The sequence below is a fragment of the Halichoeres trimaculatus genome, unplaced genomic scaffold (assembly GCF_033239565.1).
Source record: "Halichoeres trimaculatus isolate MK-OKI-2021-1 unplaced genomic scaffold, fHalTri1.1 fHalTri1_scaffold_12, whole genome shotgun sequence".
Lineage (NCBI taxonomy): Eukaryota > Metazoa > Chordata > Actinopteri > Labriformes > Labridae > Halichoeres > Halichoeres trimaculatus.
In genome coordinates this window covers 21,572,530-22,108,442 of record NW_027437190.1, presented here as the reverse complement: position 1 = coordinate 22,108,442, position 535,913 = coordinate 21,572,530, and the positions used below count along the sequence as shown (strand labels likewise).

At 41.2% G+C, this 535,913-nt stretch overlaps 12 protein-coding genes across 19 annotated transcripts in view; 8 read left to right on the top strand and 4 right to left on the bottom strand.

The window, feature by feature from the left end:
• Nucleotides 1-23,989: 23,989 nt before the first annotated feature.
• On the top strand, nucleotides 23,990-72,579 carry pou2f2b (POU class 2 homeobox 2b). 2 transcript variants are annotated; one of them, XM_074683174.1, is made up of 16 exons: nucleotides 23,990-25,360; nucleotides 54,158-54,223; nucleotides 54,412-54,446; nucleotides 55,858-55,914; nucleotides 56,810-56,929; nucleotides 57,101-57,451; nucleotides 57,775-57,880; nucleotides 58,003-58,094; nucleotides 58,193-58,342; nucleotides 58,439-58,580; nucleotides 58,864-59,012; nucleotides 59,154-59,351; nucleotides 59,495-59,697; nucleotides 61,473-61,541; nucleotides 61,951-62,024; nucleotides 64,532-72,579. In XM_074683174.1, the coding sequence occupies exons 1-16, from the start codon at nucleotides 25,261-25,263 to the stop codon at nucleotides 64,858-64,860; spliced, it is 2,241 nt and encodes a 746-aa protein (XP_074539275.1). In that variant the 5' UTR covers nucleotides 23,990-25,260; the 3' UTR covers nucleotides 64,861-72,579. The 2 variants fall into 2 exon arrangements, with proteins under 2 accessions (XP_074539275.1, XP_074539274.1); XM_074683173.1 differs by having other exon boundaries at nucleotides 57,775-57,883.
• Nucleotides 72,580-95,121: 22,542 nt separating this feature from the next.
• Nucleotides 95,122-154,369, top strand: erfl3 (Ets2 repressor factor like 3). The gene is made up of 5 exons (XM_074683641.1): nucleotides 95,122-95,776; nucleotides 137,950-138,184; nucleotides 148,556-148,671; nucleotides 148,848-149,989; nucleotides 150,230-154,369. The coding sequence occupies exons 1-5, from the start codon at nucleotides 95,755-95,757 to the stop codon at nucleotides 150,908-150,910; spliced, it is 2,196 nt and encodes a 731-aa protein (XP_074539742.1). The 5' UTR covers nucleotides 95,122-95,754; the 3' UTR covers nucleotides 150,911-154,369.
• Nucleotides 154,370-162,272: 7,903 nt separating this feature from the next.
• cicb (capicua transcriptional repressor b) lies at nucleotides 162,273-197,210 on the top strand. Of its 3 annotated transcripts, XM_074683348.1 has the most exons (22): nucleotides 162,273-162,492; nucleotides 168,014-171,977; nucleotides 184,872-185,021; nucleotides 185,157-185,331; nucleotides 185,881-185,992; nucleotides 186,085-186,267; nucleotides 186,397-186,529; nucleotides 186,642-186,820; nucleotides 187,185-187,323; nucleotides 187,706-187,803; nucleotides 187,914-188,439; nucleotides 188,821-188,928; nucleotides 189,021-189,160; nucleotides 189,353-189,507; nucleotides 192,358-192,548; nucleotides 193,010-193,480; nucleotides 193,564-193,940; nucleotides 194,039-194,198; nucleotides 194,296-194,454; nucleotides 194,621-194,755; nucleotides 194,928-195,059; nucleotides 195,156-197,210. In XM_074683348.1, exons 2-22 carry the CDS (start codon nucleotides 168,143-168,145, stop codon nucleotides 195,440-195,442), a joined length of 7,845 nt encoding a protein of 2,614 aa, XP_074539449.1. In that variant the 5' UTR covers nucleotides 162,273-162,492; nucleotides 168,014-168,142; the 3' UTR covers nucleotides 195,443-197,210. The 3 variants fall into 3 exon arrangements, with proteins under 3 accessions (XP_074539449.1, XP_074539448.1, XP_074539447.1); XM_074683347.1 differs by having other exon boundaries at nucleotides 187,914-188,928; nucleotides 194,039-194,196; nucleotides 194,303-194,454; XM_074683346.1 differs by having other exon boundaries at nucleotides 187,914-188,928.
• Nucleotides 197,211-197,299: 89 nt separating this feature from the next.
• Nucleotides 197,300-202,531, bottom strand: znf526 (zinc finger protein 526). Its single transcript, XM_074683350.1, has 8 exons — nucleotides 202,111-202,531; nucleotides 201,395-201,805; nucleotides 201,150-201,319; nucleotides 200,914-201,009; nucleotides 200,053-200,828; nucleotides 199,837-199,972; nucleotides 197,924-199,549; nucleotides 197,300-197,802 (listed from the first exon to the last, which is right to left on the bottom strand). Exons 2-8 carry the CDS (start codon nucleotides 201,690-201,692, stop codon nucleotides 197,635-197,637), a joined length of 3,270 nt encoding a protein of 1,089 aa, XP_074539451.1. The 5' UTR covers nucleotides 201,693-201,805; nucleotides 202,111-202,531; the 3' UTR covers nucleotides 197,300-197,634.
• A 707-nt stretch (nucleotides 202,532-203,238) lies between these two features.
• gsk3ab (glycogen synthase kinase 3 alpha b) lies at nucleotides 203,239-224,550 on the top strand. Its single transcript, XM_074683640.1, has 11 exons — nucleotides 203,239-203,352; nucleotides 203,456-203,641; nucleotides 211,000-211,187; nucleotides 211,346-211,429; nucleotides 213,382-213,492; nucleotides 219,037-219,167; nucleotides 219,391-219,595; nucleotides 219,948-220,043; nucleotides 220,827-221,013; nucleotides 221,593-221,670; nucleotides 222,196-224,550. Exons 2-11 carry the CDS (start codon nucleotides 203,467-203,469, stop codon nucleotides 222,261-222,263), a joined length of 1,323 nt encoding a protein of 440 aa, XP_074539741.1. The 5' UTR covers nucleotides 203,239-203,352; nucleotides 203,456-203,466; the 3' UTR covers nucleotides 222,264-224,550.
• An 8,013-nt stretch (nucleotides 224,551-232,563) lies between these two features.
• On the top strand, nucleotides 232,564-250,472 carry znf574 (zinc finger protein 574). Its single transcript, XM_074684310.1, has 10 exons — nucleotides 232,564-232,654; nucleotides 234,810-234,967; nucleotides 238,815-240,003; nucleotides 240,091-240,305; nucleotides 240,913-241,092; nucleotides 241,243-241,337; nucleotides 243,939-244,033; nucleotides 246,089-246,237; nucleotides 246,590-246,877; nucleotides 249,457-250,472. Exons 1-10 carry the CDS (start codon nucleotides 232,642-232,644, stop codon nucleotides 250,054-250,056), a joined length of 2,982 nt encoding a protein of 993 aa, XP_074540411.1. The 5' UTR covers nucleotides 232,564-232,641; the 3' UTR covers nucleotides 250,057-250,472.
• A 12,328-nt stretch (nucleotides 250,473-262,800) lies between these two features.
• grik5 (glutamate receptor, ionotropic, kainate 5) lies at nucleotides 262,801-356,061 on the top strand. 3 transcript variants are annotated; one of them, XM_074682650.1, is made up of 22 exons: nucleotides 262,801-263,154; nucleotides 263,389-263,567; nucleotides 266,885-268,956; nucleotides 315,025-315,186; nucleotides 316,383-316,547; nucleotides 319,977-320,074; nucleotides 320,576-320,741; nucleotides 330,208-330,386; nucleotides 331,064-331,117; nucleotides 331,866-332,024; nucleotides 332,387-332,539; nucleotides 335,111-335,215; nucleotides 338,436-338,543; nucleotides 340,863-341,066; nucleotides 342,069-342,182; nucleotides 342,729-342,838; nucleotides 343,088-343,261; nucleotides 344,575-344,740; nucleotides 346,131-346,356; nucleotides 351,294-351,422; nucleotides 353,217-353,338; nucleotides 354,584-356,061. In XM_074682650.1, the coding sequence occupies exons 4-22, from the start codon at nucleotides 315,075-315,077 to the stop codon at nucleotides 355,217-355,219; spliced, it is 3,180 nt and encodes a 1,059-aa protein (XP_074538751.1). In that variant the 5' UTR covers nucleotides 262,801-263,154; nucleotides 263,389-263,567; nucleotides 266,885-268,956; nucleotides 315,025-315,074; the 3' UTR covers nucleotides 355,220-356,061. The 3 variants fall into 3 exon arrangements, with proteins under 3 accessions (XP_074538751.1, XP_074538749.1, XP_074538750.1); XM_074682648.1 differs by having other exon boundaries at nucleotides 262,802-263,154; nucleotides 353,217-353,383; XM_074682649.1 differs by lacking the exons at nucleotides 262,801-263,154; nucleotides 263,389-263,567; nucleotides 266,885-268,956 and adding an exon at nucleotides 281,948-281,966 and having other exon boundaries at nucleotides 353,217-353,383.
• A 7,534-nt stretch (nucleotides 356,062-363,595) lies between these two features.
• LOC141801307 (cell adhesion molecule CEACAM1-like) lies at nucleotides 363,596-366,770 on the bottom strand. The gene is made up of 6 exons (XM_074684302.1): nucleotides 366,451-366,770; nucleotides 365,790-366,116; nucleotides 365,540-365,651; nucleotides 364,772-364,806; nucleotides 364,594-364,649; nucleotides 363,596-364,138 (listed from the first exon to the last, which is right to left on the bottom strand). Exons 1-6 carry the CDS (start codon nucleotides 366,506-366,508, stop codon nucleotides 364,007-364,009), a joined length of 720 nt encoding a protein of 239 aa, XP_074540403.1. The 5' UTR covers nucleotides 366,509-366,770; the 3' UTR covers nucleotides 363,596-364,006.
• Nucleotides 366,771-383,507: 16,737 nt separating this feature from the next.
• Nucleotides 383,508-512,794, top strand: col14a1a (collagen, type XIV, alpha 1a). Of its 2 annotated transcripts, XM_074682656.1 has the most exons (49): nucleotides 383,508-383,939; nucleotides 385,246-385,401; nucleotides 385,547-385,668; nucleotides 400,726-400,842; nucleotides 407,923-408,066; nucleotides 409,101-409,196; nucleotides 427,133-427,288; nucleotides 427,488-427,607; nucleotides 427,885-428,049; nucleotides 428,156-428,320; nucleotides 428,914-429,065; nucleotides 430,253-430,382; nucleotides 430,649-430,794; nucleotides 430,939-431,068; nucleotides 431,262-431,401; nucleotides 431,912-432,038; nucleotides 433,649-433,788; nucleotides 435,866-435,998; nucleotides 436,627-436,662; nucleotides 437,914-438,056; nucleotides 439,943-440,075; nucleotides 441,905-442,027; nucleotides 446,568-446,717; nucleotides 450,821-450,937; nucleotides 454,185-454,331; nucleotides 456,051-456,125; nucleotides 459,480-459,619; nucleotides 462,968-463,091; nucleotides 469,412-469,555; nucleotides 469,827-469,991; nucleotides 470,218-470,256; nucleotides 470,417-470,555; nucleotides 472,379-472,521; nucleotides 473,608-473,717; nucleotides 478,634-478,792; nucleotides 481,324-481,401; nucleotides 481,764-481,850; nucleotides 486,089-486,142; nucleotides 489,622-489,717; nucleotides 490,236-490,289; nucleotides 494,366-494,419; nucleotides 499,022-499,075; nucleotides 499,177-499,248; nucleotides 503,028-503,063; nucleotides 504,012-504,078; nucleotides 504,187-504,378; nucleotides 508,367-508,444; nucleotides 509,446-509,601; nucleotides 512,656-512,794. In XM_074682656.1, the coding sequence occupies exons 2-49, from the start codon at nucleotides 385,391-385,393 to the stop codon at nucleotides 512,682-512,684; spliced, it is 5,388 nt and encodes a 1,795-aa protein (XP_074538757.1). In that variant the 5' UTR covers nucleotides 383,508-383,939; nucleotides 385,246-385,390; the 3' UTR covers nucleotides 512,685-512,794. The 2 variants fall into 2 exon arrangements, with proteins under 2 accessions (XP_074538757.1, XP_074538759.1); XM_074682658.1 differs by lacking the exon at nucleotides 385,246-385,401.
• Nucleotides 512,795-515,880: 3,086 nt separating this feature from the next.
• mrpl13 (mitochondrial ribosomal protein L13) lies at nucleotides 515,881-526,936 on the bottom strand. The gene is made up of 7 exons (XM_074682655.1): nucleotides 526,801-526,936; nucleotides 524,696-524,819; nucleotides 524,228-524,321; nucleotides 523,934-523,994; nucleotides 522,088-522,174; nucleotides 521,198-521,319; nucleotides 515,881-516,212 (listed from the first exon to the last, which is right to left on the bottom strand). Exons 1-7 carry the CDS (start codon nucleotides 526,825-526,827, stop codon nucleotides 516,188-516,190), a joined length of 540 nt encoding a protein of 179 aa, XP_074538756.1. The 5' UTR covers nucleotides 526,828-526,936; the 3' UTR covers nucleotides 515,881-516,187.
• A 188-nt stretch (nucleotides 526,937-527,124) lies between these two features.
• On the top strand, nucleotides 527,125-530,098 carry dscc1 (DNA replication and sister chromatid cohesion 1). The gene is made up of 9 exons (XM_074682654.1): nucleotides 527,125-527,463; nucleotides 527,699-527,867; nucleotides 527,947-528,081; nucleotides 528,334-528,424; nucleotides 528,547-528,685; nucleotides 528,877-528,929; nucleotides 529,053-529,207; nucleotides 529,580-529,728; nucleotides 529,842-530,098. Exons 1-9 carry the CDS (start codon nucleotides 527,294-527,296, stop codon nucleotides 529,951-529,953), a joined length of 1,173 nt encoding a protein of 390 aa, XP_074538755.1. The 5' UTR covers nucleotides 527,125-527,293; the 3' UTR covers nucleotides 529,954-530,098.
• A 5,006-nt stretch (nucleotides 530,099-535,104) lies between these two features.
• The window catches only part of LOC141801454 (carboxypeptidase Q-like), an 11,258-nt gene continuing 10,449 nt past the window's right edge, over nucleotides 535,105-535,913 (bottom strand). For both annotated transcript variants that reach the window (XM_074684511.1, XM_074684510.1), the window contains exon 11: nucleotides 535,105-535,913. This exon is cut by the window's right edge and continues 177 nt beyond it. The gene's annotated coding sequence lies outside the window, so the exon portion shown is untranslated.

The following is a 535,913-nucleotide window of genomic DNA, read 5'->3' as shown; positions in this document are numbered from 1 at the left end:
GGGTGCTAAATCAACATTTACGCTTTTCCTTTATCACTAGGCTTCTTGGACATAATTAACTACAGGGCCAACTTGGTACCCAAGCACATTAATAAATAATGTAAATGTCGGCTAAAGGGCGCTGTGGTGAGTCACTTCTTTTCCTTCTTAAATATAAGCAAGTACTCCTACAGATTCTTTTTTTTTTTTTTTTACTTAAGCCAAGACTATACAGGAGAGTTGAAATTTGGAAACTTGGAAATCAGTAATTCCTTAGCAAAATTTAAGATATATCACATACCAACCACTTTTAAGGCAGAGGTCTAACTACCCAGACTGTATTTAATATCCACTGACTCAGACACTAGCTTCTTGTGACTCCTGTGGCCGTGCTTTTCAGACTGATTTTTCTAATAAGGTCACAGTGCTGTTATAGACCAGTCAAGGATCCTAAAAAAGATGTGGCATTTCAACTTAAACATCAGGATCCACACACATTATTTATTAACTCTAATACCTCTGGGCAGTTTAGAATATGTTTTACAGCTCTTATTTTACTTTAGAATATTGTGCCATTAGATAATTTAATATTAACTTAAAGAGTTAAGGAGAAGTTAAGGTGGACTTCAGGACAAACTGCAGTCATTAGTACTTTTCAGCAAAACTTAACAGAGTTTTTCTTTGGTATTTAGGGCTCATTAATGTTGATTCAGTTTTGCTTAGATCATTCTCACAAATCTTTGATTTTTAAAGCTTTACCTCTTGAAACCATAGTGCACCAAGTGCACAAATGAAGTTTTATTATTGACCTGCCATCATGGAGAGCAGTAAGCAGCACCAACCCTCAGGGGGAAACCTGATAGGGCCGTTTCTACCCTGTTCAGAGTATGCCCTGTTTGATGGTCAGCTAAACTGCCGAAGGCCTGCCTTGGGGAAAAGTGAGGTTTTTGAAAGCCCAGTTCTCACCACACCCAGCCTTTAAGCACGACCAGCGATGTGATGCCCACAGGGAGACCCAGGCGCTCTGTATAAGAAGTCTGCAAAACTACAGAGATCCAACTCTGAGGATTCTGCTGTGCTCCTCTAAATAATGACCCCCTCCTGAATCACTGTGCAACTAGGAGAGATTTGTTTGTCAAAGAAATCGGGACGCTCATCTAAAGCACTCTGGAGCTTTATGCTCACAAATAACCAAGTACGAGGAAGACACAGACAAAGGCAGAGTGACTTGAACCACCTTTCTTTCCCATCAGGCTGGCAGCCTCAGATCTATTGTTCTCTCTGAGGTGACGCTGAGAGGCAGCAAAATGGCGTGAACAACTCAACTTCCATACCCTGGACACAGCTCTTAAACTACATTACTCCAAGCCCCTTGATTCATCCTGGCTTTCACAGGTGTTCACCTCCTTCCAGAAATGTGTCTCCAACAACACAGTGGTGCTGAAAGCTTTCCACAGAGCCTATGACTTTTTGGTAGTGTACTTATTTGCTTTCATTTGCCAAGATTAGGAGACTGATACGATGATCATAACCACAGCATCAAAAGCCAAAAGTCAAGGTCGGACCAAAAACACCAGCTGCTCTTAACAGCCCTCATGTGCTGACAGCGCAGCTTTTAAATCTATTTAACACAGGATTGTAAAATGGAAGTTCTATTTAAATTTCATCAGCCCACCTTTTCTTGCTGCCTCCCCTGAAAACAGCTCTTCAACCACCTCCTCCTGTGTTTGACACAAGTATTGTCACTGATACTTGCTCTGTTCTGCATCCTCCTTTCCTTGGCTTTTCTTGAAGGGGAGGTGTGTTCTCCCCACCTCTCTCTGAGCTTTAGCCTTTCATACACGCCTGTGGAGGGGCAGGGATCTTCCAGCACAGATCCATAACCCTAAATACATCCTTTGTATGCAGATAAAAATACTTTTGATGGGAGTGGTCCGACTGATCTCATGTTCTAAGAAAACTTTCACTGTTCATTTCTATGGGACCAAGGTAGAACCAGGCTTGGCTTATAGTAGTGTTTCAGTCTGAAAATACTGGCTTACAGAGGACCCAAGAATTCTGCCTCCTTCCCGGTCTACTACTGACCCTCAGAGCCCACACCCCATCACCACTGCCTCTGCAGGCATCGGCACAGCAGAAGCGTTCAGCCAATCATCTTCCATGATGCCTTACTGATCTACATCCAGGTCAAGGATTCTACAGATGGGGTCAAAGATCCCGTTGCTATGGAGATAGAGCTGGGGCAGGGTGGTGGCAGCCTTGTGATGCAGTTGGCTGTAGAAGCTGTGGTAAGAGTCACACAATGATTGAAGCACAGTTGTAAATGATAAAACCATATTGTGTTCCTAATGAATCGATCAGTTCTAACATGTGTTTTCACTTTCTATTACCTGCAGGAGAGAATAACTTGTAGTCAAGTATAAAAAACAGCCCTATTTTTTTTTTTACAGACTATACCCTACAGAACACTCGGTGAGGTGACTGTCGGGTTTATTGCTTAAAACACTCTATAGAGACATCAGACGTGGGTTTGTGTTCTACACTGCAAATTGTATCAGTGTGCAGAAGCTAATGTAATGTTGGGCTGTGGGCCTGGACACTGGTCATCATCCTCCTGTAGACTTTATTCCACTGTCCGCAGGTGTTCCCCGCTCCCCCTTGATTGGATGGAGACTCGAATCATCTCGTGGTAGCTCAGGCCTAAATCAGTCTCCTATCGAAACGTGTCATCTAAAGCTGATAGACACCATAGCCTTCTGCTGGACCACTGGGGCTGCATTTATTATATGTATACCCTGCAGCATATGGTACATCTCTCTGATGGGGGAAATTCCACAGCTTTTATTGAGGAGAGAAAATTAGATTAGGTGATCTTTTTCGAAAGCCTTCTTCCTTGGTTTACCTCTGCACTGTGTGTGGGTGTACAGCTAGAGGCCAGAAACACGATACAGTTTTTCTTATGGGATTTAGAAATACTCTGAATGCGCACATTCCCCTAAAATACATGGATATGAAATTAAATCAAGACATTTAATTCTTTTTTACTTATTTGACCAAAAACAGAGCTCTTAATATAATGGTTAATCTTTTATTTATTCATCTTTGCATTTATTCTTCTTATGTGAAATCTGTTGTACTCTCATTTAAAGTCTGAACTGCTTCATTTATGAACCCAGTTCAATATTCAATCGAGGTTAAGGACTGTGTGAGAGTGACAGCTTTCTCCCTTATGGTGATCAGGTAGGTTTGTGGTTTTTTGGCCTGCAGGTGGCAGCATAGAGGTGAAGCACCAGGTTAAGAAGGCCTCATATTCAAAACAGCTCATTTCCTTATTAGCATTCACTGCATCATGTAAAAGAGTTACATGGCTTCAAGGTAAGCTTTCTACTGAAAGACAGATCTCTTTATTTTACTTAAAGAACTTTGAGGCTTGTTTATGCATAGTTAATGGAGTTATTATGTATGCTAGCAGCTGCATCAAACCGGGCCCTGCTCAGCATCATACACGTGGAAAGTTAGCATCAGCGGACACAGCACGCGGGAAACAGACATATTTTAAAGACCGTCACGTGAGTTCAAAGCAATGATATCTAATTAATGTAATGTCTCTAAGATGCTTATTACCTCGGATATGTGTTCATCATCAATTCCTTCCACTTCAAACGAGCATCTCCCCGCGCTTCCTTCTTTCCTCTCATGCATGCGGCTCTTTCTCCTCAGCAGCAGCAGCACCACAGCCACCGGGTCGCCATGGAAACCGCTGAGAGACACACGTCGAGGGTGAGAGATTGAGAGAGAAAGGGGGACAACGAGGGACAAGGAGAGAGAGAAAGGGAGGCTTGAAAGGTTAGGGTGTAGCCACATGCCCCCCTGAAAAAAAAAAACTCCCTGCACCCCTTTATCCACCCCACCCAAACCTCACCTCTAACCCCTCCACCCTTCACTTTAATGCTGAACCCCCCAGCCCAGAGCAACCGCCCCACACACTGGCCCCTCTTACATGCACCTCTGCCCGCCCCCCCGAACACTCTCCCCCATCTTTTTGCTTTCCATCCCTCTCTTGTCCAGACAGGCTGCTCGCATGGCGGGGATGGAGACGTTCACCGATGGAAGCACTGGTAAATTTCACATCCACAAAAACACACGCAAAAAGAAGGATATTTCAGGGGCTGTGTATGGGTGACTGAGACTTTACTTCTTTCCTCCATGTGTCTTTTCACCTTTCCTCTCTTCAGCTGTACCATACACTCCCCCTTTTCCCTTTTTGAATCCCAACCTTCCATTCTGTGTTAAATCAAAACGTGTCAAATTTCTGTACCGGCATTCCTCGTGGCTGTGTCCTGGGAAAAAGCTGAGGGGCTGGAGAAATATCGGTCCTAATGATTTTTTTGTGCGGGGATGGTCTTTTTCTGTTTTATTGATTAGGTAGAAATTAATTCACGGGGGCAACCCTCGTGTTCTGACTCTCTCTCTCCTACTCTCTCTCTATCCCCCTCCTGTCCTCCCTTGCTCCTTTGCTCCGTGGACGAATAGCGTTGTGTCTTCTTGCTAGCTCTGCATGTTGTATTATCGCGGGAATATTTGATTCGGTATATGCTCTGTGTTTTATGCATATGCGAAAGTCACACTGCAGCCTCACACCTGCACTGCATCGTCTCATCGACTGGAAATACAATTCGCATTAAATGCTTCATAGTGATGATGTGGATGGATGAATGTATAGCTGTTGACATATTGAACGTGCTGTGCGTATTTACGCATAATGCCGCCCATATTTGAATGCATGCACACAGAACAGCAGGAAGTTAAGTTACGAATGTGGAAACAATAGCAACCAAAGCGATTTCACTAGTTAATCTCTGTTGTTCAGATGCCTACTCCTCTTTCGTCTTTCTCTTTGTTGTGCAATTCCTAACTGTAAAATGCAGCAGTTGATTCAAGAGCTCATTACGCACAGGTGGGCGTGTACGCAGGCCGTTTTGTTAACGGGCAGCTCGTGTCTTAACCCGTGTATATATCAACTGTATCTCAGCAGTTTACGGTTAAATTTACCCGATCCGATGGTTTTCATCAGCGTGTTCGACGTTTGCCTCATTGATGTCCCGATGCCCGCAGATAGCAACAATAACACCTCAGCACGTTGAGGGCTGATCCGCCGCCGAAGGGAAATCGATGGACAGACTGAGTTAATTATGAGAAAATCAATTAAAAGGAGGGGATCTGTTGGCTTTATAAGGCCGAGCAGAGAGCTTGCACCGGCAGAGGACAGCAGGAGCGGAGAGCGGACAGAGGAACACCTCCCAGCTGGGGCTTTCCTCCTCTGACTGGCCGCAGAGCGCGCGCTGTCCGCTGTCCTCTGTCTGCCTGCTGGGTACCGGATCCCCGTTAAAACCAGCATCCAGATATTGTTTCAACCATACAACACAAACCTCCTATCGTGGTATGAATGTCGCTCAGAAATCTTACAGATATCCCATGTACAGTGTGATGATTTTGATGCGCACACAATCTTAGACTGGAAACACATACACACACACACACACACACACACACACACACACACACACACACACACACACACACACACACACACACACACACACACACAGGATGAAGGGGGATTGTCTTGGATTATCATTACTGTGGTTTGGGTCAGATATGGCTTTGGAACACATTTCTATACAGTCTTTTTAATTTACGCCTCAATGAAATTCCACATACCAAAAGTCGTAACAGTCCGACATAAAGCCTGTCTTTGTCGCTTCTGGCTGAACCCTTCTTGGTTCCAAAACACAATGCCCTGATGATGTGTTTCTTCTAATAACTCTGTCACGAGACCAGTGTCCCGGGGTTGAATCTTTGATTTGGTAGGGTTCATAAAATCCAGATCTGAAATTACAGAAAAATAACTTTTGAATATTTGATGTGTTCACAGCACCATATGAGTTTTTCTCTAAGTTCTCGAGGAAATCGAAACTAAAGGCTACCTTTGTTATCATGGGTGTGCATTTCGTCTCGTGCACGTTTATTGAGGTTTATTACAACAAAGCTGTAATTTGCAATACACTTGATGTAGAAATGAGCACTCCAGAATCCCCTAATTAAATATCAGTCAATCGTGTTAGCCCAGTGTGAACCCCTGCACAGAAAAACACCCACGAGACCGTGGAACGTTTAGTCTTGTTAATAAAGCAGCCCAACTGAATGATTTTGTTTTTTATTTGATAACTGTGCTTTGGAATAAAATGCATAAACTATATTTTAAAGAGACTCTTGTTCAGTGAAGAACGTCTTGTTAACAAGTTGTCCTTTTTAGTGTAAACATTATATACATTAGGTGCACAAAGCAGTAAAGGTTTCTTTTTATTTATGAAAGGACACAGGATTTGCTTCTACAAGCGGCATAATATTTAAAAACAGCGCAGGGTTTTCACGTGGGCTCGATGGATTGGGACGATGTCTAAATTGCAGCTCTTTCCTCCTTCCTTTTAAGACTGGTGTCTTGAAAGTTGACAATTTAATACAGATGAAGCTCATCAGTGCACCCTCCTCTTTTTAACGCGCTGTCCCATATTTAGACAAGAACATTGTGCGTAATTTAAATATCAGCGAGGCAAAAGTGTGTGTGTGTGTGTGTGTGTGTGTGTGTGTGTGTGTGTGTGTGTGTGTGTGTGTGTGTGTGTGTGTGTGTGTGTGTGTGTGTTGTAATAGTCTTAAAACAATTGCCAACTCAAAGGGTAAATACACTTATTATTTACGTTTGCCAGTGATTCAATGTGTTGGTGAGATTTAGTCAAAACACGGAGTAAATAGCGAGCTGGATCTGAATTGTGCTTCTGTTGTGAGAGAAACTTTGTTCTGTGTTGCTTTTGCATATTGAATGTCAATCTGCAGATTTCTCCGTTATTGCCCATTTAAAGAAAAAAAATATGCAGGTATTAAAGTTCCTAAAAATATCATTTTTTAATAACTTTTTTAACAGGCTTATGTGAATGTGTCGAAATTATGTAAATGTAAATAATGATGTATTCCCCATGCATATGCTTTTATGCACAGGCCTCTCCAAGTTCCGATCGTTTCCAACGCTGCAGCATTTCCTTGAGAACTTTGTTAGTACAAACACATTTTTATAGATTTATGCATAATATTCAAAAATAAAAATTCAATTGCATATTATTATTTTTGAAGCACTTAACTAGATGTTTAGGATAAAATGCTAATCATAGGCTGCAGTTCAGTTCCGTCCTTATTTTCTATTTAAAGGGATTTAAAATGTTTTGTAGCGAGTTTAGGAATACTATAGTGGTCGGATTCTCATTTAACAGCACGCTTTTTATTCAACGCATAACTATATCTGTACAGTTCGTCATTATGGTCCAAGACATTTTTCGTGTCTCCAGTTATCCTGTTTTTGTTGAATCGGGTCGAAGTTGCCTTCGTGAAAATGTTTAACAACTAGAAAACAGACTTAATGTGAGTCACAGGTGAAGAGACAGCATCGAGTCCTATTGACGCTTTCAAACAAGTTATTCATTTGACACTCGACCACAATGAACTTCAAAAAAAACCTGGGTCGTTTCAGAAAATAACTAGCTTCACCAAGAATATTTAATTTAATATGTGATACGTGTCTTACGAGGCAGTGTTTTCCATGCGAATGAGAAAAAGTTACGCCTGATGTTTTTTTTATTCAAAGTGCATACAGAAAATCGATGCACATAATGGCCTCGATAGTCCAATCAGATTGTGAGGACGTTCATCAAGTAATGACGTGCATTTTTTTACGCATTAAACAAAAAGATAAGATATGATGAGATAGTCATAAAACGCAATTAGGTTAATCGACTTGAATTCCTATGGTCCGTAATGGAGTGGAAAAATAGTGAAAGGCGTCGAATAAGCTGGACTTCTTTTTTTCAGCACACTGACAGTCTGTCCTGCACCTTATCGACCTGAAACAGACCACAACCGATACACCCAATTTTATGGTTTATGTTAAAGTCTATGCAGCCTGTCCATGGGCTCATATCATAAACCGTTTATTGGCTCATCTCTGTTATAAAGCCTGATCGCTCCTGTAGCCTTTGATGTAGCTTTTCTATACATTTCTGTCACCGGCCACTTCCAGCCGGTATCAAGCACCACAGGCCATCCAAAATTAATCCATTTTCTGCGCACGACTCCCCTCCCAAATGGTGTGGCTGCTCTCCGCGGCCCGGTGCACAATGCGGTAATGACCTGCGGGTCAAAGGTCGCGTGGCCAGTTCCTCAATTAAAGCGGAAAGATTGCGGTTGCACGATGCATCCCTTTTGGTGTCAAGATGGGGCCAGCAGTGACCAGCGTACACAGAATATATTGATACAGGATTTGTCTGAAGAAAATAACCACCCCCAAATGATCCCAGAGCTGACTGCCTATGGTTTCAATAATTAATTTTTATTTTATGAACAGTATTTAAAGAAATTTAAGTGCTGGATAATGTATATTTTTTGAATATATTTAAAAATCTAAGATGCAAGTTTTGGTTTGAACTTAGTTTCATTTTTATTTTCTATATTTCACATTAATAAACATGTCACTTCATCAAAAACACAGAGGATAATTTGTGTTCTCTGTAGTGCTTGTTGTCAGTAAAACATTTTGAAGAGGTCAGCTTGTTAAGGAAAATGAGCAAGTCCCTCTCTCAGGTTGCTGCCTTCTCCTTTCCGTGTGTGTATCCCGTCAGCCTGACCAGTGGTAGAACACTTTTTTTCCCACATCATGTATCAATTGTGGTTATTGAATATAATCAATAGGCAGTTCACGATCATTGCTGCATCGATTAGTTGATAAACGGCTCTTGGATTAATCATCCGAAAAAGATCCTGTGGTCGATGGCGTTATCTCTCTTAACCTGACTGCTCAACCAGCACAGCACGGCACAGGCCGAGGCTCCGACAGCACAGACAGGACTTCAATAAGTGACAAAAGAGAGGTGATAAATTGATCAAAAATGACCACAATGAAACGGGCCTCTTGTGAGGCTGCACATGTCCATTATGTGAGTGTGTCTGCGGGATTGTGGTCGGAATACATCAAGGGCCTCAGGGTCAAAGTTCGGCTTCATCCCAGACTGATGACCCTGCAGACTGACTGACCTTTTGGGGTCTAACAGCTGGGGGAGGAGACGGCAGCATACTGGACCAGCCAGGGAGAGGAGAGAGGATGAGGCAAGGGGGAATTAGAGAAGGGGAATTTTAGGACAGAATAAAGGAAAGTAGAATTGAAGGAGAATCTAAAGAGGAAAACAACAGGGGGAGAAACAGAGGTGGCTACCGCGGTGGACCTTGAATGTATCCTTGTGGTTTTAGTCGATGTGTTCTCCTGTGGTCTCCCCTGGTTTTGGCGCTCGGCTCTGGTTTGAAGCAGTGAATTAACACCTGACCCCGGCTTCTGACCCTACCCCCTTCCTCCAGCAGCCCCCTCCAGATTAGCAAATATGTGCTATCAAGCCTGGACACACACTCACACACACACACACACACACATACAGCACAGAAACAATCTCACATGTACACACACAGCTACTTAATGTATAGAGTAAAAAAAAAGAACAATGCATCGTTCGTACAATGTCCACACAACCTTTGCACATCCCATTGCCTGTCCACCATCTAATTCCCTCGAGTGAAGCGTCACTGTGTCACTGCTTGTCACCATAACGGTCAGTCTGTAATGACTACCTCCCCCTTTCACACAATGACCAGGGAGGCAGACTCCCCCCCAGCACTGACCCTCATCCATTTTACCTGCAGGACATAGCCATCGGCTGCACTGCAACATCTCTGCACCCAGGACATCCTAACACCCTGGCACCACTTCTACATCTGCATTTATTTTTTGTTACCTTGCGCTTTCTTTGACCTTAAAATGAAAAAGAAAGCAAAACAAAGTGTGAATATGCAGAGTGGTTATTATGCGTACTTAGTTATTTCTCCCTAAGTGAATTCGGTTTGAGGCCTCACAGGAGGGCTGACAACTGGAAAATATTCTGAACAGTAGAGAGAAAACACTAAATATGAAACAAAATAGAAGCATCATTAAACCACAGTGAAGTGGAGGCAGTGGGATTTAATTGCACTACAAACAGTGATTGGGGAATCTCTTTTCTACAGTGCAAGCTGACAAGTGGTCTATGTTGGATTTTTTTAAAGATCTTAACTGCAAAAATAAAAACATACTAACATTAATCAATTGCTTCAGAAAAAAATGTAAAATTATTTGTGTAGAAAATGCAGCTTATACACAGCAATAACTGGTCGCTTGCTTTCCTTTTGAAAATGGACGACAATGTGTCGCAGAAAATGATTGAACAGGGTCACTGCTACTGCAACATGAGCTTTAATTATAAATGTGTTTTGAAGAACCAACCCGACAAAGAAATTGCCCTGTGCTTTCGCAACTACTGCTTTATTTAGTTTTTTAGAATTATGTATTCTCCATTGTTAATTAAAGACTTTAAAATATCAAAAATAATAGACAAATATTCAGAATTTGCCAGAGTTCAAGTTGATGTTACAGTTTGTTTTGGTCACTCATTTCTAACAACTAAAACCAGAAAATCAGAGACACTTTTTCTAACAATGAAACAGAACCAAGGTCTTTTTAAAATTTACTTTGTAGCTTTAACCACCAAGCATTTAAAACTATTCTCACTGAGTTCACCACAAAACTTCATGAATATTCACATCCAGAAACTCCTTTTTTTAAGTGCTTGATTAATCAGCCTGTTTAGTGAACCAATAATTGATTAAAGTCAGAAGACTGATTATTCATGATACAAGCTTTTTTCAGCAAAGTCACCTGATGCCAGGCTATTTCTTACATTAAAAGTGACGCATGTCTGACACAGTGCACACACGTATTTTTCTAACATGCCCAGCAGGAATCAAACCTCTTATATTTGACACTGTTAGTGGCGAGTGCTACTATTGAGCATCACAGGAGCACATTCCCTTCCCTCTCATCCCATCTCCCCCAGCCTCCTCCAGGCTATTGTGCCGGATTGATGGCCGCTCCAGCCGATAGGTGAAGGGGGTCTTGCTCAGGCTGGTCAGCGGAATCTGTAGTTCCCCCCCTCCGCCTGTGAGTGTCAGCAGAGAGCAGCCGGTGTGTCTGGCTCGATTAGGTTTCCTACCTATCTTCCCACTGTGTCAGACAGAGGAGGAAGGCAGCAGAGAGGGGGAGAGCAGCGGGAAGTTGCCCAGAGGAGAGGGAGGACAACAGAGGAAGCAGGAAAAATACATCTTTTTATCCCTGCTCTCGCCGTCAAAAGCCTTGTACAGTTTCTCTTTCTGTGTCTCTTGCTCTCCTGTTTTCTGCGCCTCTATCCCGCCTGCTCACTTTGTCCTTCTCTCACCCAAACCCCTAATCCTCCTCCTTTTACCCCACACTCGTTCCTTAATCCTAAATCTCTTCTTCCCTCTCTACCAGCCTTTTTTCAATTGTTCTCGCCGTACCTCTGTTACCCACCTCCTCCCTCTTCTCCTTCCTGTCTATCGCATCTGAACATGCCACCTCTCAGCATAACCCTTTTACACACTCCAGATGACTGCAGCACACCTTATTTCCTCTCCTTCATCTCATGGATCTTTTTTCCTTTTTTTTGGCTGTTTCCCCCCCTGTTGTTTCTTTTGTTATCATCAACACATCCTCTTTTTGCCACAGTATCTCAGCCCATTCCACCTTTCCCTGTATTGTATGCTGTCCACTCTCATCCCTGACATAAATGTCACCATCTTGATCAACTTCAAAATTTTATTAATGAAAGCTTTTTCCAAAATCATCTTCCTAGATAGAACGCTAACCATGCAGGACTCACAATGCACTTGCTAGAGATTTTTTTCACGTCCTGAACAAGCTCAAGCTCGCAACAATTTTAGTCACTGCGGCCATTTTGTTGGATGTGATCAATTTTCTGTGATTTGGCCTCAGTGATTTCCAGCCCGACAGCTCGTCTGTTGTGTGAGGGGTTCGGCGACGTTGCCATGTATAGCTCACTGTTTTCAGGAACATGAAGGTGCGGTTGTGGAGCATAATCATGGACTGAATTTTCTATTACCAATTATATAACAAAATGACTGACTGTAATGAGGTTTTTTCTTGCAAGATGATGAATGAAAAGAAAAAAATTGCTTAAAATTGATGTTGCAGCCACAGAGAGAAACTACTTTTGCTTCCACTTTTTTGTTGTGTGAGTTGGCTGTAATTTCAGCGCTGAGTTTAACCACACAATGTTTCACAAATAGTGTTTCCGTGCCACCTCAGCAGCGCTCATTTTATTCAGATAACAAGAAAGCTTCTGTCATGTCCTACAAAATAGGATATGTTTTCTTAATCTGTCAATAGCTCCGGTCTTGAAAGACTTCATTTTGGCTGAGCAATGAAAGGCTCAAAAAACATCAATGTGGCTGAGCAGGATAAGAAGAAAGAGCCATATTCCAAGTCAGTATCGCATTTCCTCCATATCCTCCTATTTGTATGGTGCAGATATTGGGTCTCAAGCGAGAAATCAGGATTGCGTTCGCCCAGAATGCCAGCATCCGTTTGTCGAAGTGGAATAGGAATGTTATATGGAACCAATGCATCCAGACTTGCCTGGACGACTCAACAATACCACTTCACACTTTCTCTCTTCCCCTCGCCTTTACCTCAATGTCTCTCCCCCTTTCAATAAGTCCCTCGCTCTCCATCTCCATCATAACCAACAACAGTGTAGAGGAAGAGGTGTGGATTAGGCCCAAATGTAGAGTCATGTCGGCCAAGCCATGACCGCCCGGGTCCACCATGGAAATAAAGTCCGTGAAGAGAAGAGAAAAACAAAATCCACTCTGTCTCACACGCCTCTCACTCCCATTCTCTTTGTGCGTTTAACGTGAAAAGGATTGCTGAAAGGATGTCAAGAGGCAAGAAAAGGAGACAGGAAAAGACAGACAGTTAGCCTTGCTTTGCCGCGCCTGTCACACTACAATGTGCATGGTTGATAACTAATTCCAAAAACATGCATGGGACGGGCTTTAGCTTTTCAAATAGCTTGTAGCTCTGAATGGATTTAAAGGCTGTTTTTCTATGCAGCTCTCTGTGGCTGATCAATGCTGTTCCTCTTGTCATGCTGTGAGAATATCACATTGGTATACAGAACCTCAGCACTGGGTACAGGCGGCCTTTTGCATTGCATTTTACAGTGTGATGTATATGGATGGAGTTTGGGGCTGTGTTGTAGTCCGTAACTGTTAGTGCAGAGAGGAGAGAGCAGCCTCGGCACAGCAGACAGTGATTTCAACGATGTACAGTCGCTGCTTTTGCCTCCTGCCCCCCTCCCCTTACTCATCCTATTTTCAGCCTTTCATTTTTTACACAAGGGGAAAATGAGGAAGAACAAAAACCAACATATGAAAACTAAAACATGACAGAGAGGGGTGGGAAGAGGGGAGGGAGGGAGGGGAGGAGGAACAGAGGAAGGAGAGGCAATCTCAGAAAACAAGAGGGCTTTCAAAAGTAAGGGATGAAAGCTAGTCAGGCTGTTATTTTTGAAAAATGATCCTTGTGTAGTGCTCCTCTTAAGAGCCAGGTACATATTATTTTATCTTCCTGAGGAGACATGGTGAGGTGTTTTGGCACAAAAAAACTCAGCAATGGTTTCTTTTAAGTTGCACAATTCTTTGTCCTTAATGTGATTTTTGACAGGCATATTTCAAATCACTTATCTGCTTTACTGCCGAGTGTTTCTCAAATCACCACATTACAAAGTACCTCATGAAATCCTGACATTTCAGCATACTTCCACTGTTTATAACCACGCTATCTTGACAACCGGTTTTTCAAACATAATCTCTTTTATTTGTCATATTTTTACATCAATCTGTATGAGCTGTGTCACAATAGTACAAGCACAGCGCACCCTTTCCCTGGCTAACACATACTCACTCTTTCAGTGGCGGTTGCTGATGCTAGCTGGCCGGCGGCTGCAGCCTGAATTAGAGTGAAGCTGGCGTCCGCACAGAGTCATTTTGAGTCCCCCCCCTTTGACCCTTTAAGCCAGGGATCCCACAGAAAAGATGAGCCACGTGATTTGATGTGATGTGATGTCGGACAGGAGAGCAGAGAGAGACTGGAAAAAAATCTAAGTGGCTTCTGGCAGTGGCTGAATCAGAGGACATTGTCGAAGGCGTCGGTCAGTCTAATTGTCTTCATTGCTGCTCTGGGTGGTGCACTTTTAATTCACACCTTAAAGCAAGATTCAGCAGATGCACATATTATACAAATGCATACTGTTTTGAGGAAATTTACAATTCAACTTTTAATATTTTATTAGATTTACCATGAAAATCCTGACATCCATCCTTCAAATATTTTCACAGTGTGTGTGTGTGCACTCCCACATCTGAAGGAACCCATCACCACCGCGAATGACTGTATAGGAATGCGCCTCTGTACATGTGTGTGTGCGTGTTCAACACGTGTCTTCCCGTATCAATAGGTTAATAGCTGAGATGTCAGTTTCAGTGACTGGCTGATTAGTTGTGTGTTCACTAATCCACACTGGGGCGGGGAACTATTGGCTTTCCCATTGATTTTAGCGTGGTGAGCAGGCAGAAGATAGAGAGAGGGGAGATCTATTGATTGACCCCAAATTAGCCCCCCCACCATCACCCACCACCCACAACACGTTCTGCTGCTCCCGTGCTCAGCTGCGGCTTCCTCATTGGGAGCCGCGGCTGACAAACATTTGGTAGGATCGGACTCTTGAAGGTGGAGAAAAATGTTTTTGGTGAGGATGATTTGGAAGCGTCATTTGATTATGATGACGCTGTCAGTTGATTGGCTGTCTGCTGCAGATGTTTTCTACACCTTAGTGTCACACCAAGAGGAGCAGCTGCTATGGGATGTTTTTGATAAGCCAAACAGTCTCGTATCCAGAGGGAGAGTACGACTTTTGTGTTTCTGATCACAAACAGTCACCTTATTTCTAGCCCTCAGCCCTGATGCATGCTTCTTTTTCTTTCCAGACTAAAGAATAATCTTACAAGAAGTGTTTTTAAAAACATCCCTCAACTTTTCCTCCTCTCCTCTGTTGTCCTTCACGACTGTCACCCTGCTGCATCATATTCCCCTTTTCTACTGTTCTTTATCTCCATTCCTGTCCCCCGTTCTCGGCCTTTTTCCATCCCTCCCTCCAATCCGCCTTCCTAGGATCTAAGCTTTGAGCTTTCTCTCCTGAGCCTTTCCTTCCCATATATCACTCCATCTCATCCCTCTCTGTCTGCCTCTGATATTTCTCTTTAGGCCCCCTTTCCTCCATCTCCCCCTCCTCTCTCCCCTGTGTCTATGTAAGCAAGAGAGAGGAGGTTGTTAAACATTTTTCTTCCCTCTTAATTGTTTTGACTGGGCCGATTGGCATCCCGATTAGGCCCATTGATTTCCTGGCGCTAAGTGCATTGATTTTTAAATTTCTTATTGATCCCCGCTCTAAATCTCCGGCACACTCACTCACGCAGTCTCACCGTTTTCGCTGGGGCAGAGCTGGAGAAAAAGGATGGAGAGGAAAGGAAGAGGGAAAAGGGAAAGAGATTGGTGTTAGGTAAATACACTGACCGGTGACAGTGCAGTGAATTAACAGAGCGAGAGGGGAGGAAGAAGAGCAGGAGGTGAAGAGGGAAAACAGAGTTATGAGCTGTGAAAAGCTTCAGCGCAGGTAGATACACGGTCAAGAGAAACAATAGAGCAAACACAGATAGAAAAACTATTTTCAAATCATTATCAACAATACAGTTTCATTATCAAAGCCTTGTTATCTGTAAAACCCTGGCTGTACTCCCGCTGAAAAAAAAGCTGTAGAATGTAAGGAAAATCAATAATTTTGTAATTATAACAAGCATCAGGAGGCATTTTCTGGCTGCGAGTTGCCAGCCTGGTAGCCGCCCGGATGGAACATGTTCATCTGTGAAGAATGAGTCACTTTATGGGTGAACAGAGGTTTATGAGGGATAGACAGATATTGGAAATGTCAGAGATGGAATGGAGTGTTTTGTCTTCGCCTTGCTATTTCACATGGTCTGCAGAGCCTACTGGAGACGTGTGTGTGTTATTTCTGGCTTATGACTGTGTTAGGCTTTAGAGGCCCGCTGGACTCCGAATCTTACATGCCCACTGGTGCTTCTCTGAAGGTGGTGGACCTAATTGGCTGTATCCAAGTCTTTGTGTGTGACTGTGCACGCGTGCACACTTGAATGCCCGAGTATGTGCATGTGAACTAAACTATATGTGAGCTCAACTATGTTTCCCTTTTGTTTGCGCAGAAGAACATGTATGTGTTTTTGCATCCGCCTGTGTGTTTGACCTTTTCCTGGCTGAAGTGTCGAAGCTCAAATTCAGTAAGTCAGTTGATAGTAGTGTCTTTTTATAGGACCCATACTTGACCAAATTGTGCTAACCTTTTCTAAAGTCATTTGCTGCTTTTCTGCCCTAGAATACAGCTGAGTGCCTTGCACAACTCACAATATATGGACCATATGTAACATTACTGTGTTGCAATTACAATTTGCTCTCAGTAGATCCACTTAAGATAAGTGCTTTCAAGTAGCAAGCAAGGAAAAGCAACTATTGTCAGCAGCATAGAGAGGAAAAACTTCAATAGCAGTGCCGTGGTCGGAGATAATGTGATGCTGTGCTGCAGTGACATTAAATGGAAGATGGTTTAAAGTCCACACTTTAATGGCGGCATTATTATAGTGATGGTAGAGCTGTGAATAACAGTGATAAAGACAATGATGATGTAACTGACTGAGGCTGTTTTCTATAATCTTTACATTTTTCATGCTTGAAGTTTGCATTTGCAGAAAATTTAAAATAACATATTATTTCACAGCACAGCTGTGATGCTGGGACAATGAGTGGTTAAGTGTTTGAAATGCATGCACTGGGCCAAGCTGCTGTTTGCTTTGTAGTGATGGGGTGTGTGTTTGCTCTGGTGATAGGGAAGGCCTTAATACACATGCGCTTGTATACACACACACAGGCTAGTTTGAGAATGCATGGGTTAAAGAAAACAAAAACAAAAACAAAAACGTAAACATAGTTTTGCTCATATGAGATTGCACATGATCCACACACACACACACACACACACACACACACACACACACACACACACACACACACACACACACACACACACACACACACACACACACACACTTGTTCCAGTTGACAATAAGACTGTAACCGCCTGACGGTCAGTTACTGAGCGCCTTTTTTAGATGAGAAGTGGGAACCTGCAGACTCAGCACACACACACATCTGACACACACAGACATGTCCCTCTCAGCTCATGCACATATACACATGTGATCAAGAGTCACACACACACACATACACACAGCATCCCATCAGAGATGCACCTGTATACCTTTACACTGCCCTTGGGCTAACAGACACTTCTCAAACACTCACAGTGACGGACACACACTTTGTCCAGTGCACACTGAAAACATAACCTTGACCTCTCGTGCTCCCAGCCTGCAGTCTCATACATACTTCATCCGTTCACTCAGGGCTGTCACACACACACACACACACACACTGAAACACTCTTTGAGAACATATTGATCTCATGGATGTTTTTTTACACTTTATGTTCACATTGATAGTTTTATCCGTGAGACTTGAATGACCATATTTATCAAACCTCCAAAATAAATGATGTATGATCAAGGAACAGTAGTTACTTGAATTAAATGTTCCTGGAAAAGGATTGTTTGAATTCTGGATTGTTTTAAGAACATCCGAAGATATTTAAGGCATGAAAAATGTTTGATGAAATTCACAAATGGGCTGCTTGATCTGAAAAATGACCCCAAAAAGTTTCTGGAAAAGGTTCAGTTGCCTTGATGTTAGAAAGATACTCTCAGTTACCTTGTTCTGTCAGTCTAAAACATTAAGTTTTAAATAAATGTAATGAAAAAAACTTTCAAATGTGTGAGTAAAAGAAACAAAGAGTTAGCCTGCATTAAAAAAGTAGATAATTGCTGAAGATGATAAGAAATTATTCCTTATTTATTTGCTGTCATTTAACATTATTCTTTGATCAAGCTGTACATCTCTGATGATAGGTCTTAAGTTTTTCTTGTAAAATGGCACCACGGCTCCTCAAATTCATCCTCATGTGTCCATGGAATTAGAGCAGATACAGGCCTACTCTGTGATGAATTTCACTGTCAAAGACAAATTCGAAATAAATCTCTCGCCATGGACTTCCAGCGTGTGTCGCACTCTGATAATTTCCACAATATCCTCTGCACCCCCAGGGGCAGATCTTTTTTTTCCTGCTATTTCTCTCTCCATCTTCTCCTGTTTGTTTCTATCCCTGTAAAATGCTGGTTGCTTTGCTGAAATACTGCAGTGCTTTATCTGCCCTCTTTGAGCCCCCCTCCCCTCCTACACCTCTTCCTCCCCTCTCTGTCTCCCTCTTTCCCTAGGATGGGTTGGGTGTATGCCCCCCATACCACCCTCCTCTTTTAGTTGTTGTTGTTGAAGATGGTGTATGTGTGTGTGAGGGTGGGGGGGGTTAGGGTGGGTGGACGGGTGAGGTAGAGAAGGGTGGGGGGGTAGCAGAAGCAGCCGGGACCCAATGACGTGGGTGCGACATGTAACCGTGGCGCAGGAGAGGAAATCGATACATGAAAGGATGAGGAGCACTGGGGTGGATTACCGTCTGGGGCCCTGGCTAGTGGAGGGATGGAGGGAGATGGAGGGGGTGTAGATGAGGCCTGGGGGGGTTGGAGAGTGTATATGTGTGTGTGTGTGTGTGTGTGTGTGTGTGTGTGTGTGTGTGTGTGTGTGTGTGTGTGTGTGTGTGTGTGTGTGTGTGTGTGTGTGTGTGAGGAGGAGGGCGAGAGGCCAGATTGTCCAGTCCCCTCTCTCCTGCATCCCCTCCCCTGACCAAGCGCTGTTTGAATCTTGACCCCTCCCATCAACCCTCCGTTGGCTTCTAAACACTGCTCAGCGCCGGTAGGCTGCCATAGGTGAACCTTGGGCTCAACACGCACACACTGAGACACACACATATGCAGGTGCTGCGGACTCCATAACGTTGAGTGAATACATGGATGGTTATGGCCACTGTGTGCTAACACTGCTGATAACCCTACACTATCTGTATGGGGAATAATCGCCTGATATTACCAGTGTAAATTAAAGAGTCCCAGAGAGATTGTGTGTGTATGTGTGTCCCTGTGTGAGTGTATACATTTATGTGTCTGTGGGTAGAGATGGCCGGCATGTAAGTCTTCAGCAGGGTGCGTCCACAGTGCTGCCACAAACCCAGATAATAAATATCTATAATAAATATCATTATTATTGGGCCAATCTCCCCCAATAACAGAGCCTCTGTGAAAGATGGCACGAGGGACTGAGCTGGATATTGGCAATATATCAGCATTGATTATTGAGAGTGCTGACAGAGAGAGGGAGGCAAAGTTAATAAAAACTAATAAAAAAGACAAGGAATACAGCAGGAACAAGGGCTTTAGCTGGATCAGCTGCTTGTTCACTAAAGGGAACCGAGAGAGAGGGGAAGTTGGAAGAAGGCAAGAAAGGAGATAGCAGCAGAGTGTTGGTTTGTGTGTGCATTTTTTGTGTGTAAGTGTGTGTACGTAGCTCTTTTGTTGTATATCCGAGTATGGTAGTGTGTACCTGAATTTAAGTTTTATCACTTTTGGTGTACGAGTTTGACTTTTTTGTGTGGGTGTGAATAGGTATTGACATCTACATAGACACTCTTGCGCATTCACACACACACAAACACACTCACACACACACACACACACTGGCTGCTCACTTTTTCCTACCTGCATGTGTGTCGTCTTGGATTGATTGAATCTTGGTTGGATCTGAACTCTGTGGTTGGGATCCAAAGCCTGCACAACCTTGCCATTGGCACTAACCAAAATGCACACAGGTCTTACCCACACATACACACAGAAACAGACACACTCTTTCCCTCTCTATCACACATACACATGCACAAACAGTGTGTAGACACACACAAACAGTGGCAAAGACACCAACAAACAAACCTCATAAAAACCCATGCATCATATCCATAATATCTTGACAAATCTATACATCATGTCAGAACATGGCTCTATGTGAATATTGCATTTTGCTGTGTGTTGCTGGTGTGTGTGTGTGCAGAGAGGATATGAGAAGAGTGCGTTGCTGGGTTGAGATTGGGACAGGGCGACAGTGAGAGAGCGTTGTCCATTCTAATAGGTCCTTGTTAGGCCGCTGACAGAGGCAGTAACGCCACTGTTGGCTGCTATTGATTCCCGTCCGACGCCGTTATTGATGAGTGAGAATTTAATTCAACCAGCTCGTTTGTCAACATGACATCACCATTTAACTACAACCATGACATGGGTGCGAACAACCTGAGGATGAGCTGGGTCACACACACACACACACACACACACACACACACACACACACACACACACACACACACACACACACACACACACACACACACACAAATATGGAACGGCGCAATAAAAACAATTGCACGCACAAACACAAAGATTTCCGTGCACACACACACACACATAATCTGCGATGCAGCATTTCATGAAGGCTAAAGATTTATTTTTGTGACACCCTGCTGTTGCCTTTTCTGCTTCTGCATCATTTACAATAAAAATAATATTCAATATTCAAACACTGTGTTTTCAACCAGTCAAATCAATCATTCAAACTGAATAACAGGCAATTACCAAGAGTGCAATAAAGTATATGACTAATGCATGGCCCATGATATGACTAATGTATAGCCTAAGGATACTTCTGGCTCTTTCTGATTGGATAAATATTTCATGCCACACTCTAACCTACAGCACATGACATGGAAAACACATTATATGAAGAACTGAACAAATTGTTTTCAATGAATAAATTTGTTTATAACTATTGTAGAAGAAAAAAAGTTTAAGAGCCAGCTTGTGCAGAAAAGATAAAACCTTTAAACAGAATCTTTTCATTTTAGTGAATCTTTCCCTTTTCTTAGAAAATATTGATTAGTTTCATCCAATCAGTATAAAATTTAAGTCAATACAAAATATTTAAAAGATATGAAGATAACATTTAAAAGCCATCAAAAATGGTTCATTCCCTATGAAAAGAAAAGCAGAGACAGCCTGAATCAATTTGAATTCAACTTTTTATTCACAAGTAATTTTTTACAAAGGGTGGAAAATGATGAAAAATACAAGGTTATATTGGTCAGTGGAAAGAAAATAAATATAAATAGTGAATTCATACAAAGTTAAGTTTCTACTTTATGTTTTGCACATTTTGTAATAAATATTAAAATGTTGCAAAATGTTTAAAACTGCATGATTTTGTGTGGAACTAGTTGCAAATCACAAACTCTAAGGTATGTGCATGATTTAAAAACTGCTTTATGTTTTATTTTTTAATGAAGCAGTTTTTTAATCCACATAAAAATTACTGATGCCTCTCTTGTTTGGAAAAAAAAAGAATATTCAGACAGTGCACCCCTGTAAAAACACGTAACACGTAAATTTCTGTGATGATAAAAATATTCAATATTCACTGAGTTAACAAAAACTGTTCCTGAATCACTGGTCTTCACTACTAGCATTCAGTTTCAAAGATGACATCCACTATTTCATTACTTTATTTCTCTATCTGAAAAAAGAGTTGCTAGAAGAGAAAGAGGGAGAATTTGCGAAGAAGTGTGTTTCACTACAGCAGAGGGGAGATACCGCCTGGAAAACAATGGAACCTGTGCTCTGTTTCTCTGTGTGGATTGGGAGGTTTGATAGGGAGGGAGGTGGACAATCAGGACCACGCAGGCCCCCGATGAGAACAGTCCAGCAGGGGTTATTGGCTTGAGCGGGCCCCCCAGGGGAGCTCTCTCAATCCCCAGGGACCAAAGAGGGACCCATAGACCCAAAGAGAGAAACTGTAGAGACCACCTCGCTGCAGGGGCCCTATAGGCACCAAGCAAAGAACACACTGAGGGGGGCCATTAACTGAATTTAGGTGGTCGGTGCTGGACAACAGACAGACAGATGGACAGAATCGAAGATAAGTGAGATGGGTGTTAGCTCTGGGTTTCATAGTGTTTGTATTCCATGAGGTTTTTTTACAGTTAGGGAAGAAAAGTAAGGGTTTTTTTCTACCTGAGAAGTTGTTAGGTCTAAAACAACTCATCTGAAATTCATGTGCAGGTGTATGAGAGTCTCTTTACATGTGTGAATGCCCAGCTGATGGTCCTCTTGTCTTTGAGCTCGTGTCAGATGGAGGGAAAAGAAGAGTTTGGTCAGAAGAGTGCGTGGAGGACGAAGAGGGGTGGATGCTGTATAGGTGTTAGCATCCCTCCTCCTCCTCACCTCCCCATCCTCCTACCCTCTACCCCTCCAACACCATCTTATTTTCCCCTCCTTCAATCTCGCACACCCTCCCTCCATTCCTCTCTTCCACAGACGCGCACAACCACACTACATTCTACAAGAAATAATTGCTTTTGTCTGGAAGGAGTGTAGGGAGGAGGGAAAGGGGGCGCGCATGGCTCCCTCTGTGGAGAAAAGGGGGTCTTTGAAGGACAACGAGTCACTTCTCCCTTTTCCTCCTTCTCTCTCCTCTCCTTCTCTTCTTGCCTCACCTCCTTCCCCATCCTCTTTCTCATTTGCCTCACTCCTTCCTCTTCTACTCTCCTCACTCTTCATCACTCTCTTCCTTCTCCTCTTCCTCTCCTCTTAGTCCTCCTCTTGCTCCCTTCCCCTCCTCTCCCTCATTGGACCTGCGGATGTCATCTGTCATACGTGAAGCGGAGGGAGAAGGACAATAAAACCTAGATGTCCACTACAGAGGATGACACATTTTTCATAATTAAGAATATGCCAGTTTAGGGTCCAGCACACATTTATTGAGAAAATGGCTGTGGTTTGTTGATGACTGTGAAAATCACGAGTCTCATGATGAAAGCAAAATCATTTTTTTATGAGCAATTTTCATTCAAACAGGCCTAATGAGCTGCAGCATTAAGTGAGCAGATATTAACAGTCCTGCGGGATGGTGCTTTCAGGGCCCTGCAGGAGCAAAGAGCTCACTCATTCCTATTGATTTGCTCGTATTGACTGCGATGTTTAAGGTATAGATTTTTCTATTTAAAAATCTATATCGACAATAATCTGGTGTGTAAGCGGGCAGAGTTGACTGATGCTGGCCTGTAATTGACAGCGTGTAACATGTCGGAGGCAAGAAGGGAGAGGGCAGGAGTGCGAGGAGAGGGGAGGACAGGAGAGATGCATGCCTGGGGAGGCCTGGGTGGAGGAAAGAAGATCCAGGAGCAGGAGACGAGAGAGCTGGTGATCACCTTTTGCATAAAGGATGTAATCCTTTTGCCCCTAGGGACTCTTGTGTCCTTTCTTTCAACATTTTGGACATTTTTTCTTAAACACTTAAGTGCACCTTGGTTTTAAAAAGCACCAAAATGTATTTTGAGGCTAAAACCAGCTTTACAATTCTCCAAGCAGTGGTTGCTCCTCTCCTCTCTTAATAACCTAATGATGCTCCCCAGTCCAGCTCATGAGGGCTTATTAAAAGCAGCAGTGATAAGATAACTTGATTATGTGCATGCTGGCTCTCCTGCCAGGTATTAGCGTTAAGCACCTATAGGTATCCATGGATCCTCTGGTCTGGTGTTCATCCCTTCCTAAGCATGCCGGTAGTAATGCACTGATCACCATTGGCATCATTATAGTCGGCATTATTAAGAGAGGGGTTGAAAAAATCCAGAAATCAATACAGGATACCTTTTGCAGCGGTAGTGAAAACGAGGGAGATGGGGAGGAGGGGGGTGGGTGGTTGGGAGGAGGGGTGGTGGGAGGGAGTGGATGGAGGGGAGGGAGGTGCGGGGGTGGGGTGGTGATGTGTGAGTAGTAGCGGGTCCTCTCTCGCCTCAATGTTGCGGCCAGCCTAGTGGCAGATCGCTACAATCCTGGAGGGAGCCGGGTCGAATGAGCTATTGGGGTTCCCAAATAAAACCGGGACACACAGACAGACAAAAAAGACACACAGACGGATGGACGGAGATAGGCAAGTGTTCCGATAACACGGAGACCACAACCGGATTCTATACGCTTTGTTTATTTCCGTTGGTTTGTGTTTTTTTTAATTATTTATTTAATCGCTGTATTTATTTATTTATTTATTTATCGATTGATTGCGTTTTAATTACTGCCTTGTGACAGAGAGCGAGGGAGGAGGAGCGTCAGGGCCAAGCGCGCGCCTTGTGTTTCTGTGTGTTCTCGTGCAGCCCTTCTAACCCTGACTTGTTTATTTATCTGTTGATGATCGCCTTTAATGAAGCTGTTTTAAATGTGCTCGTGACGCGACCCGCTGCTTGTGCGCGAGCGTATGAATGTCTTACATGTAGCCTTCATGCAAAGGAGGAGAGGAGAAGGAGCGCGTGCAGCTAGAGACCAAATACAATAGATCAAACCAAATACTATAACAGAAATCCAAATAAGACTTTATAACTCCGCTGGCCTTTTTTACTCTTGTATGTTTAAATGTTTTATTATTTTCTTGTGTTTTACTTTAAATTGCAAAGCGAATACCAAAGCTCAGCCCGGCTGGTGAAGCTAGAGGAGTAGGCTAGCGACTGTTCTCATGCTTTTTCACACCTATAGGAAACATTACCGGTGAGGAGCGAGAGGATTCAATAAGCTCTCGGGCCCCTATGTTTACTCAAGGAGAACGCTTTAGCCGAGCAAAGGTAACAGAGACGCAGATGCATCAACGACAGCAGGTGACACACAGACTTAACTCTGAAAGTGCTACAATAGGCCTGTAATTGTATCACAACTTTTCCTGCAGCCTGTAAAAGTGATCTCCTGTCTATCCGTCTGTGTGTTTGTCTGGACTGAAAGCTAACTGCTGCACTCAAGGGACCATATCCTTACATATATGTTCTATGCACATCTACCCCAAAAGTAATGTCTGCCAACAGTCCACAAATGTAAATAGAAGTGCGCAGCTGGGCTACATGTGCACACACCTTACGGCGAATGTTGTGAGCTGTCCATACCAAATATTCCCCCAAAGCTGTCTACCAGAGAAACGGACGGAGAAACAGAAGCTCCAGAAGAGGACAGAGCTTATTACAGTTCTACTTCTGTCAGATTATTTGCATCAAAACAAGAAGCCGGAGGAAGATCATGTTTGTTCCCTTGCCGGTGCCGTTCGTGTTTCAGAGAACTGCCCCTGACCTCAACGCCTGGCGTCTCAAGTCCCCTCTGGCTCTCCGCTCCAACTCCGGTAAGACATTTTTCTCTCGTCTTCTCCTCTGCTACACATCCTCCATGTCGGTTAGCCATGCAGACCCGCCCCGCCTTGCTCGGTGCCGATGCACTTGCAGCGGAGGAGAGCTGTTGGCGTACACACCCACTTACACGCGCACACACACTCCTCCGGCTCCGTTTGAAGGCTTTAACGGAGTCCTCTACACACGCTGGCTGTTTGTTGGAGTCAAGGAAGCGTTCCTGAGCGCACTGGAGCGTCCACACTGATAGAAAATTCATGCGTAAAACGTCCTTTTATTGGTGTCCATTCCGTGGCACGATGCGCCAGTCTCCCACCCGTGTCCTGCTTAATTTCCACGGCGTTTGTGCCCCTAACTCCGAATATTTTTCTCGCTTCTCTCTGTTCCCATCCTTCCCCTCTCCTCCACTGCCTGCGCCTGAGCCTCAGCCTCCGTCTCTCCCCAACTAGACTCTCGGCAGGCAGGGAATATTCATGCCAACTTATCGATCCTGCGGAGATCGATTCCTGGGCCGGTGGAAGCAGAGAGAGGGGGAGATAGAAGGAGAGAGTAGGTGCACGGTGGAGTGCGAACATACTGAAAGAAAGGGAGAAAACACCGCTATTCTGCCGTTTTATTACGTACTGTTTTGTGTTTGTGCTTTATCTTTGCACATTATTTGTTAATGACTCGGCTTTGAGCTCAGCAGTAACCTCTGACTCGCTCTGAATGTGGCTTTAGCTGAGACTTGCATGCTTGCTGGGGGACAAGGATCGCATCATAGAAAACACAACTGTAAAGAAAAACAGGACTTCCACTGACTACATCTCTCTGTCCCAGTGCTGCTCCGCTTCTGCACGCTTGGAAGCAGAGGAGCAGAGGGAGTGTGGAGTCAGGGAGGAGGGGGCAGGGTGCTAGCTGGGGCGCCGTCTGCGTTTCATCTGCGCTGAAGCGGAATAAAAGGACGCATGGTGGGAGCAGCCAGGCTGGCTTCAGTGTGTCACTGACTATCGTTGCGAGAGAGCTCCAGCTCAGTCCAGCTTCAACTGTTCGTCAGACATGCAACAGCTGCTCAACCCTTTCCCCCCACTACGTCTTTGGAGAGGGAAGGGTGCGTCTGCTTGAATGTCTTTTCTGTCCTCTGTGTGCTTACTGAAGGACTGCGGAGAGTAGGGAAGTCAGGGGAAACACAATAAGGGGTCAATGGGCTTTTATTTCCGCCATATTTCACTGTCAAACTTATTCACTAATGCATATACATACAGCAACTTAGGTACCAGGGCGAAATGGTGCGTAAATGTGGATGATGTGCACCTTAGCTGTGTATGGGCTCTTAAAGGGCCAGGTACCCCCCTCAGTGCACAGTTCCCCTCTCATTTCCAGATCAAGTTCAAGCCCTGTTTGATTCCTGAGATGCCAGACTTCACCCTTATACTCCACATACTCCGTCATCAGAGCACAGCATGTGACAGTGAGGGGACAGGTGATAGAGGGGCAAGAAAAAGGAGAATATGGGGATGAGAGGGACCTGTTACCAACCGTATCTCTGGAGATATGCACACAGAAGAGAGAGGGCTTGGAGGCAGGACGAGGGGGGAGGCGGAGTTTTTGTTGAAAAATGGCGAATGTCAGAATGAGATAAAAAAAAATGTGGAAGGAGAGAGCATGAGAGAGAAAGAGAGAGAGAGAAGTGGGTGAAAGTAAGAGTAGATGACAGCGTGAAAAACGAGGAGGGAAAGAAAAACCCAGTTTGAGCTTGAGAGGTGAGAGTAAACCGAGGATGAGCCATTATGTTGCAGCGTCCCGGGCCAGGGCCAGCATCTGAATAAGCATGCAAACTGATGGGATGTGTGCTGCTCCAGTCCTTAGATTCTGGGATAACAGTGATTCACAATGCTATGCTGATTTTATTCCACGCTGATAACACGGTACAAGGTGCTGTCCTTTTCATGCTTAGAGGGTTTGTCATTAAATGGGTGCAGGGTCGGCTCAGCATCTCAGGACTGAAACAGAAAGTCCGTACTCTGAAAAACACAAACCTCAGAGGTGTCTTCAGCTACTTTTTGTATCATTTAGGCCCGTGAGCTCAATGCACTCTCCAGACCTTCAGCAGTATTCCACACACACACACACAGGCTCAGGTTTTCCTGGGAGTTGTAGGACTCTTGACTCAAGCTCTCTGTTAACTTTTCTCTTTGACTGGTGGCAGATCCTGACTCCCTTGAGTTTGAGCTCAGTGTCGGGTCGGAGGTCACATCAGAAGTGTTTGACTCAGCCCCACCTGACCCTTCTCTGCCCCTTGTGTTTTCATTCTCTTTCATGTTACAACAGGCCTCAAGCACTCATGCACAACCCCTGTGGGGGCTCCCGTTCCCCCTCTCCCTCTCTGTCTCACACACACACACACACACGTACGCCTCATCATGAAACACACAGACCATCATATGGCATAAAACAAGCATGTTAGACCGTTTTCCACCTGGATGGCAAGCCGCTCTAACTGATCCAGGTTTGTTCTATTTTTAATGGCATTCTGTCTGTGAAGGTACAGGTCAGGGCCTCTGCTATGTGAACTTGGTGTGTGTGTGTGTGTTTGTGTGCAGTAAAGTGGTTTGTGAAGCCATCAGCATTAACTGTTATATGAAAGTTTAATGGGACATAGAGGAGAAACCACAGGTTTCCCACACAGCGCAGGGTTTGATATGATATGATATGATGGGACATCAAGGAGACTGGAGACTGCTTTGCTTTCCTCTGTCTCTCTCACACACACACACTCACACACACTTACACAAACACACAGATTCAGTTCATCTCAGCTATGCACCTTCTGTCACACACCATTAGCCACCATCTCCTACACAACACTGTCTAACTCTCTCGTACACACACATTTCAGATTTTCAACCCTTGTGTTTCTGTCCCTGATTCTTAGACCGAGTAACATTAACCAACGCTTATTGACGTTTTTCTCTCAAAACTTTTTCTGATAATTTCACAAACTGTGTGTTTTCATGAAGTCTTCAGCCTTGATCAGCATATCATGATAACCACAGATGTGTGCCTTTGCTTACTCGCTACTACCTAGACATTCCCTCATGTGTACCTGACGCTGGCACATGTCTACATAACGTGAGACAAGGCATGTGTTTAACCATTTGAGGAAAGACAGTCTGAATGTGTGTGTGTGCGTGCGTGCAAAAGCATGACTACATGTGCAAACGAGTGTGTGTGGGTATAGATCGGTTTGTGGAGGGGAGCGTGCAAGTCGCAGTGTTAACATGATTGCAAATGACAAAATGTCAACCTGGGTTTGTTAGCAACATAATGGGGAATCAATAGACACGAGAAAGATGTCAATACTACATGCTTTATTGCATTAAGCTACCTCTCTCCTTCTCTGTAGCCCTCTCTCTCTTCTTCTTTTCCCTTTTCCCTCCCCACTCCCTCCTGCTCTCTGTCACAATACAATCCTCTCTCCTCTCCTCTCCTCTCCTCTCCTCTCCTCTCCTCTCCTGTCCTCTCCTCTCCTCTCCTCTCCTCTCCTCTCCTCTCCTCTCCTCTCCTCTCCTCTCCTCTCCTCTCCTCTCCTCTCCTCTCCTCTCCTCTCCTCTCCTCTCCCTGTGGTTGTAGAATTAGATTGCAGTATATGAGGCAGCCGCGGGGTTCTGAATGCAGCAGGCAAACATCAGAATGCTTCGGAAGCTAATGGGTTCTGCTATTTACGTAAATTAGGCATCATAGATGCCCCCCGACTGAGTGGAGTAAACTGCAGCATGGACGTCTTATGTTTTACTAAAGCTTTTTAGAAACAAGACGTCAGACCTGAATTTGAAAACCTCCTCTAGAAGAGCTGTCATAGAAACTGTAGGATTTTATTATATGGATCTAACTATGGATTTATGGTTTCAAATTGGCTCAAAGTATGAGGGATTAAACCTGTTTGATAGTTTTGGATTAAACCAAACAAATCAGCCTTAATGTGTGTTTAAAATTCTCCTAATCCTATTAAGGCTTTACCTTTTTAGTGGATTTTCAGAGATTTGTGTACAAGCTGGTATTTTGTATCCACATATAGAGATGGTGTATTCATGTTTGTTTGTGTGCATTAATGTGTGTTGACTGAGACTAATGTAGTATTAATGCTGATGAGCTCCCACAGCTCATTAGCAACAGTGAGTGGTATTGAGTTTCTCCTGGGGAACAGGACGCACAAACACGTATACACCACATCATTATCAGCCATTAGCGTATTAATAACTCCAGCCACACACCCACTGAGCACACAAACACACACACACACATACAAGACAAATGACCTTTGCACATCTTTTTTTAAATATGCATACTGTAACAAAGAGGTTCTGAGGACATCATGCAAATGTATTCATCAGAAGAGCTGATGAGTGTTTTTTTACAGGTCGTCTATTATTCTTGAACATGTTTGCTTCACACTTTGTCATTGGACTGTCATGCACAAAAACAAGGACTCACACTCAGGAATAATGTTGTGCACTTTGTTGCTGTGTCCAGTGATATACAGCCCAGCATTAGTCCTAATCAGAGGCCGGGTGAGCAGGCCACTTAATCAGACCTATCACCTGGAGAACACACACAGAGACGGATCACTGGCGTGTGTTTGTGCATGTGTGGGTGTGTGCGTACAGGCAGTTAATCAACACATCAGCAGGAATAAACACATACAAACCACCTGACTCCATTCTGGGTATTGATTTATACCTCTGTCCGTGTTTTTTCCCTCTCTCTTGCTCTTTTTTCCCAGTAACATACAGAAGATGTACATACTGAGAATTCAAGCGCACTTGACCTCTACATGGGAGACATCCTGTTGTGTGAATGTATGTGTGTGTGGAGGCTCGGTCAGTGGTGGTCCGGCTGTGATCAGGGCTGGAGTGAGCTTCTCAACATGCCGCCAATCACCCCCGTCAGGCCAGGCAGTCAAATCAAGCTTTTGAACTCCTGCAGAGAATATTGAACACTTGATTAGCTGATTTTTGCCTTGTTTGTCTTCACTGATTGCCTTATTTCTTAAAGAAAGAAAAAAAAGCTTCAACTCCTGACATTCCTTTATGCATTATTTGTAAGCAGCATCCAGCATCTGTTCAGTCTATTTGCCACGATGGCTGCTGTCTCATAAACACACCAACAATGTGTTTTCTCCAGCTGCTGTCTTTTTGTGTTGTTCATTGCTGCAGGCTGTCACCTCTGGCACCCCGCTCATGTGCCAGTACATTTAGATAATAAAAAAGACCAATAAAATCCAGGGGTTTGATTGGGTGTCTCCCCTTAGCGCCAGAAGAGCGGAGGACTAAATCAGGGGTCCTTCTCTCCATTTCATTTAGCTGATAAGATTTATGGTAATGAAGGGGTCCTATTAACCTCTAGGGTGCCACTGCTGTCCTTCACACCTAGGCTGGATGAGAGTGCTCACTGATCGGGGTGTGTGGAGGCGGAGGCAGCGAACATGTCGGCTATAAGCAATGTCACATCATCGCAAATGCGCCCACTGGAGTGCTCACACACACACACACACACACACACACATACACACACATACACACACATAACAGAGCCTCTCCAAAAGCAGCTCAGCCCTTTGAGAGAGTTGAACGCATGTTTAATCTCCCCCCTGTCTTTCTCTTCCTCTGCATTTCCCCTGCTCTTTATCCCCTCGATCCTTTCTGCTCTCCATACTTTTCTCGGCAGGAGCGCTCTTTTCTGAAATTAATCTGTTGTACTTCACCACTTCTTCTCCTCCTCTTATTCCCTCCTGCAATCTATCAGACTCTGTCCTTTTTTTTGCTCAATGCGAAGTCCCACTATTCAGGATATTGATACAAATTCAGAGTTAGTGTGACATTGTAGATGATTATCACCAAATTTAAAAAACATATTGAGAAAATTTTGATGCTTGGATCAAAATATTAAAATTTGGATCCCTTTCCTCTGGTTTTGTTGTCACCCTGCATCTTTTTATGCTGTTTGTATGTTAATATTAGGGGTGAAGAGAGGATTGGGGGGATGTAACAGAGGGAGGCGTAACCCCTCCTTCTGTACAAGAGCTGCACCCCTCTGTCCCTTTGTCTGCTTGTAAAGGGGACAAGGAAGGAGGCAGGGGTGGGGGGTGCTAAAGGAGTGACTAAGTGACCTCTCTCTCCCCTTTCTTTTGACGCTCCCATGTTCTGTCCATTTTGTCATGCACGTCCCTCTCCCTCCCTCCTCTTTCATCCTCTTTCGTTCCCCCTTTTTTCAGCCTGGTTAAGTCGCCATGGCTGTTTGCCTCATATGTCTGTCCTCTCTTTCTCCCTCCCTCCCGCTCCCTCTCACCCCACATCTTTGGCAGCGGCAGCCTGGTTGCCAAAGTGTCTGTAGGACACATTAAGGCCCATAAAAGCATAGTCTGCGGCCGCACTCTTAACCACCAGTCAGAGGTAGTGTACAAAAGTGACTTTAAATGAGTCTGTGATTACCCTGGAACATGGAGAGACACTGAAGTGGCCAAGAGAGTGTGAGACAAGGCCGCAGCATCAGAAGGAGGTGAAGGGAAAGAGCGGCTCTTGGATGCTTCATGAGTCTCTTAAGGAAAATTGAACTGAAACGAATATTTGTTTCTCCCTCAACTAAAAGCTGTAAAGGCTACCTGAGTGGAACAAGCGATGAAAAGTTGTAACCCAAATTTCCTGCCGCCCACACCTCTCTTCTCCACAACCTGCTCGCCCCTCCTCTCCTCCTGCCTCCCCTCTTCCTAATTGGCCACATGCTGCCTTGAGTGACAAGTGTAATCATCAGTCAAATTATGATGGGGGAGAGAAGGTGGAGGCCAGGGGGAGGTGGAGGAGGAAGAGAGGAACAGCAGAAGGTGGTGAGGGGGTTGGAAGGAAGTGCTTTGATCAGAGATAGAGAGGGGGTGAGCGGGCTAACAGACAGAGCTACATGGAAACCTGCTGTCCACACACCTGCTGCTTCAGAGATGGCGAACATTAGCACCCTCAGACCTCAGGGTGGTGGAGGAAATCACACACATGTTCAAACCAAACCATGTGTCAGCACTCCATGGAGACTAAGTTCTTAAATCTGAAAATGGATCATGAGCTTGAACTTGAATAGTTGTTTTTTGTTTCAACCTCAACAGCTGAAAACCTCTTCTGCTTTCTTAACAGTTTCAACACAGACGAGAACAATGAAACTAGTGGGTGTGGTAGCAGCACGCTCTTTGATTCTCACTTGTGCACACCAGGCCAAGTCCATGTTATATTTGGATGTACTTTGTTATCGAGAGCAGATGTTAGCTCTCCAGCCAGCTAACGAGGTTTACAGTAATTAGGAGTGCTGATGAAGCGCTTTGATTCTCCGGCTGTGGCGGCCCTCTCATTAGCGGCTATGGCTAGCTAGCGCTGCAGCAGGCGCTCCAGTCACATCCTATTAGGCGGCTCAATGTACACTCTGAATTAGGAGCGGGAGATTAAGTGGAGATGAAAACTGTCTGCGTACACACACAGATAAATGCACACACACACAGACACACACACATTAATTCTGGCTGTTTTAGAAAGCAAAGTCCACACACATACACACACATGCACACACTCACTGCTATAATGAGGTTAGAGGAAGAAAATTCCCCCTCTGGATTCAACCTAACATTTTATAAGATGCTAATTGGAGGCAGTTATGCAGCCAACACGATTCTTCCTTGAACTTCTACATGTGCCGAAAGCCAAGTTTGAATAAAACGACCCTGTGTGAAAGAGCATATTAGAAATAAGACAAGTTTTTCATGTGTTTATGCGTGATTCTTCCCGTGTTTAACCCGAGGAGTTAAATATATCCTCATGTTTTTACAAATTAAAGCAAGAGAAAACACAGCCTTGAAAACACTCCAGCACCCTTTCTGTCAGGGTTTTTTTCCCTTTCCTCACTATTCGTCAATACTCTCTCCATGCCCCTCTCCTCCCCTCCTTCGCTCTGTCTCTCGTCGTCTTTTGTGTGATGGAGTGATTATTGAGGACGTGGCTCCTGTGTTTAACGCTGGTTGATGAAGTCTGCCTTTGTCTGTCTGCGCTAACCTGTCGCAAACGGGACACCGCTTATAGCAAAATCAATACACAGAGTAGAAGAGAAGAGGGACAGGGGGAGAGAAAGAGAGGCCTGGCAAGGGAGGTAGAGAAAAGAAAGACAAAGGAGGGGGTAGAGGAGTGTTAAAAGAAAGAGTGAGCAAGGATGGAGCAGGAAGTCAGTGGAGACAAAAAAGGGGAGAAAGATGGAAAATAATTTAAATACTTGACTCAGCGCTGATTAAATGTGGCTCCTGTCCCATGTGTGTGTGTGTTTATGTGTGTGTAGATCAGGACATTTATATGTATATGTTTGTCTTGCCTGTGCGTGGCCTTGACCAAGGGTCTGGCTGTTGTATCACTCGTGATGTGTGTGCATGTGATTGTTTAAGTGTGTATACACAGCAGAATGGGACAGCCTCTATCTGTGTGTGACAATCTGTGTGTGTGTGTGTGTGTGTGTGTGTGTGTGTGTGTGAGAGAGAGAGAGAGAGAGAGATGGCTCAGTTCGCCTTCTCTCCCCTGAGTCGAAGCCAGTGTGAAGAGTAGAGACGAGCGACAGAGGGACAGGGAGAAGGACGGAGGAAGAGAGGATGGGGAGAGGTGTAAGGGGGGTAAGAAGTAGGAGGAGGGGGAGGAGGCGGGGGGCAGTTGTGTGAGAGAGGCACAGCTGGGAAATGAGAAATGCAGCCCCCCCCCCGTATACCACCACCACCTTACACTCGCACATAGAACGCACACACACACACACGATCCCCATCTCTTTATCCTCCCCTCAGGAAAGAAGGGGTGGAGGTGGAGGTAGAGGAGGGTGAAGGGAGAGGGAAGGGAGGGGTAAAGGGGGATAGGAAGAGATGGAGAAGGGGACAGATAGGGGCATTAAAATTCATGGCCTTTTTTTTATTTTCCCTGCTGAAAATCAATAGTGTTTACTATGAATGAGTGGAACAGTGGACAACAGTGGTGCCGGGGGGACAGAGAGACAGACAGAGAGGAGGAAGAAGAAGAAGAGAGAAAAAGAGAAAGAGGGTAGGGAGGGAGAGGCAAAGAGGAGGAGGGAGGACTTTATTGCGATAGGCAGAAGCACCAGAGGCCAAGGTTAAAGACGAGCAGGGGCAGAGAGGCAGTGAGAGATAGCAGCACTAAGTAAATTCAGTTGTCTTCTAAAACAGACATACTGCCCTGTAAATGCATATTTACTATTGGCTATCATAAGAATGTAATGCAATATAAATCATAATCTGGCTCGCTGTAATATCGACTCTTTGACCGTCTTTGCTTTCCCAACTTTCCAGTCCTCATTCCTCGCCTCAGCCGACTCCACCTCTCAGAAACTGTGTGTGTTAATTGGCAGCCGACAAACCCCACTGACATGATCCCTCACAAACAAACAGCACAGACACACACACACATAAACAAACACAAAATCCAGACCAGTTCACATCACACTGAGTTGTTCAGCGACCCTGACCCTGTTTCCTGCTGCTGAAAGCCTAGAAGTTCAGGATGGCTTACCAGTGCTTTGATTAAGCACTGCCTGTGTGTCTCACACTATTTGATCAAAGAAGAAAAACAGTGTGGTTTTTTTCTGCTTTTTTCAACTTTTACTGGATGTGGACCCTACATCTTTCATAGCAATCAAAGCGTTTAAAACAGTTTTGCTGTTTTTTAGCCGGAAAAATTGTGTCGGTAACTAGAAAATAGATCATTTGAGGATGCCAGACACGACTTCTACATCACAGAAAACTTTTGTTTTTCTCTCGGTTTCCACCAAATCCACTCTTTTTGTTGTTGCTGCTGTATATTTTCTTTTCTACATGTATGTTATCAAACTCTCACCATGGCATCTGTGTCCTCCGGCTTTTTTTTTCTTTTTTAGTGTGAATGTGTCAGCGTGTTGCTGCTGTGCATGGCTATCTCTTGCATATTAGCCCCGGTCACTGTGCACACACTGGTGTGTTCCTGCATGCCGTGCATGTGGATGCGTGTGTGTGTAGGAGTGAGCTGTGCAGGGCGTGATATATATTCAGGCAGCTCATGCATTATGGAGAGTGTAGGTGAGAGCGTCTAAACGTGAACTGCTGGTATGTGGAGGGTTCAGGGCCAATCTCACCGAAGCCTTTTGTATTCGCATGGCATCTCCATTTCAAATCGGCCTGTCAAAAGCCAGCAGCATGTTTTATTCAGCAACAGATATTGATCACATATTATGCATACGTACCAAATCTATACTGCATGCCAAATCCAAACCTTTGATATGTAGATGGTCCTGCTTTTGGAGTTTGCTGCATGCAAAATTGAGGTGTTTGTTATGTGCATAAACTTTGCAAAGCTTTGGTGATGCAAAATCTATTTTTGTTTTTCTGCAGCTGCCAGTTTTTGATGTGGTGATTGTATGCAGTCATGTTGATCAGGCATTAAAGTTTGGAGGTGGGAATGACTTGTTTACCAGATCAAAGGGAAAGGACAGAGGCAAGCAGAGTGCATCCACTCGGCCAATGTGTGTGGACACTGCATCGTCTGCAGGGATGGGGAAGAGTTTGCTGAGGTCAGAATACCATGGCGGTTCTTTCCTTTGGGCTCAGGCGTGTGTGTTCATTACTCCGACGCCTCGGAAGACCAAAGTGCGAGTTGTGTGCTAACTTCAATCTCTCAATCCACTTACAGAGCTTCTAGCTTCTTGCTCCAAATGACCTCCAAGCAGCCATATACATTAACAGCCAACATTTCACTACAGCAGCTTCTCTTTGTCCATCAACATGTTTTTCCATCAATAGTTCTTCATGTGTTAAAACCCGAGACCCGAGGCCATCTCTGCCTTTCTATCATGTGCCCGTTTTTACCATCACGCTGCACCGGGGCCGCACTAAATCTCCCTTCTCTAAATGACTGGAGTGGATGAGAGGTCACAGTATATATGGGGGAGGAGGACAATGCAGGCTTTAGCTGTGATGGAGCTTGCTTTTTCACCCTTTATGAGCAGAGGTGAGTGAGCAGGATAGACGAAGGTAAACGCTCATCTGTCCAGGAATTTCTCCACCTCGACTTTGTTCTCACTGTGGGTGAATTCGATGTCTCATTAGCTATCACTCTTGTGCCTCTTGAATTTTTCCGACCATCTTGACCACCCTTCTCTCTACCTTGGTACTCTGTTCCCTTAGCGACCGTTTCCAAGGTGCCCATTCCCAAGAGCTGGAGGAGGGGTCCAGTGATGTCATGCATGCATAACTCTACACCTGTAATTCACGTCCTGTTCTGGCCTCCTCTCCATCTTTGTCAAATTTCTTTCTGTACTGCATCTCCCTTAACTCCCTCTCTTTCATTTGTTACCCCACATGTCAAATCCTTTCTTACTCTCGCCTTCCTCTGTGGCTTTATTACGCCTTCAAAAACTGCTTCTCCAGCATCTCACCACCACCAGAGTGCAATCCACTTATACCTCGAAGTCAATTTTATTTTTTTTGATTATTTTATTTAAACTTTTTTGAATGTAAGTGTTTGATTTGAACACTTCAGATACAGTGATGCTTCCCTTTTCATCGGCTGTTAAGAGACAGACAGTTGAGCCGCCCTCTGTCCACAGTGTAGATGGCTCTCTACATCTGCTCCATGTTTAAAAGGTCATTTGTCAAGCCTGACATTTTCTGCCCTTACCAAAGGTTTCCTCAATATCCAGCCTGGCCCTTCCATTCAGAGTTTATGCTTTTCATTTATTTATTTGCCTGGTATAAACCTTTTCTGACAATACGTTCCTCTTCAGTGTCAAAAGATATCAGGAGTGTGGGCGGCTGAATTCTATCATCTTGTAATGTTCAACAGACTAAAGCGAGACAGATGTGGTCCCTGTGCTGGTGTGTGTGTGTGTTTGTGTGTGTGTGTGTGTGTTTGTGTGTTTGTGTGTGTGTGTGCACTTGGGTAATGATGCCAAGGATTCCATTAAATGTAAGTTGCAACAGGAAGTATAGTAGGTGGGCACTTGCACATACACCCAAAGGAGTCTGATTAGGGATTAATGCGCGTGCATGCTTGCTTATGTGTGCCCGTGCTTGTGTGTGTGTGTGTGTGTGTGTGTGTGTGTGTGTGTGTGTGTGTGAAAGCCAGCAGGATGTTTTTACTCAGCACAGGTTGTCGCTCTGCTGTTTCCCCCCACGTCCCTTTTGTAACAGCCCTATTCCACCATTTTGGTTTTTGTCCCAGACAAAAAGAGGCCCCAGAGCAAGGCCCCCTACCTGAACACCGCCTCCCTCCTGATATTTTTCAAAGCTCCCCCTCCAACACACACTCTCCCCCTTTCTGGTCTCAGCTCCTTTTTCTTTCAGCTCTCTTTCTCTCAAATTCAAAATAGCCAACTGTCATGCACATTATAGAGTCATGCCTGTTAGCATTTTGCAGGTTAATAGTAATAGATCACAGTGTAAGAAAGGTACTGACAAACGAACACAACACTTCTCGATAAAAGAATTATCAAAGAACTAAAAAATCATAAAAAAAACATGAAAAAGATGAAGATTAACTAAAGAAATAAAACAAAAATCAATAATTTATGTATTATTTGTCCCTTTTTGCTTCAGTCCTTGAAACATTAGCATTTTTTAGGTATGTTTTAGGTACAGCTAAAATTTTACTCTGGGAACAACCTATTGTGGCTGTTTTGACCAAACTCTTTGGAGCATCTCAGGACTGTTTTAAAATAGTTGCCATAATCTGTACACAAACAAGGCCCCAAAAGACTTTAAATCCAGACTTTAATCCTTTTCTCATGGTGTCACACTCGGAGTGGAAAGCCACCTTCTTCAAGGTAATAAGTCGTTTAAAGATTGAAATTATGATAAATTTTTATTACTTCATAGCTTTTGATTAATGGGCAACAATGGCAAGTGAAAAAGGGACATCAGGCCCCATTTTTTGATTTTTAATAAATAAAATACATTTCACTAACAATTACCTACTAGCAGGAAACAGTTAACATGAGTCTCACTAGCATTACATTTGAAAATCACAAATTACTATTTTAAAGCTTCAGGGAGCTCTAGTTGTTAGCTGGTGATGAAACAGGCTGAAATTATTATGGATACTGCTCATAACTAAGAAAAACCGGCAACCTTTGAAATGTTTCACATTAAAGGTTCCTGGTGGGTTCAATATTAGACATTTAAAATCTATAAAGATGAGATTTTTTTCTTGAGAAGAAAAAAAATTAATCTTCTTGATCTGGACACAAGGGGCGCCAAAATTGACACACCCTGAAAGTTCCTCATAGTAGCTTTAAAGCCAGTCCCAAACATACTTGAGATAAAAAGCGTAGTATTTATCCAAGCTAACGATTTAACATTCCCGCAGCTGCATCATAATGCAGATCTGTCATAATTAAGCTCCATACTTCACACACTGCACTTACACCACACAGTTGTGTTAACTTCCCATTAGTGAGTCAGTGTTAACAGGCAAACACCCAGTGGTCTAAACATCTTGGACATAAACTTCAGTCCAGTTGTTGTGTCCTCTTTTGATTGTGGCGACTCATCTGCCCATTTGTTGATTTGTCTGAAGGATAGAGTTGGTTCACAATTTTTCTTGTTGATCTTTTTTGTTTTTATTTTGTCTGGATAGCTTAAGAGATACAGGAAGTGTGAGGAGAGGAAGGGAAGCTTGACATGCAGCCTCGGTACATGGGGTGCCTGCTCTACCAACTTAGCCAAAAAGCACCAAAACATGGTCACCCTAATATGGTCTATTGCTGCGTTCCATTTGTGCTCGGAACCAGGAAGTCGAGAGTGGGAATGACGTCATCTCCGAGTTCAGCGTTCCAGTTACCAAGTCAGAGAAACTTGCCATAACAGCAGTATTTCTGTGTATAAACCTTGAATAATAATATATATGACTGATTTATTGCAAAAAACACTAGTCAGAAATTCCAAAATAAAAAGAATATAACATGAACTTAATGATTGTTTACCCCTGAACTTGGAATTTCCTACTGGGAACTTGGGGTGGTGTGGGAGCTCCAACTTACAAGTCGGAAGTTTTGACCTTGGGGGGGGGGGTGTTCCAGCTGGGTGTTCCCACTCAAAATTTGGAAATTCGGACTTGTGAGTACAAATGGATATGTATATATTACATCAATTCTGAATACATGTATACGTGGTCAATACTCACATTACATTGATGGGTGTGTAAGGAAGAAGTGAGCCCAACTTTTTAAATATACCCTGTGAGGATTGTATATTTGAAGAGAGAACAAATGGAGCACCAGCAGTTTTCCATACCCTGTCAGTTTTTCTCCAGGTTGCCAGGTTTGTCTCTATCCCCCAGTCCCAGCAGTCAGGATGTGGTCACTCAGTGTGTATTAACTTAATGTCTCTGCTTTGCTGTGTGGTGTGGTGCTGGGAGGGCTCTGGTGGGCTTGTTGAATGAACTCTGTGGTTGTGCTGACAAATCAATGATAAAGAGTAATGGCATCAACAATGTAATGTATCTCCCCGTGCTTTCATTGACTCGCCATGCCCCCCCGGAACTCCCCCTCTCAACATTTACGCCACCTCGGGTGTTTGAACTTCACTTTAAACCATCAAGTCTCTTTCTCTCTCTTTATGTTTGTCATTATATGTATCTTTTATCCCTGTCGTTTGTTTCTCTCTATTGGTCTGTCTATTCTCTAACTCCCTTTCTCTCCCCCTCTCTTTCCCTCCCTCCCCTCTCTCTCTATTGATCCAGTCATAGTTTTCTCAGTCTTCACAGTACTGGGCCGCTCTAATCAATACAGATAATTGTCTGCTCTCTCTCGATGCCAAACATAGTCTCCCCTTCTCCCCTCACCCTCCCTCCCCCTCTTCCTTTTTATCAATGAACCCCGGTCTTCCCTCACCCCTCCTCGACCGCCTCACCCCTCCCTCCCCTCTAGACGGGGATTCCCCCTCCCCTAATGACGGGAGATAACCTGCTTTCTTTACCGATTTTCTCCCTCCCGCCCTCCCCCACGCACATCCCTGCCTCGCCCGCTGCCTCCCTTTCCTCCCCTCGTTCATCGATTACCGTGAGAGTCAGGGCCCGGCCCGCCCGCCCTACAGATGTAAACACACACAGCGCTCTTGTTGTGGTTTAGTTGTCGTTCGACCGCTGCTCATGTGTGGGCCTTTCGGTTAATCAGCAAGATTCAGTGGTTTAAACCTAACTTTAAACGCTTTCTCTGAAAACTACAGTCTGTGTTTGTTTGTAGTGCAGCGCTGTATATTCACCATCTCCCAAATACACAATCACTCTTGTTTGTGGCAATAAGGTGTACTATTCTGATCAGTACAAGACGCCAATCCAGAGTCTGCTTGATCCATTTTGATTCTGAATCACAAAAGTTTGCTCATTGACAAGTTAAATAGGATATTATCCAGAATAAGAGTGTTTTTAGGAGTAGTTCCTTCATTCTAAAGCAGACTAGTTAATAAGAGGTGTGTTACTTATAAGCCATGCCAACCAGTTTAGCCCTTTTGCTGGGAAACTGGGCAGAGAAGCGTAACAAATGCAAAACTGTGTGCCACCTCAGACTGGGCCTTTTCCACATAGTTTGGCCAATTTTCCAAATCCAACCCCAAACATTAACAACACCTTTTTTTTACACAATACATCTTTTACCATGAACACAAGAGGACACCATGTTATCCCAACAAAAGCAATCCCATTACAGGAAAAACAAAGTGTAACCCATGAACAGGAACAGGCGAGGATTGTGTCTTTCAGATGAAAGGACGTTTAGTAAGTGTTTTGTAGACAGAGAAAGTAGTAAAACTATAAGACTATCAATAAGGAGGAATAGAATACAAATATAAAATAAACAAGGGGCCTAACAAATCAAGTAAATATTAAGAGTAATAAAAGAAAGGCTAAAATGTAAAAGAGTGAAGTCTGGAGCGAGTAAACCAATGTCCACAGCTGGACCCAGAGCAGCATTCATATTCTGTTTCTACATATGAAATCCTGAGTGTTTAATAATGCATCCAGCCAACAAGGCAGGTTATAGGCCTGCAGGTTATTGTGCTATGTGTGAGTGTGTGCAGGGTGTGTTTGTACTCTTCTATGAATCAGACATGTATCCAGCATCCAGCAGAAGTCTCAGATGTATACTCTATCGCTGAACTCAATCTGGAGCGGCGCGTAAACCACACAGGCAATATCAATGACAATATATATACAGTATATGTATCCTATGTTTACACAAATATCTCATATCCACTCACATCTGCTGCTGCTGATAGCCGAGGCAACGCTGCGATTCTGTTTGGTCTTTACCACAAGAGGAGTAAGTGAGATGGAGTTGGAGAGGGGAGGAAGCCCTTTCGATCATGATGCCTGTGGAAGAATAAAATGATTTCCTGCATTATGGGAAAAGCAAAGATAGCAGGAGCAAATCATTTGTATTTGAATTGTAAGGGGGTGCTGGAGTCGTATGAATATGTTTGTGCATTGGTGAGTTATCTGTGTGATTGCATGTATGTGTGTTTATTTTCCGTTTGTGAGCCGGCGTGCGTGTGCATGTGCACATCTGAGACAAACAGAGAGAGTCTGGAGGCTAGGCTCAGGTTTACACGTGTGTGATCAGACTAAGCAGGGCTTAAAAAGGCCAGCAGCAGGATGGAGAGGAGAAAAGAAGGGTTGAGGGAGGTGAGCAGTGGAGACAGAGGAGGGGTGTGTTGTCCTCAGGGGGTGGGTTTGGGTTTGGACAGGAGACAGCAGGGATCCTCCTGTCCCCATGGGAGTTGAACCTACAACCCCCTAACCTTCCTCTAGCCCTCTGGTCATGGACTTGAACCCTGTAACCCCCTGATGGACAATCTGTTCTTCTCCCCAGCCTGGCTGCAGTGCTGTGCATGCCATTAACGGATAGGCTGTCCGTGTATGTGCGTGTGCGCGCGCCTGCGTGTGTGTGCACGCACATGGACATGTATGAGTCAAGTGCTCGGTCAGTTGGCTCTGGCTATGACGTTGGGTCTTGCCCCTTTTTTATTTAAGTCTTGTCAAACTGAAGGCGTGAAGAAGAAGCTGCAGGCTGTGATTTATTTAAACACCTAAGATCTCATCTCTTCTTTGTTTCAACTTCTGCACCGTTTAAAGCCAGCGTTAAAGATATTTTGTATATTTTAGCACTGTTATTTCTGCACTTGCTGATGAGTTGAAAACAGAGCATTTAGTGTGGATCTGGTGAGTTCTTTCTGTCTCCACCAGCTCTTCTAGTGTCCATCTAATGAGGACTGAAGCAAGGGGCTTTATACATTCTCGGACCTGGCTCATTCTTCAACTGTCAACAAAGTCACTCTCACCTCGAGAAAAATGGAGCCACAGCAGGGAGAAGGACAGGAGAGGGGACACTTAGTAAGCAAAAGGAGAGAAGCTGGAAAGATGAGGGGGAAAAGGAAAGGAAAGAGTCTGAGATGCTCCCTGGCTATTATTTTGCTCTCCTCCATGTCTCCATTTTTCTCATGTTTGTGTTTGTGGGCATTGCTTATCAGATCCCAGCTCCATTCAGAGCCTCAGTCAGGAGGGGAAGAATCGAGACGCCTCCATCCCTCTTTCATTCAGCCGCTCTTTCTCTCCTCCTCTCTTGCTTTCCTTGTTCTCTCCCTCTCCTAACCTTTGAGAATAAGAGCCTTGAATTTGAATTTCAGAGCAAGCTAGCGAGCAAGAGTCGGGTTTGGAAAGAGGAGGAGGAGGAAGATGAGGAGGAGGAGGGAGGGAGGGATGGGGGGTTTGCTTTGAGAGGTGAGGGGGGTGGGATGTTTGAGCTGTGGTCGTTGCAGAAGGGCCTGCTCAGCGCGTCCCCCGGCCTCCCCCCTCAGAGGGGCCCCGATCGATACAAACTCGGAGCAATAAAGCTTTCCCCCTGTCATCTCTGCAGAATACAAAGCAGAATAGAGAGAGGGAGAGAGAAAGAGAGGGGGAGAGAGAAAAAGAGAGGGAGAGGGAGAGGTGAAAAGCTGTTCCGCTAGCCAGACCAATTTCCTACCCCCCTCCTCCCTGCTTGCTTCACCACCACCTCCCCAACACACCAACACCATCACCACCACCTCTATCACCCCTTTTCCTTACCTTCTTCTTTTTTATCTATGGCTCTTTCACCTCTCTCCCTAAATGCACACAGCATCCCCCCTGACTGTATAACAGAGCAGCTATCTCTCCATAATAAATACAGCATGAATAAAGTATACAATACACTCCCTGTTTCCACAACTATCCCAGAAAAAGCAAGAGATGAGGGAGGAAAAGTGGCAAAAATGGTGGTGCGAGTGCGCAAGAGGTGAAACGACCAGGGAGTGGAGACTGGTTGGAAAAAAAAGAGGAAGGAAGGATAGTTATATGTGGGGATAAAGTGTGAGTGTGTAGAGGTGAGGGGGCGATAAGGGATAAGAAAAGGAAAAGAAAGGAGTCACAGGGGGGGAGAAGGATTGCACCCAAAGAAAGATGGATGTAGCGATACAGGTAGAGAGGAGGCGGAGGAATATTGATGAGGAGGAGGAGGAGGTAGAGGAAGAGGCAAAATGTGTGGGGATGGGGATGGAGGGGAGAAAGGGAGAGAAAGAGGGGTGATGGGGTCAAACAGCAATCCCTTGAATTGAGAGCCAATTACTGTAATTGTAATCTGGATTCAAAGCATAGAGACACAGCAGTGACAGGCTCAAGCAGGCAACACACACACTCAGGCTCCAAACAGACAAAGAGTGTGTGTGTGTGTATATGTGTGTGTCCACATGCTGTGAAGCTACAGATGTGCATGCATTTTGTGTTTGTGTGAGTGTGTGTGAGTCCTTTTTTCCATTCTTCTCCTCTGAATGGCGGTGCAGGAGTCAGCCTGCCAATCAACTATTGTACTCTTGTCAATTTAATAATATTTCTGAGCGCTGACCTCCACACTTACAGCCATCGCTCTATATGTGTGTGTGTGTGTGTGTGTGTGTGTGTGTGTGTTCTTATATATTTCTCTGTCTCTCTTTCACCTCAGTCTAACCCCCACCCCTCATGCCCCCCTCCATCTCCCTCCCCCGGTCCCTGTCTCTCATTCTCTCCTTTATTAGAAGAAGATAGTGCGAATCCTTCATCTCTCCTCCACTAATTCTCTCCGTTATTGTCCCTCCATTCAGCCCTCCGACTCCTCATACTCCTTCACGTGTCCTCTTTTCCGTCCTCACTGAGTATTGCTTGTCTTATTTTTTCTTCCTTCCTGTCTTTTTCTGTAAAGCGGTCTCTCACTCTTTCTTTTGCTTCCTCACCTCATGTCCCCATCTTTCCTGCTCTTTCTCTCTCTCACACACACACACACACACACACACACACACACTCTCACACACACACACACACAGCATCCTTACTTCCCCTCTCTCATCCTCTTTTTCCTGATTCCGGGCCAACTCTTCCAGCCTCATTTTCAGCACTCTTCCTTTTTGCTTTTTCATCATCATCGGCTCATTTTGTCAACTCCATGTCCACCTCTCATTCCTCACCCTCCCTGCATCCTTCCTTCCTTCCTTCCTTTCTTCCTTCCTTCCTCGTCCCTCTCTCCCTCCCTGCCTCCTTCCACCCCGTTCGTTCCCTGGGGAGGTCAGTAATAATGGTAGTGATGGAGTGAGAGAGGGAGGTGCGATTATTGTCTTGTCGGGAGTCAGAGGAATCGATCGGCCCAGAAATATGAGGCGCGAGAAAGAGCCGCTGTGTCAGATACAATAACCACCCGCTCCCGGGGGCTTACACACACACACATTTAGAAACACACACACACACACAACATACAGACAGATACCCGTATTCGACACCGGCACACACATTTATTTGGTTCGACGCAAGTGCAGACACTGACACGTGCTCACATTTGTAGCATCTTTCTTTTTCATTAAGGCAATGCACACTCATCCCTCTTCCTCTTCTTCTTCTTCTTCTGTGGTGGAGGACTGAGGCAGGGCAGCCCAATCATCTACATGCTTTGATCTGAGATGGAGCGCAGAAGTAGATCTGTTCTGATCATTCTTCATGCACAGATAAAGGGCAAGGCGAGGAGAATCGCTCACACACCTTTCACTCACGTAGCTATAAACAGACATAAACACACACATACACACGCACGCCGCACACACACGCTCACACCGAGACCTTTCACTGCTGTTGCCTGGCAACGTGGCCGAGTGTCCAATCCGAGCGGAGAACAGTGGCCAGTGATGTCACAGCTGCTGCTGACCAGCAGGTTTGAGGGAGAAACAGAGGCAGAGAACGAGGGGAAGAGAAAGTTTAAACTGGAGAAAAGGAAAGAGGAAGGCGGTAAGAGAAAAAGGGATGATAAGGAGGTGTAGATGGTTGAAGGGAAAAGAGGTGAAGGAGGTGAAGTGCACAGGCCGAGGTGAAAGAGGGAAGCTGAAAAAGTGGATAAGGATAAAGCTTAAGTCTTATTTTTACATTTTAGTTTAGAAAATATGAAATCTGAGTCCACACGACACAGCAGTTGTTGTAAGTGGACATCTCACTCTGAAAGTCGTTGAACATTGAAGGCCTCCAGCTCCTCCCAGCAGACCCTCTGCTCTTGTGTCAGGTGAAGAGGAAGAAGAAGGAGAAGAAGAGGGAGTGATGGGAGCGAAAGAAAAAAAAATTTGAGCTTCAACCTTGGTAGCACCGTGGGAGAGAGCCGTGTCTGTCTAGACAAGCCCGGCTCCCTATGGGCTGAGAGATGATATAGAGAGGAGGGAACGGTGTAAGGGAGCGAGAGAAAGAGATGGAGGGGTGGAGGGGCCAGAGGAAAAGGAGCGATTGAGAGGTATTAGGACGGGAGAGGAATAGGTGTTGTAAAGGTGTGGGCGGTTGTGTATGTGTGTGTGTGAGATGGCTCCGGTCCCATGGCAGCCAACAGTGTGAGTGTGTTTTAGCCCCCGCTGCTTCTCATACAAAACCTCAACCTCTGTAGTCTGCACACTGCTAGACCTACTGTTTATAATCCTGCAACTCCTCATGGGGCTGCACCTGCACACACAAACACACACACACACACACACACACACACGCTCACATTCACCTATACACCAGACTGGATCTGAAATCTCTCACCTTGCAGAATAGAGTCTTGCAGTCGGACTGTGCAGGACTTTGGTGGGTCCATCACTGAGCTGTTCCCTGTCCCCTCTATAAGCAGAGGAATATGATGGATTATATGAATTAGAGCCAGTGTGTGCTCCAGCCCGAGGCTGCGCTACATATAGGAGGACCTGAGCCGTAGAGGGATGCTGAACTGGTTTGGAGACCCCGCGATTGTCCCGGCAACGACCCATTATACACGCAGCCTCCTCCCATGGTCCTGCAGCCAACAACCTTTCGCTCGTCTTTTCATCCTCCTCACCTATCATTCCTTTCTTTCTTTTCTTCTTTGTCTTTCTTTTTCTTTACTATTCCAGTTTTCCTTCTCTCAGTAACCCCCATCCCCTCTTTCTCTTCCTCCCTGACAGTGGAGTGATTGATGGCACTCAAGAGGCCCCAGCCTTCCCCCATCCTCCTCCCTGGGGTCCCACTATCAGATTGTATACGTGTGTATGTATGTGTGTTGATGTGTTTCTTTATTACCACACAACATAACTTCTAGTGTGGGTCAAAACACACTCGTAAACATATCAAACATATAGAAAAAAAAGAGAAAAGAAACCACACAATGCTCTTTCATTATTTTTCTTTTCTTTCCCTAAATCAAGGATTTTTTCTTTTTTTGTGGATATTTTCACTGTAATTGAGACACTTTGGTCAAAGTCCAATGGCAGGAGTGTGGCTTGGTTCAGTCTCTATGGTTACTAAGGCTCAGACCCTCTTTGGGCAGGAAGGCCCCCCAAGGCCATGAACCATACAACACTCGATGACACATACACACTTAGCACCCGCCATTTATTAGAGCTGACCCAACAAATATGCACAAGCACTGAAACACACACACCCACACACACACACACACACACACACACACGTTGGTAGTGGTGCGGGTAGATTGGCGTTTGAACAAAGGTCACGGCCAAAGCCAGGCTGCCCAGACGACCCCTGACCCAGGAGGAACGCCTCCTCTCAAACCGCACAGTCTGTCTCTGTCCTTCCACCCGGCTTGGATGGTGAACTGAAGTAAAAATTTGTCATGAGGCTTTTTTAGCTGTTGGACGTCCAGAAGTCTTGAGTGTATACAGATAAATATTTGGTGATCATTTTTAGATTAACTGGCACATTGTTTATTAATACAAATCCTTAAGTTAACGTCAGCGTTTTCCAGTGTCCAACAGTTTCATAAAATCATTTTTTTCAAGTTCTTCAATAGTAAAATTATTATTTTTTATTTATTTATGAGGGGAAAAAAAGCAAATCTTTTTTGTTGTGTTGTTATTTTTAAAGTGACAATATGGTGCTGACTTTGATGACTTATTCAGCTGCAGTTGTATCTTCTGTCCATCCATTTCTGATTATTGACTCATCATGTACCAAAAACCCTCTCTTCCCGTCTCTCTACACTTACTTTTCCTCAGCGTTAACTCTTTAAAAGTGTTTTTTTGTTCATATTAAAGAACCCATATAAAAGCTGTCCCTCTTTAAGTTGAGGCCCTCTCAGTGCAGAGCCATATGCACTTCTCAGTAAGCGTCTCTGCAGCAGTACATTGGCCTGTTGTAAATCACCACATAAAGTATTTATAAGGTTAAACTTGGGAACTCTGCTGCCGTTAGCTTTTGAATTAGTGAACTCGGACCGAGGGAGAAGGACTGTAAAGGAGGGAGGGCTGGTCAGCGATCCACCTTGTCCCCTCTCTCTCAGATGGAGCCTGTGTCCTCGTCTGGATTAGAGAATCAAGAGTGCCACCTTGTGGTGGACTCATCACGCTGTGAGGGCAGCACATCGGCAGTTTTACACTGAGGAGAATGTAGGCAGTACTTCCTCCTAGATGTGCTATTTTGGTTTTCAGTGCCTTTAATTTGAACTTTCAAGAATCGGTTTAATCTGTTAATCTCAGTAGGCGATGCTGATATCAGGTCCCATGCAGCTAATCTGAAATGTTCCACTTTGGTGCCACTTCTACGCCCTCCATGTAGCCTTTCTGTGGAGTATCAGAGTGTGCAGCCCACACTGTGGGTTGGTCAGTGGTGAGTGAGGGTTGTGACTGTGTTTTTCTTTCCTCTCGGTGTCAGAGAGGAGCTGTGGCTGGTACACTGGATGATGTCTCACTTATTCTCTTATAGGTGCCGACCTTCCTCACAGACCACCTTACACCCACTGATGTCTCACTGACAACCCCACAGTCACGAGTCGACACAGATATCACCGAGACGCGCTCATGACTCATGGCAGACAAAAACAGGCAAAGAGAGGTTTTTAAAATAGCTGAGAGTCGAGGAAAAACTCTAAAAAGTTGAGTTTTGAAAGGTTTGAAAGCTACACCGGGTCATAAGCGGTGCAAACGTTTCACACACTCTTCAGCCAGGATGTCAAGCTTGCTGTTTTTTGCCTGTGTGTGTGTGTGAGCGAGTGTGTGAGTGTCTGTTTCCAGCCGCGCCATCACTTTCCATCGCCACCCGTCATCCCCCTCTTTTCACCTCGTCTATCTCTATGATCTCCTCACTCACTCACTCTCCCACTCTTTAACCTCTTTCGTGTCCCCCTTTCTTCCTCTCATTCTCTCTTTCAGTCTCTCTTTCTCTTTTTTTGGTTGCTGTTTTATTTCTCTTTCCTCTGTGTGCTGGGTCCCTTTTCTTTTGAGGCTTACTTCCTCCTGTGCAGGATGTGGGGTGGGAGGCGGGGCTTGGGGGCGTGAGCTGTCATGTGCATTTGTAGGAGGGAGAGAAGAGACGGGGAGAGAGTGATTCTTTCAACCATATGATTTAAAACACTCCTCCTTTTGGTTAGAGAGACATAGAGAGGGAGAGTGAGAGTTTTTCTTTATGTAGCCCGCACACACACACACATGCACACACACTCTCACACACAGATATGACCAAGACAGCAGCGATAGCAGCAAAGGACTTCTCCACTATGTGGTTGCCAGGTGAGTGACTGTCTGTGCAGCCCTCTCTGTACCGGCCTTCATTTACTGAGACCAATTAAGCTGGGCGTGTGTGTGTGTGTGTGTTAAAGGTAAAGCTGTGTCTATACTGTTGATTAATGCCACTGGGTCTAAGAAGCTCGGCTAATTAGGGAACATCAAAGAGCGAGGGATGGGACAGAGAGAAAGCTGTGGAGGGAGGGATGGATGGACGGCTGTCACAGGGAGAGGGAAAGGTCAGACACCTCGCCAGCCCATAGGCTATTTGACTCTGTGTGTGAGTGTGAGAGTGTGTGGGTGTGTGTGTTTGTGTGTGTCACAGTGCTAATACTTCATGCTAAAGAAAGCGTTGAGAAGTTGTGTAAAATGTCTTTTAAATCCTGCTTGAGTTGAATAATATGAACTCCTGTTCCTGCAGCTTTTGTTTTTCATTTGCTTTTTTATTTTTAAGATTATTTTTTATCATATCTTGTGTAAACACCTTTTCACTTTATTGCCTTGCACTGCGGCAGTGTGAAATGTGTACTTGGTTCATAGATGTTATGGTTTCTTCACTTCACAACTTTAAGTCTAGTGTTAACCTTGTGTGTGTATGTGTGTGTGTGTGTGTGTGTGTGAGAGCAGTGCTGCTTGCCGGCATTCATTAATGCTTTCTCCTCTTTAAATTTAGAATTCTTTAGATTAACTCTAATTGTTTTTGAAGCATTTGACTTTTCAGATTCTTATTTTAGAAAAGCTCTGATATTCTAAGGAGTAAAGTCCTGCAATAACTGCCGCTCTCTGTATGTGACACTGATATCTAACCAAGGCAGAGCAAACTGTGCCTCCTCTGGTCTCACGGCCTTGTTGTGGTGGTCAGCTCAGCGTTGAGAGCAGCATCAGATCAAATCTCAATTGACCAATGGAGACTTTTGGTAAAGACTCATCGAGCTCTTCACTGACTCATCAATTACCAGAAACTGGGTCTTAAATGTCAATCTGCTCATATTTCATCATTATGCGTCCTGATATGAGCTACAAAAAGTGTCACTGATCGACACTCATCTTTGATGGTGTGCTGATTGTTTATCAAGAAGATGATTCATTAGTTTGCAAATCACTGAGTTAAATCTGGAGCCGATGTGGTCACTGGTGCGACCTCCACTGACTTACGTGGACCAGACGAACACATCCTCAGCACAAATCTGCGTCTAAAATTATCACAGCCATGCAAACACAAAACAAAAGTCTACATTAAAGGTACAGCAGAAAAGGGAAGAGCAAAAAAAGAAATGATATACTTTGCGCTGTTATAAAATCGAGCACATTTTTAAATATTTATTTTTTTCAGATTAATTTAATTGTCAAGCATTGTGACAAATTAAACCTTCAGAACAAAGGAAGAACATGAAGGTCTGCGTTCACTGAAAGGAAATATATTCAAATTTTTTCATGAACAGTTAGATAAATAGTGTGTTCTGCCTGTGAAGCTGTATTTATCTGCTTAATGTGCATTAATGCAAGACAAAAAAAAACATTTTTGTTCACAAAAAAGGGAAATTTACCCTTATTTTAGGCAGCCATTTCATTTATTACAAATTCAAAAAAAAATTGTTTGGAGATAAAATGAAACACACTGACAGTGTCAGCAGTTTTAACTGAGAAAACGTCACAGCCTTCATGATCAAAAAGTTTGTTCTGATTTATTTTTTGTCACATTTTTTTAACACAATTTTGGTGTTAAATCATTTATTCACTCTTTTTCTAATTCATCATCGTTTGATGTTTGAAAATTTGTTAATTTTTTTATGCGTATATATTCAATTGGAGATATAATTTGCTATCAAACTCAACACCCTTTGCTTTTGATTTTCTGTACCTAACAGCTATGATGACTCCAGTTCCCAGACACCCTTTCTGGTACTGGGGTTTGTGTCCTGGTCTCCTGTGGTGGTGGGGGCTAGGGGGCACACAGGATTAGTTTCAGCAGAGTTTCATCTCCGGCAAAATACCCAGAGGAGAATAACAGAAAGAGTCCAGGCTGAGCTCACTCTCTGTTGTTCCTTGTTCCTTTGTGTTGCATCATTTATTCATGACACAGGATTATACAGCATTACATTCGCCCTGTTTAAGATACAGTGAGAGTTTTGCGGCTCTTCGGCCCCATAGGGTCGAGCATAAACCCAGAGCTTTGTTCCAAGATTAGCGCATGGTGTAAAAGATTAACAAAGAACGAAATACACATAGTAATCTAACTTTGCTGGTGTAAATGTTTTTATTTCCATCACAAAACAAAAAAAAAGGGGGACACTTCTGAGAAGTTTTTGCCTCCTGGTGCCATTTTTTGTTTCTACAGGAATATTAAAAACAAGTCACTCTGCTCTTTGTCAAGTTGAACTAGTTGTGTGTTGAGTGTGTGCAGCAGTGTGTCTAAAAGCAGGCGAGGTTTCTATAAGACAGAGTGAAAGAGAGGGAGAGAGCAGGCTAATATTAATAGCCGCGCTGACAGTAAGTGTTGGGTTTAGCACTCTGCGTTCAACCCGGTACAAGGGGAAGTCGGGAGGGGAAGTGAGAAAAAGACACAGCATCTTGATATACTGTCCCACTACTGTATCACTGACCACATTATCCACCATGCTACTGTCTGTAGGCCATTTTGAGCCATGAATCAATACACACCTTCCCCTGCGAGCGGGCAGTGTACTGTACAAGAGGCAGCGCTTTGGGAACTTCACCTTGCAGCTGTTTTATGAGATGGACAATCATTTTATATGGTGGATTTGGCTTTGCTGCTGAACACTGCACAAATAACGCAGGACAGATCGGTTTAATGACAGCAAACTGGGTGTTCATTGCTTTACTGCGTTTCATATGTTAGATGTGGTCATTCTGAGAGGGATACTTTACAGTTCACTCATTTTCACTTGGAATTATGCTACATAGGGGAGGCCTGGCGCCATCTACATTGGAAAACCCACAAACTGACCCTCATAATACATTAACCAAATGTTTTGCATGGACATGGTCTGTGACCAATATAGCGTTTTGCAGAAGTCAGTTCACATGAAGGAAATCCTGCAATCATTTTCAAGTGTGTGTGTATGTGTGTGTGTGTTTGTGTGTGTGTGTGTGTGTGGGTGTGTGTGTTCCCTGACCATTACTTATAACCAGTGTGGTAACAGAGTTGAGCTCTTCCAGCCAACCTCACTTCCCTCTTCCCCTGAAGATGCTGCATGCAAAGAAGTCCACTTTCTATAAAAAAAAATCTATTTTAATCAGGAGATGATGATTTGTCTCAAAGATATCAGCCAGCAACAGTTTCTTGTCATCCAGGTCTTGGAAATCAAAGTTGAATCCAGCAGGACTGTAAATGTTCTGTTCATCCCTGGAGTGAACTAAAAAAGTTTACAGATGAAAAGTTGAAACACGTACAAGAGCTTCATCCCAGGCCCAGTTTCCCCGTGGATTAAACTTTAATTTATCTCCTTTTATCTTTTATAAATGTTGCCCTACGCTGACGGTTTGCTGATGAAAAATGTGCATCAGGTCAGCAGTGGTCAGTGATTGAGGTCTGTGATCTTCATGTAGCACTGCTGCCCCCCAATGGTGAAAACAATCCTTGACCACCTGCCTGTCAGCATTCCAAAATGAGGTCTTTGTTTCCTTTTGTTTTAAGAATTAAATATTTATCATTAAGATTAAGAAAAGCTGGTGAGATGATCATTAGGATAATGAAATGTCGCTGTTTTCGTGTCTGAAACAGAGAAAAACAGGATGAAGGGGTAAGAGGAGAAGAAGGCGAAAGAAGAGAGAAAAAAAGAGGAGGAGGGAGACTGAGAGTTTATTATGCAGGTGGCAGATATAATTAGTTGGTCGTTGGGCAGATTTGCATGTTTTCACAAAAGGGAAGTAGCTGCGTGTGTGTGTGTGTGTGTGTGTGTGTGTGTGTGTGTGTGTGTGTGTGTGTGTGTGTGTGTGTGTGTGTGTGTGTGTGTGTGTGTGTGTGTGTGTGTGTGTGTGTGATTTCTCAGGAAGGGAGAAAATGAGAAAAAAAAAGTTTCAGGTGGACACAATAAGAAGTCTTCTTACAGTTTCAAGTTTCAGACAAATTTAAACGCTCTCGTCAATGAGCTGACTCCGTTTTAGGGATTGACAAAATAAAGATTGCACATACATGTTCACACAATCACAACAGTTATAAAACATTTTTACCAAACTCAATTTTTTTCCATCCTTGAAGAAGTCCTCCTCTCCTTTTGTTTAATCCAGTTTTAAATTGTATTTCTCCTATCAGTGCTGTCGCTGAAGGTGCTGTCCCAAAACTCTCCCAACCAGGAAGTGATGTGGTTTTGAAATGAATGACACACAACATGAAACATTGTCAGCGTATGGTGTCTCCCACGTAAACACCTCAGGTTAAATTTAGAACAAGCAAACACCTTCCCTCGACCCACTCTTATGTTAAACCACTGATTTGGAAAGTATGAATGAATGTGGGCTGGATTCAACATGCACATGATTCATGTTGTTTGTTGTACAGTGTGTAGGCTCAAGTCGTGACCTGAAAACATTCTGCTCTGATCATCTAAAAAACCAAACGCTGCTCTTTCCCCTTTTGTCATCAAGATTATGATCACCTGCCGAGTAAACATTTGCTAATCTGCCTCCGACTGCACTTTCCTTTGATACAGATTAGAGAGTTTAACCCGCTGACTTTTTGTCTGTGTGTGTTGTGTTACAGATATCAGGATGTCAAAGCCAGGAGAGGTGGATAAAGTAGGGGCTGACTCACCGTTGGAGGGCACAGGTAACAGATTGATTTTTTAATTTCATTCCAAATGTGATGAACAGAATAACAAAGAGCTTGATACTGTTTTTATTTTTCATTTAACAAATAATTTCTCTCGTCTTGTCCTGTGTGTTAACTTTTTTATTACTTTAATTGTGCTCTAGCACTTAATCATTTTCTCACTCTTTCCTTTCCCTCCCACGCAGATTCAGAGCGGAATGGACCTGAATCAAATCATCAGGTACATCTGACTCCCGTGATCATTATGAAAACCTTCCAACCACTTTCACCTACACGAGTGATTTGCCAAAAACAAACCACAGAGAGTTTTTGGGGCTAAGTGGAGGTGTCAACTCTTTAGATTTCTCAACTCTGTTTTATTTAGTGCTTTTATCAATACAGTTTTAGAAAAGAGTGAAAAATGTGAATCAAAATATCGCTCAGGGTAATTTAGTAATTGTTTGTTGATTTTATTGTGTTAACTGCAGCAAACCAAAGATAAGACAAGATTTACTTTGTTGATTCCTAAATAGGAGAAATTAACTTTTTACAACAGTCGGACAAGATAAGATAATCTTTTATTCGTCCCACAATGGGGAAGTTTACAGGGATATAGCAGCAAAGTGTAAACACTGGCAAAGATAATTAAGTCATTAATGAATTTATTTATAAAGCACTTTTCAAAATAAGATTGCTAAGTGTTTTTGTTTTTTGTTTTTTTTTTTAGATAAAAGATAAAAATAAAATATGACTAAGTTCAAGAATAACAGAAATGAGGAAGTTAATGATGAACTACAAAAAATAACAGAAAAAATCCAACAGTATAAAAAGGCTAAAAACAGATACAAATAAAAGGAAGTAAAAGAAGACGAAAATTCATGCATTTAAATTATAATATAATATTGAAGATAATGCTAGTGAAAGTGTCAGAGGGAAAATATGAACAAAATCAGCGATTAGAGGATTAAACACACTTAGATAACATCTCATGTAAAAGCACGTCTATAAAAACGCGTTTTGAAAGAGGATGAAAAGTTTGGTGAGTGTGTTGACAGAAAAGGCCCATCATCTGTTGCAATCATGAAAAAATAATAAAGTACTTAAATTTGGTGACACCACACCACACCTTTCATTTATGCACATTTTGGTTCTTAACACACAAATCTACACTTTTTTAGCTGAACACACAGTGTGGATCACTTTACTATTATAAAATGTATGCTGCAAGTTAGAGTTTAAAAAACAAATGTGTAGAGGAAGTGCAAGGAGACAAAGACTTAGTGTAATTTAATATTTATAATTAAAAAAAAATTAAAAGTGTAAATATATACTATACTTAAAATATGCTAGAGTAGATTTGAAAAGCTATTTTTTTATTGTAAAAAGGTACATTTTAATAAAACTAGATGCATGACTGAGGAAGATAGAGCACAGTAGCAGCCAGTTTGTGAGTGAAAAACGAAGAAACAGAACAAAGATAAGCAGCATTTTTTCACAAGAGGTGTTCAATCTAACAGGATGAATAAGAAAAAGTGTTCATAGAGAAGATAGTTATTGAAATATTTTCCTGTTTATATAAAAAAAATTGAAAAGTCAAATTGTTAGTGTGAATCCCTGTCATAAAGTTTGATTTTCTCCTCCTCCTCCTCCAGGCTCAGTCTATGAAAGTCAATCCCTTTCCTCTTTCACCGAACCTAAGCAGCAGCAAGGTGAGTGTGTGTGTGTGTGACAGTTTGTGTGGCTGTGTGTGAATGTTACTTAACTGCCTCTGCATGTCTCTGTGTATGTCTGGGCCTGTGTGTGTTTGTGTATCTTTTGTGTTGTCATGTCGCACAATAGGTTTATTGACAGTAGAGCTGCCTCAGCGGTGTATTCATCGCTGTGCGTTCAAGTGCTCTTTTGTGGAGCGGGACGTTGAGGTTTATAATGTGTCGACTCCCCACCCAGCATCCAATGTAAACATTTTCTGTTCTGAGAGCTGGAATACGATGGCACTCTGTCTTCCCAGAGCTTATTTAAAACTTAGAAAAAAAAGCAAGAAAACTACGATGCTACACTCACAAAAAAAGTGAAATTCTATGCAAATCATATGCAAATGAGTTAGCTGGAAAAGCCCCCCCTCCCACCAGTTCAAACATGCTGGATCCACTGAGAAACGATCATCCCTTTGTGTGAGAAACTGACACAGGTGGGATTTCATTCCCTGAGACGAACTAGAGATACATATTTGATCAGCTTACATGTGAATCATTAAGGGCTTAATCTGAAATTACAGATTTTAACAACCAGGTAAGACCATGGAGGAATCCACCTCTGATCAGATTTCTGGAGGCTCTTTGAAAATATTTTATCGTCTTGTTTACAACATACATGTACTCCTTTTTTTCTTCTCTGTTTTCTTCATATAGAAAGATTTTTACAGCTACTGGCCCTGACATTTGTGTCTAAGGGAACCTCCTTAATCCTCCTTTCAGTGGTGGAATGATTGGAATATTTTCAGGAAATGAAACAAAAATTACTTTTGATATGTCAGATAGAAGGATTATATTTGAGTGAGTCCTACTTTAAATGTGAATCTGTATCTGTTTTCTGTTTTCCTCACAGAATAAGATGGAGGAATGTGGTGAGATGTCCCCGGCCCTTCCTCTCTCTCACGGCCCGAGCCCCTCACAGACGACCCTGCAACACACACAGCTCATGCTGACCGGCTCCCAACTCGCAGGGGTGAGATACATTTACAGCAAATACACACTCACACACGCACACTTGCTTTGCTCTTTTGCTACTTGCTTTTTGTGCTTTATCTCCCCCTGTTCATTTCCTTCTTTTCTGCTTTATCTCAATTTTCTCCTCTCTGCTCCTCCTATCCTTCTCTCTCGTCTTTCTCCTCGCCAGTTGACAGCTCTATTGCCAGCACAGCAGCAGTTGTTACTGCAGCAGGCTCAAGCGCAGCTCCTGGCTGCAGCTGTGCAGCAGTCCAGTGCAGCCCATGCTGCTCACGCTGCCCACGCGGCCGCCCAGGCCAATCAGCAAGCTCAGGCAGCCGCAGCCGCAAATCAGCAAGCCCAGCAGCAGCAACAGCAGCAGCAGCATCAGCAGCAGGTGGGACAAACTGGGCAGCAGGCCCAGCAGCAGTCCCAGGGACAGGGACAGAGCACACAGGACCAGACAGCCCAGAGTGTCCCTGTCCCACCTCCTCCTCCACCCCAGCTCGCCCTCTCCCAGCCAATCCAGCTCACCGCCCAGGTACTGCCTGCCAATCACAGCCACATCCTGATGAGCGGCTTGATTGAGGAACCAGAGTCAAACCATGGAACCATTCTCATCGCGTGTCTTTTGTTTTCATGATTCACAGTTTCCACGTTGTATGACTGTACACATCTTTCCCTCTCTCTTGCCATATGTCATACAATAACAAGTAGTTCCGCCTACGTCTGTCCTGTTTGAAAGTATCTCCTTAGCTGAGGAAACTTCACACCACTGGAAAATGTAGTGCCGCTGATCCCTCTATCTTTCTTTGTGAGTTCACTCTCCTTTCTCTCTCTGATCTGTGAATTTCCTCCATTCAGGACATCCAACAGTTGTTGCAGATTCAGCAGTTGGTGCTCGTGCCCGGCCACCCGCTCCCGTCTCCTGCCCAGTTCCTCCTCCCACAGGCACAGCAAGGCCAGCAAGGTGGTGAGAGCTCTTATTGGAATGGTTTTTGTGATTTTAGAAGAGATAAGTTCAGGGATTTGAAGTTTAAATCCACCCTTTTTATGATGAGTCAAACTGATAATGCTTTCCCCTCTTCTCAGGACTCCTATCGACACCAAATCTTATTTCGCTACCTCAGCAAAACCAAGGGAGCCTGCTGTCTGCTCCGACCAGAATGGGACTCCAGGCACAGGTAGGAGGAAACTTTCTCGGTTCTGTCAGTGGAAAAAGAAAACTCAGACTCTAAAGGGTGTTCTCACTTTCGATCCTTTGACGTTGTCTTCGCTGCAGCGAGATAAAAGTGTGGAGGTGAGCGGTGGCGGAGGCATGACCACGGTGTCCTCGGTGACTTCTCACCCCGAGGAGCCCAGTGACCTGGAGGAACTGGAACAGTTCGCCCGCACTTTCAAACAGAGACGCATCAAACTGGGCTTCACTCAGGTAGAAAGAAAGAGCTGCTGAGTGATAGATGAGCACTTCATGTGTGCAGCTCTAACACCTGTTAATCTGCACTTCCTCCTCTTTTCTCTTTGTCAGGGAGATGTCGGTCTGGCCATGGGGAAGCTGTACGGCAATGACTTCAGTCAGACCACAATCTCCCGCTTTGAAGCCCTCAACCTGAGCTTTAAGAACATGTGCAAGCTGAAGCCGCTGCTGGAGAAGTGGCTTAACGATGCAGGTGAGCTCTTGTGAAATAACAGAATTCTACTTTTCTGTTTATTAATTTCACACAAAGATACAGTAACACCAAACTTGTTACAAAAAAAAAGAAAATGTGTGCTGGAAACTTGGTGGTGTGTGGGTTGTATTAAACCACATCCAAAAAACAAAGTGAAACAAACTCACCAAAACAAGCTGTTTCAGACGACTGCTGAATTCATTTCAAATCATATTGTTTTTAAGATTGTAGGATTAGTCTAACATTTGTTGTTGTTTGTGTTTTTTTTCTTTTCCTTCATTAGAGACCATGTCCATAGACAGCACCCTGCCCAGCCCCAGTTCCCTGTCCTCTCCCTCTCTGGGCTTCGACGGGATGCCTGGTCGCCGCAGAAAGAAGAGAACCAGCATTGAGACGAATGTACGTGTGGCCCTGGAACGCGCATTCATGACGGTAAGATTAAAAAAATGATCATTTATTAAGAATTGTAACACAAGTGATTTATTTCCTATTGTTTGTGTTAAATTGTTAAAGTGAAGCAGTGCTGAAACGATCTGAATCCATGTGTTTTTCTATTGTTTTGTTGCTTTGCAGAACCAGAAGCCTACCTCAGAGGAGATCCTGCTGATTGCAGAGCAGCTCAACATGGAGAAGGAGGTGATCCGGGTCTGGTTCTGCAACCGCCGGCAGAAAGAGAAACGCATCAATCCCTCCAGTGCCACCCCTCCTCTGCCCAGCCAGGCCCCCACTGCCCCACCGACGCACAAACCGCCCTGCTACAGCCCCCACATGGTGAATTTTCTACTTAAAACCTCTGTTTAACTTTTTGATTCAATGGACATGAGTGCTTTCATGTGTGCTTCAGTGTGTGGGTATTTACTTTTGAGCTTGCTTTAGTTTTAACAAATCTAAACATGTCTCTGTGTCTCTGCCAGATGTCCAGCCAGCTGTCGCAGGCCGTGACCAGTCTCAGCACAACAGTGACCACCATGTCCCCCGTCTGCCCCCTGACCTCCAGCCTCACCTCCACCCACCCCTCCCTCAGCTCTGCTCCTTCCCCAGTGACTCCTCCCCCACCTCCCCGCAGCACGGCCAGCCCAGCCACTCCAAGCCACAGCACACTCAACCTGAACACAGGGTAAGAGACCATAACACTCAATACTCAGTTCACAACCAGAGATTCTCAAAATCTTTCACTTCACAGTGTACGTGGTGAAGTCTGCAAATGTTATCCTCCTCTTGGCTTTTTCAGACAACCAGTACAGCTCAGCCCAGAATATTGACTATTAGCCTCAAATCTTGGTAGCTTGATATACTTTTGGGTTGATTTATCAAAGAAACCTGGACCTGAAGTTCCTGCTGAACCTCTTTATTGTAGAGATGAAGTGATAGTGCTAATAAAGCTCTTCATGCATAGCCAACTTACTAACACCACCAAAACAGAAATTAAGCACGCCTTTATGTCTCATTGTGGGTAAGATTGTCTTATTAGACTTAACATGGGCCACATTTACCTAACAAGTCCAGAGAAATGTTTTATTTTAAGATATTAAAAGACAAAAACGACGCCTGAATTGCTTTAAAGAGAATAGAAAATCTGCCAATAGGATGACTAAAGTGTACTGGTTAGTTTCTAGTATTAAGACATTTTTCTGATTCCAAGAAACACGACAAGCACTTTTTTCCCCAATTGGAAGATTTTTTTATTCTTTCTAGCAATATTTTTTGTCTTTTCCTATCTAGAAAAAAAATTATCTGGACTTGTTGAGTAAATTGAGCTCATATTAAGTCCAACAAGACAAATATTATCCAAAATAAGACAAAAGCTTGCTCAGATTACAGTTTTTGCTGTGTACTCCGACAATTGCAGGAGCATGAAGAGAGAATAATCAATGAACCGCTACATTCTAAAAGACTTTACTGGGAATTTATTGGGATTGAACAACGTGCTTTGGTTGTAGCTCCCTCAGGTTGTCCTAGCAAAATAAAAAGACAGTAAAGTCATTTCAGTGAGCAGCTGTTAATGAATTGAATTTGGCTGGAGGTTCCTACTGAAGAATTTAAAATTCTTCTTAATTCAGAGAAAAATAAATCCTGTAAGTCTGAGAAAATCACTAAGCGCACTGCTTTTTGTGTATACTTATTTAAAAGAAATAGTCCCTGTTTAGACTGTTTGAACTCAAGTTTTTATCTGGTTAGGAAACCACCTGAAATCAATTGTGACAACAACACCATGAGAGGTAAAATTGACATTTTCTGTATAGTTGTTCCTAAATGCCTTAAAGCTCTGCTGTGGAATTGGTGTAAAAAAAAAAAAAACACCAGCAAAAGCTGCAGAAACAGAAAGGAAAGAGAGATGAAACTTAGGCACATACCAACAAAATTAGCAGATGATAAAGCTCAAAGTTCCTTTCTCGTGCTGTGAATATGTTGTTTTAAAATTATTGAGAGGCTATTGTAAAAATAGAAGACTTGAATAATTCGTTCAGAGAAAGAAAAAAAAAATTATAAAACTTTTGAAATCCATGCTGGTCACTACAACTGAACACGTTGATGGGAAACAGTCAAACCCATGTAAACATGACGAAGCCACACGTTTCCATGAGCTGCCCGGCATGAATCCTGTCCTGCACCATACTCGGTTCACCTGCTGTTTGTAGTAATACGGTCGATGCTACACACACACTCATACACACACACACACACACACACACACACACACACACACACACACACACACACACACACACACACACACACACACACACACACACTCACACACACAGCGTTTGTTTTTCACTCACACATACACTGTTATCTGAACTAGCCATTAGGTGACACTGCTCTCCCTGTGCAGCAGTGCTTTTTAACCCTGTGTTTGTGTTTGTGTGTGTGTGGTTTTTGTGTTCACAGCTTATGGCGTATGGGTAAAAAGAACGGTGACGTGTCTAACTACATCACCGATTTTGCTGCAAACTTGAGGTGAATACGACAAAAGACACACATATTGCACTTTTTTTTCAGTGCAGAATGATGTTTTCTTGTATCACATGTTTGCTGCTTTTTAACAAATTACTGATATTGTTGTTGTTTTTCTCCACATTTCTAACCTCTTGAAATCTGTGCAGCAAACTGTCAGTTATCTACTTCTCTGTGCACAGCGGAATTTACCCTCTGCTTGTCCTTGCTGCTAAACCTGCTTTTCTCTCTCTCACCCTGTCCCCTCTGCTTGTCTGTGTTTGTGTATATGCTTGCACATGTATGGTGCTCTGTTTGTGTGTGTGTGTGTGTGTGTGTGTGTGTGTGTGTGTGTGTGTGTGTGTGTGTGTGTGTGTGTGTGTGTGTGTGTGTGTGTGTGTGTGTGTGTGTGTGTGTGTGTGTGACACAACAGGAACACTGTGATGGGAGTTAACACAGGGATGAACCAAGCCCTCCTCGGTAACAATCCCCTGGCAACTATCCAAGGTGTGTGTGTGTGTGTGCAAGAGGAAAGAGACACACTGATATTGGTGTTTTTCTGCAGAGGGAAAAGGGCACAAAATTTAGCATCAGCATCACAGATCAGCGGAGAATGATTCTGGAGGTCAAAGCAGAGGTGGAGGGTGGTATTGTGATTTAATTTCTGGTGGAAGCTCGCGGTCAAAGAATGCATAAAAACAGAAAAAAGCTTTGGTGTTCAAGACACTGGGCTCCCTTCAAACAAACCTTTGTCTATCATATCACCATCTTCAAAACGCTTAAATCCCCAGCCATACGCTTTAAACACTCTCATACACATTCTGACGCTTTACACTTCACAAAAATAACTCAGAGAAGGTAAAAAGCATTCAACCCTTCAGAAATGACCACCAAACAGCGTCAGCAAAGCTAATTCTTCATCATGCTCTGAAATGCGAGAATGAGGAGGAGCAGAGAGACGTATTAAAAAGAGAAGTGTGATGATGAGTAATACAGTCATGCATGGTAGCTGAATCAAATTGCACAGGGAGACTGCAGGCTGGAGATACGGGTGATCAGGCAGTGGAGTGGTATTGCTCATCCACAGTGTGAAGCAGCTGAAAGACCAGGGGACTGAGTTAGTGTTCATATGTTGCCACTGAAATCCATTCATCCATCCCATTGTGCATGTGTGTGAATGTGTGTGTGTTTGTTTGTCATGGTTACGTTAATGTGTGGGCTATGTTTTTGCATGTGCGCCTGTGCTGTCTCGCTCATCTTTAGCCTTTCATCTCTTCATTTCATCATCGATTGATAACCAAAAGGAGATTTTTCACCACAGCTCATAACATTATGGGTTTTTATTATCTTTTAAACCACTTTATGAAACTTTTGTTTATTTTATGTGAATGTGAGCTTCGCTAAAGTTCATCATGACACAAAAACAGTGAAAACATCTCACGTTTTTTGAGTCAGCGCTACATTTGTCACTTGCCAGTTGGGTATTCATCACTCACACACTCAGATCAAACTCTATGGGGGCAAAATTGCAACTTCTTTAACCAAAGTAGCCTCAACAGACAATGATGCTTTTCACCCACAAAAGAGACCAATAACAAAACTTTATCTATTTTTTTCATTTTAGTGGTTTCCTTGCAATCAAAACTAATATAATGCTCAATCAATTAACTGAACTATTAAATGTTCATGGTTACTTGTCAGTTCAAGAAATCCTTTATTATTTTATTAGCATTGTTTTCCTGAAAATGGCTGTCAATCTGTCATCTTGTAAACAAACACAGATGACAGATTGCATGTGGCACTGTAGCGAGGTCTGTTGCGAATGTGTGTATGGATTTGTCTTTTTCTTATGTTGTTTTTAGCCTCTGTGAGGCACTTTGTGTTGCTTTTAAAGTATGAAAAGTGCCCTATAAATAAATAAAGTTTGAAGTTTAGTTTAAAATTGAGCTATCTGGGCTGTCTTTAGCCACACTTGGCAACCAATTTGACACTTTCTGCCTTCAAAATTTGTAATCCTATGTTAATTCATGTTATAAGTGTATCTTTATTTATTTAATGAAAACAAAAGTCTACGATTTGTGTTGGTATTCACTGTAGAAGATACAAAAAGACACAAGTTTACATGTTTACCGTGGTCTGTTTCACACAATGAAAAGTGCACAAACAATGAAAAGACCAAAGAAAAGAAGAAAAAAAGAAAAAGACCAAAGCCCAGGATGCATTTCTGCATACCTTTAACAATCATATTACCCAGACATTCTTAAAGGAAAAAACAAAAGCAGACTCCTGCTAAATTATATCCCTGAATTATTTTTATGTCACTCTGTGTTGTTATTATTGATAAGCTAATGTTTTAAGACATTTTTTAAGTAAGTGTTAAGAGGAGAAGATGTGCTTAGTTTGGATTGTTCCTGAGCCCCTTCTTACCTTCACAGTGATCAACTATTTAAGTTTTAACTTAAGTGACAATTTAAATTAATTTGCAGATATCTGACATTTTTAAATGACAAAAAACTACATCATCAAAATATTGTTTTTTGAAACCAAAGTACCTTTCAACTCTCTCTCAAACACAGACAGGTGCATGCAGCTTCTTCCTTTTTTTTTTATATAGTAGCCCAACTTTAAACACCCTGCAGCCACTCCCTGCGCTCTGTATTTAAAAGAAGTGCTGACGGTTATTCCCCTCCCACATCTGCTGAATTCAACATGTTCAGGCACTTTCTCTGGCTTGGCAGTGTTTGTAGGAAATGATTAACTCGAGTAGCGGTAGATCAGGAAGTCTGACGAAGAGTTCATGGGCAGAAACCACAAATTAAAACACAAGGATGACAACATCTCTGTGGACTAGAGAGTGATCAGGTCTTTTTCCCTTATCCAACATTTGATGATGAGGATGAGTTTTTATTGAGAAAAACTTCAAAGGCTAAAAAACTGCATATTCATTTGAGAACATGTCAGAATGAAATACTGTAATAAAGAAACACTCGTTGACTTTTCTCCTTTCTTCTCAGCCCTAGCAGCCAGTGGTGGCCAGCTGCCTCTTTCCAGTCTTGAGGGAGGAAGCAAAGTATTGCTGGGGGCCTCGGGGGGCCAAACAGGAGGCCTCCCATCTTCCCTCTTCCTAAACCACCCAGCCCTGCTCCACTTGGGCCAGAACCCCGGTGCTGGACTACTCAGCGCCGCCGTAGCCAAAGCCTCCCAGCCCTCCCCTTTCCCGTCCGCCAGCAGCATCAGCCCTACTCCTTGCTCCCCTTCCCCATGCTCAAGCCCCGCCTCTTCCTGTTCCTCCAGCGAAATGGCACACAGCCCGCCTTCTCTGGGCGGAGCCAAGATTGAGTGACCGAGCCAAGGGCCAATCAGAGAGGGGGAGGAAGAAGGAAACGAGAACCCCGCCTTTCACACCAAAGCTATCTCTTTCTCTCTCTTCTTCCATTATTTTTTCGCAATGGCTCTCTTGCTCTTTCTCTCCCGGTCTTTCGATGCCAAAAAATACACAGAATGAAAGAGGAGAGAAGGAGGGAGGGAATTGAAAGAGGGGAGAAGGGGGGAAAAGGGGAAGATTGAAACCAAAAATCTTTATCTATCCAAACAAAAGGAGAGGAGGCAGCGTGGGACCTTTTAGTCAATAACAGGTGATATCGACATGGCGCCTCTCCGCTCTTTCTCTCTGAAGGAAACAAACCAATGACTCTTAAACAAAGAGGCAGAAGAGACGCATGTCGAAGTGCAGAAACCAAAAATGACGAAAGATAACTTTACTATGTGACAAAGGAATGGCGGCAAGGACAAAAACTGGAGGACTGTGCTTAAGTTTCCTTTTTTATCATTTTGAAAAGCTGCGGGTCTGAAGGAAGAGGAGAAGGGAGGATAAGTTTAAACCAAAAATTTACCTGAGGAGGAGGCGGAGGAGGAATACACAAAGAAAAAAAACGACAACCATACCAAAATCCCAAATACCAAAAACCAAAAATACGGAGAGAAAAGCTTTATTCAAAGGACGTGTAAATACTGAAGCTATCCAGGACCAGGACTCTACTGCTACTGCTCTTTACGTAGACACACACACACACACACACACACGTCAAGAGCCAATCCATCCATCTGCCATTGACTCATCTTGTCTGCGTCCGCTCATGTGTCTCTTCTAGGTTTTCATTTTAGATATTTTTTGTGAAAGATTGTTACTGATCGAGTGAAACGCTCGTAAAATGAATGATGCCAGTCTCTTCATGTGTTAGTCTCTTTACCTACCTCTGGTTCTAAGAGCATAGATTAGCTTTAATCTGTCTTTTTTAATTTCAGATTACCTTAACAGAGGCTTGTATACCAGTATCTGTTTTTTACACTCTGAGAAGTACAGTTTTGATCTGTTTTTTTTTTTTTACTATTTATTAGGGTTATTTTACGATACAGCTTCTATTTATTGTTGCAGCATTTTAGTGTTTTGATCATCATCAACATCATCATCATCATTCATGTTGTCATGCATCCTTCTGTTCTCGATGTGACTTTTCTGCAGGAACAGAATGACGAAAGTGCAAAGATGCTCGTCTCACCAAGTGCCGTAGATCCAAAATAGAGCTGGCACACCGTGAGTCAATTTCAAGGTGTGAATGAATTTATTAAGGCGTAAACATGTGACACTTTGTGCTCTTAATCAGACCAATCTGTCCTCACTTTTAAAGATAACCCATTACTGCTGACTCCGTGGCTAAATAAACACGCCCTGGGAAACTTCGCTCACTGTAAACGACGTTTGTTAAGAGTGGGCAACCATATTGAAAGTATGAAATAGGGCTGTGATTGGAGATCTAGAGTAATAACTGATGAGACTGGAGTTTAAATAAGTCAATAAAGCCAAGTTTAGTCACAGCCGGCTCTCACGCCTGCCGACACCTGTCTGTCTAGACCTGTTTACTGATATTTGTCTGTTTCCATCATCACTCCATCAATCACATTTCACTGCCATTTTCCACCTCAGACTGCCATTAATTCTCAAATGGAAACCAAAGCATTCTCAAGGCTGGCCTGAGCTCTTCTTACAGAGCCTCAGCCAAGACGTATGAACACAATAAAGACACAGGAGGGGGGGTGAGAACAGGACTTTACCACTGGGAGCCCCCTCCCTCTCATGTGAGCCCCTCCGCCTGGCCCGTCCAAGTACCCACAGGGGGAAGCTTTATTTAGGGAACTGTTCCTTTACTCCGAACCCCCAGAATGAGGGTACTTTTGGAGGGAGACACTGTAGTGAGGGGAGCAGGCGTCACACTTTTTTATCGTAAGAGGATACCAAAAATATACGCAAACCAAAAACCCAAGGAACGACCGAAGCAAACCAAAAAGAACCCTTAACCAAATGTGGCTGGAGAGAGGAGGGGAGGAGGACAACGCGTGCCCCTCTCTGTCTGTCTGTCTGTCCGTCTGTCTCTCTGTCTGTAAGCATTCGCCCCGCTCTGAAACTGTGTAGCATGGATGGATAGACAGACAGATAGATGGGTAAGCAGAAAAAAGGACAGACAGCTCCTCCCCTCCTCTGCCTCTTTCTCTCTCCAGCTCAGCTCTCTCTCTGGTCCTGGATGGAGCTAAACGCAAATGACCTCACTGAACTGAAATCTTCTTTAAGAGAAAATCTGTTTTTATTTTTCTGTTGGTTGGTTCCGATTGTTTTGATCTCTGCTGTGTCTCTTGATGCTGTTTTATGTACTGTACTTTAGTGCTTATTAACTCATTTGGAATAACGTACTCGCTTACTTACTTACAAGAGCTCCTTATTTTTTCGTAGTCGTGCTAGAGATTTTTATCAGGTGGTTGGAAAAAAAATACTGTGAAAATTTAGCTTCCAGATTTTTATTAGATAAAGAAACAGACTGTCTTGGCAGAGTAAAAATAGACACACAAAAAGCCAAAACTAAAGAGTTAAAATAGCAAACCTTAAAGATGCCAAACCAAATGCTGAACCAAACCAAACACAGTGCCCTCTCTGTGAGGGCGCAGAAGTGGGTTAGAGTTGATTTGCCTGAGCCTGAACCCTACGTTCATCTGTGTGTGTGCTGAAGTGGCACCAAATGGTTAAAAAAGAAGTTTGACAAGACAGAAGAAATGTCTTTCATTTTGACTTCATCGGTGCAACAAACACTTCTGCCGCGGGTTGAAAACGTCAGCTGAGGCCTCAGGCAGAGTCGACAGCTCGAGAGTTGGACGTAAACATATCCAAAGAATATTTGGTTTGATCTACTCTAGAAAAAAACAGTCGACACACGCAAGCAAGAATCGATTTACGAACCAAACTTTAGATGTGGGGAGAGGTTGTAACCATGAAGGTGAGACCGTCTCTCCACATTGACTCTTAGACGGAATGTATCTGTTAGTGCTTCTATAGATTTTGTAGAAAAAAAGATCTATGTTCTACTGCTTACTTATCGCTAATGTATTAAAAAGAAAAAACGTACAAAAAAGACTGAGAAAAAAAAGATCCTTAAAAACATTGATGATAATAACTTGATTTTAGACCAAAAATTTAAACTATCTCTCTTTGGACTTTTTTTTTATTTGTCTGATTTAGACTTTTGATTGTAATATTTATTCAGGGTAGGTTTGATTTATTTGCTTGTCTCACTTATTTATTTGATAATTTATTTCTAGAGGTGCTTTTTCATATTCTGGGATGTACTTTTTATGATTTTCTTTTCTATTTCACCCCCTGCTGACATTCTTTTTTTTTACTCCTTTAAACCAAATAATAACAGAAATGCAACCAGGGTTCCTTTAGGGACTTAATACGAAAACATGGCTGACTGGACTGTCGGCCATTAAGAGCTTTTCTTCCTCTCTGAGATGATGTTTCTCAAAGCAGCAAGAGGCAGCACTGCGTGCACAAACACCAAACTTACATGAGAGTACGGATACTCTCTTCAGGCCTTCTGGATTGAAACATGCTTTCATGTCTTGTAACATTAAGAGAAAAAGTTGAAGTTCTCATTCAGTGTGATGAGGTGTTCATTGCGACACAGTGCTGCTTCAGTACGCTACATTTTCTCTACAGGGAGAATTGACTAAAAGCTTTACAGCTACGCAACCAAAAACACAAAGAAGAAGATCAACCGGGGCAAAGACTAAAGTTTTTTTACATGACAGAGAAGAAACTGGGAGAAGAAGAAGAGTGGGGTTTTGACTCCCAGCTGTAAAACGCTCTCTGAACTTCTCACTTTGTCTGTCTCTTTTGTTTCCTTGGTTTCCACTTTACTCTGAGTTCCTTTAAATGTTTTCCTTGATCCAGTGTAGGATGTAAAAGAGAGATAGTTCATCATATACCTCATATTCTTTGATGATAAACCAAATAGATGAATGCTTTAAAATGCGGGGTCACAGTAGGGATCAGGGTGGTGTAACAATATGTGTGGACGGTGTGTTTGTGTGGCCCAGAGCAGACACAGTGAAGCAAGGTCAAAGGTCAAAGGTCAGTGTCCTAATGGAGATTAACAGGAGTTTAGGATTGATCTGCAAGAAACAGATCATGGTGTAGATTGCAGAGGGAGACATTTAGGGTCAAAGGCCTGCTCTGGTTCATGCTCTGGTCTGCACACACACACACAAACACACACCCTGTCTCCCTGGAAAACACCCCCCGCTGTCTGTGTTGAGCTTTGAACACAGCCCTCTCCTCAGATCTGACCCTCACTGCTCCCTTCCTGTCAAACTCTCTGGACTGTGGGGTTAAAGCTGCTCTTTGGCACTGATCTAGGATCAGATCTGGATCTATTCAAAGCTTAAAAAAGGCTGTGTGTCTAAGAGCAACTTTATCCCCAAGGTCGCCATGCCCTCCCTCGCCTTGAGGTCTCCTTTGCCTGATGTGGGGGCAAATCGACCACTTGATGTCCGAGTCTATCAGGGAGCGCTGAAGGGCAGGTATCCAGGGAACGGCTGGGACCAAGGTAGCTAGGTGACGCATACAAACACTTCTCACGACTATGTGTGAGCTGAGACTCTAGGAAGTTGGAGGAAGCAGTGTGCATGTGAGTTCATCTCCTTTGTTTTGTTCCTAATGGGGCACTTCTTTATGAGCATCAGGGTTTTAGGGACCAACTGTAAAGTGCCAATCTCTGTGGTGGGGATACCCCCCAAGTGAATGATACCAAAGTTAATGCCCTGCCACGAGATCCAGCACGTTATACGCACCCCCTATTAATCCTGATGCCCATCTGAGTGTTCAGAAACTCTCCCTCAACAGAATCCCCTTTTCCTGCTGAGTTGTTACTTTACAACAAAATCTTTAACTGAAGCTTTTAAGAAACTACATAACTTTTGGATAAACATTTATTCATTTTCTTTCTGAGCGTTAAATGAGATGATTGATACTCTGTTCATGTTTTTCAAGGAAGACATGAAGCTACAGCCTGAAATGAATGGAAAAAAGTGTCTTGGGAAAAAAAAATTTGAAGCCTACCAACGCTGCTTTATACAATCAATGTGAAGAAAATGATTTTTAGGCTTTTTCACCCCCCAAGTTTTACAGATTTGAATGAATCTCTGACCTTCTGCCCAAGCTAAGCTTTCTATCCAAAATAAGCAGGTGCTCCTTTGATTCTCAGTATGTCATAAGAAAGCACTGTAAGTGCGACTGACGAACATGTTATCTGAGTCCTAAAAGAACTGATCTTGGATTATTTATCCGCTGCCACTTGGCTGTGTAACTTCTTTAAGACCAAAAAATGGGAAAGAATAAGAGATATAAAGGTTATATATGATTAGTGAAGGCTAAGAAAATGAAACTGTGTGGACTTTTGGGTTTGCATGACCTGTCAGTGTGTGCAAAAAAACACTTTTAGTGTGGGGACACAGCTGTTTGCCAGGAGGCTTCAGGCCTGCCTAAACCCACCACACCTCAAAAAACATTTGGTATCTAAAGTCGCATGTCACTGAAATTTAGCAAGATGATAAAAATGATAAAAATGTGTTAACTTTGTTGCTAAGAAGTGTCTTCTGAGTTTTTTGGCGACAAGACCAAAGAGACAGATCATGCAGGAAACATTAGCTTCAAGCTAACCCTGCTACAATGGAATACCATTAATGCATAATACCGCAAATAGTCCCATTTAAATAAGATGGAAAAATAAGGCAATTGAATATTCAGGGTTTGTTTTGTACTGCACTGTAGTAGCAACCTAGAATGGAAACATATGTAAACTCACTGGAAACACATTTTGTCGTACGTGCTGCAGCACCTGTGATGCACTCACTTGGTTTGGAAAAGCTGAAAAAGCTGCTTTGATTACATGTGACTGAAAATAATTTGAATACGTAGGGTGATTCATTATTTCTACTTAATGTGGATAAAGCCAGGCTAGCCATGTCCTGTTGTTTGCTGTCTCAATGCTAAACTAAGTTAAGCTAAGCTAAGCTAAGCTAAGCTAAGCTAAGCTAAGCATCACTTTGATGCAGGCAGCAGTGCAGTTAGAAGGAAATGACAGAGCAGAGGTATCAATGTTTGTTCATCTCATTTAACTCTCAGCTCTAAATTGAACAAATGCATATTTAAGTGTTAAGCTCAGTCTTTAAAAATCACACATTATGTCTTGAACGTGACGAACACGTCAGGATGACAACAAAGACAACTGCAAAGCAAAAATATCCCTGAGCACGACTGTGTGAGGGATGTGATTGTTGTTGAGGGAGAGACAGCGAGCAGAGCAAAGAGAACAACAGCAAACAAGCTGCTACTTCTTCCTCCACCCACTCTCATCCATACGATCACGCTCTTCCTCTCTTTTCTCTCTCTGTCTCATCTCTCTTCCTCTCTCTGTCTTTCTTCTACAATACAGCTTTAGTCCAAAGGTTTCTCCAGCAACACAGCAAAGCGAGTCAGATGTTAAAGAATAAAACCAAAGAGCTCTAACTTGACCTTCTTTTCAACACATGGCCTCCACTGCATCCTTCACCTCTCTCTTCCTCCCTCTGTCCATCCTTTCTTACAGCTCTCCCTCTCTTCTTCGTCACTTAGCGAGCTGGTCTGTGAAGCGCTAACCTCAGCTATCCAAAGTGGAATAATAATAATAATAATAATGATAATTAAGATGATGATGAAATGTATATTTTTAAGTATTTGTCATTGGAAAAATAATCTTAAGCTTCTCATGATTATGATGATGACGATGATGATGACGATGATGATGATGATGATGATAATGAAGTTTCTCTTGGTATCTTTGTAGCTGTTCTGATCCTTCTTAAGTTCTCGTCCTTTCTGCTCGTGCTGCCAGAGAGTACCGCTTTAATCCCATCATCCCCTCCCACCCTTCCTCCCCCTTTTCATTTGGCTAACCTGATGTTTGGTCCTAACGTCTACCTGTCTGACCTTTGACCCTGGGTGTTTGTTTTTTTCCCCAGAGTGTGTGAGAAAGTGTGTGAGAAAGTGTGAGCTTTTAAACCCTAAACCAGGGGCAGGTTTTTTCTAAAGGGGGGAGGGAGGGGCTTTGCTTTCTTATAGTTCCACCAGTGAGCAAGTGTGTGTGAGTGTGTTTGTGTGTGAGCGTGACAGCAGGGTGGGGTGGGTGTGGCTGTGGGTGTGACTCACTGCAGAAAAAACCCACAAAAAACATAAAAGTTCTTTGTTCTTAGGACAACAACAAGCCCCCAAACATGACTGTCAACTGTAACGTACTGTTTGCCAACTTCCTGCTACATGTAGCTTTAATTCCCCCTCCTGCCACCACACAAAGCCTGTTTCCTTATTGTGTGTGTGTGTGTGTGTGTGTGTGTGTGTGTGTGTGTGTGTGTGTGTGTGTGTGTGTGTGTGTGTGTGTGTGTGTGTGTGTGTGTGTGTGTGTGTGTGTGTGTGTCTGCACAGGTACGTTTGCGTTGCCATCATCCCCTCCCTTTGTGTCTTCCATTATGTGAGCACCCCCTCTCCTTTCTCCTCCCTTGTGGTAGCATTTAGCCTTTTAGTGTATTTATCTTGAAAACCAAAAAAAGGAAGAAAAATAACTCTACTTGTTCATTGTACAGTGTTGTTCATTTTAAGTCATTTTTTGTAACTGAAAGTGTTTCATTCATCCAAATAAAACAGGAGACAAAAACTGTACAGACAAACCCTCTCCCCCTGCCTTGTGCCTTGTGTTTTGATTTTCAGACTCTCTTGAACTAATCTGTGATACTCCTGACTGTTTGACCCCAAGGATTCATTTGCTTTTTCAAACTTGAACCCTGTGAGAAAAACTGGTGTACCTCAACATGTCATGTCATATTGTCACCAGAAGAGGGCGCTGTTAGACTGAATATCTCTCCTGACAAGAGGTCCTCAGTCTGTTCTCATATATCTGTTGAAGCAAAAGTGTTTGATACAGTATATGATGTGTATTTAACCATAAAAAGTGTAGATATAAAAGTCTCCAAGTAGGTTTAAGTATTAATCAATGAATAAATACTTTTCCAACCAAATCAAAATAATTAATAAAGCACATGAATTGTACAGACCGACGTGCCGCTCAACCAAGAGAGATAACGAAGCTGAAGGGCACCCACAAATGAAAACACAAATACTGTAAAGGACTATAATACTCAGTCAAAAAGTTTATAATTTATATTTTAGTATAAAAAGGTTATATCTAATTGCTCACAGTTTTATAGACTACTGTCGCTCTAAGCAGTTCTGATAAAGGAAGCTTTCAAAAAAAATAATGATAGAAAAAAAACATTTAAAGTGATCAGGCCTTGAAAAGGGCAAACTACTTTTATGTGAATTTTCCAACTTTTATCATTTTTAATCAGGCATGATTTTATTTTTTCCTCTTGTTCGACATGTTTTAGTAGAAATACCACACAAGCAGTACAAGTACTAGGTTAAATCCTCTGACGCATGCACATAAATTCACATTACTACTGGCCTTTTCATTGCTCACTGACGTTCTTCATTCATTTTTACATTCTCCATTTAGATATCAATTACTGAATTGTTAAATAATTTCCTTAACATTTTTTCTTCCGTGCCAAGTCAAAGCTTTTCTACCAGTGTTTGGGATATGAGTCAAAACCGACCAAGTACGCATCGAGACAGAAATGTATGAGATCACTCAACACAGACGCCACAGTCAATAGATTGATCCTCTCCCTGTATTTAGATCCTTTTTTTTTTTTTTTTGCTTCACTATGAATTGTCAAGGATTGGAATTGATATAAAAGGCAGCTGAGTATATCAAACTACAGAAAAAGTAACAGGTGTTCATTGTTTATCTCACTACAAAGCTGAAGAACATCTGATTGTTCCAGCTTCTTGAGGAGAGCATTAGTTTTTTTAGTGCAGTGTACTTGTCAGCAGTAAGTGAGTTGCCCACAGGGTCAGCTTGGCCTCTTTGTTGAGAAACCGGTCTGAGAACTGGAGCTGGTCAGAAAGAGACTTTATTTTTGTACAACACGACACACGTGTTCCTCAGCTAATCTGGTCTGTAATGCATGAGGCACTCATATGTTTTGATTTTTACCCCTTTAAATTTAGACAATTGTGCCAACAGAAACTGTCTCTTCCATTTGGTAAATAACACTGAGTGTGTGCTTTTTAAACTTTTTTAATTAACCAGAAAATCAGAAGATTAAGCATTTAAAATAAATTATTGTTTTTTAATAACTGGTGTAAATTTGGAATACCTGTTTTTGAGTCATTGTACTGCTTTCAGATAAAACTGTCGAACTCTGACATAAATATTTTGGCACTCAAACTAATAATTCAACATTTGTCAACAAAAGTCTTGCAGCTCGTTGTGGAGGTCTCATGTGGACTTAAACCCCAATTCTACCCCCCCCCCCCCCCCCCCCCCCCCCCCCCCCCCAAAAATCTCATAGTTTCAGTTGTGGGATCACTGTGCTCTTCGTCACTCAGTGCTGATATAAAATCAACATCAACACTGCATCAAAACAACTCCAGAGTCATCTCACAGGTGCATCAGTTTTACATCTTTGGACCTGAACTGATCAGTGTTAGCCTGTGACAGTAGAGACACTCTGAGTGAGAGGACATCGTGCTGCTGCACAGTGTCACCCTGTGTCCTCACACCCTGGAGATAAGTTCTCACCCTGCAGACCTGTTACTGAAGGGGGAGAAGAGGAGTCACATCATCTTCATCTTCATCTCCAGTCCTCCATTCATCCTCAGTGAGCTGAGTCAGGGGACATCTGCTAATAAAGAAACATCACTGCGTATGTTTGGCCTCCTCCTCTTATCCACAGGTCTTTTTCTCTGTCTGATTGTTTCTTCCACATTCTCCTCCTCATCCTCCTCCCCCTTTTCCTCCTCCTCATCCTCCAGCTCATCGGCCTTCCTCTCATGTTAACTGCCTCTCCTTCAGTCTGTCTCCTCTGCCTCTCTGCTGCTCCCCTGCTGTGTGGCTCAGTAGGTGGATGATTAGGTAGGATGCTGGAGTGTGTAAGTGTGACAGCTTTCAGACACCCACCTCCAAGTTGAGTCACGGCCGGCGCTGCTGAGCATGTGATCCTATCACCACGGTGACTCGGGTAGATCTGTGCTGCTGTGTCGCTGCATTCACATATTTGATTTGTTCTCTATTTTGCAGCCATTTTTAAAACTACTTCTTAGTTTATGTTTGTTTATTTTTTTATTCAATTAAAAAATATTCATGTCAAAAGTACATTAGCTAAAGTCCTTCAAGCCACATTTTCATTTCCATTTCATGTTTCTGAGGTTAGTAGTCAGATGGAAGTTTCTTCTCAGCCTACTGTGAGACTAAATCAGTTCGATAACCTGTTAACAGAATTTAGAGTTTTCCACGTCATTTGTACTTTTAATTTGATATTTCAATCACAGGCATCCAGGACTTCTGCCTAGTTATAAAATTCATGATTTTGACTACAGAACTTAAGTTTTTGAGCTGTTTTTATTTGAGAAGATAACCTGAGCAGGAAAATTGCCAAGATTCCAAATGCCCCATCCACATGAGTGCATGTTTTTGAAAATGCATTTTGGCCTTACCATAACCACATTAAAACTGAGTTTTAGGCAGAATTTAAAAAAGCCTTTAAATGTGGAGATCTTTTCAAGTTTTCTTTCCTCTGTAGTTTTTTTTGGGGGGCAGACAGCAAAAAACCAAAGGTTTTGGAAAATGCTGATGTGTTTGTGCATGGTAAATATGTTAACATCTCTGGCTCATTTGTCAAGATGGCAGATGTTTACTTACATGTGCTAGCTACTTTAGGTTACATTTAAAGACTGTAATGCATAAATGTGGTAAAATGTTGTTTTGAATTTGTTGACTGGGAGCCATATTAAGATACCAACTCGGCCCTCTGTTTGTTGACGTAAGCCGGAGTCAAAGTGGTGGAGTTGAGCTGGCCCTTAAGTGTCTTTGCTAACAGCTACAGCGTACCTGCCTGTCAGTCACATCAACTGAGCCTCTACTTAAGCAAAAGTCATGATCTTAAAAACATCTGAACTACAATGTGCTGTTATTCGCTTATCAGGCTACAATCATTTTTTGAACCTTGCTGTAAAGATGTTTATTTTTGCTGTATAGGTTGGTGTTCTGAATGTGGGTATACAAAGTTTCCAGTAATTCCCAAGCCTGCTTCAAATGGACACTCAAGGAACTGCAGTTTATAGCACTTAAAAGGAAGAAACCTTGTTCTTCTTCATCACTGGACTGAGGGCATAAGGGCAAAAAAGGTATAAAATTTTTGATTGTTTAAATTGTCTTTTGGAATACAGGTTCAAGAATATGGTTTTTAATAACTGCTTGCTCAAAGAGACACTCAATACACATGCACTGTTCCATCTATCATGTTTGACATGACGGACTCACTATGTATTCTCACCATCTACTGGGCAGGCATGCTTCAGCTTTTCAACTGTTTCTGTGTTGATGTGTGAAACACATTTTTTCCTATAGAATTTTGGGAGTATCTATATGACTGTGTTTGCAGTCTAATATCCTAATTTCACAAGTCCAGTCCAAACCACCTGAGCACAAGGAATAACATGAAAAGATTAATTGTGTTTTAAAATGAAAAATCGAGTAACATTCCTGTAAAAATAGACCAGATTGAAAATCCACTATCTGCCAGTTATTTGACCACTCAGACTCAATTTGAAGTATGAATCTGAGTTTTGTTCCCTTTGCCAACACCAGTGGTGATAAGAGGTAACTGGGGGCATGGTTTTTGGACTCTGACCTGCATGCAAAGCAGGTCAGAGTCCAAGAATGTAACAAAGTAGACAACATAACCGCTCACCAAAAGTGAAGCCAAAACACTTTAAGCTCCCTCGGTTGACTGCCTATAGGTCACAAAACCTGCCTCCTCCATGTCAGCACATTGGACATGGTTCAAACTAGAAAAGCAAAATTACATGTCAAAGAAATCTCATAGAAACACGGGTTCAAGTCATGCTATGAACCAGTCTTATACTGATTTTTTTGAGAATGTTGGTTTTAATTACTTGTTGGATGCTAAAAAATGGGGCATAATCGACAGCCAATGAGGTGTCTGTGTGCTTTACATTGGCAGAGGACGCAAAAGAAACACTACAGACAGTGTGTCAGCTGGGAAATCCCCATAAGAAGCCTGCAGAGTAGAATGTACTTACCTGAGGGATCTTTGCCATTTTACCAGTAAGTTAAATGTCTGTTTTGGTTGGTAGAAGACACTGTTTATTTTCGACTCCACATTTGGACAGTCAGAAGCCCTTTTCTTGGATAAAATGCTGTTGCTATGTGACAGCGCTGAGTGGAAATGTCATGCTATCTCCAGACAGTTATTAAGGGAGGGAGCAAATTACTCGCTGTGGCACTGCTGGGCATCATAACTTTGTGCGTGCCATTGTTGTTTGACATCATTTCAGAAATGATGCCCATGGAGTCACTGTCTATGACACACTTTGGCATGAGTTGGGTAACAGGAGAGCCGCATATCTGGTTCTGTGAGGAGTCAGTTAACGCAGGAGGAACACTGACGAGCTGGAAGAAACCCAGTTAAGGTGGAATTGGCTTCGATGAGGAGTCACTGTGTCAGAGGTACGAGAAGACAGGATGCCAGCTGTCAGTTTGAGCAGGATCACTGCCAGTGTGTGTGTGTGTGTGTGTGTGTGTGTGTGTGTGTGTGTGTGTGTGTGTGTGTGTGTGTGTGTGTGTGTGTGTGTGTGTGTGTGTGTGTGTGTGTGTGGTGCCAGTGAGAGGCTGTGCCAGCGGTGAAGTGCCACAACACAGATCTAGTTTCCCTCACTGAGCTGCATAAACACATGTGTCTGTGTGTGCGGATGTGTAGGCCACAGTGTCGTGAGTTTTGTGTGTCACCATAAGTTCAGTCGACCTCCTGCCCTTAAAAAAAAATTTTAAAAAAAAGGAGTTTATGAGTCCAGTGTCAAAGCGCAGGCTAACTCAGTTTTAAAATGATTATTTGCTGGAGCTTAAAGGGGCTGTGAGGAGTTTGAAAGTGATCTTGAAAAAGTCTTCCTTCTAGATATATGCCTGACCGTGATCCATACTTTGAAATTAGATTTTCAGTGCCAAAATTGCTGGCTACGGGTTATTTTTGAATTGCTACTTCTTAGCCTTATTATCAGGTCAACAACACCACGCCGGCTGACAAAGTTTAGTAGTGAGAAGAGACAAAACACAGAGATCTGTGTTTTTCTCTGCTAAAAACGATTTCTATGACTAATTTTGTAGTGATGGTGGACACTGGAGCATAACTGTCAGACAGAAAAAGGACAGAGGAGCAGAAGATAGCAATACAGGAGGGTGACAGTCTGAGCTAAAGGCTAATTAGCCTTTAGCTCTGGCTGTATCACTCCATAACACAGGGGCTAGGCTGTTTGTGATAATGTTCATTCCAACCCATGCAGCAGTTATTCTGCAGTGGTCTGTTGAAACTTGAGAGTCTATCAATAAAATGAAGAGTGAGGTTATGTTAGCTCTGCTTGTTCGATGACTGACAGGGCATAGCTGACCAGTATTTATCAACGTTATACACAACAGACATGTTTTAGAGTGCCGGGCTGCCAGCTGGGCTAAATATAAACGGCTGCTAAACTACTTAGAAACCGACAATGTTAACATGTTATCACTTTAACCTACAGATACATCAGAGCACTGGGCTGCTGACAGCGCTACATATAGGTGTTACGTCTGCTTGAGTCACGTTTCAAACCGTAGCACTCGCTAAAATGAATTTACAACAGTGTAACTCCACAATATCTTCACTGTACAATACTGAGTGCATGTCATGACATGTTTAAAATTTTAGATGTGGTCTTCTCTTTATGGATATGCATCTTCTGCATATGCAGTTTAACTGCATGCATTGCAGCACAAATAATACTCATGGCTGTTGTCCTAAGGACCAATAGGACATACTGTTGGTTTTAGTTTGCCTTTGTAAGAAATGTGCCTGACCACTGTGTGTTTCTCTCTATCATAGCAACTGGAAACTAAAACTTCAGCTCTTGAGTCTTCATCTGGGATCGCTTTAAAACACACAATGATTCAGGTTTCTTTCATTTACTGAACAGGTTTTTCTGTATAGATTTAAAAGAGATCTGACCTTGTGTTTGTAGACACATTGTCATTCACTTGCTACAGATTGCAAAAATAGGAGCTTTAAGCTCTGCGCTTTCAAAGCTTTAGTCCTACCAATATGCTGTTTAAGACTCCCCGTAATCTATTTCATTTCAATGAAGTGTTTACACTTTAATGCTTGTGAGTAACTCAAGAACAATGGTGCTATTTGCCTCGCTGAAATACCAAGAGCTGCAAAGAAACGTGGATGTATGTTTCACCGCTGTGTTTCCTTCCTTTTTCTGATGATTTCTCTGCTGTCACTTTGTCAATAAAACGCCAAAAACCTGAATGAAGGCTGGCTGATGGCACTCCATGGAAAATTAACATCAGAGCGCTCCAAAAGAGATAAGGACACGGCTGTCATTTAGTACAAGTGCCTCCTCCATTTCTTCATCACAACAGTTTTATGGGATCTGAACGTCAGTCGGAAACACACACACACATGCACACACACAAATAAATACACCCACGGTTTGCACAGCAGGGATCCCACCCTCCCCTGGATGAGACATCACCCTGCGAAACACCTCCACTCATCCCCACTGTCTTACAGATGAGGACTTTTATTTATTTAATTGTTTGAAAGCTTCTTGGCGATAACCTCGATGATCCAGCTGCCAAGGGTGGGAAAAGAAAAAGATTCAAGAAACAAAAAAGTAATAACAAGTACCATGAGTTAAGGTCAGAGGTCAAAAGTAAACTCTCTTGAAAAAAAAAAAAAAAAAAAACCTCATTACGTGAACATTGTAGGGGAGACCTTGTCGCCTCAAGTTTTTAAAGAAGGTCTTCACTCATTCTTCTCTGGAAGGCCAAGATCAACATCAGCTACTGCACAGTTAAGAGTTAACAGTGACAGTTTTGTTTCTACACGCTTGTGGTAGTTTATAGGTTGTGTAAAGACAACAAAAGACTGTAGTCATGATGTAAAATCTCAAAGGAAAGTAGTTTACAACCACACTAGTGGCTTTGTACACATTCACAGAGGTGCTTTGGGCCAAATGCATCTGTCAACATGGTTATATGTTCACATAGACAATGCTAACATAGTCATGTTAAGCCAGTCTAATATTTACCATGTCCACAATCTTCACAAAGTGTTTCAGCATACTTACGTATGCTCAAAGAGAAGGGGATTTGGATAGTGGAAACCTTCGTTAAGGCAAATTATTCAGACTTTTTCGAGGTGAAAATCTGCAGGCTCAACTATAAGAACGGCACGGTGACGCGAGCAGATAAAAGTTTTTTGTTTTTTTTTCTTACTTGGTTTAGAATCAAATAGAAAACTAGAGCTGTTTTGGTATCTAACACTCCAGGTGAGAAAAACTGAAGCTGTTGTGATTACACAGGCTGACAGTCAAGTGTAAGGCTGCAAACATTTTTGACCCTTGAATTTTTTTTGCAGTATCTTGTGTGGTAAAACCATACAATCTGTAATTTTTACATTTGATGGTTATTTTAAAAAAAGTAACAAGCCTGTGAAAAAAGATGGATCAATGGTCATATTTTCAGCCCAGAGCTGAGAGAGCAGCCATGGTCAAGTCAAATGGCATTAATTGATGAGAGCAAGCAACTCTAATGAAAAGATAAATGGAATATAAGAGGGTGAGAGACGTGATCATTGGTGTAACTGATGAATTTTAATTGGTGTAACCAATGTTTCTCATAAAGGATCTGATACTGTGCAAAAAAATTACTATGAATATGATTTTACTAATCTACTACACTGAAAATGATTTATTTTAAACCGACTGACCCAAAAATAGAGAAAACATGGAGGTCTATGTCACACTCACTGCACAGTACTACAAAACTCATCAAGTTACACTCCCTCTCGCCCACTACGCTCTGCTTGTGAAAGACGCCTAGTGCTCCCAGCCCAGCGCGGCTCCAAATCACTAGCCAGACTCTTCTCCTCTGTTGTGCTGAAATGGTGGTATGAATTACCTAACTCTAAACGATCCGCAGGGTCCCTTTCTACTTTTAAGAGATGTCTGAAAACTAATCTGTTTAGGGAACACTTAAGTTGACCCTTCTCCTCTTTGCCCTCAGGGGTAGAATGAGTCTGGTAAATTGTTGCAACAATTAATTATGGTTTGTTGGCTTGTTGGTTATTGAACCCCCCTCCCCCCCAAAAAAACAAAACAACAACAACAACAAAATAAAAACTTATACATAAGGACAGCACCTGCAGCCGAATAACTTGTAGAGGTAGAGTCTGCAGAATATTCCAAGAAAATAAAAAGTCAACTTATACAGGAATAACCTGCTCAACCATCACTTCTGGGCCTCTATACGTGCGTATCAGTGTCACCATCTGCCTCAAAGACATCAGCGTGCAAAATGGTCACTGTTGCATTAATGGATTAATTGGGGCTCACCCAATAAAGCAGATGCCTAGTAATTGGGCAGCTAAATGCTGTTTGATATGAAGTGTCTTGATGAATATTTTTTGTTGATGGTTGGTTACAAATAGAAGACAGAAATCAAGGGAAGGTTATGTCTTAATCCAACAAAGCTGACAAAAAATGATGTTTGCATCAGCGTTATGTGTATCTGAGTTAAGGATTTGTTGTTTGTAATAAAAGGCAAGTACATGAATGTGAGCCTCACCAATGTGGCACCAACTGAACAGTTACAACAAGTCAAATATTGCTTTCAGGCCCACATTTTAGAGACATGAAACTGCAAACCATGCTCTTTGACAAATACAGTCAAACAGGTCCTCTTCATCCTCTGAGAAAGACCCAATGAAGTTGAAAAACCTGGACAGGACCTGTTGATCCCTAATGTAAAAGAAAAATGTTCTGTCGCTTCTTCTTTTTTTAAACTGGCTGATTTGTTCAGTCCATAAATTCTAATGAACTATATACATATACTGCACAAACAATGCTGTTAATCCCATAGAAAGGCTCAGATAATTAGCTGCAGACTCAAACTACCACATCGCTCTCTGAGGCACACACAGGTCAGGACATAATGAATCAGTGCCACTGTATAAGAGCAGCTCCCACACTGTGAATGAGCCCACTGCGCAGCACCTCCACAAAGGGACCTACAGTATAGCAACGTAAAAACAAAAACACACACACACACACACATACGCAAACAGGCACGCACAGACGGGGAGAAATCCGACAAAGCAAAGGATGATGGTGATTATGACACATAGCTATGCCACCCACAGTGGTGCCTGTGCGAGGGCAGAGCACATCAAACTGAGCAAGTGTAACACATGCTCTGTGTCAGTCCTCCTCCCCTGCACTGGCATGTAATGTATGACACATAGCTGCACCACCTACAGGCCTGCTGTCTCCATGCCCAACTGATGATGATGAGGATGATGATGATGGGGGTGAGGGTGCAGGCCAAGGAAACAGATTCTGCCAGGCTTTGTCTGAAGGATCGTCTTTCCGAAGAGAGAGGGGGCAGAGAGTGTGTTGTTGAGAGAAGTTGTTTTGATGAAGATTAGAGCTGTTTGAAAACCTTCTTTTTCCTTCTGATTCCTCCTGAACTCAAAAAATTTCTTCAGATGTGAAAAAGGTGCAAGAATGTTTAAGCACGTTACCTTCTTTCTGTCAAAACCTATGACTGTATGTAATTGTGGACAATGCGCCACCGTATCCTTCCACTGTAAAAAAGTAGAGCCAGAAAGGATTTTTAACAAAATAATCTGAAGAATAATAATTACTGAAGTAAAACTGTGCCCATTTCAGAAAATTAAGAATCTCAATGTAAATGCTCATATACATGCTTTTTATGATTTCCTATATCATCTGTTTGGATTAGGATAGACTGCTCCTCAGAAAATAAGTGTGAATAAGAGGGTGTGAGATTTTTTTTTTTTTGAGCTAAGAGTGTTACAAATACCTTAAAACATTTTGTACATCTCATGTGTTGCGGTGGTTACATTCAAACATGAGTTAAACATGTGAACTCATGTTTGAAACAAATACCATGGTGTTATTAGGCAGAAGGGGCATCGGTGTACAGCTCAGGGCTATTTTCTGTAAGTGATGAGTGGCGGTACAGAATTGGTGGGGGTATTTCTGTGGCGAGCTGCCAAGCACCTTTAGGTGATCCGGTCTGAAGAGAGACTGAGTGACCCAGACTTAGCCCGGTGTGAGGATGACTAATTGTGGATGAAAGAGCGAGGGGAGGGGTGAGGCTGTTACTGGATCTGACCTCTTCAAGACATACAGTACATGCCTCAAACACACACACACACACACACACACACACACACACACACACACACACACACACACACACACACACACACACACACACACACACCAGGGAAAGATCTAGAAAGCTCTTCTATTTCTGGACTTGCTGTAGTACATGAATGACAGCAGGAAACATTAAAGTTTAACTTTGTCCTCTTATTTATATTCCATGCCTTAGACCTGTTTGTTTTTGCTTTGAATTCTTACAGTTTTTCAATTAATTTTCCCCAACAAGTAGCCAAGGTTGTGATTATCTCTTTCTATGTGATACTGACAAACAGAGCTCACCTTGAAGCTGACGAAAAAAAAATGTTATGACATTTGCGGCAAAGATTTAAGAAAGAAATCATTAATTTATGACTATCTGACCTTTACCCAGCAGTGGATTAGTCTTCAAATTCTGAAACGGTTCCAAAAATAAGAGACCACCTGATTTTGGTGAATCTATCACCTTCACTCAAACCCAATCATGGACACATTTTCTGTGAATAGAGCTTAAAAATTTAAGGAGTGAAAAGGTTTGCCCTTTCAGAGGAGGAAACTGGGACCTTCAGGCCTCATCGTCAGGTAAAAGTTTATCTTCTTCGTGTTTACTTATTGGTCTTTGGACTTTATTGATCTGGTGGCTAAAAGAGACAGAGGAAACTGGGAGGAGAGATATAAGCACCAAAAAGCAGGGGGCAGGAATTGAACCCTCAGCCAGTGCATCACAGGCTTTTTCTCTGTACATGGCAGCCATGCCAGGGCCTGATTTATATTGACTAGAACAGCACCCTGTTAAGCCAAACTTTTGCTTTAAAATGATTAACAAGTTTTTAGAAGCTAGGTTCACACAGTATTTCCATCATGACACCTGACAACTTTCAGTTTCGTCATGTCTCCAGACACCATCAGTGAAGTTACATCCAAGTGAAGTCAGTGAACTTGACCCATGAGTTTTATTTGTATATTTGCGTCCTTTTGCTTTGGTCTCCACCTACTCTGGAGTGGTGTTTTAGGCTCTGTAAGTTTTGAATGCAGGGCTGCGAAGTGGCGCGACAGTTAGCGCTCACATTGGTCACTTGAAATTGTCCGTAGGTGTGAGTGAATGGTTGTCTGTTTCTATGTGTCAGCCCTGCGATTCAGCCCGGGTGTACCCCGCTTCTCGCCCAATGACAGCTGGGATAGGCTCCAGCCACCTGCAAACCTGGACAGTGAATGCACCCTTGTTGTTTAAAACAGCATCTCCCTAACTTTGTTTGCTGTCTAACAGGTGAAGTTTGGTCAGTTTCAAGGCCATCTGTGCTGGAAACAAATATTGGTGACAGTGAACCCAAGAGGTCAAGTGAGCTGAAAGTTGGTGTAAAGTTTACGAGTTAAGTTGAACTAAAGGGTCAGGTCAAGTTTTTTATAATAGGGTATCTTTGTCTTTATTGAACAGCTGAAGGGAGACAGGGAACACACGGACAGGGAGTAGAGAGTGGGCGATGATATGCAGCAAAGGGTCACGGCCGAGAGTTGAACCAATGACTCCTGTTTTAAGGACTATAGCCTGTGAACACAGAGCGCGTGCCTAAACCACTAGGCCAGCAGTGCTCCACTTCATTGTAAATATGAAATTATTAATCCCAGCTGTGAAAGACATTGAAAAACAGCTGCCTGTTTTCACGTTATCTCCCAATGAACTGATGAGTAATTTCAGTTATTCATCTTTGATTTACAGCCACTCTTCCATGCACGCAGTGCTACTTTCTTGGCTTTAAAAGCAACAGTAATGTGAGAACAGGCCTTGACAACGTCCTGTCTTCTACTGAATACCTAGTAATTATAATTTAAAGATTGGCTGCCCCACATTAACACGAATAAAGCATAACTGAATTACTGCCATACAGAAAGAGGAAGAAAAGAGGAATGTAAAGTGCATTCATGGCATTGCAAGGACAGAGACAGATGAGTCGAGATTGACATTCAAATCAAAGGTAAGTGGGAAAAACAAGGGGCACGGCCGGGAGGAAGAGAGCGTGCTCTCAGGTCATCGAGGGGTACTGAGGAGTAAAGAGGGGAAGAAGAAGAAGCTCTGTTCTGTGCCAATAGGAAGAGTTTGTTCCTCAGTGAGATACAGGAGACAGTGTCAACACACACGCTGTGCTCAATATAGCTACTGTCACACGGCCAGGCATACCTCCTCTCCTTCCTCTATAGCCTGACACTTGCACCATCCTGAACAGCCCCCTCCTGCCTCACTCACGTTCTTCTATCTCCCCCTGACTCATCTGAGCAGGTTACATTCTTCCCTCTCTGTCCATCAATGTCATGTCCCTGGAGCTAAATTAACTGATCTCCCTTCCTTTGCTCTTCCTCCCCCTTGGCTCCCTGTATATATTACAAGCTTGACACCCAGCCAGACATTGGTTTAATATAACACACATTCTCTGTGCCTTCCACCCGCTCTCACATTACCCTCTCTTTCCAACTCCCACCAACCCGCTTTCATATGGGCACTGGCCTCTTGCTTTTTTCCATACTTTACCCACCGCAAAAGGAGCTTTTTGTTCTTGAATAGCTCCCTCATTGCCATGGTAATCCAACAGAAAGAGAGTGTGGTTTTTCTGTCTAGGGGCCTTGTGGATGAAAATAGTAAGTCATGATGGCTTTCTTGAAATTGCCCGGAATCAGAGAAATTAGTGGTTGCAAATTTTTGAGTTTACAAATGTGTGTATAAATGTCAAAGCTCATCAGCTTCAAGAAAAATCCCACAGTTGTCTTCCAGGTGGACTTTTATTTTCCATCTCCCACTTCCCATCGATCCCCCTCTTCTTCTGTCTTACTTGTCCTCCAACGTCAGCCTCTGCTCTCCCCTTTCCATCCCTTCGTCGCCACCTTGCCACTCGCTGTGGTAATCCCATTACTCATGTGCGAATACCAGCTGGGGAAGAGAGGGAGGGAGGGGAAGGAGAGGAGGGGAGGGGAGGGGTGGGAGGATCTGGACAGAGGATAACTGTGTAGAGGCTCTGGGTCTGAACTAGACGGTTGGTCACTCAAGACTTTTGTTTTAAATTCTGGCCTAAAGTAGAACAGAAAACATTTGTGATCTTTGCAAATTGTTAAATTTATGATTGTATAATTACGACCATTTTTAGACCCCATTATGGCCCCAGAGGTGCAAGGAGAGATTAAAGGAGGTCTCAACTCATCTGTTGGTCACTCTAGACATTCTTTTTTCAACCTCAAATCTGGAAAGGAGGAGATGTATAGTTACAAATCACCAAATCATTACAAGTAACACTTTGTTATGACCCTGTTCGACAAAAGGTGGGGGAGATATAGAGATAACTTAGGTCACAGCTTGGACACTTGAGATATTTTATTTTCAGAGATGACAGCAAGTTTTAGATTGGAATGTTAAATCATTTTGCTGTGAACTGAGAAAAATCAGATTTGGACCCCGTCAACCCGAACTGGTCAAAGGAGGGAGAGGAATGTGAGTGGAACTGTGGCTATGACTTCGTGATCAACTAGATTATTTGACATTTTTTAACCCCTTGTCTGTGGTAGAGAAGGAAATATTGATTGGCATGCAAATTATGTCACTGTGAACAAAACAAGTAAAATTTTAGACCCTGTTTTGACCCTGCTTTTAAAAAGGAGGGTGAGAAAAGAATGAGAGAGGGAGATCTGGCTGTGTCCCCTGACGGTTGGACTGGCAAGCTTGAAAATAAACAAGTTCTTTGATGACAAAGAACCCATTGACTCTTGTCTTCCTTCTCTCTCTCCTTCTTTCCTCCTCTTTTTCTCTCCTTTCTATCCCACTCCTTATTCTCTACAGCTTAGCCCTCTTTTCCTCTTTCCCTCACTCTGTCCTTTTTTGCTCTTGCCGTTTCAAAAGGGTGAGGCAGGAGGGTGAGTGTACTGTGCTTATGTGTGTGTGTGTATATTTGTGTGTGTGGGTGAGGGGGATGCAGGGGGAAGGCATTAACCGCCACCCTGCTGCACTTGTTGTCCCCTCAGCTGCCGGCTTTTTCTTTCATCCGGGGCTGCTCTCACCCTGCGAGCTTTTTAAGTCTAGCGACCCATCTTCCTTTCTCCTTTCACCGTCACACAAGAAGTTAAACCTTTTTCTCCTCAGTCAAGGTTCTCCACATGAAGAATCAAAGCTGAACAAGGGTTTAACTTTGTGGGCACTTCATGCAAAACTGTCTGAAGTTGATTATGTAAAATCACTTGCTGGAAATCAAGTCAAAGATAATTGCAGCACTTACAAAGACGAAGCAAAGAAAGAAAAGAAGGAGAGGGTTAAGAAAAAAAGAGTGTGTGAGTGTGCATATGCATATTTGTGTGTTTGTGTGTGTACATGAGTGTGTTCCTTCACGTCACTAAGGGTATGAATCATCACATGCCCTATGTACATATTACACCTCTGTTGGTTGTTTAACGCCCCGTCCAGGAATTATAATCCTGCCTGGCTTCCACTGGTTGCCCAAATCAGGTTCTGCATGAACATGCATTCTTTCTGTCTTTATGTGTGTGTGCGTGTCTATGTGTGTATATACACTGCCTGTGGTGGCACTGGTAAGTGGGCTACCACACCCATTGTCCACGGTAATTACACTGACCCGAGCCATCTGTGTTTAGAGGCACAGAGCAGAAGAAACTGGTGTGTGTGTGTGTATCAGTGCTGATTGGGTTGTAAGCTATGCAGCTGCAACCACTGAAATCCATTGAAAACTTTGTTGATCCACTGCAAACTAACCTGCATAAAAGTTGTAATTTGCAGTCACAATCATCAGTCGCGTTGCCTGTTTTTTATTTGAGTTGCCACTTGTATGAAAAGAGGAAAAGATGGGGGGTGGGTCAGGATCTCAATCTCCAGGGAAGATATCTGGGGATGCTCACACCCTCACCCACCCGACAGCGTGCATTCACATACACACAAACACTCCAGTGACAAAATCTCCGCTCTCCCTTTCATTCTCCCTGTCTTTCTCTGCGAGCGTCTGTCTGTCACTCTGATTAGAGACGGACAGAGTCACATAAAGCTCGGAGGGGATGAAAAAAGGCGGGATGGGAGATAGAGGGAGTTACGGATGATGTGGAACCAATAGGACAAGGCTCCTCTGTGATACACTTTGTTTGTCAAACACATCATCAAGTTCACTAGCCAAAGTTCCAGCCTGGTCTGATTTAATGCTTGAAAACATGTGATAATTTGAAGTCGTAAAAGTGGAGAAATGCACAGACGGGTAGCTCAGCTTTCTCAACACTCACATACTAATCCATGCTAAATACTTTACTTATTATAACTGAATGTCTCACGACACATTTGCCTGTCGTGATGAGAACTTCTGGACTGACAAGTCCTCCTTCATCCTTTTCAGAGTCATCAAATGTGAGTGAGCTGAAAAAGTTGCGAAAAACACACCATCAACAACAGGGATTCAATTGTTGATAAAACATTGTGTGGCTTTTTTTTTTATGTCAGAGTAAGATCTCAAATATAAATGTATAACGTAACTGTATCAACATGTAAAAATTATGTAAAACTGTTCATTAACTTAACTCCATAACATAACATACCATAACATAAAGGTACAGACTAAATAACAAGACCTATAATAAATGGTTAATGTTCTGGCAGGGAGTGCAGATGGTCTGCCCAAATACCTGATGTACAGCAGGGTCCAATATCTACTGCATTCCCTCCTCACTCATGGTAGCAATAACTGTTAGGTTACAATTCGCAAAGGCACTCTGGGTATGCATTGAAAGCTGTAGCTTTACTATAACAGCTGGAAGAGGCTAAGGTGTGCAGAAAATTAGGGAGTAATGTGCAGCAGCAGACCCCTGGTGGTGATCATCAGCTGTAAAAAGTATAACATTGTAATTGGGAGTATTTGACCATTGGAACCATAGGCAAGTGTTGATAAGAAACATTTATTTTAAAGGTAGGGTCTGCAGGAATTTTTGTTAGTTGTCAGTAAACACAACTTTCAAACTAGGTTCCTCTTTGGGTCAGTGTCAGCAGAAGCGCACACTAACTGCCTCTTACCAAAGCTATGTGAACACATTCACTAGCCCAACAACCACCTGCAGCATTGCATTTCTATGTGGAAGACACTCAAGAGTCATGCACCTAACTTACCATGTTAGCACAAGCTATTCACTGGGTAATTTGACACATACCTGGTCAGCAGAAGGCCAACTTGCGTCACTCTTCGTTCAGTGCTGCTCTCCAAGTGCCCCAAAGCAAGTGACAGTCAAGCGAGGTTTCATCCTCATTTAGTAAAAAGCATTTTGTTGCACTTTGGTTGTGTTTTTCTTCCTCCGTGCTATGCCCACTATCATGGCTGCTCAGGATAGTGTCTCCACTCGCAGCTATCATCAACATGCAAAGTGTCTTGCGCACTGGGCATCAACATACAGGCAGAGGAGGGGGTTAAGGGCAGACACAGACACTGACACACATATAGAGGCGCATAGGAAACAGTACAGTAGTAAGCTTTACTATAAAACCTCACATTTTATTTTTTAGGAAAATCCTGCATATCTTAAGAATATAAAAAAAGAGATAACAGTTGTACAATGCTAGAAACCACAGCTTTTAAAAGCAAAATTGAATGTTTTTTAAGTCACTTATTATGAGTCACAAAAATTTAATTCACTCAAATGAAATTCATAGTATATGAAATACATTCACTTTCAACTGAAAAAAACAACTCCCTAAATCATTTCCACAATGCACCTCTGTAACAGTCAAAAAACGCGATGATGTAGGCGTTTTCAATCTCACCCCTTACTCTCACCTTTATTGTCAAGTCGACGTGTATTTCTGGTTTGTTTGGACAAAGTTTTTCAAGTTGAAATATATTTTGTATTTGAGACAACACTAACTTATAGTTAGGTGTTATCACAACAACTTAAGTGATCTTTTGTCATTTTGACAGCATAATATGGTAGAAGAATAAATATGTAAAATTGCGTTTTACAGTGCATTGCTTGTACTGTCCTCTGGTGTCCTCCTCACTAACACTCCACCGGGGTTCAAGTTGAAATGGCTAAGAACAGGATTTGTGTTTCACACATGAAAAGCCATACAGGGTGAAGAATGAAGGGAGCTATTTATAGACTGCACTGTGGTGAAAACAACGAAAGCAGGCTCTGAGCGCAGTTATTTTTCGAGTTTTCAAAATGTGGAAATGTAGTGTAATACTTTATACATGAATGGTAACAGTGCTAATCCATTAAGTCTAAAACATTTTATCACACAGGATGGCACCGTTTTGGGAAACCAAAAGATTATCACAGGAGCTGTAATCAATATCCTGGTTCCCAGCCTACAGTGTAAATCCAAAACATTAGATTTAAAAAACAAAACAAACATGCTCCTGATTTTTCTAATACTTTTATCCAAAAATGTGTATCAATTTTCTCTTTTACAATGTGCCATGCATCTTTTCCTTTTATATATTTCAGATATGTAACAGCTTGACCAGACATCAAACGTGAAACATGGCTTCATTCTCATATATTTTTATCATAATCATAATAAACATCATGTAAAAAGATTCTCAAAAAGTACAAATTCTGTTGATTTTTTGATTAGGGGAGAGAACCTTGGACATAAAAGCAACTGTACCAAAAAGTTCAGGTGTTTAAGTTATGTGTCCATCATCCTGGAACTAATGAAGACCTGAAGAGACAAAGTGTGTGATGAGCATGAGGGCAGGCAGAAGATGGAGGTGTGGAGAGGTGGCAGAGGATGGAGTGGGAGGAAGAACAAAAGAGGTGTGAGTGTGAGGGAGAAAATGAGGGTGGACGGACGTATGGATGAATGAGTGGTGAGAGATGATGGCATTGCAGGAGAAGCAAAAAGTATGAAGTCGGGGTGGGGGTGGGGGTGGTGGGGTTCAGAAGAAAGCAGCCTGAGTGAGGTAGGAGAAGGAAGAGGAGAAAGGCATGGGCGGGAGAGATGGAAGGTATCAAGTGCAGCACTGTGTTTATCAGTGTGCAGAATGTACTGTGCCGTAGATCTGTCTGTAAATGTCATCTCCTGTGCTTAACTCACAAAAGAGTGTATTCACCAAAGTCACACACACACACACACACACCTGCAAACGTAGAGTTAGTACACGCATAAATATCAAAAGAGGAGAAGCCATTTGTCCACCCCACACTTGATCGCTAAATCATGCCTCTTGTCCTCTCTTCGGTTTCTTCTCTCTCATCACTCTCTGTGGGTGAAGAGGCAGGGGAGCTGGAGAGCCCTTCACCTCTACCAGAAATACAGACTTTGGAAAATAGAAAAATGGTAGAAATGTGGTGTATGCATGCCAGGAAGAATGGTAACATATGAGAGACATAGAAAAAAAAACAGAGAGATATAGAAAAAAATGGAGACAGAGAAAAAAAGGGCACCCACTTTGTGAACAGCTGACTGACCTTACTGACACTATCATACCAGGGCCGTTTACCTCACATCTCTCTCAGGTTATTATAAAGCTGTTAAGTTGGGCTACAGTAGTAAAGATTGTAGATCAGACGAATGTAAGGAACTGGACCATGGTTTATATTTAACAACTTCTGCATTGATCAGGAACAGAGAGACAGCAGGTATTAGGCTGTAGTTAATGAGGGGGGGAAACACATCAAATGACTCTGGATCTGGTAATCAGAGAAAAGCTAATGTTAGTACTCAGGAAGTTGACATAAAGCAGACATGATCAAAAATGTGAGAACAACAATTAGTCGAATTTAAAGTGATCCAAAGTCTTTGGTTTCAAATGTCTGGTTGATGCTCAGGTGATTGTCAGAGTCAATGTTCCATCTGTGGTCTTGAACTGAAACTTGATTGAATTTCCACAGAATAACCAGAGCAACAGGTGTTTTGGTTTAAAAAATGACCCTGTTAGCTTGACCTTTGCAGTTGCATGTGTCAGTGGTTATTGTGGTTTTTAAAAGCTGTTAAATATGAAAAAAGGCCCTTCCAGTGCACCCTATTTTCTTTTTTTTTTCTTTTTTGTTTATTGCAGAGTCAAAATGTGCTCAACATATACACTGATCTATTTAACAGCATTTTTAAAGCCTCAGTTAATCCTGTTTTATTGCAAGTGAATCAATCACAGCCTAAATTCGAAACCCATTTTGTTTTGTGAATATCTCATGATATAGTTGGATTAAGTCCAGGTTGTGATTCAATTACAAAAGCAAGACAACTGGGACTTAATACGGACAATAAAGTCAAAAGTGAAAGCTAAAGGGTAAGGTTAAGGCCATCAGAAATCATGCTCACATTATTAGCATAACAAATTAATAACTATGCTTTCCATCAAACCAAAAACACGAAATAATTTTCACCCTGATAGGTATGCACAGTTCACTGTAAATACCCCGGAGCTTGGCATGCCATTTTTCTCCAATAAACAAGTTGTGCCGAGGCATCATTTCCTAGCTTATTGTAATTTCAGGTACAGAAAAATTAAAAACAATCATTGGACTTGCTGTTGTCTGATTTAACCAACCAAATATATTCTTTGACCTTTGTAAAGGGCTCTGTGTACTTTCAGATTTTTACTACTTTTAATTTTTTTGTAAAGTTGTCTAAAATTATACAACTTTCACATGCACGTACTATTATTATTGCAATTCCCACCATGAGCAGGACATCGGGAGAAAGTGACCTCCAGGAGAGTCAGTTAGGTTGTGTGTGGGAAAAACCAGAGCAGATCTTGTCCAAGTATTTCCTTGCTTTAAAGAAGAAGACGACAGGATAACTGTTTCCTGAATGTGAAGGTTCAACACACAGTCTGGATGCTCCTTTTGGTCCATTTTCTTATCAGGCAGAGCAGAGTGGGTTTCCTGATTCTCTAAGAGAATAGCCAGCCAAGAGGGGAGAAATCCTGTTTGTAAATCACACTACAGGGACATTGCTGCTGTCAGGGGATTTGTTTACTTTGTTTTACTACCCTTGTCTTATCCTGTTGACAAGGCAGGGCAGTGGTGTGTGTCACTGATGTAACAACACGGTCAAGAAACACACAAAAACACACATAAAAGCCTGCATCCTTCGTGCAGGTGCCAGTGTAAATGAAAGCAAGGGAGGAGATGCACATCATCTCCCATGTATGACGCCTCACCCACTCTTACGCACTTATCGATAACACATGAAGGCTTCATTCAAGTGGCACGTGAGGAAACAGAAGGTCAGCGTGTTCATGATGACAGGAAACAAGTCTAGGCATGACCGTACTCCTTACAGTGAAACAGGCCAGGCTGAAAATCTGTTCAAGAGATCTGAGTGTTGTGGATGAAATGACCGGATGTATCTTTGCTTGCATTGTATTCATACATCATTTGCTAATGCACTCTCTGAGTCTGTGTATGTGTGTGTTTGTCAACTGGGTGAAGGTCAGATACAGTTGGCTGCATCTTTAAAAACAGGGAATGGGTGTTAGTTCTACATGACAACAGAACAGGATGCAGGTTCATGTACAGATTAACCACAAGACTTTTGTTTTTTTGAGAAAAAAGTTATTGTTTCTTGGCCTTTCACACAAGAACATGATAGGTAATGCCTTTTAATTTCAGCTAACAAATTTGTTATGCTAGTATGCTAACATCATGCTGTTCAGCCTGTGGATGACCACTATTAAAAAATAAAAGCAAAATTTGTTTAAGGGGATTTTGAATACATTACACAGTAAGAATTTTTTATCTTGTTTGTTCACCATATTGGCTGGGATATATTTAAATAAAGTGTTAAAAAAATTCTCTCCAGGCTACTTCCATTGGTGAACTTTGGAAATTTAATATCAGCATTGTCACTCCTGGAATGGACATTTAGTTAAATGTATCTTGAGACAACTGAACAGCCTAACTGTCCTGCATGGCTCTAAACTCTTGCTTTTGTATATCAAACACAGACAAATATTATATTTCTAAAATATATTTGCTGATAGGCACATCAAAAATGTGTTATCTTCATTCATACTTTATATTTATTTATCTATTTTTCAGAACAATTCTTACAAATGGCCAACTGTAGGAAAAAAAATCTTAAGTGTGTAAAATCCTTTATCCATCACTTATAACTAAGAATATTTGCACAAGTTTGTTTAAACAGTCAAAATGCAAAAATCAGATTGCAACTGCAACTTAAATGCACATTTAGGTCTTAATTTGGTCATTACATGCTTAGGTTTTCAATTTTATCATCAGACTTGTTTTCTAAGTAATATCAGACATATTTATGTGGTGTACAAAAATTAGGGTGAGCACAGGGAAACTGTCCAGCACACACTTAAAAGAACCATTTAAAGGGTTAAACCAAATTCAAACATACTCTCCACTGGTAAGTCCTAGTGCTGATGACATTGATGTTTAACTTTTTTTTTTTTTGATAGAAACACCACAGTTCGTTAAGCAGCACGTTCAGCAGAGAAATGTCAAACAGTCTGCTGTGTCAGGAAGGTGGCTGAATTTCTAACAGTACGCACTAACAATGAGAGTGAGTTTCCTGTTTTCACTGTTAATCACATACTGACGCTTACAGATTTAATTCGCCAAATTGAAAAGTGTAATTATCCTGATATGAAAGGGCCTAATTACAACCAATAACCTCTGATTGACGTAAATGGTCACGGTGCACCGAGACGATCTCGCGCCTCTCTCGAATCGTGGGACTCGGATGTGACGTCACTACGGCAGCGCGCTTTGACGGTCTCCACGGCAACGCCGCGTGCTGCAGTGACGCCAGCCCAGTCGCTGGCTCGTGGTGAGTGGGCGTGACTCGCCACGTTAGCCCCCCCTTCTCCTCCGTCAGTGTGGGCGGGCCCCGCTCAGAAGAGAGCGAGCGAAACACGACACCCCGAGGACGAAGAGAGGCACGGGGGGAGGAGAGACTCGCACTGAATGGTGTGAGAGTGAGTGGAAGACTTGAAAAAGTCTGGAAAGAAAGAGAGCTTCCTCTCTAACGTTTATTTCTGTCCAAGAAGTAACAAAGCTTTGCGGTGGAGAGATGTCTAACAGCGACGAAGATGCGGTTGAGATGGAGTAAACAGCCACTGAACAGATAGCGAAAGAAGTTGTTAAAAGAGAAAGAAAGGCTGTTGGGCTGTCTCGAGACGGGAGGCTTGACCGTTTTCCGCTGCAACTTTTAACTAATTTTAACGCTGCTTACCACGGGGACGAACGCGAGAACCGACAAGAAGTCTTGGCTGCTCACTTCGCTGGGAAGTGGACCATTCGGTCGGTTGCTCGGTTGGCAGAGAGCCGGGGAAGCGGAGCGCGGCGGCGGCAGCGGCGCGAGTGAAGAGCCGCTGAAGTTGCTGCTTGAAAAGTTTGCCGTGTATCCTCACCTAGTTTTCCAGTTTAGGGGAAGAAGGGGCCGAGAGACCGACTTTCCTTTTCCAGAAGCAACTTTGTGGGATTCGTCCTGCTCAGTGAACTTCAGCTGCTAGCCCGGTAGCCGAAGCAGAAACAATGAAAACACCTGGAGATTCTGGTAAGTTTGCCTGGCGCCTGCTCTGATTTTTCATTCTATTTGTTTACTTTCCGTTGTCTGTAGCTTACTTTGTGAGTGCACTTCTGAGTGATGAACCGGCCATATAGCTACCAGTCTGCGCCCCACCAGAAAACCTGTTGATTTACTCACATCAGGGTTAGTGCATGATTCATTGTATTGTCGCTAGAAAGTCCTCTCGAAATCTGGTGCAGGATTAGTACTGTACTCCGGTTCAAGAGGAAGTGGTTTAACTACTGTACGGTTGTTACAGCGACATCCTTTTTGTCACCCTGACAACCTAATTTCACCACCCCGCACCTTTGAAAGGTATCACTAAAAGTCCTGCAAACACTAGGAAGAGTGTGAGAAAGAGATGTAGACGTGTTGATAAGTTGCCTCAGGACTCTCTCCTTTCTTCTGCTGGTGTTGTGGTGATTGGATCTGGCTACACGTACACAGGGCACGCTGATATTAACCCAGTAACTGAGCATACAATTGTCAGGTACTTGGCTTGTCAGCATAATGAAGTGAGAGCAGAGGTGGAGGGGTGAGGGGGATTTCCAGTAGTCAGCTGAGGTCTCTGCGTGTGTCATTTTGTCTAATTCCTAAAATGCTTGCATAAGTTTGTTCTTGCTCCCTTCACTGGAAGCCAATTTTTTTTCTTCAAAGGAGGAAGTGGAAGTGTGGTCATAAGTGCTAGCTACTCACTTTATTTGTGGGCAATGATATGCCTTGCTTTTAAGTGACAGAACAAGATCAGTTTAGTGTAATCTGATGAAATAATCAAGCAGAACTCGAGCAGCCAGGAGATAACATCTGACAGAATGCAACACTCATTTGCTGCCTATTTCCTTTTGTGCGAAACAAAGTATACATATTTAATAAGTTGTTTTACCTGCGGGAACATTGTGATGACTTCCTAAGTAGTTACCGGTAAGCATTTGGCACACGGCTGTGAATGTGTGTGTAACTGACAAACTTTGCAAGATCCTTTTCCACATGGGACATTCCCCTCCCCTCCCCCAGCCTGTCCCCTCCTGACTCCTGCTGCACCCAGCCTCAGCCCCTCAGCCCTCCACATTCCTGCACACACACCCCCTCTCCCTGCAGCAGCCCTGAGGAGGCTACCATGACATCACACCACATCCCACCACAAATAGCCCTTTTATTACAAGGAACTCAGTGTTTGTGTGGCAGCAGATAGCTTAAGTCCTTCTGGGAAGGTACTAAAAATTGATCGTACTCAGGTTATTGGATCGGTGTATGCAGTAAGTGTGTGTGTGAGTGTGTGTTTAGGCTGACTGTGTTCTTCAAGGCAAAGAACATTGTGTGGTACGTGTGAAGTCGTGTGCTGCCGTTCCTGTGGGACTGGAGTGGCTTCTTACTATTATTTCAATCCTGAATTTTTGAATCATGATTAAGTCTTTAAAAAGTTGCGCTCAAAGTCAGGTCATTGCAGCTTGATCTCAGCTGGTTTCCGTTAAAGAAGGGGAAAAGTTAGAGACCACTAAAACATCCAGTGCACTGTCATGCAAGGGATTAAAAACCTGCAACTTTTTTGGCACAAGAAGTCAACGCCAGCTTCTGTCGCATAGGTCCTGCACGCATATCGAACACAAAAATTAAGATTTGATGATTGCTAAAAGTTAAAATAATCTGACTGCTTTTATTATGATCAACGGCAAGTGCTGGCAAACAATCACCTGTTTTTTTTGAATGCCCATAATTTACTTATTCATGGACCCCCTAAAATAATATTTTAATTCATAGATAATAACACTCTTGTTACAAAAGCAAGTTTTTTTTCACTTATCTGATAAATTAAAAGCTATTTCGTTCAATAGATTGTGATAATTTTTTCATGGTTTTGGTAAGCAGGAGTTTGATATTTTTAGGAACAAAGGCGCTGTTGTTTTTGTTGTTTTATCCGACTGTGTTTACGTTCACTTTTTAAAAAAAATTTTGAGTCAAAGGATTGCTTTATAAGTTGTGCTAAATATTGCTGTAGTATCATAAGCCTCTGGTAATTCCAGCTATCATTTTCTCATCATTTCAGCTCTAATTATTTCAAATGCTGAAAGCTAACTGCCTTGTGATTACGTAAAGCCGTGAATCATCAAGTAGCATGTCATTTGAAAATTTGATCACCACTCAGTTGATCAACTAATTGATTAATCCTCTCAGCTGTATTTGGTAAACATAGTAACTCTGTCTCAGAGGCATTATCTAACATAACATCTGATCTCATAACAGCACTTTTTAAATAGTTGAATTATTAAACTGGTTAATCCTCACCGCGGTCCTGATCTCTCGATCTCCTGCTGTTGCTGCACTCGCAATCAGGACTTGAGTTTTAACCCTTAACCTGTGGGTTTCCCATCATTTAGAGCAAACACATTTCTTCAACGAGGAGGATATAACAGTGACAGGATAAGTGTAGGATAAAAAAATGCAATCATCCCTTCCCAGGATGTTTGCTGATGTAGGATTATGTCCCATACGGTAAGCTGCTGCCTCTGTGGAGCTTACCTTCTCTCGCTCAGTCAGCGGACGCTTCCCTCTTGCGCTCCTGTTTTCTTCTGTCACTTCATTAGCCTGAACAGATAGATGATGGGATTTCTGCTGAGACAGAGAATTGATGTGATGAGGCAGGAAACGGCCGGGCTATACCTGTGTCTGCTGTAGCTGGAACATGAGTGTTTGCTTTGTGGAGTTTAAGTTTAATCATGAATATCTTATCAGTGGTGTTTAACACGTCTTTGTTTGGGGAAACAGGCGTTGTGCTCTACAGGTTGCATCAGTCAGCGGCACACAGGGAGTTCTTGTCTACGCTCACACAGTCACATATCTACCTTTTTGTTTGCCTTGAAGGCTGCGCTAATGATCGATCAGGCTCTTGTGATAAGTACGTACACACACCATAATTACTGGCCCGCTGTGTCTTTCTACAATCCCACACACACTCTGTACTCTGTGATTCCTCCGTCTTCTTCATCCTTCCTCGATTTTTCTTCGGCCACCCCTGTCACTCTTTTCTCTCTCTGACGGGATGAGGACTGGTGTGCGTCTTTGTGTGGTGGAATTGCATAGTGGGACCCCTGGCTTTGGAGTGGCCTTTGTATGTATGTGTGTGTGTGGAGTGTGGGACAATGGTGGGAGTGGGGCAGGCCCAGGGGCTGATTGTGTGTGGACTTGTGGGGCCAGGGACCTCTCATTGTGCTCATAATGGTGCAGAGTAGCTCATAGTTTGGTGGTGCCTTTGACAAGTGAAGAGACCGTACTTCTGCCAGCGTGTGAAACGCGGGTGTGTATGTGTATGTGTGTGTGTGTGTGTGTGTGAGCGTGTGAGGGAGGGTAAAAGAATGAGGCAAATGTGGCTTCCCAGTCTATTTGTCATCAGTCATTCAACTACGTAGTTTAATGATGATTGTTTCGTGCCGCTTTCCAAGAGTGATTGACGTGCTTCAGAGCCACTTTACCATTAAATCTAGACACACACTGAGTCTTGCATTATTCTGTGACAAGAGACTTGCTGTTGAGCAAAGAGGACACATTCTCCCTTTACCTTACGTGGGTTTATGCCTGCCTTCTCCATGCATATGCTTTTCAATCTCAGCGCTCAACCTCTGTGATGATAAGCACTGTGATTAGTCTTATCTGTGAAAACCCCCTCACATTGCTGACCACAGCAAAACCACCAATTCAGTTTTACAGCCCACTCTGTGGGACAGTACCCTGCTGGGATCAGGCTCAAGCTACTTGCTTTGAGTAGATGCTGTTCTGTAACACTCGCCTTTTGAGTGCAAAGTCTGTTGAGGGCTTTTAGTTTGTAATTCCATTAGCTATCAGGAGTATAGATATTAAATGCAGAAGTGTGATATTGTCACACTTTTAAAGAAATCAATTTGTGTTCAGAGTCATGTTTTCTGGCATCTTCACCCTTGTTTCTTAAGGACGAAACAATAGAGAGAAAATGTTGGAAGTGGGGACGACATGCAGCCAGGGGTTAAGGCCTGAGGTCTGATTGGGTTTTACATGCACCGAGTCTGTTGGATAAATGTTTTAACTGGTTTCCTGAATTGTTAACTTAACCTCCCCAATTTCTCAAAGATTTTCCTCAGAGGATATTAACTTTTACTGCTGTATGGCAATTTTGTATTTTTTCAGTCCCTCAGAGTCCCTGTGAAGACTTTCTGAGTGATCTTGACAACGGCTCGCTTCATATGCCTCTGATCATAATCCATGAGTTGAAATGAGATTGTCAGTGCCAAAATAGGTTATTTCTAAATGCTATTTCTCAGCTCCCTGACAAGGTCATCCAGGCCAGATTGATTTACAGCACGTAGAAATCCTCATAACAACACAATGCTGGCTTAAAAAGATTAGCAGTGAGGAGCAGAGTAATGGTGGACCCTGCGGTGGGACTGGCAAAATTAAAAAAGGACAGAAGAGCAGAAAAAGAGCTAAACGGGAGAGTGATAGAGCACGGGCTAAGAGCTAAATCACGAGCTAAGCTGTTTGTGATAATAGTAATGCTAACCCACATTCAGCACTTAAACAGCAGTGGTCTGTTCAAACTTGAGAGTCTGTCAATAAAATGAAGAGTGAGGTTACGTTAACTCTGCTTGGTGAAGTGAAAGTTGATAGATGAACACTGGTAGGACATAACCTACAAGTTATGGACTACAAATTGCAGTGCAATCTGAGCATATTGTCACATTTCAAACAAGCGCTGGATAAATATTAATAAATAAATTACTTCACCGCTTTAAATATGGTAAAAAGTTGTCTCAAACAAAGAAAAGTTGTAAAAAGTAAAAAGATTTGCTTTCCTTTCATTGACTTTCAACAAACTTGCATCTTGGTCAGTCACATCCTCACGGCAGTGGATGCAAATGCTCATGGGAAATGTAGTCTTTACCCCCAGATAAAACACTAGTTTTTCCGAAGAGTCCACACAGAGCCTTTAAAATTTATACGCTTGTGTTTTTGTGCATTTAATTTATTTCCTCCCATGCTGAATCTGTGAGTTGCAGGAAGACGTGGTTGGAACAAGTGTTGAGGTTTTAGCGCTGGACTACATACCGTGTTTGTTTACAGGTGGTAACACAAACATTTGAGCCCATTATTAAAAACACTCATTTTATTCCAGACTGCAAAAAAGGCAAAGTCCCCTCTCCACAGTTTTTCTACAGATTTCGATCTGGTCGCCTGTGACACCAAGTCGACAAGTGACTTGTGGAAGAGGAGGCCTTCGGTTGTGGAAATGTCTGTATTTATCCAGGAATGTGACCAAAGGGAACAATGTGCTCAGCCAGTCGACACTAATGGACCTCCCGACCATTAGTCCTGAGTTGCCCTTGACCGGGGAGACCACAGAGAGCAGCACTACTCTTGCTGGCCCTGGTGCCTTTGACTGCTCCCCCGGCCCTGCACCCCCCCACTTTAACTTCAGATCCATCCATCGACTCCTATAGATCATCAGCCTCTCCGACCTGTTTGATCAGCAGTGTGATTGTGAGGCTCCAGCCTAAAGGGCTCCATTTAAAATGCGCTTTTTACGCTGATAACAAAACAGCACGACTAAATGCGTCCTGGGGCTGTGTGTGTACGTCTGTGATGTGAGTTGAGCCTACTTTTGCTGTGACACCATTGGCTGCAGCCTGACAGCGTGACCCCACATCGACCGTTTTCGTTATTGGTCAGGGATGGTAATGAGTCTGGACGGGATGGACTGTTGACAGATAACTGTAACACTTTGAAAACAAATGTGTGAGTACAAACACATACACACACACATGCACACTTAGACACACTGCTGCTTTTTATTGGAATTCTTGGACCTCCCACATTCCTGCTTAGAAGGTTAATAGTTGCCGGCTGTGTTGCATTACACATGAGGGGAAAACACAACAGTTACTATCTGTGTGAGCCTTTTCTGCACACACTCACTCAGTGAATTGCTAAGGCATGCATCCATTTATACACAGACATACTTCTGATAATTGTATAAGACAGTATGAATAATACACAGATTAGAATAATGCCTTTTATATCAGAAGTATGCAGCAGCATTTGTAATTAAAACCATCAACCTCTCTCTCACACACACACACAGAGGCACTGAGGGTCTCTTTACACATAGGTATCAAACTTCATGTCGAGAATGCAGAAGGGTGTGTTGGTGTGCATGGATCGAGCCGCGCTGTTCAGCAGCTGTTTGTGTTTGCGCATGCATGTGCATTGTAATGTAATATGGGGAATTTACAGAGCTGCATTTTTGTGGAGGTGACTCAGAGTGGAGGTGCAGAAAGGCATGCTATTGTTAAAGAACATCAAGTGTGTGAGTGTGTGTATGAAGGAGAATGGGGATTCTGGGTGGGCAGCTGTGTGAAAGGTATTACTTGTGAACTTGCGGGTGTGTGTAACAGCTTTCGGTGACGCCGGCGCCACTGAAACTGATCTGAGTCTGTTGACACGCACGCCCACAAACACACGGGCACAAAGATCAAGTAACTCTATTCCCCTGATCCTTCCAGATGAGAGGTTTTATTTTGGATCCTCACACAATGACCTGTCCTTCAGGTGAGAGCCTGGAGTGTCACCTCGCTGCTGCTTGGAGTACAAGCAAGGTGTAAGCTGTCCGGACCATGTCAGCACTTAGGCAGTCAGTCATTCAGTCAGTCATAAAGTTCTTCGACCCAATCCTGGCCTGTTGCAAAAAGCACACACCAATAGACGCAGGCAGAATAGTAATCCTCCGCCGGTGGCTCTGCACCCAGCTGTGGCTGTGTTTCTCAATGGTAGCCAGGGCTCTGTCCAAGCGGTGTTGTAATGTATACTCTTAATCTTCTTAGATTAACCCCAATAATACTGGTCATGCTGAGGGCATCTTTATAGGAGGGATCAGTGCACAGTGTGGCTGCTAATATACATTCCAGGCGGGATCAGAGCAAAACTGGATCTTCTTTGTAGTGGAAACTCAAATTAACCGACAATTGCTCCAACTTTAGATGTCCAATGTGCAAATTTAAAGGATAAGTTCAGTTCATACAGCTTTTACATTGTTTATAGAATGAAGTAGAAAAAATTATCACCCAGAAGGTTTTCCTGATCCAAGCAGTGCTTCGGGAGATATTTAGATCCAGAATTGTGCAGCGGACGTCCGTATAATGGGATCCATCGGGGCATAGACAGCGCCGCTCCTAAAACTGCATTAATCGTCCAAACACTCATGTTTTTCACCAATATTCTATCATGGTCCGCTCTGGGTTAGTCCTCTGCTGCAGTCTGTGTCACTCCAGACAGCGCTGTGTAGCTGTTATGATCTCTGAACTGACGAAGACTTTGTTTACGATTGCCCCTCCTCGCGTCGTCATGTAGCCTGCCATCTTCCCCTGAAACAATGAGCCGCGCTGCGCATGCACAGAGGGGCAATCGTAAACAAAGTCTTCGTCAGTTCAGAGGTCAGTACAGCCACACAGCACTGTCTGAAGTGACACAGACTGCAGCAGAAGACTAACCCGGAGCGGACCATGATGGAATATTAATGAAAAACACGAGTTTTTGGAAGATTAATGCAGTTTTAGGAGCGGCGCTGTCTATGCCCCGATTGATCCCATTATACGGACGTCCGCTGCACGATTTTGGATCTAAATATCTCCCGAAGCACTGCTTGGATCAGGAAAACCTTCTGGGTGAGTATTTTGTTCTACTTAATTCTATAAACAATGTAAAAGCTGTATTAACCGAACTTATCCTTTAAGTCTTATGTATGGTTTAATGTTTTCATTCTTTTTTCACGCTATCAATCCAAATTGTACCTTACACACACTTATTTGCGTTGCATTAATACCGTTCTGTGCCTGTGAGTGTGTTCCAGCTCAGGCTGTGTGATACCAGGAGGTGCTGAGAGGAGATCCTAACCCCTCTCTAACCCCTTAAGTCCAGTGCAGTCAGCAGACACTCCCTGCAGAAAGGCAGCAGTGTTTGAATAGTTCCTCTGGCTATTTTTATCTGGGAATCTGCCTCTGTGCTGGACCCAGGGAGCGGGGGTGGAGGGCAAATAACTAATCTAATTTTGGACGATGGGAAGTCACCAAAAGGACTTCTGTGCCACTTGCATAGTGTCGATATTTTGTGCAAGTGTCTGTGCTGGGTATTGAAAGGCTGTCTGGCGCCAAGTTAAACTTTCTCGCTTGTCACCCTCCTCCCTCCCCTTCTTTCTCACTCTCTCTTGCTCCTTCCCTGCACCCCATGTAAGGAATGCACAATCATGTTTCTGAGTTCTCTTTTCAACCAGTCTTTCCTCTTCCTTTCCTCTGGCTGTCTCTGTCTGTCGCTCTTTATCTTGTTTCCCTCCCTCCCTCTGTCTGTCCCTCCGTGTTCAGACCTGTTCTCCCTTTTGTACGTCAGTGCTCAGTTTTGAACTTTGAGCCAACTCATTACAGCCTGATGTAAGAGAGTGAGAATTATGTGCTTTGGAAAGACCGGCGGTTGTTTACCAGAAGGTTGGTTTTATGTACCTTCAGGCGTAAATAACATATACCTCTCATCACAGACATACGGTGCAGAAGAACAGCTGGATTAGTTTCAGGTGTTGATAAACGCCAGCAACAATCTGTGTGTGTAAAATAAGGAAAACAATAAATGGAAAGTGAGCGCCTCTTGCCTTTTATCTGCTGTTTTTGCATCTCTAGTTTTTCAACACAGAAGAAGAAGAAAGCAGTGTCTTTTATATCTGCGATTTAGAAACAATGAACTCACTGTCTCCTCCAAAATTAGTCAAAGTTTTTGCTTCTCTTGCCAGAATCACAGGCCAGTTTCCGAATACCGCTCTTTAGCAAGACCTCTGACTTTTCGGCCACTCTGAAAAGTGTGTGCGTGTAAATGTGTGCCTGTGGGAGGGAGAGAGAGCTTGTGTTTTCGTTTTGAGCTCACTGTTGTGTGTTTGGGCACACACTCACACAGGCACATGTCCCTGCAGGGGAGTGAAACCTTTTTAAGCATTGATTGACCCTCCCATCCCACTGTCCTCTCCTCCCTCTCACTATAATTTCTGTGTCACCAATCCATGTGCTAATACCCCAGTGGCAGCTCCTCTTCCATTAGCCTCCTCCTCCTCCTCCTCATCTTTCCTCCTCTCTCCACCTTTCCCTCCTGCTTCATGTCACCCTACACTGTCTTTCTTACTTCCTCTGGACACCCTGATTTACCCAGGATGAGCGCATCCAGCATGTTTGTCTTCAGTCTTTGTCTGGAAGTATCAACAGTTAGCTTGTTTTCTGACCTGGAACCTCCAGATATGAGCCATCAGTCAGACTAGATCATTAGCTGCTTTCAAGTGCAAGTTGGCTTTGGTGCATGAAGAGGTTTAAACTCATGTCTAGTCCCTTACACACACAAACATGCACACACTCAGCCAAAGGCTCCTTCCAAAGATGTGCAGCCCAGCTCCCCTCAGGAAAAGTGCAGAGGATTGGACAAACATCTCCCTCTATTTTTGCCCACTGGCCATCGTCCTCGTAAATGTTCTTAAGACTTCCTTCCTCCAGGCACGGGCTTTCTTTTGGCCCCCCAGGTATGTGTGTGTTTGTGTATGTGTATGTGAGTGTGTGTGGTTCAGCCTGAGAGAAACTGAATAATGCATTGGATCATTGAAAAGGTATTTATAGGAAAGCAGAGCGATTAAACTTTAATGACAAAGCTGGCCATCAGCGCCGAACATCATATAGCATATTCTCCCTCATTCACCCACACACACACACACACACACACTTCTGGAAACACGTTTGTGTCATTACATCTTTCTTCGGGAGTTAGTCCATATGTGAGAGTGCACACTAGTCCTATGTGCCCGACCACTCTCGCCTCTTTAAGTGCCCTGACCCAAACATATCCCCATATCCAGTTTGATTTATTTATTCACAACAACATCCCGGTCATGGACCTGTACATCGGTTGTTTTGACTCCAACCAGTCATAAGTGGGATCAGTTTTAAAGTAGGTTTTACATATTTAAAGAGTTGTTTTGTAGCTTATTTGCTGTTCGTTGCACTTGGTCTACAAACAGAGGATTCTGGGTAAGCAGCAGTCTTCCATGCTTCAATAAAACAGTGGGTTGCTTTTCCAACAATTTTTGGTAAATTGTTCTACTTTTTTTTGCACCCATACCCCCCTCTGACCACTCACATTTTCCTAAATCTATTGCCCATGTCTAGATTATTTTACGTTTCACTAAAGCAGAGCCGCAAAATGCTGGTATTATGGAAACATATGCTCTGGAAATGTAATCTATACAACCTAAACACATAGCATTTGTGTCAATGATGGTTGGGTTCCTCCCATTTCTCTGTAGAAAGTTCACAAATACAGTGATGGGTGGTTATTTATTAATGCCTGCTGACCTGAATCATCTGAAACTGGACGGTAAAGGAATCAATCCAGTGACATACTGTATAGAGATGGCAGCCTTTCTTCTGTTGGTGAACTACATTGCATGTTGTTTTTTCAGATCTTTTGATGGAGCTGATTGCCTCCTGAAAAGATTTTTGAGCACAAATGTATTCATGTGTAGCTTTTAGATTGTTTTCACATCTGACATTAAAGCCATGGAGTAATACCAAGGCAACAGACTATCCTATGTTCGTTTTAACCTTTTTAAATCATATGTCCCTGAAGGGTCACTGTAAGGTGCAGTAAAGCAGATGTTATAGCAGTAAATGTGTCTGGTTGTGCACTTGTTCTGTAATGAAGCTAATATCGTACTTTTTTAAAATCATTTTTTCATCAACTTTACGAAGTTGAATGAACTTGGAACCCTCAATTATACTTACATGTTAGTGTTTGGCTGCAGTTTGTACTCAATGACAGCTAACGTGAGTCACTAGCCATGGTTACATGAGGAGTTTTTGTCTTTCCCAATGGAATCTTTCCGAATGACTTTTCCAAAAACAATAGTGAACATGGAAAGGAATATTCCAATCTCTGGTCTACGTGTGCCGCTGTAATGAAACAGAAAAGTCAATGGGGCATGCGCAGAAAAACGTAAACATCACGAGATTTATCAAGCTGGAGGACGGCAGTTTGTTTATCACGGTGTTGCAATACTCTGTATTGCGAGTTTGTCGTCAGTGCAGTCTTGAAACTATGTTATTATATTATCATGACGGCTCGCCGCCATTTTTAAAGTTGAGGAACGTCTCTATTTGCGTCTTACGTCATATCTGAGCATGCGCTGCAAGAACGCACCCTGACAACTTTCCATTTGAGGGGATACATTACGCCTCAATCGGTTTGGGGAGAGGAATATTCCACCCCTGTGAAACTGATTAAATGTCCATTCGGATTGGCACTTTTCTTTCAGAATGAGGTGTATACAAAGGTTAAATTCTTTCCGTGTGAGCAAATAAACCGAATGCAAGCGGAATATTTGGGTCCATGTAAACATGGCTACTGATCAGTGAGAAAATGCTCAAATCAGCCCAGATCTTGTACCTGAGATCAGGATCAGGACATCCTTAAATCAAACATCAGCTTAACATTCATTCTGACATTCTCAACGTTCAGAGCTGACGTTTGATTGGTCAATATTAGCCTTTAATCCCTGCACTTTATTTTCACATGACAAAAAACTAACTAGCCTTAAATCAGAGGAGATGAAGAGATCACAGACATTTCTTTGTAAAATTTACAGCCTTTGCTTCTGATGGTTATCTGTGATCAAATAATAAGACTTCCAGTCCTTTACAGAAAATAACACAACATCTGCATCTCATAGTTCATGACATTGAGGTTAAGCAGCTTGCCCTGCCCCTTCTGTCTGTGTGTATGTTAGCTGTGTGTGTGTGTGTGTGTGTGTGTGTGTGTGCGCGCACTGGTGCATCCGTACAGTAGCCCTGCCCTCAGTCACATTAGTTTTATCCATGTCCATTTTTAGCATCAGATGTGGCCCAGTGAAATTACGTAACAACCAAGCAGTTGCTCATGGGTGGGTGTACACACACATATAGGCCTACTGTACATTTAGACACTCATACAGACACAGGGGAGAATATAACACATGACCTGTCACAGGTTGAGGTTATTAGATCAATACGAGGTGGACGGGGGTAATGAGAAGTTTGATAGAAGGGGAGAAAATGAAGAAAGGTGTTTGGGAACATTGGTTGGTTTGGGATTATTTAGAGAAAGAGGAAGAACTGTTATTGTAGTCACAGATTTTATTGGCATATTTTCTGTAACATGGCAAGTCTGTTTTTTTAACTACCAGCATGTGCATCTGTGGTAACTAATTATACTTTGTGTACATGTTACCATAGAAACAGAGCCTCTTTCGCCTGCCACAGATGTCAATCAAACACTGCAGGCTGCAGAAAGAGCGAATACCACAGATTATAAAGTGATGTTACTGTAATTTTAGAGGATTATTTTTGTCCATTAATATACACTAGGGTCTTTGTTGTCTCACACACATTCATCCAGCATCACACACACACAGCTTTCCTTCCAGCTGGCCCCCAGCTAGCATCCTCGCTGTTTATGTGTGGGTGTTGTGTTTGGAGGGTTATTATGTTCGTCTGGCCCAAGTATTAGCCGGGTTCTGTGCAGAGGTACGCTCTCTCCCTTAGGTTAGCGGTGAGAGGAAGCAGAGTGCAGAGGTGTGTGTGGGAACGTGGGATCTGTGCGTGTTTTTGTGTGTGACTCATTGATGTCAGTGATGTGGATGTGTAAACTGGTTTTTCTGTGGAATATTGGGTTGGGCAATAAGGTTCACAGTTTTTGCAACATTCAATCAAATGCAGTGTATCTCTCTTTGGTTAGTATTAGATCTTCAAAGCAGCAAGAATACACACTTCTAATGTGGAAGTTTATTAACCACTTTTCCAAAGCATCTCATGATGAAAGGTGTCATAATACAGGTGTTTTTTTATCATTGATTCAAGATGACGATAACTGAACTTAAGATAAAAAATGAAAATATTCACATCAGTTCTGTGCAAGGTTATGATCGTTAACTAAAACGAAACTAAAAAGGAAAACTAAAATTTAAAATACATTGCAGTTAACTCAAACTAATAAAAACTAGAAAAGAAAACAAAAACGATAAGTAAACTAAAACTGTATCTTGTGTTCACAAAACTAACTGAAACTAACTAAAATTAAAGAGCAAATGTCCTTAGTTGTAGGTTTTGACAATATTAATAGCCTTTAGGATTTAAATTAATCCGACACATTTTCCCAACCAATTTTACAACAGTTTTCGGCAGTTGTCAGCGCCGTACGGCACCATCATAGCAACGTACTGGGACATGCTTGTTTACTGCACTGACTGGCTGTGCACTGTGCTGCGACAAAACGTAGAGAAGCAATGAATCAGATCATCTGTAATAGTTTAATTTCATGTGAGTCTGACTTTATTGTTACAGAGTCCAAGTTTCTAATTATTAAAGCTCTTATTATATTGTTTTATATAATTTATGTTTTTATTATTTTTATTTAATTCATGTTAACATTATTTTATATAATTTATGTTTATATTTTTATATTAAGTTTGTATTATTTTCATGTGTTTAAGGCAGCAGCCAACAGTTCAGTATTAGCATTGACTGAGCAGTGAGCACTGTGTTGGACTGGAAAATAAACTGTATTACAAAATATTTACTCTGACCTTTTTGAATCCTGCACCTGGTTACTAAGGTATGAAAAAACTAAAACTTAACTAAAACTAAACTAAAACTAAAACTAAGCCTTGTTGCAAAAATTAAAACTAAATAAAAACTAGAATGCCCACTCCAAGCTAATTAAAACTAAACTGTAATGGAAAAAAATGTCAAAACTAACTAAACCTAAACTATAATGACAAAACTATTTTAACCTTGGTTCTGTGTCATCTTAGAGCCAGAATAAAAAATAATACATATATGAATATATATTATGTATTCATTTATATAAATACAGGTAAAGGGGCATCTTTCTGAGAACCTGTTTGCTCAACCGTTAAGCTCCGCTGAATTACATTTCACATCCTCTCGTCATCCTTTTGTGTTGACACAGAGTTCAACTCCAAACAGACAACAGTTAAAGGCTAACTTACACAGGTTAAAAATTCAAATGTCTCATACTCCAGCGTGTATGTCCTAATTTGACTAAGACAACACAATTATGATTCTACAAAGTGACTCTGATGTGTTGTTTGTGAAGGCGTGTCATCAAACTGGTATTGTGGAGGTGTAACTGTAAGCCAGTGCACCTGTCACTTCTCGGGGATCCCCGGCGCTACCTTACACCTCAGCTGGATGATCAGAGCTCTTTGAATCAGTGGACAATAGATTGTATGTGTGCTGTCTTTGTGACTGAAGTGTAACTGAGATGTAACACTATTGTATGTCCAAACATAAAAAGCCTCATCCGAGCCTCCACATACATGCAGACGTACACACAGTGAAGCAGTGCTTCATGTTATGAGTTTCTCCAAGCAGAGGTAATCGGTGTGTGTACACTCAGCTCTTACATAACACCATCCAAGCTGTAAACTGACAGAGGGGAGAAAGTTCAGTCCTCTCTCTGTGTCTATGCCAGTCAGCCTTTATCTCTGGGAACTGACTTCCTTTCCTATCGCTCATTCATTTCCCACTTTCCTTAATTCCTTCCCACCGTCTTACCTACACAACACCTGTCATTTGATGTCGTTGTCGCCCTGTATGCACGATAAAAATGTGACATCTAAAAAGCAAAGGGGGAAGATTTCTGAAAATGTGTTGAAAATGACACTTGAATAAAATACCATAGGAAAAGAAACAAGGCTTAGCTCCTGACTGCTTTTTAAAGTGCAACAAATCAAAACGTGCCTCCATGAACCTCATTATAGGGCTAATAGAGGTCTTTTGTTTTATTTTCCTAGTTTTATTATTGGCTTCATTTCCTTTATTCATAAAGGAAATGACAGTGAGAAGCGTGAGTATTGTGGTTTAGGTTGCAAGCCCCATGAAACTAGTCCTTGATCCAGTTTCAGGCTGTCGTTCCTCTCACTCACCCAATATCCCGCTTAATCCACTGTCCTGTCCACTTTAAAAGAGGGTTAACAGGCCCCCCAAAAAACGAAAGAAAAGGACAGTTGATAGAGCAAAAAAAAAAAGGAGAGAGATCAGAGAGTGACATTTTGGAAAGTGGCTGCAGGTTGGAACCAAACCCAGGCCGTCCACTCACAGGCTGAAGCCTCTGCACATGGGGCACACGACCCAACCATGAGGCCAAACAGGCCCCAAAAATTCAGTTTTTCACTGACATCAAGAAAGATACATTTTATTTAGTAGAGCTACCAACCATGAGGCCAAACAGGCCCCAAAAATTCAGTTTTTCACTGACATCAAGAAAGATACATTTTATTTAGTAGAGCTACCAGTGTTTTCTCGTCACAATGGGCTTATCATTTTATGACAGTTACAGCTGGAATACACCAGATGCTCCCTCACTGCGCCATTGGCATTGGATCTGATAGGTTTCTATTCAGGTCAATGTGTTTACTCACACAGGCTCAGCTCGGTTGCCATTTGGCTGCGTTTCAGCCCCGGCATGTGGGAGCCCTCTGGATCACGTACGTAAACATCTATTTCTGCTGGAGCAATGACGCATCAAGTTTTACAAGGCAGGTAGAGCAGGGCAGGAAGTTGTGCACTGAACACACATTAAAACATGCAGTAACTTTCTAAGTTAAAAAAAACAACTGCCGACACTAGATTGAAAAAACTAACATTATGGGTGGAGCCAGATCTGGAGTCAGCAGGTTTGAGGATTTACAGCCCAACATGAATGAGAAGAAACTCATCATTGGAACTCTGTGGTCCCACAACTTCAGATCTCTGGCGGCCCTGAACACAGGTGGTGTGAGCTGACAGGTAAGAGAGCATGCAGTCAACATGCAAAATGGAGAAGAGATGACACTGCCACAGATTTGGTATATTCCCAACCTTACCCCTTCTGTTGCAGCAAAATGTAGTTATCCCCCCTGAGTTTGGTTTACCAGTCCAGCTCTGAAATCATTGTCTCTGATCTTGAAAAAGTCTCCCTTCTATATATATGCCTGATCGTAATCCACTCTTTAGAATGAGAATTTCAGCGCCAATATTGCTGGTTTACAGGGCATTTTAAATTGCTACTTGTTAGCTTCCAGGATAGGTCGTCCAGGACTGGATTGATTTACGACAAGCCTAGGTCTCTATGACAACACCACGCCAGCTGGCGAAGTTTAGCAGAGAGACACAGATAAAACACAGAGATGTGTCTTTCTCTGCTAAAAACAATTTCTGTGGCTAATTTTGTAGTGATGGTGGACACTGGAGCCTAATTGTCAGACAGAAGAAGGACAGAAGAGCAGAAGAAAGCTAATTAGCTCGGGCTGTATCACTCTGTTTGTGATGATGTTTATTACAACACACAGTCAGCAGTTATTCTGCAGTGGTCTGTTCAAACTTGAGAGTCTATCAATAAAATGATGCATGAGGCTAGGTTAGCTCTGCTTGGTAGATGACTGGCAGGACATAGCTAACCAGGATTTACTGACATTACACATTACGGACATGTCCTAGGGAATCGGGCTGCTGACTGCACTAAAAATAACCAGCTAATAAACTACTTACAAACTGACAGAGTTTACTTTTTTAACTGACCTCCATTTATTTCCAAAACAAGCACACACCTCACTGAAAGTAATTTACCACAGTGCGTGGAGACTTGGGGGCACAAGATGGCAATTAAAGCAGGTCTTCCTCATCGCATCTTTGAGAAACAGTGAGAGCTTGTTATTGTACACCTTAATGATAAATCATCCTACAAGAGAAGGGTTGTCAGGGAGATCTTTTTTAATGTTTACTCAATAACATTGACTTTTATGATCCGAATTTTGTATCCAAAACCACAGACTGAAGTGTGTGAAGTATAGCATCAGTACCAAACAGACAAAATTATGCTACTTTCCCCCGAAACCATAATGAGGCTTTGTCCTTTTAAAATCAGACACTGATATGATTGTAGTTTACAAGCCTCATGTCATTTTCTGTATAGTTGTTTAAATTCCAGATGTGTTGTGTTACCATTTTCTCCTGCCTGCTGTTTGCAGCCATCTCTTCCTACTCACCGGGGCTTGACCTCAAATCCTTTAGTTTGTTTCTGCATGTGGATGTGGCAGAGTGAAGGGACTGGTCTGTGCCAGTGCAGGGCAGCTGTGTGTTTACTATGTGTGAGCTCGCTGCCCGGTGAAGCAGATTGTCGAGCATTGTTCAGGTGGACTCGCAGCACACAGAGCATCCAGGTACGTGCAGTCAAAGAGGAATGGAGCTTGTTTACTGTGTAAGGTCAACTGCTTCAAGACCTCCTGTCACACACCTCTCGTGGTCTCTTTCTGGCTCGCCTTTCATTTCTGCATTTTGTGCTTCTCTCAAGTTACATCATCAACAGCCTTTCTCTCTATGTCTCTCTGTCTCTCTCTTTCTCCCTCTCCTGGGCTCTTGCATAACATCCAGCTTTATTTGCTCCAGCTGAGGATTCTAATCTTTCCCATGAGGCAGAGTGCAGGAGCAAACCAGGAGAGGAGAGAAGAGAAGCTGTGGCTGACCTCTCTAACCCAAGTGTGTGCGCCGCCTCGTTAACTCAATCACTCCACCAATTAATGAGATCTGGAGCAGGGCTTTGTTTACGGGCACCACCAACACACTGTTACAGAGGACGAGTGGTGCATCGTGGTTGTAAAGATGCGTTTCATCTTTTATAAGCCTCCAGTCTGTCATGTCAAGTGTGTGTGAGGGCGTGTGTCTCACCCCCTGCTGCAGCGATGTAGGTGCGTGGTCCCTCTTGGCGTTCAGCTCAGGGATAAGCAGTGATTATCAACACGCCTGCAGTATGAACACACACATAAACAGACTGTAACACACACCTGGCTGCACCCTGATGATGTGCACATTCCTCCATCATAGCCAAGTGCGCTCATGTCAACGAGACCATGTGCTGATTTGGCGCCGATCCAGGAAGTTACTGTAACACACGCACATGGGCTTATGTGTGTGCACGCGTTTGTGCAACTGCAGATACGCCATGCAGAGCAGTGTTCATTGAAGCACATTTTTCCTCTGATTTCTCTCTCTCTCTCTAACAAACACACACAAGCACTCACACACACACACACAGACACACACAGGCACAAAGACAATATGCTGGCTGGCTGGCAGCGACGTCTGCGCGAGGTGAATGTTACGTAAGGCCGATCAACACTACTTAATCAGCTTTAGGAGACATGCTTAACAAGCTGACCAAGTGGGGTGAGGGAGGGGGAGAAAGAGAGAAAGAGGAGCGGGAGGAGAGAGAGGAGGCAGGGAGGAGCAGGACGAAGGCGAAGGGCACAGGAGCAAGACTGGATGGCAAAGAGGGGAAGCTGAGTGAGGGGTGAGAACTGAAGAGAAAGTGGTGACAGGCGGTGACACGGCATGTGTCTCTTGTCCCTGTTTACGACGGGATAAACACACACACACACACTCACACACACATAAACACACTGCGCTCTGCCCTCTGTGTCCCCCTCACAGCCCACTGTGACGCACAGTGCGGACTGCCAGGAACCCTGTGTGTGTGTGTGTGTGTGTGCGCATGTGTGTTTGTGTGGCTGTGTCTGAGTGAGTGTTTATGGTGTATGGATAGAGCGGTTCACAAAAACCAAGGTTCAGTTCTTATCACAGTTTTGTGGATACAGTTTTCAGTTCGGTTTGGTGTACATTGTTGTTATTTTTAAACCCCCCCTGTCACAATAACAAATTTTGCTAGATGATAATTTTCCAAAATATTATTGCCGATAAACAATATTATTGTCAATATTATTTTGATTTTTTTTCCATTTTTTCATTGATGTAATTATGACAAATGGGATAATAAAGTGAGTACACCATATCAAAAGCAAGAAACTTTAATTTCTTAAGAGTATATAACTGTAATTAAAAGGTCAGGATCTTTTAAATGAAATAAACTTAACAAAAAATATAATAAATTTAACAAACAAGAAAGAGAAAAAAAATACTATGAAAATGAAATGGACTCTCTTTTAGAAAAAAAATCATGTCAATGAAAATAATTAATACTAATCAAAAACAATAAAACGTAGACCCTGTCTCTAAAGAAAAAACGAAACTCCAAAAAAAAAACAAAAAAACAAAACAATAAAAAATATAAAAGGGAGTTTATACAGTTCCTAAATTGTTGGTAACATGTACTTTTACCCAGTTAATCCGTACTGTCTGTTAAACATTTTTAACATTTCTGGCTTTCAACCGTATTGAAGGGCTGCATTTCTTTGTCAATGTAGCTGTCTTTGAGCACCCACCATTTGGCGCTTTTATTTCTATTTACCTTGCAGACCAAAAGCCTCAGTAAGAGCGGATTGTCAAAGAACAAGGCTCCGCTGCACCTCCCTCTTCTTCTTCGTCGCCACTATTTTCAAACAAATGCGTCATATCAGCTCGTTGGTGTTCATGAGCTCACACTTTGTTCATTCTGATAAAAAACAAAATATTCCCACACTGGGACTGTGGCAGGCGGCTTAAGAACCGTATCTTTCGTGCCATCACTCATATTAGCGTGTGTTTCAGGAGAGAGAAAATAACATGGGAGTGACAGAAAGCAGGTCAAATTCAACATGATAAATATGTTTAGAACTACAAATTCACTTTCTTCTGTCCATTCTTGTTTCTTTTATGTCTAAATATCAACCCTCCTCCTTTATCTGGGCTGGGGACTGGGAGAAGTGACCATAATGAGACACACACTTGTAAGATTTCATCTGCTGTGATTGAGGAGACCTCTGTGTTTTGGAAAGGGTAGGGGCTCACAGTAGCACAGGCTGCTCATTGAGGAGATACACACGCTTTAACCTCAGATTCTCCAAACTCCAGAAAAGCCTTTAAAAAACACTTGCAAGGTCTGAATACTCAGTCTTCTCTGCTCGTCATGTAAACAACACACACGCTTCCCCACAACTGTTCCACTGTACTCTTCGCCTAGCATTGCGCCTGCGTATGACCAGAGACACATACTTGTTTCAAACTGAGAAGTAAACTGAAGAAAAAAGAAAAACACAAACTGAACGAAGCACACGTGCCCCGAACTTAGTGAGGAAAACCGAACAGTTCAGGTTTTTTTGATGAACCGTTCCATCCCTATTATGGTGTATTAACAAAATCACATCATGAGTCACCTTCACTGTTTTTTGCAGCCCACTTAAATTGAAGTGAATCTGGTGAAAAACTGATTTAAATCTGATGTTTGGACCTTTACGCTGCACCAGATGCTCGGCGCACAGCCTCACTCTGATCCTCGACTTCTCCTGTGGTCAGAAAGTCCGAACCACTGCTTGAACGATCTCCCTCTGTCTTTTGTTTTGGACTACAAATTGCTCCCATTTGGGTGATTTCTGTTCATTAAAGAGAGCGCTGTTTCCAAGCTCCCTGCCTCAACATTTGGCTGTGTTTTTCAAGGCACATTTAGCTAAATTATAATGTTTATTTTATTTTGCATTTCTCTTTACTTGTGATGGCAGTTGGTTGCTCTTGTGGTTCACCACTGTCAAGTAAATGCAGAGAAAACACTGGGGATCAAAATCATTGTGTTTTAGTCATGATGAACATTCGTCTGCACTCTCTCGGTCTTTACCCTGCTTATTCTTTACCTTTCTTATTTACTTATCAGCACTCATTTAACTGATTCTCCTAATTTTTTTCAACTTTTTTCTCTCTTTTTGACCTTCTCCCTGTTTCCTTTCTCACTCTTCTCAATCCTGAATGCACACACGCACACACACACACATACACACACACACACACACACACACACACACACACACACACACACACACACACACACACACACAAAGCTCTTAAAGAATGACTAGCAGATGTGGACAGAGCTTTTCCTTCATCTAAAATTAGCTGATAGAAGAATGGCAGGAAAGTGCACAGGGTTAGACTCAGATGGGAGGGGTAAAGGGGGGCTGGGAAAGAGGACTGATGGAGGAATAGACTAGAAATGGAGGAAGGAATACGTTGATGGGACAAGGCGAAGTAGGGTGTATTTTTGGTGCTTTTACACGTTTCTGACGCACAGGAAGCTCAGAGTCTGACGCCTGAGGCTCTCAGTGTTTGGTTTGTAAAACACTGTTAATTGTTGTGGATAAGTTTGAAATTCAATCACTGCACTGAGGCACATTAGAGGTGTTTAAAATTAGGGATCACTTTTTTTTATTTATTTCTTTATTCATTCTACCTTTTTCTAAGTTTGATTGTGATAGATTACTGTGTCACAGGACAAATTCCAAGTTGCTCTGTCATTGTTGCAATGCAATACTCCCAGATGCAATTTCTATTATTGTTATATTAATAGTTCCAGGTCCAGCCAACAAGCACAGGAAGTCATTGCAACATTTTATTTTGGTGGTGAAGCCAACAAGTGTGAGTGAGCAGCACTTGGTACTGCAAAGACAAATAGAGAGGAGATGTCCGAGAAGATTTTAAGTACAGCTGCTGAAAAAGTGAAGGCAGAGGTTGGGGAGCAACTGCAGAAATACCAAAACTGTTGTAAATGGATGAAATTATAATCCTACCCAGTAGAGCCCGACCGATTAATCAGTCGGGCCGATTAATCGGGCCGATTATGCCTGTCACCGATTAATCGACATCGGCCAAAATGTTGCAGATTATAAAACTTTTTGCTCCACAGAGATTCTGTCGCTCCTGTTCCTGTGTGTCTGTGTGTTGGGCTGTACACTGCCCGAGTGCCCTCCCCCTCCGTCCACCATTATGTAATGTAAGACTATAATACAGCGTTTTAAGACCGTGTTAGTTGCTTTTTTGCGAGCTAAACAGAGATAAATGCTACTGTTAATTCACACGTCCGCCATTATCTAATGTAAGACTATAATACGGCGTTTTAAGGTCATGTTAGTTGTGTATGTGTGGAATGAGCAGCAGAGCAGAGTGTGCCCCCCAAAAGTTTGCAAAATATTCTCTTCCAATGCCAAACAGCTTATTAAGCTGTTGATGAAAGCAGCGAATTATGTCGGCTTTTAATATTTGTCGACACAGGAAATGAAGCACTGGCGCATTGTATTATTGATTTTTGTTATTTAAAAAATCTGTAACTGGCTGGTACAAACTCATCTGTACTTGCAATTCACTACAGGAGGTGTCGCTTCCACTGTTTTTAAAGCTATATGCAGAAACAGAGAAGAATTTCATACGAATTATGGAGAGTGCTCCCACCCAGGGCTCCTAAAGTTTGGAGCATTTTATCAAAAACAAATTTGCTGAGAATGTCATGTGCAAACTGTGTTAAGTCAAACTCTTCTTCCATGGCAGCGCTACGGTAATGCACAAACACCTGAAACATGCACGTGCATACTAAAGCAGGCAAGGTAAAACAGGGATCTAGAATAGCATGCCAAATAATCGTGGTTAATGGACAAATTGATCAATAACACAAAAGATAACCATTAGTTGTTGTTGCCTCACTTGTTTTGAACTTCAGACCTCTGTCTTCATTCTGATGGTCTTATCTGCTTTGAGGCTTCTGTATTAACTTCAGTCCCTTTCAAACCAGCCTAACTCTTCTCAGGAGCCTTAAAGCAGCTCTAAAAGCCTTCAGCTCAGTCTGATAAATCCCTGTTTTCAGTGGTAAACAGCACTGGAGTCATCTGCTCCTCTCACTATCAACCTGATGCAACGCTGATGTGAAGCTTAATTTTTCTCATTAGTCATCTATTAGCACTTCCAAAGCTGCTCTCCCTGCAGCAGCTGAGAGGTGTTGTGGACAACAGTGCTGGTTGGCAAGCTGCCGACATCCCCTGTTCGCTCATCACCCAAGGGCCACCAGCCCTCAGCTTCGTTCGTACGTTGGGTTTATGACTCCCTTGATGATCACTGGGTCTTAAAGTGAGAGTGTGTGTGTGTGTGTGCCAGTGCTGTATTTGAGCATGTTGGTTTGGTCAACAAGTGACACTTTGATGTTGCTTTACTGCATACACTTACTGTCACTGTAGGTTTGTGTTCTACAGTTTTGTTGAACACTTTTTTTTTCATTAAACACTTCATGTGATTGTGCAGGAACACATTTTTACTTGGCATGAAGACATTATGAAATCAAGCCATCGTCAGCACTGTTGGCAGCATCTGAGAAAGACATGATTCCCCAGGGCTAGTAAGCTACTCCACTCTCACCTGGAACAACATAAAACTCACAACATGAGACTCACACAGGTTCAGGCTTCCCAGGTCAGTTGAGTTGAGTGGATGACATGTTTTTTTCTGAATTTTAAAAGTAGCTCCAGCTAAATGAAATGGACTGTGTGCTTGTTCTATCAAAGCCCCAGGGAGTGTGTACACCTGCTAGCATATTCAGAGCTTTAAGTAGGAACTTGGTGTTCATAAGTGAATGAACTCTACTTGGTGTAAAGCATAGATTTCATTAAGTCTTCACATCATGTAACCCCGATTTTTATTTTCGAAGCCTCTTCGAAGGACTCTCATGCTCAACTAACTACAAGATGGGCTTTGAAATCCAAAGTGGCTACTCCCTGATGATGTTTTGGCCCTAAACAGCTAGAGCTAATTTTATATCTATTATGGCGTCACACTGTTCCACTGTGATTCAGAGGATGAATAGCCAGCAGAGTTTAAGTGCACAGAACGGACACTACCTGTTGCTAATTAGTTGTATTCTTCAGCTTACTCCAAGACTCTTTGTTGAAGATTTATGAAGCACGGCCTTCATTTGTGACCAACAACAACCAGGGCATGCTAACTAACAAAGCTTAAGCCATTTATGCCTTTTCTTTTCCCTCTCCTTTTTGTCACAGTCATTCCCAGAAAGCATCTTAAGAAATCGGCCATCATCGAGGTAGACGTGTCGTGTGAAACTGGCTGAGGGATGATAAAATGAGCGTTTAGGCCAGGGAAGAGTCAGAGGCTTTTTGTTAGAGTATTTTTGGGTCACATCAGGTGTCTGTTCATAAAGTCCATTAGAAGATGAGCAGGAGTGGATGCATTTCAGTTTGATAGGGAACAAAGAGGCAGCAGGTGGGTACTTTACATTTTCTGACTTTACATTTCTGTGATTTTATTTTATTTTACCTGTAAAGCCCTTTGAATTGCCTTGTGTATGACTTGTGCTCTACAAATAGACTTGCCTTGCCAACAATATCTATGAATTCAGAATGCTGCACCTTATGTTGAAATGTATGTATATATAATTTTTTATGTATTGCTTGTATGAAATACAAAACCAGTAAAAACAACAGTAACTGACCAACTTTAGCGACACAATGTTTGAGGAGATCGAGTGTTGCATCTTCACAGAGGAGGCCTTGGAAGGTGTTTCTTGTGGTACTTTTTTCCAGCTCTCCGTCCGCTATACAAAATCAACTTGTCTATGTGTGTAAATGCACACACATGTTTGTCTGTGAACACGTTGGGGCGCTAAAGATCACTTGCTTTTTCGCTTACGGTGAAGTTTTGCTAGGAGAATGTGAACCCAGGGATTAACAAACGACATCCCATTATGAAAATTAGATAAGTAACACAAGGCTTTTTAGACTGTTAGATTAAAAACCAAGGTATGGACTTGATTTCTGAGAGAGGTAACTCTAAATCACTTTTGCTGTGATCTGGCGCTGTATGGAAGACTTCTCTACTTGAGGCACTTACCGTGCCAAATATTCAGAACTGACAAGGACAATGAAGACAGTCACTTAGCTTACACACATGACACTTCCCTCAGACTGCCTTGCACAATGGCAGGTCATCTCATTACTAGATGAATACAGTTTGCACCAGCAGACTGATTCATACAATCAAACACTTTGAAAGCACAATTATAAAGCCTTGGTTAGGTCAGCAAACGTGCACAGTCTGGAGTCAAACGACTAAATGAAAACAGGATGAATCACAGTAGAAATTAGACACATTAAGCATATCTTCCTCGCTGAATATTGAATATTTTGAAGTTTTACCCCCTACTTGACATCGCTTGTTACCTCTAAAGGTGGCAAATTCAAGGTGCTGCAGCCACTCTTTTGTCTAGCAGAGTTTGCATTTGACTCAAAGTGGGTGCTTTTTTATTGACTGAGATTTCTGAAGTGGCTGGTAACAAAATTTAAAACCACGGGGAACCTTTTAGAAGGAATGCTTTTCTTAAGGCACTCCTCAACATTTCCTCAAGCATATAGCGTCCTTCAGAGCTCACTTAAAAAGAGCTCCACTTTCTCAAGCAGTTGTTTCGTGAAATATTTTTCAAGTCCTTAACATGATACGAGAAAGGAAATCTACTTCATCAGGATAATGCACACAGGGTGAAATATTTCAAGCATTTATTTCCTTTAACTGTGATGGTTATGACGCAAAGTAAAGCATATATGTAGTATTTTTTTCCAGTAATTCAAAAATACTTGTTTTTAAGTTTTTGTTCCAAAAAGCCCAATGCTGTAGAAATCAAAGCCCACTGTCAGTTTTCCTCGCAGGGTCAAAACACTCGCTGAGAAACAACCTCTGAGGGTTATTTTGCTTGATATTTATGCATAAACTGCTCAGTCTTAATCTGACTTTGAAAGATCAACTCCTGCTGAACTGTAAATCGTCTGGTGTAAAGATCAGGTGTCTAGCTGCTTCGTCTCTCACTTACCATCACGCATCCAGAATTTTAATCCACTGAGGAATGCGTCCGCTTCAGACGCTAGACAGCCGGCCTCTGTGTACGCTCATGACTCAGTTGTCTTTTACTCTGTTTCGTAACATTGTTTATTTCATAACATTGTAGGATGAGGGGAGAAAAAGTAGAAAAAAAAATCAAAAATAAAAGCTCTGGCTGTCAAAGAGAGGGAGGCCTTGCTGGGTCTTTTGACGTGTTGTTCTCTTCAGACTTGGTTTAACTCGGGACTTGTTGCCAGCTTGTTGCAGGACCGCCGGCCTGGTTTACACTGGAGCCTTGTTTTTCCGGAGCGGCCCTGGCTTTTGGAGAGGGTGGAAAAGTTCTGTCTTGTTCCAAGCCAAGGCTGGTGGGCACTCACATGCACTTTCACTCACATACACACACACACACACACACACACACACACACACACACACACACACACACACACACACACACACACACACACACACACACACACACACACACACACACAGAGTCATACACACTGTCATGAAGCGCAGATCTCTGTCTCCTGACAACTACCTGTTGCTGGCACATTCAGCCCTCCCACTCTTTTCTCTCTGCATCTCTCCATCTCTCGCCTGCTTGCTCCTGCCCTGCTCTTTTCCGTTCTAATACCTGCTCTATTTGAGTCCGTGTTCCCGGCTTGAAAGGATTAATTGCCATTTATGCTTTATTTTTTTGTTCTGTTCGTTTCTGGGGGTTATTTTTAGGCCTTAAGTGTCTGGTTGCTAGGAGACACTGGGACAGGGAGAGCAGGAGAGAGAGAGAGAATGGAGGAGAGTTTGCGTTGTGAAGGCTGAATTACAAACACGTTCATGCACTGAGTCAGCACTGACACACACTCACAGGCATAAATATACACACATGCAGGGTGTTTTAGTCTGAAGCTGCTGTTGTAGACTTGTTTTTCTGGTTCTGTGTATATTTTCAGCAGGTTGAAGTTCTGTTTGTCATTTGTGTTTTCTCCTGCAGAACCTGCTGTCACATGCACACCTAAGTGAGTCTGTAAATACATTTTGTGACATGATTGTGCACACAGTGTCTGGGTTTCATTTCTTGCCCATTTGAAAGACAGTTTAGTGCAACAAGTGAGCGTTTTTTTCTTTCTATTTTTTGATCGTTCTACATGTTTGCAGAGAAAGCTGTTGCTCTACTCTGGTTTTGATCCTAAAAAGACTTTATCAGAAGCAATGACTTGCACGGACACACACGCAGGAAACAGACCTGTTGTTGTGGTGCGCAACAGTTGCTAACATCCTGTCCCGCTATAGTGGCACATTCCAGGAAACCTCCTCCTGAAAGTGCCACCTATCTCTGAGAAACACACACGCAGACACACCAAACACAAACAGCTGACAGATATACGGTCCATCACATCACGTCTTATTTACTACTGTGTGGCAAAATCACCTTTTGACCTTTTGAACCTACACTGACAGAGACAGGAATCACAGTCACACTCTCAAAGAACATTGCATTTTGGGGAAATGTCATTTCATCGCAGCCCTGAAGTTTGGATCCTTACATGACGTAAAATCAATTTCTATTTCACCTTTTAAGTTTTCAGATGATAATTTAGTCATTTGTTTACATTATAGTTGAAAATAAACAAACATAACTGCTTGTATTCCACACATATTGAAAATCATGGCACATACACTATTTTTTCAATACTCCATATATGTGTATATATATATATATATATATATATATATATATATATATATATATATATATATATATATATATATATATATATATATATATATAAATTTATTTATTTATTTATTTATAAAATAAGCAGAAGTGCATGCAGATATGTTTTATGCAATACTTTTTAGATTCCAAAAATTAAAAAAAAAAACCTGAAAACTTCCACAACATATGAGACAAAATTTCACAGGAGTTTTTAGAGAAAAAAATAAAAGTTTATTGAATGAATAACAAAAATTTTATTTTTTTGAGCTGTGGAAACTTAAAGGATAGTTTTTCTGAAATTTACTATTAATTTTCCACCCCATGGCAAACCTATATCTAACACATGTTTACTCATTTTTTGTGCCAAGTTATATTGCATACCCATTAGCTTTTCATTACTTTGCTCATTAATCTCTACCTCCTCCTTATGTCTGCAGGGGGCATATGAACTATTCAATTTATCTGTGAATATTTAGCTGTTACTTACAAACTTTATTTTTGCTTGAAATGCTCATGTATAACATCTGATCTCCAAAATCAAGAACCTTCTAATATGTAACATTTTTTGGCAAAATAGTGCAATGGTTGCTTTAAAAGATGAATATTTAAACACATTGATGAAATGAAGTGTCATTTTATATCAATCCAAGGAAGACATTTGCTTAAAATTTAAAAAAAAAATAGAATACTCATCATATTCATATTAATATGATGCCAATGTCTCTCTTCCTACACACACAGAGGTGTCCACACAGTCTCACACACACATACACACACACACTCTTGCAGGCATTAGTGTGTGTAGGCAGTATGTTGTTGAACCAGAGGTGAAGTGTCATCTGGCAGCACTCTGCCAAGCTGTTGGCTGCAGGAGTACATTAACAGCAGCCTGTGAGGTGGAGCGACAGAGTGAAAGAGAAGAGGGGCGCCTGTGGCCTCTAACACGCTCCTGTTAGCCTTGACAGCTTTCCCCGAAAAAGTCACTTTGAAGGAAATTATCAGGGCATCATGGGAAAAGTTACACATGACTGACACTTACCAAATCTGCCAGATATCATTTGATTATGTTTTCACTTTTTTTTCTATTTAGATACAGATTCTGATACCAAGGCTTCAACTGAATACACCTTGATCCCGGTGCTGGAAAATATCTAAATATCACCCTGAGAATAACATTAGTTTCTTTCTTGAACACAAAACAAACTCTCTTAATTCCAGTTATCAGACTATCAAATTCTGAGTTTGTTTCTGCATGCTAATCTGTGTGACAGCAGCATGTGGAAACTGTACATGTGATTTTGTGTGTGTCCAAAGAAAAGATTTAATGTCCTGGGAGTGGGGCGTCACTTTGGTGAGAGTAAATATACCAAACAGCATCCAGAGAGCAACAGGACTCTTCTCCCACTGACACAATATTTTTCTGCTCCTCTTAACACACTCTGGGGAACACATTCACACACAAACACACACTCTCCCACCAGGCTTGTTTATAATTGTGATTACTCCGAGGAAAGTCCAGTTGTCCAGCCCACCTGAGAGCGCATCAGGTGCAGCGCCTTCAGGCTTAACGTGTGGACAGTGTTGCTGTTTTTCTTCCCATGGTTCATCTGACCTGCATTTGTTTGTGGCTGCCCCTCTTTGCTCTTTTAGCCCACCTGTTCCCGTGTGAAAAAGCTGGTGAGGAGTGTGTGTGTGTTTGTGCCTTTTCTTGGTGCTCCCAGGTGTAGAAGTGTCCGTTGTGTGTACATGTTGCTAGTTACACAGCCTGTGTGGAGTGTTACGTCGCCCCAGGAGGAGAGGCTAAACACTCACAGCCTTGGATTAGGTTTTATCAACAGGTGACACATCTTTGAAAAGCAGGGACCTCTCTACATTCTTTGTGTGAGTTCAACCTTGTGATCAATGTGTAAACTTGTTTCATTTTAAAATTAAGACATTTGCAAAAATTCAAAGAGCAAACAAAGATTCAGTTTCCTCTTGAATGGTTTTCAAGTTAACAAGAGGACAGGAGCTCATTTACAGTCCTAGTACTCAAGTTAGAATTTAATTCTTTTCTATCTATGAAGTTTTGTTTTGTCAAGACTGGGGAATACAAATCTACACGAGAGGTTTTTTAAATCCTTCCATACTGTGTGAATCAGCTTCACTCACACTTCTCAGCTGTTGCAGTCTCTAAAATAACTGTTTCTGTGGTTTGCATTAAAGAAAGATTTTTCCAGGGGGGTTTGTAAAGTTATTTGTGATTTACTGGTTGAAAACACTAAATCATTGGTCCAGCTCTGAAAGGCTAACATTAGAGATAACTCTCTGTTCCCCACACTTCAAAGCCTCCTTCACTCCATGGCTGTTTGAGCCACGCTGTGACCTAACAGGCCGTGTACAGTCTCCCAGTCGAGCATGTGAATTAGATGAAGCTGGAGAGCGGCTTGTTCTGGAAGAGAGAGGATCCCTATGGATATGTTTTTTCTTCTCCCCTATTCTTGCTCCTCCCCTACAATTTCCTGGAAAAGACGTCCGTCTGTTCGCTGTTAGACGAGCAAAGAGAGGCACATAGACTAAATCGTTCATCTTACGTCATGTCCCTCATTCTCTGTCCCACTTGTTCTCTCCTCGCCGCCTCCTCTTCCTCCTTGAGCACTTCTGTACTTTCCCTCCACTCTCCATCCATGTTGTGTGTTCAACTCTCTCTGTCTCCCCCGCTCCCTCCTGCTCTCCCACCCTGGAACAATAACCCCACTGTATGTAAGTGTGTGTGGCGCTATTTTTGGCCCCTTCAAGGCCACAGAGCACTCTCCTCTTTCGTGCTCTGTCTCTCCTTCTCTCCTCTGCTGCTATATGGCCGCAATGAGCCTATAGAAAATGTAAACTGTCATGACCTCGAGGAATAGTTGAGCAGTCCTCTCGGCCATCGTGTTTTGTGCCATTGGACCTCAGATTAGACCGAAGGGCCATGTTTGCTGTTAACCCCCCGACAAAGCGGATATTCTGTAAGTTAATTCATCACAGTCAGCAGTAAGGATCAGCTGCTGTAACCTTCATGTTGACGTTCCCAGTTACCACCAAAGCACACAATTCACTCACTGATTTCTCAGCTACAGTTTTGTTGATAAATGAGTGTTTGGACATTAGGGCTGGGACAATGTGCTATTCGCGGGATTTGATTCGATCACGATTTTTGGGGTGTCAATTTGGTTTAAATTACAATTCTTTGATATTTTTGAGATTTTGAGTTTGCTAAACCATGTGAAAAAGTGAAATGATGATGATAATGTCTACAGACTATATCAGCAGCCATATTTTCCCATAAAATGCTCATCACATGACTCAGGGAGAAACATTTCACCCTCTGCTGGAAAAAAGTGGCAACTTTTTTCCAATCCATTTCAGAAACAGGCTTAAATGACAAAAATGGATTTGAAAAAGAAAATAGAAAAGTTCTCATAGTAACAGAAGTCATGTTTGACTTAAGTTTCTTTGATAAGCATACGGAGGAGGCTGCCCATATGACCTATACGGCAGCCAGTCAATAGGGGGAGCTCCAACTGTTGTGTCTTCACTCTGGAGAGCTTTCATGTCCTTTATCTTTCTATAAAGTCTTTATGATAACACTTTAACATGAATACGTAGGAGGTGCTGTGGGTGTGTTTGTTCTACTGGAGAGCAATTTAAAAGAAACTCTGCTGAACATAAACAGTTGTTCGCCTGATCCGCACGCCTACTGGACTTTTTTAGTGACGCTGGTTTTAAACACCTATAAAAAACATCAAAACCTGCAGCTCTTTACAGAACAGAAATATTTCTCACTGAGGTTTTTTCTCATTTAACCCTTTGTGACGTACTATACATTAGTCTGCCAGAGCATATCTTTACATTTTTACATGCCATAGTGTCATATTTTTTACTAAAACTTTTGCTACATATCAATATAACCCTTAAGTCCCAAACTTTAAGAACATTTTTAGACTTGTGTCCTGACTAACTAAATAAAAAGCTAAAAAGTACAGTAAACCATAAAAAAGATGGAAATTTTACACATATTTTTTTACATACCAAAAACATTATGACTGTATCTTTCGGAAAAGTAAATATTAAAAAATGTGATGACTTGTATTTAACTAAGGAAGCGAGTCAAAGAACAGCTTTTTTGCAAAAAAAACTGATCGATCCATCTCATCTGGTTCAGAATCCACAAGCAGACAAAAATGAAGATGCACATCCCAGTGCTGGCACTATGCTGAGTCAAAGACTTCAAACGCTGTCATTAAATATTCTTGGGTCAGACACAACAAACAACTCTGCAACATCATGATGTCAAGTTCTTGAGAAATTGTGACCAGGAAATAAAAGAGTCAGTAAAACTTGTGTGAGTTGTGTGTTTTGCAACTTAAACATTATCACATGATTATTGACTTTTCCCATTCCACTCGTATCCACTACTTTCTCCCCTCTCTGTCCCACTCTCCAGCCTTCTTCGAGTATTGGCCTAATGAATTTTTAATGGACTTGGTGGGAATAGTCCAGACACTTTGGGATTCAGGCGCATGGGCTCTGATTACCCCCCTCCTCCTCCCCCTGCAGATCCCTGCCTCCCCTTTCTCTGCCTCCATTCACTCTCACTTTCTCTGTCTCACTCTCCAAAGTCTTTTATTATCCCTCTATCCCATCCCTCCGCCTCCCAGTCTTGTGTTTCTGTCATCTCTGTTCCCTGAGTTCAGCGCTTCAGGCACTTTCACTTGTCCAGGCGGCTGCGACAAAGACAATGCCATAGGCAAACACTGACTGTCTCACATCATTTTTAGTGCTTTTTACAGACTCTCTGAGCCGGCGGTGACCTCACCCCCCTTCTCACCCACACATGCACACTTGAACCAGTCGTTTCCCACATCCAGGGTAGAGCTGAGTTGGTTTTAAGGAGCGACGTATTAGCCAACTGCCACTAATGGCTGTTCAGAGGCCCCAGCCCTGCGTAAAGGCCTGAGTCTGCAGCTCCTCTGTTGGTTTGGCACTGGCCTGTCAGTTGATTTGCTGCTGAGTAGGACTCGCAGCTCTGGGAATCTCTCCTCCTCATCTCTTTTCTCACTCTACTACTTTGTCTGACTGCCCGTCTGGCTCTGCCTGCTTCCCATCAGCTCTCACCCTGCTTGGCACTGAGGTCTCAGGTCAGGACTAGGAGGCTGTGAAGTTGTCAAATCTTTGAGAGTCAAAACTATTTCATCACTGATTCATTCTCTGTTTTTTTGTGAAATAATTATTCCAGTAGCTCAAGATGGCATCTTTAAATTTCTTGTTTAACCAAGCAATTGGATCTGTCGTCTTTGTCCTTTTTTATCCTTCTGTTGTGGGATGAGAAATTATAACTTTGATGATAATCTCTTACAACTCATTCCTGCATGTGTTTATCAAATAAGTGGCAGAAAATCCCTGGATAACCCAAATCATCACTCGCAGAAACACGAGGTTAAAGAAGCTAAAACAAGAAACATTTTGGGTTTGAAAACAATTTATTTCACTTGTGTTTCGGAAAGATGACATCTACCCTGTCTAAGCATATAGCATGAAGAATTATGTATTTCTGGTAGACATCATCTCTGAGTGATTTTAAAATAGTCTTATTTTAACTTTTTTTTCCTGTTTGTAATCAACAATTAGAAATTAGGTATCAGCGCCAAATTTGGTTGATTGGATACCACACCAGCTGGCAAAAACAATATCTTGGATTTATGTGATAGTAACGGTTGAAAGTGGAGCTGGACTGGAACAAAGAAAAAGGATGTCAGAGCAGAAGAAAGCAAAACAGGAGAATGACAGAGCACAGGCTTAAAAATGGGCCAAGCCGTTTGTGATTAATGTTCATTCCAACCCACATGGAGCAGCTATTCTGCAGTGGTCTGTTCAAACATGAGAGTCTATCAATAAGATGTAGAGTGAGGTTTCGTTTGCTCTGCTTGGTGAGGTTTGAGTTGGTAGATGAGCACTGGTAGGATATAACCAGAATTTACTAATGTTGGATGTTACTTATGTCATAAGAGATGGTCCTTTCAGTCTTAGGGTTGTAAGTAGCTCTAGTCTGGTTCCCTAAACTAGTTTACTAAGTATGTCAGTTGTAAACAATTATAGCTCTACGTATCTACAAATAAAAACATTCCCCAGTGTTGCTCAGCACCCTGCAGCTTGAACAATGAAAAGTAAAGTCAAAAAGAAGATCTGATCTCAACTTTTTTCTTTAAAAACAAATGCACACACTGAGTAAAGTGCTCACTGGAGACAGAGTCTTTATCCCAGAAAAGTAAGACAAATTCCAGATAATCCTTATAGTACCTTTAGGCGGACAAAACAAAGGGTGAACAATGAGGTCAAAGCCAAAACCCTAAAAGTTTTAAGCTCTATGTCAAGCAAACTTGTTCATCAGCAGAAAAAAAAGAGAAAAAAAAATCCCTCGTCAGTGTTGGTTTATTTTAAGTCATCATGTCATCAGCAAATTGAGTGATGTCATTGCACATGGCATAATTTCCTCTTCCTCCTAACGTGAAGGCTCAGTGTTTGTGATATTCCCCAGTGTTGTCAGAAGGGCTTTGGAGAGAACACAAGGCAGAGCCGCTCAGCAATTCAGATAAATTATGAACTCCAAGAAGTAGGACAGGAACTCATGTGTAACTTGCTAAATGGAGCAGGCATAAAAAGGCAGTCCTAGGACGATGTTATCAACTGAAGTTGACCAGAAGTTACCCTTCACCAAGACGTAACAGTTCAGCATAGGGCTACTCTTCTTCTTCTTTTCAGGTCCTTCTTTTATTTACTTTCCTTCTTTTCTCAATCAGCTGCTTTCGTCTCCTCACACCCTCTCTTCTCTTCTCTTCTCTTCTCTCATCGTGTGTGTGTAGAGAGAGAAGAGGTCATTATTGAACATAGCTAGAATTAGGGGTTGGCGATATAAGAAAATCAAGTTTTAAACAACACTCCTGTCAAATATAAACGTCACCTCTTTGTTATGAGCTTCAGCTTCATGTGAAATCAACTTCACTTAAGCCAATTTTCATTTAATGTTTTGCAAAAGATTTAACTTTCACAAGGTAAAAAAAAACATACTGAAAAGCATAAAATGAAAATATAAACCTAAGTTACTACTTTAAGCACTTAAAGTGCGATGTAATCCAGGAGAAGCACAAAAATGTGTGTAAAATATGTTTGGTTCCTGTGAAAAAGAAAATAAAGCAGTTGTTTTTGTTTCAACTCAGATTTTTAGCCATATGGGGACCATAACCTTTGCAAGGTAAAAATGTTACTGCGTCAGTCACATCTTTACAGCGCTCACTTTTTATGTCATACGGAGTGCCCTTATCAAATGCCTGTATCACTTTGGTTTGCAGCCATGCTTTCTCTCACATAAGTGGGAATCAAAAGGGGAGGAGTTAAATAAACCAAGACACTGCCTACAGCTTGTTCTGATTGGTTCATTGGTGTGTCTGCAATGACAACATGAAGCAGATTAGCACATGGTTTGGATGTGGCTGTGCATGGGCCCGCAGACATATGGCGCAGACAGCATTGTGAGCGATAGAGTGTGCTCTACAGCTGGTTTACAATGGCCGTGCTTTGGCAGATCCTCATCACGTTCCAACCCTTTACGATCTAAGGCCCTGTTTACAGAACGACGTTTCATCCAAAAACATTAAAAGGCAGTGAAACCGCAGTGAAAAAATCTGTGTTTACACGAAAATGCTGGGGGACTGAAAAGGCTGTAGTAAGCATGCCTGGTCTGAAGTTGGAGCTGTAACTGTCTTGTGTATGTATGTGTGAGGGGGAGCTTTTAGGAGATCTCTACCAAAGTAGAGTTGAGCTGATCATCTGGTGTATTGGTGTATTGGTGAATACTAAGTGCAGGAGTGGTGCAAAAGATGCACATTTTGTTGAAAGACAGTCAGCAGAATGAGCAGCACAAGCACAGCGCGATCTTGACAACGGTACTGTTGGACTGTTGCATGGGCTAGCGCGAAACTAGCTCATGCGTGTAAATACAGGGCTGAAAAGTTTTGTGTTTCACCCTGAACCGTTGTGGTGTAAACAGCCCATAGGATGGTCATATGGCACGCCCCTGGCTGGAATAGCAGCGGTGTTAGAAGTCCGCTGAGGGCCTGCCACCAGGATCACTCAGAGGAAAAGAGGCATCGGCACTTCTGGAGAGGAGGAGGAGGAGGGAGAGGGATGGAGGGAAGAAGGAGGAGGAGGAGAGGGGGGATAAGCAATCTGATCTGGATGACAACAGACTACCAGACGAGCTATGATCTCATCCCTCCCTTAACCCCCCCTCCCTCCTGCCTTCCACCCCCTTCCTCTCCTGTCCCGCTCTTGCCATTGTCTCTCTTTCTCTCCCCTTTCCCACTTTTGTCTCCCGCTCTCCCTCCCCCCATCTCTTTCTCTCGCTGCTTGTCCTTGCCCTCTCTCACCCATCTCATCTTGCCTTCTTCTCTTTCGCTCCGAGCCCCCCTTTTCTCTTCCTCCCATCATCCTCCTCCTCTTCATCCCTTTTGCATCACTTTCTACCACCTGCCCCTCACTTGTCCCAACTCCCAACACACACACACACGCACACACTCACACACACACTTGTGCGCACACACACACTCACCTCTTGACGCACTTGCACTCTCTAGTGTCCCAGGGCAGAGATTAGGCGCAGCCCTACCGTCAACCCTCCACACCAGTCTCTACATTATTGATGCTGAAGTCTGTCTGTGTGTGGGTGAGAGTGTGTGAGGCTTGCGCTTGCATGCTGTAATGGCTATCTGGTGTCTCCCCCGGGAGGGAGTGATGGAGGGTGAGGATGGGAAAGAAGCCAAAGAGAGGGAGAGTAGAGGTCAGGGGGGTTAAGTGTGGTGGTGGGGGGGTGCGTCGTGCTCTGCAGGCTCTTCTTCACTCTTCTTTATCCTGACAGACAACTTCACATGCATCGTACCCCCTCACACACACACACACACGCAGATTCCAAAAATTCCCCACCAGAATTCTCCTATTGGGTGTGCGAGGCCGATGAAACAGATCAGTGCAAGCTTGTGTGTGTGTGTGTGTGTGTGTGTGTGTGTGTGTGTGTGTGTGTGTGTGTGTGTGTGTGTGTGTGTGTGTGTGTGTGTGTGTGTGTGTGTGTGTGTGTGTGTGTGTGTGATAGCTGATCCAGTGTGAGTCAGGACATCTCAGCCTGGGTTGGGCTTTGAGAGAAGGACAAAGACACCTGTTCTTGCTCTCAGCATTCCTGCAAACATAATCCTTACCATCTCTCACACACACACACACACACACACACACACACACACACACACACACACACTGCAGAAGCACGGAGCACATGTCACGTGGGCTCTCAGATGTGAAGGTTTTGACAGGTAGACTCATTATACAAAGTATCAGACACCCTGCAGTGTAAATGTACAGGACTCAAACACACACACACTCACACTCTCACATGGTATCTGCATGCTTTGAAGTATGACAGTGATGACGACAGTTCATCATTTGCAGGTAGAGAATGTCCCCCCGCCTGTATTCACACACAGCCCGTCGTCAAAGCTTTTACATAGGATCCAGTTCACCCTCCATGAAATATGATGAGTGTGTGTTCTTCTTGTGTGACCTCTGTGGTCTACCAAAGTCAAAAATATCATTACCGATGCCTCCTTATACACACACACACATGCACACACTTAGTCATTTCAAACATCTATCCCTGATCGTTAGGCCTGTCACGATAATCAATAAATTGATTAACCGAACGATAAATAAAAACGTCCTTGGTAAGTTTGCCAGCCTCGATAAACTGACACGTGCATGCATATTTGTTTTCCTCCTCTCTTTCGACCAAAGAGGCTGAATAAGAAGATGGCTCACTACGTCTATCTTTCCTAACGTCGGGGTGCATAGGTTCTATAGCGGATTTAGCGGATTTATAGTGGAGTGAGCATCTGTCAAAAATGCGATCTTTGGCATCTTTTGCGACAGCTGAAGAACTGAAGCGAGCGTCCTGAAACACACGCTAATATGAGTGATGGCACGAAAGATACGGTTCTTAAGCCGCCTACCACAGTCCCAGTGTGGGAATATTTTGTTTTTTATCAGAATGAACAAAGTGTGAGCTCATGAACACCAACGAGCTGATATGTCGCATTTGTTTGAAAATAGTGGCGACGAAGAAGAAGAGGGAGGTGCAGCGGAGCCTTGTTCTTTGACAATCCGCTCTTACTGAGGCTTTTGGTCTGCAAAGTAAATAGAAATAAAAGCGCCAATGGTGGGCGCTCAAAGACAGCTACATTGCCAAAGAAATGCAGCCCTTCAATACGGTTGAAAGCCAGAAATGTTAAAAATGTTTGACAGAAACTGTATAAACTCCCTTTTATTTAGGCTATGGTTTTTATTGTTTTTTTTTTTTTTTGGAGTTTCGTTTTTTCTTAAGAGACAGGGTCTATGTTCTATTGTTTTTGATTAGTATTAATTATTTTCATTGACATGTATTTTTTTCTAAAAGAGAGTCCATTTCATTTTCATTGTATTTTTTTCTCTTTCTTGTTTTTTAAATTTATTATATTTTTTGTTTAATTTATTTTATTTAAAAGATCCTGACCTTTTAATTACATTTAAATACTCTTAAGAAATTAAAGTTTCTTGCTTTTGATATGGTGTACTCACTTTATTATCCCATTTGTCGTAATTACATCAATGAAAAAATGGAAAAAAAATCAAAATAGTATTGACAATAATATTGTTTATCGGCAATAATATTTTGGAAATTTATTGTCAAGCAAAATGCGTTATAGTGACAGGCCTACTGATTGTGTAGCTTAAAAAAGTTATGATGTGATTTTTTCACTGCTTTTTAATGCAGCCTCACATGCAGAGAGTTGCACACTAAACTCTCCGACAAACCGCCTTCAAACGTTGCCCCTGAGCAGATTCAGTGTTGCAGCTGTCAGCTGGAGAGGTCAGCGGTTCAGAAATGCTCACCTTTATTTACTCAACCCCTCTCTGCGCACGTCCTTACTCCTTTCACAAAGCCACTTTCTCTGTCTTATATCTGTAAATGATCCGTTGTTTTCTTCTGCAGAAGGAGCATGTGTGTGGTTATGTGTTATTGTTGGGCCTGGCCCACTAATGTTGCCCCCCTCCCTCCTCCCAAATGTGTTCCTTTATCGTGCACTCAGGGTGTTTAAGAAGTGAAAAAGGAAGAGAGTGTGTGTTTTTTATTTGCATGCTAGCTGTGCAAGTCTCGAAAGTCTGAGCAACTACATCACAGACGGTGCGGTTTTTGCTGTTTTTACACCCGTGGTCACTTCACACATCATGATGTTTGTTTTAAAGAACAATAATCCATAGTTTGAATAAAGAGGCTAATCTGTCTGCACAGCCTGTTAGTTCATTCCCTTAAAAGCCAGCAGCTCTCTGAATAACACTCAACGCTGATAAAATCCTGTCTGGAATGTGGAGATGGAAAATGTGTAGGCATCTTGTACATTTTTGACTGGTATTCAAAAGTCTTTATTTTTTCATCGCAAAATGACTCGTGAGTAGGTGGGGCAGCCGAGTGATTCATTGACCATGCCTCCCATATACTTCTTTGTGATTGGAGGAAAACAACCAAGAAATGCTTGCCTACGCTTGATGAGTAAGATAGGAAGATAACTTTCCTTTCAGCCTATTTTTAACAAAGCTGGAAACAGCAGTGTGTGCCTGCTCTTAGTGTTCTTTAGCATAGCATAAAATAAAAGAAATAAAAGCGCACAAAGTGTGTCCTGTTAATGAGCAGCAACACTCATACAGTCATAACTGTCTGGCAGATGTGTGACCAGCATTATTTAGTGTTATGCAACAGTGACTAAATGGTTAGAAAATGCTAGTGCGGCACAGATTATCAGGGCTATCCATCTACACCCCAGGCTCCCAGCCAGAAAATCCATCGACAGGCCGGAGCATCCATAATCTGATGATTTGGGCCCGTTTGTTTCCCAATCTCAAACCAAGCCTGATTTTTCTGCTGCTGTTTGCATGCTGCAGTGAGACACATCACTAAACACTGGCTTCATGCTAGCCTTATATAAGCTAAGATAAGCCTTTACACTGCAAAAAACTGAAATCTTATCAAGTGTTTTTGTCTTTTTTTAAGTAAAAATTGTCTTATGATACTTGATATGAGCCACTTTCAACTTATCAATCCAGAAAAGTGTCTTGTTTCAAGTTATCAGTGTACAAAAATGAGGTTTGAATCGCTTGTAACCAGTAAAAAAATCTGCCAATGGAACAAGAAAAAATTGCTTGAAAATTTCCTTGAGACTAGAACAATGTCGTAATACAAGTAACTTTTCTCTTGTTCCATTGGCAGATTTTTTTTTACTGGTTACGAGCAATTCAGACCTCATTTTTGTCCTTAAATAACTTTAAACAAGACATTTTTCTGGATTGGTCATGTGAATTTGGCTCATATTGAGTCTAAAAAGGAATTTTCTACTGAAAACAAGACAAAAACACTTGATAAGATTTCAGTTTTTGCAGTGTATTGAGAGGAACCTTGGGTTTTGCTGCTGCAAAAAGCACAGAAATATTAGTGGTTATGGAGGAAATATTTAATATTAGATCAGAAAAAGATCATTGTGAGAAAAATTTATAAAAAGCGTAGTGAAGATGAAATGTGTCTTTAACAGCAAAACATGAACCCAAACGTGTGTTGTCAGGGTGTTTTGAGCCAACTTCATCTACATTTGTGAAGAAAAATGCTGAAACATGGAGAAATAACACTCACACATTGGTTTAAATAAAGTCCAATAATACAGGGTTTGTATCGTCAACATTGAGACACTTGGAGAAAGTGTCCCTCTTATTGAAGGACTCATGTCTTGCATTGTGTTACATCAGACAGGTAACTCAATTTCTCGGCTTATTGGATGTAATGTGATTCTTAACGTTGCACCAAACATTATAAAATATCATCAGTGGGACTGATAGGCTCACTTAAGCAGCCTGGATGCTATTTCTTTTTCTAAATCCGCCTCCTCACTTGTGTGTTTATCAGCGCTGTGAGGAGGACTGTTGATAAAATAAAATCCAGTCCAGGCTAAATCTGGCTGAACATTACACTGTGATAGTCTTATTTTGCTCGGTCGTGTCAGATTTTCTTGACCGCCCAGGCAACAGAATGTTAGTGGGAGACTTGCACAAACATTTTCAAACACGCACACTGGCACATAAACTCTTTTCAAACTTGTACATTTGGACACACACATGCTCATACAAACAGTCAAACACCCACACCCACGGTCTCGTTCTGTCTCCATCTCTGCGTTTCCTTTATGCGGCGGGTGCAGGGCTGATGAGCTTGAGGGATAGACAGGAGAGATGACTGGTCATGATGTTTTCCTCCTGTCGTAGGAAAGAGTGACTGCATGGGAGGAAAGAGGTGTAGGAGAGGTGGAACAGTTTTTGATACATGGGCCCAACAGTTCCATGAAGCCCTCTAACGATACGACTTTCATTAATGTAGTTTCGGTTCGTGTGCGCGTGTGTTTCCTGAGAAGAGCTGATGTGGTGATGGTGACCTGATGACATTAAACAATGTGGTTTATTCAGAAGTCTGATTCTACAACCAGCTGTCTGCAGAGAAAACATGGTTTTACTGGCAATAACTTTTTTATGATTGAATCAGTGTAAAAATAAGTGATTGACATAATAAAACTCAGCTCTGTTGATGATTATACGTCTACAGGAAACTTGGCTTTGCTGCCACACAGCCTCCCTCTGTGACCAGTCAACACTGTCAGCTGCTCACTCTGCCGCGTGTCACCCTGTTTAACATTTCAGTCTGCTGAAGAAATGGTTTTTTTTTAAGGCTTAATTGTTTAATGAAACATATTTATCTGCAACTCTTGCCAGTCAGCATAACCTGGGTCTCGCATGAGCTGAACAGAGGAGGTACAAAATACCATATACCATCCAGTCAATTTCAGAGTAAAAGACCACACACACACGAAAACATCAGATCACTTAGATTTAAAATTTTACTGATAAAAGATATGTTAAAAGCAAATATCCAATATAGAGTAAACACCTAAAACAGAGAAGAGTTATGTATTTTAACACCCTTGCAAACTTGCTGTGGATATATTCTTAAACAATCAGAATAAGATCCAGGATCAAAACTCTGCAGAGGCTGCAGCGCTCCTCATACTCTCTCCTCACTCCCTTCTCCACTCTTTACCTCTCCCTGACCTCCCTCTTGCTTCTGACTGTGTCAAACTGTCCCATAAATACAAGAAACTGCTCGAAAATAACCCGCAGACATTATTCAAAGATTGACTGAAAAGTAGAGAAATAAACGCCGGGGAAGAATTGGGAGGAGAGGAGACAGCCATGTGCAGTGGGAAATATGAATGAGGACACTCTGTGCCTGACTAAGCTGCTCTGTTGTGTGTGATCTATACTTGGCTAGACACCTATAATCCTCTTTTCCCTCAAAGAATAGACTCCACTCACCTGAACCATCCACAACTGCTGACTCCTAATAGTCTGTTGACTTATTTTAAAGCAGCTCTGGATCTCTCTACAGAGGCAGACCAGGTTTTCAAGGTTGATTAGATAAAAGACAATTAGTTGTTGAAGATCCGATGCAGTCTCGTGTGTTTTATTTCAAACATGTGCTCTTTACATCTTCATCACACTCCAGAGCTCCTCACTTAACCCTCCTCACCTTCATTTTCTCTCTGCAGGGTTCGCCTTCCCGGATTGGGCCTACAAGCCTGAGTCAAGTCCCGGGTCCAGGCAGATCCAGCTGTGGCACTTCATCCTGGAGCTGCTCAGGAAAGAAGAGTACCACGATGTCATCGCCTGGCAAGGGGACTATGGCGAGTTTGTCATCAAAGACCCAGATGAAGTGGCCCGGCTGTGGGGGGCCCGGAAGTGTAAACCCCAGATGAACTACGATAAGCTGAGCAGGGCACTGAGGTGAGATGACGGGGAGTGCTGCTTCATTTTGTATCTGTGTGATGGGATGTGGAGGTATATCCACATAGAGATTCAGCTGATGCTTGATTACAAAGAGCCCACATACTCTAGCTGAAGGACTCATTGATTAAGACCTTGCAGTAGGAATGCACAAAAAAACACATACGAGGCTCTCATCTTTTCAACTAGTTTGAGCTCCTATATGAATCTACACTGCACTCTTTTTGAAGAATGGTAGGCGGGGGAAATAAACATTTTAATTTAAGAAAGAAATATGCTCCGTTAATTAATTAAAACCTCTGACTCAGACTGATAAAGACCTTTATGAATCATCGTGTTTAGGACACCCACATGGGTTAGGAGACAGGTCAGACCCCCCCTGAAACCAGACCCTGCAGTAGAAACCCTTGACACACACAGCCACAGTCTGTGGAGTTGCAGTGGGTTATGACTTGGCAAAAGCAGAGGCTGTGACGGATTATCTGCCAGGGGAGTTTACTTGTAGTTGGGATGTGGTGCGTCATCGTTTAGGAGGCAAATGAGTCTCAAATTAGGCAGTTAGGACTGAACACATCACCTCTTCAACTCATAGATTTGGGCCCAGGCTGCTGTTGCCAGTCACCATCTGAGATGGTTCTAGATGTTTTTGATTGAATGGTAAATAAAGGAGTGGTGAGAGCAAGTCTCTGAGCTTCTAACGGACTCCCAGTTTCACTTTTTGTGGAGACGTTAACCAACGCTGGTTAACTTGTTGCAACGGTAAAAAAAATGTGCTGTGGTTGGAGTGCATTGACTCAGGTGGTAAAGATGATATCTGAGAACAATGCACAGAGTTTTCTGGCCAAAGGAACATTTGAAATGTGGGAAATTATTTTAGTAAGGGATAGGGCTGAAACAATTTATCAATTCATACTTAAACTAGAAAAGCTTTCAGAGAGCCCAGACCTCCACCAAGCACATTGTAATTGTCATGCAACACTTCAGTCCTACTTTAATGTTATACTCCCTTTCAGCAGACTGTCTGCTACAATTTGGTGTTAGCTGCAGGTTTGTACGATAATTTGTTACCTGACAGTGTTGACAATTATGATGGCCCTGTACATATTTCATATTCCAGATCTCAGTATCCAGAATATTGCCAGGATGTGGATCGTACTTTTACATCTGTCAGAAATTATGGCAAAAACGATCTCACAATGATAAAGAATCCTTTAAAAAAATTCTCGATCCAGACGGTGATCTGGATCATCTCCAAAATTTAATCACTTCTTTCTCATCCCATTTTGGACATTTCCTGAAATTTTCGTCAATATATGTTTGTTAGTTTTTGAGTTATGTTGTACACAAACAAACGAACAAACAGACAAACTCTTCCAAAAACACAACCTTCTTGGCGGAGGAAATTAATCAGTCACTCACATACACACAGATTATTAGTATTTACCCTCTTTGACTCCACTCTCAATTCTATTGTATAATTTAGTTTTTAAAAATGTTTGTAAATGTCATATTTAAACATGCATCTGTCAGTCTAATAAACTTGGAATGCATTTGTGGATAGATTACTTGATTGATTATGGTTTTTATTGGAAGTAGGAGTGCAGACATGAAAGTAAAGCACCTAAAATTTCCTATTCGACCCTGAGCTCCTGAAGTTTCTCTTTTCATCCTTCTTTATCATGAAGTTAAGTATAACACATCTCCTACCAGTGTGTTTTCAGGTGCTCTTTATGCCGACCTGGGCACCATGAGGGCTTACCCCAGGTCTGTAACCCTGCAGCAGGACTCGACCTGGCTTCATGCCTTCACACTGGGCTGACCTGGACAAGTATAGTTACAACACTGACCTGTTTGGTCCGCCACACCTCAGAGGTTTTTATACCCAGGGTTGCAAGCTAAGCAAAGCCCATTAGTGTGTTACGCCGGCTCTTTGGCACAGAAGCTGTTTTGAACCTAGCTTCAAGTTCAGGTATAAATATCCCATGAAAATATGAGTCATGTGTTGTGATGGTGCCGCTTTCTGCTCATCACTGGTGCTGAATAGGGGGATCGGCGCGTGCTTTTGCTTATGTTTGGACTTGAAGTATTCACTATGAAGCAGGAGCTTACCACAGCAGACAGTACATGTGATAAATTTCAATACGAATGCCTGCATGAGTTTCCTTTTACCTGTCCAATACCATAAGTATCTGACAAAACCATATATGAAGATAAAGTTGGGGGGGGGGGGGGGGGGGGGGGGGGGGGTAATACAATTACAGGATCAGATTGGTGCGTTGACAGTTAATATGCTCACGGCAGAAGCATATTTGGCACTCGTATCTGTTCCCATACCTTTTACAACATCACATCTTCCATAATGTGCTAAAATAGGAAGAACTACCTCTCATTCACTGCACCGTGTCCCCTCCAGCTTGTTAATGCCGACTCAGATTAGACTAAGCACGTTAAAGAAAGCCACATAGGCCACATTTAGGCTTGGAGGGCTTATGGAAGCTAATTTAAACTCGTGAGATCAAGATAACTTCTATTACGGATCATATCTGATGGAGCAGTCAAAGTTACATGCACGAGCCATGTGTGCAAACATGCAGTTCCCTCTCTCTCATTCATTCAGTTCTGCATGCACAGATTTAGAGTCTCTGAATAAGGGAGAATAGAATATGGATGACCAGGCTGTGTATTTATAGCTTGTCTATCCTGTAGAGCTGTAACAGATTTGGAGCTTAGCGCTTATATATGGCCAGTCTTAGTTCCCTCTGATGGCCTGGCCTCAGAGGCTGATTACCAGCAAGTTTTCTACACAGGAGTTTCCCCTCAGGTTCTCTTTGTGTCCTCATTCACCCTCCTCCAGCCAGGTTGTCTCCCTCTGTGTCTATAAATTGAGCAAAGTCACTTCAGGCTTACACTGAGAAGGGCAGGTCAGCATAACAACACACACCTATGTCCATCCAGTCACCTGAATTGACACCAGAGCTGTCGTCTGTCCTGCGCAGCAAGAGGCCCTGGAAATGAAGCCTCGCAAGACGCGCATCAATAGTAATGTGGCAAGCGGATTCATGGCACTAAAGATTAATGAAGTTATACAGGAGGCGCACAAACACACATGTGCATGCTAACCGTCCCCATATGCTGCAAACTGTTGGAGAACAGGCCACCTCATGGCCTTCATATGGAGAAAACCTGGAGTCTGCTGATAAAAGAGAACACAGTCAGCGTGTGGCAATTAGCAAACACACACACACACACACACACATGCGTACATAGTTGAAAAGAAATGTCGGGTTTGAAGTGTTCTTTTTATCACTTCGCCTTTGTAATTATTATTTCTACCTCTGTGATCTTTCCTGTCTGTGCCGCACATGGTGGAAATTCCCTTAATCAGGAATCAGGACTGCTGGATTGTGTGTGCGGAAGAGTGAGTGTGGAAGTGTGTGTCTGTGTGCGTGCGTGTGTGGAAGTGTGTGTGTGTGTGTGTGTGTGTGTTTCTTTTCATTAAGGGGACACAGTCTCAGTCCATGCGTCATCTTTGGTTTCCCGCTCCCACGGCCGCTGTGAAATTCCCACTCCTGTTGAGAGGATTGCACTCACACTGATTCTGCCTGTGTGTGTGTGTGTATGGTCATACTTGATGTTTGGAGAAGAAGCTTAGCCCTGTTTTTTAGTATTCTTTGATATTTTTAAAGAATGAATTTGTTGTGGCATCTTTTTACAATAATTTAACTGCATAAAAAAAGTCAGAGCCATTGTTCTACTTTGGTGCACCTTGTGAATAAAAAGGACACTTGTGCCGCATTCATCATACAGATGAGGAAGTCAAGAATAAAGAGACAGAGCCCTCACACACTCTGACACCGTCTGTCTCCCATCAATAAGACCTGCACTGATCCACACAGCAGAGTCAGGAAAATGAGGCCTGGTGCCAATCAGTCATGTCAGAGTGCTGCCTAGTTTAATGATCTTAATCATGCTAAGAGGTCCCAGCTCCCACAGACCTCCAGGCCCCCTTGTCCTGCAGTCAGCAGCCAGCATTTGCTCCAGCGTGGTGGTCAGAGGTCAGGGGGACTGCCATGCACAGCTGGCAAAGATTAACAACACAGCACATGTGCACATTCAAGTATACAAATGCACCATTGTACACATGTATGCATGTGTGCACACATGTTTGCGGCTTCATTTCCAGCATGAATTTAACGATGAAGAGGCTGCCACAGCTGGAGCGCTGCCTGCAGAGGAGCGCAGAAATAGAATGGAAGTTCCATGGAATTCCTGGATATGGTGAGGCTTTCAAGAAAAAAAGAAAAAAAAAGAAAAAAAGTAAAACTGCAATCTGTAAAACTGCAATCTGAGGAGCTCAACTGCAGGTTTTGATATGTGTCAGGTCTGATCTGGTGTCACAACACAATGGTTAAAAGGATCAGTGTTCTTAATTTGTGGCCTTGAAGTGATACTCCGGGATGGAACAGGTTGGGTCCTATCACAAGGTTTAGGGCAGAAATTACCCCTACAGCAGTGTTTTTGTGCAGCAGAGGCCCAGAGCGCTCGCACCAAAGACCCCCTCCCTGCTCCTCTGCCGGTTTCCTCTGCACTCAGACGGGGCCAATTTTCACTTTACCAAAAACACAAATAAACGGACTCCCACTGAAAAAGTCTGATATCAGTCTGCATTCACGCTTTATTTAGGGAATTTTCGGCGTGTTACTTTCACTCAAAAACACCGCTAAATAAGGCTCTAGTTCTCATTGTGTCTCTTCGTCCTGGCAGACTACCTGCGTTTCTGTGCGTGCGGACTGATACACTAACCGGCGCCTCGTACCCAGCTGTGGCTCTGCAGCGGAGGTAGCGCCGTTTTACAACATGATGAGAACTAGAGCCTTATTTAGCAGTGTTTTTGTGTGAAAGTAACGCACTGAAAATTCTCTGAATAAAATGTGAATGCAGACCGATATCAGACTTTTTCGGTTGGAGTCTGTTTATTTGTGTTTTTGGTCAAGTAAAACTTGGCCCCGTCTGAGTGCAGAGGAAACCGGCAGAGGAGCAGGGAGGGGGTCTTTGGTGCGAGCGCTCTGGGCTTCTGCTGCACAAAAACACTGCTGTAGGGGTAATTTCTGCCCTAAACCTTGTGATAGGACCCAACTTGTTCCATCCTGGTGTATCACTTCAAAGTGGGACACGAAGAAATGAAGAGTGTGAAGATGGACGGTCAAAATTAATTAAATCAAAAGCCTTTTTACAAATCTGGTCTAACCTTCCTGAACACATCCCCAGATCCCTGTACAGGAAATACTGCCGCGTACACTCAGAGTTACTCATCCCCCTGGCTGAGCCTGTTTGTAGGTCAAAAGGCCTCTCACCACAGCAGCAGAGCTTTGTGTGGAAACACCCAGGGCCAGGGAGAAAGTGCAGAGGGAGCACCCAGGGACAGCACCACTGTTTGACTTGGTGTTCAGTATACATCCATCAGCGTGCATTGTCTTTCCATTGTCTCTATCAGCAGCATGTATGTGTTCAGTGTAAATGTTGTGTGTGCATCATTGTCCCCATCTGAATGAGGCCTTTATTTTGGACGAGGGCGGCATGCACACACACCAGAGTGTGCTCGAGTACATATTCACACCCACGGAGCATGTGACCGGCCTAATCATACCCTGACCAGATCCTCCTCTTCTCACACAAACACACATACAGTGCATACCCTTCACGCTCATTCACACACACACACATACACATGCACAAACCATGTCACACCTTTAATCATACCCCCACTCTGCCCACACCCCTGCACAAACACATTTTACACCCCTTTTTAAAACAGTTTACACTCACCAAATCTGGCCTGCCTATAACTAACTCTCATATGTGCATCTTTAACACACACACACACCTGAGCGTGAGCAGCTGGTGTGTGTGTGTGTATGTGCACAGAAGGATCTGGCTGTAATGTGTGTGCAATAGCCAATGCTGACGAAAGAGGCAGAAAATAAACATGGGGCTCATGGGGAGTATTGTAATCCCAACTTCCTGTCACAGTCAGCGCCTATTTACAGCTCAACAATGGAAAGGCACAGCCCGTCTACACTCACACACACACACACACACACACACACACACACACACACACACACACACACACACACACACACACACACACACACACACACACACACAGGGGTTAGTTTACTTTGTTATCTGTGTTGACATTTGCATGCTTGTGTGTGTGTATAAAGTGATACTGAAATAGATTGTTGATCAAATACACATATCATGTTATAGATATTCAGACAGATATTAGTTATAGAATTCAGACCTCATTTTTGTCCTTAAGTAACTTTAAACAAGACATTTTTCAGGATTGGTCATGTGAATTTGGCTCATATTGAGTCTAAAAAGAAATTTTCTACTGAAAATAAGACAAAAACACTTGATAAGATTTCAGTTTTTGCAGTGTAGATGTTATCGTCATTTAACTTTTTCACATGGTCTGGTGTTAGAAAAGCAAACTAAAAATCGCAAGAATCGTGACTATTGAAGAAATGCAATTTAAATAGAATTGGTATCCCAAAATCATAATAGAATCGAATCCCGAGAATAGCAAATCGTCCCAGCCCTAGTTAATATATATATAGATATAGATATGTGTTTATATATTGCGGGTGGTTAAACAATTGAAATCCCTACAGGGTGGAGATCTGTTGAAGTATAATCAACCCTTACTAATAAGATAACTCTGAATAAATACTCAGTTACCATGTATGCAACAGTATGACTGGTAACACTGTTATCTCTGTAAAAGACTTCAAACCTGACTTAAAATACATTTTTAACTGACTGTGCTCCTGAGTTCCTGCAGTCCAACGTGTGTGTCTGTGTCTGTTTCAGCTTTGATCACTGTGTTTTGGACCACAGCAGGCCTGTGTAATCGCAGCCTTAATCCCTGGCCTAGAATCACACACAGAAACAACGGAGTTGATAGAGAGCCTCAGCTCTGTTTCCCTGAAGGCTTTGCCTAAATCCATACTCGCATTGATTGTTCAATCTACTCTTTTGGTTAAACAGGGAGCGGGATAAAGCCACAGCTCTTGGATGATATGCTCTGGGGGTGTGTGGGGGCACATGCACCCGTGTGTTTGATTACGTCTGAATGAGATGACAGTAACAGAGTCAGTTTCCAGGGCAGAGGTGTGTGTGCGTGCGTGTGTGTGTGCGTGCGTGTGTGTGTGTGTGTGGAGGGCAGCTAAACACAGGCACTCAAAGAATCTCTTTCTTCTCTTTTGAAGTGAGTTCAAATGCTCTTCAAAGACCGTCTGCCTGTATGACGGAGCAGGAGGAGGGGGCGTGGAGAGCAAGTGGGTGACCATGTGCTCTCAATGCAGCTTCAGTTGCTGCGGCTAAGATTACGTTAAGTTGTCGCCCGCTTCCAAAAATGCTTCAGCATGTTTTGAATGTGAGCTACTCGAGAGAGCAGCCAGGCGCACACAGAGCTTTTGTTGGCTGTGCTTCCTACAAACCGCCTGCCATGAACCCGAGTCACACAGATGTGTCATGACAGTGATATTATTAGCCTTTGTAATGTGGTCATAATTATACAAACCAGTTGGCAAAAGTTAAGAAGCAACTTTTAGATACTGTCAAGTACGATGTAAAAGCAGTTTTCCTTCACTTAAGAGGTGTTTGTTCACCTTCTTCTGGATGATGGAAGACGTAACACTGACATTACTGCTTCTTCACTGCCCATTACTCAGTTTGCTGCTCTTAATGTTTCAGGATGACTAAAATAACTTGAGAAGAAAGCTCAGAATCTTGAGCAATTTGCAGAAAACTTCCCACAGAGTGGTAGTGGTGCTCAGTGAGGCTGACCTTTCAATCTTTACTTGCTGCGGTTAACACATCTGGAGAGGATACAATGATTGCTGTAGCTTTGAATTTCCTTTTTCTCAGGTGTCTGCTGCTTTGTGCTGTGTCAAGAAAAAGGAAAACTGTTAAAGGTTGCTTATTCATGGCGCTCGGTTACTATCATGCTGCTCAGTTTAAAATAAATCTGAAGATCTATTTTCTCCGACTGCAGACTTTTTATTCATGTAAACCTCATCAGAATCAGAATCGCCTTTCTTCGCCAAGTATCTTTAAGAATACAGAGAATTTGACTCAAGTTTAAACCACACTCTCTCAGTACAATTTTCATGAATTAAAAAAAACACAAAATATTACACAAGTTGAAAAAAAGAGCTTAAGTAGTAGGAAAATAATAATATTGAATAAAGAACTTTGTACAGTGTAGAAGTATTTACACATCTTAGTTAAAAATGTAAACATTTAAGTTCAAAATATACACATTTGAGCCAAAGCCTCAAAATAAAGTAATATTGTATTCAAGCCAATGAAATATTCCTAATTTTGGCTCCATTCACAGCTTTTAATTTGACTTTGTGATAAATATTTAGAATTCTGTCTTCGCTCTACCCCTGCAGTCTGTTTTTATGATTTTGCTCAACCAAAGCACAGCCTGTCGACTTTTTTTAACCATCAGCTAATTCAATAACAGCCCTGTTGTGATTTTAATTCTGCTTGACTTCCTGCCTGTCTCTGTCCGTCCCCTCGCTCCTCACCGCCTTTCTGCCCTCCTTCCCGGCCCTTGTGAGTGTCTCCCCTAGAGCAGAAATTACATGCTGCTTTGTGCCTGGCGTAAACAATGTTTTCAACAGTGCAGGCCTGTCCTGTCTCTCTCTGTCTCTCCCTCTCTCATCGCCTCGGGGGATGAGTGGAGAGCACAGGGAGAGGGAGAGTTGGCATAAAGAGGAGGAGGAGGATTGATGAGAGAAAGAAGAGGGAGAAGAGGTATCATGAGAATAAAGGGGGAAGAAGAGAACAAGAGTAAAAGAGCAACAGCCTGTTCCTGGAGCAAAAAGAAATGGCCCAACCAGTCTGCGTAATAAGCATAATAAGAGGGGGTGAAGGGCGACACCTCCCATCACCAAACAGACACACACGCATGCACACACACACACACACACACACACACACACACACACACACACACACACACACCGTCGTCTGGATAACTACCATTCAGTGTAATGATAGTCAATGGGCTCTGATTATCTCAGCATTACCTACATACCCTGAAGCCCCTGTCTTTGTCAGCACACTTCACTTAACTTGTGCCAGCAGACGCACGCTGGAGGAAAGGAAATCAGAGTCTCGTGCTATAAAAGCAGGTAGGCATGCAGACATGATGAGCAAATTTGCAGTCTGGTCGAATCTTGCGTTCAAAAGCCGGGGGTAGTGTTCAACATTTAGGTGGTAGTTTTAGAGAGCACGACACACACGCTTGTTATCTCTCCAACAGACAAAACACAACATCTTTCCTCCTCTCTTTATCTCCTCTTCTCCTTCTTCTTTCTTTCTTTCGCTCTGTCTGTGTGAGGCCTGGCAGCCAGGGATCTAGAGGTTACATAAAGTGGATGTGGATCTGGGGAAGAAAGCGGAGAGATGTTACATAAAGAGCTGTAGCTGGACAAAGGTTAATAAAAATGGAGCCTTGTACTGTAGGCAGGAGGCATGGGAGAGAGAGAGCTTGAAAAAAAGAAAAAAAAAACATAGAGAATGGCCATTACATAAACAGATAAAGATGGGGTGAATTATTGGTGGCTCTGCTCTAGAGTTACATAAAGAGATGGGTCCATCTAGCAAAATGAATTACAGCATGTGTGTGTGACGCTTGTCAGACAAAACCTGAACTTAAAAAACCCCAAAAGACATATTTTCTCTGATTCCTGGCTGTGTTTTACACACACGGATTAGTGAAGGTACCACGCAATCAAAGTCCACACACACACACACACACACACACGAGTCTCACACACCCACTGTTGAACATGCACGCAGCAGCTCACGCACCCTTGTGCCCTCACAATCCGTTAGCACTCCACATTTGGCTGCAGTGTTCATGCTGCAAACATGGACTTCTGATCTTTTAATTGTTTATCACAACTCAGTCCATCCACAGCTTTCCATTGTCTTTCCTTTTACTCCTCTCCCCCCTCTTCCCCTGGTCCCCCTCTCTAGGTCTGCTTTGTGCAAATGTCATACAACACTCTGTAATATCTGTCATTAGAGGGGGGAGGCGACATGAAAGACTCATGCTTATTAAAGTGTGTGCTTGAGTGTGCAGGCACATCTGTCAGATTCAATAAAAAGCAGAAATAACGTTTTAAAGTGAGGTGTACATTTGAGACGGATAAAGAAATTATATATCTGGTGGTATCAAGCGCTTGCATAAGACATTATGCAGGCAGTTATTTAACCATGAGATGTGTCCTTAAATGTACCTTTTACATGTGTGAGCAGTGTCTGTTTCTTTCTTTTAAACAGATACTACTACAACAAAAGGATCCTCCATAAGACCAAAGGCAAGAGGTTCACCTACAAGTTCAACTTCAACAAGCTGGTTTTGGTCAACTATCCCTTCATCGACATGGGCTCCACAGGTAAGCCTGGACGGACTGCATCTGCTGCTGCCGTGTGTGTGTGTGTGTGTTTGTGTTTGCATGTTCAAATATCCCCTAATCCCACAACAGGATAGCATGATTACATTGGATTAAACAGGCAAACATTATACATCATTTCTCAGTGTTCCCTCCCTCCGTTTCCCTCCTCTCTTCAGGAAGCAGTGTTCCTCAGAGCGCCCCTCCCGTACCCACCGGTGCAGGGACTCACTTCCGCTTTCCTCCTTCGACGCCCTCTGAAGTCCTCTCCCCAAATGAAGACCTGCGCAGCCCTGGAGGCATGTTCAGCACTGTAGCCCGGCGCATGGCACGCGGCTCCGTCAGCGACTGCAGTGATGGCACCTCTGTCAATTCTGAGATTGAAGAGGGCAACACCGGGGCAGGTGAGGAGAGGGGAGACAGAGTGGTGAGTGGAGGAGGAGGACCTGGTGGAGGAGGAGGCTACAGAAGCATAATTCATCCTCGTCTTTCTCATGAAGCTCTATTCCGTATGTACGGAGGACCAGGCAACCCTGCAGGGCACCCAGGCTCCCGTGGCCACGCAGGACACCGGATCCACCAAGAGCCTCTGTCGCCCTTCCCTGTCTCCCCTCTGCCAGGGCCAGGAGGAGCCGGCCTCCTAGCACCTCCTTTGTCACCAGCACTGTCCATGACACCTACATCTCACCTCCCTTACACCCCCTCGCCCACACTGTCACCCATGTTAGGCTCCCACTTCTCCTTCAACCCTGAAGACATGAAGCGTTACCTGCAGGCCCACACCCAGTCGGTGTACAACTACGGCCTGAGTCCCAGAGCCTTCCTCCAGTACCCCAACATCGTCATCCCCCAGCCCCACCGGCCGTCTGCAGACAAAACCCACACAGGAGAGAGGGGGGAGAGGGCAGAGCGAGTGGTTGCAGGGGGAGGAGAGAGGGGAGGAGAGCGGCACCACCATCCAACTCTGGCCCATTCAGCCCACCACCACCCGCATCCACCTCACACTGCCCATCCTCATCCACATTCTCATCCCATGCACCACCCGCTTCACCTGGGCGAGGAGCCTCCACACATGTCTCCCTTCAAGTTCAAGCTGCAGCCGCCGCCACTGGGCAGGAAGCAGAGGGAGAGTCAGAGCCAGAGTAAACTCAGGCAGAGCTCCATGTCCTCAGGCTCAGGATCAGGGTCTATGTCGTCTACCTCTGGACTCGGCTCCTCGCTGTCATTCGGCAGCGACTTGAGCTCGGCGAGTGGCTCAGGCCTCATCTCGGCCTCCTCTTCAACGCAGTCACTTAACAGTGCAGGACTTCCTAAGATCAAGGTGAGATACATCGATGTTAACTCTCAACAATGATTTCAAAACAACAGAGAAAACACAACATTACTGACCACAAATGAAACCGTTTGTCTACACTGTTTAAAACATGCCACTGTCAGACGTCTTTAAGTCTCTTCTTAAAATAAGAGCATCATTTGAATCATTAAAAGTTAACTGAGCACTATCTCAGAGTTTCCTCTTTTGTTCATGTTTATATCTCTTCCTTATTTAACCCTCCTCAAGGTGGAGCCCATCTCAGACATTGAGTCAGAGGAAGAGGTGGAGGTGACTGACATCAGTGATGAGGACCTGGATGAGAGGGATGAGGATTTTGAGCTCTTTTCCCCGCGCCACTCAAGAGGCCCTGACCATCATCACCACCACCACCACCACCATCACCACCACACTAATGGCACTGTAGCCCCCCAACATCACCCCCATCCTGATGAGGACCTTGATGAGGATGTCTTCAAAGCTCCTGCCCCGCCTCCACCGGGCCTGATGCCCTTCTTCACCTCACACCACACACACTCCAGTGCACATCGTGTGCTGCCCACCCTCAAGAGTGAGCCAACTGACCCAGGGGAAGGTCACACACCTCCACCTCAGACAGGCTCACAGACAAAGTGCATCCCTTTAAAGCTGCGCTTCAAGAGGCGCTGGAGTGAAGACCAGCGCATGGAGGCCTCGCAGGAGGAGTCAGACGACAAAAAAGTACGACCACAGGAAGAGAGAGAAAGAGAGAGGAGAAGTAACGGACGGATGGAGATGGATGACGACGGGACGGGCAGCGGAGACGGAGACAGTCCTCCTCCATTGACGTACGAGGGTTCTTTAACCACACCGTTGTCCTCACAGCGAAGAGTGAGTGCTGAGCTACATCGTGCCACTGCACAGCTGTCTCTGGAAAACAAAGACTGCTGATGAGAGACACAAACACTACTGCTCCAGTCACACTGGAGGTAGTGCAGGAGTGTGTAAATGGTTCCTCTGTAATCCCTTTCCCAAACCTCTGACAAACTAGATTCCTGAAAGCTCCAGTGACAGCACAGTCCGACATACACACATATTAAACCGACACCTCAGAGACAGCCTGACTCTCGCTTTGAAAGATCTTTTACCAGCTTTCTGTCTGGATCAGAGTTTCTCTGGGACACAGGAGGTGGGACTAAGCCATCCCAGAACAGTGTGAAATCAAACGATGGAAGGAAAAGGAAAAGTTGACTTAAAGTTCACCTCCTACCTGGCCAGTGAAACTCCACACACTCTGCACCAGTAGCACAGCTCCCTTCTTCAGACTCCATCAGTATAATCAGCAGTACTTTTTCCTCAGGGGACACACACTCCCTTACAGCAATGAAAAAAAAAAACCTGATCCCGTTGTACACACTCCCCTGTGTTATTTTCCTGTTAGCTGGTGGGACTTTGATAAGTGCCTGTATCTAAAACCCACAGCCCTGGAGTGACATAGAAGAGAGCAAGGAAAGGAGAGGACTGCTTTGATAAATCGTTCTCTGACTTGTGTAACGTTGGTAAAATTAGGAAGAAACCGACAAAAGGAAAGTGTATCTCAAAGACTTAAGAGTGGGGCTGATGGGTGTTTTCTGACTGACTCTTAAACCTGGCCCACTCCACTCAGGGAAGCATATTGCTGTATGTTTATTGGAATCATGCACTCAAACACACACAGGCAGAAAAACACAGCCAACAGTGAGGGGGACTCGCGATAGAAAACACACAAATCCACACTTACAAATGCACAGACTGGGACTTTTGCACACTGTTCTCTTTGAGCTTTTGACTTTCGTATAACCTTTTCCTGTCTCTCTCCTGTCCTGCTACTCTTTTTCTCGCTGACCACTTTCTGACTCCACCTAAAAAATGATTCTAACCCCAGGGAGATATGTGTTAACGTCTAAAGAAGAATTCATTGTAGAAGGGACAGCTCATGGGACCAAGAGCGGGAGAAGGCAGGTGTTTTTAGGGGTTCCAGTAACTGTTAACCAGCCACCTCACCTCACCTAACATGGCTTGTATACTGACAAAAACAATCTCTGCAGGCCGAGCAGCACAGAATACACGTTCACCAGCTAAAGCTATTTAACAATCATTGATGGTGTTAAAACTAAACCAGCAAAGACACACAAGCACACACACACACACACACACACACACACACACACACACACACACACACACACAACACTGCCTTTAGCTCGCAAGCACACTCCCTCTCTCTGTCTGGACCTCCAGCTCTTCTTGTAGTGGCATCATCCTCAGGCCGTGAGCAAGTCTGAGTCTGCCAGGCCTGTTTACTACAAGAGATCTAGAGAGAGTAGGGAACATCTTAAACCACACACACACACACACACACACACACACACACACACACACACACACACACACACACACACACACACACACACACACACACACTGCCTCTCTATGCCTTGTTTTTATAGCATGTATAAAAGTGCAAACTGAGCTCTAATAAACACATAAACAAACTATATCTTTATATAAATATATATAAACGGAATTATGAAAAAAGATTTTAAAGGGTACCATAGCATTTTAAAGACATGATTGATTCAGGATTTTTTGTAAGTGGATTTTTTTGAGTGATTAAACACTCAGCCTGTGATATACAGTTATACATGGAGGGCGGGTGGGAAAGATAAAGTTGAGTAGGGATCCAGGTCTTTCTTGTAAATTTGTTTCATAGACAAACAAGCAAACAAGCCACAAGACCAGCACAGGGTTTGCTCTGCTGTTCACTCTCCAGCAGGCAGCGCTCTGCTCCTTCCACCCTGTACAGCCCAGCTCAGTGGGGTACTCCCTGTCCTGAGCTTTCCTAGCCCCCCTGTGTGTGTGCGTATGTGTGCGTGCCTGTGTGTGCTCAGTGATAGCTCATGGGCTAGTAGTAAAAGGAGTAATCCACTCTTTTTGCCTGGTTAACATGACACTCCAAAGTTCACAGCAGCTCTGAAACGCAGCAAAGGAGAGAGGGAGAGAAGAGAGAGGAGTAGGAGGGTTAATCATTGTTGTGGGTGACCCTGTCATGGAAAGCCCCTCTCCTCTAACTATGCACATTCACACATACACTAATGAGGTGGGATTATGTTTTAATATCCTGGCGGTCAGGTTGTCCATGAGGGATCTAACCAGTTAACAGAGCCGTGTTCGCCATGATCTGTCCCTACCTGGCCAGCATCAGGTGGATCTATAGCAATGAGCGATGAGATTGAAGGCCTACAGGCGGCCTGTGCAGTTGAGCTGATTTAATTTCTTCATCAGAACCCTGTGGGCTGGACTTGAGTATGTCAGAACACACACACACACACACACACACACACACACACACACACACACACACACACTCACAAATACACATATACACACTTTCTCTCTCTTTCTCTCCCACACTAAGTCCTGTGTCTGTACCTATTCTGACAGCTGCCTTATTACTATTTGTCATATCTGAGCAACAGATGGGGCATCAGTCTTACCTGCTCGGCACTCTCTCCTTCCTTTCAGTTTCACTTTTCCTAACTCTTTTTCAGGCGTTGTCTGGCGTTCAGCTAACTGAGATATGCTCTGCCTCAGTCATGAATTTGTGGGGTAAAAAGATTAATTGGACTCTTAAAGAAACACAGATTCTTTCTCATCCTGTGCTGGGCTTCTAACAGTAGGTGAACAGCATAACATTTCTCTTTCAAAACAAAAATGGTTTCTCTGTTTATTTTTCTGATGTCAATATTGCTATGGATAATTGTTGGTGTTATTATTGTTCTCATTGGGTTTTTAACCTCTCCATCTGGCATTATCATTATTCCATGGCTCTGTTAGCTGATGCTGTTTATGTTGTGTACACCCATACTCCTTTCCCTGTTTCAAACCTACAAGCCCCTTAAACCAGAGACATTTTACTTGTCATTAGTTTTTACAAATGTAAAATAAGAAAAATGTGTAATATTAATTTTGATGCTGACAGAAGTAACACAAGGGGCTAAGAAGGTGGGAATGGTTTTATTTAGAGGTAAAGGGGGTGATTTTATCTTTCTGTCATGTATTGTAATTTTGTTTTATAATGTTACTATTTTTTCTCTCTTGCTCTTGTATATTTTTTCTTCTTATTTTGGGGGGTGGGGGTGGGGTTGTATCATTTTAAAAGAAAAAAAAGATGTGTATTGTTTGACTGTGTAAAGGTCTATCTTTACCCTCTTTCAGTCTGTTTTTTTTGCCTCGTCTCCCCCGAGCAGTTACATAACACTCTGATGGAGAGATGAGAGTTAATACCATGATGTAACATTGAATTTCTCCACTTGTTTCATGTTTTTTTCCAAACTTGTAATTAAGCTGTAATCAGGGTTAATTAAAACTGGTTAAAACCCAATATGAATATCACTGTGTTTATATTTGTCTGCTCTTTTTCAGGCATTTATTCCTAGGACATAATAAGAGGCGTTTCATTACGAGGCTTATTTGTAAACAGAAAGATTAGCTTCTGATCTTTTTTCTGTCAACATCTAGATAACAGGCATGGTTTGGTATTTCTGTATGTATTTCTGAGACTACTTCAAGTTCGAAACTTCTAGTGCAAAAGTTTACTTTAAGTCTCCTTATAGGTGGTTTGTCTAAACTGTAACTCTTTTGACCTGGTGAATAGAAGGAATTTTGTTAGTTTGTTATGAAGACAGATGTAGTCCATTTTAAGGGTTAGAATTACTTAAAACATTGTTAGCCTCACACTTTGGTCAGCATGAACTTTATAAATAAAATACTTGAAACAGGGAAAATCAGCTGTTCTAACACTGGAAAATTAAAAATGTATTTAAAATTAAATATTGAGTCACCTCCAACCCATAAAAAGTGACAGTTAAAGCAACAAATGTCTCAAAAAGCAATTTTGCTGTCGTCTTATTCCAGGCCTGCACATTCAGATACCCTTTGGGAGTACATTCGTTTCGAACAGACAAAAGTAAGCTAACGCTCTCCTGTCTCAAAGAAATGTGTGGTTTTTACACTTTTTTATAATAAAGTTCTTTTTTTATTTTTTTTTTTTTTAATGTGGGTTCAATGAGGATACATTATAGCGCGTTACTTTTTGACTTTCAGGGCTAACAACGGGATTATGTTGTGAACGATAACATGAACGTTTAGCCTGTTTTAACAAGGCCAGACTGAGGCTGCTAGCTTAAGCTTCATTTATATAATGACGGACGCACAATGAACCATAAACAGGTAAGAAAGGTGTCTCTTATTCATTATGAGGGGGATTTTATCGATGTGTATTTACATTAATTGTTGTTTTATATGTTCTGCCTTCAGACTTTTTTCAATTTAAACGTAGCTTCAAGGTAAACAGTGCGACAGCCCATACAATCCCATGAATATATATAATATATGGACATGTGTGTACTATCATCCCAAACACTTGGTTAATGTTTTATTTGAAAGCTAGAATTCACTCAATTTTGATTTTAGTGTTTATGAGTCGTAAAAAACAACTCAACATCTCACTGTCAATAATGAATGCTAAACTTCTGTCCCAGCTGGCTCTGAAATGTGACCCTCATGGTATAATAGTGAGAATAAAGGTTAACGGGATGTTACTGGAAGTGAGTTTATAGTTATTTTAGCTTCCAAAAGTCTTACAACTCAGTTTTAAAACTCATTACTATAACTTCTACAAGAGTTAACACTGCATTTGATTCCACCCTTAAACTTTTTTTTACATTATAACGAGCATAAATGTAGAGTGACAGTTATCTTGGATGCCATTACCCTTTTGTTTATTTTTTACCGACTGACCACCACACTGATAGAGATAAAATCCACCCAGTAATAACAAAGGCCTTCAAGTAAATGTCAAAGCAATACTGAGGTGTCATTAGTCTGAGTTATACAAACCAAATTTAGTCTTTTTTATTACTGTACGCTCTTTGTGCTTCCAATGTCAGTCTGACCAGCCAGCAACAATAGGGTAGAAACTGTTTTTAAAAAGGTTCCCCTTGTTAAGACATATGAGGCACCATGGTTGTTTTTACAGAATATTAGAAAAACAATTTTGCTCTGAGTATTGACAGCGTATTTCATCTTCCAGCTCTTAAGATTCAGGCCATCAGGAGCTCCATCAACAGTAATTCAAGCATGTAAAAATATTTTGACAAACTTAACCGCTTCCTTAACTACTTATTAAAATATATTGCTATTAGTTTGGTGTTGCATTATAGATCTGTTGGATTTTGAGAAAATTAATGAACCATGTGAGATGTTTTATTCTCTGTTGTTATACAAACTCAAATTTACAGCTTTTCTCTAACCATTGTTTATTTCAAAGGGATACCTCCTCTCAGTCAGGCAAACTGACTCATGTATCCTGGTTTTATCATCACTGACCTTGGTGAGGGTCACTGTATCTGTGTGTGTGGAGATCACTGGCCCCCACTGTTGACACACAAGTCATCCAGGTGCTACATTCACAGCAGAGAGAAAGAGAGAGAGGGAGAGACCACAGGAACCACTGTACTCTCTCACCTGTGCCACAGCTCGCTCCTCTTGCTTCCTCTTGAACACTTGCTTTCGCAGAAACCAGCGCAGAGCAGACTCAGTGCTCCACATATAACCACAACCTATGCATTATGCACACGCTGCACAGCTAGAAGCTTTAGTGAATGCACACAGACAGACAGGCAAACACACACACACACACACACACACACACACACACACACACACACACACACACACACACACACACACACACACACACACACTGATACACACAGATAGAGTTGGTGTTGCATCCTCTGTGAGAGTTACGGTAAGATAACATACAGAGGCATGCTAGTAAGTTCACCACATCCTCCACCATACAGAGAAAAACTGCACCACACAGGAGAGAGGCAACGACGCTTCTCTGTTACTCTGAACTCAGACAAGTGTTTGCACCCATTGATGTGGTTTGTTTGAAATTCTGGTACTTGTGTTTCCTTTTTCTCTTTCCTTCCTGTAAGTCTTTCTGTTCAGCCTGTTTGACTTGAATAGAAATGAATTCATTTTTTCTCTAATGTACGGGGCTGAAAGTCAGTGACTGATTTGATGTATGAGGAGTAAATAAGATTTGCTGAACTAGATCCATTTTACACATGATCTCTGATTAGAGTTAAGATAAAAAAAAAAAATTAAGGTTGATCCACCTGCCTCTTTATTATATATCAAATGTCTCCCCCTGTTGGCTAAATGATGCACTACATTTTCTAACACTATATCAATGTGAAGTTCTGAATGTTGACAGCTTTGTTGTGCAATTGCCTGTTGGGTGATAACAGGAGATAGGAGCTTTGATAGCAGAATTTATTTTTTGCTGCATTTAGTCACTTATCACAAAAAGCCAGGGATCAGAAATAAGTCAACATTTTGCAGCTATTAAATTAACTCAATAAATCCTTCTGTAAGCAAGTTTCCACCATTGAACTAATACTTTAATTGACTTAACTAATAGTTTCTAAAGATGGAAAGACAAATGTATCCTTTTTCATTTTTTGTTTTCCATTTGAAAGAAGACACAATCAAATTGACAAAATATAAAGCAATTGAGAGTGTGCTAATGCTACAGGCAATATTTATAAACAATGCTCCATATTTAAAAATAGAGGTATGCAGTGTTCATCTAATAGTGGAACTGTATCATAGCGTCATTATTTTTCCTTAGCAAAATTGATCACATAATGTTAAACATTAATTATGTAAGCATCTGAATTTGATTCGTTTTTTTTACTCATCCTTCATCGTTTCTCTAATACAGGCTGGAAGCTATGTGTTCAAGGACGCCTGTGTCCATGAGATCCCTGTCTTCAGCACCAGGACATGGCATGGACCCTGAGGAACAGCTGAATGGTGTAAAGTTACTGTGAACAAGAATGCATGGAGCACAAGGACCTACTGTTCTCCACACTGCAGTTAGTAAAAATACCAGCCCTCTGTGCTGTCTCCGCTAGGAATTATTAATGCTACAATTTACTTTGCTTTCCTTGTAGAGGTGTCACAGAACCAGTACCATAAATACAGAGCTCTTAGAGTAGGTGTGCTTTAGAGTTTCGTGAGTTCTGATTTTTCATGACATCGCCTTGACTCAAACTGGTTCAATTTCTGGTACCAGTGTATTTGTTGTGATATTGACCTCTCACCTTGCAGTCTGTCTGCAGCATTAACAGACATGATTATGTGACTCCTAGCTTACAAACTTGTCCTTTGCAGACACTTGGTACACAATGAGCCCTTCTTGCCCTTTGTTAACACCAACCAATTTTAAAATACCAAGGTAAAGAGTGCATGAGTTTAGAGGAAGTATTAAAAGTACAACTCTATCAAAATACTCTGGACAACTTATGTAAAAAGGATTAGTAGAATTTTCTGTGCTACCCTGTGGATCTTTGACGGCTGAAAACCAAAACTGAAATTCAAAAGTGAAAGCAGACATCATAATTTGACAAATTATGGTTAATGTAATCCATCAGGAATTATTAAACTTAAATATGTTGTAAATAAAGTTCCCTTTTGAATCTAGAGCCATATAAATCCTGTGACACTGAGCTTTAGTGCTTTCAATTAAATCATAGCAAGGTAAACAACAACGACAGCGTAAGCATGCTCTTGTTTGTCTAATGTCCACCTTGAAGATTTCCGTATTATCCTGCTAAAATCTACAAATTAGCAGCAAATACAAGATGACCTTGTGTATGAAATTAAATAAAATTATTCAAAAAGGTGAAGTGCAACATAAACACTGCTCTACAGAGTCAGGAAGTAAAGATAGGGTGAGTCAAAATCAAAGGAAATGTGTTCAAAAAGCCATTTTAATTTCAAATAAAAATGTATATGTATAAAAATTAGATGGCACAAGTCAGAAAAACTAGAGTACACTGCTATACTAATATTTTCTACCACCACTATTTTGGTAATTTTACCTTAAACAAAGTTAAAATTGTGACGGGGGTTCTTATGGGATAAATTTGTGATCTCCAAGCCATTACACTTTATCCTGTGGAGAACACGATAACTACCGCTCATGACTATTTCAAATCCAAGACCTTCTCTGTGGGCTCCATTACTAAGTTGAAAAGGAACCTGCTGCGGTGACAGTTAAAGATTAGTTTCAAATTAATCAGCGTGCATGTAGTTAACTTAAACTACAGTCACACACAAATTCCTGAGAAACCAGGTTTTTTATTGTCTTTGATCAGTTTTCTTAACAAACCACGTCCTTGTCTGCAAAAGTGCTGGTTTTGACAAACTTCTCAGTTTTGTATTTCTATCAACTCTTTGGGATTTGATGGGGCATGACTGGTCAGACTGGACTAGGTGAGAGGTCAAGGTAAGCTGTCAGCGGTCAAAGGTTAAGTTTCTGGAGGTGGGTGACATTCCTTGTGAGTGTTTCTGGTTTTGTATAGAGAGGGGTAGGTAAGGAAAAGTATTCAACCAGCCCAAAACTGTGATCACAGTCTGAGTTAAATTGTATGGCAATCCGCTTCCTGTCACCCTATCTTTTCCTCTGTGTGAACTATATTTCTTTACTTATATGCTCTCTGAATCTATGCTGTGGTGTGTCACTGAGGCCAAACTGACAGCCAAACCCGCAGCGGCAGGGAGGGAAGGTCTCTGGTGTTTGACTGACAGACGAGTGATGAGCACACATAGAAGGGGTGAAGGGTGAAGGTCAGAGGTTGGGCCCCATTGAGGGAGCAGTGGAGTCAAGAGGGGGAAATAGACGGAAAGGGGGGACTTGCTAACAAGGTGGGGTTGTCATTGGGGTTGCATCAAAAAAAAAATAGATTAGAAAAACGCAATGAAAAAAATATGATTGGAATTAAGTAATCTGTAGGCACAGAAAAGAAGGGAGATTGGACAATACAGATCAACACTGTGTTCAGAATATCCATAAAATGTGGTTGAATATATCAAAAAAGTTGACTGTTATTTTACATTATAGCTATAGTGAAGTAAGAAAACTTTTAGAGACAACCACCGACATTTAGATGGTTCATATTAGCCATTTTTATACCTTATATCAACATTATTGGTTATTTTTAATATAGAAAATTAGCAAAAGGAAATGCTTAACTGCTAATTTGTTTGAGGCATTCTAGGAACTCTATCTTAACTAAACACTTTGTCCACCAGGGGGTGCTAAAAAGTTTGTTGTTCACACGTTCAGATTTTTACAAGTGTCCTACCAACTATTGAATTTTCTGGTCACACTAATTTTAACAACCAATGTAAAAAGATGTTTTTTACTGAAAATACTTGAATTTGTTACAGAAATGAATTGTCAAACTAACCATAAAACTTGAATTTGTTATATTTTTAATCAAATATCAGAAGCAGTTTTACTTTGAAATGTCCTGTGTGCTTTTATTTAAAAATTTCAAGTTGCATTCCTCCAATCCTGGGCTCAACAACATGGTGCACCTGGGTGCCTGCAAGAACCACTTTGGGCACCTGCAACACGTGTTCCAAAAAACAGGACTGGTCACAAATTTGTACCAGACAAGTAGCCTTTTGTATCACTCATTTTCTTTGAGGTAGCCCTTGGTCTCAAAGAAGTTGGTGGCCCCTGCTTTAATCAAACTTATATTTGTGTACTACTTTTTCTGCTCAGTTTATTGAAAGGTTAAAACTTGCTAAACTTAACAGAAATTAACCTAACATAACACTCATACATTTTCCAACTTCAGCTAATGGACCCACAAGTTATGCATGCACTGTGGAGTTGTGGAAACTTTCTATTGACAAGTTTTTCACCTTTAAAACTTGTTACTTGCAGTGTTGAATATTTACAACTAGATGTCACTCTACATCTACATTTCATCAACATCTACACTGTTTTCTAATTTCACCCCCATTTTTTCTCACTTAACATACGCACACGTGGACAAAGGTAGGCACACATAAAAATAGTCTTATAAAATATGTCGCTTCTTTCAGCCAATCAGAACAGACTCCTATCTTGAAGTATGCACAACCCTTCTCTCACATCACTGAGCTGGAGTGACGGATCAGCATGCATGCGTCAAATTGAACCGACAGGGGGCGCTGGTTGTGTGGGATCCCGCGTGTCTGTCTCAGCATGAGTCTGGTGTTGTACTACACAGAGCAGAGGATTATGTAATGTTTACTATTATGGTCCTTTATCCTTTACAAGTTAAAGTTATTTTCGTTTTAAGGGCATCTTCAATTTCACAGTTATATGTCAGAACGGATAGAGATCACACGTCTGGGAAGACCAACCGCCTAACATTGTGTCTTCCTGGACATATATATCTTTCAGTCAGTACACACCGTTTCGTCTCCACCGTTGCCTGCAAGATACAAATTCGGGGTTAGTCGAGTTTACGCCAGACCACGCCCCCTCAGTCCAGCTGGTGGCAACACTCTTGATGACATCACCACAGCGCCCATCCATTGGCCCCGAGACGTCCTACACCTGCCCAATCGCCTGCCAGTGAAGTGACGTCAGTTGAGCCAGTCCCGTTCACTTTCAGTAGTGTGGGTGGGGCAGAGAGATGGCCGACGTCAGAGCCAGCGGGATGCTGTGCAGTGATTGGTTTACAGTGGTGAAAGTGAGCGTCTGTTGCTGAGAGAAAAGAGAGAGGGAGAGCAGTTTGTAAGGGGCACTGGCGAGTCTGATGCGCCACATAGCAGTTGTCCAGCTCCAAAACAATCTTTTCTCAACAACACTTTTGGTAGTTTTTGACCTCTGTCAATGATTTCAGTCTTTTATGCTATTGGCAGCCTATTAATAACTGTGATTTACTTTCAAACAGTTTCAGTAATGAAGTTTGAAAAAGAAAACCTGCATAGTGGTGATTTAATCCTGCTGCACCAACTTCTATCTGGACAACATTGGGGTTGATGCATTATCTCCGTCTGCTCAGGGAGGGCCCTTGTGCTGTCAATTATGGTAAACATACTCCTCTACAGAAGGGGAGGGGACATTTGTGTCTTTTTATTGGATCTCAGTTTTTTACTCCCGCCTCTTGGCCCGCCCTCATGCTGTTCCTATGGTTCCCAAAGCTCTTATTGGATACTGTAAAGTTTGGGACAGGACACCGCTCTGGCTCAGCATCCTTATCGCTATTTGCTGGGTTCCCTTGTCCGTCAAGTGGATTTTGACAGCCCGCTACGCCCACTGTTCTGTGGCATCCACACTGATTGGCTACTGTAACTGTCAGCGACCTCTGATTGGTCGGCTTGCCCAGCTGTTAGTGGTTCATTCACCATTTTGTGACTGTAGTGGAAAAGAAGACCGATAGTTTTTTATACCCCCGATTGAGTTTCTGTGGCGGAAAGACATGTTTTGCGAAGGAAAAGTGAGGTTTTGTCTCAAACGTACGGTCTTCGAAGCCGACAGCCAAGGGATGTTACCGGGAGTTGCGCGAGCTTTCCCTTCAACAAAATAGGACCATAAATCTTTCTCTGACAAGGGAAAAAGCTTTGTTTGGGTGAGTTGAAACTAAGTTAACAAAATGTACCGAACCTCAACTGGCATGAATTTTCCATTTTCAGGAGCTGCTTGTGAGCACGAGACGGGAACTGCCAACGGTCGGTCGTTTGTTCCGATACCGTCCGGAGAAATGGAGTGACACCGCTTGCGAGCCGAGGGAAGAGCCGAGAGAAAGGGGAGGGGTGGGAGTGTAACAGCCTAAAAACTTTCTCAAATGTTTTACTGCAGTCCCACAGACGACCGACGAACATTTAAACTTCCCACTGGTGATATTACAATATTCTGGTTTATGTTATGCACTTTTTTCTTCACCCCAAGACTCGTAGGAGGCTTGAAGCGCCGCTAGCGTAGTAAAAACAATCGACGTATTTGCAGCATTGCAGCCCAAATGTTTATTAAAGCAACACAGGCGAGTTTAGTGTCCGCAATTCATAACCCTGATAAAACAGAAAACAACAAGAAAAGGTTGAGCATATCCCGTTTCCTTGTGGTGAGGCTGACGCTGTCATTATGTGGGTACTAGTGAAGTCTGCGACCGTTGCGTACTACGATTACTACAACCACCACTACTACTGACATTGCTGAGCTGCTTACTAGAGCGAAACACCAACATAGAAAGATTCCGTCTTTTCACAAGTTTTTGAAAATCATATAAGTGCAGTGTCACCTTACAGGCTTTATTGAGGAAGCTTCAGTGTGTGTGTATAATAGGCGTAGTAGTGAATATCTGCATGCTTGTCGTTGTATGAGGAAGAAATGGGGCCCAACCACTTGGGATAATAAAACATAACTCGAACCGGTTGTTAGTGTTTGTTACCGAGCACAACAGCAGCGCAGACCGACTGACTGCCTCCAGTCATAATACTCCTTTGACATTGTGTAGCGCCTCTCGTAGTACTCGCAGAGACCAGCGCAAAGGAGCAGGGGATGCATTCGGTGTTATCTCCGCTTTTCCCTCGCTGCACACTCCACTTTTCTGCGCCGCAATCACTGTCGATGCATCACTGACATCTCTGACAGTGCAGATTTTAAACTCTTTTATCATAATTCCTTCTGATTGTTTTTTTCAGTCAAACAGTTAATGCTTGTAACATCCCATCTTAAAGTTGTCCTGCAGTGCACACTATGGCATGCAGTCCTAAAATTCTTATGACTGTTCATGTTTACAGAGACAAGTCCCTGGTGGTGTAAGCACCTTTGCATGGCTTGTAGACCATTGATGGGGAATTGGCATTTATGCCATTTGGTCCTAAACAGAAACAGTCACCGTCACCTGATCAATATGTGTCAGAATGCACAAAGTTCAGGCCTCAGTGTTTCTTTTTTATTGATAACAACAAATAAAATCTACTGTCAGATACATCTGCCACTAAACAGCTGCCAGTATTCATACTACGTCACAATGGATGTTCTCCGTAACAAGCGCAGTCACTAACTTGCATGCTCGCACACACACTTTTTACAGCTCGCCCTCTTGCCTCATCTGAAATACCCAAATGAAATCTTTTCTTTCATATGTTGCCTGTACAATAACATCCCACCCACTCATGTAAACAAAGTGTGTGTGAGTGAAATAGCAAGAATGTTCCTTATTTATTTTTTATTTTTTTGCTGTTTCATGTGTGAGTGTGTTCCCCGGTGACCCAGTTAAGGGCAAAGCCGCCCTGCCATGCTGGAGTGTACGAAGGCCATGGTGAGATTCTCTCTCCTGGATTCATTGCTGTGTTCTCTGTTTTGTCCATTGCATGTTCTTCAATCTCCAACCCTGTCCCCCGTCACTGCAGCCCTGCGCCCATACAGACACCCATAAAATGCTTTTAGGAGAGGGATGAGCTGCAGTGTGCCTGGTAACTACGTATACACACACTGCTATGTAGTGCAAATGCAATCTTAAATAAAGTCGACACAACCTGAAGACAGCTAGATACAGTCTTATACCTTATATCCTATAAGCAGCATTAATGCCCACACGCTTAAACAGGAACACCACACACCTTGTGCCATGTTCCAGGCACCGGGCACTGGCTGAATTTCCTAAAAAAGGCAAACAAACCAGCCTCAAGGTTGATGTTTGATTGGCTTGTATAGTTTTGTAGTAAATATTGTCAAACATCTTCATCTGTTGTGTTGACATTGAGATGTTGCCTTATGAAATATTGTTCTTTGTGTGTGTGTGTGTGTGTGTGTGTGTGTGTGTGTGTGTGTGTGTGTGTGTGTGTGTGTGTGTGTGTGTGTGTGCGCATCAGGCGCATAAATGCACCAACGTCCAATCTGCTGTGAAATCATCACCAAGGTGCTCTTTGAATCCCATTTTTATCAAACAGTAAGGTGTAACAGAAGACATCTTTTATTTTAATGTTTGGTTTTAAGCTCAAACTAAACTCACCCTGGTCAGAGTGTGTGTGCTCCAATGTGTGTTGGTATTGGAGTGTTTATTCAGGACTATGAACGCTTGAGAGTGAGGCGTTATAGAGGTCTAAGCGGGAATTTAACAATGTATGCATGACTGCACTGTAAATTCAGGGGAGAGCATTTAATGTGTGTGTCAAGTTTGATGTTACTGTGTGTGTGTGTGTGTGTGTGTGTGTGTGTGTGTGTGTGTGTGTGTGTGTGTGTGTGTGCTGGGAAGATACACTGTCTGAAATGGCTTCTTTTAGTTTTTTTAAGCACAAGTGCAGTCCAACGTCATGGAGATCTTTTAGCATTCAGTGACTTTTAACCAGAGAATGTCTCACTCTGGACCTGCTCTGATACTGAAAGTGTGGACGTCTTGTGTAACCTAAAAGTGACGGAGTTCACCTCTGCTTCATCCAACAGAGAATAAGGATTTTCAGCAGTTCTCTGCTTCGTCTCTGGTCCAAATAATGCAATGGAACAACAACTTAAAGAAGAGGTTGTCACTCAAACTAACTGGCGGCATCTAAAATTGAAAAATCAAGAGTCAACAGCGACATTTGAGTGTCAAGCGTTCACACCGATGAACGCTTTTGACCCCTTGGGAAAGAATCGGGAGTGTGTTGGAATGTTAAACTAAATGTAATTCCTCAAAGACTTTAAGGAATATAAATCACTCATAGATTCAAACATCTTTTTCTGTAGTTTAGAATAACATGATACTGGACTGTTTTTGGGGTCATCGTCTTATCTTAATACAGTTCTGTTGATGTTTGTTTTTAAAGGACTTAATGTTTAGTGTTGCCTAAAAATAATAACTCCTCTGTTTGACTTTTTTGCGAACTTAGATTATATACTCAGAGATACAAAAATAAGTTTGATGTAGAAGGATGACGCTCTTCTGTTATCGACTCGTCGTGCACACACTCTGTAGCGCAGTCAAGCCCCTTTAAAGTAAATATGCATACCCTCACATCTCCCGCGCTCTCTCTCTCTCTCTCTCTCTCACACACACACACACACACACACACACACACACACACACACACACACACACACACACACCTACCACTGACTTTATCTGCTTTTCAGTGTAGAGCATGTTAGGAGGCCATGAGCATGACCAAACACATTTTTCTTTGCTAAAGTCAGATCCTCCTGAGTCATTCAGTTCACCAGACAGCCAAGTGGTCTTGACTCCTTCCTGTGTTTTTGAGTTTTCTGGTGTGTGACAATGACTGTACAGGACCAGCCCTCCTGCTCTGGGCCTAAAGGGTTGGTAGAAGGTGCATTCCTGTAAGTTTAAGCTTCACTGAACTTTGAATTTGGATAAATTGGATGCTAAATATGTAGAAATGAAAAATGCAGTGATCATATGACCCATTTGAACCACTCTTTAAAGATCACAGAAGTCTGAAACTTCACACTCTTTCAGATGATGTAGCATGTGCTTATCTTCTTCATTTGCTCATATTTATGAACATTTTTGCACAAAACAGTAAACAAGAAGAAACTCTCTTTCTGCAGGATATTTTACTGGAACAGCAGATAACTTGATACGTTAGGGACACATCTGTGTTATTTTCCATCACAATTACAGGCAGATATTACCCTTTGAATATGACTGAGTTTTAAAAACTCATTATGAATATCACAGAGTAAGCGTAATAAACCTGAAGAGCAACCCCAAAGTCAAAGCTGAGGTTTTCTATCAGTGTGTGAGTTGAGGAGTGTGAGTGCTGAGACATTTACCAGATGTTTGTCTATAATGCAAAAAGTCGTTTGTGACCAAAAACAAATAGTTAGTAACACTGTCACCCAGTGTGTGTGTGTGTGGGTGTGTGTGTGTGTGTGAGAGAGAGAGAGAGAGACACACACACACTGTATTTAGCCTGTAATCTTGCATCAGTGAGTGTGGCTGATCCTGAGCCAGCCTTTTAATTTCTCCCATTTTTGGCGTATCTTACCGTGTCAGATTATTCCAATTATATTGTCTTTTGTAGAGGTGCGTCTGTGTACATACGTGTGTGTGTGTGTGTGTGTGTGTGTGTGTGTGTGTGTGTGTGTGTGTGTGTGTGTGTGTGTGTGTGTGTGTTGGTGTGTGTGTGTGTGTGTGTGTGTGTGTGTGTGTGTGTGTGTGTGTGTGTGTGTGTGTGTGTGTGTGTGTGTTCGGGGGGGCAGACTGGGAAAGACTGAGACACTGAGCAAGAGTGAGACAGGGCCAGCGAGCGCTAGAATGGCTTTGGAAATTCCCAGTGACTACACAAGAACAGTGTACTGGAACAGTCAAACAGACACACACTCCTCTCTTGCATTTTCTCTCTGTCTTTCTTGTCCATGTTGTAGACTGGAGGTCACTGCTAACCCCTGTCGCTTGAAAGCAGTTTTAAGGACTGTACATTTCTATACTCCTGTTGGATCATCATGGTATACATCCTGCATCTTGTCCGTAACACATAGCGTGAGAAAAGGGAAGTAGGATGTGGAGATTAGGCCACCTGTGTGTGACGAATCGTGTGTGTAGATATTTTATCTCTGCATTTGAATAAAATATATGTAGGCCTCATTGAGCAGAAATTTGCAAAATTAAATACTGTATGCAAGTGACCTTGGATGTTTACCTTTCATCATCTTTTCTTTTTTTGCCCTAAAACAAATGAGTAAACTAAGGCTCAATTCAAATCATCATTCAAGGTTTCCCAGAGTTACTTTCAGTCACTAACATGCTTGCCCATAATGACCTAAAATGGATCAATGAATACATTAACAATACATATGTAAACCTTTTTTTCACATTTTTATAATTTCATACAAATTTACCAACAGGCTTTGAGAATATAACCAATTTAATATGTTTTTTTTCAAGTTGCTGTCTTATTTTAAAATGGCAATAAATGAAATGTTGATTTACTCTTCCACATGAGCAGACACAGGTGCTTGCTCGTACACGAATACCTCAGGCAGGCTTTGGAGATGAGTGAAAAGCATACGTCAGATTTTGAGCTCATGTAGTAGTGAGTGCAGAGTCACACACTTTTTGTATGGCATCATTTTTATTCTTTTCTAGTGTTGATTATGAAGATAATAAATGACCAGGCCCTCTGCTTTTCCCTTTTCATTTCCAGAGTGCAACACAGAGGACAGAAGCACAGAGGAGAAGAAAAAAGAAGAGAAAGTCAAAAACGAGTGCCTTATAAGTGGACAAAAAGGAACATTTGCAAAACCTGCAGCACTTTGTAAACATTGAAGACAAGATGAGACCACTGAAGAAAAACAGAGGCCGGTCCCCTCTGATAACTCGAGGAAGAGGCGGGAGAAGGAGAGGGGGCTCACATCCCCTTCAAGAAAAAGACCCCAAAAGAGTCAAGAGGGAGACACTCGTCAAAACCACACAACTTACACCCATCACTCCCTCCACACGCAAGCAGACCCCACCCACAGCCTCAAACTTCAATGAAAAACCAATTACAAACAGCAATACCTTATCAAGGGAGGAGCCAACAGAGCTAAGGAAACCTGTGGAGCCAGATGCAAAGGATGGAAAAAAGGTAGAAGAAAAGACAGAAAAGGAGAAGATAGAGAGGACGAATGGAAATAGTGCTGTGTCTTCTGATACTGTCACTACTCCTGCGTCTGCACCAGTGCCAGTCTCTACAAACACGCCCCCTCTGGCCACAAATCACAGCCCAAGCTCAGTCTCCGTCTCTAGTAGGAAAACAGCCACATTTAAGGCCCGTGTGCCCAAGAAAAAATACACATATGAGCACTTTGCTAACAACACAAGTTCCCTCACTACCATTCCTACCTCCAGCCCTGCATTCATACACAACAGTTACTGCAATATTAACACAGACAGAGTCAATATGCCCAGTACTTATATAAAGAGTAGTAACAGTATTAACAATAGCATTAATAAAAGCACCAATGTGGGCATCAGTAGTAGTAATAATAGAACACTTGGTATTAACAATCTGAGTAACAGTAGTAACAGTAATGCTGGGAGCCATAGTACTTTTATCAATAGCAGTAATAGTAGAAGTAATAATAGCTCAGGTAATCAGCCATCAGTGCTAAGTGTGGAAAGTGAAGCTACAGAATCAAACCATTTTGTTTCCAGAGTGGATAGGGCCCTCAGGACAGCACACTCCCAGGAAAAAGGTTCCCCAGCCAGGGAAAATGATTCAGAGGGGGGCCCTCACTCTGTGCGCTGCTCGTCCACGGATACAGCTAGTGAGCACTCAGCTGACCTGGACGTAATGGAAGCAACAGGACCAAGCCTTCATCAGAAGAATTCCCACATTCCAGCTCCCCTCCTTAACTCGCACACTAAAGAGGCCTGTCTTTCAGAGGGGCTCGCTGAAGCTCTGGCAAAAGGAATGAAAAACCAGAGGGTTCTGGCACGCCAGATAAAAAAGACTGTGGCCTCTGGAAACAGGGGGGCTAAAGAGGTTGACTTATGCACTTTATCACCTGTGTTCAGACCTGGAGTGGTGCGCAGGGTGAGTGGAGGGGCTGTTGAAGTCCAACTCCAAGGAGAGGAGACCTTTGTTAAATATCCGTTCCATGGTGTAAGCGCAGTGACATCATCAGCACATGATGAGAGCACAGTAGAGTTTATTTTAGACGCCCCCCCACCTGGTATGGCACCTGTGGCTGTTGGGACCCACGTGTGTGTGCCCTTTGGCGGAGAGGACAGGGGTCCTCTGCTGTACAGAGAAGGGGTTGTCACTCAGGTGGACCCCCACCCTGGTGTCTCATTTCCTTACCAGGTGCTACTGAGTGAAGGCAGAGAGACGCAGGACAACGGAAGAGTGGGGGCCGAGAAAGAAAAGAGGAAAGCTAATGCTCAGGCTGTGTGGGTGTCCCGACAAAGTCTGAGGCTCCTCACTCGTCCTTGGGAGGTTCATCACATAGATGGTGGGAGGGCCAAAGAGAGAGAGCGGGAGAGGGAAAGGGAAGAAAGGGAGCGGAGGGAGGAGTTGGAGGTAGAGAGGGAAGTATGCCAGTTGAGTATTGGGATGGGGGTGTTGGGGGGAGGAGCAAGGTCAGGCCACGGTTTGTCACATGAAGGAGTTGCAGAGGGGCATGTATACGGAAACACAAACCCACCCCGTCACTCAGGTGTAGCTGGTGGCACAGTGCGAGGCTGTGGAGATAAATACTCTGACAAAGAGAGACAGAAACAGCCAAACACCCCAGAAGAAGACGTGGAGGTGTCTCGTCTGAACATGGGCCTCACTGTTGGAACAAAGCCCAATGCTGCCCTCTCCCTGCACAGAAACATTGTCTCTAAGTCCAGTAGTTACTCCCCCTCCTCCCCCCACCTTTCTGTGATGCAGGGTCTTGGTCCTCTTCACATCTCTACCCTGGCTAGTCCTCAGCCCCCCCCTTCCCCTGCTTCACTAAGCTCTGAATTGACCAACAACACTCCAAACCTACCTCCATCCAAGACCACTCCAACACAGACCCCTACTCTTACTTCTGGAGGGGGGTCCTCATCTACCTCCCCTCGCTCTAGGACTCCTCTTTCATTGGCCCAGCAGAAATATAAGAAAGGGGATGTGGTGTGCACCCCTAACGGTATCCGTAAGAAGTTCAATGGCAAGCAGTGGAGGAGACTGTGCTCCCGGGAGGGCTGTATGAAGGAGTCCCAGCGTAGAGGATACTGCTCCAGACACCTGTCGATGAGGACCAAGGAGATGGAGGCAGCAGGGGGAGAGAGGGGAGGAGTGGGCAGCAGCTCAGGGACCGTCACCCCCTCTGACCTGCGGGGAAGAGCAAGCAGTGAGTTTGAGTGGGATGATACATCAAGAGAGAGCAGTGAGACCAGTAGCAGAGGAGACTCCAGACCCCGCTTGGTCCTCCCCACCCTCCTCCCCCATGACCTGTCGTCACGTTTTGACTTTGATGAGTGCGAGGCTGCCACCATGCTCGTGTCATTAGGGAGCTCCCGCTCTGGCACCCCCTCTTTTTCTCCCATCTCCAACCAGTCGCCCTTCTCCCCTGCCCCCTCTCCCTCACCCTCCCCACTGTTTGGTTTCAGGCCGGCCAACTTCTCCCCAATTACCGCCTCCCCGGTTCTGCAGCACAGGAGGCACAGGCAGCCCAGTGGGACGGGGGGAGGTGGAGCAGGGGGCAGTAAGGCTACAACCCATGCTGGAGTGGGAGAAAGAGAGAGGCAAACTTCAGGAACCTCTTTCCACAACAACCTGACGTTTACAGTCCCAATGAGCCCGAGCAAACGAAAGTCTGATGCACCTCCTCCACCTCCCCTTCCCTCACACCACCACGATTACACGCCCAAGACTGAGCTGGAGCAGGGAGAGCTCAATAACTCTTTCAGGGTGCTGTCCCCCCAGATACCAGCTACACATTCCCACGCACACACACCCACCTTTCCCCGACCTAGAGGAACGACGACCCCCTCCTCCAGTAGGCCGCCGTCCTCCCCTGCTGTTTCCCCTCCTCCCCTACTGATGTCTCCAACTCCCCCTTCTCCTCTCACCCCTGATGGAGGACCTCGTCGTATGGTCCCTGTATCCCAGCAGGCCTTGCGGGACTCTCCTGTCATTGTGAGAAATCCTGAAGTCCCACTGGCAAAATTTTCTGAATGCCCTTTGGGGGGTGGAGGGGATGGAGGTGAAAGTGAAGGAGGCACAGAAAACACAACGTTAAAAGAAACTGGCTTAACACCCCTCAACTCTCAGCCCATTCCCGGCCTCCAGGTTCCTGTCCCCATCAACGCCGCAGCAGCCGCCGTCCCAAACGGCACCGTCCTGTTACGGAGTCCAACCCAAACTCTGGTCCTCGTGTCTCCGTCACCTTCCTCCCTGCCCACTCCTGACACCCCTGCGGCCCCCCTGCAGGCCCTGTCAGTAACAGTCAGCACGACAGTCACGGCTCCAGCTCCTAGCAGTACAGACAGTTCCGGAGAACAAGAGGAGAAAAAGGGGACTGCGTTTGGGGGTGAAGTCCAGCAGCCAGTTCCATGTCACCCCTCACCTACAGCTCTGCTGCCGCTTATCCTCCCCACTGAAAACCTTCACCCCGTCCCGAGAAAAGACATCATTATGGGACGTCCTGGCACAGGTGAGAATTTCTGCTTATGTGTGGGTGCAGTGTACGTGTGAGTGGTTTCAAAAGGATAAAGAGAAACTACTGAGACATGGAAGAAATTATTTAAAATTGATCAAAATGAACAAGGTTTCCGATCACACATATTATTGCTTGTATTATGTTCCCCCGTGTTTCTCTTTTTTATACAGAAGTAAAAAAATTTATCTCATGGATGAGAAAATAATTTTGACTTCGTTCCTCCATTACACATGAAATTGCTGCTCTGCACATAGAAATAAAAAGAGGAAATACTCTTCCTCGTGAATTTTTAATGAATCCCAATTTCTGGAACAACGCAAAGGACCACAAGGGAAAAAATTTCTGCAACATCCCGGAGAGTGTGGCTAAAAGTGTGAGGGGCTTTCTGCGTTTTCCCCCCTGCGTAATTTACATATTTGGCTTACTTTTTCCATTTCTAACACAGGTATTTAATGAGTGTATTTACTTGTTACTAGAATTTTCTCCTACCTCTTAGACTGATGTTTTCTGTTGGTCTTTGCTGTCAGTCCTGAGGCATGGGTGTCTACTCAAATGGAGTGAGAAATCTCTTTTTACCTGCCTCAAACTTGTAAGTTAAGAACGGAGAGGGAAGGAGTTGATTTTGTTCTACAAAAAAGAAAAGAAGTGAAGTGATAGGGCATCTCCATGTTGTGAAAAGCACCAGAGGAGGGACAGTAAACAAGTTACTAATTTTTTCTCATTCCAGATTAAGCGCCTGTAGTTGGTATTTGTATTTAAACAACAAGAAGACAAAAGAAATTGTGAGAAGAGTTTGTCTTTTAATTTCATAAGCACTCACTCACACACACACACACACACACACACACACACACACACACACACACACACACACACACACACACACACACACACACATTCAAAAATACCTACAGAGCGCAAGAAAATTTGTTTCTAAGCCTTAATGCTGGTAACAAAAATAATATTAAAGCTCTTATTTAGTCATAAATTTCTTAATATCTGTATTTTCCTTTTGTTACACAATGGCCGGCCTCTTCTGTTAGAGTAGTTCTCCACTTTTATTCATTCATCCACTTTTTTTTTTTTAACTCAGCTTAATAATAATAATAATTACAATAATAATAATTCATTCAACAACCACACATTTTGAACAACATTCAGAGCTGTAGGATTTTTCTTTTCAAAGTGGTTCTTTTATTCACTAAGTTCTCTGAAAGCAGGTAACTCTTAGCCTGATGCAGAGTCAGGTTTGTATCACGTGTCCGTGTCCTGGCCTGCGTGTGTGTTGATGCCCAGCAGAAAAAGCTTCTGTTAGCCAGCATGCTGTTGTCCCATATGGCTTCAGTCATCTGTCCTCCGTCCCCATGTCTGCCGATAACACTGAAGTAGATGCTTAGGCTGGTCACATGGCTTTTGTAAGCCCTGGAAAAGGCACCTGGGATTCACCGGGTCAGGATGTGGCCAGTTGGAGTTAGTGTTTGAGACAAAAACAATACATTATGTTTACAATATTCACCTGATTTACTAGAAGTCACACTTGAGAGAGGAGCTTCACTGGGAGAAAAAAAAAGACTCAATGTTTCATGTTAAACATTTTAACCAGGAAGACAAAGTTCTAATAGTAACTAAAACATTGCTGCAATATGACTTTAAATGCAACTAGAAAAGGAACACACTCGCAAGACATACACTTCATTTTGCCTGTTTGTGTCAGTGAGTGTTGGGGTGTGTTTATGAGAGAGAAAGAAAGTGAAGAAAGAGGAAATGTATGTATGTGCATGAATTCATTGCTGTTATGTTTTCTGTAGGGATTAGACCGTATGTTATACAGGATTAACTTTGTTGATATGCAAGAGTCCCTCTTATATTTTCAGTCATTATAGAAGAAAGTGGCTGAGTGTTAGCAGCGTTACCTACATGATATTGAAAAGGCACAGTGAGACAGTTCAGGTGCATAAGTGGAAGGAATTTGAGTTTTGAGGAATAAAAAAATTAGGAATCTGATATTATCAAAAAAAAGATTAATGGGGGAGTAAAAAAAGTGTTGCTGTTCCCGACACTGAATCAGCGCTGCACATGAAATTAACATTTAAGCCGAGGCAAAACACGCATGGACCGTGTGGGCTTCATGTATGTAGGCCAGTTGTGGACTGCTTTTACCAACTTGTTTTTGATTTTCGAGTGTTTGAGAGAGTGAAAAACTGGGATGAGGAAGAAGAGAATAAGGAATGCCTTGACGAGATCAGCAGCAAAGACAAAGAGGAAGGAGGAGGAAAAAAGGATGGAACTGCAAGATTTGCACAAATCTTTCGAGAGAAAAGTTGGAAAAGTCTGACCAATGTGCTTCTTATAAGTCTGTGTGTGTGTGTGTGTGTGTGTGTGTGTGTGTGTGTGTGTGTGTGTGTGTGTGTGTGTGTGTGTGTGTGAATGACTTCCTGACCTTAGTCACTTTTATCTCCTTACTCACTACAAACTATTTCCACTGACTGTTAATGTGTGTGTGTTCATGTTTGTTAGTGAGTGACTCATAAAGATATAGTGAAACATGGTGTGGGCAGTACACTCGGATTGCAATACAGGGGTGGGTTTATTTTTTTTATGTGTGTGTGTGTGAGTGTGTGAGATGTGAAGAATATATGCTGTAAGTTTCCTAGTATTGTGGGGTTGTCCAAAGAATTTGCTTCTCGGGCCTTGTGTGGGAATTTGCAGCACTACAAAGTGTGTGTCTGTGTGTGTATGAGTGAGTGAGAGAAAACGAGTGAAAGCGTTATTTATCAGCAACTTAAGTAGAATCTACTTCTTGAATCTGTCATCTAGAGCTTTATAGTGTCTGTTAGTGTAGAGTTGAGGCTTGTTGCCCTCGGCGTGTGTGAACTAAAGCTGTGTAGACGTTTGCGGCTGTGACAGAGAAGTGGACAGGAAAGGCAGCGCTGTCATTTTGAGTGTACGGTCCTTCCTCAGATCCCTTTTTTTTTTGCAGCTGAAAGGACTCAGAATGAATGAATAGCATCTCTTTGTGTGACTGCATGCGCGCTTGCCAATGTGTGTGAATGCTTGTGTGTGTGTCTGCGTGTGTCTATGCATTAAAGATGCTCAAAAAAGGAGCAAATGTGTGTGTTGTCTGTGGAGTTGGAAAGTGTGTGTGAGCTTTTACATATGGTCGTAGGAGAGTGTAAAATCTGAGAGAAAGTAGGAAACGCTGTGCGTATGTGTGCAGTCACACGCGTGGTGTGTTTGTGATTTGTACGTCTGTGTGGGTGTTTGTCTTCTTATCAGCTTGTAAAATGTGATAGAACAGTGGGTAATATTTTTTTCTTAGGTTTAAAGGTTAACAGAGTTTTTTTAATCACCTCAAATACCTTTATAGTCCAAGCATGTTATATCATTTTATAATCTGGAGAAATTCTTTTACTCTATAGTCCTCTGCAGCTGTTAAGCAGTGAACCCCATGGGGGGATTAATACAGGCTTTTCTTAGTTTTAAAAATAAATGCTTGTTTGAGTGCGTATCTTTTGGTCATTTGAATAAATATTGTCTGGAGTGCACCGTCAAGGACCAACATTAACATAAGTTTCATGACATTAATGTAAACACATAAAGTTACGGGTCAGAATCGGCTCGCTACAGTGGAATCATCTTCTGTTTACAAAGCTTCCACGTGTGTCGATAATTCATGTTAAGAAACATAAACACATGTTTTAAAAAAACAAACAAAAAAACAGAACCCCCTCCCAAAAAAAGTCAGGAAATAAACCACAATTTTACAATATGAATATAAATACAGATAAACTGAGTTTTTTTCTTTTCAGGTAGAAATTTCAGTTTTATAAAACTTGAGTTATATCACTGTGAAACATCTGCTCAATAAGAAAAACACTTCGGTTAATCTTTCAGACAACCAGCATGGTCCAGATCATAGAGTAAAGCGCAGACTAAAAGTGTGAAATGACCAAGAGATCTTGATCTATAAGACGAAGAGGGCAGGTCAAAGTTGTTTTCACAGTATGCAGAAATTAAAAAGCAGTCTGAGCTCCTCTTTTCTTATCTAGGTTACATTTTCCTGCTTTCAGTATTCTGTGTTTTTATCCATTCAGTCAGAAGTAAGGCATCAATCCCCCGGCTCTGTTAAGCTCCTCAACTGTCACACACTTTCAAGAAGAAGCTGCACACTTTCTGTGTGTGTGTGTGTGTGTGTGTGTGTGTGTGTGTGTGTGTGTGTGTGTGTGTGTGTGTGTGTGTGTGTGTGTGTGTGTGTGTGTGTGTGTGTGTGTTTGTGCTTTCACACCTAAAAACACGCTAATGAGTGAGTGTATGAAACATCTCATTGAAGTGTCCTTATAACTTCCCGTAAGATAAAACCATTAAATGAAACGCGCTCAAAAACTGTTAGCGAAGAGGTGAAGGATGAGATCGCCCTTTTTTTTTAAAATGGTGTCACGTGTGTATTGCATGCAGTGTGTATGTGTGTGTGTTTGTGGAGGGGGGGGGGGGTATGAGACAGAGTATCCAAGCGTCAATCATTGGGTACCGGATATGATGTGTGAGCACCAAACGTCTGTTGCCATGGCAACAAAGCAAACATCACAGTGATGTAGCCAGTACATAACACAAAATATTCACAAATAGAAATAGCAACCCCTGTTTGTGTGCATGCGTGTTTGTGCTCTTATGTGTGTGAGAGTGTGTGAGAGTGTGTGACATGTGTGCGTGTCACTTTCCACTGAGAGGAGGAACTTCTCTCTCAGTGTGCTCACATGTGCTGAAACACCAACATATTAGTGGTCGCTCCGTCTTATAGCGTCTCTCAGTCTGCCTGCGAACAGAAACGGATAATCAGAGGGTTTCCTGTAAATTATTTAAACTGTTCCAGGTCATTTATCTTTATGCACTCTTGTTATATTTGCAAAGCAACCATTTTCCCCCATTGCTGTTTCTGTCAATGTCAATACTACAACAAAATATTTTGGGCTTTTTTTTTTCTTTTTTTGCATTTACTGAGATCAACATGAATGAGAAAGCCCTGAATTCACCAACCAAAATGTGAAAGCTAGGCTCTCTGTAGCGATGAACTCAATGACCTTGCTGCTCTAAAGGACTTCAATAAGTTGTTCTGCTCTTGTATCCAAATCTTGGTTTCAACAGAAACTCCAGCTTACTATGTATGGCCACAAAGCGAAACTGCTCGCTCTCTGCTGCATCATCATGACCGTGAACGGGACTGCTGTTCACACCAAAGAGCCTCTGAACAGAAAGTTAAACCTATTCTACAGACATGTCACAGGAGACATGCTTCTGTTCAAATTTTGATCTCGGAGTTTGATGTATCGAATCAAAATTTACTATTTTGCAGTTTTTCAAATGAATTGTGCATAGTTTTCTGTATTTGACTCAGTGTTGCTCACATTCATAAACACGCAGTTTGTGCAACACTGGGTAAGCATGTCACGCTCCTTGTGGTACATGTGAAAACACTCTTAGACTGTTGTTTTGCTCTTGGATACGTCGTTTCCCCTTCTCGACCGCTTTCCTCTGTCTCATTTTTTATTTTTATTTCTAAAAAAATTATGACACATTTGTTTTAACCCTTCGCTCCATCGCATTGCAGTGGCTTCGCCTCCCCTCCTCTTCACTTCGTTCTCTTCATCCTGGTCTACCCGGATACGGATACCCGGGAATAACATCCCCACTCCCTCCCGCCCCCTGCTTTACGTAACGCTTAAAACCCTGCATATCCTCCCTGGCCATGGCAACAACCACATCTGGATCACACAGCCATCTAGACTGGCACTGAAGCGCATGTGAAGCCCTCAAGACTTACCACAAAAGTCATGTGCACCGATAATCCTGTTTCCTATTTGGCGGAGCATACTTTGGGGAGATTCTCTAAATGCACTGGTGCAGAGGGACTCCTTAGTCTGAGGTGCCTCCAAGACTTTGAATGTGTGCACGTAAAGTTAGACCAATATGCAGATTTGTTATTTCCTCTTCATTATCTTGATTTAGTCCTGCGTTTATTCATTTTAGGAGATGTCAGTCTTATTGTGCTCCTCATATCCCAAAGTTTGGAATGAGGAGAGTTTTAAATAGCATAGGAATTCCTTTCTCTCTCCTTCATCCCATTCTCTTCCTCTGCTTTCCTTGCATCTCCTGCTCCTCAGTTAGTGCTCTGCTTTTCTGCTTCTGTCGTCTGCTGGCCATTTTTCTGCAGGCTAGTAGTGCCCCCAGATGGCCAAATACATACATTACAAGTTCATTCCCGCAGTAAACGACAGGTTCGGGGTCTCCAAACGCTGGTCTGGAGTTTGTGTTCTATGATTTTTTCCCCAGTGCTGATTAGCCTTAATTGAGAGGAAAGGTTCAGTTGATCTGCAATGTTTTATATGGACTATAACCTGTGTTTTGTGGGCTATGTTGTCTACTCATTTCCCATGAGTAGATCTCCTTGATACGACCAAACGAACGCTTTTTGCAGTATTTTTGATAGATTTTTCTCTTAACTAAATTACAAAAAAAAACTTAAAGGACTCCACGTTTTCTAGAACATGACCTGTCTGAATCTTAGACCCATGCATCATAGTGTCCATAAGGCAATAAGTGTAGTATTTTTGAACTTTATTTGGGTGCATTAGATAGTGACGGTCAGTTGCAGACTTGTGACCACGGGTGACTCAGGGACCTGTGCCCAACATAGCTGTTGCCATGGTAACTGCAAAGGACTGGTGGATCGAGTTATAATTGGACAGAGCAAATGGTGGGTTGTGGGAGGGAGAGACACTGAGCACAGGGGTGGGAGATGAATTAAGGGATGAGAGGGATGGGATGGGAAAGAGCGAGGTGGTGCTCCTCCTGCACAGTGCCAGCGTAGGTAAAGAGGAGGAGGGAAAGTTTCTTTCTTGCACGCAGTCACGTGGCATTTGACAGATGTAATTGGGAGGTAGAGACATGCATACATGCACACATTAAAAGGCATGATGACCGTAACAGGAGACAGCCAATGAAAGCTGCTGAACACCTACACACAGATACTGCACCGCCAGCACGGCAGCAGGCACAGATAGTTATGCTAAGCTAAGGGGAATTTCTCTTCTACTGTTTTTTCACACCTCTCTTACGCCTGCCTTTTTTCACCGCTTATCTCAGTTCTATATGACTAAGCTCTAAAATGCTGTGGTTTCAAACCAGGGTTTTGTGCTTACCTCACCTCCTCCCTCCACAGGCAGTTTAAAACTTTAGAAAACATCTTTATGTGCTCATAGAGTTGCATAACTGTCTAATTTGAAGCTGAGGTGATGAAACGACTTTTGATGTACTTTTCGTTGCATTTATTAATCGGACTGGAGATGAAAAAATATTTAATTATTGAATAACCAAATAATTATTCTTGTTAAACAGTGTGATAATGTTTGTTTTAATGTCTGAAATATGAGAAATATGCTTTGCAGTTTCTAAATGGTAGTTCCAAATAACTTCTTTCCTAAACCCTGACTTTATTCGCTGTCATAAATGATGGGGGTAAAAAAGAAAATCAGAACACTTAATAGCTTCAAGGTTTGTCTGTGGTCTTGTAACTAAAACTTTAGTTGCCTGCGGATTTGGTATCTGACTCTGACCCCTATTATTTGTCTGTGGGCCTAGAACCTAAACCTAACCCTGAGTATTTGTTCTCTGACTTTGTACTGCCTTTCAGTGTGTTTCGTACTTAACCTTTGGGCCTAATTACAATCCATCGCCTTGCCCTTAACCTAAACACTAAACTTAACTACTTGGTTTTTGTACTAACCCTTGGATACCCATCTACATCCCTAACCTAACCTTAACTGGATTATTTCAGAAGACATCCTGGAATTTGCCATTCCTTTTAACATACTCAAGCACAGTTGAAATCCATATTAAGCAAAGCATTCTGACAGCAACAGACTTGATTGGTGTGCACTGGTGTGTGCTTTCCTTTGATATTCCTATTCCAAACCCCACAGTCGACAGATAGGCAGAGGCTGTCACTGTTAACCTTTCACTAATTAAACTCTGATAAGGGGGAAATACAGTGGAGTGATTGTCGAAATAGTGAAAACCATTCAATTTGATTGACTTATTGATTATTGGTCTTAAAAGTGTAGCTCTACCTGCTAATCTACCCAGAGTTTAGCTTAAATCAAACCCAACCCAAGAATGTACTGAAAAGTCACCACTCTGCTCTGAATCAATGGTCAGATGTACTTCATTACCAACAACTTGTAATGTTTACCCAGGGTTGAAACCACTAAGCAGCCCTAGTAATCCCTCTTCTCCACCCTGTCCTCTCTCAACCTCTTTCCTTTCTCTCACACAGCCAAGCTGTCAGCCTCCCAGCTTACCACGCTGTTTGCTAGATTGACTTGTTGAGAGCTCAGTGCACTTGATAAGCCTGTAATCTCTTACTTTCTGGCTTGTCTTCTAATGCCTCATAGTTGAACCCTTTTCTGGAAACATCCTGTGTAAGACAGTAGATGCAGTCCCACCAAATTTTGTATTCATTTTCGTTTTTACAAGATACTTTGTCAATGCCAATAGACCAAGAAGACAAAGGCATGTTGTAGTTTGATGAAGATGAAATGTAGGCCGAATGAAAATTTCCCCTTTGGTTAAGATTTTTCCTTATTCAAGTACTGACAGTTGAAAAAAATAATTTGGTGTTTTTGATTGGAAAATGTTTCCCAGGATGGAGAGGGTTAACTCTTTTTTTTTTACCACCAAGCACAGCAGCTGCCAGTGGCTCTCACAACCTCATTGGTTCACTCCCTAGCTCATGATGAGTAATTAAGTCCCTCCCAGTATTGTATCTGTCTTATGGAAAGATGAGCTAAGCAAAGCATGACTTCTGGGCTCATGACAAAAAAAAAAACAAATCACGAATACAAACCATCTACCTTTCTGTCCAAGGGTTGTCAAACCTGAACTATATCTTCAAATGCTTTGTCTCTCTCTGCCTCCCCCATCTGTGCCCCCCATGGCCCTCCTCCTTTTTAAAGAAGTTCTGTTTTCACAAGTTGTTTTCTCTCCACCCACCTACCCACCTCCTCCATCCCTCCCTCCCTGCCTCTCCTGCTGAAAATGACTCTCTGTCTATTTTTACCCTCTACTCCTCTCTACTCTTTGCCCATTCCACCCATTTTCCCTCTCTTTCAAACCACCCCTACTCTCTGTTTTTAATTCTGTTCTCTCTCATTCCCTTTCCTTTCCCTGAAATTGTTGCATCAGAACACTTAAAATGCTGTCTGGAGGAGGCACATTTGAATGATGGAGAGATGGAAAAATGTTTGGGGATTTGAGGCTTTTCTTATGATGGAAAATTACATCACTTGCCTCTTTACAGTTAGTCGTGTTCCTGGCAGAAAAAAAAGGTAGCATGGCCAATACATGTAGCCCTCTTGTGAAATAACATAGGTGATTTGTGTGATTATTGAATTAAAAGACAAGAAAATTAAACTGCATGCAAGACGATCCTGAATGCTTAATATAATTAAGGGTTTTGAATATGCTTTGTCATTTTAACCTAAAAGCCCTTGTCAATATACATCTCCTGTGCAAATCGCATAGAAAGACCAAACGCACCACGGAGTAAACAGCATATTGCTCACTAGTGCCTCCCTGCATTTGAAGGTCTTTGTAGGTATTTGTAAGGGGGAGGGACCTCGTCTAAGTTCTTTTACGCTGTTGGTTGGCCTACATCTGAGCGAAAGTTTTTGATTCGTGGTTTGAAACATCTCTCAGGGTTTACTACGAGTCCTGCTCCAATGACATGAGCCCAGGGTGGGTCTATGGGGAGACACACAAACAGACAGATTTCTAAGGTATTACTTCAATGACAGCGACTGTTTCTACGCAGATAGGGTAGAGTTACTTTGTAATTTTCATTCTGTTGATGTGTTGGTAAAATGACTCTAGTTTCTGCAGTGTAGATAACCTCTGGTTGCTAAGCCGGCTGAAATTTGCATATGACTGGCATTCCAGTGCACATACGGACCAATCAGGGCTGACGGCGGGCAGATGACGGGTGGCTGCCTTGGCCAATGACCGAGTGATAGTTGCCGAGAAGAGGCGGGACAAGGCTGGGCGAGGTTGACAGGACGTGAAGAGGAGGGGGGCGAGTACAGGGGGGGCAAGCAGCCTAGTTTACAACAAGAGGAAGAGGGAGGGAAAGAAAGGGCCAGGGCTTGCGAAAGAGAGAAAGAACGAAACAGAAATTAAGGGAGTAAACTCGGACCTGGAACTGTGAAGATGATACAAGAGGACTTTGATGGATCGAATAACCCTCGTAACATCAAGTATTAACCGAACCGGACGGTGCGCGCGCCGATGTCGTCCGCCCGGAGTGGCTAGCTAACCTGCTGTAGACGGACGGACCTTATCAACGGCTTTAACCGTAACGTTACTGTACCTCTCCCCGTAAAGCCTCTTGTCTGGTTCGTGTCCAGAATTTAGGTATCTTCAAGCGGCCACTCGTTCACTGCCTTGGGTGGAAGAAAGAAATATACAGCAGCAATTCATCCCTGTTTTTTGTCCTCGCTGAGTGGAGCCAGGAGTCCTCACCGTGGTCGCTTTTATTGCTGTGTTGTAGACTCATCAGTTGCTAGCTAACCGTCAGGTCTGTGGCCAGATTGGCCAGGTAGAGAACAGGGTGGTACATTGAACAGATACCAGCTAAGCTCTGGGTTGTAGTGGATACGGCAGCAGTGTTGGCTTGCTCTCTTGATAAACAAACTGATGGATAGTGGGCTGGTTAGCACTGGGTGATGGATGAATGCACCAGATTTATAGTCAACGGCATCTGCTTAAGCGTAGTAAACACGCATAACCCCAAGTTGCTCGCCATCCTTTCGTTGGCGATCTTCAATTTTGACGGGTTGTCAGGTTAAGACAGGTGCATAGTGCTATTAAAACGGTCAGGTAACGGGTAAAACAAGTTAGTTTTTTCTGTAGTTCATGTCTCAAAAGGTGTTGGTCGGAATATTTTGGCAGCAAATACTGACAAATACGTCTTTGTTGTTGAGACATGAGAGAAATTGCGTTTCTTTTGCCTCTGTCTGTGCGACGGGTGCACGACCAGGGGCGTTCCCGGGAGGTTGGTCCAATATGGAGTGGTGCACTTGAGGCTCCGATTGTTGCAAGAGGCAGCTAAATGATCACCTCTGGTGTTTATTTTATGAATCAGCAAATATCAAAGCCTGGGTGATTATGTAAACAGTGCACACTTGGACAATAAGCAGATTCTTAACGCCGCCCTAAGTCACAAGTAGACGAATCACCTTAGCTTTGATCGCCCCACTTTGCTTGTTGCGGTGCTGTATAGCCTGATCGATAAGGTGCCCTCATACAGCAGCCTTGGAGTTGCTACACTTGGGAGCTTTGTGTGCTTTTTGATACCTACCGAGCCCACCTGTCTGCATATGCATTGTAGCGCAGAGCGTGGATAGACATGGCCCTGAAAGACTGCGTAGTTTTCGGGTGGATGTTTTAATCCAGGCCGTGGATGGGCTCGAGGCCTTGTTAACCCTTTCTTGACCAAGCTGCTGTAGTAATGTAAACAAACAGGGAGAGAGGGCATCGGGGGTAATTAGACCAAAGGGAGGAGGAACCTTTCCTTCAGTCATAATCATCCTATAAGTAGGTCGTACAAACACTGTTGCATTTTTACAGATTTAAACTAAGTTTCGGATTGTATTATAAACGTTTATTGTACATTTTGTCCACTGATGTGAGATAGTTCGTGTGCGATATTTGATTGCGGCATTCACTGATAGGCAGGGATGAACTCTACCTGGGAGATTTTTTTCTTTTTTTACTTGCTTTTGAACCGAAAAGAGAAACCTTCCCTTTGTCATATCTTCCAGTCTTCATCATGCAGGCTTATGATGGCTTCGTTATTTTACAACCTGTAAGAATGAGACAGATACAAACGCCCGTGTGCACGTTTAATTATCTGTGAGCCTGCCAACATCATCATCATCATCTCGAAATTTTGGACGAATTATGTTTACCAACCAGAATTGAGCACTGTTTTTTGCGTAAAGGATTTTTTAAAAGGACGTATCAGTTTGGATTTCTGGGAGAAATATCAAGGATTTAATTAAACCATGTTCTCATCAGAGAACCCTCAGTATCTCCGCCAAGGATTAAGCATGTTTGGTTAGTCCATGTCACTTACATCACTGTTTATTTGCTCAGCAATTCTTACATGCAGCTGTATTTCATAACTGCTTTGTCATAGAACTATGCAGGTCTCAGGTGTTAAATTAAAAACCCAGACTTTTATGGGAAACTATTTGTTAGTTTAAGTTTTTTGGGACAGAGCATCTTTTAAAGGAGATTATCTTAATAAAGGATACAAAGATTAAAGCTGTCTCTTGTTCATTCACGATGGTTCAGATTGTACCAGCTTTTGTTCTCCGTCCAGTCTGTTATTGAGAACAGTGAGTCCTTTTGTACATCTGCTGTTTTTGGTATTTTACTAGTGAACTGGCTGAAGGTTTGTAACTGTGACAGTACTAATACTCCCAGTAGTTCTTGGAGTAGTGTTACTTCTGCTGTGAAGTAACTGCATTGAGTTAATTCCTGATTAGGATTTAGATTAGACTCCTTATTTATGGTGCTTTCACTCCAACTAAAATTTATACTACGAGGAAACTAATCTTAAAAAAGAAACAGTTTGATTAAAGCAGAAATGATAATTTCAGATATGAGTCTTTCCTCAAGGGCCCTTCCTCAACTTATAGAGGGATCATATTTTGGTTTGATACAAGTGGACTCAGTTCTTGGGACTGTTATATCTGAGCAGGAGATTGTACTTTGAGGTTACAGACCTCAGACTGTGTAAGCTGTTAGCACTAAACAATGCTGTTTCCTTTGCAGTGTGGACCAATGTTGAGCCGCGGTCAGTCCCAGTCTTTCCCTGGCATTCATTGGTCCCTTTCCTGGCACCCACCCAATCAGATGCTTCTTCTCAGCCAGGGGAAGGCCAGCACCCTGTCAACCACCCCCAAGCAGCCAGTCTGAAGTCAGGTACTGATAATGTTTAAGCTGGACCCCATGGCTGTGAAAAACATGTGCTCAACAAATTCACATCTATGTCTTTGCATTTAATCCCGTTTCAAATACTCTGCGCTGAACAAACATCTCTTTGTTATTCTTCCCTAGAGAGTCAGGGGGTGGCCGCTCTGTCACAAGAGCCTGCAGAGGCACCTCCCACAGTAGAGAGAGGTTCCCTGTCCAGGCCTCCCCCCTCTTCTGATGAGCCACCTCCAGAGAAGGAGAAAGGAGAAGCAGAGAGAGAGAGGCCTGACAGTGAGACAGAAAGCGACGTAGATGACCCGTGAGTGGAGAAAATGCTTCACGGAGATTTTAGATGTGAAAATGTGAAAGAGTCGAGAAAGATACCGAGCTGCAGCTATTCTTTTCTCACTGTTCATTTTATAAGAGTGGTTATGTATTGTTCAAGTCAGCCTTCACAGTAATTTTCTGTGTGGTACTGTGTACCCACACATACAGTAAGGGAGTGTGATATTTTCTGTATCCTCACGCTAATTTGGGCAGAAGAGCTCAATGCCAGAACAAAGCAGATGGGAACAAAAGCATTCCATCTCTGGGCTTTATCACTATATGAAAGGCAGTGGCCAGCCTGACAGGCAGTGAAATGGATGAGCTATCTGCTGAATCTGCTGATGTATCTCATGGGAGTTGAACTACTTGGGCTCTGTATCTACATCTGATAGACTTACAGCTGTAAGATAAATGATTGTAGTTACAGGGTTGCTTTGTTTTTCTCTAAATGGAGAGTTGTGCTTACATATAAATCTGCAATTGTGTTTTTTCCCCAAAGAGAGTTTTTATGATAAATAACTTGGGGCTTTTCCCCTTTCAGCTTCCTCCCAGGAGTTGTTCCAGAGCAGCCTCTCTCCACGTCCCCAGTAAAGAGACGCACTCAGTCTCTCAGTGCACTGCCCAAAGACGGCGATAAGAACAGCCCTGGAAAGGTAATTTTTTACCACTTTGGCCAGAACGTCTAAATCCTTTAAGTGTGTCTTTTACAAAAATATGCCTGACAGTATCTCTGTTTTTTTTTCAGAGGGAAAAGGACCATATCAGGCGACCTATGAATGCATTTATGATTTTCAGTAAGCGCCATCGAGCTCTGGTGCACCAGCGGCATCCAAACCAGGACAACAGAACAGTGAGCAAGATTCTTGGGGAGTGGTGGTATGCTCTGGGACCAAAGGAGAAACAGAAGTATCATGATTTGGCCTTTCAGGTACACCAGTGCATTTTCAGTCAAAAACCTCTGCCCAGAAAGTGTTGTATGTTATAGCCTAATGCTCCTGTGCTAACCTTTGGCTCAGAAAGTTTATCCTCTTTTCCTTGTTCTTCTTTCTACTTTCAGGTGAAAGAAGCACACTTCAAGGCTCACCCAGACTGGAAATGGTGCAACAAAGACAGGAAGAAGTCCAGCTCTGAAGGCCGCGGGGTCCCAGGGGGGAAAGACATCAGAGAGAGGAGCATGTCTGAGTCCACAGGTCACTTCATTTAGCTCTGCAATCGAAACATTTAAAAGGTTGAATCATTGGTTATTTTCTATAGGCTTATCTCCCTCGTCATCTAAAAGGTGTAATTTCTCCCCCCTTATAGAACCCCACTCTGTGGAGCTGAAGGGGGTCGGCCCAGGTATGGTGGGTGTGTCTGAAAGGAGTACAGGGGAAGGTCATGTGAGCCAACTTACCCGTCCCAGAGCCTTCTCTCAAAGTGCCATGCACAGCCTAGAGCGGGTTGACAGGGGGAATACACAGGCCCTGGCAGAGCTGGCACAGGTAAGAGAAACACAGCTCATAGACTGAGGACCCCATGTTTTATGTACAGTTAGTATATTCTTTATGAAAGGTGGACACCATCCTCTCTGCTTTGTACACAAGCAATGTTCGACTTCTTTTTTGGAAACTTGTCACAATAAAAGCTATTTTGTTTTTTAAAAGAACCACTGAAATAGAAATGGTTATCTCTAGAAGATTGTGTTTGGCTCCTCTCCTACATTAGATACACTGAAGTCACACTGAAACACCTGGGAGGTAGAAGTAATGTTAAAACACTGAACAGTAAAACAAGTTAAAGAAAAAAAAGAAGTCAAACTTTTCAAATAAGTTTTTTCTCCAGAGCTTTTTCCCCTCTTTTTTTCAGATGTGTGGGGACAGTGGCAGTCAGTTTTCCAGTCATGCCCCACCCTTGTCACAATCCCAGCGGGGAATCAGCGAGGATATGACTAGTGACGAGGAGCGCATGGTCATCTGTGAAGAAGAGGGGGACGATGATGTCATTGGTGAGAGAACCAGACCTTCTCTGTTAATCAGTCTAAATGTTCAATTAGATTTGTTGCAGTATTATTACACTGCTTCTGATGCTGTCGGCCCACTTTATAGTAGCTGCACACTAAAATCTAATTAAATGGCAATAAATGAGACAATGACATCAGTCAGAAGTAGAACATGATGTTTGTTTCTCTTTTACAAATTTAAGTTTTGTGCATCACTTGAACATGTTTTTACTTTTAACTGTTGTTTTTTGTGGCTGAACTGTTTGAAGCTTTTTACCAAGAACCACATGACGGCTGATTTGGTCTCTTATAGAATCTAGTTAGGTTGGGTTAGTGAATTGGTGGAATACCTAGTGTAGCTGTAGTGTATGTTTTTTTTTCTTCACAGAGGACCCTTATCCTAGCAGTTCCATAGACCTAAAGTGTAAGGAGCGGGTGACTGACAGCGACAGTGAGAACGGTTCTGGAGACGAAAGTGATCGGAAGGTAACTATCCTGAGCAACCGTTTTATCCTCCAATTGGTCTATCATTTGTTCTCAGCTTTGTGTTTACTTGAAATAATTTTTACCTGCATATTGGTCCATTTTTTTTTCAGAGAGTTTTTGCTCCAGTCATTTGCTCCTCTGCATTATCATCTTCCTCACACCACCCTCCTCATGGCAGGAGTGTTTCACTGTCCTCTTACCCCACCAGCAAACGCTATGATGAAGGGAGATCAGGAGGTGGAGGGTTTTCAGATCACAGGAGGAAGGACAGAGGAGAAGGGGAGGTTAAGGACACATTTGAGGGGGAGGGTGGTGGTGGATTGCATACCATTTCCCTCTCCCTCTCTTCGGGCCAGTCAGTCATCTCTGCTTCTCCAGCCGGAGGGCCTCCGTCCTCATCAGTGGGCTCGAGTGGAGGAAACCCATACCTAGGCACTGGCGCTGTGAGGGTGGCCTCTACAGTGGTGACCAATGTAATGCGTCCTGTTATCAGCACACCACTCCCCATTGCCAGCAAACCCAGAGATGGTGGCACTTCATCCAGCCCGCATCCACCAGAGAGGAAGTCTCTGACGCCGCAGCAGCCACAACTTCTGATTGGTTCAGGCTCAGGAGGGTTGGCGGCAGCCACAGGGGGTGGGTACTACTCTTCACCGTCACCTAATCCTGTAGCTGCAGGCATGGGTCCTGGTGGTGTAGTGACTAATTTGGTATTAGGAGGAGCTCTTTCTGCTCAACCTGCTGTGCAACTCATCACCCCCTCCCCTCAGCCTCAGCCTTCCCAGCATCATGCGCTCCCTCACACCGCTATTTCAGCCTCACATAGCCAAACCAATGGGCCCCTTCCTCTGCCCCTGCTTCAGCCGCAGTTCCTTCCCGCCTCGTCCCTCACTACCTCTGGGGGTAAGGCCATCACACAGGTTCAGTACATCCTGCCCACCCTACCAGCTAGCACACACCCCAAGAGTCCACCTCAGCAGCTCAGCCAGCCAACCAGTGTGTTCAACCTGCCCACAGCTCCACCCACACATGCATCTCTGGCCAATGGAAAGCAGCAGGGTGCGGGGTCACTGACAGGATACACGTCCAGTCCAGCAGTGGGAGTGGTCAGCCCGGGAACTAGAGGTGAGAGTTGCAAAGTAGCTCAGTTGCTACAAATAGCTGGTATTTTTTTGTGACTCCTAATACCAAGCTCATTGTCTGTTTTTTGCCTTTAGTGCAATCACAGTCTCCAGTCCTGCAGGGTAAAATGCTTGTTCCCATGGCAACAGTAAGGACAGCACCAGCCTCTGCCCAGCAGTTTCCCATTGTGGCTCCACCTCTTCCTGTCCAGAATGGTGCTCAGGCTGGAAGCAAGGTCAGTGAGAAACTCCACTGTTCTGGAGCTGAGCGCTTAAGAAACAATTCCCTTTTTGCTTTTCATGCTTGGTCCAAAAAAGTAAAAATAGCTCACCACTTGCTCTGAACATTCTTGGTAATGTTATTGTCATCACATCTTCCTATTTGTTGTTTCTTATCTTCATGGCTGTCCGTTTTTCTGCCTCCTTAGATCATCCAGATAGCTCCCATGCCTGTTGTCCAATCCCAGCTGCCTCAAGGTGGAGCAGTCCATCCTGCCAGCCCCTTCCCTGTGGGCACAGCTGCTGTGGTGGCTCCAGGGTCAGCCCCCTCCCAAGCTGTGCTGCTGCCACCAGCACCTACCAGGTAAGAGATAGCAAAGGACACAAACGAAAAGATATCAATTTATTCCTCTTTAGCCTACATTTAGTGTTCCTGTGGTACAATGGCCATGTGAAATTCACTTCCATTTCATCAACACCTCCCTTTTCAAGCAGCTGCTGCCTCCTAGGCTTTGTAAAGGTGGTAAATGTCACCGGTGTGAAACTTAACACAAAACAGAGTGCTGAAAACAATGTACTATCACAATATCCTCTATTTTGTCTTAAGGCAAACACATCCTTTTTAAATTTGATTTGATTGTCATTGTCTCATATTTTCACAGGAGAAAAAATAACTATCACTGAAATTTGTCCAAATAACCATTTTAATACTACAGAGAGTTGGACTTTGATTAAAAAAAAAAAAAAAGAGGGAGAGTTTAAATTGTTGCCACATTTTCTCCTTTTGGGTAATTTTCTATGTATTTAAAATGTGTAGTAAGATCATTCCTTCTCTGTTCTGAGTTGATCTCACTTAAGGTTCAATATCATGTTAAAAAATAAAAGAGTATGTCAAAAATTCTCTGGCAATATTTTCTGTCAGTAAGTACTGAAATAAGTGCATGTTAGATGTACTTCTTCAAGCCTTGTGTTGTATCGTGGTAGTGTTGTAATTAAGTCTTGTTTTAGATCTCAGTAGGATTTGAAAGCTAAATGAACGATGTAGTTCTGAGATTTTCTAAGATTTGGAGTGTGCAAGGAGGAAATATTATTGAGTCCAGAGAGGACGTTGCCATGGATCTTTTAAGATTTATTATACAGTCTGACAATTAGTTTAACAGTTTCCAAAAATGGAGACTGTGGGGCGTTGCTGCAGCCTTGGTTTTATTTGCACATGTGTATGGAATCGGTTATACTAAATGGTTTATTATCTCATTCTTTCAAAGAATGCTGATCTGATTTACGATTGATGAGTGTTCGATAGTTTGATTTGTGAATTTACTGGTGTGAGTGGCAGATACAGATTTTTAAGAAACATAAAATACATTCTGTTGATCTTAATAGCTACGTAATTAAATTTCAACCAGGCCTGTATAGAGTGCTTTAAATTCTTCCTGTCATGTTTTCAAAAGATTTCAACCAAAGATGTTGCGTTCTTTTCTCTTTCAAAAACTGTGATAACATTCTAAACAGAGGTCAAAATATAGCCCAAGATCGTAAAATGTTTATGCTCTATCATGGTATTAGACACCCCCTTAAATGGTTGTATAGATGTAAACAAAGTCCTAAATATTGCCATTTTCACACAAAAAATGTGTCTAAAAAACTATTTTACCAAAAGACTAAACCAGGCCAAGAGAGAAAGAGATGTTCTTATTTAGGATGAGATTATTAATTGTAAATCTTATTTTAGCTTTACATGCATCCATGTAAAACAAATGGACTTTAAAATGCCAGACATCATTGATGAGTGGATTGTCCTAATTGTTTAGTTCCTTTTATTCTGGCTGCTCATATGATGTTATCCCACTGAGATGATTTACCCGCACAATGAGAAATACTTTGTGCATCACAACCTTTCATAAGGGTTGATCACACTGTTTCCCTCTCCCTGTTCCTTGAACAGACAGCTGAATCCAGATCAGATATTTGAGAAGGGCTGTGCACCAATTATATGCCAGAAAACTTGACTCATCTCTGACAAACAGGAACCCATTTATGGGCATAAGCTCGCCTTACTTACTCCAGCATGGCTTACTGGTGATTGTGGTAGTAGTTCATTAAGTGTCTTTCCACATCGTAGCATGGGCTAAATGAGCCAATATTTTCTGTATGGTATGAATGATAAAAGAGGAACAGAATTATAATCCATGTATGTGCTCAAAGAGAAATGTTTTTAATAGATGGACCCTTTTAAAGCCCCATCACTTGTTTGCTGCTACACTTTACAGAAGCAAAAATTTCAGAATACATTACACTTACCCCGACTAGATGTTAGACAGCAGCCGCTCATGGGACTTGCAGTGATTCACAGTCTTGGAAAAAAAAAATGCTTACCAAAGATAACTCCCCTGCAACCATCTTTGGACTTAAATCAATTAGGTGAACATTTACAGAATTCAGTTCTTAGCCCGAAACAGGAGGAAAAGAAGTCGAGTGTAGACGACAGGTTTCAGCATTTGTGCAGATTATATAAAGTTTATTCAGTCACTTCAGGCAGATTTAAGACCTTCTCACCAGGACCTGCTTATCGTGGATTGAGAGCAGCTCATGAGTGGATTTCTGTTTTTATCAACAGTGAGATAAACACACCTTGTTAGTGCAGATTGTGTTAACTAAGATTTTTCATTACACTTTAAAAACTTGTCTTTTCTTTAGAGTTATTAATCGAAACAACTAAGATGACATAAGCTGTATGTGCATTCCATAGGAACTTCCACATTTCCTAGAGCACAGCGAGCAGACAATACTAGAAACAAAAACTCCAGCAGGGGTGCAGCTGTAGCAGTGCAGCTCTATTCTGGATGTGTTAGTCATGCTGCTGGTGGCCCAAGTTGCCTCTGCTTGCCACCCCCACACTACCTCTTAGCTGTGAACACACACGCACACAGACACACGCACACACACAAAAACAGCACTAGTCATCCTGTGCTGCTTGCTGTGATGTACACTCACCCCCTGACCCTCACTGCAGCACTTCTTTTTTTGTCTTCCTCTTTCCTTCTAATCACGTCTCTGTTCCTTTCCTCCTGGTTGTTGCTCGTTAATACGCCGCAGCACCTGCTGTCACATCTTTCACAGATGTCTTCATTTATTCTCTTTCAAACATTTCTCTGCCTTCTCTTCTCCCTTTTTTCTGTAATCATCGCCATTTTTTTATTTATCTCCTGTCCAGGATCACCTACGTCCAGTCCACTCCAGGGGTCCCATCCACTCTGCCTCTCGTCTCCACGACAACAGGCTCCTCCACCACCCAGCAAGCCCTGCCAGTGGCTGGATCTGCATATGTTCCATCGCCCTTAGCAACACTTGGGTTCACAGCCATTGCACCACCTGGACAGACGCTGGTTCAGCCGCTGATTGCAGGTCTGTGGTGTGGAGAGAGAAACATAGGTTCTTAACAGTAGAAGGCCAAAAGAAGCCTCATTGTGTTTTAATATTGTTGTTTCCAAAATGTAAACATGCTTTTTTTTATTTACACATTTTTCGTAAGAAGATAATGACTTATTCACAAATCAACATCACAATTGCTTATATCATTTTTCAAAATCTGCAACCTTTTTTTATCGCTTTTAATTTTCAAACAGTTTCTTCCCTGATTTTGTTCATTGACTGGAATCTGCATTTGTTTCCTGACTGGTTGCACACTCCCATCCATCTTAACAAAATTTCCAGTGGCTTTAAGTTTTTCCGTCACAAACAAACTAGCCAACAAACTAACAAAACAGACAACAGAAGAGTGTTCATGTGTGTTGTATAAAGTATTCCTGCGGAAATGTTGTGCTTCTAGAAAAATAACACATTTTTGTCCTTTTTCCTCCCTCCAGGTCAGCCCCCGCTCCTAGCCACCGCACAGTCTCCATCGCCCTCCACCTCGGCCCCTGCCTCAGGCTCTGGTGGCCAGATAGTAACCGCCATCTACCCTCCTTCCCCTAGTGTCACCATGGCAACAGGGGTGGTCTCCATGACAGCAGTGCCCCCCAGCGTTGTCTACTCTGTTTCCAGCCCCTCCAGCGCTTCCCCTCACATTCTGTCCAAACACACAGCGACACCAACCACAGTAACACACCCACATCCGCAGCTCCATCCGGACAGACAGCCCGACAGACACGGTCTGACACTGGACAGACCCACAGAGCGACAGACTGACAGACAGGCAGAGAGGCAGACAGATCTGCTCCTGCACTCTGACAGACAGCTAGAGAGGCAGCCGCAGATCTCCAGCAGCTCAGCGGCACCTCCCAGTGGTTCAGTTGTGTCTACAAGGCCCTGCAGTCCACCTCAGATCCAAGCAGCTGGTACTTGTTGTCAGTAATCACTTGATTTTACAGGATTGTAATTCAAAGCTGTGGAAATAATCTAATCTCATCTGTCTTCACAGGCAGCACACCAGGCACACCCAAACTAACCCAGCTCCCAGTCAGGACCCCTCAGAAAGTGAAGGCAACAGTGGCTAACATCCCTGTGGGCAGCTATGAAGGCGGAGGCCGAGGAAAGGAGAGGGAGAAGGAGAAAGAGAGAGAGCGAGAGAGGGAAAGAGAGCGAGAGCGTGAAAAGGAGAGAGAGAGGGAGAGAGAAGCCGCTGCCGCTGCGGCTGCCGCCAGTCATTTCTCCTTTGACTCTGAGGCTGCAGGGCTGTCAGGGTCTCCAACAATCCACCCCACTGAGGAGCCTCCACCCCCTGACAGACCTCTAGAGGGCTCCAGTGCAGCTGACACGTCCGACTCGCGTAGCAGGGAAAGCACAAGCACCAAAGAGGTTAGTGGCATCACACGCTGACTGTAAACTTTCACGTCATCAGATACAAACTAACCATGTTCTGACACACCGCGTCTGTGGCTCTCTGTGGCATCCAGGCTGGATGGAAGGAGTCCCTCCCATCCTCTCCTCACCCTCCTCCATCAACCACAGACTCCACCCTTCCTCCCCCCCAGACTGACAAAGATGCTCCCACACCCAAAAAGGTCAAATCCCGCCCACCCCCACTGAAGAAGACGTTTGACTCTGTGGACAAGTGAGTTGATATCTTTGTGAATCTTCTGTCTACGGTTGTTCTGCTGACGTTTGGGCAGCGTATGTATACTGTGTCCTGTGTTTGTGTGTGCCTGCTGGTCTGGCAGGGTGCTGTCAGAGGTGTACTTTGAGGAGCGCTTCGCCGAGCTGCCGGAGTTTCGGCCTGAAGAGGTTTTGCCTTCACCCACCTTGCAGAGTCTTGCTACTTCGCCTCGCGCCATTCTGGGCAGCTATCGCCGCAAGAGGAAGAACTCAACAGGTTTCACTCACGCTTTCTGCTTTTCACATGAAATTCATGTTTTTAATAAATGATTCTAAACTCTATACTTAGTTTAAGGCTGTGTACTAAGTTTGCTCTTTGAAATGAATTTGTCTTTTATAAATCTTGTGTTTGTTTTTGTTTTTGATTGTGTGTTTGCCTCTAGATCTGGATTCAGCCACTGATGATCAAGTGTCTCCAAAGAGGAAAAGTCGGCGGCGCTCAAGCTGCAGCTCGGAGCCAAACACACCTAAAAGTGCCGCTAAGTGTGAAGGAGACATATTCACCTTCGACAGAGCAGGTAAAGCTCAGGGAGTAAAAACGGTTTAAAGAACTCAGGCTGATGGTAGAACTCAATAAAATATTATTTCTGAGGTATAGAAATGACTGACATGGAGATAAAAACTTTTAAAAAGCATCATTCTTGAAACATACTTCTCTGAAGTCTTAACTACTCTGTGTCATTTTCCTAGCCCCAGATGGAGAGGATATCTTAGCAGAACTGGAGTTTGACAAGGTACCATACTCCTCCCTACGAAGAACCCTGGACCAGAGGAGAGCTCTGGTCATGCAGCTGTTTCAGGAGCAGGGCTTCTTTCCATCAGGTAAAATACAAGCACACACATTATCTCTGAAAGCTTTTTCTGGATGACTTTGGACCTTGAATATACATTTGTGTCTGTTGCTACCCTCTCACCCAGCTCAAGCCACCGCAGCCTTCCAGACAAGATACTCCGATATTTTTCCCACTAAAGTCTGTCTGCAGCTGAAGATCCGAGAGGTCCGACAGAAGATCATGCAGACAGCTACCCCCTCCGATACTCCTGGTCTGAGTGTTTCTGATTTATCAGGTCCCCCTGGACCTTCATGTTCCCAATCAGGAGAGGGATCAATGAGAGGAGGAGGGGACCTGCAGGACGAGGAAGTGGATCAAGGGGCAGAGGGGAGCCCAGAAGATCCACGTGATTCACAAGACTCCTCTAGATGAGGGATGTTGACTGATCGGTGTCTGTTATACCTTTACAACCCTTAAATGCTTTTAAAAAAAGACATTTTATCCACAATGAACACTCCTTTAGTCCCATCTGGTTTCTTTTCCCCTCCCAGCAGCCAACCTGTGAGACTGACAGAAGTTTGTATGCAATGTTTGGACTCTCATTTTAATGTGTGACCCTTGTACCAAAAAAAAGGACACGTGAAAACCAGTGGCACAAAACATAACAAACACAACACACACTTCCTGCAGATTCTTCAATCCACACTTGAATTAGCACTCTGTATTCATCATCTTGGAGAAGACTCCCAGCAATGCCAGTGAAGGAAAGGCCATTGTGTGCATCTGTACTCATCCGCCATGAAGGAGAAAGTTCCAAATGTCGAGGAGCAGCTGACCATTCTGGAAAAGTGAGAGTCAACAGTTTGAATTAAGGAAACTGAACGTTTAAATATTTGTTTTTAAGGATTTAAGTGGTATTGATCTGCTTGAGGGAGGAGCTGTGTGTAGACTACCTGGAGTTAACTTGTGTCATGTTTCTGCTAATAGAGGGCTGGGCCTTCTAAAGCAAGAAACTGTTTGATTTGGCACAACAACTCTTTCTTTCCTTTGGACCTGGTAAGATCCATCTCCATCTCATACAGGGAGCGACTGAAACTTTAGTGGACTTCTGGCAGTGCCATCATTCCTGCAGTTACCTGAGTGGCTGAGTCCTCCCGTCTTGCGACTGACCCTAGCACATGCCAGTAGGTTGGAACCAAGCATTCCTGTGCCTCTCATTCGCTCGCCATGAAGGACAGAGGAGGGTCAGAGTCAACGGGCACATCCTGGCTCTTAGTTGTAGAGGTCAGGCTGATAAAGCCTTAATCCTCTATTGCCAAGCAGTTTTATTAACTTTTTTAAATAATTTGATTTGTATTTAACATTGTCATATTCAGTTTGTTGTTGTACTATTCCTATGGTTATTACTCCTCAGATCATTGCAGTGAACCTGACCCTTTGTTTTGTTCTTGTTGCTAGCAGACGTTTCCTTTATTTCTGCCAGCTGTTGATTTCTTGTACTATTTTTTATATATATATAATTTTGAAGACAGGTGAGACGCTGCTCCATACCTGTACAGCTCCTCCATTGTAGTCTTCCCGCGACTGGCCTCTCACCTCAGCAAGGATCTGCGGTGCAGTTTTTTTATTTCTAAGAAGACAATGTGGACCTTTCTTTTCTTTCTCAACTGTGATACACAGTGTTTGTTTTAGACCATCCTGTATGCCTCTGTCCCTTCATTAATTTGATCCTATATAATCAACACTTGTACATCTCTTTCCTCCGCCTCTTTTCTTCCCTCCTTCCTCCCCTTGTCACTTTATTGCTCTCTCCAGACCTCCTTTTTAGACAGGCGGAGAGAAAACTGGGGGAAGTGAGGTGAGGGTAAAGAATCAAAAAAAGAGCTGGTAGGATCTTAAACTGGTTGTGTCTTTGTGCAAGACTTGGTTATGTTGTAAATAATTACTGTAGAGTCAGTAGACTCATTATATTATTGATAAGGAAAAATCTGTCATCGAACATAAGTTGACTTTTAAGACAACCATTGCCGGAAGTGAAACATGAAATGGAAAAAACAACAATAAATATGGCTATTAATGTTTTTTGTGTGTGTTGTACTCCTTGTTCTGCTGTTCCAGTATGCAAGAGAGGGCTTTCTATGAATAATTCAAGTTTGTAACTGTAACTTTCAGTATGCAAATAAAAACATGTTCAATGAAAGTGATCGCATCACTGGCAATGATGGAAAAATGATCATCCTTGTACAAAACAAACAAAAGCCTGTGTAGATCATCTGAAAAAAAGCATTTATTGATGTCACATATTTAGAACAGAGTATGTCAACAGCTTTGATCATGAGAAAAAACACATATAAATGATAAAAATAATCATACAGATATGATCTGAGGCACAACCAATGGTCCGTATTCCTACCAAAGCCAATTAAGAAAGCATTTTAACACTGATCCCTATGACAGCGTCACCGATGTACTTTGGTCTGTTTGGTGAATTTCTTGAAAATGTAATATAATTATTCAGTTCAAGAAAGTCGTGACTGAGCACTTTGTTATAGGCAGTGTTTCGACCTGATCCAGCTCATCCAATCAGCAACAGAATGATGTTTTTGTTTTTGTTGAAAGACTCCTCAGAGGAGCTGCAGTCCGTCCAGACCCTCCATGGCAAGGCCGTTCTCCAAAGCGGTGTGATAGATCTCTAAGGCCTGCTCCAGGGGCAGGGCTCCACCCTCGCTGGTCTCAATGATGGCGATGGTCTCACCGAACTCGTTACACATGATGGTTGGAGTGCCCTGTGCCTGAGAGGAAGAACCAGGATGCAGACTTACTGAAAGTGATACGGTGACATTTTGACCTTTGACCTTCTTCTATTTGCTCACATTGATTATCAGTATTTTTAAAGATTGGTTAATTTCTCACCTGTTGAAGATCTGAGGCTTGGATCTGGATAACCTGAGGCTGACCATTAGCCAGTTCCACTGCTGACGCATTAACCACAGCCACAGCAGCGCTGGTCTCCACGGCAGCCTGAGCTGCTGCCTCCTGATCCAGCCTCTGCTGCCGGGCATGGGTCTTCTTGTGGTTTCTCAGGTTGGAAAAGGTCTTGAAAGCTTTCCCACACTGTGGACACACATGGGGTCTTTCTCCTGTGTGAGTCCGGCGGTGTTCGGCCAGGTGCATGCTCTGGATGAAACCTTTGCCGCATGTTTCACAGCGGAACGGCCGCTCGCCTGAGTGTGTGCGCAGGTGTTCCCGCAAGTGCGTGTTCTGACGGAAGCGCTTGCCACACACTTGGCAGGGGAAAGGACGCTCGCCAGTGTGGACTCTCTGATGAAGAGCTACTCCTGAAGAAGACACAAAGAGTTTAAAGCAGACGGGACACTGGTGGGCTTTGGGGCGCTTCCCCGTCGTGGAGCGTGGTCGCCCGGGGCCTAAAGCAAAATGGCTCAGTCTGTGTAGCCGCAGGTTAGCAGGAGAATTTAGCTTCTTCCCACAAATGTTGCAATCTAAACCTCGCACAAGACTAGTTGAATCCCCTGATGCTGTCTCCTCTGCTGTTGAAGTGGAGGGCTCTGAGGTCATATCCTTCCCCTCCTCTGATTGGCTGCCTGTCTCTCCTCCACTATGTGCCCCTGTGGCTGCCTGCAGCAGCTTTGGGTGCTGCTCCAAACAGTGACTATCTCTCTGCTTTCTCGTCAGGAAGCCGGCTTCACAGTGAGGACACGGGAAAGGGGCCGGAGATCCAGGGTGTTGAGTGTAGCGATGCGCTGCTAACTTGGTGGGCCAGTGAAAGGTGGCAGGGCAGTCTGGGCAGCTCAGTGCTGCAGTGCTGGAGTGCAGCAGAGTGTGCTGATGGAGGTTGGAGGACTGGGAGAAGGAGCGGTGGCAAACATCACAGCGGTACGGCCGCACACCTGAGTGGATGAGGTTATGTCTCATCAGGTTGGCCAGAAAGGAGAAGGTTTTCCCACAGTCAGAACACTGAAAGGGCCGCTCGCCAGTGTGAGTGCGGATGTGGTTTCGCACATGGATCTGTTTCTTAAAGGATTTCCCACAGATTCCACAAACAAAGCTACGCTCGGTGGCATGGGCCTTCCTCCGGTGGTGGACCAGCTGAAGCTGGGAAGAGAAGTTTTTGAAGCATGAGCGGCAAGAAAAAGACCCTTTATCAGATGTTGCTGCTGGATCAGCTTCAGCTAAGTCTGTGGAGCTGGGAGGAACTGTGGCACCTGTGTTGTCCAGGGACAAAGCATCTGTAACTGGGTCAGAGTTGGCAACATGCTCCATCTGCTGAGGGTCTTCAGTGTTGACTTCAGGTTGAGCAGACGCCTCCATGCTGCCTTCCTCTCTCTGCTCCTCCACTTCACCTCCTCCATCTTTACTTTCAGAGATCTGTTCTGAATCCTCTCCCAGGTTTTCCATCTCATCCTCCGTTAGAGGAGCCAGCAGGTGGATGTTAACCTCAGCGGTGTGGGAGTTCCTCTTCTCTCTGGCTCTCTGCAGAATGGTGAGAGCAGAGAGAGAAGCTCTTCTTGGAGCTGAGCTCTGAGGGAGAAAGCAGGCATTGGTCAAATTAAACTGCAAATGTTTTAGAGTGCTTTTACACCACGTGTTACATTCACCCTGTCACACAGACCTGGATACACTGATGAAAGAGGCTGATGTAAAAAGCAAATATCTTATTCACACACTAATGATTTGGTGTCTTGCCTAAAGACACAAGACACAGGCTAAAAGAAGGATCAAACAGCCAACCTTCCAAGAATGCTTTTTCTACCTCTGACCTAAAGCTGTAAATTCAACATGCTGATTGCTAATTTGTGTTTTCCTACCATAGAGACAGGGGCAGATGTGCCAGATACATCTCGGTTGAGGTGAGTTCTGCGGTGGTAGAGGTACTTGGTCATATTGGTGAAGGTTTTGTTGCAGAACTGACACTTGTGAAGTGGCTCTGCAGTGTGGGACTTCCTGTAGGAAACAAAAAATGACATGGTAATATCATATGTCACTCTGTTATAATGCTGCTGGTTTGTCTCCATTCTTCTTACCTGTGCATGATAAGGGTCATCTCAGTAGTGAAGCCATTACCGCAGTCCACACACAGGTACCTAGCCACACCAGAGTGTGTGCGCAAGTGTGTCTGCAGTGATGTGGCCTTCTTAAACACTCTGCCACACTCCGGACATTCATGCGTACCCTGCTCATGCACACGTCTGTGAGCAGCAAGCCGGTTGACTGATGTGAAGGTGCGGTTGCAGAGCTCGCACTGCTGAGGTCTGGCCCAGACTGCTGCTTTCTTTTCTACTACTCGGACCCGCATGTCCTCCACCTTCTCAATCATCTCCTCCCTCCCTCGGGACTCCTCAAAGCCCCCCATGACCCCAGGCTCTCCGCTCTCTTTGTCCTGACCCAAGAAGTGCTCCCCCTGGTGCTGGAGGAAGTCCTCTGGCGTCTGGAAGAGAAGCGAGCACTCTGAGCACTCGTAAGGGTGGATGACAACCACTTCTGCTGGCTGCTGCTGGGCCTCACCCTGGACACCAGGGGCCAACCTGAACTCCAGTCTCTGGACATTGTTTTCTACATTCCCCAGGTTTGCGACAGAGCTTCGGGCCACAGCAGGCAGCAGAGGGGGCAGCTTGGAGCGACGCTGACTACGAGGGTTGGAGTTGTCTGCCAGAGCCTGAGCTGTGAGGATCTGCAGGTGCATGGTGGCTGAGCCAGGGGCAGGTGTCACTGGAGGCAGGAGGGAGGGACGAGAAGGTGCAGCACGTTTGGAGAGAGGCTGATGCTTTTTCTGTGGCTGTTGCTGCTGCTGGGCAAGTACCTGGAAAATACACAAAGGTGTTAAAAAAATGAAACAACCCCTCATGCAAGAATGATGTCCCTCTGTTGTGAAGTTATTACAGTACCTGTGCTAAGATCTCACCAGCCTGTTGCTCACTCAGCACATAGTTCTGCATGCTGTTTAGTGGAGTAATGGTGCCATCAGGCTGCAGCACATACTCCTATTGCAAGAAACAAATGAAGATTAGTCAATGCACGTATACATCAACCACTTTACTATTAAAATGTCTAGAACAGAAAGAAAAATTTTACACATTTTATTAATGCATTTCTTGTATTTTTCCAGTGTTTGGCCTCTCACCATGGTTGTTGTGTTGCTGTGTGTACTGCTCCTGGTGTGGCTGCGTCTGTGCTCCAGCCAGGTGTCAGGTGAGTCAAACAGAGCCAGACAGTCGAGACACTGGTACTGGACAGGTCCTGATGCTTCAGCTCCTGCTCCTGCCTCTTCAGCTTCCATAACCTCACATAGCTCTGTGGATCACTCAAATGAATGAACAAACATTCACATGAAAAAACACTATATCTAGCAAGCCAACCCAATCTTACCTTGTTGCTCCACCTCCATCCCTGCCTCCCTCATATGCATCTCCTGGTGCTGCAGCAGCTCCTCCGGGTTCATGAGAAAGGCCCCACACTCCAGACACTGGTACTGCTGGGTTTGCCCCATCTCGTGGACACTGTGGATAGTCATAGTCTCCCCAACCTCCCCTTCTCCTTCCTGTCCTGTGTGGATCTGCTGGTGGATCAGCACATCCTCAAGGGTGTTGAAGAGCTCATGGCACTCGCTGCACATATACTGGTGCTCCACATACACACCCTCCGTGTCCTCCTGTTGCTCAGCCATTGTGGTATCAGTGTGAGTGTGTGAGAAGAGGTTAGGCTCTAAAGGTTAACCTAAAAATTCACGTCTGTCTTCAATAAATTAAGATTCACATAGAAGCCGTTGAAGGGTTCCACCTGCGGATGCAAGAATAGTTTAGGTCATGCAACACTCACTGACATCTAGCAGACATCACACGATTGATGCGTAGTTCTATCAGACTACCACCACATCAATACTAGTTTCAGTTATGTGTACACTGATAGGATGCAAATGTAAGGAATACCATGTGTTCATCCGAGACAATTTTGAAAACTATCTAGAAATTAACACCCCAAAATCAGCCGTTAGCCTTTACAAATGCTACAGCTAATAACACGGCCACTACCCAGAGGTGCTTCACAAATCACTGTCTGATTCCCCCACAAAACCTGATTCATACCTTTGTTTACAGTGTGTGATGGCGTATGGAGAGCTGTTGGCGGCGCTCCCTCCAATATTGCAGACCTGTTTTAGGCACCGCGGTTTCCTAACGGTTGCTCCCCGGTTAGTCTGGCGGTCCGTCAGGCGGCGCTACCCACTTTTCCCCGAAGCTGTCCGGCTACGACGGCGGGCCCTTCTTTTTCCTCGTCTCTCATTTACTCTCGTTGGACGACCCCTCGTGCAGTCCTTAGCTCACACTAGCCTGTGCGTCTTCATAGTCCATTGTTACAGTTTGTGGTTTGTATATATATTAACTGAAAAAATGAAAGGAATTACATTTCAAAGCGTGTAATGAAACGTTTGCCCGCCGATCGCCTCCATTCTTGTGCTCACAAAACCCGCCCAATGCGGTAGCCTTAAACATTTCGACATCTGTGATTGGACAGACCGGTTGTCGATCAGAAATAGTGCTTGTGAAATGGGAATTGTAGTTTATTCCACCCCGAGAATACCCCCCCCCCCCCCCCCCCCAAAAAAAAAAAAAAAAAAAAACACTTGATCTTACCATGAGACAAAATAGTTTTGCATCTTTTTCTTAAATAATATTTTGTTTTGTTCGAAAGTTTTCAGTTTTCGATTCTGTTCTCTCCTTTATTAATCTAGTAAATTTTGTATTAGTCAGGCATGAAAAGGGAAGTTTCTATTTATTTAAGTGATTGTTACAGTTGACTTTTTAATACTCTTTTAAGGGCAAGATTGAACATAAATGCGTCAAAAGGAATTACGTCACGGATACTCAAACACTATTGTAAGCTATGATAATTAACGAGGAAACAAACATAACTTTCAATCAAAAGGTTTTAGTCTGTGTCACACCTTTTCTATGAAATTCACCACCGAATACAAAAAATGTTTGTTTGTTTTTAATCAGTCCAATACCTTACATTTAGCAAGCACACTACGGTATTATTAATTGCCAGATTTTAAAGCCTTTTTTTCATTTTACTCTATTATTCTACTTATATTTTTGACGCAAAAGCAATGTTTTTGCTTTCTACATTTGTGTGATATATTTCTTTTTCCTTTTTATTTGAAGTCAATGTTTGCTTGCTTCTGTTGAGTGTACTCGAAGTCACCAATGACTCATTTTCCCATTAACCCTTGCGAGCTCTACGTCGTTGTGCGTCAACTCCCCAGTCCCCCCACCATCACCGTTCTACAGAGAAAGAAAGGGGGAGACGGGCAACCCATACAGAACGCTGTAAGTGTGGTTTATATTTATATCGTAAATTTAACCACTGATAGTTAGTCTCCGTCTTTACCGGTCTGGCTGCTGTTAACGTTCAACCTTGCTCCGGGTTTAGTTCACACAAATATGAGCGGCAGCGGGCGGCCCAGGACCAGCTCATTCGCTGAGCCTCCCGGAGCTCCCGGATCCGCTGCAGCCGGTGCCGGATCAGCAGTAGCCGGTGGAAGCTCGACAGGAAAAACTGGGGCTTCACAAGCCAGTGGGAGCAGCTCGACGAGCTTTGGGAATTTGAAACTGCCCAGTGAGTATACGCTTATTTTCGCATCGTCAGTCCATCTTACTTGTTCCTACAAAGACATTGGCTGTACGATATCTTTGAAGAATTATTTCGGAGTGGATTTAATGTCGATCTTTGTCGCGGAGCTAACCTTAGCAAGCAAGCTGTTAGCTGGTGAGCTAACTTGGGTTAGCTGTTCGGCTAACGCTAGCTGTGTTTTTCATTAAGGACCCACTACGATCAAGGGCTTTTTATCACACAGCTAACATTATCGTTAGCCACTGGAAGCAAGCTTTGGACTTTACTGTTGATACGTCGAGGATTTATAAGGGTTTGTCAATGTAAGGACAACATTACCTAACCATTACTATTGCATTGTAACCCAGGAGTAGAGTTGGTGTCAGGCGACTCTTCGATATATCAATCATCAGTATCAGATTTAGAAGTTACTGGCTTGCTAGCATTTAATGGTTAAAATCATATGGTATAACTTAATAGGCGTCGACCTCGGTTGAGCCTGATCTTACACAGTTTTACAACAGTAGGGTTGATGTAGTATCCCGTTGTGCAGTGGCCCAGAGTAATGGAAACATCCAAAAATCACAAACAACCGAGTTTTAATCATCATATTCACAATCTTATGGTGTGTTTTGCGCATCTTAAGGAATTTACGCACTACTTACAAATTGCTGGCCCTGTGCACAAATCAGTGGCATAATGTCATCTTTCATAGGGGATAGTGAGCTGTGCAAGCACGTTAATGAACCTCTTACTGTAATTTCTTATCTCGAACATACCTGTGTTAGCAGCTCTCAGTTTATAAACAGGTTATGAATTGAATTTATTTTATATGATTTTTTTTTCTCTTAACCCAAATTAGTGGTTGGGCATTCTCAATAGTTCTGTTTTTCCAATATGAGGGAAGTCCCTTCAATCAGATTTGTTGGTGTGATGTCAGGAACTTGCAGAATGCTCAGGGTTCATTTGGCTATGCAGTAGTAGCATTGAGACAAAAATCTACTGGTGTCTATCACATCATGATAATATACCTTTGAAAGAGCAAAGACAAACTGTTTTTTATGCTATGTCTCATTTAGAGGAAGAACATCATCTGCAGTTTGTTTGGTGAAATGATAAAAGGTAAAATTAATAGTAGTTAAACATTGGCGTTGACTCAAACTGCTTTATAGTATGCCTGCTGAATGTAGTACATACAGCCAATTGGGAGAATTCCTTCTGGGAACTGACTCATTCACATTAGTTAGGTTTGAATTAGGGCTGCACGATTATCGCAATCGCAATCGCAATGTCAGCACACGCAATTATGTAATCGCAAAAGAGGATATCGCAATCGCAATCGCAATCGCAATGTCAGCACATGCAATTCAGATTTTTCTCCATGATAACCAAGCAAGCCTGTAGACTCATCATGACACAACTTTTTTTTATTAAATCGCAAGCACAATCGCAATCGCAATATTGTCCACCTAATCGCAAATCGCACCTTTTCCCCAAATCGTGCAGCTCTAGTTTGAATGAAAGCTCACTTTTCTCAGCTTCCAAATTCTGGCTTTATCATAAACATTAGACTGGCTCAGCTTCATGTGCACACTGAATGTAGTGTTTTCACACCCCCAAAATGAACTATCCACTGGACATTAATAGGGAAAAAAGGGATTTCCATTTTAGATGTGCACCAGTAAAACTAACATTGAAGCCAGATAACTTCTTGCCTTGGTGTAGTCACATGGTGTGTAAAAATTTGTTAAATGGTTGTTTTTCTTCCTGAGTAATTCTGCACAACTGCCAATCCAACATTACAAGTGATATCATCCCATTCACAGACAGATTGATAGCGCATAATTTTGATTTAGCCAATATTTTTGGAGAGCAGTTTATGAATAAGTATGGAATAAGCAAAATTTAAGTTAATCAGTAATAATAACTAGCAGCAAATAAATAACTATTTCAAACTAAACTAGAAGGCCAGAGAACAGACTAAGCTAAAATGTGTTGATGGGGAAGGCTAAATAGTGTCTACTGCAAAATTGAAAAACACAAAGTCATCATTTAGAGCAGGAGTTATGAGACCAGCTGAGGCTTCTGGAAAAAGGAGAAAGAAGGAAAAATGTTGCTATTTTGGCTTACTGTGGCCTACAGGAACGAGGCAAAGTGATTAGAAGTGTCCAAAATAAAATCAGTTGCGAAATCAATTCTCAGGCCTCGGTGTCTGTGAAATTATTTTGGCTCTTTTTGCAATACTGGAACAACAGAGACGTCATCATCTCTTGCCTGCGAAAAGTTCTCACTTCTCAGCAAGTGGGTTTGTGATATAATAATCATACAGGGTGAAATTTTAACAGGATTTCAATCAGAAATGATCTGATCATAGATGATAATAAGAGTTGAAATCAGAGGTTTGCACCCCATCTTTTCTTATCTTTTATTCGACAGCTGTCAGTACTCTGGGCTGTTAACACGTTTCTTTCAACAAAGCCTGGCGCTCGTGTTGTCCTGTTCTGACGCAGAGGGTTGCGTACTTAACCTGACATGCATCTCCCCATAATGTAACCAGGCTGCAAACTATATTTTATGCATTTATGTCATTTCCAGAGCCGTCAAACATCGGCTGACGTCCTCCAATGAATAATAAGCGATCCGACTAGTGTATCAATCACACTGCCACACTGTAAAGCAGTTCATCTGGGGTATTGCAGAGCAATATGACCACAATGCACAAAAGTATAGGTCTCCTAACTGCTGGCATGGTTTTGCACCCACCGTTGAACACATGCTTGTAAAATGTAGTATTTTTGGTCATTTAGCTTCCATGTATTATGAGTCTCCCCCCTATTGACTCTGTTTGCCTGTGCTTGTGAGTCAACTCGCTTAAATGATGGAAACTCCTCCCATAAGTAAATATCCAATCCCTGTATGCTGAAGTTGAGAGAAGCTGACAACACTGGTGTCATATTTCACGCATCACTTAAAGATGACAGTGGTGACTAAAGGACGTGTTTAAAACTGTTGTTAGGTGACCAGTAAACAACAAACTGACTGTATGTCAACTTCTTGACATACATTTTTCATTTTTCTACATCAAGGTAATTCTACCTCTATGAAACAACACACAGGGATATAAATTACAAATTAAGAAAAGCACAGAGCCTTGTGCTTACTACGAAAGTTTAAGTCTGACTGGCAACAGAGGGTTACCGGTTGGATGTCGGCATTGGGTCGCTCTAAACCCATCTACTGTTGGAAAGTCATACAAGCGTTCATTTGGCAGTGAGCTGACAGTTGATGTGAATAGAGGAAAGGCTGAAGATGTTTCTTTCAGTAACCACAGATAATATTTAGCTCTTATATATTTACTGATTTATTTGATGTTGCCTCATACACCAGGAATGTGGAAATATGAAAACTATTTCTGCTTGAAAGTAAAATAAAAATCAGGAGCTGTTCTAGTCCTTTTGTTGTACCTCTAATGCTTAAAATGAAATACTGGAAATACACTGTAATGCCTCATAAACCCCGTTTCCATCAAGCAGTCCAGTCTGGATCGGTAAAGCCTCAGCCTTGCGTTTCCACACTCAACCCTGCCCCCTCTTGGCAGGCAGTGTGTAAGCTGGATGCTGATAGCCTCATCAGTTTCGTATTAGCGTGACACCAAAGTAGTGCGACTGTAATAAAATCCAATGAAGAAGGACAACATGACACAGTAAACAAAAGGCAACGATGGAAGACATCCAGCAATTTGCCTGTTTGGTGATTAGCATGTAGCTCTTTCATACAACGCCCAATCAAGCTTTGTTTCAGAAAAGGCTGTGTGCTGCAAGGAGAAAGTGACCATTCTTTCGACCAGTCAACAGACTGCAGTGTTGTAGCTCCACCTCATGGGGTTGGATTGTTATGTCTGGCACCCCAATGGAAGGGTAGGACTGGGTATCATTCAGAATGTTTGGATAACGGCACCGGCCCTGGTACCTTCACTTAAATACTGGTTTCTGAACAATACTTTTTTTGATACCAATTTATAATGTGAAAATATAACCGCCAAAAATGAACGAAGAGACAAGTGAGAGAACGTGATTGATTTGCATGCAGACATCTTTTCAGGCTGCAGCATATGTCATGGATCATATGCGCTGCTTGTAGAAGGGTCTGAAATGTAACGTTACATCCAGTCACCGGTGCATTGATCACGTGATTAACCCTTTGGGTACCAAAACTTGGCACCAGAAGAAAAAGCATGTTTTCATACTCGCTTCTACTAAAGCGTTTCGATCCCGGGATTACTTGGTGGAAACACTACAAAATGCGTGCCGAATCGATACAAACTGAACTGGACCACTTGGAGGAAACGGGGCTATATTAACTTGAAAACCAACTGTATTGTTGCATCATCAGTATGTACTTTCACTGGATGCATTACCAAACATTCATTAAGGAAAACCTTTTTAAGGAATTAAACAATTATGATTTCATTGTTAAGCAATAGCTAGCTTTGGGGAGTTGTTGCATCCTTAAAAAAATCCTCAAAATCCAAGTTTTTCTGAATAGCAGAATCAAATAAATGAACTTAAATAAGAGAGGACCCAGTCAATCAATCCAATCCACTTAATTTTAAACATCTCAGTAATGTCATTATGAAATTCAGTGTTTCTTCACGCACACCTTAGCATGAACAGCTGTGTGGTTAATCATGTCGATCCCAGCCTCATGTTACTTCACAGAAAAAAGCTCTGTTATAAATGACTGATGATGCCGAAAGAAAGCAAGAGTTAACCATTGAAATAAGTCACATTTATAATAGTTAAATAAACTGTTGTAAGTACTTGTTCTCAAAGCAAGAACATGAGCTGGAAACGTTTTCTGATCGAAAACATGATCTGTAGTTATCTGAAAGCTTTATATATGACAACATCCCAGTTCTCCCAGTCAAGCAAACCACTAGATCCTTAGCCTACTGCTTTGTTTGGGTTCTCATTGAGATGTCTGTGATGTCTTTTTGCCGTAAGTAACCAGGAACAGTGGTCATCTTACCTTCGAAAGCAAAAAAAATTTTGGATAAAGTCTCAAAGTGGAATGTTCGACAAAAGTTAGACAAAAGTTCCCAGAATGCTTTTCAAACTTGAGTCATTGTAGATTTTGTTTCACATTTTAGGATTTCCATTATTTTGCAAACAGCCATGCAAACTTCAGGCTATCTACAAGATGGATTACTGAAAACCTAATCCTTAGATTTTTGTAGAAGCTGTATGTTTTTTGAACAATGTAATTGTTTGATATTGTGCGTATGAAGCTTAAAGTATGACGAGACAATCAGCGTGTCATTACCAAGATAGCTACATGTTGAGTGATGGTGCTGAGAGTTTACAAAATATATTTTTCATCTTGTATTTGAAGACATCAGCAGATAAAGCAGGTATGTAAGCACAGCAAGGCTCTAATAATAAAACCTAAGGTTTAATTTCACACATAATTACTTCATCAGGTTAAAGTACTGTTCAACACATTCAAAAACAGCTCCACACTAATTGCTTGTAAGTGTAGGTGTGATGAAAGTCACTCTACTCGTCCTTTTCTGTTACTCATCATCCAGGCGTTAACATATCAGAAACCAAAGCTGTTCACTGACAGCTGGGCAGAGTGCTCATCTTTGCATTCATTATTCAAGGGACTATCATGCCACCGCTTCTCCATATTTAATGCGCTCCCCTCAGACTGTAACTTGTTTGAAAAGAGGTGGAAAGTGATATTAGGAGCAAATACAGGAGAACAGGAATGTGCAGGACTCGTACAGAGACTGATTTGAAAAGCTGAGCACTTCCTGCTGACCTCGGGGCAGAGATCAGATCTGGCCAATCATGTTTATGTGTTACCGGCTGCTGTTTACTGCAAAGCTTGAGAAAGTTTAAGCTGGAAAACTGCAAAAATAGAAGAATGCACTTGTTATTCTGCAGCAATCGGACACTCAGTCTTCATTAAATAACAACTTAACGTGAAAGTATTCATACAGACAGGAGAGGAGTGAGGAAGCTGAGTCCCTGTTTTGGTTTCTTCACTCAGTTTCTGAGAGTCACCAAGATGCTTCATTGTCTCCACTCCATTTTGAGACTCAGAGACCTATTAGGGATCAGGAGGGGTCCTGTTTGGACAAGCGAAGTGAGCAAGCCCAGGAAATGGTAGCACTACTGGGTGTGCTACTGTCCACGCAATTTTTATCACAGGCTCTGACAAGCCTTTTTGGCAACGGGCCTCTTCTCTGCTCTTCTTCCTCTCTCAGTGTCATTGCTTCTGGTGCCGATTTGTCAAATCATTTCTGACCCGACACGTGCACGAGCTTCCCGAGCAGCTACTTGACCCTAACTTTAGCTGTTGGTTACTGTAAGATCTTGAATGGTCGGATATTTTGTCCCATGGTGGTAACGTAGGATAAAAAAAAGTCTAATTTCAGTGTTGTCTCCTTAGCTATACATGATATTATCATAGCTTTCTGGCTTTTGTTCTACATCCCTGTCCTCGTGACTCTATAGTCAGCTCAGTTTTTTGGTTTTGTTTGGTGTTACTCTTCAGAAATACTACTTTTGTTTGGTTTTTACCACTCAATGCAAATAAAGGCAGCTTTAGGAATGTTATACATTTCATGTTTCATGTCAATCATTTTTCTATTTACACAAGTTAGTGATGAAAAACAAATAATGACAAGCCCTACACATTTTTTCAAATGTCATTTTACTCCAGTGACAGTGATACATCCACCTATCCTGGCTATATATCTTTATTATGTGATTGAGGACATTTGGCTCAGAAAAATGCTGTACACATAAGCCCAGATCCACACATAGAAGCAGCTAACACACACAGTTTGAATGAACCAGGCTTGAAGAAGTCTGCATGACTCCAAACACTCCTAATCAGGATGGAAATTAAATGTTGCTGGAGTTTAAGCAACACCCAGCGGACTATAAAAACATGGCTGTAAGTGGAATAATTGGGCGTCACTGGCTGTGAGGAAAACAAATCACAGTTGTTAGTTAATAAATGTTGCAGTTGCATAAGAAGCCAGCTTTGAATTTCAATCAAGACTTAAGTAGACATACACATATATGTGTGTCTGCTATAGAGGAAAGGGTCTACGCTGCTTAAACTCAGGGGAGCTGTGTAGCTGTGTGAGTATGCTGTAATTTCTTGGAGCTCATTATAAGCCCAGCGTAGTGTTTCTGAGGAAACACCACAGGCCACCACCGTTCAGAGAAGGAAGGTTGATGTTTAACTTCTCTCTCTTAGGAACAGAGGGTTCACTTCAAAAACAACTAAAAATCACTTCTTGGTTTGATTGCAGTGTTTTTTGATATGGTGGGTTTTCTCTTCCACAGGAGACAGCGGCAAAGTGACGACGGTGGTAGCCACACCGGGCCAGGGTCCCGATCGCCCACAAGAAGTGTCCTACACAGACATAAAGGTTATAGGAAATGGCTCCTTTGGAGTGGTCTACCAGGCTCGCCTCATCGACAGCCAAGAGATGGTGGCGATTAAGAAAGTTCTCCAAGACAAGAGGTTTAAGGTGGGCTTACTTGAAGTAACCCACATATAGACAAATGTTGTTTGAGTTGGATCAAAAATGATTTAATGCTCACCATTTACATTCATCAAGATGCCATGAAGGTGATGTTTTCACATTTCCTAGACTTTCCTAAATCTTTTTCCTCTTTCCCTATGCAGAATAGGGAGCTGCAAATAATGAGAAAATTGGACCACTGCAACATTGTGAGGCTACGTTACTTCTTCTACTCCAGTGGGGAGAAGGTGTGTATGCACTGACTTGGCATTTTATATTGTAGGACTCAAGTTTCCAGATGAGGCACTCTGCCTCCACACCCAGCCCTTTAATGGTGCATGCATCACAGATGATTCATGGACATGTTTTAGACAAGTCGATATCAGTCTTCATTGTACATCAGAATCACACTCCTTCAGTAGAGTTTAAGTGTCCAAACCCTGAGATTAGTATTAAGATGCTGTTTTTCTTTGACTGTGTGATTCAGAGAAAAGACAAGCTGAAGCAGCCAAACTTGGCAGATGTTTGCTGGAAAGCAAGCTAACCTTTTGTTCTGTAAACTATATGTTATAAAGGCCTAAAATTTTATGTCCTGATCTCCTTAGATTAAGATGATATTTTTATGTCACATTATCTCAAGTCGTAGTGATTTAAAGAGCATACTGCAGGTTAAAGACAACAGTTAAGTAATTTATAGAAACATAACTTCAGTGGAATATTTTAAAAGGAATTCAGAAACAAATAAACCACAGGGTGTCCTGGGGACATTTCGGTACATTTGTGTTTACTTCTGTATGAAATACTGGCATCTGAGTGTGACGCCACAGAAGAGAGTCCTGCTGATTTTACCTCTGTTAAACATCAATAAACATGACTCTGTCACTTAGACAAGATGACAAGATAAGGACCAAAAACAGGGCAGGATTAGGAGGAATATTGGCCAAAGGAGGACAGATGAGTTGTGGTGGGAAGACAACCAGTGGAGAACAGGGCAGGTGTCCTGGTGAGTGATCACTGTTAGCTAGCGATATGTTGCCTGATGCTGTGTTCACATCAGCCTAGCAAAGTTTGAAATCAGACACATGACTGAATCTCTGACAAATTATTATTAACATCTGCAGCTGGGAGCCAGGCTAGGGGCTGCTCCTGCTACTGGTGAACCTGCAGTTGTCTGTATTGACAGGACGGCACCCACATCAGTCTCACCCGGACCTGGCTCCGGTATCCCATGCTGAAGTCCATATCACCCGGCACATAATCTTCCTGACAAAAATGGGCACCACAGACAGCCACATTTTTTGAGACCGTTGCAGAAATTAATTGCCGTCTCTTTACCTGTGCAAACCTGAGCAAAAAAGCGAACTCTGTTTTTCTTCTTATTGGGAAAAAAAGCAGACTCAGCATCCTGCTCAGTTGGTATTTCTGCATCTAGAGTAAACCCAATATTTAACAATCTTAATGAATAGTCAAAGTGAATAATGTACTGGAAGAAACACAATAAATAAGACCCAAAATGCCTGCTCTCACTTAATACCACCTATTATCGACATTAGATCGAAGCAAAGTCGGAGAACTTGGAGTCACCTCTTCTACATAATATGATGCAATGTTGAAAAAAAAGAGTGTTTTTGACAGCTTTACAAAAAACACCCCCGTCTTAATGTGAACGTTTGTCTTCTTGTATTGTATAACATATAAAATTAATGATTGACTTATTCAACAACTTTAAGACAATTTTAAATGTTAATTTACAACTTAATTTACCAAAATTCAATTTACAGAAAATTTTAACCTGCAGTATGCTCTTTAATTATCACTCAAAAAAATTATATTTAGAAATCACCCAAATGAATTCACAGCGTCTGACAGGCACAGTGTTTGAACTCAGTCACTGTTAAAGATAGCATTTCATACATTATATGATGCATGGGAAGAGTTAATGGTGAAAGTATTAATTATGTGAAGAGGAGCCTGAATAAACGTGTGTGTTAGTTAATATGTAAGGCTCACCAACATCAGGGATTGTTGTATTGTTAAGTGCAAGTGAGTTTCACCAAAGTTTATTTTTGATAAAAGTCACTGTTCAAAGTCTTCATATAAAATAAGAAGTGATTCATCGCACAATACTGAGAAATACCAACAGAGCTTGCAGCTTGCATAGCAATCCTCTGATGTTCCTCTTTCTTTACTTCCTCTCCAGAAAGATGAGGTGTATTTGAATCTGGTGCTGGACTACGTTCCCGAAACAGTGTACAGGGTGGCTCGGCACTTCAACAAGGCCAAGACCACCATCCCTATCATTTATGTTAAGGTGAGTACATGCTTGCTGTCCTGTGGCGTGTTGACCTCTGCCTTTTGTAAAACACACGAAAGACAAACATCTGACTGTGATGGCAGCTGCTAAACAAGTCTGAGATAATTCTGTAGCAAAGATCTGTGTGTGTCCTGCTGCCTTACAACCCTCTCATTCAGAAAAAGTGACTATAACCATCCTGTGAGAGACCCCTTTGTGAAAGGTTAATTTCTTTGGTGTCCAGAAGAAAGAAAAGGCTTCCTGTTGTCTCTTTTTAGCCTACCTGCTGCTTAGTTTTAAGCACAAGTTTCCATATTAGCCTCAGTGTTTCTTTGAATCGTAAGCATCTTTAACTCCATGAGTCAAAGTGTACTATACTGTAAACTTGGAAGAGACGGAAAAAACACGCTTGGAGGACTTTTGAAAAGAACGTTTAGTTTGTGGAGGTTCTCCTTATAATTTGACCATTAGACAAACATGTTAAATTTTCTGACATTGTTCATTTTGAAAGTGTCAAAAAGTATAAACTGAAATTGAGTAGTACTGCATCCGGATTTTTTAGTTGTTGCTTCTTCTGTTTAAATGGGACATATGCTTGTTTCCCCTTTTCACTATGCCAGACTAGGATGCCTGTAAAGCATTTTTGCCCTCAGTTCAAGTCATTAAGTTCCTTCATTTCCCCACAATAGCGTTCTCAATATCCTCATTTTAGGCCATTCTGAAGATTTAGTTGAAACGCTCCGTTTTGAGAATGACCTCCAGTAACTTCGCAACGTCACAGCCCTTTGTGCTCTGATTGGTCGGTTCTATCAGAGGGGTGGAGGGGGTCGAGCCAGGGGGCGGTTTTTGCAGCATGGCAGTATTTACAAAATCGCCACATTGAATGGAGCAGACCAAGTGAGTTTGCCGTTTGCCAAAACTTCACCGTAAGGCATTGATAGCACTAATAAAATGGCAGAGTGTAGGATACGTCCTTTTGTATTGGACCCCGAGGCAGACCCGGACGGTTCTGTAGCTCAGGAGGAAGAAAATCCACCTCGACACAGATCATCTCAGGACGCTTCAGTGTGGTGAGTCAAACCGGTACTGTAACATGTATAGTTTATACGTTTACACTCGGCTCTTGGTGGGTGAATCCCTCTGTGGTGGTTGTGTAACTAACTGACATCACAGAGGAGGAGCTGCTTTATCAGATTACTCCAATAAAAAGAAAGGATCCTCGTGTCGTTATGAAGGTCGAAATCTCGAAGCCAAATGTCAATGACCTATTTTCAGAGGCATCAAATCTCGTTCTAGGATATCAGAAAAAATACAAAATCTAATTTTTTGAAAATTCAGGGGGTGAAAGGTCTTGTTTTCAACTTTATCTTTTATATGTAAGTATTAAATCACAGATCAGCATGATAGGTCCCCTTTAATGTATCTCTTTGGGTTGGGAGAAAAAAATCAGTGTATCGTAGTATCTGGATTTTTTGTTTGACAATTTTAAATCGGGATTTTTTTGTTCAAAAACTTTAACATTTAAGCTCTTCATTTTCATAGTTTTTATTAGCTGGATTGGAAAAGAATGGAGATGTCAAATCACCTGAATAAATCAAACAGTGGGTCTTATTTTGAAAGACAGTCAGGGTTTCAGTGTGATTTCTGTACACGACTTCCACGACTTCTCGATCTGCTTTTGGTTTATTGATAAGTCACAGCTCCAGAATCCAGCAAAAATAGGAGCCTTGAATATCTGTTGCGGAGGTCTCTGACTAGCAAGTGTGAGTTGACACATTGACTTTAATATCCAACATCTGATCCTGTGCTGTGACAGAGCTGAGCCTGACCGGTGATGCATCTGGTGTGTCATGGTCTTTAATGCAAAGTCAATATCTCTCCATTGTGTGTGTAATAGAGGGATGAGATTGAAGTATGTTATGCAATTTTTATCAGTTAATTTTCCTCAATTATTGAGCGATGGTAACATTGAGTTCAGTTATTGCCAGTAGATGTAAAAAAGTCACTGTACATTCCTGTTAGTGTTTCACAGACTGCTCACTGTTTAGGGATTATGGAAGCAGAAATGATGGTCTCAGGGGAATCGGTGTGTTTGTGATACACTTGGCTCCCTGTCTGAAGGGGTGCTCGTTTCAGAGAGAGGGTGTTTGTGTGTTTACTGAGTCTGATGCAGCAGAAAGAACATTATAGCTGTCTCATGGCCCATTTCTCTACCTCCGCCTGCTGCTCCCCTGTGGCTTTGAGATGCACACTGATAATCTCTCTCGCACTCTCTGTCATCTCTCCGTCCTCCAGCGACACACTTCCATCACGGCATGCCTGGGGTCCCTCCTCCCCCTCTCACTGTCCCCTGGGTCCCATGTTTTTCACATGTTGCTCATTGTTTCCCTCTTTCTCACTTCTCTCCTCTTCCCCTCTCCCTCTCTGGCCTCTTTTTTTGCCATCATCCCTCTATCATCACATCAGTAATCATTCTATAATCAGAGGCCAGCCTACTGCTGCTGCATCATCAGGGTAATAATGATGATAGCGGTGATGATGCTGGTGATTTGTCATGTTGAGATGCTCACTGCCTGCGTTCCACAGATGCATTAAATGGATGCACACTTAACTGCGAGCATTTTTTATTCGAGGATGGCACTTTTGACCTCGGCTGGATTGTCAAATGTCAAAAAGAGGTTGGATAAGGATAGGTATCTTGGATATCTTTAGGGAGGATCTTTCTCCTATCTTGTTTTGTTGGACTAACTCCCCTCCAGGGTGTAGCACGCACCACATCCATAGTGAAACCTTCAAAAAATCTAGGTCACATCTAGAAGTGAATGGCACTTGCATAAGATTTTGGAAAAAGGCTTTGAAGAAGTAATCAAGCTGGGTAATAGTCCAGTTGGAGTGTAAAGCCTGTTTTACATTTGTGTGGTGAATGCAGAATTTAGAGTTTCCTGTTGGAGTACCTCGCAGCTTGTTCTCCTTTTTTCTAGTGCTCTTGTGTGTCCACATTGGGCTACAGTTACCCCTCAAAACCTTGTTGTTTTTGTTTTGTTTTTTCTTTTAAACTTTTTTTGGGCTTGTGTGCTTTTAATTGGATAGTAGAGAGGAGAGTGGATAGAGAAACAGGCCAAGAGTGGGGGGTGACATGCAGGAAAGAGGCCACAGGCTGGATTCAAACCTGAGCCACCTGCACGATGGCAAACCTCATGAAGCACGGCCTAAACCATAAGGCCATCTGCGCTCCGACCCCACAAAATCCTTGTTGGACATTGTTGAGCAACAGCTGCTTTTACAGAATTTACTGCACTCAGAATACATGCTCAGTACTTGGCATGCACCAATCAAACTTTTAAGTCCGAAACCAAACCTCTGGTACCGGCTGACACTGACCTGCTCTGATACCAGCATTTAACAATCACTGGCAACTTCAGGCTAACTCTCTAAATCAAAAAAAAAAAAGTTTTTTAACTGGCTGTTCCATTTTTTTCATTGGTTTTTAAATGTGTGGGGAGTAAATCTTCGATACAGGAATAGTTTTTTTTACTGTTAACCTCAGCAAAGGATAAGCAAGGAAATAAACTTGCATGTACCGAAGGTTACCATTAAAGATGTTTGCACAACAAGCATTGGGTACCTCTGAACTGAGGGACCGTTTACATGACAATGGTTTTAGGGTGAAACGCAAAAGTTTTGTTGCATTTCAGCCTCGCGTTTACACGGAAACTGCGTTTCAGCCGACCTAAAACGCAAACTTTTGAAAACGGCCTCCAGAGTGGGATTTTTCTAAAACGCTCCCGACACCGTTGCCATGTAAACAGTAAGCTGGCGTTTTCAGTGGAAATGCTGACGTCACAGTCTGCCTTGCGTGCTCGCATACAACAGGACAACAGTACCGTTGGTACGATCGTCACAAACTACCTCGTTGTGCTTGTGCTGCTCAATCTGCTGCATCTGCTGACTGTCTTTCAGCAAAATCTGCATCTGTTGCTCCACTTTTTGACTTCGTATTCCCCAATACACCAGATGACCGGCCCAACTCTACTTTGGTGGAGAACCCACAAAAGCGGCTTCTGGACAAGACAGTTATAGCACTACCTACAGGCCTGCGGTGCTCACTACAGTGTTTTCAGTCATCAGCGTTTCCGTGTCAATGCAGATTTTTTTCACTGAGTTTTCACTGCGTTTTAGCGTTTTCAGATGAAACATTGTCGTGTAAACAGGGCTTGAGTAGCAGTTGTTATCTTCCAGGGCATCTGTAATGCACACGCTACTTTCCTTCATACATCAATTCTAATTTTCATCTTACAGGCTACACCAGCTAGCTACATTCTGTCCTCAAAACATACTGCCTGTGACGGTTGCAGAAAGATGATATTAAGTAAAATAACCACCCTGCAGTCTGCATTGCTGTGTACATAGTGAAATACCTGGGGACTGGTCCAGGGTCTGCACCTGATTCAATAGGTGGGACACATCAGGGTAAAATCTGTGGTTTCACTCACTCCATAACTTTTTGACTCAGTCACTCTTTTCAAGCTCTGACTTTTGACCCACATTCAAGTCCATGTGTCTCTACAAATTGAAGGATTTGGTGGAATAGACTGTAAATGTTTCTACAGACATTTTTCCTCCTTGCTGTTCCATGTGTTCCCCTCTAACTCTTTATTAACCTTACAACTGGGAGCTGACCCCAGCTTGGAAACTGCTGCCTCAGCTGACTCCAGCTAAGCTCTGGTCAACTGAGGTCATTTTACTTCACCAGCCCAAACACATAAAAGCCAGGAGTCGTAACTGCATGAATTTACTCAGTGCACTAGATCAACGAAGCAGGTTTTTCAAAACAAAAGAAGTCATGAACAGCAGTTGCACCACAGATGACCCTTTAATATTTTCTCCTCCAGACATTTATAGGCAGAAATATAAGCTCTGATAGTTTTGAGTGTCAAAATACCAACGTCTAGTTACTACTAAGAGCCATGATACACTGGCCACTGTACCATGCCCAAGCACGCTTTAGCCCTGAAGTCCAATTCATTTAACAAGTGTGACCACAAGTGTGTACCCTGTAGCAAACTACAGCTCCCACTGACAGAAGCTGGATATTCTCAAAGTGTCGCTTTAGGAGAAAAGTAAATGAACTTTGAGATTCATTATTTTGAAATAGTAAAGCCATCCATCCTTCTTCCGCTTCTCATCAAGCTCCAGATTGTATCAATTCAATTATTTTGTCAGGAATTATTGTTGCATACTGTGGAGAGAAGTTTGTCTGTTCTAAGCTTTATTATCCCTAACAGTTTTCATTATGTTTGAGTAATAGAAAAAAGGAGTAACATTGCATTCAGTGCTGTGTTAAAAAGTCTTATTTCTGAAAACCCAGATTGAATATTGGAGCCAGGAAACAATAAGGGAGTCACGACTCACCTGACTGAACATGAGAACAGGAAAAACACAAGACAACAGTGAACTGGGATGAACTCAGACGCTGCTTAGCTACTCTTCTTGAGACATGAGAATGATCCTGTATGTTTGTAAAACCTTGTTAATTACGACGACTGTCTCTGTCTTCTTCAGGTGTACATGTACCAGCTGTTCCGCAGTCTGGCTTATATCCATTCCCAGGGTGTGTGTCACAGAGACATCAAGCCGCAGAACCTCCTGGTGGACCCCGAGACGGCCATCCTCAAGCTCTGTGACTTTGGCAGGTCAGTACAACAAAGCACGTTTTAGCACATCACTAACTCTAAAAGTCTTTGTGTGAGTTGTTGTTTGTACAGAGTCTGTTACTGACTCTCTCTGTTGTTGATCCATTGTATGTCTTCCTACTTTTCTGTCTTACACGCTGAGTCACTGAGAAATGAAAGTTTTATGTAGATAGGTACATTCCTCCTGAACTGTCTGTTTCATCTTGCTTCCTTCATCTTCCAGTGCAAAGCAGCTCGTTCGGGGGGAGCCAAATGTGTCCTATATCTGCTCGCGGTACTATCGTGCCCCCGAGCTCATCTTTGGTGCCACCGACTACACATCCAACATCGACATCTGGTCAGCCGGCTGCGTGCTGGCTGAGCTGCTGCTGGGCCAGCCCATCTTCCCTGGGGACAGCGGTGTGGACCAGCTAGTAGAGATCATCAAGGTACGGGAGGAGTGCTGCAGATAGTGGCCCAAAGCCAGCGGCTGACAGGCCTGTAGATGAAAAGAGACGTGGGGAGAAGTTTGGATTAGAAAGTACTGTCAGTGAAAGCTTTGCTTCTAAAGTTGGTTTCTGGCCTTGAAAATAGATTAAAGAAACAGTCTTTCTACCCCACCAGGAAATGGCACGAGTACTTTGATTTTAACGTTTTGAAAAAACATAATAGAGCTTTTGTTAAATAAAGGATAGTCATATCAGAAGAACAACACAAGCTGAACACTTGATAATGACGGTACATTACAGGACAAACTAACTCTTCTGTTTTAATTATTTTTTTTCTTCCTCTGTTCATCAGGTCCTGGGGACACCAACAAGGGAGCAGATCAGGGAAATGAACCCAAACTACACAGAGTTCAAATTCCCACAGATCAAAGCACACCCTTGGACAAAGGTAAGCCTCCACGATGCTAATTAATCAAAGCATGATTAAAACATGATCAAACTGTGATGAACATGTCTTTGAGTTATCTCTTTGTCCTTCAAAAGGTTAGATAAGACTCAAGAGAATTACCAAAATTGAGGCCGAGATGTTTTTTGACTCTACATCAGCCACACATTTTATGAAGATATCCAAATAACACTTTTCAACATTATGAAATGTTTCGCTCGATATTCTGTCACCACAAAAGGTGATCTGCGTGTGGATGAAGTGTTTCTCACTGTTCCAAATCTAAGACAGTACAGAATAATTGGCAGCAAAGCAGCGCAAATAAATTGTATAACAGAGTGGGGGAAGACGTGCAGTGAACGGTCGAGGCCGAGAGTGAACCAGAAACTTCTGTGATCAGGACTGTAGCTTCTGCATATTACGTGTATGCTTAAACCGCCAGGCCAGCTGTGGCCAGAGAAGAGTCATATTTAACATGAGACATCCCACTTCAGTCGCTGCATTCACAGAAGGGAAATACTAATGAAACTCAGGTGCTGCAGGTTATTGGATTTCAGGATTAGAAGAGATCATTTAGTTGATTTATAGCGGTTTACAATTTTAATCAAAAAAGGGAATAAAAGTATTGTGTTGACAAATTGAATGGCAGTAAGTGTACCCAGACAACCATAAACATTGTGGATCGACATTATTTCTCAGGAAATTATTGCACAGTCAAATCCAGCACCTGAATTGTTTTTATCACTATGGTGGCTAATTTCCAAACTTCCTCTCGCTTCCCATCAGGTGTTCAAGCCTCGTACCCCACCAGAGGCAATCGCCCTCTGCTCTCGGCTGCTGGAGTATACGCCAGTGACCAGGCTGTCTCCCCTGGAGGCATGTGCGCACGCCTTCTTCGACGAGCTGCGTCAGCCCAACACCCGCCTGCCCAGCGGACGAGAACTGCCGCTCCTCTTCAACTTCAGTCCTGTTGGTCAGTTTCCTGTCATTCTTTTCATCTCCCAAATGCCTTGGTGTTTGTTTTTTACTCTCAATGGGCCTCATCCACTAACAGTGTGTTCCACAATAATATACGTATAAAGCATGTGTACAAATGTTTGAAGCACAAATCTGGGATTCATCAATATACATAGGGAACAAAAATAGAACTTCCTCAGACCATGCACAGATGATGACCAACTTAGTAAACACAAACTCTTTACTAAATGCATGATATATCTTAACTACTTCCCGTCACAGAAAAGGCATTTAATAAATTAAATGAAAAAAGGAAGGTTTACTAAATGTATTAAATAACTTTGAAAAAGAGGCATTTTCGCTACAGTCATACTTTAAATATTGAAACACATGTGAGAAACTTACAAAATCAGCTGGTACGCACATGTTATCAATCTGACGGTGATTTTGCACTTATCGTATGCGCAGAGTAAGAACATTTCTACACATTCATTGGCGAACAAGGCCCAATGACCCTATACTCAGGCACTCATCACTGATCATTGGACCTTAATTGTTGTGTCTTTAATATATTTCTCCTCCTCTTCCTTCTCAGAGCTGTCTATCCAGCCCCAGTTGAACTCCACACTCATTCCTCCTCACGCTCGTGCACAGACATCGCCTGCCTCACATGGTATGTGTCACTATGGGGAAAAATATTGCCTGATACGGTGCTGTTTTCACTGAAGGGTTGTTCTGTGTAGGAGCTTTATTGATACATTTATCAATATGTTTATTGAGGTGCCTTGGAGCACTTGTTTATCTATGAATTAATTACATATTACCTTAGAAGTCACTTTCACTGGGCCTCCAAGGCACAAAAATCAGGCTTGACCCTTTTCTGACCTTAGGAATAGCCTTAACACACACAGAGTCTTAAATACTCTTAGCAACATGGGAGTGGACAAATGTGCTTGCTTCACCCAAATATTTGATTATTATTGCTACAATAAAAACTCAACTCAAAGTAATTTGCATCAATATGTTATTAACATGTAAAAATCATGTTGTTGATGTGTTATTACCATGTAATTAACGTGTTATTAGTGTGTTTTCCTCACATTTATTCTGACAGCCCTCACATTAACACATAACTATCTCACAAAATAATAATGTCTCTCTATGTGGTAATGGTTGTTCTTCCTCTCTCTCCCTGCAGAGGGCAGTGTGTCAGACAGTTCCGCCCAGCCCAGCTCAGCACCTGGATCCATCAACAACAGCACCTGAGCATCCATCCCTCTGTCATCCTTTCTTTTTGTCTTCCCCTATTTCCTTTTCTCTCCTCAGCTCTTATCTCCTTTCAACCTCCCTCCTGGGCTCCAGACCCTTAAGATAGAAAAGGAAATGACTGTACACACTTACACCAACACACCCACATAGACACCCAGTTCAATATTTTCCCTGAAGTTTGAACCATTTCCAGTAGAGAAGTAATTTCTGCTCCAGAAATCTTCGGGAAGGTTTGGGATTGTTTTTTGAGGACGTAAAGGAAGCCACACTTGGGCAAATTATAAGCTGCAGTTCAAAGTCCGTGGTGGCTCTCGTCTGGCCTGTTAGGTAAAGAAACTTTACATTGGGTAGGGTAGATGTGCGTGAGACGAGGAGGATGGGTGCTACATGTTTTGTGGATTTTCATGTTATCTACGGTGACTTTCACCCTTTTATGTTAATTTTATTTGCATTATTAATTTTATGTGTGGCCGTGGTGCTGTTGAGAGCGGTCCTGATTGGTCAACTGTAAGGCCTGAGTATTATTGACAATCATCCTTTAGTGGGGTCAAAACCAGCACAGACTGACTGTGCTGTTTGATCATACTACACCCTGTAGATTTGTGACATTAGTGCCACTTTCTACCCTGAACTCTACTGTGGTATTGTCAGCCCATCCTGCCCAATGGTTAATGTGAGGAGTTATTTTAAATCTATATTTGATGCATGGCAGAAATTATTGGCTGATCTGTCTGTCATTTTAGATGAAAGTTGGTTTTAAATTTTATTACTAAAAGGGGCACCACAGCCTGTCTTTAAGCTTTCATTTCATCATTGGTTCCTGAAATGCTTTTAATGTGACTGAGACGAGCTGAGTCTTCAGTTCCTTCGGTATAAGCTCATGTTGTCTTTGGTTAAGCTGGAAACCAAGAGTTTCATTTTTATTTTCAAGTGATATTGCACATTTTCAAAGGGAGTAGAGGGGAAGCAAAGGGGCCTGTAAAGTGTACTGTCCAGCTACATACCTGTACATGGAGGGAGCTGTCAGTGAGGGGTTTCAGGTGCATCTAAATACAGCTGCCTGGCACTGAAAGACTAATAGTCCTCTTGTTAATTATGTCACTTCATGGTGTGATCTGTCGTATCTGATCGATGATGTTGGAGTATGACTTTAGGTGCAGAGGCTGCAGCCAGATGACAGCTTGCCTGGCTCGTCATTGTCATTTCAGCGAGTGTTCACAATGTTGTTCGTGCAAGGAAAGGACTTCAGATGAGTTGTGTTTAATTTTGGAGAGAAATCTGTCAGATCCCTCTTCGCCCCCTCTGAAACAGACAGCTTGTGATCTTCATATCATGTTCTTCTTGTCCTGTGATGATGGTAGGAACTGATCTTGACTGATTTTCGCACCCTGACAGTCCACTGTCAGCATGGACTTTTTTTTGTTCTTCCACCACGCTAATGTGCATGTTCAGCCCAAGTCGACCACACTATATGACTTCCACTAATCTTAGTAATATTCGACCGGAAATGATGCTCAAACCCCTGAAAACCCGACAATTTATGGAGCCTCCCCCTTCCATTCCTTTTTCTCCTCACCCCTCATGCCTTCTGCTTCCCTCTGTTCCTCCTCCTTTTTTCACTGCTAAACTGTAAATATCAAGTACCTTTTATTTTATTTTGTTATTTTTGTTATTATTGTTATTATATTGTTCTTGTAATTTTTTTTCTCTAGTAGACCGGTGCAGCAGCGGCCGGACTGTTTATCCTCAGTCGCAGTCTGTAAATACAATTTCATTTCAGTCCCTGGTTCAGGAGGGGAAAAAACAGAACAAAATGTTTCATTTTTATTCTCTCTCCCTCCATCTCTCTCTTCAAGACTTTCCCTTTTCTCTCATCAGTGTTGTCATAACTTTTATTTATTGTATTGTGTTTTTTTGGGAGGGGCGGGGGGGATCTTTACTTTCCCACCAGGATGGTAAAATTAAGAGATAAGTTTTTGTTTTTTTTAATTGTTTTGAATCCCAAGTTTCAGTCCAACAATGTCCCATGCAAAACTTTTCACATCCAAGATACTGTACTCATATCCACATGTCGATGTGTGTTTTCCAATCAGTGGCTGTGTGTGTGCAGATGCACATGCTAGCCAACAGGTGGAACTCCAGGTTTCCATTTAACTTCAATGTGAAGGGAATGTTACAAGCCTCTGGATCTATGGGGTTGTGGTTTAAGGAGGGGGCACAGATCACCTTGTATGTGTGTGTTTGTTTGAGTGTGTGTGTGTGTGTGTGTGTGTGTGTGTGTGTGTGTGTGTGTATGTATGTATCTGAAAGAAAAGGGGAAACAATGAATCTGTCCATAGACGTGTATTATCTCCTGTGTCCGCCCGTCTCCTGTTCTCTATGTGTGTTTGTGCAGTATGAGTGTAACAGGTCTCACCTGTTAGTACAGTGTGTTTGCTTCACAGATCTTTGGGGAGTTTCCTGAGCACAGCTGCAGGGAGTGTGTGTGATGAGTGTTAGTGTGTGTATGCTGGCAGAGCGTGGACATCCTCCTGACTCTCTCCTCGATAAAGAGCTCACTTCAATGTACTATTTTAATGTTTTTGTTTTCCATCTGCTGATCTGTCACACTTTTTTTAATTTGCTGTGACCCTGCTCTTTTATCGCTCTTTCTGAGGGGAACCTGACATTTTTGCGGAACAGAACGGTTGGATAAAGGAGATGATGAAGAGAGCGAGAGAGGGATGGAGGGGGAGAGACAGTTTTTGTTTGTTGGTATAAATAATTAAACTCATTAATAAAGTGATGAAACTGTGCCTGTCTCACTTTCATGACTTAATTATACTTGAACAAACTGAGCCATGTTTACATGATCGCAGCAGGGAAACAAGTCACAATGACATTAGAACAGCTCATTTATTGATTACCTGATTGTTTGTACCGTGTAAACAAAGAAGATAATCAGCACCATGAAGTAAATCTCACTAATGCTACTTTTAGGCCCTTGAGATCACCGTCTGGGTAATGAGGAAGATGGCCTCAGAGCTGCAGGTTTGAGCTAATTTAAGAGATTATTTGCACCACATGGGGGAGGTTGCACTGGGAAAAAAAACACAATTTAACAGGTTGGATAAGAAGCCTCAGGCTTTTAATTGATCTTGAAGCCAAGTCTTGAAAGAGGATCTCTACACAGAATTCAAATGAAGTTTGTAATGCAAATTATACCAAAAATCTGGCAGAGGCACCCGTCTTTTATTTCAGGGGCATTAACAACTGATGATCTGGTTGCTGTGCCAGATGTCAATAATATAGTAGTACTTCATGAAATAAGAGGGTTAAGTATACTGTGGTCTGTCTCTGTTCTGTTGATTCAGTTTCTGGTTTCTTCAGCTTGAGCAGGTGATAAATTGTTAAAGACCACTTTGACCTATTATGAGTGTTACTTTGAGGGGAAAATCAAAAGATGCCAGCCAACAACTTGACGTTTCTGTGAGAAAACACAGGGTTAAAAGGGTTTGCAGGCACTCATTTAATCAATGTCGATGGGTTGAATTATGAATTTTATTTCACAGTAAAATAGATGGAGATAAAACATTAACAGGACTTTCTATAAAGAACAATATATATCTCTGAAATGCAGTAGAAGTACAGAGGATTGGCAATATTAAGAGCCTTTTTTGCTGGATTCAAACCCTTATTGCAACCAATGTGTCTTACCTCTGCCAAGGAGGCTCTTAGTGTGTCCCAAATCGCATACTTCCATACTGTGTACTCAAAATTTTCAAATTGAGTGTACTAAGCATACTACATACTCACTGGCTTAGTGCGCAAATTTTGAGGGTGTAGTGCTGTCCCAAATCGCATACTGCCCAGCGCCGTACTTACCGGGAATGACGACATGATGTCGAACAGTTCTTCTACATTTAATTGTGACCAGCTTGTCATCAAGCTCTGCTCGAGCCTGATAACGAGCCATTCATTTGAATCAGGTGTGCTGGAGTGGGGTAACATCTAAAACATGCAGGGCAGGGGGGTCCCCCAGGACCAGGATTGGGAAACACTGGCATAGCCTATCATTCGCGGAACAAAACAAACAAAAACAAGTTACACCATATACACAACGTCAACAGCTGATGGTGCTTGGTGGAAACAACACGTGTAAAAAACAATATCAATAACTTACATTTATACATTGCTGCCAGAGGAGGAAATGAGTGCGTTAAGTGTCCACAGCTGCATACTCAAAATCTGGGACGATTTGAGTACATCATCCTGGTACTTTTGCATACTCAATTTTCGCATACTATGCATACTGTTTTTCATTTCGACGCAGTATACTCAAAATTTTGAGTATTTGAGTATGGAAGTATGCGATTTGGGACGCACTATATGTTTTTGGGAGAGTTTGTTTGTTTGTCTGACAACATATCTCAAAATTTAACAAATAAGTCTGGATGAAATTTTCAGGAGATGTTCAAAATGGGATAAGGAAGAAGTGATAACATTGATTTTGGAGGTGATCTGGATCCAGGATTTTTTTTAAAAGGATTCTTTATGATTGTGAGATAGGGCTGTTTTCACAATATGGGTATATAACTCCTGTAAATGGTCGAATTACTTTGCAAAACAACACAACACAAGGTCACCATAATTTCTGACAGAAGTAAAATTAGGATCCAGATTCTGGCAATATTCTGGATACTAAGATCGGAAATATGAAATAACAAATTATCGTACAAACCTGCAACTAACACCAAATTGTAGCAGACAGTCTGCTGAAAGGGAGTATAACATTAAAGTAGGACTTAAGTGTTGCGTGACAATCACAGTATGCTTGGTGGAGGTCTGCGCTCTTTAAGTGCTTTTCTAGTTTGCTTTTTTTTGCACTGGTTTATAATGAAAACTTTGCATCTATCCATCTTGCTGTCTTTCATTTTGTTGCATTGTTATAGCAACATTAATTGTATTCATAAGTCATAAAAAGTTCACAATTTATCGTAACTAGTATTGCATGTAAGATGTTATGGCACCGTGTCTGTGCCAAAGCATCTCATGTGCAATACTTTAATGCACTCATGATCATAGCACAACACAATGAATAAGCTTAAATAATCCTTTAAGGCACAATAATGCACAAAGTTCAAAGACCTGATTACTGAATATAGTCTAACCTTTTAAATACGTTTCTATCTGCCTCCTTTAGATGTCATTATAGATTAAAAATGAATGTGTGTTGATGAATGCATGTAGAAAAGTGTTGAACATTATTTCTTTAGGTGGTGTTTTCAATTTTAAAAATGCAGCATTTTATTCCACTAAACAGCATAAACTACTTAGATATTGTATTTGTGTATCAAATAGCAAATATTGAGTAGCAATTTGACTTATTATAGTTAAATAACGTATAAAGGTCATTTAGATTACAAAAGCATTAAAGCTAATTAAATTGCTCAACCACATTCTACTCAGCCAGACTTTACTCTTAAATGATGATGTTTTAATATTGATTATGTAGTAATTTTTTATGCAAAACAAGTAATTATTTAGCACTTGCACGAGTCACTGCTGCAAAATGTAAGTGGCGTTATGGTAAAAATGACTGAACTGCTTGTGGACATTTCGCTCTAATAGTTGTCGTTTCACTTCTTACAGGAAGCTGGTATTTCTTCCTGCACTGCAGAAAACAGCAGATACAAATATGATGTTAAAGTGAAGATGAGTATAGAGTTAGATGAAGGTTATGGGATGGCCTTGATGAACAATGGAGCCATGATCATTTAGAAGATGGGAATCAAGATTGAATCAATTCATGCAGCTCTCATTTTTCTCTCCCTGCCATGACATCAGAATGCAGTCTGGTGTAAATTACACTTTACCATGAAGCACTAATTTCTATGCATCTTTTCAATGATGGTCTAATGTTCCCTTTCACCTACAAGAACTGCTGAAGGGTTGATGTACTGAAGGACAGGCAGCTCATGTTTAATGATCTAAAGAGTAGAGCTCTGAATGTGCAGGGTATTGAAAACTTGTTAATCAGATGTGAGTTATGGGAAGATGTGTCACTAAAAATTCTGGCCCTCATTAGGACCTATCACATTGGGATCCCAAAAGCAAAATCAAGGCTGCATTGCGCAGAATCCAGGGTGCTACCAACAAGCACCCTGTTCAGACTAACTACTTCTCAGGACAAAAATTCATCTTAAAATCTGGCTTCTAGCATCCATTCTACACATATAAGAAACCCCAATGATCTGGATTCACACAGGACGGCCACAGACAGGATATGAACACTGAACTTGTTTTTTTGTTCTGAGATTGCAGTGCAACCACTTCAAGGTTGTGATGTTTGCAAAAGACTCTCTGTTAAGTGTTATTCATCCTCTGTTACATTATGATATTTCAAAAGTTTGCTCTAAACAGGGGGCATCATGCAGACACATGCACTCCTGCAAAAGGACAGCTACTGTACACTATGCCTATATGATCTAAAGGATAATTGCAGTCAGACTATCCTAACCTTATTTGCTCATATCATTTCAGACCATTCTTTGACTGTGCAGGTCATACTTACCTTCTTTTTTTTGGCCTCTCCTCTCCTCACAGCCTGTCCTCTTTTCTCTTCTCTTTGTTACACAATTTTTTTGCTCTGGGGAAACAATGTCTCAACTGTTAATGCATTTAGCAGGAGTAAGAAAAACCTTCAAGAAAAACCTGAGTTCAGACCCATGTTCCTTTTTTTCTGACAGTTTCGCCTCACTTTTTTTAAGTTATTACCCAGAGAGGAGGATCTTTTAAGGCCAGTAGAGGCTCCTCTTTATCCTTTGTGGCCCTGGGTGATGAGTTCCACTTTTCCCTCAAAATATGTTGCCCATGGTCATAGGATTGAGTCCAGCTTTGAAGGAAACCTTTTTCATGGAGGGATTAATCAAATGAAGCTCTCGTTTTGCTCTGCTGCAGAGCTGGATCAGTGGACTCTGGAATAGACCAGTTAAAGCATGATGAAATTAACAGTTGTGCACTTGCAAATGTGAGGGAAGATGGATTTGACCTTGACTGACAAGACTGCACATTTCCACTGTCTCAGATGTGTGAACCATGGGGTTGATGGATAATAAAATGTAGTGACTCTTAATTTTTTTGATGGTTTAACCAAAAGCCCATTTTAAGAACCCTTTGCACTCATCTCAAACATGTACAATTTTCATGGTGGCTGACCAGGACCTTCTAAGATCTGGCTCAGTCTTTGAGCTACTTCCATTAACCTGGACTCATAATGCATTGTTTTTAGGTTGTGCATGAACATTTCTTCCTTTAGTGGCAAAACAGCAGAAGAAAGACTAGAAACATAGGAAGCAGGAGAACATGTAGCAAATGATAATGGCCAGGAGTTAAACTGGCAAACACTGCAAGGAGGACTCTCATCTCTGTGAAAGGGGCGCACATTTAAACAGCTAGTCTAGCCAACGCACCTGATAATGACTTGTTAAGGCAGATTTTTCCCCAAAGCAATGTCGCTGAATGGCTAAAAGAAAACTTTAATACTATATATTACTGGTCCTTTTGAAAGAAAAAGTGAGCTTGAGGATGAACAGCCTTCCAAGGTCACACAGTAAAAAAAATGGATTTGCTTAACTAGTCTAATGCATCAATGTGCAAACCATGTGACATGTTAGTACCTTGGATGCAAATAAAAAATCCCACTGGTTACTCTTTTCCCGATTCAGACTTATTTCTGTAACTGATTCCTTTAAAATAGTTTCACTCTCTGTGAACTATTAACAGAAAAATAATACAATAAAATAAAATTGATAACTTATGCACCTCCAAAAGTTAATTGTATTCAGAATTTAATTGCCAATTCTCACTCACTCAGTGTGATGAATGCAACAAACCAAATGCAGAGAAAAGTTACCATATGTGGGCTGCAGGCTCCGCTAAGAGAAAAGACAGACAGAAGGGCAGGTGTTCATTCCCTCTGGAGGCTCCACCTTCTGGACAGGTAAAACAGACAAACCCTCCTAGCTTCACCCATAGACTCCTGTCTCACTGAGAGACAGATGAACAAACAATGAAGCATGAAAGGCAGGCAGAACAAGAAAGACACTTTCTTTAGGATAAAAAAGAAACAAAACTGTTGGTTTTTTCTTGAATACTTTAGCAAAAAAGAAAAAAAAAGTGAAAAATCACTTAAAAAAACTGATTCTCAAAAAAACAAATTAAAAAAAGGCTATAATATTGAAGACGGCAGTTTCTAGAACACCCCTTTGCACTGTGCATTGCATTGTGCATTGCACTGTTTTCTGCAGTGATCTGTATGGACTGGCTGTAGCTGATTCTGTAAAAACTTGGTTTGGTGACTGGTTGGTCAAACATATGGAAACTGAGTTGGCAGTCAGAGATGTTCCACTTGGCTACCTTGGTGCTGCCAGGGGGCTCTCGAAGGCAAGATAGCAATCCTCAAAACACTTCCAAGAGCAGCCTCCTCACCCTGACAGCTCTCCATAATTGCTTTTCTGTAGGACTACACTGCATGTCAATGTCCTTGGGGTGCGTGTAGGGAAACATATACACCACTACATACATATATGTGTGCAAACCATATTAGCCTGATAGATGCGCTACATGGGTGTTAGAATTCAATCCACACATTTCAAAGAGTTTTAAAAAATAGATTTCTTTACATACAATGGTGAAAGGGATTACTGATGCAAGGATATGAAGGTGTATTTAATGTAAATGTTTTACTTTTTTTTTAACACTGGTGTGCCAAATATTCTTTTCTCTTATTTTACTTTCAGAGAAGGAAACACTCTTATAACCACCAGAGAGCACCACCAGCTGAACTCACAAGTCTGAGGACAGAGATGCTGAGATAATAACACAATCAACAAAACATGATGAAGATGGTGCTCACAGGTGACTCTTCTGTGAGTGATCAATGCTGCATTACAAGACAGCCTTCCCCTCCTGAGACCTGTGTCCTCTGAACCATAGCCTGCAATAAAAAAAAAACATGGCTGCTAAGTTGTCAGCGCACTGACATGATATGTCAAGGCTGAATAATGTTATTCCGATGTGTGTTGACTGCACGGCTTCTGTGGAGCTTCAGTGGCCATGGCCCCTCTGGCTGAAAGCCCGGCCAGCTCTATTATACCGTTCAGAGTTAGGTTAAGCAGTCTGGCGGAGCTACTCATCTTCCCAATCAGCCAATGGGGGCCACATTGGGGGCAGTGAGTAATTCTGGAAGATATGAAGTGGGCTAGTCTATACTTTCCCTGACCTCTGTATATGGCACTTGATGCAGCTGCCTGTACTCGCTCTTGGGAGAGTAAATCTGATAAGTGGGAGACTGTATAGTGTTGATTTAATAAACCCCTGTAGATACTGAAGTGCACTTAGAGTCATATGAGGCAGTTATAAATATCACTGTGTGATAAAAAGAAGGAAAAATGGCAATTTGTCATTAAAAGGGTTGCTGTAAGTAACTCAGGTTGTGGTCAGTTCAAATTTATGCAAGAATTTAAAATTGATAAAGTCTAAGGAGAGGTACAGCGGAAGCTGTTTTATGTTTTAATACACTGTTTTTGTATGAATGTAGCTGAAAAACTCCTCTGCAAATTTTTTTTTTGAAAAGTAGCTTGAATGAATGCTGTCAACCACAAGTGTCCTGCAGTTGAGAAAAGTCCAGACCACTGATGAAGACCATATAATGAAAAAGTATAGGCTATAATAAAACATATGATCAGGATGGTAGAAAACAATATTGGTTAATAAAATGGCACCTGTGGCTCAGTGGAAGATCATTCATACCCCATAGTTCCTTTGAGTAAGACTGAACCCAAATTGCTGTGTGCATTGGTATAAATGTTCTAGCCAAAATTAATGGTCCCCTACCATAACATTCTCTGCCATTAGTGTTTAAATGCCATGCAGATGTATGAATGTGAATAGCAGTGTAAAGAGGTTTAAGTGGTCAGAAAGACTGGAAAGGTGCTATATAAGATCAAGTCCATCCAAATCTATAATACGGTTTAAGGCGGAAAAAAGTTGTTGACACATGATATCAAGATTATCTGTGAGATAACATATGTGTTTAGCAAGAGAAAAGTCACTTTAAATACCAGGACATTGTGCACTTGAACAATAAGAAAAATACTCAAATTAACCTTAACAATAATCCCTGGTTAAAATCACCCGGTACCATCCAGTAATGTCTATGACTAAACAATAGTACTAAATCCAGTGCAGCCCTCGCGGGCTTTTGGATTACAAATCTCCTCGTTGTTATGTGTAGTCAAACACGATTGGTGTATAATATTATCCCTACAGCCAATCAGGTCACTTCTTCTAACATACAGAAAAAACTGAAGTTGTCCTATTTCCTCGACGGGCGATGTCTGAGGACGGTGAGTCAAACTTCATTAATTTCAGCTGTTTCGTGTGTATGGTACTTTTTTGGAGATATAACGCACGCTCTTCTGAGTGTATGGAGGATTTCAACGGGGGGAGACAGCTAATGATAACTTAAAGTCCGTCGCCGCCATTACACCACCGAAGAAGCATATCCCGCCCTCCTTCTTCGGTCGTTTCTTCTTCTTCTTCGTCTCCTTGGTACTAAGCACGACTGGTCCAAGTGGTAAAAGGAGGTTTAGTGAGGAGCTAGTTTGGCTTCGAGGCTCGCTATCGATGAACCATCCAGCGTTTCTTACATTGGCTTCTTGGTTAGCTGGAGAAATAGCTAGCTACCACGCCGATGGATGTTAGCCATGTTGCTAAAAACGGCCGTCATTGCACGTTAGCAACTTAGTCACAGCTCACCCATGTACATAGCTAACTGCTAACTGTTAGCTCCACCATATGTTAGCTGTGGGGCTGTCGTTCAGAGTAGCCCAGCTACAGGATTCAAAGGGCCAACATGAAGCTGGGTGTTAACCGGCGACAGCTTGCATATCGAACAAATAGGCATTCATCCACCGGTTGTCTTTCAATGTCAGAAAGACACTTTCCCCACAGTCAGTACTAAAGCCTCCACCAGCACTCCTCTATAATGCAAAGTATGGTATGATATTTGGGGCGATTACACAAATATAAAGATTTATTTTAGTGAGATGGTCGTTAAAAGAAAATAAGCACTGCTGAATGTATCTAACAGGTTATGACAGACGTAGACCACTCCACAAAGCTGCTGTCAGACTGACGTGATGCAAACATTTAGTGATCTGTATCTTATCAGCTGGGACATGCCAGCACAGTTACTGCTGATTAAAAAAGTCTCATTCAGACAGCCCATAAGAGACTTTTGGCCATTTACGTGTTGTACAATAACATTACATATTGTCGATCAAAAAAAAAAATAAACCTCTTTAAAAAACAAACCCAACACTGTAGCTGCACTGCTTTTTGTGTTGCCTTCGGAGAAAATCCCCTGAAAAGCTTATTTTCTGTTTCCTAAATCTCAATTATTGTTGAACATAAGTTGAAAACAAAGCATTGTTCCACAGTGCTGCACTGTGTAAAATGCTTTTGTTTTGCAGTGCTGTGGTCACCAGTTTTTATATCTTGCTTCCCCGTTTCAAAAATGTGAGCCAGGAAATAGTCTGTGTCGAATTAGATCATTTGAGGTATCATGTTTTATTCTAAACAAATTTGTTTGTCAGGGATTGCTCTGTATAGTTATAACCAATGAACAGAGGACAATGGACAATCATTTAAAGCACTGACCAGGGTATAAAGAGAGAACAGGAGGGGCCTTTGGGGAACAGAATAAAGCAACATTTGTAACATAAGAGGACCAAGACACCACAGTTATTCATATTTGAATAACTTTAACTCATTGAATTAGGCCCAAACAGCTTAAGACCTTTGTTAGGACAAGAGATGTACCCAGTGTGACTCTCTGTAATGACAGACTGGAGGAGTGCGTCACAGAGTGATAGCGACTTGTCCAATGAGTTCTCATCAACAACAATTAAAGTTTTTTACATTTAAAAAAAAATATTGTTTGACGTGTAAAGCTCTTCTGGTGCAGTATAAGGTCTAATTTGGTATCAAGTGAATTAGGATGAATTTGTTTTGATTTTGTTTTGCGTTCAGAAGCAGCATGAGCCATACCTCGCGAGCTGTTGGTTCTGAAAAGCCCTCATCTAATTGATGTTGAAGCAAACCATCAGCTCAGCCCACAAAATGACAGAGAAAGAGAGTGAAAGACTTGGCACTGTCTGTACCTGAGCAGAACCCTGCTTGGTCAAAATAACAATTAGCACAGACTCAGTGCCTGGTGAGTCATCTTGGCAGCCTCAGATTTGGCTTCCTGGCACTTGTGTCCAAGCTGTTGTCTCGATAATATATGCAGGCCCAAGTTTTCATCAGGAGAGGGCAATGTTCACAGACTGAACTAAAATGTGCTGCACTGTTGATTCGGCATCTGTATAAAGCTCACGTTGGGTTTTTGCTTTGATATTCCAAGCATGCTGGGTTTGTGCACTGTTTCACCTTTATCTAAATCAGTTTTGCATTGCTGCGTTTCTAATGAAGTGCTTTTCATTTGGTATTCCCTGACAGCCATGGAGAGTTCTTCGGTGTACATGTGCTTCCCCTGCTACCAGGAGTTCAACACACTGGAGGAAGTGCTTGAGCACCAGTTGACGTGCACTGCTGAGGATGAACAGGCTGATGCATCTGGAGCCAACCCCGTCACTGTTCCAGTCCTACAGACACAAGTACATATTCACACACTCCGCAAATTCCCTTTTTTTTGTCATGTGTGGGTTCTTAAGTTAATCTGGGTCATGCCAACTCTGTGTGATCACATAAAAGCTTCTGAATCACAATTTGAAAATGACTTTGAAGTCACAAGCATAACTTTAGTCATAAACTGACAGTGCACAGCTTCTCATCATAGTAGTAGTGACCTTGATCAGGGCACTTAACATTGAGTTGTTTATGATTTACTGACTCACTTCAAGGCGATGCTGTTTATTAATATCTGATTTAGGTGTGCACTGATGTCCTGTTTTTATGTAGCTTCCCCTCATTGGTTTTAATTGACTAGACAAGATAATAGTTACACCGGTCAGTTTATTGCGTTACAATCCGACAGCTCTACAAACTGCAGCCTTCAAAATAACCACAGAGGTGATCATAAGCACAGTTTCAAGAGGAATATCACCTTCATTGAGTTTAAGTTTTAGCCAGGTAGCGCTGCTGAATCAGCAGTTGATTTGATTTAGCTATAGATACTTACGTTACAGTAATTGTTGATTATCCAATCAAATTCATTTCTTGAAACCTTAAAGTAAAAGCCCTATAGACAGCTTGGAATCACATTTGAAGAAAGAGTATCAAACTACACTTTCTTGAAGAAGTTTTTTAACCCTTTCACCCTGTGTTCAGTGGATGTGGAGGTCATTATCTGTCATGTTTGGTGACAAGTCCCTGCTGGAGTGAGAACATGTGCGTACATTTCACTGGTAAATTTAACTTGAGCAATTGTCAGGAACCAGGCAATAGCATCAGTTCATCCGTCACACTGCTGATAAATTGGCAATGGCTGTGCAGCAAAGTCTCCAATTATTCAGTGGTGTTTTTTCCAGGTACTTAAGTGCTACCTGGAACTGCTCTCTGGAACTGTGGCAAAATAACACATTAGCGCTATGTTTATATCAGAGTAATGAGTCACTAGTGAGGCAAACAGGTGTAATGAGCAAAAATATGGTAGTTCTAAAAGTGGATTCATTATGGAGTGTTGGACTCTTCTGTTGGTCTTTATTTTTCAGAAAATGACACCATGTGTGTTTTGTGTAAGCTCTGATCTGGCATACAACAGGCTAATCCCAGTCATCGTTTGAACTCTAGTTGATACATGCAAGTTGATTATGTGATCTGGTACAACAGCAACACAAAAGAATACCAGCAGTGCATCTTTATTTTTTAAGATGATTGTGTGATTCATTTGAGGATTTAATGAGACATTGTCGGCTAAAATTGTGGAGATCTAGAATAATTGGTAAAAAGCTGCTAGCTGGATCACCTTGTTGATCCAATTCTCTGCTGTCGCCGATCAGTTTATAAACAAAAGAATCCAAAAGGAAATTCACTCTGCTCCTCTGTAGTGCTAAATGCGTTCTCAAAGTGTGTATCTTCATTCCGTCGGGCCTTTGAGTTTGGAATTGTATTCAGAGTTACTCTTTCATTATGTTTCCTGTTAGGAAAATCTATTCTTTTGGGATGAACTTCATCAAAATGCTCTGCTCTATTGATCCTGAGGTCCACAAAGACATTAAATGGATAACAAAGTTAGAAAGTTCTGTAATAGGCTGACTTATTCTGTTATTCTTTGACATATTGAGTTGAGTTCTGTTGTGGCTGACACTTTTTTCTTTTGGCTCTCCCATGACAGCTCCAGAAGGCCCTCAGGGTTAAAAGCAGTCTTTGGCCCTCGTTTAGCAGCGGGGCACGGCTGTCTGAGCTTGTGCCCAGACTTCCATCCTTACAGTCTTCACCACACGTCCATAAAGCCCAGTGACACTCATGACAGACAAATTGCATCCTGGGTTGCCAGCGGGGAGAGGAGCATGAGAAATGCGTCAGTCACTGCTGTACTTTCTCTTTGATGGATGGCTCATCGGCATCCATATAGATGAAGTAGCTGTGGAAACATTGTTAAACCTGTGTACCTTATGGCCTCCTGCCTTTCATCTCTCAATAAGCCTGTTTATTGCAAACAGCTTTGCTTCATTAGTTAGATTATCATAATTTCTGTTTATATGATTAGACTTTGCAGGAATACTGTGGCTTTTTAGGTCTCAGATGCATACGGAAAGCAATTATTTCTTCCTCCATCTTCCTTTCAAATGAAATTTGGAGGAGCACATCTACAGAAAAAGACATTTTTGGAGCAAATAGTCCTTAAGGGTAACTTGATCTTTCTTCTCAAAACTGTCCCCTTAACAAGTCAGAGTTTGCTCTTTCCACTTTTTTAGTTTGTAGGAAAGGCCCCCCTCGCTCTTATGAAATATATTCACCTCGTGTTCTCTTTCCCTTTCTGGACCAAAGGGTGACTCATCCACCTCATCAACATAATAACACAGAAGCTCTCCAGAAATAACGAAGTCATTTGGTATTCAGATTTGCTAGGGCTGCTCTCTGAGAGCTTAAATCAATTAACTCAGTGTTAAAATAGTGTTTAATAGTGGAATAATTGTTATAGTATGTCAACTTTGTGGTCAAGGGTTGTTCAGCTGGTAATATGATCGACTTGAAGTGAATCTACTGCTGTTAAGTTTTAGTGCTCTTCCATGAAACTTGCTGCTGGGGGATTTCTTAGAAATCTAGAGGCTAACAGAAGTCTGTTGGCTCCCGTGATGCTCTTTGCTAATAAAGGTGATTGTTAGTGAAGTCATCTGAAACACTTTAAAACAATGCTGCCACCAGCCCAGCATAAGAGGCTGTAACATGCTTATGTTTTTACTTGATAGAGAGACAGCAAGAGGTTGTAAAGCAAGCCTTATGGGTAACACTTGAGACTAAAAAGCATGGATAGTTGGATGGATGCTGCTGTTTTCAATCAAGATAGGTGATAGATTAGAGGTCCCTTCTGTCAGTCATTGACAACTTATTTAAGTTGTAAAGTATATTTTAGTCATAACCTGTATTTTAAAAACAGCTTGTAGATGAAAACCCTTTTTTGTGTGACACTTAAATTCAAATCATCATTTAGATGTATCCAGAATCTACTTTATTTATTTATTTATTCATTCATTCATTCATTCATTCATTCATTCATTCATTCATTCATTCATTCATTCATTCATTCATTCATTTATTTATATGTGTCTTACTGTGTGCAACATCTGTAGGCCATAACCCGGCCTGACAATGATCAACAACACAGTCACTTAGGATTGTAACATTTAATACAAAATATAATTTTCTTTAAAACAGTAAAAAGTTAGACTTCTGCCCACATTTGGTGTTAACCAGTTTGAGCAGTTTGCATGAGACTTTCAACAACCTGAATTTTATAAGGGAAATCTTTTGTTCCTGCAACCAGAATGCTTTTGAAACAGACCAGAGGATGTCTTTAGTATCTGTTCCAGACTGCTAAAACAAAATCCCACAGATCATAACTCTATATGAGACTGTTTGACCTGTTATGATTGAGGCTGTTTCAGACGTCTTTAACCTAGACCTTGATCTCCTGTTTTTATCATCTAGTCAGATAGAGGGAGCAAACGTAAAGCCCCACGGAGTGACCCACTCAACCCTAAAGGACCTCTGATAGTTATCTGCTGGACCGAGGCCTTATCTTTGTCTGTCTGGAGCTCTCAGAGGAACTCTGGCCCTAAACTCATGCTGCTTTAATTGACCTCACAGCTCCAACTCACAATTTTCATCCCTTTCCTCTCAGAGGGGATGAAATACATAAATACACTTCAGGTTAAACTTGCAAATTTAAAAAGGCTTTGTTAAGTGTTGTGAACAGTCTTTCACTTCTTATAAACTGTAACTCAAAATGTGTGAAACAGTGTGGACTGATTCTAATTCTCCTCTCTTTCTCTTTTGCAGCAACAGGTCATAAATATAGCCAGGGCAGTCGCAGTCCCTCAAATTCAAGCTCAGGAGGCACAGCTCCCCACACAACCTGTTAAGAATGTACTCAAGCAAGCTGCAGTCAGTGCAGAACTGACAACAGACCAGCCCAGAATCCTTTACCAGTGCGGGGACTGTGATGAACTTTTCAAGACCTTGGACCTTTGGCAGCAGCACCGTAAAGAGGGGGCATGTCACCTGTCGGCGGTGGAGAGCAATCCAAAAACTGACTCCCAATCTGAGCCGGAGCCTGCAGCATCTCACAACCTTGATTCAACTTCAAATCCAGATGATTCTTCTGTTTCACAGAGTGAAACAGCTCAGAACGTGAAGCCAGCATCAGTGGAGCAACCCGCTTCAGAGGAAGAGGGTCAGCAAGTTGAAGATGCTACGCCTTCCTCAGCTCAGAGCTCTGATCTTCCTGTTTCTGAGGCGACTGCTTCAACCTCCAATCCAGAGGAGTCGTCACCTAAGAGGAGGGGGGCCAACAAAAAGCCAAAGCCTGAACCTGTGCTCTTGTGTGTGGACTGCGGCTCTTGCTTTGGCCTGGTTTCTGAGCTCGTGGCCCACCGTAGAACCCAACACGGCTTTGAGGAAGCTCTGCACCGCTGCTCTGTGTGTGGTGAGAGCTTCCTGAACACAACCCTTTTTCTTTATCACCGCAAGCAACACAAGCAGAAAGGAGAGGAAAGGGTTGTAGTGATTCCTGAAGGGTTAGCAGTGGAAGTTTGTAGTCAGACCAACGGGACTGAGCAACAGCAGCAGGACACCCCTACCATCACCCCTGGCGTCACCTCAGATTTCACACAGCCTGAGTTGTTCATGTGCACACAGTGTGGGGAGAGCTTCAGTGACGAGGGAGGGCTGGTTGTTCATCGCCAGCAGAAGCATGACCTGAAGGAGCCACTGCACAGCTGCCCCCAGTGTGGAGAAAGCTTCATGAACACCACACAGTATCTGTACCATCGCCGGCAGCATGGATTCACATTAGGGACAGAGGTGGAGGCTGGGACTGAAACTGGGGATGAAACAACCACTGCTAAACCTCAAGGTGCCCAAAAGAGGCTGCTTTCCCCACATGCTTCTGCCAGTGAGTCCGGCTCACCCCTCTCTAAGAGGAGCAGGCCAACTTTCAGGATCGTGAGCGGTACTAATATGCTTAAAGGTAAACTTGTTAAAAACTATTTGCTGAAAGTAAGGTATTTGTTGCATACTGCTTTTGTCCCTAACAAGCTACGTTTTGTGATTGAAGGAAACAAAAGTGTAAGCTTCAAAGAGGAGTTAGAGGCTAGCAGTGCTGCAGAGTCTGACAACACCAACCACCCTCCACCTGCCAAGCTGCTGCAGGACTGGGCCCGCACACCACTTCCCCACGTTTGCCCCTACTGTGGCAAAACCTTCACCCGGCGTGTCTTCCTCCGCACTCATGTCTTCAGCCACACGGGAGAGAAGCTCTTTACATGCAAGGTGCCAGTCAGAATTTAATCAACTTGTGTCCTCTCTTGGGTTTGAAGGATTATTTCCTTTGATGTAAATGTCATTTCTGTCATGAAGCTGACATTTATGTGATGATGTAATGCTTTTGAAGTGGGTGCAGTTTGAGAGAGGCACAACTTGAACCCCCAGCCTCATTATATTTGACAGATTCTCTTGTGTATACATACAATGGAAATTATTTAATAATGACACAATGAGCATAAATTAACATCCAGTGTTTCCCACTGGATTATGCATATAAGTGGCTTTGGAGCTCCTTATCTCTAGTGTTCTCAATGACTTATATATTTAGAATAGTATTTTTATTTCAATTATTCAATAATTCAGTCTGTTTGTGTAATAAGTTTCCTCTGCTCTGTTCCCCGACTAATTTTAATGTGTTAAAAAAACTACTTTACACTGGTCACTGTACTGTTCATTTATTTTAATTTAAGATTTTTTTGCTATTTTTATCTATTTAATAAAACATAATGAACCAAGAAAACCTCTGTGGGTTTGAAAATGTTTCCATAAGAGTTTCCTGGCCAAGACCAGCAAACACATCTCTATACTAAGCCTGGTTGTTGTTTTCATGTAGGTTTGCACCAAATCTTTTGCCAACTCCCAAAGCCTGCTGCGCCACAGCATGAGCCACACTGGCAACAAACCCTTCAGCTGCGATGTTTGTGGGAAAAACTTCTCCCAGGCAGCCACCCTGAAGAGACACCAACGCATTCATGCATCAACACTGCCACGGCGGAAACGTGGCCGCAAACCGGTACACTCTTTTACTGTTCTCTTTTCATTCAGACACTTCTCAAATTGAAAACCCATTAACTTGAGTGTTTTTGATGGGAAGTTTATGGTTTTGAAATTAAATCCTTGATTGTTATTTGTACCCTGACCTCAGCTGTTGTCCTCAACACAGGTGTGTACTTTGGACAGCGAGGGAACTGCTCAGCTCTACTCTTGTCCTAACTGCCCGTCAAAATTCAACACGGAGGAACAGCTCAACCATCACAAGTAAGAACACAACAATAACACTTTTCTCACTTCAGAGCTCTAAGTGAGAGCTCTCCATACTCTCCACAGCTCCAAAGGTTTTGACTTCTTTGTAAAAATGAACAACAATCTGCCATTTCCAACATTGTTTACGGAGTAGATATGACCAAAGTATGGCTCCAAGCTGAGCACTGGACAGCATTTAGATAAACCTCCCTCCTCTCGCCTCAAGCTGTAGTAGCTGAGCTGTGTCTGTGTCCGTGTTCTGAGCAACACTTGAAAGCTGTGTAGTAAATGTGCTGACTGAGATGTCTGCTTGCCCTTGAGCCTTAGACGCATATGATTGACGTACAGAGGCCAAGGAAATTAAGATGATAACGATAAGCTCAGGACAGGGAAAGAGTCGGGTCCTGTCTTACCTGATCAAGCCAGTGGGAGCAGTTACTCTGAGTGGATATGTATTTCACTGGCTATGAAATACTGGATGTCAAAGAATACACATTTCATGCACAAACTTTGGACTTTGCAGTATTTTAATAATGTTTTATTTTACCCTAAGGATAGAGATCTACATTTGAGTGTAAGGACTGAACAGTTGAATCATTAAGTTGGTGCTTTACTGTAAGTGTATTGTAAATCAATGTTCTGCCGACTCCAAAGCAGAAAAGAAGACAAATAATCCATTGCCCCCAAAACGTTTCGCTGTTCAGATGCTTTTGGACTTGACTTGTGGTTATCTTGATATTGACTGTGAAACCAGTGAGCTGTTCTAGAAACGAGAGATGCAACGATCTAGTACTGACATCAGACATTGGTCCAATACTTGCTCTTTTAGCTGGATGAGGCATTGGGGAAAATTCAGAGACAACCAATTGATTTCCATACAATAATTTTGTCTATGGACGTTGAAAAGGTGTATGTCAGAGGCTATTTCACTCACAGTAAGATGGGAGGAGCTATCTCATGCCCTTGTAGAGAGACAGAGCTACAGTGCGTGTTGTCAGGTGGCAGAATAAGAGAAAATGATCAGGCTCTGCACAGTGTAATACCAAGGTCATCAGTTAAAAAGCTAAATGAATTACTATCAGTATCACTGGCATCAGTACAACTGGATTTTATGGATCCTCACTGGAAACCAGTGGACAACAAAATTTAGTGAATGACTGTCCCACGTGTTTGTCCTTGACGAGTCCACTAGAGGGTGTTAAAGAGAGAGGTGTAGTAAACAATTGAGGGCCATTCATGCCATAGTTGAAAAAACGTATCTAATCTGACTTTTGGAAGACTTAAAGGTAGGCAGACCAAATTAAATAAATGAACAAATGTTTTGGGGTTTTTTTAAGTTTTTTTGGGGGCTTTTTAATGCCTTTAACCAGAGAGGACAGGACAGTGGATAGAGGAGGAAACACGGTGAGAGTGGGGAATGACATGTTGGAGCCAGGCCACCCACTCGAGGGTGAACCTCACAAATGGACAAACTTATCACACACCTTTTACACCTCATACTGATGCTAAATATTTGGCTGCTCTAGCTGTGGATGTGAGCAGAATGATTGTGGAATATTATATATTAGAATATTATTTTACCGAAAGATCCACAAACTTAATCCAAACATTTTCCCCCCAGAGTTTTTTCAATGCAGCAGCTGAGGTTTGCTTCTACATAACTTCAGAATGAACTTTTTATGAACTGATTAAAAACCAGTTTCCCATTTGAGAAGTCCTGCAGAAGAAGGGAAAAAGGGACTAATAACTCCATTATTCAAACGTCTTCATTGCATAAACCAGGTGTATTAATACGTCTTTTTACACACTACTATCCTTGCTTACCAAAGAACATCTGTCCTCGAGAGGAAGTGACCCTGACTGAAATCTTAATACCTCCGACTGCCTCAGGGTCAGCTGTCCACGAATTATTGATTTCTCTTGTCTATTTAACAGCAGGCAGGAACACCCTCGTCTCTTCTGAAGGCCTTTACAGGTCCTTGCACATCACCTCTAACCCTGCAAAGTCGTCTCAAATTGACTGGAGCACTGTGATACACAGAATATGAAACTAAAAACTTTAAGTTATGCCTCTTTTAGTAAATGTTTATGTCAGATGTGTTTCTCTATGAGAGAAAAGCTGACAAAAGAACAAGTAATGTACATTTTCTATACAGTGAAAACAGGTCTGATGCAGCAAAAGGTGAATGCATCCCAGCACTTCTTTCTTCCCCTAAGGCTGTTTCCAGAGTAATGTTATGCAATAGATAAATATAGTCTTTCATGTCCTAACTCTGACTCCTCCTAGTTTACTGCTGTTCTTTTATCTCCGGATGCTACACACTCAGCTAATACCCCTTATTTAACCTAAAGCACTGCTAAGCACATACTCTCTGCTAATCCGTCTATGAGTCACACATGGGTGGAAGCTTAAAACTACATCATGACTTTCCATTATACCTTTTATTACACATTTAAAAGTCCCTCTTTTTGCAGCTTATACATGATTGTTTAATAGAACTGTTAGTATGTCTCTTACCTCTACTTGTGAGGTAAAAATTTTATCTGGAAAAAATGTTGTCAGTTGTCTAAAAAGTAAAAACACTTAGCCAAAATGTGTTTTTGTTTTTCGAATAGACTGCTGCACACCAGCCATCCATTCCATTGCCCTGAATGTGGAGAAGCATTCAAACGCAGGAAAGACCTGGACCTGCACTCACTAACTCATCAAGGTGAGGGCTCAAGGCTTAGCCCCTTGTTTTCATTTAGCCTTGTGTCTGTATGAATCACAGAAGCAACTTTATGCTAACTAATACAGATATACTAGTCAAGGCTGTGCTCTGAACATCTTTCTTATGTTTCCTTTTATATGCTCCTTTTTTCTGTCTCCTCCCTCCAATCAATTAGACAGACTGTGATAACTGTCAGGAAGGCTGACAATGGGTCCAAATGAGGGGAACATATCAAGAAATCAGATGCAAGCCTCGATGCCTGCTTGTAACGGAAGCCAATTAGATATGATGTCCTTATCTGTCCAGCATGCAGTGAATTACTATTGATTAATGCAAACACAGCCGTAAACGTCCCCATCAGCTCGCTAGGGCGGCCTATCTTGTTTATTCACAAACATACAGCCGTGTTATGTGTGCATTGTTCCCCTGATGCATTAGTTCAATGACTTTCCATTGATTTGCATCCCATGTGTAACAGAGGAGGAAGGTGGAGGTAAATGAATTGGGGGCGCGTTGGATCGTCAACCTCATTAGTTAAGCTTGAAGAGTCATCCTGGAGCAGAGGTCAGAGGTATAGCACTCTTCTGAGAGAGATGATTGGAGGGATTGATCCATTGATCAGTCCAGGGCCATCGGCTGAGATTGTCCTTATTAGAGGTTTAATTAGAGGGTCCCAACAGGGAGCGGTGTGGATCACCCCCACTAGGATAAACTGTACAGATGGTTAGCAGATTGCAAGATGTTGGCGTGACGACCTGTAGTTATGCTGATGAACCATCAGTGTCAGCGATTTACCAGCCAGGTTTCCAAGAGCAACCCAGACAGGGCAGTGTCAGCTTTGCCAGATTATAACCAGGGCACCATCTGATTAGAGCTCAAGTGAGTAGACGATGAATTGATCATCCATGTGAATAGACAAAATTGATGTACAGCAAATTTAAACAATCAGTGTATCTTAAAAATAAGCTCCTAAAAGCTGCTTGGTCTTCAGTTTGAAATTGAATCTGTTATTTTAAGCCTTAATATTTGTTTTTTATTGTAGGTGTAAAGAAAAGAAGTTCACATGTGTCACATTGGGCTCCTGGAAATTGTGATTTGTCTTCTTTTGATTTGACTCTTTTATGTCATATTATTAGTCAGAGCACTAATTGAATATCAGCTGCTAAAGGCAGCTGAATGAAGACCATGAACAAAGATGCAGTTTGATGGTGTCACGGGAGTTATCATCAACCATCGCAGATAAAAATCAGCCTGATTAGACACAGGTAGCATTCTTTTGAAAACAGGGATGAGTAATTGTAATGTGTATTTGAAGATGTGTTTTTTCAAGTTTACTTATTCTGTAATGCATTAAAAGACTAATCTAGCAGTGAAAAACTGCTTTTTGTTGCTCATTTAACCACAGCCTGTTGGCCAGCCTGTTATAAACAACAAAAAGCAGCAATAGCTAATAATTATGTTCACTGACTGTAAACATTTAGTATTATATATATATGTATATTTAAACAACTACATAAAATGTAAAACATCTCTTCTCTAATGTATTATTATTTTTTTAAATGTTGATGTGACTCAATGGATTACTCAAATCACTGAAAGTTGCAGCTGTACAAATATTAACACTCGAGCATTCTGGGAATATGTTCTGATGATTTTATTTAGACAATGTGATCAAAACCTCCTTTCTTTGTCCAACAAACAGCCTTTGTTCCCGAACAGGCTTTTTGTCCTCAGCAAACATTTTGACTCATCACAGAAGGAGAAGCCAGAGTGTTACTAGCAACATTTATGACAGCTCTCTTCTTTTTAAGAGTTTCAGTAATCCATGACAGAAGGACAGTGAGACCCTGAAGCTGAAGCAGCTAACTGCAATTCAGCCATCATTAGTTTTATTATTTGCATCTGTTCTTTCCACTGTGAAAAGTTCCATATCCACCATGGAAATGCTCCACACCTTTATCCTTTGAAATACATCATCAGCACCAAAGTGTGTACATGTTAGAGTGGCTCATCTCAGTGTGAACCTGACTGGAACCTTACATATCCCTGTTGCAGACAAGCAGCCGGCGACGTGTCCTCACTGCTCATCCCAGTTTGTGAACCAGTCTGTGCTGGAGATTCACATGCAGCGTTGTCCAACCACAGAAGAGGAGAAGAACACTGGTCGTGGACGGGGACAGGGCCGGGGACGATGCACTGGACAGGTTGGGACCTCTGTGAATTAAGCGCACTAAAACTAAAAAAATAATATCAAGATATTATCTGTAATTTAGCTCAATTTGTTGCAGATGTTCTGTATGGATAATTAGATTTTTGAATTATGCTCTTCCCCTTTTTAAACATTTCTGCTCTAGGTATTTCATTAGACTTCAAAGCTCTTTGTCCTGAAAGAAAAAAACCCTCCTATGATAGCTCAGAAAGCTGTTTCATCACGATCACAAGTGGTCATCAAACTATGACATTATCGTAACTTTTTACGTACAATTCCTCCCCATCATTCATTGGTATCCTTCCCCACCCCTTTTTTTCCCCATCTACTGTTTTCCCCTTCCTCAGATTGAGTGTGACCTCTGTGGCCACCGCTGCATGACCCAGGAGGGCCTCGACCTTCATCGGTTATCCCACACGGGCCAGACGCCTCTCAAATGTCCTGTGAGTCCTTGCCGCCGCCGATTTACCTCCAACAGTGCCCTGGAGCAGCACGTGCTGGCCCACTTCCAGGGGAAACTCGGCAGGTCCAAAAATCGACCCCGCTTCCGCTGTCAAATTTGCCACAAGGATTTTGCCTACAATTCCACCTTCAATGTTCACATGAGGACACACACTGATGAGAGACCTTTTGAGGTAAGGAAGATTATAGGTTTGCTTTGTTTCTTCTGGATCACATTCTTTTTCACACAAGACTCGGTATCACAAGTCCAGCCTTGCCTCACCCCCAACGGTCACAGCCTTTCACAGCCTCGGCCAAGTCACCAGATCTGGACTACAGCCATTTGTGTGGTGTGTGTCCTACGGGTGTTCCCGCCCTCCCTCCCTCCCTCTCTGTGTACCTGTGATTAATGACAGGGCTGAGTTAGGGCCTGTCAGCGCCCCTCTGTGCCTGTTACTATTCTGGGACTCTCTCTCTCTCCTTCTTTCTGCTGCTCTGGTGATGAGGCAGGACATCAACTATAGACCCACCCGAGCTCATCACAGCATGTCTGACTGTACAATTGATTGAATGTTTGTGGCTTTGCTTCGAGTCATTTCTGTCAGGCATTGGGCGGCCGGAGGAGTATTGGCCCTCAACCACACAGACAGTTATTAGAGTGAGCCTGAATTAGGTATATATTCTGTATGTTTCTTAACCATCACTTTGCTGAGTGTACACTAAGCAAACTCAACAGGAAAGGTGATTTTATGGGAGTACATCTCCAAGAGATACTAAAGCAGCAGAACTGACAGCAGGGATTACACTTTCAATCCCAGTAGGAATCAAAGCAAAGCACAAAAGTCATTCTCATGTAGTGCTACACATTTAATCAAGGATCTAGTAGACTTGGCTTTTTGCACTCAGGTGGTGAGCAGAGAGAGAAAGCGAAGGGAAAAGAAAGAGATGAGTGTGGAGCTGTCCATGTGATTATTTTATTGAGGAATCACTGCAGTCTTAAAACATAATCAGGGGTTATAGTGTCCTCTGTGCAATTCTTAGTGCTTCTATTAAAGCAGTTGAATGAGTATAAAATAGGGATCTGCTTCGGATTCTGATACTGATACCTTTGGGTATCGACTGATACTGATCTGATACTAGTGTCGGGGCGTAGCTACAATTAGGCAAACACAGGCAGTTGCCTGGGGCCCCAAGATTCCCAGGGGCCCCCAAAGTATGTCTTAAAAACTGATTTATGAAGTTCTCTTCAATTGAAAGCATTTCTTTTTTCTAAATCATACCTCACATGCGTCAAAATACATCAAAAAGCTTAATCTTTAATGATTGTTTTGGGTACTCCCCCCTCCTTTCTTATTCAATGGGCTATTCCATGTTACGACACATCTGAAAATTTTGTGGTAAAAAACATTTTTTTTCCCATTTTTTTACTTATTTTCAACCAAGTCAGAAATAAAAACAATGTTGCTCTGAGATCTGAGATAAACATATAAGACTTTTAGGATTTTAAGGACTTTATCTAGCCCAGGAAACCAGATCATTTTCTCAAAATCAAACTTTTTGAGTTGGTGATAAACATTATTGAACAAAATCTCTTTTTTGGATACATAACTCACTGGACAGGGTGTCAAATAAAAATACATTAACTTTAAAATAATAGTACCAAAAAGTATTGTAACTGTAAATATCACCTCTTTCAGTATATTTTTTTTCCAGTTTTATGTTGTGTTTGATATTTACACATTTTTCTTTACTAAATTATTTTTTTCAATATTTACCTATTGTAATGTTTTTCACTTCATACTTTCTTGTTTGTTACTGTTACTCTGTAAACTTCCCACTGTGGGACAAATAAGCTGTCAATTGACCATAAAAGATTTCAAATCCAGGACAAAGTGGTCTAAATTATGTATTCACTTTTTTCAAAATCAAACTTAAGTACAGAACTTGAGGAAATGCATTTAGTTGCATCTGTCTCATGCCTTGATATCTTCGGAAAGAGACAGTGGACCCAGGGAAGGCCAGTCTAGCTCTGAGAAGATGAGTTACAAGGACATGGAGGGCCCCATTGACTGGGTTTGCCTTGGACCCCCAAATGACTAAATACGCCCCTGACTAGTGTTTAATAATAACCTGCATGCCCTACTGTGGGTTAAGACTGGTCATGTTTTAGGTAAAAGGCAGAAAATTAGTATATGGAGCGCCTGAAGTTAATAGTTATTTAAACTATAAAATATTTAAATGTTTACCATAAGCTTGGTAAAAATCATGCTTCAGAATGTGCAGAAGTTACTGTTTAATTGTAAATTTTTTACCCTGTAGACTGGTAATTCAGCAAAAAAGAAAAAGTGCACCAGAGGCAACATTATAAACCAAGTATCCAAGAGTGCCAGTTTTTTTTTAAAAAGGGAGAAAGGGCTACTTTCCATGAATAACAATCCAGCTTTGTGGGGCACCGATACACTGATACTGGATACTAGGATCAGTATCAGTGCATCCCTAGTATAGAAACAGAAATAGTAAAGAAACACTTATAATCTCTTTCCAATTTATCAGATGTCTGCATGGCTGTTTAAGTTATTGCTCCACTTGATTGATTGGGCTGATGAAAATCAATTAGTATAATCTATACAGGTGACTTAAAAATGTTAAATGCCAGCAGCTTTTACATTGACATCATAGTAACCAAAATTTCAGTTCTCCTATCCTCTCACTCTTTCTACATTTGCTCTACTTTAACAATTTCTTCCTCCCTTTGTCTTCATCCCTCCTCCAGTGTTCCACCTGTGGAAAGCGCTTTCGCCAGCTGCCCCACCTGCAGGACCATGAGCGTATCCACAGCGGCCTGCGCCCATTCTGCTGCTGGATCTGCGGCAAGAGTTTCAGCGTGGCTGCACGGCTCACCGAGCATGCCCGCACCCACAGTGGGGAGAAGCCCTACCCCTGCTCCCACTGTCCCGCAGCCTTCCGCTCTCGCTCGAACCTGGACAAACACATCCGGCTACATGGAGACCTGCCTCTGGAAGAAGCTGCACAAGCAGCACAAGCAGCTGAGGCTGCACATGTCCAGAAGGTGTTGGAGGGGGCGAAAGTGCTGTCTTCACTCGCCGGCGCAGGAGAGATTGAGACTGGAGCAGTGCAGACCATATATGTTCTGCAGGGGGCTGAAGGAGGCACTGAGACGGTCATGATCCCCTCTGATCAGCTAAGCGGCATCGAGGGCGCCTCACAGGTTGTCATCCTGCCGTCTTCTGTTCTTGGAGCTCAGGGAATCACTGTTCCCGCCATCACCATGGATGGCAGTGAAATCACAATGGTTGAGACAAGCCAGTCACCTCAGCATGCTATTGAGTTCATAGTGGAGGAGACTGTATAAATAAAAATGTGAACAATTTAGGAAAGACCAAAAGAGTAGAGAGGGATAGAATGATGAGCTGAGGTTATATGAAGTGTTTTTGGGTGAAAGTTTGATAACTAAAGTATATAAATTATTTACAATGTCAGGTATATAGTTTCATAGTCAAGTCCCAGATTAGTAGAAAGAAAACAAACTGTAAAGCAGTGTTGATTCAGTGTAGAATATTAAATTAAAGGGTGAAACACAGATCAGACTATGGAGGCAGCTGAATGTTTCTTAAATTGGTATTTCAAACTGATTAAAAAACAGGTTGTAAAATTTCCCCTGAAGTGTATATAGACCAGCATTTACAACCTCAGTTTATTAGGGAGCACCAGTGGTGGCCTGTGAAATGTCTTCTGCTGTCTTTATAATAAAACGCTTCAGCTTTCACACTTGTGAGTGTCCATCACTTTATAAGGTGGATGACGTGAGGCCATTGCCCCCATCACATCAGATGGGATAGACTTTATAGCTTCTGCTGTAAATTGCCACTTGTGCCTTTTGACAAATAATATGAGGCCTTCTGCTGAGAAATACAGACCCACTCAGCACCAGTCAGTCTGCTTACCAAAGTGCTGTTTCTCTGTTTCTCTGTGCACATGTGGGTTAGTGAAAGACAGAATGATGGAGAGCGGTGTGCGTAGATCAACCCTAATGTTCATATGATTCGCAAGACAATATTTATTGATTGTTTTGTGCTGTAATTAAATACAGTAATAACTGTGATACAGCAGGATGTATGATGATCTAGTCGAGGTAAAGCATTATGCAGTGGTAAGTAGTGCTCCGAAATTATCTAGTGCTGCTGTATAGTTATCAAAAATAATGATCCTATTTGTGTCTAAATGGGAAGAGGCATGATATGATATAAGTTTTGCCAGCACTGCAGCAGCCCATTAAGGCTTCTAAAGTGCAGTTTATGGCTGTCTCCCACCCAGTGATTGCTGACATGGGAGTTTGAACCAGGCACACACAGGCACTCAGTCTTAGTTTGTTTTCATGTCATGGAGAAAGAAATGCTGATGATTGTGTGGGGAACCGGAATGGGAAAATGGCAGCATTTCTGCAGAGTGAGAAGTGTATCAGGAAATAGAGGGCTCCTGAGGAGCAGAAGAAGCCTGTGCCAAGACTGTAGCTGCTCCTCATTGCTTTTTCTGAGAGTCAACAGGCAACCAGTCGATAAATACATGTTTTTCTCTTCCCAGAGAATCTAGGGAGCTGATATTCTGGTAGAGTGCCGTTTATCATACCTGCTGCCCAACATGGAAGCTGAAAACACACAGATGTGTAATGGGATTGTTGATGCTGCAGGGGAAAACGTGAGACTCGTATGCTCTGCAGAAGCAGTTACACTACCATGTAATGGTCTATTTGTTGAACAGACGACGGTAAATTGTTTGACTGTGTCCAACCTTTTGCTCATCCAGTGCGAGTGCCTTAGCTAGTCGTTTTCTATTGTGTTCTTGGATTGTACAGAGTTTGGATGTTTAAAAATAACAGTTTCTCCTACAGTGGTGGAGGAGACAAGGATGGTGGCTGAAAACAAGATCCACCTTTTAGAATATTCTGAGTTTTCACGAAAAGCAATGAAGCAAAATTTTAACCAGCGGATCTGATACATTCTATTTGCATTGTACTCATTAGATGGTTGTTAAGCAGCAACAAACATAAGTGTTGAACAGAGAAGTCAAAGGAATGCTGTCGTGTTTTAATTAATGAAAGACTATGTAATCACCCCACCCAAAAAACTAAAGATTCATCATCAATATTGCAGTGCGTAATACGAGAATTGCCAAGAAAAAAATAAATTACTGTATGTTTAATATCTTTCAACTGTAGCAGCAGAAAAAGGTCCCTTTGATTTGCCATCTGTATAAAACTGAACTGTATAAAATGTGACTGGGCTCAATTTTGGTGAAAGTAGCCAATTTTTATTCTTTTTATTGAACGTTGTTAGTAAGATAGGGACATAAAAATTAAATAAAAAGCTTTCAAGGGAACCTTTTACAAAGAAACAGAACGCTTTGGAATGATGAAATATATTTAGCCTTTTGAAAAATTATCCAACTGAATACTTAATATTCCCCTCAATGACAAGAACACTCACCAACTAGTATTGTATGAATAATTTATTATTATACATGCACATAGTTGAGAGGAATATAAACTACAGTGTAAGCTTGCATGTGTGATCTTATTTTTTACAATTATGTGATTGAATTATTTATGGTGTAAGATTTAGCAGCGCAGTAAGAAGACGATTTGTTATATCTTTCAATTCAACCAAATTAAGTGGCAAATTAATATTCCTTACCAGATTCAGGAATGCCCTTGTTACAGCTGGGAACAAATAGGAGCAGGAGAATTCAGTAAAGCTGCTCTCACCCTGGGCATCCCTTTGATTCTCACCTCTTTTTTATCATAAACACTAAAAATACCTGAAGTGACCCACAGGAGAGAACGCACATATTCAGCTCGCGCAGCAGGAAACTCGCTGAGATTGCTGTCCCTCGCGCACAGGTGGAGGACACCAGGAACACCGCTTTTGGCTCAAATTTCAGGATAAGTAGGCCTTTAATGTTTTTAGCTTGTTATTCACAGTTATCTTTCCAAGGGATATGTCACTGTAAATATGCTTGCACTAGTGTAATGCTAGTGTAAATAATTATTTACTGGACTTAGAAATGGTTCATGCATTAGCATACTTTTAGCTAGTTTAATAGCCTTGTAATCTAATGAGAAGCAATTGTTTAGCTACATTTACTATTTTTTTTTTACCTTGTAATCCTAAACTGTTACAGATACATATTGTAACATTTACTTTTAAGCTGCACTAACTTTTTTCATAGTTTTAACAAAGAGTTATCCAATAATAATGAAAACCCTTTAATTTTTCTTGGAATTTCTGAGCAGTATCTGTCAGTTTAGGCTGTCTGATATCCTATTTTATCTTATTGTTTGCTACTAATGCTTGACTATTTGAATTTTATACTTTGTTTAGATTCTGTTTTAGATATCAAAAATATTTAACCATTGAAGAGCATTTTAAGAGATATATGAATAACTCACTTTGGTATTTTAAAACAGTGCTGATGTCTTTTCATCCATTAGTTTTTCACAATATTCTAACTTGCAGGTGCTTCACTGTTTAAAAAGGTGCCTACACCTTGTTTCTATTACGATGTAACATTTCAACCATTGATCCACACATTTTAACAATTCTGGTAGTTTTCATATACCTTTAGGCCTTTTGAACAACATGTCCATCCATTATCCTCAGCTTTTTCATTTTTTCATTTTCCCATTAGTGCCAGCAATTTAAAGAATGTATTTTATATAAAGTCAGAGTGTATCTGTAGGATGAATAGAGTGGATGCCTCTGATGAAGTACAAATTTTACAGCTGCCCTGTCTCAAACAGAAATGACCAAAAAAAAAAAAAACATTGAACATGAGTCTTAATGTCTCTGAATCACTTATTAATCACTTATCACTTATATTATCATAAATTACATTTGTGAAAATATTTTATTTCTAAACTTAGAGATATGGGTTTTGATGCTGTAAACATCAATGTTTCTCTCTATTCCCGGGTCAGTTAGTCTTAAATCATTTTAAGTGCTACTTTTACAGTTTAGTAGACTGATAAACTAATAATCATAGTCATGTTCTGTGCAATATTAGATTTCTTGCTCCTGGAACTCACGGTCCCTTGCAAGGACCGCATCGAGGAGGCCAATGAGAGAAAGAGGGCTAAGTACCAGGCTCTGGTGGAGGAGTGCCAGCTCAACGGGTGGCGAGCAAGATGTGAGCCCACTGAGGTGGGATGCAGAGGGTTCGCAGGCCAATCCCTCTGCAGGGTCTACAGCAGGTTGGGCATCAGGGGGGCTGGTAAGTGAAGGGCCATAAAGGAGGCCACAGAGGCAGCAGAGGTTGCCTCACGTTTCTGTAGATCAGGAGAGGAGATCCGTGGGTAAGGTAACGCTACCTGGACACAAGTCGGGGGGTTGATCATCCCTGGCTGGGTCGCCTGGGCGAGAGTGTATGATGTTGAAATGACTGGAAACACTCGATGACCCCAGGTGACATCACTGATGATGTGTCCAGGTTGCATCACTAGTTGATGTATGTTGCAAAACATTTGTTACACTAAGTGACGTTTTTTCAGTTTCACCAACTGAATGATTCACCAATTGTGAATCATTTTATTTGCAACATTAGTTTAATGTCACCGTTGTTTATGTGACAAACTTGATGCACTTTATGTCTATGCATCTGACTTTCATTACTTCAACCACAGCAAAATAGAAAAATTGTTTTCAATCAAATAGTTGACTGTGTAGAATATCACAATATAGCACAATATTGTGATATTATGGTATTGTGAGGTTCTTGCCACTGCTCACCCTTAAGAAATATTTAAGTAGATATATTCAAACCTTCCTGAGCAAGTTGAGCAACCAAGAAGATTCTGCTTTGCATTCCTCTGTTTTAATAGCTCCCAATAGGTCACTTCATCAATACACTTAATCTCCCAGTCCAGCACCTGTCTTTATCTGTGTTTGCTTTATCTCCTTAACGATAGTGTAACATCTGTGAGTAAGAAATGTGCTCTGTGCTAAGAAAACTTTTCTAACCTCTATGTGTATTACATGTTCAACATCAAATTTACTGCTTAGGTTAAAGTAGTAATACCACTGTGTGGAAAAAAAAGAAACTCATAGCACATCATATCACTATCTACATCTGGGACTTCCCAGACTAAAATTGTGTTTTTATGCCTGGTGCCCTAGATTTTCAAGCCAGGTGAGCAGCTTCACATTCTTCAAACTTGTCCCCTGGTATTTTTTTACGTTTGAAAAAAATATTGTAACAGTTAAAGCTATGAAAATAGAAATACGTTTCACCTGCTCTTTTGCCTGTTGAGGTCCTTCCTACCTGCAGGTTAATGTACAAGTAGAAGGCAAACGGTAGTGGTATGAGAAGCCGTTTGGAGGATTTACTGTAGGTGATTCAAAACTACAGTATCCTAATGGGAAATTGTAGTTAATCATCAGAAAGAAAATATAACCCACAGTACACTCCTATAACTCCTGTAATGTTCCTGTTGAGCCATTATTATTTGGGCCTCAGCTCTGTTTTTATTGACAGAACAGAGGCTGAAAATGTGCCCATGAAACTGTTTGGCTTGTATGATTATTGCCTTAAGTAGCCTTCAAATCTCCATGTGCTGTAGAGGCAGTCTTAATTGCCACATTTACATACCATTAGTATGTATTCATATCATCTCAGCCAAGTGTCACCTGAAAGCAACAGCTTCACAACCAGCCACTCCTTCACAAAGAGCTGAAATGATGCTATGATATATCTCTCAGGGATGCAATGTGAATACCACGGTCAGACGCACCATGTATCCATTAAAGGTCAAACAGTTTAACAGTGAAAATAATACACAGCAGATATGCTACAGGAGCTGGAAAATATCATAAATCAGATGAAGGTCAACACACTATATGTGCTGGACTTTACAATATGTCATGTAAGTCAAATTACACAGTTTTTATAGAGAAGGGCAGACATGTTTTATTATCAAGCTGTGTTTTCATTCACACTACTAGGGATGTGCATGCTGAATATCACTCTACACATGATCATGTGTGCTAGAGGCGTCTCATTTTTGTTTACTGAAAACATTTATCCCAAGTTTCATCATTATAAAAAAAAACCACGCAATATTTACACAGTTACACAGTTTTCACACATTCAGCCTGAGAGGTTTAGAGCTGAGGCTGAGGAATGCGTCTTGCATCAACATGAAGTTGAAGTTTCACTTCACCGGCTTAGAAATCATCAACATTTAATCTATTCATTTATCTGTTGTGTAAAAAAAAATGCCTTCTCCAGAGTAATTGCCTTTTTTTTTTTTTGCTGTGCTCTGCAAGTGATACATCAGTAAATCTGGCACAATAATGTGGCTTTTATGGTTTTCTATCTTAATTGAAATTCCAGCATTTCTCTTCTTTTATGATAATCCGTTTAAAACATTATTCTGAGTTAGGGGGCGTGCAAAAACATGATGTACCTCTTTGTATTTGACTAAGTGAGCACACTTATGCAAACTTACTCACTCTGCCACAGCTGACTTCCCAACTCTATTATCATAGGCTGGTTATTAATGCATGATTGACCTATTTAACTAATGGTATACATTTATCATTCTATATGCCTTGTGATTACATATTTATTGTGTGCACATGCTTCCTCCACCCTCTGACTTTCTCTTATTTTCTTTTTCTGCCCTTTCTCTTTTTTCATTCTTTTCTCTCCCCCCTGCGACATGGCCTCTGTCTCTCTCTTTGCTGAGGTTGCTGTACCTGCTGTGACTTTGACAAAGTAGTCTCAACGCATGTAGCGGTGTATTTCTCTGTGTGCGTGTGTGCAGTCTGAACATCAGTGTATGTGTGAATTAGCTTCATTTGTTAGGTGCAAATTTGTCCATTTTGTGTGGTTATGAATATGCGCATGTGCTACTTGCTTCTGTGTGTGTGTGTATGTGTGTGTGTGTGAACACTGCAGCACACTAGCATTTACATTAGCTGCTTATGTCTACTATACTCACCTGGTTTGTCCTCCACTACCTCTCACTTTTTTTCATCCCTTGCTCTCTTGTTCACCTTGTTTCTCCCTGCTACTCCTCTTCCCCCTCCCTCCCTCAGCTTGTCTCCTCCCTCTCTGTCCCCTCCCTCATGTTTCCTCCTTCCCCTCTTTCTCTCTTTCCCATTGATAGGGGAGCATTTGTGACTAGAATACTGAGGAGCTAATCATTATTCCACAAGCACAGCACAGCGCTCAGGCAGAATGTCAATCCCCCCTTCGTCTTCCCCTGTCTTCCTCTCCCTCTCCCTCTCTTATGCATGCTTTCCAAGCAGTAGTTAAATTGGACGCCACATTTGTGTTCCACAAAGAGAAAAACGAGAGAACACTCCACAAACACACATTTCTAATTGCAAACACTGGGCTCTTAACACCTGCAGCAAGGTGTGTGTGTGTGTGTGTGCGTGTAAGTGTCTGTGCAATGCTTGAGCAAGGTTTACATTTGGGCTGTGGATAGTATCCTTAGTGTGTTTGTGAGTGTGTGTGAGTGATACGTAGTTGTTATGTAAAAGCGCTCCACATCAATTTGTCAAGACCAAAGTGGTGTGGGATGGAGATGAGAGAGAGACAGCTGTTGAATGCATATTTAGCGAGAGGAGGGAGACTAAAACAGAGAGTGACAGCAGACTTTCAGTGGATGCAGTGAGGCCTAAAACATAATATAAAGTCAAATTGCCTTATTGCATTCTGCTTTCTGGATATTCAATTTAAAGCATTAACATAAAATGACGAGTAGTGAGCAGAGTGCCAGTCTGGAAAAGCCAGAATCAGTGACTTCCAGTATTGCTTAAAACCATGATTTGGGTAAATTAGACCAGGGGAGAATTAGACAACACACACACATGCACACGCACACTTAGGGACTGCAGGCCGTGTGTCAGTGTGTGTGATTGAATGGGAGCGACAGCACACCGGGACTCCTCCTGACTTCCTGAAAACTACAGCTGTGGGTCACAGCCAGGGGTAACGCTGCGTGCACATCCATCCCAGACCTCCACATGCACAGAGCCTAATAAAAGATTCTAAATTTGCAAGTTGGAGGGATGTGGAAACAGTCATATCCAAACAGTTGCAAAAAGAAACACATACACACACATAAAAAATAATGCCATGGCCTTGGGGAACATCTGGCGTGACATGGCTGCAGTCTGATAGGCACAAGCAGGAGTGAGTAATAGGTGCTCCAGCACTGTCCGCCCACTGGACAAAGACATCTTGAGATGCTCATTATTTTGTAAGATGCAAAGTGAAGAAGTGAAAACATGGAGCATTAGGACGGGGAGGCAGGGGGACTCTTTGAGGCCAAAGTAGGGGAGACAGCTCAGCAATGTCATAAAAGATGTCTGCTTCCTGTTTTGATCAGGGGACAGCTAAGTGGACGAGCCGGAGTTGATGTTTCCAAAGGCCCAAATTAGGCAGTATTAGTCGGCATGGGATTCACAAATTGCCCGTTACATTATGCAATGTTGCTGTTTAAAGCCTATACAAAATTTAGATGCTATGAGAATGAATTCTTGACGGATGTAATCATCATCTTGTTCAGTCTAAATCAAGCAGTGATCTTGTAATCTAACACCCTTGCTACAGTCTTTTAAGCATTATTTACAAATAGCACTGCCAGACAACACAGCATTGTCACTAGCAATTAAAGAGCCACCTCATGCACAGAGTGACAAAATCAATGATTCAACGCTCTGTGGCAAGTTTAATAGCCTTGGAGGACATGAAATGCTAAGGGAGTGCTGGGGCCGCAAGGTTAGGAAGAAGATCCATATTGAAAAGGCTACGCACACCGACCGGAGCACCAGAGAGGAACAAAGGCATCATAAGGCCAGTGTCCCAGTCTCGTTAGGCAGGGATGAGACAGCGTAGCGTGATAGAAGTGAAGCAGTGACATCATAGAGTGTGATCTGCTTCTCTGGAGACTGCTGTCTGCTCACAGTGGACTCATGCTGCTGTAAAGTTGTGCCTTATATGAGTGAACATTATAAATAGTGAGGAGGATGTCAGCTCTGTTCAAGGGAGTCCCGCATGAAGTGTCAGGGAGCTCTGGTGAGAGGACAGATGATTTTTAGCACTGTGTCAGTGTACAGTAAATGTGCAGTGGCTGAAGAAATGGTCAGTTTGATCTTAAAGCAATAGAAATGTCTCACTGATATGTTTATTCCAAGAAAAAGCTCTGTGTAGAAAAATTCAAAAGAACTATAAAGATTATCCATTTTTTTTGTTTTAGGTTGTTTCTTTGACTGTATTTTTACATTTAATGTTTTATTTATATTGCTGGAATGGAGAAACAACATTTTAGTTTGTTCTTTTTCCTGTACATCTCCTTGAGTGGCTGAATGTGATGGCTGTAATCCCTTTATTAGACACAATCACAGTGGTAGCATGAACAGACATTGTTAAAACTTATTCATATAAATTAAAAAGTAGAGTTTCTAGTAACCTTGTATGCTGCTGTGGATCAAATTCCGGCCACAAGCATGAGATTCAGCTCCTTTCAGGACTATTAGGAAACTCTCCAGAAACTTAAGGATGAACATGTTAATGGTAGAATCTGAAGGATTTTCCTAAAAAATAAAATGTCGACTTTTACCGAATAAATAATCGTCTCTTCTGTTAATGTCTGTGTATGCCTGTATGTTCTTTTGGTTGGGTTGGGACATTTCTGGGCGGGGCGGGGAGGGTAAACGTGGTTACATCAGCCAATCACAGCGCGCCAAGTGACTTTGCGTGTTGGCTAGCGAGTCGAAGACGCTATCCTGAGCCGCTACGTTAGTGGATGTAGCACGCACGGAGCTAGAAAAACACAACAAAAGTGGAAAAAAATTAAAACAGATAAACTTTTTTTTTTTTACTAAAGAGAGTGAAGCTTGGTTCGACTTTCACTCGCTTTGCAGAGCAGCATGAGGAGCGATATGTGTTGGCTTTCTGCTATCCAGGTATGTAACAAATACCCATGATTAGCTTGTTCTACCATGCCAAGTCAAGTGCATGGCTCCCTAGTCTCTCCCACATAGAAACCAAGGGGCAACATCCGGCTAGTAATAATGAAGCCTCTGCGGAAGTGCTAAACGTTAATATTCATCGAGAATTCGCTTAGGCTACCTACAGAAAGACTGAAAGTCACTTGCACAACCAGCCATAAAAACGGACTTTTACGGCATTAAAAAGCATATTTCTCGCCTGGTTCAAAAAACATCTCGGGTCTAAAACGCCAATTTCGCTATCGGAACACACTGTACGGTTCATTTTTTCTAACTCGGCGGTTTGGAAGTTATCAGTCTGATTTTCCAATCAGAGGCACAACTAAGGTCACGTGACTGAGGGGCGCTCTGTAGCCGTTCGTAAGTCATATCAATTGTGGCGACGTCAACGGATAAGCTTCATTTCGCGGTTTCAGGAACAGACGGCTGACGTCACGGAGGTTGCGTCTATGTTTTATACAGCGTATGGTAGAACTGCGATTAGCGTTGCCAGATTGGGCGGTTTTCCGCCCAGTTGGGCTACTTTTGATTACATCTGGCGGGAAAAAAATGCATTGGACAGGTATATGATATTTGGGCTGCTTTTGCCAACAAATAGCGTTTTTTATATTGTGGAAACAGCACAACAAACTGTTATATTATGGTTTTAAAACAGTACAAATACAAAATTCAGAATACTTCATTCACTTATATTGTATTAAATTAAAAACACATTTAGTTGCAGTGAGTTATTCAGTCGCCATCAATGTTGCCAAAACAACGTAACGTCACATCAACAAACTAGCATAGTGCGCCGACACAGAAGCCTGAGGCAGAAGCCTGCGCGCTCAACTTGGGCCTGGCACTGGGATACAGGAGGTGCATTTTTTCCACATTTTCTGTGACATGCACTGTCTGTAATAACACAACTTGCCATTTGGGCTTAAATGTTTAATACTGTAAATGCATTTAAATCCACGTTTATTAAAATATTAAATGTTTTCGGGTGTAGAATACTATTGGGCGTTTTTTTGCAGAAGTGGGCAGGTTTTGGAACGTGATTGGGTGAAAATAGCTCAACCAAATCTGGCAACACTGATTGCGAAACTATAGATGGTTGCTAGCAAAGACTATATAAAACATGGACGTAGTCTCCGCACAAAAAGGATTAGCTAAAAAGATTACCTTCCGTGAACTGGGATTTAGACTGGTGACCATTTTGCTGTGAGGCAGCTGTGCCTCATGCTGCGCCACTGTGCAGCCCTAAAAGGTTATCAATAAATAATAATTGCAGTATCAACTTGAAATGAATCTGTGATATGATATTATAACAATGATTTGAGGTAGGTCCTCATAGTTGGCTAATATCTGTACTCTCATGTCAAACTTTAAATGCATTACTCAAAAGACCTGAAACTAGCATTTTTGCCACAATGTCAACAGGCAAAACTGAAATGTGCTGGATTATTTTCATTAAACCAGGTTGTACCTGGTGATGTCTCTACTGTTAAAATTGATTACTACATTTATGCTTTTTTTTCCTGACCAAACAGAATAAAGTACTCCACACAGTCAAGTAATAAACTCAATATGGAAAGACTCATCATTAAAGCAATACTGCAGATGATGTGTATTCCATATCAAACACATTAGAGGGGCATAATTGCACATGATGATGAAAAAAAGTCATGCTCCATTTTCTACAGCAGAATGGGTAGGAGTTTTATATAGTGTTGTAATAAATGTCCTTCTGAGTGCAGTTGAAGCACCGAGAAGCATATAATGGAGCTACTCATGTAAGGTACAAATACGAGGAACTACTCCAGAGTTGTTCACAGGGGAATGTACATAGTTACAATTCACCACTGCATGAGTCTGCACAAGTGTTTGCCGTTACTTTGCACTCTTAGAGGATTTATGCTTCCCCCTGTGTGTGCACCTCCACATGCCCTTCATGTGCGGGTGTGTTATGACATTTTTATTCAGTGGTCAAATAAAAGTGGAGATAATTGTAACTACTCTGGTTCTGTCTGGAATATATATAAAGACAGTATAACTGTCAAGGGAATTTTAGAGCTGATATGTTTTATTGTAAAATCACTATCTACTAAGTGCACTAGTGGCCCAGATGAGCATGGACCATTAACTGCAACATCAGGGCTTCATGTTTGGCTAGATTGTTGCTGAGGTCGCCCATCTCCGCCGTCACATTTCAAGTCACCCCTCTAGTTTCTGCTGTCCTGTGCAAGCACAAACCTCAGAAATAAAAACTCAAACCAATAAACATCTTAATCTTAGAAGTAACTATTACCTGCAGCTGCAAAATAAAGATACTAAATTTTCTTCCTGAATCACAAGCCTCGGAAAGTTAAACATAACATAAAATCGTTTTATTTGGGCTGATCCTCCTGTTTGAATACTGGGTGAGTAAATGTAATTATAGTAACTTCCTACCACAGTGACAGGGTGCACATGTTCGATGTTATCTCGCTCTCCGACAGATTTATTCAAGTGTTTTTGTTTACTTCTGTTTGCTCGCTTGTGTTTGTGCATATCAGTGACATAATGTCAATATGTGCCTCGCTATGTGAGCCCAGTTGTGTGTTTACATCTGATTGCCCTGTGTGTTTGTGTGTGCGTGTATGTATCGTGTGTCATAGGGCATGAGGCAAGTCATGGGGTGGTGTGATAGTGTTTGTCACCCTGAGCATGTAGCCATGTCAAACTCTGTCAGGCTAGTTTACCCTGGCAGGGGATGTAACACATCCCTATGATTATCCCTTCTCTCCCCCTGCCTTTCTCTCTGTCTCTTTCACTCCTTTCTTCTCTCTGTGGCATGTGTGTGTGTCTTTCAGAATGTGTTTTTTTTTTTTCTTTTTCGTCCAGTTTTCTGCCTTTCTTCCCTTATTTCAAATGCTTATCTCAGAGACTGACAGAAAGAGGAGAGAGGGTGGGGGTCTGAGTTGATGTTCATCTTTGAGAAAAAATACCTTGGAGGGAGAGAAAGGGAGAGAGTAAAGGAGGTAAATGAGTGGGTGTTGGGAAAGAGGAGAGAGGGAGGGGAGGGAGTGGGAGGGTGCTGGGAGAGAGATAGTGAGGGAGAGCTGATTAGATTGGAGAAAGCAAAGGAGGAATGGGTAAGAGAGAGCGCGAGGCAGAGAGGGGAGGGTGACTGAGTGGATGCAGTTTGCCGTCGCGTGTCACCGAATCACAGCAAAGTCTTCAGGCAGCCAGGAGGACGATTTGGACCTGAATCAACAAATGGATACAGAGACACTGGATATACACAGGACATGAAGAGTCTGCCTTCACCTCTTTTTATCGCTGCATCAGATCTGGCTGTGAGGAAGCCACGGGGAGGCAGAGGAACATAGTGGACAACTCATTTCTCTCTAACATCCTTGGAAGCCAAGGAGGAGCTAGAACAGAGCCGGATTGGACTGCATGTACGCTCTGTGAGTATTTGTGAAGGCTGAGAATACGAGGGTTTAAGGTCTGAGCGTGTGAGGATGGATGCTTCGGCTCAAATAGGAGAAAATAAGAGAATGAAAATGCAGTTGTGCTGCAATGTCTCATCTATTGTGATCTGCTATTTGCATCACTGAGCAGCTTCTTTTTCCTCCAATTTAAACAACTACCCCAGACTTGACTGTGTGTGTGTGTGTGTGTTTGTGCCTTTTCCTCCACAGTGCTGCTGCTGTGTGTGTGTGTGTGTGTGTGTAAGTGTGTGAGTATGTGTGTGTGAGCTGATAATAGCAGCCCCATTTGTATTCAGCGGAGGGAGCTCCAGGATCTCGCTGCGCCTTTCCCCAGGATGGGATCACAGAGCAGGGATTGTGCTCGCCTGTGGAATGCCCCACTGAAATGGGTGAGTGTCTGTGCTCCTCTCCCTCCTTTTCTCCCCTCTTTACCTTCCTTTTCTTCTCTCATCTCCCCGTTTCTTGAATCTCTCTGACTCCCCGCTCTCCTTCAGTCTGCAGCTATGTTGAGAGTATTTTTACTGCTGATGGGTTCTCCTTCGTTTCCTCGTGTCTCTTTCACCCACTCGTCCTGTCCTCCCCACCTCCCTACCACTCCCCCACCTGTTTTACTTCATTCCTCCTTTCCCCCGTCTCCCCTTCATCCATCCACACTTGATCTCCTCCCTCACAACCACACGCACATGCCTGTCCAGTTTGATTGATCTTAATGAAATCTGAATGGTTTACTTCAATTTGTCGCTGCTCACCCTCTTCTTCGTTCCCTCTTGGGCTGTGTCACCCCTCCCCCCCGCCTGCCTTCACCCCTCTCCCTTTCGGTCTCTTCAAGCTCCTCTCTACATTCTGTTTGAATACAGACACACCGAGAGACGTTTGAGTCCCTCTCCTGACTCAGGTGGTGAATGGAGGTGCTGGGGATGAGTGCGCATGCTATTTCTGCGCCCGTGTCAATCATTCTGAAAGCTTTTCATGTGTTTGCGTCTGAGGCACAATGCAGGGAGGGCAGAGGTGTGTGTTCAGCCTGAGTGTGTGGGACTGTCGGAACAGAAGGTTATGAAGTAGATCAATGTGTTTAATTGCTTCAGGCATGACAGCTGTGACACACACACACACACACACACACACACACACACACACACACACACACACACACACACACACGCACGCACGCGCACTCCCGTGGCCATTCCTTTGACACTCACCTCTGTCCTTGCACTCCTTTGCACATAGCCTCTGTGATCCAATTGAGCTTGGAAAGCATGACCTGAAAGCATGTTCATGATTCACACACACACACACACACACACACTGAGCACAGACCTATCATACACACACATGGTCCCATCCTAAATGGTCCTAAGAGGATATGAGAGTCACAGTGGGGTCAGTATTGATTAGAGATGAAACACTGAAAGGCCTCTAATGTTTCATTTGAAATGGACCGTCACCTCTCTGCACTGTAGAGAAAAGGAAGAAGTCACTAAACCTTTTTAATGATTTCTTTTTCAGTTATTGTCAATGCAAAGCTCTGAGTCGACATCCACTTTCAAAGAAAAACAAATGCCTGTCTTTGCTCTTCTTCATTTCAAAGATATTCATCATTTCTCTGGGCGCTGACACCCTCTTTAGATTGGTATTTAAAAATGACTTTTCTAAATTCAACAGGTGCAAACTGTTGCATAGTAACAGCCACGACTACCTGTTGGGTAGCTAAGATTCGAAATACTGCAGCTATTTTTAGATAAAAGTAATCTGTGAGACCAAAGGCGGTATGATTATCAAATGCGGCAAAAAAGAGAAAAAAAAAACTGAAAAAACAAACTCAGCTGACATCCAGTTCCTTCCAAGCTCAGGCCGATTTTAGTTTTGCCATCTGTTATCTGCCTGCACCTGCCTGCCTTCAACATTGTTAGTTTGCAGAGATGTAAGAGAGTGTCTTGGCACAATATGAAGACAAATAAATGTAACAGAATTCTCTGTGTGGCTGAATACTTGATGAAAGTGTAAAACGGTCACTGACTGTAAAAAAGCGCTACATTTTGTAGCAAGTGAGGGAAATGAAATGGCAACATAACGACCTGTCAGAGGTCTGCTAGTTCATCATACATCTAAAAAGAAGGGTGACTTCTAGTACATCTTTAATCACTTTTTGTTGTTTGTGCATTGAGAATATTACTCCATGTTTGGACATTTGCTCCTTCTCTGCTTTTAAATTTGGTTTTGTTTTTTTTTTCAGAGAGAACTGGATAGTGTATATAGGTATGTGTCAAACCGAAAGGAGCTGAAATCAAACTCTAACCGCCTTTTTGACAGCCAAACTTTCTGTCAACAAGGACCAACCTAACCCACATTCATTGCTTTTCTTTACAAGTCTATTTTCGTCCTTTAATTTTCATTTATTTATTGATTTGTTTCTTGTACATTTAAGTCCTTTATCAAACAATAACACCATTTTATTTTTTTTATCTACACTTGCCATCAAACTTGGTTAAGATTAAGAAAAAGTGACTTCAGTCACATTTACTCTAAACGAGTCCAATCTTTCCGTTCAAGTGAATCTAAATCATCTCTTTGTTGCTTATTGAAACTTAATCTGTTCTTGCAACTCTCCTTTAAGTTTGACAGCCAGAACAATGTGAGTCTGTATTAAAGCTGCCACTTTTTCAAAATATCTTGTCGGAACAAATTCAAACTGATATGTAATTTCCTTGAACGCAACCCATGTGGCCTTATCCTGAAACACAGTGAACAGCAAACAGTGTTTAATCAGCGATGCCTCAGCTGCTTCACTTGAGTGGCGTGCTAGCATTTCAAAAAGGCAGTCCATAGCAGCTTACAGCTATTGAACGACCCCTGCTACATCTATGGTGATGAATCCAAAATGCTTCCTTCAATTATTGTGAAGAAGATTTGGTGCCATCATCATTAATGCAGCACATGCCTTTTGTTTGCCCATTCTGTTTGCAAGGAGGGCAACACGAGGTCAACGGGCCACCAAGTGGATCAGACCGGCAGTGTGTTAAGGGACATCCCGACTGGATTACAGAGCACATGCACTTCCACCACTCTAAAGTTTTAAGCAGGAGTAAAACATAAAATAACAAATACCTTATGTTTTCCCAAGTGGGGACGCTGGATTTAATTGAAGAAAAAACTGACATCAGAAGTCTACCCTGTCAAGTGTGACTACTTGTACCTGACTAGTGCTTTGACCCTGAGCTGCAGTCCTCCACCTGCCTAAGGCACATTGGCCAGTCAGAGATCTCTCACAGGCCTCCAGTGTGCTCCCCCACATGCCTCTGGTGCTGGAAACTGTGGAGCGTGATGGACAGCTAGCTTTGATTTGAAGAAAAAGACAGCAGAAATGATTGGATGAAAGCAGCCTGGGTGCAGATTTAAAATTGGATCAAGGGAATTGTAGAGAGATGTGAAAGAGGAGAGTGTTTGGAAATGAGCTTGTTGGGAGAGAGTAAAAGAATCAAATCACAGAGTGAGTGAAGTGGAGGGAGGAACAAACAAGCAGCAAAGTCTGAGAAGAGTGACAAGGACGGAATAGACAGCAGGACGACAGGCAGGGTTGAGCGTGACAAGGGGGAGAATGACGTACGCGATAAGGCAGAGTGACATAAATGTCACCATGCTAACCTTTCATGCACTCTCACTCTCCCTCACCTCGACTTTGTCTCTCTTCTTCTTCTACTTCCAGATCTAAAGGCTCTCAGAGATGGACACCAAAATGGACAGCATGGATGCCAGCAGGGACCCTCCAGTGACTAGCTTTCCAGACCTTACTGCAGCGGACTTTGTCAGCCATCAGGCTAAACCATCCCAGCAAGGACTGAACCTGGAGAATTGAAACTTGACGAGCTCCACTGAGATTCCTTGAACAGGAAGTACGGAAAATCAGAAGCACCAAAGGAGTTGACTTACAAACCAGTGCACCTGCTGAGCGTCAGATTGAGTTTCATTGACTTCTTCTGCAGTGAAGTAGGCTGCAGTGATGATTGAGAAATGGTATGGAGCTCTCAGACATCCCCGGATTTATCGCCTGGATATCCTACCGAGATTACGACACTTTAGTGCACACCTCAGAGCTGGACCACTTTTCCAGATTGGCTTGTGGGCAAAAGCAAGTAATTGAAAATCCCCCCTTGAGACACTCTTTCTTCTGATTTGTTGTGGGAGAGATTTTTTTTATTATTATTTTTTAGGAAGGAACAGTTTTCAAGCCCCTCCCCTCTGTATCCCACATTTCCCCCTTCCCTCTTTTGACCATCTTTCTCCCACATTGTGAGAGATACATTATGAAGCAGCACCATTCTTCTTCATCCCCCCTCGGTGACGGAGAGAGAGGAGGGACAGACTGTCCAGAATAGATAACGAGGAAGGAGACTGGCACAAGGGAAAGGAGAAGGAGAGGAAATAGAGGGGAACAGGTAGAGAGAAAGAAGATAACAGAGAAGAAGGCAAATAAAAAAGGAAAATAGTAAATTTACTTGGATTGTTAGTAATCCTCTTGGAGACTTGAGGCCTTTTCCTGATTTGTCTGTGCTGTGTTGGAGGCTAGTTAGCGCAATGGGCAGGGGAGGGGTCAGGATTTACACCAGGGGGGGCACTTGAGCAGAAGAGTAGGCTTATGTCCCCCCTGCACCTGCCTGGTTTGTATCTTAGTGTTTGGCAGGAAGACAGACTGAAAGATGTCCTGGTAAACAGACAGCTTCTCTGAATGACAGACAAGCTCTGGGGCTGGTGAGACAGACAGGAAGAGAGGGAGACAGGTACGCAGACGATTCCAAGTGTCAGGCAGAGAGCCAGGCAGACATCCAGTGCCGGCACAGTAGACAGCGTGCGATTCATTGTCATTCTATGCAGCCTGCAAGGAAGAGACAGAAAGAAGGGAAGAAAAGAGGGACAGGAAGAGACAAGAGGAACATCCCTGTGTTTGGAGCTTGTGGAGAATCTCGCTTCATCTACGTCCACCTCAGTCAAGAGCCCATGCACTGAAGAAAACAGGCAGTGAGGGAGGGGGTTGTTACTGGAAAGGAGAGGAAAGACAGGTTGAAGAGAGTGAGAGGGAGAAGGAGGGAGGGAGGGAGGCAGAGAAACAGAGGGAGAGAGCAGGTGTCGGAAATCCTCCCCTTCATCTGCTTGTCATTTACTCCTTTATGTTCTCTTGTCGTCTAGCGAGGTGATTGGTTTTCTGATGCCGGCGTTCCTCTGCTCATAGCCCCCCGTCCCCAACCGCCCCACCACCCGACTCCCCTCTTCAATCCTGAGGAAAAACAAGAGGTGGGCAGAGAGGGAGAGCAGAAAGAGACAGCCTGAAAGGAAAGGTGGAGCCCTGCTGTGATTGACTAATTTTTCACCCCATTTCTTTCTTATTTGTCAGGACGGGCTCTTGTTATATCTTCTCCTCTTGTTGTTTTTTCTGTTTTTTTTTTTCTCTGAGTAAGAGAAGAAAAACACCGGCCCAATCAATCCCTCATTCTCTTTGTAGACAGAATTGAACCTCTCCTTTCTATCAAGTGTCGATTTTTCTTGTCCTAAAGGGATTATTTTCTCTATCTCAGTACAAACATTGGAATCATCCCGGTTCCTTCTATATGTCCTCAGCCTTCAAATGACACAGTGTGGACCTCTCTGATTCCCCCTTGACACCCCCCCTCCACCTCAACTCAAGTGCTGAAACCCCATTGGTCTCACATCTCCATGCCCGTGTTGACTCACTACTACAGCGATAATATGGCACAGTGCTTCTGATAACGTCTGATTCATTCTGTAAGTGGGACTCTCTCTTCCTCTCTTCCTATGTGTCTGTGTTCGTGTGTGTGTGTGTGTGTGTGTGTGTGTGTGTGTGTGTGTGTGTGTGTGTGTGTGTGTGTGTGTTCACGTGTGTGCTGCCTGTCATTAACGTATATCCAGCTCATGTAAGCCCAAACACAGATGTGGTCTGTCTTTTTGCAGTGTTGGTTTTATGGTGTCTTCACAGCGGATTTGCTTTCCTGTGCTTCCTCTGCTCTGGGCAATTTCAGTGTGTGTGTGTGTGTGATGTGTGTGTGTGTGTGTGTGTCTGCCAAAGAAAGAGATTTTGATCTTACAGCCAAGCTTACAACAGCATCAGAGTGGTGTCAGAAAAAGGGGAAAGGAGGTGCCTTTATGTGTGAGTATGTGAGTGTGTGTGTGCGTGTGTGTGTGTGTGTGTGTGTCTACATATTGGTCCTGAGGTTAATTTGAACTAATTAGTGGCGAGTATTTTTGCTTCTCAGAGCAGTTTTCTGCCTCTGTGTCAGTGTACTGGCATTCATTATGGGGGGCTTGATGGTAGAAAGGGGTAAAACTGAAGGGTGAACCAACTAATGAGAATGACTCTGGTTCCCTGACAACTTCTTTGTTGCCTCCATTTTAAGTCTTAATGCCCTGAGCGTTTTACCCCGGCTGCATATCATTCAGCCTCCTTTTATCTCCCTATGTGTTGCCTTGGAAGAACCCCAATCCTGAGACCCAGCCTCTGCAGTGTCCTGCATATTACTGAGCCCATCTATCTCAGCGGACACATCCACATCTTTATACACTCCCACAGTCACCAGGCCCTGTACCGGGAGACGCTCAATCAAGATAGTCCCTTCAAACAGACCAATGAACTGTGAATAACGCCATTACACAAACTCCCAGCTCAGAGCGTTACAGAGACAGAGAAGATTGGGAGAGTGAAAAAAAGGGGAGAGGAAAAGAAAGGGGAAAAGTGAGAGAATGAAAAGCATTCTGGAGATGGGAGAAGAGGAATGAGAGAGATGACATAAAGCAACAGAGAGGGGGACACACAGAGAAGGGAGGGAGGGTGAGAAAGAGAGAGCGAGATGGGAGTGCGTGGGCCTGGAGGGGCTGTGGAGCAGGAAAAGACCTCTGCTCCATGGGAGCACTCTGATGGGCTTAGTAAAGGCCCCGCTTTGTTCACACTGTTGGTCAGCCTCTCAGAATTAAGATTACTAAATAATACGATTACTGCAGCTGCACACTGATAACACGCTGCTGCCGATCCCCTTTGTCACTGTCACAAGAGCCTGAGAGGAGGGGAGGAGGAGGAGTGGCATATGATGGCATCAAAGGCATGACAGAAGTGACAACATTACACTGTCAAAGGGCCCATGCTTAACAACATGGCTTCTCTGCTTTCTGCTGAGTAAAAGCACAAGCTCTGGTGTGACGCTTCATAAGAAAAGTGGTTGTAAACAAAGGATTCTTGGGCAAACAATAAGAAGGGATGGATCAAACGGGGGGTAGGCTGTCATTCTGTCCAATTATGGGGCATAAATTCTGACTCAGCTTATCTCTTTCAGCTGTTAATGCATCACTCTTACCCATAAAAGGACAAAGGAAAAAACATAAAGAGGGGGGCGTCTTTGTATATTACAACCTGATCCCACATGTGCAAACATAAACCACACTTTTATGTTGAGATGTCTGCCCCTTATCTTGATGTTTTACACCACATCCTCCGCGTGGGCTATTTGTTTCATGTTTTCCACGCTTGACAGCTTTGACACAGATTCCTGCCAAGTTGACCTTGCAGTTTAAAGTGTAATAAAAGCTGAATTCCCTGGCTGTGTTGCACATCGATACATGTTCTCCTGGTTGCTGATAAATGGTCTACCACCCCCTCGGGAGGGAGGAAAAACAAGCAAGCAGCAGAAGCTGCTGTCCAGTCCTGCTCAGCGGAAGTAAAGTACAACCTTCTGAAACCCACTGATCCCAGAATAGTTAGATAATATCAGGGTAAGTCTGGGCTCAAACCCCCTCCTCTGAGATATGAAGCATCTCCTCTCTCCTCTCAGCAGGAGCACCCATTTGCCTGCAGAGCTTAAGCCTAGCTTAGAGCAGAAAGCATCTGATAGTATAGTATAAAAATAAATAAACCAGAGCGGAGGGTACAAAACGAAATCAATGAAATATGACACACATCACAAACATGCAGCTTAAAACAGCCTCAAACTACTGCAAGTTGGCAACCATCCATTTCGGTTTCTGTTTCTGTGCAGCACATTTGTCAGCTAGTGGATGCTTCACGTACATGTCAGGGAGTGTACTGCTGCACTGACAACACATGAACTCTGACCCTTGGCCGTCCCCCAGCTGAGCCCCATAGCCACAAAATAACTGTATGAGTCACTGTGCAGAACCAGTACATCTCCGGTCAAAAAGCATCCATGTTGAATCACATGCCCTCTGCTCTGCGTGACCAGACATGCAGAAACAGAAAGGCAATACAAAGATGATGTGCCAAATTAACAGGAGTGCTCTTGTGCCATTTGGTCTCTGTTTCTTATCGCTTGTAACAGCAGCAGTGCTGTGTGGCGGCAAAGCGTAATGTACAATCATTTCACTTCACTTGGTCTAAATTGTGGCAGAAAGTCACATGGTTCATCAGATGATTTTCACATCGAGCTAACTGTCTCCCCTGTTTGCACAAGTCAGGTCCTTTCAGATCAGCGATCCCCTCGTCCCTGAGGGTTACGCTGTCTAATCGCTGGGTTAGATTCTTATTTGCTGGTTCTGCTTTTTGGCGAGCTAGTTGACAATATCATTGCTTGATGATTTCTCGCTCGTTTTGTTGTTAAGGTGAAACACATTTTCAGATCTTTTGCCTCATTAATCACTGTACAGTTCTTTAGTAGCAACAGCTGTTCTTTCTTCAAAGGTGGTCAGCAGCTGTTACTTCTCTAACTGTGTTGTGATGTATAGAGGGGATACGATAGTCTTCTCGTGAAAGTGGAGTGTGAGGAGAGCTAAACAGAAACTGTGTTTTATATATTTCTGTTCTGAGCCTTTGCAAATGTCATTTTTTTCCTTTGAAGATTGCGTTTATGTACATTTCTAGTATGGATTTTATATATATTTTTTTGATAGTGCATTACTATTGGACTCTTTTTGGCTTGGTATTTTTAGATTGATAAAATGAATACACTGAAAAATACTGTTTCCTAGTCCCTGGTGAAGATTGAAGTTGTCTGAGTAAAGATTTAGACAGGCCCCAAAATATTTCCAGATCTAAATTCATCCTCATGTTTGAAGATGGTTGGAATAGATTTCTAGTGTCTTAACAGGCGTGGGTAATTGGTTTACTTCAACACTGAAGTCATCATTTTGTTGACTGTGATTGGCTTCTGCAATCATACTCACTGGTGCCTCTTGCGTGGCGGGTCACCCCTGAAGTATCTCTTTCAGCTCTTGCTCCAAAGCGAGCTAATTTGGGATATGAGATCTCTTCTAACACGGAGCAGCACTTCAGCTTCCTCTGCCTTCAATCTTCCTCCGCTTGACCACCAGCGCGAGGCACTGCAGCCTTGCACTAAACCTTTGCTCCTCATTGCCTAATGGAGCACAAAAAATGGCCCTGTTTGCTTAGTCGTTCGTCCACTCCTGCCTGCTTCAGGCTCGCTGGCCTTGGGGGAAAGGATTGAGTGTGTGTGTGTCTCTGTGTGTGTGTCTGTGTGTGTGTGTGAGAGAGAAAGAGAGAGGACGACGACGACAAGAAGTGGACATTAGGACACACATGCCCTTTCAGTAATGTGCTCCCGGCTGGGCTGTTTGGCTGGCCATAAAGTGAATGCCGCTAATGGCCTCTCTGTTAATGGAGTCATTAAGATTGGATTGCAAAAAGATAAAAGCAATGTGTATAATGTGTGTGAGGCGGGTGGAAGTGTGAGCGTTTGTTCACTGCTACTGTAGTTGCTTTGTGTATTTCTGGTTATTTAGTGCTCCAGTAGATACTCCCAGGACGACACTGTCCTGCATTAGCATTAGCAGAAAAGGTCAGTATTCTATCAGTATAATTGTAATGCGGTGTGAGGCTCAGGTGACCTGCTGCGTCCTAATCAGTCAGCTCAGTCAGTCGGCTGAGGCTCAGAGAGTCACAGCTATAATGTTTCAGCGCTACATCGCCACTGCCTTGTGTCAGTGTGACAAGTGACAAAGGCTGATGGGCTTGATTTGAGGTCATTTCGGGACCAGACCCTGGGAGAATATGGCAAGGCTGGCGAAAGGAATTCTGGGTACTGTTGCGTGTTGTTTTCATGGTGGCATGACTGCTCATTAAGTCTATGTCAATTTCTTGTTTTCTTACCAGAGGGTTTTGCTTATGTCACCGTGCTCATCATGTTTCAAGCTTCAGCTGTGGTTGGTCCAGCGTGCCTCGTTTGCTTGTTGTAGTCAGTGAATTGCAGCCTTTATTGCACCACAAGGGAAGACTGGTTTGCAGGCAGAATTAACATTAAATCACAGGATAAAATAATTAAAACAGAGCAGAAAACTCTTTTCTAATTAGGCCAGGCAGAGAGTCAATACTTTTAATGCTGAACATTAAAATAGTTTTTCTCCACTCTGAAAGTATAATTGTTTCCAAACTTCAAACAGAGCTGTGTTTTACTACGCTGTTTACACATTTCTTCACTCAAACCTCTGCCAGCTTCATGCTTGTAACCATTTTTTATCTGTCAAGTGGTGTCAGTCCATGTATCAGAAGATCAGAGGATACATTTCAGAGTGAAAGAGCGCACCTCTTCATCTAATCAGTGATGAAGCAGACAAAGCCTGCAGCTAGAAAATCGAGTCTCAGCAGGGGTTGTCACACTGCAATCACTGATCAAACCTGTCTGCAGACCCCTGAGGGGGTCATGCTGCAAAATAAGGAAAAGTGGATTAATTTGACTGTTATTTTATTTTGAGATAGGATAGTGAGGATTTATTATCAGGGTGGATGTTCTGATCATAGATTCCATTATGTTAGTCTGAAAAGACTAAGTGATTGTAAATTAGGGTGATATGAATTTTTGCTCTAAGAGTCTTTTAGTCATCGCATGTGAAATGCCAAACAGACAGCGGAAGGGGAATGTCTTTTATTACAATATAAGCTAAAGTAGTTTAATTCTGTTGATCCTTTCTGCCACTTTTCTATATAAAAGCCTTTGTGGGGAAAAAAAATCTTCTCAAGTCATTCAGGTACTGCTAATGTCAGCCGTGGTCTAGTGAGTCTATTTTACATTTTAATGTTTCACTGAGGCCTCTGCTGAGCCGCAGTGCGCCTGACAGCGAAATAATGACACTCATCACGTTATCTACAGGTATCACTGCCCTCTGAATCCAATCATTAGTACTCAAAGGTAGTGCTCAGATCAGCACGGCTAGACTCAAAGAACACCAAGCGAGACCTAGATCAGAAAAAGTAGACCTCAAATTTGTGCCTTGACAGAGGTGATGATCTCTCCTGCATACTTCTAAAGAGCAAAGATTAGGGTTAACTGCCCGCTCTGAAACTTGACCTTCAAAGTTTTGACAGCCATAAAATGCTAAATGTTAAAAGTTAGGGGTGTGTGGGGTTAGTCGACTCAATGATTACATGCATGTCATCCTCAGGATATTGCTCATCTGTTTAACAAATAGTGTCCAGGCTGGACTGCAGCACCTGCTACTAGCCAGGCTGTAGCTGGTTTACGGCTGCTGCCATTATGATATTCTGCTCTATTACCTGGATCCCTGGATGTAAACAGCACAGATGACAGATGGCATCTCAAAGTGCTGGCAGGTGAAATTTGGCTATTTTTATCTAGAAAATTGAGAAAAAGTGTATTTAGGCTGCGTCTGATTAAACTGCCACATAAACCCTCAACCAGGGCGATTTGAGGAAACAGAGGCACTTAGATGTCAGACTGGAGATATTAGATCTTCTAATGTTGGCCACACTACCCAAGCCAGTTTGTCACGGTTTTAACCACAGACACTACTGTAATATGAGTCTGTAGCCCCAACATTTTTCTTAATTTTTTTTTTTTTTTTCGAATGCTTTTTCTAACCTTCTGATGTGATCCAAATTCTGTTTAAAAGACTAGAAAATGAGTCACAGCTGAACATACCTTTTTATAACTTTAGTGTCATAAGAATTAGGGAAGTTTGATACCAGTATGAGTACTCCCTCTTGGGTGTTCACCGATGCCGAGTACCGATACCACTAGTACTTTTGATAAAGTTTAATTCAAAGGTCCCATATCATCCTCCTTCTCTGCAGTTTAATATGGATCATTGATGTCTTCATGAAATGGTAGTAACAAAAAGCCAATAAATCAAGCACAGCAGCATTGTTTCCAGGCTCTCATAGCCCCTCTGTTCAGAACGCTCTGATTTAGTGGGCGTGACCTTCATATGTAAATGACCCACCGCTGATACCACCCTGCTCTTCCGTGTCACTGTGAGCTCAGAGTGCACAATGCTTAGAAAACAGCGAAGCTCGTTCACCGTAACATTTCAGGCTAACCGCAGCTAAAGTTAGCATCCTGTAGCTAACACGGAGACAGGGGGGACACTGAGGAAAAGCTCTTTCATCTGCTCCACAGCACACAGCATTTAAAATACTCACGTTTCCAGGGTCCGAGGTTTGTTGACGGATGGTTGGTAATGCGCCTGTATTCAGGACCAGTCTATTCACTAGCCCTCTGTTGTTCTGTCCAAAGTTGGAAAAGCAGTCGGCCGTGAAGTGACTAGCACACACATGCACAGTTTTACTGAGTGTAGCTGGCACATTTCCCTCATAAATGAACTCTAGCCACTTAGTCTTCTTCCGAGATGGGAAGAAGATGGGAACTATGTGGCAGCGGTGGGGCGGGGGTTCGGGGGTATCTGCTCCGGTGGACCAATCAGGTCAGACTTGCTCCTGATTGGTCAAAAAAAGGAATCGCTGATGTTGGCAAATGTCGGAAATTCCAAACAGCTCGTTTTTGGTCAGGATTTTACATTCACAAGCACTACTTAGTACAGGTTTTGTCATTAAATATCACATTTTGTGGGCTGGGAGGAAAGCCAAAGACTCACAATTTTCACTAAAAGACTGAATAAAATGACTTTTGCATAATATGGGACCTTTAACATTGACAGATCATTTTGAACAAAGACATAAAGTCCAAAATAAAACAGGAACAACTCTCCCTGAGTTTACAATTTGTTTTAATAAAGTAACAAATTTGAAAAATAAAACTGACAACTGTCACAGTTTTAGTATTTTTGAAATTAACAGGTGCAAGATAAAACAGTTTAACTGTTCACTCTCCCTAGTAAATTCATGTTGTCTGGGCAGGACCTGATGCACTTCTGCTGTAGTGTTGAACCGCTACTATGTACTACTACCTAGCGCCAACTACTGGTTAGGAGGACCTACTTAACGTAAGATTTTCTTACCTTGAGTATCAGCTGATACCCTATACCGATAGCAGTACTCGTCCATCCCTAGTGAGAACCACATCTGACGTATTTTCAGCTGTAGTTATAGTAGTGTTATATATTGTGTCCCACTCTACAGCAGTATCTCTAGATGCCTATACAAATCATCCCATTGGCATTTTTTGTTACCAGATTTCCACAAAGCATGAGACAGCATTTTATCACACAATATTGTCAGTCAAAAACCTTCATGCCGTGCTCTGGATGTAAATGAAGTCAGAATTTTCATCCCTGATTTCTGTATAAAAATATTGCTTTGCTTTAAATCCGTCTCATTATGGCATTATCTACCTGGGCAGATGTCAGACTCCAGCAGATGCCTCATCCACTGTGAAATCTGTAATATTTTAATCCATTTAACAGAAAGTTGTATCCTTCATCACCAATTCCAATTTTTGCCCCGTGTCTAATTGTTTCCACAACACTGGTATTTTGAGATTGTGAGTCAAGAGCCTGTAATCAGCGCCTCCAATCAGAGGTATTAACATGCGAGTCAGTTCCAGCTCAGCTGCCTCGGTCCAAATGGTGATGCAGCAGTTGATTATGGGCTACTGCCTGATTTAAAACTGCTGAATATTTAATTGACACAATGAAACATAACACTTCAAATAGGCTTCTATAACATCATTATAACTGTACAAAACCAAACAACAGATGTGAAAAATTAACGTTTTCTGTGGTTTATGGACTTCAGATTTCCACTCACATACAGTGTAGAGGGTCGGAGGAAGGATTTGCCAGCACATTTTCCGCTGAGTCAAAACTTGGCTGCAATGGCGACCCCCCTCCACTGCTCCCTGCTGCAACCATATACACAGAAGTGTCATGAAATAGAAAGATATTATCTGCATCATTGCCTTTTGGGGTATAACTCTTAGATTAGCTTGGATATGAAATGGTAGCCTGTAAATCCAGACAAGAAGAGAAGGGAATGTGACTATAATTCAGCTCATACGGAGGTGTGCTTGTCAAAAAAATGAAAAGCGCGCTTCAGCAAAGCGAAGCAGCTCTCAGCTGATCTGACACCTTCCTGTGTGTGATACTTTTGCTTTTCTATAATCTAAACAATAGCAGCTCATCATCCTTGGGGCTCAGTTAAAATGAAAAAGAGGTTTTGTCTCAGGTTCAGTGCTACTTGATGTAATCCAACGAGTTCTTTGTCCACTTATTTCAAGCTCTCTTGAGCCATTCACTTGCTTAAGAATCAAAGTCAAGATCTCCAGTAATTCATCTTCTGCTTTTTTTGTCTTTCCAATTCTTGCTAGTATTTTTCACTTTCAGCAAACACAGAGATGCTACAGGCACATGAAAAGAAATGCTCTATGTCTGCTCGATTAGCTGTGTTTTTAACACCAGAGGATTGTTGAGCTGCTTCTGTTTTTTCATGTGTGAGAATAAGCATATAGTATGTGTGTTTGTGCATTAGTGACTGGCGTAGTCAGTTTTCAGCATTGCTGTTCACACCATTCCATCATGTGCCACAAAAATGTTGCATCCACATTTTCCCTGTTTGTGTCAAGATGAGTTATCTTTGAAGTTACCAAGATGATGGCTGTATTGTGCCGCTCTGGTGAGTTAATAATTCCTTTAAAGTCAGTTAGTGAAATAATTGGTTCACTATGCCAAAGTCACGACGGGTGCTTGGATGGAAATGCCAGAATTGATGCATTTCATACAAGCATGGAAGCGTTAATGTTGGGGAGCACAGAAGATTACAGGCTACACATGGGAAGGTCTTACAGGCCCATAGCCTTTGTGTTTAGTGCAGGCTTAAAATATTAGGACTACCAGGTTTCTAAATGTTATGATTTAATCTGAATAACCCGGTCATCTGATGAATGTTACATTCTTACATAACCCCTTTAGCCCTGCCTCTTTGGGAAATTTCAGCTAAACTCTTCATTATGTTCATCAGTTAGTCTCTAATTTGTCTGTTTGGTGTTTGATGATGTGCAGATGGTGTGCTATTAGGTTTAATGTCTTTTTGTAAAAAAGGAAAAAGTTTCTTTCTGCTTTTTGAATCAAACACTGAAGCCAAAACAGAGAACTGAAAGGTGTTAAAACAGCAACACAAAGACGTCTTTTAACTTTTAAATTACGATGTCATCACTGACACCAGTGACACATTAGAAATATCTAATTATTGCCAACACTTCTTCCAGATTTTTTAAAATTCTTCCTTTCTTATAACAAAAAAGTATCAGCTATCTCGATAGCTTTGATTTCATTCATTAGCAGGCTAAACCAAGCAGCTTCACTCGAACTGTGTTTAGAAAATGAAACAGCTAGCTGGAAAAAATCCCCCAATAACCCCGGCCTTTCACAGCTGAGACAAACAGCAGCGTCTGTTAATAATACGCTGTGTCAGAACTACAATCGACCCCTTTCCCAGCACACACAGCAGCTTAAATGGTTTTAATTATTTATGATCTGCATAATAAATCGGAGTATAATATTTTTAATCTGTTTGTACCCTGGTGGAAATCCAAATATACACCAGGTAGCTTATTAGCAGTTATATGTTATCCCCTCAGTGAAGACTTATTGTTTACTGCCCCTTGCCCACTCAGGCAAATGAGGACAAAGCACACAGCCATAATTTGCACAGAAGATTTGCGTAACCCCAGCTTTTGATATCACCATTTTCCAATTTGGCCATCAAGTCTCAATGGGACGTAATCAGTCGCCGGCAGTTGGCCGGTGGCACTTGCTGGTGATATCCTGTCCACGATAATAACAACAGCGTCTCAAAAGGGGATAACCTGCCTTATTGCTCAATGGATTTACATACAGGAGGTAATCATTGGGACCGCAGGCTATCTGTGACTGATGGTGTGTGTCAGCATTGAACATGCAGCCTTTGTTTTCATTTTGGCAATAAGGCCTGTTAGGCCAAGCTGCTGCAGAGATCAATGTACCTTTGGGATGATTGTAATGTGTCTGATTGTTTGTGTGTCAGTGCATGTACGTGTGTTTGTGCATGCGTAATTCATCTAAATGCTTACCTGTGGGCCATCATCTTTGCTCTCTTCATGAATCCATCTCACTCTGTTTTGCTGTGAAGCAGGGAAAACGCACGACTCCTTCCACGGGAGACCAAACCATTACAACAGCAACCTGATTTACTCTCCCACTGAGGCTTTGATATTAAAACACTGTTGTACAATAATCCATTTTGAAGAAAAAAAACCAAATACAGAAATATGCTAATAAAGGGAAGTGTGTGTGTAGAACCGTATCCTCCGAGGCTTCTCTAGTGAGGGGATGTTTGAGGCAGAGGAGAAGGAGGAGGCGTAGGGGGGAGGAGATAGGAAGCGATAGCTCAGCAGAAAGTTGTAAGTCCTCCAGTGGCTTGCTAATCTGCCAGACTTAGGGTGCCCGGTTTCCTCTGTGCCCTCGTGAAGAGGGGGGAAAGCTCCGTAGGGCTCACCTTTTCAAGCTGCCGGGGCTACTGCCACAGGGGGAAACCCAACACATTGATTAGCCGTCAAGAAGGACGGGGTGAAGACTAATTCTCCTCCTATCCTCCCCTTGACCCCCCACCTCCTCAGACCAGCTCCTCCAGCTCAGGCCGCTGCTTTCTCACGGGAACATACAAACATCAGGGAGAGAAGATTGAGGATGGAAGGAAAGCAATCAGAAATGAGACCGGTGACAAATGACGAAGGTGTGTGTGAGCGAGAACAATCGACAAAACGAAAGACAGGAATCAAACAAACAGGCGAGCCCAGAACAGCCTTGTTTTGTTTTGCTCTGATCATACGCCAAAATCTGGGAAGCGTGCTTGTGCACAAATCTCATGTTTGTGTGTGTAGGTGTGTGTAGTCTCTTAGTTGCTGTGTTTATCTCTGTGAAAGCTTTACGGTAAATAAAGCTCAAACCTGGCAGGGAGACAGGTGCAGCAGGCAGGGCCAAAGGAGCGCTACTGTAACTCGGGAAGAGAGAGTGAGTGAGTGAAAGAGGAAGAGAGCGACACCTTTGAAAGAGCCAACCGGACGATCTTTTGAAGTCGTCCATATTGGCATGTCATGAATAAACATGGGCGATGTTTGCTCTGCTGAAGGTGTGAGGCTCATTAGAGACCAGGAGGCCATGCTGATAAAAGAAGCATGGCTGTGATCATTTCACTGCACTGAAAACCTACAAGTTCATCCAGTGGCACTTATCATTTTAGCCTCCTTCTTCTGTCTGGTTGTGTGCGCTGATGAGGAGAGCGGAGGCAATAATTGGAGAGAAAAACTCCACAAAGCACTAAGTGTTGCTATGGAGAGATGAAAACATCTGAGATCATCTTCTGCACTGTATTCTCTATTTTCTGCCCACAATTTTTAAATTACCCACCAATTAGGCTGTCAGCTTCCTAATGATGCGACTTCATCTGCACATTTATTAAGAAAACCATTAGAATAATCCCAAGTTTCACTGTAATGTCATTTTGTAGGGATGAGTTCTTTTTGTTTCAGCTGCTGATAATAAAACAGACGATCATTTCTATTACTGCAGATAACAACGAAGCACGAACTACATTATTCTCCTTGCACCTCCACTCAAATCATAACTCATCTATAGGCTTGTGGAATATTAACCCGGTGTTCCCCCAAGGCTGAGAAAATGAACTAGCAACTTTTAAGCTCATGCAGCTCTGTGAAGCCATGGTGTGATTAGAAACCCAGTCTGGTGAAATGCTAATACACTCGTTGGAGTTTGATAGCCTCCAGTATGTAAGGCTGCTGGTTATGAATAACCCTCTGCATAACCGACCCTCCCCCACATCACTCAGGACCAAATATTCAGTTTTCACAGCCTTGCCATCAGTGATTTAGACAGTGCACTTTGAGTGCCTTTTTTTCTTTTTCTAGCTAACTGAATCCATGTCAGAGCGTAGGGTTCTTCTGAAAGCATTAGAGGAATCAGTAACAGCCCTTAAGTCTTGCTGAGGCGGATCTGGGTGAAGATTAAGCAACATCGGTTAAAGGAAAGCGGGAGGGGAAATGTGTTGTGGTCTTATAGGCATCTGACAGCTCCTCCATAATAGTCAGTTAATCCTTTTCATGCATCGTGTGCTCCTTTGGCGACATCCAAACGCAGATACAGCAAACGTGCACACACATATTCACGCATGCACTCATTGGTGCAGACACTCGCTTTCATAAACAATTAAGCAAAACAGAAATAAACATGCACATTAGAGCAGTTATTTTCTGATGTGTTTTCATCATTTCAACGTGACATACGTCAAAACTGCTCTGGTTGCTTCAGTCAAATAAATGTTGTCGTACAAAAACCAAGGCCAGGATGCACTTTCTCAACTCATGCTAACACTTATACTGCTTTAACAGTGTGTGTGTGTGTTTGGCTTTTCCTGGCATGGCGCTACAAGCTACTTAGAAACCAAATTACCTCATTATAAGTGCTAATGACAGGTGTCTCTTTTTGTTGTGTTTGCAGTAGGGAAATGCTGCCAACTAGATGCCTGCCACCACTAGCGTCAAACCCTGCAGTGTGCAAATATTCTGTAGGATGAGGTACGTTATCTGTTTCTGCACCCTCGTTCAACTCATTAAATATTAATTGATATGTGACATTTGATATCCGTAGTTGAATCACTTTAATGACGTTGATGTGACAGGCTTAATTTAGCCAGTTAGGCTGCATCAGAGGGAGAAGTCATTCTGTCCCTCCCGTCATTATCCTCTTCATCGCACCCTGTGATTGCTCAGACCAATTAAAACGGATTAGCCTCCCATCCAGTTCACCCCCTTTTCTGCCACCAAATTGTTGTGTCATTTGTTGAGCATCATGGCTGCCCGCGCTCACTCTTTGTTGTTTTGTTCCGCTCTCACAGGGCCTGTCCAAAGTAATAATTGTGTTTCTTGCTGTGCGATAATGCGGTGCTCTCTGTTCCTTTCGGGTCTGTATTGAAATCTTGATCCTGTCCCCCTGCAGTGGCTATCACCCTCCGTATCTGAAGAAGTGATGCTATCTCCCTCCCCCTGTGAATTTGCTCCTCTCCAGCAGAATTATCCATTCCCTCCTTATTGCACTCTTTCTCAACTCTCAATATTTTCTCCCTGCCTTCCCTATCTCCCCCTTTATCTCTCCCTCACCTCTACATTTCCTCCTTCTTGCACTCACTCTCTTACCTTCTCTTCTCTCTTCCTTCTCTGTTTCATTTTTTCCCCTTCTTATCTCTCCACCTTGATCACTCCCCCTCTGTCTTCCTTCAGTCTTAACTTGGTTTCCTAAAGACGCCCTGCACGTCTCTGTCTGGGAAGCATCAGAGTGTAACCTGCTAAATTGGAATGTTATGGTGAAGCAACACACACGCATGAGAAACTCTTGAGTTAATGGACAATTTACCTCACCTCATTGTAATAGCCTTTACATTCATTAAGCCCCCTCTGTTCTCTCTTTATCTTTCTCCCACTCACTCCTTTATTTCTTCATTCTCTTAACTCTCTGCCCTGCTGCATTATTCTTCATCTTCATCCTTCCTACTGTATGTTTCCTGATCTTCCTCTCTCCATTCCACTCTCTGGCTTCGGCTGTCGGGCCTGGTTCCTCTTGCCTGCTGGAGTAAATGGTAAAATAATGGTTAACAGCCAGCCATAAATCAACCCAATTGAAAAACATCACCATTAGAGTCTTTCTCTCCCTCTTTCTCTCCCTCATCTGCTCTTTTTGGTGCCCTTCACCTTTGTTTCACAAGGGAACGAAGGAGGGAAAGACGACCATTAGGAAGCGTTGTGTGTGGGGGGAGACAGGCTCCTAGAGAATTGGAGGGTAATGGAAAATAAGCCCAGCACGTGTGTGTTGTGTGTCAATTTGTTCCCGTGGACATATGTTTGTGTATTTGTCAGTTTCAGGGAATGGGCTCCAGTTGTTAAGCTGCTACTGGTGTGTAGATGCTATGTGCTCCATCCTGACCCAAAGCTTAGAGGAGATGGCTCATGCGGAAGGAAGAATATCTTGTGTCAGCACATCCGCAATCCGTTTGTGTGCAGTGTGTGTGTGTGTGTGTGTGTGTGTGGCCACACATGCATTACAGGCTTAAAGGAGGGAGGGGAAAAAATGCGTCACAGTGAAACAGATAGTGCAAAATGGCAAAAGGGAAGAAAGTGATAGGAGAAGAGAAATCTGCCACAATGCGTGGTGAGTGAAGCGATGTGTTAAATGTGATATGACACACAGACATACATTAAGTACACACACAAAGTCATCCATCCTCATTCATAGAACACAAATACATTGACTCGCACACATCCACACACCCACATATTTAGTTAGAGCGGCTGATTGAAGGCAGCAGTGCATTGTTCAAGCTTTATTGGACCAATAAAAGGTGGCTTCAGGCAGAGGCCTGTCTGGGTTTGGTTGCTGTGGTGATGCCCGCCAAGATAAGTGGCAGAAAACAGTGATAGAGAAACTACTTCAACAGACATTACTTAAATAAACATAGCATTACCATAAAGAAAATGCCTTCATTTAAAACTTACTTTACGTCCCCCAAATTACAGGATATAGCATCACCAGCATAGCTTTGATTTTGATCCCCCAGGTTTTAAGATATCCATCCCTGAGATTACTGCTTCCTCATGGGGCTACAGCATAAAAATATTACCTTTTGAAAAATTCAACAGCAAAGTCTCTCTGCCCTCCCCATAGAAAGTAAAAAAAATCTCAGTAACTCTGAGACTCCCGGTGAGCCTCAGACTTCACAGCAAACGGTTTTAACTGGAGCTGTTTTCTAAGAAACAGTCTGCATTAAGTTCTAACTTATTAAAAGCAAATCATCTGCACACTAATCTAGGTTTTCTGGGCGATTCTCCTCTTAAATTAAATATTATCAGCTAAATCTATTAACTAAGGTATTAAATATTAAAGTCCTCATTATGCAGGAGAGTCCCTCTCAGAGTGTTATTAGATTATGGGATTTTATTAGTGGCACGTGAGCATGTAAGCAGCCTCAAATCTTATTCTAGAAACAGATGGATCTGATTTCAAACACAGAAGTCTGTTTAGCAGCTGGATTCACAACAGAGCATCATATCTAGCAATCTGATAAAATGTTGTCAAGTAAAACCTTCTTCTGGGAAGCTGGTTGTCATATTTAGCCAGAGAAGTAAATGGTGCATTAAAATCAAAAAGCAGAAAACAGCTGAGAATATACGAAAAGTACACCCACATTATGAAAGAGTATTCGTGCATGTATTGTATGCTCTCACTCACAACTCCCGCACAGTTGACTGAACCACGTGCCCTGACACATCTTCACAGAAACAAACCCGTCCACGCATCCTCACAGACTCTCAGTGCAAAAGGCCAAGCTGCACAGAGGTGCTGACGGCTGTCATGTTAATGTGCCGTGGAGGCTGGAGGATCGGGTTTGTACCAGCAGCGCGAGGTGGGGTAGTGGAGAGCAGAGTGGTAGGGTGGTATTGAAGGAAATCAATTGCTTTGTATTTACACTGCTCTTTTACTGGAAGGGTCGTCTAGTCTTGAAAATTGATGCAGCACGACAGACTTTCGGTAGATCTTTATGAAATATTGAAACATAAAATATCTTTAACACTTTAGAGTGCAGTTCATCACAGAACTATATATGGATAGCAAAGATCCGGTGGTGAATCATTGGTACTTTCTGGGTAAATCTGATTCGTGAAGTAGAATACAATGAGTCACAAAAGACTAAATTGATATGCATTCATATCCTGTCTAGTGATTGTTACAATTTACTCTGGAACAAAATGATGCTCAGACAAAAAGAGAGAAACAACTCTGTCAGTTGTAGAGCTGGACTGCTCAGAAGTGAGTCCAGACGGTTTCTTGACTGAGGGGGCTCAGTGGTAGTGATTAATTCAGGGGTTTAAAACAAAAATACCAAAAGTAGTGTTTATACACTGTGTTAGATTCCTGAATAAACTTGACCTTTTAATTAAAACCTGCATATTGAATCACATTGAATCACATTTTTATCACTGACAAAGACAAGCATTTACAGTACACACGTCACAAAAGTCTGAATCAGCTGCAATAGATGAGAAAAATAATTTGACAAGCAGGCAGATTGTTTTTCTGCAAGCATAGCTTATCGTACAAAAGAAGGTATATAGGTAAGGTATACAAGTTCTTGTTAATATTACTTTTGGGAATGGTTCTCATTATTTGATGATTTTATTGTATGTTTGGCAAATTTTCATTCATGTACTTTGGTAAATACACTTTTATTATCATCACCCATGAGGCAAGGAAAGGCAAGTTTATTTGTACAGCACATTTCAGCAAGGCAATTAAAGTGCTTTACAGAGAAACATATTAAAAGAAAACAATTAAAATTCAATTAAAAATCGGATAAAAAATAACAAGATATAAGATAAGATACAATAAAACAAAACTAAATTTAAAAAAAAGCAAGATGGTTAAAACAGATTTTAAGATATGAGCATAAAAATCGCAGTGCAGAGTTGCAAAATTAAATATAAACATGAACAGCGTAACATTTTCCCTAAAGTGAGGCCAAGTTTAAGGACACCCCTCATGACTGTCTCAGGTATAGGTCTAAAAATCTGCTGCCATCATCAAAAGAAATAGATTAAAATAGACATCGAATACACTTTCATTTGGTCAAACATTGTCTCTTTGGGGAGATATCCACTGATTTACGGCTTTATTGAAAATGTGATCTGCTGCAACATTTGCTAGTAGTTTAGCGGAGTACAGAAAGAATAGCTAGAAGACATGCAACAAACATGAATGAGCGTTGATTTTAGATCACAAGAATCATCAGATCCCAAAAATCAGGTGTGCCACTGAGGGTATCAACTGGAGGAGTCTGTGCAGTCTTGTGTGCTTTCATTAGCAGAAGGATTAGTGCATTAGTCGTGCAGCTCAGCCACATCTCTTATTGGCATGGCTTGGCTTCAGATTACTTCACCAGCATATGTCAGCACCCTTCAAGGCACTGTTTTGGCTTCAATTATTACAGAAAGAGGATATAGTGGAACATCATCCATAGTTATGTACAGTCAACACTAAAACATATACTTTCTAGCTTCAGGCATAGAAATCTGCTTTAGGTTGTCATCCAACTGTTTATGCTACCTTTTAATTAAATCTCCCATGTTTACACAGTTGTTTTTAAATCACACTTATGTTCTTGAATATGCTCATCAAATTAACAAATCAATAAGAAAATGGCCAACAATCTGTTCCTACACTTGAATAAAACCAGAGGTGTAAAAAATATGCTTTTCTGTATTCATGGCTGTGAATGCATAGAAATGAGATGATGCTTGATGAGATGAAGATAGGAGGTGTGCAAAAGAGGGAGAGGCAAGGGAAGAAGGATACCCAGGACTGAGGGGGGGGTGAAGTCTGAGAATGCAAGCGGGGATGTTGATGATAGAAGATTCACAGGGGAGAGAGGAAGGTGGAGGCATGTTGTGAAGGGGTGGGGTGGGGGAGAATGGATGAAGGAGGAAGATTTGTCCTCCATCCAGCAGGAGTGTGGTCCTCACTTCACAGCCCCCGCGGCGCTGTCTTCACAATCTCCATCCCTTAATCAAGAAGAACAAAGATATGCATGTTATTAAAAACCCAGGCCCGTCAAAGGGAGGCAGCGAAGGGAGCAGGGGAGGGAGCGAGTGAAAGAAATAAATAATGGCATAGTAGCATATAAATATAGTGTTATCCTCCAGGCTTCTCCTATCTATCGCTCATTTTTTTTCTTCCGCCATTGAGGAATTCTTTTCTTGCTTTCAACTTTCGCCTTTTAAGAAAAATGAATTATTGTTGATTTCCATTGTCTGCCGTCATTTTGTCTTCATATCCCATCTCTATTTCAGCGCTGACTACTCTTCTCTTTTTCCTTTCTTTCTCATTTTTATTCTCCCGCTCTGTGACTGGCTCTGTCTTGCTGTCTTATAAGCTTTTTCTTCATTCTCTTTCTCTCACCTGTTCTCCATTTTCTCCCTCTTCCTCTATCACACCTTTATTCATATAATGTCATGCCAATCACCCCCCGGTTCCCATGCGGTATGAAAGTGAATGTCATTGAAAGTGCATTAGATTCTTTGTGTTGTGATCATGTGTGTTTGCGTGGGAGTGATGTCGTCTGTATAACATGTTTGGAGACAGGTGAGTGGTGGGACCAGTGTCTGTGCTACAGATGGAGGTGTCAGTGCTTCACTTCTTATCAGCAGTATTTGGTGGTGGATGTGTTGCCCCTGTAATTTGTGTCTCAGTTTGGAGTTATACAATATTTACAGTGGAGGATAATTAGAGGGCTGCAGTCAGATGTCACAGTATCACCAAGGACGCAGGCGCTCTTAAGTATATCTCACGTTTTGATTCAGCCAGACTTTGATGTTGGAGGCTTCAGAGAAAAGATCTGTTTGAGTGCTTTTAAAGAAAGCAGGACTAAATCTGGGTGCCTGTTCCATATAGCGTTCTGTTTCAAGCTGGCTGTGCTCACATTGTGTCAAACAGTGCAAAAATAAGGTTTGTTCAAATACTAAATTCTCCTGATTTATAATTATCTTTTAGATGTTCCTTGGTGATTCTACCCACTCCTACTCAAGTTTTCAGAAAACAGGGTCTGATATATTGTAAATATTTTCATTGGGTATCACAAACCTCAGAAAATTGCTTATTAATTCAATAAATTTCATCCAGAAACATATTGAGGGTCCAGAATCCAAAAGAAAGCCTTCATTACTCATTTATATTTGAGAGAAGCCAGTTGGAAGCCACTGAGCTCGGCAGGCAGAAGTCTTGGATTCATATTTCATCTAATGGAGAGGAGATCAAGTGCGCATGCTCTATTGGCCCAAAAACATGGCAGTTCTTCTTAATACATCCATGTTATCGACACTTCTCCCATTGCAATGCACAAAGGAAATGGGGGAGTTGCTCCCATATTGCATCAAATCCTGTTAGCAGGAGAAATGAGTGCCTTTTTCGGATCCCTGCTGGAGTACCAAACGGGTCTGTTTTTCTTATACACTGAATGTTTGATTCAAACAAAGTCTTACAGAACCAATATTTACCCACTTTTGAATAGCTGTTTGAACTTGGAGTAAAAAGTGTGGCAGCACTCTTGTGGCTGTGTAAAGGAAACCGCATAAGGCTGTGGGATCATTGTTATAATTTTGATTTGAGTGTAGAAGCCATCTTGTAATATGGAGATGTAGGTTTAGTGTTATTCTTGTTGTTAATACTGTATGTCCCAGCCTCTGATCATGATATTCAGCTCTGATCAGACTAAGCCTTGACTACATGTTAAGACCAGGCAGTATTACCTGCATGCCACAAAAAATCCTCATAGCATAGAAAGCTTTAAGCTGGATAATAATCCTATTTAATTCAAAAGCTGTGTGGAAAACCTTTGTGGAGCTATTCTGTTGGGTCTGTGCCAAAAAGTCTGTATTCAAAGGCCTCAGAAATTTGTTATACTTTACAGGGGTTCATGTTATTGAGTTGACCCCTGCATTTGCTGTAATACGAGTGTAAATGAACCATTTTCCAACCCTCCCTGTTCTCCCTTTTGTTGTGACAACACAGGGACTGTGTTGACCAGTTTGACCTCCATTGACCGTCTCCTTTGTTATCATTTATGAGTTTAGAGTGATTCTGTATCTGTGCTTGTACTCTGAAAGCACATAAATTGTGTGCTCCATCTCTGCCCCGTTTAGCCTTACAATCTTTCTCTTTCACTCTCTCTGTTACGCTCCCTCTCACATACTAAAGCACACAAAATCATACCCATTTGATACAAACTATTTATTCCAGCGTACATTCAATCCACAAAATGATTATTCAGGTTTCCTAGCAGCAATAACAATGTTTCTCCAATACAGTTTCTATTGTTGATTTGTTGAACAAGACCTGAGCAGCTTTTTGGACATTAAGTCAAATTTCGAGCCTTGCACTAAATTGCTGCTGTTAACAGGCTGAGGTACAGAGTACGGCTGGTTTTCTATCAGGTATGCTGGTGTGACAGACAAGAAGGATATGGAACCACCTGGTAGTGTGTTCATGCATGTAATTTATGGCATATGTGACACCAGTATGTGTAATTGTGAGAATGTGTAGCTTCATGCACTCTTGGTTGTGCTCATTAGTCTAATAAGACATTGGTATGTGCTCATTACCACATGTAGAGAGCCGTCATGGAGCAAACGTAAGGTCACAGAGGAAGGCAACAAAGAGTGTGTAGTACATAATGTGTCCTCTTGTACCATCTGTGGTCCAAACGTGTGCTGAAATCAAAGAATCTTTACTGCACGGGTTGTACGAGCAGTAAAAGCCTTTGAAAGCCATACAGAAGGGCCTCATATTCAATTCACTTAATGACCAGTCCAGCCCTTTATCCTGGCTCCTAGGAAACTCAGCCTGTATAAAGAGATGAAACAAAACCTGTTCAAAACAGCATCCTGCTTTATACAGAAAAACAATTCACTCAGCATTGCAAACATATTTTTAGAGGCTTTATCCACCCTACATAACAACACACAACCTTCAGAGAAGTATGTTTAGCCATTCACTGACTTTTTTTCTTGGGGTGATTTAATTAAAGTAGTCTTTTTCTAAATTAATTCTCAAATTGATGAAAAAAAACTTAAATAAAAACTACTGAGAACACTCAGAAAACTTGAGAACAGTCTATTCACTCAATAAAACTTCACAAATGATACTTAAAAAATTAATTACCACTGTCTGCCTCACTCTGCATACGGCTCATTCTTCTAAAAAACAGCAGCCACCTAAATAAAAGACAGCATTGTAGATACTGAAATTAAAGTATAAATCCATGTCATTAAAAGAAAGCACTGGTAATAAAGCCAAATAACAGACCAAAGATTGATATGCTGTTACATACTTACATACAACACCACACACGCAAACATCATGAGGTACTTTCTATAGAGAGACGGTTCGATAACTGTGAACAACAGTAACTATAAGTCTTGAGCAAGCTGGGTTTTGCCTGGAAAGGTTACCTGGATTAACTGACTTTCAGTCATTTGTTAGAGCCTGTGGTTACAAAAACTAATGAAAATGGAAAGTCCTCCTAGATATTCTTTCACAGAACATAGCTGATGATTAAACTTTAAATGAAATGGACGCTTTCCATTTCAACAGCTGATGCAACTACTACAACCATAGTTTCATCAGGCTGAAAGTTGCCAGCATACAGGGTCACTAGTTAATGTTTTGGAAAGTGCTGCATCTTCCCACTCTAGCTTCCCTGCTCTTGGCATTGTGGGTAGACATTAATAGAAATATTTATAATTTATTTTACTGCACAGTGATTCTGGTGCTGAATAGCAAGAGTGAAAAGGAATATTTCGTTCTTTAGTGGGGTTGTGTGAGTTGTAAGTCACTAGTAATAGTACTCATTACAATGACTGGTGATCAGCTCCTTCCTCTTAATGGGAAACTTTAGGGCTGCAGTTTTCAACAGACATAGCTGAGCCTACCATGTAATGTGGGTCATTTTGAGGAACTCCCACCAAACCTCTCACCTTGGTTTGAGTGTACCCCAAAATGAGCATTTTTTCACACTTAACATTGCCATCAGAAAGCTAATTTGTTTTTGCATTTGTGTTATAAAAAGCCACTTCCTTGCTTAAAGCGAGAAACAAAGACTAATAACAACCTCAATCCTCTAAACTAGTTAAACACATGTTACCTTAGCTTAGCTTGGCACATGGCTTGGTAGCTCTCCTAAATCTAAAGTCTATTTTTAAACCCTAAAGTCTGACACTTTTTTTTAATGTGTCTATTAACTCTGTCTGAAATGAATCATCAAACCGTTCCTTTTGAAAGTTAATAGCTCAACAGAGTCAGACAAGTTTCAAAGAAACATCTGTGATAGGAATACTTAAAACTGAAAAATAACCCATGGGAGTTTTTGAATGCTAACAAATTAATCATTCAACTTTGTCATGGTTGCTTGAAGTTCTAATAGCAAGTGTTGTAACAGATTCATCAAAATTCCCAGGAGCATGTTTTACTTTCTCTTAGAGAGAGATAAAAGAAACTCTCAGTGGGAGATTGCACTGATTTACAACAGCTATTCAAACATCACCGAGCTTGAATGTCACATCAGGACTGCAGTTCATCTTCCAATTTAAATTTTAAGTTGCCCTTCTTTAAAGCTTGTTGTACTTTTTTTGACTGTGATTTGGAAACAGACTTTTTTCATTAAGGCGACGTGGTGATTTATACCAAGGGGGTTTTCTTATCCATTTTATGTGACTCAGGAGTCGCTAGCTGCTTCAACACATCTGAATTTTACTGCGTAATTATGATAGCTCATGGTTTTGAACACTTAATTCAGCTTCAAGGTGTAAAACCTCCCATCAGACACCTCAGGTGATGACATTGATGCTGATCATGCGGTTCTTCACAGTACACAGGTCTAACTAACCACCTCCCCTCCCTTCCTCTCCCTCTCTCCCTCTTTCATTCTCTTGCTGTCTTTCTTGCTATCTCTCTGTCTCCTGTTTCAAGCATTAGCTGCTTAGCATGCCGCTCATGTGTCGTCCTTGCAGACATGACTAATACATGGAACACACAATATATCTGCCAGTCAGAGCCAGCTAGACGTGCGTGGGCGAGAGCTCTTTCACATTTACCTTTAGTACGTGCCTAATGAGATAGTTTCATTTGCTATATATACATAAGCCCAAGAATTCTAACATATGAAACAAGTTGACACGCACACTCACACATACACACACACAGGTTTTCTCATCTCTCAGTTGATTGTCCTTCACCTGATGAGTTTTAACCTATCAGTGCTGAGATTCCTGTGGTTTTGCTGATGTTCCAGTGCAGTGTTCCCTCTCAGTGAGCCGGCACTTCGCCACAGGGCTGGTCACGCTAATAAAGACCCTTTGAACTGAACCGAATTGACTTGAGACATGCGAAGAAAAGGGGAGGAGAAGAAAAAAAGAGCAATGGACTCAGGAACAAAGACCAAAAGAAAGGAAGGGATAATGAAAGGTTTTGTCCTACAGGTAAAAGACCTGCTGTTCTTTTTCTGCCGCCCTTGCTTACATGAATAATGAAAGGCTATGCAGGCTGGATGGGTTCCTGGATAAGGGCAGATGATGTCTTTAGATTATGCTGGTTTCAACCTTCATTTTGATTTTTAAGGTCGTGCTCATGGGGCATTTGACATTATGACTTCTGACATTTCAAAGAAGTAGGCAGTACACCTAACTTTGGCATTTATAGGATTTTTTTCAGGGGGGATATTACATTGAAGAGAGGGAAAAGTGACAAAGGTCTGCTTTGACCCCTTCTCTGACTCTTATGTCACTTCTTAAGCATAGCCAGACTTCATGTATTGCCTTACTCTCCAACCATCCTGCACCTCTAACTATTCCTCTAAAGGCAACTAGAGTCAACGTCAAGTCTCATGACTCTCTTGTTGTGTAATACTATCTTATTCATGTCCATCAAAACATCCTGTTCAACACACCTCACCCACATTCTGAAAAAAAATATTTCATGAAACTGATTCATAGCGATCAATAAAGAGTTTATGTAGGACCTGGTCCCAGATTGGCAAAAAGGCTATCATCAGAACGAGACTGAGTGTCAATCAAGCAGTCAATTAAGGCACAACAAGAAGGCACATCCACGAGCAGGAAAAAACCCACGGGCTGTGTGCATTAGTTACTGTACCACTGATGAAGCAATGTGACATCTTGTGTGTGGGCCCGCGGCGGCTCCAAGGCCTGAAGAGGCTGTCTAGTCCGACTAATGAGGATGGAGAGAGAGGTCAGAGATGAAAGCCAATCTAAATAAGGACCTTGATATGACTTTTACGTTGTGTCATAGTGTGTCACTGTGCACGTGTGTGTATAAGTGTGTGTATGTGTGTATATGTGTGCTCGGAGGTGGTGTCCTCCCACCTTCCTGCTGTTATGTTATGACTGGCGTCCTCGCTCCAAGCCCACTGTCAACAGGAGGTGTCATCCACACAGCACAGCCATCAGCGCTGTGCTGGCTGCATCCTGCAACACTGACAGAGATGGACACACCTTCACAAAAACACTCAGACTTAATGTTTGCGAAATACACACACCCACACACCCTAATGTACTCCTTATTAGGCATTCCGCCAGCATAGAAAATACAGGACACGCACATGCCTCCACATTCTTCCCGCTCTGTCAGTTCTGCCACCGGCCGTTGGTGAGTGTCCATGTTATGCAAACTCAGAACAAAACGCTGTCAGAGACTGTAAGTGTGTGTCAGTTCACCTGACAGGAGCAGAGGGCTGTCTTCCTCCCTCACTTTCCCATTTTTCTTCACTTCAGGCTCATCCATCCTGAGGCGGACTCTTTACAGCACTTAAATTCAACTGGAGTTGACATACACTCACCTAACATCCACACATTCCTTGTTTCTGTCTATCTTCTTTACACAGACCTTCATTTACACCCAACAGCTGTTGGACTTTTTAGAAATGAAACCTACTATTTAAATCATAGGCTCTGAACTATCTGCACAGGTTCTCTAATAGCCGACCTTAATATGTTTTTTTTTGTCTTTAATTTCCCTGCTAAGCGGGGATCTGAATTAAAGCTTGCCTGTCTAACGTGGCATGCAGAGAACTCTTTTGGCGCGCTACCATAGCTTTAATACAAGGCTTAGCAGCCACAGTGGAGTTGTTAAGCAGCATACTAGCTGAATGTTAACCAACAGTGTGTTGCCAGGAGGTCTTGTTGTAAGTGTAGCTGTCAGAAAGAACAGGTACTAAACCCCGCACTGGGGCCTGGAACAAACACACAACAGATGAGCAGCTGATTAAGGAGAGAGTGCTGCACAGAAGAATGAAGGTGACATGAGCACACTTGAACTGTTCCCTGGGTTGTTGTGGAGACTGTTTTCACGGGATAGAGGGAGGATTTGAAAGTGTGCTCTTGGTGGGCATATCTTTTGATGGTAATGCGTAAATGTGTGTGTGGGCTGTCACAGACATGCTGCACACAGCGCTCCTTTGGTGTGTCAGTGTTTGCAGATACAACGTGGGTGTATGTTTCAGTTTCCCCAGGAAGTGTAAGTTCACTCCTCTGACTCTTATTAATAAAGTCGCTTTCTTTGAATCAATATGCAGGCGTCCTGGCTGGCCCAACAGCTGAAAGAGTTTGTCTGCTGTTGTTATTTTAGCCTGCTGGCCTGTACGATAGGATCATCTAAGACTTCTCTGCTTCCATTATAGTGAGATCGGGTTTGCCTTTACATGGCTGTGTATAAGAAGCAGGACTCCACTTTGTTGCATTTCGAGCCATCTCACCTAGCAGCCTGTTCTTTGAAGGTGCTTCTCACTGCCTCACTGGCTTCACTGTACAACAAATGAGTTGTTTAAGTTGTTTTCAGTGCTGCAGGAATGTGATTGTTTCTGCAGCTCCTGACACAGACGGCAGCATGAAAGACACCCCATCTTTTGAAGCACTGTTTCTGTATATTCACTGAGTTCAGGCAGAAATTGGGGTTCTTGCTGCATCTACGGATGTGAGACCCACTGGTCAATCATTGTGACTCACACAACAACAGGACCTGCGTAGGACAACTGAAACGCATAAGATGAATCAGTAGCAGCGCTGGCGTGCTTTATCTCCCAGCCATGACAGCGTCTTTGTGATCAGCCAGTTTGTCCCCACATTCAGAGGTGGAAAACATTGCCAGGAAAAACAGTGTTGAAGCTAATTAGGTGTTGGAATAATTCAAAAGAAAAGAGCATGTTGACAACATAAACACGCTGTTGCTTTTATCTGAGAGCAATGCTTCACTTCTAAAGCTAGAGAGGACACAAACAACAAGAGGTGGACTCTTGCAGCAACGCCCTCGGTCCATCTGTATTTGCAAGTCTGATTGCCGGCCATGCGTACAGATGTTACTGCTGCGAGCTTTTGACCTGGCCACATGGTGCGTGTATGCTGAGTGGCTTCAATCTATTACACCATAGCCCCGAGTGAAACCTGAGGGTAAAGCCTTCATACATTGATGAGAGCTCATGGGGCTTGTTGGAGCCTCGGGTGGCATGACACAGACTCGCACAAGCAGGCATGAGCATGCACACTCACACACAAACGCAGGCGGACAGTTACAATGTGTCCACAACCTGTTCAGCCACCCGCATGCTCTCTAGAAGCATCCCTCATCGCATCCCTTTCTGGACAGGGTCGGCATGTCAACTAGCTGACTGAAAAAAGGGGGAATAAGATAGATCTGGGTGGTGTGTGGGTCTTTGTGTGCGTGTGTTTGTGTGTGTTTGTGTGTGTCTGAGTGTGTGTTAGCTGTAGGGCTTTGTTTGTACATTAGGCTGAAGTCCTGCATCACTCATTCCAGCAAGACACATCAAAGAGACAGAGCCCGATGCTGCCCCTGCCCGTCGACCATATACGGTTCGTCCTGCATCATTCAGGCTTTGGTTTAGCCCATTAGAGAAAGTAGGACAGAGCTGGGTCCTGATGACCATATTTGGCCCCGGCTCTGTCCCCTGCAGCCATCTTGCCTGGCTCCTCCGCATGCTGCCAGGGCACTGCTGCTCTGCTCCTTCCCTCATCATCGTCTATCCTCATTTCCTCTTATTTCTTCCTCTTCTCCTTCTCTTCCCCCCTTCCACCCCTAGAAAATAACTCTTCTTATCCCCCTCTTGGTTTCTCTTTCTGCTCACTCTGCCCCTTATCACTCCCTCCCCCTCCTCCTCTCCCTTGCTCATCCTGTTACTTCGCTGTTTTGTCTTTTCTCCCCAAACCCCACTTCTTCCGCTCATCCTCCTCCTCCCCGCTTCACCCCTCTTTACTGCTTCCTTTGTTCTTCCCCTCTTCATTACTTCCTGTGTTTTCCCCCCTTTCTCCCTTATCCTTTCCCAGCAGGAAGCAGTGCACATCCAGGTTTACTCCGCTGGTTGTGTACACAGAGTCGGCTCCACTGGCCCCTGGCCTATTCTGGCTCCATCACTGTGCTCCTAATCAGCCCTGCTGCATGGTGCACACGTGTTTGCAAACTCATTAACGAAAACACATCCTCACATGTGTGCACAGACACTTTTGTTATGTATGAGTCTGTGTGAGTGTTTAGCCTACATCTGCACCCCCACACTCACACTTCCATACACACACACTCAATTTGTGTGAGAACATTAATACCCCCCCACACACACTCACATTTTCTCTCTCCTTCCACCTCCTGGTGGCGGGTTTGATCGCCTGGAAAATGAATACTAAATGCAGGGCAAAATGGCTGGCAGGGATCACCTTGGCTGCGTTAGAGCTCACCGCCTTCTCAATGCAGGCATGAAACTGGAGCACCTCCACACCTCCATATCTCCCTGCTCAGATATTCCTCGACTCCACAGCTTGGTGAGGAGACACAAAGTGATAGTTGGCTTTTGTTTTGCAATTTGGAGTCTGAGTACAGAGGAGAGTGGCTCCTCCTGCGCCCTGGCTGTAGCATTCCCTCTGAGCCCTAATGCTTTCCTCAGACTGAGAAGAAAACACACACACACACACACAAACCCACACACACACACACACACATACACACAGAAACTATTTAATTTCCCCAATAGCTGGGAATCAAAGGAGGTTGAGGAGCTAGCTGAGGACTGAGCCAGTTGGGAGTAGATCTTCCTGAGGCTGAAGGAAGCTGTTAGGGATCCAGTCATACATACACACACACACACACACACACACACACACACACACACACACACACACACACACACACACACACACACACACACACACACACACACACACACACACACACACACACACACACACACACACACACTTTCTTTAGTACAGTTGAATGTTTTCACTTGATTTTTTATTATTGACTTCAGTTTAATTTCTAACAATGAACCGCAAATGTAGTAACATATTTCATAGAAAGACAGAATTACAACTCATCTCTGCGGGATCATTTGATTTCACATTTTTCAGCACAACCAATCTCATTACTAGACCAGTGGGGGTGTACTAAAAAAACTATCCATCTTAAGTTGTAAGTGTGTGCTTTAGTGGAGAAGGGGTATGCAGTGGAGGATTTTGGGTTGTGGGTTTAGTGGGTTAGATGTGACTTTGAGGCTCAAGTCGTCACATTTTGAGTCTTACCTTGTTGAACACTGAGGACAGAGACTGTATATCTGATGAAGCAACCTGATTTGCTGTCTTAATCTGAGCTTGATTTTCTTCAATTTTTATGCTGTTCCTAAAAGTAGAAAGCTGCAACACAAAAAGAAAATAAAGCTACCTTAAGGTTCAACCTTGCATGGCTGAGTTAATAAAGTATCTCTGCTTGGAAACTCAAAAGCATGCAGAGACACAGGTGCACACACTGAGTTCCTACATCCGAAACATGAATCACATCTCCAAAGAATTTAAGGCAATAACAGAAACTCATTGTCAGTAACCAACTCCACTCTGTCCACTCAGTCCATCTGCTTTCAAACAACGGTGTAAAAAGGTTAGAGCGAAAAATGAACAATTAAGGCCCTTTGCCATGGCTTATTGTGTGTGTTTAATGCTTGCATGTGTGTAGCAGGAGAGCAGCAGTGTTTACTTTACAGCCATGCCTGCATGTTTATATGTGATTATGAATCTTTTTATGTATACGAGATGTAGCTCGGCAACCGTGTGTTTGTGTCCAAGTGTTTGTGTTTGTGAGTGGGTTGTGTTTGCTTCTGTTATCAATCCGGTCCAGACGACAGAAGCTCTTTAGTGGAGAGTTAGTTCAGTTTAGCATGAAGATGAGGCCTGCACGCGCCAGTCTTTCTTTGCAAGGTTCATTTCTGAGTGTGTTTGTGTGTCAATGAGTGTGTGTGTGCGGTGTGTGTGTGTGGTCTTTGATGTCAGCTGGTGGCTGCTTGTGTTTGCAGATGCTAGCGTTAAGTAATCAGAAAACACAATCACTCTGATCTATTCCTGAACCTCTGCCATTATATATAGCATTCTCCTCATCCACCCACAACCTCTCTCCATTTCTCTACCTCTCCCACAAACACACACATTTTCTCGATTTCTCCCTCTGTTTTCCATCTCTCTTCTGCCTCTGCCACTCCTCATCTCTGTCCTCCATCTCCAACTCCCACACTCACTCCATCTCTGTGTTTTGTTATATATTACTGCTCTCTGTTGTTTGTCTTGGGTCTCTGGACATTTTTCTTGTCATCTCTCTTTTTTCCACTGTTCTTTCACCCGCTGCCCCCGAGCCCTGCACTCCTCATCACTAACACCCCCCTCCCCATCCTCGGCCTTTCTACCCCTCTCCTCGCTCCCTCTCCTCTCTTTAACATCCCTCCTTTACCCTTGCTGTCCTCCTCTTCTCCTGCCTTTTTGCCTTCCATCACATGTGTGGATGCTGTCAGAGGGGGAGTATTGATTGCACGCTTGGATGACAGGCACGGTAATGGACGACTTGGAGAGTGTGTGTGTCTGCGTGTGTGTTGGTGGAGATGGGGGGTGTTTAAGGAGCAGTCATGGCAATAACTCACCTGACCAAGCGGTCGGCTGCCGGGCGGGCAGGCAGGCGGAGTGAGAGGTGCTGCAGCACGCGGCACAACTTGACAGGCTGCATTTGAAAGCAACTGAGTCAAATATAGGGCAACTTTGAAATCACACCCCATTTATTCCTCTGGGAACTCGTTTTTTGACCAGACGCACCAAGTGAAAATGCTGGCAATAAAACGGACGAGTAATTCCAATGCCTGCTGTTCCTGGTCTCCCCTGCCGCCATGTTATATTGTTTTACATTTATCTCAGACATGCAGGATATCAAAAGTGCTGTTTTCAAAAACACATTTCGCTTTGTTGTCTCTAAATCCTGAGCCATGCTTCTAAATAATCAACTCTGCAGCGTGGACAGACACACTCTATAAGACATGCACCGCAGTTAAAATGCTAATACGGGTGATTCAATTAAAACGATCTCTTTTCCATAGCCCATAACACCCTTTTGTGGCTTTTGTGTCCACTCTTTTATGGATTATTATGAAAACACAGAGTTTTGTTTCCTTTCTCTCAGGCAGTTTTGGACATTGTCATAATAATTTCAGATTTCTGTGCAGCAGCTCCTTTGACAGTGGAATAGCTTTTGTTTTATGGTGCTGATCTAATAGAGACAGTCTGTGACATTTGGATTCAGGCTTAATGCTGTTAGAAATACTTTACATTGATATATAAAACCTAATTCTGTTCCATGTGCTGCATGACAGCAGCCTAATTAAATGATGTCTATGCACACCAGTATGATACAGAATCCAGCATCACAAACATCGCACACAGAAGTGTTATTATCATTCCTCCTGGCGTAGTGCCTCACACCATACATAAACACAAGCAAATGCACAGGAACAACACTGTGATTTGGCATTAGCACATAATTTATCACTTTCATCCTCAAACTGCATCATTTCTAGTTAATTTCATTCAATCTGTGTTGAAAAGCAAAAATACAATTGCAGCTGTTTTACATGAAAAAGCTGATAGTCCACTACAAACAGTAATCCAAATAAATGAGCAATTGTATAAACACACATTTGTCATACATAATTAAGTCTGAAGTGACCCAGATCAAGTGATGTGAATGAGTGGTTCTAGCTCGAGTTGTAAGCTATATAAAAAAAATCAATGTGGATATTCATAATTCTGTGGTTAGTTTTGAAACTTCTAAGGCTAATGTACCATGGGCTAACTCAATGTATTATGCATTTATTCACCAGTGCTTGGTACTGATTTTCTGAACAATGAGGCAAACAAAATGCTAATCCTGCATTAAATATGCTGCTGTTGCATAAATACTCAGATAGTCATTGCTTTTAGCATATGCTACCATCCATTAGCATAGAACAGGCAGAGAGATAACCAATGATTTAGCATGAGGAAACTGGACTGAATGTACTGCTGCAGTGTTTGACCACTTCATTGACCTTGTGAAGGTAACACTGCGGTCATGGACACACACACAGCATGAAAGTGACCCACACTTACACAGAAAAATAGGCAGTCTAGCAATTTGTTTTCCTCTTATATTTGTGCGTCTCTTCTGCAGTGATGTAGTTCTCTGGCTCTGCTGAAATACGGGTAGGAGGCAGACGACTCAATCTGTGCTGGGGGGGAGCGACATTGAATATTGACTAAGGGGTGGAATCAGGGGTCAAATGACTAGAAATTATTTGTCACTTGTCAGATACAATGGTTTTCATCATGCGAGCTGCCATTGTTCCATCTCAGACCTCTGGCCTCCATTTTCCTGCCACTGACCTTCGACTATTACCCATCATCTTGAATTGAAGTTAAGAGCTTAATGCTCTGTGCAGTTAAAGATACAGGGTGTAGAAGTATTTGGTGATGTCTTGGGGACAGGATCTGGACTTAAAACACTAGCATGCTTACCCACACCCTGGTGAAGCTGCAGAAAGCGATGTTGGCCTTTGAGAAAAAGAAGCTGCCGTGATGCATTGAAGTTCAGTTTTTACCATCAAAAAATCCCAGTTAAACAAATCCTTTATTGCACAACAATCAACCAATATCCCTCTTCTTCTAGTCTTTTTCCAGCTGCCATCACTTTAATGCAGGAATGTGTATGGCCTATGCTGATCTATTTTGTGTCCCTGTAGAAACATGGCGGTGCAGATGATGACCTTCATGAAGGAGTATCCATTTATTATATAGAATAAAATATAATTTCAAATTTAGAAAAAAAAAAACATACTAACCTCTCATATCCAACATCCAAAAACTCTAATTTCTTTGGAAGTGATTCATATTCTTTAATGAAGCAGTCATGCTTGATCAATTTTGTTTTCTTTTATGTCTCCCTTAAAACACCTATAAGGATTATTGTTGCCTCTTTGGACAAAGTCATACTTCTTATATCTTTTGTATCCTATTGTTTACAGACTTTTTAACAATAGATTGTCAGATGGTTGGATTTACTTTTGAAGGTTATAAAGACCCATTGGTAAGTAACTTGCAGTACCAACACTGACAGAAGATGTCCTGCTTTAACAATGAAGATAATTTTTCATCACATTATTCTGTAGAAGAGCAATAGAAACTGAAGTCTGTGACATTTTTTTGTATCGTGTGTGTATCTGGGAAACTTCTTGATTTTGGTTCACCTTATACAGCAGATGCTGTTTGAAGTGAAATTCAAAGACGGGAAAGTGTATTTGAAAATATCAGCTTCAACCGCAAAGCCGTTGAAGGTCCCATATTTTGCTCCTTTTCTGCAGTTTAATATGGATCATTCATGTCTTCATGAAATGGTAGTAACATGTTTTGGTCCAAAAAGCTAATTTATCAAGCACGGCAGCATTGTTTCCAGGCTCTCGTAGCCCCTCTGTTCAGAACGGTCTGATTTAGTGGGCGTGACCTTCATATGTAAATGAGCCACCGCTGATACCGCCCCGCTCTTCAGCGTCACTAAGAGCAGCGCAACGAGCTCCGAATGCACTATGTAACATTATAGGCTAAAACAACAGGCTAACCGCTGCTAAAGTTAGCATCCTGAAGCTAACACAGAGACAGGGGGGACACTGAGGAAAAGCTCTTAACATCTGCTCCACAGCACACAGCATTTAAAATACTCACATTTCCCGGGTCCGAGGTTTGTTTGCAGATCTGCTCCAGTGGACCAATCAGGTCAGACTTGCTCTTGATTGGTCAAAAAAGGGAATCGCTGACGTCGGCAAATCCTGGAAATTCCAAACAGCTCGTTTTAGGTCAGGATTTTGCATTCACAAGCACTGCTAAGTTCAGGTTTGTTCATTAAATATGACATTTTGTGGGCTGGGAGGAAAGCCAAAGACTCACAAATTTCACTAAAAGACTTAATAAAGTGATTTTTGCATAATATGGTAACTTTAAATCTAAACAGAGTTAATGAATTGGTTTCTTTGTTGTGAAGGTGTACTAAATATGCATCTCTATATATACACCTTTAATGAAAAAAAAAATGCAAAGGTTTGTGTTTAACAAACTCAGATAACATTTATTCAAGCAAAGATAGAAACTTGAATATTTTAACACTTTGAGTGTTATTTGTGTGTGCTCAGATTGATAGCCTTCTCCTTAACAACAATGCAATTGAAAGCATTCAACTTCCAACAGCATGGAAAATTAACTTGTGTTCAGAGATCACGCTGATAAGTGAATCGTGAAAAAGTCCTCACTTTGATTCAATCCCTTTTTGTTTCCCCTTTAGACCTGAGAGGTAGAGAAAAGGGAGAAAATGCATCTTGCCTGTGGCATCTGAAAACAATCTGAGCATGTCGTTGTTGGTAATGCATTTAGCCCAGATGGTGACACAAATAAAAAGATTTTTATGCAAAACTGATGCACAACAACATCTTGAAAGTGCCCAGTCACTCCTTATTTCTGTATTTTGCTGAATGCTGCGGCCCCCCTCTCTCTTTCTGCAGTCAGTCCCTATCAGGCCTAATATTCTGATGTCTCGTGTTGAGCTGAGATGACCAATTTCAGACTCAGTCATGGGTGACAGAATTATACAACATATTGAGTAGACATGCAGCGTACTCAGGAAAACTGTGAAATATTTTAGGGTAATAAAGCTCTGTTAAGCACCCAGCATTAGCTTCTGGTCACACCACAAATCTTAAAAGATAATTATATGACTAATTTGATCTGATTAATATGTATGGCAGCCGGTTGAATCGCTCAGCAAGGCAAACATCAATCAGAGCTGGACAAACTATCCCTGGGCAATTTAGATAACATTAATACCGATAAATTCTACTTTTATTTCATATGAAACTGTTTTAATCTGAAACAAGCAGCCATAGTGGAACTTATGCTCAGCCAGGGGATTAGTTAAATAAAATATGTTTGGATAAAAGCATTTGTCGTGGTCAGTGTTAAAATAGGGATGTTTATGCAATTATGGTTTATAATCTAACAGAGAAAAACTGAAACAGAAGTATAAATCTGATATAATAATTAGATTAAAAGGGTAATTTATGGCTGAACATAAGCAGAAAACTGGAAAGTCATTACATTGTGTTTGTTGCCTCCTCCAGCATCGTGGCATTTCCTATGCATTTAAACCGCCCCACAATCTGGCATTATTAAAGATTATTCTCCTGGCATTTCCACTGTGCTGGTTATTGCAGAGTGCAGAATGAAAGACAACACGAGGAGGAGAGGGAATGACATCAGCCAAGGTCAGTGGCTGTATTCATAGCCATGTTGTTTCCAACATGAAAAAGAAAAAACCCTCGGGGCTCCATTGTGTTATCCTATCGCTCCTGTGACCTTTTTAAAATGGATAGTGCTGTTTTTTCCCTTGTTTTAATGAAACTGCTCATAAATAATTTGATCAATTATGTAATCCAATACAGCCACCAGGAGAGCACCAAAGGTTTGTTCTCCCAAAGTGGTAAACAAAACTAGAGTTCTGCTTTAGATTGTTTGGATAGTTTCAAGTGTTTTTTTTCCTAAAATTTAAGAAAGTGGGATAGAACCATTTTTTCGATGACAGTCAGTTTTTCGCTGTACTAACATGAAGGCCGGAGTCAGGATTATCTGTTAAGACGCAGAATTTAGATTGTCGCTGAGTCAACACAGATTGGCGCTGTCTGGAGCCGCACAACATTATTCACGGCTTATATTCTCCATCTGGCACTGATGCAAAGTTCTCAGCTATTTTAGCTGGAGCGTCAGAAGTAGAAATGTATTTTCATGCGATTATCCCAAGGCACACTCACAAAACAATGTCAGATGAAGGAACATGAAGTAAACAAGATAATTACAACATTTGTTTTCAATAAATTAGATTATTTTTTCATCTGCTGCCTGGTGCTTGCTTAACTTATAAATGTGTTACAGTTCCAAATTAACAAGGCAATGTATGAAGAAGGCTTTGATTTAGCTCGGAGGTTGAACAAGCAAGTACTTACGAATGTTAATTACTAATAAAACACCAGCAATGTTAATTTGTGATTCTATCGTTTCCATGATTAACCTAAATTCCTGTCGATGGGGAAACATTCTCTGAAAGCACATTTTTATTATTTCTCACTGACTCCCTCACAGCCTGTCCTCATACCTGCAGCGATCATAAAAATATATCCTGATGATTCAAGTGCTATCATCCTATTACTCATCCATGCATACTTTTTAAAGCAGAGGACTGACGTCTCCCTTAGTTCTTTGTGAAAGTCTTAAATGAAAGAGCGGAAAGAAATCCTCAGAACAAACATGATGTAACGCTTTGTTTTTCCTCAGGATTTGAACCTTGGCATTCTGTATAAATAGTCAACAATTGAACTCTACAAGAGAGCACCATCTTTCCTCTCCTGTATGAGAACAGTGACTTGGCCTACATATTTTTGTCTTTGCGTAGTCACTTTGCATAGTTGCAAGTGAATCCTTTTTTCAGATGTTGAACCGAGTCTGAGAAGTGCAGTCAGAGAGAATTTGTCTCCTGCCCGGGGCGGCTGAAAACAAACCAAATTTGAGCATGCTGCTTTCTGTGGAGCAAATTAGCACAGACGAAAACACAAACCAGAAGCCCCACATGTAAACTTGAATCACAAGAGCACTTCCACAGCACTCCGTTTCCCCTTGTTTTCTGAGTTTTTTTAGTCTCACTCCATCAGTAATCGGCTCGTACTGATCTCAGATGACCAATTTTAGACGTGGTCGTGGGTGACAGAATTACACAACGATCTGGAGTGTCTGAGTGGGCATGCAACATGTCCGAGTCATACAGTACGCACACCCGAGTCAGCGCAGAGTGAACGCTTGCTCCCAGTCACGTAGCAAAAACACATTCCTTGTGTTTCTGCCTGTGACTGTAAAAGCTTAGTCAGTCACACGCACACACACACGTACACACTGCATGAGTGACGAAGCCACGCCTCATATGACCAGTGAGCCCTGACTCCTTGATCTCTCATTTACCTGTTCCATCACTGTCTCCCTCTCCACTCTTACACTCTCTCCATCCCTCTCACACTCCTCCCCGCTCCCACTCCCTCCTCCTCTCGTCCTCAGCTCTGTTGCCACGGCAGCAAAACCTGACAATGAGAGAGAAAGAGACAGAGTAAATGCCATCTGAGTCGTTTAATCCAAAACATGTATGTGTGTAGATGCATGAGGTAAAATGTATTTGAAATATTTCTAAGTATCTGTTGCATGTGTGTATTGTGCCCGTGTGTCTCTCTGTTGGTTGCGTGGGTGTCTAAGTGGGAGAGTTGCGTGGAGTCAGTTCAGCGGTTCATCACAGTGCTGTGGCAGTGCGAAGGCAAATACTCTACCTTTGTCTGTCTCACTGCATAAAACAGTTCTATTTCTGATTTTTGTTTCATGTTCACTGTAGATATATCTGGTTATTTTGCGGCAATGTTACTTTAGGAGCATTAAGTAATTCACAAACACGTCTGTGTTAAAAAGCCTTTTATGCTCTGACTGCTCACTGCTAACTCAATGTGCTCTCTGACGTGGTTTCTCTCACTCTAAATATTCACAATCAGCTGCAATTTACTGATTTAAATGAAGTCAAATCCAATTCAAGATTTTGGTAAAGCCAAATAAAACATCCAAATATCTAATTGGGCTTCACAGGCTCATACCGCTGCTGCTTAGCTCTGTGAAAAGATTCAGGGAAATACTATTCACAAACTCAAAAGCTCTCCAGTGTAAAAATATGAAAAAAAAAACACTGAAAGAAGCCTCAAGAGAGACAATTCAAAAAGACATCCCTCCTCCTCCTCCTCCTCCTCGGTTGGCCAGGAGGAAAGAGAAAACTAGGAACAAAGAGCAAAAACTGTAACAGTTAGTGAAAACCAAAACACAGGAGGTGTGTAGTCCAAAAAACAACAACAAATATGTACTACCTCTTTGATTTAAATCCCCAAGACCCAACCTGTACCCTCCATTAATGTTGAAAGTGAAGTCACTCACTTTGACGTCTGCCTCGTAGCCAACACTGATTCAAATTGACAGCGCTCTATTTGCACTCGGACATTGTTCTCTTCATAGTGACATGTGTAATAATATCACTCTTATATTTCCAAGGCTCTGCTCTATATGAAAATTTTAGCTCCACAAATAAGCCAAGGGGTGAGTGAGTTCACAGAGAGCACCCTAATTGTGTTTTGACTCCTCTTCTTATGAAAGCCTCGGCTGCAACAAGTTAGACCTGCGTCGACAGCTAGTAGCACCAAATTGTGCATCTTTTTTAAACAGCTTCTGGGGAGAGTGATGCATTGAGTTTGCCCAGCCCACATGCACTGATCTGAACAGCATGTGGTACATATGCATGCAGAAAGGCGGAAATGCAAATTTGCTGCTGGCCTGTACCAACAGATAACACACAAGCTTGCATTGGGGCGCAGATGTAGAGAAAAAAACACGAAAATGTCCCTTCCTCGAGAGTTGCTGTATATTTGTGTGTGTGTGTGTGTGTGCGTGTGTGCGTGTGTGTGTATGTTTTTTTGTGTGTGACATACTCGGATGTGACAGTGTCACAGGAGCATGGTGGTTCCCCAAGCAGACGGTGTCACTGACTGAGGGCCTCTTTGTCAAGGAGAACACTGGAAAGAATTTATCCATGTCCAATGAAAAGAGAAAGAAAGGGGGGAGGGGGGAGTAAGGGGGAGGAGGGGGGGCTGTAACAGAGAAAGTGCACTGCTGAGATTGAAGAGACCTGAGAGAGCTAAGATGGAAAGAGAGAGCAGAGAGAGGTCAGTAAAGAGACACTGTTCCTGAGGAGCAGAGACAAAACAGATAGCAGCTGAGTGAGAGGAGACACAGAGGTGGAGGTTTGGGGGAAGAAAGAGACAAAATGAGTGATCAAAATGTCTGCAGCCCTGCCAAAGGGAGGACAATGTGCAGATGTACAGGAAGTCAGTGGGAGTAACAGTGACACAGAGAGCTTTTGGTTATAGTGACTGGGACTGGTCACTTTCACCTGACGGAAGTGACAATGTGGTAATAACTCAACACATTTAAGAAAGCTTTAAATGAGGTGTTAATTACATTATTACCTCTGCCCAAGAGGTTATGTGTTTTGGAAGAATTTATATAACTCAAAAAGTAACGAACTAATTTTGATGAAATCTTCAGGAAATGTTTAAAATGGGATAAGGAAGAAGTGATAAAATTTTGGACGTGATCCGGATCCAGGATTTTTTAAAGGATTCTTTATCATTGTGAGATAGGGTCGTTTTCACCATATGTGTATATAACTCCATAATAATAATAATAATACTAAATGGTCGGATTGCTTTGGAAAACAATACAAGACAAGGTCATGATCATTTCTGGCAGATGTAAAAGTACGATCCGTATCCCGGCAAAATTCTGGATGCTAAGATCTGGAATATGAAATATGTACTGGGTCATCACAATTTTCATCACTGTCAGGTAACAAATTATCGCACAAACCTGCAACTGACACCAAATTGTCGCAGTCTGCTGAAAGAGAGTATAACATTAAAGTAGGACTAATGTGTTGGGTGACAATCACTATATGCTTGGCGGAGGTCTGAGCTATAAAACAGGAAAGTATTCCCTTGTTGAACACTGCTTAAGATGCTCTAGATGCTACCTCTGCTAGTGTTAGCTACATTCAGAAAACCAGTTTTACTTTGTTTACCTGCAGACTGCATCCTGTGTTTTGACATCTTTCGTTGTGCTCACTGTACAGTTTGTATAGTCATTTCCTACAGTTAGATTAGTCAGTAAGTGAGGACTAAAATATCTGTTTTAACTGACTAAAAATATGTTGCTTTTGAACATCCCTGGTTTATTCTGTGACTCTGGGCAATTTTCCCAGCCTTGCCAAATCTAAGTTGATTTGATAGAAACTGGACTGGAGTCGCAATCTTGTGCACTAGAACAAATAGTTTGTGGGCTTAAAAGTCTTTTTTTGTCATTGTTTTGTACAAATTGGAAAGAATTTAGTTTTGTACTCCCTTAGAAAAATCAGCCTGTTCCTTTCAGCATAAATTCCTCTGCCTGAAAAAAATAAAAAAATGAAAAAATTTAAAACAGAAGGGCTGAACTCCTAACATTAGAAAAGCTGGAAAAAAGCAATTTATTTGACAATTTCACTTGACGGAAGAAATTCTCGACTATTCACTAAAATCTTTGGGTTTAAAATTTCTTTCCTTCCAAATTCAACTCCACTTCTGAGGCAGTAGTTTGTGATGTTGCTGTGTTGTTTGTTAGATGATTTTATTCTTCTCCCTTGACAGGGGTGAAATAAACTCTGCTCTGAAACAAACATTCACACTGTGAGCTTCTCAAGGTTGTGTTTATTGCACTCTAGTTGAAATGAATTGCTTTATTTTCCACAGCTATTGTCGTGCGTATCTTCAGAAAACCTAATCCTATATTTTAATGCAGACTGTGCAGACCCTGTTAGGAGTTATCACATGACTAAATCTTTGTGTGTGAAAGATTGTTGAAATGTCAGATCTATACCTTAAAAGCCTGTAACACTGGCATTAAGGTGGAAAAATGAGGCTTAAAAAGATGAAAAACTGAAACAACAGACACTTTAAATTGCCGTTTGGAGTGTGCCTGTTTGAATAGTCTGGTTACCTTTCCAGGGTGTACTCTTCTTTCCCAATGACAGCTAAGACAGGCTCAGGCCCCCCTGTGACCCCATGTGGGTTAGGTGGTATAGACAATGGATGGATGTAACACTGGGTTTGAGAAACAGAGATGCTTGTATAGATAGAGGACAAAGGTAAGATAAAAGAGAAAGAGATGGCAAGATTAAAGAGGTACATGTCACTGTAGAGGAGTCTGAGGAGTGTGAGAGTACGAAGTGAAAATGCTGAGTCAATGTGACCAAGAGCATGTGCTGCTGCTTTTATATTAGATTCAGACACAAAGTACTAAACACTTAATCCTACAAAAAGCCAACAGGGGTGAGGGAAAGGTCCTTGGTATTTTTCCACTCTCAAAATGACAGTGCTTACACACAGGCACACATGCACGAAAACAAGAAATCCACGCAGACACACACACTACAAACTGACCACCCAGCTCATCCAGACTGTCTGGGTGTTAAAAATCACTCTGAAATGATCTGACCGTGCTCATTCAGGGACCACTGACAGTCTCCAGCCAACAATGACTGTTAATTTTGACAAAAAAATGAGCAACACAACACTTGTGTTCCAGCATGGCTGGCGGTACAGTCGTCTTAAATCCGCAGCCGCTGAAGCCGTTCCACTTGCAAATTCAATTATGGGAATGATTCATCCTTCCATTATGATAACTGTCAGATTTTCTTGTGTCTTACAATAAGGCATAAGGAGGAAAAACAAATGATTCGCCAGCCCCCCCACAGACATCCTTCTCCTTCTCCTTCTCCTCACCCCCCCTTGAGCGGCTTTTCTCCCTCAGAGTTCTTTTTGTCTTTCTTCCCTCACCCCTCTTTTTCTCCTTTTCCACTCCTCCCCTGCTATCGCTCATCCTGCTTCCCCTGCCTCAGTCTGCGTTCATCCTTTCCCTTTTCTGCCCTGGGGTATAATGCAAGATAGCATTCCCACGTTTTCTGATTTCTCTGTAACCCCCCCCCATGCCTCTCTCCCTTTTTTTCTGGCCCTCCCTTTGCTTCCTCTCCCTCATCCTCCACACATCCCTGCTTCTCCCTCACGCTCCCTCCAGATAATTAAGATCTCTGATTTTACGGTTTTCTCTTTCATAATAGGCACTGCAGACACAGCAAGCAAGCCGCCAAGTCTCCTTCACACACACACACACACACGCACATTAGGCATAGAACACACACAAATATACATATGCTTTCATACACACACACTAAGATGAATGCATGCAGCAAACAACTAAATCTCCAACTGGGATGACTCCCCTCTCTCCCTTTCTATCCTCTCTCTTTTTTTATTCTCCCTCTTGCACAGGCACACGCACATAAACTCACACAGCTAGTCAGGATATTTTATGTATTTTTGCATTTGTGTGTCTCGGTGATGCCAGCATGCGGCTTGACTTACAGCAGGGTGCAGAATGAAAGCGAGCGAGGGGGGCTAGGAGCCGTGTTTTTCTGTACAGCTCAGACAAGTCTGGCTCTGCTCGGGCCTCTCGCTGCTCTGGCTCCCTGCAGACTGACACCCGACTGCTACAGGGACTCAGTCATGTACAACTACTGCAACAGAGCCAGACACACAGTCCTTGCAAATTAAACACAGCTATTGTATCTCGCTGTTTGCTCTTTCTACATCTCTGACTTGCACTTGTCTCCCTGACTCCCTTCCACTTCAACAACCACATTTTAGCCTCCCTTCACTCTCCTGCAGTGAGACAAAAGGTATCATTAATCCAGACATGCAAAACTGCTTTGTTGGAAGCTGGTCATTTATAGTTCAGCTGAATTTCAAGAGCACTGCTAGTCCCTGATATTACTTTTTCGATTTTTATGACACTAAGGCACCTTTTCGAAATTAAATCTTAAACTTTATCATTTCAAGACATGAGAACAAAAAATAAATCAGAAAAGCACTCAGAGAGTGCAGACCTCTGCCAAGCATATTGTGATTGTCACGCAACACTTTAGTCCTACTTTAATGTTACACTCCCTTTCAGCAGACTAATACAATTTGACGTTAGTTGCAGGTTTGTACGATAATTTGTTACCTGATAGTGTTGAAAATTTTACTTCATATTATGGATGTTAGTGTCCAGAATATTGGCAGGATCTGGATTGTACTTTTTCATCTGTTGGAAATTATGGTGACCTTGTCTTGTATTGTTTTCCAAAGCAATCCAACCATTTATTGTGGAGTTATATACCCATATGGTGAAAATGGCCCTATCTCACAATGATAAAAAATCCTTTAAAAAATATCCTGGATCCAGACGGTGATCCATATCACTTCCAAAATGTAATCTCTTCTTCTTAATCCCATTTTGAACATTTCCTGAAAATTTTATCAAGATCAGTTTGTTACTTTTTGAGTTATGTTGTTCACAGACAGACAGACAAACTCTCCCGAAAACATAACCTCCTTGGCGGAGGTAATTAAGAGCCAGGATGCAAGATCTAAGATTTAAACTCTACAACTGAATAAAAAAATAAATTAGAATATTATGACTGCTTAAAAAGTAGATTAACAAGTTTAAAACCTTTAAGAGATAAAGTGATAGCGCACACTGTACATATGGGATTTTTTAGATAAATACTTTTAGGACCACACGTTGCTCCAGGATTTCATAAGACACATCAGGTAGTTTGGCAGTTTTATCTGCACATCAGAAAAAATGATTGTAAAACTATTACACTTTTTGTCAACAGGTAAATCCATCTAAATGTAATCCTTGAGGTAGATATGAGAATGAAATGTTTCATTTGTAAGAACACATTGTGACAAACATGGTTTCCCCATGTGAGTTATTGTGGCTCCATGTGATAGAACAGGCTGTCCCTCGTATATTTTATTACATTCATAATAAATGTCTGCAACTATTGTCGACAAGGGTCTTTAATGTTGCAGCTCCTGTAAATGAAGAGGAGCAGATTTTAATGACTTAATGTACTGTACGAGTATTAATCTTGTTCTCTAACAATGCATCATCCCCTATAGACTGAAAAAATATTTTGTACTGCAAGTCAAACCCTTTTTTCAGTTGAAACAGTAGGGTATAACTCAAGTTTAAAAGTGTAGAGTAAAATATCATGGAGAATATTGAAGAAGTATGTGAAAATACAGCACTTGCGTAAATGTACTTTGTTACTTTTCAGTGCCGCTCTCCTGCTTCTTTGTCTCTATCCTGCTCTGCGTCTCTCTGTCTGCAGAAACACTTTCCAATCTCTTCTCTCTGTATTCAATTTTGTTCTTTTATTCCCCCGTCGTGCCCGGCCCATTCCCTCTCTGCTTCTTTTTTCACTTATTCTCCTTACTTCTATCACAGCTCCCCCCCCCCTCTTCTTCTTCTTCTTCTCCACGGAGTATAGATGCTGTAATCTTCGCTGTCTAATGCTGTCGATAGCACTCAATAACAATGAAACAGCACCGGTTCCATCCTACCATTGATGAAGGCATAGGATCTTATTCGTCATCACAGCAATCTGCTTCTTGGTAATAGCCAATCAGATGGCTCCTGTGAAAATGCAGCACTCCCATGATAGGTTCCTCCATTGTTTTGATTGACTGCACCTGAGGGCCCGCCACTTCGGCTGGCCTCGATCAATACACCATCACACTCAGGCTGGCCATACATGTCCTGTAATAAACACTCAGATCAGGACACACACTCGAATACACACACTTTGGTGTAGGGTAAATTGAGAAAGAGACCGTTGGTGCTGTGAGAAAACACAATACAGTTGTATTAACCAACAAGATGGAGTGCTGTGCTGCAAAATATACAGCAGTGTACCACATAGTGATCTCACTGTGTGGTCTGAATAATCAGCTCTTTCTATACATCATTATGCACATGTGCACAAATATGAAAACAGCATGGAAATCTTAAACCTTTTGGTGCTCTTGCAACTTATTTGCGGACATTTCGATGCTGTGCTGAAACAAGAATAGTTGATTGGAAACAATGAAAACTACTCCCACTATGTGCCTGTTATTCTATGTTGTGTCACCCATACAGATGGCCTTGCATAAGCCTTTCCTCTGTTCATCCTGAGCTGCAGGAACAATAATGAGAGCAACACCACCATCTGTACAGCGGGGCGCATGTCATTAGTATTACAGACATGTCCCCACACATGCTTGCCACGCCAAACCTGACGATGAAATGTGAAATATAAGAGGGAGAAAGGAAGTTCAGTAGTTGCATGGAGGGTAAAGAACAAAAGGAAAAAAACAAGGTGGTATGTGAAGTGGGATTTAAAGGCTAGGATTGCAGTTTTTCTCATTTTTTTCAAGGGCTTTAAACATCAAAGTGGTTTGAAAGGTGAGCATGGTGTAAACAAAAACAAATTACAGATCACAAAGAAAAAAGCTTTAAGGAAGCGGTAGGGTTTATTTTTCTACACAGTGACCGACAATCAACACCATCTGTTTCTTTGATGTACACATGCTGAGCCTGTACCAAGTGGCAACCGCCGGTCGTGAGAAATGAGGCTGATGAGTGATGTGCATCTTATTATGCAACTTTAAACCACAGCGAAACTAACATAAAAGCAAAAAGAAATCAATTCCATTACATCGGTATATTACAGATTTAGACTATCAAGCTATCATATTCCAGCCAACCTGTCATGTGTCTGAGTAAACTGACACATGATGTTGGAAGCACTTGTCTTTCTGTTTTCTGACTTCAAAAGGGCAGTTTTGTCTCTTATGCACCAAAAATTGTGCTGTTGGTAGAAATAGGAAGTTGAATTTAAAGCAGAGGAATGCAGTTTTTTCTCGTATTTTTAATCATCAAAGCTGTAAAAAAAGGTGAGCAGAAAAAAAAGAAAAAGAAAAGGACTTCAAAATAGAGGAGAGGGATACACGCTCAACACATCATCACCTTCTTTGATATACAGTACGTCTTCACAAACCCACAGTATGGCTCAATTGTTTTTTGGTTGAAAGGGTCTAAGGTCAGCCTTCTGCGTCTCCTGCATTGCCCTGTTTACAGCTGTAAGGGTCAATTGCAGGTCAAGAACTGAGTCGTTCAGCTGTCTGTCAGAGCTGTCGTAAGATCAAGCTGATGACCCGGACTCCCCGGGCCACCATCACCAGCATCTCCATCTCCAGCCCCACCTCTCCCTCAGCCTTCCTGTCTGTCAGTTACACAAGGCTCTTCTTCCTCCTCCTCCTCCATCTCCTCCTCTCCTGTGTCTTCTTTCCTTCCTTCTCCACCCTTGTCAGGTTGTCAGTCAGAGCAAGGCTTTGTCACTTCAGGAAAGGGCTGTTAAATACTCAGCTTGAGCTCAGCTGGGCTCTGTGTGTGCTCTTTTTTGTGTGTTTGTATCTTTAAGGGTTGAGATGGGGGTTAGAACAAATGAAAAGGTTCAAGTTAATGTGTATTAAAATATATGTATATGTATCTGTATGTATGTATGTATGTATGTATGTATGTATTTATATATCTATCCATCTAGCTATCTAGTTTTCTAACGTGCATATATTGAAGGTTGTTTTGTTTTGTTTTGTATGTGTGAGTCTCAGTAAGTGTTCCTTCTTGAGAAAGCCTTCCAGTTTACATTTATGCTTGTTTGCATGTGTCCATATGTTTGTGCCAGTTGTTGTGATGTTGTCTTTGAACCCATGGAGATCTCTTCAAGGCTGAGTCCTGTCACTTCTAAACAGCACTCTTTCCACAGGAGACATAAAGGGAGACGTGCAGTGTATTTTATTTGACAGGCTGTATGCACGAGCTGCCTTTGTGATATGACAGTGAACATCTCCATGGCTGAATATGAAAAAAAAAAATCCACTATACCTGCCATCAATTTACAATATGCTCCCTCTACATTAAAGTGTGACAGAGCAAACAGAAGATAAGCTCCAGGATGACAATTTAAAGAGAGACTTTGTGTTCAAGGAGAGCAAATACGTGCCTGGTAGCTTGCAGTAATATGTTTCCTCCTCCTCCACTCCTGCAGGTGGTGGTACAGGCAGCCAGCAGACCGTTCTCCATGAGGAGCAGTAGAAGATGCCGGCTCTGCCAGCACTGCTGCTGTCAATACGCTTCCTCTCCTTCCTGCTAGTCACCATGCCGCCACGCTCCCTCAGTCAGGCCCCCCTGCTCTCCTCCGTCCGCATGGGTGAGTGGTCGGTCATCCTACTCAACAAAAAGTTCTTCTCAAAGTTCAACACCAAACTTCTCAGTGTTTGTCAAAGCCTGCTTTTGTGTGTCAAAGACAGATTTGCAAACTTCAGCAGTAAATTGGAGAAAGACTGCCAGAAAGAGCACTTTATAGCTGAATTAGTGCCAATAAATTACCTGTGTCTAAACTGTCTGTTCAATGAAGTGTCTCATCATCCGAAGTGTAATTGACAGCTATAATTTAGTAAGTCTTTTTAAATGTTTCTCTGAAGTCACTCAAAAAAAGAAAAAAATACCAGGTGCAAGACTAGCTGAAAGCAGCATAAAGGCCTCAACACTATTCTGAGATGTTTTAAACAGTTATCGGGATTGGATTTAAGTGTAGAAATCACACCCATACGGCCCCAATGGACGTTTTCTGCAAGCACCAAAGATTTTGTCCAATTAAAACAAAGCTGAGACACTTTGGACATCATCTCTAAAAACAGATTCTGCGGAATAAAGAGAATAAAAAGTCTGCATGCAAGCGATAATTGGTGCTGTATTTAGAAGTGTTGTGCTTTTTCTTAGTTCGGGTGGTATCATCCATTAGGTTTCAAGGGCTTAGGTCATCACTTGATAAGACTCTGTGGAAGCAAAAGAGACAGAACACCAAAGCACTTACATGATCCTGGAACTGATCGGCTATCATCTGACGAGGATTTAACTTTTATTAACTGACTAAGAGTCTGTCAGTCAATTTGCGAGGTGATGGGAGTCTTGGCCTCAGATTTCTTTATTTCTCATTGAAGTATGCCAAGAAAAAAAGCTGCTGTTTCCAGCTAAGGCTTTGTCTGATGGATTCCAGGTTTCTTCAATGTAAATGTATGGTAAACAAGTTGTTCTGAGGCAATGAAAAACAACTTCCACAAAAAATTTCATCAAATAGTAAAATGATACTTATGATCATTTTTAACTGCAGTTAATGTTGTTGTAATGATATTGTTTTGATCTCAAATCCCTGTTTTATTTAGATTATGTTAAAATCCCTTTTTTGTCTGTGGTTGTGATGCCTCCATCAGCCTCACTTAATCCCCTTGTACGTTAAACCTCTCTGTCTATTTTCCACTCCACACCTCCTCTGCCCTCCATCTTGAAACCCTCTCCTCCTTTCCTCTGCTTCACCTGTCTCCTCTTCCCTCTCTTTCTCTCTAGCGGCAATCCTGGATGACCAGTCTGTGTGTGGGCGTGGGGAGCGTCTGGCGCTGGCTCTGGCCAGGGAGAACATCAACAGCGTAATGGAGGGTCCAGCGCGAGCCCGAGTGGAGGTGGACATATACGAGCTGCAGAAAGACTCTCAGTATGACACAACTGACACCAGTGAGTGGAGCCAATTCACACCAGAGACCATCAGTAGGGAGGACTCACAAACCCATTACAAAGTGATAAAGTTCAGCTGAATCCATTAGAGAACAGTGGAGATTAAAGTCAAACCTACACAGGCAAAGTATCTGAAAAATAGAGGCTATTGTTAGAAAGATTGTGTTTTAGAATAAATAGTGACCAGTACAGAGCAGAAAAAAAGCTGTCCACTGAGTACTGCAGGTTTTTTCTCATTTAAAAAGGCTGCCGGTGTTTTCCAAAGAGGTAATTATATTTCTAAAAAAGCTGCATTTTTCTCTGAATAAACCTCAAATGATTACCAGAATGATAAAAACACCACCGCTTCTATGTGATTAGGAACCAGTAAGGGCTTGTTCTGATTAGTTTACATGTCACTGGAGACCAGTAATGGGCTAGTAAACCTGTCTCATTAAAAAGAATGGACCAGTGCCCTCCAGTAACAGCTGGCACAGTGTACTCTGCAGGCTAGCACAAAAACAAATCATCAAATTCTAATACAGATCAGCAGCACAGGCCAAAAGAATGAGCACTACACCACAGAGGCCACTTCATGAAATTTGTATCAATATACCGAGTTAAAACAGAATGTTTGGAGTGCATAAAGACAGAGGAGCTGCTGAATGCAGTCACAGAGGAGACACTGACTCCCCGCTCCTGTTCTAATAGGTCACTGACCCTGCCACAAGCTACTGGAAAAATGTCTATGTGTGCTTGAGAAGGGTTGTGTACATATGCATGCTTGAGTTGCAGTCGTTTGCGTATGTTTATGCATGTGTGTGTATGTGTGTGCCTGTGTGTCCTTGACCGATGGGCAGGAGACTCTGACAGGCTTGTTTGCTCGCAGCGTTTTTTTGGTCTCTGGATCGGAGAGCTCATCATCTTACAGCTACGTCTGTTTGGGGCACACTAACGCGCACACACCCACACAAAGACATTTACACATGCACGCACACACATCTCTGTCTGCAGACACACATGCACTTTCACACATGGGTGAAGTGAGGGCATGTACACCAATAGACAGTAGCAGGGACTGAGGAGCACTAATTGGGATGAATTAAAATACCAACTGAATAAACCAGAAAGAAAGGAGCTGTCAGAGAAACACTGTGAAGTCACTGCACTGATTTGTGCTGTATGTGTGAAAAAAACAACCAGATGATACTGAGTCGAAACAGACAAGTAGTAATTCATTTATATTTAATCTGATGGATAAAGCCCTTGCTGCATGACGAGGTCAAATTCGTGTATTTTGTGAAAACAAGTCACAAAAATCAGTTTTCAATGAGTTCTTTCAACTCTTTCAGAGTTAGATGAGAGAAATGATAATCCTCTCACATCAATTTTTTTTTTGCAAAACTACAAACTGCAGCTGATCACTTGCATCACTCTTCATTTGCAAAACCATGCTTTTGACCTCACTTAATATTTTTCATAGTGTAAATGCAAACTTCATCTTTGGATGAGGTTATTCAGAGATGTGTTCTGATTTAATAATTGAAAAAAGAGGTGAGCAGTAAGTGTAAAAACACATAGGTGTAGGCTCCTCTCACATGAGCACTACTGAAAATTTCTAGAGGAGTTCAGGTTGACCTGTGCCAAAATTTCCCAAAGTTATTAATCACACATGTCACATGGTGTGGTGTTTCTCCTTTGGGACAAGAGTCTGAGTTCTCTGGTGGAGGACCTGGTGGTGATCTCTGTGATGTGTTTACAAGATATCCAGGCATGATCTCTTTAAGACTGTAGGGGTGGGAGAAAAAAAATCAAAAATCAATATTTCGGGATTTTTTTGTTTAACAATATCAAAATCAGAATTCTTTGTCAAAAAAAATCAATGTTTTTTTTTTTTAAATTTAGATTCTTTATTTAAAAACTAGATTGGAAAAAAGTTACCACTTTTCTCCAGCAGAGGGTGAAATGTTTCTCTCTGACTCACTTGATGTGCATTTTTTGGGAAAATATGGCTCCTGAGATAGTCTGTAGACATTATGATCATCATTTAACTTTTTCCCATGGTCTGGAGTTAAAAAGCAAACTAAAATCGCAAAATCATAAATATCGAATTTAAATCGAATCGGCACCTCAAAAATAGAATAGAATCGCGAGAACAGCATATTGTCTCAGCCCTATAGACTGTTACACCTCTTCTTCAATGAGTAAGGTGGTGTAATGGTGGGGCAAAGTTGTTCCACCTCTCATCCACTGATCAAGGGGAAAAATGGGAGGAGGATTGTGGCAGAGTGTGGCGTTGCAGCCAGCAGGGTGTAACACCCCAGTGTGTTAGCATATCTAAGTGTGTCTGTAAAGTTTAAAAGCTGTGCCTCCTGCGCTTCAGCAGTGCTTTATGAGATGTGAAGGCAAAGGCATGGTGACAGTAGAGTGTAACTGTGGCACAGCTGGAGAGTTACAATGTGTAAGATACCACTGATGACAGTGTTTTGCCTTTTCATCATTACTACACATAATGGATGAAGTCACAGTATGAAAAAAAAAACTTAATAGAGAATTCTGAGTGGTAAAGAGCATGAATCAGCTTCATTACATGCATGACAATGGCACTGGGTGTGCATGATATACTGAATATACTCACTGTTCTCACATTAAGGAAAGTTTTCCTAACTTTTACCTGCTGGGTTAATGCATTGGCTCACCAACTTCTCGGGGAAACTAACCGAGAGGCTGTTCGAAAAAAAATCTTGCTGGAGTCAGTTTAAAAAATGTAGTTGTATCTGCCCACATATTCAGCTCATCTCAAAAGTTTCAGGAGACTTTTCAAAGTTTAGTGCAGATGTGAATGCTGCACAAGTACTCAATAAGAAAACTAAAGGTTAAAAAAATCCATAAAGCCATAGTCTGTGTGGACATAGAAAATATCTATTGTCTCTCTCTGGTTGAACGGTGAAATCTTTGCTAAAAAACTCTGAGATTGTATGTAAAAGAGTTGAGATATTTCATATAATACCTCGGCCTCTCCAGGCTTAAAGTCTTTTTGAAAAAAGGGGAATAATGTAACTAGGCATTTGTTAATCGAAAGCAACCACCAGTCTGTTCGTCTTGTTCTGATGCCAGGGATTAATTAAGGCTAAATGTCTTCAGAATCATTAAAAGTGACGCTCTAAACAAGTGAATAATAGCAGCAGCAGACCCCTGACCTGCCCTGCTGTACTCATTGGAGAATTTATCTCAACATAAATCAGGTAATAATGGGACAGATTGTACTGCTGCAAAAGAATCAGTGGTTAAACTGAACTCATAATATTCCTCTCTATATTGAATTTGAACACTTTCTCCTGACGTACGCCCAAGCTGTATGCCAACTCTGTGCTGCCTTCAAAATAAAGCAAAGGAAAGGTGTGTGTGTGTCTGCTTACTCAGTGTGTGTTTTGCCTTTTTTCCTTTCAGTGTGTCAGATTCTACCCAAAGGCGTCGTCTCTGTGATAGGTCCCGCCTCCAGCCCCGCCTCTGGCTCTACTGTCAGTCATATATGTGGAGAGAAGGAGGTGGGTGTTAAAAGTAATAAACACACACACACACAAATATATGCAGCCTGTTAGTCTGTGTGTTACGTGTGTAAACAGGCTCCCGGTATCTCTCTCTATCTGACTTACTACCCCTCCCTCCCACTCACGCAGACGTCATGATTGATGTGTCTGGAGGTTCTGTTTTCCCTGCCTATTGAATTTCTCCTCGTGTAATTAACCATCATCCGCTTCTTCCAACCATTTTCTCCTTTCTCCTCATCTCCTTCGTCCTTTGCTCTTTCTGTTCTCTGCCTCTGCCATCTTTCTTATCTCTCTTTTCACCCTCTGCCTCCTTAATAGATCTTCCTTATTCACAGGTTTTTTTTTTTTTCTCGTGTGTGTTTGGAGGGCAGTTAATCACGACACATTTGCTTTACTTAATGTTTCTCTCCTCGCCTCTGGATTCACTTCCATTCAGTAGGTTTTAATGACATGAGTTGCACAAGCTCATTCCCGATTATCCTCCCTCTCTCCTTGTAGATCCCTCATGTAAAGATTGGCCCAGAGGAAACACCCCGGTTGCCATACCTGCGCTTTGCTTCTGTCACTCTGTACCCCAGCAATGAGGACCTGAGCCTGGCCATTGGAGCCATCTTGCGCTCTTTCAGTTACCCCTCGGCCAGCCTGGTCTGTGCCAAGGCTGAGTGTGAGTACACCTGCGGCTCCTTTTTCACCTTTACATTTGATTTTGTGTGACTGTGTGGCTGTGTTTGTGTTAAAGTGGGTGTGAATGCATTAGCTGTCTCCCTGCAAGCTTGCTCACTTCCTATAAGTGTTTGTGTTTATGTTTCTCTGTGGGAGTGTTAGAACATTCACACTGTTTGGGCAGAGATGACTGTTTTGCACTGCTGGACATACATTTTGACAGTCTGGTCATAACGTTCTGTCTGTCGTCCAAGTTCGGTACTCATCTCACACCGCAGCTCTTCTGTTTATTACTCATGCACCAGCACACTGCTCTTATCCACCTCAGAGGCTTGTTAGGCTAAACCAATTTAATAAATATTCCTGTTTGAAATGCTCTCCAGTATTGGAAGAACTCAGGAGACTTTGATTTAACTTTCTGAGCACTTGGAGAGTTTGAACATCACAGGGGATTCAGGGCTTAGTTGGTAGCACTCTTTATTTTCATTTTGAGAGAGTACATTATTGATTTATTATGCTTTGCCCCATCAGGACCTGAGGGAATTAAAGGGCTTGGTCGGGTGGTGGCTTTAATATTCAAACAAAGCTTGAGAATACAGATATACACTGTGCATGGAGAAGGGGACAAAATCCTGCGTTTTTTTCTGAATGATCGACTGAATTTTCATCACCACGAGAGAAAACTGAGCTGCGATGCCCAAACACAATCAGTATTTACCGTCTTGGGGAACATAAATGTTTTGAAATACCCCTGTGAAATAAAGAATTACTGTGATATTGGGTTCTGTTACATCTACGCAGAGCATCATAGTGTGCAGAACGAGTGTCATATTTTCTACCCAGGGGTGTTGGTCTTAAAATCAGGTGTGTTCAGGTGTGTAGGAGCTGTATCAAGATAGTAAGACAAGAGTAAGAGTTCACATCATACATCCTTTGCTTATCACACACCACACACCAATCCTTGAACAAAACTCTTGGCACCGCTGACAACTTTTTATTACATGCTACACATTGAATACAGCCATGTGATCCAGCTCCAGTAACAGGTAAGTAACAGGCAGTTTTGTGCCAGCTCACACAAAAGTCTGCAAGCTCTAAGTTCAGTTCACACCAATTAAAATGAGCAAGTTCAGTACATGGTTCGTTTCTAAAAATTTTGAACTTACTTTATGGTCCAAAAAATGAACAAGATCACCTTCATTTTTTTCCTACAAGTTCCCTTTTTCAGTAGAGCCGTCTATGCTTTAGTCCATATTCCTTGAGCCAATTCCTCAAATACAGTGGGAGGAAAAAGTAAGTACACCCTTTGTAATTTTGTACATTTCTGCCTAGATTGGTCATAAAATGTGGTCTGATCTTAACTCAAATCACAAGAATGAGTAAACATGTTGTCATATTTTTATTGGCCATAAGATGCAAACATTTACAAGACAGGGAGGAATAAGTAAGTATACCCCCCTGGCTAAGGATCCTTCAAGAGCTAGTTAGTCAAATTTATTAGTCAGGTGTGAGCCAACCTGAAGTTCAATTACTGAGGTGTGGCTTAAAGCTGCCCTACCCACTGGAAAACGCACACCATTTAAGAGTTGTCTCTGGATGAGGGGCACTGTCTGATGTGCACCATGCCTCGCTCAAAAGAACTCTGTGAAGACCTAAGATCAAGAATTGTTCATTTGTGTAAAGCTGGAAAAGGTTACAAAACCATCTCTAAAAGTCTTAATGTTCACAAATCCATGGTGAGGCAAATTGTCTACAAAAGGAGACAGTTCGGCACTGTTGCTTCTCTTCTAATGAGTGGTCGCCCTGTAAAGATGACTCCAAGGGTACAGTGCAGGATCAATGGGGTAAAGAAGAACCCTAGAGTGTCAGTGAAAGACTTACAGAACTCACTGGAACATGCCAACATCTCTGTTGACACATCTACAATACGCAAAACATTAAACAAAAATGGGTTTCATGGGAGAACACCATGCAGGAAGCCATTACTATCTAAAAAGAACCTTGCTGCACGTTTGGAGTTTGCAAGAAAGCATTTAGATGCTTCAGGGAAAATCAGATGCTACCAGGAAAATAATTTGTGGAGTGATGAAACCAAAATCAGGAGTTTGGTGGGAACACACAACGTCATGTTTGGAGGAAAAATAGAACAGCACACCATCATCAAAACCTTAACCCCACTGTTAGGTATGGTGGAGGGAGCATCATGGTGTGGAGGTGCTTTGCTGCCTCAGGGCCTGGACAGCTCGCCATCATCAATGGAAAAATGAACTCACAAGTTTACCAAGATATTTTGCAGAAAAACCTGAGACAATCTATCAAACAGTTGAAGCTCAAAGGAGGATGGGTGCTGTAATAGGACAACGACCCAAAGCACAGAAGCAAATCAACTTTAGAACGGTTTCAGAGGAACAAAATAAACGTTCAGGAATGGCCCAGTCAGAGTCCTGACCGAAGCCCAATTGAGATGCTGTGGCATGACCTCAAGAAAGCTGTTCACACCAGACATGCCAAGAATCTTGCAGAACTGCAGCAGTTTTGTAAAGAGGAATGGTGCAAGATTCATCCTGATTGTTGTGCATGTCTAATCTGCAGGTATAGAAAATGTCTGGTTGAAGTTATTGCTGCCAAAGGAGGGTCAACCAGCTATTGAATCCAAGGGTGTAATTACTTATTCCTCCCTGTCTTGTGAATGTTTACATCTTATGGCCAATAAAAAAATGATAACTTGTAATTGTTTGGGTGGCATTAGTTTAAGCAGATACTGTTTACTCATTCTTGTGATCTGAGTTAAGATCAGACCACATTTTATGACCAATTTTGGCAGAAATGTACAAAATTACAATGGGTGTACTTACTTTTTCCTCCCACTGTATATGAATCCCCTCATGCTGTTATAGCACCACAGACAAAAAAACATAAACATATTGTGTGAGTTGTCAGCAAGATGAGTAATGGTGAATGAACGGAGAGTGCCGTAGTAGTAGATCTGAGTTCTGTTGCCATAGATCACAGTGCTTGGTACCTCCCATCACCCATCACACAACTCCCCCCATTTCTCGGCACCTGTCGGCACCCCTCTGATTGTGAGAGGCTGCTCACTGCCCCAAGAGTAAGCTTTGCTCATGTTCCCGTTCATAAGTTAAGAATAAGAGTTCATTCATTTTTACTTGTTCACGCACAACAATGCTAACAGGTGTAATGTATTAAACTAACTTTGTGAAGAGTAACATGCCTGCCTGCAGTCACACCTGGCTCTTAAAAGGAATAAGAGTAAAAACCCACTGAGTGGTTAGATTCATGCTACACCCAAAATACATTTATGACCATTTGAAGAACTAAATCAAACCTGTTTTCACCCTGCTCCTCACTTAAAACCCAGGTTTATCTAACAGCAGTACACTTTAGTTCAAATTGCATCATGTGCCCGATATGATGACTTAATATTTTTTTTAAGACTAATGCTAAAACTAATCATAAAAGCTATAAGAAGAAAACAGCTAAAGAAGACATATGATGTAACACATGATATGAACACAAAACAGGAGTTTTTCCTAAAGTTAAAAGACACAGGAAGTAATCCTCTGAAAAAAAATGAAAAACCCTGACTGATTTCTGTTGATGTTTCAAGGGACTAATACAGTTTGTTTGGAGTTATTTGTATAAACAGATGTGTAAGGGTATTTACACCATATAGTTATCAATTCTTTTTTCTTTTATTCATTTTTTTCAGCTCTATTGTGTGCTTGCCATCAAAAGCAGAGACAAGAACAACAGTTGTTATAACAGCTGATATTTATGTGATGTCCTTTAAAAACAGAAAACGATGAAAAACTGCAAAGAGGTGAACCAAGATGCAGCAGAGTAGACTTTTATGAAACTAAAGGGCAATTAGATTCAGAGGGCTTCCTTTTGAAGTCCCTCCTCATGGCCGAGTGAAAAGGGTCGATTTTACTGAACAGAAAGCTGTGACGTTATCAAAAATTGATGAAATCATTGAGATTCTTCCTTCGCCTCTACAGCCGTTCACCATCCTTCCTTCTTTTACATAGAAGTGAGCTGAATTCCTGGTGGACTTGTCATTTTATTGAAGTAAAACAGCTTTGAAATGGCTTCAGACATCTTATACAGTTTTGATGATCAGTTGAATGGGTAGATAAGAGCCTGTTTTTTGTTCACGGGGTCAGTCCTCTCTTGGGAATTGGAGGCCGGAGATAGTCTGATGGTTACCTTCTAGGGGCCAAAAGATGGTGCAGCATCGTCTGCTTGAGACACTGAAGCCTGTGTGTGTGTGTGTGTGTGTGTGTGTGTGTGTGTCTGTGTGTCTGTGTGTCTGTGTGTCTGTGTGTGTCTGTGTGTGTCTGTGTGTCTGTGTATCTGAGTGTGTGTAATATATTTGCCTTGAAGGTGATCTATACAAGGTTATCACACTCACAGACTCTGACCCACTTGGCTGCGCTATCTATCGCCATGGAGCTGGTTGCCATGGCTGCAGAATAGGTGCTAACTGCCACTCAACAGGCTTGTTCGACACTGTGAGCGACTGCATGTGGGTGTGTTAGGCACACTGTGCATGTGTGTGTGTGTGTGTGTGTGTGTGTGTGTGTGTGTGTGTGTGTGTGTGTGTGTGTGTGTGTGTGTGTGTGTGTGTGTGTGTGTGTGTGTGTGTTCCTCTTTGTGGATCATTTTGTCCTCACATGTGCATGCGTCCAAGTGCCAGTTGATGTGTGTTTACCTTTAGTGTACTTGGTGTTTGAACATGTGTAAGTGTGTGTACTTGTATGACTGTGTGTGTATTTCTGCTGCAGAGGTTTGACATCACACAATGTTTACCACCAGCCCACCTGTTTTATTCATCTTGTTTACCTCACTGTGGAGTGGTGTGTTCGTGTGAAGTCGACATGCTCTCTTTTTTGTCAGTGAGGTGGGTAATATGTGGAGTCACACGTTCCAGTGACACCCACCTTGCACACACTCCTAATTAAGTCGTTATGAGGAAACCAGTCCCTTTTTGCAGCAGCATGTTAAAGGCGTTAATCTAATTCCTCCCTCTTCTCCTCGTGTAAGTCACAGTCCATAGATATTCTGTTAAATGAGACTGAGTCAGAGATTTTGGGTCATTTCCGACGTATCCTTCTCTCACCGTGTCTGGGTCACAACGCGCTATCTGAGCCTAATTCCATTATGCAGTTTTCATGAGATGGATGAGGTTAAGGACAAAGAGAGGGAGACAGGAGGAGGAGATGGCGGCGGACAGCGTAAGAGCGAGATGGATAAAGACAGAGAGCGGTAACTAGAGCACAGGGCTGGAGACGAGAAAGATAGAGAGCTTGGTGTGAGAGAGAATATGTGAAGGAAGGAAGAGTGAGCGAGGGGAGGAGAGGAAGCTGTAAAGTGCATTGATTTTTTCCCCTCCTTCCTCAAACTAATTAAAGTTTTGGCCTGGTTCAGTGATTACCCCACTGCTTACAGAGGCTTTCTCCTGCTGAAGGGCTCTGTGCACTACCTCTCTCCCCCTCTTCGCCTCCCTCTCCTCCCCCCATTCCCCTAGACGCCTGCCCCACCACCACTTATTTACATAGCTAGGGGTACTTTACTATGGAATTACAATTAAGAAGAAACAGGGTAGACTTCTAGTAAAATCTACACAATGTCAAGTGAGTCTTGACTGCCATTGGTTGTACTTATTTTTGAGAGGAATGTACTTCAAGTGGAGGAATTGTCTCAAGTTTTTTCTTTCAGTCTTTCTGCTCCTGTAGTTCTCCTGTTTTAGTTAATTATTTCAGAACTCAGACCTCTTGCAGTCCAAGTTTTGTTTTGTGAGTTTATGGGTGCATTTCTATCTTTGGTCTGGGTCACTTAGAAATACGTGAGCAAAGCAATCACTGATTTAGTTTCGAGGATTCTGTTCAGCACGCCAAACCACAGGAATTTGTCTCATCTCTGGAACTGGAACCTCCTTTGAAAAAAATATTATTATATTTTAGTACAATGCCTCTCATTCATTTGCTGAATCACAGGTGAGAAATTCTACATTAGAGACAAGCCTGGATCCTATTATGAATTTGAAAAAGCACAGGTAATGAGATGGATACAAGTAGTTTTTTAATCCACGTATGAAATTAAAAACAGAAAATAAGTTTCTGTGTCACGTACTTCATTGATGAAGTTTGTGCTGCCTGAAGCCTACACCTCCAGTCATTTTTCTCTGCCGCTCCCCGTTTCATTTGCAGAGGTTACAGGGTTAACCTGCCAGATGACGTTGAAATAAAGCTCAGAATATTTATTTTAGCAGGATTAGTCACCCTAGTTGAACTTAACAAGGACAGGCAATGCGAGAAGAAGCATTACGATCTCTGATTTAATCATCTTTTGTAACCACCTCCACCAAGGAGGTTATGTTTTTGGGAAAGTTTGTCTGTCTGTCTGTCTGTGAACAACATAACTCAAAAAGTAACAAACAGATCTTGATGAAATTTTCAGGAAATGTTCAAAATGAGATAAGGAAGAAGTGGTTAAATTTCCAAGGTGATCTGGATCACTGTCTGGATCCAGGATTTTTTTAAGGATTCTTTATTATTGTGAAATAGGGCCGTATTCACCAAATGTGTGTATAACTCTGCGATAAATGGTCAGATTGCTTTGCAAAACAATACAAGACAAGATCATGATCATTTCTGACAGATCTAGAAGTACGATCTAGATCCTGGCAATATTCTAGATACTAAGATCCGGAATATGAAATATGTACTGGGTCATCATAATTTTCAACACTGTCAGGTAACAAATTGTCATACAAACCTGCAACTAACACCAAATTGTAGCAGACAGTCTGCTGAAAGTGGGTGTAACATTAAAGTAGGACCAAAGTGTTGCGTCACAATCACAATATGCTTGATGGAGGTCTGTACTCTCTGAGTGCTTGTCTAGTTTGGTTTGTTTTCACTTTTTTACAATAACTGTTGTCCCTGTAGACTGCATCTGCTTACATTTTTTGTAGCTGACTTTTGGTGGAACATTGTAATGTCAGCACATTTTCTGTATTTTTATGAGTAGTTTTAAACACTGACGAATATACTCCTCCACCAAGTCAATATAACCATTTGACCTCCTAGCAGCCTCAAGTCAAGCCACATCTCAGATCTTAGGTCACTTGGCTTGTTGGAGCTGTCTTCTCTCTACAAAGTGCGACAATGCATGACGATAGTTTCTCTACGTGATGGGAAAAAGAATCTGTGATGTAATGACTTAAAAACAGGGTTCTGATGGTGTGTGCTTTGGCCTGCTTTTTATTGCAGTGCAAAGACAAAAAGACCCAGGTGAAATATGTGACCACTTTTTAATTTATCATCTGAATCAGGGCAAAGCCGTCTAGCTACAGGTGTGAAAGCACTCTATGATTTTCAGGCTGAAACTGTTTTACTCAGTAAATGCATCTCTTAAAGAACTGAAAGGGAATAGTTGATGGATGGGACAACGGACACATCATGAATTACAGCCACTCAAAGGGCCCATGCTCCTGCCAAGCTCCACGACACACTTAATTTATTATTCTATGAATAGAAAATGTTTGGAAATCTGTCACACTGATTGGCTGATGATGATGAATCTTAGAGGACACCTAAGTTGTGTCGGGGAATAACAGAGCTCAGTACAAAGACTGAGACTCACTGAGTTATATCTTGTCATGTTACTGTACATGTTCTAAAAGGCTCAATCAGATTTTGTTGTTCTTCTGGGAGTGGGAGGCTGCTGCACAACCCATTTAATTGCACTTACCTCAAATGTCAAATCTTGACACACAGATGTTGTGAGAAAATGTTCAGCACTCATTAAACAAACTATAAAGCTGGGGACATCTTGTTTCTAGAGGTTACAGTTTTTTTTCAATCTTTTTTTTTAAAGAAACTCAACAGTTTTTCTTTTAAAGAAGAAAAAAATACAAGTCAAAAAATGGAGGAAGAAGTACCTCCCAGATTTAGAGAGGTGTAAGTTTGAGGTGCCCTTTGGATAGGGATATATACAGACCAAGGAAAACAACAGCCTGCTCAAAAGGCATTTCACAGAGTTTGTTTGTAAGATCTGAATCACTATGCCATAAAAACAAGACATTTTAACTGTTCAGAAGAAAGTTTTTGTAAGCTCTTTTTAAAACCATGTTGCAAGCATTACATGAACTGTATTAGTGGAAATCTTCTGTGAAAGACTTTGATTTCATCAGCAGTGGAGAACAGTTTTAAAGAAAATACCATATGGTTCATATTCTGTTGGTTGTGAGAAAAGATAATCCATGAAAAGGATCTATCTCATTCTTAAACTGTGATATAATATTCTTGGGATACCTTTCATCAACACAAAAATATCAGATTAATGTCATGAAAATTAAAGAAGTGACTGAGATTTGTCTGTAAAACACCCTGCATTAAACCTAAAATTTATACTCTTAGAAAAAAACCTCCAGCTGATGTATGTGGAAGAACTACTTATGTAATGTACATTAAGCTTTGCCCTTTTCTGATTGTGGATCTGAAAAAGAGGTGGGTCTGCAATTTAGATGATGATGCAAAACTCAAGATGGTTTATAGACACCCAGTGAAATGTGTTTGTTCCTTGAGGGTGAGTCAGGCATCAGCAGTCTCAGGTCAAGATGGACTGAAAAAGTAATCTTCACTGGAATGGCCAAAGGGTATGAAAGGGTTAAATCTTGAGCTTGTACCTCATCAAATATTTTATGTTGCACCCAGCTGGATGAAATATGTACAAGTAACATTAAAGATGTAACTTGAGAATCCATGTGTATGATGAAATATAGATAATGTGAGAAACATACACTTAAACAGAGAGCTGAAAACAACCTCTTCTATGGAAAAGAAGCCCATTGGAATCAAACAACCCTATATATGTAATTTTGGCTTTGTCAGCGTGTCTGTAAAAGGATTGATGAGGAAAAAAGAAATCAATATGGTGGAAAATATGTCTGGGTGTTAATGGATGTAATCTGGAAGATTCGTGTAGACTCAGGAAGACTTTCGCTCCCGGGCTTCACTGCTCAGGTGTTAGGAGGAAAATGGTAAGTGTTACATTAAGTGCCACATGCGTTCTATCTACAGCATAAACTCATCAGTTGGCCCAGAGCCATGCTTCTTTCTGCAAACCAAACCTGTCAAGTCTACTTGCAGATATTCCACTAACTCAGAAAGACTCAAACAAGCATATGGCCCTGTATGGGAAAATAATAGATGCAAATAAGTCCGATAGCGAGAAAAAGTGCGGGTGCATATGTGTCCTGATGTCTCATTTCCTGGCGATTTAGAGAAGCAATCGGTCACACTTTGCAACACAACGCAAATATATGACAGTCCAAGGATAAATCAAGGTTTTCACGTGTCATGCCTAGCTTGCAGTTTGGAAATATGAAATGTGTGCACTGATACAGACATTGATATGCGACTGCACTGGCTCTGCCTCAGGCCTGCTGAGATTGGAGGAACTGGTGCGCCGCTTTCTCATCTCCCGGGAGACGCTGTCAATCAGGATGCTGGATGACAACCTGGACCCTACACCGCTGCTGAAGGAGATCCGTGACGACAAAGTGGCAACCATCATTATTGACGCCAATGCATCTGTCTCCTATCACATCCTTAAGAAGGTCAGTTTTGCATGCACATTCCCAAGCTCTTTAATGCACTTGTGTGGTAAATTCAAGTCTCATTCTTGAAGGGCATGCAGAGTTTATCATCTGTAAATAATAAAACATCTTTTTAATTCCCACGGGCCACACGTTTGCTGCTGTAACAGAATAAACCTGTATTTTTACCTCCTCTGTCCTCCAGAGACGCATATGGAAACAATATTTATTCACGTCTGCCAGCAACAATCACTTACCCTCCTAAGAAAGTATTTGACGAAAGAACATTTTGTGGAGATGCGGCACAGATGTTACCCAGGCTTGTTCTGATTCATGTTACGGCCTGTAATGCCGATAGCCAGCGCAGTGACTCACAGTTTGAATGCGTATGGGATGTTTTTTCACTGGGCACATCACAGCGGCTGTATCCCCTCAGCGAAATGTCCCAGTGTTTGCTTGATGATGTAAAACTGTGATTAACGTATCCCTCCTCCCCCATGTTTTCCCCTACTTTGTCCCCCAACTGTCTCCTTTGCTCTCTGCCTCTCTATAGCTCTCCTCCTTTGCCCCTATCAATCTTTTTTTTCCTCCATCAGTTCCTCTACACCTTCTCTTGTCCCTGTGTTTCTTCGTTCTGTGCCCCACCAGCCCCCTCCTTATTTTTTCAACCTCACTCTCCTTTTCTCTATGTCCTACAGGCGTCAGAGCTCGGGATGACATCAGCATTTTACAAGTACATCCTCACCACAATGGTAAGAGCTTTTTCCCGTACCGCCACTTCCCTCTCTTCTGTCTCATAGTCCTCCATTTTCCCTCTCTCCTGCTCCCCCTCTTCTGTTCGTTTATGAGTGAAAAAAGGTGCAAAGGCAGGGAAGTGTTAGATAAAGGCAGAGGAGAGAGGTGACAGAGAGAGAAAAGTGAGGGGAGATGAAGGATGGGAAATGAATGTACTGTACAAAGATGTGGGCGTGCAGAGGATGATGGCGTTTAAAAAAATGAAAAGGAAAGAAAAAGGGGTCTGAGGTGAAGGTAATGACAGCTGCGATTTGCCCTTTTTCTGCTGCCACCCGCCACCTTTATTATGCTTCCGGTGTTCTCATCTGCAGCTTTGATATACTCACCTCCCCTTCTATCATTTGAATTAATATGTCACTTAGCGCTTTGCACAGGAGTTTGACTTTTCTCTCTATTTCTCCTCCCTCTGTGCATGTGCTTCATGGCTGTTTCTTGCATGTAGATGTCTACGAAGAGCTGCAGGAGCCTTCTTCCATTAGCCTCCCCTTTGTATCACTGTTTTTTTCCGTTTTCCTAGCTGCCTTTTTTTCTCCTTCCATCAGAGATTAGATGTTCATTCCCCCTAGCCTCCTTTTTTCTCCATCACACCCTTCTTTGCAGAGTCTCTTTTAAGAGTTGAAACACTGTCAACATTGTCTCTAACATCAATTTTCTCTCTCTCACTCTGCAAACACCCCAACTCTTCACCCTCTTCCCCCTCTCCAGGACTTCCCACTACTGAGACTTGATGATATCGTGGATGAGCAGTCCAACATTGTGGGTTTCTCCATGTTCAACACCACTCATCCCTTTTATTTGGAGTTCATCAGGAGCCTCAACCTCTCCTGGAGGGAGGGCTGTGACCTGACGTACCCCGGCCCCGCGGTCAGTCTCACGGACACTTGAGTATTCATGCATGTGCACATTCTGGAGTAATTTCTAAAGCTTTGTTTGCATGTCACGTAACACTAAACTAGCTTATTCCTCGCACTGATTCATGGAGCAGTTAAAGAGATTCAGCTCGTCTTTTGCTTGCATTTAATGGGTATTGATGTTTCCATCTGTGTTTACTCCCTGCTGGTTTACTCATACCACATATATCTCTTCTCTCTTTTCTTATTTACCCTGTTAACCGTTCAATCATCTCCCCTGTCACCTTCCTCTTCATCGCCTCCCTACACTCCTTGTCTTTCCCTGCTGTCCCTGTCCCCTCCATATCTCTCTTGATTCCTCTCTCTCTGCCACAGCTCTCGTCAGCGCTGATGTTTGATGCGGTGCATGTGGTGGTAGGGGCCGTGAGAGAATTGAATCGCAGTCAAGAAATCGGAGTGAAGCCGCTCAGCTGCACCTCGCCTCAGATCTGGCAACACGGGACCAGTCTAATGAATTACCTGCGAATGGTAAACATCTGATCAGTTCTTACATTGAAATTATGATTATGTGCGCATATTTATTTTGAACAAATCCACTGTAGCATCAAATCTGGGCATAGCTTATCATCAAAGCCGTTTTTTAATCACTGTAACCAAACTTAATGGGATGCTTGTAACAATTTTAATTTGTGCCTACTGAGAAGGGATTGTTAAGTACCGTGTTGATCCGAATGTAAGATGACCCTGGATATAGGACGACCTCTCTTTTTCCAAGACAGATTTTTGGACAAAAAGGCTTTTTGATTACAAAGTCTTTTTTTATCACATTTTTTTTTATGTAAAAAACATGAATAAAAAACCACTGTAAAACAAGGCAGGCTGTTGTTTATGACAGCATAAATCCATATCATAGTGCAGTTCATATCATAATGGGGGAAAAATGTGATGAAATAAAGTATAATGTTGTTTATAAGATTATAATAATGCAATAATAATCTAGTGCATCCAACATCACAGTGGATGGGTAAAATGAACCAGTGTTTCTTCTACTATTACAATGGGGGGCACCTTGCCCACTTAATGGCTCCTTGCCCTTTGTTAGGAGGTCAAGTTTATTTTCTATATAGCCCCAAATCAAAGCACAAGTAATATATGGTTACCTCCCATAGATCAGGTTAATACTTTGTCCTTTGACAGACTAAACAGCCTCATGTATTTATCTTATTTACATGACAAGATGCCATTTCTGTCTATGTTCACTATTGTCCTCTGCTCTCTGTATCTCACAGAGCAGAGGTCATAGACACAAACATGCACCCTCGGCACACTCTTTAGCGAATAAAGAGTCAGGAAAAATAATGTCACAACCAACACAAGAAATGCAGAAAAAAAACTTTTTAAAGTGCTCCCAACCCCCCTTCTACCATTTGTACAATATCTGTCAGTGTATGGAGGTTTTGTGAAATGACAAGTGAGAGATGAGAGAAAGAGAGGGGAAGAAAAAGAGAGAGTGGACAGAGCCTAGTCCCTGAAAATTAAACGACTGCACTTTTTCATAGGGGATTTCCTGGGAAAACATCATCTTAAATTCAGAACAATACGGTATTTAAATAAGGGCTGGGAAAAATAACAAACAGATGACTATGAAACATCAATCATTGGCAAATAGACAAAAAATATAGATAATCTCTTTGGAATGTCACGGAAAAATAAATCATTGGTGTATTGTTGTTTTTAGATTCACTAAATCATTTAAAAGTACAAAATAAATTATTTCTTGCTACTTTATGAGGAAATAGATTGAATGATTAAATGAATTAAAATGAATTTAAAGGAGAATGAGCTTCATGCTCACATACAAATAATGTTGGTGGATTTATAGCTGCTGAATAAAATATTCAAAATTTAAAATGATCAGTGTCAAAGACATCATGAATCCCACATAGAGAGAGCGACATTCAGAATATGTTAGATCCATGTAGCTGTATGTGTGTGATGTGAAGCCAACAGAGATGAAAAAATGCCACAAGTGCTCTTTATTTTTCCATGTGTCTAGTGTCTACATATTAGAAACATGCTCAATGTGTGTTTGTGTCAAGAAGTTTCCTGTAAAGAATTTTATGTCATGTCAATTTTTGCACCCCCTGTGGCCAAAGTCTTATTTCTGTGCTGATCGTGAAAGTGCTTAATCCTGTTTTATTTTAATCAATTATAACTGACTGTAGGTATGAAAAATAACAAGAGACGAATTATAAGTCCTTCTGTTAGCATGAATCTATTTTGTGACCAGCTAAAAATCACGTACAAGGCCTTTAGGACAAAGTTGAGATCCTGTTGGCAAGTGTGTATAATTTTTGCTTGAATGATTCAAATATTTACCTGAACTGTTTTCTTTATTGACATAGTGACTGAAGCTCAACTCCAGTGTGTGTCATCTTCATGTCATGCTGCATGTAACCTCTGTCTCTTGTTGCTCTCTGTCATCTCCCATCTCCGGTCGTCAGTGTGTCTCTCTCATCGACGACCTGTTGTCAAGGCAGCCCGAGCCCCATCTCTCATTGCCTCCTCCCCACCGGCCCGACATCTGCCTTTGTTAGTCAACATCATGGTGTGCTCCATCTTCAGCACTGTGCCATTCATCATAGATCTCACTTACTGTGCCAGCACCTGGGGTTCTGGAGAGGCAGAGCTGAGCTGTGAGCTGCACTTCTGAGTCCTATTAGAGAGCTGTTGGCTGTTTTTGCTGCTCTATCTGAGCCTCCGAGCTCAGTCAGTCACTGTCTCTCCTCTTCTTAAAGTTGATCCAAAACTGATCGTCCATGTCTGGTCCAGCCTCAGACACTTCCTCTGTCTCTGTAGTTCTTTCTAGCTTCTTGTCTTTCACCCTCTGTTTCCTCCTAATTACTGTAGATAGTTTCTCTTTGCCTAACTATGATGGATAGTGAGAAGAAGACTGTTTCTTATAGGAGATTGCCTGTTTTTCTCTCCATTTATCCTCATTCTTTCTGCTCACTTTCATCTCATTTTCTCATCTTTCCTCTCCTTTACCCTGTTCTTCTGTCATGCTTCTTCACCTCACTTTCTTCGATTGCCTGCCAGGTGGAGTATGATGGTCTGACTGGCCGTGTGGAGTTCAACAGCAAAGGTCAGAGGACCAACTACACCCTGAGGATCCTGGAGAAGCACAGAGGAGGCCACAAAGAGGTGAGGAGCCACCTGTTATCGTGCTTCATCCAGGTTACAGCACCCACAGGTTTTGGGTTTGTTAGGTCCCCCGTCTGACGTCATGATGCTGGGAGAGGTTTTAAACTCTGAGGTCAGCCAAGTATCTTAACTTGTTGACGACGCTTTGCTCTGCTTCGACTGACGTCAGTGCAGTGCAATCTGCCATCAGTCAGTCAAAGAACATTTATTTTATCTGAAGGTTACTGGAATACATGAGCTGCTCAATCACTAAATTTAATTTCATGGGATGGCGACTAAACCTTTATGGCAGGTCAACATCAACAGTGAAAGAATTGTTCTTCATAATGTGCTGCTGCTAAGACTGTCCCTGTGTGGTAAAGAAAAATTGTTTAGATTCCTGCAAACTTGTTCCCCTCTCAGCCTGGATGTCAACTTAACTTTCAAATGTAAAACTATAGAGAGATATTGCATTAATGGTTGACTTATTTTCCTTCCATAGCTACATACAGTACAATCTCATTAGTTGGAGGACACTGTACTTTGCCTGAAGCTCAGCATGGTGCTGATGTACAGATAGAGCTTATTCTATACTGTGTATCATACGTATATTGGAGACTTATATGGGGTTTGTCTTGTATAGAATTGTTTTTTTTGGCTTGTACCTGGTCTGTGTTTTTTTCCCATAGGACTTTTTGCCCTATCATACCGAATTTTATCCTGATTTTGATAAATTCTACTCTTTTTTTCATAATTCCGACCCAAAACTGGATCAATAATTACCTCATGTCGACTATTGCTATCTCAACAAGACAAAGCTAAGTGGCCAGCCTTTGCGAAATGTGTCAGCACACTGATGATTCAGCCTATAGGTCATATATAAAAGCCCTTGCATTTGCAGTATTCTTTGCTATTACAAGCTGGCTGTAGAGTTGACATTTCTGGGAAATAACAAGATATACTGTCTCAAAAACACAGCTGTTGTAGGTTCACGAGAGAGAGTAGGCAGAAGTGGTGTGCACATAAACTGTTACTATGGCTGAACAAACAAAGAGAAGATCAATGGCCAATGAATGTAAAGTTCAGATTGGAGTGCATATCCTACAGAAAAGAAGCAACTTTAAGATCAAAACAACAGGCAGTGGGAAAGCTGTTTGGATCTAAGCTAGAGTGGGGTGTGAAAACACGCATGTGGTAACAGTAGGAGAGCTTGCAAAAAGCAATGCATTGATTTTGCGTTTTCTATTTGAAAGTTTCTCTAAAGAACTGTACATGCAGTGGCAGCAGCATGTTGTTTCTTTTGGTTGGACTTTGATGGAGCCATGGAGCTGGGGCTTAAATCCATGACAGAATTTTAATGAACAGCAATATTGTCTACAGTGCTGAATATGAATTCTTACACCCTCCTCTACTTTTTCTACATTTTCATATTATGTATGTTTCTATGACCTCTAAGTTGTGTCTCATCTTTCTCAGCTCTATTCGTAAGCAAACATATAAGAGACTATGAAAAACAATGCATCATCAACCACATGTTTAAGCTAAGAGCTGAAGTTAGAGATATTTTTGATATATACTGCTGACCTTTTTCAAGTTAAAGTTAAAATTGCCCAGGTTCATGTATAGGTCTGTGGGTGTCTTCTTTGATCCCAGGATACTGTCATCTTTAAGACAAGATAAGTGACAGAGCTGCTATTGAAAGGTGCACTAAGCATCAGTGCTCTTTACTGTATTATGCCACATTATTAGGTGCTGTTGTTGTGCAGTGTGAAGTTGAAAATAGTTGCATATGGGAAAAGTTGGCGTACTTTGATAAGTATCCAATCTGTTTTATTTCAGTAAAAACTTATTTTGCTATTATTTTTTTATTTGTATCGCTACTGAAGATTGTTTACTATGAAAATGCAGCGAGAGATGTTTTGGCAGCTTGCAGTTAATCACTTTGTCCGTCACATGCCCCAGGGAAGGGGTTCATAATAATAATTTGATAATAATTATCTTGTCACGGATGGTCTTGTTGACTTCTCCGGGTCGTAAAAAGACGTCAGTATTAGTTTCAGTCAGGTTTATAACAAGTTAAGATCACCTTAAAGGGCTTTCTGATCAGGGCTCACTGTGTAAGCATTTTCCAAGAGCTGATCTTTCCTTTTATTCAAACGTGATGTACTAGTTACAAAAACGTCAAAATGTTGCAGGGTCGCTGAACACTTAAAAAAAAAAATTATCAGACAAAGGTAACAAGGCATTAAAGACAATTTTGTTGCATTATTCTGCCCATGCACACCCAGTGAGCATTAGAAGGGAAGGTGAGAAAAGATTTCCACCTGCTTCTCAAAGTTGAGCTTTAATGAAGCAAGTGTACACACATCACTGCAGATCCAGACTGAGGGAATTAGGCTTTGCTTCATTACCTGTAGGAAACACTTTCTTTTCATATTCCCTTATTATGTCTTTCCATGCTCTACAAAAGGCTAAACGATTCCCTGGCTAACACGGGATACCCCCTCATAACCATTATTAAATCTACATGTTAACTCAGCTAGGTTGTGATAATTAACTCTTTAACTCTGCGCACTCTCTGCACTGCAGCACCCACACAGTAGGCAGACCACTGTTAAATGTCATGGTGGGATAAAGAGTGTTGTAGAAAAACTGTGATTCCGTCTAAGGAGTCATTACCTCTCCTTTGACCTATTGAAAAATGAAGAGAAACACCTCTAAAAGAAATGCCTCTGAGAGCTGTGGTTCCACCTCTGCACACTGGTTAGATCATAATCACAGTCTTATCTACCAAAGTGACTTTACTATCTCCATAAAACTGAAATACGTGGGCTGTTTTTTGTGCAATTTAAGAATGGTGTAAGTGAAGGGAAAATAAACATAGCAATAAAACTCAGATCATGAGTGCTTTTAGGTATTTGCCAACAGGTCTCGGCTCATTGCTCTGCGTGTAAACAGCAGGGTTTTTCTTACAATGTATGATACTGAAGATGTGTGTTCTGCTCCAGTAGAGTCAGTTAAACCAGCTGTACTATGGGTATAGAAACAGAAGCACAACATTAAATATTTAGCATGAAATTTGCTCAATAAAATAAACCAATAGTTTAAATGCTCTCTGAAATATGTGTTTAGCCTGCCAAAGCAGTAAACCAGTAGCAGTGAAGTTAGAGTTAAACAGTACATTATTCATTTATTGCACAATAGCCATTGATTTTGTCTTGCTTTCTCCTCTCTCTGTTAGATCGGGATCTGGTACTCCAACAACACCCTGGCAATGAACTCCACCAGCCTGGATATCAATGTGTCAGAAACACTGGCAAACAAGACCCTCATTGTCACCACCATCCTGGTAAGGTCATAGCTACCCTCTGCTCCAACAAGCTGACTGGTGAGGTCAAAGTTGTTTTTGTGTTGCTGCGCAGGCTGTGCGGCAGATCACACTGTCTCACAGTCTGTTTCTGCTAATATTGCTGTCACTTGAGCTGTCATAGAAGCTGACGGAGCCTTTTGAGTGACATGTTACTGGATTCAAACTACCAGTATCCTGATCCAAATGCTCAAAGTTGTATTGTTCTGGTTTCTTTGAGAGAAACATCACATCAGACAATTAACAAATCTAACATATGATTCACCCCACAACCCTCAGATTAGTCTGCATGAGAAAAATAGTACAGGTTTGTCCTTATCCATGTTATTTAGAGATGCTATGAGGAGGATCTGTTTGAACTGGACTGCCTTGCCACCTTGTGGGCCGTAGTTGCACGCAGTGTCGTAAAAATTAGACTTTTAACCAGGTGTGTGTTTGTTTTGGAACTAATTTTCTTTGTTCAAGACAACTTTTTACCGAATACAACGCGACAAGATAAGGTATTTATCAGGACAGTTACGCAGCGCTGTTGTTTGAAGTAGTCTAGTAGCCGTCCATGCCCAACTCTGACAGCAGATGCTATGAGACGTGTCGGTAATGTGTAATTTGGGTGAATCCAGGTCATGTTCTGCCAGTGCCCAACTACAAGGCAGAGCTAACCGAGCCTCACTCTTCATTTTGTTGAGACTCTCAAGTTTGAACAGACCACTGCAGAATAACTGTTGCATGTGGGGTGGAACAAACATTATCACAAACAACTTAGCCCTTTAGCCTTTAGCTCAGGCGATATCTCTCTCCCATTTTGCTTTCTTCTGCTTTTCTGTCCTTTTTCTTTCTGACAGTTAGGCTCCTGTCCCCCTTTACTACAAAATAATTCCATAGAGAGATTTGGACATACCATAAATCAAACCTGTCGATTGGGCATATATCTAGAAGGGAGCCTTTTTCAAGATTACTTTGAAACTCCTCACAGCCTCTTTGATGCAGCTTTTTTTTTAGATAATCTAAATAAAATAAGAAAAACACTAACTGACAACAAATATATTCAGTGAAACAATAAAAAAATGGTTGTACAAATAACAGGTCTGTTAAAAAATACACCCTTTCTGACTGTGACAGCATGTTTCAGAGTGTAGCTGAATTCACATTTGTCTGTGAGTAATTTCTGGCCTCATGTGTTTGCTTTGTGAGAGAAATCTTCCTTTAGGTCAAAATATGTGACTATGAAAGCAGTCATCTGACTCTTCTCGGTGGCCCAGTTTGTCTGAGTCCACCAGCCAGACCGGCGGTCACTGAGTCTGTCTGCCTTCTTGGCTCTCTCACCTCCCTCTGCAGTTTATGTGTTTTAAAAGAGTACTCCAGCAGTTTAGTATTGGACATCCATAATGTTTGGGCGACACAGGAGACAGATTGAAAAAAAAAAAGGAATTGTCTAAATTGATTCTGCTGGAGCCAAAATATCTGGACTTTCTCTCCACTCACAAAGTATTGGTCAAGCTCCAAGAAAGCTGAATCCTCCAGTTCCCATGACGAAAGTAAATGTATCATTTTTTTTGTTAAGACTCTCCCTGCCCGCTTTTGTCCCATGTCTTAAAAACTCAATAACCTACTTTATAGTCTCTCCAGGACTGTTTTGATAGACTGGGTTATGCTCCCCATGACAAATAAAACAGAGTAAGGTGTCTCAAATTTGTTGAAAAAAAACCTTAAAATGTGTTTAATTCAGTTCGAGTGAAAACACAGATTGCTTGAACGAGTAACATTTGAAAGCAGAGACTGGTTTAAAATGACTAATGACACACCAAAAGCGACCTGTGATTGTTTATCAGCTTTGATAAAGGTATTGATACCCTAAGAAATACACTTACTGCTTTCAAAGACTTAAAGAGAAAACAACTTATGTCTTCACTTCAAGTATCAGTTAAGCACAAAGGTTGGGCCACATATTAAACAACTTAAGCTTTCTTCAACTTGCAATTTAAGACAGCTGCTTGGAGGCCTTTTAAGTGTTGATTTTGTGAACATTTGATAAAGCCAGGCAAGCTGTCCCGGCCTTTTTTTTTTAGTTTTTGTGCAAGCTAAGCTAATCAAACACTGTTTGTTACTTATTTAAGGGACTGATATGAGAGCAGTATTGATTTTTTCATCACGCTCTGCCTGCAAGCAAATAAGCACATTTCCCCAACTGTCATTAATCTATCGACAAGTCCCTGTTTTTTGAGACATAGCCGTTACTTTTCCTTTCTCAGAAAGATATTCTGAGTTGCAGTTTAAATTTCCTCTCGTTTCCCCTGTGTTTAGGAGAACCCATATGTGATGCGCAAAGACAACTACCAGGACTTTCAAGGTAACGACCAGTATGAGGGCTTCTGCGTCGACATGCTGAGGGAGCTGGCAGAAATCTTAAAATTCTCCTTCAAGATCAAGCTGGTGGATGATGGGCTGTATGGCGCTCCAGAGCCCAACGGCTCTTGGACTGGCATGGTTGGAGAGCTAATCAACAGGGTTAGTGCACTCCCTCCCCCCTCCATCTCTCTCTGTCTCTCTCTCTCTCTCTCACACACACACACACACAGGAAAAAAATGCTCAAATGTTCCAACCAGTGTCCGTACAAACAGAAAAATTACACTGAACACACACACCAGTGCATGCACATACACATACCCACCCACACACATACACTGCTGTAGCCCCAAACCACAACTCTGCTGTAACTCCCCATGTTTCAAATTGCCCTCAGAGGGGAATAAGTCTCTTATCTAGGACAAAAGCTGACTTGATAATTCCCCAAAAGAGAGCGGTAGCATTGCCTAAAATTGTCCGCAATATCTTTCCGTGCTGTAACCCTCTTCTATCCCAGCAGCAGCCCCCACCCTGTTTTTCTCTCTCTGTCCAGGCCGAGTGCGTCTCTGACAGACACTCTGGTTGAAGCGGGCTAATGAGAACCCTTTTTTGCTTAATTACCATACGGTATACTTCAATTACCAGGCTGTGGTCCCTGTGTGGGGCCTGCCACACTGGTGCTCCCCCTGCTCTCCACGCTTCCTCTCCCTCCCTGCCCTCCCCATTGCCTGATCACTCGGCTCTAATTAGCAGCCCATGTTCATCAATTAGCTTTTAATGGAAGAGATGGGGGGGAGGCGAAGCGACCAGAGACCTGAAGGTTTTTATACAGGTGCAGGGACCAGCCATCCAGTGCTTGCTTGCAATTACCCTCGTTTGGATGGTGGGTAATGTGTGAGTGTTCCTGCCAAAAAAGGAAGAGGCAGAGTGCACGTCTGTATGTTTTTCCAAATGTGCTTTCAAGTGTACAGTCAAACTTTTCATTTCTCATTCGGGAAGTCAACATTTTGCACAAACAGTGCTCTCAGCGTCAAGTGCCTTTCTATTTTTGCACAGTTACCTGACCGCTTGCTGTTTTCCTTCTTGACTCTCCCCCGCTACCTCCATCCTTCTATCGCCCCCACTACTATCTAACCACCAATCTATCTTTGTCAATCCCACAGAAAGCAGACCTGGCCGTGGCAGGCTTCACCATCACGTCAGAGAGGGAGAAAGTTATCGACTTCTCCAAGCCGTTCATGACCCTGGGGATCAGCATCTTGTACAGAGTTCAGCTGGTGAGAATGATAGCAGCAACAGATCTTGTATTTTGATTTCAAATCTTTTGTTTGTACTGTTTTTAGGCTGGCAGAGTCATACAGAAGACAAGAAACAATGGTTATTGGATCACTCTTAATGTATCATACTGAGTGTTACACAAGACTTGATCCCATCTTTGAAGCTAAGGATTGTGATTGTGTACTAAGCTGCATCCACTCTGTCCAGAATGAAATTTATAGGTGTAATTTGAATTGCTCAATAAGTCAGTGCTCTGTAACTGGGTAACAGTGGCAGCTTTACATTGCTAATGAGCTTTTGGATCAAAGCCAAGCATGCTTCAGCAGTGGGCATTGTGAAACGGAGCATTTATGGATTGTAGCATTAGCGTATCAAAGCACTGCAGACTTACTATCAGAGTGCAGTGAAGGACACACTGCCCTCCTGTGGTGCAAAGGAGACATGACCTGACTACTGAGGCTTGACTCCTTGTTTCCTCACATGCTGCACCTTTCTGTTTGTCTCTGTTACTCTAACTCTCTGCATCATTCTCTTCTTCACACCAGGGTCGGAAGCCAGGTTACTTCTCCTTCCTTGATCCTTTCTCCCCAGCTGTCTGGCTCTTCATGCTGCTCGCCTACCTGGCTGTCAGCTGCGTTCTCTTCCTGGCTGCAAGGTCCATACATAACATCACACACTGTACTGATAGTGTGCAGCCCACATCTCTGCTCTATCACCATTTATCTTGTTCAACATGGGTTGCCTGTCCCACAGCAGAATTTTTTACCTTACACAACCTCCAATGGACAGTTTGACAGCAGTCGTATGACTGATGTGCAGTCACTTGAATGATATGACAGAAGTACATTACTGTGCTGCAGCATGACCTCAAGGTCGTTCCACTGTACATGTGTTTCCCTGCCAGGCTGAGCCCATATGAGTGGTACAACCCTCATCCGTGTCTGCGGGAGCGCAGGGACATGTTGGAGAACCAGTACACCCTGGGAAACAGCCTGTGGTTCCCTGTAGGAGGTTTCATGCAGCAGGGATCAGAAATAATGCCCAGAGCCTTGTCTACAAGATGTGTTAGTGGCGTGTGGTAAGTAACTGGGTGCTTAAGTCTGTGTAAGTGTAAAGCTATTGCTTACATTGTCCTTGACTTAAATCCAGCTCAGTTAGAAGGTTTAACAGGTAAGACATTTCTTTCACGTTCATATCCTGAAGAAGGAACGCTTTTCCTTTGTCTGCATTAAAAACTGGGCTAAAAATCTAGGTGTACAAGAAAATACTGCACTAGTTTGAATACCAATCATGTTTCGATTTGTAGCTCTCAAACAGGTACTTCTGAAATCAAGCACAGATGTTCTGAGGTGAAATAGAAAACACTTTAACTCCAGCAATAAAAGCACTGAAACTACTTTCCTATAACATCATTCTAGAAAAAGAAGTCATTTCAACAATATATGTTCCACATTTTAAGGATCCATATATAATTTCAAAAGCTCCCCAAAGATGTGTGTTTTAAAACAAATTAACTGGCTTGCAATTCTTTTTCAACAAACTTTCAGTTTCCCTTAACGTTGCTTTTCTCTTCAGCACATCTGCTGTGTAAGATAATGACATTTACATTTTAAATTTCAAGCAAATAGCTGATGTATAGCTGGGTCCCGGGGCTCCAGCACTCCAAGCAAACAATACAAAAATGCTAAGTTCACAAAAATGTTACAGCAGCCTGATGATACTCCTGTGGCAACAGGGTGACTGTGAAAGAGACGTGCACAGAAAAAAAATGCTTCAAGCCAAGGAGATAAAGAAAAGTAGACAAGTAGTGCAACTTACATTGAATTGAGAAAGATATGGGATTTAAGGAAAACATTAAGTGTAGGGAGTGCAGATTGTTCTTGAACAAAGTTTTCAGACACCAAAGATTAAAAGAGAGTCCAATCCTGAGGTTTTATAGATGCTGAATGTTATCTGTTCAGTAAACCCTGAACCTCATTTCTCACTTTACCACAGGGTTACAGCTAAGATGATAAATTCTTTGAGACAGTATGAAATTGGGAATGTTAAAAGAATTTGTTCAGAGGAAACCATGTGGGTTTGAAAAAGAGGCAAGTTTTAAATCAATAACTAGACCCCATTCAAAGTAGTTTTGGATATTTGCTTTTGGTATAATGAAAGCTTTAAATGTTTGACATTTCCTTTGCTTTATAAGCCGAATCACAAAGATTTGTTGTTCTTTCTTAATCTGCAAAATGATTCTGAATTGATTTTCTCAACAGTTTACTCCTTGTAAAGATTTTGTGTTTTAAGAATTTATACTGTGACAAAAAGACTAGTTGTATGTCATCATTCCCTAAATTTATTCATTTCCCTCTTGTCTTCTCTTCTTCTCTGCCTCTGCCCTTACAGGTGGGCTTTCACGCTGATCATCATCTCCTCTTACACGGCAAACCTGGCAGCCTTCTTGACGGTGCAGAGGATGGAGGCTCCCATAGAGTCTCCGGACGACTTGGCTGACCAGACCAACATTGAGTACGGCACCATCCATGGAGGAAGCACCATGACTTTTTTCATGGTAGGACCAAGGGGCAACAACTGGTTTAGAAAAATAAACTAGGCGGTTTAGAAGCTATTTGGATCGTCGGACTGTCGAATCAGAGATAAGACTCAGCTCATGTGACTGACAGGCACCCTATAGCTGTTAGAAAGGAAGCTCAATATGGCCGCATCCACTAATTGGCGTCATTTCACTGTTTCAGGAACATGTGGGTGAAGTTGCGGAGACTACCCCCATATTTTATACAGTCTTTGGTTAAAACCTGACAGCCAATGTTATTGTTGGCGTGTTTTTAAAAGCAGGTTTAGTTTTGAGTCATGATTTTCATGTGATGCAACAGTTTTTTGCACAGTTTTAGTATCTGTGTGTGCTTGTATGATTTAGTGCAGTGTGTTATTGCTATGCCTGAAGTGAGAGCCTGTCCTCATATGTTATTATATCTCTGAGTTTCTGTGTTGTTTTCTTTACGGCTGTTTGTGTTAAGTGGCTGACTGCCTGTATTTGCTTATGAGAGTGCTTCTGGCATCTGTGTCGGCATCTGTGTTTGTCATACAGCCTGTGCGTGTGTGAGTGTGTGTGCGTGTATTTGTGTAGGTGTGTTTGCACGTGGGAGCATGTGTAGGTGAGTGTATGAAAAAATAAGTATTTGTTTATTTGCATGCATGGAATATGGCTTTATGCCAGCGAGTGTGTGCGTGTGTGTGTGTGTGTGTGTGTGTGTGTGTGTGTGTGTGTGTGTGTGTGTGTGTGTGTGTGTGTGTTTTATCCTCATAGTGTTTGTCCATATTGAGGGTTTATGAAAGACTGGTTTATGTTTGCTTACATGAGCCAGTCTCAATGCTACACTACATTACCTCACTCAGCACCTAATCCAAACACACACACATACTCAGACCTTTGAGCACACGCATACAAAACGCACACGCAATTACAACACACAGATGCTGCCCTCCTCCGCCCTCTCTTTTCTTCACAAGCACTGCACACAGGGATACAACACGTAATTGTGCTCTTTAAATACTTAATCCTGTTTAGGAGCTTGCCATATTTTTCTTAAGTGATGTACCACCTTCTGTGTGCTGATTTACCTCCAACTGTATGAAAGATGATGCATCAGCTACGCCATGAGCGAATAATCTGTTGCCTTTGCTCTTCACTCTTCCCCTCCTTCTCTTTTCTCCTATCTGGCTGTATTTGCCATTGATGTTTTACTCTGCTTGATTCTCTATTCTATGTGCACTTCCCTCCGCTGTTTATCGAAGATGCATCCCTCTTTCTGTTTTTCCTTTTCTCCTCTGTCATTTTTATCGACCTCCATTTGATTTCTGCTTCAAAGATGGATGAAAGGACCTTGAATATGAAAACATTTTGTAGTCAGAGTTTAATTCTTATTGTTGTTCCTCCGCAGAACTCAAGATACCAGACCTACCAGCGGATGTGGAACTACATGAACTCCAAACAGCCTAGTGTGTTTGTCAAAAGCACGGAGGAGGGCATCGCCCGCGTGGTTAACTCCAAGTATGCCTTCCTGATGGAGAGCACGATGAACGAGTACCACCGCGGCCTCAACTGTAATCTCACACAGATCGGAGGCCTGCTGGACACAAAGGGCTACGGCATCGGCATGCCACTGGGTAATTACTGATAATATGAAGCCAGACAGTATGATATGTCTGAATGTTTAACTGCTGCTATGAATAACTAACAGTTGGTATGGACACAGACTCAGCAGTGGGTTTGGGACCGATATTGTTTTTTTTAAAGGATAATGTAATGTGATGTAAGGCGAATGGGTTATTCAAGGGGAAAGGAACCTCTTGATTCTCAACTTACCCTGAATGTTTTCTGTCACAACTAGAACCCATTTGATGTTCATTGACCCACATGGCTTTTTATTCAAGACATTAATGTTGACTTAAAAACTATTATATTGATAAAAAATTATTTATTTATTTCACTTTTCATCAGAAAGCATCAGTGCCAACAGCTAACTCTGCTGCCTTTTAAACTGAGCTGACCCACCTGTGGTCCCTCACATTAAACTAAACATATCCACTGATGGGGCAGTAAAACAAGGTTTACAGGACCACAGGAACCAGAGCAGCAGCTGATTGAGTTTTTCCTGCCTCATCACTGTCACAGTATTGACATTTTCCTTTTACATTCACCATCTTAAAACACCGCCACATCTCACGCTGTGTTTTTAAGTGTTGACTTCATGAATATTGTTTATTACTCTGATGAAGCCCACATTTTTTTATGTCTTTTTGACCTTTCGTACCTTTGCTTTGCTATTTGTATCACCTCTCTATTTTCACACAGTAACAGGACAGCATAGAGCTCATACTACACTTGTGCAGAATGATAAATCACAGTTGAAACCCCAGAGCCTGTTATTGGAGCGACAGTCTGTCCTCACAGAAATAGTCTGCTATCAAGAACGAACAAACCTCAGAATACAGTTACAACCAGTCAAATTATCCTTTATGTAATAACACTACATGTTTATAACCAAACCTTCCTCGTCAAGTGTTGGTAGCAAATGATGATATAACAAGGTGATTACTAACAAAATGAAGCACGTAGTAAATTGAACATGTGACACTTAGAAATCCAACATCATGATTAAAAGTTATTATTGAGTTAAGATATCCGCTAATTAGTAACATTCTATTAACTGCACAGCTTATGGATGTTTCTTTGACAAACAAAATCAATACTGAATCAAAACATGGAAAAGTAAAGGAGAAATTATCACGAGTCCTTGAAGCCTATAAATAGGTTCTGAGAACATCAATATTGATTTAGTCAGTGTCATTTTCAAGCAGGGCATTTCAAAGCCTACAGGCCCCTACAGCAAGCACTCAATCACAGTTTGTCTTTGTGCCTCAGCTGACATGACTGCAGACCTAAGGCGATGATCGGCCTTGTCTGGAGTTTAAAGGCCATAGAAGGTCACAAACATGACTGTCGTGTCTTTGATTTGACCTATAATTTATCAATAAAGGTCTGTAGTCAACTGGGAAAACAACAGCAGGCAATATGTGCAGGGTAGAAAGATTACAACACTGACCTGTCCTTCTTCTGATCTTTCAACAAAACAGAAAAGCAGTATTTCCTTACATATCGAATACTGAAGGGCCTGTTGAGTTCCTCTCATTTATAGCAAATGTAATTCAAATAGCTTTCTACTGTTGGAAAATCATGGACACACTATCAGATGAAGGATCCTTCTCAAGCTTTAAACCAAAGTGGAGGGCCTTATCTTGATGGTTATGCTCCCGACCTATTGTGCATGTGACCCCTCCTTATGAAGCGCCTCATTTCCAGCCCCTCAAAGAGAAGAGTGACTTTCCTTTATTAGACTGCTTTCATTGAATACACTTTCTTGTGGCTAAAAGCATTGAGTATCATGAGGAAAAAGGGTTATAAAAAAGATTGAAAAGCAACTGTGGTGAAGGTTGAATTCAGAGTATCATTAATAAATTTAAGTGGTTTGACAGGGACATGTCTATTACCTGCAGCCTCATGATACTGTGGCTTGCTTACATGTTCTCTTGAAGAACAATGAGGCTGCAGTGCAGTGCAAATTATAGCACCTGTAAGTAACTAAAGAGGCAGAGCAACATCATAATCAATGACACGTGAGATGATGAAGCTGTTATGACTGATATAAAGTTATTAAAATTGTTAAGTGGACATTTTTAATAAAAAATGTGTGAAAATAATTATCTTAAAAGACCTTTTCTTCAAACCTCAATCAAAGAAAAAACTCACATGGCTGTCAGTGAAGCAGAAACACCTTCATGAGATCAATTATGCTAAATAGACACATGTAGTGCTACCGATTGGTGAGAGATTAGATCTGAGAAATGTCTTGTACGTGGTTGATTTATTTTTTATCTCAGGGATTAGGAGGTATTTCAGCTGGAAGTAATGAACATCCAGTTAATTGCTTTTCCACACGCGTCCGGTTTCTCTGAAGCTTCATCCGAGCACATAGAGGTGGTGTCACAGTGTAACAGTGATCTGTTCTGACGAGGAGGAAGAGGGCATGACCAGAGAGAGGAAGCTAGAAGTGAGATTTAACACACTAAAGGTGTGCAGACAATAAAAAACAGTTAATGTACATGAGCACAGAGAGCAAGCACAGACGTGAGGAGACAGAGAGAGGGAGGAACATGGTCTCTGTTCTTTGAGTATAAACTGATACTGTGCCTCTGTCTGATACAAGTGTGATGACAGATTTTTTAACATTAACATTATTTCTAAAAACTATAAAGCAACCAATATCCAGTTTGTTCAAAAGTTGAGAATCACAGTTTTGGAACATAATTCTGTATACACTGTATTTTTACCTGTTTTGTCATTTAATACACATTGATCAGCCTTGATCCCTTCATGAATCTTGCATTTGCAACATACCCTGTCAGGCATTTGAGATTATTTTTGTACCCCACTAATGCCTATTAATTCATGTTCTACACATACCAAGGATCGTATCAAATGCACTATGTTGCAATATATTGGTCAATACATATATAAATCAGTGGCGATTGCTCTAAGACTGCAAGGGAAGCTCAGCTTCCCCTAAAATGTCCCCCAAAAAGTGGTGATATGTACTGCTGTGTGTACATTTTATTGACAAAATATGCGCTACAATTCCTTCATCTTTGTTCAGAATCAGCTACCTATCACTGGTAACTGGATCGACCTCCTTCTCATTCATCCCTGCAGCGTCTCAGCGCTTTAACACAGTTGGACACTGAGCGTCTTCTGACTTCAGCGGGGAAGCGTGGAGTGGGTTGTTCCACTCAGGAAACTGGACGGTCATTTTGAACGCCCATCGGACGCTGAGCGTCTCTGGGGGTCTATGAGACAGTGGGTTGGCCTGGGCGCTGGGCTTCTGCATGATGATTGGATGATCTGTCTGAGGCCAAATCCTTTTTTGATTGACAGTGAAATGAGCCAGTCAGCGATCTTGAAGTTTAACCCTCCACCGGAGCATCTTCTGAGTTTTTCAGTTAGTTGTTTTGGACTGATCCGGAGGCTTTATCGATCCCCAGCGAGTTTACTTTTCTTAAAACGACGAGCGTTGTGTTTAAAGATTCTCTCTTTTCACCAATAAGCAGCTACAGCTACAGCTGCAGAGCTTCTCCCCCTGTCACTCATGCTTATAGCCTGCTGTAGTCTGTAGAATTTACTTTTGAATAAATAGACAAATTTATGATGTAGGCCAAAAAAAAGAGCTTCCCCTCCTTGACTGACCAGCAGCCGCCACTGATAGAAATGTAGCTTTTGTAAGAATGCAAAAGCACACCCAGAAGTATTTTTTTGTAGCTATAAATTAATTCAGGCATTTAGGGGTTGATAGTATGACCCCAGTTAGGTAAGGTGAGGTGAGGGGATTTTGTTGACACAATATGTGATGTCTTAAACAGCAGACAAACGCTTTGTCTTTGAATTTGATGTGCTGAAAGCAGGCAAGTGTCAGAAAGTGAGTAACTTTAACAAGGGCCAAAATGTGATGGCTGTGCTCGGTCATAGCATCTTCAAAACCGCAGACTTTTTGGTCTCCAAATTCCACAGATCTCAGTGTTGATGAGCATCTGTGGAATGTGCTGGATAAGAAATCCAATCTATGGGAGTTTTGCCTCACAACTAACAGAACTTAAAGGAACTGCACAGATCTCCTTTTTTGTAGAATAGAACACAGAATATGAGTTAGGGTTATACCATAATCCCAACTTCATTAGAAAAGCAAACACAATTTACACAGGAAATTAAACTTTTTCCTGTAATTCAGCTAAAACAGACACATGGTCACTTATTCAGGTTTTCCCACAACAGATAGTTTCCCAGCTCATTAAAGGGCAATATTTGCTGTACAGCAGTCAGACTTAGTTAATTGATATTAGATGGTGAAATATTCTGTAAAGTATCTGCACCAAGCACCAGAGGCAAGTGGCTTGAGCAGGTGATGGTCTGAGTGCATGCTACCTGAGATTCTTCTTCACGCTTGGTTAGAGGTAGTTCTTTGTTGGTTTAATTTGAAAGAAAAAAGTAGCAATGTGTGTCAAAATAACTTCGTGAAGAAAATAAAAAAAAACTATATTATTCTTCTTGTAGCTCCAACAAGAAACATTAATGATGCGGTTTGGTATTTGTCTTCATTATAATATCATGCGAGGGTCACCTAGAATACAATTACGTATCTTGTTGAAACAGTCTTTAAACCTACTCATTGTTTTCTACTGTTTCTCATGCTCAATATGCTTTGTATGCTGTCTGACCAGCAGCTGTTCCACAGGCTCAGTCTTGATGTAATCTCAATCTTTATCTCTCACTAATCCCTTCTTTATTCTCACAGTAAGATCACTCATAGCCATCTTGAGGCTGAAACAGCAATTCTTTCTTTATCCTTTTCTTTTATGTTTTCCCCATTTCACATTTTTCTTCTCATCCTAAATATCCCTCCTTTCTTTTTTGGCTTGATTTTCCCCACACCCCATACACCCCATACACCACACCCCCACCACTTGCTCTTATCCTGCGCTATGTCGTTCTCCAGGCTCTCCTTTCAGAGATGAGATCACGCTGGCCATCCTCCAGCTGCAGGAGAATAACAGGCTGGAGATACTGAAGAGGAGGTGGTGGGAGGGAGGCCAATGTCCCAAAGAGGAGGACCACCGTGCCAAGGGTCAGTAGACCGCAGCTGTCTGCCTCCTCTCCTTCTTTCTCTCTAATGTCCTCAGTAATAGTCTCCTCACTCCCTGCTACAGTCCAGCTAATGGCTAATGTCTAACCTGATGTCCTTGTGAAGGGTGCTTAGCACAATCTACTCTCCCCAATGTCGTCTGTTTGTCTCAGGTGGTGTTTAATGGGAATTTTATTAGAGTGAGAGTGGCTGTTCACATGTGTGTGGTAAACATGTATGTGTGTCTGTGCCTGATTTAACAACTATAACAATGGAAAGATCACAGTATTTATGCTGCCGCTCTCAAGGGAAAACCTCTCATGAAAATGTTTTTTTAACGTTTGAAAAAGACAAAAAGAGAAAGACTACACACCTTTCTTTTCAGCATCATTGAGTTTTATCTGCATCATGTATCTCAAGCGTTTTACAGCCCTTTAATTCTGGCATTTACTCAGCCTCTTTATCATGGGCCATTTAAATTTTTTAAGCCAATTTAGAGAGCACTCCAGCAGGTTAGTATTGCACTCACATTAAGTCGAGATACTTGCAAGAGGCAAGTTGAAAATCAGTGGTCAAAATTAAAGCTGCAGAGGCTAAATAATCAAAATTTTAACCGTCTTGTTTGGGTCAAATTCCAAAAACAATTGCTCTAACACTTTATATCTTCCATAAATGGTATAATATGCCATTGGCTGTCTGCTAAAAGCTTTTCTCTCTACCAAAGCTCACACTATGGAAGAAGAACTATAAAGTTTAGTTAGCTGAGCTTAGCTTAGCATTTAAACCAAGAAAACTGCTAAAAACTTTCTAAACTGAGGACTCCACTTGAATTTAATACATATAAAAAGTGACACAAGACATTTTTTGATTCAAAATTGATTTTTAAAACTGTATCTTGGTATCCTGGAAAACTTAAGGGTCAGCCATTGATTGAAGTGGCAACCTATGGTGTTAAATACTGAAGCTGATGTGGAAGTATAAAAAAAACTGCAGGTCACAGAGTGTCCACATGAGGCGACCTGCAAAGGCCAAGGTATCTCTAGCAAATTCTATGTTTGAATTGGCAATTTTTTATAGCAGAAAAAAAACACAACAACACTAGTTCCAAGGCAGCTTTATATTTTTAAAGGCTCATGTGTTGATCTTCACACATTGTGCAGAGGAGGATCTTTTTTACTGAAATAACTTACAGATTTGAAGATGAATGTTGAGATGAGACTAAAAGTTCTGCATGTATTAGTAGCTGACTTGAGTGGCCTGCAGTCATGACATAGCTCTTTGTCAGGAGGCTTAAGGCCCTACTTTGCTTCACCTCTTTGCTAGGTGGAGCCAGCCTCTCTTATATAGCAACTGCCATGTTTCAGTCGTAAAGCATCTCTCCAGAAACCAATGGGTGATGTCTCTGAGACATTATTTATGTTTTCCTGACTCTATTCTTTGATTATGTTTCCCTCAGATACATAGCCTGGCTTGCTGTTTTCTCCAGTTTTAATCTCCATGCTAAGCTAAACAAACAAGCTGCTGGGGATGTCTTTGCATTTATGGGATAGAAACAAGAGCTGTATTGATCTCCTCAAATAAGTCCCTGCAAGACAGTCAACAGCTATAAATCCCAAAATGTTTAACTACTTCTTCAACTAAGCTGCTATAAAGCCACAAAAGACTCTATGCAAATGTTTTCACTTGGTGTAATTTACTCCTTATGAGCCAAGAGGAATAAAAACAGCATATAAAAAGTGTGCTAGTGTTATGTTTTTGAGTGCTGATATTTGTTTCCTGTGACTCCCCCACTTGCAGGTCTTGGCATGGAAAACATTGGGGGCATTTTTGTGGTGCTGATCTGTGGCCTCATCATTGCTGTGTTTGTGGCCATAATGGAGTTTGTGTGGTCGACACGCCGCTCGGCAGAGACCGATGAGGTATGCCCCCATACCTGCCCTCGCCGACCCCACAGACACACCCCAGTAGGTTCCCATGGCATCCCGCCAACCCTTTAAAATTATGATGTTTTGTGTGTGTGTGTGCCTTTAAGAGAGAGAGAAAGTGGGTAGACTTTCAGCTTTGCCTCCATTTGTTTGTGATTGTTTGTGTTTGTGTGTGCTGTTACATTTGGTTCGATGTGTTATGTGCATGTGAGATGAGAGGAATGTTTAAGTATGCAACACTGAACTGCTGTAGTGTCCAAAATGTTAACAACATAGAGATTTTACTCTGCATGTCCTGCCTGTTTTGAAGTCAGTGTGCTCTCTTGGTGTTTAACAGCAAGTGTTTGTGAGCTAAACTTGATGGTACGGATAAGCAATATTGAGAAATGCCAATATTTGCTTGCATAAAGAGGTAGTGTGATTTTTTTCCCTGGCATTAAATGTCATGATGTATCTTCTTTTACATGCCTCACATGTACGCTGGTATTCTTCGTTTCCATTCTTGGATTACCTCTCATCCATCTCACTGTGTGTCTCCCTCTATCTCTCTCAAACACACTCCTCCATCAGTGTCTGTTTTCCGATAATGAGTACTGTTTCTGTTTATGTGAGCACATAAATTTTTATGATTTAATGAGAATGTTGTTTGTCTGTAGTTGACATGTTGATGCATTTTGTCCTTCATGCGTGCAAATTATCGTAGTGGCAATGATGGGAATAGATTTGTGGGTGTGTGCACAGCTGCTGTATGCGTGAGTGTGCCTCAGTCTATGTGCACCTGATTTTGAAGGCCTGCCTGTTTGTTCATAGTGCATAGTGCCATAATGAAGTGCTCATGAACTAAACAACATTTTGGTGTTCTGTTTGTGTGTTTTGGATTGTAATAACTCTCTCTGCTCCTTGGATATCCTCCCATCTCTATCCATCTCTACCTCCTGCCCCATCACCTCCTCTTTTCTCCTTTCAAACCATCCCTCCACCTGTTGATCTCTGTGCCCTCGCTTCTCCTGCGACTTTTTCTTTACCATGCCTTACTGTGTCCGTTCTTTCTGCCTTGTTCCTGCCTTGTCCTTTTTTGTTTTGCCTTTCCTTTTAATTTGTTTCTCCTCTGCTCTCCTCTTTGTGTACTGCCTTACCACTGTCTTGTTCTGCTGCCTGCCTACTTTGTGTCCTTGGCACCCCTCCTCCCTTTGCCTCTTTCCCTTCCGTCTCTCCTCCCTCCTTGGTATACCCTTTTAGGTGTCTGTCTGTCGGGAAATGATCACAGAGTTTCGAAACGCCGTCTCCTGTAAGAAAAGCTCCCGTATGCGCCGCCGTCGGCCTCTCAGCAGCTCTGCAGCCCTGCGCCATCCCACACGCATAGCTCTGGGCGCCCCTCGGCCTCTGCGCCTGGTCCGGGAGATGCGCCTCAGCAACGGCAAGCTCTACAGCGGAGTTGGCCCACTAACAGGTGGAGCTGGAGGTGGGGGAAGCGGGGGAGGAGGGACAAGCCCTTCAGATTTGGGACCTGGGCCCCAGCGGATCCTAGATGATCCCTTGGGCGCCAACAGCACCCCTCCTCCACCAGCCCCGACCCCTGTGATGCTGCCTGCCCGCAGCTGCACTCATGTCAGAATCTGCCAGGAGTGTCGGAGGATCCAGAACCTGCGGTCAGGCACTAGTCTGGGATCAACCACAACCAGAATACCACCTTCATCAGCACCCCTGCCTCGGCTACCCCCACCCCCGCCCCAGTCTTCGTCAAACACAGACAGTGAGGGTGGAGGGGGGCCCAGTCCAAGACGGCTACATCACAGCCCTACACCTCACACCCCGAGACCCATCCCACCGCCACAGAACAACAACACCACAGACTTGCTGGGTGACCAGGAATGAGACACAGGGGGCGGGGTGAGGGGCTGTAGGGAACTGGTGATGAGGTGACTATGTGCTGCTGAGAGAAACCCTGCTTAAAGAAGAAGAGGCGGAGGGAATAAACGTGAAACTCTGTGAGGTGATAGTGAGCGAGACGACCTTTAAAAGGAGAATGAACAGGAAGAACTGTTAACCTTTCTCAAGATGAGTCCTAGAATTGGCCTCACGGGCCAATCAGATTGTGGGATGGTCATTTGTAAGTCCTCTTCAGAACAGTTCAGTTTGGACATGTCTGAGATGAAATGCTCATGACCAGATGACGGTTTCAGCTTGGCTCCTTTTTTCCCTCCTTACTTCCCTCTTACCTCACCTTTAGATCTGAGGGTGCTGGTTTTCTTCCACAGACATGAGCCTGGAAGATGACTCCTCCCTCTAGTACAATAAAGCCTTGTTGGAGGACATACTGTATCCGTATGTGATTTAAAACTAAGCAACTAAAAGACTTCCAGAGAAATATTTCCTGTTTTTTTTCTTTTGTTGTCTTTTTTTCTTGTTTTGCTACCATTGTTCAAAGTGGGAACTTCAGAGTCAAATACAGACTACGTGTGCCAATATGGTGGATTATAACATACTAAGAAATATAACTCCTGCATATTGTGTTTTGTGTCCCTCCCTGTCCCCAACAGCTGCTTCTGGGATGGAATCAGGAAAGTTGGATGAACAACTTACAGGAAACATATTGCAAACAGTAGCAGAGGAAACTGTCAGTCTGTGTGTCTTTATACTATACGTTTGTGTGTGTGTGTGTGTGTGTGTGTGTGTGTGTGTGTGTGTGTGTGTGTGTGTGTGTGTGTGTGTGTGTGTGTGTGTGTGTGTGTGTGTGTGTGTGTGTGTGTGTGTGCGCGCGTGTGTGTGTGTAAAAACATGTGTGCTTCCTGTAGGTCTGCCTGTTACTACTCAAAGTGAGGAGAACCTTGTACCCAGCAACAGCACCTGACTACAAATGTAAGATAATCAGACAGCAACAAAAAGAGGAAAGAGACAGAGACAGAGACAGAGGGAAGGAGCAAGAGGCTTTGAAATGTGAAATTAATGTCCCTCGTTATCCTGGTAACGCTTGCCAAGCCTTTACTTCTTTTTCACCTCTGCTCGCACAGCCGAGGAGAGATAGAGGCCGGACAAGGCGGAGGCAGAGATAGAGAGGAACAGAAAGAGAGGAGATAGAAAGAAGCAGAGTGAAAAGGACACTACTGAATCTGAATGAGAAATCCCCGACTGAACTACTTCCATTATTAGATCTGTCCTGATCTGTTAATTCTGGGCATCTTTTAAGGGGCTTGTTAATGCGCCAGCAGGCTGTAGCCACAGCTTCTTTGCCTCTCGCCGTTTAACACACAGACTTGGCTGTCCACAGCACAGACTCCTGCCAGAGTGATAGACTCAACACAGCCTTGTCAATACTGTCTCAAGCTTTTGATCGCCTAATTACTCCCCTCGGTGGCTGGGGACTCATTCAGGAGGGGGCAGAACACACTGAACACAGGGAAACATGCTGGTAAATGGATTGAGAAGAAATGCATGTTTTTCACTCTGACTGGGAAGCAGATGGGCTCTATCTTAATTATATTGTTAAAGTTACTACCCTAACTAAAACAATCTAAACACATGAATATAAACACACATGAGGTTTTTTTTAAGGGAATACACCGGTGAATTTGCATGATTCCGCTTTTTGACTTAAAACTGTGTTCAAATTGTGGTATTGCTACTGTTAATTTAAGGAGAATATCATTTTTAATAGATCTCAAAGCCCCCCACAGTAGCCACTGCCTTCACAATGAGATTCATGTAGAAAGATGGCCAATAATTAGAACTATTTACACATCAGGCTTGTGTATTATTTTATTTTTATCAAAAATAAATACATTAAAAGATATTATTTACTTATGCTGCCAACTTTTTTTTTCTTTTTTTCTTTGAAAGTTAAAAAAAGAAAGACAGTAAATTTCTTAAGTTGATACCACAAACATCTAGGGGAAAAACAGACAAACTAACACATCATCAGCCATATCCTGTTAGACTTTATCTTAATCCTCTCACCTCCCGTCACCACTCATTTTTTGGCCGATCAATCTTCTTATTAATCCAAATGGAATTAAGCGCTTGCTTCAGCTGGCACTTGGGATCTGAAGATAAACAAGTCAAATCAATTTCAAGTCCAAAACAATAAACTGCATCAGCTTATTTTCACAAATGAACAGCATGTATCAGGTGTCACATCAGGTTACTGCTGCTCGATTTCAACCTTTAGTAAAAACCTCTTCAGGACTTTACATCCATGTACTACCAAGCTCTTTTAAAGAGTCCCCTCATCAAATGTTGTACCTGTGTCAAATGATCCAAGCCATATGTTTCCTGATACTTCCCTCAATAGCCTGTCAGCTCCTTGGTGTATTTTTTTTTTTTAACCTGACATCATAATCAACTGCTGTATTAGCATTTTCTGCACTGTAGGTCACTGACTCATCAGTGTCTCAGTGTTGATTGAATCAGTTACCTAATCACTTCCTAAAATAGAGTGACTCAGTACTCACAGGACAAGAGGTGGATATTTAACATCCTCGGGGCTAGTAAGTGTTCTTCCATTACTTTGAAGGGTGTTTAAGGAAAATGATTTGAGATAAAGAGAAAAATAATTCATCATTGTCAATGCAAGATATTAGCGTTTGCCTATTTTTGTATGTTATGAAAACATTCCCTTGCAGTTTTAATGAATTTAATGTTTAACAGCAGGTGATTCTTGAGTTTTGAAAGTCAGTGATTCCCAGCTCCTGAATGCAACCATGTGTACTTTATTTTTATCTAGTGAAGTGTCCTCATGTTGCAGCTGGTTCTGAGTGTTTGAGTTTTCTCATTAAACGCCCAAATCCTTGTCACTGATAACCCCAACATCACAAAGTATCCTGAACATACTGGGGAATTAATGAAACAAGGACCAGATCCTTCACTGACTCCCCAATTATTCATGCCCTGCAGTGATAACAAGTATATAAAGGAACATGCAAAACCACCGGTGTAGCCCTTCAAAGGTCCACTTGAAGCAGTTTTTTGTCAAGGCTACATTGAAACATGAAATATTGCTTCTGTTTTTGCTGTGAAACGGATTTGCTCATATTGTGCTGATTATGATGTAAATCTATTGTTTGCACACATTATGCTGATTCTTTGTACGCGTGCAGTCAACAGACGAATGCTTCATTTTGATGCATCTCTTTCCATCTGTTTCTTCTTCCTTTGTGTTCAAAATGCAGACAGAGCAACAGAAGTCAGCCTGTTCCTAAGTGTTGTCGCTGTGCAAACTCATGCTCCTAAACAGATCTTAATTTCTTCATCCTTTGTCATCCAAAGGCTGTAAACCAACTGGTTGTTTTCAAATATGTTGTCAGTCTCTTTCAATGTCTTCTTCCATTTGTTGTGTGTAAAAATAGACAAAAATTTGTATGTGACAACACCACAGAGCCAAAAGGTGGTTATCAACAGCTTTAAACCATAAGCTGAAAGCATTTATCTGTTTTAAAGCATTTTCTGTGTAGAGGCAAAGTGAAGCCAAAATATCACCGGAGTGATTATATAAAGGAAGGGAGGGTCACAAAACAAATCAGATGGGGTGTCCCAACAGTCACCCTGAACAAAAAACTTTTTTGTTTACTTTTAAGTTCTTTTCTTTGGTAATTTTTCATATTTCTATACTAGTGCTAAATGGATTATTAAAACTGATGATGAATATTATGATTAAATTGTTGTTATTATTCCTATTGAAGAGCAAAAGGTTCTATAGTGTAACTGTGGGTGGAGGGTGGGGATGAGAGGTGCTGGGAGAAAGGTGCAATGATGTTCTTCAGAGAGACTGCCCTGTTGTTCAAACCTATAGACACACAGATTTCTTTTGGAATAAAAAATATTCAAACAGTCCCTCTGTGACATGGCTCTTTGCTTTACGACAGGTAGGTTTCTGACTTTTTATACCCATGTCTGAGTTAAATATTAAACCAATATTCAACATTAAAAGAGGGGGATGAGTTACTCAAATGTCTCCTGAAGGTTTTTTTTGTGGTGTTGTTGTTTTCAACATTTCCTACTTGTCTTTGAAGGAAGGTTTGCAAAACTTTACTAATTCAATCCCTGTGAAGCATCTGCAGTATCTCAGTGTCTAACCTTATTGTCCCTGCAGTTATCCGAGTGAGCTGGGATAAGCTGGGAGCTGTGTCGTGTTAGGAGGGAGGATGCACACAGATGCAGAGGTGGAAAAACACCACAACAAACTAGGGCTGCACGATTATCGCAATCGCAATCGCAATGTCAGCACATGCAATTACGTAATCGCAACAGAGGATATTGCAATCGCAATCGCAATGTCAGCACATGCAATTCAGATTTTTCGCCATGATAACCAAGCAAGTCTGTAGACTCATCATGACACAACTTTTTTTATTAAATCACAAGCACAATCGCAATCGCAATATTGTCCACCTAATCGCAAATAGCACCTTTTCCCCAAATCATGCAGCACTTCAACAAACCCAGCTTGCCCCTCTGAGGAATCTCCACCAGTACACTCCAGAGTCTGACCCTGAACAGTATGTCTGAGTGGTATGCTAAAGTTTCATTTTGAAGCAGTCCATAGTTGGCGCAAATTATCACCAAATGTAGCCGTCACATTGTTGTTAGAAACACAATAGCAACCATTTTTGCTTTCTGGCATGGGGCAAAACATAAATATTAGTTTTCCAACAACAGAGCAGTTAGCATGTCTGACTTTGACCTTTGACATCTTGGCTTTTCAACACGAAGCAAAACCACATTAGCACCACTGGAGAATGGAAGTGGTTTTGCATACATGTCCATGCTAACCATTAAGTCACTTCAAGGAGCCAATTCAAATCACCTTGGGGAGGCCTCGTTTCCCATTAGGTGGGCTATACAAACAATGCACAGGCTCCTTCACTTCCATATTCTCAGGGTTGCAAGGCTGGAGGATGACTACAGTCTACACATATAGTCAGGGAGAGATGATTAAAATCATCCAGATTTGATTTTTCGAGGAACAACAGCCAGAACATGTTCTAAAGGACAAAAACATTATCCTCCTTTATGCATTCATTGTATCTTTCTGATTCGGGCTTTTTGCTGAAAAGCTCTTTAGTGCAAATGAAAACCAAGAACCAAAGACTTGATCAGGTCACTAACAGTATAGCTCTTTATCCTAAAACAAAAGCCAAAAACATTGTAAACTGTAATCTCTGCCTCATAACTGTGTATCTACTTTATTGAACGATTAAAGCAAAAGCAAGAGGACTAAAATGCCTCAAAGGTGCTGACGTGATGGTAAATAAACCTTATGCATGGACATTTTAAATATAAATGATCAAACTAATACTAATTTTCCCTTTTTATTTGAATTTTTTAAACAAAAAATATTCTCACCTACTGGCAGAATAATTACTTTTATACAATATCTGTAATAACAAATTATTTAGCACTTTGTTGCAATAAACAGTAAATCAGCTAAAAAGATCGAACATAGATATATGTGTTTCTGCAAGTTTAACGTAAGAATTTAGTTCTCTTAAAGAAGACAAAAGATTTTACTGTTTGCTTGTTAGTAGTGTGGTAAACTCCATGTTAATGCCTCTTGCTCTAGAAGACTGAAAATCATGACTGTCAAAGGGGGGAAACCACCGGGGTGATCCTCATTATTGATAAATCTCATAACTTTTCTCACTTCCCTAACCTTTTTCAGCAGCAACCCCTACCTCCCTAAAACAATTTATCCCACCTGAAAGTTAGATACAAACCAACCACAAAAGAAGAGGAAGTAACAAGCTGCACATTTAATTAAGTACATCAACAGGGAACCATGAAAACATGAGAAATAACTGTTCAGGTACAGTGATCCTGCTGGGTTTGAACATCTTTAAACTACGATACCCTGTTCCCTTTGAGTCTTTTGCTCCATCACTCCTCCTGTAACACAGCAGCCCCATGTGGTTGGATTGAGGTAATGTTAATAAAAATTATCCAGTGATGTTAAATTAAAAAAAAAAAAGAAACCATGGTGATGAATTTCAGGATCATTACAAAAGAAATTGCAAATGTAATGGCATCATATCACCAAAAGTGCTGTGTTTTGAAGTCCAGCCTTTTTTCTACAATGTGTGACAGACAGCTGATCAGCAATGAGTTCATGCAGCTCCGACACACGTATTGGCGTTTTCGACTAACAGAACCTGCAGCAGGTTCCCTCTCAGCCTGAGAAGTATGATGATGTGGAAAGTCTTTCATAAACTTCTAACACCGCTTTTCTTATCTTCCTTCTCTATTTCCTGTCATGTCAGAACTCTGCAGCTCAAAAGGAAAATGATGAAACCACAGATTAGGCAGTTCTGTGAAAATGGAGTTCATTGTGCAATTTGTCACAACCAAGAGTTTTACTTTGGAGAAAAAAAATGAGGGCAGTTCTTAAAGCTACTTTTCATATACAAACGGTCAAAAAACAATAGATGTGTAATGTTGGAAATTCATGGTTCAAATTATCTGCAATCTGCACAGCTCTTAGTTAGAGACTTATTAAACCTCTAAAGGAAGACTGAAAAAACTCAGCAAGCTGCATGTTTGTATCTTCACACAACACCTGGTAATCCACTCAGACGCCTCAAAGTGAGCAGCCACAGGTTCACACCCTAAGACTTTCACACTGAATGCTGCTGTAGACCTAAAGGTGATAGTTTATGACAGTTAGCAGTTTGCAGTGATGGTGTGGATCATTATGTAAACTTTCAAACCATATTCTCTCACTTGAGCACAGCTGGCACACAGAAACTGTAACATCTGTTAGCAAGCGTTTGACACTTACAGTGAGCAATGACCTGCAGGCTCCATTGACTCAAGACAGATAAGCCACACATATACCCAGTGTAAGTACTAACAGTACTGAAAGCATATAATTTTGTTGTTTTTGTTTAAATTAAATAAATTTTAGTCTGATAAAATAAGTGGAATCCGGAAGGAGCAATAATAACATGACACAGCACAACCACATGACCACATCAGGTCAGCCCCTTCCCTCGGCTCCCATGCACACAATAAAAAAAGACAGGAGGTATGTCAATGTGTAACCATTGTGTCTAATGTTGGTGAATTCTGTATTTGCACAGCAGTGAGAAGCACATATTTCGGAGCAGAAGTTGACATTTGAGTTTTTACATCCAGTGAGCACCATCAGCTCACTTTTCCTTTATTTCACCATGAGAGTATCATTGCACAGTTTGTGCCCTTTTGGTCTTCCTCTTTTGATGGCCTTACAGTAAAATGAGAACAAAATCTCTGAGAAAATCTTTCATGGTATTAATGTTGTCACAGAAACAGCTTTCGCTGGGTGTGACCTCTAGATTATGTGGCACCTGGGGAGTGACATTGTGTCTGCTGAGTGTCGCCTGTAAAATGGTATTAAATCTTACCCTATCCTAATATTGGGTCTTAGGTATAAGTATAATAGAGTAGGTATTTAAAGATATCATATGTTGTCAATAAGAAAAATGACAAACTATCTGCTGAACTGAAGACACTCCCATCTGCCTCCACAGATATTCTTGGTATTGCTAAATCAAGAATACTTCCCTACTGACTTGTTAAAGTCTAACATTACAGAGCTTTTAGCTTTGCTGTAAAGACTCTTAAACTCTCAAGAAGTGAAGGAAGTGAGAATAAAAGCTGTCTCATCTGAATATGGGGATTTTATTTTCAGAAGTGCCTCTGCCCTACTCTGCAAACACGAGCTTTAGTCTGGCCTCAAAACCATTATCTGACTTGTTCATATGCCAAAGTTCATAGCCCGCATGTAAATAGTATGTTTATGGGAGTCTTTTACTTTTACATTTTACCACACATAATTCTCATTATTCTGTGCTTGACACTTTTTATCATTATGATTTTTTAATCGCATGAATACTCACTTTTGATGATCTTTCTACATCATTCAAAGGAGGATATATCCTGGGATTCTTTGACATTCAGACAATTGTATGAGTAAAACATGATTAACCCACACAGAAAGTAATGACATTTATTACATTTCCTCTATTTTGCATCATATGCTCCATTCTGAGGTGTACACAGAAGGCTGCGAATGTCAAAAATGATTATATACATATCAATGAGGGTTTGTGTTGTTGAATGCTGTCATAATACTGTTTAAAAAATAAATAAATAAATAAAAATAAGTCGCTGAGTCCAAATGAAGAGTTCTCCAACATCAGAATCAGAACCAGAGTCAAAATCAGATTTATTGCCAAGTCGTTTTTACATTATGCAGAACCTGTCTTGGTCAGTTGGTGCAATAGTTGAACAAAAGAAAAAAAATCAAATAGCATAAGTATAATATCATCAAGAATATAAAAAACATAAGTGTTTGAATTTAAAAGTAAAAAGTGACAAATAAAATCTGTTCAAAAATATACACAAAGAGCAGATAAAACTGAAAATATGTATAGAATAACTGTTTGTTCAAGGGGGGGTAGTGCCTGACAGTGCAAATGAACAATTGTGCATAATAAATAAATGACGTGTCTGGGGGGTCAGAGGCCTTGTTGATGTGACCAGCTGTAGATGGGAAGAAACTGGTCTTGTGGCATGAGGTTTTGGTTCTGATGGACCCCAGCCTCCTTCCAGAGAGTTTGTGTCCAGGGTGAGTTTTTTAAATGCCCCACCAGAGAGATCACAATGCTGCGTGGCTGCAGCATACATCTTATCTCATACAAACACTCCACGTGACATTACGATCTCAGAGTATGTGACCTCATACCCAGCCTTTGCATGTTGGTCATTGGATGAAGGTGCAGTGGTTCTTGATGGTTTGCTTTTGACGTCAGAATAGACCACATCCTACAGGTGTGAGAGACAGGTGTCGACTTTATTGCTTAGTTGAATCTTTTAAGTTGCTGGGCTGTAAATCTTTTCAGAGATGTACTTTTATGCAAAGACTCCAAAATAAGCAAGTGATTTTTCTGTTTTCTTAGTTTCAGTAAATTTTATCTTAAAATACATAATTTAAGCTAGATTCACTGGACTAGTCCAGGAAAAAAAACAATATATTACAAGCAAAAAGCTAAGTCTGAATTGCTTGCCACAGGTTAAAAAGATCTGGCAATGTAATTGATTACATTTTCCAATGGGTTTCTTGAATAAAATGATTTTCTTGTTTCAAGAAACTTCACATCATTTTTCTGGACTTGATGGGTGAATAGAGCATATGTTAAGTCTGTAAGAACTTTTAACTTAAAACTTGAGAAAAATACTCTCTTGAGTTCAAACATTTGCAGCATTGTGTCAAAGCTTACCTGCTCTCTGAAGAGAACAGATGGCCGTAGCACATCCCTCACTGGACTATCGGTGTCTATAAAAGAACAGGCTTTAGTTAGGGGAAGTGAAACAAACTGGAAGAAAGGCATCATAAAGACAGACTTCAGGTGCAGTTAGAAAACAAAGAGAAGAGGAACTTGTGCTTTTATTTCTCACCAATGACGACGTTGTGTCTGACAAAAGAACCTTGCCTATGAAAAGAGAGAAGTGAAGTGATCAGCCCATCATAGTCAGTGCATCACTAAATAACCCCTAAATAATAAAAACTATATACCTGAATACTATTTGAACTGTATATTTCTTGGCTGAGGAAAATAGGAACTTTTTAAACCATTTTTTAAGTACATATTTTTTAATGCGGTTATAGAGTGAGTATAATAGCTTTCTTGGTTTCAAATGTATGATAAAAAAAATGTAAATATGTTAGTTAAACAAAAATGGCATTTTAACAATATGAGTAAATTCATGAAATTCAAAATGAGAAACATGGTATAGATATTCAAAAGAATGCTGAAAAATAATCATAAACAGGCTCTGAGCACATGTCAAGAAAACATATGATGCAATATTTTGCAAAAACAGATGAAGGGGGTGGGCCATGATTTTTGATTTGTAAAGACAGATTGAAAGATGTTGGCACACACACACACACACACACACACACACACACACACACACACACACACACACACACACACACACACACACACACTCAAAAAAATATTTATTTTTAAGACCAGAGGACAATAAAATCAGAATTATCCTCATTATGCTTCACACAGTGTAAGTGTTCAGTGGGGAGGGAGATGGACTAATTAGTGAAGACATGCTTCAAACTAGGGGTCTGTGCTGAAACATATTCGTGCTCTTTACCACAACAGTCTTTCAACAGTCAACTGTACACTCCTGAACACACACACCTACCGTCTTATAAAGATAAAGTAAGCTACAGCTGTCAGGATCACTAACAGCAGAATGACAGAAATCACTATACCAGCGATTCCTCCTGTTGAGAGCGACATCTGTTCTGGAAGTTCTGGAAAAACAAACATGACTGATCAACTCTCAGTGTTTCTGGCTGAAATAATGAGTTTCATATGCCAGCTTGTACAAAAAAATAATGTATCTGGTAAAGTTGAGTGTCAAACAAGAATGTCAAAGTGTTTGTCCGTACCTTGTATTACAAGGTTGGTAGTTCCTTTCAAAGAACCACTGGGAAAGGTGGTAAGGAGGCAGGTGTAAGACCCTGCATCCTGAACTGTTACATTTTTAATAATCAAAGATTGTTCTGAAACATTCACTCTGTCCTTCAGGAATGTGTCAGCAGGAGCACCCTCGGTGCCATTAGAAACAATAATGGTTATCATTTTGTTTTCTGGCTGCAGCAGGAGCTTCCACTCAACCTGAACAACTCGATCTTTTTTCCCTTTGGTGAGGTAACATGGCAGCTTAACATCACGGCCAACATATCCTGTTACTTCAAATTTATCTGTCTGGAGACCTAAACAAACAAGAACAAACACAAGAGGATATGGCAGGAGATATTTAGTTTGATGGAATAATGGTTGCACAGTGGTGGGCTTTTTAATATTTGATTTATCTGCATTCAGAGTGCAGTGTGGATCAACATGGTGTTACAGGCAGATTTTTGATTTTAACTCATGGATGTGCTCTAATGAAGGCATAGTTATCTGCACAAGACATGTCATAAATTAAAAAAAATTGACTCAACGCAGTAAAAATCTGCTTCTTGTTCTGATAAATAAGCAAAACTCCTGATTGATTCTACAATGAGATTAGCCTTTATGACATAAATTTCAAAAGACAAGTCTTACCTTCAAGTGATGCGATGTGCAACAACTTCAACAGTAGCAGGGATAACTTGTATTTCATACTGCCACACGTTTGGAGAGGACATTAAAAATTGAAACTCAGAAAGTTATCCCTGCTGATGCTTTGAGGAAATTTTGTTGTAAAACTCTTGAACAGTGACAGACGCAGTTCCAGTAATGCAGATCCGTGTTGTGTCCAGTAGAAACATAGAACGATATAAAAGAGGCAACGAAAGTGTGAAAAAAAGAAAGCTGGGTTGCACGTGGTAAAGAAAAAAAGAATAAATCACATTATGTGCAAAAAGGAACGAGCAGTCACACGAAACACAACCACAGCCAGACTGCGGTCGGGATAGCTCTCACACCTAGAAAAAGTTATAGTCAGGCCAGCCCCAATTTGTTTTGCAATGCTTGTATATTCCAGGCATTACGGCAACGTGGTTAAAATGACCGGCCTTCAAAATAAAACCCACGTACAAGTATGGCAATCAGTCATTGAATCACCCAATGATAAAAGAATAAATTCTGATGCAGCATTTTAAAATAGCCTAAAAGCCTTTCAAAACTTTTAACTTATAAAATAAAATTTAAAAATGATATAAAAGCTCAGTGAAGTGTCATGAGCTAATTTGCACCAAGTTTTCATTCAAATTGAAAGGTTAATATAGATAATTGATGAATAATTCATTTTCAGGCTGACAGGCGCCCACTTCCGGGTTACACCCAACCAAATTAGCCAATTGTAATGTATAGTTCCACAATAAAAGCTTTTAAAACCTTGGAACTTAGCTAATTTTGCTCTTGAATTCAGATAATGATAAAAAAACCTAATTCAAATAATTAATCAATGACTTCACTTTAGGCTGATAGTAGACCACCTCAAGGTGACACTTGGTGAATATCATTTTTAGTTTTACCATATATCTGCCATATTTGTAAGTGTAACTCTGTGATTGATTATTTATGGAAGCCTTTTATGTCACTACAAATTTGTTGCAAATTAGCTCATAGCTTAGTGTTAGCCTTTTATCAGTTTCTGAATTCATAAGCAAACCTAGTTCAGTTTCAAGACTTTCAAGGGCTTTTCTTTTGAAATGGTAGATCAGAATTGGCTAATATTCAGTATTTTCACGCTTAGATAACCTATTAGCTTGAAGTGGGATTCTCGATTGATTATTTAGGCTATATTAGCCTTTCATTTTTTATCTGAATGTAAGAGTGGTAGCTCAGTTTGGATTTTTTTGTAAAGGTATTATTTTGAAAGGCTACATCAGAATTATTTCATTTGTTATTGCGGGACTCCATGACTGGATCTGGTACGTGAGTTTTATTTAGAAGTTCAGTCAGTCTCACAATATTATTGATATAACAGTGAGTGCTAGCTTGACTGCAGAACAGAACTTTTTTAAAATCTGTTTGAATGGATTCAGTGTATGCACGTCAGCAAGCCTGTTCATCTCTCAGTTGTTTCACCAGAATTACTTTTTTTTTTGAAAATCGAAACTTTCTCCTGTATAAACTCAGATTTGACACACACACACACACACACACACACACACACACACACACACACACACACACACACACACACACACACACACACACACACACACACACACAAAAGCATCTCGACTTAAGTTCTCTCCCTGCAACACAACAAGCATCTACCAGTAAAATAGCGAACTCGTGTGGCCAAACTAAGGTAATGCCTGAAAGAAACTACATTGGGTCGGTGGTAAAGGGATTGTTTTTCCTGCATTATTATTTTTATTAACAACCTCCCATTAACAAATTGGACAATAAATCTAATTATCGAGATTGCCCCAGAAGGTGCTTTCATAAACTGCTGGAAACAACCGTGGCTTCTGAAGCAAAGTGTACATGATACTGATAGAAGCAATTACCTCCGAAGCGAATGATTACATTAAAGCAAGAGACAAGGACATCTAATTCCTGGCAGTGGCCATGAAATGGAAACAAAGAATGTTCTTGAAAATAGGAAAGAATAACCAAACCACAGGAGTATGTTCTTGGAATGATTGAAGACTGTTCCTCTTTGAGAGGGGTTCTCCTCAAAACCTTCTAAAATCTTTCAGCACAAGCCTGGTGAAGTAAAGGCAGGATAAGAAGTACAAGATCAATGTAAATACTGTCAAGGATCTGCTTGTGGAGATTAGTGGGTACTAGAGTAAGACTTTGCATGAAGGATCAAGGTTGGCAAATGAGTAGCTGTAGCCAAGGTGAAAGTGAGTGGAGCTTGGTGGGTTGAAAACAGCTGGGTGGTAACTGAAGATTGAAATGAGAGCTGGACAGGTAGAGGGAGAAAAGAGAGAGGCACTGGTGCTTAAAGCTCTAGAACAATAAAAAGCTAAAGTTGTTCTGGAAAGTGTACTGGCTGAGGCAGTGGCATCCCTGTGCCCAAAACCCAAACTAAAGCTGACTTTAGTAGCTGCTAGGGGAGGAAAGCTGCTGGCAGCTTCATCTCAGTGCCTGATGCTGCAGCTAACACTAGCTGATGATGTTGTTTGAGATCCAAGGTCAGGGGCAATGACATCTCGGAGTCAATTGCCCAACCATCCATGTCTGGTGTAATGCTTTGGTTGAATTGCAGAATGTAGCGGCAACTTAGTGCCCAAAACTGACACTAGCTGGTGTTGTTGGAGATGAAAGGCCAAGGGCAGTGACAACCCTGTACCTGATGCACCGACCATTGCTGTCTGGTGCAAATGCTTCGGTTAAACTGCAGAAGGCAGTGGCAACTTGGTGCCTAATGCTACAGCCAAAGCTAGCTGATGTTTTTGTTGAAGATGAAAGTTTGGGGCAATGACATCCTGCTGTCCGATGCCCTGACCAGTAGTACATGGTGTAGATGCAGGGGATAAAAAATCGAAGGTATTGACAACTTGGTGCCCAGTGCCCTGACTGATGATAACTGATGTTGACTAGGTTTAAATGCGGTGGCAACTTGGTGCCCTGTTTGATGCCATCGGCTGTTACTGCAGGGGCAGACCAGCCGCAGGCAAAGGCATCCCGGTGCTGTAAACCCAGGTTGTGCTGAAGGAAAGGCTGGTAGTGTTGACATCTTGATGTCAGGGTTTCCTGAAGAGGTGGGTAGATGGGAGAGCTGATGGGTGGCTGTTTTGAAGGCTTGCTGCCCTGAAGTGAAAGCAAGAGGGCGCTGTTGAGAAAATAGGAGACAACCCTGGAGGATACGGTCTACTGTAGGGGAATGGCTGGATTTTTTTAAGAGGAGTAGGATGATCCTGAAGTGCAAGGCTTTTACTGTTGTCTCCTCTTGGATTGTTTTCAGGTTGGAGATCGTGTGCATACTGTCACTTCAACTGAGGTGCTTCACTTCATGCGCGGCAATGTTTTGATTGATGACGTCACACGCGGCGGGAGGAGATAAGTTGAGCGGCAGGAGGACGAGTTTCTTGAAAACTTGTTTGTCGTCATACCGGTTGAATGGCATATTCTTGGTTTTTAAAGTTTTTGGAGAGTGGCAACAGTCTAGTCTTAAAACTATGTTAAAACCGGACGGTCTAGCTGGAGCAAGATGTGGAGCGCCGGCGAAAAGAAAAGCAGGAAGGCTGATAGGCAGTTGACATTCTCTGGGGAGAAAGGGTAGGAGAACCATGGCGATGGCGTGGACTGACGCCGGATTACCACGGTCTCTCTTCTTTATTGGATAAGGAGGGCTGAGAGACGCTGATATCAGAACTTTTTTCCCAGGATCCTGATGAGGGACGAGACCCGACGGAACGTGGACCACCGAGGAGACTGTATGGCGGCACGCTGAAGTCGGTCCCGAGCTGGGTTGTCTTAGCGGGGCTGAGATCGGGGTCCCCGGCATGGTTTGGCAGCCGTCTGACCTAGTCTTTTCCCGCAGAGCCCAAGTTACATTCATCTCCTCTTGGTCCCCGGATCTTCTTCGGACGCGGACAGGGTGATGAAGTCCATGGACACTTGAACAGTAAGTAACAAAAGGCTGTAGAAACGCAGGTTTCTAAATGGTTTGGTGTTTTGTTGGTTAGCGTTTCTTGCCCTGTTCGGCCCAGAGGCGCATGTTACGGTGTACAAAGAAAGAGCAAAGAGGACGTAGGGGGTTAGGATGATTTAATAACAGAAAGGGTGAGGTTTAGGTGTGGTTTCACTCCTGGACTTCTGCTAAAAACTTCACTTGTATGAGTGTTCCTCTTTTCTCTGCATTCATCAAAGTCGCTTTTTAGTGCATCCACAAACAAAAATCGCAGCAGGTGTATGTCCTACCCACGACGACCAATGACGTCTCTCTAAGATCATTCAGAATGTCCATACAAAATTGAGACCTGCAATTAGGGTGATGCATTTAATGAAATGTTTTTGGACTATGGTGCAACATTTTGTTTACAGCAGGGGTCACCAATCTTTCTGAGACCGAGGGCAACCTCACGGGACATGAATGGCACGAAGGGCTACTTGTCTGGAACAGATGTCCTGAACAACATTACACGGATCAATTTTCAATAACACTAATCAAAGTAGAAGCGGTAATGCTATGTAAAGAGACTGCTCACAGGTCAATGTTAATTATTTTACAATGATTAATGAATTACACAACAACGATGTTAAGAAGTAGCTCCATTGTGACCAGTGCTGTTATTTGGGACATGTCTCGCGGGCACCTTATGTAGTTCTTGCAGGTGCCCATGGGCACCGCATTGGTGACCCCTGGTTAAGAGAATATGTTTTTCAAGTGATTAGGTATTATTAGTCAAAAAAATCTCAAGAGTTTTCTAGTTTGTTGTTTTAATTTGTTTAGATGTAATGATAAATGCATCTTGTTCATCAAACAGCAATAAACATGCAAGGACCACGATTTTCTTGACCAAACAGTCATATGGGTGAAAATAAAAGAGGTAGGATGACTTTATTGAAAGAGCCAGACCTTACTGTTGAAAAGGCAATTCAAATTCACCAAGCCTCTGAAAGTGCAAAGGCACGAATTAAGACTTTTTCCCAGAGAACGAGACCACGGAGCAATAGATGGCACATCAGGACGTAAACAACATGATATTTGACTGAAGCTGGATAGAGAGACACAGGTAAACCTCCTGCCATTTAAGACTACCATGGACTGAGGAAAAAACCCAAAATGAGAGACAAAAAGATCAATCTGAGAGCTTCTGATGACACATCCATACCTCGTGAAGGAGTGTGTAGGGTTACCGTGACAAGGAATGGGAGAAATGTAGTTGCTTTTTTTGTACTTGCTCAGGGGAATAGACAGGCCATATGAGTTTGAATTTTTTTATGGCTAGGTCTTAAAAAGAGTTAATGTCATAGACAGAGAAAGAGAACTCACCAGATGTCCTTTCTTCACACAGTGACTGGATTTACAAAAACAAAGAGGTGTTCAAAGGGACAGGACAGGCAGCTTCCCAGGAAAACATAAAACAAAGCTTAAAGAAAACAGAACCAGCGATTCACCCAGCAAAAAAAGTGGAAGTTGCACTAAAACAGAGGAAAAACTTGACTCACTCTTAAAAGAAGGAGTCATGAGGAAAATAGAAGAGCCCACAAGTTGGGTTAATTTTCTAGTGATACTACAAAAACTAAACAATGATCTGAGACTTTGTACAGATCCTAGGGACCTAAATAAAGCTATACAGAGAGAGCACTACAGATTACCAACCAACACCAACATAAGGTGTCCCAAATTACCATTACCAAGTTAGAAGATTCAACAGATTGAGCAACACAAGTCTGCGATGATCATAACAACAGTACTGTTGTACTGTTGTATGCGCTTGCGCGAAACAGAGCGTGACCATTGACTGTATATAGAGTGGACAGCGTGGCTCTGCCGTTTACCATTGTATGTATTGTTTTTAAGCCTAAGTACCCCCTCACAGGTGCAGCCATTGGTAGCAGTTGTGCAGCCAGAGACTGTGAGGGACTCTGGGAGAATCTGAGTGGAGCCGGGCGACAACAACGATAGTTTTTTTTTTTTTCTTTCAAGAGTCTAATTGCTTCTTAACTCTGCCTCCCAACATATTTTACAATCCCTAAAAAAGATACACAAGAGCGGCAGCTGTTAATCATCATTGAATGTGACATAAAACCTCATTTTTAACCTCTTATAACTGATGTAATCAAAACTTTTCAGAAAAAAGAGGATTTGAATGCAAGGAAGCCAAGTGATATCTTCAAATCACCACAGCAAATGGATCTGAGAAACATTTCTACGAAGTGTATTAATTTTTTAAAGTTCGACCACAGCCAATCTGTAATGACTGGAGAGCCGGATTTTTTGACCTATACAGCAGTCAGTCACCAGAGGGAGCAGTTTTTGTGGTGACCTCACATCGAGCCGAATAATATGACCGCCTTTTTTTTTTTTACAGTCTATGAGTGTGCATAGCTTTTCCTCTGAAAAATGCCCACTTACTGTTTAATCGGAAAAGGTTTGGACAGTGTTTCAGAAAAATATCCACTCAGGAGGCTGTTTTCATAAGTTTGCATTTTAGGTTGGCTAAAATGCTGTTTTCATGTAAACACAAGGCTGAAACGCAACAGTACTTTTGCGTTTCACCTTCAAACCATTGCCGTGTAAAGGGCCCCTGAGAGACCTGGGAGTCAGGGGCCAGAGCCAGTGCGTAGCCATCAATACTGCATCAGAGGCAGCCAATGGCTTTGGATAAAGAGGAACGACCCCAGCTGGGTCCCAAGTAGCAAGCCGGTAGGCGCAGTCATGAAGAATTGGGCGTTGGATGCAGGCTCAGGACTGACCACCCTGTAGCTGGCCGCCTCTGGTGAGGATGCATAGTATGGAAGGGCTGAAGCACCCCATGAGCCAGAAGAACACTACTGACGATGCATCCCAAATCCAATTCAATTCCCCAAAGTCAACCTACCCAGAAAGCTACCTCTTTTTAGCCATTTACCAATAAACTTAGGTATGTGTTTGCACAAAGGATGTGAACACCTTGTCCTGTGTTTTTGAAATCTGACAACTCTACTCGGTGTGTATGCGGCCTATCGATAGACACAGTGGGGACAAAATGTAGTCTGGAACAATAAACAATACACGTGACAATAGATCAGTATAATCTAGAAAACTTAAAATGAGAAACATGATAGTTAACATAATTGAGATGAATATCTACACTCTTCACTTCTTCTTGATATTCACAAACAGTGGAGATCATCCATAACTGCTTACAAGTTAACTGTCATTAGCAAGATTAACATGTAATGTGTCACATTGTAGTGATCTATTTATGGACAGCAGCCAACTATAAAATATAATCAAATAAAAGTTAGACCACTGTGCTACCGTTAATAATCTGCAGGTGAACCAAAAAGGGTTCCCACCTTTGTAAATGTTTTAGTTAAAGATCTTGAGCAAACTCCTTGAAAGTGCCAGATAGAAAACAGAATATTGCAGCAAAAGGGTTTGAATGATTACGATATGATCTCTAGTTTGTAGTTAACTCTTTGCACTGTTAATACGAACCATAAAGAATATGGGTTTTTCAGGGTACTTGGGTCAAAGAGAAGCAAGAACTTTTTTATGACATTCTAGTTTTGTTGTTTTGTTAGGTAATTGTTTTTGTTGTGACCTCGCTGCACACACACACACACACACACACACACACACACACACACACACACACACACACACACACACACACACACACACACACACACACACACACACACACACACACAGAGCCAGTGCAGCAGTCAGGCATCAGAAAGTTTGGAACATTTGCATACACAGGGGTGCACATTAAGCCATATAAATCACAAATCGCAGCCTTCTGTGCAATTACACAATTGCACTTTGTAGTAAGTAAGTAAGTTATGTAGTAATACGCTTTTCCTTTTTTGTTTTGTTTTGATATGAAAGTCCTGAATGGAAAAATCACTTTGACCAAGATATTTTTTGCTAAATGCAGTTGCAATAACCTTTTCTGTTAACTACATGCCTTGGTTGCTGTGTCCTAATTTATGTAGAGTCTAACGAATTCTCTGAGGTGAATTTATCTTTATATGCTGTAATCTAAACGCATTAGGGATGGGTACCTTTCACATTGGAAACGATACAGTACCGATTCAGTCGGTACCTATAAAAGTACCTAACTCGGTACCCATCCCTAAAAAACATGGTTTGGTTTTGAACACAGAATAACTGATTTTGAGCAGATAGTTTGATTTTGACAGAGGAGTCGGGGGTTTTGTGAATGTATATTTTTGGGATTTGTGTTTAAGGTTCTGAGAATATTGGTGGAGGTTCCAAGAAATTTGTTGCAACAATTGTGGAAAAACTGCAATTATTTTTTTAAGTTAGATTTGAGAATTATTCAAATTAATCTTAATAATGATTTTATAACATCAATGCATGTTAAATGCATTTTTTGAATTACCGCATACTGAGCTGCAGTTTAAAATGTCTTTCATTTCATTCAACACTATTGTTTTGCATCCCGCTCATTTTCATTATTTTGCCTTTTTTGTCCTTTTATTTTTCTTCAAGAATTTTAATGCCAGAACTGTGCTGAACATAAGTTGCGCCTTTTTCTGAATTAAAAATAAATACACTTGATCTGCACTTGGGATTTTTGCCTTCTTACAGGCACCATCAAATATCACCAGCAGGGGGTGCTGCTGCACTGTAGTATAGAAATTATAAGTCATTCCACCCCCTTGGTAGTATCCAACCACATCCAGGGGAATCTTGCCTCTTTTTGGGGGGGAGGGTTCTCATGATTTTTTCCCAGTGAATACAACCCATGACAACAAACCCATGACAACAAAAGGACAAAAAAGAAAACAAATGCAATAAAGAAGCAGAAGTAATTGACACTTTCTTTATGATTTCACCAACTTTAATGTCAATATTTTTATATTTTGGTGTTGCACGACTGCATAACTGATATCTATGGTGAAAAAACATGCGAGCCTTCTTTTCCCTGCATGTGATATCTAAAAGGTCATTATTTTAATAAAATCTGAGTGTCAGTTTTTGCTACAGCATTTGACAGATGTAAATACTCTACCCCATTTTTTCTTTAAATCTGATAAAGTTGATAAATGGCTTTATCATATTTAGGTTAAGATGTGAAAACATTTGGCTGCAGGATACATATTTGCCATTTTTAGTTACATTTTTCCTACAGCTCTTCTTTCCTCTCTTTTTTTCCCCATCCTTTTATGTTTCTGCCTGAGTGACAGATACACTAACAAGAAAAGGTCTTATCAGAGAAGAGCATCACCACCTTTCCTCCACCTTTCAGTCAATTCATTCATCTGTCCTTGCATTCAGGCAGCCATTGATTAGCTCAGCAGCCAACCTTCACATTGCTTCCTTCCATTTGTCTATTTGTCCAAATGTGTTTTTTTGCCTCATGTACACGCACGCACACACACAGGAAATTAGAAACTGTTGCACACACTCTTACAAACCTGAAAGCGACAGCCTGCTGGACATTTTCTCTTGAGGTAAAGATGAAGAAGAGATTAGGGTGCAATATTTAAACCACCTCAGCTGATAAGAAAAATCTGATTTTTAAGACAAAAACACCAAAGCAGCAGAGAAGACCACTGACTATCATCTGTGGGGTGTTTTTAATGTTTTTTTTTTATTTCATATTTAATATTTGTATTAACAACTATTGTAATTATGTTTCTGGAGGATTTTCATTAGAAAGTTTTGTCTATTCATGGGCCTTTTGAGAAAAATGTGTGGATATGACATGGTGCATACAGATTCTCAGTCCCACTGCCAGATTTACTGAGGAAGTCCAAATCCAGCTGGGGCCAACAACATAGTGAAATGTACACACTACAGAAAAGCCTAGAATGAAAGCCTTTTCCAAGTGGCATATATTATAAAATCAAATTAAGGTTTGAAAAGCCCAGTTGGTCCAATTAATGCAACACCAATGCAGGCGGCACAAGCCAAGATCAAGTAATTAATACGGATAAAAAAAATCCTCTCATGACAACGACAGAAGCCAAAACATAAGAGATGAAGAGGAATATAAGACTCTCATAGCTGGTCGGCTTTGGTTTCATTTAGAGCATTACACAAGGCCAGAAAAACATTTTCTCTCTCTTTTACCTGACTTCACTCATCTCATTAATGTTTTCAAGTGATTATGATTTGGTGTGATAGAAACTCTCCCAGGCTAGACTGGATGAAAGTAAATGATCATTATCAAGCCTTTAGACTGCATAAAAACTTCAACAAAAGCTGCAAACACTTTGAAAAAAGGGTGTTTTTTTTAACCTCCAGTGTTGGCATTCTTTGTCACGCAGAACAAGGAGGTCCTTTTAGAAGAAATGTTGACATACCGTAAACGTGACAGAAACACTTGGTATGGTTCACACTGTAGGTGTGAAATAACATTTTATGGAAACTTGTACAATGTTTTACCTGTTTTCTGTGTTTCTGCAATAGAAAATACTTCCGATAAAAACACAAGAGAATGAGAAATGAAAAAAAACTATGAATCTTCATGCAAGGTAATATAAAAGATATGGTTTCAGGCCATTATTATATATCCCTTTTCCATTACGTCCAACATTACATTATGACAGAGCAAATAATGTAATACCAGATAAATTTAATAATATTCACAAGGACACAATATTCTTTGGAGTTAATTAGCTTTTGTTACAGAGTGCCAATATGTATGACTGCTGGGTTGAATAGATAAAGGTTATCAGTGTTATCAGGTGGAGGAAATATACAGGGCTTTTTGCAAATTAAACATGAAAAAAAAGAAAAGAAAAAAAAAGTCATGTAGTTTGAGACAAGAAACGTTTCAGTGCTCACTCAGGCTGATGGACTGAATGGCCCTGAGGCATGATTACTGTGATTTCAGGTGAAGAGTCTCCTGTTCTCAACTTCCCTCCCCACAGGCCACAAGCTCAAGACAAGTCACAGCAGGCAGGAATCTGAGCCACTCGCCAAATGCTGTTCAGACTGTGTGTGCCAGATCAAAGAGTTTGGCAAGATAGTCTGGCAGGAAGTCTCCTAAAGTGGCATTTCCTTCTTCAAAAATATATCACCAACTTAATGGGAGGAAGTTGAAAGCACAATTTTTTGCGTAGGACATGAGGCCTTTATGAGAAGTTTATGTAAAATCTTTGAACATTTTGACTAAGAAAGATGGCTAAAATGTTTCTTTCCCTCTTGCAAAAGAATGTCAAGATTTTACATGTGACTGCAGAAAACAACTTTAGCTAAGGATAGATTAACAAAACAACAACAAAAACAACCGTCTACAGGCTTGCTTTAGCTGCTCTCTGGAAGAATGTAGACTGTTCACCGTGTGTTCATCTTGGTTTGCATGTTTCCTGACCGACCCTACATGCTGAGTCACAACAGTTGGGTTTTTGGGTTAGGCCAAGCTGAGATTTTTTAGCGTAAGCTAGCCAGGTTAGCTGTTTCAAATGTCAACTTTTGGCCTGCCAACAATTGAGACACCAAATATTTAGTGGTAAACTAACTTTTCACACGTTCATGTCATCATGAACAAATACATATATGTCTGCACCATGAAAGTTTAAAAAATGATGTTTCAGTATCAAGTTAAGCTAGCTTAGTGTAATGTTAGCTTACAGTGACATTTGCTGTTCTTTAGATAGCTTATTTTTAGCTGGCTTGGTTTCTTTACAAGTGTATAATGCATTGCATTTTCCTAAGATTTCCAATCTTTAGCTAATATTGATTGTAATGTAACAGATTTGATGATGTGTTTAATGTTACATTTAGTTAAAAATAGTTGAAATTAGAGGAGTCCATTTTTGATACAATAACTGTATGTACAAAGATAGCACACTTGTGATTTGGTGAGTGGGCAAAGCAAGTGGGTGAGTAGATGTGTTTATTTGAGTTGTGTAGATTGGGAGAGAAACTGGGATACCTGAGAGCAATACTGGACCACGTGACCGTAGGTTTCGCCATTTTGGCATTTAACTACATTGCAGCTTTATCAAGTTCAAACAACAAAACTGATGCAAACTGAATCAAATTGTTTAATTGCCCATTGACAGTTGTGGTCAACTGAAATTGCATTTTTATTGTAACATAAAGAATAATGAGGTAGAAATGACACAGTACTGTAAAATAAACCAACATCAAGCTTGAATATTTAACACATCTTACAGGATTTTGTAAACCCAGTTAAGTTTTTAGGTTTTAGACAAACTGACAGTTGATGAGATGTCCATGCACCATGAGTGCACCAACAGATACATCAATGGTCCCTTTCATTCATTGTTTGTGATTCATTTCAGGTACACAGTTGTGAGTCTGTTCTTTCAGGAAGTGCCGTCATATTTCAGTGTTTTGGCTGTCAGCTTATAGACAGCAGGTCTGAAGCGAATAACAGTGTGACAGGTGTGAGGCAGCAGGAAACATCTTCCAATGTTGTGTTGAAACACTGCAACTGAGAAATCTTACTGATTTTTTGTCATTATTCTTTATTTCTATTATTGAATATGAAACACATGATTACAACCCTTTGGTACTTAGGTACTTTAACTTTCTTCACATACAGTAAGTGACATCAGCTCAAGATTAGAGTTTTACAGATGATTCAAACAGAGCATGGTTCAACACTTATTTTCCCAGTACAGACTGTGAAAAGATAAGTGTTAGAGAAGGTGGAGGATCCAGCTGGAGTGAGCTAAAGGTAATGGTGGTTAATGCTTTGAAATTTAAGCTCAATTCTCTGAATCCAGGGCTTGCAGGCTCTGCAAAGACAAACACATGCATTAAGCATCATCACTGCTGTCTATATTGGGGACCATGATTGTCTTTGCTGTACACAACTCTGTATGGTTGTTGGGATTTATCAGAATGAGTTAAATTTGTGGACTGACCCACTGACATAATACTGCTACCATAACTAAAAATAGTAAATGGAAAAAAACATCAAAATTTGCAGTCAATTGGCTTCAGATATGCACCATGTGTGTCAAAGAAATTTGTCATGCATACTTAGCAACTGCCTATGAATGTATTTTCATAAGAAAAAGTAGTATTTTCTGAAAGAAATGACTTCCACCCAAGTTGTGTTATGTAGGTGTCAGGTTAGCAGGCTGGGAACAGCAGGCACGGTTCTAGATGACAAGCCGGCTAATAACTGTGACTAGTTTGACTAATCAGAAGGCTGCGGTCACTTCAGTCTGCTGCTGTCCACCTATTTACCTGCTGCTTGTTATTAACTCAGAGCTCTGTGTGTGTGTGTGTGTGTGTGTGTGTGTGTGTGTGTGTGTGTGTGTGTGTGTGTGTGTGTGTGTGTGTGTGTGTGTGTGTGTGTGTGAGTGTGTCCAGCAGATAAAGGTTGAAATTCAGAGTACGAGGTGTGTGTCAGTGTGTCTGAGTTCACATGCATGCACACCCTTGTATGTGTCAACTCTATTTGAACCTGTCCAGGTCTTTGGCTTGAGCTAACAAGACAAACAAACCATGGTCCTCCTGCTGGTTTGAATGCAGCTTATTGTGTGTGTGTCTGTGTGTGTGTGTGTGTGTGTGTGTGTGTGTGTGTGTGTGTGTGTGTGTGTGTGTGTGTGTGTGTGTGTGTGTGTGTGTGTGTGTGTGTGTGTGTGTGTGTGTTTGAGAGAGAGAATGACACGCTGAACTCAGTTGTCTGTCTCCATGTCAGACATAAAGACCTATGCCTGAGGTTATCTCTGGGCCTAAAATGTAGGACAGGGGGCTTCAGGTGTGTGGGTGTGTTTATTAATGTGTAAAAAAGGTAAAGGGGGTGGAACGGGACAGGTCTATATTTATTCAGCAAATTATACCCAGTTGCAATTTTGTTGGTTTATGTGCGTCATGTTCAATGCAGAGTCATTTAGATGAAAGTCAAGAACAGACTTTTAAATTCTGCAACTTGCGAATTTCAGGAGAAACATTTTAAGAGATTCAAAGTAGTATGATAGTTTTTGATCCTCTTTCTCCCTTGCTGAGTGATCCTGAGAGGTCATCATCCATCTCTCAACAACTACGTGGCTTGGCTCGACTATAAACACAAATGAAGAGGTTCCTGTTTCCTAGGAGAAATCCCCCTCTGCACAGGAAATAATGCTTTCTGTGTTTGTCCAAGCATCAGAGGTGACTTATTTTTATAGTTATTAAAGGAGGGTGGAGTGGCGTTCAATCAGTTTTATCATTATTATATGCTGGTCCAGTGCAAACGCCTGCACAATGACTATTTCCGACAGACCATATCACAAGAATCAAAGCAGCAGCTGCAAGAGGGATTATCAGCTTAAAGGTTTCTGTCTGGAGTGCGTTAAAGACCTTAAAAAGTTGTATTGTCAAGGAAAAAGTGTACAGAAACCCTTTGAGAGAAAATCTGCATAGACTGATAGATTTTTTTTATCTTTAAAGTTATGTTTCTATTACACTTTCTTAAACCTTCTCAGTTTGAGATGAAGTATAATTGGCTGTCAGGATTTTTACTCTGTTTTTTTTTTTTCAAACTGTCTCATCAAGTCCTGCAGAACTCTAGGGTTTAAGTTTTACATTTGTGATATCTGTCTCATATCACCTGAATACACACAGTGGAACACCCAATCTAAAACACACACGTTTTTTGAATACCTGAGGTGTGTTATACCAACAGTGGATGAAAGAAAAAACAGCTTTCTTCTGGTACGTAAATCAGAACTGAAGGTGTCTCCTCTAGCAGCTACTAACAAATGTGTTTTTGTATGTGACATGGTAAAGCTAAAGTCTTGGACTCTAACCCAAGCACGATGAAAGAGGAGTCCTGGCGCTCAAGAGATATTTGTTTCATTGCAAAGTCTTTAAAACTTTATGAGGCTTCACACTTGTACCATATGGCACCAAGAGAAATGACCTTTGGATCCACCCCAATACGTGAGCAGTGTCTCAGTTTGGATGGCTAGAGACAGCCGAAAAAGAGGAAGGAACAAGGAAGACATTGAATGATAAAACAAGATGGATAGAAAAGGAAACGGCAAAAACAGCAGTAGAAATGAACAGATGATTACAGAGACTCACAGGGAGGACTGGTTCACCCATTGAGCAGGTCTTGAGGTCTGCTGGCCTGAGCACCTGTGGGGATGAGCTGTCAATCAAGGTCCAGCAGTGAGAGCTGCAGTTAAGAATACAGAGTAAAACAAAACAAAACAATAAGGAAACTGTCTTCAATGCCACTTGTATTTTGCCAAGAAAATTCTAAAACTACTGATCTGAAGAAGGCACAAGTCCCTCACTTTTGATTTTGTTGTTCGTGGTTTAAGAAGTGACATCTCGTTGCTATTGCTACTTTATATTTCACTGTAAACAGCAAAGTTGCAGTGTGACACAGTTTCTCAATTTCATAATATTCTGAGGATTTTTAAAAACTCTTTAAAATTTTTATTTATTTATTTTTTTGTATTCCTTGTTTTGATTTTACAATAGTCAACAGAGACATGGTGAACGTTTTTGGTGAGGATCAGTAATCACTGATAATGGTGGGGTCCAAACAATACACTTTTCAGTTCAATAATGTTTTGTGTCTGGGGATAGCTGCATTTATTGTCACAGAGTGTTGCAGCCCAAAAGAAAACAAAAAAAAAAAAAATGCTCGGTGTTAGAAAGAGATGAACCAAGGAGGAAATGCTCAAAAGAAAAACACAATAAATTAATTATAATTATAATTATAAATTTAATAAACCATTAATTAAGCTTTTTAAAGTCAATTTTAATTCAAATTTTGGTGCTTTCATTAAATATTTCAAATTTTGGTGCTTTCATTGAATAATTCAAATTTTGCTGCTTTTAGTAAATAATTCAGAACTCGCAAAAGTTGCACAAAAAATGCCCATTATTAGTGAAACGACATAAAAATTTGAAAAGAAAGAATAAATGAGAACTAACCCATTTATCCTAATAGAAGTCATTTTCATAATCATGGGTTGTGGGGCAAGACATCCTGCCCTAAATGTGCACACTTTGTGTGTGTTGGCACGTGTATGACCTGTATTTGTTTGGTGTGTGGTCTGCTGCAGACAAACGACAGATGAACGGAAAACAGGACGACAGGAAGGGAGGAAGAGGAGGAGGACAGAATCCTTATCCACTTGATTACAGTGTTTGTGGCATCTGGACAGTTGTTTGGCCACTATGTGCAAGTGTGTGTGTGTGAATGTGTGTTCAGAGCATCAAATGTTTGTGTGTGAGAGAGTGTGTAGTGCCCCAGGGACACACCTGGAGTGCAGCTATTCCTTGCCTCAAATCAAGCAGCCACTGGCACAATTTACCGGCCTGAGTTTCCCATGACTCCCAGTGTTCTCCCCTCAGGCTGAGTCACAAAGTCTGTAAAACAGCAGAGGAGGGAGTGTATGTGCAGGATTACAAAGTAGCTCACTCTCAAGTCTTTTTGTGGCAGTCATATAGAATCCATTGTTCTGTTCCTTTAGGCTAAGTTAAAGAAACACTCTGAGAAATATTTTTACCTATTCTAGTAAGAGTTGGATGTAAAAGTGGAGCCATTATGTAAATCTGTCCATTAAATATGAAGCTCAAGCCCAAAGCGTCAGCGCAGCATAGCTAATGTTAACAATAATATATTTCTGATAGAGTGTAAAGCCCATTGCTGGCAGGTGTCTGTTGGAAATGCTGGAGAAAATAGCTTCCTGGCTGAAGCTTTATATCTTAAAGACTGCGGTTTTGATTTATCAGTGAAAATGTTTTCCTGACTTATTAAGGAGACCCAAGTCTAATAACAACAAAAACTCACAGGTCCAGCATCCTGTTCTGTTAATAAGGAGGTTGGTTGTTTTTGTCCAGTATAATCTGTTTTGAAATTCCGGTTTATGTTGAATTTTAATGTGGAATAGAATAACTACTACTTATGACTACTACTTCATTTTTGGGGAATCCACATTTTATCTGAGCTGCAAAATCTTCGTCATTGTGCCTTTAACATCAGAGCTCGCAGCCCAGCAGGGCATGGACAGGCACCTGCTCTTTACGCACTGAACCATTTCTAGCCGGACTTTTCTTCGCGCGACTTTCAGCCATGTGGCACTTTTACAGCCGCTGAATCTGGACAGAAAGTCCTCACGGCATGTCCCTTCGTGACTGCGGGGGAGCACATACAGCACATACAGGGCTCAGAGGGGTTGAAGCCGGATTGAAATCTGCCGATTGGTAGTAGAGATTTTTGCGCAGCGGCGTGCAGTCTCTCTCTCTCTCTTTCTCTCTCTCTGATGAACCGGAGCGAAGGAAAGGGTTGGGACAGGGAAGAATAGCTGGAGGGAGGGATGGCTGAATAACGAGGAGAGAAACACCCACTCCGGACTGACCGAATAGTATCCAGAGAGACAGAGTGTGAGAAAAGAGAAAGAGAGAAAGAGAAAGAAGAAAGGGGGATCCACTGGAAGGCAGCAGCAGCAGTGGTCTGTGATATTCCGAAGATTTTTTTTTTCGTTTGGGAATACAGAGGGGACGTCTTGAATTGATGACTGGAGAGGTATGAAGGGATATTTCATTCATTGCGAGTGAGTGAGAGTGAGCCGCTCTCAGGTGCGCGGCGCTGCATGGAGCTTCCGAGCGAATCGACTTCATTTGAATAAATCTGATTGTTTGACCCAGATTTGATTGAGAAACTTAATATGAACCAATCAGTAGCACTTTGAAATAGTCACATTAGAATTATCTTCACCACAGGGTCAGCGAATTAAACTTGGGAAGCGCAGACAAGTGGAAAAAACTTTCAAAATGAAATTAAGTGTTTTATTTTTAAGGTGTATTTCCCCCAACGGCTTTAAAACATCTCCTTTGTAACACTCGGCTCGAGTATACGTGCGAGTCTCTATGGTCTGGTAGCGTAGTAAATTGCATTCAAGAGCAGTGTTCTCCAGCAACAGCCCGTAAAAACAAACAAATTAGGAATTTTCTGTCAAATGTACCAAGGGTGGTGCCTTTGTCCCGGTTTCCATTAACAGATTTACCATGCAGTTGTAAAGTTGCCATTTGTATATGAGCAAGAAAATTACAACCTAAAGCCGACAGAAAGTTTAAGGTTTACTGTGATCTAAGTTTGCCTCTGAAATGTATTTATAGGACACATATCATTCAATGAGAGTGCATAAATGTGTGTGTGTGTATCAGAGGGACACTGATGTAGAATAGTCTAATTTAATCCTTCTCATTTCCTCTGTCACATCCTAGTGCTGATGTATCAAAAAAATCAATCCTATTTCCTGGAGTATTTTATGCTTTTTAATATGCATTGTCATTTTCTGGCCTTTTGACACTGTCTGGATTGAAAGGAGCTGGCTGTTCTTTCAAAAGCCTACCGCAGTTACGTTTCACATCTCCACATCACAGATAGACTCCGTCCTGAGACAACTTTTGTAGCACATGCTGTTTTATTCATACAGTCAGTCAGTGTTTTTCCTCGAAAAGGAGCACGCCTGCTTTCAGTGTGTGATACTGAGTGGCAGAATAGAGGCAAGGTGAAAGGTGGAGAAGGTGGAGAGAAGAGAGGAAGAGTGGTGGAGAATGAAGGAGAAGGTGCAACATAAATGTGAGAGAGGAGGAGGAGGAGATGAGATAGAAGGAAGAGGAAAGGAGCTGGACAAAGGTTGATGAGATATGTCCCTTTGGACTGTCAATTACGCTGTTTTTTTCTGCTACTGTCTCCCAGCTTTTTTTTTTTTGTCGCTTTTTTCTTGTTTTCCTTTTTCCTCTATGTTTTCTTCTTCTCTTTGTTGATCTTCTCTGCATTTCTTTTCTCCACTCTTTCCTCTCTTCTTCTCTTCTCTCAAACAAAGTCCTCCACTGTTACACCCTCGATCTTCTCAGAAGTAGGCGGGGGCCACGGTTGCTGTTCTGTGGTCAGTCTAGACTGTTAGACGACCGCCCTGTAATTGTATTAAAGGGGACATAAGACAGGAGTAACTGACTCCAGATCTGTGTATGTGGCTAAGGTGGGTCTTCTTGACCCACAGAGCCTCCTTGCAGCTCAGTGGCATTCATAGTGTTTAAAATCTTCCTCTTGTTCATTTAGTCATTTTCCCCTGTGTTATGCTCTGTCATCTTCTTTCCAACAAGTCTTCCCCTCATTTTTTGCAGGTCCAGATTGCTGCTTGAGAGGATGTTGGATGTCAGGATGTTGCAGATAAGATGGTGTTTGTTGGCTCCTTTGGTATTACTGGCCCTAGTTTCCCATTACCCTTGCAAGGCACAGAGTCAAGGTAAGTACTTTTTTCTTCTCCATCATCTTTCCTCTTTCTGTGCCTCTCACCTTCCCATCCCCATGTCTCTTTTCCCCCTGCCTTTGAAGCCATCCTATGTCCCCTTTTTGTACCACATTAAACTGTACTCTACTTATAAAGTCTTCCTCCACTCCCCACCTCTGCCAACCCCCCTCTTCTCATTTCTACCGCCTTCCCTCAAGCCTTCCCTCACCTTTTGGCCCTCCTCTACCTCTATATCCTCCCCCTTCCCCTCTCGTGACCCCTCATGTCTCTCCTCCTCCCCCATGTTTCCACCTCATTCCTACCTCTGTCTTCTCTCTGTTTGATGTGCAGTCTCAGTCCAATCAGATTTTCTCCCTTTCACAATCACTTCACCTCCATATCATCGTGCTGGTTCACCCTAGCGATATGGCAATGTGTGCAACCCCTGCTGCTGATGCGGCCATGCTTCAGAGGAGTTTTAATAAATGTGTTGTAACTGTGTGCTTCAAGCTGTGATGATTTGCTGCTCTATGTGCTGCGTAAAATATAACGCTCCAGTGTGCTTTGCAATCAACCTCACCTCTGCAAACCTGATTTAATCACACTGAGTCTCATTTCAAAAGTGGGTTGTTTTCTGATAAGTTTTCAATCACTGATGTCAAAAAATTGAATTCAACCCTTAGAAGAAACACACATTTGAGTTCCAGTTGCACATATTGTATGTTATTATGTCCTTTAGTGGCATTATTGGCATATTATGTGCTAGTATGTGTGTTTGTCTGGGGGGCCGTTTACACAACAACGGTTTTAAGGTGAAACACAAAAGCGTTGTTGCGTTCTGGCCTTGCATTTACATGGAAATGGCCTTCTAGCCAACCTAAAACACAAACTTTTGAAAAAGGCCTCCAGAGTGAAATTTTTCTGAAAGACTGCCAACACCGCTGCTGTGAAATCAGTAAGCAGGCGTTCTCAGTGGAAACGCTGATGTTACACCTCTCTTCACATAATTGCATACAACAGTACAACAGTACTGTTGTTACGATTGTCGTGGACTACCATATTGTGCTTGTGCTGCTTAATCTGCTGAATCTGCTGACTGTCTTTCAACAAAATGTGCATCTGTTGCACCACTTCTGCGCTTAGTCTGGACAAGACAGTTAAAGCGCCAACTACAGGCATGGCGTGCTTACTACAGCGTTTTCAGTCCCTCAGCATTTCCCTGCATTTTAGCGTTTTTGGGTGAAACGTCGTGCAAACGGGGCCTAAATGAGACTCAAGTGTTCTAACATACCACTCCTGCTGCTTCTGTCTTAGACCTATCACCTTTAAGAGCCTCATTAATACTGCCACTTCTACTAAGCCTTTCTTAGACCAAGAAATGGCATGATTCACCCAGATCTTATGGCTGTAGTTTATATAAAAGATAGACTGGTCTCAACCATAGACTGTAGAATGCATGGACGTAGTCTCTGTGATGTCACAAGCCTGACGTTCACACATCACACAGAGTTTAGAGGCAAATTGCTGTCACGGGCCGGTCATTGGTTGAGTATGAGGAGAATCTTTAATCAAATCAGTGCTCTGTATGGTTTGTTTATTAAACATTATACCACTTTCTCTTTAAGTTCATAACTACAACCTAATGAGGGAAACCAGCTGTCACTACTGTCTCTCTTCTACATGCGATGTAATTTTAAAGGTCCCATATTATGCTCCTTTTCTGCAGTTTAATATGGATCATTGATGTCTTCATGAAATGGTAGTAACATGTTTTGGTTCAAAAAGCCAATAAATCAAGCACAGCAGCATGGTTTCCAGGCTCTCATAGCTGTGACCTTCATATGTAAATGAGCCACCGCTGATACTGCCCCGCTCTTCAGCGTCACTGATAGCGGCGCCATGAGCTCCGAGTGCACAATGTTTAGAAAACAGCGAAGCTCGTTTGGTTTATCGTAACATTACAGACTAAAACAATAGGCTAACCACAGCTAAAGTTAGCATCCTGAAGCTAACACAGGGACAGGGGGGACACTGAGGAAAAGCTCTTACATCTGCTCCACAGCACACAACATTTAAAATACCCACATTTCCAGGGTCCGAGGTTTGTTGGCAGATGGTTGGTAATGCGCCTGGATTCAGGACCAGTCTATTCGCTAGCCCTCTGTTGTTCTGTCCAAAGTTGGAAAAGTAGTCGGCCGTGAAGTGACTAGCTCACACATGCACAGTTTTACTGAGTGTAGCTGGCACAGTTCCCTCATAAATGAGCTCTAGCCACTTAGTCTTGTCTTCTTCAGAGATGGGAAGCTTGTGCATGGAACTATGTGGCTGTTTACAGCCAAAAATAGTCATACTCCTCTTCCCGCTGCTGGAGAGATTTCTCTCCACAGAGAGGAGTGGGCGGGGAGGGGGTTCGGGGTATCTGCTCCGGTGGACCAATCAGGTCAGACTTGCTCCTGATTGGTCAAAAAAGGGACTCGTTGACGTCGGCAAACCCCGGAAATTCCAAACAGCTCGTTTTAGGTCAGGATTTTACATTCACAAGCACTACTTAAAACAGGATTTTTCATTAAATATCATGTTTTGTGGGCTGGGAGGAAAGCCAAAGACCCACACATTTCACTAAAGACTTAATATAGGGTGACCAAGCGTCCTCTTTTGCCCGAACATGTCCACTTTTTACGTCCTGTCCGGGGTGTCCGGGCGGGTTTAATAAATTCACGAAAATGTCCGGTGTTCACCGATTTTCATAGGACCATTACGCGCGTCCGTAAATTGACCGCCGCTTGCAAACAATACCATCATGCGCATCACTTACTGAGAGGCTGCCTTGTGGGCAGGTCTGCTCTGCACGTGCACACACACGCATAGAGAGTGAGAAGATCAGAGAGAAGGCGAGAGAGAGAGACATAGACGGAGAGCGGAGAAGACGGGGCTGTTTAGACAGCGGGGCTGTATTGCACGGAAGATGCCTAAGCGTAAGTGCAGCTTCACAGATGAACTGCAAAAAAAAATTTCCGACATATCGTCCCGATCGGGACAAGTGGGAGGCGGAGTGAACCGTGTGCAAAGCTGGCACATATGTCTCAGTGTCCAACAAAGGTGCTGGAGATCTCAAAGCTCACATGGACACCGAAAAACATGACATGACAATGGCATTTCATACTGTAAAACACCACAACAGCTACAGGTCCATGGATTGCACCAGTGCCTTGCTAAAAAAAGACATTTCCTGACTCTGACGTTGCTAAAAAGTTTAGGAGTGCTGGCACCAATGCCCGGTACCTGGCAATCGGTACCAGTGCTCAACGGTACAAATTTTCGGTACTCTTTTGTAGTTATGTGGTAAAAAATATCAATTACTTTAACAATATTATATATTTATATTTTTCAATTTAACATATATATCCTTCAGTATAGACTATTCTTTCACTTCCTCACAGTCACAAGGATGTGTTCAGGTACCCAAACGTGGTACCTTTTGATTTTACATGAACCGGTACTCTGTACTTTTGACAGAATTCGGTCGGTACCTTTAGAAGTACCTGATTCGGTACCCATCTCTAGGTGTAATAGCCCCCCATTCTGTTGAAGTCACTCATGATGCACTCAAAAAAATCCAGTACTGTGGTGTTTCCACAGACGGGAGTAACCACGGGGCAGTGAAAATATTAAGAATATAAGAAGCCTGTCTGAATTTGTGCCTCGAGGCCAGTGCCGTTGTCCTCGTTTTTGGAAATCAAAATATGGTCACCCTACTTAATAAAGTGATTTTTGCGTAATATGGGACCTTTAAAATTTGACTGATGTCCATGAGGAGGAGACAGGCTTTGTGACCTATACTGTTCATTTTATGTAGGAGATCCAATTATTTTGGCTTCACTTTTGGGGAGTTAAGCCGTCAATATTCTCTCTCTGTCTCTCTCTGAGTCTGTGCCTGTGTTGTGTAGTTCACTGGCAGTTCACACACCAAACCCACAAATGCAGATATCTGAACAAAGATCAGATAAAAACGATCCCCAGGGGACGATTAAACAATTAGCTGCCCCTGCTATATGTCTGTGTTACTGTGTTTGTCTCTGAGTGTGTGTTTTGTGTAGCTTATACTCTTCCTCAGATGCTGAGTTACACGAGTTAGAGAGCAGCAGCTCTGTTTAAGGGAACACCACAAAACAATTAAATATTGTTGGGCTCTCTTTCTCTCTGAAGTTGTTGCATAGAATCAATATTCCACACATGTCACAGTCCTTTCATTGATCTGTTTTTACAACTGAATTAAGAAAGAAATTCTACCTTTAAATTAATTTGTTTTATTACATTGATCTTCTAGAGGTTTTGTGAGGGGTTTAAGTTTTCTTTAAAAGCTGAATCGATCAGCGTGAAGCTGCTTTGTGTTTATTTACCACAGGAAGTCCTTATTAAAAAGTGATTTGCTTTGAAATAAAGAAAGGATTTTCTCCTTTTCCCCCATCTTTCTCTTGCCCTCATTTGGATCTCACTGTTTGCCCTTTTCATCTCTTTCTTCTTTGTTTGCTCTCATTAAGCTTTTTGCTCTGTTTCTTTTCATTTATACCAGGGGTGTTAAACATAGAGCCTGCGGGCTAAGAGCAGCCCGCCAGAGGGTCCAAACCGGCCCACGGGATGACTTTACAAAGTGCAAAAATTACAAAGAAGAGCAGCTTCAGTACAGAAGAGTTTAGTTTGGTGGAATACCTTTGTTTATGCTCTGTCACAACTTTTGTGCATAAATTTTATGTTTAAGTTTCATACATTTACTAGGCAGGGGACCAACTTAACCTTCCTCCTTAAAAGTTCCTGCTCTGGTGTGTATGGTGTGTTGTCAGTTTAGATGGTTAGGATTTATATACAGATGTGGAAATGGATGCATATTTGAAATCATTTCCATATTTTGATGAGTTGTTTTAATCATAAAGTAAAATTCTATAACATTAAGTTCTTGATACCTGTTATTTAATGAGCCTTTGTCGATACACTGTGATCAGTTGAGATGCTATGATTTTACCAGCCTACTAAAGATTAAATTGGACTGTAAGTGGCCCCTGAACTATTGTGAGTTTTGCACCCCTGATTTATTCCTCTCCCCTGTTTCCCTCTTTGTCATTTTCTCCAAACATTTTGTTCAAATGTTCATTAGAAGCTCTTCAGTTCATGTTATTCATTGTAAGCAGGCAGAAACAAGAGGTGAGACAGAAGTGTGACAGTATAAATGAGACTGGGATTTGATCCCAGTGAGTCCCAGCAGAACATGGACGACCTCCCAGACACTGTGGGAGCATGTCCCACTCAATCCCTTCATTAGTGAGCATGTGATAGCTATTAATTTCTGCCCAGCCTGTCCCCTGTATAAGCTGCAACATCTGGTCAGCAGGGATTTGGGCCTTGGGATTAGTGTGTGTTGGAGGATGTTTGCATATACAACACTAATGTCTGGATATCATCAGGAGCTCTCACTGCCAAAGAGTAGGTCAGTCCAAGAGGGATTTCTCGGAAAGATCTGGCTAATGTTAGAAATGATCTTGTTTTGAAATGTAACATGTCATATTACCAATCATTTATGTCCAAGAATATCACCTCATTTTCCGGAGTTGCACTGTATCATCTGAGCTAAAGTATTTTTTTTAACCCAATCTACTGAACTGAAAACAAATGGTGCAGTATTTGCAAATTTCTTAATCCACATATTGACTTTCACATAAGTAAAAAAATGATTTTAAAGGTTACAGCAAAATTATTGGATGTCCTCAAGTAAAAGGTTCATTTGTCAAATTCCAAGTCTGTGCTTGTTGTTCACATTAACTTTCCTCTCTTAATATTAACAGACTGGTACTCCTTTCTTTTAACTTCACCATAAATATGTTCACCCAGCATTAGAGCAGACATTGTAGGGGAAATCAATCACATTTGTTGACGGGGAACATTTTGTATGCAGTGAGATTTACGTTTTAGGTCGACGGAAAAGTTTAGAGTCCTCTGGACATGCGAGCACTACTCTCAGACAGCTCTTGGAGCTTTTAGTAAAAGGCTAACATGATTGGCATGAAAAAGCTCAAGTCCAATGCTGAGCTTGCACTGTAACCTCAACTTTTCTTACCCCCAGCAGTTTTCAATGCTTGATTCGAGTTGATCAAAGCAGCAAATTGACGGCTTCAATTCTGAAAAGCAAGAGCAACCACAGGGACGACCAAATCCCACAAGCCACCTCAAACCATTCCTCAGAAAAGAGTCCAGCACATTCGTAAACGTTATGCTGGCCAGTCAACAGCAGAGAGGAGAAGATGGGGGGGGGGGAGAGCAGAGCACAAGTAAGGGATGTAAAGACACACAAGAAACAGGGTGAAATAAATCAACCAAGAGAAGAAAACAGACACCAAGCAACCTCAAACTTCAACAAGGTAGTGGTGGGCTTATTTAGAGTCACAGAGCTGTTTGGGTGTGGAAAAAATGCCCACAAAAAAGTCCTGAGGATGAGGACAATACACAGGTGGGACTGTTATTACCTGTTTAGGTTAGATGCTAACATTAACATTAACATTAAATTTGATGTTATGTATAACAGTAAAGCTGGATAATGTCAAGACTTTGACTAGAATAAAATAGTTTAGTTTTATGCTTCTTTAATGAATGTAAAAAGTTGACAGATTAACTTTTAATTACCCAGCTTTCTTATGATTGATGTCAAGTCAGGTGATCTGTGAATCATTTAAGCATTAAACCCAAAGAGAACACTAATGCGTCATAACAAAAAGTTGAATCAATTATTAGGTATTAACCAACAACATTTCTGATAATCCATCTCTCTGCAAATATGAATATATTGTTTCGTATTTCAGTCAAAGATAATGTATAGTAAGAGAGAGACTGAATTTGGAATATATTAACCTATGATATATATGAGCCTTCACTGAGTCCTGACTCCTGTCTAACTTCTGGGGAAGCTCAGGTTTTTATGCAGGAAAGTGAGAAGCAGGTAACACAGTGGGTTGTTACTTTCTTGTCTTGGGCTGTTACTTTGGCCTTGAAAAGTTTCAGGAAAGGAAATGTAAATTTTGTTCTCAGACAGTCCTTAGAGGGTGAAAGGAGTGACCTAGCACTTTGTGTTTCTGTTCTAATGCAGCAGTGACACAAGTGAGATGGATGAAAGAACGATGGCTGGAGGTGGAAGTGGAAGTGGAAGTTTGCCACTTTTGGACCTGAATCCTGACCTTGACTTAAGAGAAAAGTGGAGTTGTCACTCCCTTTTGTTCATTAAGTAACCATTGTTGTTGTCAGTCCTGTTCCCTTTGTTCAGTTACTAAATGTAAAATGCTGAGTGTGTGAAGGCTGTCCTGTGTTCATATGTGCTTATTGTGTGAATGTGTTAATTACTGTAATTGATTTTGCTGATTAGGTAACAGCAGGGTCAATCCTGTGACTCAGAATATATCACAACAGGTAATGTGCTCAGGAAGACATTTACAAAGCTATTGCACATTGTGTCTGCGTCTAAATAAATGTGTCTGTGTTTATGTGGCGGGAGTGTACGTGTGTGATAAGAGGGCAGCCTGGTGGATTAGCATGAGTGAAATTGTTGGCCGATGATTTCAGGTATAATGAACAGGGAGAGAAGCCAATGATGAGAAATCATTTATTCATAAACAAAAGGGAGGATGAGATGGAACAACCTGTTTTGAATTTAAAAACTGTTAAATTATCCAAACCCACACGGCCGTCACCTCGCCTCGATGTTGCCACTGCTGATGGTAATCCAGCTTGTCATAATCATCAGCCACTTTGGACTAAATGGAGCATTGAATAGTCAAAGAAATGATGTGCAGGAGGCTCTTTAATTTTCCCCTGCTGTTGTTGTCAGAGCATGTAGATACACTTTTGTGACTGTGAATAAACAAAATCTACTTTAATTAATGGCAACATGAGCCAATGATGATACTTTTGGAGAAAATATGTTGCTTTGGCAAAGACTGATACAGGAACAAAACGTTTGTAGGATGTATAAAATCACTCAGAATATTCAGCTCTAACCGTCCAATATGCATATATATGCCAAATTACACAGTACGTTGTTCCACTGAGTTGGATGAAATAGTGAGTGTCAGGTGCGGAAGTTTCAGTCTGAAAAGCATGAAATAGGTTACAAGCGATTTGAAACATAGGCATGCTTCCTAAAACCGGTGGATGAGTTTGCAGAGCCTGAAATGGCTTTGAGCTGAGTGGCTTTAGTAGTAGAAAAATGTTGTAAATCGGTTAAACCTGCATTTTTCAGGATGTTGGTATTTGAACATGAATATAGGAGTATTATGTATATTAAGCTTGTGGCCACTGATGGAGAACGCCTACATTTTTTTCATTCGCTGTTATATCAAATACCTAAGCTGGTGGCCTGGATTTGTCTCAGGGTATGTCAACGGTGGTCTGCTGGTTACTGACAAATTAGGTCCACTTACGTTAAGAAAAAGTTGATGATTTTGCTTCACTACTTCATTATGAACCTCCTAAACTAATATTCAATCAATCATTTAATCAATCTTTATTTATAGCGCCAAATCATAACAAAAGTTACCTCAAGACACTTCGAAAAACATTAACAGGACCCATAAGTGTTAAAATTTTTATTTTGTTATACTAGCTGATTTATTGTGTACCTATGTCCCAAAAGCAAATTGGTAACCTAATATGACCAAAAAGAAAATCAAAGTAGAAAAAAACACTGTGATGAGAGCTGTTGTTTGTAGGTCAAAATAATCTTATCTTAAAAACTTTAACATCATCATCATAAGAAGAAATATGAGAACATCCAGATTCTGCCATTAAAAAAATTCTGACATATCACCCTTTAAAAGCAGAGTTTGCTAATATTTACGCAGCAAGAACGCTAACCACTTGTCATTTGGTATCGAGACATGGTATCAGTTGAAGGACAGGTAAAAGCAATCTGTAGCGTTGTTGGTAAATTGGGAATTTAAATTTGTGGATGGAAATTTGTGAGATAACCTGCTCACTGAGCAGCCCGAACAACACCACAAAGCTCCTGAATTGGTGAGTCGGGGCAAGTGAAGTTCATTCTGCGTTAGCCATGTTCCTAGGCTAAACAAGTAGTGAGCAATATCGATTTTAAATGAAGGGTATTAGCAGACCTTTTTTAATTCTCAACTTAAGCAAATAAGTTGATGATGTAATATGTTTATTGTTTTGTTTTCTTCTTTGTCTCATTGCCTGCTGAAACCAATGAGCAGCTTAAAATTATCAAACCGTATCAATCAGACATCTTCTGAGGCTTAACTTGGTGAATTTGTTTCAGAGAACAGAATGCAAAAGAGAACAAATTTATGCTTTCATTTTGGTCACAGTATTGCTTTGGATCAGCAAATAAGTTTTTTTTTTTTAAATTGTGACTCTATTCCTAACGTAAACTTTATATTATTATCTATATCAAAATTTATGTTACTTGTACATCCATAGTTAAAGTAAAGAGAGTCAAACTATGTTAGATGTAGGGAAGTCTGGGTTTGCTTTTTCTTTTGTTTCAGTTTCCAAGGTTTGGCCAGCCTGGAGGTTTATTTATGTGCTGTAGGATTGTCTGGCTGCTCATGTTTCTTGCTTCTTCAGATTTATTGTAGCACTGTTGCGGCTGAATACTAGTCTAGGATATGAATCTGACTTGTGTTTTTCAGTCTGTTTAAATTACTGCTTGTGATTTTATTATACAAACAACAACCAAAAACTGGTGAAATAAGATCATAGTTATAATTGAATTATTAAGAAAAGTTTTGATATGCTAATCAATCATGTTGGTGTGTTTCAGTACTTCTCAGCTGTATAATGGACTTTGAAATAGACTTTAGATTTTAAGACTATTTTTTGTTCTCAATACTCCATTATATCTTTTTAAAGTCAACCATCTCAAGCAGATTTGTTTTAGTTCAGTCTTTTCTGGTGATATTTCTCAGCACTAGTTGGCATGCACGCGGAATAACATGGCTCCCTCCACCAGATTGCACATTGAAGTAGCTCATCCAACAGACTTTTAATATTCATCTAGTCCATAAGAGAGATTTCACACTTACACATGCCGCCTCACACACATACAGACTGCATGAAGAGATAACTGTTAGGAGGAAAACGGCATCGCTTACTCAGGTAAAGCGTTGAAATAGAGGAAAAAAAATGTTAAGCCACTAAAGGGCTGGAGTGGAGGAGTGCTGAGGGGGAGAAGATGGGATAAAAGAGCAGAAGAAGAAGACAAGTAAAGAGGAAGGGGAGAGTGAGGAGAGTGTTTAAAGGCAAAGATGAGCAAAAGAGATGTGATAAAAGAGTGAAGTGATCCATGAGAGCAGCAGAGGAGATATAAAAGAGTGGAGAGGTGGGAAGGAAAAAAGCCACAGTGGATTTGGGTTAAGTGCTATCTCTGTGAGCAGAGTAGTTTTTGTACCGACAAGACACGGGCCACATCAAACGATGTTGCTGAAGCGCTGGATTGGCACATAATGCACACACACACACAAACACAAACAAACACACACACACACAAACACAAACACACACATGCTTATCCACAAGTTTGTCTCCCGTATGTACAGTGCAGTTGCTTTCTTGTGGTGACAGTGCAAGCCAGCAGTTGTCATCCATAAATCCTGCAAATTACTGAAACTACAGTAGCCTGAATACTCACCGTGGAGTCAGTTTGAGGCTAATCTGGAGAGAGGACGAGGAAAACAGGGAATTAAAAGGATAAAAACTAAGCTGAGGCATAAGAGGATAGTGAAATAGAGAGGACAAGAAGGGAGAAAATTGGAGGAAATGGATAGGAAGAAGAAGGTAAAGATATGAGAAAGTTGATGAGAAAGAAGGGGGAGAGAGCATTGCGGGAACAAAAGAAAAGCTGGACATAAAAAGTAGATTGAGTGAAAAAGCTCAGAGAACACAAAGGAAAGAACAAAGCACAATCTTTAGAACTAAAAAGAGAGATTGATGAAAAGGAAATAGGAGGAAAAATTACATCTAAAACCGAGGAAGTAGGAAGAAAAGGAGAGGGGGAGAAGTTAGCAAGACGATAAAAAGCCAGCATGGATGTTAAGCCAGATGAGAAGATGTATAAGAGAAGGCTTGCAGAGGAGATGAACTGAAGCAGGGGAATGAACAGGGAGCATTAACCACAGCGCTATCACAGATACCTGCTAGCTTTCAGTGCTGCTAATCCTAAACCGAAGATGCTGCTTCTTTAATGTGGCATCAGGCTCTTCCTGTATCTCTCTAACCGAGATAAATCCACTTTATACTGGTCTCCATTTAAAAGATTTTCACACTCCTTGCAAAATCAGGGGGTTACTGAAGTTCAAACTTGATATTAATCATTTTGAGAAACACATGCTGAATGTCATCTTTAGAATTGAACTATGTAATTTTCTGGCTCTGGTTTAATCTTTTCAATCAGGTTTGGTGACTCAGACTATTTACTGGAGCTAAATAATGTTGCTAAGCTGTAGTCACCAAAGTTCTGCCAAAAAGCCGGGCTTGCATTTACTACCTGGCAAAAAGCTCCTTGCACAGATCTGATGGGGTCTTGCAGATTCCAGAGCTGTAACTCTCCCTGATGAATAGCTTAATAGCTCTGGCTTATGAGATATACTGTTACGATGTACGTGGATATGCCCAGTAATTTTAGGGGCGAGTTTGAGCTGTCTAGTCATGATTTCTACTGTATTTAACCAAAAGAGAAGACATCTAACGTATCTTGGCACCTAGATTTAGAGGAAGTGTGAAATGTTGGGCTTGTGCTTGATATTTATGGCTCCATAGTGTTAAACAAGAACAGACGCGGTGGTTGTTGAAGGATAAATTATTGCTCGCACCCTCATGTTCTGTCAGCATCCTTAGCTATTGGAGTAATTATGTTCATGTTCATTAATCATTGTTGCTGTAGCTGCCATAGCCTCCAACTTACAGAGCCTGACATTTGTTCATTGGAAGAAGGGTCACTTTTGGCTTGCTTGTTTTTTTTTTAATGTGCTTTTTATATTGTAAACCAGTGTGTGTTTGTGCGTATAGCCTGTGTGTGTGTGTGTGTGTGTTCATTTACATGCAAAGCAAAGATCTGGGCATTCAAAGCAATTTTCACCCTGTTATTAGTACCCTGCCTGCCAAATCAATTCGCCTACTATCATACACACACTAAATGATACCAGGGCATTAATCCACCGGCTCTGTCACAAACTTAAATTATTCATAGATTCTTACTGTGTGGTGTAATTACACCTAGTCATCCTGTGCATTTTGAATGTTTGATATGTGGTGTGGTAATTATCTTAAACAAGTTGTGAAGAAAATGTAAAATTGCATATGACAAATGGTCAAATTGGTATGTAAGTTACAGTGAGGAGAATTTAAAATATTGTCTTTGTTTGACAACTTGTTAGCAGAAAAGTGAGGGCTGGTATAAAAGTAATCAAAACTGGAAAAAAAAGTTTCTTTCTTGTCAATTTATTTTATTAGAAAAAAAATTACAAATACATATATAGACTAGGAAATAACACCAGCATACCTATTGTAAACTAAATGTACATTTATTTATTTTTTCTTACCAATATTGATTAGACTTTATTCACTTCCATGTCTTTCAAACCAAATATGTAGAACTACTTTCATTATTGTGCTTTAACACTGAATATTAAACTGATTAACCTAATTAGACAACACTAACTTTATTTTCTACTAAATAAATAGTTCTCTCTGTTAAGAAAAAAAATACCCCGCTGCATTCCATTTTTGGCCTAAATCTGATTTTCACATGACAAAGATGGAGCTCTGTTATCATCAACAAGTGAAAATCCTGCACATTTTCCACTGAGGTTTGTCAAAACAATATCACACTTTTCTTTTCCTCTAAGGCCAATATAAAGTCTTTATATGTCAGCACTGTACGGACAATTATCACGTGACATGATACACAAGATTGGTTAGTCATATTACCATTCTGGGTCAGCTGCTGAGGAAGGGGGTCCTTCACAGGTTAATGCAACTTTAGAAAGTTCTTTGGCATATTAAGTTTGAGAGCATGCATTTGTTCCCAAAACCCTGTGTTCCCACATTTCTAAGATGTTTTCTTTTTTTGTTCCAAATAAGGCCTTATGTTCCCACAGTTCCCACTTTCCTTTTTTATTTCCAAAATCTGGTTTTGTTTGTCTGATTTAAGGAAATGAAAACAAGTTTTGGCATCTATAAACTCTGCTTTAGCCCAAACACTTTTTGCTTTTCCTATTTTATTTTCTCATGTAATGATTGTGATTATGGAGATTTCTGCTGCTTTTGATTGATACATAATTACTAATTCATTCTTTTTATTTTAAAGTTAAAGGGATTTTTATGCCTGTAATCAGACAGGAGAGGACAGTGGATAGAGTAGGAAACAGGATGAGAGTGGGCAATGATATTCTGGGAACAGGCCACAGCCCTGGATAGGGCGCGACCCAGACTACTAGGCCACTCCTACATTCATTACTACTACTGCTTTCTATAAAGTGCTTCCAAATACTATGTGGGATGATAGGGCTTAAATTAAAGGGGATTATATGAACAAAAAACCTAATTTTGAAAATGTCCTTGAAATGAGAGAGCACAGGGCTGACCCCTTAACTCTGACCTATTTTGTATTTTGCCAAATTTGTTGAGTTCATTTACAAAACTATGGGGGAGTGTGATAGGGCAATATTAGCTCATTATAGATTAAAACTTCACTATCTATTGTCTCTAGGGTTGCCAACTTTGAGGCAGAGAGATACGGGACGCGGGGGGGTAGTCTCTCGCTACCGTACAGTCTATGCTCGCTACACAGTACAGCACGCACGCACTGGGACTGGGTCACACGACCGTTAGCACGGCCATGGCAGGCAGCCAGACACATAATGCATGGCGCACAGAGAGAAAAAATATATGCATCTTGCCTTTACCTCTGAGGCCAGGACAAACAACGTCCCGTATGGGACGCGCCTCTTTTGGCTCAAATACAGGACGTCCCGGCTAATACGGGACGGTTGGCAACCCTAATTGTCACTTGTGGCGGCTCAATGCTCATACAATGACATAATAGTGTTGTTTATATGGCTCAGGCCAAGTGCTTTGATGCAGACCATGAGCTGGATCTTTGGCCTTGATTGTCTATTATTATTCTATTCAGGCCATGTCTTCTTGAAAAGAAAAATTGTGCTGGTCAGTAACTTGCAAAGATGTCCCAAAAACAACAACAAAAAAGAATGGTTGTGAAATTAAGATTTTTATTCTGCCATTAGAAAGTTTTGGAATTATTTTTTTTGCCATATCACCCACCCCTGACTTAAAACCATTTATTATCAAGTACGCAATAAAATTAGAACCCTCTTATACTAACGTGATCCTCATCCTGACTTAAACTGACCTCAACTCAAAGTTTGTCTCTCCTGACAGAAACATCGGTTTGATGTTTGTTTTAAATGTGCTGACCTGTAAAGTTACTTTATGTTGGCAAAATCGTCATGCTTAAGGGTGACTTTCTACTAATGTGGAACATATAAGGATCAACAGTGGGAAACAGTGATATGCATTGTCAACACACAGGTCACGCCTGTGCCTTGTTTTTACCTCAGATTGATTTTCTCTAAATATATTTTCTGGAGCTACTTTTACCAGTTGTTTCTTCTCTGTTCTCTGGGTTGTTCATTCATTTTAAGCATGCTGTTTGGCACTGAAGATTAGACGTATCCCATGCATACCTGTTTTGTGTGCTGCTTTCATGGATACAGGCTATTCAAATTAGTGTTCACTCAACCTTTTCTCTGTCATTCTGGCCAGACATTCATTTTTCCTCTATGAGTCTTTGTGGCTTGCGTTGTTCTTTTTCGGGGTAAATTTTGTGATCTTGGTGGTGTTAATGGGTTCAATCATTGCCTTTGTGTCATGTTCACATATTGTTTTTGGTGACAGGAAACTTTTTAATTATTGTCATTATCATTCACCTGTATTTTAATTCATGCTTTTATCCCTCACTTTTTTTACAAACTGATTTAAATATGTTTAACTGTTTTGCAGTTCCCAGTCCAAGGAGACTGCGTTTTAAAGTGCTGAGCTCAAGCAAACTCCTTGTGTCATGGAAGGAGCCCAAAGGAGACTTTGACAGCTATCTGTTCCTCTACAACAGTGTACCAGGTAGGATCAATGTGCAGTTTACACACACACACACACACACACACACAAACACACGCACACACACATATAGACCTTGCTTTTGTGCCAAAGAGAAGAGGGACTTCACTTTTAAATTTTGGGTTAAAGACTCCATTAAGACTTGAATTTTCTGTCAGTCAGATAGGATTATAAAATTTACTTCTTATCAAAGCTCCTTTGAAGAGATCTCTCTCCGGAGAGATGTGAAGGACTCAAAGTTTGTCCTGTGCCTCTGCCAAGTTGGAGACAAAGGAATGTGTTTGCTGTCAGCAGATTTGAAAATGGGACTGATAGGTTCACGGGACGGTAGGAGCGACACTGACTCATGCGGGACTTCAGTCCAGGACAAGCCAAAGACAATGGCAGCCATAGAAGTCATCATTCACTATTAAACTACATGATTTGTTATGGAGGTGTGGGCATGATTGACGCCTGACATCCTGCTTTTATCCAGCGTCTGTCAGTAGTAAATCACCGTATAGACTCAGGGCATAACCTCTTCTCTGTCTAGGCATAAAGGTGTAGTCAGTAATCAGCCTAATTACCACTGACGTCGCCTTCATCATGTAATCACTGCGCACCTTCTGTCCCAGCCATACATCTCCATCACATCAATCCCTGAACTACTGCTGCACTGCTGCCTGTATTAATGCTGTGCTGAACACTGCAGATGTTTCTTACACAGCTCTTCTAAAAACAAGAAAGTTGGACTGAATAAGCATTCTGTATCATAAAAACTTGATTCTAGCAAAAAGCCTTTTTAAAGAATCGCCTCGTCTGTCGATTTCTTGCTGCTTTCACAGCAGCAAAGGAGAACAAAAAGCTGAAATTTATGGCCAAATCCCTCTGTAGGAGAGGGGGTGCAGTAGTAGCACAATGGAGTTCAGCTAATGCAGTTAACTCTAGGCTTTCAGGGTATTAACATATTATGAGTGTGAACACTTTGAAGTTAATAAAGATTTTTTCTTTGATTATAAGACAGCATGTAAAGGTTTCTTTATGTCCTGTCTTCTCTGTCTCTCTGTACCCTGAAGTCAGATGAGGTGAAAAACTCTGAGTAAAGCTTGTTAACACTGGCTTCAGTCCTTCTTTTGTGAATGAAACACCATTTTGGAACACAAAAGGGCCCGTTAGTGGCAGCTAACCTTTTGGCTCGATGTATCATCCGTTTTTTCCTCAGAGAATTACTAGAGACAAACAGCTAAAGTCCAACTGGATAAGGATCCAGTTTGAGGTCAAGGATGACTCATTTTTACCAAAAACATACCTAGTTGTTGTTTCTTGTACTGATTATATTCTGCAGTACAATGCCCCATGTGTTTCAATTATCAGATTGTATCTCTGTGTATAATGTTATTCATTGCATCAACAGCTTTTTTCTTTAGGCTGTGCTTCTTAGCCAACGCCAACATTCTTTATTCTGGGAAAGTGCATGACTTGCGTTAAAATCAGCAAATATAAGCGGTCCGTCCAGTAGTCTACCCTTAATTCTAAGATTCAAATTGTGTGGGTTGTCTGTTGCATATTTGTCTTATTTATCAGTACCAGATGTTGATATTTACTTTTTCAAATCTCAGGGGAGCTATAGCCAAACCCTGAGGTAAAAAAGTGAAGATTTTTTTTGGTGTATGCAACTGCAATGTTTTCTGAAACCATTTAGAAGACAATTTGGGTATACTGGAAAACATGATTGCTTTCCAACCATTGAATGGAACGAAAAGTGGTGAAGAAAGCTTTTGTGATTTTGGATGCTCAATTAGGTTGTAGTTCAATGGAAGCTGTTAGGGAAATTGTGCATATTGATTGAAAGCACATTAGTATTGTTTTGTGTGGTTCATATCAGGTCGTGTAATAACACTATTGTTTGAGAACATTTTTTTGTATACTGACTTATTAATTCAGCAGTATGAACCTGGGAAATAAGTTTTGATTTGCTCATCAGACATAGCCAGCAAATACCTAGACATGCACCGATCGATCGGTGCCGATTTCCTCAATTTGGAGGTATTGGGGATCGGGGATTGGTGATCGGTAATCAGTGGCCCATCTTTACACATGAAACTGATCTTATATACCCTTAGGAGAGTCTGATTGTTACTTTTTGCTCTGAGACCTAAAACTCAGGACACTTTACTGGTTGTTTAAGTTAAAACATAAAGACTTTATTGTTCACAGGTGTTCAATGATTTTCAATCAAATAAGATTGGAAGGTATATGCTGTCACTTGATTTCAATTAAAATTGGTATTGGCCCAAATCGGTATTGGTAGGTCAGGCTTTTAGAAGATAGGTGATCGACCAGAAAACTGTGATCGGTGCATCCCTACAAATAACCAGTCACAGTGTTGATTGCTGTTGCAATAACAGTACATAAAGTTACAGGTTGGTTCAATGAGGCACACGCAGCACTAGTTTTTAGCTGAAGTAAACCGTTATACACGAGTGGATCTAGAAAAAGCAAAAGCTGGCAATGGGTTCTCTTTTAGTTTTCGAAAATAACAACTTATAACCAGCTGAGTAACTGGTATCAGCTGTGTTGGTATGCCAGATTTTAAAAACGAAGCAAATGGGAGGTGATACAACAGCCCAGTAAGGGACCCTGCTTTGTTTTGTTTTGTTTTATACGCAAGCTTGACGACAGCTTACCTTTCAACAAGTGAGACAAAGTTGGATTTTTTTTAAAGCTATTTTAATAATTCCTGGTTTGACCCGAGGAGAGAAATTTAGAATTAAGACTGACAGGTTGATTTGGTTTACTCTCCTGCCTCTGTTTAACAGCTGACAGGTGATTTCAGGGTCAGTCCAAACTGTTACTTCTAATTGTATGGAAATGCTTAAACCTACGAATGCTACAGCTGAAGGGATGAACGTTTTTCCATGTAGTTTGAGATCTTTTGAAACAGGAACAGTTTTTAATTTAAAGTAGAGTTATTAATTTGAGGTATACAGGTTTGCATGATTATTATCCCTCCCCTCTTTCTGCATGGCCGTTGTTGATTTAATTCTAAACAGTCAAGAGAGGTACTTGGATGTAATGTATTAAGGTCTTTTTCTAATTTTAACTTAGCTTGTGGGATCCCTGTGTAACATTTTTGCTTTTGTTTTAAACACAATTGTCCTGGGGAAAAACCTCCTGATGTCTGTGTGCTTTCTGATGACTGTACAGGACCTGTTTCACATTTATAACAACACATTTTTGCTAAGCAGGATGCCATTAAATTCAAGCCAACATTTTGTTTTTGTTCTGGTTTAAAATGTTTCTGACAGCAGTTAAAAATATCTTGGTCTCGAGGTCTCAAACAAGCATCCGTTTTTTGCCATATTTTCCAAAATGTTCTTAATTAAACCTCTTATATGAAGAGAGGGTGGTTTTAATGAGTTTTCCACAAATTAGTCACTCAGCTCACTGCAAGCTGTTCTAGAGATTATGCAAAGAAAATAATCTGTTTGTATTTTGACTTTCACCTGATTTAAAGTAATAATTCGACACTTGGAAAGTTCAATGCCAAACTTGTTTACATGATCTTAGGATCAGTGGATAATCTGAAAGGGCAAACAACAAATCTGACTCATTTTAAAGTTTTGCATCAGGAGTTTACTAAACTAAAATGGTATGTCTATCCTGTCCATGTTCTGCAGCTCTGCACTACTGCCCGTTAGGTTTATTATGTTTCTGTGGAAAATCAAGCAATATGATTTAGAAAAAAAATACATTTGGGGTCCCTTTTGACATAAAAAAAATAACAAGAGATTGACAAATGATTGTTAACATTTCCCTTCTTCATGTTTACTGTGCAGACCTCAGAGTCACAGTGATCTTCTCATTAAAGTCTTGTCAGTGGGAAAAAATCTCATGAAATTGTCATGTTCAGAATTGTAAGCACACTGTGAATGAAAGACAGACTTACTCTGCCAGTGTTAAAACAATTTGACTTAGTTCTTTTAAACAAAAATTAGTGACAGTTCCTTGTGGTCAAAAAAATTTAACTTTTTGCTTTTGTCATCTTGGATGTAACAAAAGGTTTGGAAAAGGTTGTTAAGCTCTGAGAAAAATTAGGCCTCAGTAAAGCTGTGGTCAAATGGCAAAAGACCCATGATTGCAGACCCCTTTATGTTTAAGCTATGATATCTGGTTTACCTGTAATGGCTCGAGATCTAGTTGAATGCTTATCCGTGCTGTTACCTGATCTGACTTGCTGTCCCCTTCAGTAGGATTTATCTTCTTTCTCCTCAAGGCATCATTAGTCATCACTCTGCCTGCACAGGGGAAAGAAGAGCTGAGGAAGCACACATTCTCGGACACACCTTATTGATGGCTAGATTGATTGCAGGGTCAAAATTGAAATGGGGAGATAATTTGACCTGTTGGCCTGATGGGGATTAACTGCTCAGGAAAGGGCACAAGCACAGACACGCTTCGGTTGTGAGGGCTGGAAATTTATTACAGGGGACAGAATAATTTCATGACCTCAAATTTTGAAAATAAGAACCTTGACTCTGTGTCTACAACTCTTCAGACAAAAATGATGTTTAACATAGTTAGCTTTGAACTCACACAGAGTAGGAAATACCAGTAAAGCACCTAATAAAATCAAATTAAAACATGATTTCTTTATTCAAAAAAAAAAAAAAAAAAGTATTCACACAGCCACAAACAGAGGCACAAAGGCACAGGCACAATCACCATTGGGTATGTGGAGGGAGGGAAAACATGACTAAGGGACCAGTTCCTCAAAAAGACATTGCCACTGGTGGATAGTTGGTACTTAATACAAGGTTTAATTTCCAAGAGCAACTAATAACACTACCAGTTATATTGTTTATTTATTATATATATTATTATTTATATAATAATAATAATAATAATAATAATAATAATAATAATAATAATAATTATTATTATTATTATTATTATTATTATTATATTTATTTATTTATTTGTTTGTTTGTTTGTTTGTTTGTTTGTTTGTTTGTTTGTTTGTTTGTTTAATTTTATTTTATTTTATTTCAGCCCCAGCAGCAGATAAAGAAAATAAAAATGGGAAAACTCAGTTAATATAAAATACTCCTGTAAATACCCCATAAGGTACCAGTTTTTTTTTTAAAAAAAAGCATTTAATCTGCATTTTGGTTTTTGTGAATGCAGCTCAACTGGCAAACATAATCCCAAAGAGAGATGTGTGGTGAGGACCAAAGCTTGAACCACATTACCCAACAGAGTATTGAGGAAATGAAAGAATCAAGGTTTCCTGTGACATCTTGATAATTGCTGATTGACAGATAGAACAAGCCCCAAGAGAATGGCTCATTTATTGAGCCTTTTAACCAGAATTGAAAGATCAGTAGTGTCAGATGAAGCAGATTGAAGCCACAACAAGATTCAGTGTTTGACAGTGTAGGCTTATTTTATGGTGCTTTTGCTCAGTCTCATCTTTATTTTGGTGGTATTGAAGTCAAATTGTAATTTATTAAAAATATTTTACTGTGCCACAATACAAATATTTTCCAGCAAAAGGTCTATAGTCAATAGCAATGAAGTTGGGTCAAGTCTAGAAACCCTTCTTGGCATGGGTGGCTGTTTACTGTCTCAAACCCGCAGTAACACAGACTGAGGCGGTAATTGAGAGTTAGCTGAGGCCAGACAGGTGGGATGTCTTAAAGGAATTTTGTGGGGATTAAATCTAAAGGGCAGGAGGACAAGCACATTTGGAATAAAATGTCAAAACATTATAAAAAAAAATGTATGTCGGGGGCATCTCAGACAAGAAAGTAGGACATCAGACACTTGCAGCAGATTGGAATGAAAGTCAACTGAAGGCAAAAAGTTTTCACTGTTCATTTGAGGGTAGGAGGAGGATAAGCAAGGTTCATAGCCAAAGTGTGTTTTTAAACATGAACCTGGGCAGGGATTGTGTTTTGTTATCTCTAGTTCTAATATTCTTCCCTCGATTTCTGTTCCCCTTCACGTACTGTTTTCCTATTATGAAATTTGTTATTCAGGCGCAAGACTTTGCAGAGAACCCACATCACAATAGAGCAGTGGTATTTAACTTGATCATTGTCTTAAGATGTAAAATAACATTAAAAACAGAATTTGGAGGTTAATGATGGACTCTGTAAATGTAAAACACATCATTTTCTGAAGTTTCAAAGGTGACGCGCTGGCCCATTCTTGCCTGTTCAACAGTTTGCATCGACTTTGATGTGTTTTATTATTTCATAATGCACCAAACATTTCCAGTGGGTGATAAGTCTAGACTGCAGGCAGGCCAGTTTGGCACCTGGACTCTTCTACTTAAGTGGCAAGCTGCTGTAATACATGAAGAATGTTGTTTAGCATTGTCTTTCTTAAGTATGCAAGTCTTCCCTGAAAAAGGCATTGCCTAGATGGCAGCATGACTTACCCTAAAACCTGTATGCAAAGGTATATATTGTTCTGCATTAACAATGCCATGGCCATGTGCTCTTATGCTTACCATACCATCAAGGGTGCTGGTTTTTGCGCCCTTATTACAAGGGAGTGATCCCTCTCCTCTTTGCAGCATTGATTTCCAAAAAGAATGCCAAGCCATTTGTCAGACTAAAGAACAGTTTTCCTTTTTGCCTCATTCCATATTAAAAAGGCTCAGACCCAGATAACTTTGCGGTTTTTCTGGATCACATAAATATGTGGTTTCCCCTTAGCATCATACATTTTTGACTCGACTTGATTTTTGAATGCAGCAATGAACTTTTTTCACAGGCATTGGGGTTTTGGTGGTTGAAGATTAGGCTTTGATAAAGTGTTGAGGCATGTTGTGGGACCGTGTACTCCGGGTCTTAATTTTTCTCTGTTTTGTAACATGTCTTATGGTTTTATTAAGATATATAAAGTAAATCACCAAGAAATACACACACACTTATCCACCATGATTAATTATTATGAAATTGTATTAAATGTTTTCTTTCCACAGAGTTGATAACGAATTACTTAAAATCAGCCTGGTTATGAGAATGCTTTTAAAAGCACTGAATCAAATGACGTGTTGTAACTTTTACCTCCTCTTCCTCTCCTTTTTGTTAGGTGGTCAGCAGAGGGAAATCATAGTTTCAAAATCAGACACCAAAGTGGTGATAAAAGACTACAACCCCTCCAAGGACTACATTGTGAGTGTCATTGCTGTGAGTGGCAGTGAGCAGAGCAGGCCACTTCAGGGCAGACATAAAGGTATATGTTTTTCTCTTTATCTTATTTCTGTTTTGTAAAACACTCACTGTGGAGCTCTCACATGTTCTGTCTGCTCCGTTATATTCTTCACTGTCAAAATTGTCTTCTCTCCCTCCAGCTCCTCTTTGCAAAAATCTACTTTATTATTCTTGAATATTATTCTCTACATCTTTGTGTTGTCATCTTTTGAGTCCTCTCTTGTCCTTTCAAGTTCCAATTAGCTTTTTTAGCCCCTGATCCAGATCCAAGTTTTTAACACAGTGTACCTGCTGATGCTGGGTCCTGATCCAATACTTGTATTTGCCCAGGTAATAGCGCTGCAAACAGCCTATTACACCCAACTTAGTCCAGATAGCATCGTTTTTAAGCTCACGTTTAATCAGTGTTTTATGGTCTGTTGTGTGATATCCCCAAAACAAGTGTGCATGCTGGACTGCGCACTTTAACTTGAACGTGAAGGAATCATTCCAGTGTGCAGCGAAGATCAGTAATGACAAGCATCTGAGCTCTTAAGTTTGTTTTAAAATCACCAGTGGATTATGCTTTAAATTGTCTTACAAGTTGTCAGAAACTTTGCCGTACACTTTCAGTCAAGTAGTGTCTGAAATGTAGTGTGGAGGACTTTTCTCTGCCACTGAGATTGGCTAGAAGTCCAAGGCAATCAGCACTTCTGTAATCTTTTGCCCTTATTCACTCTCTCAAGACTAATTATTCTTCTTTCTGAGGTTTTTTCACTGTCTAGTGTGGGAAGTTTTCATGCTGTTGACTTTTTGGCCACAAAGTTTCTAATGACACAGATATAATATGTAACATGCATCCATCACTGTTCTTGTTAATAATCTACTCTGCTACATCTTAACCAGTGCTTTATTTTATTTTTTAGATGTATGTCATCTCCCTTGTGTCACATGTCAAGATCAAAGTTGAAAAGATCTCAGTTAAATAACTGCTTTTTTGTTTCATCTATCATCTTTGAAAAACATTTTGATTATTTATAGGAATTTGTTAACGTGAAACTGTTTCCTCTGTCACAGCTGAAAGAGGTGAGAGTGATGGAGGAGACAAGACTGAGCCTCAAAGGCTGACTGAGTCAGTTGCACCTCCTGAGGATGCCAACGAAATCTCTGGAGGTAGGACAAACACACACAAATACTGTTTCCAAGAGAGGAAGCCACACACTAATCCTAGGCTCACACGACTGTTTAAATAAAATAAATTGCACTGAGTAGAACTCTGCTTAAAGAGTTCCTCAGACAGTTTCCATAGAAATGTTTGGAAGTGGGGAAAACAGACGATCATGTCCTCTCTTTAAGGCTATCTCCACAGATCAGCAAGCATTTCAAAATTGAGCCTGTTGTTTGTTCGACGTCCACTTTGATCTGACTGTGAAGCGTTTCCTCAGTGAGGAGTTTGTGGCTGGTTAAAACAAAATCACACCTTTAAAATCAATACCAAAGCGTTCATCTGCCTGGTGGTCTACTTACCCACCAAGTGAGAGTAAAAGATGCCAAAACCATCCATGCCTCAGTGATGAATCACTCACAGTGCTGCTTTGAGAAAACTCTTAAGCATATGCGATGCTGAGTGATATTAGGTGACTCCTGATATTAAGCGCTGAATGAGCCATGATGTGTTCTTATGTCTGTGTGGTTTTCCTCCCCTCCCTACAAAACCGTCTGGCTCTCTGTCCATTTGTCACTGAAACCAAAATGTTCTTTTAGTTGGCTGCTCGGATGTACTCAGATTTAAATGCCTAATACTTCCAATAACAGTTTGGTGTAAGTTCTGTGTGATGAAGTGAAAAGAAGGTCAAGTTTTGCATGCCAAGAGACGTACAAACTTGAGACACTTGACTTCTTCTTCTATGTGAATGTTTCTAACAGTTAATCATCGCTTCAAGCCAACACAAAGACACTCTCCTTGGTGTTTGGGTGGGTGCATCCTGTAGGCTGTGTTTCTTGTTGTGGGGCTCTTGGAGAGACATATTCAAGAATTTGTGATTATTGAATATAGTTTAAAGCAGCACAGCTTCCAATAAGTATATACCGTGCGTCATCATTTTTATGGACTATAACCCTTATATATGATTTGCACAATATAATTTTACTCTGTATTGCAATATGTGCGCTCCATTTTTGCTGACGATGCAGGAGAGGGACATACACTCTCATACCCGCTCATAGAGACAGAGGGAGAGCAAGCAAGGGAGTATGGAGCAATTAACCGCGTTATAAAACTTATTTATAGACGCTTTGCATCAATGAATATGTAATAAATTGGCTCTTGTGAGGAGATTAATATATTGATAGTAAATCAACTAAATTTCATGCAGACTGCAATCTCTGTTAACCCTCACCGAGCCGTTAAAATAATCTATTGACCAGCATATTGAGCCATGGACTAAAATTCAGTTTACAGTAAATAATCTGAGAATATTATACCTAATTTGCTCTTTTCACAAAATAAATGCATAGTCTTTGAATGAAGAGATGTTGCCGCCACAAATACACTGACTTACTTTGTACAGTGTCATCTTTGCAGATGCAAACAGAAGCTTTAACATGAAAGTTTATCAAGTTTAGAGCTACAAATTAAAGCATCAGGTTTCTTTTTAGCTCTGGTGCTGTGAAGTCAGTGTCTTTGCTGACAGACATTGTTCCTTCAAATGTATGTAATGTAATTCAAATGCCTTTTTAGGCACAGAGAAGCACATGGTGTTAGAGCAGCGTCAGCACATCTGGTTAGACAATTACCAAAGGTCTTTTTGTTTTATCCTCACATGGTGAACCTGTCAGCGCTCTGCAGTGAACTAAGAGATTCACCGAATAAAAACTTAGACTACCACTGAACCCGATAACTTTGAAACGATGACATACCATTCTTCTGTAATTTCACACACACAGACTTTGATATCTTTGAAGTTCTCTTCCTCCTTTGTTTCTCTCTTGCTCTCCTCCTCCATCCTCTTGCCGTTAGTAGGCAGATTAAAAGTTGGGTTTCCTTCAGTCTGCTGTTATCAGAGCCACTCTCCATTCACTGCGGCAGAGGTGACCTTGATTGTGTTCTGCCTCGTACCTGTTGGGGATTATGATAATATCCTGCTGTGCTTCAATAGAAAGTGTGAATTTATAGAGTGTGCATGTGTGTGTGTTAGTGTGTGTGTGTCAGTTGTGCATGCCGCTTTGTGTACTGTAGTGATGATGATAATGTCTCACAGTGGATCAACAGAAGGTGCTCTTTTATGTTGTACGTGCGATGACTTCCTTTTCTTTCCCTCTCTGTCATGCTCTGTGTGGTTGTGTATGTTTGTGTGTGTATATGTGTGTGTGTGTGTGTGTGTGTGTGTATTAGCTATGCAAACCCGGTCCGTCACTGCTTTGTTCCAGAGTAGTAATCATCTCTCTTTAATGTCAGGGTGGGTTGTTTACAAAACCTTTCATTAACAGCTGGCTCATATTCTCATCTCCTCTCTGATGTGTTGTGTGTGCAGGTGTGTTTGTGTGTGAATGAATGTGTGTGTTGCAGACATCAGACAAGTCACTTATTGTTTTACATTCTGGCCAGCATCGTCTATCACTGTCTTCATATGTCAGGGTCACACCTCTGTGGACTGAAAAGGTGCTCTCAAGCTCTTTTACGCGTGATGATGGTTCACTTTGGAGGGACACAAAAAACCAACACATCAGGAACATGAAGTACTAAAACACTACAAAGCAATCCATATTAGCAAGACAAATACAAAAAAGCAATTTATGGATAAAAAATAAGAAAAAAGGCATTTGACCTTCTTGTTATTTTTCACTTCTGTCAACAGCATCTACATTTTGAGTGTGTGCGAGATGTGTGAAAACAGGTGCCTGTGAGCATGATAGTTAGCTGGTTTGAAGCTGCTTGAATGGGTGTTAAAGTAGAGGAGAGAGGACAATTAACTAAAGGAATTGTCCTGAAACTTCCCGGCTCGCTGTGTAATAACCACCTTAGCCTCCCACTTAGTTCTCTACAAATTACCAAACAGCATCCTGCAGACCGTAAGCAAAGGCTGTTCCAAACTAAACACATGGTGTCTTCCCAGAGATTTAAATGCAACTTATTTTCCGTCTGCTCTTGGGCTGTCATTGACTAAGGCTTTGAGCAAACAGGAAAGGATTTAAAGGAGTATCCTACCTTAAATTGGTCTTTGTAGCTTGTCCAAGTTTTCCCTGCTGATGTGGTGGAGGTCTGCGCTCCAAAAGTTAGTGATTTGAAATCAGCAGTGCCGCATTCTTAGACTTTGAAATTTAACCTGTATTTTCTCATTCAAATTGAACATCTCTGTCAGAAGACAGGCTTGTCCAAGGTAGAAGAGGCCTTACAGAAAAACAAAGAATAACATGAACAACACAGCATGGGCAAATCAGGACAGCAGTTCTTTAAGATCATCAAATATCCAATACCTACATACCTCTGTCAACACATTCTGTATAACACTCATACATTGTCTATTGATGTTAATCGTTCCAGTTCTATCTTTTTGAAGAGATAATTCTAAATCAAAGATGCATTATAGTAAAAAGCAGATTTAAACAGATCAGTTAAAACTCAGGGTCCAATGAAGAGCATTAAATAAGAGAATTGTACCTCGTAACTGGTGTAGAGAGCGGTTAGTATGTAATTAGCACAGCTATCTGGGCAAGAGGCTACAGCTTTAAATACCTGGACAACTATGCAGGCTGGAGCTAGTGTTTTAAGTATAAAAGGTCAGAAATGAAATTCATCTCACAGATTTAGCCTCAGTTATTCACTGGAGAACAAAGGTTTATATCATCCTGTTAAATCAGTACAGCGGTTCATTGTGTGCTTTTTGTAAATTAGTAACATCAGAGAAACATAATTACCGTGAAGCATAATTGCCTTATCTTTATCTTCCCCCAACCTACCTGGAGTAATTACCGTAATACGCCACCTTTAGAAGTTGAATAGAAAACTTAATACAGAGGCCCGAGAAGATGAAGAGAATTTTTCATTGAACTCACAGAAGAAAGAGAGGTGGGAGAGAAGTTCATACTGGATAAATTATACAGCAACAGAGACAGAGTTAGAAATAAAGATGTAAAGATAATACTGTGAAATTGTGTGTGATCTTGGGTTGTTTTAGGCTCATATTTATAGAGCATATATTTACGTGTTAGTCCTTTAAATCTATAAAGACAGGTAGGCACTCTGGGTTTGAAGATCCATTAGAAATCGGTCTAGTTGTTCCTAGGATCTGGAAAGATTTCAACTGTAGAAATACACAATTACAGTTCTCCATCTCTTCTCATTATTTTCTGACAAAAACAGTCCAAATGTAGATTCACACTTTTTGTCACAAAACGTGTGTTACTGGACTGTGTCAGAAATCTGCTTGTGATAAAATCAGTGGAGGTCTATTAGAAATGGGATTACCATTTCCAGAACCAGAGCCCCCTACATTATGTGAAATAAAAAACAAGTAATGGATGAGAAAAAGAATTAGAGCTGCCTGCCAGCTGAAGTGCCAACAAAGTTTGTCATACGTTCATTTTCCATTTGTTTCATTCAGTTTCATCGCTGCCAACAACAACCTCGGTCCAGGCTCCTTGATCAACTGACTGTATTAGAAAATGACTGTTTCAGTGCCTGAAGTTCAACCTTGATTCTAGTCACAGTCTGATTCGTCACAACATCAACATCTACTCTCTCCAGTTTGGAATGGGACATGGAGACAGAGCAAATCCTGTGTAATGCCAGTTCACTCAGGGCCATATGACCTCAGTTTAAGGAGGTTGCCATCTTTGTTCGCTTGATTCACTGGATCCACTTTAGGTAATTGCTTACAGAAACTTTCAAAGGTTCCTCTCCTAGAGACAATGCTACATGAATAAACACTGATTCATACCATCACCAGAACTGTTTTCAGCATTTTTTCCTTCAAATTATAACTTGCTCTCATCATTGAAAACAAGATGACAGTTGTTTAAAATCAGCTTCAAATAATTTACATTTAGTTTGGTTCTCCTAAAATCTTAATTCAGAATTTGTTTCTAATCAGCCAGATCAGATGCAGATGTGCAGTTCACTCCCATCATAAACCCTATATCTAGTATGAAAACCCAGTGAAGCATATGGATCCAGAGAGTTGATAAGCAGCTTTAGGTGTCGATTTATACGAAAGACCCCAATGAAAACAATGTCTCCTCCACCATTGGAAACTAGATAGGTGGCTGGTCAAACAACTGCAGGAGGTCAGCTCAGCATTCACACAGACAGGACAGAAAAATAAACACTCAGAGGGGGAGTGACAGGTCAACCTACATACCAGAGAAAAAAGGAGAAAAAGAAGAGGCTGAAACACCAGGGGGTTTATAAACCAGATCAAAGTCTGCTTGGGGCACCCACAGCTAGAAAAGAGAGATGCAGGACTGCTCATGGTCCTTTGCAGAGATGCCTGAGAGAAAGCAGAAGACACAGTTTAGACGCGTGGGGGGCAGAAACAGAAAGAGTTGGACAAAAATAATGAAAAAGTAATAAAGTTTTGGATCTAACCTTTGTATCTAGACACACAGATTTTATGAGATAGTCTTAAAAAGATAGATTCATGCACAACATCAGAGGCTGAAAAAGGTGCTTGGTCCCAGGGGGATGGATCCAGGTTTGTTTTCTCTTTTTTTTGTTTTTTATTTGAGTTCCATCCTTGTCTCTGAACCAAAGGACTGACATGTGAGGTTTTTAGATTTTTTCCTTTTCCTTTTTTCATTACAGGGTCTGTGAGGAGTTTCAAAGTGATCTCACAAAAAGTCTCCCTTCTAGATATACCTAATTGTAATCCGCACTAAAAATGAGATTATCAGCACCAATATTATATCATTTCAAATTGCTACTTCGTAGCTTTCTGATCAGGTCAAGCAGGACCGAAATGATTTACTGCACGTCTGGGTCTCTATGACAACACCATGCCAACTGACAAAGTTTAGTAGTGAGAAGAGATATCTTCTTTGTCTCTGCTGAAAATGATTTTTGTGATTAATTTTGTATTGATGGTGAACACTGGAGCCTAACTCTCATACAGAAAAGGGAGAGCATAAGAAAGCTAAACAGGAGAGTGATACAGCCCATGCTCAGGCCTAAATATATACAGCTCATAAACTACAAACAAACTGACAGTGTTTACTTGTTGTCAAGTTTCAAACAACAGCACTACGTAACTGAACTCATAAATACCTTACCTTGGCACATTGTAGCTAGTAAAAAGTTGTCTTGAACAAAAAAAACGTTTCTATCTGATCCCCTTTTAATTCCAAAACAAACACTCACCTCGCTCAAAGTCATTAGGACAGAGTAAGTGAGACAGCGGGCCAGAGGGTGGCGAGGCAGTCCAGATAAAACCGATCCTCCTGAAAGCATCTTTCAAGTCACATTTGTGTTTTTGGGGTGAATGAGAAAGTGTGTTTGGTATTAAACATTGAGAATTCAAACGATATATAGCAAGAAAGCAGTAATCAGTTAGACATGAGGGGACGGTGTATACACCACCAATGCCCTGGGCAAACAGAAGACGGTGGACCCATTGAACTGCAAGAGGCAAAGTTAGACAAGGTGAAGAGTAAATATTTCAGTGTTGCCTATAACCTTTGGACCAAGCCAAGTTTCCACACAGGAGAGAAGATCATATGGGTTCGACTTATGTGACAACACCTAAAGTTGTTGCAGTTTGCTTCTCTGATGACCCGTCCGCTGTTTTGTATATGAGGAAGAGGACTTTTTGTGCTGCTCTGATTGTCAAGCCTCCTTCAACAAATTGGGTATTTGGGTTTTTAGCCATTTTGATAAAATTGACATTTCCATTTCTAGAGCCATTGCCATCAAGTGAACACTGACAAAGCAGGCAGCCCTAAGATGACAGAGTAAAGCCTTATGCATTGAAATAAACCATACACCTTGGCTCTCTGTTGCTAATTGTTATACTAATACTTCTGTTACATTTGGTTGGAGGAAATCTTTTTTTAATTTTGATATAACTCAACTATAAGGTTGAAATGTCAGATAAGGTTGCGTTGAAGGCAGTAATATAAAGGATATATTTGTGAAGTGTATACACATTATCTCAGTCTGTCTTTAGTTTACCCTGCTTTAAATTCTCAATAAAAAATCCATACTTCAGAAATAATCATTGGGGCTTTGACACAATAACTGTTTTTAAGCTACTGCTTCTGGTCTGAGTCAGTGAGGAAATCATGCAGCCAATGACAATAAGTATCTTTGTCTTTCTTATCAAAGCCAGAACAAATCCATTAGCAGCTGTAAGTGAAGACAGTAATATATTTTCACTGGAGGACTGCCCTGAACAGTGTTTTCTCCAAAATAAAAGCCATTATTTGCACAGCTGCATGATATTAGATCAGAGGAAGTCTGTGTGAGTGAGGGTGTGTGTGTGCACATTAGTGTGTTTTAGGTGTGTTTTAGGTGTGTTTATAACTGTATTTGTGACAAAAGTGGGTCAGCAGTAAAATTGATGGTTGTCGCCCTGCAGACCATAAAGATCTGACAGATACTGATTTCTCTTAGCAAAGCTTAGTGCTGTACTGTTGAAAGGGCTTTAGAAAATTAAATGTGAAATTTGTGAAAAAAAAACACATATTGAGAGTGTGTGTCTAAAATATCTTTGGGAATTATTTTAAATGTAAATCTTGGAAAAATAACCATACCATGTTGCCTGTCGTGGCCTTTTGACAAAAAACGGTTTCACTTGGCATTGAATCATGTGTAGCTCTTTTGATGTTGAGGGAAAACAGAAACAGTGAAAATCTGTATCAGCCGTCAGAAAGGGAAAAATAAATGTTACTTTTATCAACAAATAATTTCCACAGGTGCCCCAAAAGAGAGGGGAATTAAGCCATTCCATCCAGCTGTTTGTTTTGAGTAAATCACCTTAAAATCATTAACAATCCACCAGGTGATGGTTGCTTTGTTTCGGAACAACACACTAAACAAACAAGAGGAGATCACTGAGCCAAACATAAAAGTCTCCCCTCTCCTTCTCTCTTTCTCTATGCTATGGTGCCTTCTCTAAACACACATTACCTAATAGGATGTGAGTGGAGTGTTGCCTTCCTCCTTCTCTGACTGTGGCTTTAAACTGGAGCTCAGACGGGCTGACACAAACAGACTGAACCCAAGGGACAGACGGTTAAAGTTGAACCAGAGGCCAATGAGATTCTGTTGACATTCAATTCTCTGATGGTGAAAGAGAGAGAAAGAGTCCTCTAGTATCCATCACGTCTGCAGAGGGTAACAAACACGCACCTAGAGAGCAAGGTCTCTGTATTTATAGCCAACCTTAATTCCTAACATTAGCATTTATTTCAGCTTTGGCACCTTACAGCTATATGTGAGTGTCTCTCTTTATATTTATCACTTTGCTAATTCCCAGCTTTAACATTCATTTCATCTATTTCAATTTCTATGCATGTCTTTCTTTATTTATTGCCATATTACTTCCTCTAGTTTGCACTTTGCTCTTTTAAGTACTTAATTCCTTACTTCAAAGTTTAGTCAGTGTGATGCTCACTGGCTGCACAAGATGTCCAAGTTCTGTGGCCAGAGAGATGTGTCACTGTTGGCAGACAGATATATAAAGAAACTGAGCAAGGAGGCAAAAACTGATCCTACAAATGAGAGCAGGCGAATGCAGTAAAAACATGTAGTCAGCTCAAGTAAGTACAGACTAAACACTAACTTGTCAAACCCTTTGAATGCCTCCTAACATTACATCATTTCTTTCCCCTTGTGAGCAAAAGGAGCCAGACCTTTATGTCATGAGCATTAAAAGCTCCAAGAAATGTAAAGGGTTATGATTGGGGTGGTGTTGTGTGGATGTGCCTCTCAGATTTTGTGAAAAGCACAGTTTCCGTTTTGGCTGGTGTTAAAGTGTGAAGGGCAAACTAAGGCTGGTGTTAAAAAAGGTATTAAGAGAAGAGAATGAAAAACAAACCCACATGAGAAGAAAGGCGACAAAGTGAAAAGCCAGGAGCTTCCTGAAATGAGCTTAGATCTCCATTTGTCTCGTCTCACTTAACAGTTTTATGTCACTGTGAGCTGTGTTTTACATTTTGTTTTGGGAGCTCGCCAACTCCTGAATTATTCCTATTAATAAAGTTACAAAAAATCATCCTCACACACATGCTGGATCTACTCTTCATTTTTGGAATGAATGTGTGTGTGTGTGTGTGTGTGTGTGTGTGTGTGTGTGTGTGTGTGTGTGTGTGTGTGTGTGTGTGTGTGTGTGTGTGTGTGTGTGTGTGTGGTGTCTCTGTACCACTGAGATTTCTGTCCTTGTCCTCAATTAAGTGAAGAGGGGGTCATGGATGGGTTGAGCTAATTGTTTGACTGTGGTTTCATGTGTGTGTGTGTGTGTGTGTGTGTGTGTGTGTGTGTGTGAGTGTGTGTGTGTGTGTCTGGATGTGATAATGCTAATGGCCTTTCGGTCATTATGGGCAAGGACTCCTTAAGTCTAGAGGTCAATTAAAACAATTAGCATCCACTTCGTCCCTGTTCCTTCCTCACTCTCACCTCTCTGCTCATGGCCACACTGAAGTTAGATCATGTACACACTGTACGTACAGATCTACCGCTGAGGTGCTCATTTCATGCTATGGCTTATAATTATTAAAGAAATGGCAAAGGAGATGTATAATAACTGTTGCATTCTCTCATCTCATGTTGCTCATCTTTCTATCTGTATCTGCTACTTATGCCTAAGATTAGGGATGTCCCGATATTACATTTTCACTTCCGATACGATACAGATACTGCAGCATTGAGTATTGGCCGATACCCATATTAATCCGATACGATATCAGCATTAAAAATGCATACTTTTATTACTTATTTTGTAGTATGTCTGTCATGTTAGAAAAGGCTTGATTAAGAGATATTATTCAAACAAAGAACAGTAATCAGCAACAGTAGGTATGAGGAAAAAATGACCCATTTATTATTAACCAATGGGTAGCAGAAATGTTAACATTAAACATAAAAGATACTAGTAATTGAATAAAATAAATAATTAATTAGAAGACCCAGAAAATAACCTAAATAAATCAAATAAAAACAGCAAAAGCGGAGTCTGGAATGGAGTGGTTATATCAGAGATTTTAGATGCATTCCGATACGATACCGATATTTGTTTTTTTGCTGATATCGGACCGATATCCGATATCAATATCGGACTGGGACACCTCTACTTAAGATTTAGCTGCTTTAAATAATTTAAACACTCTCTTTCTTGGCTTCACCACAGTAGTGTTTGACACTAGTGTATCCGAGCTGATGATAAAAGTGTTGTGCTTGAACAGCCCCAGCAAAAAGATAAAAATGAAGATATAGTAGAGAGACAGAAGACAGGTGGACTGACAGGCATCTTGACCCTCCTTCATGATTAATGAGTAAGCCGGTGTTTTATTGAACAGTTCCACAAAAAAACTTCTGCTGAGCCAAACCCATTTCTTTAGGTCTTACAATGTGTGCATGGAGCTAAAAAATAACCAGACACGATAAGAAAAACTCAACTCTGAAATTTGAGTAGTTTAACAAGTGTCTGTGTCAGTGTGGATGTGTACACCAGACAGATTAGAGGAAGATAAACAAGGCAAACAGAGACAGGTAGAGACAGAGCCACAGACTCAGGGGGATAGACAGACGGGTTATAGCAGCCATGTGTTGTGTTAAGCATACGTATGGAGTCTGTGTTGTCAGTACGTCTGAGTGATCAGTCCAGCAGAACAAGACGGTGGATTAAAGATCAGGAGGCCAAGCAGGGGAGAGGTCTCTGGTGGAACGACGCAAACAGCCTAAAAACAGCTGTCGGATTACACCTTAAAACCCCCAAGATTGCTCTGCTTACACACACACACAGTCTTCCTCTCACGTAGGCCCACAGGTTTCGCAGATGAATATGAATGTTTGTGCCTGGCTGAGTTTGTCTGAGCTGCTCTGAGGGCCACTGAGCAAACGACAGGTGTATCAATCTGCTGCCTGTCTCTTGATTGAATAAGCAAGCCCCCTGTGTGCCACCAGTGTTTTTCTGGGGAGGAAAACCTTCTGCACTAAAGCCATAACAGCTCTCTGATGCTCAGGCAGTTCTAAATCTCGAGTGTGAAGTTGTGACTTTCAAATCTTTTTTTTTTTTAAATCATAGCAGCCACTCCAATTTTTATACTCAGAAAAATAGTTTTCAGACTGTTTACAGGCTGTTTTGAGTTGTTCACCTGGTTTGGTTCTTGTCGGTGAATTAACTTTTAAGCTTTAACAGCTAACAAGACCAAAACAATTTTAGATAAAGATTATTTTAAGTCCATGTAAATAATAAAAAATAATAAATTTACTGTAACTATGTTAAAACAGTGAAAACTACATTGACTAAACTGTTAAAGATTTTACCCTCTGTAGGTAGAGCCACATAGTGAGTTTTGGCCCATATCACATTTCTCTATCAACTGTAATAACTCAAACTGGTTTAAATCAAGCTGGCTTGAGGGTAGGAACTTTTTATTGGACTAACTCAACATAATGGGGAAAAAACAAAAACGCTGTAAAATTGGAATCTGTATATTTCTAAAATCACTGATGACAAGGAAACAAGCTGAAAAAAAAAACATCTGCTCACGTCCGAAATGATTGTATTGTAATATAGCATGTTAGCTTGACATCACTGAAAAGTCAAGTTGTATTTTTACAGAAATGGGAAATCTGATGTCCAACCAATTGATGATTTACTCCGGCGCTCCACAGTTGTATCCCTAGGTGTGGAAACAGATTGTGACATCTCAAATATTTCAAAAATTTTTGATAGTTTCTGACTGGTTTTATTTTCAGCTCAGCTCTGTACGTCTGCAGGTAATAAGTCTGAGAGAACATATTTTCTGAGAAGTAAAGATGATAAAGTTTTGGTTGAAAATGACCATATGTACTCTCTTTTTTGGCCCCTGTGCTTAAACAGAGGCAGATGGATAGCAAAGTCAGTTGTTCTCTCCGGTGTAGCTCTGTTGTGTCACTTTAAATGCCCTCTGCATTTTCATCTCAGTTTGGTAAAGCACTTAGCGGGTACACCTACACATGAGCAGAGGCGAGGGGAGCAGACTACATTGATTTAAAGTGGGCATTTTCTCCACATATAGAGGAAATTGCTTATGTTGAAACATTGGGCTCTACGTGATAAAGCACAGGCCGAGGAAATGGATCCTATTACTATTCATCAGGAAAGATAAATTGAGAAAACATCTCTCAGGGGTGACCATAAAGAGGCTGTTCACCTACTGTATAATATCATTTCATCACTTCTCTGAAGTGTGTATTAATACAGAGAGGATTAATACATCAAAATCTAACATTTCATCTCCAGTTAAACTATTTGGAAATGATCATTAACTTATTTTGTGATCAATTAGCCTTCTCTCAGAGGTGAAGAGCGCTTCTGAAAGCTGATTCATGCAGGAATAAAACTTATTCTGTGAGAAAAAGGGAAATGTTCTCACTGATGTGGGAGCTGTCGCTGCTACTTTTCATCTATCTGCATGTCAGTCACAGTTCCTCAGTGTTAATTCCAGACACTGAAACACAATCAGAGTGGCAGGGGAAATAAAACTTAACTAAAGGGAGATTGAAATGACAGCACACTCCACTGATCCCTGGCTAAATAGGGGTCAGCAATAAATCAAGGCCGGCATGGAGAGCGCTGCTGTTAATGAGAACAGAGAGCGATAAAGAGGAGGAAGGAACAGAGGGTGGAAAAGTTTTATGAGCTAGATAAGTTTGTGCATTTTGAGGATGTGATGTGTGACTCTATGCATTAACTTGTCTGTTTGTTGTTTATACATTTCTCTCCTGACTGTATGCACACGTCTGAGTGTGTATGTGAAGCCTCCTATACAAGGTCACAGACACTCTGCTTTAATTAATCTGGACTGCTGTGTGGATAAAAAGTAGCTTTGTGTATCTGAGTTTGAACCCTTACATGCTTCTTTTGTGTACTGTTACAAGTGTAACTTCTGTGACTTGTTTTCTCCCTTCAAGTTCTCAGCTTTGTCCCACGCCTCTGTCACTGTCTTTGTGGCTTCATGTCTGTCTTAGCTCTGATGTTGCAGCCCGCAAACAGTGCTTTCCATTGTTGCACTCAGATTTTTAATACCCATTTCTCAACTCCCACACAAGCTAATTCAATTGTCAAGGAGCCACAATTTTTTTTTTTCCCACAGCACCGCAGACTGCTCTGTGGGTGGAGTTGTAAAATGTGGTGGCTTTCTCTCGCTCTCACAGACACCAGGTGGACAGTCTGCTAATCACATGCTTGCATGCTAATTACTGTTGGTTCTCGTCCAATTGTGCGTCTGCATATGAATAGTCGTACTGACAGCAGTGCCTTTACTGTTGTGTGCTTTCATGTAAATACAGTTTTAATATAATTCAGACAACTTCATGTTGCACAATAAAGTTATACAGACGCAAATCTGCAAATTCAGTCTCTTAAGTTTTCAGGGTTGTCACATTTGTGCTGTCACACTGTAATGACTCTCCAGGGAACTTTATAAAAGGAGCTAACACTTGTACGTTGGTAACACCTGCTTTTCACCGTCTGACAAAGAAATCTGTTAAAAAGACGTATTTCACAGAGCCATATTCTGTGGCTTTTACACCTTAATTTTTTGGGGTGGGTTTGGGAGGAGGCAGGACAGTGGACAGAGCAGGAAGCTGGGAAAGAGTGCGGGAAAGGGAAGCCAACTCATGCCGCACATTATTTCAGTGTGGGATTCAGCCAGTAGCCCATGCTCCCAAAAGCCAGTTTTGAACTTCATTTGTACAATGTGCATCAGCAACCTTCCACAGTATTTTTTCCTTTTGTTTGCTTTAAATAATTAACATAAAAGTGCTACTGCCACATTTCAGCTACGCCAGGCACATTTGGTTGTTTACCTGTTTATTGGCACCAGTTGTTTCCATGCTTGATTTTTCAACAGAATTTAAATAGATTAATTTTAAAACATTCACACCGAAAACCTTTGTTTGATTAAAAGTAAAACACTTGGCAGCCAAAGAAAGCTGGAATAATAAATTGTGGGTTTTGGCTCCAAAAGCATGCTGAGTTGTGATGCGAGACAACAATACCATCTGAGCTCCCCTCCGGCACTAATTTTGTACTTCTGTCATTTATAGTATTTTAGTAGGTCACTGAAGCTAAAGCAGTTAAATTGATTATTACTCAGCTACATGTAACATGGCTTATACACCTAAATGTGTTTAGATTTAGATTTTGTTTCCAAACAGACTCTGTCTCAGTCACATGTATTGACAGTTTATGATTGATGGGTACAGAAAGGCAGAACAGAAATGACCAGGAGTAACCACACCCTCACTCAACAAAGAAAAGACTCAGCACCACACAGTCTGTCAATATGCCTGCAGTATATCAGAAAACCCAAATACAATATTTTGTCTCCTCACCAGTTTTCTCTCATCCTGCTTTTGCCTTGTTCCCTGGCTGCCTCTCATGCTTTTTCTCCCTCATGTGCCACACAGACACAGTGCCCCACTGTTCCCCCCAGTTACTGCACTTTGACCTACAGCGAAGGCGTCAGACGGGAGGAGAAAAATGGGCAAAGAGGTAGAGAAGAGGAGAAAGAGAAGGCAGATGGTGCTTGGAGGAGTAAGAGGGACCTTCGACAAGACTTTTATTGTCTTGCACTCAGGCAGAAAGTAGAAAAGAGGGATTCAGTAGCAAGTACAGTAGGCACTGTCTGCAACACAGAAACAACATTTTGTGCTTCTTTAAGTTCTGTGTAGGACAAAGTGTACATGGCTTTTCTATTATCTCTGTATACTCCTCTTCACTATATATTTTGTATCCGAGTGTGATTTAGACGTGCCTTCTACATGCTGAGGTAATTTTGCTCTGATTGAGGGTTATTTTCCAAAACACTGGGAAAAAAATGAATAGAAAATTGTGTTGGTTGATTACCGAATAATCCTGAAATAGACTATATTGTTTTAGTCTGGGCTCATAGAGGGAGATGCACAATCTAGTATTTGACACTAAATTTTGTGTAACCTTCATAAGTTTGATATCTAGATTCAAGGTTGTGATATGAGGCATGGCCACAAAGTTAATGACACAACATCAGATAAATACATGACATGACAAAATTTGCATTTAAGGTTTACAAGATTTGCAGTTTTTCTTAAACTAAAGGGAAACAGTTTTAACGGGTACTTCATGTCAACAAGCAAAATAAAATGCGTACCAGTTTTTAATCTTCACTCTTTAGCTCATAGTGACTTTATGAGGTTGGACCATTTAGAGTCTCATTTCCTGTTCAGCTGCATGACATTACTAAGTAGAGTAAACTAGGCATGAAAACAGATTGTAATATGTGTTTTATTACGCATCAGACATCTTACATTAAACCCATCGTTTTAGTAAATCAGAAGTTGACCCATGTGACCAAGTCCTTCATGCTCACTGGACTGTCGTTTAAATGATTGTTTGTTTTTTTTCCCAGGCTATATACAAATTAGATACACCTTCATTGTCATTGCTTCAAGTACATAGAAAATGTATTTCATTCTTTAAGTGCAAAACAGCACTGATAAATAAAAAAATGTATAAACATTTCACAAGTCAGTGACTGCTCAGGCAAAGACACTGTTTTTGAGTCAGTTTGTGGTGATTTATTTACTTTGTGGGGCGACCAGAGGGCAGCAGTTCAAACAGGTGATGACTGGTTGTGAAGTGTCCTTGAGGGTGCCGTTAGCTCTCTGCTGTATAAATATCCTCCAGGGAGAGCAGAGGACAGTGTATGATTCTGGGATGCAGAGCTGGCTCTTTGGAGAGCTGTTTTAACCATGCAGAGATACAGTAGCTTAAAACAGTCTCGATGTTTAAATGATGAAAGAGACACCGCTGATCCTTCAGCATCATCTCATGGTTTCCACAATATTTGCTGCTGTACAACTTAACGGTTTACAGCCTCCAGCGGGGATAATGTAAAGGAAATGGACCTCTCTGATTATTGCTTTGGAAGTAAAACACCAGTGTCGTGTCTGTTTGAAGGACGTTCTCACCCTTTCCAGCAACAACCCAGAGAATGACTAACACGCTGTAATTATCTTCACTATGACCCTCTAATACTCTGTTTACACCTTCATCATCTGTCATAAAGGCCTTTTATGTTACACAGTACCCGACTCTTTGTTTCTGGCTCTTTTTGTCTTAAACAGGAAGCTCCTCACCTTCCTCTTTACCACAGAGTCAACAGCAGTAGCTGTACCAACACCCTCTTAACAGTTTCTAAAATAGCTCCTCAGTTGATCCGTGTGTTTGTGTACAGCTTCCTCTTTCTTGAAGCAGTCTCTCAGCTACTTAGTGATGGTTCTTTCTTCTTCCTCTTTAACCCCAGAGCTCCTTTAAAGGCCATGCTTGTCTATTTGTTAAGAAAAGGAACTCTACAAAGAACCATGTTTTTGCTTTTGGCCTCACAGACTTTTGCCATTTTGCTGAATAGCTTAAGCTAAACCACAGCTCATCTTATCTGCGTCTTTTCAGAAGCAATAAGGACCTCTGTGACCATTATGTACTCAAAACTATTTGTATAATATTCTTGGCAAACGTTACTTGAAGAGTATTTTATAGGACACCGTCTCAGTCTTTCATGTTTTACATTTGCAAACCAAAAATTGTCATCAGCTATCTCTTAACCTCACTGTCCTCTTTCCTCTCCTCCGTCTGCCGTCTGCAGCAGATGGATGGTTCAAACAGTCACACAGACACAGACAGCAGACAGGAAGGCTCCGTCTGGAAAATCACTTCTTGAAACGAATACCTGCGTGGCTCATTCTTTTTTTAAATTTTATTTATTTCAGGCTTCAGACAGTGTTGTCCTAGATCGAGGCACAAAAAGCACAGCTGATACAGTAAATGATACAGATTTGCTTTCCAGGAATTACAAAAAAGGATTGTTTTCCAAAACACAGTTGTCATTTATGTTCCTTTTAATGTTGTGCTGTTTTGGGCCATCAGCCACCTGTTCTTGTCAACTTCAGTCATTCATGATAGTGTGGATTTATGACTGATGCTAGGCCAGAATATGAGTTATATAGGAGATAAACGTACCCATGTGACAGCAAAGTGGAGCTACATTCAAAGAGAAGGGAGCCTGATATTAACTAAAATGTGTCAAAGGTCTTAAGACTACCACAGGACATTAATATTATTTTTTTTGAGCATCATGACAAATGTAGCCATTTCTTCTGTTGAAGACTGTGTTGGGCGGGTATAAAAATTCGAAGTTATAATTCACATTTCTTACAGTCAGCACTCCCTTTTATTGCCTTTCTCCATTAAGACACAAATATCTGACCTTATCAGCATGTTCTTTAAGTGGATGTATTCATTTATAGAAAATCATACACTGCAGGATGACAAGATAAGCAGTTATGTAATTATGATAAATGAACCAATAAAAGTGTATGTGGGTGTGTGAGACTGCACCCACAGTATTGACCCATATCCAATATCTCACTATTAGTCTCAGGTGGGAGGAATCTTCTGTAGATTTCCCTTTAAAATCTCTTTTGAATGCATAGTGAATCTGATTTGCAGTCATGTTGAGATGCTGACAGAGTTATTGGATGAAAAACAGCAGTGAGTTCAAAGGAAGATAATGAAGTGCTTTTTTTACACCACGTGTTTACATAGTTTTAGAGAAAGGGAAGAAGAGATTATCTTTGAAGCTAGCAGTGGATTCAGACTTGATTTTTATTTGTATTTGCTTCATTGTACTGAATGTGGAGAAAGTGCTCTCAGTATGCTGGGGACGTTTGCAGATTTCTTTTTGATTAATTGTGTTTGTCTTGTGCAATAAAGTCAGCCTCAAACCTGCCATGCTTGGGCGTCATTTGTGAGTGCATATGAGACGTCTTTAAACCACTGAGTTATTAGCCTTTGTGTCTGTCTTATTATCCCTAACTTTGGTCATTTTGAGTTCACACCATTCTGTCTTCTCTTCTCTCTTTATTTCAGTCGATCAGTTTGTGTGTCGCACTGAGGCTATTGCGGACATCGTGATCCTGGTGGACGGCTCCTGGAGTATTGGGCGTCTCAACTTCCGTCTGGTCCGAATGTTCCTGGAAAACCTTGTTAATGCTTTTGATGTTGGCATAGATAAGACAAGGATAGGTAGGTCACTGCAACTCTAGCAGATGAGCAACACCACAGGTATAAATACAGATCTCTGATGAAGTTGCTGCTTTAATGCAGCTCTGTTGCTTATATCTATTTGGGAGTAGTGTTTTTTGGCAATGATCTATCATATGAGTCTGAGATTGAAGGGTTTCAGCAAGCAAATTTAAGAGTTTGTGTAATTGTGTGTTTGAAGGTTTGGCTCAGTACAGTGGAGATCCCAGGATAGAGTGGCATCTAAATGCTTTCTCCACCAAAGATACTGTCATTGATGCTGTCAAGAACCTGCCCTACAAAGGAGGAAACACACTCACAGGTGCTGGGTTTCCCTAACACAATTTGTCTTTTTGCATGGATCATTTTTAAATTTTTTCCTTTTTCTTTTTTGGTTTAGTTGTCCCAAACCAGTAATGTCTAATGTCTGTAAAATCCCAGTTTTATGACCATTTTCCAACCTTTTTTTGCCTCTTTTCTTTCTTGGACACCTTATAAAAATTTATTCATCCATCCATCCATCCTGTTCCTTTTTTAATCTTTTTATTCTCCCCTTATCCCCTTCTATTCTTCCTCTGTCGCTCTCCTTGTCTCTTCAGGCCTTGCATTGACGTATATCTTGGAGAACTGCTTCAAGCCGGAATCTGGCTCCCGAGCTGGAATACCCAAGATCGGAATTCTTATCACAGATGGGAAGTCCCAGGATGATGTCATTCCCCCCGCAGAGAGCTTGAGAAATGCTGGAGTTGAGTTGTTTGCTATCGGTAGGAACACCAAAACTGATATGCAGAAGAGATTGTTTGCTCTGTTACATTTTAAAAGATTATTCTTCTCTTTAAACCAGTTTTATCTCTGCTCCCACCTTCCCAGGTGTGAAGAATGCTGATGAGAATGAGCTGCGCTCCATTGCCTCTGAGCCACACAGCACTCATGTCTACAATGTAGCAGACTTCAACATCATGAGCTCCATAGTGGAGGGACTGACCCAAACAGTGTGTGAACAAGTGGTGCAGCAAGACAAGGACATCAAGCAGAGTAAGGAGGGAGTGCCACAGGGAGAGGGAGCAGCCATAGGGCAGCCTCTGTGGCAGCAGTCATGCATACTTAATGTCTTAAGAATTGTCATACACTTACAAACTGCTGTCACAGCTGCCCTTCTAGATATCAACTGTCCAAACAAAGGCAAACTCAAAGTTGAGTCAACAAAGTGTTCTCACTCCAGCTCTTCACAATGAATGATCAAAGTTCTTGTTGAAAGACAGTGCAGACAACTGTTTATCAAACCATTTCTCTAAAGATGAAGACTGAGTGGCCAGAGAGGTTCACCTCTAATGCAAAGGTTTTTAATGTCTCTATGGTCTCATATAGCAGCCAAAGAGAAATAATACCATTACAGAACGGCAATTCTTTGAGCAAACATTGTCTTTTTTCCCTTTTTTCTTTAAGATGTCTTTAAAGAGACCATAAATCCAACTAATGTGTTTTGATTTTATGTCAACACTATCTCCCCTGCTCTGATTCACATTGCATGTCGGGTTCTCTACTTAAACTCCTGCACTGGGAGTAATTTTGTGTTATCAGATACAAGCTCTTATCCTGTCCTCCTTCCCTAATGATACTTTTTTTAGAACACATACCAGCAGCAGTTGGGCCCCCACTTGACCTTGTGACATCAGAGGTGACAGCACGGAGCTTTCAGGTTTCATGGAGCCCCGCCCCTGGAAATGTAGAGAAATACAGAGTGGTTTATTACCCTGCTCTTGGAGGAGAACCACAGGAGGTACTGAATCATTTTTACATCTTTCCCCTTTTTTGAAATGTACATTTTTATATGTTAGTTCTATGTTGTAGCATCCTGGTTTGCAAGTTTTTAAGTTCATATTACAAGAATTTTCCTTTAGCAGATGTAAAAGCTATCAAAGCAATGTGTTGCATTGTCTTTTTCTGTGTATTGTCCATCATATTTCCAAGTATGCATACATCAGGGTGTTATGGTGTATATGAATGTTTGAATACCTGTAAAATATCAATTACATGGTTCTAGCATCTTTGGAGTAGACATGACCACAGTAAATGCACAACCATAATGCTAAAATTGTGTTTTTACCCAATCAAATTAAACTAAAAAAGCTGAAAGAAATAAGCACCAAACAAGTGCATAACTTTATAAAATTAAGAAATGTACACATAAATGCAAGCTCAAAGTTATCTGAAAGTCAAAGTATGACATAAATTCACTCAGTAAGAGTCTCAGTAGAAGCACAGACAGGGAGTTTGGTCCAGGCTTTCCTCTGTGTCTCCATCATTTTAACTACACCAACGGGAGCTACTTTATCAGGATTTTCTGGCAGGTATAAGTTAATTTTTTTCCTGTGAGATGCTTGTGGTGGCATTCTCTCATTTCCCTTTGCTGCTCTCATCCCTCTTTTCAGAACTCCCAGGAACATTCATGCAGGTAATGAGGGCCCGCTAGAAATTATACTCTGGCTGATCCGGGCACCTGCCTGATTTTTCCAGAACATTTGACCACAGAAACCTTTAAATCTTTTGTTCAGCTGGGTTTACAGAGACCAGATGGTCTGGAGCCGCATGTGAGGAGACCTTTCCAGCTGGCTCAGCACAGACCTAATCTGTATCACAACTGTCATCCATTCAGATCAGGATGAAAAAATATTATTTTGCTCTGGACATTTGTGCCTTATCCCAATCAATAAATCGACTCTTCCCATCTTTCACCATTCTCTTTTGGTCTCCCTTTCCTCCCCGGCCTTCCTCCCTCTTCCATTTGTCATTTTTGTCTTTCCCATCCATTGCCCCACTTTCCATTTTCCCCACCATTCTTCGCCCCGTACTCCCCCATTCCTCTTATCCAATCCATTTCCTCACCCCATCTCTCTTCTCTGTCCCTCCCATCCATCTTTCCCCACTCCCTCTCCCTCTTGCCCGACTTATGCTTTGACATCCCAGGCAGTAGTGGACGGTGGGGATACTTCTGTGGTGTTAGAGCACCTCAGCTCACTCACAGAGTACCAGCTGGCTGTGTTTGCTGTGTATGCAAATGAGGCAAGTGAAGCTCTGAGAGGATCAGAAACAACCCGTAAGTTTATTCTTACACACAAACACACATGTTGGATGGCACTCACAAAACCTCACACCAATGCTTCAGCTAACATCCGAGACCAAAAGTCAAAAACAGTGAATTAAAAGTTTGACAGCAACATCAGACAGACATACTATAGACAAAGTGCCCACATGACTGTAGGATTAAAGCATCCGCAGGAAACCCAGTGACTTATTTTATTCCCTTCTGATTGAATCGTCTGCTGTGTGTGTTTGTGTCTGTGTGTGTGCATGTGTTTGTAGTGGCTCTTCCCACAGTGACAGGCCTCCAGCTGTTTGATGTGTCTCACAAGACCATGAAAGCGAGATGGGACAGTGTTGATGGAGTTTCTGGCTACATGCTGCTGTATGGACCGCTTAATGAAGGAGGAGACTTAGATGAAAAGGAGGTAATAAAAGAAAGATAGAGAGGGAAATCAGTGTCTTGTGTGGGTAAATATTTCAAGTAGTAGTTTTTGACTTAAATTTAAAGGCTGAACGCCTAAAATTGTTAATAAATTTTGCACTGGGTGTTTTTGTATCGTTGTTTTCAGGTCAAAGTATCAGATGCAGTGACAGAGTTGGAGCTGGATGGGTTGACCCCTCATACTGAATACACCGTCACAGTTTATGCCATGTATGGAGAGGAAGCTGGTGACCCCATTACAAACCAGGAAACCACATGTGAGTAACGCACAAGCACACATTCCTTTTAATTCCTTGACCTCACTATCCATAACCCTCAAACCGGCCTACAGGGAGGGAAGATTGGAAAGTGCATCCCCCTCTTTGAAAATTTCTCTTTTCTAAATGTACCAAAGTGCTTACAAAGCCAAAAGTCAACAAAATGCACCACTCTCTTTCTCTGTCCTCTCAGTACCTCTGAGTCCACCTGCAAACCTCCAGCTCTCTGACATCACTCACAACTCAGCCCACATCAGCTGGGACCCCGTGCCCACAGTGGTCAAAGGTTACCGTATTGTGTGGATAAAGACGGATGGACTTGTCGAGAAGGAGGTAATACTTGCGTTCATTATTTAATTAGTTCATGTTTTTTGGACTTCATTTTTAGTAACGTCTATAAATAACATAAATTAATGCCATTTATATCTGCAAGCGTCAGTGTCTGGATGTAATGAGATGAGACAGATGGAAGGGGAGAACAAAGAAGAGATCAATTATTGGGAGTGTTGTTTTCATGAAAAGGTCAAACTAGAATGAGTATTGAACAGTTGTATAAATCACCTTAGATAATAAGCAGGTATTGCATTTACACAAAGTGAAGTGTGTTTGTGTATGCATAATTTGGTTGGTGTCTCATAATACAAACATCACATTAGTCCATACTACTGAAAACATTCTTCTTTTGTGACATCCTGGTAAATTTGCTCTGTTCCACAGGAGACAAGTGCTTAAAACTGAAACTCCTCGAATGTTGATTTTTGATTGTTCAAATGATTTGTAGCCTCTTTAGCAGACTGTGCTGAGCTATCTCATTTTCATAACGTGTCTGTGTTTGTTTTGCAGGTGGAGGTGCCTTCTGGAAACACTTTTGACCTGTATGGTTTAACATCTCTGACAGAGTACTCAGTGGCTGTTTTTGCCTTGTATGATGAGGGCCAATCAGAACCACTCACGGATGGATTCACAACCAGTAAGAAAGTGATGTCTGATGATGTCACATCAAAGCTGATATGCACATTTTTGGATCGATCAGGGATTGGCATTTTGGCTGATCATCTTACTCAAATCATTTACTTCAGCTGTCACTGAGCAGTATTTTTGGTGGGATACTGATGTGCGAGTGATGTTGTTTATTAGAAAATTCTGTTTTATTTCAATTTAAGCCACAACTTAACCTTTATAACAGGGACATATATGCACAACAGCAACATTTTTACAGCAGCCTCCGTAACTCTCCTGGGTTAAACAAGGCAACCATAAACCAAACACAGGACAGTCTGTTACAGTAGCATTAGCAACCCTGTGGCTAAAATGTCATCTGTGTGGAAATATGTTAGAGCAAAAAGTGCAGATTATGAGATTAGGATCAGGGGCAGAAAGCTTGAGCGGGACATCCCATGTTGCATTTAATGATAATAACTGAGCTCTCTTGTTCATTTTTTGCAATTCCTCCTCTAGATTTATTTTATTTTATGTCCTTGCTGCTTGGACATTTTTGTCTCCATTTCTTGAAAACACTTGTATCAATACCCTCAGGAGGTAGAACATTTCTCTTCGTGCCAAACAGTGTTGAATTTTATTCCCTCCACTGGTCCTTCTGTTCTGTTGGCAGTCTGCCCATCTCATTTACACCTCAGCATAATAGCAGAGGCACATTAAAAGGTCATTTCACTGTCCCTTACTATTCTGTCATGCTAACAGATATTGATTTGTCAAGATATCCCTTTAAGCAACAATCAGTTGGGCCCCAGTGCTGAGTCAGCAAAAAGAAATGTATTTTTGGCCAGCAACTTTTAAACTCACTCGCTCTAAACAGCCAAGTTGATTTTTTATTTGTCTTCTGGCAAACTTCGGTCAGTGGAGCAGTTTAAGAAAAGAGGGCAAATAAACAAACAAGAGTGTGTCAGCACTTTTAAGAGTTTGAGAGGAAAAGTGGAAAATGGTAGAAGTCCTGCATGATTTAAGTTTAGCAGTTGTACGTAATTGTTGTGCTCTTAGATACTGCATAACAATGTTTTAATAGTCTGAAATAATTGCCAATAAACTGAAACAGAAATGAATTAAATTTCACTATTTCTTGATAAATTAATCACTACAGTAAGGAAAGCAGCAGTTTAACTGTGTAGCTTTTTCAACATAAAATCTTACAAATTAAAGTTAAATGGCTTTTACCTGTACTACTTGTTGCACAGTGTTTTACACATCCTACTTAACAAACCTATGTATTTAAAATGCACATAGCTCGGTTTTTACTTAGTCTTCATTCACCCCAGAGTGTTTGCATTAGAAGTAGTTTCTGGGGAAAATGAGGAGGGATGAGAATCAGAACCAATGTTTATGTCAGGAAAACCGTTCAAACTGCAGCTGTAAATATTTCATGAAACAGATCCATGAAAGTTGCATGAGTGCAGATGCGCTGCCAGCCAATCTCTTTTTGGTCAGCTCTCTTCAGTTAATAGCAAAAGCTTGTGATAAATTCAGCATATTGATAAACATCATCCAGTATGTGATTATTTAATGTAAAAGTAAGATAAATTGAGCACTTTAATACCTTAAATAACTTTTTTTTCTGCCTTTAAGCTCCTGTTCCTGGTCCTTTGAACCTGCGCTCCAGTGCTATCAGCACAGACAGTTTCCAGGTCAGCTGGGATCACTCAGCCAGTGACATAGTCCTGTACAGACTCTCCTGGACTGGGCTCACAGATGGTGACACAAAGGAAGTAAGTATCTGTGCAATGTTTAAGCCTGTTTGTTTCAGACACGCAGCTCTTGAAAATGTTTTTCTCAAAAAGAAGTCTAAACAGATAGCAAAGATTAACCTCATAAATCACTATGGCATATCAATGAGTGAGCCACAAACATGTGTTTTCTCTTCCTCACTCTGAAAACTATTACAGAGATTTATCATTTAAAACCTGTATGGTGTTTGAATTTTTCATTTAGCCAGAGGTCCAGTATTATCTCTGTTTCCAGAGAGAGAAGTGTCTGCACTCCGTGCAACCAGATAACAGGGATCCTGCACTCTATAGACTCTCACATAAGCTTAACTACTCCAGTGGTGGCTGGTAAAACCCCTGGCATGGCTGAGTATAAATAAAGGCTGAATAAATCTAGAAATTAATGACTTGGATGTTTTATTGCCATGATCAGGGGTTTAGAGACAGCTGGGCAGCAGCGATAGAGCCCATAGGTTTGTGGTAGTGTGTGTTTTCATCGTGTGTGTCTGTGTGTGTTTGTGCATGTGTGTGTTTACTGAGAGTCATCAGAGCTGAAAATAACACTCAGGGGAGTTAAAGAGGTGGGCTGGTAATTCCACCAGTACAAAGAAAAGGATACATGCAGCTTTTCTCTGTCTCACCCACATACATACTCAGCACATGTCCAGCCATACACAAACACACACAAACCCACACACACACACACACACACACACACACACCATAATTATACATCCTCCACAAACTGCTATGTGTCCTTATATGTAAGTGGAGAAGCACAGACACACACTGCAGCAAAACTATGATGATCTATTAGAGTAATTATTTTCTTAAATGATCCTTTTTGTTTGACATGATTCTGTTTGGATTCACTTGTTTTCCTGAAATTTGTCCAACTTTGAGAAAGAAGGTTTTTATGCTTTTTATAAATGTCTGAGTGATTTTCCTTTTAACCAGACACCATATTGAGGGTAATACTTTAAAAAAGGAAATATTTATTACCAAATGAAGGGAATGAATCACCACAGACACACCTGCTCTACTGTGAAAGCTCAATCGACTGCCCCCACAGGTGGAATAAGCATCCAACTGTGCCCCAGAGGGCTCTGAAAAGAAGTAAATTCATGCAGTTATTGAGTCATTCATATCAAATTCCAATTTCACAGATGCTCTCTACAGAGAGAAACTGGACTAAATATGACCTCTTTGTAATTTCTGAACTGGCTCAGTTCTGGTGCTGTACGAATTAAAATGAACCTATGGTCCTCAGCTCTGCTGCTGTTGCTGACTTTCCTAATGCTGACTGATTCAGATATAGACACAGTAAATTTCTTAACAACCAATTTCTGGTGATGATCTTTTAGTGACTTTAAACTTTATCACAGTTTGACATGGCAAAGTACATTGATATGCTGCATAAACCACTGTTATAATAATTTCAATTATTCTTTATTTATTTAATACAGTTAACACCAAATCCCAACACAGTCTGTTTTGAAGCAGCAGCAGCTTCTTAAAATATGCAACACTGCTTCCTGCTGTTTTTATGACTGACATTACCAGCGCTGAAGTGATTTGTTGTTTTATTTTTCTAGCATTTCTTGCCACTACAACTCAGCAATGACCTTGATTTTGAGCATCTGCGGGTTTACTTAGAGTATGAATAACCTTGTCAGACTGTTGGTTAATACCCAGCATTTATTCACATCTTGACAGTAACTTAGGAAATACTCTGTTTTCTCCTGTTTTTTTTTCCTTACACATAAATCAACAACAAATTTAGTTACAGAAAAGGAGAAGCTGAAATCAACTGTTTAATCCAGTGTATGATTCAAAACCATGTATAGTAGTTTGCTTTTTTAGGTATGAAGACAAACTCATTTCTGTATTAAAGGGTTATTTTATGGGGATTATCAGAAAATGTTGCCACATTATGTTCCCACACTGTAATTTTACTTGAAAATAAAGCTAAAGCACATTATAAGTTATCTTAAGATGAAACTTCCTAGGGGTGTTAGATCATTTGAAAGAAATCAGTTATTGAAAAACCTAATGTAACATATAAGCTTGTGTTGTGCAGGTGATCTTGAGAGGAAGTGATGACAGATACATCCTGAGTGGTCTCAGTCCTTCAACAGAGTACGAGGTGATGCTGACGGCTGTATTCAACGATGAATCTGAAAGTGACACAGTTTCTGTCACAGAGACCACATGTAAGTGACTTTACAGTGATTGGTTGGCAGGTTATGAGACTGTTCAACTGACCCAGGCAGTTGTTGTTTGCTTTATTTATTAATTATAAACATAACAAGCATGTACAGCCAAAACTTTTCCACAGGTGAGATGAATAGATGACTGTCAATTTATGTTTTAAGATCCCCTGATGTTCGCCTGTACCCTTATTAACCCTCTACACCGGGGGTCTCAAACCCGTGCCATTGAGGGCCGAGAGGCTGTAGGTTTTATTTCAGACCAAAAACTACACCAGCTGATTTCACTGATTACCTCACCTTCAAGCAGAGAGCAGGGACTAATCAGTGAAATCAGCTGGTGGAGTTTTTGGTTGGAAAGAAAACCTGCAGCCTCTCGGCCCTCCATGGCACGAGTTTGAGATCCCTGCCCTACGCCACAGTGCCACTGTTCACTCAGAACACCTGGGCAAACCAATCATTTGCACCTTTTACCATCATAGCATCAGCATCTCTTTGAAAGAGCTCCTCTGCATTGATCGGTTTGTTAAGGCTCATCTCTGATTAAGAAAATCTCTTTTTCAAACATCGGATCTGTTTTGTATTTCTGTCCTATAACCTCAGTTGATGAATACTTTCTGTGTTTTCCCAGTGGCCAAGACAACAACAGTCGCTACCACAACCACCGGTAAGAAGTGTTTTTGTAAGAGTTGACTAAATATTAACAGCTAAACAGTAGGCTTTGGCTATATTTATAAATAAATGCAAAGCCCTTATGACAACAATGAAACTAAACAGAGCAGACTGAACAAATCAAGTTGCATGAAAGTGGAAGAGTGTTGTTTTTTATTCTCTTCTAAACTTTAAAAAAAAGTGCAACAGCTCCCAAAAAGGTGTGTTCCTGCATGGCCGACTATTAACGATGGCTCGATCCAAACCATCTGTTAGAGAGAGCTCAGTGTTTTAAAATGTGTAGAGCTTTGTTAGTTTACACTGCATACTGATGTTGCCAGAGTGTAACCACAGTTCTCTGAGAAGAATTTTGTCTTTGCTGCTCATTAAGTTTCAAGAAGCAAAAGCAGAATTACTGAGGGCTTAGAAATTCACCACACTGCGTGACTAAGGCTGATGAATGCAAAACTGAAACACAGATTACATTCTCAGACTCAGTTCACCTCATGAAAAACTTCTGGAAGATCCTCTGTGTTTGCAAAGTTGGTGTTACCTAGAGACTCTGGTTCAAACTCGATTATCTGAGAGTTGGCTGGCAGTCATTTTGTGTTGTGTTGAGGTATTGTGAGAGAAGAGAGCTACAGCGAGTTTGATCCGTTTCTGTACTTGTGGCTTTAAATTCTGTAGGAGTGATATGTCACCTTAGCTCAAGTCCCCAATTCCACAGACTTTAACCAACCCATCTGCTGCTCAGTTTAAACTTTTAAGTACTTATTTGGATACAACAAAGGTGTTTGAGTAAAAGACAGTGAGCAGCTTTTCCTTTTTAAAAATCCAAGCTTGTAGTTTAGGGCTGCATTAGATATGGAACCCCTGACTCTGACTTTCATCAGCTCTGGACTGCATAGACTCTGAAACATGTCTACTTTGTTTACCACCACAGTCACAACTGATAAAAAAAGAACATTTTCTTTGTTTCAAAACCCAAATAGCATTTCTAAGAGTAAAAAGTCAAGAAAAAAGAGGCCAGATTTACCTTCAAGTTTATTTTATCTGCCAGCACACATCACTGTTGTTTGAGCTTGTCAGCTCTTTGACGGGAGCTGCTATGAATAACTTTCACCATTCTGCCATTTTTACATACATCTTCTAATCCACAGTTTACCAAAGCACATCTGAAGAATGGCAAAATGTACCTCAAGCAAGTCAAGTTTTGATGCACGAATTCAACACTGGAGTGACTGTTGTTTGTATTGTGGTGTGACAGTGGCACGTCAGGCTGTGAGAAACCTTCGGCTGAGTGATGAGACCACCCAAAGCTTGGAGGCATCATGGGAGCATGAAGACCCAAATGCAAGGAGCTACAGGGTCTCGTACATGGGCCTCACCAGCGATGAAAAGGAGACCTCTGTGAGTTTTCAGCTCTTACTGTAAAGCCGTAGTTTACAAACATTCAATCACAGGCTCCTCGAAGTTTTCATACTTTGTTCTCCTATTTTCTTTTTTGTTCTCCTATGACCATTTGGATAGTGAAGCTCTCACACACATTCAAGTGAACACACACGCACACTTTTCCCTTTTTGTGTTGGGATCATTGATTTAATGGAATAGACAAAACTGCGGTTGTGTTTGTAGGAAGACCCTTGTTATTTCACACCTTCAGCCAGCAGGATGGCACTGCAGCGGTCAGTGTCGGGTCATCTGCTCCAATCAAAAAACTGATTACACTTTTAGTCCCGGTCCGCTCAACCTCTCCTTCATGATTCCTCTATCCGTGGTAAGAGCCCTTGAGCTCAGTGCCATGTGCTGACCCTGATCACTGGTGCACACATACACACAGGCACACACACATATGCTTGGCCTCTCTCATCCTCTTCGCCTGTCCCTCTATCTCTTCTTTTCTTTCCGCCTCCCTCCCTCTAGTCATCCCTCTCGCCACCTTCCCTCTCTCTTACTCCCTCCCTCCTGTTTTAATTTCCCAACGTGGTGTCAGAGCCGTAGAAGATGGAGAGGCCAGGCCAAGCCAGAAGACATTCCATTATCTTTTCAGCAGCCATTTACCTCACTGGGAGCAGAGGCGGAGGGCAGCACAGAAAAAAAGCAAAAGAAACAACAAAGAGGAGGAAAAAGAAACAATAGCTAAACAAAATTGAAGAAAAGCTTAAACTGCTGGCTGATAGATAAGGGTTGTTCCAGGTCAGAAAGTTTGAATGTGTTTTGATGTCGATGTGAATGAAAGATCGAGACATAGGGCAGAGTAATCGTCATGTGTATTTCTGTGTGCTTCATGAGGTAGCTGAGTGTTTATGTATTTAAAAATGGATGAATGTTTGTCTCCTGCTTTGATGCTGGAAGGTGTTTCAGCACCGCAGTCAGAGTGGACAGCTCCTTCCTCCTGTCTCATTGGCTGTGACAGATTTATGTTTCCCTTCCTTAACACACACAGACATACATCCACGCTCATACACACACACATGCAGGCTGACATTTGGCTGGGTACAGGTGCCCTTAGCACAGCGAAGAACAGTTTATCTCTGCTGTAGTTTGCTCTGTGAAGCAGACGCTCGGTAAAGAGCAGACAGATGAACAGTGGAAGACTTCTTGTGTGCATAACAAATAAAGTTTTACAAGAGAGGAAGTTCATTAAATAAGGATAAGGAGCTTAGAGAGGCTTCTTTTATTTTAGAACCCTTGAGTTAATGTGATGTAACTTACTCAAGTGTCACAGTGACTTGGTCAAGCGAGGAAATTCTGTTAACAATTAAAATGAATCAAGAATATCTGCTGCGGATATGAGGGTGGAAATAAACTGTAACTATATACTTGTGAGACTCTATTCTACCTTGTACATGCAGAGGAGTTTATTTAAAACTTAAAGTGAAATGCAGAAAAGAAAACTGCATTAATGGAAACATGGCAGTTAAAGGGTTTACTCAGCTTTTTTCCCACCTCTCTGCTGCACTCAGTCGACTTTATTGACTAAATTGAAGTGAGCAGAATTCCTGAGCAGTTGTGGGTCAGAGCCGTTTGGGTATAAGTGGTGTTGTGCAAACACTTTCTTTTTCACCAAATGACACCTGGTCTCAATCTTTGCCTCCAAATGTCACTCGAAGCCTGCAGAGGAGAGCGACAGATTCAGAGAGTAATCAGTTATACGGTTTGGTTTGTTTGTTTCTTCACTGTTAATCTATGTGCAGGTTTTGTTACATAAAATTAGATCATCAGTGCTTCAAGACTGAACTTACTTTTCTAAAATGTATATGTCTGTATTTTTGTGTGTCGGTGTGTGTGTACAGATGTTAATTCCAGGAGGTCAGAGGACGGCGTCGCTTCAGTCTCTGTTATCAGACACACAGTACAAAGTGACAGTTACACCGCTGTACTCTGATGGACAAGATGGAGTCAGTGTCTCTGCCTTGGGTGCAACATGTAAGTCTTACAAAACTCTAACTATCCAACTATCTAACACACACATACACACTGCTATGTAAGTAATTAATCACCAGGGTCAACTCAATTTTCATTTCAGTTTGGGAAAACACATTTGAAAAAACTGTAAGCTAATGGAAATCATTATTTTATTGCAGCAGGCACAATTTCCATTTGCATTGCATTAATTTTTCCTTCATTTACATTCCTTCTGGGAAATGCAAATTGAAACGGCGACAAATACTGATGCGCTCCAAATTGTCTCAATGTAGGCCGTTCATAATTACATCAGCTTCTTTCATTAATGGGACAATTAAATCATTTTACTGGGATCTAATAGATTTCTCAGCCATTCCCCTGATTACCTCACATGTTCAGCAGGGATTGTGTCCTTGCTGTACAGTAGTTTGAATTGTCAGAGAATGTGTGTCATCTCTTTAAATGAGGGGACTACAGTGCACCATATTGTAATTAAAAGGCTTTTCTCTGCCTGGATAACACTGAAGTTAGAAATCAGGGCCCAGTTATACTAGACGTACAGGAAGACGTGATTTCTCCTCTCCAAGGAGGTTTATAGGAATTTATAGCCTCGTTATAATTTCAAATCAGCCAATCCTCGCACTAGTTACAAAAAAGTTCAATAAAATACAACTATGATTATATCACAGAAGGATGTAATTAAACAGTATATCAACAAACTATGTACAGACTGCTGCACCTTTTTCATTATTGTTTATAACAACAAGGAACAAAAGCTGTAAGTCATTTAAGGCTGTGGATCAGATCTTAAATGTGTTTTTTGTATAAAAACAAAACTTATGAAGGAAAAAAAGAGTCCTTAATCCCTTGTCATGCTGATTCGTTGCATTTATTTTTATAACTTTCAGGTTTGAAGTTTTTTTGCTTTCTCTTGTTTTATGTATTGGTCAACCAAACTGTGTCAGCTTAATGAAATTTCAAGTAGTTTCAAGTGTTTTCATTTTTTATAATTGAGACTACCTCTTGTGCTTGGATATTTAACTTAAAATGAATCTTGCTTCATTCCTTTATTGAATGTTGTCTAACTTTAAAAAAAAAAAAAAAAAAAGTGAGTGTTGAGACTGTGGCTTAGTCGTCTGTATCAGTGATTTAAGGAGGAATGAAAAGTTGGGCTATAATACAGTCTTCATCTCTGCGCTTTCATTAAAACAAATTATCAAATAATATCCATCTTTAAACTATTTTGTATGACAAACAATGCCAAAGCTTGCAGCGTCTCCAAGACCTGAGCAACCACCATCTTTCTCACCAGATCGTTTGCAAACATTTTATGAACATGGTCCCCCAAATTTTTAACATTCAAAGTTGTCCTACAAAAAATACTCAAACTGAAATGCTACCAACTCTGACAGTTCCTGCAGTAAGTTGCAAGGCAAACGAAAGACACATTTTTGAAAACTACACTCATAGGAAAATCATGTGGTCAGTATGACAGCTTATGTCTAAAATAAGAAGATTGAGCGATATGTTTTGCTCTTTAAATGTAATCTGTATTTTTAAAATATAGACTATGGAAAAGTTTTTCATTTGTAAAGTTTTGTAAAAAAAAAAAAAAAAACATATATATTTATATATATATATATATATATATATATATATATATATATATATATATATATATATATATATATATTGTAACAGTTGAAATGACGGTCATGGTGTTTTTCAACTGTTACAATATATATATATATATATATATATTGTAACAGTTGAAATGACGGTCATGGTGTTTTTGTGTGAAGTCAGGTTTAAGAAAGCACTTCTGTACTGTGATGTCTGTGTTTTCGCAGTGCCCCTCTTGTCCCCTGGAAACCTTCGTGTATCAGAAGAATGGTACAACCGGTTCAGGGTCACCTGGGATCCACCTCAGTCTCCTACCCTTGGTTACAGGATTGTCTACCAGCCCATCTATGGTACATTAACACAACAAATACACACATACACACACTATAATCAAGCTGAAGACCCAAACCTGATGAATGTATCTGGAGTTTTCTTGCACTTTTTTAAAGACTATGTTTTCATCCCCCACAAGTACACCTTCATTACACACAGCCTGAGGAACAGTTAGACTGCTTGTTGTCATCACAGGTTTTTAGTGAATCCTTATTAGCCCTGGACGAGACTCGGGCAAGTCCAAACATACTAATCTGCTTTTAATGAGAGCAATCACTGGACACAAACCTGTGCACAGGGCATTGTTATTAATGGATCTTAAAGCTTCTCTGATGAAGACTTCTTAGTTAATAAAAAAGCTTGAAGAAATCAGGAAAACTTCTGCTTAAAATGAGATATTACACTTTCTATTCATTGTCTTGAAGTACCATCAAAAGCCGATTTACACTGTTCTGCTGCTTCTGTGGTGCTAATTGTTTGATTCTTTGAAGACAAGTGTCCTGTCTTCATGACTGCCATGTCTGTTTTTAGTTGTTAAACATATTACCTGTGTCTCTGAGGATTGAGCTTCAAGCAGGCAGCCTTTATTCATTCTAGGAATGAGGTTGAAGGAAACTACATTTTATCATGCTGCTGTTTTTTACCGTGAGAATCTCAGTACATGGATGGTAGAGGAGTGTGAGATCAACAACTCACTGTAACAAACATGTCTCCAATAACATAGACACATACACAAAAATGTCTTAGTCTGTTTCTTATAAAATAGTAGTCAGTGGTGTTTTTAGATACTTGTTAGTCTCAGATTATTTCAAATAGCCAAAATGATTTAAAACGTGTAGATATTCCCATCTGACTGTATCAGGAGCCTTTTCAGGGTCAGACTCATGGCTACAGATTCTTGGTCGTGTTCCTTCCGCCTCATGTTATTCTGGGTTTGTCGGGTCAGTGTCTGTTTGTTCTGGGGTATTATTGTCTAATCATTTTGCTTCTTGTGTTGCTTATAACCTATAGTCCAAGATATCTCCAAAGTTTTGATGTATTTGTCTTTTTTTTTTTCTTCTTCTTGTATCAGGTTTTACCGTTTTTTTTTTTTTTTTTTTCAAAAGTACCCCTTTACGTGACATTTATGTAGGGTTACCCCAGGTTACCTTTGTTTTGCACACATGTAGTTTCTGTTTACAGTAGGAATAGAAACATCAAGGATGTGTGTATGACTGTATGTGTTGCAGGTCTATGAATATGTATCAGCAGATTGTCTTGTGATTTGTTGTGAAAATGGTGACAGAATTATCACTCATTGGTCTGACACTTTCCAAACAAAGGCTCCATGAGACAGAGCAGACAAAGCAGCTTGTCTGTGCTGGTTATTGGAGACTGTTAGTAGACTGATGTCTGATAAATTGCCCTCATCATGCCGTTGGAGAATATGATTGGCTGCTTTCTTACAGCCACACCCTGTAGATAGCAGAAATACTGTTTTGAATTTATGCCAGTGTGTGGCAGTTTTGTTTTGCATTTTTTTCCTCTCTCCTACATCCCAGTCTCTGCAAACAGTTGTAGTGATTTTTTTTCCTTTGTAGACAAAACCAACTTCTTTCTCTGCCATGGCAGTTATTGAATTTGATGTCTGAAGTGACAAGTCTGTCCGATTACAGCACCGATCTCTCAGTTAATAAGGCCTGTGTTTTGAAATTAATTTCACGAGATGGCCAAAATTGCTGCTGCAGCGCTGTACGGTCCAGTTCACTTTTTCCTCCCTTTTACCTTTCTCTCTTTAAATTGTAGGGACTTAAATAGGCACTTTGTGGTTTAATATTTAATGTAGAAAGATGAAGTTTCATGTCCCTAGCAGACACACTGAGCTCTTACCTGCTATGATCAAGTACCTGAAAATGGTTATTCTTGCACTGCATATCTAAGTTGGTTCTAGTGTAACTGCTTCATTAAGGAAAGTGTGGTCAAGATATCAAAGCTGGGCATTTTTGTCTGCTTAGCTTTTCAATTATCAAATGATCAAGCTTTGTTTATGTTCCCCCTTTCAGAGAATTCAGATGCAATCTAAAATACCTCACACTTATTCAAAACAAGAAAAAGGGAGTGCAGCGGTGCAATAGCTGAAAGCAGTATCACCTAATGTTTCTGTTGTACTCTGCAAAGCAGCTGAAAGAGAAGAGCTGGAAGATTTGTACAATAAACTAATAAGAATTAAGAATTGATCTGAAAACTAACAGGCAGCCTGAGATATCAGAAAGATGTAATGTGTGCTCTTCTTCCAGTCTTTGTCAACACTTGTGCTGTTTAATTTGAATAAACTGGGGCTGGTGTACCAATTCTTGGGTAGACCACAATGGAGAGCATAACAATTTTCTTGTCTGGTTGTCATAAAATTAATCTTTCTGCGTTGCTCAGAGAGAGAAACATCTTTACTTTTAAAGTGTACCTAACCTCCTAAACCCTAAGGTTCAGCAATTGAGACCCTTTGAGGTTACACATCTGTATAGTCGTATTGCACGTCTGATCAAACTGGAAGAACTTGGCAACAAATGTCAAGTCATACTTCAATCAACCTTCCTTTTTTTTTTTGGAATAGTTATTTATCTGAGCTACTGTAATCAATACCACTTCTGACACCTATGAATAAATTTCACAAGTGTTCTCTTTATTATGACACCAGAATGAATTCAATAGACCTTGTAGATACAGGGATAAACTCTTTTCAATTTGGATATATCTTTTTTTTTCTATCAGAGACCCCAAAAAAGAGGCCAGGGCTCAAAGGGTGAAAATCATAAGGCAATGCTCTTGTGACTGAGCATACCTGTAGTTTGAAATTAAAACCAAAATCAAATTAAATACCTATATTTCTTTTTATCTAAGTTATTTTGCGGCTTTTGTGTCTTAAATGATAGAGGAGAGAACAGTGGATAGAGTGGGAAAGGAGGCAAGAGTGGGGAGGGACATGTGGCAACCCAGGTCACTCGCTTGAGGGTGAATGTCATGGGGCGTGACCTAGACCACCAGGCCATCTGCCCCCTGATACCTAGATTTCTTGCGTCATGGCTTGGTCCAAGTCTGAACCAACAATAAGTATTTCTGTTTTGTCCTTTTTGAACTATAAAGTTTTGTGACATCCAGGCTCCAATTTCTAGAACAGTCAAAAAAGGAGTCGATGAGCCACTTGTCTTCAGGACAAAGAGAGGCAAACTTATGAAAAGGATTGGGTGATTAACAGTTTCAAAAGCTGCACTGCGGTCAAGTAGTTGCAGGACTGTAGGTTTGTTGTTGTCACAATGTGTTCTGAAATCACTTCTTTAAGTAAGACTATCTATGTGCTGTGAGTTTTAAAACCTGAGTAATTATATTTCTAAACCAGTGTTTGTGTTTTAAAAAGCTATTTAACCTAAAATCAGGTTTCTCTTTGATTTTCTTCAAAATAGGATATATAAAATTGGTCTGTAGTTTTACAGTGATACATATCTAAATTCCTGTATTGAGGCTTAACCAAAGTAGTTTTAAAAATCATGGTGAAAAACACCAAGCTGCAGATAGTTATTAGTAAGTTCTAGCGCCAGCCAAGTCCAAGAAGTCATAAGATTATCACATTGTACATGAGATATAGGTAAAAAGAGCATTGTGTGTTTTGCTGTTGGAAAACATGTTGAGTACTTCCTCCTTGAAGTATCAAGCTTACTCTTCACATTTGAATCCTTGAGCTTTTGTACTTGTCTCTCACCACTTCTGCCAATACTTCATTAGAAAGAGCTTTTAGGATGAGGACTATTGAGCATAGCTGAAAGCTAGATGTTTCTTATTTAACTTTGTGTAATCGTGCTCAGTGCACTTTACTGCAGCCAGCTGGTTCAGTAAACCCCTCTGCTCTGTGCTGTGTGTAGAATGATGAGTGGGAGGCTTGTTTGTCTGTTTATGTTTCCATTTATTATCTGAACTAGAACAGAATATGCTCCGGCCAGTCATGCTGTTGGCTCGTTACGGTCACGCACGCATGCACACTCAGGCATATACTGGCAAAACACTTAGTTTCAGATTTAAATAACAAATTCAGTGATGTAGAAATATGTGCCTAAAAAGGAACAGAATATGTGCTGGTTAGTCAACAGGTGGCTCAGACAGCACACTGCAGAAGAACAGCAAGTGGCAATTAGCCTAGCAGCTATCTGGCTAATGAACTAACAATGCTGTTGCAGGGATGTATTTATATTTAATAGTCACAACAACCAACATGAGACTCATCTCATCAACAGTTACTTGAATAACAGGAATAACAGTGCATTTTGGGTCTTTAAGTTGCTACAAGTAAGATATGAACTTAGAGGGGCCAGCAATATGAATTAATGTATGATTGTCACATTTTAGCAAATGGACTAACAAATGGAATAATCTGTTTCATTGATTCAATAAAATTTGATTTTGGAAAAGTTCCTAATGAGTCGTTTTAAATCTCACTAATCAAACCAGGTTTGATTTGTAAGTACATTAACAATCTCTGTTTTCTGTTTTTTTCGCTCATGAATGTGTTTATGTGCATCTCTTTTTCAGTCCCGGGACCAGTTCTAGAGACAACGGTGGGTGAAAACGTGAACTCTGTCCTGCTCCCAAACCTACAAAGTGGGACTGAATACAGTGTCCAAGTGATGGCTTCCTACCCTACAGGACAGAGTGAACCACTGCTTGTGAACGCCAAGACATGTATGTATCTTCATCTGAAAACTGAACAGCAGAATGGTTAAATGAAAATTGTAGTTTCAATCAAAAACTGCTGACTTCTAATTGCACAAACAGACTGTAAAACATCAATTTTTTAGATTTTTTACCAGCCAAGTAAAAACTAATTTTTTATGCAGATGGCTTTAACTTCTCACATTTTTAAAACAAATAGACTGCCAGAGAGGGAAAAGGTAGCAAGAGGAGAAGTTAAGTGTACAGACTGAATGTTTGTGTGTTCATTTTTGTGAATTCTCTCTGTGAACCCCCTCTCAGGATAGTGCTGTGTCAAGACCTGGTATCAAACTTTCATGTTCTCTTTTTTTACTTACCTCTTGTTCGTGTTTATTCGGCTTATTCAGAAACTGCTGCATCATACCCCTACTTTGAAATCTACTGTTGTCTTTTGGGATTACTGTCTGATTGGACAGCAGGGACTCAGTGAAAGGCAGGGCATCAGTGGGATAAAAACAAACTCTTACTTTAATGGCTTTTGAATTTCTCAAGCACGTTGAAATACAATGCAAAATATTATTTTAGCCCTTACATTTTCAGAAGAAATATCTCTTAAAACTACACAGAGTATTGTTATGAATTAAAAAGTATGGACTAAATGTCAAGTGGCTCTTTGACTGAACACAACAAAAAACCAGAGGGAAAGACTGTTTTTATGGGGTTTGTTTATCAATATGTGCTCCACTGATGTGTCTTCATCTGTTCTTTAATCATTCCTCTGCTGGATGAGTGACAACTCCCACACGCCTTCTTGCCTCCATAAATCTCTCATAATGAAAGACACTTTAATAAGAAAAGAGAGTCCAATTATGAGGCATTAGCGAGTAGATTTAACAGATATCCGTATTTAAATATATTACTTTGTCCCTGGTGAGGCACTGTAAGTTCATCCAACTGTCTTCTCATCACAAGTTTTTCTAAAGTCCTTTTTCTTAAACACCTGTTTCATTGTATACATGTCAGATACCCCCACCACCACCAACACCAACACCACACACGCCTTCAAGTTATATTCATGCTCCTTATATGTCACGATTTATCTATGTATATGTTTGCGTGGGGACTTAAAAATGACTCATCACTATATATTCAGCAGATCACATGTTCTCTATCAGACCCAAGAACCTCACACTGTGCTGATGACTTTCAAATGTAAAAGGTTTTTTTTGCTAATTCTCTGAGCATATCTAAATTTCCATATTTGTGCTCTTTAGTAGATGAACCCTGATTTTATTAAGACCGGATGTGTTCAGCCATCCGTCATTCTAATAAGGCAGATACAGTAACATATTTCCCTGGATGCACAGCTTTATCATGGGAGCCACCTGGCCTGTTTACACCAATAAATTACACACACTAGCATGAAGCATAAAGAAGTAATTATTGGTACCTTGAGGACCATATACTGAAATGAAACTGTTTCCCCCAAATGAAGTTTTATGTAGTTTGTATTGCCGTGCTGGCACACTGCCTGCACAGTAAGAATTAGTATTTCCTGAGACCAGTGAAGGGAGCTCAATCAATGTGGTCCCAAGAAATTTTTATTGATTTAGCACATTGTCGTAAAATTGAAATAATATGTTGTTGTTTCACAGAGAGGGAGCAAAGTTTGACTGTGAGAAGATTTCATGATGAGAAACAAAGAGAAGTATAACAGCAATAATTTGTACAAAACTGGGAGAGACAAAATTTGGCTCTAAGTCTGGCATCCTCAAGTCTGTCCTGAGGTTTCACACACTTTTAACTGGTTTTAGTATGTCTGTATAGTACAACCAGAGAATATGTCAGTAGTGACAGACAAAATTGTTACCTACACCAAGGAGGTTATGTTTTTGGGAGAGTTTGTCTGTTTGTCTGTGAACAACATAACTCAAAAAGTAACAAACGGATGTTAATGAAATTTTCAGGAAATGTTCAAAATGGGGTAAGGAAGAAGTGATTAAATTTTGGAGGTGATCTGGATCACCGTCTTGATCCAGGACTTTTTTAAAGGACTCTTTATCATTGTGGGACAGGGCTGTTTTTGACCACATGTGTATATAACTCCACAATAAATGGTCAGATTGCTTTGCAAAACTATACAAGACAAGGGCACGATAATTACTGACACATGTTAAATTATGATCAAGATCCTGGCAGAATTCTGAATACTAAGATCTAAAATATGAAATATGTACTGGGTCATCATAATTTTCAACACTGTCAGGTAACAAATTATTGTACAAACCTGCAACTAACACCAAATTGTAGCAGACAGTCTGCTGAAAAGGAGTATAACATTAAAGTAGGACTGAAGTGTTGGTGACAATCACAATATGCTTGTTGGAGGTCTGTGCTCTCTGAGTGCTTTTCTGGTTTAACCTTTATCTAACCAGGAGAAAATTGCTGAGGTGAGCAGCTACACAGCTAAAGTGAATGAATAAAAATGAGTAGCCGTATGTACAAACATCATACGAGTTACATGACTGTAATACTTTTCAGAACATATGTAATAACAAAAGAAACTGCTAATACAAATCAAAGTGAACCACAAGCACAAATGCATCAGGCAGAACATACAGCATCTTATTAAGTACTGGTCTCCCAGTACTCTCCTTTGCAACTCTTTGTTTTTCTGAGTCCTCATTTAAACTTGACTCTGCACACTTACAGTTTTACCTTGTAGTTAACTGCCTCACTAAACACACACTATATTCCCTCTTGTCCCTTTTCTCGTGCTGACCACATCTACAATCCAACAATGAGAACTAAAATGTCCTGGATGTCCCTCAAAACAGGAAATTAAGTCAGAGATTTTCTCAATAAGCCAATTGTTTGAGGAAAACAAAAACAACCAGGCAACAACCAACACTGTTGATCAGTTGAAGTCGGCAGTATGTTGTGGGCAGCCAAAGGTTGTTTTAACATTTCACCAGTTTGACTGGCCAGCCTGTGAACTCACAGCTTGAGCTGAAATTCAGAGCTTCATGTTGGTCATGAACCTGTAATACCAAACCTGTTTTGTTTGAGGCAAGCAGTGAGTCTAGCACAAATTCTCTCTTTCAGTAAACTTAAGCACATCCATAGATGATTGCATGTCCACATTCATGTGTTGACATGTATATGTCTGTGCATGCTATTGTCTATTTTGCATCCCTATGTGTATGAGAGTACATAACTGTCAGGAAAGATGGGTTATTGTTTGCATTATTCAATAGTACTTAAAATGAGGCACCTGCCATATGGTCCCAGCATAAAACATCTATTTACTGGTGCAAGAGCCAAGTTTATTTCATACCATCAGCACATTCTGTTAACAAGGGAGAGAGGACGAATGAGGAGAGACTGGCTCCTGGGAGATCCACGGCTTACCCACGGTTCGCTGAAATCTCACTAGCAAACAAACTTCACATTTTTAAATTGCTCATGGTGTTTTGCATTTTGCTGCATCGTTCCTTATTGTCCCTCAGCAACAAAGATAAAAACCAAGCTTGACCAATTGAGCAACTTGGGAATTTCTCCAACTTCTTCCCAACTCTGTGCTGTAACTGGACTGTCAGATTGAAACATTTCCACTGTTAAACTCCATAGATATGAAACACTTTTAACTTTGTAGGCTCAATAACACTTGAGTTTTTCTATTCTTTGATTTATTGTTCAAGAGCAACGTGTCTGTTTGATGCATAATTCAGACTATCAGTCCAAGCTTTCGCAAAAACTTGCTGACTCTGAATTCTGAAATCTCTTAAAAGTATATTTTCACACTGGTGTCGTTCATTTCTTTGAGTGTAACTGGTGCATTGTAAAGTTAAGTACGCATGGTTTAATGCACTCATGTTACACTTAAAAACAAACTTGACCACAGCTCTTTCAAAGTAGTCATAACTTACAGTATCTCTGCCAAGTTTCTCTTAGAGTGATCTGTCTTGGATGAGAGGCAGTGTTAAACTTAAACCTATTTGTTGTTAATATAATAATTTTTTTTTTGTTTGGAATGCTCTTCATGGTTACTTTTGATCATGATGCCAAAGGTTTTTTAGTTAATTAAAATGACTAGATGATGTGTAATCCTGCCCCTCTGTGTGTATTTTCAGTGTACCTCGGTGTCTCTGGCTTGTCAACCTACCAGGTGCGCCCTGACAGCATGTGTGCCCAATGGCAGCCTCTTCTACACGCCACATCATACAGAGTCTCCATACAGTCTACGCTCAGTGAGTACATTTATTTTGTTTGTTTGTTTTTGTGTGGTCTCCCGTACTTTTCTATGCTCCAAAAAAGTAGTAAAACAAATAGTTTATATCTTGGTTTCAGACTTTCTGCTTTTAACACTAGACAGACTTCTAATCACTCTGAGTCAGGTCTTGGTTGATTTTTTGACTCTGATGTAAATTAAGTGTAACTTTAACATTAAACATGGTTTCAATCTCACCTGACTACTGTGAAAGAACTTAATATCTACTGGTTTTTGTGAGGAGGTATTTCGTTTTCTAAAGCAGTTGTCCCAAAATGAGTAAACAAAAACTCTACATCTACTCTATCCAACCTTTCTGTGAGCACATTGATTCATCTCCACATGTTCCACTGTTCCATGTTAAGAAATGTGAGAAATATGGCTCCTGCCAACTAAGTGACTGGAATAAAATTCAATCACTAAATCAAAAGTTTTACTAGGGTTTTGATATTTGGTGAGGTGGCTGCTTCAGACTCCAAAGTCTGCACATGTGTCCTCAAAGATTTACAGCCTGTCCTCGTGAAAATGTCTCCTCACTGTGTTATTAACACAGAGACGAGTTAACTCAGGACTCTCCCAGTGTGTCACATGCATGTCGATTATATATGTGCCTTTCCAGTCATCTGGATCGGTAATGCTATAAACCCTGTGGGAAATAAATGTTATTCTGTCATTTTCACATGGCGCTGGTTTACACTGTGCAGAATATATTCATGAATCCCTGTTTTCACAAAGGAAAGGAAATACAGTGCATGTAATCCCTCCCCAGTTAATGACCTAGGAGGAATCTGCTTTGAGAATTGATTAAGTTACTGTAACAGAAATAAAATGTGTGGAAAGAAATTATGACCTTAAGAGGCTGTTATATACAATGCTTACAAAGCTACAATGGAAAAAAAAGGAAGCCAAAAATGAAAGGAGAGGAAATTAGGATGAAGAAAAGTAACAAGCCAAGATGTGCACCAAAATGTACCTAAAACAAATGGTTTTAAGAAAAATAATGAAAGCATTTTCTTTGTCAGATCTTTGCCTCTGATTTTCCTTTGATTTAATACTGATACATCATAAACTTAAAACAAATCTACAGTTGAAACAGTCAAAACTCTGACAGCCTCTTTATATTCTTCAGAGAAAGAGACATAATTTCCTGTATGATGTGTGTGTTTGTGTTGGTCATAAGTTATCACTGGAACACCGTTCTTTCTGCTGAAGCCTGTTTTTACATGAACCTGTTGACTCCTGCATACCTGCTCATTCCTTTTATTATTTATATGTCCGTGAGAAAATCTTTGTCCGTGTTTATTTTTCAAATGTCAGCCTGTGTGGAAAGGTCTCACAGAAAACAGAACATGAAGCAATGATGGGTTTTCACAAACACCTCTCAGACGATAATGTCAGAAAGATGCATAGGCTCCTACATGGCGCTACATAATGAGAGGCTTCTGTTTTCAGATGATATTCAAACCTGCACAACTTTCATGAGGGTAGTGAAAAATATATTCAGAAGTAAATCTGACACTTAAGTCATAGTTTGATGTTTTCTTAGCTTATATGAGACTAAATGAATTTACTAAACAATTCAAAGTGTAAGATGTAGGTGTGACCTAACTATAATTGATAAACTGCTCAATGAAGACATGTTTGTTGATCTGCCATGTTGGAGTGTCTTCTGCAAGAAAAGCTGGTTTTAAATGGTAACTCCAAACTAAAATAGTTTATTGCAAATAAAGAGACAATTAATGATTTAAGTCAACCTCTACTTTACAAAACAAGCACAGTTATGTATTTGTTCGCCCAACATCTTCGTGTGATCCTCCTCCTCTCACATACTCAGAGCTATCTCAGTCTCACCCTGCCTCCTGCCTGAGCTGAGGCTGGATAGTCAAGCTGGAGTTTAGAGATTGGGTTTAATCCACACAGAGCCAAGCAGCTGCTTAAACACCTTCTCAAATGGATGAGTGCAGCCTCTCAGTGACAGCTGTTTCTCTAAACTTTATTATCTATGGCTGTTTCCTGTGCGGAGGACAAGCTAATTTGTCACTCTCAAAGATTACACACACATTAGGAAATAGAATTAGACTAATGAAAGTGACAAATGGCAGCTATTAGTGTGCGTGTATGTGCACTTTACATTTTCCAATTTTCTCTTTTTGGCTGCCAACGTGATTTCTGGTTCACATTTTTTGGGAATGCTGTCCTTCTGCAGCTTGTCAAAATGAAAACAACTGAGAATTCTTTAATTCTGCAATGAGATATTGTTGCGATATAACTCATTTTATCTTTTGGTCAATATTATGATGTTTTTTCTACTGTAATTAAAACTGAATTGTCAGGTCAACTGCCTTCCTGCAGCAGTAAATAAATGAAAAAGCACTTAATCACTGAGCTTCGTTATTGTAATGTGTACTCTCTGATATCTCCATTTGTATATATTTATGTTTGTCTGTGGTTAAAATGTAGAAGTTTTATTAGTTTTTTTTATACTTTATTTTTGTTGATGTTTTTTCCAGATAAAGCAAACAAGCATAAGAAAAATAGTTCAGCTCAAAGATAATGAACAGAGGGTCATCCATACATCTTGATGTCACTGTGACAAAAGGAAAAAAAAACAGTCAGTTTATAGAGTAGTGGTTCAAGCCTTCAAGGATATATACACAATCCATTTTCCCAGTTTTGCAAGAGTTTCTGCTCTTAGGTTAAGTTTTTAAGTTTTTACTAGCTGCTAATAAAATCTTAACTAGGTACTTGTCTTTTTTTGAGAAGTGGGAAGGGATGTTACCAAGATAGATTATGGAAAATGAGCAGTCAATCCCAGATATGTCTTGTAAGAAGTTTTATTAACTTTGACTCATGATAGTGGCTCTAAACTTGTTTTATTTTTTATACTTTTCAATTAATATAAACAAGAAAAAAAGAGGATTTGCATAGATTTCTGAAGACCAAAACATTTCTGTGCATTTTGACTCGGTTTGATTAAAAGCATCTTAACCTTTAATTTTGCTTTGAGCAAGGCACTTTGCTGCCAAAATTCTCGGATAAAGCAGCTCAGCATCAGACTCTTGAAGAAAGCAATCAAAGCCACAAGTTGAGATGCTTGAACATAAAACACAGCAGCTAGGTATTGGGGAGCTCTTTTCTTAAATCAGTAACAGGAGTGTATTTAGGTTTTAGTGCTTGATCTGAACTTTTTTCATTGTAAACTGTACTTTTGTGTTTGTTTCATACAGATGGTCAGAAGCAAGAAATGAGGCTTGGAGGTGGCGCTTCCCGGCAGTGCTTCTACGACCTCACTCCCAGCAGCCAATACCAGATCAGCATTTACAGCCAGCTGCAGGAAATGGAAGGACCTGTTGTCTCCATTACAGACATGACACGTATGTTATAAATATTCCTGAAATTATAAACTACTACATGTGTAACTTTGTAAACAGGAAGAATCACAGTAAATTAGATGTATTCAGGGACATTGACTCAAATTCGACCCTATTTCCGTGTTCTCATAAATTTTCTTCTCCAGTTAATGCTCCAAGACTCTCTTCAGTATTTTTTCTCCTTCTGCTCAGTCTGAGCCACCTTCTGCCATGCACCTGTCTCAGTCACTCCTGTAAAGATACAGAGGTGAGCAGATGCTCACCTTCCGGCTTTCCTCTGTCTCTCTTTTTCTTCTATGTCTCATTTTCTCACACTGAAAAATTACAGTCTATAGTTTCACTTCATTGGTCAGCTGGGGAGCTGGGGTGTGTCAAACAGCTTCTGGCTAAAATCAAAACAAGGATTAGAGAAAGATGGATAGGGATGGACTCATGGAAGTACAGAACTTCTGATTGATCCACAGATTTAAAGTGGACAGCTGTGAAACTGGTGCATAAACAAAACAAGTCATGATCAAATCTGCTCACAAAGTTTAGAAAATGACTGCACCGATATATAACTAAATCTATGTTGTTTTCAGTGTGTTGTATGCTGTTGGGTAGTCTCTTCTATATGAATGCATTATACAGACGTGATAAACATATTTTTTGAAATGTAACCTACATGGTAATTTTTTTGTGTAGTAGGAATAAAAAGGGAAAAATTTCCCTCCAAAATAAAGATGCAGTGAAGTAAGTGGAATGAAATTGAATCACTTAGACTGAGAGAAAGTACATAAAAGCAGCACTTAATTTTTTTATCATAGACCTGTTCACAGAATTATTTGGATGATGTATTTCCCACCACTCAAAAGATTTCTGATTCAGAAAAAAATAGAAGAGACAGAAAAATACAGGGATTAGCAGACGGAGAAAACCAAATCAAGAACTATATTTAGCTGAATGTTTGACTTGAACCGACACCAAACTTCAGAAACTCCACAGTGTTCACTGTTCAGCATCATTTGCCACACTGTGCCACCAAACTGAGATCCTCTTCTGAGGGCAGCTGACGATGATTCAGAGCTGTTTTTCTTGCTGTACTCCAGTTTGACAGAACCCGCTTCTTTCTGCAGAGTAATTGGCTTGGCACTGAGTTGGCCTTGACCTGGGGCTGTTTTGACTCCAAGAAAGAGTTTCTGGTTAGACGTACACAAGACTGATGGAAATAGGAAATCCCACTGTCCCTACCCGATAGAAAGGAAGGAGGAAATATATCCGAAAAAAGCACGGAGATAAAGTCGGATTGCTGTAACCCAGCGGAGGACAGAAAGATAAACACAACTAAACACAGCAACTGGATTTCTTGTGTATGTGAGGTTGTAAATACAGATTGCACTCTCCAAAAAGGTCCAGAACTCAGCTGCTGTAGGAAGAAAAAGATTAGAAAACTTTCAGGCTAATAGAAAAAGGCGACTGCTGTCTCTTGTTGCCCAGGCTTATTGACTGTGTGTATGTGTACGGCCCTGCATGTGTGTGTGGTCGGCAGATAAACCTGATGATGGTGCCACTTGTCACTGCCATCGTGATAGATGACCTTGTCTGGTATCCCTCTTTGTGCACGTGTGTGTGTGTGTGTGTGTGTGCATGTGTGTGTGTGTGTGTGTGTGTGTGTGTGTGTGTGTGTGTGTGTGTGTGTGTGTGTGTGTGTGTGCGTGTGCTTGTGTGTGTGTGTGTATCCAGTGCCAGCACCAACTCAAGCTCCAACTGAACCCCCCACCACAGAGCCGCCCCCCACCATCCCGCCTGCCAAAGAAGGTGAGTAAAAAGCCTGACACAAGCACTCACACATGCACATACACATTGTTATTATGTTTTTTACTATTGTTATTTTCATGGTGCATTTATTGCTTTTTATGGCGGCTGCAGTGACCTGACACCATCATTTCTTAGTTCCTGTAAACACTTTTTTATGATACAAAGTCAAGAAGACAAAACTTGTAAAATGTTGCTGTCTTCATAAGAATCCCATCATAAAAGTGTCTCAAACAGAAATGATTAAATGTTTTATGAGGTGATAATAGAACTCTCCCTCCTCAGGATTATTATTTTGAGTATTCTGTTTGCCGCTCAGCATTTCTAGTTTTCATTATTTACTCGTTGACTATAGTCATAGCCACAAAAGCTTTCTATGATCCAAACAGGATTGATTGTGTTAATTATAAAAAGACCTTTCTGGTTAATGTGCCAAAATAAAGAATACTTTTCAAATCCTTCTTTGTTAGTTTCTACCTCTGGCCCAGCAGAGCTAACCTGGTCGCTAACAGCCAGCTTGTGCTCCAGTGGAGCACCTTTATCAAAAACCTTTATTAAATGTAACTATTACTCACAAACACAGCACTCAAGCTTCTGCATACAAGGTTCCGATAATACAAAAGAAGGCAGGACATGATAGGTACTTTATGTTTTTGCATTTACAGTTTGATCAAGTTGGCTTGTCTGCTACTTTTGATAAGGCTAATATGTTAACGGTTACACAGAAATCAGTAAACTAAATTTAAGACAAGAGTGTCTGACATCACTTCTTATTTAAAGTATTCTAGGACATCCACACTTAGATCATAAGCCCCTGCAGTGCTTCAGTTCTGTCCTCTGATAGAGATTGATTTAAACAGAATTTTTTCTGTATGAAATTGAAACCATTTTTTATATTTTGCTCATAGTCTAAATGTGACCAAAATATGGATGCATTTTGCTCCCTTTGCTTGTTCAATGTCAAACACTGAACTAAAAATGATACAAACATCAAAGTATGTTACTCTAAGGTTTGCTTTAGATTATTGAGTTGGAGGGGAAGTCGTTGGTTTAAAACAGCTGTTGAAGTACAGAAATTTTCCCCACCAGAGACATTCTAGTTAAGTTTTTGTTTATGTCAGAATTAATCAGGGGCTGCACGGTAGCGCAAGGGTTAGTGCTGCTTCCTCAATGCAAGAAGGTCACCGGTTCAAATCTCCACCTCGGCTGGTGGGCCTTTTTGTGTGGAGTTATCAAGCTCTCCCTGTGCATGCAGGGGTTCTCTCCGGGTACTCCGTCTTCCTTCCACAGCCCAAAAACATGTTCTCCAGGTTAATTGGTCACTCTAAATTGTCTGTAGGTGTGAGTGAATGGTTGTCTGTCTCAATGTGTCAGCCCTGCGATTGACTGGCGACCAGCCACCCGCGACCTTTAACAGGATAAGCGGTTTAGAAAATGGATGGATGGAGAATTAAGCATTGGAAATGCCTCTAATGACAGATTGGTGGCACTTATGAAAGCACTTATTTAGCTGAAAGTCCTCAGTTCACATGGTCATTCTTGAAATCAAAACACAGTCAGTGCCTGTGGCTCTAAGCTATGAAACACGCTTAGTGTATCCAAACTTGGGTCACTTGGGTATGACCCCAAGTAAATACATTACCTGCCAAAGTTCTGAACTCAATTATTATTGTGTAGTTGATTACATCATGATGAAGTTACAGGGTCAGGACATTGAGACATAATATGTAAGAAATTTAATTTAAAGTTTGAATTATGATCAACAGAAACTAAATACATTTTTGTATTACAACTTCATCAGCTCACAAATACCTGTGCAAGCTACCAAGGCAAAAGCACAAAGCAATGACAGCGCTGATATTCAGGTGTTGTTGGCTGTTAGATGTAGTTTTCTGACTCACTTGTTTTGACACAAGTCTCAAAATGTGGTGTTTTGTGCTTGTCTTTGGCTCAGGAAGGATTAAAAAATCAGCGCCTGTGTCCATGTTTTGATATTCATTTTGTTAGTTGATTGCTAAGTTTGCATATGGTGAAGTTAAAAACATTGAGTGATCAGTGTGCTTAATTCAGAAGAGAAAAAAAATAAGAAACAACCAGTGGATATAACTCACTTTTGAGTCCAAACCCTTGTGTCCAACCCAGACCTCTTCTGTTCCTGTCTGATGGGCTCAGGTGAAAGAGCACCACAAACACAGCAGACCCAAACAGACACACCTGCTGAGCCCATCTGAAAGCATTTCCATCCAAGTTTGTGACCTTTGTCGGACCAATTCTTCTGTCTACAATGACAGGCAACCTTTACTCAGGACACAATCGTAGAGATGGGGAGGACGAGTAAGCAAAGGTGATCCTATGTGTTTAAGTAAAGAGAAACAGCGGTCTATGTGTGGAAGAGTATAAACAGTGATGAGCAGAGTGAGCATGCAGACATACAGCTGCAGTTTAAAAGAAGAGGTGGGAAATGATTGTGTTGAGTGGTGAGAGTGTTGAAGACCGATAATAACACGGACAGAAAGAAAAGCTCTCAGTAATATCATCACAGCTTTTATCACAATCAGCAGCATAAAACTCTATAATCAAAACATTTTCCAGCTGACCTTTATCATGACATTTGTTACAAGCAGTAGTGCTCCACTTCTAAAGTTCTGTAAAATTTAGAATAAAAGCATTTGTCTCCTGCAGAAAATGGATGTTGCAGTAAAGTGGATTTTTTAGTTTGTTTTTTATGAAGTTTTTTTTTTTTTATCGCATTCTCTCCTTTTCTCTTTTAGCACCTATTAGCATTTAAAATCTCAACACATTTTCTCTCACATCTCTCCTTGGAAAAGACTTGCTTAAAGTTATTTTCTGATGGGCTTTTTTTTTTCTGTAAAGAATTGGAGTTTAAAAAACTTGTTAACACCACAAAACAACTTTATGGCAGCAGAGATAAGGCCAGTGGGAGCCATTAAGGAACCTGAGAGTAAGGGAAAGTCTTGCCTGGACCAGGAATATGAATGAGCAAGTTGCAAAAAGGGAGAAAAACAGTCAATGGAGATAACTCATTTTTGAGATAAAATCAGCCGGGAAAGTTATGGAGAGTGTGCTATAGCTTTTAATCTTATAACCTCTACAGTGTGGAAACTAATCTGGGGATTCAGCCGTTGCATATTTACTCTTTTGCAGCAGATGTATTTTTGCAGTGCAGCTTTTACTATGCATATTTACTCAGAGTCTGAATACATTAGGCAGTCAGTTAACATTCAAGTTGTGCTCTGTCCTCTGCTGACCTTCATTCTGTATGCAATCACTTTTTTAAATGCAGAGACAAACGATGTGCTGACTTAATCTACATCTCTTTCTCTCTACTCTCCCCAGTGTGTAAGGAAGCCAAGGCTGACCTGGCATTCCTGGTTGATGGTTCCTGGTCCATCGGGGATGACAACTTCATGAAGATCACACGTTTCCTCTACAGCACAATGGGATCACTGGATCTGATTGGACCAGATGGCACACAGGTGCGACCACACCTACACATTGATCGGGGAGAATATGAATAATCATAAAGGATAAATGAAAGAAAAAAAAACTGTGATGAACAATTTTTACTTTGCCTCGTTTTTCCTAAATGCATCATAACTCCAGGACTGATATCAAAACGCAGTCTTAATCATAATTTTGGGAGTCTTCTTGAAGTGTTGCTCATATTTATACACACTCTACTGCTACTGGAGACTCATGTCCAGCCACTTTATTAGGTACAGCTTGCTAGTACTGGGTTGGACCCCCTTTTGCCTTCAGAACTGCCGTAATCCTTTGTGGCATAGATCTAACAAGGTACTGGAAACATTCCTCAGAGAGTTTGGTCCATATTGACATGATAGCATCACGCAGTTGCAGCAGATTTGTCGGCTGAACATCCATGATGCAAATCTCTGGTTCCACCACATCCCAAAGGTGCTCTATTGGATTGAGATCTGGGGACTGTGGAGGCCATTTGAGTACAGGGATCTCATTGTCATGTTCAAGAAACCAGTCTGAGATGATTCTAGCTTTATGACAAGGAGCGTTATCCTGCTGGAAGTAGCCATCAGAAGATGGGTACACTGTGCTCATAAAGAGATTGACATGGTCAGCAATAATACTCAGGTAGGCTGTGGACTTTAAACCATGCTCAGTTGGTACTATGGGGCCCAAAGTGAGCTGAGAAAATATCCCCCACACCATTACACCACCAGCCTGTGTGAATCGTAGCCTCAGTTTCCTGTTCTTTGCTGACAGGAGTGGTACCCGGTGTGGTCTTCTGCTGCTGTAGCCCATCTGCCTCAAGGTTGGACGTGTTGTGTTCAGAGATGCTTTTCTGTGTACACCGAATTTAAGGAGTGGTTTTTTGAGTTACTGTTGCTTTTCTATCAGTCTGGCCATTCTCCTCTGACCTCTGGCATCAACAAGGCATTTTTGCCCACAGAAATACCGCTCACTGGATATTTTCACTTTTTGGGACCATTCTCTGTAAACCCTAGAGATGGTTGTGGGTTAAAATCCCAGTAGATCAGCAGTTTCTGAAATACTCAGACCAGCACGTCTGGCACCAACAACCATGCCACGTTCAAAGTCACTTTAATCACCTTTCTTCCCCATTCTGATGCTTGGTTTGAACTGCAGCTGATCACTTTGACCATGTCTACGTGCCTAAATGCATTGAGTTGCTGCCATGAGATTGGCTGATTAGAAATTTGTGTTTGCACGCAGTTGGATAGGTGTGCCTAATAAAGTAGCCGGTGAGTGTAAATGTGCCTTAGGCTATTAATTTGTTTTCACCACCTTTGTACTTTATTTTTTATTAGTCTCAGAGAATGTATCCTCATGGGCATCAGAAAACAGATGAGAAGCATACAGCCAAAAGTACCCCAAGATGACAAAAGGCAGACATTTTCAATCAGTGGGTTTAAAAGAAACTCCACAGAAGAGAAAATATAGTTAGCGATATGCAGTACATTCATTCATTTTCAGTTTGTATGTGTGTGTGTGTTTGGCAGATTCCTCTTTAATCATGCCAGTCATGGCGATGTGATAGCACGGGACTGGGTCACACAGGACAGCCAACCATCCAATCTTCTGTCCTCCATTTTCCCTACACGACTCAAGAGAACAGAATGAAGTATTGGCTTAATTTGCTCTCAAATCACTGTGAAACTGGACTTTCATTAAGTGAATAATGGAATAATGGAGACAAGATACTGTACATCTATAAGAGAGGATGGTGACTGACTTCATCTCTCTCACGTCTGTTTTATATATAACCTGCCTCCTATTTCTCATTCCCTTTGTTACATTTGAAAGAAATAGGAATGATGGACATGACATACACTCATCTGAACAACGTATTCTTAATTCATCTGGCCTTACTCTCTGTTCATTGGATTCAAGGCTTTGTACTTTTTACATTTTAGAAATGCTGCTGTTGCTGCATTGACTAAAGAGCAGAATTTCACCTAATTTTCTCTGAGATGTACCCAGTTGAATTTGCAGGAGCACAGCCCTCAATTATAAAAAAAGTGGGGAGGAACATTAAATCCGTACAGAGTCAATCTTTACTCCTTTTTTTTCCATTTAGCTTTTACATGGTATTCATTTTACCCTGCAGAATTTCAGTCTCTTAGTTTTTGTGTTAGATTTACTTTCCTGGCAGGAATATTTGCTCTAGTTTAGATGCACTGAATGCTGGAATAAAGGCCAGACTGCTACAGCACAAACACAACACCAATAATGGTGCATTTTACCATCTACAGTTTGTTTCTTTAGTATGCGGTCCATCTGTGATGATGCCAGTCTCCCTTAGAAAGTAGTTCTTTTTTGTCATTGTGAACTAATTTCTTTCTCCCTCTTGCCTACATGACCCCCCTCAGTGTCAGCAGAGCTCAGCTGGTCCATTTGTCACACTGTGGAGCTGCTTGCTAAACCCTTTTCTCTCATTTGTGTACTGTCTGATGTTAAGCAGTTTGCTACTCTCACTGTGCCCCACACCCTCTGGCATTGAAGGCTACAAAGAGCAGAGCCCTGGCTGTAATGTAAGAGAGTTGGCTGTATGGTAAGGAGAGAGAAAGTTGGCTGGTAGATGCAGGCCACCTCGAGCCAACAACAGCACCATTAGCAGTCTGGAGGTAATGAGAGTTGTTTGCTGCTCGTAGAGTCAGCCAATTAAACTGATTATAGCTCTGATTTGGTAGTTAGGTTATTTATATATTTGAGCAAATTTTCACCAAGTCACTTACAAAACAAGGCTGTTCTCTGCCTGTTAAGCACCACAAACCTTTTCTTCATGGGCTCAGTGTAAAAAGTAAAAAGAAAAAGAGTGTGAAATTTGTCACTGTTTTCCCTCATAAACTGCAGCCAGTGAAATGTCATATTAGCTTCTACTTTGTCATATTCGGTCTAGTTTGTGTAACATACACTTTTCAGAGGCTGAAGTACTGCTATTTTCAGTAATTACAGTTTTTGCTTCAGTGAACAAAGGCAGCATCTGTTCGAGTCTGTTTTTGCTTTCTGCAAAGATTGAAGGTAATGTTGAAGAAAGTATTGAGTTTTTGACCACAAAGAGAAGACATTTAGCTTTATTACTCTCAGATAAAGGAACTTCAGCTGCTCTGCACAAATACGGTGGTTTCAGTGGTTTTGTGATGGACATAAGCATGGGCATATGGTGACAGGATTTTCTTTTTTTATTGGAAGCGCTCACTTTAAGGCAACAATCAAGCCTCAGAGGTCCAGATGATCTGAGTTCACTTTCTGTTAGTCATCTTGACATTTGAGTCAAACTTATTTTCCTTATCTCACCCTGTCTGTCTGTCTCCGCCTCTCTGCAGGTGGCCATCGCCCAGTTCAGTGATGATGCTCGGACCGAGTTCCAGCTGAGTTCCCATGGCAACAAGGAGGCGCTGCTGGAAGCTATACAGAGAATCAGATACAAGGGAGGCAACACCAAAACAGGTCAGATCAGTTCAATAATCAGAAAAAGGTTGTAGTAGTTAATGCAGACTAACAACAAAGGTACATCCAGATCACTATGCTCCCAACAAAAGTACCTTAAAGGGATCCTTTCATGTCTATTTCATGTTCCTCTTTGTGAGGGAGCCTACACGTTTGCTGATGAACTGAGATAGCTGAGCTCGTAAAAGACTCCTTGTCTGTAATGGACTGAGATTGAGATTTTTTCTTAAACCTGTAGAGTACTAGTTTTTGAAGCAACCACACAGTCCATTGTTAGCTGATCTGAAGCCAGCAGTTTTGTTGGTTGCCGAACCTGTGAAACTGTTTTTTCAAGGTTAACATGGACAATAAATCTTCACTCAAGGAGTGGAGAACGAACAGAAATATTTGAATGTAGGTTTAAAGAGCAGAACCAGCAGTGTGAGGTTGTGAATCTGTTGTGCCTTTAGAGGAGTTTTCCTCTTGAGTGACTGCGTATAGATTAGTGTGTTGCTGCTCAGGCTATGCTGGTGGTTCAGAGGGCTCTAACTTCTCCAAAGTGTGGTTGTTCAGAGTCATTGTGTTCCTGAGATTGTTATCAGCTCCAGGACTGATTACCCTCTTCATTCCTCCAGATCCCCCTTTCCCACAGGAAGTGAAAGCTAAACTTATGAAAAAAAAAATAAAAATCTTATTGTCATCTTTTTGCTGCAAACATGAGTTCTGTAGGACAAGGCTGACTGTCTTCTTCTTCTTAGTCCTTTTTTTTTAATTCTTTCCCTCTTTATACCTTCCTCAAAGTTTTTCTCTTCGTATCCCTCTGCTTCTCTTTCTTCCCTCTCTGTTCCCTCACTGCTTCTTTTCTCTTTCTTTAAAGTTGACTGTCCTCATGCCGCCTATGTTTACCCTACAGCCTTATAGTGGAACAGGTGGAAGCAGCTGTGATCTAGCTGACAGTGCAAAGTGTTTGTGTTTGTGTTTGTGTGTGTGTGTGTGTGTGTGTGTGTGTGTGTGTGTGTGTGTGTGTGTGTGTGTGTGTGTGTGTGTGTGTGTGTGTGTGTGTACAGGTGGTCTACAGCGGAACAGAAAGTAAACTATAAATTTTACACACAGCCTCAGTGTAGCATTAATCTTCTCCAGTAGCTCAGACATAATGCTTCTCCTTTTGTCTGGTTTTATTTCTGCCCGAGAAACCCACATCTCATTGTGTTTTCCTACCGTGTGCTCATAAAGACTTAGTATGGCAGTTTTCCATACCTAATAACAGACTATAAAACATGCGTAGTGCATGTTTTTTAAGTAACTGATACTGCCCTGCACATTTGTGAACCTGTATGAGTCCCCATGTGACTGTTGTGTTTTGAGAACAGACTATCGAGCCAAAGGTTTCAAAAAGGAAACAGTTTTTTTCTATTCATCTATTCAAAATGAGCAGCTAATGGATAGTGTTGGAAATGAGGTGAGGTGTACAACATACATCTAAGTGTCAATTTTACTGTTTTCCCACACTGTAATATCTATTAGAAGGATCAGGGTACAATGCAGTTGTAAACTCAGCTATTCTTCTCACACTGCTGGAGCAGGGTACTCTTCACTGTAGGTTTAGCCATTTTTCCCACTCTGCTGCCTTTCAAACCATGAAGGGTACTTTACAGTTTGTCACTCAAAATAATGTCTTAGTATTAAATCCCAAATACTTCAATTACCTCTTGTTTGAAATGTGGTGCTTTCTGTCTGACCAAAATACCTTAAAATTATTAATCTGACTCCTTCCTCCTCTCACCTCTTTTCGCGCAGTTTGTTGATTAGGAAGGAGCAGGAGGCGCCCTGGTTCTCAGTTGAACACAAATTTATTAACAATATGTCAAGAATACAGAGATCCCTGGGTTCAGATTTATACAGCCCTGACTACCACGGCTTGTGCGTGGATCCGTTTGAGAATCTGAGCCCCCAGTCTTGTCCCTTGAACCCTTATAAGCTAACAATAGTGTTGACCCTTCAGCTTTGTACAAATCTGCATTAATATAATTCTTACAGTTTTGGAATATCCAGAAAATGTTTATGTAGTGATAAGTTAAACACTGCAGTCTGGCCCTGAAGAAAATGTGTTCTCTCAAAGTGCCCTTCTGGTTTACTTTTCTAGTTATTTGAAATTTTTCATGGTTGAGATTTCTCACTTGCTTTTGTGAGTTGTGACACTAATTTAATTTTTATCACACATTCTCACATGTACTGTGCTGAGTTATCAACACCAGTAAGTCGACATCTCCTGTCGTACATTTTACTCATCCTGACCATGTACAGATGGATCAGAAATTTTAGTGATTTCAGAAGTAAAGATCACTTTATTTCTAATTCTCAAACTTTATTGTCCCAGTTCCTGCAGAGAAACAGCTGCTGCTGTCTGTGCTTCTCTAACATTGAGCCTCTGGCAGATACATCTGTGTGGTTAAAACTATGATCGGACAAAAAGCCCCATAGATTATGTGGCTTTTTTTGTTAAAAGTGTCCTGCTTACTTTATATCCTCTGTCTGGCAGTCCCAGGGTTAGGCAAACATATTGAAAAGGCATTCAGTTTAGTATTTTTGAATATTTTATATTTTTCAGTTTGTTCATATAAAAAAAATAAAAAAAGTTTATCCTGGTTGTTTTGGGAAGGAATCCAGCATCCAAATTTTCCCCCATCTCACACAGAGAGCTGTTCCCTAATCATCCAGACCTGCTGCTGCTGAGGCTGTGGGGAATCAGTATTGTACTTCATGGCTTATAGTCCTAAGTCTCTCCTCTCTGCCCGTTTTAAAAATGTAGACGATGCTGCCGTCTGTGAGACTTAACACTGTTCTTTTTCTACTGTCAGTGCATGTGTGAGGAGAGAGCATGTCGAGGCGTCAGGGTGCAGAAGCTGTTATTCCACAATTTGATTTTTCACTATGCATTTATTCATTGAGGTATTAGTGAGTCTCTGAGTGCCTTATGAATAGTTGATTCGATGTGGCTGCAGCTGTATACGGATAGTATACTGTCCTAAGTATAGACTGTATGTGTGTCTTTTGAGATGGATTTCCATGCTCTACATAAGAAATCGTGCTTAGCCCTGAATGTACTTTCACAGTACATTCATGTTGAGGCTGTGTGTGTGTGTGTGTGTGTGTGTCTGTGTGTGTGAGGGAGAAAGATGACTTATATTATATTTTTTGTTTCATGAACAAAAACTGTTCAGACATTTTCACGCTGTCAGTCAAGTTATGATTGGTAACAAGCTTTGCTATGTTACCTGAAACACAGATGTGGTTTAAGAACCCCACTAAGTTTAAAGATGTATTGATTTTTAAAACATTCACGTAAGGATGTCAGTTAAAACCTGATTTTTTTTATTGCACTGACAGTAAATACAAGTGCAACACATTTAAAATGATTTCTGTATTGGATTTGTTTATACAGCTTTTGTCTTGTACGATAATGTAGAGATAGTTTATTAGTCACTTAAAGTCTCACACACACACACTCATATATATATATATATATATATATATATATATATATATATATATATATATATATATATATATATATATATATATGTCTAAGTGCTAGAAGGTGCTATCAATTTAAAACCATTTTTGCTTTCTTTTGTTACCTCCTGAAGTGTCAGCTCTATCTCTGGTAAGCTGGTTCCAGACAGGAAACCAAATCCAATCTGACATGGACTGCTTCCCTCAGAGTGATGGGTAGTTGATTGATGACAGGATTTTAAACCCGAGATCCACTGACATGTCTCTGTTTTGTCTGTTATTTTTTTTCCTCACCTTCTTGTCATACCTGCCCTTTCCCACTTGACCCTTCTCCTCTTCTTCTGCTTTCCTCCCCCTGCTCTTCCTTTGCCCTCATACCTGCCCAACTCTATCCTATCCCCCTTCTCTGCTCCTTCTGTCCTGTGTCTCACTTCATGCTTGGCTGGCTGCTGTAATTCCAGTCTAGCCCAGCGTGATCAGTGGACGGTCTAGAAACAGATGTATCACTGGCAAATATCTGACAACTCAACACTTTACAGGCCAAGCTCTTCGTCGTTTGTCATCACTGACAGCTGAGTGAAAAAACAACAGGAGGAGGATTTAAAGATGTGATCTGAGGGATTTGATTTGGTTAGAAATTGGAAGACAGAGACATTATACACACACACACACACACACACACACACACACACACACACACACACACACACACACACACACACACACACAACAACAACAACATATGAATCACATATGCTCACATATCGATAGATCTGGGGTGTTTTCATTGCAAACTTCCTATATTTCGACACCTTCCTCAACTCTTGAAAACAGAAGTGAAGTGAGTGAAAAAAAATGTAAAAGGTCAGAGAGAGTTGAGAGGCCTAACAGTGGTGATGGTCCATTTGATTATGCAAAGGTCAAGTGGAGATGATGAGCTGTATGAAGTATGAATGCTAATCATGATGGACAGTATGCAAAAACTGGCATTAAATAGAGTTGACCTACTTGTGTGTGTTGATGACAAGGGTACAGCATGCACAAATTATGTCTAATGAACATGTAGTATTGCTCAAATCGAGCATATTGGATGCTTAAACATTTATTTTTTTTCCTAAATATAGGTATAATAATGTTCTTGCTTTCACTTTTTAAAAAGATGACTTTCTTGAATAATAATTTAGGAACAGCAAAGATCTTCACACAGCACATCCACTCTTCGGACAAACAAAGACAATTAAGTTGAAACTAATAAAAGAAAGTTCCCGCACACTGGCCAACTTCCAGGAAGGAGAAAGTTCTTCTTTCTGGAAGTTGACCAGTATGCAGGAACTTTCTTCTGTTAATTTGAAAAGTATTTTAAAAATCTCCTTGGATTATTTTTAAGGGTTTAGAGCGCAGTGATACATAAGGCATCATTAAAGTCACTGAAAGGCGCTCAGTGGAACCACCTTGGCTGCTCTGCGGTGGGCGGGTTTTGAAACCTTTTAAAGCTGTCTAGACAGATTTTATTGACTGATTATATCCATTAGCAGCTGACCTGCAGACTCGTCAAAAGTTCATCTAATTTTAACTTTTTGACGGACTGGATTGCGACAACTCCATCTTGGTTTGTCTCATCTTTGAGTATTTAGGTCACATTAAAACATATCAGACACTGACTGTTTTTGCACATATTTTAAAAGCTGATGGGAACTGTGAACCAGGAAAAGTAAATTTTAAAAAGTTTTCTCCTTAGTAGGTGTGTCGGACTCTGTTTGATTCATTTCTTATATCCAGGATCAGAGTTTTTGTGGTTAATAACTTTTCTAATGGTAATACATCATTAAATCTATTTTAAACAGTGGCTGTCTTGGTCATATGAAAAGACTGAAGCAGCAGGGATGTGGTTCCCAGCCTTTCCTCCTTCTCAGAACTGTGTGGACATGTTAACTCGTAACAAACAGGTCAACTGAACACATTAACTGCATGGCCACACATTCTCTGCTTGTTCAGCTTTATTTATGTTGTAAAACTATGGGACTATGATTGGTTAGCTTTGTTTGAAGTTGACGGAAATCGTTTGAAATTACAGCAACTCCAGATTGTTCAACAGAAGAGATGAACAATCTTATAAGGACTTAGTGCTTAAATTGTGGTACAGAAGCTCTTACACATGAGTGTTTGTATTTTTGTCCTACACAGGATTTACACAATCACAAGCACTTTTTTATTATCTTTAATTTTGTTGTCTCTTTAAAGCATGCTGCTGCAAAAAGACCTGTTGTCTCTTAGCCAGATACACTTGAAGCATTATTAACAAGCATCTCAAGAGTCAGATTAGAATCTAACTAAACTAAACAACATATTGCTTCATACACATTAATGAAAAGCAAGGTAAGGAAGTGAAAGGAGCTTTGTCAGCAGATGTTGTTTGCATGAGTGTATTCCTAGACTTAAGTGTTTAAGTGTGAGTCTGAAATATCTGTGCAGTGCTGTAGGAAAATAATATGATTGGATGTTACATTAGATGTTAATAAAATGAGATAGACATAGAAAGAAAACAAAACAATTTTGGTCAATCAGGTATCGCAGGACCAAGTTTCATACTTTTGTCTTGCTGGAGCTCCGATCACCGCCAGTGCTGGCTAAAAATACTGAGAAAGATATACTTCTTTTTTACTGTTCAGTAATTTACAATCATGTGTAAAAAAGTGTAACTGACTGTAAAAGTAGAGAAAAACACTGTCTATAAAACATGGCTGTTTTTTAAAACGGAAGATGTTAATGTAAAGTTTGAAAAGAGACTCACTGAGGTCGTTTCATTTAGTTTTTTTTTCTCTTGTCAGGGCGAGCCATCAAACATGTGAAGGAGACTATTTTCACCCCCGAGGCCGGAGCAAGAAGAGGTGTTCCCAAAGTCCTGGTTGTTCTCACTGATGGACGCTCACAGGATGATGTCAACAAAGTGTCGAAGGAGATGCAGATGGATGGTTTGTATCATGTTTGTTAGACTGCAGAAGAGTAAAGTTAGAAAGTAGTAATGATTTGAGGGTATTAATGTAGGGCTGATATTCCTCATTTCCCTTTTCCATGCTCTGATGTTTTTTGTGCTGCTCATCACATTTTACTGTCGCAGGATTTCAGACTCTTCAGCCATTGATGTGAAACCTCTGACTCTCCCAGTGTGTGACACGACTCCTCTTAATCCTTTCCATTGACTTTGAACCTGAAATGAGTTTTCCTGTTTGATTCAATTCTCAGGCTATATCATCTTCGCCATTGGCTTTGCGGATGCAGACTACGGGGAGCTGGTGAATATTGCCAGTAAGCCGAGCGACAGACACGTCTTCTTTGTGGACGATTTGGATGCTGTGAAGAAAATAGAAGAGCAGCTCATTACTTTTGTCTGTGAGGCTGCCACTGCAAGTGAGTAGCACTACACAAGGTTTCAAATAAAAAGGGAGTAAAGAAGAGAGGAGGGGAATAAATTTAAACAGAGAAAGGACTTAGGCAAGGAGAAAATTGAGGCAGGAAGTAGACTGAAGAAAGAGTTCCTGTTGATGTTAAAAAAGAAATGGAAAGAAAGATGAGTTTGTTTTTATAGAGGTAAATTTATGATAGATGAACTTACAGACTTCTGTTTTTCTTCCAGCTTGTCCATCTGTGTTGATGAGTGGTAACACAATGGCAGGTAAGACGTGAAAAATTATAAAGAATGCATAATATACTTTACAACACTGGATGAAACAGAGACAAAAATGTGATGATGAGAAAAACATCAAGACATTTTACACTGTGATGCAGTAGTTATTGGTAGCACGAATGAGAAAGTAAAGATTTGTCCCCCGCAGGTTTCCGTATGATGGAGAAGTTTGGCCTGGTGGAGAAGGAGTACAGCACCATACCTGGAGTATCCCTTGAGCCTGGATCATTTAACAGCTTTCCCTGTTACAGATTACACCGAGACGCCCTGGTGTCACAACCCACCAAGTGAGTACACACATGACCACACCAATAAGGAAGGATTACATTTTTCAGACATGTACTAAAATGGCTCTTTTTTAAAGCACTGTTTGGATGTTTTTTCCACAGTCTGTTTCAGCTGGCAAGTAAAGCATTTGTGTTACATGACTGTTATTGAATAATGAGTTGGATTTGCGGATTAATGTGCTTGATTAAACCTCCTGCTCTTCACAGTCGCTTGTTTTGTTCTGTTGAGGCCAGACATTCAAAACCCTATATTTAGCTGTTCACTTTATGACTTGTTTTTCTTCTTTCCTCTGTCAAAAATAAGTCATAAATGCAGCCTGATAACACTAATCTTTGCCTGACAACACTGGCAGAAGTATGATTCAATCTTGACTCTCTGATCTACTAGATTAGCTACCCAAAGGGGTTGGTGCACGGCGGGGCAGTTCATTCAGTGACAGCTTTATCTGTTCATGTGTCATTTAGAGCAAGACCATGTGAATACAAAGAAAAAACACACAAGGTTAAAACCGTGGACTGTTTAGAAAAATGGATGCCACAAGTCTTAGTTTTTGGAGCTCCCCCTGCTGACTGGCTGCTGTAGTCTCAAACTCTGCCTCTCTTACACCGACACATGGACCAGGGGTCTAACTGGAAAATTGAATTACATGTTAAATGTAGTTTTTCTCAAACATGTTTTCTGACTTAAGTTAACTCTAAATCATGCTGGTTTATCAAGTTTTTTTTCCAGAAGTATTTTCCTTTTTAATTTGTTGTTTGATTTTAGAAAGATGATTGATTGACAGCTCTAAATGTAAGATCCTGACATGTTCTGTATCAGATTAGCAGAGAACAGGAGGAACAGATACTCACACGAGTCATCCAATTTTACATAGTCATACATGTGGGCTTCAGATCAACCCAGTAATCTGTTTGGTGGTTTTGTTTTGACTTTAGGGATCTTCAGGATATCAGCAGAAGGTTAAAAGCGTGTTTTGGTTTGCAAAAAGGGGTTTGATATCAGTCCCACGGCTCTGCCTGCTGGGTCACTTCTGCCCATGTCTTGGCTGCACCAGAACAATATGTCAGCACCCAAGGAGGCGGGGGGTTTTGGCTTCATATCTCTCAGTGGATGGAAAATAAAGGAACACTTTTCAGTCCATTTACAATCAATGGTTTAAACTGAGGAGAAAATAATCCTGACAAACAGACAACTATGAACCAGATCAACAAGGTTTGAGTATTGTTAAGCGTAGTGCTCACGGTCCTAGAGAGCAGCAGGGAATGACTTCTTTGGTTGCAAACATGAATCCAGGTCTGTCTTCTTAAGCATGACTTTCAGGTCTTTTGTGAATTTGTACATATATGGTCCCATTTAGAGGTACATTAAGAAAAAGCAAGACTTATATCAGTGTTACCTATGATTGAACACAACGTGGAAAGAATCTTTATGACTTAAGGCGAAGTTTCTACCTTCAACTGATTTGGATGGTAGCTTCCTACTTAGTGAGGGAGGTGAATAGTGACATTGATATTGAAGCTCAGATAAATTGAACCTGAAGTGCTTGCAGGTATCTGCATTGTGATCAAAGAAAGGCTGGCATTCAAAGACAGTTACAGGCAGCTGAAAGTGTTTACTCAAGCTGTGAGGAGACACCAGCATTTTGAGAATGATGCAGAGTGGATTCACGCCTGTAGGGCACAACTAACTTCACTATCTGTTCGTACCTAAATCTGTGTTTGGTGTGTGTGTGTGTGTGTGTGTGTGTGTGTGTGTGTGTGTGTGTGTGTGTGTGTGTGTGTGTGTGTGTGTGTGTGTGTGTGTGTGTGTGTGTGTGTACCAGGTACCTTCACCCTGAAGGTTTACCTTCCGACTACACAATATCTATGATGCTACGTCTACTTCCTGAGACCCCGCAGGAGCCCTTTGCATTGTGGGAAATTCTGGACAAAGAAAGCGAGCCTTTGGTGGGATTGATCCTTGATAGTGAGTCTTGATTTCATTTTTTTTTCCTTATTTTCCCTTTTCTCACCTGTATCAAAACACATCACAGTTTGTTAAGTGTGAACACAAACAGCAGATGTGTGCTGCAGCCTCTAAAGTCCAAATCAACAGTAACAGTGACACCATGAAGTGGCTATTTACAAAGATGCAGTAATGAAATGTGCATTTAAAGATGAAGAGTTTTCATTTTAACCACAAGGTTTCGTCTTTAATAAGATGCAGAAAGGTCACACCACCTAAGACTCAAAAGTGCTGAAAGTCTATTAGATATAACAGAAAACAGATGAGATTATAATTTGCAGAAGTATTATTATACCAACCTGGAGAAGTAACAGGACAACGCACACCCAGTGAACTCACACCAGGCTTTAACTTTCTGAAGTGTTTTGGACACCTCTGACTTGGAGACACAGATTGTTTTACCTGCTAGCCTGGGGGATCCTGAAATCTGTGGTAGCTGGAAGAAGTTAAAGAGGAAAAGTCATTTAAGCAATGGGGCTGAAATTCAATTTCAAGGAAAAGAAACATGTTGATGGTGGCACAGCACACTTTAATTAAAAACAGCCTTTACTTTTCCAAAACTTGATTCAGATAATTTGGTCTAGAGGTTCAAAATAAGCTCTATATTGTCAGAAAAGTTGGACCAACATCACTGGATTTTACGCACTTTGCCAAAGATGAGGTATTCACACAGAACAAACAAAAAGTTATGAGTAATTAAAGAATTACATTGCATTTTCACTTAATTTCTCTGCCTATACATCAGTCTACTGTTTTCCTGCTTTTTATCTTAGATCTGAGTGTAAAAGCGATCATCTCAGAGATGGTTTTCAATGACATGGTACAAACCCTAAATTCTCATCTCCACTAGTGTTAAATACCTTTTTACTATAGTGAGGAGGATATTATGGTATGTTCTTCTACTGCATTCAGTTTTTGATTCTTTTTAGAGTAGTTTGATAAAAAAAAGAAGTTTATCTGATAACAGACCCAAGAGATAAATGATATGTAAGAAATGGGTTTCCACTTGAAGTACCCGTCAGCCTTTTCCCCTCTGCCCCCCTGCAGACTCTGGGAAGACCTTGACATTCTTCAACAACGACTACAAAGGAGACTTCCAGACTGTCACCTTTGATGGAACTGAAATCAAAAAACTCTTTCATGGCAGCTTCCACAAGGTGAGTTTTAATATATACGCTTAAGAAACTGTCATTTTCTGGCTTTTGTATCATATTAATGTTCTCTTTTATGTCATTAGAACGAGGTAAAAAGGTTTGAGCAGCTCATCAGAATACCAAATTGGTTTTCAGACTACAAACCAAAGTGTTGTCCAGTAGATTGTTTATAACACTTCAACGCTGCGTAGTACACATCAGGTTCACTTTGACAAACTTTTCCTACCATTTTAAGCTGGATGTTTGTAAAAATAAATGTCCAGTTCATTGACCTCCACAGAGCATGAGGGAAAAGAAGGGGCAGGAAATTTTCTTACAAGCAAGAATGTGATGTTTTTTTTTTCAAACCATGGAGCACGTTGTGTGGTTTTTCCAATTGCTCATTGGCTGGATTTTTCTTCTCTTGACCTGTCAACACTTCTGTGGTGAGAGTGTGTACAGGTGGTGATAGTTCTCCTCCCTCTCCTGTCTCTCCCTCCTACTCTGCACTGATTTTGAATTTTATTTTATTTTTTAAACTACGAGAGTGTACAGAGTGGGAGTGAAGCTGCAGATTTCATCACATTTTTAAAGCCTCTGTGTGGTCTCTGGTGGGGAAGTTGCTGCAAACCATTGTCATTAACATTGACATTTAGCACAATGTGAAAAATGTGAATTAATATTACATGAAAATCTTAAACTAACGGTGTAAACAATATTTTAATAATCAAAAAACAATGTTGGTTGTGTTAGTTTCCATGACTGATAATTTTCTGGTTCCCTGTTGACCCCAGACGAGACCACCAGAAGAAGGTATTAGCTTTTCCTTCTAACTAATCCTCTGACAGAGACATTTCACATTTCTATCAATCACAAGACATATTTGTATGGAAATTGTGTTGCATCAAATTAGTCGGACTGAATGGAAATGGCAAATTTTTATGACATTCCCTCTATAAAAGGCAATTTTCTGCTCACTTGAGACTGGAAAGTAGTTTGTGAAAGAATAAATTATGGAATAAACAGTAATGCAAATGCCTGCCTTGAATAAATAATGACAGTGATTTGGCCTCCACGGACCAAGTGAAATACAAATTCACATTGCATTAAATATGAGGAACATGCCCAATGGTAACAGCTTGCTGGATGATGATCCGTTTTTTTCACTCTGGGACATGTTCTCTGCATTAACCTCACTGTTCTGCAGCTGTTTGCTTCAGCAATGTTGATGAAAATGAAGATTATAACACACATACGTTGAAAGATCAGTGAAGTTTTAAAGGAACAATTGCCAGTTGTTGTTGTGTACTGTCTTTTTGAGACTGTATTTCTACTTAAAATTTCTCAAAAATTTTCAGGACGTCAGCAAGTAGCTGTCTGTCAGCTTCTCTGGCTTTGTTTTTTTTTTCCATTGTTTTCTGTCTCTCTGCAAGAGGACATGACAATGCTGAGAGAGGGAACAGATGCTGGAGTCTGCCTGACAAGGGGAAGTGTTCATCTATGTTTAGACAGGATGACAAGTGTATGAGAAGTGTCTGCGTGTGTGTGCATGTTTGTGTGTCTGTTGAAAGGGATTACCATATGAAGACACCTCGTGTGAAAACAGGAATACCCAGCAGGATCTGTCACGGCTCAGCAGTGCACCCACACACAAACAAACACACACTGAGAGAATCACAAAAAAACAGAGAAAGGTAAAGGAGAGAGAAAAGGAAAATGTAGACAAGGATATGACAGTGAGCCTGAGACACAAAAAGAAAGAAAAGATACACATTAGGAAGAGTAGAGGATAACTGACATTAAAAGTAAAGATGAAAACAAATTCAGAGGTTTATCTTAAAATGATACAAGATCTCACATCAAACATTTATCAGAGGAACTGTTGTTTTTGTGTGTTGTAAATATTAGCTTGAACTAGCTCGTTTTGAGCTGTTCACATCTCACAGTTATCCTCCAGTTTCTTGGAACAAAACCTGAAATTCGCCAATTTGTTTGCCAATACACAATTCTTATTAAGCTGTTTCCACAAATGTTGGCAGCTTCTTGGCAAGAAGAAAAAGAAATGATCACAGAGAAACAAAGACAGCCACTGGAAATGAATGTGTTGTGTCCGTTGGAAGGACAGATTTGGGCTGACTGGCGCTGTGTTTGTTTGTGAAGGGGAAAAAAAGAGCTGTGATGCAGCATGCAGCTGACAAGGAGATAGATGCTTGGGTCTTTTTTTCTCCTGATGATCAACAACGAAGTGATTATTTATTTCAAATAGACAAAGACAAAATGTAAAGACATCTCTTTCATAGACTGGAGTTTGGAGCATCTTATGGTGTTGACTTTTGAGGCTTTTAAAACATTGTCTCTGAGCGATGAGCTTGTCCCAGTTACTGGGATTATGGCTTTTGGAGGGTGATGAAGAGGGAAAAATTAGAAACTGACAAACAATGAAGGGATGTACTGGGATCCTGGAACATAAAAAGAGGACATGAGCTAAATTAAGAAATGTATTGAAAGTGTTGTAGACACTAAGAAGGTAGTTTGTACTCCCTGAAATACAATCAGGTGTTTTTCCTGAATCAGAAAACACAATATCAGTTGACATCACATTTCATGTGTTATCAAAGGTTCTTTGAGGATCTCTGGTTATTATGTTCCTCAGCCTAAAAGCAGCATCTTGAGCGCTTATCAAAACTGTAAACAAAGGAGGGTAATGAATGAACGTGTGTTTGACACATAGAAGAAATAATGCATAAACATGTCCATGTTCAGGCATAAAGAAAAAGCTTTAAGGTAAACATTTGTAAAGTAATCACAAGCTTCACAGACAGGTGCAGCATCTTACATAAAGCAACACACACACGCAGACAGATGCACTCGAGCATGCACAGCTTTAAGTGCAGGTCAGAGACTGCTGAGTCAGCAGACAGTGATAGCTTCATCCACTTCAACCCACATTATCTCACAGTGAATGTTTAGGAGCTGGCATAAAAGTTTCAGAGAGAAAGAGAAAGAAAGAGTGTGTGTTTGTGTAGATGCTTGTTTATATGTTCCTGTTCATCATGGGAACAGAGGCTCGCCTTCTTGTCCGCAAACCACTCTTTGAATTGCTTTGAAACTATCAACTTGACTTACTTTTTTTTCTCCTTCTTAGTTTGACATTTGTGTTTAGTCATAATGTTGCTAAACTGATAACTAAGAGTGCAAGCTTTTAATATCAACATGGAGCAGAGTTGTTTTCTGTTTCTGAGATTACTACAAAGTAAAATATGCAAGGTGACAAAGATAATATAGCTTTGTATGTGCTTTTGAGAAAAAAATGTTTTGTCTTATGTCTGGAGAAAAGATAAAGAAGAAGACTGCTGATAAAGAAAACAATAAAACCACCTGCAGAGCAAGATACAAAGAAATGAGATTCATCATATTTGTTATTTTTGATGTGTAAGACAGCAAAACAACATTAAAAACACACATAGATAAGCCTGAGAGGTATATTCATCATATTCAGGCATACATAGTATATTACCAGTAATTCTTTTGTTTGTCTAGTTTCTTGTGGTTTCTGATTTTGTTTGTCTTTGTGGTGGATGCTAGTGTGTAAAACCTGACCCAAGTTTCAGCCTCAGGGGTTATCAGATGAACCCTACTTTAGCCACACTTAAACAATATTCCCCAAAGCACATCTCAAGATATAACTTAAGTTTGAAATAAACAACATAAAGAACATCTTTAGGATGGACTGTGAAGCAACTAAACCCTCAGAGTACTTTGTGAGTTTGGCTGAATAAGAAAATATCTTCCTTAAAGAATGGTAGCTCAAAAATAAAGCATCTTTGCTAAAGCTGTTTTTTGGCCTTTACTCTCACATTTCACACATCCTGTAGCTCAAGAACAAAAATAAATATATATATGGTTCAGAAAGCCAATTTTCAAGAATAAACTTTCTTCAAACCTGAGAAAAGTCTGAGTCACTGCAGGAATGAATACATTTGGTTGCAAGCCCAGAGGAAAGTTACTCATTTATTGCACACACATGCACATACACAAGAGCATACATATTTAAATACGTGCATTATAGATGTCGGACGTCATTACTGAATATCCTCATGTTAATTTGTACTGTAACCTCTTAATGACACTGAACACAGTACAACTCCCTTCAGCTGAGGGATGTTTCATCTTTTTATCAAAAGGGCATTGCACCATTACCATAAGCTCTGTGCGTGCACACACACACACACACACACACACACACACACACACACACACACACACACACACACACCATGCTCAGTGAACCGTGTAAAATGAAGGATAAGACCTGAAAGTCATTATAAAACTGCCGTCCAGACATCAGCATAAGAATGAGCTCTGACACTAGAATATGAACTTTATCTAACTCCACTTAGATGTGTTCTGCGTGTGTGTGTGTGTGTGTGTGTGTGTGTGTGTGTGTGTGTGTGTGTGTGTGTGTGTGTGTGTGTGTGTGTGTGTGTGTGTGGTTAATAGTCTAATAGTTTGTAACTATCATTGAGTGGGTTGCAGCCGTCTCTGCTCATTACCTGAGTGACCGGACGAATTTCACAGTTCAGGGCACTAGCACTGGTTTCCTGAGCTCACAGACAGTCTGAAGGGTATGACAATTTGTATGCTCTCAATCTGTGAGTATAAGAACCATGTCTAAGCAAAATAATTAATTAACACGGGAATTAGTCAGTTTAAATTGTTGTTTTTGTTGGTATACACACAAATAGATTGTCTCTTGTTCACAACCTTTGGAGATCAAAGGGACAGGTCTTAAGAAATCATCACTCTTCAAGTAACATTCTTGACTATCTACATAGTTTATGTACTGTTACATGTTGAAGGTAATTAGAATGTGTAATACACACTAAAACATAAACATATTTTCTCTTTCTAATGTTTACTCTCCTCTCTCTTCTCTATAGCTCCATGTGACTGTCAGTAAGACTTCTGTGAAGGTGGTTTTGGATTGCTCTGTGGCTGGGGAGAAACCCGTCAACGCTGCTGGTAACATCACCACTGACGGAGTGGAGATCCTCGGGCGAATGGTTCGGTCCCGAGGCAGACGGGACAACTCTGCTCCAGTCAGTATCATTTCATGTCTGCATCACTGTTTAGTTAACTCAAAGCTGGAATGCATACTTGGCTGTTCAAAGCTCCCACTGGTCTCAAAAATTTAAAAAGTGCTTGACAGGAAGTCATCTGAGTAGTAGAATGTAAGAGAGTCAGCAACATCAAGACAATATAGTCTGATTCACTCCTTTGTGGGAAAAGGGAGCATTTTTTTACCTAATCAAGTCAGAATGTGGGGTATAAACTACAAAAAGAGAAGAAATAAATGAAATTCTGCTCCTGTCATCTAGCTAAAGGGCCTGACATTAACACCCACCAATCCTCCAAATGCAGGTGAATTTCAGCAGTGGCAGGTAACCGTCACTCCCACTAGCCACTATGGCAGGTTGATTTTTATATGCACATATATTTTATTTTTTCAAACAACATCTGAAATAATAAACCAACTGCAATGTGAGACTATGACACTACATCGCCCATGAACACTGCCAGCACACAGTGTTTGCTCACTGGTCCATTCATGAACCTTTCGCTGACGTCACTGCTGACAGAGGGGTGGTACTCGGGTCTCTGTGGAGAACAGAAGAGAAGTGGTGGAGCTATGTGGTTGAAGGTGTTACAAGAACTGGAGAGAAAACAAACAAGGAAAAAACCTGATGAGACGAAGGCTAAGGAGACAAAAAAGAAAAGAATTTCCAATGAAAAATGGAAAAAAGGACAAGAATAGCTTGTATGTGTTGTTAATAAATATTAAGCAGAAGGTGTCTTTTCCTAGGTTTTTTATGTGCAATAATAAACTACTCCTTTTATTACTATGTCTTAATAGACTGCATATTTTTATATAAAAAGGAGCACAACCCTATCAGAGCTGAATACTTTAAAACAACTTATTAAACATTTATGTTGATGTGAGTGTGCACAGGGGTCATTTCAATCTAGAAAGGTTGTAGATCTAAACTTAGGTATGCCATCTTTAGCATAAATCATATCAAACAGAATTATCCACCAACAACAACGTGGCTAGTGGAAGTGCTGAGTGGCTAGTTACTCTACGAAACTACCAACCACAGTGCCTGGTGAGCAAAAAAGTTAATGTCAAGCTCTGTTTGGCTGTAAAAGCCCCTTGTGCATTGATGGCAATGATCAAAAAACAATGAGTTTGTCTGAACTGTTATGGTCTTTTATTCGATCCAAAAACCATTCCAGGATGTCACTTAGTGAGCATTACTTTGATTTACTTCAAATTGAGTTGTACAAAGTGCCATACCAATAATTTACTATCTGTCCAGTACCCGTTTAGAAGCATAAGCAAAAAGAAAATAGGCCTAAAATAAATTTTGGCTCACTGGCAGAGATACCGTGAGATATCCTGAGCTTCTGTGTACATTAAGAAGTGCTGTTAATAAATGTACACATCTTGGCTGCTTCAAAGAAAATTCCATCCAGAAAATGCAGCGATAAGAGCTTCTTTTATGAAGGATTGTAAAGAAAGATGTTATTTTTCTGTACACTTACCACAAGATCGTCCTTTGAGGGCCAGTGAAGAGGGTAGATGATGCAAAAACATACTTAAAGAACTGAAAGTAGTTGCTATAATGCCAAGCCCACATATCATTCAGTTTTTGTTTGTTGTTAGAGCTTTCAAAACACAACATCATTTTTGATTATTTGGAAGGGTTTTTATTTGGAACTTAAGTTACTGTTGACAGGGGTGAACTGGCCTCTCTTAAGTTTTAGGTTCAGGTTCAGAAATATTGTGATGTCTATGGGTTTTGAAAAGTGCTTTATTAAAGGGGCTGTGAGGAGTTTCTAGGTACCCTTCTTGATATATGCCTGAATGTAATCCACACTTTAAAATAAGATTATCAGCGCCCATTTAGGTTATTCCGGATCAGATTGAGCAGTTATACTGCAATGGTCTGTTGAAACTTGAGAGTTTAGCAATCAAATGAAGAGTGAGGTTACATTAGCTTCCTTGATAGAGTACTTGGTAGATGAGCATTGGCAGGATATAGCCAGGATTCACAGACATTATACATTACGGACATGTCTGGCTGTCAGTGGCACTGGATATACAAAGCTACTAAACTACAGTACAAAGTTACATAGTTTGCTCGTTGTCACATTTCAAACTGAAAAATTTAGAAAAGATTGTTCAAACCAACAACTTTTCATTAATAAATTATGTACAATGTACTTAGTTAATGTCATTTTTTATAACCCTGAAGAAAATGAAGTAGTTTCAATAAATTAGTCACACAGCCATGACTTATTTCTCTTAGTTTAAAATTTTGAAATGTGTCAGTGTTTATCCTGAATGTAGAATTTGTCAGTCTGACATTGATCATCTATTTCCTGTCATTTTACTGCTGGTCATTACAGCTTACAAGCAGAGAAAACTGTCTCTGCTCCTGTGAACACCAAAAAAGAAAAGCATCCCTAAAAACCACACACAGTTATAATGTTGCCCATTTACTTTGCCACATTTAGAAAAGTGTTTGCTGATCGCTTTGTAAGTTATCTTGTGTGTGCACGTTTACAGTTCCAGCTCCAGATGTTCGACATTATCTGCAGCACATCCTGGGCCAGCAGAGATAAGTGCTGTGAGCTGCCAGCTCTGGTAAGAAACACTTTAATTGATATTTTTCCTCCCCTGCTCTCCTTGACTCTGCTGTAGTTTAAGGCTCTGGCTAATAGAGCTTCAGATAATCAGTGATAATTGAAGATATGATCAAATTTAAGCCAAATTACCTAAAATCTGTACAAATTGTTTCAGCACTCACTTAGGTTTTGCTCTGATGAGACTGCCAGAGGTTATGATTTTATAATTGTATCTATGTGATGTGCTCCCTTGCTCTCTGTCATAAATGAGTATAGACTGACTCATGTCTAAGAGTACCAATAATTAGCAGTCACAATGCAGCTCAAGTCTCCCCTGAATACACTGTGCGCTCTTCATTTTGTATTTCTTTGTGTTTTCAGAGAGTGGAGGAGCAGTGTCCTCCCATGCCCCATGCCTGTACCTGCTCCCAGGACAGCAAAGGACCTCCTGGACCTTCTGGACCTCCTGTAAGCTCACTGCTTCTTTCATTTAATAACATTTTCAGACTTTTGTGCTCGATCCAGTATGAAGAACCTGTTTTCAGTCTGTTTTTGTCTTTTATAGATCTGTGTCTTTCCACAGACATGTGTAGAACTCTTTATGTGTGTGTGTGTCTCTCTTCTTTTTATTTGCTTTTCCCTTCTGTCTCTTTTATACACTGTTATTTATGGTATCCATATCACAACACAATCATTAACAGAAGCTCTCTCTTTCAGAGTTCACCACATATATCAATGAGTCTCTCTTTCTCTTTGACTGTCTAGACAGTCCTCCAAAACTTTTTATTTATTCCAGCAAAAAATAAAAAGAAGTTTAATATTGTTCTTTTGGTTTGTTTGGTTTTTAAATACAAGCTGGGAAAAGCTGAGAAATAAGACACTCTTTGTCATTACAGTATCCAAACAGTAAAAGCCACACACTCTTTGTAACATGTGAAACACAGGTTAGGTTTATTAGTCTACCTTATATCTTCGCTATTTCATCACTCATACACCTGGTTTAAACAAAACCAGGGTTGCTACAATTATTCTTCAGTTTTAAGCAAACAGAACATCTTCTGCAGTCATGTGAGGGAAAGTTCTCCTGACAGGTCCCCCTGGTTGTCTCAGAGTAGCCACCTGGACATTTGCGGCATTATGTTTAGTAAAAGGCACATTGATAAGAATATTAATCATGCTCAGTAATCCTGCTTGAAACAAACCGTGGATTAAGTATTGCTAAAAATTGATATTGAAGTATGTGGAATATAGGAACAAAAATCTTTAGGTGTTTTTTTTGGATCTCAGTATTGAAGGGACAGAAGAGATGAGCTAGTGGAGGAGCTGTATTCCTCTCACGCATCAGCAGGTAAACCTGATAGAGGCTGAGAGATGAGAGCAAGTAAATGAGCTCATTTACAGCCTGAGACTTATGTCTATATTCCATCTTCTCTTCTCTTCTCTTCTCTTCTCTTCTCTTCTCTTCTCTTCTCTTCTCTTCTCTTCTCTTCTCTTCTCTTCTCTTCTCTTCTCTTCTCTTCTCTTCTCTTCTCTTCTCTTCTCTTCTCTTCTCTTCTCTTTCCCCCAGTTTGCATCCGTCTTTTACAAGATCTTGCTTTCTTTTGATTTACTCATTTTCTCCCTGCTTTTAAGTTCTTTGCTTTATCACCCCTGTTGGAGACCGAAGGCATGATAGGGGTGTAGATCAACACTGGTTGAGCTTAAGAAAGTAATTATGCTGCCATTCCATTCATCAAACCTGATTACTATCCCACTTTTTTCCTCCTCTTGTTAAACAAGCCGTCTCTCCTCACTCATTTAAAGGTTTATGTCTTTTCTAGTTTTGATTTGTCGGTTTGATTTATTCATGTCAGTCTTAGAGGTTTGAACCTCCATTCTCTGTAAAAAATACAAATAAGGCGTCCTAACATGAAGAACAAACTATCTAAATTTTACTTATCACCAACAAGATAAGTTCTTTGTTAGATAAAAAATGAAATGCTCTTGGGCCTAATTTGGAGACACATCTTCACTCTGTTGCTTTCTTCCTCTCTTTCTCTCAACCAGAGATCAATAGTTGTACTGGAAAGCTTTCAACTTTTTCATCATTTTTCTCTTTTTCTATTCTGTTTTGTGTTTTACCTCCACCTCACCTAAATGCCTGGGGCTCTTCTTCTCTTCGCTTTTTTATTATCATTTAATGTCTCTCTGTGCCCATGCCTGTCTTTCTGTGACCGTGTCTGTCTCTCTGTCTGTGTCTATTGCTCACACTGGCATCAAATGGGCTCCTTATTTCACATTTTTACTGCAGCATATAGGCATAGACGAATGGTTTAATGGCAGAATCATAGCCACTTTCTGCTGAAACTGCAAGCTTTCGTCAGTAGAGTTTTGAAAAAGGAAGAAAAGGCAGTGCCATTCTCCTTGTTAACACAATATAATGGTTGTAAAGACCATCAATTTTTGTTATATCCTCTGTGGAAGACAAGCATCCTACAGGCAGGAAAAACTTTCAAAATCCTATCAGACTGTGAAAACAGTTTACTGTAAACAATGAATGTGTACTTACCTTTTTTTGTTTCTCCTCTGAGACTTTGCTCAGTCTGATAAACCAAGGAGTGTGAAGAAAGCTAGATAAACACCTGAACCTGTGGGGATACTGGATGTAATGTCTGAACACACAGCCATGAAAAGATAGCTGGAAGGAGAATGAGCTGCTGAGCAAAGAGTCATTAAAAAGGATTTAGAAACTATTGTAGCTCCTACAAAACATCCCTCTTTCAGGTGAATCTTCACTTGGTGTCAAGCTTAATACAATCTCTTGTTTATGGTGCACCTGCACAGACCAGATGCACTTCAGCAGTCTGTTACAGCTACAGCAGAAGCCTGCTCTGCACATACAAACAGCATCCAAAACCCTGTTGTGCTTTTCTTCCTCAGAGTAATTTCTGTGTTTGTGTTCACTTTCAGAAGGATGTCTGTTCCTGTCTCGCACAGCAGTGGGTCTCTTCAGTTTTGTAAATCTTTGAGTCTTATTTGAAAAAATATTGATTGCTCAAACTGAATTGCTATCTGTGCTGCCTGATTTGGCACAGACTCAGCTCAATACTGAACATCAGTCAGCAATCAATCTGGCATTATGAAAAACAAGACGAGCTCTGCCTGCCATCTTGGTTTGTGGAAATTGAATTGTGCCCATGCTGTTTGAGAGCCAAGTTTTTGCGAATGTAAATTTGCCGTTGGCATCAAATTGCTCAGTCAAACAGTAATAACAGTTGATTTTTTTCCACACTATTGAAGTCCCATGAAAATTTAAATACAGTTTGTGTTATTTCATTTGCATAATTTCCCTTTGAAGATTATTTCAGTTTCCCTGAAGGTTTGCCAAAACTCACACAAATGCAAAGCTCACATTGTTGGCTTTACCCTATGAAAACAACCTGTAAAGAGAACTGCTAAGTTGCTAAAATCTGTAATGAATATGAATTACTTGTGTTTTTCCCCTGAAATCAATTTAACATCACTTTACTATTGGTCATCACCGAAGGAGAACACAGTTTTACCTCTCTGTAAAATGAATGTGAGTTTAACTGCACCTTACATGGTGCACCTGAGTTCTGGCAGGTGTCCTTAACCTGGCTGTCGTCAGTGGTTCTTTCACAGCAAAGAAACACATTCAGGCAAAGGAAGTAATTTGGTACTGGGATGGATGAATATTGGAAGATGTCCCCATCATTTTCTCTATAACTGCAGTAGTGTCGTAATAGTTTGACTTCAACTATTCAGCATTCTTTTTGCACACAAGTATTACAGACTTTGTCCCTTATGTTAAGCTGCGTGTTTAATTTGTGTTAAAAGAATTCATGGTATGTATTTCTTTTTCTTAAAGATATATTTATTGGAGCAGCAAGTTCTGAAAGTGAGAAGATGACTCCTGACTGATCAAGAAAGCCTACCAAATTCATTGTATTTAAGCTACCACTGGCATGATGGTTTCAGCACACACCCCAAACACACAGGATATAGCCTTTGTTGCAGTGGTCATGGGTTAAGCTCCCAGCATAAAACCATTTGCCGCTTGTCTCTATTTCCCACGTTTCCTGTCTCTCCTCAGCTGTCCTATCAATGAAGGCAAAAATACCCCAAAATAACTATTAAAATTCACATAATGAACCAATTAGGACTGACCTCCCTCTCTCTCTTTCACCACATCTGTGTGTCTTCTCTTCAGTTTCCTTTCCTCCCTTATAAAACCTTCCCCAGTCCACTCTGGCTAAACACTGAAGGAACCCCCCCAATCCTTAGGGGAGACCTTTTAAGCAAACACAGGAAGAGGATGTATTCTATACAGGCCAATTAAAAACAGATGTGTGTGTCGTATGTCCCTGGATAAACCTTAATGGGTCAGCCTGAGGTTTATATCTTCACATCCGAGCTGTTATTCAAAGATGCAGCATAATGAAGTGCGGTTCAGAGGGTTGTTTCACAGCACAGATCACTATCAGCCTCTGTCAATTAAATCCACTATCCATTCATATTAACACCAGTGTGGTCCCAATCCCGCAGAATTTTCTGGAGCAAAATAGTCTTCATGTATCAAAGTGTTCCTGATTGAAAGATCTATTTTTTCCTTTTTTTTCAAAGGTGTGCCTGACCTTCACTTTTTTTTTTAGGAAACTTTGATGATTTTTGCTTTTGTTGACAGTGTGTGTTTGTGTGTGTTACAGGGTGGTCCAGGAATAAGAGGAGCCAGAGGAGATAGAGGAGAGCCAGGACTAACGGTCTGTAACATGCTCCTAATGGTGGAATTTGTTCAAAAAGTGTGTCAGTCAATCATTTAAACCCTAAACTTTGGGGGGAAAGAAGTACTAGGACTGTGTTTTGATGTGCAAAGGCAGAATCAGAGACCATGGGAAATGATGACTTAGATGCTCACAAGCTTCCTGATTGAGCCTTGCAGGCACCCTTCTTCTGTCACCTTTTCCTCACTGTTTCATCTTGTTGTCAATCCAAACAGAGAAATATCCAGGCTATTTTCCAAACCGCCTACTACACTAGTAGTGCCTACTATTTTGGGCAAAATTCTGCAAAAACTTGCCAATCTTCAGTATGCCAAAAATCCCCAGATGTCCTACTGATCCAGGAAAATGTCTCAGTATGCTACAGACCAGTCTACCTGGCATACTGTTTCCTACAATTCACGTCGCTGTTTCTTTATATGGGCGGCAGGTTTTGGTGAATTACCGCCATCTACTGGAACGAGTCAGCACTATAACTACAACACAACGTTAACGTTATATGGTCCGTGAGGTAAAAGTGAAATGATGCTAAAGAAACACCAGTAGATCTTGTCACTTCCAGTTGTAAAATAGGTTTTTACTTCTACAAATTCATTTAAGCCCATATAAACCACTAATTCACTTTTTTAAACCATATGTGGATAATATGGAAGTAGTTTTTCCGTCAGCTGTAAAAATAAAAATCCAGATTCATTTTTAGTGAAGGATATAAGTTTTGGTGTAAGATTATAAATCAAATATGATGATTCTGCTATGATATGATTAACAAAATAGCTTAATGCCGAGATATGCCCATCTTGTACATTCATAATAAAGGCCAAAAAACAAAAACCCAAAATCATCTGTAGCTCCGCCTTCCAAGACTGGAACCCAGGGTGGTATACTACAAAAGACCCAACACAACAGTCATACTACATACTGCATGCAAAAGCAGTATGCAGTATGTAGCGCCTAATACATACTACATTCACATGTAGTATGTAGTAGGCGCCCCTGTCTTTCTGTTTGCTGCCTCTGTCATATATTTGCAGTGTCTCTGCATCCGAGCAATCAAAAGAAGAGTAGGCAACTTGCTAATTATGGTCTGTACATAAATGTTTGAAAGGTAATATGAGACATGTCTTGATTTATGGTATTGACTGAGATTATTGCTGCTGCTAAAATGCTCATCAGGAAAAAGGTTTAATACATCTCTTTTATGTGGACAGAGTCATAATTAAATTTCATCCTTCTCTCTCTTACTGCACTGATTCAGGAGAGGCTTATATTATCATGTGTGTCAAAGTTCACTTCAGTTTGAACTCCACATTCAGAAAAATGGGCAGGGTAGGTCCAACAGGAAATGAATACACAACACCCACCATGATAATGAGGGTGGGTCCACATGACAAGACAAGACCCACATTAAAAATTGGTTTTACTCATAATCTAAACATGCTGGCCCACACCTCTCCTCCAGAGACAGAACAGTCCCCATCCTGATTCTGAAAAAGGAAGAGGTTATGAGGTCTAAGGCATACGTCCTGTCTCAAACAAAGAGTCTTTAACAGAGGCCCACTCTATTCTTCAGACTGATTGTGAAGCTCTGTCAGGTGAAAAAAGTGGCCCTTTAGAAAACACTAGATTAACATTTTCCACAGTACGTCATCTTCCTTTTGCCCACAGTCTTAAGGCTGGCTCTTACTACAGCTGTTACTTGTGTCTTTTTAATAGATGCATTTCTAAAAATCCCTGTCCTGACTCTTAATGAAAGATTTGTAGAGTTTGCATCTGCTTTGGATTTACTCTGTTAGTCTGGTCCAAACTGTTACAAACCACCCAGCTGTGACTACCAATCTGAAGCCTGGTTCTGCTGGAAGCTTCTCAAGACTGAAATCCTATGATTGTAATTTAACCTTTTATCTTTGAAAGTAGCAGTAGGGGTCCAGTTATTTTTGCTCAGACACGCACAGCTGTCAGTCAAGAGCATGAGATTATTTATCTCAACCATATGACTCTGTTGAGTGACAGTGTATCGAGTGCTTTATTCGACGGCCCACCCAGATCTTAAAACATAGCACATTTTTCTCAAAGTTCCCAAAAATGAAACAAAGAAAGGACCAAACTTACACAACACTTTCTCAACTCAGGACATATGCGTCAAGTTTTGATGTGTTTAATAGTGTTGGTTTTGGAGTGAGATGTGGCTTTCTGTCCTTCTGGCGCTCACACACTGTACAGCACACATTTATATATTAATATTTGCCTGCCAGATCACACTCTTCTTTGTCAGCAGCATTCATACCTCAGTGGCTGCAGCCAAGTCTTATTTTAATAGTTGGATTATTCTGTTGTATGAGACAGATTTCTTCATCAGTTTGTAGATGTCATCAGTTTTAAGTCATTACTTGCTGTAGTGTAGGCATTTATATACAGGAACATAACTTCTAAAGATATTAAAATAAACTTTGAAGTGATGAACATCTTTTTTAAAAAAATATAAAAAACTACCTCAAGTAGTGGCGCACGGACATTAGGTTATTTATCATGAAGTTAAACATGACAACACATTTAATCCTCTGTTTATTTCTTTCTTCACTTCCTTCATGTACGTCAGATTTTAAGTTTGTTTTGATTGTGCACTAGGATCAAAAAGGCAGAGGGCCAATTTCTGTACGGTTGAACAGTAAAACAATAAATACAGACAGAGTGGGGATTTCTTTGGCTATGACTGCTGTTATGCCAACAAACCACAAATGCTGTGAATCAGTGGTGGTCTGCAGGAATTCATCAGTTTAATCTTTAAATCTGCAAGAACTGTGCGCAGCTTCGACACATTGGCCAAATGAGCCGTAACATCAATGCCACCTGATTAAAGAAAGAGGGATAAGTATACACACATGTATATACCATTAAAGAAGCAAAAGTCCCAGTAGAGCAAAGTCTTGAGCTTTATTTTAATTATAGATTTTAGGTAGTTGAACTATTTTTGAGGAACTTTTTATGGCACAAAAATAAGGTTGCTTCCTTTAAATAACTGCCTGAGTCACTTTTTCATATTTTCAGTATAAACAAAAAACTCAGCCATTTGTCATAAGGAGTTGATTAAGCAAAAAAAAAACCATTTTTGTTAAAAATGACCTAAGCAACTATTTTAAGAAGGTGACAGTATATATAGATTATATACTATATATGATTTGTCCCACAATCTGTCTCCTATGTAAGATTTCTTTTATTTCTCTGATAATCAAATGTACAAGCTACTGTATGTGCAACCTTGTCTTGAAAAGTCATTGAATAATGAAGATCTTACACAGCTGAGATTTGTTTCCTGAATATGTGGGAATGATGAGCTGATGAGTTTTCCTGGAGATCAAAAACCACAAGACAACACTTATTGTTATATATTCTGACTTATTTAATGGATTCACCCCTACTTCAGGACATGTGAAATAATGAAATCCGTTGTGATGTTTTCACAGGGACCTCAAGGGCCGATGGGAGAGGTTGGTTCTCCTGGGCCTTCAGGCCCACCTGGTCCTCAGGGACCTAGTGGTCTCTCTATCCAGGGGCCTCCGGTAAGACTTTGTGTGTGTGAATAATAAGGGTAGTTTATTGTCATATTTTTTGTTTCATAGAAAGTTACCAGCTTGTTTTCATTTTTAATATATTAGTATGAAATTACATCTTAATTTAGCTTTAATTTTAAATTTTAATACAGTAACTTATCTCCCAACAAAAGCAACTTTCTTACCTTAAACTGAAATGTGTTGCAGAAAATCAAGTTATTATTTCCCCAGATATCTGCTACATAAGGTTATGAGGGGGAGCATTAGTTACGATGAGGCCATTTGACTTTCACTGTCTGTGAGCAGGAGTGAAAGGCGACAAATTACGTGTGATCACTCTCAGAATCGTTCCAAACCTACAAACGGTTAAGTCTACCTCAGAGTGACTGTTGAAATAGTTCTGGGGTCTTGTGCTGCTCAGCTCAGCACCTTATTAAGATAACTGATGTTGGTTTTTCCAGTCCTTTGGCAGCTATCAGTGTGACCACTTGTCCAACTGAGATGTAATGACATTGTTTGTTTTTTAGGGAGCTGCTGGAGAGAAGGGGGAGAGAGGAGAGATTGGACCAGCTGGACCAATGGTGAGACAACATATCTCAAGAAAAAAGGACAGAGGGGAAGCGTGTGGTGATATCAACTCCAGTATTACAGAACAGGACCCAAAAGAGCAACTCTTTTTACACTCTGCCGGACATAAATTTTCCTGCTGGGATTTATTTCACAGTTTTGTGAAAGTGTTAGACCATGAGAGTGAGAGCGGAGGGGTGAGGAGGAAAGGTAGCAGTGAATATATGTGTGTGGGGGAATGTGGGGAGGCGGTCGGCTTTGTTGCTGACTCCCACACTTGGGTTTACACAAACACAGAGCCTTTTAATGAAATCATTGAGATGTGAATAATCATTACCAGCATCTCCATTATTGGGCAGTGAACCAACCAGAGGTGATGCTGAATTAATCAAACAGTTTACTACAGGGAGCTGTGGACATCAGCAAGGACAGACTCAATTATAATAATAAATTTTATTTGCATAGCTCTATCAAACAAGACATGCATGCCGCTCCACTGGGTTGTGGAACTTGGGATCAGAGCAGGATACAAGATTTAGAAGTTAAAGTCCACCAGGAAAATGAGACATTACGCAATGTTTGTTTTGGTTTTTTGGTTCTACACAAGAGTACAAAATAGCAGGAATCAAACAGCATGTGTGTTCATGTAAGAAACCAGGTGATGTCTGATGTGAATCAAAGTGAGCAGAAAATGTTCTGAAGTGCAGTTTAACAAAAAAAATCGCAAGAAGCAAAAGCAAGCAATTACCTAAGTGCTCATTACCTTTGCAAATTACAGTGTTTGAAATCCGTCAAATTCCCTTTTTTGCTTCAACAGCGGTGACACTGAGGTTGATTAAATGAGCGCTTAAGTTTCATAAAATAATTCCCTGATCTTAAATAGAGCACTGACAAAGAGTGTTCAGTGCAAACAGGTTGAGAATTATTCCCCCTGTAGTTGAATTTTTGTAAAATGTGAATTATTAACACTGCAATATTAGAAAAACAAAGTGTTTTTGTCTTTTCTGTCTTAAGTCTGGATCTGAAAATGCTTCATTTGAAAAGCCATTGGAAAGCTAACTCTCTATCCCTAGTCAAAAACAAAAAGACCATCCCATCATAATTAATACTTTGCAGAGCAAGATAAAAGGCCAAAGAAAGGATGAAATAAGGCTTTGGACAACAATAATGAAGTCCAAAAACCTTCTAAAGGTCACCTGTATGAGTGTTTATGGCTGATCTATGAAAGCTAGATTTCTTTCAAAAATGTAAACATAGTTTCAGCTTCTTTACAAGAGCTTCAATCTGCGCTTTGAAATCAATATTTTCATTTAACAAAATTATATCAGATAACACTTTTTGAGCTGATTCTTAATTTGTTAAAGTAGTAACCTTGTCTCATGAGGAGAGAGCGACCACTCAGAGAGCTCACCAGAGAGCTGCAACACCTCCTGATGCAGCACTATCTGCTCTCCCACTGCCTGCATAGTCCTATTAATAAAAGCTGGCAGCGCTGCCCTGTGCCGCACTATGTTACCGGGTAATAATGCGTTTTGTCAGAGAGAGGGATATGAATGGGTGTGTGCTTTTCTGGGTATGTATGTGTGTGTGTGTGTGTGTGTGTGTGTGTGTGTGTGTGTGTGTGTGTGTGTGTGTGTGTGTGTGTGGCTCAGCGGGGGAATATTGTAGCTTCCAGGGCCCTCTTGTAATATACGAGGGACCACAGAGAATATCACAACTCTAAAACATCAATTACCTTTTCCTGTTTCCTTGCCTCTACCCCACCCCCCCCCCACCCCCCATCTCTGTCTCTCTCTTTCCCCATCTCTTGCTGCAGTAAATATCATGTAACCTTGTCATCACCATCCCCTCCACCTCTTTCTTGATTTGACAGTGAAAAATGCAGCAGGGATGAACAGCTGAGTGTGTGTTTGTGTTTATGTATCTCTGTGTTTCATTCTGTTTATCAGTGGTTGTGTTTTTGGGCCATAATTTCTTGTTTTGTCAGAGAAAGGATATAGATCGTGTGTGCAGATGTATACTCTGTACTTTGTGGCCCTTTTTATTCCTCTCTACTGTGCAAAAAAGTGTGTGTGTGTGTGTGTGTGTGTGTGTGTGTGTGTGTGTGTGTGTGTGTGTGTGTGTGTGTGTGTGTGTGTGTGTGTGTGTGTGTGTGTGTGTGTGTGTGTGTTCTGCAGTAAAGCAATCCCAAGGCTGATGTGTTAGATTAGAGTCACTCTCACCCTTTGATTCTTATTCATGTCTTTAGCCTCGTCACCCAAGTCCTGCTGTAGAGACCGCAGGAGTCATAACTTGTTTACTGGCATAAAATAACAAAGCAAAAGTGCTGACAAATTTCATCTGCTGTGATATGCATCTGCATAATGTTTTACAACAGAAAGCAGTATAATGTTTAAGTTGTTGACAAGCATGATAATAATAATAATAATAGGGACAGCTGTCTGAAAGTATGTGAATCAAATATGCTACAAACTTGAGTCTGCTATGAAAAAGGTGGGCTTTAAGGCAGCGCATGCTTCTGCAGTTGCTCTTTGGCCTCAGCTGTTAAGTTTAACTTAATAAGATGTTCCTCATTTGGGTGCTGGCGGCAGCACCCAAATGTTATTTCAGCCTATGTAAAGATCAAACAAAAAATTATTTATGGGTTTACAAAGCTGAAACTTTATTCACATGAACTTACAAGTTTGGGTTGTTTTTTTTAATAATTATTCCTCTTCAGCTTAATTTTAATAAATTTATAGAATAGAATAGAACTTTATTGTAATTGTAACAAGTACAACAAAATTGATGCTACTCTGCCCTCTGGTGTTCCCTCTGTTGCTAGGTTAGCACAGCTAGCTCGTCCACCTTATTGGAGATAGATCTTACGTTCCCAATAACGATGGATGGAAGGACAGGTCCATGTCCTCATTTCTTAGCTCATACCTGAGAACCAGCACCCCCCCCCATTCAAAGTAATGATCCACTCCAAATACAAAGATTACGAAAAAGAGACGAAAAGGTTACAAGGGACGGACAAGGAAGAGAGAGCTGCTGCAAAAGCCAGCCATAGCCAACAGGGCAGCGCCTAGCAAATTTCATTGATTCAAATTTCATTCATTTCATAACTTCATTCTTGAAATCTCAAATTCTTTGTTTATTTATTTGTTTATTTAAATTCATGTATATAACAAGTAGTTATTGCTTGGAGCAGAGCCCTGAAAAACCCTGTAACATGTTAAAGTACTTTCTCACTGCAGCTGCAGTGGCTTTCTGTACTGTTCCCCATACATGTGTGTGTGTCTGTGTGTGTTGGAGTGTACATGTGTGAAAGCAGCAGGAGGGATATTATTGCCAGCGTCACAGGAGAATGCACATCAGCCAACATCTAAACAGCGGCACCTCATTAATCACTCACGGCCCGTCCTCTCCGACCCCGTCCTGTAATTTGTAGAACCTTTAACAGCGTTAACTGTCCTGTTTTATGAGCTCTGCACTAATACTGAAGTGTGGAGATAAATCACCTCAACACTTAATCCATGACTGTATTTTGGACCCAGCTGTGTGCACTGACCTGCTGAGAGGTGAATGAAGGGTAAATGGGGCGGGAGATGGAGCTCAGCAGGGTAGCGTACTGGTACAGGGACATACCTCTGCTCCCTGAGGGTTAGAGGTTGGCTCTTTCCACAAATCAAATTTATGTCTAATGCTGTCAAAGCACTGTTGAGCAAGACAGAAAACCCTGATCTGTTTGACCTTTGGTTGAGTGTGTGTGCATTTTAATCACTTTTAGAAAAAGGACAATGTTTGATATATTGCAGGTAATCTGTCCAATGAAATACCTTTGGAAATGTCAAGTTTTGCCCTACAATAGACTTTAATGAATGAATAAATGAGATGGATCCACTAGACAAAACTCATCTTAAGAAAAAGCAGCTTGTCATTACTGAGAATAAGTGAATTTATTTTTCATTACCTTCACAAAAAGTTCACATCAGCTACTTGAATGCCACATTTTTCCATGCGTATCTGTACATAATCTTTAATGATGTGCTATATCCTTTTATCCACTTGTGAAATGGATTCAAATCTGTGTTCGTGTTTTGTTTAGGGTGTTTCTGGAGGCCAGGGCTCAGCTGGTAGAGATGGCCCCCCAGGACCCAGGGTAAGTTGATAAACAAACATCACTCCTTGTCTCTGTGACTTTAAGAATATGTCTTCGCCAGTTTGACAAAAAAGAAATAGTGTAACGTCTTGACATCCCACTAGATATGCGTAAAGAAGAACAGTAGTGTGTATAACACATTACTCTATGAGCCAAATCCTCCAGCCAGTTAACAGTCACATTTAATCGTCACAGACTGCCATTATTGTCAGATACTGTTTATAGATATTCATTGTCAATTTTTTTTAAGTGCTGATACAACTTTTCTGTAATAAATGCATGCAGCAGGCTGGAAGGTGAATGTAGTATATGATATCATTTTACTAATCCCCAGATGATACACAGCAAAAGGACATCTAAAAGTCACCAAAAGAACGACAAAATTAGAAATTGTTTTGTTTCACACTTGAGAAATTCTTAGTCCTCTGCAAGTCCAGGTGATCTGTGTACATGTAATGTCTGTTCTTATACACTGGGAGTCTTATTAAGGTAAATTCTTGTGTTAAGTACAACAATTAGTCTTATTTCCAAAGTTTTAGTTTTTCACAACTGTTGGTGAAGCTGAGAACTCCACAGGTTCTAATGTCTCGTACATCACATTTTAAATACACAGAAAGTGTCGGTAACAAGTTTCTTGCTTATTCTGAAAATTTGTCATAAAGAGGGCACAGAGGGCGCACTCGTTGCGGGACACAACAACAGTGATGGTTGCTTGTTGACTTGTTTGTTTGTTTTTGTTTTTGTTTTTGTTTTTGTTTTTTTTTTTCATTTGAAACGATCGACCACAACAGGGACACTAACCAAGACGCAACAGAAGTTCTTTACACCAAAGTTTTAATTTAGATACTTCCTGTTCTTCATCTGCTTGATGTTGTTACTCCAGCTATTCCTAGTTTTTTAAACTTTCTTGTGATAAGTGACGCACTCCTGACTTTTTCATTTATTTGTTTATGTAAGAGGAGGGGATAAAAACAAGCTTCTGGGTTATAAATTTAAAGCTTAAAGACACAGTACTGTACTTTTCCAGCGTTGTGGGTCTTAATGTGCAGCTGTGTTGTCTGTTCTGTTTTATGTCTTTATAAAACATACAAGTCTTCCTTTGATTGTAGAAAACCCCCTCCTGAAGATCCCATTCATAAAAGCTCAGTGTCACCAGGTGGCTGACAGAGGAGTCAGGCCTTATAATACCCAACAGGGCTGTAAATTCCAAAACTATTACGCAGTTGGGGAGCGTAATGTGTCGGCAAGCAGACAGAGGAGGTTTTTATCCAAACCCGTGACATGATAACAGAAGAGGTTTGTCCTGGCCTGGCTCCTGTGAGGTGAAACAATGGACACATCATCCATCTGCTGTCTGTTTGTTGGCTGACAGGCCATCATTCCTGCTGTTATAGTCTGTACAAGATGTAATGTGTAGTTTTGAGGCCTGTCATGTGGTTTCCTTCAGGTCATTGGTATGTTGGCTTACATTTCTTCTTGTGCTGCCAGATAGGTTTGGAGATCGTGAACTTTTGGCAGCAAAACCATGAACTCAAATTCTGTTTCGGTTTTTACAAGTCCCATAAAAACATATAACAACTGAAAAATGACACCTGGGCCAAATTCTCCAATGTCTTGCAAGAACTTGGTTTCTGACTGTTTTTTTTTTTCCTTTTTTTTTCTTTTAAAAGGATTAAGCTTTAGTATTTCTGAAGATTTTGTCACAATGGAGACACATTCATGTGTATTATTACATTTTTAACCAAATATCATTGTATCTGTCCAACAGGGACTTTTCGCAATAATATGTAAGGGTAATGATAACTGATACCAAAAGTAAAAGACTGTGTCTCCTTTTGAAGCCACAAAGTGATTCAGTCAGAAAACTTTTGGGTTTCTGGTTACGACGTTTTAACACTGCCTCATTAGAAAGCTGTGCAGTTATTGAGTGTAGTCAGTGAAATTAGTAATCATGGAGCACTTTAAGCTGATTTAAACAGGATGCACGTTCACTGTTTATAACCCTGATAATGATGGTCAGACTCAAGCTACGTGTATCAAATTGCTACAGATCTTCTGTGTTTTCTCTGATGGTAAAAACCATGTAGAGATAAAACAGTGGGTATGTCTGGTGAAATGACAAAGAGATAATTGTACTGCAGACACTGTGCACTACAGGAAACATCTCCAAGCTTTTATGTCTTCAAAATAACATCTGCGTCACACTCAGATGTCTACAGCAGAGAGAGCTCAGTCTATTTTTTACGTCTCTTTTGTTTTCAGCTGATGCGATAAAAGCTGTTAGAAAGTAGCTGCGGTGAATACCCACAAGAATCAATTCTCAAGAGTTTATCGATGCAACAGTAATTTCTGCCACATTCATTCATTTCACAGCGATACTGAAAGGAGAATGTCGCCACAAAAAAAAGGATGATATTGATTCACAATGCTGCGCTTTTAACAGGAGGTTGATCCAGCAACAAGTCCTTTATCATCCAACTCAGACTGATCAGAAAAAATCTGGCTTAGTGTGAAGAAAGAACAAATCTGTCCATAAACAGTACAGCAGCAGCCAGTTAGATAAGGTGAAACCACAGAGACTGTCTCCTGGTATTTGTCTGCATCATCGAGATGGATGGATAAAGGAAAGCTATAAATCTTTATTTTGTCATAGTTGCTTCCTCTTCAGAACTATTCAGAACTTTTTCGACTAGGGAACAAACACTAGGGATCATTTCTTTCCCCTCTGCAATACCAAGCTTATGAGAAATGTGGGCACTCCTGTCACCAAAAGACCACAACAAACAGAAGAGGAAAAAAAAAACATTGTTTCATCTCACAACTGGTGTTTAAGATAGTGAAAACTTGTGAACTCTCCAACAATGAGAATTTTCCATCACAGTTTGTCCAAACTCTCAAAATTCAAGAGACAGTTTTGGATTATATTTAACAAGCATGCTGACAAATTCCAAATTAAATCACTTAAATAAATATTTTAAACTCTTGTGGGACTATGAGCCTGTTGTACTGTAGCTCTGGAGACATTTTAATAAACCTGACTCCTGTGAGAGGCCAGAAGGCCACATTTCTTATTTAAGTTATGAGAGCAAAACAGTTATTTAGACAGAATTGGTATCTTTTCTGTGCCACCAGGTTGACTTTTAGCCCAGTGTCACCTCCAAAGCTGGTTTGCTACAGAGTGGGAAATGTTTTTTAACCTTTGTTTGTGCTCAGACAGGGATTTATTTTATTCCCAACTAGCTTATTCTCAGTTTTAGAGGATTTAAAAGAGAGTAGCGTGTGACATTGTGGGGAACTAAAACCTCCTCCAGAGTCCTGTTAGTTGATTTACCAGGACGAGTGTTTTCACTGCGGACACTGCAGTGACACTCACAGAGGAGCTTCATGAAGCCATGTCCTGGCTCATCTTTTTAGAGAAGAAGTAAAAGAAAACCTGGAGATTGTTTGTTTTTTGGGTAAATTTGCCTTGGAGATTTTAACCAAGCATGATCCATTACTGGGAACTTTCCTGATCAAATGTTGGCAGTCTCTCTTTAATTTACTAAACGGGTTAGAAGAAATCTGTACAAGAAAATCACAGCACATGTCCAGAGTACATGTAAAGGCAACAGAGAAAAATCATGGTGTAGTGTTTTAGTGCTTCTTTCAAGTTATTTAATACATTTTATATTCTAACATCTAGCATCATTGTGTTCTCAACTCTCAGTTTTGAAGTGGTTTTATTGTTTTAATTCATGGCTTCTACTCTCAGTTTAAAAGGAATGGATCATGTTGAAAATGAATCAGTCTCCACAAAATAACTCCAGACATCCAAAGCTAGAATGAAAGGATCAGCTGAACTCCAAGTAAAGTTGTTTTCCAGAACAATCTGATGCTGAGTTCAGCTTCCATCAAGTGTATTATTATCAGCTCTGAATTTGGTCAATCTGAGCTACCCATAAATAACGTGGAGCCGCGATCATGTTATTATATATCATATTATTTAATATAATACATTGATGAAAAAATACCCTCTATATTGACATCAGGTTGAATGTTTTCTTCAAACCTCAGTGTCATGGAGAAGACATTAAATGATGAGGAGACAACCTAAATGGCCTCACGACGATGAGGGAGGCACCTGTGTTTTGACTAAAGGGAAGCAAATCCTAAAGGTTTTGGTTGGAGTAAGTTACAGATATTTTGGTTGGACAGCAACCAGTACAAGCAGATTCAACAGCCTCTGAGTCAGTTTGTGTTTGCTCTACTCTGTATTAAATCAAAGACAACCAGGAGTACCTAAGGTTTTGTTTAAAGACTTGATTTTAAAAAATCATGACTTCATTTGGACAAAAGTTATTTTTCATTCATTTTATTCTTGCATTTTTTTTAATTTTGCCTCACTTGATAGGACACTGGATTGAGTCTGAAACAAGAAGGACAGTGTGTGTTAACATGCAGCAAAGGATAAAGAGTTGAAAGGGTTGAAACTGCTGCAGTGAGGAGTGTGTCTCTGTAAGCTGGACACTTTACTGCTTCCATAAAAAAGGGAACTTGAACCCTGATTTTGAGAGAGAAACATCATTTTAAACACTCAGTTGTTTTTTTTTTTGTGTCCCTCAGGGTCTGCCAGGTAATAATGGACCACAGGGTCAGCGAGGACCTCCTGGGCCCGTGGTAAGACATCTTACTTGTTAACCTTAGCATCAATTTGTCTGATTGATCGGTCTGATTAATAACCTGACCCTGCTTTTTGTCAATGTCCCCTTCCCTTTCAGGGGGCCCCGGGAGCACCAGGAGCTCCAGGACCCGGTGGTTCAGCAGGTTCTCCAGGAGATCAAGGACTTCCTGTGAGTTAAAACTTTGGGTCATTTTGTCTGAGATAAAATTTATTCACAATAGAAGCACCAGGATAAGTAATGTAATTTGCAGGCTTGAAAAATAGCTTCACAGTTTTAGTGTCACTGTGACCTGACCTGAACTTCATTAACTAACCTACTTATAAGCCCAGACTGCTCCTGAGAGGCCTGTGGTGTGGACTGTAAACTCGCCTCAGATGTTCTTCCTCCTCTCTGGAGAGTATGACATAATTTATCCAAATTAACAAGGAGGACATGACCTCTCCACTACCGCCTCCTCCTCCTGCTGCTGCTACTGATTTCTTCACTTCAGATTTCTTCCATAGTACTTCTTAACAGTTCGCAGAGAACTGAAAATAAATACCACAGCTCGACCCTAGGTTTCATTAAGTGAAAGATTTATTTAAATATAGATAATGTTGTGATTCAGTTCCAGCGCTGACAGGGGGCGTATATTTTGTGGGTTTTTTGTTGACAATCATTCTCTGATCATCCCTCTAAGTGGTAACAGCCTGTTAGCGTTAAACTCACCCCTCATGACGACAAACCCTTCATTTAGTCATAAGTTAGTATCTCTAAAAGGACTGGGCTTATTTGAAGATTAAAAAACAAATCCTGTGGCACTTACCTCATCCTTTTAGAAATGATAAATTACAGACCGAGTGAGATTTGGTTAAGCCATGCAAAAGAAGAAGAAAGATGTGAAAGTGACACGACACACGCACAGAAAAGGATGCAGAGGAGAGGATGTTTGGTTCCAAACTGTGTGTAATGCTAACAGGAACAGATGATTCTGTGGTGGTGGTGACGGCTAATCTTGTCTCAGGTCAGCTCTGCAGGCCAGCAGCAAAGTGCAGCTCAGAGCAGGAGAGCCATAAATCACTAAACAACACTCTCTCTACACACACACGCTCACGCACACACACAAACAGATATACACAAAAAATGCAGTCAGAGATCACATCTGTTTCATCTCTCTCACCACTTGAATATATGCACAGGCAGCAAACACAAACAGGAAAAGACAAATAGAAAAATCAGATCTCACTTTCCTGACTGATAATCTCCAAACTTTGAGATTCAAACTTTACTTCCACATTAGATTACTGATTCAGTCCCTGTTCTGCCCCTTTGACCCTTCACCAGGTCTCCACTGCAGGAGAAAATTTCTCTTTCTCAAGAAGAATATTTTATCTGAGATTCATATCTCCAGAGAAATTAAGTGTTTTTTTCGCCGTCCCACAGGCACAGAAACCTTGTGAAAGTCACACCTATGAGAACTGTTTTGAGGTGGACTTCAAAGTGCAGCAGCACATCTATCCCACTGTTCTCAGAAATGTGTCAAAGGATGGTAGAACTGTGCCATCAGAGTTAAGATGGATGTGAAAGAAGCAGAGTTGAGGCACCTACAGCTCTGTTTTCTCTCTTAAGCTTGTGTCTTTGTAGTAGATGTGAAGGAGTTCAGCGTTGGGGTTGATATAATTCAACTGGAAATGTTATGCTCTACCTATCAAGATAAATATTCATTGAACTGAGATATCCATGAGGAATTCTTCAACTGGCTATGAAACAGGCTGAATTTAATAGCTAACTTTTTATATGACCTACAAAAGAAAACCAGAGCATCAGCTAGAGGACAGACGTTATCTGTGGAGTTTGTGAAACATCTGTACGGCTTCCATGAGATTGGATTCAAAACAGTTTGCAGAACACTAACAGAAATCACTCTTTTTATTTTGTAACAGGAAAATTTTAGGGTGAAGTTGAGGTTTTCGATCAATTCTGCTGGTGTTTCTTAATCCTGTATGTCATGCATGCAGTGGTGATTGCTCTAAGTCTGCATGGGAAGCTCAGCTTCCCCTAAACCGTCCCCAAAAAAGTGGTGATATGTACTACTCATTGACAAAATATGTGTTAGAATTCCTTCATCTTTTGTTCAGAATCAGCTACCTATCACAGGTGACTGGATCGACCTCCTTCTCATTCATCCCCGCAGCGTCTCAGCGCTTTAACACAGTCAACACGCCTATTGGACACTCAGCGTCTCCGGGGTCTATGAGGCAGTGGGCTGGCCTGGACGCTGGGCCTCTGCATGACGATTGGATGATTTTGCAAAGGCCGAATCCCTTTTTGATTGACAGTGAAATGAGCCAGTCAGCGATCTTGAAGTATAAACCTCCACCGGAGCATCTTCTTAGTTGTTCTGGACTGATCCGAAGGCTTTATCGATCCCCAGCGAGTTTACCTTTCTTAAAACGACGAGCGTTGAGAGAACACTGGTAAAATACCTGAAAAAAACACCTGGTTGGTACAAGGGTACAGGGTCACAGATCATTTTCTTGAAAAGGAAAGGAGGGTAGAATTTACGTTTAAATAAATAAACAAATTTATGATGTAGGTCAGAAAAAAAATGAGCTTCCCCTCCTTGACTGACCAGCAGTCGCCAGTGCATACATGTTAATGTAACACTTTAGAGATGAACACAGTGTGTGTGTGTGTGTGTGTGTGTGTGTGTGTGTGTGTGTGTGTGTGTGTGTGTGTGTGTGTGTGTGTGTGTGTGTTTGTGTGTGTGTGTGTGTGTGTGTGTGTGTGTGTGTGTGTGTGTGTGTGTGTGTGTGTGTGTGTGTGTTTGTGTGTGTGTGTGTGTCCTTAACAAAAGTTTATTCAAGATGTAGATTAACAGTTCATCCACCTGGGCGTCTTATGATTTAGTCTTCGCTTGTTGGGAAACTGACTTTTTTGCCAGTTTTAAATGAAATGAGAAACAATGTTCTTGTGACTCTTAAATCAGTTCACAGTGAGGTGCTCTGCAAGTAAAACAAAATACTAGTTCCAGCAGAGTATGAAATGTAAAATGTTTTGAGTGAAAAAACATTGCCTCTGCCTTGGTAAGACTTTCTTTTGTAGGGCACCGGGGGGAAGATATTTCTAATATGATAAATAAATTAGATTTTGGTAAGTGATACTCCTGTCTCTTTGAAGTCCAGGTATTTTTCTTGGCTCCTGCACCGTTTGATTTGGTTTTTCCATGTCTCCCTGATAAGACAGTTGACATTTGTATGCCCAGAACAACCCAAGAGGAGATCTAGACAGACACAGAGGAGGTCTAAAAGAGGACTTTTATTGTAGAGTCCTGCTCTCCAATTCAACAGCTGTGTCAAATGTTGGCACTGGCTTTCTATCATCTGCAGTATAATATGCCAGCCCTGCGTAAACGCTTTTTCTATCCACCCTTTTTCTTGAACCAGTTCACACAAAAGCACACAGACAGCCTGTGGTCAAGGGCATTTTTTCCCCCAAGATAAACAAGCTTTATTCAAAAGCTCGAACAGCACCAGAGTGATATTTATCATATCAGCACATACCTCTGCGGCCAGGGAAGACATGTCTTTTATTTGCCTCTGGATTATGATGCGTTACACAGTGATACGTATTTACAGGCTTTATGCGCTTGGCAGGTTTTGTGTGGATGTGTGTGCTGTGATCAGATATGCATCTGTACACTTTACAGTGTTGGCAGTCCCCGAAAGCAAACTCATCCAAGGCACAGAACTGGCTCTCTGTTGGTGGCCACACAAGCTTATGAGTGTGTGTATGTGTGTGTGTGTGTGTGTGTGTGTGTGTGTGTGTGTGTGTGTGTGTGTGTGTGTGTGTGTGTGTGTGTGTGTGTGTGTGTGTGTTGCGCATGATGAAGACAACAGGTAATGTTATTTTCATGTATGTGTGCACTTGTCTCTTCAGATGTTTATTCTCCCCCTTCTATTTTCTAGGGTCCTGCTGGTACAAAAGGAGACAAGGGAGAAAGAGTAAGTTCTCTGCTTCAACACTGGTTGGAGCAAATGAAGAGTTAGGATTAGGATTAGGCACTAATTTGCAGAAAAAGATACCATTTTATCAAAATGTAACACTCACACAGTTACCTACTTATGAAGACAACAAAATAACATTCAAGTTCATGTCAATTTTTATTCTTTATGTTGGTTAAAAACATCAAGATTTTCTCCCTCAATTACTTCCTGGGCCTTTTTTGGAGGAAATGATAGACATGTTCATGGTCGAAGTGGCAGAAGAACAGAATCTATGTTTTTGCTGACGCAGCATTTGGGACATTGCTGCAGAGGGCTTGTGAGAGATGCAACTTGCCAGCTGAAATCAACCCGTGATTCCTGTTTCCACATCATTTACTGACTGTTAGGGACATTTGTACCTCAGTGCTTTGGACTTTGGTTGGAAAATGCAGAATGGAGGTCAACAGAGAAGAAGAATGGCGGGATTTTCTAATCTGTGTTGTAAATTTTATGCGTTGGCTCCATTGTGAATAAATCAGGTTAAAATCTTGTTTGCATTATGTAGTCCAGTACCACAGATTAAACCGTTTACTTACTTATCTTTCTTTTTAAATTTAGTGTTAGCATCATACAATTAAAACTCATGGCAATTAGCATCATTTTTAAAAATGGTTTAATCACTGTGAAACTAGCAACTCCTTCACAGCCACGGGTTCTTTTACACATCTGTATTCTTGGGTCACGTTGTTCTCCAAAGTAAAAAGTACAAAATTTGTGTTTTAAGAGTTCTGAGAAACTCTTAAACAGGCTTAAACCAGCAATTACAATTCACTTCTAATCCTTACTGCAGAAAAGATATAGGGTTTAGAAAGATTTTCTACCAGGCCAATGCAAATACAGGGTGTTCAAGACTGGGAATTTGAGTATCGTTGGTATCAGACTGAGAGCTCTGTGTTTGCTCTGCAGGGAGATGTGCAATCCCAAGCGGCTGTGCGAGCCATCGCACGGCAAGTGTGTGAGCAGCTCATCCAGAGTGAGTCACCATTCAGTGTTCACTTCAACAACAACAACAACACATTAGTGGGTACAATTTCCTCTGACCTGTCCCTGTCAAGCCATTTTCTCCTGTTTTTTCGTGCAGGCCATTTGTCTCGCTATAACACCATACTAAACCAGATACCCGCCCAGTCTTCAGTGTCGGTTCGAACAGTACCTGGACCACCTGGAGAGCCGGGTAGAAGAGGACCTCCAGGACCTCAGGGGGAACAAGGCTCACCAGGCAGACCAGGCTTCCCTGGTACCAGCGGCATGAACGGACGGCCAGGAGACAGAGGTGAGGGATGGAGAGCTTTATGAGAATAGACAGTTGTAGGATGCATAGAACAGGTGAAGAAGGACATACAGGGAAAATATACGCTGCTATTTTAATACATGTTTATCATACTCTCCTGGTACTATACAGACTGAACAGAACTCATCATGAGTCCTTTTCTGTTTGAGCTGTGTCTAGACACTCTGACTACATGCTATTATTCATATTAGCAGCAGAGAGAGCAAAGAGCCTGTATAAGATGTATCCAGCAGGTGAAAGTCCAATCTGAAAATAGGCTGTCGAGGGAAAATGTGGAAAAAAATGATATAAAATACAAAGAAAGTGCTGGTTGAGAAAAACACAGCCTATATGCAGCCTGTAGGTTTTGTTTTTGTCTGGTATTCATGTTTATGAAACATTTTATGCCTTTATGTAGAGCTGACAGATATACTAAAGGAGCAATGAGGTTTGGCAGCCAAACAAGTGTGAAGCTGCTTTTAAACAAAGTATATTTTGTTTTATAGTCCACTACTTCCAGGAGAAAGACAACAAGATGCCACAACATTAGGTTTTTTTTTCAGGGCTCCCAAATAACAACAGATAAGACTTTAACAAATATTTGTTTAGTAAAATTGGAAGTGACAAAGTGAAGTTACAAGACCTGTTTTGATTGGCTCAAGGCTTGATGTTCTGCCAGCTAATATCTTTTTAACACTTCAACTAAACTGTCAGGGGTCAAGTTGCATTGTGGGTAGTGTATGCTCCAGGTTTGATAAGCAGGGCCTTCCTGGTTCCAACAGTGTTATATTATGTTTAGCTGAATCCCTTAACTGATGATGTCTCTACATTTGTTGATGAACGTACTGATGCAATCATTAGACCATTTTTTAAAAACATAGCTTGAAATTTTACTTAATAAATGTTATATAAAAGTCACAGTGGTGCCTTATTCTGCTCTGTTGCTGTGTTACTGATGAGTCACATCAGCAGTTATTTGGATAAAGAAAGTCACTCAGTGTGACTTTACTGAACCTTTGTGTGTAATAGAGATGAGTGGTTGTTAAATAATCAAAGTCATTACTGTATAAAATGTTGTTTTTTTGACTTGGGCTTTTATTCTGCAAAGAAACTGGAGTGAACAACACAATCCCTGGCTGAACTTGGAGCTGGAAACTTTTCTGCTTGTTTGCTGCTTTTCTTAGTTCTAGTCTGCTGTCTGTCTGACTCATAGTGAGGTTCAGTCCAGGCATGAAGACAGTAACTCCAGTATAGATGAGGTCATTCCCCTCGCCACGAGACCTCAGAGCAGCAGCAGCCTTTATGAGCCTCCGTCTTCATCATTTAAACACGCACAGCTCAGGCAAGAGTCTGTGCACATAGAGGATGAGGAAAGCTGAGAGCTGTCAGGAAATGTCAGGCATGGTTACCTCCTTCTTGGCAGTTTAGATGTTCTGATACTCCCAAAAACGTTTATGACCACACACGTACATAGGCTTTTTATTGTGAATTGAAACCAGAGTTGAATAAACAGTTAAAAAAGATTTATTACGGATTTAACTTGAGATTATCTTAAGGTGCCAAGAAAAAGAAAAATGCTGAGATGCAATATGCAAATTAAGCATCATAAATATAGCCAGCACTGACTAAAATAACTCCTGTTCATTCGCTAAGACTGATTTTTTGCCCCGATTTATTCTTACGGTGTGTGACAGTTTTAGACTCAATATTTCAGCTGCAGACCTCACAGTACGGGGATTATAAAAACAGTTGGGAAAACATGAATAAGAGCAATAACCAGAGGTAGTTTTTCACCGCGCAAATGCAACAGAGTAAAGGCTTTCATGTTCGCTTCATTCACTTTGGTCTACACTTGTCACGTATAAAATCGTACAGGTTGGAAAAGTTTCCCACTCATCTCTCACTGTCAGCTCACAGAGCTCTACGATTAAGCAAACTGTTGACCAGCAGGCAGAGTATTTTACAAACTTGTTTGCTTCTCATTTGTCTCTGACAGCCTGTGCCCTCCCATTCAGACAATTTCAGGCAGCCAGGTTAGAAACTACGTGGCTGCATATTCACCACAGAAAACGTTTTATTTTTGCATTTGAATTCAAACCCTTGCTTAAAAAACAACTAGGGCATGATGTAAACAGCTAAAAATACCATTCTGGGACTTTAAAGATATTTTCTCCTTTGTCTCAGCGTGCTAACTTCCCTTTTCCTGATGCAGTTGATTAAGACAGTTGTAAAAGCAGCAGGATAGAAAATCTGCGGATCACTACTTTTACGTCAGTTCAGTGTTATTAGAGCTTTCGAGGAATATTCCATTTGGTCATTCAAACAGCTGCAGAGCTGGACAGAAGCTTGTGGCTGACTCTGGTGTTGTACTACATGTTATCAGATGAATCATCCAGTCAATTTATTCAGCACATGTTCTTCCAAAATGATGGTAGAAATCTGTCAAGTCCCATATTTTGCTCCTTCTCTCCAGTTAAATATGGATTATTGATGTCTTCATGAAATGGTAGTAACATGTTTTGGTCCAAAAAGCCAATAAATCAAGCACAGCAGCATTGTTTCCAGGCTCTCATAGCCCCTCTGTTCAGAGCGCTCTGACTTAGTGGGCGTGGCCTTCATATGGAAATGAGCCATTGCTGATACCGCCCTGCTCTTCTACATCACTGAGAGCGGCGCCACAAGCTCAGAGTGCACAATGTTTAGAAAACGGCGAAGCTCGTTTACCGTAACATCACAGGCTAAAACAACAGGCTAACTGCAGTTAAAGTTAGCATCCTGAAGCTAACACAGAGACAGGGGAGACACTGAGGAAAAGCTCTTACATCTGCTCCACAGCACACATCATTTAAAATACTCACATTTCCAGGGTCTGAGGTTTGTTGGTGGGTGGTTGGTAATGCACCTGGATTCAGGACCAGTCTATTTACTAGCCCTCTGTTGTACTGTCCAAAGTTGGAAAAACAGTCGGCCGTGAAGTGACTTGCACACACATGCACAGTTTAACTGAGTGTAGCTGGCACATTTCCTTCATAAATTAACTTTAGCCACTTAGTCTTGTCTTCTTCCGAGATGGGAAGCTTGTGCATGGAACTATGTGGCTGTTTACAGCCAAAAACAGAGCAGAGCAGCAGGGAGGGGAGTGGGTGGGGAGGGGGTTCGTGGGTATCTGCTCCCGTGGACCAATCAGGTCAGACTTGCTCCTGATTGGTCAAAAAGGGAATAGCTGACGTCGGCAAATCCCCAAAACTTAAATAGCTTGTTTTAGGTCAGGATTTTACATTCACAAGCACTACTAAGTACAGGTTTTGTCAATAAATATTACATTTTGTGGGCTGGAGGAAAGCTAAAGACCCACAAATTTCACTAAAAGGCTCAATTAAGTGATTTTTGCATAATATGGGACCTTTAAAATCAACATCACAAGTACATTTTAAGCATCCTGGATTCAAAGTCCTGCTTTTATCGAGGATAACTTTTAACTACAACTGTGTTTTAATTGTATGTAACTTGTGTCACCTGTCAAATTCTAAGCTTTGTCTTCTTAATTCCACCTAAAAGTGTTCATATGTCATTGAACGTATTTAAAGTCACCCAAAAGGGTAACACAATGAATGAGAGTTCAGAGATTTACAAATAAATTGAACACAAAGCTGTTCTGTTTGTCATAAAAAGCTTATATATAATTTTGCTGTCTCCTTTTCTGACATTTATTTTACCTGAGAACATTTGAGAGATGTTTTAAGAAAGTAGCTCTCCGTGAGTGAGTTAACAATAACTAAGTACACCAATTCCCTATGAAATGTAGCAATCCAATTGTATTCAGCAGAAAGTGAAACTATTTACAACTAAAAAACTGTACTTGAGTATCAATACTTTAAATCCCAAAGTGTAAAGAGACCTCTAATGAGCCACATAAGACTGTACCAACACAAGGCAAAGTGAGATCTGATTTTGTGTTTTATGCAGATTTCTTTGAATTGTGTGTTTCCAGGTCTGCCAGGAGAGAAAGGGGAGAGGGGGAGCCAAGGTGTTGGGAGTCAAGGACCTCGAGGACCACCTGGACCTCCAGGTAAGATGAAGTCAAGGTAGTCCTTGATTGCTTAGAACAACTGCGTCAGTATGCTTTAATCAAACTGCTGAAAAATAAGAAATGAAAATATGTGCTTTAGATTTTATAACTTGTTATTTCTATACTTGAGCCTGAGCTTCTGGCTGTTTGGTTCTTCCGTTTACTTTCCATTCCACCAAACCAAGTAAGTTAATGAATAAATATCAAAACAAAAGAACAGCACAAAGATTTTTTTGTGGATCTGTTTCCCTCTCATTGTCAAACTGTCCATGTGAGAGAATGAAGCAGATGTTTCAGACCGTGGATACGATTCGCTGTATTGATTTTTTTTTTATGCTGTGTTGAGTTGTGAGGTTTTTGCTCTAAAAATATGTCAGTGCTGGAGTTTTTTTGTGCTTTTTTGCTTTGTGATCAATACTCACAGAACAAGCTCCCAAAACTACTTCATAATTCAGTAAGTGTAAAAGAAAAATCTGAAAACTTAAATACACTGCGAGAAGAGAGGAAAGAACATGAGAGAGCTCTCTGTCCTCGTCCGCTGTGCTTTGGTGAAATATTTGTGGGATAGTAATTTTTGCTCTTGGCAAATGGCAGTCCCCTCAAAATATTGATTTCATATTTCTGGCGGCTGCTGAAGTGAGTCCTGATGGAGCGGTTTCTCTAGTGTAAACAGAAAATAGAAGCCGCTGGCAAAGTTTCAGCGCGCACTGTGTAAGTCCTGCTCCTGCCTTCAGGACATCCACCATCATCTTTCTCATCTGGAAGTGACAATCATGCCTCTTCTTCTGCATGTTGTTGCTGCAGCACAGAGGGAGTTAGAGGAGATAGTGTCAGTGCAATGACAGGATGTTTTTTTTTTCCATTTATTTTTCTCTCTTCTTCTTTTCCTTCATCCCCACTCATCAGGTGCAAGATCGCCAGAGACCTGTTTACTAAATATATACTGATGACCGACTTTTGTATTCACTCTTCTTTAACATAAACCTGTCATCCTCCTGCAGGTCTGCCTGGTGAAGGACGGACAGGCAGCCAGGGCCCTGCAGGTCGACCTGGTAACCCAGGAACTCCTGGGCGACCGGGTAATCCAGGGAGCACAGGACCAACAGGACCACCCGGATACTGTGACCAGAACTCCTGTTTGGGGTACAATGTGGGAGGTAACATCATTTAACCTATTTCTAACAATTAATCACCCTTTATTTATTCAGCGCAACATCACAACAAATGTTTTCTCAGGACACTTTCCAAAAACATAAGCAGGCTGACAAGAGTCCTATCTTATATGAACCCGCCATAAGAGGAAAACTTTGAAACATTTAGAAAGTTACTTAGCTATTTCTAAGCACTAATAACACTTAAACCAACACTCAAATGGCTTTGATGTTAAAACTGCACATTTAACAAATATCTACCACTGGAAATTAAGTGATGTATACAATCCATCACAATAAAATAAACATAAATTGTTTGTTGACCTATCTGTATTAGGGTAGACAAACAAACAATTTCCATCACTTTGCCAGCTTTGTTTACAGTGGCCGCTTATAACAGGACCTAGAGCATGATCAGCATAAAAGTGCTTCATGTAAACACTTAATGTTGGTCAAAACTTGTCAAACTTGTTTTATTTAGATGAAATCAGTGATGCATGAGCACACACTTTTTAATGGAATCAGTTTATTTAGGAAAATAAAAACAGAAAAGTTGGAAGCTGTAATCAAAACTAAAACTTTAAAACTAACTGTAAACTGTGATTCAGTAATGCTAGTAGTATAGTATGATTTAGGTTGGCAAGCTTTTTTTCGGATCATATGTGATGGTCAGCAAGGTTAAAAGATATTTTTACTTCAATGTAAAATTTGAAAAACAAAGAAGCAGGAATGATCAGGAGACCCCTGTTAATAAACTAGGAGAACCTCTTTTCTGTTTTAAAACTTCAATTTTTTTATATTTACACTACAGGAGTAGATGGAAAAAACTTCAAGGGTATAAAAGTTCAGGTTTAGTACTCACAGTTACAGACACTGAACATTATTGGTCAGAATTTGGCAATAGGAACAAAATAACATTTTGACTGGAATATTTTCCCAAAAGTAATCAAAACACTCAAAAAAGTCCAGACTTCACAGGAAATTTGGTGCTGTTAGTTTTGACCTTTTTGTTCAGAGTTGTTTTTGTAGCAGCTCAGAATAAACTTCTCTGTCATGTTCCCTTTGGTTCAAAGTAAACATCCTAAAATAAAAATGTTTCCTTTTAAATTTCTGCTCATTCAGTGGCACGAATCGTTTGAAGAGTCTCACCCTGCCCAGTCTTTCCATCTTGTAAACCATCTTTTATTTGTATCAGACATTGAAATACAGCCTTGACAGTGACTGCCGGCTCTGAGGTAGTTATTGTTCTCGTAAAGCTCTCAGAGAATTGGAGAGTAATCAGGATTTTATGGTTGTTCCACTGTGAAATTTTTACATTTGTGTCCTTACTGATGGATTAAGAAGTTAGCTGTGTCACTGACCGAGCTGTTTGTCTGTATTTAGATCTAATAAAATATACTGCTACACACACACACACACACACACACACACACACACACACACACACTAGACATGTTTGAGTACTCACTCTGATGAGAACCTTCAGGAGTTAATGTGCCTGTTCTCTCAGCTCGGACATCACAAATCTACTCCTCAGACCAGCCGTCTTGTTGAAATATCATCCTCTTAAAGTAGCTCAAGTTTGAGACATTACTTCATCCATCAAATCAGTTTTTTTTCATCTTTATAGATTCCAGTCAAAATGTTTTTTTCTGATTTTGTGCCTAAGAAGTTTACTTGTGTTCTCAACCAAATTCAAGTTCAACTTTCTTGGCAACTTAAAATAAAAGTATTAGCAGACACTTTGTACAGTGTTTCCACTTCCACAGCTGTTATATCTGACCTTAAATATGGAGTTGTGTCTTTTAGAAGGAAAGCTTAGTTTAAAAGCACTTTCTTTTAACCAAATCTGTTGTCAGTTTAACTTTCTGTGTTATGTTTAAAGCTGTGTGAGCAGAGAGTTTGGTCCACCATAGTTGAATCAAAGGCTGTTGAAGCTGAGAAAGCTGAGACTTCAAACAGGGTCAGACATTCATGAAGGGATGCAAAATAACTTAAAGGTTACATTACCGTGTGAATCACTCTTTCCACTACCTCATTTTAAGAGATACTGTTACTTTCCATTGACATTAAACTAAGCTCGGCTGAATCCAGACGAAGCAATACTTAGATATGAATGTTTACGTGCCATTATAAATGTTGATACCATTATTATAAAAGTGTGTTGATATCTTCAGCATTGTTCTTTAAGAAGCAACTGAAGTGAGAATTAGCTTATTTTTACAGGTGAGACTCAAGAAAAGAAAAGGAAGACACCCTGGCTTTTAGTCCCCAAAAAGTCTGACTTTGAACTGATAACCTGAGTTTACTTATTCACATTTTTAAGTTTTCATTTAACTGAAGAGATACAACGTGTAAATCCACGACCATTGGAGATGCTTTAACAACAGACTTTTAAAACTTCTGGACAGTGCCCGGCTAACTAACTCGCTTTGTTTTACATTTCAGCTTACCTGCTTTATTTGCTGTCTGATTTTTATTGGCAACACTCACTCATTCAAGCAGCTAAAATCATGCAAATATCTCAAATTCTGGTACCATTTCAGGTGTTTTAATTTACTCAGTATGAAAGTCTTATACAGCAGTTATTTTTTTGATGGATGGAGAAATAGTCCGAAACCTATCATAATTTAATAACTAGGTCATTGTTTTTTAGTTCTCTAAACCAAATGTATTGAAAATAATGTGTTTATGTTGACTCTATCATCTCTTAATGAGTGAAGAAGTCAGGTGCTATTTCTTGTTTGTTTCAGTAAACTCACTGTGCATGTTTCTCCTGGTGAACCCTCTCTGTGCCTCTGTTTTCTGTGTGAGAAATCTGTATTTGCACTTTCTTTTGCACAGAAAGAGGAATAGAGATCTGACACGTTTCACTCTTTTCAAACATAAAATTTGAATGTCTCTTATTATGAGCTACATTTATGAGAAGCTGGTTGTTTGGTCAGTGCAGTTTGGGAGGTTAAAGTCTTAGGTGTCGTTGGGTTTTCATCTTGATACGAGGTAACATCTTGTTTTTCGACTGTTTCTCCCCCTCCCTCTCTCTTCCTTTTCTAACTGAAGTTCAACAGGACTTTCGAAATGATTACTGAAGAGTATTCTCCAACCATCCTCCTCTCCTCCTCCTCCTCCTGCCCCCTCCAAGCGCTGTACATACATCTGTAAACTGAAAGATTTGATAAATTATTCTTTGAGCCTCCTTATTTTAGGAGGAAGATGACATCTCCTAACCTCCTGATCCCTACGGCAACGTTTTCTGTTCATTAGTTTCTTCAAAAGCTCTATTTTTCTGATTGCTCTTGAAGCAAATTCCACTTTTGTAAAATCTCTTGCTTTACAGCCCTCAAACGGCCAGGGAGTTTTAATTTGGCCTTGTAGAAGTTAAAAACAAGGCACCTCCTTAATGAAGCAAGTGTTGTAAAGCTACTTCTTGCCCTCATTTTGGTCTGTTTTAGTTTCTTTTTAGAAACCTCACCTGCCTTTCAGTTTTCCACTCACAATGCTCTGTGATTCTTTTTATGAATAGGAGCTGCATTCATTTCCACTCTCTGTTAGCTTAACAGCATTGGAATGCTAATCTAGCTGTTTTCATCCATCGACAGTCTCAGAGACAAAAATGGATTAGTTCCCCTTCTTCCCAAGATGAACAAAACCCCAATAATGCTGCTGTGATGATGATCACCAGCACTGATCCGGTCTCCTTCTAACAGTTATTTCTGCTCACAAAGCTTCGCTGCAGCAGCCTCACTTGAAGCTCAAATCTGTTCTAATCTCTTCTTTGAAAGCCTGATGAATCAGCTAAATTGCGCTGAATTACTTTGATGCTGATTGGCTGCTCTCCTTACTAAACTATGCCTGTATCTGAGTGTCGTGTACACTGTTCACTGGGCAGAAAAATCTTAATTTCAGTCTTGTGTTGACCCAGTTGTGAGGCTTAATCTGGGGAGAAAAACGCAGAAACAGGCAATGTTGGGTTGAAACAATTCTTCAGTTTTATTAACCCACTTTCTTATTACCGCACAATCTTTTTTACACTGTTAAGGCACTTGAATATGCCTCTCTAATACTTAATCTACTTGCTTTATAACCTTTTAATAGCATGTCCTCTTTAACTGCTTCTGTTGTGGAATCTAAGGGCATTGTAATCCCTAAAATTGAGCCCTAACAGTGCTCCAGTTTAGCTCAGTTAGTAGGGTGTGTGTCTCGTATTGGGAGGCCGACACCTCACTGCAGCAGCTTTGGGTTTAACTGCTGTCCTCTGCCATTTGCTGCATGTCATCCCTGCTCTATCTTTCCCATAAGTCCTGTCTCTCCGCAGCTGTCCGGTCAAATCAGAGGCAAAATGGCCTTTAAATAATCTCTAAAAATGCCTTAATGTTGCTCCATGCTCAGCCGTGTTGGTGGTGGTTTGATGTTTGCTGTAATGATCCCCAACCTTCACCCAAACTGACCCTAAATATCCCCACCACCCCAGTCCAACCCCTTCCTCATGGCGGCTACCAGTCCTACCCGCCGTACAGCCAGCCGTATAACCCCGCCGCAGTGGCTTACAACAATGACCAAGGAGGTGAAGACGAGGAGGAGGAGGAGGAAGAGGAGGAGCAAGACCCTTACTACCGTGGCTACCCCCCTCGGTACTACCCCCAATCCCACTCCCAACAGGCCCAGGGGTACCGCTCCAACCCCACCCACTCTGAGGACACAGAGCTGAGGTCCCCGGGCGTCTCCAGGAGGTTCCCCCGTGATGTCATCGTCATGGAGGAGAATTAGGAGGACAGATTTTTGAGGAAGGACGGACTCACCTAAAGTGCTTGAGCTTTACAAACTACAAACACACACACACACACACTGATACACACACTGATGGAAGCAAATCAGACATTGATATGCACACACATCGACCCCCCCTCCCCCCTGTTCTGAAACTGTGGTGAGATCTCCCCCTCCCTGTATGTCAGGTGGTTTCTTCCACCAGGTGCAAAGATGTAAATAGCTCTGCGGACTCTTAAACGATATCTCTGTTAAAGGGGGGTCTGAGAAGTGCCTGATCTATGTTAGCATCGTCCAGTGGTAACGTAATGTAAAGGTAAGACCTGTTTGCTCCTGTCTCACAGTTGATTTCAGGACTGTACCTTTGTTTTTTGTGTGAAGCTGCATGTCTCCTTTGAGCCAACCATCAAGTACCAGGACATGTGCATCTTGTTTTGTTTTTTTGTTTTTTTTTATGTGACCTGCTCCTTTACATTACATTTCAAAATCGAGGATGATGAGTCGTTAACATTTGTACAGGCTGCTTTTTACAAAGGTAAATCTCTTGTTTCCATGCTGGTTTTAATTTTGGTTCATTAAAAAAGTACTGTTTGAAATAATTCTCTGTACGATACTGAGTTAAGTTTGTGTCTTTTTACCAACTACTGTTTAATCAAATCTCCTTAAACCAGCCTATTACAAAGACTGGACACATTTCTGTGAAATCTCTCTTAACATCAGAAAACATTAAATTGTCTACTTGAGATTTATCATTTTTATCCAGAAAGGTTGTATTGTCCTCTAATATTTCATCGTGTCACCACAAAGATAACCTACGTTTGTTAAGACCGACTTCAAGAAAGCAAATCTGTTGTCTTGCTTTGCTCTGTTCTTTTTTTTATGCAAAGTGAGGCCAGCTCACTGTGGATGCCATTTGCTCCTCTGACCTCTGACCTCCTGCTCAGATAGAAACTGGATCCAGTTATTATTGAAAACAGTCAGTGAAGCCAGCAAGGACTGACCCACGACTCCCCTGCTCGTGCTCTGCAGCCTGTGAAAACAAGCACTGAAGGATCTCAAAGTGAAGCTGTGAGCTGGCCCTGGTTTATTTAAAATTGAAACTGTTGAGCCTGAAAGGGAATCTCATCACCACACCCCTTGGTACAACATGAACTTATTTATTTTATATTTTGTTTGCTTTTATAACCAATAAATCTGAAATGAGATGATAAAATTGTGTGAGTAATTTGTTTGGTTCTAATTAAACTTAAGTTAGAAAAATATAAAGAATTACTTAACAAGGGCAGGTTTAGTAAATAGTTTATTAGCATGTTTTATAGTTCTCATAAACAGAATTTAAGCACTGGAAATTTCATACACACACTGAGACAAAATAATCAAGATTTGTTGACCAACCCAAACATGTTATGCTGCAACCCGAGTAATGGCAGAGATTTGTTCTTAGCAGTGAAATTGGTCAGACTAAGATTTTACAGATGTCATTCTCTTCAAGGCTTTATCTGATTATTTTATAGCTCAAATTTAAAAGGACAGATTTTCTGAGCTGCTAGATAATCTAAGTCTTCAGTCAGAGGAATCTTCTCTACAACTTTAATTAATCCAAGTTGTGATGACTCTGTTGTTGCCTAGATTTGACTTGTTTTTTGGTAATGTGTCGTCTCATAAAAGAAAATCAGATTCTCTTACTCTGCAAGTTTTCACTAAGGTATCTGGTTTCACAATATTTTCCCAAGTGTCATATAAACAGGAATATGCTGCTGCTGTGTCTCTGATGCCAACAAAAAAAACACCTTGTGAGCTTTGGTCACGTCAGCCCGCCTTGGTTTCATTTCATCTTGTAGTCCTCGGGCCTGTGGAGAAAACACAAGACAACACATTAGTATGGGGAGGCAGAGGAGTCTGGAAAAGAAACGATTACGAGGAAAAACATGGAGAGAAAGTGACAGATGAGCAACCACAAAGATTCCATTTCCCTTTTTTTTTCTTTTCAAACTGAGCAGATACAGCATCCTCTTCGTTTTTTCTCCTACTTTAATTTGAGGCAGAGATTGCAGCAGACTGATATTATCAGGGACGCTGTATTGGCTGTGATACCAAGTACAAAAATGTTATCAATTGTAATAGCTCTGCTATCAGCTACAGCAGTATGTTTATGTTGTTGATTTTCTGTTTGAGCACTCTGAGCAAAGTGTGTGTGTAGGGGGGTTCATATCCAATAATCTTTTGCCTCTGCTCCAAGGTTTTCTGTGAATATTAACTATGTGTTGAGTAAAGGGCAACAACTGAATCGCCCAGGATGGCCTTAGCCATGTCTCCCCTGACACACACGTACATACATACCCCTGTATATATTTGGTCAGTAAAATGACTGAGAGTAGGAGTGAATATTAACTAGTCTGGCACCCATCTCTTAAATAAACTGGGATTATTTTGACCTTGACGACCACACAGCGACAGGCCTGAGCACACGCACTGATTGGCTGTGGAGATTGGTCCAGTAAACAATAAGAAGTGGCTCATTCATCACTGTGTGCGCAAACAGTCTGACAGCAATGCTGAACATACAACAGACACGCTGGACAAGCCTGAACAAGGCGCGCACATAAACACCAACAGAAACTTGTTGGCTCACAGCCCTGGGTATAAACTCTGTCACATGTTTTGATTTATAAATTCAGATTAAATGTGTACAGGGTTTGCCTGAGCTGTTTTTAATGAAACAGATTGAGTGCTCAACACAGCAGACTCCCTGACATTGTTTCACGAGGGTAGTCAAAACCTATTTTACAGGGGTCAATCAAATTCCACCTCTGAAAAGTAGTCGTGCAGATTTGTTAGTCTTGGATTTCTGTATCTGTCTTCATCGTATGAGGGAGATGAGTAGTTTACCAGTTTTGAAATACTGTAAAAAAAAAAATCAGCAGCTACATTTTTTAAGTTAAATCATCAGTGCATCCACAGAATGTCTTCTATGAATTAACTGAACCCTTTTTTTTACCTAAAATTTGGTTCAAGTTGAAGCAGTTAACAGCAGGGTATTTCAATTTTCTGTTGATTACCTCTGCCAGGGAGGTTATGTTTTTGGGAGAGTTTGTCTTTGAACAACATAACTCAAAAACTAACAGATCTTGATGAAATTTTCAGGAAATGTTCAAAACGAGATAAGGAATAAGTGATTAAATTTTGGTGTCAATCAGGATCGCCATCTGGATCCAGGATTTTTCTAAGGATTCTTTATCATAGTGAGATGGAGCTGTTTTCATCATATGTGTATATAACACTCTGTCCAAAGTAAATATAGAGCTGGCACTATCGCAAGGGGTGGTAACACTTTCACTCTCCAGAGGTATTGATCTGTGCAAGTAGTTTTGGTGACCTCTGACACTTTTCATCAGCACCAATGTAATACAAGTCTGTTGGCACTCGTTAAAGAATTTCAACATATTGAAAAAGGTTAATTTGCCTTCTAGAAAAAATATTCAGTCTAGAAAAGCACTCGGAGAGTGCAGACCTCCGCCAAGCATATTTTGATTCTGGCTTTAGTCCTACTTTAATGTTATACTCTCTTTCACAGACTGTCTGCTACAATTTGGTGTTAGTTGCAGGTTTGTACGATAGTTTGTTACCTGACAGTGTTGAAAATTATGATTACCCAGTACATATTTCATTTTCCAGATCTTAGTATCCAGAATATTGCCAGGATCTGGATCATACTTTGACATCTGTCAGAAATTATGGTGACCTTGTCTTGTATTGTTTTGCAAAGCAATCTGACCATTTATCATGGAGTTATTACCATAACTTTATTAGTCGCTGTTTGTTAAAGCGGAAATTTTAACAGCACTGGACACCCAGTAATTTGTGCTTTCTGGTTATGTATGGTTCATTATGGTAATCACAAGAATGTGACGCAGCACCACAAAGCAAAACAATGGAAATATCACAAAGTTGCTACCAGCTTCTGAATACCATAACTCTTTTTATTTTTTGCCCAATCCAAAAAATTCCAACGCTGACAGAGCTGAGAGGCTGTGCTTACTGACAGTAACAGTGCTCTATCTCACTGAACTCCTGCAATAAAATCTTTTTTCATTTATTTAGTTTTCTTATTTTAAACTGTTGATACTTTCATACTATGTGCATTAATCATTTACCATATGCTAAAAACTAAAATTTATATAAAGCTGGAAAAAGGGGCCAAAACACTCAGACACTGGGCATTTTCAGGTCATTTAACAGCCATAACAACAAAATGTGTCAAGGCTAGACCCTCTAGTTAAAGGGTTAATACTTGAAAAATGTTTTATTTAATGTATTGTTGGTCTGAGTGTTCCATAAAAAATGTACACAGTGTAGAAGAAGTTGTTGCAGCGACTATAATTCTGATATGTGAACTTATGCTGTTAGGGAGGAGAGGACGGATGCTGAAAGGAGTCAGGGTTTCGTAACAGCAAATTATGAGCCAAACCAGTCGTAGCAACAACTGAAGGATAATGAGTACGACATTTATTTTGGCTTGCAAAGTAAAGGCCTTTGAGAATATTTGCTTGCTGAAATTATGAACAGAACACTGATGAAGGCATTTTTAGATCTCTGTAGTGGAGACTTGATCACAGCCCTTAATGTGCCATTTATTCAACCACAATGATCACTGTGTTGTCCTTAATAAACCTCAAAGTTGGCAAAAACCCTGTGAGAGACTGGAGACTTGCCCAGGGTGTATCCTGCCGTTTGTTCGGTGACAGCTAGGCCTCAGTAGATTTATCAGCTAAGAGGTTCATAATTTAGTTCTAAATTTCAACATAAAAGACTTCTCTCTACAACCAGTGAGGTCGCCCCCTGCTGGAAGTTGGAATAAACCGGGTTTGATGTGTTTTCAAGTTGGCTTCCTGATTCTAAAAGTGATTTCTACCACTGACTGTGGAATGTAAAGATGTCTATTTCACAAAATAAACCAACTGCAGAGACTATGGCATTGCCATATGATCCAAGATTAACAGAAGTTACGATAAAGAGTGGACTTGGCTGTTGAGCTGTTTCTCCAGTGGAATAACGAGTACCCAGTATAAAAAGAGCCAAGAGACAAGTGGATGACTGGATTGATGGCTACAGAGGATGGTGCTGCTGAGCAGGTGGAACACAGTGTGCTCTCAGTTAACCTGTCAGGATGATGTTTACTACAGGTGAGACCAGGGAAATGCAACAGGACGACATCATCATGACAGCAAACAGCGGGTCACAATGTCAGTCTAATCTCCAGCCGGAAAATACTTGACTCAAAAAGCCATGAATATGATTATGCCAAATAACAGATGCTCTGCTGCATCCCACAGAGAAACCTTGAATGTCCCTTGCAGTCATAGAGCGGCAGAAAACAACTGACCTTCTACTCGCTCATTTGAAACATCTTAACCATTTATCGTCCAGTTTCTGAACTTTACACAGAACTTTGTAACACAATACAACCGCTGACACAACTACATGGTACAAGCTGGGTAAGCCTGATACTGTGTCCCTCTGTAGTATTTTGTTTGCTCAGAGCATTAGATGACATGCAGTTCAACACTACACCCACAATCATACATTTAAGGCAGAGGGTTCTCATCCCATTTATACACACTCACACTGCTGGCTCTGCCACCAGGAACACGTTTGGGTTCCAAGTCTAGCTCAAAGACACTTAGACATGTGGACTGAGGGAGATGGGGTTGAACCACCAACCCTTTAGTGGAGAGACCACATTACTGGGCCACAGCTGCCTGAAGCCAATCAAGGAAGTTCTCCAAATAACACAACCATCAATCATACACAACACAGCCTTGTGTTTGCAGTTAAAGTGACTAATGTTGCATTTTATTTGTTCCTACATGAGTTAAAGTGGTCTCAAAAAACAGGCTTTCAGTCTGGTGTCATTCATCCACACAGTGTTTCACAATAAGAGCATGAGAGGACAGTGGGATGTTCACCAGGAACAAGTCATGAACAGTAATAAGCGACTAAGTCATGGCACGTCCTTATCAACGTATGACAAATACTATAAACACAACAAGCAAAGGATGTTTATCCTACTACCTTATGTCAACTACCGAGAAACAGTCTCAGAATGAGAAAAGTCAAAAAAGTCAGAGAGTATTCACATCAACATCACCCCCTTCTGGCTGCTCTTCACCAGCACAAGACATTTAAGTATGACAGTGTGTTGATTGTGTTTCACTTGTTTTGATACAAAGGCTCTAGAAGGCGCCAGCATCAGCAGAGACGGCATTTTCATATATATTAAAATTATTTTCATGTAGTTCAGTGGAGTGGACAAAAACGTTCTGTTGGGTGAATTAATGTACACTTTCTCTGCAGGACATTCATTTTGTGACAGCAACAATCAGAAAATTCAAACAACCTAAAAAGCCATTTTACAGCCGTACGATAAAACTCTGATACCCCTGCTGAGATGTTACTTTTGCATGCCCTCTAGTACATTGCTGTTGATTCTCTGAGGCTCCTCTCATGATGATGGAAACTAAAAAAGCTACAAGTGTGTTTATTTCCTGCAGAGGCCCTTCTGTCAGTTTTTCACGCTGCATACTGACTTAGACATGTCTTAAAAAAAAACACTGATTTAGAAAATGTGTTTATGATCAATTTTGTTTCTCTTACAATATGATGTACAAAAATCCATCTCCTGTTTGCCTTTACGTTTTGAGCTATATATATACAGTATATGTATAGAGTATATATATATTTAGCTATATATATATATATATATATATATATATATATATATATATATATATATATAGAGTGTGTGTGTGAGCAGATTGTAAGTGTTTGTACATACGGTGTCCACAGTCTGGGGAAGGCGTTGATCTCCTCCTGTGTGTACTCGCTGAGCTTCCTGGGGATTTCTCTGGGCTGAGGCAGCTCCTCCGTCAGGTTGGCCCGGATGTCTTCTGGCAGCTCCTGTTTAGGTGTGAACAGAATATTTAAAAAAAAAAGAAAACACACAAACCCAAGGAGAAAGGAAGAAAAATACAGTAATTGAATTGCAAGGAAGTGCCATTAAAAGGGGGACAAAAATGAACAGCCATCCTGTAAGGCTCATTTGAACAGCAAAACAAAAGTTCAGATTTAAAAAGTTATAAAAGTTATGAAAACATTTAATCTTACAAAAGCAGCAGACATACATTTCCAACAATCATGGAGCATGACTGTTTTTAGCACGGTGCACTATCAATTTTGGAGGTGGAGAATATGTCAGGACCAAAATAAGAGGAAGAACAGCCTTTCTTCACTTCTAAATTCTAAGATCAATTCATTTGTTTTTAACAAGTTTAAACTCAAAGTTCTGATATTCTTCCTTTTTCTCCTGGAGTAAATGACTGTGCTCTCTTACATCAAGATCATATACGGACAAGTCTTTCCTGGAACGAATGAAGACACTTACCATCTGCAACAACTGAACGATTAGCTGCGGGTGGTTAATTGATACTTAGAGATAAGGAGAACTGCAGAGTGATTAGTCTCTTACCTGACAGTGACCCCTTCAACATGTCAGATAATCATATCTGAATCTTTCTTAACCATCAGAATGATGATCAGTGCATTGACATCACTGCACCTTTTGGTGCAATATGCCCTCTTTCAGAGTGTCTTCCATTGCATGATTTATTACCATAAAGTCATCCGTCTAAAGAGCTATTAATTTGTAAAGTTAGAAACTGGACTTACATCATCAGAAAAGATGTGTAGTCTCTGCATCATGGTGCGTCGCTTCAGATTCCGAGGCAGCATGCCATAAACTGCTAACTTTACAATCTGGTGAAAAGAAGCACATTGAAAAAGGTTGACATACAATCTGTTAAATGTTGTTTGTAAAATGAAAAAAAGAAGTGGTTAAAGCAACCTGCACACTATTTCTTTTTCATATGTTGGTACACTTCTAAAAATCATTTTTCTCACCATGGAGCGTGTTACGCTAAAGTGAATTAAGATTTGGAGAGCTTTACTGGACCGAGATATTGGACAGAAATACTGGACAGTGATGTTGGACAGAGGCAGAGCTGACAAATCAGTCATCTGTTCGATTCCATTTGTCCCTTGTCGCTCGCCAACCCTCAGACCTCATTTTCGCTAAACCACCATCAGGACACACGTCTGTGGTCGGGGGCTGGATTAAAGCCTGCATCTTCAAAGAGCCAACAGCAGAGTACATGTCTTTCTGGGATTTGTAAACTACAGAATGAAAGCCAGATCAAGTAATTCACTGACTTTTATTTCAATAAATAACAGATATCTCATTTAGTTCTATTAAAGGCACAAAAATTGTTCTACAGACACAAATACTCTTATTTCAAACTATTCTCGACAGCCTTGTTTCTTTTGTCAAACAAAGCATCCAAAAGAGTCCAATGTCACACATAAAATGAGTAGCTAGAGAGTAAAAAGGAAGCTGAATGCCACCACCATAATTATCTTACTTTTGATTAAATGGGCATGGTGCATAATACTCTGTTCATTTTTTAAGTACATCAAACGTTCTACAGAAATAAACTGTCATGCTTTATTTCTGAAATGTAAACAGGTAAAAGGCGTAACCAGTTGGTGTAACTGATAAATGTCAATTGGTGCAATCAGTGGTTTGGATAAAAAAATGATATTGATTAAAAAAGTCACTATGGATTTGATTTTAGTAGTCCACTACACTGTAAAAATGAAATTCAAAATCATTTTAAAACAAATGACCGAAAAATAGAGAGAAAACATAAATGTCTACGGCATACTTAAAACAGAACCCATATGATTAAGCTCAAAATTAAAATATTTTAGTTTGAAATGATCTTTCCCAACAAATTATTTCATCATAACACTTGCCTAGCTTCTGAAAAGTTGAATTATTTAATACTCATCATGCTTTTGTGGTTACACCACTTGACAATTAAATGAGAATCATTCTTTAGTTTGTTAAAAATATTAGAAATGTCATTCAAACATTAAAAAATAATATGACACCAACAGAAATGCAAACTACACATTTAAACAAACTTAAAAACATGTTGTTTTAACAAGTTTAAAGCACATTTTTGATTTGGACATCAAACCAACCCTTATTTCTCACTGCCCCAAATATCAACCTGTCAACGAGACAAAAGCTGCCATGTTGCATAAAACAGATATTTGCTGTAAATGATTTCTAATGTTTAATATGTAGGTGATGTGAGGTTCTGAATGTGACCTACATAGAGCATGCTGAATACAATGAAGAGCCCCTGAAACCATGAATATGTAACATGACCAAAACTGAGCTTCACAAGCCCACCAGCACAAATCCACTGCTGGTTAATCCCTGCACCCTGCTCTTCACATTAAAATGCAGGAGCAGTACATGTGAAGGAAAGGATAAATGTCACAACACCTGACACAGGAATTAGGCTAATCTCTGAGAATGTGGGTGAAATCGCACACAGAGTGTAATAAAACCCATGATATGAGCTGTGTGGTGTTGGCATATCAGGTAATTTGAAATTCTCTTTGAATAGAAATGTAAAAAAGGATTAAACTGAGAGAATACACTCACAGCTTTGGGGTCTTTCTGGTGCATCTGAGTGGCTGTGAGTTGTTTGAATCCACCAGGATACCTTTGCAGGAAAGAGAGAAAGCAAAATCAAGATCTTGTTTTTCTGACTGTATACTGGCCCTCTACGGCTATCAAATGATAGGAGAGGCAATGACCTGCTAAAAACACAAGTGGGTCATTACTTCTCCTGAAGTATTAAAGTGAACAAGTCATTAAGCTAAACTTGGTTTGAAGACACTGAGAAACAAACGATAAAATAAAAATAAGAAAGAAACATTCAGGGTATGAACTTACCCCGTGTGTGACGAGTAGACTTTCTGCTCCCATTTGTTTCCAGAGAAGGCTATGTGTCTCGAGTTTATAACTACCACGTGGTCACCAATGTCACCTGTAAGATGTTCAAATTGTTGTCAGCAGGCTTATTGTTGAATTAAAATGCTCACAAATATTTGACTCCCTTTTGATAGAGGGGGAAGTTACATCAACATGTTATGTATCAGTAATAAAACCTAATTTATTAAATTAATCAAACTTTAAAACAGAGGGGTGTAAGAACATCTCTTTCTAACTTATGGGGAATGAGGAAGCATATTAATCTGGTGTATCTTCTTGTGCCATCATGTGGTTGTTTTGTGTTATAACAACTTAAACTAAGGATGGGTTTTTGTTTTAAGTAGTTCACAAGTAGTTAAATAGAGAATTGTTAATGTTGCTTTTGACTAATGATGTGTGTGATCTGGGGCAGATTCGACTCAGACTCACTCAGTGCATGGTAGATGGGCTTGTGTTTCCCCTGTAACCTGATAGAACACATGGTCGCAATCTTCCCTGGAGGCTGCATCCTGGCGTCAATCAAGAACCAGGATCGAGCAAAAGTTGCCCATTGCTGAATGATCATAGTTTTGAGGACAGGAGGAAGAAATGAGACGGAGAGTTCTTTCAGTGAAGACATTTGAAAAGTCACCAGAGGACCAATTACCAAATATGCTGCCTTGTAGTCACACTGGGGTTAGGTGATGGTTCACACAGTAAAATATTGCTATAAACAAAAATATTACTTTTTATATTAATAACTTTTTCTGTATACAAACCAAAATTATGGTTTGATGTGTCGGCTAATAATTTGCTATCACTCAGTAAGTAAAAACAAAGGGTAAAATTGCTTTGATAAAGCACTGATCTGTCATTTCCTCTGAGATTTTCTTTAGTTATCCAAACATAAAAATTTTATTTTTTAGATTCAAAACATAGCAGATCTACAAAACAGGTCCAAGATATTCCTAATGTTTTATTACAGAAGAAAAATTCATTTATAAAACCCCCTAAAATGCATTTAAAAGTAAGTGAGGTAAAAAACAGAAAAACTGGCTTAAAATTTTCATTAAAACTAATCTTCATGTTTTTTAATCCCTCAAAGCCTTGATTTAAATCATTATAATTAAAATTTAGGCTCAAACTAGTTCAAAAGGTGGTACTGCAAGCATGGTAGTTTAGCATGGCTCTGTAGAAGAAGAGAGTCGTCTATGCCATGCTATATGTACATCTTCTTGCTCAAAGCTAAAGGGTCTTCCCTGACAAAGGCCTTCTCAGGATGACATTATATGGTGCTCTGTAACCTGTAAATAGAGTTCAGCATTCATAATACCTTCCCAGATGCATCAATCATCCATGCCATGGGCACTGATAAATTCTCATACCCCTACAGATGATGGATTTTATACTGTGTACAGATATAAAGCCAGATGACCCCACTCTTCTATAGAGCAGATGATAAAGTGTCAATGATATGCAAAAATAAGTACATTTACATGTCAAAGTTAAACAGATTAAGTTAGAATACAGTTTTCCACTTCGCCTCAATGGGCTTGGGCACAGAGAAGTCACCACTGTTTAATATTTTTTTCTTTGCATGTTATAGTTTTAACTTGTGTTTGTGGATGCAGAAAGGACAGCAGGTGTTCACACATGATGTATTTATGGTTTGATTTCAAGACCTCACAGTGTGTCTTTATTTTTTTCAAGCAGAGCTGTCTGTGGGCTGAGAGATCACAACCATTCTGTATAAGTTCTGGGTCTTGTCTTTTTGTACAGAGATTTCTTCAGATTCCTCAAATCCTTTGATGATATTATGTCCTGCAGATAAATAAATATTACACATAATTTCATCACAGGATTTGAGGAATCTGGAGGAAAAAAAAGAAAAGACACAGAACCACTACAGGATGGAATTTCTGAGACATTTCCTAACGCAGTCCCTCACAGAGTTGTGAACATGTTCCCCATCTGTCCTTCTGCAAAACAGCCTGTCGTGTGGCTGACCTCAAATTTTTGTAAATGTATTCTGCATGGAATTATTTTTTTTTTCAGTTTCAAGACTTGATTATCCGTGTATGCAATATTTAAATAAGAAAAAAGGATTAAAATTATTTTCAACCCAGCAGTCTCTTATCAGCAAATTATAAAGCCTCGCGACTCTTATGGAACTGGGATTGTACATAGAGTGGAATATAAACTATAAGAAATATTAGAACATCTGACAGATCTGAAAATATTGACCTTCTCTGCCTCCGAAACATAATCTCGAAATATGCAGACGGTTACTCTGAGCACAACAAATATCAGATAAGGTAACTTAAACTTTTTTTCAGCTTTTAGCTCTGATATTTGGTTTGCCCACAACTAAAGCCAACCACGCTGCTTTCCAAAAAAGACTGGTTAATACTCAAATCACATTACACGCAGGGCTTAGCCCCTTAGCATCACTCGTTGGCTAACTTGCTAACTTACAAACGTAGTTTGATAGAATTTCACGTAATGGTGGAATGGGTAAATAAAAACGATGAAAACATGTATCATACGTTGATTACCTGGGCAGATCTAGAGAAACTTGACATGTTGATGACTCTACCAGAACATCATCCAAACAGTTGACCCTCAGCTGTCCAACCAACGTGAACAGCGATAGCAGTCCGTCTGCTTATTCATCTCGGTTGAAACAAAATTTGTGGCCTTTTCCCCTTTCTGTCACTCTATCACTCTTCAGAGAATGACTGATAAGTCAAAATTTGACATCTTGAATTATAACACATATTAAAACTTCAAAACAATTATCTCTAAGATAAGGAATTTATATGTAATTATATCTATTAAGCATGGACAATGGTTTTAGACGGTCTTATTTTCTCTGCGCACCTCAGTGAGGGTACGTCATTTCCTTTTTGACAAAAAGAGAGCGGGGAAATCTACTCCCGTCTAACAGCATAGCTCTTTTCTGTTTAATGCTTGGGACATTTTTTATTTTGTCGCATTTGTCAAAAACAGTTCAGTTCATTATTAACCCAACGAATCGTGTGACTCGACATGAGAACTTTAGAGGAGGTTCAGGCCACTCTGGAGATCGCAAAACTGAAAGCGGAGGATCTCCAGAAAACTATCCACTGTCTGTCTTTTGGAGAAAATGTATCATCCGCAGACTACTGCCTGATGGAGCTGGACGACACACTTTGCAAGCACATAGAAGCTGGCCAAAGGTAAAATTTGATCAGATCAGTCTGTTATTGCTAATCTTGGAAGCAGAGATTAAACTCTTTAAAGGCTAGATGTGGGGAAAACAATTACAAACTAATTAACCAAGGATTGTAATTTTAGAATCATAATGATTCAACAATTGTCAAAGTTAGAAGTTTGTTTAAACCTCAAAAAATCCTTTCAAAATGAAAATCTTTATCCCCTGTCTGAGCAGTCTTTGTTTTTGTCTTTGTGCAGTCTAGTGATTCGAGGAGATAAGGATGAACGTGCAATTCTTTGTAGCAGCGATAAAACCTATGATCTGAAATTAGCCGACACATCCAACGTGCTGCTGTTTGTACCAGGGTGTAAAACACCAGACCAGCTGACCAACAGTCAGGACAGCTCTCAAGTGGCACACGCTCAGGTAGGAGATGGTGCACACCAAAAACCACAGCCCCTCATGAATCAAACACACTAACGCACACATCCTGTCTGTGTTTCAGATATGGGGATTCTGTAACAGCTACTGGGAGCTGCGCAAACAACGCCCCAAACTGAAGAAACTAAAGAAGCTTTTGATGGAAAACTCATATGAAGGCCCTGCTATAGGGGGGCAGGAGGAGAGTACGGAAAACAGGGTGAATATCCTTACTACAATGAAGTCTGTAATGACAATCCACTGAAGGACATCAAGTTGCCAGAAATAACTAGAAAAAGTGCAGCATGTATTTGCTTTCTTGTAGTCGGCATTTGTTAAAGAATAAAGACTGGTATATTACTATCTTTACTGGTTGAACATGTCCTAAACTAAATTAGAGCACTTTTGCAAATGATTGTTCCTGTTCTTTGATTCTGAGTATAAATGGTTTCTTGTGTTTCTCTGATACTAGTACACAACCCAGGATCTGTTGGAGCGGATCCAGGCCAGTGAAGAAGAGATAAAGACCCACTTAGAGGCCATCAATGCCTGTCAGATAGATGGTAAACAACTCAGAAAATGTGTTAAACTGCACGAAGATGCAAAAGAACTCATTTAGGAAAAAGAAAAGAAAAAAAACACATAGATCTGCCATTGTGTAGTGAGACTGTTTTCTGTCTCCCAGGCTACTGGCGCGTACTGGAGTTTGACTATGAGATGAAGGTGCTTGGTCACATCACTCAGCTGGTGGATTCGGAGTCTTGGTCCTTCAGCAAGGTTCCCCTTGAAACCACTCTTGAAGAGTTGGGTCCCCTGGAACCAAAGTAAGCTTACATCTGTGATCAACAGCTAATGTAACAGGAAAAAGAAAATACAGCACCACAACCTAGAGTTAACTTTTGGGCCTGCAAAATACACCCAAGTAACATTTAAGTGTGATGCTGAGCAGGGCGTAGTGAGTCTTTTTGAATAGATGCCACCTAGATTTTAATAGATTCTTCTCTATCTTTTACAGAGCGATGATTGAGCACTGTTTGAACTGCTACGGGAAACGCTACACTGAAAATGGTAAAGAAAATGAGCTATTGTATCTTTCATTGATTCCATAATTCTCCTTGCTAAACTGTGAATTCAATCCCACAGAGTCTAATTCTGCACTATACTAACTTTATTGTTTCTTCCTCTAAATAGACACGGTGTACTTTGCACTACATGAGGATAAAGTTTGTCGAGCCACTGCACTGTTGTTGCTCCAGAATGCTGTCAAGTTCAACCTGCGAGAGTTTCAGGAAGTTTGGCAGCAGAGCGTCCCAGATGGTATGAGCACAAGGCTTGACCAGCTGAAGGTAAGCAATTACCTCTTTTTATTTCTCTATGCTGTGTAGTGCAGACAAGTTTTATATGTGTTTTATATTCGGCCACATCTAAACGGCTCTCTAAGAGATGAGACCTTATCTTACCCACATATAAATTCATACATTCAAATAAATTTAAAAACAGAAAAAAATCTCTGCATGCACAATTCAAATTTGCCTGTAAAGCTCAAGGGTCAAGACAAGAACACATTCTAATCTTAGCTCATTGTATGTTACAATAATTGATCTTAACTGGTTCATCACTAATAAAAAGCTGAGTTTAGCATCTTGCAAAGGCCTAGACTTTCTGCCCATTTCCTCAAGAATCTGATTGAAGTTTCTGATGCCTATGTAAATCTCCAGAGTGTTGCTCTGCTGGACCGAACCTCCCGTCCAGAAACTATCTGTCTGCTGCGGGTAGAGGATCTACCCGAGGACACGCTGGAGCGTTTCAACCACCTCTTCTCACTCCGAGAGAAATGGACAGAAGAAGACATCACCCCATATATCCAGTAGGTGTCATCTATTCTTTCTGACTATCTATAGTATGATTTTACCTTGTTGCTGATAATTTTTGGAACTATCTGATAGATCATGATCTGTAATCCTTCTTCTTCAAACACAGGGACCTGTGTGGTGAGAAGCAGACCACCGGAGCCCTCCTGACCAAATATGCTCGATCTTCAATGCAAAATGGGATCAAGGTCTTCAACTCTAGAAGGCCAGTGGCAACATGAACATGTCCTCTGTCGGGCCATGTGGAAATATGACTGTGACTTTTGAAAATATTTTACTAATAATAAAAATGTAATTAAACTTTAAAAGAATCCTTATTGACATTACATGTATATTTCAGTCAACAATTTACCGTGCTGTTTTGTACAGCAACAAAAATATCATCTTTGAATTCCAGTTCATGAGTGAATTTTTCTTTCTTTTTCACTTACATCCAGACTTATTTTTTGTTATTTCTGCTTTTATTTTGTCTAAGAAAGAATGCTTCATGTTGGTAATAAAATAAGTCTTTGTAATATTATCACTTTCTAAGTCTTTTATTAGCTTTGTTGAGTTAAAAAAGAAAGTTGCTCTTTTTCCAGCAGAATAAGGAAAATACAGGAAGGTAATGACAAGGTGCCATACTGAGGTCAGAAAAGCTCCAGCAACACTTGTAGTTTTAGGAAACAACTTTATTTGACCAACGCGTTTCGGCTTGTGGCCTTCATCAGGGTCATCAGAAATGAATTAAAAACAGCACTTAAAAGGGGTAGGGCTGGAATTGAACAAATAAGAAGAGAAAAACATTTTCATGGATTGTCCAGTCATGTGAAGCTACATCTGATTCAGCCAATGGAGTGACTGCAGGGGTGTCTCACTTTAGCCACTATGTGATTTTTGACCAGTGAGGTGCTGGTAGAGGGTGAGGGTGGAATTTGGGGGGAATTTGTGAAGGTGCCATACTAGAACATGTCGACAGGGAGATGATCTGTGCATAAAAGATCAGTGAATGATCCACTCTGGGTAAAACTGACTACACAACACATTCTATCACGCGTTTTTTTTTGTTTTTGTTTTTTTTTTTTTGCTTCTGTCAGGAAGTTATTTTTGAAATACAAAACAAGGTCACATTGAATAAACACGAATTGATTGAATGAAAACTGCTATGTCCCAGTAGAATGGATCCCATTCTCAGATAATAAACCTACGACGAGATAATCAACTGGGAAATGATTAACATCCGGTTAAGAAATCAAGCACTAACATGATTCGATTTTCCAGTAGCCTATTCAAAGTGATTTTACGCTTATTTTTCTTTTCCTATATTCACGGTGTAGGATCAAATAAAACGACGTTTGATGGTCTTGCTTGATATGATTTTGGTTGTCTTTCTTTCTTTTCTTTTCTTTTTTTTTCACCGAAATTCTTTGGACTAAGCACTGAATTAAAATATATCACCTATATCATTAATGTGTGGAAAAAAATGAGAGGTTTCGCCGTCACGAGTGTAGTGATAACTTCTAGAAATTACGTAGGGACGGGTGGCTGGCGTCGACACCACAGTTTACCACGCAGGTTTCAAGTCCGCAGGGCCCCAGCAGGGGACGCTGTATTACCGTCAATACGGTACTCCCGATCCTAAACTGGTAAAGGAAAGATTTTTACAAAATGTATTGATATTAAATTAAAATACGCAACGAAAACTAATTGAAGATACAAGAGCTTTATTCTTCCTTTGTAACTTTTGGTTCAAGCAAAATAAACATTCAGTAAATAAAATGCACCGTAACTCTCGGATTAACGGCTCTTTGGTGAACGCTCAGAAAAGGGCACAAAAAAGTGGACAAAATCGGAAAGTTAAATAAGGCAACAAATCAAATGTGTCTGGATTTTTTGTTGTTGAACAGATTAAGAAATGTAGGCATTCACAATTCCTGCATTAACCTACATAACGGAGAGTTCAACAGCAGTGTGTCAATGTGACTTTTTGGTGCTACAATACATCAGTGTTATGTCTTGTAAAAGGATGACCATAACTGAAACGTCATTATGCCTTTCATTTTATCTTCAGTCATTTTTTTTCACACAACTATGGTACATATTTCTCTAACTGTAATGATATGATTCGAAAATAAAGGACTCATTTACGCATTTCTCTGTAAAAATAACTAAATGATAAATTTGGGATATGAAGAAGAGGCATCATGAAGGTGGGATGTACAAAGGTCTGGAAATGTTCATTTAATCTTAAACCACCATCAACAGAAATCTGGCCTCAGTTTAGCTGATTTTTACATTTGACTTTAAACAGTCCTGTCCATCAGGTTTGTGTCAGATGATGGTGAAGATGTGGTCACTTACAGCCCATGTCAGACGTTGATACGTGTGATTCAGTGAGTGTTAAACATCCACAGACAGACTGTGTTTCTGCACTAACAAAACAGTCTGTGTGTGAATCAGAGTGACTGGCCCGTGAAGAGGAAGAGCACAATAGACAGGGGGCAAAATTTACACAGACCAATATACACATCTGTCTTTCCAAAATGGCTTTATCTGCACAGGCTTGGTGACTAACACTGACTTCATACCTCGAGAGCGCTGACTGATCAGTCACAGGCATCCCATCTGTTAAAACGTGTGTGTTGTCTATACTGTCTGACCTATGAATTTTCTGTGCTTCCTCTCCTCCTCTGCATGTTCTTCCTTTACTCACTCTGACATATTTCCTTATTTTCCATTCCTTTTCTTCATTTTCAGGTTTACGCCTCACTCAAAGTCATCATTTTCTCTTTTCTTCCTCTTTTTATATGTCACAGAAACTAAAATCTTGAAATGGATTGAAGGTATTACAGTAAAAGAGCAGATGCAGTGACATTTTTATGTAGTGATGGATGCCCTTTTTGCACATTGCAATAGTGAAATTACTTTTCGCTGAAGTTAAAGAGCTTCCTCGTAATGTGGTCAACTCAGCACAAACATGCAGCAAACAGGAAATTAGCATAAGATGTTTTGTTTTCCTGTTCTCTTGTTTTTGGTTCCTTTTGAAAATATGTTAAGCTGTCGTCTTACATATCAAAGAAAAACAATATAACCACACACCCCTCTCACAGACTGTATATAGTTAAGGAGTAATAAGGTACATTTCATTAAAGGAAAAATATCTAGCTGTTAGCTACAGACTTTCACTGGAGACCCTTCAACCCCTTTTTAACTGCATAGCTAATCTTCTGTAAATTGTTCTCAACCATACTCTCAATAAGGAATTGAAAAAAGAACAAAAAATGTTCAAATGTTTGTGATATTTACTGTACCACAGAACATTAACCACATTAATGTCCTTATCACAGTAAACGTCTTTTAAATATGATGAAAACATCCAATTTCACCCCCATTTTATCCATCTACTGTTCTGTTCATTGTCTCTGGTGTTGACTTTGGTTTGCTCGACACTCAAAGTATTCATAAAAATAGCCCAGAGCAACAATGACTGATGGATTTGTTGGGTGTGTACTTACAAGGGTTTGCGATGAGTAATATTTCAATTACACTGTAGACTGTTCTTACAACAAATAAAAATTCCCACTTTAATTTCTAATTTCATTTGACCAAGGTAAATTGAAACTTTAATTCCACACAAAAATTTGTTGACTGAAAACCGATCTGAAGTCAGAACTGTTTTTGGAATAAAACTGTCAAAATGTGTTAAACTGTGTCCATTTTGTCTTCCCTTCCTTGTAGGCTAGCACAATGAGGAGAGAGAAAATTTAGCTTAGCGTAGCTCTAGACAGCTACCTGATAAAGAATATAGAGCACAGGTCAAGCACAAAAATATAAGCTTTTGGCTCCTGGCATTGGTGTGTGAATGGGATTAGTTAAGACGACTGTGAGGAGGATCTGCTTTAATTGGATTGCTGCAACACATTTTGGCCTTGAGTCGCACACACACTGTTGTGAAAACGTGACTCTAAACAAGGCGTGAGTTTGTTTTGGAAATGAATGGAGATCGGATCTTCTGCTTTCCTTTGTTTAGGAAAACTTTTTACATGATACAACATATCAATGTAATGTACTTATTAACAGTAATATAGCACTGCTGTTTAAATGTGACAGCAAGCAAACTCTGTGCTTTTATACCATAGTTTAGTAGCCAGCAATAACAAGCGCTACTGGCAGCCTGTTGCTCCAATGTTTCTTTAGACTTAGGTGGCAACTAGCAACCTGTCAGTTTGTACTATTGTTTAGCAGCCGTCTATATTTAGCGCCACTGACAGCCTGGTGCTCTATAAGACGTGTCTGTAATGCCCCTCCTCTCTAAATTCTTGCTTGTGTTGTACCTTGCTTTGGATGAAGTGAGATTTGTAGAACTGTAGAGCTGTAGTAATGTTAGTGACTCCTGGTCACCTACCAGGCATGGCTAACATAACTTCACTCTTCATTTTATTGGTAGACTGTCAAGTTTGAACAGACCACTACAGTATAGCGGCTGCATGTGGGTTGAAATGAACATTATCACTGACAGCATAGCCCTTTTAGCCTTGAGGTCGTGCACTGTCACTCTCCTGTTTAGCTTTCTCTGCTCTTCTGTCCTCTTTCTGTTTTACAGTTAGGCTCCAATGTCCACCTTTACCACAAAATTAATTTAAAAAAATGTTTGCAGCAGAAAAAAACACAGATCTCTCACTACAAAACTTGTCCGCCAGCATGGTGTTGTCATAGAGACTTTGAATTTAATTTGGTCCTGCTCGACCCGATTGGGAAGCTAAGACGTAGCATTAGGGATAACCTGTATTGGCACTGATAATCTCAGTTTAAAGTGTGGATTACGATCAGGCACATATCTAGAAGAGAGACTTTTTCAAGATCACTTAGAAAGTCCTCACAGGCCCTGTAAAACTGATGGATTTAACATAAAAACCTCTACCATCAGTGCATGAATTTGGTGCGTGAATTTTGACTGAAGACTTGAGAAAGCGCTGTATAAACACAGTTTAACCATTCTTCATATCAGAAAGAATGTAAAAATAAATATCTAAAAACACTGAACAATGACCCAAATGTTTTTTCTTCCATCTGTGAAGCTGACAGTATACACCTCTTAATACCATCATACCAGACATAGAAGGTACAAAGAAGTATTATAACTGCCTCAAACCTAAAAACTCCTTTCTCTGTGTCTTTCAGCAGGCTTCTTAAAGCACCTTACTCTCCTATTTAGTTTATTCCTAAAATGTAATTATTAGGAGTTGGGTTTGATTGTTTTTGGTCCCCTTTCTCTCGTATTTAAGGTTCATGGGGAAAGACAGCTCCTCTCTGTCCTCTCCTTTTCTCTATGACAGAAAAAACAGAGACAGACTGCAAAGTAATCATTATGCTTTACTGATTATATTTAAACAACATTTTGATAACTTTTCAGTGTAAAAAATGTACCCTTGTCTATTTGTATCAGGAAACAAGTGTCCAAAGTTAAGCAGAATACAGTCTGGAGCAATAACTAATAAAAATCTGCCATATCCATCCAAAAACAGACTCAAAACAAACAATAAAACCCATTTTAATTGGTGAGGTGTTGGTATTATAGCACTGGAAACCAAAAGACATCAGTAATTCTGACTGCTCTCTGAGTTCCCAACATGAAAATTTTCCTATGGGCACTGTGTGTTTCCTCCCTGCCTCTCATCAACAACATGGGATGACTTTACATGCACTTGCTTTCCACACATTCACAGTCCTAAAAGCACTCCTGTTTTTCAGAACATAAAATGAAAGCAATAAGACCAGAGCAGTACCAGAGAAAATCACTAATTCCCCTTTTCTCAGTCTTAATATACCAGAAAGTGAAGATGACTGATGACCTGATTAAAATCATAAAAGAATATTTTTAGATTCCAGTTTTCTTGACATTTACAATAAAGATGACACAACCCTGTGCTACAAGTCATGTGAATCCAATGAGTCTTTTTGTAAAAATATCTCATTATTTAATATGACTAATACCTTGAGCTCCCAGATTTACTGTTATTCCACTGAAGCCCTTTTCTGTGGTGATATAATTTATAGTCACGTTAGTAGTTATTCACTCTTTCTTTCTTTCCACTCTTGGATTCAGTGGTTTGTCCAAGGACAGTTTACTTTTCATAGTAAACATAAATTTCCTGTATGATTCTATTTAATCTCATGTTGGGGTTGATTTATGGCTTATCTT

What these genes read in the sequence shown, in the direction of transcription:
- pou2f2b (XM_074683173.1), top strand. Translation starts at nt 25,261, where the DNA reads ATGTTTGTTCCCTTGCCGGTGCCGTTCGTGTTTCAGAGAACTGCCCCT. An exon ending in GACCTGAATCAAATCATCAG is followed by an intron (nt 54,447 to 55,857) that starts GTACATCTGACT and finishes CTCCTCCTCCAG; the next exon opens with GCTCAGTCTATGAAAGTCAA. An exon ending in GATTTTGCTGCAAACTTGAG is followed by an intron (nt 61,542 to 61,950) that starts GTGAATACGACA and finishes GTGACACAACAG; the next exon opens with GAACACTGTGATGGGAGTTA.
- erfl3 (XM_074683641.1), top strand. Translation starts at nt 95,755, where the DNA reads ATGAAAACACCTGGAGATTCTG. An exon ending in GAAAACACCTGGAGATTCTG is followed by an intron (nt 95,777 to 137,949) that starts GTAAGTTTGCCT and finishes TTCTCTCTGCAG; the next exon opens with GGTTCGCCTTCCCGGATTGG. An exon ending in CATCGACATGGGCTCCACAG is followed by an intron (nt 148,672 to 148,847) that starts GTAAGCCTGGAC and finishes TCCTCTCTTCAG; the next exon opens with GAAGCAGTGTTCCTCAGAGC.
- cicb (XM_074683346.1), top strand. Translation starts at nt 168,143, where the DNA reads ATGAGACCACTGAAGAAAAACAGAGGCCGGTCCCCTCTGATAACTCGA. An exon ending in GAGCATGTCTGAGTCCACAG is followed by an intron (nt 186,530 to 186,641) that starts GTCACTTCATTT and finishes CCCCCCTTATAG; the next exon opens with AACCCCACTCTGTGGAGCTG. An exon ending in AAAGCACAAGCACCAAAGAG is followed by an intron (nt 193,941 to 194,038) that starts GTTAGTGGCATC and finishes TGTGGCATCCAG; the next exon opens with GCTGGATGGAAGGAGTCCCT.
- znf526 (XM_074683350.1), bottom strand. Translation starts at nt 201,692, where the DNA reads ATGGCTGAGCAACAGGAGGACACGGAGGGTGTGTATGTGGAGCACCAG. An exon ending in ACAGCAACACAACAACCATG is followed by an intron (nt 201,010 to 201,149) that starts GTGAGAGGCCAA and finishes TTCTTGCAATAG; the next exon opens with GAGTATGTGCTGCAGCCTGA. An exon ending in AAGCCTCAGATCTTCAACAG is followed by an intron (nt 197,803 to 197,923) that starts GTGAGAAATTAA and finishes TCTTCCTCTCAG; the next exon opens with GCACAGGGCACTCCAACCAT.
- gsk3ab (XM_074683640.1), top strand. Translation starts at nt 203,467, where the DNA reads ATGAGCGGCAGCGGGCGGCCCAGGACCAGCTCATTCGCTGAGCCTCCC. An exon ending in TGGGAATTTGAAACTGCCCA is followed by an intron (nt 203,642 to 210,999) that starts GTGAGTATACGC and finishes TCTCTTCCACAG; the next exon opens with GAGACAGCGGCAAAGTGACG. An exon ending in TCCCTATCATTTATGTTAAG is followed by an intron (nt 213,493 to 219,036) that starts GTGAGTACATGC and finishes TGTCTTCTTCAG; the next exon opens with GTGTACATGTACCAGCTGTT.
- znf574 (XM_074684310.1), top strand. An exon ending in CGGTACTAATATGCTTAAAG is followed by an intron (nt 240,004 to 240,090) that starts GTAAACTTGTTA and finishes TTGTGATTGAAG; the next exon opens with GAAACAAAAGTGTAAGCTTC. An exon ending in AGAAGCTCTTTACATGCAAG is followed by an intron (nt 240,306 to 240,912) that starts GTGCCAGTCAGA and finishes GTTTTCATGTAG; the next exon opens with GTTTGCACCAAATCTTTTGC.
- grik5 (XM_074682648.1), top strand. Translation starts at nt 315,075, where the DNA reads ATGCCGGCTCTGCCAGCACTGCTGCTGTCAATACGCTTCCTCTCCTTC. An exon ending in GTATGACACAACTGACACCA is followed by an intron (nt 316,548 to 319,976) that starts GTGAGTGGAGCC and finishes TTTTCCTTTCAG; the next exon opens with TGTGTCAGATTCTACCCAAA. An exon ending in GGAGGACCACCGTGCCAAGG is followed by an intron (nt 351,423 to 353,216) that starts GTCAGTAGACCG and finishes CCCCACTTGCAG; the next exon opens with GTCTTGGCATGGAAAACATT.
- LOC141801307 (XM_074684302.1), bottom strand. Translation starts at nt 366,508, where the DNA reads ATGAAATACAAGTTATCCCTGCTACTGTTGAAGTTGTTGCACATCGCA. An exon ending in TACTTTATCTTTATAAGACG is followed by an intron (nt 364,807 to 365,539) that starts GTAGGTGTGTGT and finishes CTCTTTTCATAG; the next exon opens with GCAAGGTTCTTTTGTCAGAC. An exon ending in CTGTTCTCTTCAGAGAGCAG is followed by an intron (nt 364,139 to 364,593) that starts GTAAGCTTTGAC and finishes TCACACCTGTAG; the next exon opens with GATGTGGTCTATTCTGACGT.
- col14a1a (XM_074682656.1), top strand. An exon ending in ACTTCAGGGCAGACATAAAG is followed by an intron (nt 408,067 to 409,100) that starts GTATATGTTTTT and finishes CCTCTGTCACAG; the next exon opens with CTGAAAGAGGTGAGAGTGAT. An exon ending in GAGACTTAGATGAAAAGGAG is followed by an intron (nt 430,795 to 430,938) that starts GTAATAAAAGAA and finishes CGTTGTTTTCAG; the next exon opens with GTCAAAGTATCAGATGCAGT.
- mrpl13 (XM_074682655.1), bottom strand. Translation starts at nt 526,827, where the DNA reads ATGTCAAGTTTCTCTAGATCTGCCCAG. An exon ending in GTCTACTCGTCACACACGGG is followed by an intron (nt 523,995 to 524,227) that starts GTAAGTTCATAC and finishes TTTCCTGCAAAG; the next exon opens with GTATCCTGGTGGATTCAAAC. An exon ending in TTCCCCAGACTGTGGACACC is followed by an intron (nt 516,213 to 521,197) that starts GTATGTACAAAC and finishes TTTTCTCCACAG; the next exon opens with GCCCGAGGACTACAAGATGA.
- dscc1 (XM_074682654.1), top strand. Translation starts at nt 527,294, where the DNA reads ATGAGAACTTTAGAGGAGGTTCAGGCCACTCTGGAGATCGCAAAACTG. An exon ending in AGGAGAGTACGGAAAACAGG is followed by an intron (nt 528,082 to 528,333) that starts GTGAATATCCTT and finishes CTCTGATACTAG; the next exon opens with TACACAACCCAGGATCTGTT. An exon ending in GACATCACCCCATATATCCA is followed by an intron (nt 529,729 to 529,841) that starts GTAGGTGTCATC and finishes CTTCAAACACAG; the next exon opens with GGACCTGTGTGGTGAGAAGC.